Here is a 576716-nt window from a genome sequence, read left to right on the forward strand (position 1 = left end):
ACAGAACAATCAGGTATCAATTTATGGAAGTTCATAAACAGAAGAGTCTGGAAGCATCTGGAAACAATGTGGCAATATATATTATACCACACATGCACATATATATAAATTTGCCAGACTAATGTATTGTATTTTGATTGGGCAACTTCCTTAACAGATTGTTGGAATATTGTAGCATAATATATCTTGGCTTCAGGAAAACATTTGGCAAAGTATTCTCCACATGTTGATTAGCTAGCTGATTGAGGATGAGTTCAATGGCATTATGTGAATGTACAGCTTCTTCAGAAATCATACTTGTTGATTGTTTTGCGTTTTGAGCAAAAATGACTGAGATCACGCAGATTTCTCTTCAGATCATATTGCCACTGTGAATTTAACAAAAAGCCAATATGGATTGGCTTAATGGCTATACTGTTCTCTTAATGGCAGTGGATTCACATAATGTCTGCAGCATAAAATGATCATGACCTGCAAACATCATTATGGTTATAAGTCAAGGATTACTTATAATTAGTGTATGGTGCAAAATAGGCTTTGAAGGGATCATCACTTCATATGATTCTGATTACCAGTGGTACGCAGTTGGCTTTAAACCACTATTTAGAGTAATCCAGGTCAAACTCAAGTTACCATCACTCAACAAAAAAGGCACCACCCAGTAATGTTACCTTATTAAATTACCTGGAGTGTGTCAGATTGTAAACTGTTAGAACTATGTGGTGGGTAGTACATGCTTTGGTGGCTTTAAATATTATGCTTACTTTTTGTAAATATAAGCCTGCATATTTAAAGCTTAAAACCACAGTTCATAAAAATATTTTTAGAAGTTTATTTCTAGAATTAAATATTGATCCCACTGTGTTAAAGATATAGAAGGTAGCACAAAGCCAACTTCATATACAATGAAAGTGTATAAGACTCCCCACTGCTCCAATTCTGGTGCTTTGCTTTGCTTCATTATTTAAGAACATTTTCTCTGCTGGTATTATTTAGAAAATTATAGTCATGGCTATATGTGACAGGTGAAGCTCCTATTGTTAGTTCTCAGCAGGCAGTAAACTTCTGGTAAGAAGAACAATGCTGCTTTACTGTATTGTTAAAAGAAACAAAACCCACTACTCTTGCAGCCAGCAACATTTGGAAAGACCTAAACAGTTATTTCATATACAAAACTTGCAATCTCTTTCAAAAGGTTACGGACAGAGTTAAGAGTAAAATTTCACTTCTGATCTGCTTCTGAAAATAGATGAAAGTGATCTGTAATCCCACAAGATGTTTAATGTCACCTACCCAATAGTTTTAAATTCTTGTGGGTTTCCCTCCCTCCCTCCTTCCACACTCCCTTCTTACAAATTTATAGCTAATTATAACTGTTATTGATTACTGTACTTTTCAGAGCATAAGACACACTCTCCCCCCCCCCCAAAAAGAGGGAGGAAATGTTGGTGTGTCTTTTCCTCCCAAAATCTTCCCCCCATTTCTGTTTTCACCAAAAACAGTCCATTTTTTGCAAAAATGTGGCACACACAGGCTTTGGGAGACTTGCAGAGTGTTCCTTTGGGGCTGAAGAGAGCAAAAACATGACATCTGGTGGGTTTGGAAGGTGGAAAATTGGTCTGTTTTTCACCAAAATGAGGCATTTTTGCCCTTCTCAGCCTCCAGGAGCAATCTGCAGACCTCCCAAAGCCTCTGCGTGCTCCATTTTTGTGGAAAAATTGTGCCATTTTGGGAAAAAATGAGTCCGTTCTTCGCCTCCCAAATGCCTTCTCAATCAGGTTCTTGCTTCCTCAGCTGCCAGAAGCACTCTGAAGGCCTCCCAAAGCCTTTGTGTACTCAATTTTTGTGAAAACCTGGGCCTATTTTTCACTTCCCAAACTCCCTACCCCCAGAAACAATCTACAGGTCTCCCAAATTCTCTGTAACCCTGTTTTTTTGCAAAGAAAAAAGAAGGGGGCTCATTTTCACAGAAACAGAATACACAGAAGGTTTGGGAGGCCAGCAGACTGGTCCTAGGACATGGGTGGGGAAAAACATTTTTTCCCTGTTTACTTATTAAAAATCTTGGTGCGTCTTATACTCTGGTACATCTTATACTCTGGAACATCTTTTACTTTGAAAAATAGAGTATTTTATAGGGCATGGAATATTTTCTTAAGCGAATTATTGAATTGTATTGTGTGCTAACTATTATTGAATTGTATTGTGTGCTAACTATTATTGAATTGTATTGTGTGCTAACTATTATTGAATTGTATTGTGTGCTAACTATTATTGAATTGTATTGTGTGCTAACTATTATTGAATTGTATTGTGTGCTAACTATTGACTTCAGTAAAGATCCCCCCCCCCAATGTTTGCCCATGTGGAACAGCAAGAGAAAAATATAGGTTTGTCCTCTTGACAAATCAGTGCAGCTAGATTGATCTATTTTTCACAGACAAAAATGTTTGCATGAATTACAAAACATTGAATCACGCTCTTTGGCTAAAATTGCAGGGCAATGTTTTGCTACTTTCTTGGTTTAAAGCATATCCAATCTGTGGTTTGGGCTTCTGCTGGGGAAAATGGTGGTTTAACCCTCTCCAAAGGGAGATGGCATGCAACTTGTTTCACCCCGAGTTGTTCTTAGCATGCTCAGGAGAACCCTTAAGTCTGCAGAAGTATAATTAAAAATAATAATAATAATAATAATAATAATAATAATAATAATAATAATAATAATAATAAACCCTCCCACATACTGAAGTTTGTGTACTGTATGCATGTGTTCTGTATAAAATTGGGTATCAGGATGGCAGAAAAGTGGCTGATATCATTATTTTAATCCTGGATTGTTTATTCTAATTGAAACATAACATAAATTTTGAGTAAAGGCACACCTATATTTTAATTTACAGTTTTTAAAGTTGTTTATCTCATTCATTGTCCCAGGTATTACTCCAAACCATAGTTTGTAATAAGCAATTACCGACCGTACATTTGTTATTTGATGGATTAATTTCCTGGAATTAATTTTAAATTAATTTTCTACTGAATGGTTTAAAATAATAGTCCTTTAATTCCATGGTTTTAAAAACTACTTCTTGCGGTGAACAGAAGATGCATGAAACATAGCTAGTTGAGTTGCACCAACATTTTGAAATCTTGTTGCCTCATATTAAGCTAGAGTTACTATGGTCATAATTACACTCTCTTGCTCTTCCTCCAGCCCTGTATGGCAATATGTGGGTCTGCAGAGCATAAAAATTGACCTAACTGGCTCAAATTCGACATTGTTCCTCAGGTGGCATAATGGTGAAAGAAATGGTTGAAGCAGACCCGGGTAATCCCAGCTTCAAGGCCCTGTGTGGTTTTCGGATGCTTGTTGTCTCTCAGCTCTGGAATGGAACAACTTTCTGCAGCCAATTTGCCATGGCCAATTTGCCATAGCCAACTTACCGAAGGCAATTCTTTGCAGACAACTCTTCATGGCCAACTTGCCATAGGACAACTCTGCGGGTAATTCAACAATTCAGTTTAATTATTTAAAACAATCTATTTTTTAAAAAAGTCACTCCTTTGGCATCCTTTCCTTAATGTTAATATTCCACAATTTTTTTGGTATTAGAGCCGAGGTGATGCAGTGGTTAGAGTGCAGCACTGCAGGCTACTTCAGCTGGCTGCTAGCTGCAGTTCGACAGTTCAAATCTCACTTGCTCAAGGTTTTTTCGATCTTCCATCCTTCTGAGGTTGGTAAAATGAGAACCCAGATTACTGGGGGCAATAAGGTGACTCTGTAAAAGCACTATGAAGCAGTATATACTGTAAATGCTATTGCTATTAGGTAGTGGTGGGCTACGAGCCGGAACGCTAAATTGCGCTCGTCGCTGCGGCTCATAAGTTCTTGCGGGACCAGCGCGATTTTGCTGCTGCACCTGTGAAGGTAGAAAAATTGTGTGCAGAGCCGCAGGTAAAATCTCGCTGAAACACGGGTGCAATTTTGTTACCTCCACAGGTGCAGCAGCAAAATTGCGCTGGTCCCGTAAGAACTTACGAGCCATGGTGGCGAGCACAATTTAGCATTCCGGCTCATAGCCCATTGCTGCTATTAGGGTAATTCTTTGTCTGTGGCGAGTTCTCCTTTGGCCATGGTGAATTGTCCCATGGTGAATTGTCTATGGCTAGGTCTATCTACCCACCAAGTTTGTAGTTGTGGGAAAAATAAAGGAAGGAAAGCTATGTATGCTTCCCTCAAATCCCAGGAAAACAGGGGGTGGGGTGGGGGGGAGACCCAATAAATTGAAAAGTGAGCAAAAGAAAGAGGCACGTTCTATCACCAATGGTGGACATGCACACAGGCAAAAAAGTTTTGGAATAAAATAACAAATTGGCTAAAAGAAATAGCAAATGAAGAAATCGAAAAAAACCCAGAATTATATTTATTGGGTATTTTTAATAAATAGAAAAAGAGGTAAGATACCTAGTTATACATATACTAACAGCTGCCAGAATAGTATATGCCCAACAGTGGAAAACAGATAAAATGCCTGAAGAAAACATACTAATTAAAAAAATACTAGACTGTGCGGAGATGGACAGGCTGTCCAAAAGATTAGAGAGAAAAGAAGAATCAGATTATTATAAAACATGGGCAAAATTTTATGATTGGCTAAAATAAATAAAAATTTATGCAAAGCAACACGTCAAATAAAAGAATTCAAAAATTAATATTAAGTAAAAGAAGTGTAATTCTCTGATCAAATATATATAAAAAAAGTGGGGAAACTTTCATTTCCCAAATGTTGTATATATATAAAAAAATAAAAAATTGAAAAGTGAGCAAATTGGAATTCTTCTGATTTTCATACCACAAAAGATCTAACAAAATACCAAGTGATACTTCCCATTTTCCCCCTTTGTGAATTAAGGAAATCAAATGCTTAGGTTTTTTTTAAATTAGTCATTTCTGTGCATTTTGTCTCCAATGGTAGAGAACAATAGATGAGACCTGTTTTTCACTTGCCTCCTCCTTTAATCTTTAATGTGTGTTGGTTTACACCTAACGTCCCCATAAGCATTCCTGATGATGCTGATAGACATGCACAGGGGTCAGCAAAGCATGGAGTTTCTACCTATTGTCTAAATGTCCCAGGACACCTCAGCCAAACATTATAGATGATAATTATTTCAAGCCAGTGGGCTCCACTTTGTTCAATCCTCCTCATTTATAAAAGATGATGTGCACCATTCTTGACCTGAGTCAGCAACTGCTTGCAGGGAATTGCTCACTATACACTGAGCAGTGTTAAAAGTTTCCAGCCAAGATTTGCCAGTGAATACGTTGCACAGAGGCTTTTCAATTTTTAATACCCAAAATTCAAATTGTGCCTGCAGCTATAAGGACAAGTGGGGTTTGTTCTTGTCAGCTCTCGCAAGCCAAACAAGATTATGGCTGCTCAGCATGTGAATGAGAAATCTCCAACATTCGGACTAACAAAGGGAGTCAAACCAGCCATTTAGTCATTGCCTTATTTTTTTAAGTGGAAAAAAAGTAGTCAATCCCTTCAGCTTGTTGTTAAAGCAGCTGTCCAAAATGAACTTTGAAAATATTTAGTTTCCTGGGCTTCCGGTTTGGTGGAGATCGCGGCAGGACGTGTCTGGCAGGGCTCTGCCAGGCGAATCCTTTCTACCCCCTCCGAAGGTCGCATTTGCGATCGGATCGGGCCCGGATGGCCCGATCCATGAACAGGGGGCTCTCCTCTGCCCGAGGACCCATCACCAGGACTCCGGAGGCAGCGGTTCGCCCCGCAGCTTCGGAGACGGGAGAACCGCTCCTCTTTGATTAAGAGGACCGGCCAGCGCTTTCTCCCCTCACTCAGTGGGAAGAATAAAAATTAAAGAAGCGAAAGTACAAATATTTACATCTACATTGGAAAAGAATATAGCAGAGAAAGGACCTAAGGTAAAAACCTCTATTCTGTTTCGTGTTTAAAGCCAGAAGATCGTAAAAGTTCCAAGTAAAAGTTTTTTTTTCTCTAGGGCGAAAGTGAAAGTTTTCTCTTGTTTAAACCCATCCGCAAATAACAGCCGGATCTAATTCTTTTTTTCACTTTTACTTTTCCATCTTGAACGCGAACTTTGGAACCTATAAAATAATTTACTGACTTTATGGTTTAACAAAATAGTTTAAATTTGACATGACTATTTAGAAAACTTTAACTGCTAAAGGAAATTCCTAGTGATGATCAGAATTTGTTATTGATAGATTTTTAAAATCATAATGTTCTGGACTTAATTTCTGAAGCGGAGGAATACAGTTTTGCTGCCTTTTTTTTTCTGCTGCTTCTTTTTACAATATGAAATAACTTAATAACTATGAACTAAATGGAATCTAGAAGAGATTGAAATCACTTCTTTTTTGGATTACTTATTGTTGGACTAACCTATTTGGAATACTTGCTGAGCCTTTTGGATTATTTGCTGACACCTTTTGGATTATCTGCTGAAAATTCTTTGGTTTAACATCTGCCTGCTGCACCGAAATTAACTTGACTCCATCTTGGGATCTGTTTCTTTGTTCTTTGTTCCTGTCTTGAACTTGGAAAATAAACTGACTTCATTCTGAACACAAGCAAGCTTTGGATTTGTTTTACTCTTTGAATTTTGAATTGACATCAAATATAAATTTATCCTTTGAGATTTGGATTTTCATCTTCACTTCCTAGCAAAACTACAGGATTTATAAGAAGAATTTAAGTATACAATACTGTTATTGTGTCTTTGAATAATTATTTGCTTTTTCTCCCCTGATTTCTCTTTGACTTTCTTCCCTATTCTTGGATATCTTTATTACTAGAAGAAGCTTGGTTTGAACTACATGCATTGTTAAAAAACCTTGGGTTCCTGCTCTATTCTAAATAGTTGAATTAAAATACTACCCCCCTTCCTTTTTTTTTTGAACAACTCTTTTCACTTCATTTTTTTTTCCTTTCTCTTTTTTCTTCCCTCCTCCTAAAGTTTCCTCTCCAATTCTTTTTCTTTTGTTTTTTATATATAGTTGATATTCCTTCCCTTTTTTTTACTTTTTGTCTTCCTTTTACTTGAAAAGGTACCTGTTCTTCTGTTCTGTGGCACTAAATAACAATATTTCTTTTTCCTTTTCTTTCTTCTTCTTTCTTTTTTTTTTTGAATTCTGTTATTAATTGAACTGTTATTGAATTGGTATAGCCATATTATAAGGAAAACAAAATATATTGAACAGATTTGGAATTTATAGTAATTTCTTTTCCTTTTCACTACATATAAAATTGAAACCAACCTTAAAATTTGAAATAGTGGATTCTAACTTGATAATGTCCCACACCTCAACCCTTGTTAAAACAACAAAAAAACAAACTACACCAACTACTTTATCTCCACAAGTCTCACCGCATTCTTCTCCTTCGCATCAAGTGTTAACTATGTCTACCAAAGACAAAGACAAAGACAAAACAATGCAGTCCAATCTTGCAACTATACATGAGACTTTGAATACTTTGAAGGACTTCATGGTCAAATCACAAGAAGACGCTACTCAACAAAGAGAGGCCATAAAGGAGGAGGCAACACAACAAAGAGAAGCCATAAAGGAGGAGGCAACACAACAAAGAGAAGCCATAAAAGCTGACTTGGCAGAATTTAAAGTGGAGATGGCCCAAATGAAAGCTGATATGGGGGAGATGAAAGACCAGATAAAGCAGATCCAACAAACACTTCAAGAAAGTGACGACCGAGTTAAAAAAGTTGAAGAACAATCTGATAAAAATGAGAAAAGAATGGAGTATCTTGAAGGGAGAGCCGATGAGAGATATAGAAGATATGATGAATCTATTATCCAGCTGGAGATGCAACGAGCTTCGTATGGACTTCGATTTCAGAATATAAAAGAGGAAAAAGATGAAGACTTAAAAGTGACTATGGCGGAAATTATTGGAGGTATACTTCAAGAGGACCCCATAGCTTTACAGAGAGAAATCGATGAAGTTTACAGAATCTCGAATAGCTATATCCGTCGGCACAATCTTCCAAGAGAGATACATATTAAATTTACAAGAAAGGCGTTGCGAGATGAGATACTTCACTATTCAAGAAACTCCCCGCCCCAACGTCAGGGAGTAGAAATAAAGATACTAAAGCAAGTTCCAAGAAGTGTCAGAGAAAACAGAAGAGATTATCACTTTCTAACTAAAATTTTGATCAAAGAAAACATTACTTACCGTTGGCTTATTCCACAAGGACTTTCTCTGACATGGCGTTCTACAAGGTACAAACTGGAAAATGTAGAACAAGCCATGTACTTTCTTGAACAGAGCGGTTTGGGCCACTCCGACTACGCAAGTAAGCAACAAGTGGTCCAACTACAACTAGTTCAACAGCAACCAGGGGAAAAATTACCAACCCAGCAAGAAGAAAACTTGGGGGCAACTGCCCAAGTAATAGAGCAGGACCAAGGTGCTAGAAGAGTTCAACCTCAGCGAGAAACCAAAAAACCCATTAAATGACAACGAATAAAGACTTAAAAATCTTTTCCGTAAACGTTAATGGACTTAACGAACCAAGAAAAAGGAAGCAAATTTTTTCTAAAATTAGAAACCAAAATGTTCAGATTGCAATACTACAAGAAGTTCATATTAAAAAAGATAACCAAAAATTATTGTTGAATCCCAAAATTGGAAAAATGTATGCTGCATTAGCAGACCAAAAAAAAAGAGGTGTAGTGATGTATGTCAAGAATTCTATAAATTCCAAACAAATATACAAGGATAAAGAGGGTAGGATATTGATTGTACAAGTAGATATTGAACCTAGACCTCTAGTGGTTGTTTCTATTTATGCTCCCAATGAAGACCAATTGACATTTTACAAAAATTTACACCAAACAATAATAGATTTAGCTATTGATAATTTATTGATAATAGGTGATTTCAATGCTATCGCGAATAGACAATTAGACCACTCAGGAGGGGGAGACAATAAAAAAAGGGGAAAAGGTAAAAAAGCAAGAAGAAATTTGTTACCTAGTACTTTTCAAAAAATGAAAGCGGAATTATTACTAAGCGACATTTGGAGGGAAAGACACCCTCACAAAAGGCAATTTACCTTTTACTCCAATCCTCACAAAATTTGGACGAGAATTGACATGTTATGGGCACCAAAAATGGTGGCAGAACAAATAAGAGAGGTCGACATAGACGTTAATACATGGGCTGATCATAACCCAATAGTGGTCTATATGACGATGAACAACAAACGGAACAATTGGCGGATGAATAGGTATATATTAAATGATAAGAAATATAAGGATTGGATTGAAAAGGAATTAAAAATATTTTTTGAAATTAATAAAACATCAGACACTACTCCACAGAACTTATGGGATACAGTTAAAGCGTATATAAGAGGTTTAACAATATCCTATACAGCAAAACACAATAAGGAAAAGAAATTAGAGTACCTACAATTAACAAATGAACTAAAACAATTAGAATCCTTATCGCAGCAACATATTAAGAACAGAGATCTAAAGACAGAAATAAATGTAATTAAACATAAAATTAGAGTTATAGAACAAAACCAACTAACTGAAAAGATCAAAAGAGCAAAGCAACATTATTTTGAACATGCAAATAAACCTGGCAGATGGCTAGCGTATAAACTTAGAAAACAGAGTCAATCAAAATTAATCCAAAAATTAGAAGATAAAGATGGTAAAATAAAATATGACACAGAAGGTAAGGCAGACATTGTGTATAATTTTTATAAAGAATTATATGCTAAAGATCATGTTATTGAAGATGAAGTTTTTAACTATTTAGAGGCTTCAAATTTACCACAAATAACAGAAGATCAACAGGCCACCATGGACGGACCAATAACAATGGAGGAACTCTTAATAACAATTAAAAAACAGAAAAGCAACAAGGCTACAGGCCCAGATGCCATACCTGCAGAATGGTACAAGATAGACAACGAAACAATAAGAAACCATATGTTAGAAACTTTTAATTTATGTAGACTTGAGGGAAAAATCCCCAAATCTTGGTCAGAATCACTGACAACCTTAATACATAAACAGGGTACAGAACCAGAAAAAATTAAAAATTATAGGCCTATATCACTATTAAATGTAGATTATAAGATCTTTATTGCCATTTATGCAGAGAGACTCAAAAGAGTTATAAATGGAATAATACACCAAGACCAAAATGGGTTTCTTCCAGGGAGACAAATTAAAAATAATATTAGAACTGTAATAAATATACTAGAGTACTATGAACAACACCCAGACAAGACGGCATCTTTAATGTTCTTGGACGCTCAAAAAGCCTTCGACAACGTTAATTGGATATTTATAAAAATGCAATTAAATAAAATGAGATTTGGCCCAAAATTTGTTAACCTAATAGATACCATATATTCAAAACAAACAACGAATATAATATTGAATAACAGTCAATTACCAATACTTGACATAAATAAGGGAGTTCGCCAAGGATGTCCTATATCACCATTGTTATTTATTATGACCCTTGAAACCTTATTAATTAAAATAAGAGCGGACCCCAAAATAAAAGGTTTAACCGTAGGAGATGAAACCTACAAACTCCAGGCCTTTGCAGACGATCTAATGTTTATAATTAAAGAGCCGACTACAACAGTTCCTACCTTACTACAAACCATTGAACAATATGGAAACGTAGCAGGTTTAAAGATAAACAAAAGCAAAACACATTACTTGACCAAAAATATGAATAAAACACTAGAAACTAAATTAGAAAGTATTTCTGGAATAAAGACTGTAAAAAAGGTAAAATATTTAGGAATAAATTTAACAGCGAAAACAATAACATTAAAAAATGATAATTATATGAAATTACTAGCAGAAATTAAAAATGACTTAGCAATGTGGAATAATTTGAAAATATCTTTCTTAGGAAGAATTGCAACAATCAAGATGAACATTTTACCCAAGGTCTTATTTCTTTTTCAGACAATACCAATAAACCCAGGGGGTATCTTTTTAAAAACTTTAACAAACTTAGTTAAAAAATTTATATGGCAAGGTAAAAAAGCAAGGATAAAAATGAATTGTTTAGAAGATATTAAAGAAAGAGGTGGATTTGGCCTTCCAAATTGGAAACTATATTATCAGGCCGCTGCATTAACATGGCTTAGAGATTGGATAATTTTAGATAACAAAAGAACACTTGATCTAGAAGGACATGATTTAATGCTTGGATGGCACGCATTTTTATGGTATGATAAGGACAAAAACCATTCATATTTTAAAAGGCATACGTTAAGGAAATACTTATTAGAAGTATGGAAAGACATAAAGAAAAATCATTTTTTAAGTATCCCAGACTGGCTAGCTCCTTTAGAAGCAATAACACATCCAAAGTCTATAAAGGATAAGAAAATAACTTATAGATATAAAGAACTATTAAATGATCAGATGAAGCTTAAATCTAGAATTGAATTACAAGAAGAAGGGATAATAATAGATTGGTGGCACTACGCCCAGATCCGATCTAGATATCAGAAGGATAAAACTCTTTACATTTTTAATAAAAGTAAGAATCCTTTAACTACTTTAATTACCACTAATTTAACAAAAATGATAGGGAAAATATATAAACTACTTATCGCTCATAAAAATATAGAGTTGACTTTAAAAGATACTATGATAAGATGGGGTAGAAATATTGGCAAGGAAATAGATATAGACACATGGGAGAAAGTATGGATTAACAATTGGAAAATGACTAAATCAGTTTCCCTAAAAGAAAATCAAATCAAAATGTTTTATAGATGGCATCTCCCACCAAATAGGATAGCAAAAATGTTTCCCAAAACATCCCCAATATGCTGGAAATGTAAGAAGGATATAGGAACTTATTATCATCAATGGTGGACATGTGGTAAAGCAAAAATATATTGGAAAATGATTGAAAAAATATTAAAAGAAATAATAAAGCAAGATATAGATAATACCCCGGAATTTTATTTACTAGGTGTTACAAATCAGACATACAAGAAAGAAATTTTTTATTTAATTATACACATATTAACTGCGGCTAGAATAATATATGCGCAAAATTGGAAAGGGGAGGAAATCCCCAAGGAAGAAGAGGTCATAGCTAAAATATTAGATTGCGCTGAAATGGATATGATGACAAGAAGATTAAACGATCAAGAGGATACTAAATTTTATGAAACATGGAACAATGTCTATAAATGGATAGATAAGAAAAAATAAGATATATCTTTAGTTGTTTTTTTTGTATTAGTTTTTACCTAGGTGATAATAATATTAATATTAGTTTAAAAGGACTTTTTGATGATTATGATATAGTAGTGTATGTATGTATAAGTATAAGCAACATACCAAGATCTTTGATGCATAATAGTTGAATTTAGCTTTATTGTTTGGATTGAAGGTTTGACACTATTTTACTATAGTAATTAAGATTATATTAAAGGTATTTTTTGGTAATTATGTTATACTAACCCTACTTAACACTCACATCAAGATCTGTAAAACTTTAACTCAAATTTATTAACTTTTTTTTACTATAATAGTTAACATATATCTAATTATGTATTCTTTTTCTATATTTGAATGTATACTTTCATAAGAAGCGGGGGAAATATACCCCCACTTTATGTTTATTGTTTGTATGTATTTGTCTGTTTTTATGAAAAAAATAATAAAAAAATTTAAAAAAAAATTTAAAAAAAAAAAAAAGAAGAAGAAAATATTTAGTTTCCTTTCAGAGAACCAGTTCAGTGCAGCATAATAAGCTATATGTAAATATGTATTCTACTCACACTTGACCCCAAAATTGTAATTTCTTTCTTTCATTCATAATTATTCAATTTCTTTTTTTCTTTCAAATTAAAAATATCTTTATTGAGAAAGAAACAAAAGAAGTATATACTGTATACATAAAAAGACAACAAAAAATAATTTGAGGAAGAGGGACATAAGAACAAATGCAAGTAAATGGCTTTTGCATTAAACCTCTTACATAATAAATGTTAAGTGTCTAATTTAAATGGGGGGGAAAGAAAAGGGAAATGTATAGAGACAAAAAGAAAGGTGAAAAAGCTAACATATGTCCATCAATCTGTTTCAAAGACATGTCAATCTCTCTGTTGACTATCCTTTCACACAGCCTTTGTGATCTTTAAAATTCTAAAAGTGAAAGTCTATCTCAATGTTATAGTTATATACCTTCGGTTTCAACATCATATATATGAACATCTATTCTGTTACAAAGTTTACAAATTCATTCATTCAATTTCGATAGCTGTCCATTGACTCTGGCAGTTTACAGTTCAAAAAATATAGTAATACAATCAAAATATGAAAAACAGTTTAAAACAATTAAAATGATGCTGTCACACTGAACTTGTGTTACTTTCCTAAATTATTTCCATCACTCTGGGGTCCAGATATATACCTCCGTCTCTACAGTAATTTGCAGGTAGAACTGTATAGGTTAAGAAAAGAAGGTTCTTGAAAAAAATCTTGTATATTTCTGATCTATACAGTGCTTCTGAAGTCACTAAAAAGGGAAAGGGTGGTGTTTAGTTCTACCTAAAGCATATACTGGCTGGAAATCAAATGTAACAAATATTTTACAATTTATTTATATTTTACTTAATTTTTAAATCTTGTCAAGGTTCCTTTAAGGCCTTGGAGCAGTGGTTACTATTCTGTGTGAGAGTGCAATACACTTAAGGGATTAATCTGCTACTTGAAGCTGAGAAAGCATTATCCGTTCTGTCATTTCTTGAAGGAAACGTTGATCCTGCTTTTCACCTATTTATAACTCTGGAAGTTGGGTATTACAGATTACCCCAAGTAAGGAGTCATGCATTTTCATTGTAAGCTGTTCTTTTAACCAACTTGATACCAAGGGCCTATCAACATACCAAATTGGAGTGTGTGAGTGTGTGTGTGTGTGTATAATTATATTTCTATGTCCCATTTTTCAGTCCATTCTATTATCCTTAGATTTCCCATACTTTCTCCTCCAGATAATAATGAGACCTGACCCTAACAGCCACAGAAAGCTTTATAAGTGACAGTGACAGCACATTATGGTGATAGCAGAGGACAAAGGGAAAAAAAGATGGACAAGGACTATTTGAGATAGTTTTGTTTATTATTTGTTTTTAAAAACCTATATATATAACTGATTGTGAAAATAAGCAAACAACCATTGGTTAGCCTTTCTACAACCCCTAAGTGTTCAAGATCCTTTTCTTTCTTTCTTTCTTTCTTTCTTTCTTTCTTTCTTTCTTTCTTTCTTTCTTTCTTTCTTTCTTAAGTATTTTTGTTAATTTTTATACTATAAAACATCCATACAGCACACAACATATAACAATGTGCTCAGTGTTTAAGTGCTCACCACCAGACAACATTCATACCGCTCCACAAAAACATATTTTATATATACCATTTTAACTCAAGAGCAATATATCTAATTACATATTATAAAGTGATTCTAATTTATTCTTTATAGCTTGGTCTCGAATTCTACTGACCACATATCCTCTTACCTTGTCCCATTGTCCCATCAGTTCCTGTAAATTGATTTCATCAGCCGAATTCATCCTCTTATCCATAATCTCAAACTGAATGTGATCTACCATGTACCAATACCAATTTTGAATTGTCCATTTTGTCGCATCCTTCCAGCCTAGGACTATTACTGCTTGAGCACTTTCTATTACTGATTCTTTTATTTCTTTAAATTCTCCCATCTCATTCCTTTTGACTCATACCACCATTTCCTTTGTAATTGTCCATCATATGTTTAACATCCTATTCAAGGTCCTTTTCAACAAATATCCTTTATGCCTTAAATGTAATACATAGCCATATTCCTGACAGCACAGAAAATATGCAAATAGTGTATATTATCCTAAATCAATGATGATGAACCTTTTTTGTTCGTGTGCCAAAAGGGTGTGTATGCGCATGCTAGTGTGCACTCATGTGCCCACACCTATTCCCTCCCCCCATGCATGTACACAAACCCATACTATCCCTGTGCATGCGCACACACACCATGCAAATGTGCACAGGCCTAACTGAAGCCTGGGGTGGTGGGAAAAAAGGCCCAATGGACAAACCGGAAGTTCAGAAAAACTGACTTCCTATTTGCCCTTTGGGTTGTTTTTTATACTCCGGGGTTTCAAGATGCTTCCCTGAAGCCTCCGTAGTGTGTAAAACAGCACAATAGGCAAACTGGAAATCCATTTTTCCAAACTTCCGGTTTGCCCATTGGGGCATTTTTTGCACTCCGGGGCTTTATGGAAGCTTCTGGGAGGCCTTTCCCAAGGCTGAAAATCAGCTGGCCAGTGCGCACATGCACATTGGACCTGACATAGGGCAAAGCCTCGATGCCCTCCAATATGGCTCTGCATGCCACCTGTGGCATGTGTGCCATTGGTTCACCATCACTGTCCTAAACGCTCTGTGTGTTTTGCACTCCTGAAGCCCGGAGTGCAAAAAATGCCCCAATGGGCAACTTGTGTGTGTGTCTTTGTGTATTGCCAATATGGTGCCGTCCATGAACAACAGAAAATTATTATCAAGCTTATGATTTCTATGTCAATAAAATATTAAAGAAATTTCCTCCCAAGCATCCCTTTCACAGGTTAAAATATTGGCCAATTTTGTGTGGGGGAGAAGTCTTATTTGGTTCGAAAGAAAAGAGAATTTGAATTGTATTTTTAAGAAAAAGATCTTTTGTCCACTAGACCGAAAAATAAACAATATATAGGTATATGCAGCTATTCCTAGAGGTCTATTTATTCAACCTTCAGCACACAGAGACACATTCAGTACACTACGGGCCATAGATATATATTTTTCTGTTATGTTTATTAAGATGAAAGGAAAGGCATCAATATTCCACTCTAGGTTACAAATCAGGGCAGCCGTTGGGCCAACTTGACATTCATGGCAATCCATGAGGGTCGTCCTGTATCTTCACCTATAACTCAAGGCTACAGACAGTGGGATGTGATCGTTCTTCAGCTCCAAGACAAATGTCTCACTTGTCAATCAAGTGAATTCCCTGAAAACCTGAATTAAGGCAGTTTGTCATTAGGATACAGGTCAGTAAATCAGTGGGTTGCTCACTGGAGTAGACAACTGTGTCCTGCTAAGAGATACAGAATATGGTTAGCCTGCAGTTTATTTGTTCCAAAGCAACAGGGGAATTAAGCAGCATTTGCTATGTCTTTGCTTTCTTTTAATTAATAAATGCAATACATACATACATGCATACATACTACATACATACATACATACTACATACATACATACATACATACATACTTACATATATACAGTACATACATACCAGGGATTGGTTCTAACTTATTTTGCTGCCAGTTCGCTTCCTCCCACACCGTGTGGATGCATTGTGTGGCCATGCTGCATAAGTGTACCATGTGTACCAACACATACATGTATGCGCAGTAGCGAAATTTTTTTAAAATCTCCCCCCCCCGGTAAGAATCCAAAACCAAGATGCCGACCGCATGCCCAGTGCTGAAAACTCGGCTTCTGCACATGTTCAGAAGAAAAGTTTTTTTTTAAAAAAAAATCCATTAAAAAAAAGCTAAAAGCAAGATGGCAACTGAACGCACAGGGCTGGAAACTTAGCTTATACGCATGCTTAGAAGGAGGGGGGGGTTAAAAAAATAATAATAAAAAAAGAAATGGCAATACCCATGGATCAGCACCTACACATGCACATACACAGAGGCACATACACATGTTCATGAAATAGCAGTAAAAATATGTAAACGATAAAAATGCTGCATGTTGTGAATTACATTTTCTGTTTAAAATAGCACTGGGAAATTGGAGATTAGTTATTTCTGAATGTGTCTGGTGCAAAGTATCCATGAAAATTGCCAGATTCGTATAATGTTCACTCCTACTTGAAAGGGATTTTTTTTGTTTTTTGTTGTAAACAAAAAATTCAGGTGTAAGAACTGGGGGAAAGATATTTCTGGCTGTGATTCTGAAGAGATATTTCTAATTTGAAATGGTAACATTGGTACAGTACAATTTGATTCAGTACACCGCAGTACTTTATATTTGTCCTTAAGACATAATTCAGCATAGCTCAAATTCTGCTCTGTCAATTGTTAAGAGTACATAAGTACATAAGAACATAAGAAGAGCCATGCTGAATCAGGCCAAAGCCCATTGAGTCCAGCATTCTGTGTCACACAGTGGCCCACTAATTGTTCATGGCAATCTTGAGCAGAAAGAGAAGGCAAAACCTTCCCTTTCCCTCGACTCCCAACAAATGGTACTCAAGGGAATCTTGCCTGCCTCAACCAACATAGAGGTGGCGCATGGACATCCATTTCAATAACCACTGATACACTTGGCATCCATGAATCTGTCTAATCCTGCCTTGAAGCTATCAAGGTTGACAGCTGTCACGACCTCTTCTGGAAGTGAATTCCATAAAGCAAGGACCCTCTGGGTGAAGAAATATTGTCCTTTATTTGTCCTCACTTTCTTACCTATGAGCTTTAGGGAGTACCCCCTCGTCCTAGTATTGTGTGATAGAGAAAATATTTTTTTTCTATCCACCTTTTCTATCCCATGCATGATTTTATACACTTCGATCAAGTCACCCCTTAAATGCCATCTTTCAAGGCTGAAGAGACCAAGGCACTGCAACCTGGTTTCATAAGGGAGGTGCTCTATTTCCTTGATCATACTTTTGCATCTCAGTTACTCAGGTCTTCCAGACAACTATTTTTCTATTCTGTCAAGAAGCTTTGTTTACCCAAAATATCTGAATTCTTTACACATTTCTAATATTGATGAATATGCACCTTTGTGTCCTTTCCCATGTCTTTCCTGGTGTCAGAAAAGCATTTTTAAAAAACCCCAAAACACCACCATTCCATTCCCCACATTGGAAGATCCCCAAATTTTCCCAAAGGAGGTCTTTCTCCAATATTGTTTCCTAAAAGTTCATTCTCTAAACATTTCATTCTTCTCTTTCTCACCCTGACACCTGTGCTTCCAAATTCATTCACTCACTCATTTTCTATAGGACTTGTATTTATCACAAAAAAAGAAAAAAGGATGACTTGTATGAAAAGGGAAAGAAATTGCCACTGTTTTTTTTTTAGCATTTCAAATTTCAGAATAGCAACAAAACACATGTAGATCCAGTAATACATTTGTACTAAGTACATGTTTTCAAGGTTTGAATAAACTTTTTGTTAATTATTAGAAAAATTGATGTTATAGGTCAGAGATAGGGCCACCCGCAGTCGCCTGAATTGGATAGAACTGGCTGAATACCACCTCTGCTATAGATACATATTATACACCTACACCCTAACATATAAATACGTATAGATATTAATCACTGTTCATCTTGACAACATGGCAGAAAGAGGAAGCTTGAGAGTTCGCAAGATTGATACTGTGCAGAACAAAACTGGATGTTCTGCTCTGGAAGCCATAAAGCCTCTTCCCAGAAGGTAACAAGGAAAACAGTTGAAGAAGATATGAAAGTCCCACAGACCCTGCACGAGCAACACTTATGATCTGATTAGAAGGTAGTGAGCTGCCAGTAGTCTTTTCTGGTATCCTCACCACTCTCTGCACCACCTTCCTGTCTGAGGAAGTCTTCCTACTCTGTCTTCCAAGCCAGATTGTGATGCAATATGACAGGATGCTCTCGATCGTCCCTCTACAGAAAACGGTTGGGTGACCAAGCCACCCTACTCCTTAGCTGCACACCCAGAAACCTGATGCTGCTAACCATCTCCACAGGTGAAGTGTGTCTGTGTCTACCTTTTCTAAATTATTGCCCACTGCCCACCCGCCCAGATGTAATGACACCCCATTTATTCATGTTTTCAACCCCAATTGAACCCAACATTTCTGTTGTTACGTGAAACATTTGTTAAGTGAATTTTGCCCCATGTTGCGACCTTCCCTGCCTCAGTTGTTAAGTGAGTAACCCGATTGTTAAGTGAATGTGGTTTCACCATTGACTTTGCTTGTTAGAAGGCTGCAAAAGGTGATTAGAGGACCTTGGGACATAGCAATGGTCATAAGTGAGAACCAAGGATTAAATCAAGGACTACTTGTGGCACATATCTTACTCTCTGCTTGTGTTGGTTGCATTTAATCTTATTTATCAGAGACAGAGGATATTTTGTTCATCTTGCCTAAGATTGTGAGCTCTCCATCTCTGGAGACGAAGCTGGACAATCATCTCTCAAGTATGGGTTTAACTGGTTTTCCTGCACATTGCAGAGGGATGGGATAGCATTACTGCAGTTCTTTCCTGTTTCACAAATCTATGATTCTGTGAAAGAGCAGAGGAAGCATCAAGCAGGATTCCCATTAAGGTACAGAAAGGGTGGGAGGACAAGTCATCAAGTTTAAATTAAAGGGTTTATAATAGTTGGACTACAGCCTTAGCTATCAGAAAGTTTCAGTTCTAATGTAACAATAGAGATTTGTTACCAGCTGTGCTTTTGTGAGTTATTGGGGAGATTCAGCTAAGTTCAAGTGAACCAAGAAAGACCCAGACAACAGAATCCCCAAAATGCTGGTGGAAAAAAAAACTACTGTGGTATTGTTGTAAAACAGAGGTCCCCAACCTTTTTTGCACCAGGGACCGGCTTTAAGCTAGACCAATTTTCCACGGCCCGGGGGGGGGGGGGGGGGCCTTTGGTCATATGGGGGTGGGGTTATGGAGGGGTGGAGCTTAGTGACGCAGCCCTCCACACTTCTCCACAGGGCGGGGAGAATCAGGAGGCTCCTTTGGCGGCTGGGGGCTGCCTGGCTTTGTGATTTTGGCTGGGGGGGGAGTTAGGAAGGTCCTACTTCTCCACCCCCCAGCCAAAAATTCAAAGCCTATCTGCTGGATACAGGCGATGAGTGGGACAGAGCGGCGCGGAAGCCTCTTGCAGCAGCTGCTACAGCCACCGGCTTCCGCGCTGCTCGTCCCACCCATCGCCTGTATCCAGCAGAAGCTGCTGCCTGAGTGCTCAAAGTGCTGGGGGTGGGGGGTGTCCCGACAGCCCCCCCACCCCAGTGCTTCGCCTCCCGCTGGGACACCCCCCACCCCAGCACTTTGAATCCCACCGGCCAAGAGCACTCGGGCAGCAGCTTCTGCTGGATACGGGCAATGGGTGGGACGAGCGGCGCGGAAGCCTCTTGCAGCAGCTGCCACAGCCACCGGCTTCGGCGCCGCTCGTCCCGCTCATTGTCCGTGTCTGGCAGAAGCTGCTGCCCGAGTGCTCTTGGCCGGCGGGATTCAAAGTGCTGGGGTAGAGGGTGTCCCAGCGGGAGGCGAAGCACTGGGGTGGGGGGGCTGTCAGGACACCCCCCACCCCAGCACTTTGAATCCCGCCAGCCAAGAGCACTCGGGCAGCAGCTTCTGCCAGACACGGGGAATGAGCGGGACGAGCGGCGCCGAAGCCGGTGGCTGTCGCAGCTACTGCAAGAGGCTTCCGCGCCGCTCTGTCCCACTCATCGCCCGTATCCAGCAGATAGGCTTTGAGTTTTTGGCTGGGGGGGGACTTAGGAAGGTCCTACTTCTCCCCCCCCCAGCCAAAAACTCAAAGCCTATCTGCTGGATACGGGCGATGAGTGGGACAGAGCGGCGCGGAAGCCTCTTGCAGCAGCTGCCACAGCCACCGGCTTCGGCGCCGCTCGTCCCGCTCATCGCCCGTATCCAGCAGATAGGCTCTGAGTTTTTGGCTGGGGGGGGGAGAAGTAGGACCTTCCTAACTCCCCCCCAGCCAAAATCACAAAGCCAGGCAGCCCCCAGCCGCCAAAGGAGCCTCCTGATTCTCCCCGCCCTGCCCGACGCCCCACCCTGTCCTGCATAATGTCCTCTGCCGGGAGGGCAGCGGCGCCGCGGACCGGCTGGAAAACCCCAACGGCCCGGTCCCGGTCCGCGGACCGGCGGTTGGGGACCTCTGTTGTAAAACACTGGTGACTGCTATAATTGGTGCCTGGATATCTAACATAGAATTCACAGTGTGACTGAAACTGTCCAGAAATACTACTGGTACTTATGAGGACCCGGATTGTGGGGGCAATAGCCTAGCTCTGTTACAAAAGTGCTATTGCTAACATGTTGTAAGCTGCCCTGAGTCTAAGGAGAAGGGCGGCATAAAAATTGAATAAATAAATAAAATAAAATCTGATGAAGAGCTAATAACCTGTTGGTCCGTCCATCTCATCTGATAGGCAGATATTCACAATGCTTATTTAACTGAAAGCATGTTCTTCTCTTTGGCTATGAAGTTGTGCTGCACTTGGGTCTAAGGCAAACACTTGATTATTTTCATAAATTTGTGACTTATAGAAGTGTTGAGTTGTCATTTGCATCAGAAGGGTGTGATAAAGATGTTGCATAAATGTTTTTAGATTATAACTCTCATAAACTTAGACCATTTACTATGCAGTCTCAGAATTATGTTATTTAATAGACCTTGCCTCGTTCCTCTAGAGAAATGGATTATATTTCTCCTCAGAGATTGAGTTAGCAGAAAGAAGCCATCATGGGATACCTAATATCCCCAAGCATCTTATAGTTGGTTAGACTATCTGATCAACACTTGTATTAGCTGCTAAATGTAAGCTGTTTCTCCAATACTGTTGCAGCTTGTTTAATCCCATTTATTGGTGTCCTGTAGCAAGAGAATCCATTAACCTGCATTATCCATGTTGAGACATTTTCAATCTGAAAATTAGATCTGTTTCGGCTACTACCATAGCTAATAGGGTTATAAAGTGGTTTTCTAACCATCACACCATTCAACTAGGGAAAACAGATAAAAATAATATTTTTGTACTATAACTTAGGAATTTGTGCTGAATTGCTGTTTGTTGATCTATGTCACAAAATTAATTCATCCATTTAACTATAATTATTGAGAGTCTGCTAGTTATTTAGATATTCTATCTGATATGTCTAAAGCAAATTTGCTGAATACTAGACAAAATCAATTTAAAAAACTACTGTGAATTTGTAGCAATTAATTTAATGTGTATCATTTTGTTTTTTATTCAGATAATATGCCTTGGAGATTGGTTTGCAATATTGTTTTTCAAAGATGCAGGTGTCCATTTTATATAGAGGGAGGAGGAGTTGATGTCATAGTTAGCATTGGGCTGCAGAATGCACAGATACATAGGACTCCTATGTGATGTAACATTATACAACACTAGGCTACATGTAAGTGTATTGATATTCAAATTAGTTGTTATTTCTAAAGCTGATACAAACATATGCTACATGTACATTGACTGATGTTTCTCTTCAGTTTTTTCTTTGGCAGTGAGTAAATAACACAGTGTAAATATCATGCTCAATTAATTCACAATGATTTAGGATTTCTAACAAAACCATTTCAATTAAGCAGCAGCTACTTTGCCCGTGTCAATCAGTGATCTATATACCTACACAAATAGGTAGAACAATAGCCACATTGTATTTCCTGCTGTTCATCCCAATGTCAGTAAAATGCAAATAGATAAAATACATTATAGTAAAAAAAAAGAATATGTATAGTAAAAAAATCAGTCCTAATGCAATTAAAACCAGAATGGAAACAATATTATTTTCTCATAAACAGCCAGTCCCTTCAGCTTCTAATACAAGTGCACTAGAATGCCTTCCATTCCCTGTCCTATTGTTCTCCTATATCTCCTATACCTTTCTTCTATTCCTATATCTCTTCTTCTATTCTTTCCTTGATATGTTCATTGATATGTTCCTATATCTTCTCTTTTATTCTTTCTTAGATATATTTTACTATGAGTATATCCTCTATAACCTTCATCATGTATTTTACTATGTATACCCACTAAAACCCTCATTGTGTATTGGACAAAATTAATCAATAAATACAATAAATAATCTAAACAGCTTTAGACTTCATCTAAAATCTATCTGCATGCTGTTCTCCATTGCTTCAGAAAGACAGAATAACAGAAATTAAGAATATCCATATTTTGGGGGCAAAATATATCTTTGTTAAAGTATCAAATTTGATTTCCTTTAAGTATGCTGTCACCTCTGTTGCAAAAAAGATTAGATAGAAAGAGATTCAGCATCATTTAATGTGTCAAACCTTTAGTGCATCCTGGAGGTCTGAATAGATGGTACTATGATTTAATTTCCCTGTAGAGCCTCTTCCATGTAATTCCCTCTGTATACAGAATGAACTGATAAAAGGTAGAATTTTTCCTCTATAATTCCAGCAAAGGTAGTTTTAGCCTCGAGATAATTTCTGATTTTCTGACTACACCCAGGACATCACCAATGGAAAATTATCCTCTGGGCAGAGCATCAATCAGTTTTCTAAAGAGATTGACCTTCAACTAGGGAGAGGTGTTAGAAAACAAGGAAGAGAAATAACAAGAAAACCCTGCTTTTAACCAACACAAAGAGCTCTCTCTATCCATCCATCCTCCCTACAATAAACATGGATTGAAATCTAGGGGCTTATTTAATGAGGTCATATATATGTAACTATTTTATTTGGCCTGTGATGAACAATGATGATGATGTTCCATCAAGACATTGTCCACTCCTAGCAACTACTAGCTAGTCTGTATTAATTTATCTGAATTTTGTATATTATTTGTTGACTTCTTTCTGTTTTCCTGTTTGTTATGTTCTATCCTTCTGGTCTTTGGATAGGAAGTACCAAAATGCCTTCCTTTCAATGTTTTTTTTACAGCTAAAATGAAGGAGAACTCTTCAATAGAAGGACTAAGAGCATCCTCATTGAATAGACTGTGGGGCAGCCTAACAGAATTATACTTCCCAGTGAATCATGGGATGAAGGAAGTCTTCAAGAGGGATTTTTCATTTATTTATTTATTTATTTGGTTTCTAACACCTCCATTTAGTGACAAAACTTGAAAATAAAAACTGTACTTTAATTTTATTTGTTAATCATTTTAATTTGATGCTTGCATCTTTTTTACCAGTTCAAAGTTGACTAAGTCTTCTCTCCTTCCAAGGAGGGTAAAATGAATACCCAGATTGTTGGGGGCAAAATGGGGGCTGTTCAGTATTGTAAATAAGTATATAAGCATAAAACGTATCAGGAAAGACTTAATGAACTCAATCTGTATAGTCTGGAGCAGTGTTTCCCAACCTGTGTGCCGTGGCACACTAGTGTGCTGCGAGACATGGTCAGGTGTGCTGCAAGGAAAGAAGCTCAGCTTCTGGTCCTGCAACTTTTTGCTGAGAGTGCAAAGAGCAAAAAGTTGTGAGACCGGAAGCTGAGCTTCCTTCTTTGCGCCTTCCAACTTTTCTGGCAGCTGCAGCGCCCCGCCCGGCTGGAGCTTCCCTGGTGGTGGCAGCAAGTGAGCTTTAGGGACTGGCGGGAGGGTGATGGCAGCAGGAGGGTGGCGGCAGCAGCGGCACCGGGCAGTAGCTGTGGGGCGGCGGGAGGGTTGACGGCTGTGAGGCGGAGCTCTGGAACGGAGGCACCGGCGGCAGCGGCTGGACACGTTGCTGTATGCCGTACATGCTGGCATTGCGTGGCTGGCACTTGCCTGCTGGCTGGACCAGGACGGAGGCTCCAGCCCCATGCCCATGCCCAGCGCAACGCCAGCATGTATGGCGTCTAGCAACGCATCCAGCCGCCGCCGTTGGTGCTTCCGTTACACAGCTGACCACCCTGCCGCCGCCCCACAACTACTGCTCAATGCCGCTGCTGCAGCGTGGTGTACGAGAAAGAGAGAAAGAAAGAGAGAGAAAGAGATAGCAAGAGAGGGAGAGAGAGAAAGAGAGAGGGAGAGAAAGGGGGAGAGAGAAAGAGAAAAAGCAAAAGAGAGAGAGAAAGAGAGAAAGAGAGGGAGAGAGAGGGGACAGAGAAAGAGAGAGAAAGCAAAAGACAGAGAGAAAGAAAGAGAGAAATAGCAAGAGAGAGAGAAAGAGAGAGGGAGAGAGAAAGAAAGAGAAAGCAAGAGAAAAAGAGAGAGAGAAACAGAGAGAAAGAAAGCAAGAGAGAGAGCAAGAGAGGGGGGAAGGAAGGAGAGAGAAAGACATAGAGGGAGGGAAGAGGGAGAGAGAAAGAGCAAAAAAGAGAGGAAGGAAGAGAGAAAGAAAGAGGGATGGAGAGAGAGAAGGAAGGGAAGGAAGGAAGAGAGAGAAAGTGGGAGGGAGAGAGAAATAGAGTGAAAGGGAGGAAGAGAGAGATTTTTTTTGTCCAAACTTTTTTTAGCTCCCCCCCCCAGCTCAATGTTCCCCAGGATTTTGAAAATATGAATAATGTGCTGCGGCTCAAAAAAGGTTGGGAAACACTGGTCTGGAGGACAGAAGGAAAAGGGGGAACACGATCGAAACATTTAAATATGTTAAAGGGTTAAATAAGGTTCAGGAGGGAAGTGTTTTTAATAGGAAAGTGAACACAAGAACAAGGGGACACAATCTGAAGTTAGTTGGAGAAAAGATCAAAAGCAACGTGAGAAAATATTATTTCACTGAAAGAGTAGTAGATCCTTGGAACAAACTTCCAGCAGACGTGGTTGGTAAATCCACAGTAACTGAATTTAAACATGCCTGGGCTAAACATATATCCATTGTAAGATAAAATACAGGAAATAGTATAAGGGCAGACTAGATGGACCATGAGGTTTTTTTCTGCCGTCAGTCTTCTATGTTTCTATGTTTCTATAAGTCTTAAGTGCTATTGCTATTTATTGAGCTTAATTTTTTCAAACAAAATGATTGCAGGTGATGCAATCAAAGTAACATATGAATAAAGATATACGATTGAAGGCAATATATAAAGACATAGTTACATTGTCATTCATTCATTCATTCATTCGATTTTTATGCTGCCCTTCTCAGCAATAGCACTTTTTAACAGAGCCAGCATATTGCCCCCACAATCCGGGTCCTCATTTTACCCACCTCGTAAGGATGGAAGGCTGAGTCAACCTTGAGCCGGTGATGAGATTTGAACCGCTGACCTACAGATCTACAGTCAGCTTCAGTGGCCTGCAGTACAGGACTCTACCTGCTGTGCTACCCCGGCTCTTTTACATCATATTGCATCACAGAGGAGGTGCTTGATTAACAACAGATCCTACCTCCAAATCCCACCCTCCATTCTGCTTCCATCCTCCCCATCTTTTAATTTCATATTAATTTATATTTTCAATTTATATAGTTTTATTTTTTATTATTGTAAGCCCCCAAAGTTACTTCCAGTTAAGATAGGTAGAAAATAAATATTTTTTTAAAAAATCCACACGCATACATATATACTGTATTTTTCAGAGTATAAGGTGCACCTTTTTCCTCCCTAAAAGAGGCTGATAATTTGGGTGCCTCTTATACTCTGAATGTAGTTTTTATTTTTGAAGCTTTTTTTCCAGCCCTAACTAGGTGCTAACAATCTTCCCAGCTCTTACCTTGCAGGCTTTTTCATTGTAACTCTCTCTAAAGAATGTTTTTCCAGCCCTAAGTCTTTCCAGGCTCTTTTTTATTGCTCTACTTGCTTTGAATAAGGTTCTTTCCAGCCCTGATGAGGTGCTAACAATGTTCCCAGCTCTTACCAGCTTGCAGGGTCTTTCATTGTTACTCTCTCCAAATAAGGTTTTTTAAGCCCTAAAATAATGTGCTGAAGCTGAGCAGACTAAGGATGCTAGCCAGATGAATAGCTGGTAGGCAGATTTCCCCCCCTATTCCCCCCCCCAAAAAATTAAGGTGTGTCTTATATTCTGATGCATTTTATACTGAAAAGTATGGTACATATACAGTGTTCCCTCGATTTTCGCGGCGGATGCGTTCCGAGACCACCTGCGAAAGTTGAATTTCCGCAAAGTAGAGATGCAGAAGTAAATACACTATTTTTGGCTATGAACAGTATCCCAAGCCTTCCCTTAACACTTTAAACCCCTAAATTACAATTTCCCATTCCCTTAGCAACCATTTAGATTATTACTCACCATGTTTATTTATTAAAGTTTGTTAAAAAATGTTTTTTAAAGGCAGACGAAAGTTTGGCAATGACATATGACATCATCGGGTGGGAAAAACCATGGTGTAGGGGGGAAAACCGCAAAGTATTTTTTAATTAATATTTTTGAAAAACCATGGTATAGACGTTCCATGAAGTTCGAACCCGCAAAAATCGAGGGAACACTGTATACATACATATATACAGAGCCCACTTCTCCTTACAGCACTCAAGGAAGCAAAATGTAACCTATGCAGCTCACCATAACCAGTGGCTGATATGTACCACTACTCTGTTTTCTTACTGTTTTTTATTTGGCCTTTTAGGAAATATTCAGGGAGGAAATTATTCCTGATTGGATTAATCCTGAAAATCTGTAACTCATTTAAATGATTTCCAGTATAGCTGTTGGCAACTAGTGGTGCTGAATCATCACGTGTCACTTCTTTAGAGGGTTGCAACATCTACATTTAATAAGAGAGTTTGTTGAGAGAAAAGAGACTCAGAACGATGATTCATAAGTAGGAGGTGAGCATTGATAAATTGTTCTTAAGTAAGGTGATAGAAGATTTTTCAAAAGAAAACACACACACACACACACACACACACACACACAGTTGTTTTCTGTCGAAATCATCCTGGTATTCCCAAATATGGGAAGAAGCAATTTTGCTTTCCTTTTGCCTCTCAGTTGCACGCAGGGGCCATTTCAAGGGCAGATAAATTTTTTATAGTTGACAAACTATAATTGACTATATATATAAAATGTGTTTACTATATGTTCTGCCGGCGTGTTTCAACCGCCCGTAATTACAGGGTAATTAGTCCAGGAAGACACACACCACACAATAAAAGGAAAACCCAGAAGTTTTTATAAACAGAAAAACAGAAATGGCTCCCTTTTTAAATGTCAAAGGGATTTTCTGGTACATACAAGGCACAGGTTAAATGCAATCCAATTGCTCACCCAATAACTGGGAAATTGAGTGCAATTCTAAAGTCCAGAAAGTCCCCACACAATCTTGAACAGCACAAAAACCACGGTCTTGACGAAACAATGAATCAGATAAACTGCCATGAGGCTAAAACACTAAGCTGCACTTTTATCTGTAGCACTAATTACAGCAGCCCCACCCAACTACAGGTGGCCTCATTTTCTCTTGTAATAATCCTTCAGTTGTTGTCTCCTATGCATCACTCTACGCATACATGGATGTGTCATTAATTCTTGTTCAGAATCCAGGGATGATACAGATGATTGATCTCCTCCTGGGCTGTCTGCCAAACTCCCCTCTTCCCTGTCACTCATGCTTCCTTGATCAGAGGAGGCTTCGTCAGCAGATTCCATCGGGAGCAAAACAGGGCTATGGCATGTGGATGTTTCCCCCACATCCACCTGCACATTCCTTGTGGCAGGAGCTGGGCCAGAGCTAACCACAACACTATATATATAAAATTAAATTATATATAATTATATATGCAATTTAATATATATAATATAATTAAATTATATATATAATTTAATATATGTGTGTGGTGGGGTGTATGTGTGTGTGTCACATGTTTTTGCTGAATTTGAAAATTAAGATAGATCTGTTTCAGCCTTATTTTGGCCTCAACAGCTAGCCATACCCTTACTGGGACTTGAACTTGCAACCTTTGCCTTGTATATACAGTATATATATAATGTGAGAAGGAGGGACAATGTGCTTATATGGCAAACACAGATTCGCTATTAGTGGATATGAGAGAGGAGAAAGATGCTTAATTCTTTACAGCGCATATATACAGTAGATACAATGCATAGCTGTAAAATATCTTTTGTCTGCATTTCGGAAGAAAGGATGACTTTTGAGATTTATTTATACTTTTGGGCACAAAGCATACAGCCCAAAGGCATAACTTGTTTTGTAGTGAAGTGCTTTTGCTGCAAAATGTCACATTAAGAGAGGTGGCCAGTGAAAGACATAGTTTCATTGCATAGTCCTACCATTGGCAGGGCCTTACTCACTCTTAGCTTTTAGCCTCAATAGGCAGCAGTGGGCAGAACCATAGTCAGCTTTGTGCAAGCTCATAGTTGCTGAATCAAAGGGGTCAGCTCGCCTAATTACATTAGTCTCTGCAAATTGTCTGGAAGAATTATCCATTCAGCAGTCTTGAATTCTGTGATGGGGGTTGGGGCAATCCCCTTACCCCATACCATTGTTGCTCCAGGCACTAAAGGGTATGTATGTATGTATGTATGTATGTATGTATGTATGTATGTATGTTTGCATGCATGCATGTATGTATGTATGTATGTACGTACGTACTGTATGTATGTATGTGTGTATGTATGTGTTTTGTCAAGTACATATTGGTGGTACACAAAGATTTAACAATGTTTATATACATGATACTGTACTACTAAAAGAGAGACATTAGGACAGGGGACAGAAGGCATGCTGGTGCACTTAATATTATTAACATTCACACCAACCTAAATAATATTTAAATATTTAAAAATGGAGTTTTAGAATGATTACATTATCTTACAGAATTTTATAAAGTTCTCTCCCCAGTAGGTTCAAAATATTAAAGTATATGCCAGATACATTTTACCTGAGTCAAATATGTAGCTTTTGGATCATTTTCCTTAATAAGTAAATAAATAAATGACAAATGTGTTTTTATTCATTAATTGGGTTCTCTGCTTCAAATTTTAGAAATTCTGGGGAAAACAGACTTGATTTTAGATCAAATTTAAGAAGATACATTGAAAATTCAGAAGGATTCGCATATGATATGTACTATACTGAAAAATAGAAAAATTTCCTCCATAACTCCAATAGTTAAATCCTTTTCATACTAATATTTATGCTAATTCTTAGTATGCAAATTATAAATCATCATGGTATACTTTACTTAATCCTCTTTATATCATAAATTATCACTAGTATCCATGTAATTATTTCCATGTTTTTTGCTGATATGTACTGTACTTGCCTTTTTCTTTTCCTTTTCCCTGGACTGTTTATTAGCAGAGATGAATTTCCAGATTCACATGTATGCATTTAGTTTTCATTATTGCCTACATATTTTCCCGAATCAACTTAATTCAGCTTTATCTGTTCTAAAATCTTTGTGATCCCATTTAAGATGCTTAAATAGAGAGGCTTTCTTTGTAGCCACTTTATGTTCATCCTGTATAGCTGTGTGATCACTGGTCGCAAAGATTATCCACTCTCTGCTTCCATTCTGCAGCATTTGCTGTTTCATTTCCTTACATATGTGCTGTGAAAGCACAAGGCTCAGAGAGCCAGCTTATGCTTAACTTGGCTTTTTAACCTAACATGAGAATTCCATCCATCTCATTTTGGAAATTAAGCTTTCAATTGCACCGCTGGAAGCCTGTCAATGTCTTCTGGCATAGCAGCCATGGAGTCTGAATCCTTTTTACCCTTGGCAAGAATTATGATAAATAAACTTATTTATTCATTTATTTCTCAAATTTCTAGGCCGCCTGGCTCCAGGAAGGCTAATTACAATTAAAAATAGATACTAAACAATATCATGTACGAACAGCAGCTGCCCAGACGGAGCACATCAAAAAGAATGCCCACTTTGCCTCTCCACTTGAAATAGCCTTACCGCACACTAACCCAAGGGCCTGAAGGAACAGCCAGTATTTTTTATGGCTGATCTACACAATTGTCTGGGATGTTCCAGAGATGTTCACTTTCTACTGGATAAATTCAAAGCAAGCTGAGAAGGTTACGGTTATGGCACCTCGGGTTAACAGACAGCAAGAAGCCTAGGAGAAATCTGATTGAAGCTTTTTCATAAATTGCCCCTTCCAGGCAGAGATTAAGACCTTGGATGAAGATCAACCATGTCTTTGGGAAAAATCCTAAGATCCCTCTGAATCCTCTCCAGATTTTAACTCTGTGTGGGGATAGGGACCACCAGTAAGCACCCAGATTGGCATAGTATTATTATTATTTATTAGATTTGTAACCCCAAGTGCCTTCTGAAAGCCCTCTGGGTCTATCAGGCGTCTTGGGTGGAACCACCTAGTCGGTTCCGCCTCCCTGCAGGAAAGGATTGGAGCCAGAAGTCAAGCCGCAATAGAAAATGGTCTGACCAAAAGGCAATGTTTCTAAGCCCCTTAGTCTCGACCATTACTCAATTGCCCAGAGAGGAATACCATGTCGGGTGCATGCCGCCCCCTCGTGAGTCGGACCCTGTATTACTTGAGTCAGGTCCATTGCTGTCATGGTGGCCATGAACTCCTGCGCTCGCCCAGAGGTTTTGCCGAGCGATGGTAGGTTAAGTCCCCCAAGACAATGAGTCTGGGGAACTCCACCGCCAACCTGGCTACCTCCTCAAGCAGCACAGGCAGGGCTGTTGACACGCAGTTGGGAGGCAGGTACGTGAGCAACAAGCTCACCTGAACCCCTAAGTCCAACTTCACCAGGAGGGACTCACAACCCGCAATCTCTGGAGCAACGAGTCTACGCAAGCAAAGGTTCTCCCTGACTATAATAGCCACTCCTCCCACCCTTCCCTGGGGTCGAGGCTGATGCAATATCTGGAACCCAGCTGGGCAAATTTCAGAGAGAGGAACTCCTCAGTCACACATGCCAGGTCGGCCTCCTCATCCAGGATCAAATCCCGGATGAGGAGAGCTTTATTTACCACTGATCTGGCATTGAGTAGCAGCAGCCTGAGCCTAGGGCCAGAATTACACTCGTTACCAGTATCCTGAGTTGAGCTCACAGAACCAGAACAAGGGATCGCTATTAAGCAGCGGTCCCTCGTTCCCCTGGAACGGCTAGCTCTGTGGCTCCCACCATATCTGCCTCTCCCCAGCAGCACCGGAATATTCTGACCCTCTGCCACCCCAGAGATAATTGCCCCCTCTCCTCCTACCTCTCCAATGCCAGGTGGGCCAAATATATCATACATATCGTTCCCATTCACCCCATCTATACCATAGTCCCACCCACGCCACCCATCCCACTCATAATAATCATTCATACCATACATTATTCACCCCCCCAATTATCCATCAATTAAACCCCCTCACTAATTTAATTAAAATATAGATTAAATTAATAGTAGTTAAAACAGTAAAAGTGAATAATATATATAAAATATAAAACTAAGTACTATGCAAACTATAAATATTAATTATTATGAATATAGGGAATAGTCAGTAATTCATTAATCAAGTCAGCAGCAAAAAGGTGCCAAGTTCTAAGTCGGCTGAGTTCTAAAATTGTCCAGTGGGAATGTCCAATTCTCTGGTCAAGCACTTTGGTGCTGGCCGCTCCCATCAGCCAGCGCTCCCAGTTCCTTCCCATATGTCTCGGTATATCTCGGCCACCACCTCCGTCTCCTCCGTCTCTAAGGCACCCCTGACTCTCACTGATTACCCTGGTTGCCCTTCATTGACCACCATACAATATAAGGAAGTTCTGATAATAATGCCCTACACTAGTGATGCTTTTCTCAGGGGCCAAAAGACCATGCATGTGCACTATTGCTCATGTGCAAGTGCCCACACCCATAATTCAATGCTTGTGGAGGGCAAAAACACATTTCCCCACCCCCTGGAGGCCCTCTGGAGGCCAGAAATGGCCTGTTTCCCAACTTCTGGTGCCCGGTAGGATTGTGTTTTGCCCTCCCTAAGCTCCAAAGGCTTCCCTGGAGCTGGGGGAGGATAAAAATGCCCACCACCACCGCCCTGAAAGCTCTCTAGAAGTAAAAAATGCCCCTCCCAGAACCTCTGTGTGAGTCAAAAATCAGCTGGCTGGCACACACATGTACATTGGAGCAGAGTTAGGGCAATGGCTAGTGTTCCAGCAGATATGGCTACGCGTGCTGCCTGTGACACATAGGTTTGCCATCACTGCCCTATACCCTCAGTTCATGTCTTAGCTTAGCTTAGATAAGTTGGGTAGTAATCAGTGAGGGGCTGCACTTAACTCCATTTACTGGGATGCTACAAGGTGGGTGGTGGGCATAGGCAGGCGGGTGGTGGGCATGCAAGATTTCCTTCCTGCGCATGCACAGGAATCAAAATACTGCACAAGGAGCGCCCAACCGTGAGATTTCAGCGATTTTTGCCTTTTTCTTTTGCTTTTACGCATGCATGGAAGCCAAACAAAATATCATGGTCACCATGTCCTCCCACGAGATTTCACTTCCTGCTCATGTGCAGGAAGTAAATCTCATGCTGGGTGCACCCACCCAACTGCCGGTCAGCTGGAGCTGCGCGCGCATGTTCATTTCTGCTAATGGAACAGCACCCACCCACCCCAATCCTGGGAGCAGCCTCCCCACTATTCAACATGTATTATATATGTGTATAATTTCATCATGTGGCTGGAAGAACTGGACAAGGTAGAATCCTCTTGTGCATATATATTAGCCTGTATTATCTTTCTTTATAGCTTTGGATCTGCATATTGAAGTCCAGTTAATAGACATAATGGCACTGGTAACTTTAGCCGAACATGCACATGTCATGTGAAAAGACTTTTCATCATCTTGCATCAAAGGCTTGCATTCTGAATTGAGCCCCCAAAATACATTTAACATTGTTATATTAAATTGGAAGGATAAATGGATTATTTGCTTTCAAGGCAGATGCTAACATGGCCTATATGTTCAACAAATGAAGCTTCATTCATAGAAAATATAGGTGAATATATTTTATAATGAATTATCTTTCATTAATTCCCAAAAGTACAGTGATACCTCGTTTTACAAACGCCTCGTCATACAAACTTTTCGAGATACAAACCTGGGGTTTAAGATTTTTTTGCGTCTTCTTACAAACTATTTTCACCTTACAAACCCACCGCTGCCGCTTGGATGCCCCGCCTCCGGACTTCCGTTACCAGCGAAGCACCTGTTTTTGCACTGCTGGGATTCCCCTGAGGCTCCCCTCCATGGGAAACCCCACCTCTGGACTTCCGTGTTTTTGTGATGCTGTAGGGGAATCCCAGCAGGTGAATCCCAGCAGCGCAAAACAAGCGCTTCGCTGGCAACAGAAGTCTGGAGGTGGGGTTTCCCATGGAGGGTAGCCTCAGGGGAATCCCAGCCGCACAGAAATGGGCGCTTTGGCTGGCAAAAGGGGTGAATTTTGGGCTTGCACACATTAAACGTTTTTCCATTGATTCCTATGGGAAACACTGTTTCATCTTACAAACTTTTCACCTTAAGAGCCTCATCCCGGAACCAATTAAGTTTGTAAGATGAGGTATCGCTGTATTTTATTAATGCATCTTGCTATCCTAAGCCATACTCCATTTTAGTTAGCAAAAACTGCATTGCTCCTTCTTTTTTCCATTGAAATTCAAATGATAGCATCAAGCATATTTTTTTCTTGTTAGCTTATACGATTTACCATAGGGCCAGTCTCATGCCATAATTTCAAGGCATGGCTGAGAAAACCTCCTAGTTCCTGAATTTCCAATTTACAAGAAAGAGAATCAGACTTCTGATGGATTTTTCAGTCACAAAAGAGCCCAATTTATTTACTTATTACAATATTTGTATGCTGCCTGTTCCTTTAACAATGTGCTGAAATCTATTAAGCTCAAATTTTTAGTACTATTTATGTGGAGGGGAAAGGTCACATTTGCTTCTGGAAATTGTCCCAATAAAATAACTACATGTAACCTGGAGTAGCCATATCTGCAGTGATGGAAATGAACACTGCTATTCTAAAAAAAAAATGTTTCAGGTTAATTCAAGAACACAATGCCCTGTTTTCCACATTTTATATTCCTTCACAGCAATGTTCCATCTATAATGGCATTTTCTTTCTGAGCTCAGGCATGTTTTTCCAGGCTGTGGAGTAGCCAATATTGTATTAGCTCTGCATTAGAGGGAGAGTATCTGGGTATTTATTCAAGGTCCAGAAAAGCCATAACTCCTTGACTTACATCCATTTGTTTAGTGACTGTCTGAAGTTACAGCGGCACTGAAAATGGTGATATATGACAATTTTTCACATATACAACCATTGCAGCCTCTTCATGGTCATGTAATCAAAATTCAGATGCTTGGTGACTGGTTCACATTTATGACAATTGCAGTGTCCCAGGACTGTGTGATTACTTTTAGTGACCTTTTGACAAGCAAAATAAAGTACCAAAATTACAGGCTTTCCCCTGTACTCTGTACCAGAATACCTCCGGAACCGCCTTCTACCGCACGAATCCCAGTGGCAGATAAGGTCCCACAGAGTTGGCCTTCTCCGGGTCCCATCGACCAAACAATGTCGTTTGGCGGGCCCCAGGGGAAGAGCCTTCTCTGTGGCGGCCCCGGCCCTCTGGAATTAACTCCCCCCAGAGATTAGAACGGCGCCACCCTCCTTGTCTTTCGCAAATTACTTAAGACCCACCTATATCGCCAGGCATGGAGGAACTAAGACATCCTCCCCCAGGCTTTTATATTTTATATTTGGTATGTATGTGCTGTATGGTTTTAATTGATGGGGTTTTATATATGTTTTTTAATGTTGGATTTGTTTTACTGCTATATTGTTTTATTATTGTTGTGAGCCGCCCCGAGTCTTCGGAGAGGGGCGGCATACAAGTCCAATAAATTATTATTATTATTATTATTATTATTATTATTATTATTATTATTTAGATATACATAGAGGGGGCAGAGGCAGTGGGGTAGCAAAAATGGAGCTCCACCCCAGAGCACCCAATTTGCACTGAAAGATGTTGAAAGAAAATCCAGAGTGTCCTGCATAAGCCATGCCCATATTGTGGGTAGTAAAAATTTTGGTAGCCCTTCATTGAATATACAGCTAGTCCTTGACTTAAAACAATTCTTTTAATGACTGTTCAGAGTTATGACACTGAAAAAAAGGGATTTATGACCATTTTTTACATTTACGAATTCTGTAGTCACATGATCAGATTCAGGTGTTTGACAATTGATTTGTATTTATGACAGTTTGACAAGCAAAGTCAATGGGGAGGCCAGATTTAACAACTGTGTTACTAAACAACGGCAATTACTTAACAACGGTGGCAAGAAAGGTCATAAAATGGGGCAAAATTCAGTTAACAACTGTCTCACTTATCAACAAACATTTTGAGCTCAATTGTGGTGATAAGTTGAAGACTACCTGTTTATGACAAATCCAACTTATGTATAACTTGAAGTTTTCTAACTGGTCTCACAAAAGTAAGACAATGCTTTGGTTCACTCAGTATTGTGTGAGTCTGGAGTATTTTTTCATTGAAGTAAAATAACCATATGGGAGTAACTGTAAAATCACTTAGAGGACATTATGATAATAAAATCCTTTCTCTTCAATTACCTGGCTGAAGAACAGTAGCTGTATTAGGATGCATTTTGTAAGAGCTTTTCATTTTCCATACTTTAATTTATGGCACTTAAAGTTGATGCACCAACGACTCAGCAGTTTCAAAGATTTTACATATATTATTCTTTCACTAATGCTGCTGTTGTAGGGTGTTTAAGATACAGTTTAAGATGTAAACAGCTAATTGAGATTCAGTTGTTTGAAGTACTTGTCAAGGTCAGCTAAAATATGTAAAGATAGATATATGAATACCTGATTTATTTTATCATGTATGGTGGACATGCGCTGAAGCTAAAGCGTATTGGAGTCTAATTCAAATGTAGATAGAAAAGATTTTGAAACAATGTATAGAGTTGAAACTGGAAAAAATCTTGTTGGGTATTTTACCAGAGAAATATAACAAAGAAAATACTGTATATCTCCAATTATTCATATAATTACAGCAGCTAGAATTGTATTTGCACAAAATTAGAAAGCAACAAAAGCTCCTTTGAAGGGGAGATAATTAAGAAAATATTGGACTCTGTTGAGATAAACAGACTAACAATGATAATTAAAGAAAAGGAAGATTCAGAATACAGTGATACCTCGTCTTACAAACCCGTCATACGAACTTTTCGAGATACGAACCTGAGGTTTAAGATTTTTTTCCCTCTTCTTCCGAACTATTTTCACCTTACGAACCCACTGCCCGAATCTCAGCAGGGGAATCCCAGCATTGCAAAAACGGGTGCTTCACTGGCAATGGAAGTCCGGAGGTGGGGTTTCCCAGCAAGGGAAGCCTCAGTGAAATTGCAGTATCGCAAAAACACCAAAGTTCGGACTTTGGTGTTTTTGCAATGCTGCAATTTCACTGAGGCTTCCCTCGCTGGGAAATCCCACCTCTGGAGTTCCGTTGCTAATGAAGAGCCCGTTTTTGTGATGCTGGGATTCCCCTGCTGGGATTTCCCTGCAGCATTGCAAAAACGCAGAAGTCTGGTGGTGGGGTTTCCCATGGAGGGGAGCCTCAGGAGAATCCCAGCAGCGCAAAAACGGGCGCTTTGGCAGGCAAAAGGGGTGAATTTGGGGCTTGCACGCATTAATCGCTTTTCCATTGATTCCTATGGAAAACATTGTTTCATCTTATGAACTTTTCACCTTATGAACCTTTTCCTGGAACCAATTAAGTTCATAAGACAAGATATCACTGTATTATAATATTTGGGGAAAATTTTACGATTGGATGGAAAATGAATATGGAAGAAGATAAGTTACACCAATTAAAAGGGGAGGAAAATGGAAAATTAAAGATGTGGGACCCAGGTGACAAAATTATATAGATAAGGAGGTAGCATTATATTAGTATAAATATATACCTAGAATGATTAATATGTATAGAAATATTGACAAAGTCAGCTGTCGATACTTCAATTATAAATAAATGTTCTACCCATGACTTCAATGATGCCAACTTTAGGAGTTTGCCTTTTGGCTGCCAGGATTGATTCCTGAAATTTGGAAACAGATGAGGGTATACCTCCAGTTCAGCAGTGGTTTTCTTCTGGTTTGGCGAACCGGTAACAGCAGCAGCAGGAGTCTTTCCCCACTCACCTAGGATGCTTGTGCGCATGCGCAGAAATGGTGTACATACAAACTGGTAGCGAAAGGATTTACAACCTACTACTGCTCCAAGATGGTTTTTGTAGAGCTTTGGGCGGAAGTTGTTTTGCTTGCAAGGCATTTTCTTTGTGGTGTTTCTTGACTATAGCTGCAGTAGAGCTCTCAGAAGAACCAGTGTCATTTATCACTGTTATTGGTTTAAAAAAAAAAGTCAGAATAGTGTGCTGACAGCCTTCTGCATGTCTGAGCCAAAGTTAGAGACGGCAGTGTGAGGCGATTTAGGTGAGTATCTCAATGGGGCAGATGTGTTAAGTAGATGCTGGGCTTCTATAACACTAACACCACTGAGGTGGGGAGAGAATCTCGTTGCATGTTATCTGTCAGTTGCTGTTGTGAGGATTTTTCCTCACGTTTGTCAGATTTTAAAATAATCTGCATGTTTTTCGGAAATAGTATGTTGGATTTCTGCAATAATTTGGCCTAGTTATTGTTGTAGTTAGCTCTGGCCCTGCTCCTGCCCCAAGGACTATGGATGTGGGGGACACATCCACATGCTGCAGGCCTGTTTTGCCCCTGGTGGAATCTGCTGATGAAGGCTCCTCTGACCAAGAAGACATGAGTGACAGGGGGGACGAGAGGGGGGCAGACAGCTCAGCAGGAGATCAATTATCTAGCTCCTCCTTGGATTCAGAACAAGAGTTAATGATACAGCCACGCATGCGGAGAGCGATGCATAGGCAACAACAACTGAGAGATTATTATCAAAGAAAATGAGGCCACCTGTGGTTGGGTGGGGCTGTGGTAATTAGTGAGGCTGCTATAAATAGCAGCCTGTGGGTTTGGCTATTGTGGAGGATTATCTGATTGTTGTGTTTCGTGACTGCTTTACTGACTTGGACCTTTTGTGTGCTGATTTTTCCCACTTTGAAACTAAACCAGGGCATAGTGTGTTTCACTTTGTGAAAAAAGAAGGACTGTGAATTGCCTCACAGCTGCAAGCTAAGTATCACAGAACTGATAAGGGACTTGTACAAATTACCAGTTTGTTTGGAGACAAGTGCTCTTTGCTATCCCAAAAGAGGGCTTGGTTTAAGTGAATTTTCATTATAAAGAACATTGTTTTGAATTTTCAAACGTGTGTGTGTCTGAAATTGTATCTGTGCATTTTTGGGAGGATTGTACCAGAGAGCCCGACAGAACAGTTATGAAGGTGTATTCAGTTATGAATCTCACTGACGGTTACTTATTGTAGTGGTATGTAAGAATGATCTTGGGAGATGGGGAAAGAGCATCAGACTAAAAAATGGTCAGATATGAGGCAGCTGACTCCACAGAAAGGAAAAGTCTCAGAAGGGAGCCTACTTTTTTCAATTGTCAAGATAAGGAGGTAGGAGAGAGATCTACTTTCAATCTCACAAGAGTTTATTAATATAAGAATAAACTTACTTCAGGCTGCACTTCTTTTCTGGACTACTTCATAAGGCTTAGTTATTTTGTCTCAGTAATGATAAAAAAATGCTTATAGATACTTATAGCAACAATGAGAAAGGTCATAGCTGAAAATCAGATGAACTTAATAGATGTTTGATTGAAAACAAATCCATCATACAATGAATATAAACATAGATATAGACCTCACGTACAAAAAGATATTGACAAAATTGAACGGGTCCAAAGACGGGCTACAAGAATGGTGGAAGGTCTTAAGCATAAAGCGTATCAGGAAAGACTTAATGAACTCAATCTGTATAGTCTGGAGGACAGAAGGAAAAGGGGGGACATGATCGAAACATTTAAATATGTTAAAGGGTTAAATAAGGTTCAGGAGGGAAGTGTTTTTAATAGGAAAGTGAACACAAGAACAAGGGGACACAATCTGAAAGTAGTTGGGGGAAAGATCAAAAGCAACGTGAGAAAATATTATTTCACTGAAAGAGTAGTAGATCCTTGGAACAAACTTCCAGCCGACGTGGTTGGTAAATCCACAGTAACTTAATTTAAACATGCCTGGGATAAACATATATCCATCCTAAAATAAAATACAGAAAATAGTAAAAGGGCAGACTAGATGGACCATGAGGTCTTTTTCTGCCGTCAGTCTATGTTTCTATGTTTCTATCAATATAAACATGAAACACTGTTGCATATCAGGTATGCAGCAGTTAAGTGACAACTAAAAATATCAAACACTTTACCATACATTTCACATATCTGGATGCTGAATATTCTGCAAGTAATTTCAGAGGCTGGAAAAAATGTCATGAATATTAATAGACTGTTTTTAGTAGAACATTTGCTGCAAATTTGTCAGTCTTCTTAGCACCTCATTTGCTTTGGGGCCCTATTTGGGATATTTTAATGAATAATTAACTCATCCTGTAGTTTTCTCTAGTTTTTTTTTCTTTGAACTTAATCAACGTGCAAAGGATTATACTTTCACTGGGTGTTCCAAATCCTATTTTGATAGCATGTGATGAAAATTATAATGCAAGTACAAAGTATTATTGCTCCAGTAATCCTACTCATAGCTGACTCTGAACTCTCAGTGCTTATTTTATCTGCTCCTGTATTGACAGGGGAAGCTGACTGTTGTCCTAATAATTGCCTCTAATCTTCTATTTGTGTATTTATAGTATACAACACTTCCCCTCAAGTGGTGCCTCTTCCTAGTCTCTCTGGTCACGGGGGAAGAACTTTTTTTTACAGTGGCATTTACATAAGGCAAAAGTCCTCTTATCGCACTTCATTCAGGAGGCACGCTGTGCCTTTACTTGGTTTCTAATAAGTTACTTGCTGGGTTGGGGTCCAGCACTCTTTGGATTACAAATTAAACCGATGTTATGGAGGACAGTTAGGAGAGTTGTGATGTGGAAAGTCTCATAAACTGGGGGCGTCAGGACCAAGTCCTCTCTGAATTAATGCCTTCTCTTAGTTGACTTGGAAAGCCTTCTCTCCTTTCTCCGCTTGCTTGCTTAGCTTGTACTAACATGAAAGATAGCTTTGAAGTTGGGTGGAATCCTGATTTCGGAGGGTCCTTTTCCATACACCAGCTGGGGTTCTTTGTTGCAGGGTGTGCCTTCCAGTTCATTATAAGCACAGCTTAATTTTCACTGGCTCCATTCCATTGCTTTGTCGCATGGCTGAGTGACACGCACAGCTTCTGACATACTTGCAACTAGCTATGCTTAGTGTAACTGGTACCTGTTGTTATATTTAAAGGGGGGAGCTATTGCAACAAAACTTGTTTTGAAGCGTGCCACTGAGCAAATTGATTGATAACCTTTCAGATTTGACCTTTCCTGGTGGCCCACACGGGGGAGGCAGGGGCTGAACACACAATGGGTTCAAAATAAAAACAAATAATTTCCCTTTATTTTTTTTATAGCTACATCAGGGCCACTTTTACGAGATTTCCACATTTTCATCTTGTTTGTCTGTGACTTGGTTCCCCTTTAAACATTAAGCACCCCATCAAGGCAGATTTCCACATGAAAAGAGACAGCTGGTAAAGCTGTTTTATATAGCTTTTATACATTTGTTTTTACTCTTTATTGGCTATAGCACCCTCTCAGATGCTGGGCCATATTTTTTCCTCACTAATGCTTTGGTAGCTTTCCATTTGGCAGGCTTTAACTCCCCACCCATTTTTCCTGCTCTGTTTTTGCACAAGGGATGAAATATTAACAATTGTTCATGTAACTACAATTACCACCACTTTTTAACCTAATTGCTTGGGCCACATATCCAATCACCTTTATTTTGGTACCTCTGCTGAACATTTTTATTAGACACAAGTGATTAACTCATAACCAAGTTTGTGGGAATTATATACAAATAGTAGCTTTTTGTTACAAATAGTTTGCTTACTACAGCGTCTATGTGCTTATAAATGCAGTCGGACTGCTTGGAAATCATATTTCAACAGGTTGGGCTGAATACAGGTAGTCCTCAAATTATGACCATAATTGAACCCAAAATTTCTGTGGCTAAGCAAGACATCTGTAAAGTGAATTTGGCCCCATTTTACAACCTTTCTTGCCTCAGTTGTTAAGTGAATCACTGCAGTTGTTTAATTAGTAACACAGTTAGAAACATAGAAACATAGAAGATTGACGGCAGAAAAAGACCTCATGGTCCATCTAGTTTGCCATTATACTATTTCCTGTATTTTATCTTAGGATGGATATATGTTTATCCCAGGCATGTTTAATTAAGTTGTTAAGTGAATCTGGCTTCCCCATTGACTCTGCTTCTCAGAAGGTCGCAAAAGGTGATGCCATGACCCAGGACACTGCATCCATCATAAATATGAACCTGTTGTCAGACATCTGAATTTTCATCATAGGACCATGGGATTTGCAAGTGTGAAAAATGGTCGGAAGTCCCTTTTTTTCAGTGCCATTGTAATTCCAAAGAATCATTAAAAGCACTGTTTTAAGCTGAGGACTAGCTGTATTTATGGGACCGTCTTCTGCCTCACATGTCCCAATGACTGATTAGGTCGCATAGAATTGGCCTCCTCTGGGTCCCGTCGGCCAAACTATGCCAGCTGGCGGGTCCATGGGGGAGAGCCTTCTCTATCATGGCCCCAATCCTTTGGAATCAAACCCCTCCAAGATTCGTACTGCCCCCATTCTCCTAGTCTTTTGAAAAGAGCTTAAAACACCCCTATGTTGGCATGCCTAGGGTTGTTAAGCAATGGTCCTCTGCTCCAGCCACTAGTATGTATGAGTGTTGATTGTCTGTTATTTTATTGGGATAGACTTTTTAGTGTTTAGTAGTTATTATGTATTGGGTTATTTTAAAATTTGTATTGTTTTTATTGCTGTAAGCCAGCCTGAGTCTGCAAGAAGAGCGGCCTATACATTATTATTATTATTATTATTGTTGTTGTTGTTGTTGTTGTTGTTACTGTCACTGTCACTGTTATTTCTATTCTTATTCTTATTCTTATTATACTTCTTCTTCTTCTTCTTCTTATTATTATTATTATTATTATTATTATTACCATTCAATATCAAAATACAGGGGAGGCTGCTATTCAGCAATGCTGATGTGCACTGTTTTATGTTAAAAAAAAATCCCAGATTTGATCCATGGCATGTCCAGGCAGGTCTAGGGAAAATTTGTGTTTAAAACTGTTATAGAGTTCCTATATAGTAGTGAATCAAATGGACCCTATATATCAAGCATGAGTTATCTATAAAATAGAAGAAGAAACAATATTTTTTAATCTCAGTTCAGATTCTATTGGATAACCAATAGCATTAATAGGAATCCTTCAGTGAAGGGCTACCAAAGGTTTTACTACCACACTGTGGGCGTGGCTTATGCAGGACGCCCTGCATTTTCTTCCAAGATCTTTCAGTGCAAATTGGGTGCTCTGGGGTTGAGCTCCATTTTCGCTACTCCACTGCGTTCCTACTCCCCCGTCTGGGCAGTAGCCCACCCCTGGAATCTTTGCTTGTTAACTATTCAGCTACAGGCACTGAGCTGAATAGGGATTGAGACTACTAGACACATGGATCTTGGTTCTAGACTTGACATGACTTTCTAGTGTCCTTCCCTGTTTAATCCCACACTTATTTGTTGAATAGAGCTTTTCTGTCTCTGTGATCTGGAAAACCCAATTCTGACATTTTTCTTATTTGCAAACCCTTTTCCTCCCCTCTCCAATATTCTTTTATAAAACCGACCATATCGCATTGACTTGACAGAACTATTCTAAACACTTTCTCACATTAGCTTTGATACTTTAATATCTTCTTCCTCCCTTAGCTCTAAAGTTAAGAGGCTTCCCATATGTCTTGCACTGTCACACTGAGGAACAAAGCAAAATTCAAGTCATTAGAAAGGAGCATTTTGCTTCAGAAAAGCACCTGTAATGAATGTTTAAAACTCCTCGACTCCTTAAAAATCACACTTGGGTTGATAGGCTGAGTAACTCTTTGGATTAAATCCGCTTTAGTGCAAGGAGCTGGCAGTTACTATGCAGGGTGCAACCACAGAAATGTGACATCTTTCAAATTCTTTCTTCTTTGCCAGACCTACTTAAGGAAGGAAGATTTCCTCCTTACTGGATATGTAGGTCACCATGCCATGGGAGGATTCAAATCAGCTTAGAGAAAATGAACTAAATGAACTATTGCTATATGAATGTTCCTTTTTACTTTTTTAAAAAAGCTGCTAGTAACCTGGATTTATGTCTTCTGTTTTCTGTTCATAAGGTATCCTGCAGATACATTAAAATTAAAAAAACCCACGGAATAACAGAATTGGAAGGTACCTTGGAGGTCTTCTAGTCCAACCCCCCTGCTCAAGCAGGAGACCTTATACTATTTCAGACAAATTGTTTATCCAATCTCTTCTTAAAAACCTCTAGTGATAGAGCACCCACAACTTCTGAAGACAAGTTAATCCACTGATTAATTGTTCTGTCAGGAATTTTTTTTATTATTTCTAGGTTGGTTCTTTCCTTGATTAGTTTCCATCCATTGCTTCTTGTTCTGCCTTCAAGTGCTTTGGAGGTTGACAAACACCCATGCCACATACCCACACCCACACTCATTCTTTGTGCCAGCCCCTTAGAACACTGTTATCATGTCACCCCCATTCATTAGACTAGTTCTTGCAACTATCCTACAACTAAAGGACAGCTCTCATAATCTCCCCATTGGCTTATCACCCTGTTGGAAATGCCTATCCTAGAATCATTTGTTTGTTTGTTTGTTTGTTTGTTTATTTAGTTAATTAGTTAGTTAGTTAGTCCAATACATAATATACATTGAAGAGAATAGATATGTAATAATATAAATAAAGAAAAGAATAGAAGAAAAGATATAAAAGTATAGGTGAACTTATTTGAAAGGAAGAAAATATAAATGAGATAAGGAGAGACAATTGGACAGAGGCACACTGGTGCACTTATGCATTAGATCAGTGATCAAATATTGGTTGCTTTGCGAAACATCTTTAGGTAAACAAAATGTTTCTTTCTCCTCTCCTTCAATCTGATGTTTTAAAAAGAGAAGAGGAAGAGTAGAGAAAATAGGACAGGGCCAGCTGGTTTTGAAGGAGAACTGTCAGTCACTATAAAAGCATGATTAGATTTTAGGATGAGATGTACATCTATCCTTTGCTAACAAGAAACACTAAATCCAGGGAAGATTTACACATTAAGTTACTATAAGCACAGGTCATGTCCTCCTCATACTTTTTTCATGAGCTAATCTGGCAGCACTTTCCTGATTTTCACTTGCACTTCCATTCTCCCCTAAGCTTTTCTGTGTTTTATTTCTTTTCTGATGTTCCCGTACAAACCTTTTAAAAAAAAGGTCACATGAAGCTAAATGAATGGATCCCTTAATTTTCACAGCAGAGAACAAATGTTGAGGACTTGGAATACTTTGCTTTCACAAGACTGCTTTTCAATTCATTGTTGGCAGGTTTTGAATTTTCTTCTTTGCCACAAAACTCCCAGAGATTCAAATAGAAAGTGCCAGGGGTCAATTCAAGAGTTCTGTGTTAGCATTAGCCATGCATTAACGTAACATTAAAGCTTCATTATTTGACAGAGGTCAACATTTTTTTCTATACAGAATGTTAATTATTATTTTGATTTGGAAGTGCTTGCTTGGCTGAGTGAAAGCAAAAGCATTTAAGAAAAAAAAAACATTTTAAGGTTATGACTCTCTGAATACCTTCCTCCAACTTCCCCTTTATACAGAAAACCTACTCTAGTTTTCTACACCATAATTTTATACTGGTCACATTTTGTTCATTTTAAAACAAAACATAAAAGTTGTCATATTTACCATTTTACTCTTACTATAACACTGGGAATATAAATACTCTTTTCTTACCATAGAAGGGTAGAAGTACTGTAATAGTTTAACCTCCAGAATTTTTAAAATCTCTCTCTTATAAGAGATAATTTTTAACACATAAACTAAAACAATATTCTGAAGAGCCATTTGTGAGAATATATATGGAGAAAATTAAGAGATACTTTAAAGGCATACATTAAAAATGCCAAGTTTTCCAGTACTAATTGATTATTTTATGAAGGGAAAAATGGAATTAATGACCCATACACATACAGCTTGATTCCATCAGTCATTTCCATTCATTCTTTCTGGGCGGTAAATCCTTTTCTGGATCTGGATTAGGTATTGAGGGAGGAAAGATCATAATTTCACATTTTGAGATCTATGTCCAAAAGGGGTTATAGCAGAAAAAGGCACACATTACAACACACACTACCTGTATCAGTACAGGTAGACATCGATTTACTACCATAATTATAACAATAAAAGAGCCTCGGTGGCATACTGGTTAGAGTGCAGTACTGCAAACGACTTCTGCTGTTCACTGGCTGCCAGCAGTTTGCCAGATCGAATCTCAGTAAGCTCAAGGTTGACTCAGCTTTTCTTCCTTCCAAGGTCGGTAAAATGGAGCCCAGATTGTTGGAGCAATATGCTTACTTTCTGTAAACCTCTTAGAGAGGGCTGTAAAGCACTGTGAAGCGGTATATAAGTCTAAATGCTATTGCTATAATTGAGCCCAACATTTTTGTTACTAAATTTTTGCGACATTTGTTAAGACATTTTACAACCTTTTCTGCCACAGCTGTTAAGTGAATTACTGCAGTTGTCGAATTTAACATGGTTGTTACGTGAATCTGGCTTCCCCATTGACTTAGCTTGTCAGAAATTTGAAAAAAGTGGTCACATGACCCTGGAACATTGCAACCATCATAACTATGAGACAATTGCCAAGCGTCCGAATTCTGATCTGTGAGGGTGCTGCTATGGTCATAAGTATGATAAACAATCATAAGTCCCTTTTTCAGTGCTCTTATAACATTGAACAGTCAATAAATGAACTGTTGTAAGTTTACAACTGGTAACTGGAAGTCATAAGCCAAACCATGCTGAGCCCTCCTAGTCAGCTCTAAAGGCAATGCAGATAAGGAAACAAAAATCCTAATTCAGAGATATTCAAATTTGGCACTTTTAAAACTTGTGGACTTCAACTCCCAGCTATGCTGGCTGGAGAATTCTGGAAATTGAAGTACACAAATCTTAAAGTTGCCCAGTTTGAATACCTCTGTCCTAATCCCTAAAAGGAAGTCTCTTCCCAAACTGAAAAAATGTTCAATAGAAGAATCAAGTGGAATGAGAAGAGCAAAAATGATGGCATGTGCATAATATAAAAATGTTGCAGAAATTTTGCTAAATCTCCAGCAAAAATCAGTATGCCAGGAGGTCTGACTGTTTGGTGCCTCTAGGTCCCTGGTAGTATAGCTAGAGGTATAACAAGCAGGAAGAGGGAGATTGTGATCCCGCTATATAGAGCGCTGGTGAGACCACATTTGGAATACTGTGTTCCGTTCTGGAGTCCTCACCTACAAAAAGATATTGACAAAATTGAACGGGTCCAAAGACGGGCTACAAGAATGGTGGAAGGTCTTAAGCATAAAACGTATCAGGAAAGACTTAATGAACTCAATCTGTATAGTCTGGAGGACAGAAGGAAAAGGGCGGACATGATCGAAACATTTAAATATGTCAAAGGCTTAAATAAGGTTCAGGAGGGAAATGTTTTTAATAGGAAAGTGAACACAAGAACAAGGGGACACAATCTGAAGTTAGTTGGGGGAAAGATCAAAAGCAACACGAGAAAATATTATTTTACTGAAAGAGTAGTAGATCCTTGGAACAAACTTCCAGCAGATGTGGTTGGTAAATCCACAGTAACTGAATTTAAACATGCCTGGGATAAACATATATCCATCATAAGATAAAATACAGAAAATAGTATAAGGGCAGACTAGATGGATCATGAGGTCTTATTCTGCCGTCAGTCTTCTATGTTTCTATGTAGTGAATCTATGGCATGCGTGCCATAAGTGGCATGTGGAGCCATATCTGCTGCCACACAAGCCTTTGCCATAGCTCAGCTCCAGTGTGAGTGCCAGCCAGCTCTTTTCATCTCATGCAGAGGCTCTGGGTGTGCATTTTTGGCCTCTGGAGGGCCTCCTGGGTAGACAGAGGATGGTGAGAATGCCTCTGGAGCCTGGGGAGGGCAAAAAATAGGCCTGCTAGGCCCACTGGAAGTTGGAAAATGGAGGAGCGGTGAGGACATGTGCGCATTCATAGAGGGCGTGGTGTGTGGAGGCATTGAATTATGGGTTTGGCCATGCGCGCACGCTCTCGGCACCCAAGGGAAAAAAGGTTCGCCATCACTGCTCTAGGTGTATCAAATACTTGTCAAGCTTGATTAGGTTGTAAAAGTAATCTGGTTTTTCTAATTTTTCCCTCATCTGAAAGGAGGAAGGAAATGTGGGAAATTGAAGAAGGCTGGCTTTTGATATAGTAAATCCTTGTACAAAACAAATGTTTGCCACACAGTTCGCTTGGTAGCATTAAATTACAGTGTTCCCTCGATTTTCGCGGGTTCGAACTTCGCGAAAAGTCTATACCACGGTTTTTCAAAAATATTAATTAAAAAATACTTCATGGTTTTTTCCCCCCTATACCACGATTTTTCCCACCCGATGACGTCATATGTCATCGCCAAACTTTCGTCTGCTTTTAATAAATATTTTTAAAATAAACTTTAATAAATAAACATGGTGAGTAATAATCTAAATGGTTGCTAAGGGAATGGAAAATTGCAATTTAGGGGTTTAAAGTGTTAAGGGAAGGTTTGTGATACTGTTCATAGCCAAAAATAGTGTATTTACTTCCGCATCTCTACTTCGCGGAAATTCGACTTTCGCGGGCGGTCTCGGAATGCATCCCCCGCGAAAAGCGAGGGAACACTGTATACCCTCTTTTCACATCCGTTTACCATGTGAACTAAGAAACTGCCTGAAATATCTTACAAGAAGCTGTGTGTGTGAAGAAATGTCAAGAAGTTGAGCCCATTTTCCCATGGATTTTCCCTAATAAATGAGGAACAAGCAAAAACGAATTGGATTACATAATTTTATATTTGCTACCATATTAGTACCCTTAGTTAAGGAGTTGAACATCTCATTAGGACAAGTGCAAATGGATGCCTGTCAAGCCAATTAGAAAAACAATTCTTTATAGACTTCTAAGAAGACAATGCAGTGGATCTGTCCCAGATGTACCAAGAATGTAGGTGAAAGGCCAATGGAGTGTTCAAAGTGTAAAGAAGGAAATAAAGGCCTTTTAAAAAAGTCTCATCCCAGTCCATTGTGTGCTTTTTATTAGTCAGGCTTTGATTGTTTTCCTTTCCTTGTGTTTTGAATGGAGCTGAAATCAACACAGCTGTTCCTGTTTAATAACTTCCTATTAAAGAGCATCTTATGCCTAAAACAAGCTGTCACCAATCTCACTGATTGCTCTCCACATGGTTCTGGAAATGACTTGTCTCAGATAACCAAGAGCCGCACACAAATCAGAAGTACCAGAAATAACTTCATTATAGTTTCTGCCAGGTCCACTGCAAAAAAAAAATGTGTGTGGTTTGAACTTGCTTAGTTTGACCTTTGCAAATCTCAAAAAAAAGACTACTAATGAAATAGCAAGAAACTTTTTTTGATTAAATGGAAGAGGGAGATATGCCTGAAAAAGGCCATCTTGGATCACCAGAATGTTTTTTGTCACTTTTAGCCATTTTCAAATATATACTTTGGGGTAAGGTCCCTGAATGACACTATCTAGATGTGTTTCTGTTGGATTTATGATCTAGTTTTAATTTTAAAATTATATTAATTGCTCAACCAGGTGGATCTATGTCGACTTTCAGTGCCATCAACTTGAGCAGTGGTTCTCAACCTTTCTAATGCTGCGACCCCTTAATAAAATTCCTCATGTTGTGGTGACTCCCAACCATAAGTCTAGTGCCAATTCTCCCAACAAATCTGATTGGCAGGAAGATCAGAGGAACACCCCCACTGTAAACTTCTTATTTGTAGAATTGTAAAAATATGTTCAAAGGCACCAGAATAGAAGCTTTAGTTCCTAACACCATGGGAAATTTGTCTTTCCCCATGATCTTAGGCAACTCCTGTGAAACGATCCTCAAAGGGGTCCTGATCCCCAGGTTGAGAACCACTGAACTAGAGTAATCTTTTAGAATTCTTTTAGAATAGCCCTTTGAGGTAGGGGCTAAGCAAGGGTGAAATCCACCAGGTTCTGACAGGTTCTTTAGAACTAGTAGCAGAAATTTCACATATTTTGGAGAATCTGTAGTGGAAATTTTGAGTAGTTCAGAGAACTGGCAAATACCACCTCTGGCTGGCATCAGAGTGGGGTGGGAATGGAGATTTTACAATCATTCCCCCAGGAGTGGAGAGGGAATGGAGATTTTGCAGTATCCTTTTCCTGCCATGCCCACCAGCCACACCATACCCACCAAGCCATGCCTAAAGGACCGGTAGTAAAAAAAAATGGATTTCACCACTTATTCTAAGGGCCCTAGGTTTCAGAAATTTAGTTTCCTTTTGATATTGCTTTGGTAGACATTTTATTTATTTATTTATTATTTATTAATTGGATTTGCATGCCGCCCCTCTTCGAGGACTCGGGGCGGCTCACAGCATATAAAAAACATAGCAATACATCTAAAAAGTCCAATTAATATGATCAAAAGACTTTTAAAACCTCCAATATAATTTAAAACCATTCATCATCATTCATTCAACAAAACATACTAGTACACTCATCGGTCAGGGGGCTAGAATCTAATGGCCCCAAGCCTGGCGGCATAAATAGGTCTTTAAACTTTTACGGAAGGCAAGGAGGGTGGGGGCAATGTGAATCTCCAGGGGGAGCTGATTCCAGAGGGCCGGGCCCCACACAAAGAAGGCTCTTCCCCTGGGCCCCACTAAATGACATTGTTTGACTTCGTAGGTCATAATCAACACTTTGAATTGTGTCCTGAAACTAATCTGCAGCCAACCTTTCTGCTAAAAGGTAATTTTTAAACGTACATTAATGGATAAAGACTACGTAGGGCTTCTATCATTATTGGGGCCACTTTGGCCTTTACTTTCAACATCTCCATGCCCTGGAACTTCTCCTGTTTGCAGTACTTCTTCTTGACGTTGCTGTCACTTGGTTCTTCTTCTACATCTATCTCCACCTCTGTTTTCTGGTCTTGGTCTACTATCATGATGTCCAGTTGATTGACCAGTACCTGCCAGTCTGTCCAATAGACCTGCTTGTAAAATCCACAGGATTGTAGCTCTATTATTTTCCACAAACCTCTGTGGGATAGTCCATCTATACTTAAGAGGGTCTAACCAGATGATGTACAGATGCTCTTGTACACAGCGCCAGCTACTTAATTGTGCCATTGACTCTGGGTACTATCTGGTATGGTATACTGCTGCTTCTATGTATTTAGTCCTTAGTGCCTCTTCTTGCATTGCTATGATCAGTGTCGTTACGCTGTTCTTTAGCCCAGCCCTCTCCAACCACTGGTAGGATTTCCCAATGTCTGCCATCTCAGCTATCTGTTGATAGTATATCATATGCAGAGTCTTCTCTTGCCATGACATTTCCTCTGCTTGATCGTTCTCCTTATTTATTGCCTCGGGCATTCTTTCAGCAGCTCATCTTTGGGTGCTATCTCATTGATATGCTCCTGGATACTCTGGGTTTCATCCATGACAGTCGCCTTGACACTCATCAAACTCTGACCATCCTATTTCCAGCTAGTTATAGTTTCTGGGTGTTAGACTTGGGGTTTAAACTTTCATACATTTTAAAAAGCTTCTTGATCTTCACACTAGATGCTTCCATATATTTTGGCCAGCTCACTAAAGTGAAGGGGTATCTGATGACTGGCAAAACATACCTGTTGCATGGATCTTATTCTTCCCATTGACCTTGCTCTTCAGGATCTGTACGATTGTTTAGTAGTACTTGGATGCTGCTGACTTCCTTGTCTTTTCTTTTCTTTTTTAAATATATGTTTATTGGATATATACATTAAAAACAGGGTACAGAAAAGTAAAGGGAATATATATAATGTACATTCTAGCAATTATAGTTTACTTATATAGCATGCGTGAGTGGGGAATGAGAGAGGAAGAAAGGGAAAGGGATTTGGAAAGAAGAGAAAGAAATACAAGAGGAGGAAGGGTAGAAAAATAGAGCAAGAAAAGAGTAGTAAGAAGAGTGTGGAGGGCCAGCGTTAGAGCTGGGGCTTCCATGTTTTGCGGCCTGTGGTTTAAGCATATAGGTGGTGTAGATTTTCCTGAAGTTTTATCCATATGTATTTGGCGTAGTTGCTAGTGCCAACATTTATCAGTGGTTTAAGGGTTTGTTCATTCGGTTTCTTTGTAGTTCAAAATTAGTGTCGCTCGATGTTTACAGTTTATCGTTTCAATTTGATATTATGATTCATGTCATAGTTTACTGGTTTTACACGTTGTTTTAGTTGGACTTTTGTTTGTTTGTTTGACTTCTATCCCACCCCATCCCGCCAGACTCAGGGCAGCTTACAACAATACAATAGTTTGTATGTACGTTACGTGATTTGCTGGTAGTTCCACCCCATCAGTCTTAATTGCTTTATCTCTCTAGCTACAGTTCTCTAGTCCAAATGACTAGTCCTGATGCCCTCACTGTAGATCCATGTCAGGTGGTATCACACCCTATATCTCACTCTCTGGCTCGCTGACCTTGCCTATGTGGTTCAGCTGATATCCACACCTCACCAACTCTAGTCACTGCAGCTGTCCGAGAAGGTGTGCTGGAAGCAACATGCATGAAATTGCCGTGTGTTTGAAGCCACGCGCAAGCATTTTTGCTTCTGCACTAGGCAAACTAGTTGTTTAATTATGTGAAGCCCACTTCCGGAACTAAACCAAGATGCAAGTAGGCCATCTTACCTGGTAACAAAGAGTTGCATTGTTTATTGCATACTGATGCAAAAATAATTCTTGAAAACCAGAAGCAACTCAACTCAGTACAGCACTTTACAGCAAGGTTGACAAGGAGATGGAGAACCACCTTGATATTAATTAAAATATTGAGAATAGCCTTGCCACCATGTCTCCTTTTTCCTTGATAAACAAGAGCAGCAATTGGCTCTTGTAATAAAACAAAGTAAGCAAAACCACTTAACTTACAGCAGTGACATGCAGCATCTGCTGGAAGAGATGAAGCTAATTATTAAAGCTTAAACTAACAGCAAAATACTATGCCAGATCCTTTTAAAGCAATTTAATCTTCTCTCATCCTATAAAAAAGGAAATACACAAGGAGACATGGAGGGTGTGCAGACCACAAATATCTGGTTTAACTAATTCCCTTCCAAAAGTCTGGGATACACTTGACTGTCTTATGTTTTTGCAAGTATAAAAGCAGAAGGACAAGGAAGAACTTCATGCATTTGACAGATTTCTGCCACCATACAATGGTCGGTAGGATTCATGATTTAGCATATATTCTTTTCCAGAAACTATACTTTTGACATAATGTGTCCCTCATTAAGATCAGAAGAAATAGGCCACCTGTTAATGGTCAGAATCTCCATCTGGCTACAAGGAGATGTTTCTTTTCTCCTTTGTTCCCAAAGCTTTTTGGAATAGCTCCTAGAGAACAACAGCTTCTGTCCTTCTTTTAGTGTTTCCTCCACGTTAATGCAATCAGTAAAACAAAACTGTCTTTTTAAAAAAAACAAAAAACTTTGACTAAAAATATTATATAAATATATTTGAAAGAGAAGCTAAAAGCCAGTTCAAAATTTTGCTTCACCTTGACCTCCAAGATCCCCTTACCAAAATATGTGTTTTTATACCCAGGGGTACTTGGACAGCCATACACCATTTCTTTCCAGCTGTCCTCACCTTGCTCCTTTTCTTCACCAGGATTTATAGATAATATAATTCCATTTAATATTAACCAAATAGAAATTTTTCAGGAGGAACTCCTTGCCCCCAGAGGCCTCATCAAGGGGGAATTGAGAAAGTGATAATGACAGCTATGGCCTTGCAGTTGAAGACTTATCCTTTGGTTGCAGCTGCCATTTTAACATTTTTAAGCAACCTGGAGCTTGTGTACGTTCTGCCTAATCTGAAGCACATGTGTTTGACCTTGAAAGGGACCCAAATGTATACATTCTGAGCAGAGGTCGTCTGTGTTGTATGGAGTTGGAAAGGTTCAAGGTCATTGGTAATAGTAGCTAAGAGAAATTAGGAAAAGGAAATCCTAGGGAGATCTAGGGAGAGAGATGGGCATGTTGGATATGTCTTACTTGATACCATACATGGAAGCACTTGACAATTAAGAAAGATGAGAAAAGGAAACTCTGGGAAAATGTAAGGAGAAGGAAGAAGGGAGAATGAGAAGGCATGCGACCTTGAACCTACTCATGTTTTCAAATATATCTGCCGCAGGGTTGAGTTCTAACTTACTTGGCTGCTGGTTCACTTCCTCCAATGCTGCATGACCATGCAGTGACAAAGAAACTCTGAAAATTCAGGCGAACTAGAAGCAACCCATCTCTGATCTGCCATTTTTTTGGCAGATTCTCCTGATTTGTTTGAGCTAAAACCCAAAACAACAAAGTTTTCTGTTTGGTCAAATCAGGATCTGAGGAGTCCTTGATATTTTGTGAGCTTGATTGTTTGCTTCTATATGTTTCATTAGGCAATATGATCAGTTCTCTTTTATTGTAACCATGAACTTTTGTATACACCCATAAAATATAGCAGATTCCTGAATTTCTCCTTTACTTGTCTTAAGAACCATTTTCGTTTTACAAACTCGAGCCTGGGTGTGTGGGCTCTCTTACTGCGCGTGCACTCTTGTAGTCACAGGTATTTCCCTGCCTTGTGACTGTCACCGCCAGGATTTCCCGTTTGATTACAGCCCCTGCTGGGATTCCACGCTTTGAGAAAGCGCTCTCGCAGCTGCTTCGCTGGGAGCGCTTTCGCCGAGCGCTTCTGGAAGGTCCGCCCCGCCCCTCTTGCAACCCCTTCACTGGGAATGCTTTCATCCAGCGCTCGGTGAAAGCATTCCCAGTGAATGGCCCTGGGTTGTGCCGAGAGGCAAAAAAGGAGCTGTGATGTTCCTTCAATATACCAGTGTGATTTGACACAAAAATATGTAACCCTTCCCTGGTACAGAGGATACTGTAGCCTAGAGGTTAATTCTCTGCCTTACAAGGCAAAGGTTGCAGGTTCAAGTCCCAGTGAGGGTATGGCTAGCTGATGAGGCCAAAATAAGGCAGAAATAGATCTATCCTAGTTTCCCTTAATTTTCAAATTCAGCCAAAACATGTGACATATATATGTGTGTGTGTATATACATGTATGTATGTATGTATGTATGTATGTATGTATATATGTATGTAGATTGTTGTGAGTTTGGGTTTTTCCCCATGTAATATTTTGAGTGTCTTTGCGACGTTTCGGCGAAATCACATTCGCCATCATCAGGCTGAAATTATGGGCTTCGTGCTTCTTTGAGGCCCATAACTTCTGTCCAATGATGGTGAATGTGATTTTGCCGAAACATCATAAAGACACTCAAAATATTACACAGGAAAAACCCAAACTCATAACAATCTACATACTTATACCCATGAAAATCTACAAAAACAAATATATATATACACGCACATTTAATATACACGCATACACACAATCTTAAACATCTGTATTCTGTGTTTTTCTGTCATTCTTTAAAATTATTACTTAGTATTGAACTATTCTTTAAAATTATTAATACTTAATATTGAAAAAATCTAGACAGCATACTAAAAAGCAGATACAGTACATCATTCTGCCAACAAAAGTATTTATAGTCAAGGCTATGGTTTTCCCAGTTGTAATGTATGGTTGTGAAAGTTGGGCCGTAAAAAAAGTCTGAGGACCAAAGAATTGAGACCTTTGAGCTATGGTGCTGGAGAAGACTCCTGTGAGTTCCTTGTATTGCAAGGTGATCAAACCTCTCAGTGCTAGAGCAAATCAACTCTGACTGCTCTTTAGAAGGCCAGATCCTAAAGATGAAACTCAAATACTCTGGCCATCTAATGAGAAGAAAGGACTCACTGGAGAAGAGCCTAATGTTGGGAAAGATTGAGAGCAAAAGAAGGGGACGACAGAGAATGAGGTGGCTGGATGGAGTCACTGAAACAATAGGTGTGAATTTAGATCGACTCCAGAGGATGGTGGAGAACAGGAAGGCCTGGAGGAACATTGTCCATGGGTTCACAATGGGTCAGACATGACTTTGTAACTAACAACAACAAAAATATTGAGCTGCTATGGACCATCTTTAAACCTGTTGAAAATAATGATAAAATAAATCCTTTAGAAATAGATTAAGGCAAAGAAATCTGATCTGACTTTTACAATAAGCTTTTTACAGAACTGCTCTAGCATCTTTCATGTACATAGCTCTCTTATACCTACCTTCTATCTTATACCTATATTTTATCTTATCAAGAATCTTCAGTCTTTCTTTATAGAGAATCTTCTGTAGATTCATAATAATTTTCACTGTTCTTTTCTACACTTTTTCCAGTTCATATAATTTCCTTTTTGAATTGTGATGACTAGAACTTTTCACAAGGATAGTCTAAGAAATCAGCATTATACACTAACTTTTGATTATATGCCTAAATTCTCAGTTCTGCCCATTTTGCAATTGGGCAAAATCTGGCACAGACCTGTTGAATTTATTAAAGCTTTGCAAATTTTGCCCACCATTATTGTTAGCTTAAAACCATTATTTCATTTTGTGGAAAAGGAAAGGAAACACCAGAAGATCCTTTTCAATGAGATAGAAAAACAAAGATGAGCACTTTGTAATCTGGGATTAGCGGATAAACGGTGCCCAAGGAAAAGCACATTTCTTGTTTTAAAAATCGTGTACTTAACTGCAGGGCAAACAATTCAGCTGGTGTGAAAATTGGCAATAGGAACCAGGATGCATGTCAAATGAGCAGATAGTACTTGAATAGGTCCTCAGATAATTTAGAGGTGGATGCAGGAAACGGAGGAAAGAATAACATATACACCGCTTCATCATGTATAACTGCTAATTTACTTTTTTATACATCTATCTCTGTTAAAACAGGTTTCTCGGCTTTGCTGATATTTGTAGACCACCAGCAAATGGCTATAATATCCATAAAATTATCATATCTCCAAGCTAAGCAGGAGACACCAGACAATATACAGATATAACTGTTGTATAAACAGCTACCGTGCATAACATCTACATAAAGACATGTTTGTTTAAGCAACTCTGAAGTTAGTAAATATTTGCAAAAGTTGTATTGCCAATTGAAGTAGAGCCAAGATTCGTGATATGTTTGTGAACAGGGAAAGGGCAGTTCTGTAAAGAAGGGTGCACATTTGTAACATCTGAGAAATCGTCTCCTCTTAGAAAGATTTTTCAGATCCTTTAGATCTTATCGAGAATGGCTTAGAGTTTTGTTTATTTATATTTTCATTCTCATATTGCTGAACAAGTGTATTGGATGTGGGCCCAATGTGGTACTTTCTGGGATTATATGTTCTCCTGCCATACTGGTCTAGTGACAATTCAAAAGATACAATACAATAATACAATAACAATAGAGTTGGAAGGGACCTTGGAGGTCTTCTAGTCCAACCCCCTGCCTAGGCAGGAAACCCTACACTACTTCAGACAGATGGTTATCCAGTGTTGGAGCATTCACAACTTCTGGAGGCAAGCTGTTCCACTAGTTAATTGTTCTAACTGTCAGGAAATTTCTCCTTAGTTCTAAGTTGCTTCCACCCATTGCATCTTGTTCTACCCTCAGGTGCTTTGGGGAATAGGTTGACGCCTTCTTCTTTATGGCAACCCCTGAAATATTGGAACACTGCTATCATGTCTCCCCTGGTCCTTCTTTTCATTAAACTAGACATGCCCAGTTTTGCAACCGCATTTTAACCTCTAGTCTCCTAATCATCTTTGTCCCTTTTCTCTGCATTTTTTCTAGACTCTCAACATCCTTTTTGCATTGTGGTGACCAAAATTGAATGCAGTATTCCAAGTGCAGCCTTACCCAAGGCTTTATAAAGTGGTATTGACACTTCACATGATCTTGATCCTATCCCTCTGTTAATGCAGCCTAGAACTGTGTTGGCTTTTTTGGCAGCTGTTGCACACTGATGGTTCATATTTAAACGGTTGTCCACTAGAAACCCAAGATCCCTCTTCACAGTTACTACTGTTGAGCAATGTATCACATATACTGTACCTGTGCATTTTGTTTTTCTTGCCTAAATGTAGAACCTTACTTTTTTTCACCATTGAATTTCATTTTGTTAGATAGTGTCCATTGTTCAAGTTTGTCAAGATCCTTCTGTATTTTGTGTCTATCTTCTGGAGTGTTGGCCAATGTTCCCTCTAATTTTTTTTCGGTGTGGGCAGAAAAGTATAGTGTCTGAGCGACAGTCCCTTTGGGACTGGGCGGCATAGAAGAATAAATAAATAAATAAGAAAAAAATTCCCTTCTTTTTTATTAAAAGAAATTAATAATAAAACAAAACCAAAATCTATTTTATTACTATCTTCTCCTCTTTTTCCATCCCTGTCTCCTCCCCCCTTGTGTGTGTGTGTGTGTGTGAACTCTTGAACCATTTCCAATAACAGGTGAGCTATTGGAAATGGTTCAAGAGTTCACACACACACACACACACACACAAATGGCTGGGGTTTTTTTCTCTATTATTTTTTGGGTGCTTTTTACCATATGCAGGAAGCAGGGGGTTCTAATCCCATCTTTGGCATGAGAGCCAGCTGAGTGATTTTGAGCCAGTCACTCTCAATCCAACCCATCTCAAGGGTTGCTGTTCTGACTTGACTTGGTTTGCTCTAATGTCCTAAAATAAATCCAAAGTTGAATGGGCTCAACAAATCAACAACTGTCAGCAATAATCAGAACGAGGGGTAAAATGCTCCCGGTTTGTTCGTGGCTGTTGGTCATCAGAGAGCCGGTCATGGAGGGAGCGTGAGACTCCGCCCACTCATCTGGATGCTGCCATTTGGATTATTTTACCCTCTGCACATGCGCAAAGCATTCTATACAGGCGCAAAGGGTAAAAGAACCCAAATGGCAGCATCCAGGTACTCACGCTCCCTTCATGACCGGCTCTCCAGTGATTGACAGGTACGAGTAACCTGGGAGCATTTCACTCCTGATCAGAACCTTCATGCCAGGAAAACAAGAGCAAAGATCTTGTCACCTGTGATCAGTTTAAAAAACAAAACAAAACAAAACAAAACAAAACAAGGGATTTATAAAAACAGCACGATTGTTTACAAAAGGTGTGGATATGCATCTCTATTCTTACAATAGTACTAGGCCAGGGTTTTATTTGGACATTGCTATTCAATGCCAGTGTGGCTTCACTTCCTTATACACAATGCCAGAGTATTATAATCAGAAGCATAACTTTGTTGGATCAGACCAAAGTCCAGCTACACCAGTGTTCTTTGCAAAAACATTTTCGTTGAAGGCAAGCTTTGTTCCCCAGACTCTGCTACTCAACAGAGGTTTCTTGTAGTTATCACAAGTATTAGCCGATAGTGATCTTTCATTATTCTGTCTTAGGACTCCATTGATATAAAATTCCATATGGTACAAAAACAGAGGGCAGTTTCCTAACTCTCTGGAAGATGATGCAGTTGTAAAATACATGCTTTTTTTATACTGTGCACTGTGTTTGTCTAATACAACAAGATAGATATACAGTAAGCTTAGAGCTCAAAGCATTACTATAGAGACCCCCGTACACCCACTTTACAGTCTGCTTTTTTTGCTCCCACCTGGGAGGAGGTTTCAAAGTATTTCTAGCAGGGCTAACAGATTCTGTAACAGCTTTGTTCCCTATGTCATTTACCTGGTAAACATGCAATACAGTATTCATTTTTCTCACCATGTACATGTATGCATCCAAACAAGACTGTGCTTTCTCTGCCTCATATAATATATTGGGTATATGCATATTTTTTTGTATTTTTTAAAAAAAATATTTTGTCATGCTTATGTAATGTATACACTGCATGAGCCTTGGTGGCAGTGGTTAGAAAGCAATATTGCAGGCTACTTCTCCTGACTGCTGGCTGCCAGGAATTTGGCAGTTCAAATGTCACCAGCTCAAAGTTGATTCAGCCCTTCCATCCATTCCAGGACGTAAAATGAGGAGCCAGATTGTTGGGGGCAATATGCTGACTCTGGAAACTGCTTAGAGGGCTGTAAAGCACTATCAAGCAGCAAGAGCCTCGGTGGCGCAGTGGTTAGAGTGCAGTACTGCAAGCTACTTCTGCTGGTAATTGGCTGCCAGCAGTTTGGCAGATCGAATCTCAGTAGGCTCAAGGTTGACTCAGCCTTCCATCCTTCCAAGGTCGGTAAAATGAGGACCAAGATTGTTGGGGGCAATATGCTTACTCTCTGTAAACCGCAATGCTTAGAGAGGGCTGTAAAGCAGTATATAAGTCTAAATGCTAATGTTAAAGAGCTATATGAGTCTAATTGCTTCTGCTGCTATTGCTATATTGGAGGCTGTGAATCTTTTGAGAGCTAAGTGCAAGGAAATTTCATTTTAATATAGCATAGAATTTTATTGGCCAAGTGTGATCGGACACACAAGGAATTTGTCTTGGTGCATATGCTCTCAGCGTACATAAAAGAAAAAGATACATTTGTCAAAAATCATGTGGTACAACACTTAATGATTGTCATAGGGGTCAAATAAGCAATGAAGAAACAATCAATATTAACAAAAATCTTAGGATACAAGCAACAAGTTACAGTCATACAGTCCTAAGTGGGAGGAAAAGGATGATAGGAATGATGAGAAAAACTATTTATTTATTTTTATTGATTGATTTTGTCCAATACACAATGAGGATTTTAATGGGTATACTGTACACGTAGTAAAATACATAATGAAGGTTATAGCGGATATACTCATAGTAAAATATATCTAAGAAAGAATAGAAGAGAAGATATAGGAATAAAACATATCAATGAAAGAATAGAAGAGATATAGGAATAGAAGAAAGGTATAGGAAATATAGGAGAGCAATAGGACAGGGGACGGAAGGCACTCTAGTGCACTTGTACTCGCCCCTTACTGACCTCTTAGGAATCTGGATAGGTCAACCATGGATAATCTAAGGGTAAAGTGTTGGGGGTTTGGGGATGACACTTTGGAGTCAGGTAATGAGTTCCATGCTTCAACAACTTGGTTACTGAAGTCATATTTTTTACAGTCAAGTTTGGAGGGGTTAATATTAAGTTTAAATCTGTTGTGTGCTCTTGTGTTGTTGTGGTTGAAGCTGAAGTAGTCGCTGACAGGTAGGATGTTGCAGCATATGATCTTGTGGGCAATACTTAGATCATGTTTAAGGCATCTTAGTTCTAAGCTTTTTAGGCCCAGGATTGAAAGTGTAGTCTCGTAGGGCAGTGTTTCCCAACCTTGGGAACTTGAAGATATTTGGACTTCAACTCCCAGAATTCCCCAGCCAGCATTCGCTGGCTGGGGAATTCTGGGAGTTGAAGTCCAAATATCTTCAAGTTCCCAAGGTTGGGAAACACTGTCGTAGGGTATTCTGTTTCGAGTGGAGGAGTGAAGGGCTCTTCTGGTGAAGTATCTTTGGACATTTTCAAGGGTGTTAATGTCTGAGATGAGATATGGGTTCCAAACAGATGAGCTGTATTCGAGGATGGGTCTGGCGGAAATTTTGTAAGCTCTGGTAAGTAGTGAGAGATTGCCAGAGCAGAAGCTACATAGAATTAGGTTTACAACTCTTGAAGCCTTCTTGGCTATGTTAGCAGAATAGAAGTGCAGATTTAGTAAAAAGCCTGACAGTTTTGAGGGAATTATTTGTTTAGCAGAGTGATGGCGTTTGGGAAAAAACTGTTCTTGTGTCTAGTTGTCTTGGTGTGCATTGCTCTGTAGCGATGTTTTGAGGGTAGGCGTTGAAACAGTTTATGTCCAGGATGCGAGGGGTCAGTAAACATTTTCCCCGCCCTCGTGCAGTATACAGGTCCTCAATGGAAGGCAAGTAGGCAGCAATTGTTTTTTCTGCAGTTCTGATTATTATATGCCGATGAGTGACAATAAAAAAGCGACAATAAAGTTCTTCTAAAGTCTAAGAGAAAATAACAGCTGTGGCCATATTGAATAACCAAAACAGCCTCTCTTTCTATTGGCAACACCGATTTTAGCTGAGGAGAACACGGCTCTTTTTTTCAATTCCCCGGCTTGATTGGGTTAAATTGCTGGGTCCTTACTCACAGCCTGGGCCGTTGGCATTTTCAGTGGGAGTTTTCCCGTATGACTTAGCCAGCGAGGGACGGAATCATGATTCACCCTCATGTGTTTGGGATTCGAAAGCGCCTTCCTTTCGGGCAAGGAACAAAAAGACAGGACCGGCGGGTGAGGAATTTCCGCTTCGGGGCGACCACTATTTGCCGCTACCGGCCTCCGCCTGGAGAGCCCCCCCCACTCCGCGCCTCCTATTTTAACGAAAGACCCGCTACGCTGCCGCAGAGCGCGAAGCTCAGCTCGGAGCCAAAAGAGAGCGAGAGCGCGCGCGGGAGAGTTTCGTGCCCATCGCTTGGAGTTGAAGCGCCGCCCCTTTTGCAGAACTGTTTCGCTTCTGATTTGAGCCGGGGAGGACCAATCGGAAGCCGCGCTAGACTCTTTTTATATACAGTACTGTATATATAATTTTCTTTTTTTTTTGCAACGGTACTGTCAGAGCACAGCCCTTCTCCCGCGCCTTCTCATCTGGGGCTGCCCCCTTCTTCGGCGTCGTCCGCGCCGCCGGCTGCCTCGACTCACACGCGCGCTCCTCGCGCTTTTTTTTTTTTTCGCACCCCCGACTCGCGCCTCGCGCTCTCCAGCTCCATTAACCGGCGCCACAGGCTCCAAAATGTGACGGACGCTTTTCACGACCTACCCGCAATTCTTCCTCTCAGGCGTTTTGACGCGCAGCGGCAGCAACAGCAGCGGGAACAAGCAGCATCGCCGGCTCGGGAAATGCCGTTGCCACCAGCAGCCTTAACGATTTAAATGTCATCCGCGGGCAGGTCGTCTCTCTCTCTCTCTGCTCTCGTGCACCGATATTAAGCTTAAAGAAACTCGGATTCTCTTCTGCTAGGAGGCTGAGCTGAAGCTGAAGACAGACAGACGCATATTAAGCCTGGCGATCCTGTCTGCTTAGGCTGGGGTGGGCGCGCACACCCATCCAAGCAAACCCGAAACATCATGTTGCAGCAGGTTCCTTTAAAGCCAGACATCCAAGGGGTGGCTCCAGTGACCAGAGAATCGAGTTAAAGTCTCCCATCATCAAGGAAAGAAGGGAGGAAAATTATTATTATTAATAATAATAATATTAAGAAAGTGGCTGCTGAAAAGGACCAGCGAGTTAAGCATCCGAAGAAGAGGAGGAAGGAGAAAAAAGGACACTGACTGAGAATTATTATTATTATTATTATTATTACCATTACTATTATTATTATTAATAATATTAATAAAGTGGCTGCTGAAAAGGACCAGCGAGTTAAGCATCCGAAGAAGAAGAGGAAGGGGGGGAAAAGGACACTGACTGACAATTGTTATTATTATTACTATTATTATTATTATTATTATTATTAATTAATAATAATATTAATAAAGTGACTGCTGAAAAGGACCAGCGAGTTAAACATCCGAAGAAGAAGAGGAGGAAGGGGGGGGGGGGGAAAGGACTGAGAATTGTGGGAGAAAGAAGCTTACACCAACCCTGGGAAACAGGTGGAAAGGCAGAGCCAGCTCCTGAGGCAAAGTTGCGCTTCCTTTTCCACCGCTTGATTTTTTTGGGGGGTGGGTGGGTGAGTGGGAGAGGAGGGAAAGAAGCTAGCCGGCCAGATTGTAAAACCTCTCTTCACCCTCTTCCTTGCTTGCTGCTGTTGTGATAGAGGCGCCCTGACAAAAGCAGAAGGAGATAAAAATGCCAGCCATCCTGGTAGCCTCCAAAATGAAATCTGGACTACCCAAACCTGTCCATACTGCTAGTCCCATTGTTCACATCCCAGCTGCGAGAACCGTCCCACAGCCCTGTTACCTGAAGTTTGGGAACAAGGTGGAGGTGAACAAGTCATCCTATGCCAGCCAGATCCCCCTCAAATCCCAGAACGGTCATGAGAATGCGGGCGACGGCTTCCTTCGGAAGAAGAGTAGCTCCATTGAGAATGGCTTTGACACACAGGTCAGCAAAATGGTGCTAGCATGGGGAGAGCATGGGTGGAGAGGCTGTATCATCTGCAGTTCTGTTCAGCGTGTGTGCATGGTTACTGAAAATGCAGGTTGTGGTAGAAATATTAATTGTATTTCTGGTAGAAATATAATTGTAATTGTAGAAATATAATTGTATTTCTGATGAACCCAGAGACTATGGAGGGAATTATATTTTTTCCAACTAGGAAAATATTCCTAAATATTTTCTTGATTTATCTTTATTTATAGGGGGTTAAATCTTTCAATAATGCTGGTCTATTGAATTTTTTAAAAAATTTGGGGGGGTCTGATGCATTCAAATGCTGTTTGTTGAAGAATTATTTGCAGTGGGTGTGTTTCTGCATTTTACTATGAGCACCTGGAGAACTGCTGGAGCAGCTACCTAGTGTGGTGGCTCTGATGTATGCGGCTGAGCATCATGCAGCAGGGCAAGCCATGCAAGTATGTAGCAACGATTGCTGCCTATACATTTACACGTTCAGCAATCGCTTATGGGGTAAAGCTTCAATAAATGTTCAATACGATGCAACCTTGAATGTTCCTGCATTTAAAGCATCTCTCTATATATACATGTACAAATACACAAAGATATTCATATGGGCTTCTGTATCTCTCTATGTATGAGAGAGAAAGAGTGAGTGTGTGTTTGTGTGTGTGTGTTTATTCCTAGATATAGCCATTGATTTCTAATATGCAGCATTGCCTGAAGCCATATTTGGATGCCTCTTTAAAAAATGTTGTAGCTCTGTGTTATGGAGTCTGCAATACTCCATGTTCTAGCTTGTTTTATTTTAGCAAGTGTATTAGTATTTTTAGCATGGCTCAGATTGTCGCTATGTTACTAGTGCCTGAGTATGGCTCAAAAACAGCGAAAGCAGACAGTAAATGCTAACATACTACTGGAGGAGCAGAGCAGGTGGTTTGCTGCCACTAAGGTGACTAATTAATATTAGCTAGACTGAGATTGCCATGAAGGCAGATCGTCGGCTTGGTTTTACTGCAGATCTTTTCTGCAGCTGCTTGAAGCATCTCACAAGAAGCACAGCCATGTTAGGGTGGGAAGTTGCATGTTTGAAGAATTGTATTGCTGCCTTTTTCCTACCGTAGGAAATACCGGGTCATTCTTGTCGATCTAGGTTTTGCAGGTGGCAACCCCAGAACCTGTCCTGCTGAGGAACAAGAGTCTGCCTGCTGTCAACCTAGCATGGCTTCCTGCCCCTTTTTTTTCCATGCTGGAAAATAAAGTGATGTATTGAGTTCAGTTTGTGAGGCTACAGTTGGCCCTGAGGGCTTGAAAATTGGGAGAGAGAGGTGAGAATGTCAGTGATAATGGACAAGCTTTGCGTCATACCTTCTGGAATATTGTCCAAATTCTATTTTTTTAAGTTCTTAAGAGTTCGCCTTAAATCTTCATGGCACTCTCACTCTAAAAATTAAAAAGAGGGGAGAGTCCAGTGATGTGGATGTGATCCGATATTGATATGAGCAATGAGATGATGACTTACAAAGGCTTTCAAAGCTGAGTGGGCATTTGTCGGTAGCATAATACATGCTGAGCATTGAACCACTACATGGTCAATATTTTAGGAGTTCAAAATAGAGTCAGTTGGCTCTAATTGATATTTTTCTTTGTTGTGAAATGTGGGTGGTGAAACAAGTAGGATACCTTGTATGCCACATCTATACTAGGTGCCTGGGGAAACTTCACATTTGCAGATTTCAATAGTTGTAGTAGTATTTCATCCAACAGTGGTGCAGCAGGCCTCTGGAATAGTAATCCTAGTAAATCTTCGCTGGTAGAACATCAGCTATTGGTCAAGTCTATTGGTCTGTTCCTGGCAATCTACCAGGGCTTTTCTCATTTACCATATTTTTCGGTGTATAAGATGCACCAAGATTTTAGAGGAGGAAAACAAGGAAAAAGGTATTCTGAACCGAATGTCGTAGTATTATATTGCTTAATAAAATACCAGTGTAGGAGAATACTTTTTAAAACTATGTACACTTTTTAAAACCATGTACACTTTTTACAAACTTCAAACTTGACAGCTTCAGTACTTGTGGACTTCAACTGCCAGAATTCCTCCTTCAGTCACGCTAGCTCAGAAATGGGAGTTGAAGTCCACAAGCCTTAAACTTACCAGGTTTGAAGACCCTGGCACCCCTTACCCTAACCCAGGGGTCTTCAAACTTGACAGCTTCAAGACTTGTGGGCTTCAACTGCCGGAATTCCTCCACCAGTCACGCTAGCTCAGAAATGGGAGTTGAAATCCACAAGCCTTAAACTTACCAGGTTTGAAAACCCTTGCACCCCTAACCCCTAACTCAGGAGTCTTCAAATTTGATAGCTTCAATCAACTCCCAGAATTCTTCCTTCAGTCACAAGCCTTAAACACGCCAGGTTTGAAGACCCTTGCACTCCTACCTCAGGGGTCTTCAAACCTTCACTGAGGCCATGGCACTTGTCCCGGTCCCCCAATGGAGAGACCTACTTTCCCCCAGAGACGGGCGCTTCCCCCATGGCTCAACCGGTCACATCCCTGCGGGGACCGGGGGGGAAGGGTGTATGGGAAGGTCTCCGGCTCTGACTACCTCCGCCTCCCTCGCGGCACCCCGAGATTGGGAGCGGGACACAGGACTGCCCTCCTGGTGCCCTAGGAGCATCACTGCTGATGCGGCAGCTCCTCTCTGCAGGCTACTTGCCCGTGCAGGGTTTGATATAAGGATGGTGCTGAGGGACAAACAGTGAGCAAATGGATCGGCCAAGTCTTCGCCCTTCCAACATGGGGAGGACGGGAGGCTGCTGCTTTCGCCGCCACCGCTGTTTCTAATGGAGGCTGAGGCAAATGAGCAGCGCTGTGTTCTTGTCAGATCCACTTCATCCTTCCTCCTAAGCTGTCCAGGTTTTGGTTCCATCCAAAGAGGGGTGGCTGAGGAGGAAGGATGAAGCAGATCTGACAAGGACACAGCGCTACCCGTTTGCCTCAGCCTTCATTAGAAGTGACGGCGGCGGCAGAAGCAGCAGCCTCCCATCCTCCCCTTGTTGGAACGAAACGTTTACAGAGGAAGAAGAGCCAAGTTGGTTTACAGAGGAGGAAGTGTGATGAACATACAAGGAAGAGAGGTGCCCACGCGACGGAGGACAGAAGCTCGGGTTTTCCCCCGTTCCATTAAACTTGGGGTGTAGTCCTGTAGTCTGGTGGGGGTGGTCAGTAGCAGCGGCAGCAGCATTCCCGTACTCTGGTGATACCGGCTTCTCACGCAGTTTGGTAGTGGTGGTCAGCGCCAGCCGCCAAACCACATGAAAAGCCACCGCTGGGACTAGGGGAAGGCTGCTGCCGCCACCACTGACTGCCACCTAATAGCATTTGGTGTATAAGACGCACCCGGTTTTTGGCGCACTTTTTTGAAGTAAAAAGGTGTGTCTTATACACCAAAAAATACGGTAGTTATTCCTTATATTCTTTTTCACCAAATAGGTGTTTCTCTAATAATTGTGTTAAATCTGCTGTAAGCCAACAATGTTTTTCTATTGGTACTAGTATTGAATCATCTATGGGAACTCTGCAAATAAATTCATTTTGTATGCCAAGTCATTTGCATTGGGGGTATCTTTGTAGTTATCCAACCAGTTGCATGATTTATTCTTTTTTTCTTTGCCAATCTCTTTCTCATCATAAATAACATTAGACAGACATTCTGAATCCGGTATGAGATTCTATGGGCCACTCCAAGAGTAGTATATAAAAATAAAATGTAGCAACCTGAAGCTCTTTGTACTTAAAAAACAGCAACTCACATCTTGTTTCTATAATATATTTTGCAGAAGATAGATGACTGAACTTACAATATAACTGAATTGTAAAAGCCTTATAATGGGAAGAAAGGATGTTGGTCATGAGATAAATGCCTCAACCTGATAAAAGAAATGATGTATAAGTCACCGGCAAGGACTATCTGTACTCTATTGAGTCTTGACTGTAGAAACACAAGCCTTTAGCTCATCTTCACAGTCCAATTGCATTTTGGATTGAAGCAAAACGGACAAGTGGAAAAAAATGACCCTTCACCACTGAGATTCTTTTAGAAACATATGCACATCAATACATGCAGAGTTATTAGGATGGTGGAATCATTATGTTTTAGGCCTGCTTCCGGGCTTTGAAGAAGAGAGGTTGCTAGAGGGTCTGGAATCTATGAACAGCTAGGGAACGTAGGCAGTTGTGTTGTAACAGATGATACGATTTCTCCCCTGAGACCACCATTTCTGCTTTGAGGAACAGTGTGGCTGTCCAGTTTCATCAGCAGAAATTATTCCTATTACCTACAACCTGATTCTTTGGAGGGAAAATGTCTAGGACTGCATCTTTATGCCAAATATTTTGTATATGTGCAAATGTGGAAACAACAGGTGACAAGAAAAATACCTTTAGTTAGCAAAGCTTTTCTTCCCTTCTCTTACCCTTCTCCTTGGGATTTCCTCTTTTACAATAATAGGCCGAAACTAAAGCTAATATCTGACCACAGATATTCACTGAAATGTACATTTTTGTATTCTCTGAATACTGAACTCTATGTAAATGATTTCTGGTGAAGATTGAGCAAGAGAATCATGCTCACATGACCCAAATTATTCCTCAGTGAAAATTAGTGCCCAAGGATGGCTATAAGAAAACTAGTTGAGTGAATCATAGTTTTCACTTGACAATAAATTAATAATAATAATAATAATAATAATAATAATAATAATATTTGTATGCTGCCCTTCCGAAGACTGGATAATCAATGGATTAATTTTTATACAATTAGTTCTCTTTTAATGGTGGCATTATTTAGTGACCATTCAAAGTTATGGTACTGAAAAAGTAATGTTAAGACTTGTTGTTGACCTATAACCATTGCAGTGTCCTTGCCCTCATGTGATTGAGTTTTGGATGGTTCACAACCCACAAGCCAAAATGACTTGATTGTGGAGTGACTGCAGAACTTTGAATCTGGGATCCCAGCATCCTGTGTTTGTGTGATTGCCTTTTGCACATTTGTGATCGCCATTTTCATAAATGGCAGAGTCAGTGGAGCAGCCAACAGTAAAATCACAAGTTACAGTCATGTGATATCTTGCTTAATGACCACAAGCGAGTTGGTTAACAACTGTGATGAAAGTGAGATATTATTGGATTTTGTATTTGAGGTTTTACTCCTGGAGTCATTGTGATTTCGACAGCCATATAAATGTTCTAAATAAATACATAAATTGTTTTGGTCCTGTGATATCTCACTTAAAGAAGTCACCAGGCTAATTGTGGTAGTTAAATAAGTAGATAACCTGTATATGATATTTTGGCATTGCTATACGGATGGAGATTGAAATCCATTGTATTTCAAAATAGGTTTCACTGTCTTCTGTATAATGAAATAAGTCTTTCTGACTTGAATTGTTCTATTATAATCATTTTGATGCCAGCAACAGGCCACACTTAACACTCACCTTCTACTTATATGACTCCAGATCGTTCAGTTACCTGGTTCCATAATTTGGTCCTTTCAGATTCTGATATCTCTTTCCTTTTTGCAACCCCTGCTTTTCCTCAAGTCTTTAATAGTTTAATACTCTCCTCTTTCTTTTATAGGCTGCCTTTTTATATGTTACCTATTGAACCACAGTGGGGAGAAAAGTAGTGCTGGCTCTAGGTTGTAGAAGACATTTGGTTGTGGTGCAGTTATGATGTCCCTTACAGATAATCCTCAACTTGCAATGATAATTGAGCCACTTGTTAAATGGAATGTCACATGACACACCTGACTTTTATGACACTTTTTGTGGTTATCGTTAAGCAGATGCGGCATTCATAAAGCAAACAACGTGGTCATTAAGTGACCCCGTTGGTTGCAATTATTGCCAGAAAGATGAAGAAAATACTGGTTTCCAGCGAAAAAAGGAAAAAAAGGAAATCGTGCTCACATGACTATGGGATGCTGTAAACCACTATAAGCACAGACTAGTTGCTGAATGTCCAAAATGACTTGACTATGAGGGGACTGCAGAACTTTGAATCTGGGTTGTAAATACCTTTTTTGGGATCCATCATAACTTCGAACAGTCACTAAATGACTAGTCATTAAGTGAGGATTACCTGTAATTAATCTTCTGTTGCCCTATCTTCTGTCCTATTTGTGTGTCTTAATAGAATAGAATAGAATAGAATTTTATTGGCCAAGTGTGATTGGACACACAAGGAATTTGTCTTGGTGCATATGCTCGCAATGTACATAAAAGAAAAAGATACATTAGTCAAGAATCATGTGGTACAACACTTAATGATTGTCATAGGGGTCAACTAAGCAATGAAGAAACAATCAATATTAATACAAATCTTAGGATACAAGCAATAAGTTACAGTCATACAGTCCTAAGTGGGAGGAAAAGGATGATAGGAATGATGAGAACAACCAGTAGAAATCGAAGTGCAGATTTAGTAAAGAGTCCAACAGTGTTGAGGGAATTATTTGTTTAGTAGAGTGATGGCAATTGGAAAAAAACTTGTTCTTGTGTCTAGTTTTCTTGGTATGCAGTGCTCTGTGGCGACGTTTTGAGGGTAGGAGTCGAAACAGTTTGTGTCCAGGATGCGAGGGGTCAGTAAATATTTTCCCCGCCCTCTTTTTGACTCGTGCTTGTATACAGGTCCTCAATGGAGTAGCAATTGTTTTTTCTGCAGTTCTGATTATCCTCTGAAGTCTGTGTTGGTCTTGTTGGGTTGCAGCACCAAACCAGACAGTTATAGAGGTGCAGATGACAGACTCAATGATTCCTCTGTAGAACTGTATCAGCAGCTCCTTGGACAGTTTGAACTTCCTGAGCTGACGCAGAAATAATACTACATCATAGAATTGCCTTTGGTGAGATGTGCAGCTATATAAATTTGATTAGTCAACAAATAAATAGACAAAGAACTTCAGTGATTGGATCCTGTAACTCCCCACTGGCTTATGGGTGGCACCAGCAAAAAGGATAGGAAGTAAAATCAGGAGAAGTCCATTAATTGCCAAACATTGATTCTGGCTCTAAAAGAATGGATATTATTGTTTGCCAACAGAATCGTAACTTACTTATTATACATTTCTATCTAAGCATAGAATTCAAAGCAGTATATCAACAGATGTCAAACAAAAGCTGATCCAGGAATGCTTTTACTTCTGAAAGATTGCTTTACTCTTTGGCACAAATTTTGGGGACTACTTGCTCTCTATACTCCCTCCCCCCCATATCAACACTGAAATGATCCCACATGCATATTTAGAAATGTCCTAAGAATAGAACATGCAGAGACACACACAAAGCTTACTTCCAGTGAGAATGTCTTTCTCTCCCCCCCCCTTCGGAGATAATTATATTTAGCCCCCTTTCCCCATAAAAAAAAAGCAGAACCATTCCCGGAGAACTAATAAAATGCCATATAACCAGGTCAGATCAAATATCAATATCTTCAAAAGTGGAGAAAAGGAAGATTTGGGGAGCTATAGATCTAGAAAAAAATCTAGAACAGATTATAAAGATTGATTTATAATCAATAATATCACAATTACTGGAAGTAAGCATAGATTTTTTTCCAAAGCAAATGTTGTTCAGGCTAAACTTATCTCATTTATTTTTATCAGGAAACTCCTTTAGTAGATAGTGAGAATGCAGTAAATGTGATATATCTTGATTTCAGCAAAGCATTGACAAAGTACAGCATGATATTCTGATAAGCAAACTATTTAACTGTAGGTTAGCTAGCATGACAGCTGAGTGAATACACAGCACGACAACTAAGTGGAAACAAGATCATACCTAAAGAGGTGTCACCAGGTTTTCTTTGTACTGAAATGTATTAAAATGTATTAAAAATAACAAAATGAAATTTGATAGAAAAGTGTGTTTAGTTTCTCCACAAAATCAAACACACGGGAGTAGAATGGGGAATATCTTTCATTAGTAATGATACTACTTAAAACAAATTTGGAGTAATATTAATTGGTTGCAAACTAAAGTTGAGTTGGTAATGTGCTAGAGAAGAAAAGGAAGGAGAGAGAGAGAGAGAGAGAGAGAGAGAGAGACCAATATCAGTTTTTTTAAACATTCTAGAGAACAAGATATATAAAAATGAATTTAGTTTATAAGAGGGTAGCCATGTTTGGATATTAGAAAAAAAATCTTAAATTATAAGAGCAGTTTGATAATGCCCAAGATGCGGTGAGCTTTCTTTTGCTAGATATTTCTAGAAAGCTATTTGCCAGGGATTATTTCATTTGGAATCCTACTGAGCAGTAGTTCGATTCAGTATCCTAAATTATCTCTTTCAACTGTAAGATTCTGTGGCAGGTTTAGTATTACAGTGTTCTCTCGATTTCCACGGGGGATGCGTTCCGAGACCGCCCGCGAACGTCGAATTTCTGCGAAGTAGAGATGCGGAAGTAAATACACCATTTTTGGCTATCACAAGCCATCCCTTAACACTTTAAACCCCTAAATTACCATTTCCCATTCCCTTAACAACCATTTACTCACCATTATTACTGGTACTCACCATTGAATAAGACACTTAGTGATCCTGATATTTATAAACATAATTATTTATTAACAAATATTATTTTTTGTCATTTATTTGCAAAAATTATTAGTTTGGCAATGACGTATGACATCATCGGGTGGGAAAAACCGTGATATAGGAAAAAAACTGCAAAGCATGTTTTAATTAATATTTTTTGAAAACCCGTGGTATAGGCTATTCGCAAAGTTCGAACCCGCGAAAATCGAGGGAACACTGTATTTCACTAAATAACAATTAGACAGGCTGTCTTCAAGATTATTGGAATTAGAGTTTCTAGATCAGGGGTGTCAAACTCAAGGCCCATGGGGTACTTAGATCTGGCCTGTGGAGCCGCCTGGAAACAGTAAAGGATCGGCCTGCAGTGCTACTCCCAACAGAAACAGGCTCCTGAGCTCTGTTTTCGGCTGCCACAGCCTCCTGCAACCCTCCACCAGTGAAAATGGAGCTTGGGAGGGTTCCATGCAGCTCTCCCGAGCTCCATTTTCACTGGCAGAGAATTGCAGGAGGCTGTGACAGCAGAAAATGGAGCTCGGGAGCCTGTTTTCACTGGCAGAGTGCTTGGGCCACCAGCCGCCTCTGACAGGAGTTATGTTGAACTCGCCATGCCCATCCCTTCCCACCCACTCCCAGGCCGAACACAACCCTGATAAGGTCCTCAGTGAAATTGAGTTTAACATCCTGTATATGCGTGTGTATATGTGTATGCATGTGAGTGTATATAACATAGACACTTTTATTAAATAATTTTAAAAATAATTTTGTAAACAATTTGTACTGTTTCAATACAAATTTTGTAAGACAAAATTAAGGAAAATAAAGAAAAGCAATAAATAAGTGAAAAAGTACAAAAAAACCAAATTAGTTTTTTTTTAGATGATTAATAATTTTTCTGACTAGAAAACAGAAGAAAAAGAAGGAAAGAAAAATGTCTTCTGGTATTTTTATCAGCGGTTATAAGTACATTTATATTTTATACTTTCAGAATTAGATAATTAAAAGTTTTGATTTTACTCTTGTGTTTCTTGTGATAACTTAGTATTTTGTTAAAGGCCTTTGAACTTAACGCTTTTTCCTAGTGTGCTCAGTATGCAATCTGTTATCATCTAGGAACAAAACCGAATACCAGCCTCTAGATCAGTGATGGCGAACCTATGGCATGGGTTCCACAAGTGGCATGTGGAGCCATATCTGATGGCATATGAGCTGTTACCCTAGCTCAGCTCCAATGTGCATATGTGTGTTGGCCAGCTGATTTTTGGCTCACACAGAGACTCTTGGAGGGCTTTTTTGGCTTCCAGAGTGCCTCGGGGGGGCATTTTTACCTCCCTCGGATCCAGGGAAGCCTTTGGAGCCTGGGGAGGGCGAAACACAAGCCAACTGGGCCCACCAGAAGTTGGGAAACAAGCTGTTTTTGGCTTCCAGAGGGATTCCAGGGGGTGGGGGAAGTTGTTTTCGCCCTCTCTGGGCATTGAATTATGGGTGTGGGCACTTGCAAATGTGCGATAGCGTGCACACAAGCTCTTTTGGCACCCAAGGAACAAAAGGTTCGCCATCACTGCTCTAGATCATCTGCATTGCTGAGATCAGGGAAACTGACTCTAAAGCCTCTCCATCATGATTGGCTGTTGCCTTTTCCTAGCTCTTTTTTTCCTTTTGCTATCTTTACATAATATATCTACTACATCTGCCTTCAAAGCTGCACAAGGTGACAATTGTGCTCTAAAACTAGGCCCAGGTCAAAAGAACCTCAAATCAAAACATCCAGGGCAGGGACAAGCTAGTCAAAACTCACTGAAAGGTCTGATAGAATAAGCACCATATGTCCTCTGCTTGTAGCCACAAGAGGCATCCGAGGGGAAGTGATCAATTTGACCCTTGGCTGAATTTTCACTCCAATAGCTGAGTTTTCAGTCTAGCCTGCTGTACTCCTCTTCATGAACTGAATTAAAGTTGAAACCAATCTTCTAACTCAGAATTGTTTACCTAGCTAAAAATACGTCTGTCTACTATTATTTTTAGAAATGCTATATATTAAGCATATAAATTGCCAGTCTCAATGAGTATTATTAGGCATGGCTTGTTGGTACATTTTGTAACAGGAAGCTAGTGATTTTCCATTTACCATATATTGGAATATAGTCAAACACTTGTTACTAAACTGGCAGGTTTCTTGGATAATTTGGAAAACCATTCCTTCTGAATCATTTTGTGAACTTTGGCATGTTTTGGGAAATAAAATTGCTGAATCTAGCTTGTTATTTCCCTTCAGTACACTTTGCTGATAAGGAATATTTGTTTTATTATTACATCTGCTATTATGACTTATCCATTCAACTGTTTAAAAATATGTTCATGCTTGCATTTATATCTAACATGCATGTTTTTCTGCACATTCTTTGATTTGGAAAACTGAACCGTTGAAAATGACTAATCACAAGTTGCTCTAAGACCAGTTTTGGTCTCAAAGGAAATTAAAACCTATCATATGATTGATGATGAATTCTACAGTGAACCAAAAATTCTGCCTAAACTTTCATTTGTTATTTTTATGATTGCAAATCATATCAGATATTCTCAAGAGGTATCACCTTCATATTCATTTGTGTTCTATTCTATTGCTTAACGTGGCACATTAAAAGTGGCAAATAGATAGATAATATGTACCCTGTTTCCCCCAAAATAAGACATCTCCTGGTAATAAGCCCAATCGGACTTTTGAGTGCATGGCAATAAGGCCAAGAGATTATTTCAGGGTTCAAAAATATATAAGACAGGGTCTTATTTTCAGGGAAACACGGTAATTGTCAGCTGCCAGAGGGCAGCAGTTATAATACTTGATTTGAATTAATAGTTTTAGAGTAGGATATGCTGCAAGTGGAGTGAGAAGAAAAAAAAGTACAGAAAATGTACTTTTGGATAGATAGACAAGGCACAACTGTATTGATTATGAGGGATTTGTGAGGATAAGGATCTTTGGAGGTAAGCAGACACCCACCCAGTCATAGGACAACAGTGAAACAGCAGTATTGTTCTCAAGAGCATATCACCACTACAAAGACACAGAGTTTATGTTCAGGATGCAAGGGAACAGTAAATATTTTCACAGCACTCTTTTTGACTCATGCAGTACAGGGTGTGTTCCAAAAGTAATGCAATTTTTTAAAAAAAGTAATTTATTGAACAGATTTGCAGAAACACTTATAATTCTTCAAACTAGTGTCCTTGGGCCTCTACACATTTTTTTCCAGAGACTCTGCCATAACCAGTACACACCCTGGAAGGCGTCTTCGGGGACCTCTCGCAAGGTCTTTGTCACGGCTGATTGGATCTCTTCTATGGATGAAAAACAGGTTCCTTTCAGGGCTGAGAACAAAAAGAAGTCTGCTGGGGCGACGTCAGGACTATAGAGGGGATGGGGCGGCATTGGCACCTGGTGTTTGGCCAAGAACTCACAGACTCGTAACGCATTGTGGCAAGGCACGTTTTTCGTTTAAGTGTTTGTGCAAATCTGTTCAATATATTACTTTTTTAAAAAAAATTGCATTACTTTTGGAACGCACCCTGTATATGAATAAATGAATATGCCTCTAGTTTCTCTTTCATTCAAGGTGGCTGACAACAATATAGTTCTTGACAAATATAGTCCCGCAAATATCCTCAATATATAAAAGCATTAAAACATTTACCCTAATTGGAAATTAACAATGTCAGTGGTGTACAAGGAAACCAGTATAAGATGTTCTACAGGTGACTTACCACCTGTAAGAATTGCCACGATGTTCCCAAATTGCTTTCTAGAAATCTGTCAGAATGGGGGGCTAATCCCATGCCTAAGGTTCCATAATGTCAATGCTGTGATAGTAAAACATTGTCTCCTAGCCTCTATCACTTTGCCTCATGGGATGGGAGATTATTTGGAATTTTGTCTGTAATATACACATTAAATGGGTCAGTTCTGGAGATGGCAGTGCTGGAGATAACATGATGTCAAACCACATAAGGCTTTGCAGGTCAAAGACATGTTCCATTAAATAGGAAAGAGAATTGTGTGAGTTTTGCCTAAACTTTGCAAGCAATACTTTACTTCCAAGGGTATCAATTCTCTAAAGTAAATGTCTCATTTGGCAAGTCAAACTGCCCCAGGCTTGCCAAGATATTTAAAATGAAAGAAATAAAATGCCACAGTTTCCTCTCCCCTGTCATGGCAATATTTATACAATAACATAACATTAAATATTTGAAAATATACCAACCTTTTATGACACCCATTTTAGTTTACTGAGGCAGCCAAGAACAGTTGTTGTGGGCTAGTTTGACATTTCAATTCCAGTGTCATTTGTAAACATCAGGAATCAAAGGTGTTGAAAAACATGAGCTCAGTTATTCATATTGCCACAAAAATGAACTGACTGGGAAAGTAAAACTCAGATTCTCAAGTTAATTGTCAAGGTGCCAACAGGGGATTACAGAATCATGGAATAATAGGCATATTATTTATTTTATTTTATTTATTTTGTCAAGTACATATTGGTAGTATACATAGGTATAACACTGTTTATATACATGAGATAGGTATTAATAAGAGGGAAATATTAGGACAGGATTGTCACACTGTGACACTGGTGCACTTATGCACGCCCCTTACTGACCTCTTAGGGATGGGGTGAGGTCAACAGTGGATAATCTAAGGGTAAAGTTTTGAGGGGTTGATAACAAGACTACAGAGTCAGGTAATGAGCTTCAGGCATTAACGACTCAGTTGCTGAAGTCATATTTTCTACAGGCAAGTTTGGAGCGGTCTATTTTGAGTTTTGTCTACTTTGCTGGTTGTGTAAGATTCTGTTGCAAGTAGAGGAGCGGAGTGCTCTTCTCGTAAAGTTTCTAATGTATTTATGTCTGAAATTTATGTTTTGCACAACAAATTATTTTCTTTATTCTGATTATTCAGTTGTCAAGAAAAATTACTGATTATCCATCTGCATCCTGAATAAATCCTGCCTGCCCCATATATCAGCTTGGGGTACAAAGAATGAGAACAGTAGTTTGGCCAAGGTCACAGGGTTGAAATAAGATTTGAACCTAAATATATTCTGGCTCACATTCATATCTCAGCCTTTGTCTTACATCTCTCCTTATAATATGTTCAATTGGATCAAAGATTTTTGAGCAAATGTATTCTACAAAATTCTCAAAATGAAGCTGCCATGATTACCATTTTGAAGATGTCAAGAAATATGTGATGTAGCAAGCCCAAGAGAATTTTGCTTTCAGAAAATCAATTTTTAATTAATTCAGTGGAAGTTAAGTGTCCCCACAGCTGTGCGGGCACTGAGATTTAGCCTAAATAAGCAATCTGAACATTTCAAAATGGACTTAGTATGCACAGTTCCATTAAACTCTATAATGATTGTTTTGCATGCAATTATTATCCCCAAGGACTAGAGGAGTAATTGTCTCAGAGACTCTGTCTTTCATCAATATAAATTAAAAGTTAGTCTTACATGTTTTATTGCTTCAACTAATTTCCATTAATCACCATAATGTCTACAGCTAGGCCAGTGCTGATTAACTGCAGGTCTAGCTTGTGAAGTAACTTTCAGAGTAAGGTTGTAAACTATTTTCAAGGATGACAAACATGTATAGTTGCCAGCTCCAGGACAGAATCTCCTGGCCTAAAAGTGCCCCCCATCCCCATGCTATTTTGCATTCAGAACACAACAGCAAGTCAAATGAAGCCTTAAAGAAGTTTGTTTTATATGGCCAGTGGGGAAGAGACGTCTAATGTGGGAAATTCAAGATATATGCCTGGAACTTTAGGATTCAGCACTGTATATCAGCGGTAAAATCCATTTTTTACTATCAGTTATGTGGGTGTGGCTTGGTGGGTGTGTGGTGTGTTATAGCTTGGTGGGTGTGTTATAGCTTGGCAGAAGAAGGATACTGCAAAATTTCCATTCCTATCCCACTCCTGGGGGAAGGATATTGCAAAATCTCAATTCCCATCCCAATCTGGAGCCAGTCAGAAATGGTATTTGCGAGTTGTCCAAACTACTCAAAATTTCCGCTACCGGTTCTCCAGAACCTGTTAGAACCTGCTGGATTTCACCTCTGTTGTACATGTATATCTTTGAAGGGAGAACTTTCCAAGAGTATTTAGAAAGCAGAATTAAAGATCTTCCTACATCATCTACATCAGTTCCTATTCTACATTTGCCTGCATTAAGATTAAAATATTGCATTACAAAATTTCCCTTTAGAACCAGGCTAGAGAAATCATGATTTCCACATTGCCATCAGAATTTTAGATTCCTGCAGAGAGGTCAAAATGGTCAAAAATTAATTTGTACAGAATCTTTATTACATGAGATGATTCCAAACTGTCTGTCCAATGCTAAGTACATTATAAATCAGGTCTATGAGATTTATTTGTAAATGTGACAATATTGTTTTTTAAAAAAATACATGCTACAGGTAAAACTCTAGTACAATATACAGGTAAAGAGTTTCATATTTTTATGCAGGATAAAAATTAAATATAAGCAATTATTCGTTTCCCCATTTTACAGTATGTCTTTCAATCTATGTGGTTGCCAACTTGATAGCAACTACAATTTCTGACTGATAACAGTAATGAATACAGACATTGCCCTTGTAAAAAAAGATGCATCTTGGCTATTTTTTCTAAAGGTGGACAGCGAAGATTAAAGGTAATTCCCAGGAGAATATAATCCACAGACATATTTTTGATAAGTATGAAAAGTGGAGACCAGAGGTGGGTTTCAGCAAGTTTTGACCAGTTCAGGACAACTGGTAGCAAAAAGTTTGAGTAGTTTAAACCACTAAATACCACCTCTGACAGGCCCCATCCCCATCTGTTCTCTGCCTGAGTCCCAGCAGATGAGGAAGAAATGGGGATTTTGCAGTAACCTTCCCCTGGAGTGGGGAAGGAATGAAGATTATACAGTATCCTTCCTCTGCTATGCCCACCAAGCCACACCCACAGAATCGGTAATAAAAAAATTGAATCCCACCAGTGGTGAAGACGTTTTATAGGCATCCTGTAAGAAACCAATAAAGCAAGAACTCTTATTTGTGATCCATTTTTTTTCTTTTTTTTGAGATGAAAGTTAGAAAAGTTAAGGCACTCAATTGCATGTTCTAGTGGTTTTATCCTTTGAATGTATATTTAAATAGCTAAGAATTTTTCACCTCACTGTAAATTCTTCCAGATGCAGAACTACAATGGGAAATTTTAAACTGTGATTTATATTCTCTGGAAAAAAAATGGTCTCATCAATGTCATAGCTCCATTATATTAGAAAATCAACGTATAGTGGCATGGAATATTGAACTTGTTTAATTTGTAGAACAAAGAAAAATAATTTAAAGGCAGTTGACAAGACCTCCAGCAATCATGAAGCATTGACAGAAGAAATGTTTGAAAACATCTGACATACAATTTGTAACAAATGTTGGACCCCCTATCTGGACATTTCAATACTTTGCCTAATTAGAGGCCTCTAACAACAAGGGGATTAAAAATACCACATTGCCTCCATGTTAATGATCCCATTATTGTCTTCATTGATTTCTATGACATGAAGGGCAAACATCTGCAATAGTTATAGTCTGATGTACTTAGATAAATCCTTAAATATAAACCTATTCATGTAAAGGAGTTTAAAAACCTTGAAGCACAGACCTGCCATCAAAAATGAAATCTTGAGATCACACTCTCCGTAGACATATTAAGTCATAAGGCTTGTTGGCATGACATGCTGAGCTGCTATATGGCTTAGAGATATACCATATTTTTGGGAGTATAAGACACACCTTAGTTTTGAGGGAGGAAAACAAGGAAAAAAGGCCTCTGCCTCCCAGCAATTTGCCAAACAGCAAACAGCACAGATGATATACATTGTTTGCTATATATTCCTGTGCATGTGACCCATAGAAATAGCAAAGAATTGGAGAAATGTACATTATGGCAATATATTAATCCCAGAAAGTTTTCTTAAATCTAATCACACTAACTTCTCCCAATTATTTAAATAGATCTACTCCAAACATGACTAAGTCAGGGTCTGACTCAGCTGCCTTATTTTTATACTTACTAATAATACTAATACTTAATACTAAAACAGGACATTTCAGATTATACTTTTACAGACCTTTAAAATTGATGTGGCTTTGTGGAAGTATAGTTATTCTCTGCTATTTAAAAGAAGATACAATAGCACTGGGCCTCTTCAGATCAAGCATTTATTTTTAAAAGCTTCTTCATTTTGTTAAGTTGTCTAGAACAGCGTTTCCCAACCGGTGTGCCGCGGCACACTAGTGTGCCGCGAGACATGGCCAGGTGTGCCGCCAAGCTCCGGCTGGGCGGGGCGCTGCCGGTACTTCCATCCTGGGGCTCCCGCTTGCAGCTGTCCCCCGGCTCCTGCTCGATGCCGCGGTTTTCGGCGCTCTCCTGTTGGGCCCCAAAGAAGGAAGGCGGGAAAAAGGAGCCTTTTTCCCGCCTTCCTTCTTTGGAGCCCAGCAGGAGAGCGCCGAAAACCGCGGCATCGAGCAGGAGCCGGGGGACAGCTGCGAGCGGGAACCCCAGGACGGAAATACCGGCAGCGCCCCGCCCAGCTGGAGCTTCTCTGGCGTCCACGGCAAGTGTCCTTTGTGGCCCGGCGGGAGGGCACTGGCATTGGGAGCGGGGGGTGGCCGCAGCGGCCGCAGGCAGTCGCGGGGAGATGTCGGCGGCGAGAGGGAGCGCTCTCTCTCTCTCTCAGCTGACTGCAAGCGGGAGCCCTGACGGTGGCGGTTGGACGTGCGGCAAGTGTCCTTTGTGGCCCGGCGGGAGGGCACTGGTGATGGGAGCGGGGGTGGTGGCCGCAGCAGCCGCAGGCAGTCGCAGGGAGATGGCGGCGGCGAGAGGGAGCTCTCTCTCTCTCTCAGCTGACTGCAAGCGGGAGCCCTGACGGTGGCGGTTGGACGTGCTGCTGGCGCTGCAGGCCTGGCATATACGGTGTCCAGCAGCACGTCCAGCTGCCGCCGTCAGGGCTCCCGCTTGCAGTCAGCTGAGAGAGAGAGAGAAAGAAAGAAAGACATATAAGAGAGGCAGAGAGAGAGAGAAAGAGAGACATAGCAAGAGAGGCAGAGAAAGAGACAGAGCAAGAAAGAGAGGCAGAGAAAGAGAAAGAGAGATAGAGAAAGAGAGAGAGAAAGAGAGACATAGCAAGAGAGGCAGAGAGAGAGAGAAAGAAAGAGAGACATAGCAAGAGAAAAAGAGAGACTTAGCAAGAGAGGCAGAGAGAGAGAGAAAGAGAAAGAAAGAGAGACATAGCAAGAGAGACAGAGAGAGAGAAAGAGAGAGAAAGAAAGAGAGATAGCAAGAGAGGCAAAGAGAAAGAAAGAGACATATAGCAAGACAGTGAAAGAGAGAGAGAGAGCAAGAGAGAGAGAGAAAAGCAAGAAAGAGATAGCAAGAGAGACAGAGAGAGAGAGCAAGGGAGAGAGAAAGACATAGAGGAAGGGAAGGAGGGAGAGAGAAAGAGAGAAAAAAAGAGAGGAAGAAAGAAAGAAAGGGATGGAGAGAGAGAAAGAAGGGAAGGAAGGAAAAGAGAGAAAGAGGGAGAAATAGAGCGAAAGGGAGGAAGAGAGAGGGTTTTTTTGTCCAAACTTTTCTTTAGCCCCCCCCCCCCCCCCTTCAGTGTTCCCCAGGATTTTGAAAATATGAATAATGTGCCGCGGCTCAAAAAAGGTTGGGAAACACTGGTCTAGAACAACCATAAATCAGTCTTTTAAAAATAAGTCTACTTACCTCCTTGCAGAAAAAACAAACAGCCAGTTTCAGCCTTTGCTTCTCCCTGCTTCCATGCAGCTTTAGTTTCACTTTCATTTTAGCACATGGGCTTGTTGGCAACTTCAATCAATAAGCTGAGTGTCAGGAGGCAGATAATCAGTGGCTTGTGCTAAGAAGGCTATGCTGCTGTTTGCTGCAAGGAAGCAAATTGCTGGCAGACAGAGACCAAAGAGTGGGGGTGGTTGGGTGTGGCTAAATTTGGTGCGTAAGATGCACCCATGTTTTCACTCTCTTTTGGAGGGTAAAAAGATTCATCTTATACTTCTTCTGTTAATGCTTTGTTTGAGCCTGATGGCTTCTTCTTTCAGTGGCAGAAACTTCCCAGAAAATAACCTACTCATCATATTTTATTCATACACAAGAATGCTAATTCTAATCACTGTAGAGAATATAGCTATAGTTTCCTGAAGACTAATGCTTACAGTGGCTGGGACTAGCATGCATTTTGCATTTACATGGAAGTGGAAGATTGTAGCTGGTTGATTGGAAGTGAGGATAGGTTGCTAGGCTGCTAGCACCTTCCTCTTATTGGTGCAATTGTTTTTTATAATCAACTGTTGTGTTAGGATGGCAAACCCAGACTGAATGGCTTGTTTAGGATTACTGTACTCTCTTCTAAGTAGAAAAAAAAGGAGTTACAGTATTTCTCTGAATAGCTGTTGTGATGCTTTCCCTATACAGTATTCTGCAAGGATAACATCACAGGATATTCATTTGGTGTTAGATGCCCCACATACAGAATCTAATGAGATAAAGGGGTAACATCTTGCGACATCTGGGATTCATTTAAGTTTATGGAGAGTAACGAAGTGGACAGGATTCATTGCAATACGAATGCTACTGGCTGTCATTTTGATCCATGCTCTTTCCAGGTCCTTTGTACAGTGAGGAAATTGTGAATGGCCGAATTCAAAAAGTGACGAAAATAGCATCATGCTATTCTTGTGCAGTTCTTTTGAAAAACTATATCTTCATCCCTATCTTTGAAAATGATCACCCCCATCTCCAGCTTCTCTTTTTAGATTGCTACAGAGAACATAGTGGCAACTCAGCTACAGATCTAGCTGTCTTTCAGTCTGGATTCTGAACTAGTCATGTTCTGGTGAATGACCTAATTTGGTATCTTATGCGTGGGATTGCATCCCTCCTGGCCATAACTGACCTTTCAACTACTTTTGACACTATCAGCTATAGTATTTATTGGACTACCTATTGAGATTGTGAGTTAGAGGCAATGTTTTGCAGTGGGCCCACTTTTATTTATAAGAGTTAGCTCTCATGATGGCAAGAAGTATACTAGCCATTTTCAAACAAATCAGTGGAGGAAATACACTGGCTGAAGTGATGGTGCAGGATGGAATACCAGAGGACTCAGCTATAACCCCAATCTTCTTTAACATCTGGATTAACCCACTCAGTAAATTCATATAGCAGTTTGGGATGAGGCACAATCTCAAGATGGTGGGAAATCAACTATAGAGCTTCTACTGTATCTCAATGTCTGGAGCAGACACCATCTGAGTCTACAGTAATGCATTAATTATAGTTTGTTGGAATGGGCAACCTTGGTACCTCTGGTAACGATCACTCAAATCCACACTACCACCATTTAGATTATCATAATATGATCTACATATCTTGTCCTCCTTTGAAAATAATGTGAAAAATTCAGAATGCCCAAGGTGTCCTAGCTAGGTTGCTAGTGAGTGAGAGCTGCTAACCAAGTATTTTCTGAAATGGGAGGGTCTCCCTTCTATTAGAACAGCCTTCTCCCAAAGATGAAGCTAGTTCTTACCCTCGTGGCCTTGAGAAGCTTGTAAAAATGGTCCCTTGGTTCTTTGATATGCACCCAACATTGGCAGGAATAATTTCACATAATTGGTATTAATTGTGTTAATCAATACTTACTGTATTATGCTGTGTTTCATTAATTAGGGTATATATATAATCTAAAATCATTCAACTGAGATAGTAAATCCACAAATAAGTAAATAAATCAACCAACCAACCCTGGCAGCAGTATGTGTGTGTTTTGCTATCCCATATTGGAAACAAACCACCATCCAACTGTTTTATTATAATATACAATAGATAAACAACTGTTTATATATTAGAAAATGTGGTCAAATATTTTATAGTTTGGGGACAGCAGCTGTATGGCTAATGTAATACATAGCTCTAACGTTTTATACAATTGCACCATCCCTCCTCTCACAAAATATTTGATCTCAGATAGTCTTCAACTTACAACCATTAATTTATCAACTGTTCAAAGTTACAATATCCCTGAAAAAACACATACAAGCCTTCTGAACACAAAGCACAATGTAGAGTTCAGTAGTGATATCTTTTCTCATTGGTGCTTGTGGAAAAGATTCTCAAGGACAGAAACAATGTATTTTTCATCAGGAAGAAATTTTCCTATTTGTACTCAGACTATTTCATTCAGAATATTTCAACTTGGAAGATTAGACAGATCCCATAGAAATACAAAACTTTGGTTCCTAAAGTACAAAGAGGGAAAATGTACTGCAGCAATGGATGTTGTGTGGCCTTTCACATTATATTATTGTACTGTAACTTCAATCATGTATCACCACTGTCTGGATTGCTCAGGTTGATGGGATCTCAAAGGCCACACAGTTTTCTAAAAGAATAGGAGAAGGAGAAAGTGCTTCTTTACAGATGGTAAAATTATTTTTGCTAGTAGGAAATTGGTTTTTGTGCTGTTTGTGTGACTATCAGGGCATATCAGTAAGATTTTGCCCTTAGGTAAAGTAACCACTATCAGTAAACTCTAGCAGTACAGTAAATCTTGTTTGCCAACAGTGACTCCTACATGGCAGTTTTGATTTTGGCTCATGATCAAGAGCATTTGGCAAGCTATGATGGGATTAGTCATTTAAGGGGATCAGAGTGGAAATAAGTTTGCCAGTACAGTACTGTATTTTTACTTTTCAGCACCCTCTCTTGGTCTACATATGTATCTACAGATTTATAGTTCCAGAATGTGTTATACATTTTCTCATTTCCATAGCTTGCATAAAATATCCAACACAGATTATGATGATGATAATGATTGTGATAATGATGATGATGATGATGATGATGCATAATATGATGATGATGATGATATGTAGACTTGACCATTCTGCATGTTTTTTTAAAAAAATACCAATTCATAATTATAATTCATAAATGCAGAAGAAGTACATAGCCAAGGAGCTGGTTTTCACAATTTGCTAGAGTATTGTACAGAAATTAGTCTTGTGCCCTATATCTATATATGTAGAGCAGAAATAAGAAAACCTTTGCATGAGGTGGACTGTATTTTTACGGGAGCTGTTACAGATGAACCTACAGGCTATTTTCTCTGAGGAAGTTCATGTGGATAGGATTCATAGGATAGGATAGAGGCTGGTGTCTGTATACAAGGCAGGGCAAATTTTCTTTTAATGGGGTCCTACTGTTATCTAATGCAGTGTTTCTCAGTCTGGGTGACTTGAAGATGTGTTGACTTCAAGTCACCAACCTTGAGAAATAGTAATCTAATGCATTGTTTCAATTTAGGACCAAGGCAACTGGTGAAAACTTGATACAAGGAAACTATTCAGTACATCAGTGGAGAAAGTTGAAACTACTGTATTAATGTCAATAGTGTCTTACAGTATATTTCCCCAGTGTCTTTAATATTTACTGAGTTTATATAATTATACGGTAATACATGCACACCTATAGAGACATACATGTACAAAGACAGTGGCTTGGCTATGTAACACACCAACCTGAATTCTTCCAGTAATTAATGACATTCCAATAGCTAGTGACAATTATACTGCTTTTCCAGCTCTGTTATATAATTGTCAGCCCTTCTGGGATAAATCAGACAGGAAACATGACTACTTTATTGTAGTCATTGTAGGAAACATGACATTGTAGGAAACATGACTACTTTATTGTAGTATAAACATTTCTACTTTATTGTAAGGCCACATTAACAGAATCGTGCAAGTTTGAAGGTACAAACTTCCCACCACAATTTTTAATTACTTTATTTATTTATTTATTTATTTATTTATTTATTATTATTTTTTTGTTTATTTGTTTGTGTTTCTGTTTCTATGCCATCCAACTCCCTAGGGACTCAGGGCAGCTCACAGCAATTAGGGAAGGTCCTTCCTAAATTTCTAAGTTACTATTAATTTATTGGGGTTCCTGCAACTGTTGTCGGATCCCTTCTTATGCAGCATCCCTCATCTGCCAACCTGCAAAAAGAAAACTTTGCATATGGAAAGGTCCAGCAAGTTGATTTGACAATTCTAGTGAATCCCATTTAGTATATAAAAAAAAATTCCCCCCAATATCCTGTCTAATCTGGGATCTTCTGGTAATTACTGCTCCAAGTGCTAATAGGGCTGATCTTATTTAGCTGTTTCCCAAGAACATTCAGAGTTGGTCAATTGTTGTGTGTGTAGCATAGAATCCCACCTCTTGTTTCAGAGATGAGAATTACAGCTTGGGCTTAATTTCTGCAATATGCTCACATTATTTACCATATTTTTCGGTGTGTAAAAGGCACTGGAGTATAAGACGCCCCAAGATTTCAAACAGTAAACAGGAAAATAAAGTTATTGTCCTCCCTGGTCCCCAGGAGCACTCTACAGTCCTCCCAAACCCCCTGAGTGCCCTGTTTTTGTGAAATATGGTCCTGTTTTGGGCTAAAACTGGATGTGTGGGGTGGGGTTTCAGGAGGCAAAAATGGCTGTATTCTGTGTATAAGATGCACCAACATTTCCACCCTCTTCTACTCTGAAAAGTATGTTATATTCAATTTCATAGCTATACGTACTTTAAGAACATTTCAGAACAATGTAATTCAGTCTAACAAAGCCATAAATAATCAACATTTCAAAATATTTCTCCATCTTCCCTCAAAGGTTTACAGTGGGTAGTAAAAACAAGTAAGGAAAGAAGAGCCTTGGTTAAGTCATTCCAGGGTTGAAACAAGTCTTATTGATCATCTTCATCATTTTAGCTCCAATTCTAACTTTAAGTTTGTCCAGCTAGCTTGCCTTTCTTTCTATAAACACTTGGGGAATTAAGGGTGGTGGTGGAATTAAAGCATATTGTCTGAAATGGATGGAAGGACATTCTTTCTTTTTGGTCATAGCCAATGAAGGAGCCATAAAACCATTTCCCTACACAGAAATTAAAATATTAGAGGATTGGCATATTGTCAGCTTATTTTCTTACATTTTCCTTGGGGAAGGGGTTGATAAAGAATTAATGTGCCATCTAATGCATATTTTAGTACTAAAAACAACTCATGTTCCTGTTCTTTTGTAAATTCCTTTTCTCTGTGCCTGGTAACTATTGTTTTTTTTTTTAATCTTTTTTTTGAGTGGCACAAAGATAAATTGACCTTCATAGAAGAGACAGTCTGTCATTTGAATCTTACCTTGCACACGCATGAATAAATTTCCATATGGGGTTATTAGTCTTCATACACATGGTGGGACTTGACTTAATGAAACTGCCAAATGATTAAATTATGTAGAGTTAAGAGAATCAAGTGCCAGCTAACTCAATAAAAGAAATTTTGATTTCCTGATTTGTATCATGTTTTTATTTCTAAACTGAATGTTACACTACACTTATTTACCATAAGAATATTGCTAGCTATGAAGTGTATATCTTGAGCTGTCTCAGTTTAAACATAGTGCCCTCACTTAAGTGACAAGAAAGATATGAAATTCCAGACCCACTGATAAAAATATCCATAAAATAAAATGTCTCCAGAAGTATAAATTCTTAACTTCAAAGAAGTACTGTATTTTAGAACTATTTCTGATTCATTTCATATAGGTTTTTTGCTGGCTGTTTCTAATACTGTACTGCTGAAATACATTTTCCAATTTCTTCTCTGAAGAAGACTTTTCTACTTCGAGAGTAATTTATTTACTTGTTTGTTTGTTTGTTTGTTTGTTTTTCAAGATTTATAAGGGTACACAACTCAAACAATGAGACTCTGGACATTATTCGGCCTGCTTTGGCAACCTCATGTTGTCTGCCCAACCTAATCGTTTAAAATGATTTTAGATTCTTTTAATTTAATTTAATGTTTAAAGGCAACTGGAAGAAGGTACACAATGTGGGAACCTGGAGTATCCTTTTGATTTTCCATAATGTTTTGACATCATACGAGACATCATCTTCTCTTCTATACCTATATCTGTTTCTGCTATTCTCTCATAGTTATATTTAACTCCTTTATTTTCTCCTCTATTCCCCCTTTAATACATTCTACCTGATTATATCCTCTATAACCCTCATTGTGTATTATTGTGTATTGGACAAAACAAACAAACAAATAAATAAATAAATATGAGCATTTGTACAGCTTAGAAATTGTGAGTGGCTACATCTTTGAAAGGGTGTCCAACCTAGAGCAAGTAGGTGAACCTATAGAGTAGGGGTGTCAAACTCAAGGCCCATGGGCCAGATCCAGCACGTGGGGTGCTTAGATTTGTCCTGCAGGGCCACCTAAGAAACAGGAAATGACTGGTGGAAAGGTGTCCACTGTCAGCAAAAACAGAGTTTGGGAAGGCCACCTTTGGCCCTCCCGAGCTCTGTTTTTGCTGGCAGTGGATTGCAGGAGGCCAGTGCAGCTGAAAACATGGGAGCTTAGGAGCCCATTTTCACTGGCAGAGTGCTTGAGCCGCCACAGACACTCCCGACAAGAGTGATGTCAAGCTAGCCATGCCCACCCTGCCCACTTCCACTCTGGCCCCCTGAGGTTAAACACAACCTTGATGCGGCCCTTAATGAAATCAGGTTTGACAGCCCTACTATAGAGAGACTAAAAGGGAACGGTAAAGATAAAGGTTCCCCTTGCACATATGTGCTAGTCATACCTGACTCTAGGGGCCGGTGCTTCTTTCTGTTTCAAAGCCAAAGAGGCAGCGCTGTTTGAAGACTTCTCTGTGGTCATGTGGCCAGCATAACTAAATTCCAAAGGCACACGTAACGCTGTTACCTTTCCACCAAAGGTGGTCCCTGTTTTTCTACTGGCATTTTTACATGCTTTTGAACTGCTAGGTTGGCAGAAGCTGGGACAAGTAATGGGAGCTCACTCCGTTATGCGGCCCTAGGGATTTGAACCGCTGAACTGCCAACCTTTCCACTGACAAGCTCAGGGTCTTAGCATGGCTAAGATCATCAGAGAAATTTTATTTTAGAAATTAGCAAATGACACCTCTACCCCCTGCCTCCACCCGCGTTTGAGGAATTTTGTGAAAATACAAATCTAATAAATAAAATAAATAAATAAATAAATATTGTTGTTGTTCTTGTTGCTATTATTATTATTTATTAGATTTGTATGCCACCCCTCTCTGAAGATAATATCTACCTATGCTCAAAATAGCCCACTGCAATTGACCCTAAAAGTTTGGTGAAGTTCAAACTTAATAATAATATAAATTGAGATATGATTAAAGTTTTTTGTCTTTTTTTTTTACTGTGGTAGGGAGTCATTCCAAACCCAGTCACTGGGTGAAGGGAAAGGTGTTCCTAATTCTTCTGTTCAGTCACACCCTCTTTAAAAAAAAAAAACCTTGTTATTACAAAATGTTATTATATGTTGAAGTGGACTTCAGGCTTATCCTGAGTTCAAGGACAGGATCATGCATCATGCTAAGCTAGTAATTCAACTGTAGCTTGTTGACAGGGTCACAATAGGGTGAATTACATATGATTTATGGATCTGGTATGTTCACGTCACGCAAGTTATATTATAACTTAGGATGTTGTTTGAACCCAAAAAGACTTAGAAGCAAGCAGACAAATCCTAATGAAAAGTGGGTTTATTAAATACTGTCTGGGTCTGTCCTAAGGTAGAAACCAGGATTTTGTTTTGTTTTTTCCATCCGAAGACAGGGACAGGGAGGGTATTGCTCAAAAGAGAGAAAAGACAGACATGAAAAGGAGCTTTGAAATATCTGTCTCTGCCTTTCATGGGGCAAACCGTATTTGTAGCCTGCCTTTTATCTTTCCCCTGTCCAGGGGGAAAAATACAACATTTCTATCATAGGTAAAACTCTTCTGTAGTGAAAATGTTCTTTCAGAACAATTAAAGTGGCTATACATACATCTTTTAATGGACATGTTTAAGACACTGTTATTCTGGCAGGGTTTCAGTATATGCCAGATCATAGCATTAGTTGCTATTGTTGTGGAATTTACTGCTCATATTAAGAAGCACTATGATTACTATTGTTAGAAATTAGACGTTAGTACTGCAGGCCACTGAAGCTGACTGTAGATCTGTAGGTCAGTGGTTCAAATCTCATCACCGGCTGAAGGTTGACTCAGCTTTCCATCCTTCCGAGATGGGAAAAATGAGGACCCAGATTGTGGGAGCAATATGCTGGCTCTGTTAAAAAGTGCTATTGCTAACATATTGTAAGCCGCCCTGAGTCTAAGGAGAAGGGTGGCATAAAAATCAATCAATCAATCAAACAAACATACAAATTGTCTTAGAGGCCCTTTTTGAGTCCTACAAGGGTGGCTTAGAAATTTTATAAATAAATAAATCCCTAAAGTAAAATGTACCAAAACCAGCATTATTTTATTATACATAGTCCATCAGATAGTTCTGACAAATTTAGTATTGTAGTTTATCAGATATTTCCCAAAGATCTATGATATCTAAAGATGCAGTTGCAGTATATGTACTGTTGTAATGAGTTGAGATTTCTATTGCATCTGAAATAGTTTTTCCAGATGTTTTACAATTACAGCAAGTGTCTCAGCCACTATTATTCTATTATTTTCCTTTTCAACATTCTTTCAGTTTTGATTTATAAGTCCCATAGGTTCTTAACTCTTGGCCACTTTTTCAATATTCCACCAATAACAGCTCCTCCTCCTTTCTTCTTTTTCCTCCTCCTCCTCCTCCTCTTCTTCTTCTTCTTCTTCTCTTTCCTCCTCCTCCTCCTCCCATTTATTAAAAAAAACTATTCTATATATCTAATTGTTGGAGTCTATTTTTTGTAGTGGTTACAGGTATTAGGGTACAAACTGGTAGACTGAACTTGGGCCAGTCATGCTCTCTGAGTCCTTAGAAGGAAGGAACAGTCACTTCTGAAATCTTTGCCAAGAAAACTGAAGCAATCTGTCCAGGCAGTTGCCAGCATCAAAAGCTGACTCAGAGGTGCAGGTGTATACTCACACAGACATTTTGGAGTAATATATACCTTCAAAATGACATGTGTGCAGATTTTGAAACAGTGATGAGTTTGTGAGCTGTGGGTTACCATCTGTGCTCTGCTTTACTGCCATCTGTCCACAGGCAGAATATCAACCAAAGGGGAAAATAACAGGATATCCTGCCATTATTAGGCCACATAATCACCAGTTATACACAAACAGTTTCTGGAAGTTGTACTGAAATCTCACTTTTTGATACTGTCACTTGATAAAAAGCAAGGGAAATGGGAGTAGTGATAGTGAAGAGAATAAGCTTTAAAGTATTCTCTGGAACATATTCTTTGGTGAACCATGTTAAGGAGAAAAGAGGGCAGAATTTAGACATATAATAAAGTAAGTGGTTGGTGAAGACTGAACTTGGTAATTTTATGAAGTTCTCACTGATGTGAGAGTTTAAAAATAGGATTTGTTCCCAGCAAACTGGCACACTAATCTGGGCTTTGCTGGCTAACTTTGTGCTGAGAAACAAGTAAAGTTCCAATTCTATGACATTTTATTTGCAGGGCCAACTACTCAATGTGAAGAAGCATCTGATTTTTTTTCTTTCTTTTTCTTTTTACTCAAGATGTTGAAAATAAGTCAGTTGTCAGGCAGCATGACAACAAAAGACAATAACAAGGACAATAACAAAAGAAAGCTGAATCAGGTAGATCTATAAGTTAGGTAAAGACGGAGAAAGGAGGCAGTTTTATTTCTACATTAAATGGAGCTTTTGGTCAATAAAATCAACTGATCTCTCAGCTGGCTTGATAGGACCTTCCAAAATGGTAGGTGTCAGTTTTAGGGTGTGGTTTTCAAGGGAGAGATAGGTGTCTAAAAAGCTCAACCCCATCCATTCTGCTCCTTAACTCTTTCAGCCTTTCTTGTGTTTCCAGCTCCTGGATGGACCTAGTGTATACCCCACCACCACCTTAAATTGATGGTACTTGCAAAGTCTCTAAAAGTCTATGTTTTGTCATTTGTTACAACCTAGATACTGTCAGAGCAGTACTTATTTCATAGCAGCCTCCTCTCCTTTTATTCTTGTCTTCTGCCATTCTGCACTGCTCTCTCTACCAGTACTGACACCACACTGCTGGATTAACGGTACTGTACTGTAAGTGCTTTAATGCTGCCTTTCTCTAGTGTAGTCCAAGACTGAAAGAGCAAAAAAGGGGGAATAAGGGAATCAATCCGGGCCATTGCCTCCCAAACAGCTGCATGCAAATAGGAGGTCACAAACTGTTGCCTTTGATTCAGTGGAGAAATTCATGTATCTATCTTTCATAGAATTGCTGCCGAAAAAGTTTTAAAACCAACCAGCTGATCGGAATACAGTGATTCCTCGAGTTTTGCGATCTCGATCTTCGCAAAACGCTATAGTGTATCGCGATTTTAAAAAAAAATTAATTAAAAAAACCCCCACTTCCGGGTTTGGCTTCGGGAGTCAGCTGGGAAGCGGCGCGGCTGTTTTAAAAGGTTGCAGCCGGCCTGGGGGGCTTCCCAGCACCCCCCCGAACCCCCAACCCAGGTTCGGGGGGGTGCTGGGAAGCCCCCCAGGCCGGCTGCGACCTTTTAAAACAGCTGCGCCGCTTCCCAGCTGAGTCCTGAAGCCAAACGCCAAAGGCGAACTTCCGCGTTTGGCTTCAGGACTCAGCTGGGAAGTGGCGCGGCTGTTTTAAAAGGTCCCAGCCGGCCTGGGGGGCTTCCCAGCACCCCCCCCCGAACCCCCAACCTGGGTCTTCCCGGCCGCCCACGCAAAGGGGAAACCCCGGCTCCTCGCTGATGCCCGCCGCTCGCCCGCCCGCCAGCAAGAGGGGGAAGACCCAGGGAAGGTTCCTTCGGCCGCCCAGCAGCTGATCTGCTCGGTAGCGCAGCAGCAGCGAGGAGCCGAATCGGGGTTTCCCCTTTGCGTGGGCGGCGGGGAACGCAAACTCCACCATCTACGCATGCGCGGCCATAGAAAAAAGGGCGCGCATGCGCAGATGGTGTTTTTACTTCCGCAACCCTACATCGCGAAAAATCGATTATCGCGAGGGGTCTTGGAACGGAACCCTCGCGATAATAGAGGGATCACTGTAGTTCATTAGATGTAAGCACATCCCAAATCTTGTTCAATAGTAGTTGAAATATTTATCTAGTTGAAATATTTATCCAGACAGTAATATTCATTGGTTGTGTTCACATGGGACACCAATTGACAAAGGGAATGAAATGACAAATGGCCTTTTAGCAGCTCATGTTGGCTTGTTACTATATTATTACTCTCTCAGTGGTTAAAAATAAAACATAATGAAATTGTGTTTAAATCCAGAGAGATAAAAAAAATAATTAAAAGCGGCAGTATAATCCAGGTAAAATTAACAGTTTTAACCCTATTTTCAAAGCGATGTTGTTGTTGTTGTTGTTGTTGTTATTATTATTATTATTATTATTATTATTATTATTATTATTATTTATTGGATTTATATGCCGCTCCTCTCCGAAGACTTGTGGCAGCTAACAGCAATCATAAAACAGCGTACAATAATAATCCAATACTAAAAACGATTAAAAACCCATTAATATAAAAAACCAAACATACATACAGACATACCATGCATAAAATTGTAAAGGCCTAGGGGGAAAGGGAATCTCAATTCCCCCATGCCTGGCGGCAGAGGTGGGTTTTAAGTAGCTTACGAAAGGCAAGGAGGGGGGGGGCAATTCTAATCTCTGGGGGGAGTTGGTTCCAGACCCACTGGTCGCTGGGATTCGTGCAGCAGAAGGCGGTCCCTGAGATAATCTGGTCCGGTGCCATGAAGGGCTTTATAGGTCATAACCAACACTTTGAATTGTGACCGGAAACTGATCGGCAACCAATGCAGACTGCGGAGTGTTGGTGTAACATGGGCATATTTGGGAAAGCCCATGATTGCTCTCGCAGCTGCATTCTGCACGATCTGAAGTTTCCGAACATTTTTCAAAGGTAGCCCCATGTAGAGAGTGTTACAGTAGTCGAGCCTTGAGGTGATGAGGTAATAGAACATCTTAAAAAGAAACAAAAGTTAAATGCCACATTTTAACAGAGAATATATTTCAAGGTTTGGCTATAGTCAGCAGGGAACTGCATTGTAGACAAATCTCCTCAAATATTGTTGAGGCGCGGGGGGGGGGGCAGTGATCCTTTGGAAAGCTTGTTGGATGAGAAGTAAAATGTCTTCAAAGAAAAACCAGAAAGTCAAATTGCCTCTTGAAAAAGCACCTTTAGAAAGAGATGTTCTTTCAAGTGGTCGAGTCTAAGCCATATAAGGCTTTTAAAGATGAATAATCAGCACTTTTTATTTTGCATTTCACCAGGAAATAAACTGACTGCCAGTAAAGGGTTTTTTAAGCACCGTTGTAATATCAGCTCTGAGTTTTTCCAGAGATCTGGCTGGCTTCTGCATTTTGAGACAGCTGAAGTTCCTGGATTAAATAGATAGATAGCCCCACGTAGAGGCTGTCTCAGTAGTCAAAGCTATAAATTAATAGTGTTGGTATCACAGAATATTAAAGTTATTTTCTTCAGGAAGGGATGCAGCATATCAAGTGCAGTTGATGCAAGGCACTTCAGTTTGGGGAGCCAGAGAGAGATTTGGATCCTATCAATTCCTTCTGCCTGTATATTGTATAACACTATTCAGATGAAGAAAATCTACCCATCTCAGGAAGTGTGATCCTTCCACAATACAAAAGTTGAACTGGAGTGTGTATGCTATACAGTGATCCCCCGGGTATTGCGATCCCGATCATTGCGAAACGGCTATATGACGATTTTTCAACCCGGAAGTAAAAACACCATCTGCGCATGCGCGCCCTTTTTTCTATGGGCACGCATGCGTAGATGGCGCCGGGCAGATCAGCTGCTGGGCGGCTTCCCTGGGTCTTCCCCCTCTTGCTGACGGGAGGGCGAGCGGCGGGCATCAGCGAGGAGTTTCCCCACCGCCCACGCAAACTCCTCGCTGCCGCTCGCCCGCCCTTCGCCCGCCCACGCTGTTCGTTCGCACTGCTTCCCAGCTGAGTCCTGAAGCGAATTGGCTTCAGGACTCAGCTGGGAAGCGGCGCGAGCGAGCGGCGCGAACGCATGCGCAGATGGTGTTTTTACTTCCACAGCGCTACTTTGCGAAAAACCGGTCATTGCGAGGGGTCCTGGAACGGAACCCTCGCAATGATCGGGGGACCACTGTACTGCATATACACTTGGAATGATTTTTCACGAACATGCAACTTCATACAGGTATGAACATCTGCACAGCTAGTTCTCAAATTACAGCCACAATTGAGCCCAATTTTTCTGTTGTTAAGCGAGACGTTTGTTAAGTGACTTTCCCGACCATTTTATGACCTTTCTTGCTGCAGTTGGTAAGTGAAACACTGCAGTTGGTAACTTAATAACATGGGTGACATAAGTGAATCTGGCTTCCCCATTGACTTTGCTTCTCAGAAAGTTGCAAAAGGTTGCCAAGCATCTGAATTTTGATCACATGAGCATGTGGCTACTGCAAAGGTCATAACTGTGGGGAAATGGTCATAAACCATTTTTTTCTGTGCCGTTGTAACTTTGAATGGTCACTAAATGAACAGTTGTATGTCAAGGACTACCTGTATTTGTGGATTCTTGATGGCTACGTGTGATGCTCGAAGGATTTGTCAGCTGCTCTTGAATTATCTTGACTTGGATTAGGATGTGCACAGAAAAGTGCCTTCTTCTGGTACAGAATACATACAAGTGTACTGTCTTCATTTTAACATTAGCTTATTGCTATTTGATTCCTGTGGGCAATTTTAAGTTCCATTCTTAGCAGGTTTAGTGGTTTTCTTCCGAACTAGACTATTGTGATACTTAAGAATATGAATGTCATAATCATTTCTGACATATTTCTTGGTAAAGCAGCTTACCTTCAGTAGGTTTTCAGGCATTGAAATATATAATTAATTTTAGAAATCTAATGTTCTTATGAGTACAAAAATGTTTTAATTCTCTGTAAGTGGAAATGTTGCAATTTGGCTAAGTTGCAACAATTGCACCCTTTCAAAACTACAACAAAGTCACCCATCAGAAGAAAGAATGTAGCAATGAGTACAGTACACCAAAAAGTGTTAGGTCCTGTTTCAAGTCATAATCTGGTTTGCTATTTTGAGAACTCGAAGAAAACATATACAGTATATTTGAATATATGTATATTCAAACCAACACTGTATTTCAACAATAAATGCGGATATATATTTGCCAAGACCTGATTGAATTCCAACTGCTGAGAACACAACCATATACTGTAGATCAGGGTGAAATTCAACATTTTTCCCTTCAATTGCAAATAAACTATTCTGTTGTATTAAATTTCTTTCCCAGGAATTTAGCAGAGGAATCCTGGATTTTATATAAAACAGATTAGAGAGATTACAATCTATATTTTTGGGAGGATAAGCAACAATTTCTGAAATTGTGATTGGGGAAAAATAATTTCGGGTTTGTGGGCGGGGAAGGATACCACAAAATCCCCATTCCATCCCACTCTGGGGCCAGCTAGGAATGGTATTTGCCAGTTCTCCTAACTACTTAAAATTTTCTAGAACCTGTCATAACCTGAAGAATTTTACCCCTGATAGAGTCCTTTGTTTACACCTGATTAGGCTGCCATTGAATTATTAGAAAATGAAAGCTTCTTCTAGCATATTTATAGGGATAAAAGAGGATAAGATCAGAAAGGATCTCTCTCTCTCTCCATCTCTCTTTCTCTCTCCCTCCCTCCCTCCCTCTCTATCTCTATCTCCCTTCTCCCCTTCCTCCCTATGTTTCTGGTTAACTTAGTTGCTAATGCCACCTGGCGGGTTTATGAAAAATTGCAAATAAACTATTCTGTTGTATTAAATTTCTTTTCCATGTATTTAGCAGTGGAATCCTGGATTTTATATAAAACAGATTAGAGAGATTACAATCTATATTTTTGGGAGGATAGGCAACAATTTCTGAAATTGTGATTGGGGAAAAATAATTTTATTTTGGCCTCATGACTTAGGGGGTATTGGGAATCCCATCTGGGCTGTGGTTTCCTGGAATCACTCAATCAAATCATCACAACTAATTAATTCTGAGTAGTAATTAGCCATACACAGTATTCTTTACTATTAAAAAGCAGAACCCCAAAGCTGAATATCTGTGTTAGTTTTCTGACGCCTCTTTTCTTCTCCCTAAGGCTGTATTTAACAATCTTGGGAGTTTATTTCGGTATTTGTAAGGGAACAAAATAATTGTCTCAGGAATCACCTAGTAGTGGAATGGAATGGAATGGAACGGAACGGAACGGAACAGAATTCTTTATTGCCCAAGTGTGATTGGACACAAAACTTGTCTTTGGTGCACATAAAAGAAAAGTGTACATAAAAGAAAAGATACATTCATCATGAATCATGAAGTGCAGCACTTAATAATTGTCATAGGGTACAAACGAGCAATCAGGAAACAATATTAATATAAATTGTAAGGATATAAGCAAGACATTACAGTCATACAGTCAGTTTTGGGTTCCTACCTGGGGGGGGGGATGGCGTTCTGGTGGCGAAAATGGAGCTCCGCATGCAGCTCTGGGTGATTGGCAGGCATGCGCATGCATTGGAACAAGGTTTGGCTTCTGCGCATGCACATGAAGAAGAAAATCTTGCGAGACGACACATAGTCACTTGAGATTTTGGTAATTTTTGGTGCTTTTTTGCTTTTGTGAGTCTGCGGAATAAAAAAAAAACCCCACCCAAATCTCATGCGCCCTCACGTCTTCTTGTGAGATTTGCTTCCTGCACATGCGCAGAAGCCAAATCTCACTCCAACGTGCACACCGTTACACTGGTCACCTGGCAACTGCACTGGTAGTGGAGATAAGCGGGAAACCCTGCCTGCATACAGTCATAAGTAGGAGGAGAGGGGTGATAGGAATGATGAGAAGACTAATAGTATTGGTAATTGTTAGCATATAGCATGGAAAAGGGGGATGGAATGTTGAGAGAGAGCTAATTTGCATAATGGCACGTGGCCAGTTGTGGCAGTTGGAAGATTCTGGGGATTCATATGCTGACTGTTGGTGAATCTGCATCATAGAGAGCAGATGAATACAGAAATATAGTTATACTACCAAGTTGTTTATTTGTGTAAATGATAAAAGAAGAAATAAAACCATAAGTTTTATATTGGAGCCATTGTATTTGTACCCAATATAACATAGAAGCATGGTTCTACTATGAACAGGCTCTGCTGGATGAAGTGAAGAACATCTCTTATAATTAGTATTGGGCAAACTGAGGTTTGGGTTCGTACCGAATTTTGCGGTGTTCGGCATGCCGAACCTGAACCTGAATTTTTTTTTAAAGTTCGGGTTTGAGTTCGGCGTTTGTGCCAAACACTGCAAAGCACCGCCGCCCAGCTGTCATCTGCTGAGAAGAGGAAGTGGCGGCGGAGGAAGGCGAACATCGGGGAGCTGTCGGCTGGTCAGGAGGCTGGCAGGGAGGCATGAAAGGAGGCGGGGAATCCCACAATGGGATTCCAGGGGTGGAGCTTTGATATCACGGAGACTTCTTTCTGGTGCGTGGCTTTATTTTGGCCGGCCAGGAAGAAGTCTCCCTGTTGTCAAAGCTCCGTCCTCGGAATATTTTTACGGAAAAGGACGCCACAGCGGCGCTGCAAGCAAAAGGAGGTGGGGAATCCCACGATGGGATTCCGGGGGTGGAGCTTTGACAACAGGGGACTTCTTCCTGGCGCGTGGCTTTATTTCCAGAAGTGTTTGGGTTCGGGTTTGGGTTCGGCAAACTTACCCAAACTCCGCCGCCAAGTTCGGGTAAGTTTGCCGAACCCGAACATCATTGGGTTCACCCAACACTACTTATAACCATAAATCAAATAGAAATCCAACAGTAATGCAGCCTCAGTGAACAGTTTGAAAGTGGTGAGGGAATTATTTATTTAGCAGAGTGATGGCTAAATCACTAACATATGACCAATGATTCAAGTGATTCTTTTATGCAAACATCAGTCACATTTCAACAATTGGCTGAAACAGAATGGGACAAAATGGGCTTTTTTGTTTTTTGTTTTGACACTGATGTCAATTTGAATTAAGCATCAGTTTAAAGCAGTGGAGGAGAACATAGCATGGGAGAGAAAGCATGACGTGGTGACTCATGTCTCCATTTAGCTTACCATGAATCTGTGGACAGGCTACTTTGTCATGAGTAGAAAACATATTCTATCAATCTGTTAAAATCCCGGTTTTTCACAGTTTGACGGAATGCTGTGTAGGGAGTCCTCAACTTACAACCATTTATTTAGTGATCATTTGAAGTTACAACACCATTGAAAAAAGTGGTGACTTACGATCATTTTTCACTCTTATATTATTATTATTATTATTATTATTATTATTATTATTATTATTTATTATTATTATTAGATTTGTATGCCGCCCCTCTCTGTAGACTTATAACCATTATAGCATCCTGATAGTCACATAATTGAAATTCAAATGCTTGGTATGTATTTATAATGGTTGCAGTGTCCTCCCAGGTCAATTTTTGCGACCTCCTGACAAGCAAAGTCAATGGGGAAGCCAGATTCCCTTAACAACTAACTTGACGACTATGTTGAATTACTTAACAACTCTGGCGAAACAGGTCATTGAATAGGACGAAAGTCACTTGACAAGTGTCTTACTTAGCCACAGAAATATTGGGCTCAATTGTGATAATAGTTTGAGGACTACCTATAATAGAGACAAGCTATTGCTCCCAGTGTTACATATCAGTTATTTCCTTTATTGATGTCAATTATTGCAATGCGCATTAAAACAGCCTTATGATAGTTCATCCTTTCCGAATTGGGGTTTGTCCTTAAAACGAATTTCTTACAAACCAGGCCCTACAAGTTGCTTTCCTCAGAACAGTGTACCATTTGTGGTGAAGCAAAACATGGGCAGGAAACTATATTTCTCTCAGCAGCACAATTTTTTGGGGGGTGGGTGGACGAGTGTCCTCCACTCTTTTACAGGGTACAACAAGTTCAGTATAGTGGGTGAGGGAAATTGGCCAGGAGACAAAAAAGAACTACAAAAGGTTATATTTCTCAAGACTCATTATGTGTATCCAGTTGTATAAACTTGCCACAGTCAGACCCAAACTCTTCATAAAGACAAATGGTTACTGTCATGATCAAAGGCTCCCTATGTGAATAAATGTTCACTAGCTAACAGCCGAAGATGTGAAGTGTTGTCACAGTAACAGTTGCGCTTTTTAAAACCAAGAGGCCTGACGAGCGGCCTCATTTAAACCTAAATCTGCTTACAGACACACAACATTCTTATTCAGTCTATGGGGTCTCTGTTCTCTCAGTGTATAAAAACCCAGAAAGATCTGCAAAAATGGGCCACAATCAGTGTGTACTCTCTTCTTAGTGGGGGAAAGAACTGGATGCCAGTTGTTCAGTGGTGAGGCTGAGTACAACAGGCCAGGAACTGGTAGATGGTACTATTCATCCCAAATGTTGGAAATTGAAGTACAGCTGAACAGTTGCCCATCACAGGTAAAAGTAGAGCAGACAATATACATTCTTTCCTATTTGCTTTTTGCTATGGAAACTGTTTGATGTAATTGCTTCAATAATAGGAACCATTCTAAACGTTTTGTGGATCTTAGTTAACATGGTAGCAAGCATGAGTTTACTTTTTGTTTCTTGGCATATTCAAAAAATCTAAGCCAGCGGAATGAGATTTTTTGTTAAAAATCCAAAATGTTATCCTATTTTTTTTCTTTCAGCTTTATTCTATTTACTAACTTTTCTAAATAATGGAGACAATGGGCAGAAACTATTTTAAAATTGTTTCTTATATTGTGATGTAATTTGAAGGGTTTTTTTTAATTTAAAGGAGCTGTGGCTTGAGAGAATTATACTGTATCTTATCAATAATGTTCCCTGATAATTTATTTATTTATTTAGTTCCATTTGTATGCTTCCCAATTTCCTAATAATTCTGTGTAATTGATGAAGGAATAATAAATCAGCAGAAACATCCTTTTAAGAACTAGCGGTATATTTCTTTAGGATAAATGAAATTATACTTATTGAATATTATTTCTGCAGACCCATATTCATAAATACAATGTCATTACATCAGTAATATTCCAGGTTTTCCACATGTGGGCTACACAGCTTTGTACACTCATGGCAACTGTGCATATTACATGTTCTTGATTATTGGCTTGATGACAGTATATTTGGCAATTATGATATATAAATGCAATAAATATTGTGAGTTCTCTTGAAGATTGTTTTAGAACATTATAAATCAAAAGTGCTTAAATAGTTTGGTATAGAAAGGAGATATTTTATTTGGTGTTTTATTCTTCAAAAATAATATGTACTTTATAATTTATTCTTTATTTGTTTGTTTGTTTGTTTGTTTGTCACACATGTATAGGATAATAGTAGTTTGTATAAACATAATAAGTAAAAAGTAATAATAAAAGAGGATAATAGGACAGGAGGACAGAGATGGTAGGCACAGTAGTGCGCTTATGCACCCCCCTTACAGACCACCTAGAAACGGGGAGAGGTTAACTGTAGACAGTCTAAGGTTAAAGTTTTTGGAGTTTGGTGAAGAAACCAGAGTCAGGTAGTGCATTCCAGGCATTGATCTCTCTATTGCGGAAGTCATATTTTCTGCAGTCAAGTTTGGAGTGGTTCACATTTAGTTTGAATTTATTACGTGCTCATGTATTGCTGTGGTTGAAGGTGAAGTAGTCATTAACAGAAAGGAAATTTTGGTACAGTATATGATTTTATGAAACCTATTGTGCATTGATTACATGCACATAATTTGGTGGACATGCTTCTATGTCATCTTACAATGAACATACAAACCTTGTCTTCTTGCTCCCATCTTTAACCATGTTCGTAGCACGAGACTGTACTACAGCTATCATTTCTGGTTAGCTACAACTGGAACTTGATGCCAGCAAGTAAAGTCTGGCTTTACTTAAACATTTATTTATATACTGTTTTTTGGCACCCGCTTCAAAGAAGCAGACATAGAGTATTAAAGTACAGATCACAGCACTCAAATTCAGTTTAATAACCCATACAGTAACTAGATAAATAGCAGCAAGAAGGCAAAATGAATGATGCAGTGACATTCAAATTAACGCCAAACACTGGTGAAAATAACAGCATCTGCCTTGTAGAACAAAAGGGCAGTGCCCATATGAAACATACAAAACTGACTTCAGAAAAGCAATCTACTGCAGAAGTTATAGGCTTCTCCTGTTAATTGCCATTTAAATTACAAGGCTAGTGCTCTCCGTATTTTGTATTCCTGCTTTGTAAAATTAAAAGAATTGCTGTTCTGAACACAGTTAGCTTCCTTGAATCTCAACTGATAAATTTGGGGACTGAATTGCCTAACAATGCATGGATGGCAACCTTGATCTCTTTGCAGAAATTGCAAAGATAATTGAAGTTTACCTCTTGTTATTTTCCCCCTCCCCTGCCATCTGCATTAGGCCACCCAGAGTGTTGGACCATTGTGCTCATCCAAAGTAAACCCCCCCTCTCCATTTATTCAAAAGCATCATTCTTTCTGATGTATAATAATAAGCGGAAGTCCTTTCCCTCTGCCTTGTTTAGACTCTTTTGCACCAATGGAAACAAATGGTTAAATCATAGGGAAAGGCCAATAGAACAGCCACAATGAATAAGCCCTGGCTGAAAATTGAATAGGAACAATTATTTCTCCTTGACCTGCTCACATTGGGCTTTGGCAGTGTCTCATAAGGCCGTAATCCTACTCTTTGCTCCATAGAAATATTCCCATTCACACATTTTCAAAATATCAAAGCAGCCAACTCGGGAGTAAGAAGAGGGATCACCATTGCTAGCCTTATAATATAAAGTTTTGAAATGTGTTTTATTTATTGTTGAACATTCATGTTTTTATAAAATTAATTGAACTATTTTACAGGCCTTTTAAACATCAAAGATAATATTTATAATGAAACATTAAAACAATCGTGTTTGGTAAATCGCTAACAACATTTTGAAAGCCTAAATTGAAAAGACTTGCGTGTACTTTTCAGAGAGGTAAAATGCCTGGAGGCCCCATTACATGTCTGATGGGCCTATGTGCTCTACTGTTTGTGAGTTACATGTAACAAGAATCTTTCTGGAAGATCTCAAAAATTGGGGCTAATCCAGCAGTGGGTTGCTCCCAGTTCGGATTAGTTCTTAGAACCAGTAGCTGCAGCAGCAGAAGGCTCTGCCCATCCACTCAGGATGCTTCTGCACACACAAACTGGTAGAATATTAATTCACTAATTCACTGCTGGGCTGTTCGTAGCTACAGAAATGTCCTGTTCCATAGTCAAATCTTCACATCTAAGTTAAAACAGAAAAATCAAAGAGATGTAATCAGAGTATAATATACAGTACCTCTAAATTCTAATAGGAAAAAAAAGAGAAAACATGTAAGTGCAAATACAGGATTTGTAAAACGTACTAAACCATAAATTAGGGGAATGTGATCTTTTTTATTTTAAGAGTTGCACTGGACATTTTTTTGGAAGGCATGGCTTGGGGAGAATTTGGGGGTCTTTTAAAAACAAAAACAAAACACATAGAAGTGTATATGAAATCTATGATTTTTGTGTTATTTTTCAAACGCATACCTAGACCTATACACTCCCATCAAAGCTAACCTGAAACCTAACTTGAAACTTTACATTATGATAGACAAACCAATCGATAAATGACAATAAAATCATCATCAGTTCAAAAAAACACCAATCTAAAACATTATGTATGCTTCAGGAAAGAAATGCTGACTTATAAAAATAAATTCTATGTACGAGAATTGTACCACATGCTCCATCCAAGAGAATCCTGCTCTTCCCAGTCCTAGTGACTATAACTTCCAAGTTTATTTCAAAAGATCTCCACATAAAAGTACATTACAGGAATCTAATTATTCTGAAGAATAATCTAAATAGCAAGATAAAGCATTTTGGATCTATCAAAAAGGGGCTAAACTGGATAAATTAAATACAGCTGATAGAAGGTGTCTTTTTCCTTAACACTCAACAGAACATTCAAGAAGAATGTAAGGCGCCCCTAAGCTTAAAATATGGCCTTTAAAGAGTAATGAGAACGAGCTTTATTGTGTTACTTGTCACCCTGGCCACAATCTGATCCAGGCAAGAGCACACTGCAGAGCCTCACACGCATTTTGAGAAGTAGATTTGCATGTCATGTAGGTAAATTGACATTCAGCTACTCCCTTTGTGAGGTTCACTGCCAGAAGCTTTATATAGATATTAAAAAGTAATGGGAATAGAAAAGAGTCTTGAACACCCTGCAGTCCAAAAGCTGTGGGTAGGAGCAGTGCATTCCTCAACTGTGAATAAATCATGTCTGCAATACCCACCTTCCTTTGCCTTTCCAGAATATACTACGATCAACAATAGCCCAAAATACCAAGTGATTTAGAAGACATCTTCTTCTGCCATTGCAGAATTGATAGCAGTACAGTGATCCCCCGGTTATTGCGTCCCCGACCATTGCGAATGGGCTACATCGCGATTTTTCAACCCGGAAGTAAAAACACCATCTGCGCATGTGCGCCCTTTTTTCCTATGGCCACACATGCGTAGATGGTGTTCCCCGCCGGGCAGATCAGCTGCTGGGCGGCTTCCTTGGGTCTTTCCCCTCTTGCTGGCGGGAGGGCGAGAAGCCCCCCCAGCACCCGCTCGCCCTCCGTTCGCCCGCCCTTCGCCCGGCCACCCGCCATTTGCTCGCTGCTCGCCCGGCCACCCGGGTTCGTTTGGCTTCGGGACTCAGTTGGGAAGCGGCACGGGTGTTTTAAAAGGTCTCCGCCGGCATGGGGGGCTTCTTAGCACCCCCCCAAACCCGGGTTGGGGGTTCGGGGGGGGTAGGAAGCCCCCCATGCCGGCGGAGACCTTTTAAAACACCCGTGCCGCTTCCCAGCTGAGTCCTCAAGCCAAGCGCAGAAGTTAGCCTTGAATCCCTTTGAATCCCGCCGCTTCTGCTGGATACGGGCGATGGGGGGGCGAGCTGCCACAGCCCCTGGCTTCCGCGCCGCTCGTCCCACCCACCGCCCGTATCCAGCAGAAGCTGCTGGATTCAAAGTGCTGGGGTGGGGGGCTGTCGGGACAAGCCGCGCACAAAGGCCGAGGCGAGGCTGAGCAGGAGGAGAAGCCAACCAGCGAGGCGGTGGGCTGGGAGCCGCAGGTGAAAGGAGCTCGGGCATCGGAGCGCGGCGCCAGGCATTGTTCTCCGGACCCCGCCCGCAGCCTGGAGAGGGAAAGGGCCGCCGCGGGGCTGAGCGGGCGGGGTCCGGAGAACAATGTCCGAGCTCCTTTCGCCTGCGGCTCCCAGCCCACCGCCTGTCTCCTGCTGCCCGGTTTAGCCAAGACACGAGCGGCGAAATGACTTGGAGGAATGTGAAGCTGAAACCGGCCGGGACACCCCCCACCCCCCACATTCCTCCAAGTCATTTCGCCTGCTGCCCGGTTTAGCCAGGACACGAGCGGCGAAATGACTTGGAGGAATGTGAAGCTGAAACCGGCCGGGACACCCCCCACCCCCCACATTCCTCCAAGTCATTTCGCCTGCTGCCTGGTTTAGCCAGGACACGAGCGGCGAAATGACTTGGAGGAATGTGAAGCTGAAACCGGCCGGGACACCCCCCACCCCCCACATTCCTCCAAGTCATTTCGCCTGCTGCCCGGTTTAGCCAGGACACGAGCGGCGAAATGACTTGGAGGAATGTGAAGCCGGTTTCAGCTTCACATTCCTCCAAGTCATTTCGCCGCTCGTGTCCTGGCTAAACCGGGCAGCAGGAGACAGGCGGTGGGCTGGGAGCCGCAGGCGAAAGGAGCTCGGACATTGTTCTCCGGACCCCGCCCGCTCAGCCCCGCGGCGGCCCTTTCCCTCTCCAGGCTGCGGGCGGGGTCCGGAGAACAATGCCTGGCGCCGCGCTCCGATGCCCGAGCTCCTTTCACCTGCGGCTCCCAGCCCACCGCCTCGCTGGGACTCAGCTCGAAAGCGGCGACAGCCAGCGCGGAGAAGCCGTTCGCCGGCGCTGGCTGTCGGCGCTTTTGAGCTGAGTCCCGGAGCGAATTCGCTCCGGGACTCAGCTCGAAAGCGGCGATAGCCAGCGCGGAGAAGCCGTTCGCCGGCGCTGGCTGTCGGCGCTTTGGGGCTGAGTCCCGGAGCGAATTCGCTCCGGGACTCAGCTCGAAAGCGGCGACAGCCAGCGCGGAGAAGCCGTTCGCCGGCGCTGGCTGTCGGCGCTTTGGGGCTGAGTCCCGGAGCGAATTCGCTCCGGGACTCAGCTCGAAAGCGGCGACAGCCAGCGCGGAGAAGCCGTTCGCCGGCGCTGGCTGTCGGCGCTTTGGGGCTGAGTCCCGGAGCGAATTCGCTCCGGGACTCAGCTCGAAAGCGGCGACAGCCAGCGCGGAGAAGCCGTTCGCCGGCGCTGGCTGTCGGCGCTTTGGGGCTGAGTCCCGGAGCGAATTCGCTCCGGGACTCAGCTCGAAAGCGGCGACAGCCAGCGCGGAGAAGCCGTTCGCCGGCGCTGGCTGTCGGCGCTTTGGGGCTGAGTCCCGGAGCGAATTCGCTCCGGGACTCAGCTCGAAAGCGGCGACAGCCAGCGCGGAGAAGCCGTTCGCCGGCGCTGGCTGTCGGCGCTTTTGAGCTGAGTCCCGGAGCGAATTCGCTCCGGGACTCAGCTCGAAAGCGGCGATAGCCAGCGCGGAGAAGCCGCTCACCGGTGCTGGCTGTCGGCGCTTTGGGGCTGAGTCCCGGAGCGAATTCGCTCCGGGACTCAGCTCGAAAGCGGCGACAGCCAGCGCGGAGAAGCCGTTCGCCGGCGCTGGCTGTCGGCGCTTTGGGGCTGAGTCCCGGAGCGAATTCGCTCCGGGACTCAGCTCGAAAGCGGCGACAGCCAGCGCGGAGAAGCCGTTCGCCGGCGCTGGCTGTCGGCGCTTTGGGGCTGAGTCCCGGAGCGAATTCGCTCCGGGACTCAGCTCGAAAGCGGCGACAGCCAGCGCGGAGAAGCCGTTCGCCGGCGCTGGCTGTCGGCGCTTTGGGGCTGAGTCCCGGAGCGAATTCGCTCCGGGACTCAGCTCGAAAGCGGCGACAGCCAGCGCGGAGAAGCCGTTCGCCGGCGCTGGCTGTCGGCGCTTTGGGGCTGAGTCCCGGAGCGAATTCGCTCCGGGACTCAGCTCGAAAGCGGCGACAGCCAGCGCGGAGAAGCCGTTCGCCGGCGCTGGCTGTCGGCGCTTTGGGGCTGAGTCCCGGAGCGAATTTGCTCCGGGACTCAGCTCGAAAGCGCCGACAGCCAGCGCGGAGAAGCCGTTCGCCGGCGCTGGCTGTCGGCGCTTTTGAGCTGAGTCCCGGAGCGAATTCGCTCCGGGACTCAGCTCGAAAGCGCCGACAGCCAGCGCAGCGCGACTGTTTTAAAATGTCGCCGCCGGCATGGGGGGCTTGCCAGCACCCCCCGGACCCCCAACCCGGGTTTGGGGGGCTGCTAGGAAGCCCCCCATGCCGGCGGCGACATTTTAAAACAGCCCCGCCGCCCCCAATCTTCGGCTCCTCGCTAGCGCTGCGGGAGTAAAAACACCATCTGCACATGCGCAGATGGTGTTTTTACTTCTGCAGCGCTACTTCGCGAAAACCCGCTCATTGCGGGGGGTCCTGGAACGGAACCCTCGCAACGAGCGGGGGATCACTGTATTCCAATACTTCAGAGGTTGCCAAAAAGAGGAGGGGGTCAACTTATTTTCCAAAGCACTAGAGGCCAGGACAAGGAACAATGGGTAGAAGCCAATCAAAGAGAGAAACAATGTTCATGCTGGGGAGATGATCTTCTGGTTTCTGGCATGTACATGTTTGTCAGCCACCTGGACTTCCACTTTCTGGTGTGCATGTGCATGCAAAGACCATTGGCCAGGGCACATGTTCATGCCGGAAACCAGAAGGTCATCTTCATGGTGAGCACATGCACACTGGGCAGCTGCTCTGCTGGCGCTCCCGCACACGTGAAGACCACATGCCAGAACCCGGAAGAACAAGGGGAGCAGAGCTGCTGGCCAGGGTGGGTGGGCCAGGCTTCCCTCCCTCTGCACCCAAGTAGGCTTCTAGCACACAGCCAGCTCTCCCCCAGCTCTCCAGCACTGACATAACCCAGACCACCTAGATACCTTGGGGGCAGCTGCGCAGTGCTTGCTGGCTGGGCGGGTGGTTGTCCTACCCGCTGCTACTAGCGCTGCGAGGGGTGAGGAGCCGGGGCAGTTCTTGTGCTGTTGCTTCCAGCTGGGATGCTGGAACAGCCAGGAGAAAAAGGAGAAGGAGCCACCGACAGCAAAGCAAGCTGCCCAGGAAAGTAGGAGGAGAGCGCAGCTCCTCGTGCATGGATGGCACCAATTGGTAAGCGGCGCGCCAGCCAGGAAGCAGCCGGGAAAGGTGGGATGTGCTGACTTATTCTTGGTGGTGGGCTGGGGGGTGTCTTTGGAGAGGGGCGGCATACAAATCTAATAAATTATTATTATTATTATTATTATTATTATTATTATTATTATTATTGTTATTATTATTGTTATTATTATTGTTGTTGTTGTTGTGGTTGTGGTTGTTATTATTGTTATTGTTGTTATTATTATTATTCTTCATCCTAGCCAGAGTTGGGGCAAAGCTGTCCCACCTGCTGGGCCCACAATGGGAACACCAATGCCCCTTTCCTCTAGGGCTGAGAAGGGGCTTCTGTTTTCTAGCAAAGGGAAGCGGCATTCCCTGCCCAACTCTCTCCCTGTCTGGGGCTGTAGAACCAGGTCATTGATGAAGATGGGCAGGAAGGTGGGCAGGGAGGCACGTGGACCACCAAAAGACCAAGAAAAGCTGGTGTATGTGCACTAGTAATTGGTCTTCATGCGCACATGCATGCCAGAAACCGGGAAGACCAGGTAGCTGGTAGCACAAGCGCTCCTACTCCGCTTTTCAGCACTTGGTGCTAAAAAGGTTTACCAGCACTAGTACAGAGTATCCTGCTTCAGCAGGGGCTGGAGTAGAAGACCTCCAAAACACTGGAAAAACAGAATGCAGATAGTTGGATCTTGGAAACTTTCATTACAGTATCTCTACTATATATATTATATTCTATGTCTGTTTCAATTCAATGCCTCAAGCCGTGCTCCATCAGAAAGAAAATACACAGTTTCCTTAAACAGAGTCATTGTGAATAGGTAATTAATGGGATCTAGTATCACTCATTTCATGTTAGTGGCATTTTCTTAATTGAAACTGCATTTTGTTCTTAATTTTTTTTCTAAATTGGGGGTAGGGTGTAGTAATAGTTTACTTGTCTAAACAAAAGGCGTGAGAATATGTCTCTCCCTACACCCCCCTCCCCCACCCTTGATACAAATTTAATAGCTTGCCTTCATGGTTTTTGTCTTGGATTTTAAAAATTCAACACAAATTGATTTTGTATTTTGCCAAGTGGCTTTATTTATCTCACTTAATACCTATAATTTAATCTTTTGTATAGAAAATTAGCAGGATATGAGGCCTTTCACTTTTTCTTATTGCAATTTAAATTAGAAGTTTGTATTGGCTTTGTAATGCAAAGGGACACCAATGATGGGGTAAATTAATCCTTTTCAGCTGGAAAGCTTGAGGAGAGGGAGAAGAACCATAGATAACACATTTCCTTTTAAGCTCAGGGCACTAAAGATCATAGATGTGATTTAGTAATGAACAAGTGCAATCTTTTGACTTTGTTGCTTTGCCAAACCATTAGAGCGATACACAAATCAGTTTGTTCTGAAAAACTGAATTCTATCTGTAAATGTTAGGAAAGATGTTTTTAATAATGGCATATACCTTCAAGATAATTGTGCTGTAATTTTACTTATAAAATAAAAGTTTCTATTAGTAATATAAATTATAGTGAATATTTAGGGAATTAAACATAAGAACTGTTGTTTTTTTACATTTTTATTCATTTTGAAAATGTGCTATTACTTAAAATAATGTATTATATGTGATACAAATTTGAGATACATGATAACCTTTGTTTGCTGTAATGGATGTTTTACATAATAATTTGGCTTTTCCTATTAAGCACAAGGAATTGGCAAATTCAGGTAGTTCAAGTGGATATAAAGGGTTTATTGCAAGCTTAAATTCTCTACAAGAATCTGAACTACTAATAGTCAAAGCAAATTGACAATAGATAAAGAGTCAATGGGATTCAAGGAGGGCTGGACTTAGATCTCTTGTGGGTACAAAGGGACTTAAGACCTCTTCTTTGGGTTCAGCTTGGTCATCTATACTTGCTTTCCTTTTTGTAGCTAAAGATCTACCATTCAAATTATCATCATCACCATCACCATCACCATCACCATCACAATGACAACAAGAACAACAGAGTTGGAAGGGACCTTGGAGGTCTTCTAGTCCAACCCCTGTTTAGGCAGGAAAATGGTTATCCAACATCTTCTTTAAAACTTCCAGTATTGAAGCATTCACAACTTCAGGAGGCAAGCTGTTCCACTGATTAATTCTGTCAGGAAATTTCTCCTTAGTTCTAAGTTGCTTCTCTCCTTGTTTAGTTCCCACCCATTGCTTCTTGTTCTACCCTCAGGCAATGTTCCCTCTAATTTTTTTTTGGTGTGGGCGGAAAAGTATAGTGTCTGAGTGGCAATCCCTTTGGGACTGGGCGGCATAGAAAAATAAACAAACAAACAAACAAACAAGAAAAAAATTCCCTTCTTTTTTATTAAAATAAATTAATAATAAAACAAAACCAAAATCTATTACTATTATTACTATCTTCTCTTTTTCCATCCCTGTCCCCTCCCCCCTTGTGTGTGTGTATGTGTGTGTGTGTGAACTCTTGAACCATTTCCAATAACAGGTGAGCTATTGGAAATGGTTCAAGAGTTCACACACACACACACACACACAAACGGCTGGGGGTTTTTCTCTCTCTTATTATTTGGGTGCTTTTTACCAAATGCTTTTTTAAATCAAGAGTCATTTTTCTCTCTCCCCCTCTTGCTCTCTCTCTCTTTTTCTCACTTTCTCCCTCTCTTTCTATCTCTCTCCCCCTCTTGCTCTCTCTCTCTCTTGTTTTCTTTCTCTCTCTCACTCTTTCTTTCTATCTATCTATCTCTCTTTCTTTCTTTCTTTCTCTTCTCTCTCTTGCTACCTCTCTCCCCCCCTTTATCTCTCTCTCTCTTTCTTACTTACTTTCTCTCTCTGTGTGTGTGTGTCAGCGAGGGGACTGTGAGAGCGCTTTCTCCGAGCGCTTCAGGAACGCCTGCCCTTCCTCTACTGCAGCCCCCTTGTTGAAAGTCCGGGACGAAAGCGCTCCCAGAGAAGGGGCTGTGAGAGGGGTGGGGCGGGCATTACCAAAGTCCGCGGAGAAAACCCTTTCGCAGACCCCTGGCTGGGAGCGCAGAAGTTGGAGAAGGAGAAGCCACAGCCCCTGCTGCAGGAGAAGTCGCGCCCCAAGGCAGGAGGCAGCGGAAGAGCAGAGGGGGCGGATCGGGCGGGTGGGGGGCAGGGCCGAGAGGCCAGGGGCGCGAGGGAGCCGGAAGCACCGTGGGGAGGCAGGGGCGGCCGCGGCTCCCTTCCCTTCTACTGCCGGCGCCTCCCCGCCCCCGCCCCCCCGCGGGCTGGCAGGGGGATGGGGAGCGCGCGCCCGTGGAAAAGGGTGCGCGGGGGGTATTTGGGGGTGCGCACGTGCACACACGCGTAGCTTACCGGGAACACTGCCCTCAGGTGCTTTGGAGAATAGTTCGACTCCCTCTTCTTTGTGGCAACTTCTGAGATATTGGAACACTGTTATTTATCATGTCTCCCTTAGACTTCTTTTCATCAAACTAGACATGCGCGTATCATTCCACCTTGATTGCATCAGCGGAATCTCACCCAGCTGCCAGATTTAGGGTGACTCGCTCCTTCCTTAATATGGGGTGAGGGAGTTGATGAACTGTTGCAGGGCAGTGCTGAGGATTTTAATAAGTTTTTCGCAGATAAAGTCGCTCAGATCCAGACGGACCTGGACTCCAACTGGAATGCAGTGTCAACTGACAACAAGTCAGTTGAGATGACCGGGCCTGTCTTAGTAATGTTGTGTGGGAGGAGTGTGACCTGGTGATGCCTTTTGAAGATGGGAACCACATCAGTTCTTTTCCAGTCCTTTGGCAATTCCCTGGTGCTCCAGGATCTTTGAAATATATATTTCAGTGGTTCTGTTATCTTGTTTGCCAGTTCCTTCAGAACCTTGGGGTGTAATCCATCTGATTCTGATGATTTGAATTCATCTCGAGTAGACAGGTGTTCACTTACCATTTTCTTCCCTGTTTTAACTTGTGTTCCTAATATGTTTTTGTGATGCTGTTTTTGATAGATTGGACTGTTTTTTCCCCCTTTGTGTAAAGACAGATGCAAAAAACATGTTAAATAGCTCTGCTTTCCCCATATTGCTTGTCACCTTCTTGCCACTTTCTCCCTGCAATGGGCCGATTGGGTCTTTGACTTTTTTTCTTGTTTTTAATAAGTTGGAAGAAGCCTCTTTTTGGTTACGTTTTACGTTTGTCACAAGCCTTTGTTCATTGATCAATTGATTCTTGTTCAGGCAATGGATATATCTACATCTGAGAATAAATATGCTGAATTGAAACTATATTTTCAATCTTAATAACATATCAATGGCTTTTTTTTTTCAAAAAACAAATTTTCTATGGTATCATTGTTTTTTTTAAATCTCAGATGCATCGTCATGCTGCCTGGGAGTGAATGTTTTGTGCAAATGTATTTTAGTTTATCAGCAAATTTAGATAAATCTTTGAGTTTGGAAAGATAAAGGAAGAAGCAAAAGGAAGAAAAAATCTTTGTTGTGAAGTGAATGGAACTGTCCAGCTTTCAGGATGCTGATGTCATTCCAAGAAATACTGAATGATAAGTGTCAGTAAATCTGATGATTCATTACTGCATAATAAGAAGGCCAAAGGAGCACTGTTTCCAAAGATAATGCTTTAGTAGACAACCAAAAATAAATAAAATGGCCTGAAAAATCCATCAAAGCAACAGAAGCTGATTCAGCTGTGATGAGACATCACATGGGGAGTCCTGTTGACTCATTAAAAATGCCCTTTTAAGCACTCACAAAAACTATGTCAGTAAACAAGCACATTAATCCATCTGATTTACTCACACTTCTCCATCCCCCTTCAGCACTGATATTCAACATTAGCAATAATTCAAACCTATAATTTCTCTTAATACAAGAACTTTCATGGACTTACCTTCAAGGAATGCAATAAATTGATTGCTTTACATATCATGACATTATTCACTGCTGTCACTTTACGTACATCCCAGGATTAAGTTTAATTCCATTATTAAATTTTAAAAGATTGAGAAGAGCATTTCCTAAATTGCGTATGTCTTCTGTCAAAACACAATAATTTGCAATCTTTGCATTGATTTATAATTTAATTTAGTTTGTAAGAAATTTTGAAATGCTCAAGGATCACTTTTTTGATCAGTACTTCTGGCAAATTAAACAGAAATAAAAAGGGAAATTCTGAAAAGTGTTTAACAAAGACATGACCAAAGGAGGCACAATTTTTGACACAATCAGACCAAATCCCCTGGTTTCATATGTTGCATTCTGATATACTGAAGAATGGTATTCACAAATGTTTTATCACAGTCTGTATTTAAATGAGTCGTATCTGCTATTCAAAAATCTGAACACTCCAAGTTTAAAGGGTATTATCTTGTTTTCATTCTATTGAGTTCAATGGGAGTTTAAGCATTTTTAAATCCCATTGCCATCATGTAAACATTACAGTATGATTGAAGCCCATCAGCAATTGAGAGTTTAAGAAGATAAGGATGAATGACAAACTTCATTTGTTTCCGTGCTGTCTGGTTTCGATGCTGTTTTCTGTGGCAAGATTCATGATGGGAAATGACAAGTGCATACGGCAACAATGATTTATGTATGAGTAGCTGGAAATGAAATAGAATAAGGCAGAAAAACAAATGAATAAACCTGGAAAATTAAAGTTATATTAATGTGCCTGCAATATTTTGCATTTTAAAACTAAATGCTAATCTTATTCATTTATATGTGCATCCAAATTTTGCCCCTTACCCATCTAACAATTCTTCTGAGAATTAATTTCATTGCCATTACAATATTCTTATCTCACCAAAACTGTTATCTTTTCCTTGAAGAACTGTAGCCATTAATTGGTTTATTGGGGAAATGGATCTGCTGCTTTAATTTTAATAAATTTCTAGGCAGCTTACAGGAAAAAGTTAGAACAATTATGTATTTCTACTACTACTACTACTACTACTACTACTACTACTACTACTACTGAAACTTACTGGCGCAGTGGTTAGAATGCACTACTGCAAGCTGCTTCTGCTGACTGCTAGCTGTAGTTCACCAGTTCAAATCTAATCAGGCTCAAGGTTGACTCAGCCTTCTATCCTTCTGAGGTGGGTAAAATGAGGATCCAGATTGTTGGGGACAGGGATGGGCTGCTAGCCAAAATGCTAAATTGGGCTCATCACTGCAGCTTGTGAGTGCTTGCGGGGCCAGCATGATTTTGCTTCTGCACCTGTGGAGATAGCAAAATTGCGCACGGAGCCGAGGTGCGCCCGTGTTTCGGCAAGTTTTTTTTGTTTCTGCGCATGCCGAAACACGGGCATATCTGCAGCTCCGTGTACAATTTTGCTATCTCCACAGGTGCAGAAGCAAAATCGTGTTTGTTGGACATACTCCTGGTCACTTGGAGGATGATGAAGAACTTGAGGACTCAGATACAGATAGTGTTTATGAATTAGTGGTGGACCCGGGGTTACAGGTAGTAGAAAAGGTGGGAGGCCAGCCACAGGATGTAGCTATGAGTCCAAAATCTAGCGAGGAAGAATCAGGCGTTCGCTGGGTCAATCCTAAATTCAGAAGGGTCCAAAAACGTAAGGAACAGGTGTTTGGAAGAAGATATTAAGGGGAGGAATGGGTTAAATACTGGAGTGATGTATTTGGTACATCAGGGGGTCAGTGGGGAAGAAGGGTGGAGTTTCAATGTTGTAGGGCTAAAATGAAAGGTTTTTCCATTCAGTTCCCAAGCAAGCAAATGCATTCTGTGTTATTTCACAGTCGTTTCTGCTGTTTTTGAATCATGCTTTGAGTACATAAATCTTGTTAAACAAGGAGGCTGGGAGGAATGTATGAGGAATGCAATTAAGAAAGATAACGGGAGGAAGAGGAATGTGCTAGTATGAACTGTATTTTGAATACGGAAGGGAAGAGAATAAAAATGGAGTTTCTTTGTTTATGCAATACTGCATTTAGTAAGCGTTATTTGTAATAGCTAAAGTTCTACCAGAAACCAGAACAGCGCTGGCCCCACAAGCACTCACAAGCTACGGCGGTGAGCCCAATTTAGCATTCCAGCTGGAGCCCACACCCCTGGTTGGGGGCAATATGCTGATTCTATAAACCGCTTAGAGAGGGCTGTAAAAGCATTGTGAAGTGCTATGTAAGTCTAAGTGCTATTGCTATTGCTACTACTAGTACTTCAAGTAGTAGTAATAGACAATCCAAACAACATTGCATTGATATCTGCACACAAATGAATCATGAATCACAAAAATGATTTATATCATTTCATCGCTCATGAAACAACTGAAATGATATAAATTTCTAAAAGAAATACTGCCTATCAAATTTATGTGGCACTCATCTACCAAAAGCAACTTATATTTCTTATTTAGCTGTAGGAAATTTTCCTAAATCTTCTCTCCTGCATTAAATATACCATACCATCACTGTCACCAGAACTGCAAAATAGCTGTCATAGAAGTAAGCTTTTAGCTGCTTCTCCTGGGAGAACATCTCACATATGGAGGCTTTGTACTATCATAAATGTTTCAAAGAGCCATATTTCTGTCAGAAATATATGTTGTTGGTTGCCATAGTATTTTATATCATCAACGCCAGAGGATAACAAACATGAGCGGCAAAGTGGTCTATTAACATGTGCTGCATATTGCTGAATAACTGCAGTGGAGTTAGAGAGCTGGAATGATAACAAGGCATACTAAGTGTAATAAATCCAGTAAGATCAGGGAAATACCATCCAGCCTGTAGTTGTTATGCATATTTTCCAGGGCAACACAATGAATTAATGCTCAATGGTTAATGAATTTTCCTGAGAAATCTCCCTGTAGCAACTGATGCATTGACAATGTTTGTCCACTCTGAATTCATTCATAATTTCCCCAACATCTGTTTCCTCTTGTTTTCTCAACAGTATTCTTTGTGTCTTGGGAGCTCAAATTACATTCATTAGGGTACTGAATGCAGAAATCATACCTGTTTTAAGTGTCATTGAAGACCCATCAATGGAGAAGAGCATTATTTTGCACATTAATTGGGGAATTTAAGTGCCCATTAACATCCCATTAGGACCACTAATAGGCTTTTTAGCCTTACATACATTTTATATATAGTACAAAATGCTTCTACTAACACTTCCTACCACACCTCCAGTTGCTTTCCATCAATACATGTACTTTAAAACTAAGGAATTGTGAAATCCATGCATACTTATTTTCCAAAAAATTCTCATAAACATGGAAGAGGATATTTTTAAAAGTATGTCTGGGTGTGGTTTTCTTTATTTTTTTACCCTTTTAAATTATATTTGGATGGCAGCCATTTGTCAACACAGCCAGTATTTAAGCAAATGCTGTTCAAAGGTTGCTTATGGAGGAGGCAAAAGGTCAAAGGAAGGATTTTGCCAACTCTGCTTCCAATCTTATCTCTCAGTTTGTTCAAGGAGCTCCTTAAAAGGGAAGTTCTGCACGAAGATGAGAAGAACTTCACAGCAATATGGAAAGGAAAGGAAAGGAAGGGAAAGGAAGGGAAGAAAGGCTATTACAACTGGCAGTGTTACTGGGATTTCTGGAATAAAGCTTTCTTTAAATCAAAGTACAGCTGAATTCAAATACTGTTATCTTTATGAAACAAATATGGCCAAATTAAAATGCATTTTGCTGGTGGAATGCTAACTAAAGTTTGCTGATTTGAAAATGTGGTAGGTACAAATTAAGATATTTATTTATGTATTTATGTATTTATGTATTTATGTATGATGTATGTATGTATGTATGTATGTATGTATGTATGTATGTATGTATTTGATTTATATGCTGCTCCTCTTAGCTTATTCCTTTTGCCATTAGAATTATATTGTTAGAAGGAACTTTGGACATCTTCTAATTCAACCCCTTGCACAGGGCAGAAATCTTCAGATAATAACAGACCCCCAAACCCCACACAACTCTCCAATTATGGAGCACCCATGTAAGAACTTAAAAAGTCATTTTAGCTAGCAGTCTGTCTGAAAGTTTAAGATGATGTTGGATAACCATTTGTCTGCAGTGTTGTAGGATTTCCTGCCTAAGTAGGGGGTTGGACTAGAAGACCTCCAAGGTCCCTTCCAAGTCTGTTTTTCTGTTCTGTTCTATTCCATTCCATTCCATTCCATTCCATTCCATTGTATTCTATTCTATTCTATCTTCAGTTGGTTATTCCATATTCAACAACTTTCAACTGTCTGCCTGAATTGATTCCATGGAACATACTTTATTTAATGGTAAGTTTGCAGGAAATAAAAAGTAAACAATAAATAAATAAATATTCTTCAAATATATTAAGGAGGCAACTTTTTAGTTTATCATGATATGTGAACGTAATGATTCATAAGTGAAAATAGAGGGGGAAGGGTTAGAAAGACCAGCAAAGTAAAATCTAATTTTTTATGGCTGATAATAGAATTGGTGTCTGTTTACAGAGACAAAAACATGATTCCCACATTCATCTAAGCCATGATGTCTACACATTGTCCTTGGTTTACACAATTTCTTGATTCATGAGCCATAATTTACTAACCACATGGCATAGTTCACCAATCTGCTACACCAAAAACAAACTACATTATGATTTAGTGCATATGAGAATCCAGCTTGTTTCAATTCTACCTCTTCCTTTCGTTTGTTAATTCCAGAAAATTGCTTTTAAGACTTCAGAAATGATATGGCTTAGAACTCTGAACCACATCCTTTCCTAAATATGTGTTCTGGCCTGCATCTTCTTCGTGGCACAACTGGGAACCTCAAGTGCAGGACCAAGAGAACAGAGAAACAACTGGTGTCACATTTCCAAAGCAGAGTGGAAGGGACAAACTCAGCTACCCCAAAAAAAAAAGGTTTAAAGGCCTGGCAGCTTATGGAATCAGTGAACTTACATTATTCCCTTAGAAATCCCCTTGGCCTTTCATCCAAGCTATTCTTCCTCCCTTCCAGCCTCTCTCACACTTTCATTTATGGGTTCATTTGTCATTGGCTCATTGCAGCTACCTTTGACCTTTCTGAAAGTCATGCATCTAATTTACAAGCTTGCCAACTTGCAGCAACTCTTTCTCACAATAGTGGAGCATCCTGGATGTGATCTTTTGGGTACCAAATAACTGGGAAGATTTTGGAGGGCAAGAGTTTGATTTTCTCTATCACTAAAGCATCTTTTTATTGGGGGGAAAAAAACTAAGGCCATTCTATTAAGACTACTCTGGATTTATTTATTTGTATTTAAACACTGATATATTTCTGCTGCATCTATCATCACATAACTATTATCTATTGTTTTATTTACATTGTATTGTATTGCATTGACTATGATTGTATGCCGCCCAGAGTCTACTAGAAATTGGGCATCCTAGAAGTCAATTAAATTAAATTAAATTAAATTATTAAAGTTGTAATTACAAAATCACTTATCTCCGTTGTGACAAAAAAAATAAACTAATCAACAAATCCTTTGAAAGTAAAATATATCTAGTCCTTGTTCATTGACTGTTCAAAGTTACAATAGCACTGAATGAGGGAAACATACAATTAGATCCTCATAGTTGTGGCTGTCACAGAATCCCACAGCCACATGATCATAATTCATGCACCTTACAAGCAATCTAAAATTACGATGTTTCTGCAACCTTCACTGTCAGCTTCCAACAAGCAAAGTCAATTAGGAAGCTGGCAGGAGATCACAAATGGGGATCCCATGACAGTGGGATGTGGCAGCTGTGTAGGGTTTGTGTAATTTATAGCAAAGAAGAGTGCCATAAGTCGGTACGGTCACATGAAGTTGCGTTTCCCAACTGTGCTGTTTAGTGATCTAATTGCTGTTCCCAATTGTCATAGTTAAGTGAGGATTACCTGTAATCCTCACTTAACATAACATAATTTGCCTGGTTTGGGTTTAGTGTGTTGTATGAATCCAGTATTTGTGGCCTGTAAATCATGTGGAGCTATTTTAGGGAATTTATGATACATTAATTCTATACTAAGGCATGCAAAGAAGGTCCATAGTGTTGAAGACTATTAGTAGCTTCCTGGATGGTTATTTTGGGATGTGTACTGGTACTGCACCAGCATCAGCTTTGGGACTTTTAGAATAAATCATGTTGACTATTGTAGATTTGATGAAGCAAAATCTAGATGACTAGGTGGAGATGAACCTTGTGCTAATTCCTTATCAAAAACTTCATCCTGCCTGTACGTACCATGGAGCCTTAGTAAGCATTAAACAAGGATGCAGATGTATTTATTGACATACAGTATTTCTCAAGACAGAGGGTGGTAGGACACATGGTAATAATTTCTGTCTTTCGGAAGGTCATTCAACCTAGCATGACATGCTTGGTGCCATTTATGGTGGTACATTGTAAGTTAGATCAAAAGCAATATATTTTCAGGTTTTGTATGTTGTCAAAGATTTGTTGAAGAAAATCATTAGAGTTTCTATATTAGAAACATAGATATCCGAAAGCAAAGCTTCTCTTCCCAACATTAGTTAAAGGTTGCTTTGCAAGGATAATGGGAGTGAAGTATGAATGATTTCTTCTCCCCGCACACAATCCAACTGAACAGAAAGATATAATTTAAAGGGGTTTTGTCTCTTTGTCCATCAACAAGTTAACTCTGAAAATAAAATGGGATGAAACACAGTCTGGTGTTGTGAAAGAAGTCAGCAAAAAAGAGATTGGAGTAAAAAAATGGGCCCTATCTGATTGTAGGCTGCATATAAAAAATATTCTGAAGTTAATTTTCCTGTGAATCCCTATGACAGAGACAGTTGAACAGCAGCTACAAAAGCTGCTGCCAACTATTCCAATCTAAATCCTCTCCATTCTGTCTTCATATTAGGTGACCCAGAGTAGAGCAAGGGTAGATTGCCCTGTGCTGCCAGCACACGCACGCACACACACACAGATACAGAAGGATAACCCATGCATCCATATGGATTATATCCCCTTTTTTTTCAAACACATACACACTATAGAAACAACACTTGTGCATACACCTAACTAGTTCCTGCAAAGGAGGTTCCTTCCTTCCTTCCTTCCTTCCTTCCTTCCTTCCTTCCTTCCTTCCTTCCTTCCTTCCTTCCTTCCTGTCTCCCTGCCGCCCTGCCTGCCTCCCTCCCTCTTTAAAAAAACACCTTTTTTTTAAAATTAAAAATATACTTTATTTATAAATACAAAGAAAAAAAGGGGGGGAGAGAGGGGGGAAGGAAAGGATGAACAGAAGGAAAAAAAGGGGAGGTAGGGAAAGGGGATACAAAATCAAGGAATATGGAAAGGTAGTAACATTTTACATCATACATTATACATCATAGCACATATATTTCTTAATATAGTTATAATGTTTCTTAAACAATGTAAATAAACAATATCCTTACTGTTACCAACTACTGTGTATCTTAAATTATAATAGTAAATCTTACATCTCACACCTTTATTATTTTTGTAAACAACTCAGGGCAGCCAACATACATAATAGTCCTTCCTCCTTTTACTTTCCCACAACAACATGCCTGTGAATAGAACAGAATAGAACAGAACAAAACAGAAGAGAATTCTTTATTGGCCAAGTGTGATTGGATACATCTTGAATTTGTCTTTGGTGCATATACTCTCAGTGTACATAAAAGAAAATATACATTCATCATGAATCATGAGGTGCAACACTTAATGATTGTCATAGGGGTCAAATAAGCAATCAGGAAGCAATACATAAATCATAAGGATACAAGCAACAATTTACAATCATACAGTCATAAGTGGGAGGAGATGGGTGACAGGAATGGTGAGAAGACTAATAGTAATAGTAATGCAGCCTTAGTGAATAACGAGTTGGGCTGACAGAGAGTGACAATCCTAAAGTCCCTCAACTGGCTTTTGTATGTTTATGTATGTAAGTATACAAAAGAAAAAAGCAATGCCTTTCCCTGTCCGAATTGGAGAAAATGCTCCACATGTTTTCCTGATGGGTACAGAAAGAGGCAAGGTAAGATTTTATACCTGTTGCATCCTTGGATGGACTATAACCATGAAGGTGAAATCTCTGTGGGCATGCACAGCTCAGCTGGCTGGTCATTGGGTTTATGAGGTCACATGCACCCCAGTCAGCTGGTTGTTCTGTTTTTGAGAGGCACATGTACTCTGGCCAGCTGGTTGTCGGGTTTCTGGTGCATGTGCGTGTATGTATGTATGTATGTATGTATGTATGTATGTATGTATTTATTTATTTATTTATTTATTTATTTATTTATTTATTTATTTATTTACTTACTTACATTTGTATGCCGCCCCTCTCCGCAGACTCGGGGCGGCTCACAACAAAGTGAAAAAACAGTTTACAACAAATCTAAATTTCTACTAAAAACATTTAAAAGAAACCCCATTTTCTAAACACACATACATACACACATACCATTCATAAATTGTATATGCCCGGGGGAGATGTCTCAGTTCCCCCATGCCTGACGACACAGGTGGGTCTTAAGGAGCTTACGAAAGGCAAGGAGAGAAGGGGCAGTTCTAATCTCGGGGGGGAGTTGGTTCCAGAAGGTCGGGGCCGCCACAGAGAAGGCTCTTCCCCTGGGGCCCGCCAGACGACATTGTTTAGTTGACGGGACCCGGAGAAGGCCCACTCTGTGGGACCTAATCGGTCGCTGGGATTCGTGCGGCAGCAGGCGGTCTCGGAGATATTCTGGTCCAGTGCCATGAAGGGCTTTAAAGGTCATAACCAACACTTTGAATTGTGACCGGAAGTTGATCGGCAACCAATGCAGACTGCGGAGTGTTGGTGAAACATGGGCATACCTAGGTAGGCCCATGACTGCTCTCGCAGCTGCATTCTGCACGATCTGAAGTTTCCGAACACTTTTCAAAGGTAGCCCCATGTAGAGAGCTTATGTATGCCTTCCAGTTTGGGCACTCTGTGCCCTCTGTGCCAAAAAGATTCACCATCACTGGTCCATAAGGTGTAGTGGCATCTTTGCTTCTCATTTCTTGCATGCAAGTGTGAGGCAGAAAAGCTGAAGCAGAGGATGTTTCAAATTCATATTTAAGGAGCATACTGCTAGAGGAATTGTATTGGAAATACAATAGCAAAAGGGGGGAAAACATTCCATTTCCTATATTTTTTCCTGTGTAATGCCCTCCCACTTCTGACAGAACTTTCTTCCTATAGTTCATAGTGTAGATATTGGATTCATGCAACATTTTAAGCTAAAATATTATTGGCTAGTTTGTGGCTCGGTAAGTTGTATGAATCTTGCCACAGTGGCTGCATTATGTTTCAGTGCCTACTACAAAATCAGACAATTTAGGTATCTAGTACCTATCTAGATTGCAGAGCCAATGTTTATGGAAAGCTGAAAGGGACAAGTTACTACCAACTGTTGATAGTAATGCAGGGGTTTAGACCTGCATTGCGGTTGAACATACGCTTCTGATCCTAAGAACGCTTTTAGCACACAGAAAACAAACAAAAAAAATCAGACATCATAATGAATGTGGTTATCTTTCTATATATTCTGTCTTAGGGTTCTGCCAAACATTAGAGCAGAGGTCTTCAAACTTGGCAACTTTAAGACTTGTGGACTTCAACTCCCACAATTCTCCAGCCAGCATACCAGCTGGCTGGAGAATTCTAGGAGTTAAAGTCCACAAGTCTTATAGTTGCCAAGTTTGGGGACTTCTGCATTAGAGTAACTGACATGTGAAGAAATGCAGAGCAAAGACAAAGAGTTTTGTCTGAAATTCTACAGAGTCTACGGAGAGGGGTGGCATACAAATCTAATAAATTAAGTAAGTAAGTAAGTAAGTAAGTAAGTAAGTAAGTAAGTAAGTAAGTAAGTAAGTAAGTAAGTAAGTAAGTAAGTAAATACGGTAAATAAATAAATTTGTGCTCTTCAGAGGAATCGGACAGAATCTCCTCTTAGCACAATGGAAGTTGTATTCCAGCATATCTGGAAGAGAGCAGAATGGAGAAGGCTGGAATTATTTGCATACTCTGGGTTGGATGAATCAAGATTCTAACAGCATTGACCACCTGCTAATATTCATTTATGCAAAGAGGTGTACCTCTTTCTCTTCTTCCCACCTGCCTGCTTTCCTTTCTATCTGATGGGGGGAGGGGAGGCTTCCCCTTAGGCTCCCTTCAAATGGGCCTACAAATCCCATTATTCTGGCTGGAAAGGACAAAATCTGGGATCCAAGGCAGCTGAAGCAGGAAAGTCTGCTAGGTCCCACAAGCTTGAGGGGCTGCCGGGGGGGGGGGGGGAGGTCCAGATTATTTCCCAAGACACCAGAAAGCCAGACAAAGAACAATGTATAGAAACTGACCAAAAATAACAAAATCAAAACTGACCAAGGAGAGATTCAACTAGGAGAAACTTCATGGTAGTAAGAGTGAAAACCAGTGGAATGCTTGCCTGCGGAAGTTGTGATAGCCCCAATACTTGAGACTTTCAAAGGGAGGTTGGACTGCCATTTGTCTGAAATAGGGGGGTTGGACTAGATGACCTACAAGGTCCCTTCCAATAATAATAATAACAACAACAACAAACAAACAAACAACTGGCATAAGCCAGTGAAAGTGATCCCAGTGGTACTTGGCATGTGGGTTCAGTGCCAAAAGATCTCACTGGACATTTGAAAACTATCAAAATTGACAAAATCTCCATCTGTCAACTGCAAAAGGCCACTTTACTGGGGTCGGCACATATAATTTGCCGCTACATCACACAGTCCTAGGTGCTTGGGAAGCACCCAACTGGTGATGAAATATGAAATCCAGCATAGTGATCTCGTTTGCTGTGTTGTATGACAAGAACAACAACAATAATCTAATCTTAATCTTTAATCTTGCCAATTGTGAGAGCTCCCACTTGAGATCTTCATGCCATCTGTCTGAAGTGGTGTAGGGACTCCTGCTTGAGGGGTTGGACTAGATGACCTACAAGGTCCCTTACAACAACAACATCTAATCTAATCTAATCTAATCTAAACTAAACTAATTTTACCAGTTGTATGATCTCCAACACTTGAGACCTTCAAGTGGTGTAGGGACTCCTGCTTTATGTGTGGGGGTGTTGTTGGACCAAGGCCCCTTCCAACTCTAATAATAATGATGACGACAACAACAACAACAACAACAATAATAGTCTAATCTGATCTAATCTAATCTTACCAGTTGTGAGAGCTCCAACACTTGAGACCTTCAAGAGGAAATTGGGCTGCCAACTGTCTGAAGTGGTACTCCTGCTTTGGGTGGTGGGTTTGGACTAGATGACCTATAAAGTCCCTTCCAACTCTAGTAATCTGTAATCTGTATTTAAAAAAAAGCAACCTCCTCCACCTGCTGCACCTTCCCATGGTCGCACAGCCACAGGGTGGCTTTGCAAAATATGCTCGCTCAGTTCCCGGGCCGGCTCCGCCCCCGAAATGGTTAAACTGCGCCTCCCGCCCTCCCCCTCTCTCTCTTCAGCCCCCTTTGAAACGGCCCATTGAGTCGGGAGTGCCCAATCTGCGAAGCGCTGGCAGCCGCGGCGAAGGGAGACGACTTCCTCGTCCCCGCCGCCTCGTCTCCCTGAGCGCCTTTTTTCAAGAGGGAGAGGAAAGCGGGGCGAGCGGGCACCCAAAAGCCCGGGCTATGCGCGGCCGGGGAAAAAAAACAAACCTTAAAAACTTTCCAAAGATGAGGAGGTCGGTCTGCGCCCGAGAGGCAGAGATGCTCCCCGCAGCCGCCGGGTTGGCACCGCAAGTGCTGGAGCTGACGGGCTTGTAAAAGCCTAGCTGGCAACCTAGTGGGCAGGTGTTGGCCGGCACTCGGGCGGAGGAAGATGAGCGTGATGCTGTGGCGCTGGGAGCACAACAACCTGACCATGAAATTGGTAAGGGAACTCTGGGTGAGAAAGGCGACGCGCGCGCCCTCATCCCCGTCCCCTGCGCGCCCTTTGCGCTCCTCGCCAGCCGCAGCGCGGCTCCCGCTGGCGCCCCGCCCGGACCCGAAGTCGGGAAGCCGCAAAGTTGGAGAGGTGGAGGGGGGGGGGGAGAGAAGCAGAGGCAGGTTCCTCCAAGCTCCTCCTTCGGGTGGGAGGTTGGGGCCTCCTCCGCCTGGAGCTTTCCCGCGGAAGCGATGCCAAGAGTTTGGACTTGTGCGGGCTTTTTTCTGTTTTGTTTTGTTTTGTTTTCATTCCCCTTTCCAGCTTCGCCTCTCCACGTGCTTGCTTGCTTGCTTGCTTTCGTCGTGATTCCAGAGGCGCAAAGAGTTGGGAGTAGCCACACACTTGATGATGAATTGGGGTGCTTGTGATATTTTTCCCTCCCGCGCTTGGGGTTTTTTTTTTTTTTGGAAAGGGCTTTGTTCGGGTCGCTTAGGAAAGTTTTAGAAATAACCTGCAACTCCTGGGTGAGGCGAAATGTGTGTGGGTTTCCCACTTCCCAGCACAAATGAGATTAGGAAACCCACATATCTGCTGAGAGAGAGAGAGAAGGAGGGAGGGAGAGAGAGAGGGAAGGAGGGAGAGAGAGAGAGAGAAGGAGGGAGAGAGAGAGAAGGAGGGAGGGAGAGAGAGAGGAGGGGGAGAGAGAGAAGGAGGGTGGGAGGGAGAGAGAACGAGAAGAAGGGAGGGAGAAAGAGAGAAGGAGAGAGAGAGAAGGAGGGGGGGGGAGAGAGAGAGAGAGAGAGAGAGAGAGTTGACTTGCAATTGTGGTTTAAACGCAAGGAGAAGCTGTACATTAGTGACTTTGGAAAAACTGATTTCCAAACCTGAACCAATAACAGCTGCTCTGTTTGAAGGAGTATGCATGTGATTGTGTAACCCACCCATTGGATTATTTTTAAACAAAGGCAATTGCTCTCCTCTTCACATTTGCTTTAAAAAAATAACATTTCCGATGCATTCAGAACACAATAGCAAGGATTTGTTTCAAATGTCAGGAAGGCTGTAAGCTTTAATGCCTGGGAAACGGATAGAATCCTTTGCACCTTGTAAGAATTTATTGGGTATTAACAGAAAGATGCAACTGTCATTCACAATTGTCTCCTGTGAAATGTGGTCCTTTTAAAGGACTACCTGGACAGGCACCATCAGTACTTGGAGGATCCTGTTGAATTTTTATTTTGAAAGAAGCTTTCCTGTGTCCAGGGATCAAGATACTTTTATTCAACATGCCTGAGTGCCTGTTGGAAAATTGAATTTTTGTGTTGGCAGGAAAGGGTGCCTATTAAGCATGGGGGTTATCCAGGCATGAACTGAACTGATTCTACGCAGGCTGAAACGAGAGGTGACTGCTATTCCAGTAGCCTGCTTTCTTATGTTCCGGAAATCAGGAAGCAGAGAGAATAGACTCTGCAGGTGTATAGAAAGCCCTTTCTTACAAACATAAACATCTCAGTCGCTTTTGAATGGGTCCCAAACAAAGGTGAGTTTTCATTTAGCACATAAAAGGAACTGAGCCAGCATTTTTTTTTTTAAAAAAGAGCTGGGTGATATAAGCTTTAAAAAGTGGATAAAATGCCAGCAATTTTCCCCTTGATGGTTTGGCTGAATAGCAGGGATCAAAAAGCATGTGCCTAAGATCAGACTTCATAGAGATGGTGAAATTATACTAATCAATCTGAAACTATGATTGATAATAGGAACAGTGCACATTTAACATGTAAGTTAACTTGGGAACTTACTTACTCTGAGAGCTTACTTATAAATCCAGTGGGTGTTGCAGCATAATAGAGATAAGAAAATTGGAGGATGCCAAAAGCATTCTCTCCCATATTTGTTGACTTGCTCCTTTCTTAACTATGTTTTTGTAATTTGTTTTCTTTTGTGTTTCTTTGGAAAAAATCACTTCGGAAACTACCTGTCTCTCATAGTCTTTGCACAACTGAACTGTTCTGGCAGAGTTGGCATCCTCCATATTCTTTCAATTAAATAAAATGCCACCCAGAAGTGTATACCTCTGGGACCGCCTTCTACCACACGAATCCCAGCGACTAGTTAGGTCCCACAGAGTTGGGCTTCTCCGGGTCCCGTCGACTAAACAATGTTGTCTGGCGGGACCCAGGGGAAGAGCCTTCTCTGTGGCGGCCCCGACACTCTGGAACCAGCTCTCCCCTGAGATCAGGATTGCCCCCACCCTCCTTGCCTTTCGTAAGCTCCTTAAGACCCACCTCTGTTGTCAGGCATGGGGGAATTGAGACATCTTCCCCAGGCCTATATAATTTATGTATGGTATGTTGTGTGTATGTTTTTTAAATTATGGGTTTTTAGCTCTTTGAAATATTAGATTTGTATTTTACATTGTTCTTTGTTATTGCTGTGAGCTGCCCCGAGTCTACAGAGAGGGGCGGCATACAAATTTAATAAATAAATTAAAAAATATTATCTGTAATAGCACCTGCCCTCTATAATAGGGTTCCTGCTGAGATTCGAATGTTCTCTATTCTACTGGGGTATTTGAGGGCCTTGAAGACCTGGCTCTTTGGTTAGACCTTTGGTGAAGGTGATTGAAGCCCCCTCCTTTTCTTTATTCCATCATGGTTTTCTTATTTCTGCCATCTTGTCAGGCCTAAGCCCCAGAGATGACACAGCAAGAATCATTTGAGTCCAGACCTCTATTTGCTTACAGCTAATAGACAGAATAGGGGATACTGTGGTTCAGTGGCTGAGATGCTCCCTAGAGTCAGGAACGACTATCACATATGTATGAGGGGAACCTTTACCTTTACCTAATAGACAGAATCTTGCTAGACTAACCTTCTAATGTAACAGATATGCACTGGGAGATTCCAGACTACCACGAACTTTTCTTTCTCCACCTTTGCATCCAGTTCAGGACTATGCAGTCTCTTGTCTTGGGGACTTATCTGAAATGTGCTGCCTTCTCCCTGGAAAGCTGCAATACTATTATCAACATATTGTCCCTTTTCCTTCAGCTGCACATTCCATAACACATCATTGCTTCATTTTGCTTTGTGTTGTTTGGACAATTTTTTTTTAAAAAAAATTAAAATCAGATTGTTGAAAGTTGGATAGCATAGTCATTTAATAAATCATCATCACCACCACAAAATATACTAAGTCATGTGACAGTGCATGTAGTGTCTGCTTCCCATTATGTCTAAATCACATTAATCTTTGTGTAGATTCTGTAAAGAGAGTAGGTACAATGGATTCATCTCTTTTGGTACCAATAAACTGACTCTGTACACACTCTATTTAGCAAGCTTAGCAACATGGAAGAAGAACAAAACCTATGGCATGGGCTCTAAGAATGACATGATATGGAAGCACTTGGGTAACCAACCTTTCCAAGTTAAAGCTTTCTTCAAAGTTGATATAGCAACCGATGCTGCTGCCTATCATGTTTGTGTCTCCCATAAGAATGTGAGTGTAGTTGGACCAGCTAATTGGTTTATCTTATTATCTTCAATCATTGGATTTCATTGGTTCTGCAGAACACATTTGTGAAAGGATTTTCATATGATTTATATAGGAAAAAATATTGTCATGTGGCTTTTTCCAGTACCCAAGTGATCAAGAAAACTGCATCTAAATATATTTTTTTCAACCTATGAATATTATGAAATTACAGCACACATCTTTGAAAAGATCCTGTAGCCATTCCCGAATTTTCTGCTTTTAATTCTCTGGTTTCCAAAGTACCCTTGCTTTGGAACAGGGGAGTCCTTGCTTTCTTTTTATTTCCAAGTATATAAAGATTGTCCCTGTAGTCTTTCTTTTCTATGTTTATCCCATTGTTTAGTTTTAGACTCAGCTATACTGATTGCTTATCTCTATCAAAGAAAACTATCTGGTAAGCACCAAAGCATAACATCCATGCCCAGTCCTGTAATTAAAATATTTGTGGCTATTGCATGACTTTGTATCAGTTCAGTGAACCGTCTCCAGTGATAGTCTAGATGTCCTCTATAGCAGTGTTTCCCAACCTTGGCAACTTGGAGATATTTGGACTTCAACTCCCAGAATCCCCCAGCCAGCGAATGCTGGCTGGGGAATTCTGGGAGTTGAAGTCCAAATATCTTCAAGTTGCCAAGGTTGGGAAACACTGCTGTATAGTAACACTTTTTTATTTTTAAAAAAATATTTATTCATTTCCCTACTCAAATGATTTCTGAATAAAATGTTGCATAGACACAACTTGATTTTGAATATCTTACAGGCAGTTGTATCTTGGTGGTGAATATTCCAATTAGTGTTCATTTGATAAAGTTTTATTGGTCTTAATGAAAATTGTGGTGTGTTGTTCTCACATTGACTCATCTATATCTGTTGCAAACAGCTTTCCCCCCATTTTATTAGGCACAGAGGAGAAACTAGAAGCTCACAGAAATGTTTTCTATAGCTTGTTGCACCTGGTGTGCTTGTCTGGGATGATTTACCATACAGTTAAATGTTTAGCAACATCCTTGGGGGTTTACCCCCACCCCCCATCCACTTTTTAGTAGGTAGATAGCATTACTTGGTGGTGAGGACTGCGGTTAGGACAAAAAGTTTTATTTTTGTAATAATGGTTTTAAATCAAGCATATAGACATCTTTCATGCACATTAGACGTCTCCGCACCTAATTCAAGCAAAGATTTAAATTAAGCCCCATAACCATAAGGAAGATAATTATCTTGTATAAAGATATTTCTGTTGTTATTATTGTACCATTCAAATACTGTACTAAGAGACTCTTGTTTTGTTTGCCATCCTGGTCTCCATCTAAAAATATATAGGAAAGAGGAACACAGGCTCTGGAAAAAGACTGTGTTGAAGCAAGAAAAGGAAAAACGAAAAATTGTGGCAAATGTCATCATAGAACAAACTGTGGAGACTTATTTTTCAAAATGGTTCAAGATTATTAATTAGTTATTGTTTCTCTCTGCTTCTGAAAAGGCTACCCTCTTTTTTAATTTTTGCAACTCTTATCCATTTATCTGTTCTTTCTGTTCTGATCATTATCAGAACTTTTTTAAAATAAAAAAAACCAAATGTTACTGCTGTGTAAATCTTGTCTCTTTTTGTACTTTGTTTTATTATGGATACAGCCTTCTTTGATACCAAAGAAATCACAACAAGTAAAATGGTTCTCCTTTTTCACCACATTTTTCTGTAATTATCCTCAGTAAATTATAGTTTAAAATAAATGTTGTGATTCCATAATCCTGCTGGTTTCTTCCAATAAACCTGGGGGGGGGATCAACAGTTTATATTTCATATTATAACTAACCTGATTGACAATTTGTTAAATTCAATCACAAAAAACTTTTTGTTAACTCTCACCAGGGAAAACAAAATCTTAAATTTGCATTCATGATCTCAGTTTATCACAACTATGGATCAAAGCTTGATATAGGAACCTTCTCCCATGCCAGTAGGAAGAAAACAGAAAGAGTGACTTTGAATGTATCTTGAGCTTGTTCTTATGACTTGAAACTAATTGTTACATCCAAAGGAGTCAATGATTGTTTCAAAGTCATCCTGCAACCTTCAAGGGAAAGTCTGACCTACTATCATTTCTGTATGGTGAATATCACAATTTATATGGAATAATTTCAGATTTCTCTTGAAGGTCATGTTAGTAATAGTGCTGAGGTATACACATAGAGCTTTTCCATAAAAGGGGAAATCTTATGTGATGGTTGGAGCAATTCTTGGGCGGGTGGTTGGACTAGAAGATTTACAAGGTCCCTTCCAACTCTGTTAATCTAATAAACTAAGTACAGTGGTACCTAAAGATACGAACCCCTCGTCTTACGAACAACTCGTGATATGAACCCGGGGTTCAGAAAAATTTTGCCTCTTCTTACGAACTTTTTTCGAGTTACGAACCGGCGTTCGGAGACTGCTGGGAAGCCGCACGGCTGTTTTAAAAGGTGACAGCCGGGCGGCAGGGCTTCCCAGAAGCCTCCCGAACGCCGGTTCGTAACTCGAACAAAGTTCGTAAGAAGAGGCAAAATTTTTCTGAACCCCGGGTTCGGTTCGGGGGGGTGGTGCTGGGAAGCCCCCCAGGCCGGCTGCGACCTTTTAAAACAGCCGCGCCGCTTCCCAGCTGTCTCCTGAAGCCGAACGCGGAAGTTCGGCTTTGCCGTTCGGCTTCAGGAGACAGATGGGAAGCGATGCGGCTGTTTTAAAAGGTCGCAGCCGGCCTGGGGGGCTTCCCAGCACCCCCCAAACCCCAAACCCGGGTTCGGGGGGTGCTGGGAAGCCCCCCAGGCCGGCTGTCACCTTTTAAAACAGCCGTGCGGCTTCCCAGCAGTCGCCGAAAGCCGTTTTTTTGCGGGGGTTTTTTGGTTGCACGGATTAATTGACTTTACATTGTTTCCTATGGGAAACAATGTTTCGTCTTACGAACCTTTCGTCTTACGAACCTCCTCCTTGCACCAATTAAGTTCGTATCATGAGGTATTACTGTACTTCAATTCTCTATTTGGCATAGTCCAAATGGACACTTGTATAATAGGCAGAGCTATATTATGCACCCAGGAATAGGGAGCTACAAAAAACTCTTAATGTCTTAGTTATATGCATAAGATAAATGTGTCAGAATCAGCAGCCCAATTTAAAAGAACTAAGATAATGTAGCATTTTGGATTTAATTTGTTTTGGGGCATAGAAGCTTGAAAAGACCAACTTTTAAAGCACTTTAAAGCAGCGTGATCCCAGAAAAAAAAGGTACTGCTATCTTAAGGTTGTAACCAAACGTTCTATGGATATTCTCCGTACTGAAGGAGCGGGTCCAGCAGTCACATGGGTTGCTCATGTCCAATCCGGTGGAACTGAGCCTAGTATTAAAAAAGCTTGCCGGATCCGCCCCTTCCCCAGAATTCGCTCAGTTCGCATATCCTGCGGTTGTATTGTGATAGCTCGTTCAACATTCTAACACCTTCCCTTCGATCTTTCCTTCAAAAAGTAGTAAGATTTATTGTCTTTATTCATTTACTTGCACTAATTGCGCCAGCCGTTTAAAAGAAAAAAAGAAAAAAATAAAGCGGCTCGGCTTTTTTCCTTGGGAGAAGTTGCGGTTTCGTTTTCCCCCGGCGGTTTTTGCCGGTTACGATTCCTGCGGCCGCTTGTGGATTCTTCTAATCCTTTGGCCTGGAGGTCCTGGTGCAAGTATTTATATATTGAATTATTGATTATTATTGTATACAAAATATTTAAGGGCTTAAGAAATACCTCCTGCGGAGTGAGACGCCTTCTAGTCTCCTGGACTTAGTCGATCGCTTCCCCTTTAAGTATTTACGGGGCGATTTTTTCGGCGCGAAGGCCTTCGCGCCCTTTTTAAAATCTAGGCCTCTCGTGTTGGCCTCCTGCCAGCCCCGTAGGCCTCAGTCCACCGCGTGGATCCCGGAGCGGGCCTTGGGGGTCCCAGGCTAAATTCTCCACCGGCTAAGCCTCCAACCAGAGTGCCTTGGTTTACTTAATTACAAAGTTTAGGGAGGCTGGCCCCGCTGGATTTGGGGGCACGAACTCTGGGTTTGCCCAGATTGTCCTCACGTCTCAGCAGCTTCGAGGCCTCGAAGCAGGATCCATTCCTCTTGGGAAGTCCTTGAAATTCTTCTCCTTATTATTCAGTTATTGGCTCAGCCTTGTCTTCTGTTAATTATCAGACTATGGCTACTTTTCCCAAGAGAGGCACAACTAAAGGTCCCAGAGAGGCCAGGCCTACAGGCGATGAAATTACTAGTATCCCCCAGGCCTCTTCCTCCTCTTCTCCAGGGGCCCGCCCCTCGACCAAGGTCACCAGGGCCGAGAAGAGAAGGGACCTAGCCCTACAAAAAATCCATGACAAATCAGCAAAACGTTTGAAAGTGCAGGCCCAAGTAATCAGTAGTCAAGACCCCCCAGAGGCTTCTAGTCTACCTCCTTCTGGGGTCCCTGTGTTATCTCTGGATGAGCCAAACCTAGACAGACCCCAACCTAACCTATGGGGCATAGGTCCAGAGGAACCAGATATTATTGAAGATTCCCCCCAGCCAGGATCTTCCCAGGCCTTTAGGAATTCTTCTGCCATTTCTGCTGATATTTCCAGTTTACCTCCTGAGTTCCAGTCTATATTTGCTGTGCTGTCCAAAGCCATTGATGCCAAACTCTCCACCATCAATGAGCCTCCCTTACCTCTTCCTCCTTCTCGCTCCTCCCGCCCCTTGGGTTCTTCCCCAGCGGTCAGAGCTCCTATTCAGGATGATTCAGATTCCTCCCAGGATGAATATGAGGATATAGAGGATGATGAGGATGCTTTTCAAGGCTTATCAGATGATGAGGAATCCCAAATAAAGGTTCCTCCTCCAATTACTATTTTTCCCTCTCAATTATTCAAATCTCTCCTCCTCAAAGCTAGAATTTCTACGGGATTAGCGGCCCAGGAGAAACAATCCTCCACTTCCACTGATCCCCCAGAGGAGAATTTACCTTACTTCACAGAGGAACAGGAGGATAACGAGGTAATTCCTATGCCTAAATTGTTTAAAGATGCCTTACTCAAACAGTGGGAATTTCCAGCATCTGGCCTTAATCCCTCCACCAAGGATAGAAAGTTGTACAAACTTTCCTCTTCCTATGAAGAGCTTCTATCCTTTCCCAAACCAGATGAACCTGTCAAGATTCTTCACTCGGCAGCGGCTGTGCCAGGCGAGGCGGAGGAAGTCCTCCGCCCAGAGGACAAGCGCATTGAGCAAATGCTCAAAAGAGGATTCACCGCTGATTCCTGGGCCATTAAAAGTTCTGCAGCGGCTTCCTTTTTCTCCAGAGCCACGCTGCTGTGGCTTCGCCAACTTCAACAGCATATTCCTCCCGATGACTTGAGAGGTCAACAAGACTTCAACAAGGTCTTTGCAGCTGCCCAGTACGTGGCTGATGCCACCTTGCAATCTACTAGATTTTCTGCTAAGTCTATTGCAGCTTCTACAACGGCAAGAAGACTCCTATGGATTCGCCCTTGGCAAGCGGGAGTTCGCCAAAAGTGGCAGTTATCCCAGGGCCCCTTAAAGCGCGACCTTCTCTTCGGTGATCTTCTGGATCCACTCCTCACGGAGACCACGGACAAGAAGAAAGTTTTGGGTCCAACCACAAAAAAGGCTACCAAAACGCAGTCCTTTCGTCGCCCAGGGCGCCAGCAAGATCAAGCGGCTTCCTATCAGAGATCTCCAGGTCAGTATTCCCCCCGCTTTCGTTCCCAAGGTAGGAACTCCAGGGGTAGAGGGTTTCGCTTCCAAAGGGGAGCTTCCTCTAACAGGGCTTCAAAAAAACCTAGATGGTAATCTTACCTCCATTCCCATAGGGGGTCGCCTAGCCCATTTCGCCTCTAAATGGCGTCTCACCTCCAAGGACCCTTGGGTCATTGACACTGTTCAATCAGGCCTTCTTTTAGAATTTATTTCTCCTCCCCCTAAACGTTTTATTTCCTGCCCTTCTCCCAGGTCATCCTCAGATTGTAACCGTATGGAGGAGGCCATTTCTCATCTATTGTCCATCAGAGCCATTCAACCGGTCCCTTCCGATCAGAAGGGCCTAGGTTTTTACTCCATCCTATTTATGGTTCCAAAGTCCTCCGGAGGTTGGAGAGCTATTTTGGATTTAAAGAGACTAAACCTATTCATCAAATATAGGAAGTTTAAGGTGCACTCCTTGTCTTCTATTTTGGCCGCCATTCATTCGGGAGATTTCATGGTCTCCTTAGACCTCACTGAGGCCTACCTTCACATTCCTATAGCCAAATGCCACAGAAAATTTTTACGTTTTTCCTTTCAAGGCAGGCACTTCCAGTATAGGGCGATGCCATTTGGCCTTTCCTCGGCCCCTCGAGTCTTTACAAAGCTCTTGGGGTCCCTGGCGGCCTATATCCGGGCGTCTCCCATTCACATTTTATGTTATCTTGATGATATTTTGATTCATGGGAACTCCCTAGAGAGAGTGAAAACAGACCTTTCGGTCGCCATGTCAGTCCTTCAGGACCATGGATTTTCCATCAACTTTGATAAAAGTCACCTCCAACCTTCCACATCCATTTCTCACCTGGGATCCATTATTGATTCAGAATCTTCCCAGGTTTTTCTCTCTCCCGAGAGAAAACTCAGTATAGTGGAGCTAATTTCTAACATTTTATCTAATGCTTCAGTATCCATAGTTACTCTATCTTCCCTTTTGGGGAAGATGGTGTCATGCATAGGCATCATTCCCTGGGCTCGCCTTCATGCTAGGGAACTCCAGTGGCTCCTGTTGCCTTTTCAGAGATCGGGGCACAGCAACTCAAATCGACGCATTGTCATCCCACTGAGTGTTCGCAGATCCTTCAAGTGGTGGAAGTCTCCGGCCATGGACAAAGGATCCCCGTTCAGGTGCCCGGATCAATTTGTCATCACCACAGATGCCAGTCTATCGGGATGGGGCGCCCACGCCCAGGGGATGATAGCCCAGGGCACGTGGTCCCCGGAGGAAGCTTCCAGGCCAATCAATTGGCTAGAGTTAAGAGCCGTTTCCCTGGCTCTGAAGCATTTCTCTCCTCGCATCCCCAACCGGCACGTTCTCATTCTCACCGACAACATTGCCACAAAAAGCCATATCTGCAGACAGGGAGGCACGAGATCCAAGGCTCTCATGAGGGAGGCCCTCAAGTTGGGCCTTTGGGCGGAAAAACATCTCCAGTCGCTCCTAGCCGATCACATCTCGGGGAGTCTCAACGTCCAGGCGGATTGGCTATCCCGAGCAACGATAGACCCAGGAGAGTGGAACCTCCATCAAGACCTGTTCCATCAAATCACCCTCAGATTCGGCCTACCAATCCTGGATCTCTTCGCGACCAATGCGAACGCCCAACTCCCTCGCTTCTATTCCAGATTTCCATCCCCGGGAGCGGAAGCAATCAATGCCCTCCGGAGTCCATGGCCTCCAGGCCTACTCTACGCATTTCCTCCAATTCCAATCCTCCCGGACGTGATTCACAAGGTCCTCACCGAGAGGGCCCGAGTAATCATAATCGCCCCTCATTGGCCCCGCCGGCCCTGGTTCGCGGATCTCCAACAGCTGTCCGTCCAGGACCCTTGGCGACTCCCCGTTTCGGGGGATATGCTGCGGCAGGGGGCCTCTTTCCATCCAGACCCGGAGTGGTTCCACCTCACCGCCTGGCTGTTATCAGGAGAGATCTAGAACTGCGTGGTCATGACCCCGATTCAGTGGAGGTCATTTTAAAGGCCAGAAGGGGTTCGACCAATCGAATCTACGACCACACGTGGTCCAAGTTTCACCAGTGGTGTCTACAGGAAGGTCTCTCCCCTCTGTGCATCCCCATACACAGAATTATTTCCTTCCTTATGCAAGGCTTCCATAAAGGACTTTCCACCAGCACCCTCCGGCGTCATCTGGCAGCCATTTCATCTGTCCTAGGGGGTCCCCGCAGACAGCCTCTCCGATCCTTCCCTGAAGTTCAGGAATTCCTCAAGGGCATAGCCAATCTCAGACCTTCCAAGGTCCACAGGTATCCTTCCTGGGATTTGCCACGGGTTCTCCATTCCCTCACGCAGGCACCATACGAACCCCTAAAATCGGCGTCCCTCAGGTACCTATCCTTTAAGGTAGCATTCCTGGTGGCTATTACCTCTGCCCGACGCATTTCGGAGCTGGCTGCCCTCTCAATCAGGCAGGACCTTTGTCAATTCCATCAGGACAAGGTAGTCTTGCGACTGGACCCCACCTTCTTACCCAAGGTCAGTTCCATGTTCCACAGATCTCAGGACATTGTCCTACCTTCCTTCTGCCTCCAACGAGACCATCCCTTGGCAATTAGATGGCACACCCTGGATCTCACCAGAGCGCTGAGAATATATATCCAACGCACAGGACCCTTTCGGAGGTCAGAAGCACTCTTTGTAGCCTATCATCCCAGAGTCATGGGGGCCAAAGTGTCTTCAACAGTAATAGGCCGTTGGATCAGAGGGACTATATCTAAGGCCTATGAGTCGGCCTCCCTCTCAGTTCCAAGGAACATCACAGCGCATTCCACCAGGAGCGCAGCCACCTCGGCCGCTTGGGCGACTCAAGCCCCGTTGGAGGAGGTCTGCAAAGCAGCCACTTGGGCCTCGCCAAATTCTTTCATCAGGCACTACAAAATTGATTCTTACGCTTCAGCGGACGCTGCCTTCGGCAGAAGGGTACTCCAATCCGTTATCTCACACGATAGCAAGCTAATCCCACCCTAGGGACCATCTATTGGGTATGTCCCATGTGACTGCTGGACCCGCTCCTTCAGTACGGAGAATAGGCGTTGATTGCTTACCTGAACGCCTCTTCTCGTACGGTGAGCGGGTACAGCAGTCACTTCCCGCCCTTATATGTGTCTTCTTTATCTTTCTATATCTTTCTTCCTCTAACAATGAGAGTTGAACACTAAAGAGCTTCACAACTGAGCCTAGTCTATGGATTCGCGAATTCTGGGGAAGGGGCGGATCCGGCAAGCTTTTTTAATACTAGGCTCAGTTCCACCGGATTGGACATGAGCAACCCATGTGACTGCTGTACCCGCTCACCGTACGAGAAGAGGCGTTCAGGTAAGCAATCAACGCCTATTTTGCTCTCCAAATTGCTTTTGAAGGATTGAATCCAAAAAGCTTCATGACTAACAACCATAAGGTGTGCATGCATCCTTCAAAGGTAAGACTGCGATGGTGGTACTTTTATGGGACTTGATCTATTTGTAAATTGGTTCTGATAGCTGTCAGGGTGGCAAAAGCAACCTTCTGCACCGCTTTGATTTCACTTTTGATTTTCCTTTTAACTTTGGGGGCTAAAGTCCAGTCCTGATGTTTTTTGCAAGTAGCTACTTTTCAATGGTAGATTGTTTATGAATAGACTTTGCTCTTTGTGAGTTTTCATGTACAGTGGTGCCTCTACCTAAGAACACCTCTACTTATGAACTTTTCTAGATAAGAACCAAATGTTCAAGATTTATTTGCCTCTTCTCAAGAACCATTTTCTACTTACAAACCCGACCCTCTGAAAATGTAACCGTAGAAGGCAGGGAGAATCCTCCATGTGGCCTCTTTAGGAATCTCCTGGGAGGAAACAGGGCCAGAAAAGGCAGGAAGAAGCCTCTGTGGGGCCTCTCTAGGAATCTCCTGGGAGGAAACAGGGCCTCCACCCTCCCTGTGGTTTCCCCAATCGCACACATTATTTGCTTTTACATTGATTCCTATGGGAAAAATCGCTTCTTCTTACAAACTTTTCTACTTAAGAACCTGGTCACAGAACGAATTAAGTTCTATTAATTATGGGTTCCTACAGCTTCCATTCCACCTCCCAAATTCTATTTATATAAAATACTTGTCATTCATTTTGTTTTGGGGAATTGTTTTCACAAACTGATATGTGAAGAATGAATTCTGGTTTCTTATTAATGTTATTTTTGATCCTGCCTACATATTCTACTCTAGATCTGTGTACATTTAAATGTGCATTTAAAGAAGTTACAGTGGTATCTCGTGATACGAACCCCTTGTGATATGGACATCTCGAGATACGAACCCAGGGTTTGGAAATTTTTTGCCTCTTGTTACAAACTTTTTCCGGCTTACGAACCCACCGCAGATCGCAAAATGGCGCTCCGCTGGGCACTGCCACCCGGCTGTCACCTTTTAAAACAGCCGGGGGGCTTCTTGGCGTTCTCCCGAACCTGAACCCGAACCCGAACTTTTCGGGTTCGGGAGGCCGCCGAGAAGCACTGCCGCCCAGCTGTCACCTTCTGAAACAGCTGGGGGGCTTCTCGGTGTTCTCCTGAACGCTGAACCCGGAAGTTCGGCAAAAGTTCAGGTTTGGGTTCCGGAGGTCGCTGAGAAGCGCCCGGCTGTTTCAGAAGGTTACAGCCGGGCGGCAGCGCCCGGCGGAGCGCCGTTTTTGCAATCAGCAGCGGCATTTTCGGCCGATCTGGAGGCTGAAACAGAGGTGGGGAATCCCAATAGGGAATTCCATGGGCGGAGCTTTGACGTCACAAAGACGTCCTTCCTGGAGGCTGATTCCCCCCCCCTTGCACGCATTAATCGCTTTTACATTGTTTCCTATGGGAAACATTTTTTCGTCTTACGAACTTTTCGCCTTACGAACCACCTTCCGGAACCAATTAAGTTCGTAAGACGAAGTATTACTGTATATCATTCAATATAAAAATGATTACATTGATTTGAAAACAGACAAGCCACTTTTCCTTTGCAAAATAGACTAATTGCAGTTCATGCTATCAATATGTTATCTGCTTACATGTAGAAAGATAAGTTTAAAAGAGAGAGAGAGAGAGAGAGAGAGAGAGAGAGAGAGAGAGAGAGAGAGAGAGAGAGAAATGGATGGGTTAGGAGAAATTCTAAGCAAGGCAAGCTTAATTATCTTTTTTGTGCCTATAAATGCCCTTAAAAGGGATCTGGCCTTTAATCATACGAATAACCTGCTATTTCATAGACAACACAGCATTTATGCTTCCTTCTGAAATGCAATTACTTTCAAGCTCCTTTCCCCAACTGCTAATAGCACAGCATGCTCCAGAAAGTATGATGGGAATACGTGCAAACTGTTTTCCCCTCTTACCATTGAAACCTCTATCTTTCAAAGATCAAGGTGGCAGCAAAGCGAAACAAGTGCTTTCTGTTTGTTCCCAAGGCTCCTCTGGCAGTTAGCTGTGAACTGGGAAGCAGAATCAGGCTGGCTTTATTGACATGCAAATGAGCCCAGCAAGCTTTCCTCTTCAGTCTGGAATCTTCTTATCCCACATTAACATAAACCTCACAATTCTATAGGGTAGTTGAGAAATAGAAAGCAGGCCTAAAGCGGTTGGACAGGTGGTTTTTCTCCAAGCTGCTTCAGTGGCAGAAGGACCACTTCAATGCTAAGAGGTTTTTCCCTCCCCTCTCTCTGTCCTCACATTTTGTTCAATATTGTGTGTAAAAGAATGTTGGTGATATGTTACATTGTACTTTTTCTATCCAAGTCAGTGGTTTTCAATCTTCCTAATGCTGCGACCCTTTAATACAGTTCCTCATGTTGTGGTGACCCCCAACCATAAAATAATAAAATTATTAGAGAATTCAGATATAGGTTCTAACTGTTCTAACTTACCTTGCTGCCCATTCGCTTCCTTCTGCACTGCATGGCCGCCCCTCATGGGCTTGTGTGCCTGTGCAGTGCCAAATTTTCTATTAAAAAATTGCAAAAAAGCCAAAAACAAGATGGTGATGCATGCCCAGTGCTGGAAATTTGGCTTCTGTGCATGCTCAGAAGTTCCCACGGTGTACGTGTATGTGTGACATATATTTGCTGATCAGTGAAAAGCAAGGGAGACTAGTATAGATCTATTTTGAACTTATTATGCTCTCATCAGCTAGCCATACCCTTACTGGGATTTGAACCTGTTGGCTTTTTGACAGAAAAACAAGTGTATGTGTCTGTGTGTGTAACATATTTTTGCTGAATTTGAAAATGAAGGGAGACTAGTATAGATCTATTTCAGCCTTGTTGTGGCCTCCTCAGCTAGCCATACCTTTACTGGGATTTGATCCTGTAGCATTTGCCTTGCAAGGCAGAGAATTAATAAAATTATTTTTAATAATTATTTTAAATAATATATATATGTAGTAGTCTATTTGCATGTAGATAGACCCACTTGGAGACGGATAGAGGAGAAGTTCCTAAGACCATCGGAAGTATTTGTTTCCGATGGTCTTAGCCGACCGTTGTGAAAGGGTTGTTCGACCCGCCAAAGAGGTCATGACCCACAGGTAGAAAACAGCTGATCTAAGTAGTCCTGAGAATCAGTAATGGGCAGCCAAAATTTTTACTGCCACACTGTGGGTGTGGCTTATTTTGTGGGTGTGGCTTGGCTTGATGATCATGTGACTGGGTAGGAGTGGCTTGCCAGCCATGTGATCAGGTGGGAGTGGCTTGAACAATCATCATCGTTCAAGTGAACTGTTAAGTCCTTGACTTACAACTTCATAAGTGTCACTCGCTGGGGAGACAATTTGCTTCGCGTTTCCTGCGCTCTCCTTCCCAGATCACCCCTGCCTCAGGCTGGGTAGCTATGCAAATGGGTGCTGCCAGAAGCATAAATGCTGCCAGCGCCGCTTCCACCCACGCCTTCTGCTTGCACCTCAGGCAGGAGGTGGCCGTATGAGGCTGGAGGGGAGCCAGGCAGGAGAGAGGGAAGCTCGCCCGAGGCCAGGAAGGAGGAAAGAGGAAAAAAGCAAGGAGCACAGATGCAGCAGCAGCAGGGGAAAAAAGGAGAACCGAGACGAGACCAGTAATCCAGGAAGTAACAGCCGCCGATCAGCTGGAGCTGTGCACACATCTTCATTTCCGCCGGTAGAACTGTGTTCCAACATGTCCTGCCTGCTGCCCGCCCCAGCTGAGAATGTATTAAGTCACAGCAGCTGACTGTGCGACATACAAAACATCTCAGAGTAACTCATCTCAGTGCACTTTTTGTGAGGGTAATGCAGAGTTCAGGTATTGCTGAATGCTGCAGTCTTAAAACAAAATGTCACTCCTATAATAGCAAAATAACTACGCATATATATGAGCCCATCCTTGCAGGTTTCCTGATGTCGATATCATTTTAGTAAACATTTTGCTACAGGTTGAATATTAAAATATTTTTTTAAAAAAATACAACTTACGCAGGGCAAAAAAGCTTAAAATGTGTGTTCTCTCTCTCTTCACTTAATAAACTCTATCCCTCCCTTAGAAAATCCACTGTGAAAATATTTCAAAATTTGTTGTGTCACATTTTTATTAGAAAATATGTGTGAATTTCCAAAAGGATTTTGCTTAGAAGCCCGTAACATGAATCTATGGAGATTCTCAGTCATCCAGGTCATGGTTGTCCCAAAGGAGGTTTTTCAAGAGGCAACTGGACTTCTTTTTTTTCTTTGAATCCATTGAATCTTTGAGCCAAAACACAATTTCTTTGAATCTTTGTTTTTCTTTGAAAATGAATCTTTGAGCCAAAACCCAATTTAAGACTAGCTGGCAAGTATGTATAGTTAGGGAGCATTTAAAAGCCTGGTACTGTTGGCAGCTGCATTGGCAGGCTCACTAGTGCTGGTTCAGTACTTTTGATTTGATTCCAAAAAGGTGCTTCGCAGCAGGCACAGATACAAACTTTGTATTTAATTGCAATTAGTTAAGGCAGCCGTATCTTGTGTTCATTATGTGTCATCTCCAGAAGGGAGCTCTGTGATCGCAGGAAAAGGTACGGCTTCTTTAAAGATTTAGGGACATGTTATGTTTCCATCCCCCCCACCCAAGCACCTTGTACAATTATTTCAAAAGTGTTTGACAGCATTATTTTACACTTGAACTATAGTAAGAAGAATATTTACAAAAATGTAAGGCTTCCTACTCAAGAATCTGAACAGCTGACTCAGACAATTCTGAAAGCCCAAGGCAAAGCAGAAAAGGCTAGCAGGAGAATTGAAATATAGAGGCAGCAACTGTGGAGTTTGTACAGTTCTTGGCTAAGAGTGAGATCTACAGCTAAAGGACATCAGTCATCAGGGTGAATCATTACAATGGTCCTTACTATCTTCCATTTTAGTATAGTGTATTTGTGACATTTATGATGCATTTTCCCAGAAGGCAACTGGGAGTGTAACATAATGCTAGTTATACTCTTGTATCTATATACAGTATTAAAAAGCCAAATACCACTCACTCATCATGAAATCTCCAGGACTGTAAAGCCTGCAGACATGAAATTTGGCACATATGTTCCTCTTGGCCTCTAGGTGCTTACTAAGAAAAGATTTTTTGAAATGACCATCAGATCATTAGTATTTCTTATACAGTATTATATTAATTAACATGCTTTGATGCTAAGGAGTTAGACGTTCTACTCCCTTTCCCCACCTGAAAAGAACTCTGTTCCAACAGCCAGTTGCCTTCTATTAACATGATCTGATGCTAAGGAGTTACATATTCTACATAAATTTTCAAGCTTTAAGTGTCAATGTATCGAGCCCGATCGTAATTACTCATTAATTTTCAAACTTTAACTGTAAATTTATCAAGCCCAATCACATAGTTTTGTAATGAAGCACGGTATCTAGCTATTATTAGTAAATATATTTGTACAGAGACCATCATATAACAAAACACACTCCCAGAAGTCCTATCAAATTGTAAATATGCATTTCAGATCTTCCTACAGTATAGTAAAATGATATGGCAAGGTTATTTAAGGCTCTGAAAATAATAGGCTGGAGCCAGATATAATTATGTATAAAGTAGATCCTTTAAAATCGATGACAATCTTAAATTTCATTTCATTTTATAAGAGAGACTGATTAGCCATTATATCTCCTAACTCTGGACTCATGTCTTCTGTATTATTATTATTATTTGTTAAACCTATTTGTTGCCTATTTCACCATGGGGCTACGCTAGGGGATTTAAAACAATAAAAAGGAAGAAATGAAAAACATATAAACATGTAATTATTGGGCAAAGATTAATTTTTATGATTTGTTAAAAGAGTAATATTTTAGTGGCATAGTTAGGGATGAGGTAGCACGAGTTGATGGGGACATGGAACAGTATCAGGTGAAATTCAATTATTTCAATTGTTTCATCCTTGGCACAATCTACAGGATATTGATAAGCTTTTAAATTAAAGTTTGACATGTGAACAGCATGTGAACCTTTTAGGGAAAGGGTGGTTATAATCAAAATTGCCAGTGGGCAAAGTGATGGTGACTAATACCTGCCTAAATTTAAAATGAATCATGGAAGTGATGCCAAGAAAATAGCATACATGCAAAGAATTTTAAGAGCCAAAGGAAAGAAGGATAAAATGTTGTAGATGATGGATATGAGATCCTAGGGGGGGGGGAAACTATAACAGCTTTTTAGAGGTATTTTATCATACGTGCTGTGTAATTTCCCAAGGGCAGCCTGCTTAGTTCAGTGACCTCACCGAGACCCTTACAGAGCATAGAGCAGAAGTCTTTGTAGTCCTCTTATGACATACAGTTACTGTATGATAGTGTAGGAATTGATGCCACTAGAACACAGGATTCAGCACTTTTTAGTGGATGAAGCTCCACCTGAGTGTATAAGGCCGAGGTCCCCAAACCTGGCAACTTTATTTATTTATTTTTATTTATTTATTAGATTTGTATGCCGCCCCTCTCCGAAGACTCAACTTGTAGACTTGTAGACTTCAACTACCAGAATTCTCCAGCCAGCTATGCTTAAAGTTGCCAAGTTTGAAGACCTCTCATATAAGACATCATATCTGTGTGGTTGTGGGTGTACATAGAATTAGCACTGAGCAGTGATTGAAATCACAAAGGAGAGAAAAACTATTATATTCAGAAAGAGACTAAACCATGGATTGAGTAGGTCTGGAATGAATTACAGTATCTGACTATTTCTAAATTGGCACTAGTGTGTAAAAATTACACATCAAAGAAACTATTATCTGAAGAAGAAAACTGGTGATCCATCTTGAGCTTAGGAACTGAACTATATTTCCTACCATGTTCAAGCTTGACCAGTTTAGGTTGCCCTTGACTAAATTGATAATTTTAGTATTTTAATCAATGGATTGGAGTGGTAACTGGTAAAGTGGCCAGTTGAAGAAATGTAACTTCTCTTAAATCAACTGGGACAGAGGGCGTACAAAGGCAGATAGCATAACAAGCTTTAGGGAAGATCTTTCTTTTCTAGCTTTCATGCATTTCCTGAAAAGGCAATATAAATTAGGATGTTAGGATGATGTATGCTGAGCCTCACAGTAAGAATTAGTGTAATAGATAATAGATCTTTATGTGGTAAGATTTTGGGGATTAAAGTTGAAGCTTCCCCTGAAGGTCAGTTCTCATTTTCTACTTTGTACCCAGGTCAACTTCCAACTGCAAAATTCCTTTTTGTCTGCGTGGCTTCGTATGTACAGTATCTATTTAAAATATTTCTGAATTTACTAATTCTGATTTTTTTTTAAAAAAAATACATTTGTAGTGTTATATGTGCATACATATGCATTTTGTAAATGACAAAAAAGCTTTAGCCTTTGGTCCTAGTTTCTTATATTACAAATACTATACACATGACAGTGTATGTTGGCAAGAGCATTAGTCTTGTAATGGTATGTGGGAATGACCTTAGGGGACAGGGTAAAAATGCAGCCAAGAGAACAGTCCAGTAGTGAGTTCCATTTACTTTTCCTAGCAAGTTGGGAGCAGGACCATGCGGGTGCATGCGTGCAAGGCTTCTGTGCATGCACAGAGCATTTTTTATGATGTCCGGGTGGGTCACTGAATCAGAGAGAACCGGTAGCAATCCACCACTGGAATAGTCAGATAAAAGGCAACTTAGCTCACAGCAGCAATATGGGAAAAGCAAAAGACTCAGAAGCCTCCCTCCCCTCCCTGTAGTTTCTTAGGTTGTTAAGGGGTTGAGGGAAGAGATATTCATTCAGACATGGAAATGGCTGTTAATGTAATTTTGCACTAAGTTAGAATTGTAAAGCTTACTAGGTCATATTTCCTGCTTGGTCTATCTCACAAGGCTGACAATGCCTCACTAATCTTTAGGCTTAATAGCAAGTGTCTAGATCCGTGATAGCGAACCTATGGCATGGGTGCCCAAAGTGGCATGCAGAGCCATGTCACCTTGCATGCGTGTCACTCATTCAGTTCAATTCAATTCAATTTATTAGATTTGTATGCCGCCCCTCTCCGAAGACTTGGGGCGGCTCACAACAACGATAAAAACAATATTACAATGGTACAAATCTAATATTAAAAATTACTGAAAACCCTATCATAATTAAAACCAAACAACACATACATACCAAACATAAATAATAATGAGCCTGGGGGAAGATGTCTCAAATCCCCCATGCCTGGCGGTATAGGTGGATCTTAAGTAGTTTACGAAAGGCAAGGAGGGTGGGGGCAGTTCTAATCTCTGGGGGGAGTTGATTCCAGAGGGCCGGGGCCGCCTTTTCTGGGTTTCTGGTGCACATGTGCACATGATGATCAGCTGGCCTATGTGCATGCAGCAGTGTCAGAAACGAGAAGAGACAGTCTTCTGTTTTCTACATGATCAATGCATGCACATACAGTAACCAGAAGACTTGCCGGAAGTACCTTTTCCAGAGTACGCATGGCTCCTGGGCAACCCCTCTTCCTGGTCACAGTCCAGATGAATGTGCATCCACATGCCCGGAGAAAGCGAGTGCACCTCAAGTGGTTTCTTTTTGGCACTCAGTGCCACACATGTGCACATGTGTTTCCTTTTCGGCACTCAGTGCTGAAAAGGTTCGCCATTACTGGTCTAAATTTTACTTATTTGGGGGCTTGTAGAAGTTGACAGAAAATCCCTGCAATCAAGGTTTGCTTTTCTATACAAAACGTTACAGAGAAAGATTTTATGTGGATTCAAAATAATTTGATTTAAACCTCCTTAAATTACTTCAGATTTTTTGCATCGCTCCAGAATACGTTGTGGCCTTTTATGATTTCATTCTGTCACCAAGATCAGCTACTGAGCTGATTTATTTCTAGTTTAGCTGTGATGCAGTGAAACTTGTACTTCTCTCTCATAGAGAGAGCAGAGGAGGAATTTGGTTCTTTGGATCACAGATTAACTCCTGATTCCCTGCTTCAAGTCATTCACAAATGGTTTAACCACTTTTTGAATTACAATATCTCTCATAAGAACAACTGAGATTTTTTTCTACATGGCCAGGCTGGTGTAGATAAAGTAAAGTGAGACTATAGATGGGAGGTAAATCCCTTTTTATTTTATATCACTTTTTATGCAGTGAAGGTGATTGCATTTTTAATTACTCCAAAGCCTATAACACTTTGAAGTTGGGGCAGGCAATGATACAGTAACATTAAATGTTGCTTTTTACTTTTAAATCAGTAGAATTGGATGAGAATCATGAATCATTTTGATGAATAACTATCGGAACTACTTTTGAAGGAGTGGGAAATGATGGTAGTATAGATGTTACCTTGATGTCACTTACGTCTATATTCAATGTAATTTGAAAGGGATTTCAGTGACTTGATTAATTTGCAAATGAAGCTCATGAAAAGGTCAAAAATTTGCTAGATTTAATTAAAATCAGAAAATCCTATTGCTTGTTTAAAGCACATCAGTTTGATTATCTTCCTATTTTATTTTCTACTTAAAAGGAGCAGTATTACCTTGTATTCCTCATTAGAGTACAGGATATACAGTACATCTTTATCATTATTTTACTGCTCTTATTTTTTTAGAAAAAGGTCCAAATTATTTGTAATCATTGATAGCCTCTGCAGGGTGATCATTTCTACCAGATACCTGTACCTACAAAAGGGCACTGCATTATTTATTTCAAAACGTATATTTGTACTCTCCCTTTCTTGCGGATTGAAAATCCTTGCAAACATTGATGCATAATCACCTCTCAAATAAAACAAACCAGCTAACAAATCTCCAAAAGTCCTGGTAGATAAACTTCCTCCTAAGCTAATATAGCCTTGTCACAGGGAAAAAGCAGAATGAAGCCATTGATGTTAAATGTACGCATGGTATATACATGTATACAATATGTACATGTTCAAATGTCAATGCAAAAGGAGTCCTCTTAAAGATCTTGAGAGTGCTGTGCAGATTGTGGGGGAGCAGGTGGTCCTTCAAGTAATATTCAGACACACACCCCACTTCCTTATTTTTGCTGAATTGTACTTGTTTTAAGAGTTCTTTGGAACAATACGATCATCTTTAAGCAAAATAAGGTTAAACTCATTTGAAATAAAGGAGGTTTATCAACCAGCAATTCTTTTTTATGGAGATGTAATCTCTGGAATATTGCCAGCTCTGTTTTCATGTTCCCATTTCCCTTATGGTGGCTTGTTTATGCAGGTGTCTGCACAAGGGCTTGACCCTAGATGTTCTTGGGAGTATCCCACCACAGTGGTGGAAAAGACATGTCTCTCTGTGACCATCAAGGTGTCTGACACTCAAAACCTGATTTCGCTTTTAGCTTGTCAAATATTTCATGTAAGCCACATGCTTCTTAGCAATGTTTTCTGTTTCTAATATAACCACAAGATTGCTATGACCTCTTTCTTTGTACATTTCCAAAGAATGATCTCTCATTTGGGTATTGTTTTTTCCTCCTCAATATTGAATGTGAATTTTTGCTGTAAATAACTTTTTTTGGTCTCTTGATACAAGTTTAATAGTCATGAAATCCTAAACTCAGCCTGTGCTTTTTTTTAAATCAACATTGACATCAGTAGAAGAATGATGACTAATGTAATTGGATACAATAAGCATTTGATAACATTTTCTGCTTCCCCCCCCCTAATATGTTGAGTCTACAAAGAGAAGAGTGATACTGAGAACACTTCAATAATTGAAATATTGCACAGGAGTACTGAACCTGTACACTTAGTAGTAAACTATATATTCAGTCACTTGCGTCCTTTAAATTGGGGACCTCTGATTTTTCAGACATGGCTAAATTACATGTCTTAGCAACCGTAATCATTTTATCGTTCGATTTTCACTTAGAACCGCAATTAAATCTAACATTTTTGTTGCTAAATGACACATTTATGAAGTCAGTTTGACCCACTTTATGACCCTTCTTGCCACAGATATTAAGTGAATCACTGCATTTGTTAAGATATTAATGGAGCTGCTAAGCAAATCTGGCTTCCCCAATTGACTTTGCTTGTCAGAAGTTCCCAAAAAAGTACCCATATGACCCTGGGACATTGCAAGTGTCACAAATATGAGCCAGTTGCCAAGCATCTGAATTTTGATCATGTAACCATGGTGGATGCTACAATGGTCATAATAACAATGGTCACATAACTTATGTGATCATAAGTCACATTTTTCAGGGCTGTTGTAACTTTAACAATCACTTAACAGACTGTTATAAGTTGAGGACTACCTGTACTACCTACTAATGGATTTCTGGTTTATTTTCCTTGGTAAAAACTGGGCTGTGGGAATTAACTCTCTTTAGTTTCAAAAGGAGTATTATTCCTAGTGTGATTTTACAATTGGTCCCACCTCTTTATGAAGGCTATGAGTAAACAGACTAGACAGATATATCAATGTTCCACTTTCAAATTATGCTTCTTTCCAAAAAAATAAACTGATGGGTCAGCAAAAGCTATTGTAGATTAATGAATAAATATTATTTAAAATTTTAATGAAGTTGGGACTTGTTCAGCTATGAAATTTTGTGTGGCAAAATTGGAATTTTTACACTGTTGCAAGAACATTGTTGAGATTTCTGGAGTACATTTTAAGAACAGTTGCCGGATATGGTAATAATTCATCTCCTACAGTATTCAGTGTTGTTCTGTTGTAAGCAAAGTAAGATTCTTGACAAAGATTAATAACAACTGAATTCTTCTGTTGTGTTTTAGAGCTAGTTATGTATTTGCCCAATATAAATAAACAAAATCTTTGAACTTATCTTCATTTTTCAGGGTTCAATTTTCTTCTTGGCTCCAATTTACAGTGGGGAATTTTACACCATGCTGTATAGTCTAATTTATGGAAATTGTTTGCAACTTCTGTGCAGTAATCCACTCTGTGGTTGTTCTTGCCATTCTATATATTTGGACAGAGACACTGTATAGCAGTGAACTTTATTTGCTGAGATTCCCCTTTCTTAATTTTTTTTTAATGTCATGAGAATTTCCATGGATAAGGAAACTTCTCTATTGTACCAAATCAGCTTTCTGAGAAAATGATAAGGGTAAGGGTAAGGAGAAGTATGTGTTTTTACAACTGAGTAAAGTAGAAACATAGCCTTCTGAAATGGGATTTAAACAGGTTATTTATGAGAGATAGAGAAATCACAATACAGTAAGTGCTAAATGTTGTAGAAATGATTGACATATCATGGCTTTAGAAAACTCTCTTTCTGGTGAACATTGAGACAAAGAACCTGTAAGTAAATTCTGATAGTAGGATCTACAAAAGTCTCTGAAAAGCTAAAACAATTTTTCTTAAGAAAATAAGCTTTCTTCTTACATTTAGCCTTTTACGGCTACCCAGTGACTGCAAATTATTCATATGATTCATTTTCTGCATGAAAAGATAATGCATGATTCAAACCAACAGGGATTTGCAGTGTGTGTGTTTGATATTTTGCGCTAAGGGCACAGATTTTTAATTATCCACAGGTTCACCAAATGAAAAATAGAAAGCAGGCTTGTCTTCTTACCTAGATGTTTTTTTAGCTGTTACTTTTCTTCAACCACGATATGGTATTGCTTAGCTCATCAGTAATATTTATATTTAAACTAATTGCAGGTACATCAGATGAAGAATATGAAGTTCGCCGGGTCAGTCATTGTCTTGTGATTATTTTGTCTTACCAAGGAAAAAGGAACAACAAGACTTGCACTGGAGGTCTCTATCATGATGTAAAGACAGATAAACACTTGCACTAAAACTAGCTTTGGTTCAAAGGTGCATTTGCATTACTCAATCATTGCATGGTCAACATCAAGCAATTACTAACATACTGGGTTATTATATTTAAGCCTATATAATATTTAAATAATAATATAGCACGTCTCTGCACACTATATCTAATGGCTTTCAGGATCAATTCCTACCTCTATCTTCTACTAAGTATACAATAATTAAATATGGCACATTCAAGCAATGTAAAGGCATGAATTAAATCATTCTTTAGTTGATGAGGTATAACAGGAAGCTGGTTATACATAGATCTCATGAGCTGGGCACATGAAAGAATGCTGCCCTGTGTATATTTTTCAACAGATATTACAAACATTTAGCTCTACCATTCAAATGAAATCATTAGAATCCATATTGCAATTAAGAAAATACAAGCTCCTGACATAAGACATAAAGTAGGAAAATGTGTATACAGTATGTTAGAAATTTTAAGTTCATAAAATGTTCCCTGGGAACAGAGTGAAAAATTTTATATTGTTGAAGCTGGGGAATCTACTACATATGTCTACAATTTGGTCAAAATGGATTAATAAGAAATTGTAAAGAAGGAATGATTTAGGTATAATGATTCTATTTAAAAAGTATCATTTAATAACAATTTGATTTAAAAAGGACCTTATCCTTCAAAGTTTAAAACCTCAAGAGAGAAGTTGATTCAAGAGGCTAGAAGATTATAATAGAGTGTGGAAAATTTAGGATTTGATTAATCAGAAGACAGAATAACAGTTGGAGGTCTTGGATCTTGGAAGTCTTCTAGTCCTGCTCAGGCAGGAAAAACTACCATATCATGCAAATGGATACCATTTCAGACAACCCCTTATATAGAAAACATAGAAGATTGACGGCAGAAAAAGACCTCATGGTCCATCTAGTCTGCCCTTATACTATTTCCTGTATTTCATCTTAGGATGGTTATGTTATGGATATGGTTATGTTCATTGCTTTGGATTACTTATAAAGTAGTAAAGGCAGGATCAAAATAAAAAAAAATACAGAATCACTTTCCTTAATAGCCTATCTTTACCAGCACTTGAAGTACAGTTTTCCCCTATTTTGTACTATCTCAGTGCAAGTATCTTATTTATTTGCTTTATCCTGCCTTTATTACTTGAGAAATAACTCAAGGCAACTAAAATCCATAATTCTCCTTCCTCCTCCTTGACCTCATTTTGATTTTAATTCCACAATTGCATATAAACTCCATGACTATAAGAGACTCATTTGAATGATGTTGTGACTGTGTTAGTGTATATGAACAATAAGAATGAATTTCTTAAGTAGATTTTTCCTGAATGTCCTTTGAGAGGTAGATTGTAGGAAGAGCTATAATACAGGGGTCTCCAACCTTGGCAACTTTAAGACTTGTGGACTTCAACTCCCAGACTTTCTCAGCCAGCCAATACTAGGACTTAAAGTCTACAAGTCTTAAAGTTGCCAAAGTTGGAGAGCCCGGCTATAGTAGAAGGTTCTTTATTTTAAAGTTGTTCTGTCATTATTGGTTAATTGCAGTGGCCTTTTAAAAGGCCTCTTTTCAACTAAACACCCAGAAATGTGCATTAATGAAAAGTAGGGCATGAAATACATTTGTGAACAATGTTGAACTTGAATAGTTTGCCAGAAATGATACATTACTTATGTCAAAGAATTTTCCTACAGAGATTAATAAACCAGTTTATCTGCGGTAACAGGTTTTTGCCTTATTTGTCTCTCATGCTTTATGTGCTACTTCATCTGCTCTTGTTTTATGACAAATTACTGTTGGCCAGCATCGCGAGAACGAGAATTTGCTTGCTCCCTGTCATGTTTTCTTAACTTTGCTGCTGAAAATAATATCCCCAATGGTCTTTGTAAATATCTGTTTTGAGTAGTCATTTCAAAACAAAGAGAATGTTGAATTAAATTTTACTTAATTGGGAGTCTTGATTCCCCTATATTGGAACAGCAAAATAATATGTCTTCAAATTAAAAAGTTACCGTGTTTTTTGGAGTATAAAACCCACCTTAATGTTGGAGGAGGAAAACAGGGGAAAAAAATCTACCTACCAGGTATTCATCTGGCTAGCATCCTTAGCCTGATCAGCTTCAGCACATTATTTTGTTCCTTGATTAGGGCTGGGGGGAAAAACCCTTTTTCAGAGGGAATAGCACTGAAAATAAGCTGCAAAGACTTAGGGCTGGAAAAAAACTTTGGAGTAGCAATGAAAAAATCCTGCAAGCAGGGAAGATCATTAGCACCTCGTTAGGGGGGGAGCTTCAAAAAAGCTACTTTCAGAGTACAGTATAAGAAACCCAAATTTTCAACCTCTTTTAGGGAGGAAAAAGGTGCGTCTTATACTCTGGAAAATACGTTACCTACCAATTTCCAGCTTGCTTTCCTTATTCATTTTCAGCCATTTATGCCCAAGTTATGCATTGTTTGTGAAGATTTTATTTATTTATTTATTTATTACTTAGATTTGTATGCCGCCCCTCTCTGAAGACTCGGGGCGGCTCACAACATGTAGAAACAAATCATAAGCAATCAGACAAATTTAAAATATTTAAATATTTTAAAAACCCCATATGCTAACAGACACACACACAGACATACCATGCATAAATTAAACGTGCCCAGGGGGGAGATGTTTCAGTTCCCCCATGCCTGACGGCAAAGGTGGGTTTTAAGGAGTTTACGGAAGGCAGGAAGAGTAGGGGCAGTTCTAATCTCCGGGGGGAGTTGGTTCCAGAGGGCCGGTGCCGCCACAGAGAAGGCTCTTCCCCTGGGGCCCGCCAACCGACATTGTTTAGTTGACGGGACCCGGAGAAGGCCAACTCTGTGGGACCTAATCGGTCGCTGGGATTCGTGCGCCAGTTTACAGTGAAAACTGGTCTTTCACCTTCTTCCCAATAGTTTTACCATCATCAAACGAAGTAGTTCTGTCAATTAATATAGCATTTAGCAATAGCACTTAGACTTATATACCGCTTATATAGTGCATTTACAGCCTCTCTAAGCGGTTTTGCAGAATCAGCATATTGCCCCCAACAATCTGTCCTCTTTTTACCCACCTTGGAAGGATGGACGGCTGAGTCATCCATGAGCCAATGGTGAGATTTGAACTACTGAACTACAGCTAGCAGTTAGCTGAAGTAGCTTGCAGTGCTGCATTCTAAACACTGCACTACCCCAGCTCTGTATAGAGGTATATAGGTAAATCCTCTACTTACGAGCCCAAAATTTCTGTTGTTAAGTGAGACATCTGATAAATCAACTTTGCCCCATTTTATGATTTTGTGACACAGTTAAATTTTGTGACACTGCAGTTAAGATAGTAACATTTTTTGACACTGCAGTTAAGATTGTAACACAGCTGTTAAGGGAATCTGGCTTTCCTATTGAATTTGCTTGTCCGAAGGTTGCAAAAGGGGATCGCATGACTCCAAGACACTGCAAAAATGAGTCAGTTACCAAGGAACTCAGTTTTGATCATGTGTCCATGGGGATATTGCAGATGTGAAAGCGGTCATAGGTCACTTTTTTCAGCACTGTTATAACATTGAACAGTTACTAAGTGAATCATTGTAAGTTGAGGACTACCTGTAGTTTTCTTCACCTGCTTACTATCTTTGGTGCAGGCTTTCTGATAATTTAGGAAATGAGCTTCAATGTTCAGAGGTAATAGATTTAAGTAGAAGTTTCTTTCACTGTAAAATGGATCCTGGTCATGTACTTAGTGTTTAAAAGTTCAACTATTGAAAGTCTTTGGTTTTGGAGGAAGCTCCCTTGGTTTCTTTGGTTACTAACCCAAAATAAATAAAGGAAGGGAAGTTGTATAGTCAGATAACTGGTTTTGCTGGTTTGGTATTTGCATGGATGGAAAACAGATTTTTTTCCTAGCATTCTTGACTTTATTATCAAAGGATAAGATTTATGGACCAGGAGGGAAGTCCTTTCTGCATTATCACTGCAATCTATTTTGAGAACCAATTTGCCTTGCTTCCTTTTCTTTTTGAAGTTGTAAACTTTTTAAATCAGTGAATACAAGGAATGGTTTGCCTGGCCATTTTACAATAATGTACCGTCAGTGTCTGTTCTCTGAAGAGGATTCCCTCCTACATGTGTGTGCGCGTGTGCGCGTGCATAACATATTTTTGCTGATAATGAAAATGAAGGGAGACTAGTATAGATCTATTTCAAACTATTTAGCTCTCATCAGCTAGCCATATCCTTACCGGGATTTGAACCTCTGCGGCCTGCCTATAAAGCAGTAGCTTTAACTTCTAAAGCTACTCCTCCTGCATCAGTTTGTACCAGGGAAGAGTTATATATGTTTTTTTCCTTGTCGAATCACCCTGGTATACTTCCTTTTTGCCTGGTATATTTGGGTGATTTGGTATACAGGGTGATTTGACAGAAATAATAATAATAATAATAATAATAATAATAATAATAATAATAATAATAATAATAATAATAATTATTATTATTATTATTATTATTTATTAGATTTGTATGCTGCCCCTCTCCATACACTGATAGGGTGATTTAACAGAAAAAACGTATCTCTATCTTTATCTTAATGTCTGTCTGTCTGTACACACACTCCATATTTTTCGGAGTATAAGACATACCTTTTTCTTCCCTAAAAGAGGCTGAAAATTTTGGTGTGTCTTATACTCTGAACGTAGCTTTTTTCAAAGCTTTTTTCAGTCCTAACTGGGTGCTTACGATCTTCCCAGCTCTTGTCTTGCAGGCTCTTTCATTGTTACTCTCTGCGAAGAAGAATTACTCTTTTCCAAGGCCTAAGTCTTTTCAGGCTTTTTTTCATTGCTCTACTTGCTCCGAATGTTTCTTTCCAGCCCTAACCAGGTGCTAACAATGTTCCCAACTCTTACCGGCTTGCAAGCTCTTTCATTGTTACTCTCTCCAAATAAGGGCTTTTTTAAAGCCCTAACCAGGGAATAAAATAATGTGCTGAAGCTGATCCTATTCTCCTCCACAAAAACTAAGGTGTGTCTTATACTCTGGTGTGCGTCTTATGTTCTGAAAAATACTTATATTCTGAAAACACACACATACACTATATATATATGTGTGAGTTCAATAAATGTTCTATAATATTAAGAGCTTTTAAATTTTTCATAACAGAATGCCAATTTTGTAGTTTTATGCTTAAAGAGTTATAAATAAAATACCAAGTTGACTTCCTCCGCTTAAGAATAATCTTTTGATATCCATAATACTAAATGCTGGCTGCAGATACCTCCTCTGAGTCCTATTAAGATCTAAATTTGAATCACTTTAAAGAAGAAAGACTAATGTGAAGACTTTTCTGCTTGTGTTTAATAGCAAGAGAAAGGCCATGAAAAGGCATTAGACAGTTAGGCTTCACTGACATTAGCTCTCTATTTTAAATTTTGTTAACGAGGTTGCTTTTATTATTGGTACATGACGGGAGTGAAATTGATGGGAAAATGTGTTCATTGAGGATAGTGGGAAAGATGCTACATCGGTTTCCGCTGTGCAGTTGGTGGTTGTCAGACCATTGTCTGGCCTATTTGGAAACAACTGATGCTAATTGTACATAATCCTTTCCTAAGGAATCAGTTGGTCCAGCTGCCAATAAGCATTGTTTACGATATTTGTCACTTATAGCTGAATGCACAGCAAAAGCTTTCTGCTAATCCAATTCTCTGCTCATTCTTAGTAGAATGCAAAGCCCTATAAAGAATTGGGTCTTTCCAAGTTCCATAATAGCAATGCTCAAAAGATAACAGAAGGGCACCTGTGGGGGTTCACTAAAAATTGAGCTTGATCCTGGTAACATCTGGATGCATCTACACAAATATATTGGGGCAATAATATGGAAGCAAGTTGCCTGTTGGCTGCTTTTGAGATTTCTTTTCAACTTTGAGGTTTAACCAATATGTATTTTCCGAATGTCCCCATCCAACGCGTATGAAGGTCCAACAGGTTTTGAGCTCAACCAAAGTAGGTTACAATTTGGATGGGAAATCACCAGGAACTATGAAGAACATAGGCTACAGTAGGAAATGAAACAAATGCTGGAAGAAGGCAGCATGAAAGCACTTGCTTAACGTGCCAAGAAAACTGCATGAACACTTCCATATAAGGCATGAAGAGTGAACTTGGACTAAAAGGTGGCCTTACTTTTTAACCCACAAAATGTTGGTTGCTTTTTGTGCGATCTTGAATGGTAAAAAGAGCAACAAGAGAATTTTATTATAGTCACAGACCAAATTTACAGATTAAGACACATTAAAAAATTAAATAAAAATAGCATAGTTGATAAGCATTTATTTATTATTTATTAAATTTACATGCAGCCCATCTCACTGTTGAAGTGACTCTGGGTGGCATATAACAAGCATGTTAAAATTGGTAAGGGGCTCACCAGTGGGCATTTAAAATAGGTCTAATTTTACTGGCAATATAGGAGAATGTGGCAGTGTTCTAGGAAATTAAATGATACTGATTTGATGACAACTATACATTTAAAAAAAACAAAAAAAACCCAGAAATTCTCTGATGTTTTACTAAATAAGGAGTTATAAGGCTGATTCTAGGATCCTTATAGAGAGTACCAAAAATACGCTTAATGTTGTTTCTGGGCCTGCCATAAAGTTGGATAATTTACATGCCTTTTAGTTGGGCCTCTTGTTATATCTAAACATTTTTCAAATATTTACTTAGTTAGATGATATTAGACACTTTTAAGGCAGAAATCAATGTCTCCATCTTGTCCACCCTTTTAGGAATGCAAATTTAGTATTTGTTGCAGTATTGAACCTTTGGTTTATATGATTCTTTTAACAGTTCTAAGAGAAACTATATATAAAGAGAGGAATCTTCAGCGTTGTCAGATTGGAGTAGCTTTATCCCATGTATGTATTTTCATAGAAGCTGAAAACGTTACTTTATAACCTTAGTATTAGCTGTCAAATGCCTACATTTATATAAAAATAGGCTGGGTTGCATTCTCCTCTATATTGACTGAGTTGATAAATTTGTTAATGAGTTAATTATGAATTTATTCCACTGTCCTTGTTTAAAATCTTCTATTATGTTTTGGTCTTTTGCCCTCTACAATTAGAATTATACACTGTGTGACCAATTATTAGGGAAGTTGCATTTTTGAGGATTACTTTTATTATTGAACAACTACAGTGCTCTCTGAATATTTAAATACCTGAATACTTTAAAAAAAGTAAAAGTGAGTTTATGGCTTTCTTAGGAGAATATCTATGTGTGCACAATTATTGGGCAATTATTAGTTGAAGAGTTATTATGCAACTAAATGAAAAATGAAATTTTTTCTCTCATTTAGTTTCATCTGTTAAAGTGACAATAATAAAGAAACAACTCAAAATTTACAAATAAACATTTCTGACAGTTCAAAAAAAAGGACCAATGTAGCCACCTTTCTTTTCAATAACAGTCATAAGCCGTCCATTCAGGGTGTCTATCAGTTTCTTGATCTGTTGATGATCAACTTTTTGTGCAGCAACAACCACAGCCTCCCAGACACTGTTCAGAGAGATGTACTGTTTTTCTTCACCGTAAATCTCTCATTTGAGAAGGGCCTACAAGTTTCACAATAGGGCTTAGGTCAGGTGAGGAAGGGGGTGCATGTCATTATTCTTTCATCTTTAAGGCCTTTATTGGCTAGCCACTCAGTAGAGTACTTTGATGCATGCGATGGAGTTTTGTCTTGCATTAAAAAAATCATTGCCTTCTTGAAAGATGCAGATTTTTTCGTGGATCACTGCTTGAGAAAAGTGTCTTCTACAAACTGGTGATAGGTTTGGGAGTTGATTTTGAGTCCATCTTCAACCTGAAAAGGTCTAACTACCCCAGCTTTAATAATACCAGCACTTAACAGTACCCCACCTTCACCTTGCTGGCATCTGTGCCTGTTACTGATCCAGCCACGTGCCTATCTATCTGGTCCATCAAGGATCACTCTAATCTCATCAGTCCATAAAACCTTTGCAAAATCTGTCTTCAGATGTTTCTTGACTCAGTCTTGTCATTTCAACTTATGTGGTGTTGTGGTTAGCTCTGGCCCAGCTCCTGCCCCAAGGACTGTGGATGTGGGGGAGACATCCACATGCTGCAGGCCTGTTTTGCCCCCGGTGGAATCTGCTGATGAAGGCTCCTATGACCAAGAAGACATGAGTGACAGGGAGGAGGAGAGTGTGGCAGACAGCTCAGAAGGAGATCAATTATCTAGCTCCTCCTTGGATTCAGAACAAGAGTTAATGATACAGCCACGCATGCGGAGAGCAATGCATAGGCAACAACAACTGAGAGATTATTATCAAAGAAAATGAGGCCACCTGTGGTTGGGTGAGGCTGTGGTAATTAGTGAGGCTGCTATAAATAGCAGCCTGTGGGTTTGGCCATTGTGGAGGATTATCTGATCGTTGTGTTTCGTGACTGCTTTACTGACTTTGACTTTTTGTGTGCTGATTTCCCCCCGCTTTGAAACTAAACCAGGGCAAAGTATGTTTCACTTTGTGAAAAAAGAAGGACTGTGAATTGCCTCACAGCTGCAAGCTAAGTATCACAGAACTGATAAGGGACTTGTACAAATTACCAGTTTGTTTGGAGACGAGCGCTCTTTGCTATACTAAAAGAGGGCTTAGTTTAAGTGAATTTTCATTATAAAGAACATTGTTTTGAATTTTCAAACGTGTGTGTGTCTGAAATTGTATCTGTGCAATTTTGGGAGGATTCTACCAGAGAGCCCGACAGAACATGTGGCTTGTTCAGTAGTTGTAGGTTTCCAGCCTTCCTTACTTGGCCATATCTCTGAGCACCCTTGTGCTTCTGGACAGTCCATATAGATTGCAGTTTTGAAATATGACAGCACTGAAGGATAATGGTCCCTGGTAGCTTCATGTTTGATTCATCACAAATTTCTGATAGTTGAGTATTTTTTTCTCAACACATTTCTTCCGACCCTATTGACTATTTGTAACAAAATGGTTGATAGTTCTATGATCACGCCCCAATATCTTAGAAATTTCAAGAGTGTTGCACTCCTTTGAAAGACTTTTTTTACAATTTTTGACTTTTCAGAGTCAGTTAAATCTCTTTTTAGGCCATTTTGCCTGAGGAAAAGAAGCTGCCTAATAATTATGCACATCTTGACATAGGGTTTTGATCTCCTTAGGCCACACCTTCCCTCATTACAGAAATACATACCACCTAATAGGCTTATCCAACTAAGCATTCAGGTTTATAGAGGTTGGAGGTGGAAAATAGGCAAAGAAAGATGATATGGTCAAAATACTCACTTGCCTAATAATTGTGCACACGGTGTACAAGGATTTCATCAACCAAGAATAAAGTATCATCTTAAAATATTGTGTATCCTCTTTCTGTTTCTTTCTATGTGTAATACAGAAACTTCAGACTGTATTAGAGAGATAATTTATAGTGTTTGTGTCCTTTGGGAAGGCCAGTTATTTTAAACTTAATGCTGCTATCTATCAGGCTGAAACTTCTGAAACCTCTGTCTGTCCAGCTAGGAAATTCTTAGCCTTCCTAATAAGGTTCTCTCAATCCAGCCAGTTTTAAGACAAACAGAATACAACATGTTTTGGATTTTCTTGCCTAAAATCCAGACATGTATAATGTCAGAGGCGCATATGTTGAAGGTTTTAATGAGAATATAAATCTCTAGATATAAAAGGGGGAGGGTTTACTGGGAAAGGTGAAATACAAAAGAAGAAAATGAAAACGATCATAGCGAATTCCAAGTTAATCTAATCAACCTAGGGCAACCTTAAACACTCAAGGAGCCACAGAGGTCCTAACCGGAAGCCCTCTTTCAATTTTGGAGCTGATTGGAAATCCAAGAGTCTCGTCCTATTGCAGGGTCCCTTTTCCTCTACCATTCTTTACTGAAAGCCCTATCAATTGTGAAGCCGACCAATGACAGGGAGCCATAGCAGAAGGATGAAAGAGCCACATGCAGCTCCAGAACCATGGGACTCCTGACCCCTGATCTAGTTAAACTAGCTTTTTTTGTTTGTTTGTTTCAATGTACATTCACATTTCATGCAATGAGGATTATTGGAAAGGGAGATAATCTGGCACTTGTGCTTTGAAGATATTATGTAGACTTTCTTTCCTTCTTCTTTGGGAATACTGAAGTGCAGGAATTTCCCAGGGAAGTTCTGATTCCCCAAAACATGTCGAGAAATACAGGTAACTACTGTATATTGATTTATTTTGCATATTGACATACATCTAACATATATGTATATGTTCCGAAAGTTTTCCAGATACCATTTTTATTCTGATAACTGAAATCTGGATTTTTAGAGGAAAAATCCTAGTTTGTTCCTGTTACCTATGCAGGGAAGAACACAGTCACAACATGTTATTTATTTATTTATTTATTCAATTTTTATGCCGCCCTTCTCCTTAGACTCAGGGCAGCTTACAACATGTTAGCAATAGCACTTTTTAACAGAGCCAGCATATTGCCCCCACAATAGACAGCTAATTTAGAAAGTTATCTGTTAGTAGATGATTTGTTTAAATTGACATCTCTGAAACAGATGGCCAAAGACCAAGTGATTGGATTTCTTCTTTTGTATTGCCTGAAATTAATTTAGCACTTTGTTGTTTTAAACTTGTTTGACATACCTAATACAATCTGAATCTAAAAAGATTTATGACTGTAACATTGTTCTTTGATGTAACCCTTAAAAAACACACAGCATGTACAAGGTGTAACTGCATTAGTAGAACTGATACCATTTATATCTGGTGGAGGGTTTTGTTTCGATCATTAAATGTGTGTCATTATGTAACATTTAGCCATCCCTTGCTTTTCACTAACCTAGTTTTGTAAGTATAATCAAACACTTATGGTCTCTGCACACACACACAAAACACACACACACACACTTCCAAGGATTCAAGGATTGCAATAATTTACTGAATATTAAGTTATCATTACAGTGTTCACATGCAATACAATATTGAGGAATTGAATTCTTACTTTCTTGTTTCAGGTAGTACCAGCTGATTAATTGCGTGTGGCTTGGCCCTCTTTGTTACTTAGATGGGAGTTTTCCAGGGCTGTAACTTTAAAAAAAATTGTACAAATAAATTGTATAAATAATTTTTAAAAAAGAAATTTATAAATAAAAACATCCCAGAAGAAAGCAAGGGCAAACTACTGTGGGCAAGACCGTTCTTGTGAAGTCACCAAAAGTTGATCTGAACTGAAACTAATGTTTCACTATATTACAAGGAACATTGTAATACTGAAGATGATAGACTTCTTATGAACTTTTGGATGGCATGTACAAGACTTTAAAACCTGGTTTGGAACTAATCAAATGAGTTCTCTGGGTTACATTTATAAAGGTTTCAAACTCTTTCCTAATACCTTATTGTCCTCCAAATTTAAAGCAATGTATTGACCTTAACTTCAAAAAACTTTAAATTATTCATAGAAATGCTTCAATACATGTGCCTATATTTTGATATATTCGGAGGGATTTCCTTAAATTGTTAAGACCCCAAATTATTCATAACTTGCCATGGTGGGATTAAAAGAAATTTCCTCTAAAACTTGCATTTGATAGGACTCATAATCCAATATTTTTGGAAGGTGTCAAATTGAGAAAGAGTGGCATTTTAAAAACATAGATGGATATTTGCATTGCTCTTGTAGCCTTTCATTATTTTACTCTAAAATAGGTTATGTATGAGAGTTGGGTCCAACCTGCAATCCATAGCATTAAAATTATGTTCAGAATGATACTTGCATAGAACAATAAGTTTAATTTCAAGTAAGCAGTCACCTTGTAGAGATGGGTGGCATAAAACTTTAATAATACTGTGTGTGTATTAGAATCATCTGAATAACTCTTAATATTACTATTGATATGGTTGCTAAAATCTGAACATTTTTAATGAAATGTGTTCAATGACAATTTTAAGTGTTTAAATATGGCTGTATTTTGCATGCATTTTTTTTTAAAAGACAGAGTTATGACATTGAATAACAGCATACAGACTTTTCCAGTTATTGAATAAGGTTTCTATTGATTATTGAATTTATGTCATTAGGATGATCATCTTTTTGCATTGGGAAAATACTGTATCCATTTTTATTATACAACTTTCTGACTCAGGGACTTTTGGGGAAAGATTGTGTTTTGTATAAAAATGGCCCCGCATTGATAGATTGGTTCTTCTAGTGATAAGACAATAAGTTAAATGCTAGCCCCAGATGTAGTACACAAGGGTACTTTGGTACTCAACTGCTTGAAACTCAGCAAATTTGGTACTCAACACATTTTGTCATGAACATTTTTTCCTGGTACTCATCATTTGTTCGGAACTTAACGCATGAACTAAAAGTTGTTGATGTTGGCTGCTTTGTGATTCACTAAATCAGGCCTATCAAACTCGTGGCATCACGTTATGTCATGATACATGGCATATTGTGACTCCCACACCCTTGTTAAAATGGGGGTGGGAGTGGCCAGTATGTGATGCATCTGGCCTGCGGGCCATGAGATTGACACCCCTGCACCAGATTATTCCTTATGGGAAAAAATTGTTTGGTACTTATCAGTTTTGGTACTCATTGCACTTCCCAGAACCAGTTAATATGAGTACTGGGGTACCATTTTAATTCCTCAGAGAATGCCCAGTGCTGAGGCAGATGCCAAGTAACATCAGTTCCTGGAGAGCAAGAACTTTGGGTAGTTAAGTTCTGGGGTTTCCTGAAGATATTTCATAACTAGGAAAGATAACATCAGTACATGAGAAAATGGATTCTGTTCTTTGCTCATATATAGTGCAGTACTTTGCGTTGCCAGTCTTAGGATGGGTTGGTTTTTCCTGGATGTTTCTTGATTAGGATATTCTTTCTCCCTAGGTAGTTTATCTGGTGTTATTTCCGGATTATTTTCTCCAACTCCAAAGTTCAAAATATACTGTGCATTTTGTAATTTTTTTAAAATTAATTTTTAATATAATGATAATATACATACACATTAAATAAAACACAGTGCACAGTGATGCGTGCTCCCATCACCCAACAACATTCAAACCCCTCCACGAAAATGAGGGTGTACCTTATTTATAGCATTTTAAACCAAGAACATTACAATATTTACAAATTATAGAGTGATTCCAATTTATTCTTTATACCTCGATCTTGAATTCTACTAACCATATAACCTCTAGCCCTGTCCCATCCTCCCATCGGTTCTTGCACTTTATTTTCATTAATCATATTCATCTTTATATCCATAATCTCAAACTGAATCTGTTCCACCATGTACCGGTACCAATTTTGTATTTTCCATTTTGTTATACTGTGCTTTTTGTAGAACATAATATATGCCAGCTATCACCAACTGAAGTGGCCACTTAATGTTAAACACCATCACTCTTCTGCCACTGGGGAACACACTGTTGTAAACAAGAAAATCATGCTGTTCTGCTGATAGTTTCAAGTGTGGGATGAGTACAGCAAACTAAAGCAAGATTTATGCATTTAGGAAATAAGGACAAAGCAGATTTAATGATAAATATATAAAATCCTATTGTTGAAAAAAAAAAGTTTAATATGCTGAAACAAAATAAAAATTGTCCCCCCCCCAATTTTTAAAGCGCATTGAGAACTTTTGATTAAAATGTTAGACTAGGATTGAAGAGGCCACGTTCAAATACTCTAACTCAGTGTTTCCCAACCTTGGCAACTTGAAGATATTTGGACTTCAACTCCCATGCTGGCTGGGGAATTCTGGGAGTTGAAGTCCAAATATCTTCAGGTTGCTAAGGTTGGGAAACACTGTAAACTGATTACAAAACTTAAGTGACCTTAGTCATATCTCATCCCAACCAATTTGAAGGGATGATATCTATCAAGCAAAAATGGAGATTCCTACATGTAAAGCCTTGAGCTTTGAGAGGAAAGTTAAAATATAAATTTAACAAATAAATAGATCCTGCCTTTTTACATAACATTTGGTGCTTCTGTCCTTTTGTATTTTTGTTGAAATAGTTTGAAGGCACAAAATGATTATTTTCCTGTTATACTTCCCCCCCTCCCAAAACAATTGATGTTTTGTGAACTTTAACAAGGGCTCAGCAAACTTTAAAGAAAAGAAGGGAACAGAAGCATTGGGGTCATATGGGAGTTGTATTTGGTGGGTGTGCAAAAGTAGCAAGGCATTCCTTATCTTGTGTAAGGAGATCTGACTAGAGTGAATGGTGACCTCCACTAAAATTAACTACCAAGGTTCACATGCTGGAGTATATTTTGCCCTCTGCTTGTGTCTCCTTTGACAGAGAGTAGCAAGCCGTATCACCAAAGTCTGCTCTATCTTCATTTTAGAGATTATGCCAGTAAATATGACTTTCCGAATTCCAGTTTATGAAAAAAGTAAAATTTCCTATGATCAGTATAAAAGAGTAAGCAATTATGTTTTGTTATTTATTATTGCAGTGCTATTATCTATACAGTTTGATTGGTTTTAGGATTTGAATCTTGGTTTTATGGCTCTTGATGTTTGATTTTATAGATGATTCCTTTGTTTACAGTGTGGTAGTTAAGGCTAGAAAAGCATTTAAAATGTATATAATGTTAAAGATCAAGGATATACTTATTCAAATTGGTATTTTTCTATTATTGATTCAAGATGTTTGCTTGAGCTATTTCTATATTTCACTAACATTCTTTTTAAATGTTTGAGTGTTTACTAAGAATATACATTTGTCTTAGATACACAACTATTTTTTATTTAAATATTATCAATACCTTTGAATTATATTTAATTTACAATGAATGCAAGTTGTAAAATTAGAAAAGATTGCAATGTTTAGAAACACAGAAAAATCAAGGTTTGTATTAAAAATGTCAATATGTCAATATTTCAAGAGGAAGAGAAATGTGCTTTCTGGGGTGATAGGATTACATTAAAAGGTTCCTGTTTTATTGGAGATAAATTAAAATGCATCAGAGTATTGATTAGACCATCAGTATGAAAGCTGGAAATCAGTGTATCAAATATTTATTTAAACTAAACAACCAGGAATCTCTTTTAACCCATAGAAATATGCTGATCCAATTTAACTAATAAAACATCAGCTTGATTTTTTTAATCATTTGTCCACGGTTACTAATTTTTACATGTCTAAATGATGCTAACCTTTATCTTTGAATCATTATAGTACTTTTACAAGGCATTTTACTTAATTTGAAATGCATTAATTAAAATTAATTAGGAAAAAAAGACTCAAAAGCAGTAACTATGGTGGGAAAAATACCTTTAATTCTTATTTTGCACTTGCTTGGATTGTGACAAGCAACAAATATAAATGTTCTTGTGAGGTTCACCTTGCTTGCTGATGCTAAGTTTAAATATGTGTGAATATCAAAAAAATCCCTGGTGGTTTTGGATAGCAAGATCAGACGCATGGCATTTTAGCAAATGGATTGATTGTAAATATGCAGAGGGGGATTTTTCTTCTGGCTGATTTCAAAAGCTAGTAAGAAGCAACATATTCTTTGGCAGATCTAATTATGATGTTTGCAACCAAAAATACAATTCAGCTGTTGTTATAATGTCTTCCTAAGCCATATCATCAGAGAGAGATTCATTTTTCAAAATTGTATGTTCAGAGCAGCAGCAGAAAGATGCATGCTTTGTAAATTAATGGACAATGAAAACAAATGCAGTGAAGAAACTTGGCATGTTATTAGAGATATCTTCTTTTGTGTGAACAAAAAGTTTTCTGAGAGCTTTTAAAATAACTTTTCTGCTGCCTTTGTTATATTTTAGGACTCAAAGTTTGTAGACTCGGGGCAGCTCACAGCAATAGTAAACACAATGTAAAATACAAATCTAATATTTTTAAAAAACTAGAAAACCCATAATTAAAAAACATACACACAACATACCATACACAGATTATATAGGCCTGGGGAAGATGTCTCAATTCCCCCATGCCTGATGGCAGAGGTGGGTCTTAAGAAGTTTACGAAAGGCAAGGAGGGTGGGGGCAATCCTAATCTCCGGGGGGAGCTGGTTCCAGAGGGACCATTAACCTTCTATTCCCAATGTTAGATGGCTTATCTTACTATTAGACATGTATTTATATCTGAGCCCACATCTCAGGACCAACCTACCATTGGGGCAAGATGAATCCATATCAAACTGATATGTAGGAAGCTAGGATTTCCTTAAGAAAATGGAATAAACTATCATCAATGTGAATATTTTGTGTTGAGTGGAGAAGAATTTCAGTGATCTTCAGAGGTTAATTGGCCCATGCAGGGGTGGATTCCACTTACCTTCGCCACCAGTTCACATCACAATGTTTTCTATGCAAGCTCGCACGTGGGCATCCCCTCATGCAATTTTGCTCAGTACCTGGAATCGGCCTGAAGCACAGATGAGGAGCAGATCAGCCGTGCTTCGGGTGAATAAATAAAGATCACTATTAACCCAGAGGCAGACGCCAGGACCCTTTTTCAAGCTGCGAAAGAAGAGAAGCTATCCAACAAGGAAAAATCCACAAAAAATTCCCCCCAAAAGATGGTGGTGCCCATGGACCAGAACTGATTGGATCAAATCTGTGACATCACCAGCAGGTCGCTACCGGTTCAGGAGATCTGGTCTGAACCAGTAGGAACCCACCCCGGGCCCATGGCAGTGAGATAGGGAGTGATTTCTCCCATCAGACCACAGAACTTTATGCTACTAATTCGACTGCTGAGGAGAACATACCCTTTTCTGAAAAATTGTTTGCTTGTTTCCCAGCTGGGGGAATATCAGTGTCCTGGAAGACTTTCCATAAGGCTGTGGTTCTCAACCTGGGAATTGGGACCCCTTTGGGGGTCGAACGACCATTTCACAGGGGTTGCCTAACACCATGGGAAAAGTCAAATTTCCCATGGTGTTAGGAACTAAAGCTTCTATTCTGGTGCCTTGGAACATATTTTTACAATCCGACCAATCAGGTGTTTACAGTGGGGGTGTCCCTCTGACCTTCCTGCCAATCAGCTTAAAGCTCTGTTGGGAGAATTGGCGCTAGACTTATGATTGGGACAGTGGCAAATGGGCGGCGGCAGCAAACAGGCCAGATGAATCTGGGAAGTAGAGACAGATTCCACCCCCACCCCTTGTTTTCCTCCCAAAAAGTTAAGTCCGTCTTATAGTCAAGAGCATTTTATAGCCCCCAAAATATGGGGCATTAATCTCTCATAGTTTGGGTTCACAAACTATGGGCATTGGATTGTCAAAGCTTTTGACAACATGACACTTTTGAGAAGCAGAATTGCATATTTTCCTCCCTGTTGTTTTTCAGCTTCCTAATTTTAGAAAAGAGATACACTTTCTTAAGTCCTATTTTCTTTTTTCTTTTGTAGGCTGTGTTCTATTTGCATTAACTTTATCACGATATCTGTCAAACTCTTGATTGCTCACCTTTCATGATTCAGCAATGAACTGAAAACTGCTGGGTTATATTTGCAAAAGCAGTGTTGATGTGTCACACCCTGAATTCAAATCTAAAGTATGAAAAGTAATGTGAAAGTCTATATATAAAATAACCTTCATGCAGCTGTGAGATGCAACTGTTGTAATCTTGCAGCAGTTTTCTAGTTCTTAAGTTTTATTTTACCATTAAAAATATATGTATGCATTAATATAAAATCGGTCACAACAACCCTGATATACAAATTAGGAGAGTCTTCTAAATGAAACAACCAGTTAATCGGCATGTAAGTAGCATGGCTGGTGAGACCAAAGTGCTGAAAGATTATTTCTCATTTTCCCCCTTCTCTCATTTATCTTTCAAGACACTGGTACTTTTCCTTACACCTAATTCATGGCACTTCCGGGTTGTCATTGCCTTTAGTTGAGCTGCTTCTGCTGTTTTTGTTTTACATTGCCTGTCACATCCTGACAAAGATGTACAGGGTTATCTTGTTTGCTAGTTAGTATATCTCAGTTATCTAATTAAAAAAACCTAGTTTTTGCACTGAAAGTGGACCAAACCGGCTGGCATGGATACATATGTCACATGTAAATAACCAGAAGCATTTGTTGAGTTCAAAGCACAGAAGACTTTATTATTGCCATTTATGCATAAGAATCTAATCAGCTAATGGTCAAAGCTAAATCAGTGCTAGATAGGAATTCACAGGAGGGGAATGGATTTTGGTCCCTTGCGCCTGTGCAATGATTCCAAAGTGATGACACCTTTAACCCCACCTCTAGTTCAGCCTGCCTTTCTACAAATTCTAGTTTTTAACACCGTTTGTGAGAGTTGTTGACCTTTAACTCCCCCCACATTGACAAATTATCACCCTTCTCTCAAAGTACTTGCTAACCTAAATGAGGATTGTTCTATCATCAGAACCTGACTGTGATGGAGATAGCGCTAGAAGATAGAAACTATGGGGAAGCAAGCTGTAGATGGGAACTGCTTTTCTCATAACTAGTAGGGCATATGTTTTATTAGACAATCCTCTGCTACTACTGATGGAAAACTTCTGTCTGAAAACCCTAAGGGGAAGCACTGCCTGCTGAGAGATGATAGTTTCTGTAGATACAAACCAACAATGTCATTCATTATATGGCAACTTCATATGCTGATGAGCTTTGCAAATATTTTTGCTCAGAAATAAATACACAGTTTCAAGAATGGAAAATATTCAGGAAAACCACCATAACAAATTTCCTCAGTCTGTTAGAGTCTTCAACTGCTTTTTTGATCTCTTTAGTCCCTTGAAATTTTAGATAGCTTTTGATTCATTAATTACAGGAAGAGGGAACATTGGAAATCACAGTATGCTGTCACTAGTTCCTATCTCAAACAACTGAGTTGGGAGACAGTTAAATCTCCTAAGTGTGAAAAGCAAAGCAGTGGAAACCTTAAGTTACAACGCCTAGCAGCATGGAGCCTTCTGTTTGTGTTCCATAATTGGTTTGATGTATAATAAGGAAGCTAGCAATGAATATAAAATAAGAAATTAAAAATGAAAAGTGACCTGGCTAATTTAGTATTCATAATATTGAGCTAGAAAACTGCAGGATGTATATTTGTCTCCCAGCACATACAATTTTATTAGATTCAAATAAACATACGGTAATATTCCTATCAGCAATTGATTGTAGTAATGACATCTCTGATATTCAAAGATCTTTTTCCACATCTTATTTCTAGATAAATATAGCTGTTTATCATTTATTTTATTTTATTTTATTTATTTATTCATTTGTCCAATACACAAATACATAGGAAGAAAAATAGACATGTAGTGTTCTGTCTGGGTCACTCCGGAAGCTATGACCAACCCAAAAGGATAAGCCAGACACACCGGTAAAATTCAAATACAGTTTTATAATGTTCAAGAGAAACGAAGATAACAGAAAATGTCCTTACAAAGCAGGAAAACACTGGAACTCCAAATATATACACGAAGGCAATTGTCCATGCAGCAATATAGGATTCTTGCTGCCAAGACGAGGCTGTAGATAACAGACATACACCTCCCACAGGTCTTCAAAACTGCTGGGCCACGAGCCAGGAACAGAAACGCCGATAAACAATGCAGGTTACATCAACTCCAAACTGATAACACTCCACATGGCTTCAAGGGCTTGCCTGCCTTATAAACCCTTCCCTGCTAATGAGGACCACACCCAAGCCCTGGTGTTCCTTATTCAATGCTGATAATATTTCCTCAATTGATCCTTCCTTTGATCTAAACGTCTGTCGCATGTCAATGACAGCTTGGGCTTCATCACCTAATGACTCCAAAGACTCCAAGCTACTGGCTGGGGAGAGCCCCTCCCCAGGGTTCCCATGCTGTTCTTCCTCATCACATTCCTGACTGGACTCTCCCCTGTCCGACTGCTCAGCCCCCTCCTCTTCGCTGTCAGTCTCCTCCGGGCATGGAGCCAGCAAAGATGCAGCTGGTCTTTGATCTGCCGCAGGCTGAACCACAACATGTAGTAATATATATAAGGGTAAAAGTGAACTTAGAGGAGAGGATATATGAAAATATATATGATAAGTGAGAGAAAGGAAAGACAATTGGACAGGGGACGAAAGGCACATTAGTGCACTTATGTACGCCCCTTAATGTGTTATCACTAACCCTTCTTCTTTCATTCTTCTGCTTTGGCCAAGCAAAGTAATTGGCCATTTATGCATTTACTGTTCTGAGATATTAACTAAATAGCAAAAAGTGCTCCTTACAGTTTTTCCCCCACTATGATGCTGAAAATTGTAAAAATGATGTGTCAAGAGGACACTTCACACAGTGAGAACAGAACAGAATACTTTATTGGTCGAGTGTGATTAATCACACAAGGAATTGTGTCTGGTGGATAAGCTCTCAAAGGACATAACTAAGTAATAGTCATACATCAAAGTAATATTAATCATAATGATACCAATAAGAGAAGGTAGTGGAACAGATGAGAGGAATAAAAGAAATAGCCGTTTTATATGGGTAAATAGATATATAAGACAGGACTGTGAAAATTAAGAGTGATGAGTGAAAAATAAGAGTGATGTCATGAGGAAAAAACTATCTCTGTGTCTAGTTGTTTTGGCATGCAGTGCCCTACAGCAGCATCCCATAGGAAGGAGTTGAAACAGTTTATGTTCAGGATGTGAGGAGTCTATAGATATTTTCACAGCCCTCTTTCTGGCTTGTGCAATATACAGGTCCTCAATGGAAGGAAGGCTGGTAGCAATTGTTTGCTCTGTTGTCCTAACTATCCGCTGGAATCTGTACATGTCTTCTGTAATGAGCCTAATAATGTAATGAGTAAATGAGATATAATATTTTTAAAATGAGAAAGGTGGGTGCTATATACATTATCTTGAGTATTTGGAGAACAAGTGGGGTATATTGTTTTGGCATCCTTCAGTCTCAAAAGACCATGGTATCATGTTCTGGTATAAATCTAACAAATAATAAATATTTACTAAATATAGTGAAACACAACTGGAAACACTATTCATCCACCTAACTCGTATAACACACTTTTCAAAATGGCAATAGCACTTAGTCTTAGTTTAGAGCTTTAGAGCATTCTCTGAGCAGTTTATAGAGTCAGACCCCCAACAATTTGGGTCCTCATTTTACTGACCTCAGAAGAATGGAAGTCAACCTTAATCTGTTGGGATTGAACTCCAGACTGTGGGTAGAGTTAGCCTGCAATACTGCATTTTAACCACTGCACCACCTGGGATTTTCCTGGAACTGCCTGGATTAAGGACATAAACAGCCACCCCTTATGAATCTTTTTATTTAGAAGCCCTTTCCATTGTTTAAAATAGGGCTTACTTTCAAATCGTTTGTATGAAGATACAGTATGTATCTGCCTTTATAATTTCAGAAGTGGAGCAAAGTTTCGCATTCCAAATACCAATGTACGTTTTAATTGCATCAGTGCTTTCCAGGATGAAGGGTTAATGTTTTAGATTGAGTTATTAATTTCTAAGAACTTTGTTTTATGTCTGGTTAAGCAAGTTGTAACATAGTTAATTTAAATAGAAGTCAGCCATGTCCATTTTTGTGTACAGTATATACAAAATATATGCAGATATGTATATGTGTACACCCCCTCTGGAAATACTAACAGAGGAGAAATTGTCAAGACTCATAGACTTCTTAAGCTGTTTTGGAGGTGGGGGTGGGGAGAAACACTTTGCATATTACAAACCTTGCCCTGAATAGCCTTTTTAGGACTGTTGACAACCCAGTGCTATGTGGCAGTGCTAATGTAATTTACATTTCTGGTTAACTGCTAAGAAACTTGGTCTAAACATGTGCACAATCATACATTTCAGTATTGGTATGGCTTCTTGATAAGGATACAAAAAGGAAAATGCCGACTTTAGTAGAGAAATCCAACCCAGTCTCTTATGCAGACTGTTTAGTTCCAGGTCTGATAACTTATTAATTCAGACTGTAGCATGTTTAGAAGCTTTCTTTAGTTTCCTCCTGCTCCGATGTCAAATTTCTCTATACAAGAAAGCCCTGGTATAATAAGCTGAATACTTGATCAGCACAATGCCTTGAATTTTAATGTTGCTAACTTTGCTTCAAACTGGTTTGGGAAAAGACGGGGAAACACTTTGTCTCACTTGTTCCAGAGGCTGCCAAAGTTGGGAGTTGGCTTTCTTTAATTTTAAATGAGAAATTAATGATTTCAACAGAAAAGGGCCTAACTTTGACTCTCCTTTTCCTTTCCACAGATTTATACAGATTGGGCCAATCATTATCTAGCAAAATCTGGCCATAAGCGTTTGATAAAAGATCTGCAGCAAGATGTGACTGATGGAGTTTTACTGGCCGAAATCATCCAGGTTGTAGGTGAGTAAATATGCCTTTTATGTCTGGCAAAGTTGCAGTGTTTTTGTCCAGTCTGTTAGACCAAAAACTAGAGTACATTTAGCTGCAACAATACACATAAAATGTAATTTTATGAATTTTAAAAATATATGCATACAATTTGTACATTGTTCCTGTAAAATTATTAAAAAGTCCTACAGAGTATTATGGAAAATAATTACAGGGTTCCCAAACCCTAATTTTTTTAAATTTCCCAGTTGCTGTTAGCTCTGCCTAGTCTTATATATTTATTTTGATTCTTCTTTTATTTTTGATTGTAGCTGAAATCATTTATACTTTAAGTGAAGTATTGACTTTAGAAATGAGGGATAAAGAGCAAGCTTTGAGATTTCAGGTTTCACAACTTTGTGGTTTTTAAAAAAAAAAATTACTAAAGGAGCTCTTCTAAACATTTATTTGAGAAACAAATGTGAAGCTCAGTGGTGATCCCAAAGCTTTAGCAATATGGATTCAAGGCTGCAGTCCGACACACCATAGATACATTTGAGGCCTCATAACTTTTCAAGCTAAAAGTATGGCACTTAACTTTTTAAGTTGTATGCTGTGACATACAAAGTCAATCTGATCAGAATAAAGTAATAGAGCAATGGAGCAAGCCCAAAATTTCATTTCATTTCACTTAAATTAGATTTAAATTTAATTATGAAATTATGCAGTTAATATGATTAGTCTCACTGCTTCCCACAGCACTGCTGATACACATATGCTCTAAAGAGATACGTTAGATTGTTACAGGTTTTCAAGTATCAAAGAATTTTCTCATTAGTTAGATTTAATGTCTTAAGACAAGTCTCTAAATCAGAATGGCTTTATCTTAGGCATCTGTGGAAGCAATAGAATATATTTTTTTCTTTTTTGCAACCAGCATAAAATTAACTCCTTACAATTTTATGTAGCTTTTCTTCGTATGCAAAAGAATAGAATTAGTATAGAATAGAATTATTTTATTGGCCAAATGTGATTGGACGCCCAAGGAATTTGTCTTGGTGCATACACTCTCAGTCAAAAAATCCAGGAATCTTTAACACAATTATATCTAAGAGCAGATATGCATTGCAGACTAAATATTGTACAATTTAGATATGAACTGAACTTTCAATGGAAGTGACCATGTAATCCTGGGACAACAGTGAAAATTATCATTCAGTGAATCCTGCTACAATATATTTTTAGAGCTTTAATGTGTGTCTTTTATGGCACATAAATGTCATATAAAGAATTAGGAAGACCTTAATGCACTGTCATGGCCTTTTGCAATTAAATTTTCTCTTCTTCTGTGGTACAAGGACCAGACCTGCAAAGTTATGTTGACATGTTTTGGAAGTAACTGTTATTTATGGTTGACCTGTGTAACCTTAGGATACTTCTGCATGAATCTGTCTTTATAGCTGGTCTGGAAATCTCAGTTGGAAAAAACTCAGAAAAACTCAGAAGCCAGAAACTGTATCATGCCATATCAAGAAACTAGATCATGCCATGCAGAAAATGTGGTGTAGACAGGAGTTTGTTTCTTGACGAAATGATAAACATTGGTTTTTTAGCTTTCAAACTCTTTTACAGCAGGCCTGAGCAAGTTTTATTTTAGCGAACAGTGATAAGTAACAATCTGGAGAGGAGCGGCATACAAATCTAATAAATTGAATTGAATTGAACTGAATTTAGGGTTGAAAGAACAGAATATATATGTGGCAGAGGTGGGTTTCAACAGGTTCTTATTTATTTATTTATTTATTTTATTTATTTATTAATAGAGTTGAAAGGGACCGTTAGGTCATCGAGTCCAACCCCCTGCCTGAGCAGGAAACCCTACAGCACCCCAGCCAAATGGAAGCCCAATCTCCTCTTGAAGGTGTCCAGAGTTGGGGAGTTCACCACCTCCCCTGGCAGGCAGTTCCATTGGTTGATCGCTCTGACCGTCAGGAAGTTCTTCCTTATTTCCAGGTTGAATCTCTCCTTGGTCAGCTTCCAACCATTGTTCCTCGTCCGGCCCTCTGGTGCCCTGGGGAATAAAGAGACCCCCTCCTCACCATGGCAACCCCTCAAGTATCTGTAAACTGCTATCATGTCCCCTCTAGACCTTCTTTTTTCTAGGCTGTCCATGCCCAGTTCTCTCAATCTCTCTTCGTAAGTCTTGGTTTCGAGTCCCCTAATCATTTTGGTTGCTCTTTTTTGCACTTTCTCCAGAGTTTCGATGTCTTTTTTGTAGTGAGGTGACCAAAATTGGATGCAGTACTCCAGGTGGGGTCTGACCAGGGCATAGTAGAGTGGTATTAGTACTTCCCTGGTCTTGGAGCGTATTCCTCTGTTGATGCAGCTTAGGATTGAGTTGGCTTTTTTGGCTGCTGCTGCACATTGCTGACTCATGTTTAGTTGATTGTCCACCAAGACTCCAAGATCTCTTTCGCAGTCACTACTGCTGAGTGGGATATCTCCCAGGCTGTATCTATGTCTAGGGTTCTTTTTGCCGAGGTAGAGGACTCTGCATTTGTTGGTGTTGAACCTCATTTTGTTGGTATGGGCCCACTGTGATAGTCTGTCTAGGTCTTCTTGTACTCTGAGCCTGTCCTCAAGGGTGTTGGCTACCCCCGCCAGCTTGGTGTCATCTGCAAATTTTATTAGTTCCCCTTTTATTCCCTCGTCCAGGTCGTTGATGAAGATGTTAAAGAGTACAGGACTAATTAATTAATTAATTAAGTACAGGACTAATTAATTAATTCTAGAGAACTGTAGCGGAAAATTTGAGTAGTTTAGAGCAGTGTTTCCCAACCTTGGCAACTTGAAGATCTTTGGACTTCAACACCCAGAATCCCCAGCCAGCATTCGCTGGCTGGGGAATTCTGGAAGTTGAAGTCCAAATATCTTCAAGTTGCCAAGGTTGGGAAACACTGGTTTAGAGAACCAGTAAATATCACCTCTGACTGACCCCACCCCATCTATTCCCTAGTTCCTGAGTCCTAGCCAGTGTTCCCTCTAATTTTTTTTGGGGGTGGGCGGAAAAGTATAGTGTCTGAGCGGCAGTCCGTTTGGGACTGGGCGGCACTCTTTCCCTCTCACTCTTTCCCTCACGGCTTCTGGGCAGGTTTGAAAAACTCTTGAGTTGATGATGATTTTTAAGTGAGCGATTGCTCACTGCTCAGCTTAGAGGGAACTATGGTCCTAGCTGATTGGAAGGAAATGGGGATTTTGCAGTAACCTTCCCCTGGAGTAGGGTGGGAATGGAGGTTTTACAGTATCGTTCCCCTGCCATGTCCGCCAAGACACGCCCATAGAATCGGTAGTAAAAAAAAGTTTGAATCCCACCACTGACATGTGGGCAGAACAAGCCTGGACTCTGAGGAGGAATTGTGTTATTTCTTTGACAATAATGATATGCATGTGTGTCTGTCTGTGTGTATGTATTTATGTATGTATGTATGCATGTATGTATGTATGTATGTATGTAGTGACTTTGACTTGCCATCTGGTGACTAAACAAGTTCCTGCAATTTTCTTGGCAAAGATTTCAGAAGAGGTTTGCAATCGCCTCTATCCTAGAAATGATAAAAAGTGATTGTCCAAAGTCACCTTGCAGACTTTTTTTACCTTAAGGGAGTACTATAACTCACGGTCTCCTAGCGTCTAACCTGATGCATCAGTCTCTATGCCAAACTGGATGTACAATTAGCCCTGGACAACCATTCCTTTAGTGACCATTTCAACTTACAACGGCACTGAAAAAATGACTTATGATTACTTTTCACGCTTATGACCACTGCAGCATCCCCATGATCATATCATGATCAAAATTTGGATGCATGGCAACTGGTTCATATTTATGACTATTGCAGTATTGCATGGTTGTGTTAGCCTGCAATCTTTTGCGACCTTTTGACAAGCAATGTCAGTGAGGAAGCTGGACTCCAGCCCTGTTACTAACTTAACAACTGCAGTCATCCATTTAACAGCTATGCAAGGACAGTCATAAATGTGACAAAACTCAACTTACCCACTTAGCAGCAGACATTTTGGGCTCAATTATGGTCATAATTCAAGGCACTGTAGTGAATCACAACTTTGTCAACAAAGGTCATAAATGGAGCAAAACCCACTTAACAACTGTCACACTTGAAATTTTGGGTTCAATTGTGGTCATAACTCAAGGATTACCTGTATTTATATTATAGGGTTTATATTATATTCCTCCTTGATTTCTACTGAGAATGGTTAGAAGCTGTGCCATCAGTTTTTAGCAATCATGGTCAGAAGTGGGCCTGTTTATTCAGTAATTTATTTAGAAGCTATTTACATTTAAGATCAGTGGTGGTACAATGGTTAGAAGGCAGTATTTCAAACTAAATCTGCTGACTGCCAGCAGTTCGATCCTGACTGGCTCAAGGTTGACTCAGCCTTCCATACTTTGAAGATTGGTAAAATAAGGAACCAGATTGTTGGGGGCAATATGCTGGCTCTTTAAGCTGATTAGAGAGGGCCTTAAAACACTGTGAAGTGGTGTATAAGTCTAAGTGCTATTGCTATAGCTACAAGATAGTGTGGTATTATAGAAGATGATGTAGAAAAATAACAACTTTCATTGGATAAAACACAGACTGTTTTGAATTTGGAGATTTAAAAATTTCTGGCTTTTAAAAATGATATGGAAAAAGATCCAAAAATGGATTTTAAGATGCCAGTATATAAGCATTATAAAAAAAACAATGTCAAAATGGATTTACAGTTGATGTTTTACTAATTAAAAGGGATATACAATCAGAAGAATGACTCGGAAAACCTTAAGTTGTATTTATAAAAGCAATGTATGGAATCAAGTCAATTCTTTCTGAGAAGAGACAAAGAGAAACTGCCAAATTTATTCCAGGAAGGAAACAAGGAGAAACTGATTTTAAAAAATCAATTTGTGGGTCACCACTCGATGGAACTAAGATTGGACATTTTTTTAAATGAAAAAAATGTATAAATTAAATTTATTTGACAAGGATTAAAACATATATGTCATTTATTTATTTGTTTGTTTGTTTGTTTCTTCATTTGTTTGTTAATTCATTTATTCAATCAATCAATCAATTTGTATGTAGCTGTTAATGGGATTTCTTTTAGACCAGGATTGTATAGCAAGGCTATGCAATTTGTAAGTGGGAAAATATTTTTTTAACTTTATAGATATGATAGTAAGCTTGGATTATAAAATTATTTTTTTTATTAAGATTAAAATATGTATAGTACAGATTAACAGACACTTGTTCATTGGGATTGAATGATGTGGTTTCTGTAATTTGACTATTAATAAGGGGTGGATTGTAGAAAGAAAAGAATATATATACACACATATTATGTATGTATGTATGTATGTATGTATGTATGTATGTATGTATGTATGTATATATGATGGTCTTGGCATATTCGGGTTTCTTTCCATGTAAGTAAACTTACATGGAAAGAAACCCAAACATGCCTATTTGTATTTTTCAAATATTTATAAATTTTAACAAAAATATTTTAGAAAAAGAGCAATCAGAACTAGAGATTTATTTTATTAGACAATGGGAGAGTGTCTTAACGTCTATAGTAAGTATGTCAATGGACCCCAAATTACAATTTATACAGCAAAAATGACATTTAAAATTTATTGGACTCCATTACATTTGTGATTTAATTCTCTTTTGTTGACCTGTTTTCTGCTATTGGTTGCAGTTGCTCTGAACAGATAACTTTGCTCTCCCTTCCTACCCGATAGCGCTTTTCAAATGAAATCCCTGTTTAAACACACCTGCTCCTATTTTTAATCTCCAAAATTAGCACCGAAAGAATTGTAGTCATTTGCATCCCAAATGTTCTGGCCCTAGGCACACTGAATTTCATTGCCACTTCTGAACTGGTTGCAAACACTTATGCTGACGCAAGTAGCAGCTTTTGTAAAACTGATACAATGGGAATCAGAACATCACATCTCCTTAAAGGAATCTAAGGGGAGAGCCAGTACATTCTAATGGCTATGGGCTAATACAGCCATCTCCAGATCCTTTGCGCTACAGGTCGCATTATCTCTAGTGAGACTGGATAAAAGTCAATGAAAGTTGTAATCCAAAACACCTGGAAGCTTGTGGGAGGGTTATCGAAGTGGAAATAATTCTGAATTTAGAATCCAATATAAAGCATTAAAAATGCTACAGATGCATGATTTCCACATTATTTTGACTATTCTACCCGCAGAATTCCCTGTGAATACAGATTGTGATATCAGGTCAAATAAAGATCTGCTTCCCAATGCATGTAATTGCCTAGTTGTAGATGGGAGCCCTCCCCCCAACTTCCCCATGACATGACCATGAGCTGGACAGAGTATCTGCAGTTTACTTTTTTAAAAAAAGCATTCATGCAGTTGCTAATTGTGTAAATGGGTATTGCATCTAGTTTGGCCACTACCGTATCAGTGCTCAATTCACTTGCATGCTAATGACAATCATTAGCATAACAGCTAAGCCCATAGTGCATGGAGCTCTCATTTATATATGATCTGTGTTTTCCTCCTTGTTTGCAGGGGGTACATGACTGTTTAAATATAAATAAATACTTACAGTACAATCATCTTCAAAGGGCTTTAGAAACATTAAGTATTTGAATTTTTTTTAAAAAGCTAAACAACTTTTAATGTTAAAGTAAATAGCTCTCTGGGTATTCAAATATATCTATTTGTTTAGGTTTTCTCAGAAAATTACATACATGGTGGTGCAATGGTTAGAATTCAGTACCACATGCTAATTCTGCTAACTGCCGACTTCCAGCAATTCGGCAGTTCGATTCTCACTGGCTCAAGGTTGACTCAGCCTTCCATTCTTCCAAAATGAGTATTATTGGAGGGGGGGCATTATATTGATTCTGTAAACTTTCTAGAGAGGGCTGTAAAACATAATGAAGTGGTATATAAGTCTAACTGCAATTACTATTTTGAAAAGTGTTTGAAAATAGTAGCTCTTGATACATGACTATGGTTATCTAAGGATTACTACTGGCAGAACATTTGTGAACCAAATGTTTTAGTATGCCTTCTGATTGTGATTTTTTATTTTTTTTATTAAGACTTGTTTGCTAACATTTCTCAACTGGTTTCCTCTTGAGACACTGCATGTCAGATACCACTAAGCAATTTCTGAGCAATTGTATTCCAAGTGTAGCCTTACCAAGGCATTATAAAGTGGTATTAACACTTCATGTGATCTTGAATCTATCCCTCTGTTATGCAGCCTAGAACTGTGTTGGCTTTTTTGGCAGCTGCTGCACATTGCTAGCTCATATTTAAGTGACTAGAAGATCCCCAAGGTCCCTTCCAACACTGTTATTCTATTGTTTGACTTTCTTCATAGATAGCAATGAAATCTTAGTTGAATCTTTCTCATAGCATTTATGTCATACAAATCCAATTAATAAATAATAAATAAAATAAATAAATGTCATACATATATATCAGTGAGAAGCTATGTCTTCAATGAAAATAGAATATTTAAAAATAAAATTTTAGATGCTGCCCAAGTCCAAAGCAGCTCTAAATAGCCTACAGTTAAAGAACAATAAGAAAAAAATGATGGGAAATGATGTGGCATAAAATCGTAGGCTGGTGCATAAGTGTACCACCGTGCCTTCTGTACCCTGTCCTAATGTTTCTCTCTTACTAATATCATGTATATAAACATTGTTATATCTTTGTATACGACCGATGTGTACTTGACAAAATACAGTGGTACCTCGGTACTCGAACGCTTTGGTTCTCGTACATTTCGGATAACGAACAAAATTTTTGGCAAAAATTTGCTTCGGTATCTGAACAAAAATTCAGATACCGAACAGCCAGAGAAAATTTTGTTCATTATCTGGCAGCTTCGGGGGGCTGAGGAGCTCTATAAGAGCTCCAAGCTGCAGGAAGGGTGGGGGCTGCTGCAATTCCGGCAGCTTAAAGGGGCTGAGGAGCTCTATAAGAGCTCCAAGCTGCAGGAAGGGTGGGGGCTGCTGCAATCCCACTCCTTTCTGCTCCTTTCCTTTCCTCAATGCTTCCTCTTATTACCTGTAAGCAGCTGCAAAAAGTTTCTCCCTCCCGTCGGCTGCAATGGCTTCCCTTCGAGGAACAACAGCGCCGGGAACGTCACGTGATGAAGGGAAGCCGCCGGAGCCATCTCAGCAGTTGCCGCCGCTCCAGCAGCTTCCCTTCATTACGTGACGTTCCCGGCGCTGTTGTTCCTCGAAGGGAAGCCGTTGCAGCCGACGGGAGGGAGAAAGTTTTTGCAACTGCTTACAGGTAATAAGAGGAAGCATTGAGGAAAGGAAAGGAGCAGAAAGGAGTGGGATTGCAGCAGCCCCCACCCTTCCTGCAGCTTGGAGCTCTTATAGAGCTCCTCAGCCCCTTTAAGCTGCCGGGATTGCAGCAGCCCCCACCCTTCCTGCAGCTTGGAGTACGGAATTTATTTCCATTGGAAATAAAGAAAATAGATTTAATTGGTTCCCAGCGAGTTAACAGGGGCTGGAAACCAATTAAATCCATTTCCATTATTTCCTATGGGATAAATAAATTCGGTACTCGACCAAATCGGTTCTCGACCACACTTCTGGAACGAATTGTGGTCGAGTACCGAGGTACCACTGTAAATAAATAAAATAAATAGAAAGCAAAAGTTTTTAAAGACTTCTAGGGTTGCCATCAGATGCTAGATTCTAAATGGAAAAAGAGAATGGATTTTTAGACATCCCAGAAAGATTATGTATTAGAAATCTGTTTTAGGAAACATTATTTGAATTTGTTTTCCTGATAATTCCATCTATTTTATTTTTAACATCTGCATTATGGTAATATGAATAGAACACAGGATTGTAAAATTTTAAAAGTTCCGGGAAAATACTTCGAGTTGTGAAATTGTTTCCTTACAAAAATGGTTATAATATTTGTAGTTGATTTTTTTATAGTGACTAAGTATGGAGCATAATACAAATATCTGAAATGTACATACCCTGTTTCCCCGAAAATAAGACGTACCCCGAAAGTAAGGCATGTCAGAGGCTTTGCAGAATTTGCTAATATAAGGCACCCCCGGAAATAAGGCGTAGTCAAGTTTACATACGGTACGGTGGAAAAACATACGGTACCATTCAAAGCTGTTCATAGCGGTACCGTAATAATGTGGCGTCCCCTGCTGGCCCCTTCCATTGCTTTGTACCGTCCAGTACAGCAGACACAGTCTGCTGCTGTTTCACCGCCATTACAGTCTCCACTACAGTGCTTAGACTGTAGTTCCTCTGGTGGCCGGAAGCTGCAATAGCGGGAGTATACTGTTGTACCATATAATTGCCGTCATTTGTGTGGGTGGGTGCCATACTGACAGGTACCATACCATAATCAGTGCACCGTACGGTACACTTTCTTTGGGGGTGTCGGCTTTTCTGCCTGTGAATTTGTCTTATTTGAGAAATATAAGGCACCCCCCGAAAATAAGACGTAGCACAACTTTTGGAGCAAAAATTAATATAAGACAGTGTCTTATTTTCGGGGAAACACGGTAGTATAGTAGAAATGATTAGGGTTAGGGTTATATTTGCTATATCTGATATATTGTTTCCTAAACCAGCGAGGCCAGTGGAATGGAAGAAAAAATAGAGACTGAAACATTCATGCAATACATATTAAAATTTAGATTTCACTACAATAGACTAACTGGAAAAGGAAAAGGAAATTATATCTTGGCTATAAGCCAAGATGGCTGAATATTGTTTCTAGAATCAAAGAAAGGATGTCTCAAAATATCACTTTGCTGAACAGTGAAAGTAGGACATGGTAAGAAGATGCAGCTCAAGGTTAGTAGATTTCCCATTGAAATTTAGTTGGCCACTTTAGTTGGAAAGTGGCCAACTACATTTGTTTCTGTTATATTCATTAGATTTATAAATGGAAACCACAATTATTCTCAAAAGAATTTAACAAGGCTGTATCAGACTGCAATTATAAATGTCTCAACCAAGTTGTGCAAATAATTAAACGGGCACTTTGGTGAATGGGTGGATGTAAGAGTAGATAGATTTATTGATTCTTACACTGCTAAGTGAATGAGCAAAATGGAGAAAAACAGTGCTGGGAGATGAAAGAAACCCTGTTGGTGTAAGTTAGTAACATGTTGGCGTAATCATTATTATTTTTTAGAATAGAATAGAATTTTATTGGCCAAGTGTGATTGGACACACAAGGAATTTGCCTTGGTGCATATGCTCTCAGCGTACATAAAATATTTGCCATTTTTGAATGGCAAATACCTAAAAGGCAGCTTTCAGCTACTATCACATCTCATACCGTTGGCATGTAGCATTATCAACCTTTATTGAAACCAGCAGGGCAGTATTAATCATGGTTTATAGATAGCTGTACTGCTGCTCTGACTTTGCAGCTTCTACACTGTTGGTCTCATTTGCTTTATTTCCTTTTTTCCATCTATTTTTTTTCATTTTTCAGGTTCATGGCATGTTATCAAAGCCGACTGCCTTGTCTTGGTGTCTTTACTACAGGTAGTCCTCAACTTACAACAGTTCGTTTAGTGACTGTTCAACGTTACAACAGCACTGAAACGAGCGACTTATGACCATTTTTCACCCTTGAAGCATGACCCTTGCAGCATTCCCAGGATCCTGTGATTTACATTCAGATGCTTGACAACTGGTTCATATTTATAACGGTTACAGTATCCTAGGATCATAAGATCCCCCTTGTGACCTTCTGACAAGCAAAGCCAGTGGGAAACTAGATTCACTTAACAACAGTGTTATAAACTCAACAACTGCAGTGATTCACTTAACAACTATGGCAAGAAAAATTGTCAAATGGGACAAATTTGCTTAACAGATGTATCACTTAACAACTCAAATTCAGGGTTATTTGTGGTCATAAGTCAAGGACTACCTGCTCTTTTGTGTCTGTGGAGATTCTCAGTCATCCAGGTCCTGGTTGCCCCAAAGATGCTTTTTCGGGAGGCAACTGGACTTTCTTGTTTGTTTGTTTTTTTCCTTTGAAGACATTTTGTTTCTCATCCAAAAAACCTTTTCAGCTTCGAGAGGATAGTGGGAAATGGAAGGTTTTATATTCCTTGCAGACAAATGACTTCCAAGAACACCCCCCCCCCCCCAAAGAAAGTCCAATTACCTCCTGATAAAGCTTTTTTGGATCTCTTGTCTATCATTCTTTCATACATCACAGAAAGATTTCAGCCATTTGCCTAAGCGCCATGTTTTTCTGAGTGGCTGCTTGCATTTTCTGGATTGATATGCTGTTGTTACTGACATGTGCCCATTACAAAAAGATCTCTGTCAGTCCATATTTGCTGCCCTCTGAACTTGGTTTGCTGAAAGGAATTTGGTTTGCTGGTCATTTTGAATTCTATATATAAGTTAGTAAACCAGCAGCTGCCCAGCAAAGATATTTAAGGAATACTTCACTGTAGTATTTTAGGGGGGGGGGGGGAGGGAGGGGAGAGGAGAGAAAATATTCTTTTGCTCTACTCTATACATTTGACTCTTAGTTCTTTGTGTTTCCATGAAGAAACTAGTTGTCTTGGAATGTGTCACCAAGAACTTTTAGGCTGATTTGCAGTTTTGAAGTCGCCCCTAGAGAATAAATAAATGCTAGTATGAATAAGACATAGGATTGTAAAATTTCTGGGAAAAGGCTTCTAAAATGACCAGAGTTGTGAAATTATTTCCTTGCAAAAATAGTTGTAATATTTGCAGTTGATTTGTTTATAGTGTCTAAGTATGCAACATAATACAAATATCTGAAATTTACATAGTATAGTAGAAATGATTAGGAAGATCTGTTATATTATTTCCTCTTTTAAACCTGTGAGGCCAGTAGAATGGAGGAGGAAGGAATAGAGACTGAACTATTTATTCAGTACTGTACATATTAAAATATGAATTTCACTTCAATAAACCAACTGGAAAAGGAATAGGATATTTTTTAAGAAAAATGAAACCTTGGCTATAAGCAAAGATGGCTAAATATTCTTTCTAGAATCAAAGAAAGAATGCCTGGAAATATCACTTTGCTGACCAGTGATAGTAGGAGATGGTGAGAAGATTCAACTCAACATTAGTCGGCTTCCCATTGAAATTTAGTTGGCCACTTTAGTTGGAAACAGGTTTTTCTGTTGTATTCATTAGATTTATAAATGGAAACCACAATTATTCTTAAAAATTTAACATGGCTTGTATCAGACTGCACAAAGACTGCAAAATGAAACAAATGCTACGACACTCCACATTCTGCTTTCATATAGAATTAAGCCAGAAGCTAATTTTCAAAGAACATATTATTTTACAAATACTGTACTTATTTTGGTCAATAGATTCCCCTCCCCCCACATCCTATTCATTCATTCATTCATTCATTCATTCATTCATTCTACTTCTATGCCACCCAATCCCGAAGGACTCTGGGCGGCTTACAACAATAATAGAAATTCAATATAAATAGAAACAAAGGGATGAAAAGAAGTCGAATATTATCTAAAACTAAAACATTATCTAAAACTAATGCCCCATAAAATGTTATTTAAAAAGGCATTCACAGTCATACACAGTGGTACCTACTTACGAACTTTTCTAGATAAGAACTGGGTGTTCAAGATTTTTTTGTCTCTTCTCAAGAACCATTTTCCACTTACAAACCCGAACATCTGAAACTGTAACTGGAAAAAGGCTGGGAGAAGCCTCCTTGGGGCCTCTCTAGGAATTTCCTGGGAAGAAACAGGGCTGGAAAAGGCAGGGAGAAGGCTCCATGGAGCCTCTCTAGGAATCTCCTGGGAGGAAACAGGGCCTCTACCTTCCCTGTGGTTTCCCCAATCACACACATTATTTGCTTTTACATTCATTCCTATGGGAAAAATTGCTTCTTCTTGCAAACTTTTCTACTTAAGAACCTGGTCACGGAACGAATTAAGTTCATAAGTAGAGGTACCACTGTACTTGCATTGATGTAGCCTGTGTCAAAATTCTCTGTCTAAACATATTAGTGGGTGTCTAAGATTCAGTTATGTAGAAGAATAACTATGTTTATATAACTGGGGGTCCCAAACCCAGGCCAGAGACTGGCACTGGTCCGTGGTCTGCCAGGTACCAGGCTGTGCAAGTAAGCAAAGTCCCATCTGCGCATGTATGGGATTCAGGCAGAGCACAAAACCCATCCAAGTGGTTCCACTTTCCATGGAACCACTCCGTGGTGCCCAAAAGATTGTGGGGGGGGAGGGTTACTGCCATATAACATACTGTAGTTACAGTGTTTAAAAAAAGAAGCAAAAAACTTCAAACCACTTTCCACTGAGAAAGTAGGAGTGTTATAATTATGAACATTTTTTCAAACATAATGATAATTATGTACAAGGCACACTGGCCTACCCAAGCACAGCACTGCAATGGGTCCCCTGCCAAAGAAAACACAAATGGTTAATAAAGGTAACAAGCTAGTCAATTGCGTTGACATTCATCACAAAATTTTGCACAAGTATGTTGGTCATAAATTTTAGATGTGAATAATCTTTATATTAGAGTTTTATTTATTATTTATTTGTATAGCCACCCTTCTCGTCGCCTAAGTGGTTTTGGAAGAGTTCACAAGAATTTTTTCAGTTGTCAGTTATAGTCTTATGTCATTAGAAATATCTCTTCATAGAAGGCATTTCACTTTGACTGACTCCAGTGATCTTCTATTGATACTATTATCAGAAGATTCAGATAAGCTTTCCAGAACATTTGCATTCTTGCAATGATGGAAAATGTGAAACCTTTTAGATTGCTCAGTGGGTTCCCTTTATCTCTAGACCAGGGTTTTCAAACATTTTCATGCTACAGAACCTGCTACTAGAAAAACAATTCTTAGATCAAGAAGCACTAGTGATAGAAATGTGACTGCATTGAAATGAACTTTTAATCCCCCCCTCGATCTTCACAGAATCCCGTCAGGTCCTCACCAATTTGAGAAGAACTGATCTAAGACTACTAGAATACATATCAATTCTGTATTTCTCCGTACTGAAGGAGCGGGTCCAGCAGTCACATGGGTTGCTCATGTCCAATCCGGTGGAACTGAGCCTAGTATTAAAAAAGCTTGCCGGATCCGCCCCTTCCCCAGAATTCGCTCAGTTCGCATATCCTGCGGTTGTATTGTGATAGCTCGTTCAACATTCTAACACCTTCCCTTCGATCTTTTCCTTCAAAAAGTAGTAAGATTTATTGTCTTTTATTATTTACTTGCACTAATTGCGCCAGCCGTTTAAAAGAAAAAAAGAAAAAAAGCGGCTAGGCTTTTTTCCTTGGGAGAAGTTGCGGTTTCGTTTTCCCCCGGCGGTTTTGCCGGTTACGATTCCTGCGGCCGCTTGTGGATTCTTCTAATCCTTTGGCCTGGAGGTCCTGGTGCAAGTATTTACCAATTGAATTATTGATTATTATTGTATACAAAATTATTTAAGGGCTTAAGAAATACCTCCTGCGGAGTGAGACGCCTTCTAGTCTCCTGGACTTAGTCGATCGCTTCCCCTTTAAGAAATTTTACGCAGCGATCTTTTTCGGCGCGAAGGCCTTCGCGCCCTTTTTAAATCTAGGCCTCTCGTGTTGGCCCCCTGCCAGCCGTGTAGGCCTCAGTCCACCGCGTGGATCCCGGAGCGGGCCTTGGGGGTCCCAGGCTAAATTCTCCACCGGCTAAGCCTCCAACCAGAGTGCCTTGGTTTACTTAATTATAAAGTTTAGGGAGGCTGGCCCCGCTGGGTTTGGGGGCACGAACTCTGGGTTTGCCCAGATTGTCCTCAAGTTTCAGCAGCTTCGAGGCCTCGAAGCAGGATCCTTTCCTCTTGGGAAGTCCTTGAAATTCTTCTCCTTATTATTCAGTTATTGGCTCAGCCTTGTCTTCTGTTAATTGTCAGACTATGGCTACTTTTCCCAAGAGAGGCACAACTAAAGGTCCCAGAGAGGCCAGGCCAACAGGCGATGAAATTACTAGTATCCCCCAGGCCTCTTCCTCCTCTTCTCCAGGGGCCCGCCCCCCGACCAAGGTCACCAGGGCCGAGAAGAGAAGGGACCTAGCCCTACAAAAAATCCATGACAAATCAGCAAAACGTTTGAAAGTGCAGGCCCAAGTAATCAGTAGTCAAGACCCCCCAGAGGCTTCTAGTCTGCCTCCTTCTGGGGTCCCTGTGTTATCTCTGGATGAGCCAAACCTAGACAGACCCCAACCTAACCTATGGGGCATAGGTCCAGAGGAACCAGATATTATTGAAGATTCCCCCCAGCCAGGATCCTCCCAGGCCTTTAGGGATTCTTCTGCCATTTCTGCTGACATTTCCAGTTTATCTCCTGAGTTCCAGTCTATTTTTGCTGTGTTGTCCAAAGCCATTGATGCCAAACTCTCCACCATCAATGAGCTTCCCTTACCTCTTCCTCCTTCTCGCTCCTCCCGCCCCTTGGGTTCTCCCCCAGCGGTCAGAGCTCCTATTCAGGATGATTCAGATTCCTCCCAGGATGAATATGAGGATATAGAGGATGATGAGGATGCCTTTCAAGGCCTATCAGATGATGAGGAATCCCAAATAAAGGTTCCTCCTCCTATTACTATTTTTCCTTCTCAATTATTCAAATCTCTCCTCCTCAAAGCTAGAATTTCTACGGGATTAGCGGCCCAGGAGAAACAAGCCTCCACTTCCACTGATCCCCCGGAGGAGAATTTACCTTACTTCACAGAGGAACAGGAGGATAATGAGGTAATTCCTATGCCTAAGTTGTTTAAAGATGCTTTACTCAAACAGTGGGAATTTCCAGCCTCTGGCCTTAATCCCTCCACCAAGGACAGAAAGTTGTACAAACTTTCCTCTTCCTATGAAGAGCTTCTTTCCTTTCCCAAACCGGATGAACCTGTCAAGATTCTTCACTCGGCAGCGGCTGTGCCAGGCGAGGCGGAGGAAGTCCTTCGCCCAGAGGACAAGCGCATTGAGCAAATGCTCAAAAGAGGATTCACCGCTGATTCCTGGGCCACTAAAAGCTCTGCAGCGGCTTCCTTTTTCTCCAGAGCCATGCTGCTGTGGCTTCGCCAACTTCAACAGCATATTCCTCCCGATGACTTGAGAGGTCAACAAGACTTCAACAAGGTTTTTGCAGCTGCCCAGTACGTGGCTGATGCCACCTTGCAATCTACTAGGTTTTCTGCTAAGGCTATTGCAGCTTCTACTACGGCAAGAAGACTCCTATGGATTCGCCCTTGGCAAGCGGGAGTTCGCCAAAAGTGGCAGTTATCCCAGGGTCCCTTAAAGCGCGACCTTCTCTTCGGTGATCTTCTGGATCCACTCCTCACGGAAACCACGGACAAGAAGAAAGTTTTGGGTCCAACCACAAAAAAGGCTACCAAAACGCAGTCCTTTCGTCGCCCAGGGCGCCAGCAAGATCAAGCGGCTTCCTACCAGAGATCTCCAGGTCAGTATTCCCCCCGCTTTCGTTCCCAAGGTAGGAACTCCAGGGGTAGAGGGTTTCGCTTCCAAAGGGGAGCTTCCTCTAACAGGGCTTCAAAAAAACCTAGATGGTAATCCTACCTCTATTCCCATAGGGGGTCGCCTAGCTCATTTCGCCTCTAATTGGCGTCTCACCTCCAAGGACCCTTGGGTCATTGACACTGTTCAAACAGGCCTTCTTCTAGAATTTATTTCTCCTCCCCCTAAACGTTTTATTTCCTGCCCTTCTCCCAGGTCATCCTCAGATTGTAACCGTATGGAGGAGGCCATTTCTCATCTATTGTCCATCAGAGCCATTCAACCGGTCCCTTCCGGTCAGAAGGGCCTAGGTTTTTACTCCATCCTATTTATGGTTCCAAAGTCCTCCGGAGGTTGGAGAGCTATTTTGGATTTAAAGAAACTAAATTTATTCATCAAATATAGGAAGTTTAAGATGCACTCCTTGTCTTCTATTTTGGCCGCCATTCACTCGGGAGATTTCATGGTCTCCTTAGACCTCACTGAGGCCTACCTTCACATTCCTATAGCCAAATGCCACAGAAAATTTTTACGTTTTTCCTTTCAAGGCAGGCATTTCCAGTATAGGGCGATGCCATTTGGCCTTTCCTCGGCCCCTCGGGTCTTTACAAAGCTATTGGGCTCCCTGGCGGCCTATATCAGGGCGTTTCCCATCCACATTTTATGTTATCTTGATGATATTTTAATTCATGGGAACTCCCTAGAGAAAGTGAAAACAGACCTTTCTGTCACCATGTCAGTCCTTCAGGACCATGGATTTTCCATCAACTTTGATAAGAGCCACCTCCAACCCTCCACATCCATTTCTCACCTGGGATCCATTATTGATTCAGAATCCTCCCAGGTTTTTCTCTCTCCCGAGAGAAAACTCAGTATAGTGGAGTTAATTTCTAACATTTTATCTAATTCTTCAGTTTCCATAGTCACTCTATCTTCCCTTTTGGGGAAGATGGTGTCATGCATAGGCATCATTCCCTGGGCTCGCCTTCATGCTAGGGAACTCCAGTGGCTCCTGTTACCTTTTCAGAGATCAGGGCACAGCAACTCAAATCGACGCATTGTCATCCCACTGAGTGTTCGCAGATCCTTCAAGTGGTGGAAGTCTCCGGCCATGGACAGAGGATCCCCGTTCAGGTGCCCGGATCAATTTGTCATCACCACAGATGCCAGTCTATCGGGATGGGGCGCCCACGCCCAGGGGATGATAGCCCAGGGCACGTGGTCCCCGGAGGAAGCTTCCAGGCCAATCAATTGGCTAGAGTTAAGAGCCGTTTCCCTGGCTCTGAAGCATTTCTCTCCTCGCATTCCCAACCGGCACGTTCTCATTCTCACCGACAACATTGCCACGAAAAGCCACATTTGCAGACAGGGGGGCACGAGATCCAAGGCTCTCATGAGGGAGGCTCTCAAGCTAGGCCTTTGGGCGGAAAAACATCTCCAGTCGCTCCTAGCCGATCACATCTCGGGGAGTCTCAACGTCCAGGCGGATTGGCTATCCCGGGCAACGATAGACCCAGGAGAATGGAACCTCCATCAAGACCTGTTCCATCAAATCACCCTCAGATTCGGCCTACCAATTCTGGATCTCTTCGCGACCAATGCGAACGCCCAACTCCCTCGCTTCTATTCCAGATTTCCATCCCCGGGAGCGGAAGCAATCAATGCCCTCCGGAGTCCATGGCCTCCAGGCCTACTCTACGCATTTCCTCCAATTCCAATCCTCCCGGACGTGATTCACAAGGTCCTCACCGAGAGGGCCCGAGTAATCCTAATCGCCCCTCACTGGCCCCGCCGGCCCTGGTTCGCGGATCTCCAACAGCTGTCCGTCCAGGACCCTTGGCGACTCCCCGTTTCGGGGGATATGCTGCGGCAGGGGGCCTCTTTCCATCCAGACCCGGAGTGGTTCCACCTCACCGCCTGGCTGTTATCAGGAGAGATTTAGAGCTGCGTGGTCATGACCCCGATTCAGTGGAGGTCATTTTAAAAGCCAGAAGGGGTTCGACCAATCGAATCTACGACCACACGTGGTCCAAGTTTCACCAGTGGTGTCTACAGGAAGGTCTCTCCCCTCTGTGCATCCCCATACACAGAATAATTTCCTTCCTTATGCAAGGCTTCCATAAAGGACTTTCCACCAGCACCCTCCGGCGTCATCTGGCAGCCATTTCATCTGTCCTAGGAGGTCCCCGCAGACAGCCTCTCCGATCCTTCCCTGAAGTTCAGGAATTCCTCAAGGGCATAGCCAACCTCAGACCTTCCAAGGTCCACAGGTACCCATCATGGGATTTGCCACGGGTTCTCCATTCCCTCACGCAGGCACCATACGAACCCCTAAAATCGGCGTCCCTCAGGTACCTATCCTTTAAGGTAGCATTCCTGGTGGCTATTACCTCTGCTCGACGCATTTCGGAGCTGGCTGCCCTCTCAATCAGGCAGGACCTTTGCCAATTCCATCAGGACAAGGTAGTCTTGCGACTGGACCCCACCTTCTTACCCAAGGTCAGTTCCATGTTCCACAGATCTCAGGATATTGTCCTACCTTCCTTCTGCCTCCAACGAGACCATCCCTTGGCAATTAGATGGCACACCCTGGATCTCACCAGAGCGCTGAGAATCTATATCCAACGCACAGGACCCTTTCGGAGGTCAGAAGCACTTTTTGTAGCCTATCATCCCAGAGTCATGGGGGCCAAAGTGTCTTCAACAGTAATAGGCCGTTGGATCAGAGGGACTATATCTAAGGCCTATGAGTCGGCCTCCCTCTCAGTTCCAAGGAACATCACAGCGCATTCCACCAGGAGCGCAGCCACCTCGGCCGCTTGGGCGACTCAAGCCCCGTTGGAGGAGGTCTGCAAAGCAGCCACTTGGGCCTCGCCAAATTCCTTCATCAGGCACTACAAGATTGATTCTTACGCTTCAGCGGACGCTGCCTTCGGCAGAAGGGTACTCCAATCCGTTATCTCACACGATAGCAAGCTAATCCCACCCTAGGGACCATCTATTGGGTATGTCCCATGTGACTGCTGGACCCGCTCCTTCAGTACGGAGAATAGGCGTTGATTGCTTACCTGAACGCCTCTTCTCGTACGGTGAGCGGGTACAGCAGTCACTTCCCGCCCTTGTATGTGTCTTCTTTACCTTTCTATATCTTTCTTCCTCTAACAATGAGAGTTGAACACTACAGAGCTTCACAACTGAGCCTAGTCTATGGATTCGCGAATTCTGGGGAAGGGGCGGATCCGGCAAGCTTTTTTAATACTAGGCTCAGTTCCACCGGATTGGACATGAGCAACCCATGTGACTGCTGTACCCGCTCACCGTACGAGAAGAGGCGTTCAGGTAAGCAATCAACGCCTATTCTCTTCCACTTTTTGCACGTTCCACTATGGAACTCATCCATAACTTACAATTTGGCAGCTTGCAAAATTTAGCAGGAATTGACCTGAAGAAAAAGAAACTGATTTATTTAATTTTCCTTGCTTATATAAGCAGTATTCACCAATTTGGACTTGAAAGGATGCTCAATCCTTTCTTTGAGAAAATGGCTAATTATGTTAGGGCTTTATGCTTTGATGTCTAAAATAACTTCATATTAGAAAAGTAAATAGCTTAGTCCAATTTTAACTGGAAGGCATGTTTAGATTATAATTTACTTTATGGATTTGTACTACATCCTAAATTTGGGTTTTTAAATGTTTAGAATTATATTTCAGTTGGGTTAGAAAATAGATTCTAGCATTGACCTAATTTATTATAGTTCATAATAATAGTTACTGATTTATACTGTGTTAATCAACACTGCCTGACTTGATTTTCCTTGCCTCGCACCTTCTAATTATTCATTTCTTTTCTTCCCACACTTATGGAGACACTATACTGCTGCTAAAATTCATGATTGATAGCCATTTTGAAAAGGTACTGGCTGGAAAACTATGGTGCCATGCTATTATCAAATAGTACAGTGCGAATTTATATTCAGGACAAATGAAAACGTGATTTTCTTTCTTATCAGCGTAGAACTTTTTAAAAAATAGCCAAACATACAAATAACCTGTATATGGGAGATGCAATATTATTTTCTTTTTTGTGTGTTAAGTTGGGAGCTGGGGAGTTTTACTACTTTAGAACTCATAGCTCATGAGATTACCGTAAATGATGTTTCCTATTGGTTAGTTGGTGGGAGCTCTGATTGGTCAGTGGTGCTCCTTGCTGCAAAAGGAGCAATAGCGATTAGCCAGTGATCTTCAAAACATTTTGGTGGAATTGAATGTAAACAATCTTGAGGAAATTCCCTTTTGTCTTCTTGTTCTGCCTTTCTAAGATTACCTTGATGCTATTGGCTGAACTGTTAGATTGACCATAGGAGGCCTGTAAAAATAAACCAGCCGTTATTTGTATAAATGGCATCAATAGTCTATGTGTTAAATTCAGCAAGCTCTGTGACCACATGCAAAAAGTAGATGTGTATTTTTATTTTATAAGTTAACCGTTAGCCAAGTTTATTAAATCCTACAGGACCCATCCATCCATTCAATTTTTATATACAGAATATTATGATTCTTTCCTTATTAAATCTGTGTTTGCACTTATCCAAGGATATGGCTAGCATTGGAAAATCAACAGCAATCCTGTCTTCTGTGAACTTGTGTTTTATCTGAATGCTCTTCTGTCTGCAATGCCTCACATTAGGCATTTTTTAAGGGCTAATACGGTATATGGAATTTGTGGCCTTTTAAAGATCATCACAGTATTATTTTATTATTATTTATTTATTATTTATTTTATTAGTTTGATTTCTATGCAGCACTTTTCCTGAGACTCAGGGCGGCTTACAACAAGATAATATAAACATGTCAGAAATCTAAATAAAATTACAATCTAAAAAACTCCATAGTTAAAAATTAAACAAACACATTAATACATCATACATCATACATTCATTCATTGGCTGGGGCAAGATGTTAAAATTTCAGTAATACACTCCCCATGTACCTTATTACTGGCAGGATCTGCTGAAAGTTGTAGTTTGGCAACATCTTGATTTGATTGATTGATTGATTGGATTTGTATGCCACCCCTCTCCGTAGACTCGGAACCAAAGAATTGTATCTTTGATCTAGTACAAGGGTAGGCAAAGTTGACTCTTCTATGACATGTGGACTTTAACTCCCAGAATTCATGTACTAGCATGATTGGCTCAGGAATTCTGGGAATTGAAGTCCACATGTCACAGAAGAACCAACTTTGCCTACCCTTGATCTAGTAGATGTCTAGTGTCTATTTATGAACCCTGTATATTTTGATTCTTTCGTTCAGTTACTCCCTTTTCATTGCAGATGAATAACTTGATATGACACTTCAAAATAACTTGATATGACACTTCAAAATAATTGAGACAGCTGCTGCATTAGAGAAAATGGCAGCCTTTTGAATTAGAATTCTGAATATCATACAATTAAATTGCATTACCATACAATTAAAGTGCATCGCACAGAACTGGATTTGCACAATGAGAATTGCACTTTGTATGTGTGGCTTGGTAGCGAGACCTTGGAAATCTAGAAACTTCAGTACTAGAGACAGAAAATGAGAATTTTCATTTGGATGTTATTTGGGTTATACAAATCCACAATTTATTAAATAAAAATCCATTGTTTAAGTTGTGCATGTTGCTTTCAGATTTGAAATATCAGGCTGTTAAACTCTGCCCATCACTTTAAGAAAAACTGCCAGCCCAGTTGTCTCCTTTTGAGATGGCAGTGACTTTTTCCAGCTGTCTCAGGAAGAATGGTTCAGAAGAAAATATTTAGCCGGGTGACTCTTCATGTACAACACATTTGTTTTGATTGGGCAATCACAACTCTAGGCTGTTTGATTTAGTTGCAACAAGTGCTTTGGATAACTACACCAGATGCCTTTAAAACAGATTTGGTTTCTGTGTAGGTGTGCGTGTATGTATTGTTCAAATTATTTTTCTTTTCATTTTTAGCAAATGAGAAGATTGAAGACATCAATGGCTGTCCAAAGAACAGATCTCAAATGGTAAGATTTTTCTTTGTTCTAAAATTCAATCCCCCCTTCCTTATTTTTTGCTGGTGGGTAGCAAATGGATTGATGGATAGAATAGAAGTAGCATTAGATTTGGTTGTGCTGTTTTCCTAAATGATAGATATACTCATCAAGAAATTAGTCTAAATTCAGTGGGATTTTGTTCTGAATCAAGCTATTTAGCACTTAATAAATCAATATTCCTTTTTAAAAAACAGCCTTCAAAAGATATCCAAACAATAACAAAAATAGCAACTGTCAATTTATAATTGCTTCTACTATTTTTTTGGCAAGGGACAAAATAGTTTCAATTCCTGCCAGTTTGTGGGTTTTATTATAGTATCTCTAAATTCTACAGCTGTTAAATTCATGTAATCATCTACATAAATATAGATAAAAATATTGCTATATAGTAGATATAGAGATACATAGATATAAAATATGTTCATAATATTGACATGTTGCAATAGTAAAAGCAGCACTAATTCAGCTTTTATGTATACTTTTTATTACTAAAGAGATATAAGTACAAGGCTGTGACATTTAGAAATATATGGTAAATGGAGTAGAGCTCAGTGTTACACAACTATCAAAAAGCAATAATAATAATAAATATATGGTTAGCAAATTATCATTTTATTAAATGCTGCATATTTGGAGAACTTTCATAAATTTGCTTTGGATGAAATCCTATTTGACTTAGAATAACATATGCCTGAACATATCCTATAATAAGCATAGACTTGTAATTTAAAGCATTCATAAATTGATTGCAATTTAAAACAAACAATGTCAGGACTGCATATGTTGCAGTCTAACACATCCAAGTGGCCACAGAAGGCATTTTAGTTAAAAATAGTATGGAAATATTGTGCACAAGTTCCGCAAAAGCTGCAAGTACCATTTCTAAAAAGAAAAAAAGAAAATGCATAATCCTTGAAATGTGTATTACGTACAAACAACCCAGATTTATTTTACCCTAATATGTGCATGCTAGTATGATCAAGATCAGCGATGTGATGCACATATTTGTGTTTTATCAAGCAACATGTGGTTCTTATACAGAAGTTATGCTGAGAACATCACATCTTCTAACAAATCAATGGTGTTTTACCTAAAGCAAACAATGCATATTCTCAGTGGCTTCAGCCAATGGTTCCCCCACCTTAACAATTTCTGCCTTAACTGTAGTGACAATGAAAGATGGCAATGTAATATAAAACATTGCCTGCAGAGGTTGTGAACTCCCCAACTCTGGACACTTTCAAGAGGAGATTGGACTGCCATTTGACTGGGGTGCTTTAGGATTCCTGCTCAGGCAGGGGGTTGGACTTGATGACCTGCATGATCCCTTTCAACTCTAACAATAAATAAATAAACATGTGTGCTATCTCACATTCATGCACAAAGAAAGAAGGTAGCATGCATTTGTTATCAAAATTGAATAGTTAGAATAAATGATTCCGCATTAGAAGGAGAGCTCAACATTTGGCTATAAGAAGTTGAAGAAAGTAGTGAAACATTCAGCTAGCAAATATACAGCAAGAAATATAGCCTTGACAAAGGAACCATAAGTTTATCTTATCATTAGAACAGGAAATAATTGTGGTGCTTGTGGTGCACTAATGAATATAAACTTTTTTGTCTTGGACTTCAATATCCTGAAAGGTGTCTTTGGCTTCTCTATGACTTCTCATTTCCACTTGGATTATTTGCTTTAATCTCCTCTTGGATGTTTTGAAAATGTAACACGGAAATGATTTCAAGAGCTAGCATGAATAAGTGCAGCCAGCTGGATTAACTTTTCAAATATCCTTTCTTAGGAGAATTTCTGATTGGAGAGTAAAAGCAATCTTAACACCACGGATTTAGCTGACTTTGAAAGTGGCTGGCCACCTAAGAAATTACACACACACACACACACACGGTCTTGGCCATTTTTGCACTGTAAATTCTATGCAAAAATAGGTTTAGAAATGCATGGTATTATATTTAAAAATGTTTAGAATAATTTTCTTTTAATCAATGGTTGGCATTTGTCTTAGGTAATATACAGTGATACCTTGTCTAACAAACTTAATTGGTTCCTGGACGAGGTTCTTAAGGTGAAAAGTTTGTAAGACAAAACAATGTTTCCCATAGGAATCAATGGAAAAGAGATTAATGCGTGCAAGCCCAAAATTCACCCCTTTTGCCAGCCAAAGCACCCGTTTTTGCATTGCTGGGATTCCCCTGAGGCTCCCCTCCATGGGAAGCCCCACCTCTGGATTTCTCTGTTCCCAGCATCGCAAAAACGAGCACTTCGCTGGCAACGGAAGTTCGGAGGTGGGGTTTCCCAGTGAAGGGAGCATCAGTGAAATTGCAGCATCGCAAAAACACCGAAGTCCTTGAAACCCCACCTCCGGACCTCTATGTTTTTGCAATGCTGTGATTTCACTGAGGCTCCCCTCGCTGGGAAACCCCACCTCCGGACTTCCGTTGCCAGCGAAGTGCCCGTTTTTGCACTGCTTCTGCGACCTAGATGATTCCCCTGCTGGGATTCCCCTACAGCATCACAAAAACACGGAAGTCCAGAGGGGGGGTTTCCCATGGAGAGGAGCCTCAGGGGGATCCCAGCAGCGTAAAAACGAATGATTCGCTGGCAATGGAAGTCTGGAGGCGGGGCATCCCAGTGGCGGTGGTGGGTTTGTAAGGTAAAAATAGTTTGTAAGAAGAGGCAAAAAAATATTAAACTCCGGGTTTGTATCTCGAAAAGTTTGTATGACAAGGCGTTTGTAAGATGAGGTATCACTGTACTTTCCTTCCTTCATCCAGTTTGTTAATATATTTTAAATATTGGTATATTAGAAGATAATAGAATGCACTATTAATATATGTTCACCAAACAGGTCATAAGGAAATTCAGTATTAAAAGCAACTCCTCGCTAATAGCTTAAGAATCTTAAAATCAGATCAGAACAAAAGTATGTTCATATAAGAGCATTTTAATAATCCTTTTCACTGTTGGGAGAGGAAGTGCTAAGTGATTTCTCTGAACAAAGGAATTCACTACTTGAGAAGATGCTAAAATCAGTTCTGCATCTTGCCCATGGCTAGATCAGAGAATAATAATCTGATATATTCTAAATTTAGGTAGACAAAGTTATATTACTATCTCTTGGCTAAAGAAAATTGTGTAATTTGATAAAAGGCCATCATTTAAGAATTGAACAAATCAGGAACGGCTGAAGGTTGAAAAATAATTTAATTGCATATCAATACAAAGTTCCCATCAGCATTCTGTCAGCAATGGACCAGTTTAAGTGAGACTTCATTTATTTGCATTTATGTCTTTAGTCCAATGGGATTCATTACTGGTTAAATTCACACACATTGATTCTTCAAATCATAATGTTGCAGATATTTATTTTATTGACGACAGATACAAGTACTATTGAGGATCTTTAAATACACTTTTGAATAATGCTGAATAATCTTTGGAAAGAAGAGCTCTGGTTGAAATATTTGGTTTCCCATTATGAAACCAAATCCAGATTAATTTTAATTTATTAAGGACTCTACCAAACTACCAAACCTGGAATGCAAAAATTTGGACAAACACTAGATGGAGACAAACTTACAGATTTCTATACAGTGGTACCTCGAGATACGAGTTTAATTCGTTCCGGACCTGGGCTCTTAAGTCGAGCAGCTCTTATCTCGAACGACTTTTCCCCATAGGAATTAATGTAAATAATTTTAATTGGTTCCAGCCCTCAAAAAACTCACAAAGTTAGTCTAAATTATGCAGAAAGACATGTTTTTAGTGAAGAAATGTACATGTACATATAAATGAATAATGAAGTTTCTTTCACTTAACTTGTAAACTTTCTTAAACTTTTAAATTTACATATGTTCAACTTCTCTGCCACCCAATCCTGTAGGACAGAGGTCCCCAACCCTTTTTGCACCAGGGACCGGCTTTAAGCGATCAAGAGAGGAATGGGTGAATGAATGGACGGAGGGTGGGAAGGAAGGAAAGAGGGAAGGGACAGGAACAGAGGAAGGAAGCAAGGAAACTTATGAAAGGGGAGAGTAAGAGAGGAATGAGTGAAGGGAGGGAGGGAGGGAAGAAGGTGGGAAGGAGAAAGAAAAGAAGAAATAGAGGAAGGGAAGGTAAAAGAGAGAAAGAAAAAGAGCAAGAAAGAAAGAAAGAAAGAAAGAAAGAAAGGGGGAAGGGACAGGAACAGAGGAAGGAAGCAAGGAAACTTATGAAAGGGGAGAGTAAGAGAGGAATGAGTGAAGGGAGGGAGGGAGGGAAGAAGGTGGGAAGGAGAAAGAAAAGAAGAAATAGAGGAAGGGAAGGTAAAAGAGAGAAAGAAAAAGAGCAAGAAAGAAAGAAAGAAAGAAAGGGGGAAGGGACAGGAACAGAGGAAGGAAGCAAGGAAACTTATGAAAGGGGAGAGTAAGAGAGGAATGAGTGAAGGGAGGGAGGGAGGGAAGAAGGTGGGAAGGAGAAAGAAAAGAAGAAATAGAGGAAGGGAAGGTAAAAGAGAGAAAGAAAAAGAGCAAGAAAGAAAGAAAGAAAGAAAGAAAGAAAGGGGGAAGGGACAGGAACAGAGGAAGGAAGCAAGGAAACTTATGAAAGGGGAGAGTAAGAGAGGAATGAGTGAAGGGAGGGAGGGAGGGAAGAAGGTGGGAAGGAGAAAGAAAAGAAGAAATAGAGGAAGGGAAGGTAAAAGAGAGAAAGAAAAAGAGCAAGAAAGAAAGAAAGAAAGAAAGGGGGAAGGGACAGGAACAGAGGAAGGAAGCAAGGAAACTTATGAAAGGGGAGAGTAAGAGAGGAATGAGTGAAGGGAGGGAGGGAGGGAAGAAGGTGGGAAGGAGAAAGAAAAGAAGAAATAGAGGAAGGGAAGGTAAAAGAGAGAAAGAAAAAGAGCAAGAAAGAAAGAAAGAAAGAAAGAAAGAAAGGGGGAAGGGACAGGAACAGAGGAAGGAAGCAAGGAAACTTATGAAAGGGGAGAGTAAGAGAGGAATGAGTGAAGGGAGGGAGGGAGGGAAGAAGGTGGGAAGGAGAAAGAAAAGAAGAAATAGAGGAAGGGAAGGTAAAAGAGAGAAAGAAAAAGAGCAAGAAAGAAAGAAAGAAAGAAAGGGGGAAGGGACAGGAACAGAGGAAGGAAGCAAGGAAACTTATGAAAGGGGAGAGTAAGAGAGGAATGAGTGAAGGGAGGGAGGGAGGGAAGAAGGTGGGAAGGAGAAAGAAAAGAAGAAATAGAGGAAGGGAAGGTAAAAGAGAGAAAGAAAAAGAGCAAGAAAGAAAGCTGCAAGCACCCCCGAGCCCCCCAGGCCGGCTGCAACCTTTTAAAACGCGCGCCGCTTCGCAGCTGTCTCCTGAAGCCGAACGCGGAAGTTAGCATTTGGCTTCAGGAGACAGCTCCTTGGCGCTTGTATCTCGAATTTGGGCTTGTAAGTAGAACAAAAATATCTCTCCCCTCCCAGCTCTTATCTCGAGTTGCTCTTAAGTAGAGCAGCTCTTATGTCGGGGTTCCACTGTATATCTGTTGTGCCATCTCATGGTCTCTAGGTTATTACAGTCCAGGTTTGGTAATTCAACAAACCACTTAATGGGTGCTGATTCAATATAATACTTATTTCATATGCTATCAGAAGTTGTACTCGCTTCTGCGTGTCTGATTTTTAAGTTGGTGGCATGAAGCTGTTTTTTGTGGACTGATTTCAATTTTGCAATAATAATAATAATAATAATAGTAGTAGTAGTAGTAGTAGTAATAGCAATAGTAGTAATAGTAATAGTAATAGTAATAATAGTAGTAGCAGTAATAGTAGTAGTAGTAGTAATAATAATAATAATAATAATAATAATAATAATAATAATAATAATAATAATAATAATATCCAGCACCAGTATTTGTAGACCCTCTTATTAACATTTTTAAATTTTCTGGATATAAGAACCCTTATCATTGTAAAATAAACAAATCTTACCTCAACTATTTTTATCAGGTAAAATAGTCAGCACAGATTAGAACAGCAATAGCAATATCACTTATATATCACTTCACAGTGTTTTACAGCCCTCTCTAAGTGGTTTATAGAATCAACATATTGTATCCAAGAATCTAGGTCCTCATTTTACCAACCTTGGAAAGATGGAAGGCTGAGTGAACCTTGAGCCAGTGAGAATCGAACTGCCAAACTGTAGGCAGCATTGCTCCACCACAGCTCAGAATGCTGAACTGAAGTGCCTGGAATCTTATGAAATTCTCTTAAACTGTTAATGATGTTTGCTTTCTTATGAGGATTATCTATTGGAATATCTATACAATTATCTGACTAGACATCATATTTCTACAGATGCTTAAGAATTCATTTGGGTCGAATTAATTCTTAAGTGTAAAGTGTGACATGTAATAGGTATAACATTGGATGAAAAAAGTGAAATATTTCCCTAGAAAAGACTTAACACACGTACATATTTCTTCTATATGCTTTTTAATTCAACAACTGTGGCTTCCAACACTCAGATCATCTTTGCTTCAAATTTGTTGGCTGCAGTAGACTTCAGCAATAATGCAAAAAGGACCTTTGAAATGCATGTGTGAGGTAGAATCCTTCAGCATGTATGTGGATTGCTCTGTTGCAACTTTCAGCTTGTTTTAATAAAGCAACAGATTAACAGAGTTGGCCTCCGGGTTCCGTTGACTAAACAATGTCATTTGGTGGCACCCAGGGGAAGAGCCTTCTCTGTGGCAGCCCCTACTCTCTGGAACCAACTCCCCCCAGAGATCAGAATTGCCCCCACCCTCCTCGCCTTTCGTAAGTTCCTTAAAACCCACCTCTGTCGTCAGGCATGGGGGGACTGAGATAACTTCCCCAGACCTATATTGTTTATGTATGGTATGTTGTGTGCATGTTTTTTAAATTATGGGTTTTTAGTTTTAATTATTAGATTTGTATTGTATATTGTTTTTCTATTACTGCTGTGAGCCGCCCCGAGTCTACGGAGGGGCGGCATACAAATTTAATAAATAAAATAAATAAATAAAATAAATAAATAACTACCACTCTATGAACATAAATAAATAACTACCACTCTATGACTTACAATCTCACCCTACAGGTATTTAAAGTAAACATCATGAAATCACATTAATGAATTAACAATCATATTATATGCAAGAATTCAAGCATGATACCTAGCTTCTTCATTTTCTGATAAAGATGAAGGCTTTTTGTCATTTCAAGAGTACAGTACTACAAAGAATAGTGCTTTTACCTACTTAGAACAGTGTTTAAAGAATTCATAGTGGGTGATTTACTTTATGCAATATAATAATGAGAATCAGCATATGACCACTGGTGTTCTTTCTCAATCTACAAGTGATATTGCTGGTAAATATTCTTCCTGCATGGAAACTTGTTTTAATAGCAGTTCTGTTTATAAAAAGCCTTTTGGTTCTCTTAACCAAAGCTCCTTTGGTTTATTTAAATATAGTTCTATTTTTAGAATATTTAGTATTGACACTCTTCACACTTACATATTCCACGTGAGTCACTCTTAAAATAAATTCCCATGAAGGGAGAAATAATGCATAGTTTTTCCCCCCAAACTTTTGAAAGGTTGGGTAAAAATCTTCGTTTGGCTTCTCTTTCTCACTAAATAGTGAAATAAAGTACATGTAATGCTTTTCAGAATTTAATGCACATTGAAGACTATGTTCCTATCAATATATAGGTAACATTAAAACATAATTCCCCCTTTGCATATGACATAAATTTGTGATCTCAAATTTTTAAAAAATGTTTCTTACATTTTATACAGCAGTTTAGACACCACCCGTTTTGATTAATATTTGTGGCAGCAGATATTTAAGGTAGACTTGCTCATTCAGAGTTCCTGATTTGAGATGGGCAGCTGTACAAGTTAAATAAACAAAGCCTAACAGGAACCAGAGGTGTTGCATCTTGATTACAATTCTCAAAATTCTCAAGCAAAGGCCAGCTAAGACTTCTCGGGTATCGAGATTAGTTAGATTAGAGCTTTGGTGTCATGGAGACGTCCTTCCTGGCTGGCCGAAACATGGAATCCAGGAAGGACGTCTTCGCCCATGGAATTCCCTATTGGGAGTCCCCACCTCTGTTTGAGCCTCCCGACTGGCCGACAGCTCCGTGGCTCTTTTGCAAAGCTGACAACCGGACGGCGGGGCTTCTCAGCGTTCTCCTGAACCCAAACGCCGAAGACGAACTTTTGCCGAACTTTTGGGTTCGGCGTTCGGGAGAACGCCGAGAAGCCCCCCCGGCTGTTTCAAAAGGTGACAGCCGGGCAGCGGGGCTTCTCGGCGGCCACCTGAACCCGAACTTTTGCTGAACTTCCGTGTTTGGCGTTCAGGCGGCGGGTTCGTAAGGCAGAAAAAGTTTGTAGGAAGAGGCAAAAAAATTCAGAACCCTGGGTTCGTATCTCGGAAAGTTTGTATGACGAGGGGTTCGTATCACGAGGTACCACTGTACAAAGAAATCCAAAACCCTCCCAAGTGAACCCCCTGGACCATCAATCTAATACCCATGTCCCAAGATTCAGGTGGGTGTGCCGCCAAAGCCATTGACCTTGAGCAGGCTGTAAACAAGTCCATGATGCCTGACTGTACCAGGCAGGCAGTGATGAGAAAATTCCTCCCTAGCAATATTTGAAACTTCAATCAGGGCACTCACCAGTATACTTCCCCCCTCCCAATTAACTGACCTCCCCTACTCTCTTTTACTATGACAGCCGAGGCAAACAGGTAGAAAAATGGAGGCTGACAATAAACAATAGCGATATGGTGCACCCCCTCCCATATCAAAGTGAGCAGCTCCTTCTTCAGAATTAGACATTGTGTACAGGATGACTCTTTGTATTACCAGCATTATTGCCGTTGTTGACATAATGGTAGTAAACAGTGATGGGCTGCCAAAATTTTTCCTGCTACACTGGCTAATTTTGTGGGTGTGGCTTGATGGTAATGTGACCGGGTAAGAGTGGCCTGCTGGCCATGTGACCAGGTGGAAGTGGCTTGACAATTATGTGACCGGGGTGGTTTAAAGGTCATGTGACTGGGTGGGAGTGGCTTACCACCAAGATAAGTTTTCAAATACATTCTTGGACTCTTTTTCAGTCGATTAAATCACATTATTTGAATAGCCACAAAAAGGACAGATGATAGACAGCATTATTTCTTGAGGAGCACAGTAACATTTTAAAGTTTTGTACTGAACCCACAGGGTTCAGTACAATAACAGATTAGGCAAGTAGCTCAATTTTCTTTAATTGCTATAAAAGTTCAGTTCTAGATAATGATTAAAATGATTAAAGCGTTTATGGGTAAAAACATACTACAGTATTTATTTCCTCTTTTAAAAGTAATTAAGGATCATACTAAGGTACTAGGGAAGGAAGGACAATAGAAAAAACTATTAAGCATTCAATAAATAGTGCATAAACTTACTACCCCCTCTGCATCCCCCACCCATGGGGGGAGCAGCCCATTATTGGTAATAAATATTATTTAAAGTAAAAGTACAGAAAATGTGGCTTTTCAGATGGTGCCATACTGCAACACCCAACAATGGTGAGAGATGCTAGGGTTTGTAGTTCAGAAATTTCTTGAGGACTACAAATTTAGCTATCATTAATTTATGTCAGCTTTAATAGCAATAGCACTTAGACTTATATACTGCTTCACAGTGCTCTCTTAAGCGGTTTACAAAGTCAGCCCATTGACCCCAACAATCTGAGTCCTCATCTTACCCGCCTCGGAAGGATGGAAAGCTGAGTCAACTTTGAGCCTGGTGAGATTCGATCTGTCAAATTACAGGCAGCTAATGATCAGCAGAAGTAGCCTGTAGTACTGCACTCTAACCACTGCACCACCACAGCTTAAACTATTTTTATGTCCTCTGTGGAGGAAAATATTTATTTATTCAATTTATATGACTGCCAAGATGCTGGGTGTCCAACAATGCTTAAAAATTAAATTAAAAATAAAAACAAAATCACAAATAGCATTAATCGCAATCAAGAAATAGCAGCCAACAAATATTTATTTATTTATTCATTCATTCATTCATTTATTTATTCATTTATTTATTCATTTGTCCAATACACAAATACATAGGAAGAAAAATAGACATGTGGTAATATATATAAGGGTAAAAGTGAACTTAGAGGAGAGGATATATGAAAGAAAGAGACTATATATGATAGGTGAAAGAAAGGAAAGACAGTTGGACAGGGGACGAAAGGCACACCAGTGCACTTATGTACGCCCCTTACTGGCCTCTTAGGAACCTGGAGAGGTCAATCGTGGAGAGTCTAAGGGAAAAATGTTGGAGGTTAGGGGTTGACACATAGCCATGAAACGGGCTTAATCACATATTCCAGGGCCCCAGGCTTGACTACAAGTGGAATCAATGAAAAAATTGCCAAGCCATGTTAATCATATCTTGCTTTGAAGAACTCCTTCTCATAATTTGCAGTCAAACATGACCCAGGCAGCCCAAAGCTCAGCCATAATCAGTCACTTCCTAGCAATGGCAAATCCTTCAACTACCAAAATAGCATTGCAAGCAAGAAATCGGGAACCAACTAGGCATGTCAGGAAGCAGTGATGTAAGCCAGACAACCGGCCCCAGTAGCAGCTCCTCTCGGCCCCAGTAGCAGCTCCTCTCGGCCCCAGTAGCAGCTCCTCTTGGTCCCAGTTCATTGAATTTTGCTGGCAAGACGGTTTCACCTATACAAGAAAGCTAATCCTGTGAATTATATTCTTTCTTCACTTTGTTGAGTAATAGCTAGAGATAGAAATCAGAACTTAAGTATTAATGGGAATCATTATCCTTCCCAAGAGTAAGAATCCAGAATTTCCAGCCAGAATTACATTCTGGCACTTATTGCACAACTACACAGAAAGTAAAGAAAGCCAATGCGATAGAGTGGTTAAGGTGTTGGACTGGCAGTGGATAGATCCTGGTTCTAGGAAGCAAAGAGTGGCTACTAATGCAATTGAAGGACATTTACTTTGCTTTCTTAGATGGGAGCAGAGAAATCCAGGATAAATGGAGAAGAGTATTTCTCAAAAGTACTAAGAGGTTAGATAGAGGTTAAGTTTATTCATATTGAAATGCAATGGCAACTATTTATTCACTATGGGCAGGTTTGATTGCTCTTGCAAGCAGAGACAGGATTCTACTTTATGGTTGATTAAAAGGTAAGCTGATAATTCTGAGCACATTTAACCCGTGTGTGGTAGCTTATTTCTGGGTAGCTTCTGACTGAAACAGAAATGATGGATGGTCTTGGACAATTGTTTACAAGAAAAATAGGAACATGATGAATTCCTTTCTTTTGGCATTGTCCTGACCATGGTATGAGATTGCTGTATGAGGTATGTCACTTTTATTATTTCAGTGTCGCTTTTCTCTAAATGTAAAATTTTTGGTGTTTGGGAAGAATGGAAAGTATTTTGGATGAAATTTTTTTTCACCCAAAGCAGACATCAACTTTTAAGTGGTTAAGCGCACAATTTATAAGTTATTTCTGATTGACTTAGCATTTGTATTTGACTTTGCTGATCAGGAAGCCTTCCACAAACGGCTGTATTAGATCTAGATCCATTCTGAAACAAGTTGAAATAAGGTTATTCCCCTGGAAAAGCCTCCTTTAAATGAACGTAATCCATCAAATAATGTACTGCCCTTACTTCTCATGCATGAATATATCCTATTAGATTTAGTTCAAATGGTCATTTCAATTTACTTCTTAAAAATTAATATGTCAACACTGCCTGTTGATCAAGTTTAGAGCAAGTCTGCGGAGAGGGGCGGCATACAAATCTAATAAATAATAACGTGTAGTTATTATAGCAGTTATTTAAACAATAAATAAATGGTTAAAAACTTAAAAATATTAACATTTGCAAACCACATGCTTTTGATATTTTGGGATGTTATTATAACCTGCTTATAGTTATTAATCAAGAAGATTTGTACTACATTGAAATGCACATATAGATTCTGATAATCTTTTGATTGCTTCTGTGTTACTTGATGCATTCCCCTTCATATGTGGATAAAATTTTTGGTTTTAGTTCACATTTCTTCTTTTCCCTCTGTTCTGCTTAAAACGTTGCCCCCGGCAGCAACAGGAAAAAAATGACAACAGTGGATGAATATAGGGCAAGCTGCCAGATTTTTACAAAGACTAAAGGAAAACAGAATCTCCTTCTGGCAAACTTTCTTGTATTTGTTTTGGATCATGTGCTGACTTTGCTTAAATGTTACTAGTATTATTGTAAACAAAGTAAGTTTTAAGTATGGGTTTCCGCTACCAGAGGTTGAATCTTATAATTCAATGTTTCCCAACCTTGGCAACGTGAAGATATTTGGACTTCAACTCCCAGAATTCCCCAGCCAGCAAATGCTGGCTGGGGAATTCTGGGAGTTGAAGTCCAGATATCTTCACGTTGCCAAGGTTGGGAAACACTGATATAATTCATGAACTTTTTCATAAAGGTAAAGGTAAAAAGGTATAAAAATTGTAGTTACTTTTTAATTTTTTAATTTTTTCACCAAAGTGACATAAACACCCACACACCCACACATCCACACACACCATAGTATAAAAAAATTCCTTAGCAATACATTTCTATCCAAAATGCCATAAATATATTCTTTACTTTGCTCTTTTTATACTTTTATCTCCCAACTGCTTTCCTTCCATATATCATGCTTTCCCCTCCCTCTATCTCCTTCTCTTCCCCCTACCTTCTTATACAATTATTAATATGTAATTATAGGAAATGTTCACATACTGGTACTCACATTCTTCCCAAAAACACATAGCATTTGCAGCTGTAAGACATATGTATATATCACTTCCATGTATTCAAAGCCAGCAATAGGCTTTGCACAGCTCATAAAGAACATATTCCAAATTGGAAGGGTAATGGTAGAAGGAGAGAACTAGGACCCAAACATTTCTGGTTTTGAAAAGTTTGGGATGGGTTGGTACCCATGTTGTCCCTGAAACTACTCTTCACTCCCAAATAACATTTTAAAATTCTAGAGAGTGATAAACTGTAGTTCTCAATGCTCCTGCTATAAGGAATCTTGCCTACAATCAAGTCATGAAATTGCTCTTCCTTCAGCTACTGTAGGGCAGTGTTTTTCAATTTTGGCATTTTGTTTTAATTTTTAAAATATTTATTGAAAATCTTGAAATTGTGTACTGCAATTTTGGCAATTTTAAGATGTGTGGGTTACAGCTCCCAGATGGATGTGCAGCATGTCGATGCTACACATTTTAAAGTTGCCAAGATTGAAACACATTGCTGCTTAGCCTCAGGAAAGTCCCTAAACCTTCATCTCTAAATACTAGTGCTATAGTAATTACACAGGACTAGGAGAATTACTGGGATATAAGCTCAGCCCTTGGTGCAACATGAGAAAAATTATTCTGGGCATTATTCATCTGAATAAGTGCCAAATTACTCATAGAATGTAATGTTGAAACCATCTGATTAAATCCTATGTTCTCTAACAGTTGGTGATTGACTTGATTTTTGAGAATCTCCAACTGTATATTTAATTCTATCTTCAGACTGATATATACAGCCCTGCTTCTTTTTCTTAAGCTCTTAGATCAGAAGGTACAGGTGACATACATGTCATGCCCTAACTTGAATGATTTCGGCTTCCTCTTTTGGTGAAGGAGATTTACATTTTTCTTTGTAGACAGACTTCTTTGTAGACATATACATTCTTTTGTCCACAGTGCTGAACTCTAGGGCCTACATAGCCCCCAAAGCTATGGCTACCTTACATATATTTGATGAGTTCTAAATAAGGTTGAAATAGCCATGTACTGCATTCAATGTGAGTAATGACAATGCTATGAGAGATGTGGGTCCACAGATCAATGATAATATGAGCAAATTGGAGATGCAGATTGCCATGTTGTGCTCTCTCCACAAAATGTACCTTCTGTTTAGGAATACAGTACTGTATATCAATATGTTGATGTCTTATTCAATTTTGTGAAACAATGGGAAGCTCTTGAACAATCTCTCAAAAGTGACATTAAGCCATAACACAAACACAATGAAGCTGTTTTCAAGCTACCAAGATAATTTTGCCAATGATATTTCACTGTTGTCACTTATAGAAGTGCAGATTTTCTCTGGCATTGAGGCATAACGGAGAGGGGCGGCATACAAATCTACTAACTAACTAACTAACTAACTAACTAACTAACTAACTAACTAACCAACCAACCAACCAACCAACCAACCAACCAACCAACCAACCAACCAACCAACCAACCAACCAACCAACCAACCAACCAACCAACCAACCAACCAACCAACCAACCAACATTACCATTTTCAGTAACCAGTTGAAATTTAACCAAAAAGATGTCTCTCTCCTGAGTAGCACCATCTGGGGAGCTTTGTGGCCATCATTCTTCAGAATGACTAATTAGGTCCATTTTATACTTTTTAAAAACAGGTGAAAGGTGTTTTGTTTGACATATCTTAATCCCATCTTTGGCCAACCTTGCCAACAAAAGTGTGTATTGTCAAGGCTATGGTTTTCCCAGTTGCAATGTATGGCTGTAAAACTTGGACCATAAGAAAGGCTGAGCGCCAATGAATTAGGGCTTTTGAACTATGGTGCTGGAGAAGACTACTGTGAGTCCCTTGGGCTGCAAGGCAATCAGACCAGTTAGTCCTAGAGGAGATCAACCCTGACTGCTCTTTAGAAGATCAGATCCTGAAGATGAAACATAAATACTTTGGCCACCTAATGAGAAGGAAGGAGTCACTGGAGAAGAGCCTAATGCTGGGAAAGATTGAGGGCAAAAGAAGAAGGGGACGACAGAGAATGAGGGGCTGGATGGAGTCACTGAAGCAGTAGGCATGAGCTTAAATGGATTCTGGGGAATGGTAGAGAACAGGAAGGCCTGGAAGAACATTGTCCATCAGGTTGCGATGGGTTGGACACAACTTCGCAACTCATAACAACAACAATCCCATTTTCCCCTCCCTAATGTTTTCTCATAAATCCAGGGTTCATTTTTCTTGTTTTTTCATTTCCAACCAAGTGTTGATCCTTTTGGTAGAAAAAATAATTGATTGATTGCCTTGTCACCTGAGCCTGATATTGTGGGCTGACAAAGAGTGGCTGGTTCAAAGCTGGCTTTGATGAAGTAGAACTCAGTCTGTCCTGGTTTCTAGTCTGGTGCCTTATACACTAATCTGGTTTTCAAAACATATCCTAATTTCATACTATGCTATGAATATCCTCTATTTGATGGCTTCTCTTTGCTGTGAGACTGTTATTATTACTACTATCATTATTTCTGTATACAGAAAGAAGTGAATAAATAAAGCTCATATTTCAGACACCTACCTTTAATGCTGCTATTGTTATATATGAAATGCCTGAGGCAGCCGATAGATTGTCTCATTTCTCTACTTCAGCAGGGATAATTTACACGAAGTTGCTGTGCTGGAAATTCTTAGGAAAATGATATCATGACAACTGTCACAACAGAGAGTATTTTCCTGTCTCTAAGATACAGAGCACACATTCAGTGATGCCCTGTCTTTTTGTGATTTATAAAACCTTTGGAAGATCAATTCAAGTACTACAAACTGGAAGAACTGGTGCCTGGAAGAAATGTAATGATAAGATTTAGTAATTAGCTTTTATATTTCACTTTGAAGAGAAATTGATGGTTATAAATACACAAATCAAGACTTTTCTGATCAAAAATAAAATTAACTGTCTACTTTAGATATCCATTACTGATACTCCATCTGCTTAACCATCTATGCAATTGCTTAATGACTGCGTGTTAACGTTATTGAGCTGGGGTGGCACAGCAGGTAGAGTGCTGTACTGCAGCCACTGAAGCTGACTGTAGATCTGTAGGTCAGTGGTTCAAATTTCATCACTGGCTCAAGGTTGACTCAGCCTTCCATCCTTCCAGGTGGGTAAAATGAGGACTCGGATTGTGGGGGCAAAATGCTGGCTCTGTTAAAAAGTGCTATTGCTAACATGTTGTAAGCCGCCCTGAGTCTAAGGAGAAGGACGGCATAAAAAATCGAATAAATAAAATAAATAAGTAAATAATAAATAAATTATGGTCAACACTATAATGACCAGGTGTGTTGATATTATGGTAATTGAGGGATGCAGTAATATGGGCAGCCATGTGATCTCTTGCTTAATAACTGTTTCACTCAGTGACTGAGATTCTGGTCCCAATCGTGTTAATTAAGCGAAGACTACTGGTACGAATTGAAAAAGTATACTGGAAAAAGAATTGACAGACATATTTGTTACCATTGCTAAGGAAGCTTGCTTGCTTGCTTGCTTGCTTGCTTGCTTGCTTGCTTGCTTGCTTGCTTGCTTGCTTGCTTGCTTGTTTATTTATTTATTTATTTATTTATTTATTTAATTAGATTTGTATGCCGCCCCTCTCCGTAGACTATTCATGAACCACAGTTGACCTGAATTCTAAGGAGACCTTTATAAGCAGTCACATTTTAGATGCTATAAAATTATATGAGAAAAAAGAATGAATGATAGCTGAGAATGAGGAAGGAGGTACCCATACCAAATATGTTTTTAGTGGCACCCGCAAGGGATGAAATTTGCATCAAGAGTCAACATTTGCAACTTTTGTGTTTGGATGAGATATGGATGTAAAAATATAAAGATGGAGTTTGCATCATGATGTCACTGGGTGCCTATTGACATTTTGATATAGTGTTGGTTTGACACGAACCACTCTTAATATTTTTTAGTGACATTTGGCAGGCGTAGTTACTACACTTCAATTTTTTATTTGTTTTGCTTTTCCCAATGCAGATCTTTATAGGCTGCTCTTATGAGACTATATTATAAACTAATAAGGCAGGCTCACTATTAAAACAATTTAAAAAAAAATACAATCATTTTAGCCAGGAACAAAATATATATTGAATGACAATCTTTTATTTATTTATTTATTTATTTATTTATTTATTTATTTATTTATTTATTTATTTATTTATTTGTGTGTATGTTTGTGCGCGTGTATGCACATAAAATCTGAAACTATAGGTAACCAATTGAAATCTCTCCCCATGTGTATGTAATCGCAGTGTCATTTCAGATTATTTATAGAGCCCTGAGAGTTTTAAAAATGCATTAAAACATGATGTTAAGATCTATTAATCTGCTTTACTGTGTGCAAAATGAAGAATGATCATTTTGAAGAATAACAGTGATATAATTCAGCATTCAACCAGATATAATTCTAGCTTGCACTTGCAGCAGAACTAGAGAAAAATGAAAAGTATACTACAGTGATCCCCCACTCGTTGCGAGGGTTCCGTTCCAGGACCCCCCGCAACGAGCGGGTTTTCGCGAAGTAGCGCTGCGGAAGTAAAAACACCATCTGCGCATGTGCAGATGGTGTTTTTAACTTCCGCAGCGCTAGCGAGGAGCCGAAGATTGGGGGGCGGGGCGGCTGTTTTAAAACGTCGCCGCTGACATGGGGGGCTTGCTAGCACCCCCCCGAACCCCCAACCCGGGTTTGGGGGGGTGCTAGCAAGCCCCCCATGTCGGCGGGGATGTTTTAAAACACCCGCGCGGCTTTCCAATGAGTCCCGAAGACAAACGCAGAAGTTTGCCGTTTGTCTTCGGGACTCATTGGAAAGCTCCGATCGTTTTAAAACAGTTGCGCCGTTCTACGCTGACTCCGGGCGAACTTCCCCGCTTTAGGAGTCAGCGGAAAACGGCGCGCCTGCTTGGCTTCGCTCACCGCTGCAGCCAACGTGCGCTACGATCTTCCGGGCCAGCCAGGCTCAGCGGATCAAGCCCGGCTCCTCTCGGCCCAGCATCCCGGGCCAAGCGGCTGCCTTCCGTCACTGAGCCTGGCTCGCCCAGAAGATCGTAGCGCGCATTGGCTGCAGCGGCGGCGACATTGCTGCCGGCTTGGCTTCGCTCGTTGCTGCAGCCAACACGCGCTACGATCTTCCGGGCGAGCCAGGCTCAGTGACGGAAGGCAGCTGCTTGGCCCGGGATGCTGGGCCGAGAGGAGCCGGGCTTGATCCGCTGAGCCTGGCTGGCCCGGAAGATTGTAGCGCGCATTGGCTGCAGCGGCGAGCGAAGCCAAGCCGGCAGCAATGTCGCCACCGCTGCAGCCAACGCGCGCTACGATCTTCCGGGCCAGCCAGGCTCAGCGGATCAAGCCCGGCTCCTCTCGGCCCAGCATCCTGGGCCAAGCGGCTGCCTTCCGTCACTGAGCCTGGCTCGCCCAGAAGATCGTAGCGCGCGTTGGCTGCAGCGGCGGCGACATTGCTGCCGGCTTGGCTTCGCTCGTCGCTGCAGCCAACGCGCGCTACGATCTTCCGGGCGAGCCAGGCTCAGTGACGGAAGGCAGCTGCTTGGCCCGGGATGCTGGGCCGAGAGGAGCCGGGCTTGATCCGCTGAGCCTGGCTGGCCCGGAAGATTGTAGTGCGCATTGGCTGCAGCAGCGAGCGAAGCCAAGCCGGCAGCAATGTCGCCACCGCTGCAGCCAACGCGCGCTACGATCTTCCGGGCCAGCCAGGCTCAGCGGATCAAGCCCGGCTCCTCTCGGCCCAGCATCCCGGGCCAAGCGGCTGCCTTCCGTCACTGAGCCTGGCTCGCCCGGAAGATCGTAGCGCGCGTTGGCTGCAGCGGCGGCGACATTGCTGCCGGCTTGGCTTTGCTCGCCGCTGCAGCCAATGCGCGCTACGATCTTCCGGGCGAGCCAGGCTCAGTGACGGAAGGCAGCTGCTTGGCCCGGGATGCTGGGCCGAGAGGAGCCGGGCTTGATCCGCTGAGCCTGGCTGGCCCGGAAGATCGTAGCGTGCGTTGGCTGCAGCGGCGAGCGAAGCCAAGCCGGCAGCAATGTCGCCACCGCTGCAGCCAACGCGCGCTACGATCTTCCGGACCAGCCAGGCTCAGCGGATCAAGCCCGGCTCCTCTCGGCCCAGCATCCCGGGCCAAGCGGCTGCCTTCCGTCACTGAGCCTGGCTCGCCCGGAAGATCGTAGCGCGCGTTGGCTGCAGCGGCGGCGACATTGCTGCCGGCTTGGCTTCGCTCGCCGCTGCAGCCAATGCGCGCTACGATCTTCCGGGCGAGCCAGGCTCAATCACGGAAGGCAGCTGCTTGGCCCGGGATGCTGGGCCGAAAGGAGCCGGGCTTGAAGATCGCAGCACGCGTTGGCTGCGGTGGCGAGGGCTTGCAATGGAGGGTGGAGGAAGCGGCCATGGGAGGGCGAGCTGCCTCAGGGAGGAGGATCGGGCGGGACCAGGTGGGGGCTGGAATTTCTCCGCTGGGAAGAAGCGGCCAGGGCGAAGGGCGGGCGAGCGGCGAAGGGCGGGCGAGCGGGTGCTGGGGAGGGCTTCTCGCCCTCCCGCCAGCAAGAGGGGGAGCGAACGGCGTGGGCAGGCGAAGGGCGGGCGAGCGGCAGTGAGGAGTTTGCGTGGGCGGTGGGGAAACTCCTCGCTGATGCCAGCAAGAGGGGGAAGACCCAGGGAAGCCGCCCAGCAGCTGATCTCCCGGTTGCCATCAACGCATGCGTGCCCATAGAAAAAACGGGCACGCATGCGTAGATGGTATTTTGACTTCCGGGTTGAAAAATCACGAAGTACCCTGTTCGCAATGGTCGGGGACGCATTAAACGGGGGATCACTGTACTTCAGTCTAGAAAGCTTGTGGCCAAAACATGTCAACCATGATAAAGAGGACTCTCAACTGAATCCTGTGTAGGTTGAAGGAATAAAAACCCAGAATGAATGGAGGAGGGCTAATATTTCTCTCTGCAAAAAGAAAGGTGGAGGAGAAAGAGCTCGGGAAACTATGGGCCAATCCTCCTGTTACTGCTACCTTGAAAAAATACCATGATGATTAGAAATCAGCATGAAAATAGAAATTCAATGCAAAAGAGAAGAACGGAGATTGTCTGGCTTGGTAATAGCACATATCAAGTAGTTCTTCAAATTGTTCAGTACAAGCTGTGAATGAATAACTAGTATGACATGGCTTGTAAAAAGTCAAATGCGTTTTTATGCTACATCAAAGTATACTTTTTGACATCGCCAGAAATAATAACAATTCCCTTGCATTTCATACTGATAGAATCCTACCAACTGTGACTGTATTTTCAAAATAGGTAATAAAAATGATCGGGAGATTGAGGAACTGAGTGTGAATAGTACTGAGAAAAGGTGAGTGTATTGGTAACACTTCTAAAGTACATAGAGAGGTGCTATGTAGAAGAGAGAAAAGATCTCTGTTCCTGTAATTTTAGAGTATCAAGCAAGAAATAACTGGGTACAGAAAAGAAGATTATTATTATTTTTTTATTATTTTTATTATTTATTAGATTTGTATGCCGCCCCTCTCCAAACATTAGGGAAAACTTCATAAGAATAAGAGACGCTTGTAAATTTAGGAAGAGACCGAATAGCCATATGTTGGAGATATTTTATTTTGAGTTCTTGTTATCTGGTTTGATTCTTTTGGATTTCAGCTAAATTAGGGGTCCCCAATCTCCGGTCCATGGATCAGAATCACTCCATGGCATGCCAGCAACTGGGCCACACAAAGAAACAATGCCCCATCTATGTGACAATACTTGAAATCACATAGTATTCTAATACTTGAGGGGCTGCCACAGAGAGGAGCAGATCAGGCTGTTTTCCAAGGCACCAGAAAGTCAGACAAGGAATAATGGATGGAAACTGGCCAAGGAGAGATTCAACCTGTAAATAAGGACAACATTCCTGAAAGTGAGAGCAATCAACCAGTGGAACAGTCCGGAAGTTATGAGAGCTCCAACAATTGAGACTTTCAAGAAGAAATCAGATTGCCATTTGTCGGAAACTCCTGCTTTAGTGGGGGTTTGGACTAGATGACCTACAAAGTCCCTTCCAACTCCAACTCTATTACTCTCTCTGGTCCACAGAGAAACCTCTCTCCATAAAACCGGTCTCTGGTGTCCAAAAGATTGGGGGTTGCTGAGTTAAATGTTCGACACAGTTCTGCTTCTCTGCATCTACAGAAGAAGCATAGCAATTGTCAACAAGCACAATAGTTTTCTATTGAAAACAGGTCCTGGCAGTCTGCATGGGGGAGAAAGGCTGGCCCTTTCTGTCTACAACCAGGCAGTAATGTGACTTATGGAGTAATGCTATGTATTCAAAGGGGGCACAAAAACATTACTTGTATGAAGTGCTCTTTTGTGAAACAGTTGGTGGGATGTTCTGAACTGAAATATGCATGCATTCGTGTTTATACACGGAATGAAACAGGATTCTTCCCCATATAGGCTAAAGTATCATTGTTCTTGGTAGAGAAAGTTTGGGGAGGGAAGACTAAGAAAAGCAATGGCTGAAGACTTTCCTAAGCAGTAGCATGCATAGATATCACTAGTGGCAGCAATCACTGAGGATAGACAAGAAGGAGAATGTGCATGTAGGATGGCCTGTGAAATATAATGAATTATGACAGTGGTGACAGTGGCTGGGAGGGGGAAACAGATGGTAGGTGGGAACAGATGGCAGTTGAGAAGATGGTAGGTGGACAAGCCAGTTAACATGCCATGCAGAGGAAGAGAGGGATGAAGCATAGTAGCCTTGCGTGGTGACACTCTATGAATCACTCTAGAACATGGGCAGGGGTGGGGTACTGCCCGGACAGGGGAGAATGCATAGAAACGTAGCAGACTGACTGCAGAAAAAGACCTCATGGTCCATCTAGTCTGCCCTTATACTATTTCCTGTATTTTATCTTACAATGGATATATGTTTATCCTAGGCATGTTTAAATTCAGTTACTGTGGATTTACCAACCACGTCTGCTGGAAGTTTGTTCCAAGGATCTACTACTCTTTCAGTAAAATAATATTTTCTCATGTTGCTTTTGATCTTTCCCCCAACTAACTTCAGATTGTGTCCCCTTGTTCTTGTGTTCACTTTCCTATTAAAAACACTTCCCTCCTGAACCTTATTTAACCCTTTAACATATTTAAATATATCGATCATGTCCCCCCTTTCCCTTCTGCCCTCCAGACTATACAGATTGAGTTCATTAAGTCTTTCCTGATACGTTTTATGCTTAAGACTTTCCACCATTCTTGTAGCCCGTCTTTGGACCCGTTCAATTTTGTCAATATCTTTTTGTAAGTGAGGTCTCCAGAACTGAACACAGTATTCCCAATGTGGTCTTACCAGCGCTCTATATAAGGGGATCACAATCACCCTCTTCCTGCTTGTTATACCTCTAGCTATGCAGCCAAGCATCCTACTTGCTTTTCCTACTGCCCGACCACAATTCAGTAGCGAAAATGGATCTCCACCCGAGAGCACCCAATTTGCACTGAAAGATTTTGAAAGAAAATGCAGGGCATCCTGCATAAGCCACTCCCACAGTGTGGTAGTAAAAAATTTGGTAGCCCTTCACTGGAATGGGGTCCCCAAACTCCCAGGCTGCAGCCCACTATCAGGCTGCAGCCAATTTAAAACTGGGCTGTGGAAGTGGTGGGTGAGCGCATGCACAGCTCCGGTTGTGCAAATATAGCTGTGCACACAGGTTCACTCTGCTGCTCATGCGTAACCATCCCCTCCTCGCCCCACCACCTGGCCTGCAAAGCCAAAAGGTTGGAGACAGCTGCTCTAGGATCCCCCTATATTTTGTTTCGATTAAAACCCGAAGGAACCAAACTTTTCTTTCTGCCTAATTGTGGTTGAACAAAAATTAGTTGGGCAAAGCTTCCGATACAGTATATGATGGTTGTTTCAGATTTGAGACAAGAAATATTTTCCATTTGTTACATATTTCTAAAATTAATGTTTTCAACCTTCCCATTTTAAAAAAGTACTCAGTAAAGTAACAGATTTTCAGTTCAAGATTTTTAAGAGACTGGTTTGTATTATGTTTATATTCTATTCTGATCATATTATACGATCAGAATAAACAGCAAGTTCTAGTGAATGAGCTTCACTGTAGACTGGATTATATTATTATACCTGTCACCATTTGTCCTCCACCACTATTTATATAGTGGTAGAAGCAGTGTTATTAAATCTGGCTACGTTTGGATGGTCAGTCAAAGAAGACTGTTGAATGAATTTTTATTCACTCAAAGTTTTATGTAACCCATTTGAATCTGTTCTTAGATGAGAATCAAACTGAAAAATAATAATTTGATTTTTAGAAGACAATTGAGGAATAAATAATAGTTTAATTGAATGGTTACGCATGCTCTGGAATCTGGTCCAGGTTTGTACTTTTTTGCTATAACTTGGATAAATTTTTACTTAGTGATTTATTTCAGATTAGTATTTTTATATCAAATAATTGTAATATTATTGTTTAATTTCAAGAAAGACAGCATGAAACACTGAAAAATTGTGCTTCTGCCTTGTACTGCTGCTAGGGCATTGCTAGAAATCCTTATGGAAAAGTACTTTGCAAATTAAGCAATTCTTCTCATATCATCAAAATTATCAAAAAATTAAAACCTTAGCTATTGTGGTTAAGATAATTCAACTCATAAGAAATTTAACACATGGATTTTATTCCAGAATAAATAGCATAAACCAAAAATGTCAATCCACAAAAATGTAAGCAAACTGTACTGTTCAGGAAACACTGGGCTTATTGTAGTTTCTTGGAATTAAAAAAGGAGATACAAATATAATAAGAAAATGTTAAGCATACTTAGCCAATAAGCAAATTCCAAGACTCTCTCTAATAATGTATTGCTATCAGCATATGTGGCTCTTTCTCTACCTGCTACTGTCCTTGTTGTCCCATTTCTAGTCAAAGGATTGGCTGAATCTTCTAAGACCACTATTGGTAAATACAGAGGAGCAATAAATGAGATAAGGAATCCATTATGCAAATAGAATTCTGATTTCAATACGAACATTTCATAGCCAGTTAATTTCTTGTATATGATACTTGAACTTGAACAAAAGTACAAGTTAATTTCAGCACATTTTTAAAGATTATTTCCTCCCTTATCTTTTAAGATTGAAAACATAGACGTGTGCCTGAGTTTTCTGGCTGCCAAAGGAATAAACATACAGGGACTATCTGCAGAAGGTAAGACTACTTTCACATTGAATTTTATTATTCTATGGGAAATTTTCTATCTGCAAATTTTTATTTATGCAGTGATTTTTAACAGGAATAAAATGAATGAAATAAAAGGAAAGCTAGCCTAGACTGATTACACTAACAGAACATTGTAATGATAATAATAAACTGTAAGTCATAATAGTTATTAATTACCTTCACTATCAATGTGTTATATATTAATAGCGAGCTGTTCATGCCCTAAGGGATTTAAATTTCAACATTCATCACAGGGAAAAGGAGAAAAGCATGATGAAGATTTAATTAAACATAGGAACATTATGTATCCAGGTCATTTTTTGTAAACGTTAAGTACAAAGTTTCAAGCTTGATTAGAGAAAGTTTTTGAACAGGCATACTGGTCAAATCCAATTTCAGTGTGATAATTAAAAAAAAAATCTAAAATGCTTTGAAGGTAAATGCAAGCAATTCATTAAAGGTCTTGAGGGATAAATATTTAGGGAGAATGGTCACATGTCCAGGTCAATGCAAGAGGCTGATAATTTTGAGAGGGTGACAGTGAAAAATTTCTTAGAAGGAATATTTCATAATAAAAAGCCAAAAGGGGGGGGGGGGGGGGATTTATTGCATTAAAAATGACTAAAAGTCATGTAAGAACTATTTGTAGAAAAAAGGAAAAGGAATATGTTAAGCAATGGTTGAATTACCTTATTTTTACTCAAGAAAAGATAACTAATAGACTTTGTTGAAGTAAAGAAACTGAAGTCATTCATAAAAACAGTTGCCTCATATGAAATCCTGAACCATTCAGCTGAGTATTATCTTCTATGGTGACTGAGGATAACTATCTGAAGTTGTCTAAGATTTCACAGTGATGGCGAACATTTTTTTTCCTCGGGTGCTGAAAGCGCGTACGCACACACTATCGCGCCTGCACAAGAGCCCACACCCATAATTCAATGCCTGGGAAGGGTGAAAATTGCCCCCCCTGCCCCTCCAGGCCATCTGGATCCAGAACTAGGCCATTTCCCAACTTCTGATGGGCCTGGTAGGCCCGTTTTTCACCCTCCCCGGGGTCCAGAGGCTTCCCTGGAGCCTGGAGAAGGCAAAAATGCCTTACCTCATCCCCCTGGAGGCCCTCTAGAAGCCGAAAATGCCCTCTCAGAGCCTCCATGCGAGCTCCAGTGAGTACATGCATGCTGGAGCTGAGCTAGGGCCAATGTTCCCTCTAAATTTTTTTCGGTGTGGGCGGGGTTTTTTTTCTCTGTTATTATTTGGGTGCTTTTTACCATATGCTTTAAATCAAGAGTCATTTCTCTCTCTGTTTCTCTCTCTTTCCTCTCATTCTTTGTCTCAATAATTTTCTTGTTTCTCTTTTTTCTCCCCTTTTTTTCTATCATTTTTTCTCTCTCTCTCTCTGCCTTCCTCTCTTCTCTCCCTCTCTCTTGCTTTCTTCCTCTCTTGTTTCTCTCTCTCTTTCTCTCTCCCCCTTTTGCTCTCTCTCTTTTTCGCACTTTCAATCTCCTTCTCTCTTTCTATCTCGCTCTCTGTTGCTCTGTTGTTTCTCTCTCTCTCGCTTTCTCTCACACACTCTTTCTCTCTCTTGTTTTTATCTCTCTCTCTTGCTTTCTCTCTCTCTTTCTCTCATCTTTTCTTTCTATCTCTCTTGCTTTCTTTCTCTCTTGTTCTCTCTCTCTTGCTCTCCCCCCTTTCACTCTCTCTCTTTTACTCACTTACTTTCTCTCTCCCTCTCTTTCTTTCTATCTTGCTCTGTCTGTTGCTCCCTCTCTCTCTGTCAGCGAGTGGGCTGCGAGAGTGCTTTCTCCGAGCGCTTCGGGAACACCCGCCCCGCCTCTACTGCAGCCCCCTTGCTGACAGTCCAGGACAACAGCACTCCCAGTGAAGGGGCTGCGAGAGGGGCAGGGTGGGCATTCCCGAAGTGCGCAGAGAAAACCCTCTCGCAACCCCCTGGCTGGGAGCGTGGATGATGATGAGGAGAATCCGCAGCCGCCACTGCGGCTGCAGCCACTGCCGTGGGAGAAGCCGTGCCCCAAGGCGGGAGGCAGAGGAAGAGAAAGCCGGAGAGGGGGCGTATCAGGCGGACAGGGGGCAGCAGCGAGAGACCAGGGGTGCGAGGGGGCCGGAGGCACTGTGGGGAGGTGGGGGTGGCTGTGGCTCCCTTTCCTTTCACCTATGTCTACTGCCGGTGCCTTCCTGCTCCCGCCCCCCCCCCGCGGGCTGGCAGGGGGATGGGGAGCACGCGGGGCACCTCCGCACTTTCATCGCTCCTCGTCCCCAACTCCAATGCACGGCTCCTTGCGGGGGGTAATTTTCAGGCACACACCTTACAGTGAACAGTGGCTAGGGCAACGACTCACGTGCCAACAGGTATGGCTCTGCGTGCCACCTTTGGCATCTGTGCCATAGGTTCACCATCACTGCTTCACAACATAGTATCTCCCAGCCCCACCTGGGATGCTAAAATTAAACAGGAATACTGTATTTACACATCTGATTTGTGCTATATCCCTGAGCCCATCATTTTTTTTTCTTTCTGGATAAGACTGCTGGATATTAACAAGTAGGTTTCTGAACGTGTTGGAATGCACATTAATTAGAATAAATTCACTCTCTTCCATCTCCATTCTACTTCTGTCCTTTCATGGTTTTCTTCATTTTATTTGTAAGGGAAGACTTACCACTTCATTCATATTTAAAAAAAAATACTTTCACATCTGTTGGGGATCTAATATAGATCTATTTCTGACAGTTTTAATAGGAGGTATAAGTAGGAGGCTAATTTTATTTTTATAAATGTAATGCCATTTTGCCTGGACAAAATTAATGGCTGTTTACACTGACATGGATAATTAGGTCAAAAATGCATTGTACTTCACAGGTAATGTAATTCACACTTTGCTTTGTTTTGCTTTGCTTTGCTCGGTTGGTTTGGTTCTGCTTAACGAAATACCCTTATGTAAACTTTTCCGGCTTTTATCATGTTGTGAGCATCCCTACTTTTATTTTTTTCACACTGCTTTGTGTGCTCAAAAGATGATTGGTCTGGCGTTTGCATGTTGATCTCAGTTCTAAGGTGAGCTTTTACTTTCACTTGCCATTTATTTGTAAGCGGAAATTCGTTTAAAAGGAAATCTTTGAAATAAATGGCAGTTAAATCTACCACTGTATGTTGTATTCCACATCTCCCTCACTGATCTCAGATGGAAATCAAGGTGAGACTATTTTTTTTTTCTTGGTTATTTATCTGGGAAACAGGTTGCATGAGCTGGGAGTTTCTCCCCAAACCGTGCAGTTTTTCTTTACTGACTAAATAGCACAGTTACCTTGACAACAAAAGCAGCCGCCCTACCTTTGAGTTCACACAGCTCCTTGAGCCCGAGTGAATTTGAGAGTATGTTTGTGTATGTCAGCTGCCAGAAAGCTTACGAAGAAGATTCACAACCCAGAAAAGTCCTCCCAGCTGACAGAGTTTCTTTTTTCAGTTGTGGCACCCAGTTCGTAACCTGCCAAGAGAATTCCTTGGCTCTGAGTATTAACTCTTTGGTTACTGGAGAAATTCCAGCTTCAGTTGCCAGCGAGATAATTGTACTGGGTTTTTAGCTGTCTTCCATTCTTCAGCTGATTGTATTTATGCATGAAGGAGAAATATTAAGTGGGCAGACATGACAGCACTCGATTCTCAAATTTACATTCAAGGGAGCCTAGAATGACCAGACACAGGTTTCTGGGTTTCTCTGAATAGGTTATAAAGTTCATCATTTTTGAGAATGATCAAGTACTTCCAGTAAATCCTGATCTAATAGTTCTCTTTATTATTCTCAGAATCTAGTGACTCACGGTTGATTGGCTTCTAAGGGAAAAAAAATCTTTTTGGGGTTAAATGTAAAATGGCACAAATGTACTTGCAGAGAACAAAGCCTGCACAGTTTCTACATACAAGTTGCTCTACCACTTTCTTGCCAGTTTTCTATGTTGTCTTCCTTTTGTCTCACTAGAGAGCTGAATGATTTCACATCTCAAGGAAAAAATAAATATTAAAATGTAATAATGGGGCAAAGGAAATCGAAGCAACCAAAGGAACTTCACAGCATGGAAATTTCCAAACTCCAGATTCTGTGCCTTAAAAACTGTGACATCTGGCAGTATTTTGTTTTCAGCTTAAAACACACACATACATCCAAACCCTTTTTTGTGGTTGGGATGGAAATGACTAGTTATTCACTCACAGGATTGAAACTTGGAAGTCAGTGTACTTAAACAGCGCTAAAAGGGAGAAGGATGTAGTAAGAGGAAGTAATTCAGACCAACCTTGATGAGCCCTCAGTGTACAAAGTCCAATTGCAAGATGCAAGAATTACCTCAGTCTAAGTCTATCTCCTGAGATAAGAAGAAATACATTAGTGCAGTTCATTGGAAGCAGCATTTATGCCTTATTTTGGAAACGCTGGAACCAACACATAACAAAAGTCCGGTGATGGTTTGCTTTTCCCATTTTGGTTATATCAGGTTTATTGCTAATACTTTTGAAGAATCAAGTTACTGAGGCTTTAATTACATTTGTTCTTACAGGCATTTTCCTGTACAGTCAAATCCTAGAGTGTTAGAGGTTTCATAGAGTTCCATGTTTGCATGAAATGAATACAATAAGTGCAAAGATGAGAAACAATGTATTGATACTCACATATATTTGGCTTCTGTGTTTATGGGGATCTTAATTCTGCAGATATCCTAGATGTAGTTTCAATAGGTCAGGGCATTTGTTTTCCAGAATATTCTATAAAGTAGGAATAACAAATAATCCAAACCAAAGTGCCAAAGGAAACAACAACAAAAATTGAACAGGAACTTGAATGGCATCTTTTTCTTATTAGTATATTTTGTCACATCTTGTTTTAACTTTTCATTGAATATACAATTATTTGCCCTGATCCTGAACTGAAGTTATCTGGAGGACCATTGCCACAAGGAGCAATTTATATCTCCCTCTATCTGAAAAGCAAAAAATAAAATAAAATAAAATGCTTTGGAGAATCCTTTCTGCAAGGAATCTCTAATTTTATTTTGGTCAATTGGGTCTTCAAGGAACCTGACCCAAACAGAGAAAGTTACAATTTAGCAAAACATTTGTTCAACTGGGTCATCATGCAATTTCATGAATTAAATACTTCTTTTCTAAATTGCCTTTCAGAGATAAGGAATGGGAATTTAAAGGCCATCCTGGGCCTTTTCTTTAGCCTGTCACGTTATAAGCAGCAGCAACAGCAGTCCCCAAAGCAACATTCAGAGCACTCTCTATCCCAGCAACCACCCACCTCATCCCAGCAAGCAAGCTCTCCGTCCCCCAGCCAGGTGGGACTACCTGACCAGCAGTTACAGCCACAACCACTGGTGCCAGCTTCGCCTCCGACTCAGTGCCAACATCCCCAGCAAGCAGCACAACTTCAGTTAAAAGCACAACCAGAAATGCAGTCCAGGTGAGTGGGCTTTTTCATCTTCCTCCCCCATGTCCCAACCATCTCCTTTTCCAATTGCCAAGAGTTTCACATCAGGTTATTTCAATATACAGTATTTGTACCTAAGGCAGATACAACCTTGTAAGAAGGACAGAGATCAACTTCCCCACCCCACCCCAAGCTCTAGCCATTGCTTTATGAGATCATATACAGGTAGTCTTCACTTAACAACAGATATTGGGACCCGGCCTTTCATTGCTAAATGATGCAGTTGTAAGCAGAATGTAACATGACTATGTTGCTTAGCAACAGCATTTCTAGTTACTAACATTAAGTGAGGACCGTGTGGATTCTTAAGCAAACCTCACATGACTGTAATCTCCAACTTCCTGCTGGTTTACCCTTTGGGAAGTTGATAGGGAAAGTCGCAAATCATTATCATGTGACCTTGAGATGCTGTGACGGTTGGAAAACAGCCAGTTATGAAGGGCCTGGATTGCTATAATGTGACTGGAGATGCTGCAGTGGTCAGAACGTCAAGGTCCAGATATAAGTAGCACTTGTTCAGCATTGTCACAAGTTTGAATATTAGCCAATGAAGTGGGTGTTGAATGAGGATCACCTGTAATTGCTGATAAAAATCTTAAAATGGTAATAATGGCTGATAGAAATCTTAAAGGGGTAATAATGCATGAGATTGCACAAGGATTCTTTTTTATTATATGAGATTTATGAGATGTCACTCAAAGTTCCATGACTTAGGGTGATCTTGTAAGTTTTCAGCCATTGTTTCCATTTTCACTTTGTTATTTTTTTTTAAAGTTGTAGGTTGTTCCATTTTAAAAATAATAATCTAATTCTGTATATTTCAAACACTCTGAAGGAGCATTTGGTCCAGGGGTGGGTTCCACTTGTACCTTCCCTACCAGTTCGCATTGCAACGAAAGTCGCATCATGAAAAAGACCCTTTGCACCAGTTCAGGGTGATGGCCAGCCAGCCATCACTACCAGTTCGGCAAGCTTGGCCAAATTTCCGCCAACGGTATGCAAGAAACTGGCCCAAACCGGCTGAATACCACTTCTGATTCAGTCCCATTGTGCTCATGGACCCTGTAAATAATACCTGGGTGTCTGATCCCGGCAGTTGGATTGAATACCAGATCAATTTTGTAAGGTGACAGATCAAAAGGAATATATACTAGGTCACGTTGTTCAACTTTTCAGCAATTGAGCAGGAGTGGGGAGGACTGCATTTTCAGGCCTGCCCTCTGAACAGCTGACTATGCAATTATTGTTTTGCAACTGGACTCCGTTTGCGCAGTCATGGCAATTGGATTGTAGGGGAAGGACCTGTATACACAAAAGCCATATAGGCTTGGGATTCCAGTCATGAGGCTAGCTGCAGAAATTGCTTTCCAGAAATATGTATTCCTTAATTGGGCTGGAATGAGTGTATGCAAAGTCCAATATGGTGGCGACCACCGACAAGAGAATTCCTTCTTTAATTCTTTCCACAACCGTGTATGCTTTATTCTCCACTGTCATTACAGGCAGGTAATTGGATCTTCCAGTGCCTGGAGATGATTGGATTTCCCAATGTTGTGTTTCATGCTTTAAAGCAGTTGCCAGGATAGAAGGAAGAATGCTAGCCCCATGCTGATTCCTCATTGAAAGCCTTTCCCCTATAAACAACTTAGAAACATAGAAGATTGACAACAGAAGAAGACCTCATGGTCCATCTAGTCTGCCTTTATACTCTTTGCTGTATTTTATCTTACTATGGATATATGTTTATCCCAGGCATGTTTAAATTCAGTTACTGTGGATTTACCAACCACATCTGCTGAAAAAACTTAGTTTTTTCAGGAGACAAAGAAGTGTGCAACGTGGGAATACCTGGCTAATTTAACTGCAAAACAATGGTGACTCTTAAAGGAACAGGATCCCAAAACTTTTGTACTTGTAATAAGGTGGCTGAGGTCGGTCTTTTTAAATAAAACTGAAGAGAAAGGGAGGGAGACTGGGGGGGGAGGGAGAGAGGGAGGGAGAGAGAGAGAGAGAGAGAGTATCATACACATTGAATTTTACCATTGCTTTTTTTTAACTTTTTCATGATGAGGTTTTCCTCCATTCCTTTTCATGAAGCTTTCTTTGGCAGGCACCCTCATGTGGTGAAATTTGGTATTTATTACAATAATTAAAATAATAATTCTCTGACCAGCACCAAGATGTACTCAATTATATGGGACATGCCTCATGAGATCATTGTGTGGGGGCTTTTATCATTTACTTTTACAATGTAAATTCACTTGTGACATTTTGCAAAAATGTCATTTGATTTTGATATAAATGTGCAGGCTCAAACTCTACTATCATTGCTTTGGTACATAAAAGTTTTTTGTTTTTTTTAGTAAGTATCGTGTCTAGAGTGGGCAATATTATTTTCTCCTTTGAAAACATCTGGATACATTATTTTTCCATATCTTTTATCTCAGAGGCTTTCTATATTAATATTTTCTTCTTTACTCACTTGCATCTTCCAATTTTTTTCCCCTTTCTTGTTGTACAGTGCATCACCCAGGGACTCATCTCAAAGCAAAATCATCCGATTCACTCTCGGTCAGAAAAAGAATTCTAGGTTAGCGTTTCTTCCTCTAATGTAAAGCATGGATAACCCCATTTGCAACAATCCCAGTCTGCATGTTTCAGGCCTCACCAATGCTTACCTGTTGATTTTAAACCAAATATTATGAATAATCTGAGAAACCTCCTTTTTATTAGCTGACTGATTAGCATTCTACTTAGTCTCTTACTACTTCCTCTAAGTAAAGGCATTCTAGCCGTTTGGTTTCTATTGACTTTATATCAGAATATACATTATAATAATAAATGTAATATATCCAAAGACAGTGATACCTCATCTTACAAACGCCTCGTCATACAAACTTTTCGAGATACAAACCTGGGGTTTAAGATTTTTTTTGCCTCTTCTTACAAACTATTTTCACCTTACAAACCCACCGCCGCCGCTGGGATTCTCCGCCTCCGGACTTCCGTTGTCAGCGAAGCACCCGTTTTTGCCGGGCTGGGATTCCCCTGAGGCTCCCCTCCATGGGAAACCCCACCTCTGGACTTCCATGTTTTTGTGATGCTGCAGGGGAATCCCAGCAGGGGAGTCCCAGCAGCGCAAAAATGGGCGCTTCGCTGGCAACGGAAGTCCAGAGGTGGGGTTTCCCAGCGAGGGGAGCCTCAGTGAAATCGCAGCATTGCAAAAACACAGAAGTCCGGAGGTGGGGTTTCCCATGGAGGGGAGCCTCAGGGCAATCCCAGCAGTGCAAAAACGGGCGTTTCGGTTGGCAAAAGGGGTGAATTTTAGGCTTGCACGCATTGATTCCTATGGGAAACATTGTTCTGTCTTACAAACTTTTCACCTTAAGAACCTCATCCCGGAACCAATTAAGTTTGTAAGACAAGGTATCACTGTATATTATAGCTTCAAGATGGGTGGATCTCACTGAGTGGTGCTAAGATCAGAGGTGGGTTCCTCCCATTTGGACCAGTTCACCCAAACCTGTAACAATCCACTGGTGATGTCACAATGATGTCACGGAACCCGTTCAGTTGGTGCTGGTCTATATGTGCCACCATCTTTTAAACTTTTTTAAAATTATTTATTTTTTTTTATTCTGAGCATATGCAGAAGCTATGTTTCTGGCATTGTGCATGTGGTTGCCACCTTGTTTTTGACCTTTAAAAAAAATAAATTTTTGAATTTATTTTTTCTTCTGAGCATGTGCAGAAGCTGAGTTTCTGGCACTGTGCATGCAGTCGCCCTCCTGTTGTCAGCTTTAAATTTTTTCAATTTTTTTTTTTTAAATTCCTTCTGAGCATGTGCAGGAGCCGAATTTCCAGTACTGTGCATGGGGTCGCTATCTTGTTTTTTACTTCTTTCTTTTCTTCCTTTTCTTTTTTTGGATTTTGGGCACTGTGTGCACCCACAAGGCATGGGGTGGGAGAAAGCTAACCGGCAGTGAGGTAAGCTAGAACCCATCCCTGGCTAAGATGTGAGATAAAGCTATGCAGAGAATCATAGAGCTGAAAGGGATCTCGGAGGATTTCTACTACATAATAGTAATGCAGCAGTCTATGTCAAATCTGAATTTTTGTTTCAGCTTATTAAAATAATAATAATAATAATAATTTATTAGATTTGTATGCCGCCCCTCTCCACAGACTCGGGGCGGCTCACAACAATAATAAAACAATGTAATGATAAATCTAATGTTTAAAAGAAAACACATTAAAAACCCAACATTTAAAAAGCATGCAACACAAGAATACCATACATAAAACTATATAAGCCTGGGGGAGATGTCTCAATTCCCCCATGCCTGGCGATATAGGTGGGTCTTAAGCAATTTACGAAAGACAAGGAAGGTGGGGGCAGTTCTAATCTCTGGGGGGAGTTGATTCCAGAGGGCCGGGTCCACCACAGAGAAGGCTCTTCCCCTGAGGCCTGCCAGATGACATTGTTTAGTCGACGGAACCCAGAGAAAGCCAACTCTGTGGAACCTTATCGGCCGCTTGGATTCGTGCGGCAGAAGATGGTCCTGGAGGTATTCTGGTCCGATGCCATGTAGGGCTTTATAGGTCATTACCAGCACTTTGTTGCAATAGGGCATATTATTAGTGCCAGTGCCAACATAGCATGCTTGTTTTGGATCTTATTGGATGTGGGCACTTGAACTGCCATGGCACAATGCATGCTGCCATGCTCTCAAGTCCAAGGGCTTACAAACACATAGAACTTTTTATATACGTGCAGCTCCTCCCACACAGCTAGATGTTTGCATTTCAATTGCTTTCACAAACACACAAATGTATGAAGGCAATGTGGAAATCATGTCATGCCTTCTGTATATCATCTAACTATGATGGTGCAGTGGTTAGAGTACAGCATTGCAGATTCTGCTCACTGCCAGGAGTTTGTTCCTAACCAGCTCAAGGTTGACTCAGCCTTCCATCTTTCCAAGGTTGGTAAAATGAGGATCCAGCTTGTTGGGGGCAATACACTGAGTCTACAAACTGCTCTGAGAGTGCTGTAAAGCACAATGAGATGGTATATAAGTTTAAGTGCTATTGCTATTTACGCCTAAAAGATCTTAGATGACAAAGTAAGTGCTGTCAATTTTCCATGGAGGAAAAGAAAAAAAAATGTTAAAATTGTTTTAACTTTCTTTCTAATTACTCTTTATTGCTGGTGCATTTAAAGTCCTAATAGTTTCTTCAACACTAACAAATAGCAGTGAGGATATCTCCTATGTCAAGTGATGGAACACAGTGGCATACATGCCATCTTTTTTCTGGATGTCTTATAATAGCAAACTTCTAATCTGCCTGGGAATGAGTAATAAGGGTTTCAGTCCATTCATTTTTCTCTGATCTTTAGAAATGCCTGTTATTTATCACAGATTAAAGTTCTTGTGACAAACTTTAATAGAAAGGCTCCATAAATCTGTATTTTGGAATGCACCATTATGATATGCCTTTTTGTCCACAAACTGTAAGATATTACTTCTGTTCTATAATTTATCTGCCTCTTTCTCAGCTACTTATTCACTCTTTGGTGCAGAAAATTGCTAGATTTTTACAGTAAAATACCCACTCCGTCAGTCTTGCTTCTCTACCATTACATTTGTCTAGCCTGTAAGTTGATAATATCTTCTTCAATTACAGTCAAAGTGGACAAAATATGAGACTAAAAATTAGACATTAGATAGATAGATAGATAGATAGATAGATAGATAGATAGATAGATAGATAGATAGATAGATAGATATAAACTGAAATGCAGCCACAGCAAGAAGAAAACTTTAGGAGAAGGTCTGAATAAGACTGGACAGTGCTTCTACTTGTACGCAGTAAATCTGTCTTTTGAAATTGTCCATGTTTGGGTTCTTGAGAAGGAATGTCTTTATTAGTTTTATTCTGTTTCATATGAATAGAAGCAGATATGGGAGAAGTGTTCTCAGATACCAAATAACCATAACGGGCAGATATGGATTGATATAAGTTCTGTATTAAATCTGTTCTCTCCAACGTTAGCTCTGCATGAATACCAGTCCCACCAAAGCATGTAAAGTGGAAAAAGAAATATCTTCTTTTTTGTTCCTTTCCTTCTATTTCTGTTCTCACTCCACCCTTATAATTTTTATTTGGGTCTCCTTTATCTAAAGCTGTTTATGTGTGCATTTGTGGTGACTGCCACGTGCCATTCTCTAACAATTATCTTAATTGTTTACTTGGCTTCTTCTTCTTCAGAAGCATCTGAAAGCCTTGAAAGCATGTGCATGCATCTTCTAAGGCTGATCTGTCTTCTTGCCTCCCTTTTCTTTCCTTTCCACTTCCTGGTCACTGTCTAGAAACTGTTGGGAAAGAAATCTTGTCAACATTTCTTTTTTTAGAGTCATAAAAATGCTGCTGGAGTAACAAAAGGTTTGTAATGTGTTAATCAGAGGACATTATGGTATAGCTCAAGAGCGTTGCATTCTGTACTCAGTAAGAAAAATGAAATTAACTATTATGATAACTGAAAACACTGACACATCAAAGTACTTTCTTGTTAAAATGGTGTTAACTGCTGAAAACTTCTCTACTGCACACACATTGTTGCCAAATGAAGATGAAGTTCTGTTGGCGTGTCCCAACCGCCCGTAATTACAGGGTAATTAGTCCAAAAAGACACACACCACACGATAGAAGCAAAACCAAAAGTCTTTATCAACAGAAAAGCAGAAACAGCTCCCTTTTTCTGGTACACACAAGGCACAGGTTAAATGGAATCCAATTTTTCACCCAGTAACTGGGAAATTGAGTCCAATTCTAAAGTCCAGAAAGTCCACACACAGTCCTGAACAGGGAAACAGCAAAACCACAATCTTGACGAAACTATGAATCAGATAAACTTCCACGAGGCTCAACCAGCATGCTGCTCTTTTTATCTGTAGCATTAATTACAGCAGCCCCATCCAACCACAGGTGGCCTCACTTATCTCCTGTAATAATCCTTCAGTTGTTCTCTCCTATGCATCACTCTATGCATGCGTGGGTCCGTCATAAGTTCTTGTTCAGAATCCAGGGATGATAAGGATGATTGATCTCCTCCTGGGCTGTCTGTCTCTTCCCTGCTACTCACACTTCCTTCGTCAGAGGAGCCTTCGTCGGAAGATCCTATTGGGAGCAAAACAGGCCTGTGGCATGTGGATGTTTCCCCCACATCCACCTCCACATTCCTTGGGGCAGGAGCTGGGCCAGAGTCAACCACAACACGGTTCTATGTATCTTGATTAAAAATATGAACATTAAGCACACAAACATTAAAGCATCAACCACAAATACAGTACACATATTTGGAAACCAGTTTCATTGAAATGAGTGGCACTTGTACCAAAGCAAAACTGCTAATAATTATGCTGCGTATTTTCAGTCAACAGCACTGAATATCAACTCTAGAAGCTGGTCTTTGAGGCAAGAATAGCTGTTTATATGTCTGTCTATATCTATCTATCTATCTATCTATCTATCTATCTATCTATCTATCTATCTATCTGCTATCATCTCTATCTACTGTAATTATCTAGCTGTCTATATCTGTCTGTCTGTCTGTCTCTCTCTCCATAATCGTGTATTAATTAATGTTCATATAGGTATGAAGACATATCCAATCTTTCATTTAAAGTTTCATTTGTAATCTTAGGTTGAGAAGAAATCAGGATCACTAATGACTGTGTGGCATGTTGCAGCCTACATATCTAGATACAGAAATGTCAATGCTATCTGAGTTTCAGTGCAGAAATAGTTTCCTAGCTAGTGCATAAAGATTTGTATAACTAGTACAGAGAAGCAGGAAACACCATCACTGTCTCAAGGAGATAAGATTTATCACAAAGGATGGCAGAGCTTTTTAAAGCAGAATGTCTTCTTCACAGCAGAATCAAACATTTAGATGTAAACATTTTGATGCTTAGATATTCAACACTATGTCAAACTTCAGTGTCCAATTTGGACACTGAATTTGTCTATTTTCCTGCCCCCAAACTAAGGAGCGTCTTATACTCCGAAAAAGTGTCCAATTTGGAGGGGATGTGAAATCTCCCACACAAAACCACTAATCAGTTCCCTACAGTTGGAAAAATCAGATCCAGGTACATATATGCCTAGACATCTACCGTATTTTTCGGAGTATAAGACGCTCCTTAGTTTGGGGGCAGGAAAATAGAGAAAATAAACCAACCCATCAGTTATTCATCTGACTAGTGTCCTTAGTCTGTTCAGCTTCAGTACATTATTTTGCCCCCCTGGTCTGGTTAGGGCTGAAAAAGACTTTTTCAGAGGGACTAGGAATGAAACCAAGCTTGCTAAGTAAAAAACAGTAAAAAACCACCCTTCTTGCCAGGAAGATCGTTAGCACCTAGTTACACTGGGGGGAAAAGCTTCAAAAAAGCTACATTTTAAGTATAAGGCGCACCCAAATTTTCAGCCTCTTTTGGGGGGGGGGGGGAAGGTTTGTGTTATTCTCTGAAAAATATGGTAGTTAGAAAAGCCTTTGTACTAGAAACTGCACAGACACACTAGAGTCTTCAAGGAGCAGTTATCACTTATCTCCTGTAATAATTCTTCAGTTGTTCTCTCCTATTGGTCAATGGTCTTTTTAGAGGGGGTAAGTCCTCCATTTTGATATTGGATTAAACCAATATCAAACCAATTAAACTAAACCAACCCCATCCACATTTGGAGAGCAAACCTGTTTACTTATTTCTTTTTACTCTGAAAACAGGCTTCCAGGTCCTACCACGAGGGTTTCAGCTGCAGGCAGCGAAGTAAAAACCCGTGGCCCAGCAAGTGCTAACAATCGGCGCAGCCAGAGCTTTAACAACTATGACAAATCCAAGCCCACAAGCCCACCTTCCCTTCTGGCAAGTAGCAGTGAGAAAGGTAAGTGGATTGAATTTTTCATTGCATGTGCTGTTCTCAAAAGCTCAATTAAAACCTGAATAGATTTTTTTTTAAAAAAACAATGTAAATAAATGACACAATTCAGCCAGAGTTAATCATTTTCAAGCATGTTTAAAATACAACGTAATTTGTCCAGTAGATCCGTTTGATGTGGTGCAGTGGAATTTCTGGAAAGTTTACATGTTCTCCCGTTCTCATTTTTCTTGTTTAGTAAATCTGTCATAACAAAAGATGTTACACATTTACCATATATGTATTGTTTAAGAACTGAATGATATATTTTTCACATAGGTTAGTCTGAATATATCAGATAGGCTGAAGATATTAAAACTGTACATAAGTGAACATAAGAACAAGGGGACACATACATAAGTGAACATAAGAACAAGGGGACACAATCAGAAGTTAGTTGGGGAAAACATCAAAAGCAACATGAGAAAATATTATTTTACTGAAAGAGTAGTAGATCCTTGGAAAAAACTTCCAGCAGACGTGGTAGATAAATCCACAGTAACTGAATTTAAACATGCCTGGGATAAACATATATCCATCCTAAAATAAAATACAGAAAATAGTATAAGGGCAGACTAGATGGACCATGAGGTATTTTTCTGCTGTCAGACGTCTATGTTTCTAATATGGATTCCTCATTAACTTTGCTTGTTGGAAAGTCACAAAAGGTGATCACATGACTCCAGGACACTATTATCATCATCATAAATATGAGTTGGTTACCAAGCCTATAAATTTTGATAATGTGAGCATGAGAATGCTGCAACAGTTGTAAGTGTGAAAAATGGTCATAAGTCACTTTCAGTGCTGTTGAAACTAATCACTGAAGGAATTGTTGTAAGTTGAGGGTTACCTGTATAAAGAATAAAACACTATTGAAGAATGACATGAAATTGCTTCTCCCTGATTTTCTGTCCTTTCCTACTTTGGAATAGAATAGAATGGAATGGAATAACAGAGTTGGAAAGAAACTTGGAGATGTTCTAGTCTAACCCCCTGCTCAGGCAGGAAACGTACAGGGCTTCAGGAAGGGTTTTTTTGCACACCCTCTGGAGTGCAAAAAAAAGTAGAATGGGCAAACTGGAAGTATGTTTTCCGAACTTTCAGCTTGTCTGTTGGGTGGATTTTTTACAGTCTGAGGCTTCAGGGAAGCTTCTCTTAAGTGTCTGGAGGGTGAAATGGCCTTCCCCAAGGCCAAAAACCAACTGGCTAGCACGCACATGCGCACTGGAGCTGACATAGGCAATGTCTTGCATGTCCTCCGATTTGGCTCCGCATGCCACCAGTGGCACGTGTGCCATAGGTTTGCCATCACAGCCCTATACCATTTCAGACAAATATCTAGTTGTCCAATCTCTTCTTTAAAACTTTCAGTGTTGGAGCAATCACATCTTCTGTAGGTAAGTTGTCCCACTGATTAATTGTTCTAGCGGTCACTTAAAGGGTATCACCTGATTTGTGGCCATTTTATGACCTACTGAGTTCCAGCCTTCTATGATGCATTCTTCTTCCCTCAACATTATCAGAGCCCCCTGAATTCAAAACAAAAGTCTGTAACAATCATTGTTTGTTTTAGGACCATGTTTGGGTGGGAGTGGGGGAGGTATTCAATAGCCTTTTCTTCACCATGGACCCCCTTTTAATACCTTTTGTGGCCACAGACCATGGCCACGGACCCCCAAGACTCAAGATTTAAATTAATTTTTTCAAGCCTTTGTAGACTCCCTGTCATGACATTATGGGCCTCCCAAGATAGAAACATAGAAACATAGAAGACTGACGGCAGAAAAAGACCTCATGGTCCATCTAGTCTGCCCTTATATTATTTCCTGTGTTTTATCTTAGGATGGATATATGTTTATCCCAGGCATGTTTAAATTCAGTTACTGTGGATTTACCAACCACGTCTGCTGGAAGTTTGTTCCAAGGATCTACTACTCTTTCAGTGAAATAATATTTCCTCACGTTGCTTTTGATCTTTCCCCCAACTAACTTCAGACTGTGTCCCCTTGTTCTGGTGTTCACTTTCCTATTAAAAACACTTCCCTCCTGAACCTTATTTAACCCTTTAACATATTTAAATGTTTCGATCATGTCCCCCCTTTTCCTTCTGTCCTCCAGACTATACAGATTGAGTTCATTAAGTCTTTCCTGATATGTTTTATGCTTAAGACCTTCCACCATTTTTGTAGCCCGTCTTTGGACCCGTTCAATTTTGTCAATATCTTTTTGAGGGTGAGGTCTCCAGAACTGAACACAGTTCTGTGGACTACAGGTTGCGAACCCATCTTATAGTAATTGTTTTAGCTAGAAAGTTTTCCAATCCAATCTGGACATTCTAAAGCATGCATCTATGGTATTTGCAGAGAAAAACCTCCATTAACTAATATCAGATGTATTTTGTCAACAAAAAAGGACGCTTACCGAGAATAATTACTTGCATCTAAAATTAATGCCTACTTGCTATGATCAGATGAACAGAAAAGCCAACCTTCCTTATGTTAGAGTTCTTAAGAGGTCCATTGAAAGGATTAAAAAGGAATCACTCACACTAGTCCTGCTAATTCTAGATTTAGCTTTACACATGTGCCCTATTTTGTTAGTAGAAATTAAAGTGAAGATTGAAATGGTGTGCATTGCATATAAAGTTTTCTATTTGAAACCAGTTGGCTGCAGTTCAAAATAACCGAAGCAGATTGCTTGTTAGTCTATAACTTTTCTCACTACCATCTATATAATTTTGTTTTGTTGTTTGGAAAATGCTATCAGTCCAGGAAAGTAGGAGCAGAAAACCAGTCCCTTTGAAGTAGCAGATCCTTAATTAAGAGCAGCAGCAAAAGTAAACATCTCAAGTGCATCTCCGGTGTTTTTGTATCATAAATTAGCCTCTTGACTTCTACTCCCTACTTTCCATGGAGAGGATGAAGGGATTTTGAATGCACATGATTTAAATTTAATTTCAAGGACCATTGAGTACAGGGTTGATAGCTGTAAATGTGCTGTTGTGTTCTGTTGTTACATAAAAATGAAGAACTCATTATGAATGCAGATTCTTATATGCATTCTTAAAAGGTGCTCTGTTGAATTAAGCTTGCTGAAAATGTCCTTTTATTTGAGTTAAAAGGCTGTAAAATATGATTTAGTGTTTTATACATTTGGATATAATGCTAGTTTCAAAGGGTATAAAGTATATATTTATTTAATGGATTTATTGCACAAAGCAATATTGTAATTTACACAATAAAAGACAAAATTGAATTCATTAAAAATGCAACGTGATGAAATATGATTTTCAAAAATATCCAAATTAGGATTCAACAAACATAAAAATGCGTACATACTTTTTTTTTAATTTAAGAAAATTTATATGGCTGCCCAGCTCACTCTCAATGACTTCAGGCAACTTACAAAAATAAAAACCCAACAATATAAAGCAATAATCTCCAAAACTCCTGTTCATAATAATCAGTCAGTCAAATAATTCACTTGAAGGGCTTCATCCCAATCTGGGATACCCAGGCCCTTTGGCAAAACCAGGTTTTCAGGGCCTTGAGAAAGACTCTCCAATTGGGAACTAATATTATCCCTACTATTATCCCTATAATGTTCCATAGGGAGTGAGCCACCATGGAGAAAGCACTTCTTCTTGGTCCTGCTAGATGTCCAGTACCTCCTTAGGAGAGGGGCCTTGAGCATTTCCTGCCTCCCTGCTCTGATGAGTAAATGTGACTGGGAAAAAATGGTCCTTCAAATATTGTGGTCCAAGCCATGTAGGGCTTTAAAGGTGATGAGTGTCATCTTGAATTGGATCCCAAAGCATATTGGCAGCCAATGCATCTCCTTCAGGAGAGATGAGGCCTGCACAAAACCATACAGGCTGCTGCATTCTGAACCAATTGAAGCTTCTGGATACATTTCAAGTGCAGAGACATGTAGGGACCGCCTTCTGCCGCACGAATCCCAGCGACCGATTAGGTCCCACAGAGTTGGCCTTCTCTGGGTCCCGTCGACTAAACAATGTTGTTTGGCGGATCCCAGGGGAAGAGCCTTCTCTGTGGCGGCCCCAACTCCCGTAGATTAGAACTGCCCCCACCCTCCTTGCCTTTCGTAAACTCCTTAAAACCCACCTCTGCCGTCAGGCATGGGGGAATTGAGACATCTCCCCCAGGCCTATACAATTTATGTATGGTATGTTTGTGTGTGTGTATGTCTGCCTTAATAATGGGGCTTTTTAATGGTTTTTAAATTTTTAGATTTGTCATGAATTGTTTTATTGTTGCTGTGAGTCGCCCCGAGTCTACGGAGAGAGGCGGCATACAAATCTAATAAATAAATAAATAAGATGGAATCGATTTGGATGTGAGTGACTATGAGCAGAGATTGATATAAAAATCATAATCTAACAGAGCTAGAAGTGATATTGGAGGTCTTCTAGTCTAAACCCCTGCTTAAACGGGAGACTATACCATTTCAAACAAACCCCTGCCATTTTCTTCTTAAAAACCTCCAGTGATGGAGCATTATTCTCACTGTTAGGAAGTTTCTCCTTAAATCGGTGATGGGATTGAAAATTGATGTGCTTTTTTTTACAAATCTATATTCATAACCTCTCAGCTCAAGTGTTTTCAGGCCAAATTTCCTTCCCTATTTACTAAGTTCCATTTTCTTATTTTCTGTCTATTTGGGATGGTAATACTTTTGCTGCAATTTGAAAGCACTCCTACTCATCAACAAGTTAATTGCAAAGAAATATTATCCTATGTGCAAATAATTCCCAACTGGGATTGGCAACATGCATACTTCTCACTCCCAAATTTATGTTTTATTTTTTAATTTTTTTTAAAAAAATACACAATGACATCCATCTTCAAAACTCTTTTTGTCAGTTAAAAGTGTCATTTCTTCCTGTGTATGTGAAGTCATTTTGAGAACTCACCAAAAATAACAACAGAAAGTCATTTCTACATAAATGGAACAAAATTGTTTTAATCTATTTTATACAGTGCAGTAGAAGTAGTCACATTGAGGATCTATAACTTGTCTACTCCCTTAAAGGGGAAAAAAGGCTGAATTCTTAACTTATGAAGTATTTAAGCATTAAAACAACCTATCAAAAAATGGCCCAGTGGCACTTGAAAAACTTGAAATCTCTGTACTTGAAATCTTGCTGGAAATAAAATGTGGACTATACATTTATTCCTTATATAAACATCACTGCTCACTGTAGAAATAAAAAAAACACTGATTTATTTAACTTACCAATATCCTATCATGCATCCTTCCTTAGTTTCTAATGTTCTATTCATTGTCACTATAATTGATGGTTTTGTAATAATAATGGACAGTAAATATTGTGCTTTTTATGTGAACTGTTGAACATTTTTGACCTGTTATGGGGGGTTCTTGTTTCTTTGCCTTTAACTAAACATAGCTTTAACCTCATCTTTTGAGTTTGTTAATAAAATGATGAGGCATTCAACCTTATAATGTGAACTGCCCCCTGTCAGCTTTGGTGCAATTAAACATTGTGCTTCACTTCTAAATTGTCTCTTCCACTTAGGCATCCTTATCTAAAATATCCACTATCTTTTTTCTGTTTCCTCTGAATAAACTGTGTCATCAGAAATGTCTGCCCCCAGATAAGGCCATGCTGGAATCTTCTTAATTAAAAACTGAAGCATATTTGTATAGTCTAAATAAATGTATATTATCAGTACAGAAGCCTTATATTCATCATTCTGTACTATATCGCTTAGAGTATATTTATCTTTAAACCTCTTTGCATTCTCTATCCCATTGCATATTTCTCATTGGCTATATATGACCATTTAAATAATCATAGAAGTGCTCTAATTCCAGTTGAAGTATGTTCCCATGAAACAACACTGTTCCTTTCATAATTTGAAATGCAGGACAATTTTGTGATAAACCATCCAGAGTCACTTAAGTAAGATGAGCAGTATAGAAATGTAATGAATAAAAATGAATAAATAAAGTGCCTCTAGAAACACAGTATCAAAATTAAATCTTAACAAAGGACAACAAGAAAACTCAATAGCATATCCAAACATGTCATTGAACTGAACTAACAAATAGCATTTTTGAAATCAAATATTTTCAGTTTGTTCTGTCCAAAGTGGATTACTTGTTTAATTGCAATGGTTGGTTGGGGTTATGTGCCAATCCTTCTTTTCATTTAACCGTAGAATCATGCTGTTTCTTTGATGTTACAGGTCCTTGTAATGTCTTTAACAGAGAAATATTATTTTGTCTAAAATGTTTCTCTTTGTAATCTGGACCTGAAAATAATCCTGCAGATGGCAGTATACGCCTGGAGAAATAGTTACATTCTTTATCAGTCATGTGTAGTGCCATCTTTCTAATCTGATATTCTCCAGTGTAGAGGACAACTGTTAATGAATTCCCAGATATGGACAAAGACCTTTTCATCTGTAATTGTTTATCAGAGTAATTTCTGGCAACACCAAGTTATCGTAGTGTATTTAATTGTTCTCTTAACATTCTGCTGCATAATAACTTTCAATTTTATAGGTTTTTTTTATATAGTTGGAAAAAATCCAAATTTCACTTGAGCATACATACGAGTCCTTAATCATTTTTGATGAAAATAACATTTTTATTCCCAATTTCCTTGCTTCACCACTACTACAAGGAAGAACTAATATATACCCATGTAAAGTTTTAAAGGCCAGAATATGTTCATTCATATTCTGAAAACCAGAATTTGGAATATAAAGATATGTGCAAAGAATTTTCTCACAGTGTCATAACAATACAACCCTAAATGTAAGTTTGACTCATGTCAATAATTAAAATTTATTTCCAAAATTTTGTCAATTTAATTTGTCATTTAAAAAAATAGTTTTAATACTGACTGCATCTATTATTTTTCTCCTATGACCCCTATTTGTAGTTACCAGAATACCATACAAAACAACTTTTTAAAGATATAAAACTACCTCACTATGACATAAAAGTATACAAAAAGATACTTTCCCATTTTATTGAATTCAGAGTATTTTCCTTTAAGAAACAATAGTATCTTTATTCAATACTTTATTTCATCCAACACCATCTGTATTGGTATTGTAATATATACATTATCTGTAAAATACATGTTTTGAGACTATGTTTTAACATTTTAACATTTTTCCCTAACGTTTTCTCAGAAAAGCTCTTTAGCTTAATTACATAATAAATAAATAAATGTGTTCTTCCTTAAACAAATGCTGGAAATGGGTAATTGTAAAGATAAATAGCTTTACTAAAATCTCTTGTGTGTGCTATCCATTAATGTGACTTGCCAGCAAAAGCTCTGATATGCTTTAATTTATCCTTTAATTTATCTGCCCCTTTTTCAATAAACTGCCAGATCATCAGTAAATTTGACATTTGACTGTGCCAAATTCAGTAGCACTGAAGCCAAGTATGTTAGTTGAATGAGGCAGGAATGACGAGGGGTGGTAAATTTCCAGTAACTGAAAGGGATAAGCTACAGTTTTTCCAACTGCCAAAATTCAATAAGTTTATGAAATAAAGTTCAGATTCATTATCAGTGGCTACTACTTTGAAGGCAAAGCTAGCAACAGTTGAAGAGCAATTCCCCCCCCTCAAGTATTGCAACATTGCCAAAATGGAGGGGGGGGGGACTCTTTGTTACAAAAATGCAAAGTAATTCAGACTAAAAAGGTTTTAAGTATTAATTTGATATTTCTGAATATAATAAATTCATGCTTATTGTATTATGCCCTTTCCGAGTAAGCAGCACTGTACAGAATACAGAAAAGGAATCAGAAACAGTAACCGAAGAAACTATAAAGGCATGAAATATGAAAAAGGAGTGGAAGCACAAACCTGGTTTACAACATCATTCACAGGTGTGAAATGCTCCCAGTTTGCTTGTACCTGTCAGTCATCGGAGAGCCAGTCGTGAAGGGAGCATGAGGCTCCACCCACCCACTTGGCCATTTGGGTTCTTTTACCCTCTGCACATGCACAAAGCCTTTTGTGCATACGCAGAAAGCCAACATGCCCATGCAAACTGGTAGCATTTCATCCCTGATCATTCATGAATTAAAATTAATATAATATAGAATATACCTTATTACATGTATATGCCATCCAACTCCCAATTCATTGCTTATTTGACCCCTATGACAATCATTAAGCGTTGTACCACATGATTCTTAACAAATGTATTTTTTTATTTTATGTACGCTGAGAGCATATGCACCAAGACAAATTCCTTGTGTGTCCAATCACACTTGGCCAATAAAATTCTATTCTATTCTAATTCTATTCTATGACTTTGGGCAGTTTACACTTGTTAAAACAATTAAAAATCAAGAACAATGCAGAAAACTAAAAATAATGCAACGTAAAGGGACAATCATGTCAAAGGGAACAGAAAGAAAGAAAGGGGCACCAGTTATCTGTCCTTCTCTATATTTGCACATCATTCTTCTTCTAGGCTCACCCATACATTTAAAGAACACACTACAGTGTGTTCTTTAAACTTCTCATCTCTCTCTCTCTTGTGTAAAGACTATACACCAGTGATGGCGAACCTTTTTTTCCTCGGGTGCCGAAAGAGCGTAAGAGCACGTTATCACACATGCATGAGTGCCCACATACATAATTCAATGCCGGGGGGAGCAAAACAGCTTCCCCCACTACCCCTGTGGCCCTCTGGAGGCTGGAAACAGCCTGTTTCTCAACTTCTAGTGGGCCCAGTCGGCTCATGTTTCACCCTCCACAGGCTCCAAAGGTTTCCTTGGAGTGAGGGGAGGGTAAAAACGCCATCCCCCATCCCCCGGAGGCTCTCTGCAAGCCAAAAACACCCTCCCTGAGCCTCTGTGTGAGCCAAAAATCAGCTGACCAGCATACACATGCACGTTGGAGATGAGCTAGGGCAACGGATATGGCTCCGTGTGCCACCTGTGGCACCTGTGCCATTGGTTCGCCATTATTATTATTATTTATTATTATTTATTATTATTTTATTATTTATTGGATTTGTATGCCGCCTCTCTCCGCAGACTCGGGGCGGCTAACAACAGTAATAAAACAGTATATGACAATAATCCAATACTAAAAACAGTTAAAAACCCATTATATAAAAACCAATCATACATACAGACATACCATGCATAAAATTGTAAAGGCCTAGGGGGAAAATGTATCTCAATTCCCCCATGCCTGGCGGCAGAGGTGGGTTTTAAGCAGCTTACGAAAGGCAAGGAGGGTGGGGGCAATTCTAATCTCTGGGGAGAGTTAGTTCCAGAGGGCCGGGGCCGCCACAGAGAAGGCTCTTCCCCTGGGTCCAGCCAAGTGACATTGTTTGGTTGACGGGACCCAGAGAAGACCCACTCTGTGGGACCTAACTGGTCGCTGGGATTCGTGCAGCAGAAGGCAGTCCCTGAGGTAATCTGGTCTGGTGCCATGAAGGGCTTTATAGGTCATAACAGCCATCACTGCTATACACCTATAGCTTTTTAACCACAGCTTATAGTAATGAATAAGTAAGTCAACTATACAGTGTTGGGCAGTCCAAACCTGAATTTACACTACACGTTGGAATAAATTAAAAAGTAGGAGCTTGGCAGAGGATACATTTTTACTCTCCTCCTAAATATTAAGAGAGAGAGAGTCAAATGACTTTCCTTAATAGGAATAGGCTTCCCCAGATATTAAATATTTGAGCAACTGTCTTTAAAAGAGCCCCTCTGGGTAATTTAAGCAGCCCTTCACTCTGCAGCAAGTTGTAATATAGCTGTTTTAAAACATTTCATTAATATATTTATTATACAAAACTGTGTGTGTTCATTCATGTCTATATGAATAAGTGTGATTATGGAATTTCATTGGATACCATCACACACATACACAAACTACAGCCTTCCTCAGTTTATATCCTTTAGCTGTGTTAAGACTCCAGCCTTGGAATCCTTCAGCTAACAAGCCCCAATAGTTTTAAAGCCTCCAATGATTTTGTTGCACAAAGATCCAAATGCCGCAATTGTTACCCAGCCAGCATTATATTTGGATGGAACCTGGCATACTCAATGGAAAAAAAAATGAATGGGAAACATTAAAGTTGGTGGAGCTTACACACAGTACTTGTGTCTAAACATTATTCCTTTGAAACCAGTCTTGGAGAGTATTGTGGTGAAGACAAATGCCAGAACTATTAATTTATCAACCTACAAGTTAATATTGTTTAAATAATATGCTTTATGTACTTTTTCTCTTGTATATGTTTTCTGAAACACTAAACATAAACTCTTCCTCAGCTTGGATCCTTGTAAGAGAAAACAAACCCACTTTTTCTGTATAACTTCCAAGTCCTATTGCCTATATTTAGCTCTTTTTCCAGTATATTTGAGAAGGGTGCCTATAGATTTTGATTGGGATAGTTTGTTCCTTTGGTAAATACCTAAAATCTATTTAGACCATGAACAATTTATATTTAAACATCTTTTGAACAACAGTCTTGGGTGTTAAAATTTTTAAAGTAGAATGTAAATATTGTTTCAAATAAAGAATCATGCAAGCTCCCCCCCCCCTTTTGATATCACTTGTATGAAGAAAATAAGAAGCCTGGAATGTTTTTAGAACACAATTTTTGCTTTTGAAAATAACAACCTGATAAGTGGTAGGACTAGATTTACTCCTATTGAGTCATACAAGACAGATATATAAAAGTGTATAAAATAGTGTTTACTTTTAGAAATCACGCAATCAAGTAAACCATAAAAGCATAATAGATTGTAGAAAGTATGATTTCATTTTTTGGGTAGACTTAAAATGCTTGCTATACAGTATTTAAAAATAGGCAGAAATATCTTCCTGTAAAGGTTTCCAAAACTTTAAAATGAGAACTTTTCTTGATTGTTCTGATATATTATTCCAATCAGGATTTCTGCTTGAAAAATATTTTCTTGGATAATTTTGATTACTTTAAATAATTCAGATGCCACAGAACAACTCAAGGACTTCAGTTTTGCTTGAGAAGGCAACATGAATCTATATTCAAGAGAAGACACATTTTGAATGTATGGCTCTGCAGATGCCACTGAATGATTCCAAGCTAATAATAGTAAGCAATAGCAATAGCATTTAGACGTACTGTATTTTTCAGAGTATAAGACGCACCAGAGTATAGGACCTGCCTTGGTTTTTGGGGAGGAAAATGGAGTGAGGGGTTGGGTTGAATTATGCCTATTCATCTGGCTAGTCCTTAGCTTGGTCAGCTTCATCGCTGATTGGGGATGGTTGAGGCTATGCTTCTACAGCACAGCTGATCATCGGAAGGAGCAGCAATTAGAAAAGCAGGCAAAGCACAGAAGATCACTTAGCTGGTGTTGGGGCTGAAAAAAACAGCTTCAAAAGCACAGCTGATCCTCAGAGGGAGCTGCAGTGATTAAAGCAGACAAAACACACAAGGCAAGCAGTTATCCCGGATAGTCATTTTGGGCACCGTGCATCGAGCATTTGGAGGCTGAAAATGCAATGCACAGAGCAAAACACAAGCCATTGTCGGTAGCAATCTGCAGCCAGGAAGAGGATGCTCGGAGACCAAAGGGTAGGGGCCAGTGGGTGGCAGGGCTACATTTGGAGTATAAGATGTGTTAAGGAGTGTGCAGAATGACCCTTGAGTTATCAAGGACATGCACAGAGGAAAACGTGGGATTCCAGGAGATATCCAGGAGACATGAGTAATTATTCAGTCATACAAGACAGATATATGAAAGTGTATAAAATAGTGTTTACTTTTAGAAATCGCACAATCAAGTAAACCAGTCCGGTCATACACATTCATATCAGTCAATATCTCTCAATACAAAATATTACAAGCCTATCTTTGTCTTACATATCAGACATACATTACAGCTTATTATATCAGTCATAGTGAATCAACAGAAAGAGCAGAGAGAACACAGTGAAAAACCCCATGTTTTCTGGCTCCTTCTTATGGCAATTTGCAACACTACCTCTTAAAGCTGTAGTGTTTCAATATTCTTTGTTAGCTTGTTTATATATTGCAAACCCAACGGTTTTGGTACATAATATTAATAAGACCCACCCAAATTTTCAGCCTCTTTTAGGAGGGGGGAAAAGTGTGTATTCCGCTTTGTAGTGCTTCACAGTCCTCTCTAAGCAGTTTACAAAGTCATCATATTGCACAAACTATTGGATTTGTACTGTTTTCTTGTTGTGAGCTGCTCCGAGTCTTCGGAGAGGAGTGGCATACAAATCTAATAAATAATAATAATAATAATAATAATAATAATAACAACAACAACAACAACAACAACAGCAACAACAACAACAAAGGAAAGCAAATATACATATCCCAGGATAATATTTCAGTATCCAGTATCTAGGTCAGACACTGGGACCAGAGGTTTTGTCTTCCGAGTTTTCAGACTCGTATTAGAGCCCATTTTCAGGGAACTTCTCTCTAGCAGAGTGTATGCTTTGGACAGTTTTGTGTATGGTATTTATATAGTACCTATTGTATGTGACTTTTTAGATGTCGATTGGAGTGTTGATGGCTTGCTATGAAGTCATTGGCTGCTGTTGGCTTCTGCTGCCAAATCTTCTCCTCCTAAGTACTTGATAAGTTGGTGGTAAAATGGCACTTCCGTTGACTGACAAGGATCCTGTTTCCCAGGCTGATTCCCAGGCTGAGTTCTCCTTTTACCCACCTTGGAAGGATGAAAGGCTGAGTCAGACTTGAGCCAGTCAGAATTGAACATCTGGCAGTTGGCAGAGTTAGCTGGCAATACTACATTCTAACCACTGAGCCACTACGCCTCTTGATGTCTTGATGACACTTAATGACGAATGTTGCAAGGAGTTAGGCCATCAGGTTTCTCACCCTTACATGAAGTTTGGGTAGTTTGGGACTATTGTCATTCAGTAATCTAAAAGAAAAATTGATCAGCCACGATCAGCTGCTGAAAGAATGCAATTCTCTGTTCTATGTATTATTTATCAGGATGGATTTTTTTCCAAATGAAACTTGCTGCATCTTAAGAGCAAGGTTTGCTTGTCTGAGTCAGGCTTAAGTTTATTTCTTTTGGGGATGTGCCACAGGGCATGGTAAATCCAGAGGCCCAATGGTGTTAGTGGACAGGATTCAAAAGCAAGCAGTACTTGTGCTGTTTAATCTTCTGTTGCTTTTAATAGGCTGGACTTGGCATTTGAATCATGCCTCAGCCTCTTATTTAAACACAGAGAGGCTATTTCACTAGCAACTGAAATATTGGAAGACTACCATACTAGGTATGAACGTCTAAGAATATTAGGGCAAAACAAAATTATATCTGAATATGATTATTCAACAAACCGACACTTGCCAAGGAACAGAAATTTTCTCAACTGTCATCTCTTAACTAAGAGGCCACAAGGGAGACTAAAAAACTAAATCTTTTGAATGGGATGAATAAAGGTTGGCAAAACTATTCAAAAGCAACTCAGAAGTGGAAAAGTACGTTATTGATGTGTATGTGGGGAGAGAAGAGAGGGAAGGAGAGAGAAAGAATATGAGGATTTGAATTTCACCATTGCTTTTTTTACTTTTACTTGAAGCTTTCTTTAGTAGGCAAAACTACTCAAAAGCAACTCAGAAACTGAAAAGTAGGCTAGTGATGTGCAGACACACTCAGAGAGAAAAAACACAGTTTAGATCCAGCTGCCGTCACTCTACCCTTGCTAGCTGCAATGTGTATGCGTGCATACCTCCAGTCGGCCTGCATGCTCATGCACATGCTTGGGGTGGGGTGCACCCAGGAGTGCATGCACGTGTGGGTGTGGGGGGCTCATGTGGAGGATGCACGCAAGCATGGGCCAGGTCGCATGCATTTTGGGGGTTCGGGCCTGCGTGAGAGTATTCACATTCATGCATGCACTTTGGGCATTCACTCCAGAAAAGGTTAGCCATACTGTTTTCCCAGTTTGCCAAAAATGGGCTCATTTATGGGCTCCTAAGCCCTACATGCATTGTGTTTCCACCCTCCCTGGCCATAAGTAGAGCACTGCAGAGTGTTTCTGGGGGTCTGGGAGAGTGAAAACCTATAATCTGAAAAAAAGGGGTGTGTGTGTGTGTGTATCTCCTAGTAAATATCATGTGATCACTTTTTGACCTTCTGAAAGCAACGTCAATGGGAAAGCCAGATCCACTTAACAAACATGTTACTAACTTAATAATTGCAGTGATTTACTTAAGAACAGTGGCAACATGGGAAGGCCAAAGTCTTCCCCTCTCCTGTAAATACTCACTGTGTGTGTGGGTGTGCGTGCATGTGTATATCTCCTAGTAAATATCATGTGATCGCTTTTTGACCTTCTGAAAGCAACGTCAATGGGAGAGCCAGATCCACTTAACAACCATGTTACTAACTTAACAATTGCAGTGATTTACTTAAGAACAGTGGCAACGTGCGGAGGCCAAAGTCTTCCCCCTCTCCTGTAAATACTGTGTGTGTGTCTGTGTGTGCGTATATCTCCTAGTAAATATCACATGATCAGTTTTTGTGACAAGCAAAGTCAATGGGGAAGCCAGATCGACTTATCAACCATGTTACTAACTTAACAACTGCACACACTTAAGAACAGTGTCAACTAAGATCATAAAATGCACCACAACTCAATAACTTAATAACTGTCTTGCTTAACAGTGGACATTTTGGGCTCAATTGTGGTCATAAATCAAAAACTATCTGAATAGACTTTATAAAGTCTTTGGTTCTATATACGACTGTTGGGTGGGTCACCTATGTACATGTAGCCTCATTCTTGTCTACTACCCAGTTTCCCTGAAAATAAGACAGTGTCTTATATTAATTTTTGCTACGTCTTATTTTCAAGGGATGTCTTATTTATTTTTTTTCAATGAAGAAGAATTTACATTTATTGCTGAACAAAAAAAATGAAACATTTATTATATACCATACAGTAGTTGTCATCACAAACCAGCATAACCAGACAAACTGTGAATCCTATCAAGAACTTCTTACTACTACCGTACCATTATGTACTCCTACCGTGTTGGATGTATTTTAAATCTGATTGATGTAGTGTTTTGAGATGCAATTTATGGACAGCAGTGTTATATATGTTCTGTTCGGGAATGCTGCGAAATGAAACGTCTCCTACACCTTACTTTTGGGGGATGCTTTATATTAGGGAATTCTACAAAACCTCTCCTATGTCTTACGTTCTGTGACTTATTTTCAGAGAAACAGGGTATAAAGACACTATTTTAAATAAGTCACATTTGCCAAGTAGACTGATCCCTGAATTAAGGATCTGGGGATTTATATCCAAGCCTTGTGTGAGGCCTGGCAGCTGGATTTTGCTATTCCTACTCTCATCAGTGTAAGAGGAAAGCCTTTGCTTATACAGTGTTCCCTCGATTTTCGCAGGTTCGAAGTTCGCGAAAAGTCTATACCACGGTTTTTCAAAAATATTAATTAAAAAATACTTCGTGGTTCCCCCCCCTATACCATGGTTTTTCCCGCCCGATGATGTCATTGCCAAACTTTCATCCACCTTTAATAAATATTTTTTTAAAATAAACTTTAATAAATAAACATGGTGAATAAATGGTTGCTAAGGGAATGGGAAATTTTAGGGGTTTAAAGTGTTAAGGGAAGGCTTGTAATATTGTTCATAGCCAGAAATAGTGCATTTACTTCCGCATCTCTACTTCGCAGAAATTCAACTTTCGCGGGCAGTCTTGGAACGCATCCCCCGCGGAAATTGAGGGAACACTGTATATCAAGAATTTAACTATAAAAATAGACTCTAATGTGACCAGAGAACTGTTAATTAATCTTAAGTACTCTGTCCCAGTATTGAAATCAAGTGGCAACTCAGATGAACCAATTATTATCCACACCACAACCTGCAAGTGAAGCCGAATAGACAACAACTATTGGTCTCCATATCAGTCCAGTCCAAGGAACAATGTAGCAGCCATGGTTCCTTCACACTAAGTACCTGCCTCTTTAGTTGACAAAACAATCTAAACACATGCACTTCTTTCCTTGCTCGATTTGAACTATCCCCTGAGACTTGATCAATTTCCCTCTCACTGAATCCTAGTAAGTTTTATAATTAGCCTAATGGCTGTGGGGATAATAAAATGGGCAATCCCTCTTCTGTAATAGACATATAACTATCCTAATTTTGTGTTGCTACCAAGGGCTAACTGAGGATCCCATCAAATAAATTACAGCCTACTGTAAATCCATCACTTCCAATAGGTATGTGTTCTGTATAGAAATATCCTGCTTCAATTTTTAAATATTTGCTCATGAGGTGCTTTCCATTCATTTGAATGGAAATTTCATCCATAATGATTGGTATAAAATGTTCTTAAGCCTTAGGCCATGAAGAGCATTCTGGCTATTTATGGTACAGAAGCAAACTCATTGGTTATTTCATTTGAGTAGCTAGAGTCCTTTTACTGAATCTTCAATAATGTTCCGTAATGTGTACCTTCAAATCGTATTGAACTCAAAACTTCAGATCGTGCAGAATCCAGCTGCGAGAGCAATCATGGGCTTCCCTAAATATGCCCATATCACAGCAACACTCCGCAGTCTGCATTGGTTGCCGATCAGTTTCCGGTCACAATTCAAAGTGTTGGTTATGACCTATAAAGCCCTTCATGGCACCGGGCCAGATTATCTCAGGGACCGCCTTCTGCCGCACAAATCCCAGCGACCAGTTAGGCCCCACAGAGTGGGTCTTCTCTGGGTCCCGTCAACCAAACAATGTCGGTTGGCGGGGCCCAGGGGAACGGCCTTCTCTGTGGCGGTCCCGACCCTCTGGAACCAACTCCCCCCAGAGATTAGAATAGCCCCCACCCTCCTTGCCTTTCGTAAGCTCCTCAAAACCCACCTCTGCCATCAGACATGGGGGAATTAAGATAATCTTTCCCTCTAGGCTTCTACAATTTATGCATGGTATGTTTGTATGTATGATTGGTTTTATAACAAGGGTTTTTAGCTGTTGTAGTATTGGATTTTTACATTCTGTTTTTTGTCACTGTTGTTAGCCGCCCCGAGTCCATGGAGAGGGGCGGCATACAAATCCAATAAATAAAAAAAATAAATGAATGAATAAAAATAAATAAATAAAACCCTCATATGCAATTAATCAAATTTTCCCAAACAAAATTGGGATGTTCCAATTTGCCTGCCAAAACCTTTTTGTTCACCAGTGAGTTTCACACAAGGCTCTGCTTACCTGCCTGGATGCCACCACTTGGGTTCTTTTACCCTATGAACATGTACAGAACACTTTGCACATGTGCAGAGGGTAAAAGAATCCAAATGGCAGCATCCGCATGGGTGGGTGGAATTTCATACTGCCTTCACAACCGGATCTCCAACAACTGACAGGCATATCTGAACCGGAAACATTTCAACCCTGGCGCATACATACTCTCCACGGACACTGACAGGCTACTTGGAGAATCACTAATTCTCACTGTTAGAAGATCAAATCTGTAGAATTGAGTATTCTCAAAATTTGTTTACTCTTGGATGGAGATATACCATTTTTCATGTAATACTTTGTTTAGCAAGGAAGGATGCAAATTAATTGCAGTTCCGTGATTCATTACACCTCTGGGACCTTTAAACGAATAGCTCTAGGAGAAGACACATACATGTTGTCTGAGAAAAACATTGTTTTATCTCAAAAAGACCAGCTACATTTAACTGACAACTGCAAATGATGGCCATAGCACGATCCCTAATTCCATTCACCCTACTGTGATTCTGTGTGAGGGACAGTGAGAGGTTGTCTCCCAAAACTTGCTATCTGGGAGGCCACAGATTTCCCACATACCCAATTGCCCTGTCCCATTCCCTCGTGTTCATAAACTCATTTTTTGGCTCTTCCCAGTGACTAAAGTTAATTAGAATTACATTCTAGAAGTAATTTTCTTTATTTCTGACAAATCTCTACAGCTAGTGGTAACCATAAGGAAGCAGCCTGTGTTTAGGTTTAACTTGACAAATGATGGGAAATTATATGCGTTTTCTCCAGTTCTTCTTACACAAACATTTCACAGAACCATTTAAACTATCGACATAGTTTCATTGTGAGTGGCTAGGTTTGAATTTGCTGTCGAGATATTACAGGACCTGATGAAATTCCAGCTAACTCTGATACATTATGCATTGGCATTCAAACAAGACCACCAGCGAATCTGTAACAGAAACACTGGGAATTAAATAAATTCCAATCCGAGCTCTTGCTTTGAAAGGGGGAGAGAAAGTAGTCATTTAGCCTAACCATATTTTGAATTTGAACATGTCTCACTTGTTGTCGAGTAAAGTTGGCAAACACTCTTGAAGAAACAAAACCGCCTCAGGGAAGATGACAGGTGGGAATTAATTTTATGCATTGCAAAAAGAGGCAATGTGAGACACTCAGTCCAAGGAAGTCCTCCCCCCCCCCGTGCCGCCCCAAATGAAACGTTTGAACGAGGACCAAAGCCAATGACCTGAAAATGCAGCTGAAATAATGATCAGCGTTCATTTATTCATAAGGCAGGTTCATGGTAAAATCCTAAAACAAGGGTCTGGGGATCTCCCAAGAGCTGTAGATTAGGAACTGAGGAGGATGCTTTATCTCTATAAAATTTTTGCAAACTATTTGTAACAAGGATAAATATTAAGGGCAACGTATTATTAGGTTTCACTTCACACCTCTGCAACATTCACACTTGCAACTAAGCATAGAAGGGATGGGTCCATGGGAGCCGTCCCGAGTCTTCGGAGAAGGACGGCATACAAATTTAATTAATTAAATAATAATAATAATAATAATAATTAATAATAATAATAATAATAATAATAAGCTGCTAGAGAAATTAGTGAAATACGAAGATCTAAAAATCGAGCTGCAACGACTCTGGCATAAGCCCGTGAAAGTGGTCCCAGTGGTACCTGGCACGCTGGGCGCAGTACCAAAGGATCTCAGCGGACATTTGAAAACCATCGGAATTGACAAAATCTCCATTTGCCAATTGCAAAAGGCTGCTTTACTGGGATCGGCAAACATAATTCGCCGCTACATCACACAGTCCTAGGTGCTTGGGAAGCGCCCGACTGGTGATGAAATACGAAATTCAGCATAGTGATCTCGTTTGCTTTGTTGTACTGACATAATAATAATAATAATAATAATAATAATAATAATAATAATAATAATAATTTTGTGGATTCCATTTATAGTTAGATCCATCAGTTCCCCATATACAACTCACAGGTGTTTTATTGAAGGCAAGGTTAGACAATTAATGCCCCAAGGGCTGTATATAACTCTTTTCCAGTTGCCCATAAACTTCAGTCCAATTTCAAAACTTATCATCAGTCATGTCTGGCAGCTGGACATTACTATTATTTTTGTGGTTTGTGATTTAGGTGAACGAGAAGTAGAAGTCAAAAATAAATGTTGCCTTCCATTGAACCATTGCCTTCACTATTCTTTACCCATCCCCATGAGTGTTCCACAAAAATAATAGAAGACACTTTTCTGTTTTAAAGAATTAAAACAGAAATAGTGTTGAAATAATAATAAAGAATTCTTATACCTTATAATAAAGGTATAATGGGGTGGAGTAATTGGGAAGTGTTTACAAATGTTATAGGAGTAAGAGAGCCGGTTTGTGCAGTGATTAAGGCTAGAAGTAGTGAGTTCTAGTCCTGTCTTGGGCAATAGGCATAAAGCCAGCTGGGTGACCTTAGTCATTTTCTCTCAGCCCTAGGAAGGAAGCAATGGCAAATCACTTCTGGAGATCTTGCCAAGAAAACTGCAGGGGCTTGTCCAGAGTCAGCATTGATCTAAGACAGGGCTCTCCAACCTTGGCAGCTTTAAGACTTGTAGACTTCAACTCCCAGAATTCCTCAGCCAGTTGAAGTCCACCAGTCTTAAAGTTGCCAAGGTTGGAAACCCCTGATCTAAGGCCCTAAATTTAACCCTACTGTTGTGTTCACATTTACTATACACTTGTACTGTTTTGGGTGTAATGAAATGTAACAATCAGCGTGTAGCAAAAAGTAAACAAACCAAACACTCATAGTAAGAACCCCTCAAAAGAGGAAAAGTCAATTAATCACAAGTTTCAGATCCGCATGACAAATAATCTACAGGGTCTCAAATTTCATTTCAGGTCATATAGACCCGAGCATAGCAGCAGGGTTAAGGCACTAAAAAAAAGGACTAAGGATTTTAGCATTTTCTGGAAATGTTCAAAGCAGTCTTTGGAGTCTTAATTCCAGATGCAGCTGAATGATCTATACCCATTAGAAGGATGGGATACAGAACTTTGCATAAAATAATAGATGATTTCTTCTTGCTGCAGCTGATGCCGTAGAATCAAATTAGTTTCATGATGTGTACAGGTAGTTTAAAATTTAGATACAGTTGGGTATAAAATCATGCATTTAGTACACTGGCAAAACCTGTGAATTGATTTTGTATGTGTTGACTGCATAGCCATATAGTGTGCAGTCATACATCCAATGAACTTTTAACTTCTGTCCCAATTGCAAAATGAAAAGGGATTGCTTAAGTATTTAACTACACCTAAAATATATATAGCTATAAATCTAGTTCATTCTGTGAGGCGTTTAGACCTGAGTTGATTCCCTTTTCCAAACTTCTGGGTATAAGGGTGAGGGTGGGAAAAAGTGCAATGGAGATTATCTAGTTTAATCATTTATAATTAATGACACTCTGGAAATATTCCAATCCTAGCAATGCCTGCTCTCTATAAAATGAGCGTGCACATCTGCTGTTTCAGTTAGGACAGTGGGAGTTGACTGCAAGAGAATTCTCTTAGAAACCCAAATCTCTGCTAAGTAAGGAAGATGGGTGTGCTTAGAAATATGAAGCAGTTTGATGCAAATCACACTGGTGAGATTAACAGAGCTGTCTCTTCCGTGAGCGGTTAAAAGTGAAGTCAAAGAGACTCTCTGTGTATGATTCAGAAAACAACATTCACAGTTCCTTTCCAAACTGCTGCAAACGTCCACTGCCGGTTGCTGTTTATTTTTAAGTTCAAAAAGCACAAGAAGCTCTAGTTGCCGTTTAGTGCTAAAGGATCCAGGATAGCAGGTAAAAGCCGTTAATCCCAAGCAAGCTGCAGGGCAGGCTAAGAGTTGAGAGATGACAAAAGTTAATTGGAAGCATCAGCAGTCTAAAAAGAAGATGTGTTTGCAGTAATATCTTCAGAAGAGAAAGTTTGCAAGGAGTACTTTTAAAAAGCAGTGGCTCTGGAGAGGTGAGTAAGGGAGATTTTTAACCTCTCTTTTTAAAAGAAAAATAATGTGAAACATAGAAGAGATTTGAATTCATCAAGGAAACTTTTCAGCTATAGCTTTTTAATATAGCTTCTGTCAGTTTAAGATAAATTTGATCACATATACATTCTTGTCTAGATAAAGGTATTATTGGGTCACACTTTTTACTAAATCTGCACTTATATTCTACTAGTTTTTCTCATCATTCCTATCATCCTTTTCCTACTTCTTAGGACTGTATGACTTTAACTTGAATCTTGTATCCTAAGATTTTTATTAATATTGATTGTTTCTTCATTGCTTATTTGACCCCTATGACAATCATTAAGTGTTGTACCACATGATTCTTGACAAATGTATCCTTTTCTTTTATGTACGTTGAGAGCATATGCACCCAGACAAATTCCTTATGTGTCCAATCACACTTGGCCAATAAAAATTCTATTCTATTCTATTCTATTCTATTCATTCTATTCTATTAAACATTTTAGCTTTCTGGATTAGGAAATGAAATATATAAAGTTTGGTTATTGTGAGACTTTATTTTGTTTGTGGTGATTTTCTGGTATGTGAACGTTGGTTTTATTTTGTTTGATTCTTATTATATTTGGAATTATTGTTCAATTATTTTTCAGGATTGTCAAGCTGGATGGTTCCATACCCATTGAGTTCATGTTTGTTTCTTTATTTGAAATATAGCTTTGGTTAGACAGTTTCCAAACTACAGTATATCAGTATAATGGGGATAAACACTTAAATGTAGATTGTTTGATCCGGAGCAGTTAAGAAAGAGATGGAGTTTTCAGTAAACTTGCAATTGAAATAAAACGTTTAGCAAATTTAATTGCCAAAAATCGATCATATCGGTCTCCCCCCCCCACAAGTCCAAGAATAGATAATAGATAGATAGATAGATAGATAGATAGATAGATAGATAGATAGATAGATGTCATTTCTGTATATAGATATTTTGAAATATTGTTAAATACTGAAACACTGTGAAAGCAAATCATGTTTATTTGGAGATTTTGTTCAAATCCAAAGCGCCAACAATCTTGTATCTCTCCCCCCCCCTTCTCTCTCCCCCAGAACCAGCAGACATTTTAGATCCCCAACCCACAGGAATGAATGAAAATGCAACCTCTTTGGTTCAAAGCAGCAGTAGCAACAATGCTGCCAGTTGCAATAATTCTTCAGCCATCCCCCAGCCCAATTCTGCAGTTAAACCTTGGCGCAGCAAATCATTAAGTGCAAAACACGCAACCCCAACGTCCACATTAACTGTAAAACAGCAAGTTCAGGAATCCCCCAAACCTGTTCCAGAGATGGTCAAAACTACTCCCAATGGTCAGAGATCAATGCTGGAGAAGTTGAAACTCTTCAATACAAAAGCGGGTTCCAAAGCATCTTTTGAATGTCCGGGGTCTCGGGACACTAGTTGTGAAAGATTAGAGGGCCTCTCAAACTTTGAAGAAAGTGAGGAAATGGAAGCTGCAAACCAGAACTTAAACACCCCAGGACCCACATCAAACAGTCCCAAAATTGCACTTAAGGGAATTGCACAACGGACATTTAGTCGGGCTCTGACCAACAAGAAGAGTTCCCCAAAGGGCAATGAAAAAGAAAAAGAGAAACAGAAAGAGAAAGAAAAGGAGAAAGAAAAAGAAAAGGAGAAAGAAAAGGAAAAAAACAAAGATGTGGCCAAGAGAACTTCCGTGACAGAAAAAGCTGACCTGAAAGAAGAGCTGAAGGAAGAACAGGTCCCGCCTGCTGTAAACGAAATGCCAAAAAAATCCTCCAAGATTGCAAGCTTTATCCCAAAGGGAGGAAAGCTCAACAGTGCCAAGAAAGAAGCAGCTGCCCCTTCACATAGTGGAATACCAAAACCAGGGATGAAAAACACCACAGGGAAATCCTCAAGTGCCCCAAGTTGTTCTGCAAAGGAAGGCGAAAGGAGCCGAAGCGCAAAGCCGGCCTCCAGCCTCTCTCATCCAAAAGCACAGCTAGATTGCAAGAATTCAAGTTCCACGTCGAGTTTAGCCTCCATGGATGGGAGAGGAATGGGAGGCTGGTCAGCTTTAACCTCCAGCAGCAGCAGCCACGCTGTCAATGGGCCAACTAATAGTACCACCCAGACAACAGGAAGCAATACTGTGAGTGTTCAGCTACCTCATCCACAACAGCAATACAGCCATCCAAATACCGCCACAGTAGCTCCTTTCATGTATAGGTAAGAAGCAATTTTTAATCATGACTTGTCATAGCTTTCCTGAAGGAGGAAGACAACTATAGCAACTGCTGAGTTGCTTGGTATTATTTATTTTGAACAGACATGGACCACAGCGCATATTATGAGATCGGGGAAATGCATGTAGTCCTTGGAAGGTTGGCCAATTGCAGCCACATCTTTCTTTCTTTCTTTCTTTCTTTCTTTCTTTCTTTCTTTCTTTCTCTTTCTTTCTCTCTTTCTCTCTTTCTCTCTCCCCCTGCCTTCCTTCCTTCCTTCCTTTTTTGTTTGTTTGTTTATTATTTGTTTATTTATTTATTATTCCTATCTATCTATCTATCTATCTATCTATCTATCTATCTATCTATCTATCTATCTATCTATTTTCTTTCTATCAATCTATCTATTTTCTATCTATATACCTACCTATATCTATCTATCTATCTATCTATCTATCTATCTATCTATCTATCTATCTATCTATCTATTTTCTTTCTATCAATCTATCTATTTGCTATCTATATACCTACCTACCTACCCACCTACCTATCTTCTATCCATCTACCTACCTACCTATCTATCTATTTTCTATCTATCTATCTATCTATCTATCTATCTATCTATCTATCTATCTATCTATTTTCTTTCTATCTATTTTCTATCTATATACCTACCTACCTACCTACCTATCTTCTATCCATCTACCTACCTACCTATCTACCTACCTACGTACCTATCTATTTTCTATCTATCTATCTATCTATCTATCTATCTATCTATCTATCTATCTATCTATCTATTTTCTATCTCTATACCTACCTACCTATCTATCTATTTTCTATCTGTATACCTACCTACCTATCTATCTATTTTCTATCTGTATACCTACCTACCTACCTATCTATCTATCATTTCAAGTTCTAGGCTGCCCTTCTCCAGAGATTCAGAGCGGCTTTTTAACCTTTATACCTTGTTCTAGCTCTGCTACTTTTTTGTAATGTGACCTTGGCATAACAGTTAATGGCAGGGGCGGATTCCCATTACCGCTGCTATTGGTACTTTGTGTGCGCAGCTTCATTTCTTCTGGGTGCACATATCCCAGTGTGGTTTTGCTTCTGCGCATGTGCAGGAAGCAAAATCTCATGAGGAGACGCTCGTGCGTGCGAGATTTTGGTGGGGCTTTTTGCTTCTGCGAATGCACAGAAGCAAAAAAAAATTCTCCGAAATATCACATGCGCGTGCATCCCCTTGCAAGATTTTGCTTCCTGTGCATGCACCAAAGCAAAACACGCTGGGACTCATGCATGTGCTCACAGGAGAATAGAATCTGCGTGCGCAGCACAACTTTCGCTACCGGTACACCGTCCTCAACTGTACCGCTAGCACAGTGTTTCCCAACCTTGGCCACTTGAAGATATCTGGACTTCAATTCCCAGAATTCCCCAGCCAGCATTTGCTGGCTGGGGAATTCTGGGAGTTGAAGTCCAGATATCTTCAAATGGCCAAGGTTGGGAAACACTGCGCTAGCAATCCACTACTGGTTAACGGTTATGTGTAGCTTTTGACTTGAGAAAATATGCCACCATTTGGCTGAAGACAGTATACTATTACATACAAGAAAAGTTCTCTTCTCATGCAGCTCCTCCTCTTTCTTTTGAACAAAAAGTGATAGGTAGGTAAAGAGAAAGTTCATTATAATGTAAACAATGATTTTACATTATCAAATCATAGTTTGTTATCTTTGTGCCAAAACCTAATGGCACTGAATTGGTTTGGATTCAGAATTAAAAGTTATTCTCTGTAGTTATATGATATCTACAGAAATATTCTGGCTTGATACATTGGTTAAAAGTAGATGCCAACTGCACTGGTTTTGTTGATATAATTCGACAGCCAGCTTTGTTGTCTGAGGAATGCTGGGAATTGAAGTCCACCAGTCTTAAAGTTGCCAAGGTTGGAAATCCCTGAACTAATCAGTTAGTTGCTACATTCCAATATCAACCAAAGCCATAATCTGGATAACATTTTTGGAGGCTGAAAATGTGAATTCAGTCTTGTCTAATGTGCCTAAGACATTATGTGATTATAGATATATTTTGGTAGGAAAAAAAATTGAGTGCAAAAATGGACAAGAAGAAAGCCAAAAAGGTGAAATATGAATTACTGTAATACAATAGATTGCATGATTAAATAATATTATACCTATGACATGCCAGACCCTCCTAAGAAGAAAAACCACCATAAGAGCTCAGTTATTTAACACCATTCATCTCACTCCAAATATTTTATTAGCCCAATTGCATCCATCATTAACAGCCATTATTATATCAGTCCATGGATAAAGAGGGATAGGATGGGATGGATAGGATAGGATAGGATAAAATAGGATAACCTGACTGCAGGAAATACAACTTTAGTAACCAAGTAGTTAATGCAGGGAACTCACTACCTGACTCTGTAGTATCATCACCTAACTCCCAAAACTTTATCCTTAGACTATCCACTGTTGACCTCACCCGATTCCTTAGAAGTAAGGAGCATGCATAAGTGCACCAGCGTGCCTACCATCCCCTGTCCTAATGTTTCTCTCTTACTAGTATCATGTATATAAACATTGTTATATTTTGTATACTACCAATGCGTACTTGACTAAATAAATAAATAAACAAAAATAAATAAAATAGGATAGGATAGGATGTGGAAGGGACCTTGGAGGTTTTCTAGTCCAGCCCTCTGTTCAAGGAAGAGACCTTATACAATTTGAATAAAACAGAACAGTGCAGGAATACAGTAGTCCCTCGCTATATTGCGCTTCCCCTACCGCGGCTTCACTTCATTGCGGGTTTTCAAGAAATATTTCTTAGGATATATGAGAGACAGAGAGAGATTACGTATACGTATGAGAGAGAAAGAGAATGTTGTTGCTTTATTGTTTTTATTATTTTTATTAGTTTTAAGTTATATTATATATGTACTACTGTGATATGTATTTTGTAAGAGCGTGGGAAGGGTTTATAAACACTTAAAACAATGAAAACTTACCAAACAATTACAATATAAATACTTAAATAAGTACTATCAGTCGATAAATTCCACATCGCGGATTTCACCTATCGCGGCCGGGTCTGGAACGTAACACCAGCGATAGGTGAGGTCTTACTGTACATCCATAGTCTTCTTTCACAAGTTCAGCCGAAATGATATTAAAATAGAAGATGAAAAGCCGTGTGATTTTATTTCCAATACAAGTGACCTCCAGTAGCACTGGCTTTTTTTATTAAAAAAAATGAATGCATTGAGACTTTCTATTTATGTGAAGCAATGGTGTTTGTTGGTCCAAACTAATGTAGTGATGGAAGGGAGGACTCCAAAATACTATTGCTATCCAAGGGAGCACAAAAGCCAGCATACAAATGTGAACATGGAAAATTCACTTTCCATTTTGTTTGTTTTTAATGCCAGGGGATAGGTATAAATCAATGAAAAGATAGTCACCATCAGTATTCAATATTTCTTATGCTATTCCATTTCAACTAATTCCTCAAAGAATCATTAGAAAAATTAACTAGAAAATTCTAATTATTTTGACCATTTGCAAATGCTATCATATCTTTGTTGCAGAATTTCAGGTAATTTTTCTAAAATGTTTTCTCTTCCTTTAATAGCTATGATAGAGATGAAAAAAATAAGTAGGTGAAGAATAGCCAGCGTGAATAATTAATATCTCATTGAAGTTTCTTGCCCTCTGTTGGATGAAAGCCGTGCAGACTATTGATCTGATTGGAAACTTAATTTAGAAGTTGTTTAAAATGATGGCAGAAGGCCCTTAGACAGCAGAAATTTCTTTTTTTTTTACAGTTCAGTGCCTCTTTCAATTTCTAGGACATAACACAACATGGGACTAATAAATTATGTACAGTCAGCATGCTAGTGTATCCTGTGGAAAAGACACAATGCTATACTGGAAAGCATTGTTTTATTGATGCCAGACTTCTTTTTGTCAAATGAATGAGTGAGTGAGTGAGTGAGTGAGTGAGTGAGTGAGTGAGTGAGTGAGTGAATGGATGAATGTGTTTCCTTTTCGCTTTACCTCTATTTTGTATTTCAGATCCCAGACAGACAATGAGGGAAACATAACAGCAGAGTCCGGTACTGGAGGAGGAAGCACAAACATGGAATCTGTTCCCTGCACAAAAACTGGACAACCTATTTTAGAAGATCTTTCTGGTAAGAGACGGGATGTGTTGAGTGTATTGGCTCTCTGAATCAGAAGATTTTTAAAAAATGCCTTCCCAGAAGGTTTATTTTGCTTATTTAGGCTGTGGCTTTCATGAGAGTGAGGACCGCATGCACATTCATTCTTGGTGTTGCGTGTTTACTGAGTTTTTCAGTATCTTGACTACCAAAGCAGCTAATCTCAGGTTCTTACTCAGGAGAGTCACTATTTTGTGAATCCAGTTAGGATATTATGTAAATCCTTTTTTTTAAAAAAAAGGATATGTAACAATGAAAAGGCCCACTTGTGCTTCTTTTCAATGTTAATTCTGTGTTAAATAACTACTGTGAAGCTTATGTAAAATGGCCAGAATGTTTTATTTAATTGTTTTTTAATAATAATTTTAAAATGCCACAGAACTGTGCATCTCCATCATTCCATGTGTTGTTCTAGACCAGGGATTCCCAACCATTACCAGGCCGTGGCCTACTCAGAATTTAGCTGCATGAGTGGCTGGCCAGAGCGCATGCACAGCTCAACTTCCATAAGTGGCAGGCCATGGGCACTTGCACACATATGACCTGGCCCGCCACATGTACCAGCTTGCTGGTCATGCAAGGACTAGGTGTGTGCATACACCGGCCCACTAGTACAAGGGTTTTGTGCATATTTGCGCAGGCCCGCTCATGTAAGGACTGTAGGTGTCCATGCAACATCTCACAATTCACACTAAGACTGTGTGTGCGCTTACATGGCCCATCGTTCTCCTCCTTCTGCCCCAGCTGGACCACAGAGCTGCAAATGTTGGAGACTGCTGCTCTAGGCATTGTCTGAGCTCCTAATATTTAAGTAAAGTCTTTTGATTCTTGAAATAGCAATTGTATGTTCAAATGCCTAATACTATGAAGGATTCTTAAAATGTCTGTATGTATGTACAGTACGTTATATTGAGATTAATTAACTATAAACATATAGGAATTGCGCAGTGGCTCACAAAGCTAAAATGCTGGGCTGCCAATGGGCAGGCTTGTGTTCAAGACCCATTGTTGCTGCGGGGCAAGGTGAGGTCCTGTCACACACTCCAGCTCCTGCTAACAAGCAGGTGACCACAAGTAGTTTAATAGGTACCACTTCTGTGGGCAACTACACAGGGAAATGAATAGAACCCCAGGCAATGGTGATACCACTTGCAAATTCTTTCTAAGAAGAAAAAAATTATAAACACTGCATTCATAATAGAAATATCCCAAATATTTGTATACAGTAGTACCTCTAGATACGAGCTGCTCCACATGTGAGTATTCCAAGTTATGAGCCGCGACGCGAGCGAAATTTCTGTTCGACACCTGAGCTCAAATTAGGGATATGAGCCGAGCTTTCACTAGGTGATGCAAGAATCTCCTTGCTTCCGGTTATCTCGGCGCAAAAAACAAAGTCTAAAGGCATTTGTTCGAGATGCGAGTTGATCGACTTACAAGCTCGGGTCTGGAATGAATTAAACTCATATGTCGAGGTACCACTGTATATCTAAAAATGGAAATACAATGTTAACTGCTCCTATTATTTCAGTATAGTTCTTATGCTGAAAAAAACCACCTATGATGGCAATAGTTTCTAGATAAGACCTGAAATGCTTAAATAGCCTAAAATTACTGCAGCTCTAAGCCATATATTCTCACTTGGCTGCAATGTCAAATATGTTTAAGCTTTTAACTGTCTTACGTAAAAGCAGGGTTTTATCCATACATCTCTAAACTCTTTTAAGTATCTTCAGTTCAAGCTCTTTTAGAGAATACATTTTCCAATGTTTTATCAAGAGTTTAAAAGTAGTTAACGGTACCCTGTGAATCTGAAATACATGGAAAGGCAGTTCGTAATTATTCAACATGCTCTTTATCAGAGTTTGTATGAGCATTTTCCAGAAATGTATTTTGTTATTTTTAAGAGAATTGTTCTCTTCATTTCATCTGCTATTCATTTGATTATTCTTGCCTTTCAAAAAACTAGTTTTTTTGTGCTTGGGTAATTAAGTTGGTCTATCTTTAAGAGACTGGCTAGTATTTAGAAGTTACACAGATTTTGGAAAGTTTCCAACAGTTTCTGTTCTCACAATTAATCCTTCATCCACTAAGTTACTCACCCCTGTGTACAGTTTTTGTAATAGCTGTACCTAATTTATCATCCAGCCAAGTTATGAATGTGCAAAAGACTAGTAAAGATTTTAATATACTACAGATTATTATTTAGCCATGTGTAAACTCTGAACAATATTTTCATGGACAAGGAGTTAGTGCTATTCAGCGGATTTCTAAATATACTTTTAATAAAATATGTACAGTATGGGTATAGAAAAAGCAATTAAAGATAACAAATGGGATTTGGTATTCTACAGCAGACCCAAGCTCTATCATTTCAGCCCAGAGATACAGTTGACAAATTCAGTTATATCATCATTCCCTGGGAATTTTAGAAGCTGCTGTTCCAACATATTTAAAGGGCAATAGATTGAGAAGGCTGAATTATGTGAACCTAAATTAACAACTCCACAAGCCTCTTGTTCTACTTCCAATCATATTTTATTTGTTTATTAAAAATATGTATATGACCACCTCTCTTAAAACAAGCAGATTACAACAACAAAATTGATAAATCTAAAACAATCATGAAACAATAAAACAAAAACTTGCCCCTTAAGTATCCCCTTACAATACCTTGCAGCAACCTTCAATTACTCTAATTCCTTACTTTCTATCAATAGAATTCTACCCTAGCAGTTCTGTAAAAAGCCAGGTGTTTATAATCTTTTAAAAGTCTAAAAGTCTCTTTTGCACTAATCTTACAAACAATTTTTTAAGGAAGTTATTCACATTTTTAATAAAAAATTACTAAGGTTTCAGTTCACAGATTACTACCCCCCTGACTGATTTGTTTAGCCAATCCCTTTTAACAGGAGATGTTCCTGATGATTGGAGAATGGCCAGTGTTGTGCCTATCCACAAGAAGGGCAGTAAAGAAGAAGCTAGCAACTACAGGCCAGTTAGCTTGACATCAGTTATAGTTAAAATGATAGAGACTCTACTCAAAAAGACGATAAATCGGCACCTAAAAACCAATAACTTATTGGACCCAAACCAGCATGGCTTTACTTAGGGCAAATCATGTCAGACTAATCTCATTGATTTCTTTGACTATGTCACAAAGGTGTTGGATGAAAGTGGTGCCGTGGATATTGCCTAGCTGGACTTCAGTAAAGACTTTGATACGGTTCCACATAAAGAGCTGATAGATAAGTTAGTGAAGATTGGACTTAATCCCTGGATAGTTCAGTGGATTTGCAACTGGCTGAAGCGAGCTGTTGTTAATGGCGAGTATTCTGAGCAGAGCCTAGTTACAAGCGGTGTGCCATAAGGGTCTGTTCTGGGTCCTATTCTTTTTAATATCTTTGTGAATGACATAGGGGAAGGTTTGGTAGGGAAGGTTTGCCTATTTGCCAATGACTCTAAACTGTGCAATAGGGTTGATATTTCTGGAGGCGTCTGTAATCTGGCAAATGATTTAGCTTTACTAGATAAGTGGTCAAAGCAATGGAAACTGCAGTTTATGTGTTTCTAAATGTAAAACAATGCACCTGGACAAAAGGAATCCTCAATCTGAGTATTGTATTGGCAGTTCTGTGTTAGTAAAAACTTCAAAAGAGAAGGATTTAGGGGTAGTGATTTCTGACAGTCTCAAAATGGGTGAACAGTGCAGTCAGGCGATAGGGAAAGCAAGTAGAATGCTTGGCTGCATAGCTAGAGGTATAACAAGCAGGAAGAGGGAGATTGTGATTCCCTTATATAGAGCGTTGGTGAGACCACATTTGGAATACTGTGTTCAGTTCTGGAGACCTCACCTACAAAAAGATATTGATAAAATTGAATGGGTCTAAAGACGGGCTACAAAAATGGTGGAAGGTCTTAAGCATAAAACGTATCAGGAAAGACTTAATGAACTCAATCTGTATAGTCTGGAGGACAGAAGGGAAAGGGGGGACATGATCAAAACATTTAAATATTTTAAAGGGTTAAATAAGGTTCAGGAGAGAAGGGTTTTTAATAGGAAAGTGAACACAAGAACAAAGAGGTACAATCTGAGGTTAGTTGGGGAAAGATTAAAAGTAATGTGAGAAAATATTTTACTGAAAAAGTAGTAGATGCTTGCAAATGTCCAGCAGATGTGGTTGGTAAATCCACAGTAACTGAATTTAAACATGCCTAGGATAAACATATATCCATCCTAAGATAAAATACAGGAAATAGTATAAGGCAGACTAGATGGACCATGAGGTCTTTTTCTGCCATTAATCTTCTATGTTTCTATGTTTCTATATTTCAAAACTAAGGTTACAAAGGGCTCTTCGGGTTTCACAAAGTTCTTGTTAAACCTGGAATTAGGACAAATATTAACGAAGTGTTCGAGACTGCTTATTCCTGCACAAATTTTCTTAGTCTATTAGAGGAGCAAAAGAGGTTTGTCTCTCAGTCATTGTGATCCACCTGGATTATATGAAACTACACCGGTATCTTCACAGAAGGTAGATTTTTCATTGGCTGCTCCTACTGTGTAAAATTATTTTTGGCCTGAATTGAATCTAGCATCATTTTTTCCCCATTTCCTGGTGAAGTTGTAGCTTTTTCCTCTGCTTTTTGCTGGATTTATTCAGTTGATTTATTAATTAGTGTTGATACCTCTGATTGATGTTTTAAAATGTATTCTATCCCTATTAGCTGTGTTAAGTGCATTTTAAACACACACAAAAACCTGGCAAAAAAAGTGGCATAGAGAGAGGGGTTTTTTTTTTCAAACTTGTAGAGCTCAGCCTTGCCTTTTATGATGATCACTCGAAATATTTTTGTAGACTAAGGTTGTATTACTCCGTGGATGTTTTCCTTTGAGGAAAACCTCTTGAATGAAATGAAACTTCTGAACAGAGACATGCTTTGATCTGGGGATAACTAAAACATATTTAGATAAAGGAGCCAGAACTGTTCTCCCTTTGGAAACATAATGAGTTAAAAATTGCTGTAATATGTTTTTATGATTATAACATTCGAAGATGAATTTTGGGTGGTGCACTAAAGTAATTCTTGCATTACTCCTTATTCTAAGATAGATATTCTTTGTTTATTAATTTTCTAGAGAGCTTCCAGATGATATTCTTATCCAATTGATACACTTCAGTATTTCTGTGTTCCTAAAGTTCTTTTCTATTGAGAATGCAGTCTAATAGATAACATAATCTTCCATTTCAATTTTATAATAAATGGTAAATTCCAATATTTAGATTAGATTTAGATTTAATTGGATTTGTATGCCACCCCTCTCCAAGGACTTGGGGCAGCTCACATCATGTACAAAAACAGAGAAACAGTAATAACAATCCAATTAATAGTACATTAAAAACAATCTTTAAAATTCTATTTAAAAACTATCATTACAATTCATTCAAAAATCATACATATTTCTAAAATGATAAATTCTTGCATTCAGCTAGCTTAAATCAGTGTGTGTTTTTGCTATAAAATGTTTAATAAATATTCTTTTTTTAAAAAAGAAGCCACTCCTTCAGAAACAATGAGATACATTTGTTTCAACTGTACATTAGATATCTCCAGAGACGATAAAATTGGCTATTTAAAGAAATGGGAATCCAAATAGAAAACTTGCAGAACTTTTCAAACCCACGTTGATCTTTAGAACTTCTTTACAAGACTAGGATACAAACATACAAGACTAGGATACAAACATAACAGCAAAAGCCTGAGATTGTCTGGGAATGAAGAAAATGAATATATTCATAAATAGCAGTAGCACTTAGATTTATAGGCCACACCGTAGTGCTTTATACATTCTTCGGCCAGTTTACAATGTCAGCACATTATGTCCATCAATCTGGGTCCTCATTTTACTGACCCCAGAATTATGGAAGAATAGATCACCCTTGAGTACCATCAGAATCAAAGCCCATCAGAATCTAAATAAACAAACAAACAAACACTCCAGTATTGCAGGCAAACTGGGGGGCAGAATTTGCCTGCAATATTCAATTCTAACTACTGTGCCATGAGGGCTCCTCCAATAATTCAAATAAATTTGAATTTTAAGTACAATTCAGATTAGTGTACCCCAGAGGCCTATGTTCATCAGATTTATTGTACTGTAACATATCTAATTCAATCCAACATTAAACACCACTTACCAAAAACAAAATAAAACCAAAAAACCAAAAAGAGTCTGCATCTGAGATCACATAAGAATAGAAAAGTATTTTTTGAGTCGGAAATGTAAAGTGTGTATGTAAGTGCACAAGTGCATCAGTAGTGGACTTTACTACCGGTTCGCTTGCGTGTGATGCTTCTGCACATGTGTAGAAAAGCTCCGGCTGGATGGGCGGAGCCTCCCACTGCCAACCGTACCAGTTCTAAGAACCATTCAGAACCGGGAGCAGCCCACCACCGAGGTAGATACTCTGCTGATAAACTCTAATTACTTCTTATCTAAAAGTTGCATTTTTCCATAGCGGAAGATCCAGAAACGCGCAGGTTACGAACTGTCAAGAATATAGCTGATCTTCGGCAAAACTTAGAAGAGACCATGTCTAGTTTACGAGGAACTCAGGTGTCTCACAGGTAAGAGACACATTAATTTTATTTCTTTGCAAGAATATAACTGTACTGTCCATTCTTTACTCGTTTTCTATTTCTGAAAGATTGTTATGAATGGCTAACAGAAAATTAATTCAACTATACACAGCACTTTATTATTTTTGTTTTACGCAAAAAACTAGAACCTGTACCATATTAGGACATAACTGAGATTAATGGGAGAGTAAGTTTAGGAAGTGGAAGAAACCATTTCAGAGAGGGCTGTGTATAAAGGCTGAGCCTTGGAAAAATATTAGTTAAATATTTTTAGGTGATGTTTGAATAGAAAGGTGCAAAGGTTATTTTTTAAACAGTTACCTAGGTTTACTTCTGAACCTCTTTCAATGTATTTTAACCAGATTTACATTATTGTGTTTAAACAAGCAGCTGAACTGCATTTGACCTGTTTGATAAGGCACATAGCTTGAATTCCTACCTAGCCTTTGGATAAACAAAGCTTTATAATTCTATTAATGGGGTATGCATGGTCATATTTTTAAAGCAATGAAAAGGATTCACTAGTAATATTTCAAACATAAATCAGAATTGTCTATTGTTGCATTATAGCACATAATAAAATTGCCAATTTAGGCAATCAACTAAATGCTTGGAAAGAAACCACATCAAAGAAGTAGTATGATTCAACTGTGGAGTTTTACTTACCCAGACACACATATTTCATCCAAGTCCTCCTAGTTTTTAAATGATACAATCAAAATTCCAAAAATACAACAAACAGAAGGCAAAATATGAAAAAGCTATCAGTAATGTAATACAACTAAAAAGTCCTTAAATCCCACCTAAAACCTGAAAGCACAAAGCCAAATAGTTTTCTTAGAAGTAATATTCCCAAAGATACTTTCTGTCCTAACTAGAAAAGAAAGGAAAAGAAAAGAAAAGAAGGAAAAAAAGCTTTAGCCTAAAATGAATTCACTGTTGGAAAAATTCCCTAACAAGTTCAGTTTGATAGATTTGTTCGTTAAAGTTCCATAGTCATTTATTGTTTTAGAGGAGATTTCAGTAGTACACAGCATTGGTAAATAATGCAGTTATTAATAATAAATAGCCATGATTGATATCTTCAAGCAAAGGTCACATCAAGTAGCACCATACAGCCTCTAAGCTGTTAAGTGTATTAAGTGGACTTCTGTAGGTTGCCTTGACCAAATGTGTTGCCTTCTATGGCCAAATTAATGATCCTCTGCCCCATAGTTTAGTAATAAGATTTTTAAAAATCCTTTTCTGGCTTTTCTTTCATCCCAGATACCTAGTATTTAAAATATTAAAATAAAATATTTCTAAGATTTGCTGAAATGTATCACATCTTGAATCTTTTCCTATTTAAAGCACCTTGGAGACCACCTTTGATACCAATGTCACCACTGAAATAAGTGGACGCAGCATCCTCAGTTTGACTGGTAGGCCAACACCCTTATCTTGGAGACTTGGGCAGTCCAGTCCCCGCCTCCAGGCAGGTGATGCTCCATCAGTGGGTAATGGTTATCCTCCAAGAGCCAATGCCAGCCGATTCATCAATGCAGAATCAGGGCGTTACATGTATTCAGCACCATTGAGAAGACAGCCAACATCTCGGGACAATAATGTTTGCCACATGGATATCACAGACAAAGGAGGTGATGAAGTAGATCTTGAAGGAATCAACATGGATGCTACAGGTTATATGAGTGATGGAGAGGTCCTTGGGAAAAATATAAGGACTGATGATATTACAAGTGGGTGAGTACAATCAAAATCTGTTTGTTACTTTAAAAACTTTGATTCTCTGCTTTTGAGATAAAATTAGTTTAAAATTAAATTTAGTTAAAATGAAGCAATAAATCTATTGGTTAAATATATAGTAGCTCATTACGGTTATTGATGAGATCAGATTTAGAAGTAAGGATCAGACAAAAAAGAGCTGGCGATGATAACAAAATAAAAGTAGTTTTTCACATACAGTAGACTTCTGTTTGATAGTAAGGTGCACATCTGATTGAGCAATATGATTGTGAAACCACTTGAAGTAATGGGCTCCCTTTCTGTACATATTTTCAAGCAGAGTCTAGACAGCCATTTGTTGTGGGTCTTTCAGAAGATAGATACGTTAGTTTAAATTGCCTTTTCCATTTCTATGAAATTGCCTTTTCCATTTCTTTGAAATTGTTACCTAATTACCTAATTGAAACTTTTGTTTGTTTAGTTGTCAGCCTCTGAATGGGGTGTAAAAGAAAATATATGTTTATAGCTCCATCTAGCGGTGAGCGACTTCCTTAGTAAATTTGCATCTTAAATTGAACCCTAAGTTTCCTTCCAATTAACTGGTATTGTAGAGAAGAAGGGGAAATTTTACCTTTGAGTTACATGTAAAAATTAAAATAATCAGGAAGGGAAGGTTGCTTCTGATAGTTACAATGGCTGAATTATTCTTAAGGCATACTGATAAACAGAATTTATAACTAAATCTGTTCTTTAATAACTGAATTCCAGTTAGAACCCCACATTTATTTAGGCACTATAGGCATTGTGCTAAATAGAAGTAACATCCAATGCCCAACATTAGAATGGGACTAATAAATGAAGCTGATGCCCGTCTTGGTCCAAGCACTGTGCCCAACCACAGGATGGATGGAATTGCTGTTCTGGATACAATAGAAGGCACAACTTTTATCAGTTATCCCATGTATACAAGTAGCCCTTGACTTACAAGCATAATGGAACCTGCGCATTATAGTCATAAGCAGCAGTGGGTTGCTACCAGAACGGTAAAGGCTGCCACACTGGTAGTAAAAGTTGAGTTGCGCTTGCAGCTTTGAGTGTTTTGCATGCGTGTGTCCCGGCATGCTTTTGCTTCTGTGCATACGCAAGAAGCAAAATCTCAAGAGGAGATTTATTTATTATTTTTATTTATTTATTAGATTTGTATGCCGCCCCTCTCCGCAGACTCGGGGCGGCTCACAGCAGTGATAAAACAATATACAGTAACAAATCTAATATTAAAAGTCTAAAATAACAAATCTAACATTAAAAGTCTAAAACCCCCATTATTTAAAAAATTTGCACGTGCATGAGATTTTGGTGAATTTTTTGCTTCTGCACATGCGTGGAGGCAAAAAAATATCACCAAAATCTCTCTCGCATGCACATCCCCTTGCAAGATTTTGCTTCCTGCACATCCACAGAAGCAAAAACATGCTGGGACACGCACACATGCATGCAAGATACCCGATGCTGCAGTGCAGTGCACCAGTAGTGGCAGTAGGGGGCAATCTGCCCCTGATCATAAGTGATGACAATCATAAAGAAGGTTACTCACATGAGCTCCCGAATTTTATGACCTATTTTGCGGTGGTTATTAAGGAAATGCCGTGATCATAAAATTGTTGTAAAGTGAATGCCATGCTCATAAAGTGAACCCATTGTTTGCTACGGGCCAACTTTTTGGCAATCGAAAATAAGTCAGTAAGTGTTGTATTTCCTCTATACAAATCGATGGTGAGACCACACTTGGAGTACTGTGTACAGTTCTGGTCACCGCGCCTCAAGAATGTTCCAAGAATGGAACTGGAAAAGGTGCAAAAAAAGGGCAACAAGAATGATCAAGGAAATAGAGCACCTCCCTTATGAAACCAGGTTGCAACGCCTTGGTCTCTTCAGCCTTGAAAGGCATTTAAGGGGTGACTTGATTGAAGTGTATAAAATCATGCATGGGATAGAAAAGGTGGATAGAGAAAAATTCTTTCCTCTATCACACAATACCAGGACGAGGGGGCACTCCCTAAAGCTCATAAATAAGAAAGTGAGAACAAATAAAGGGAAATATTTCTGCACCCAGACGGTCATTGGTTTATGGAATTCACTTCCAGAAGAGGTTGTGACAGCTGTCAGTTTTGATAGCTTCAAGGCAGGATTAGACAGATTCGTGGATGCCAAGTGTATCGGTGGTTATTGAAATGGATGTCCATGTGCCGCCTCTATGTTTGTTGACGCAGGCAGGATTATCTTGAGTACCATTTGTTGGGAGTCAAGGGAAAGGGAGGGTTTTGCCTTCTCTTTCTGCTCAAGATCCCCATGTACAATTGGTGGGCCACTGTGTGACACAGAATGCTGGACTCGATGGGCTTTGGCCTGATTCAGCATGGCTCTTCTTATGTTCTTATGTTAAGATCATCATAAAATGTGATCACATGACCATAAGATGATTGGACAGCCAGAAATGTGGATCTGTTGCTGAGTGCCCAACATGCAGTCTGATACGATGGTGAAAGAGGTATCAGAATTTCAGAACCAAGTTATAGGTATCTCAGGGGAAGCCACTATAACTTCAAACAGCCACTCAGCAACTTGTCGTAAGTTAAGGACTAACCATATTTAAAAGTGACTGAGATATTAAGTATTAGCCTATACATTTCTCAGAAATTTCGCAGGAATCAAACTAAATGGCTTATCTCAGTTTTGAAACTTTCTGGGAGTTGAAGTTTACCTATCTAGCTGGCTGGGAACTTAGGTCTAGGAAATAGAACTCTCATTGCCATTTATTCTGTTTCTCTGGCTGGGTTGATAATTTACCTTAGAAAGATGCAGGTCATTTATTACTGGCAAGTCTTTTTTGACTATCAGATGAATTCCCAAATGTGAAGTTGTTGGAATCTGAGAATAACAAATGTCATAGTCTGCAATGGTAGAGACTAAATTCTGCAAAGTTGATTTTGGATTGTATAGAGTATGGGCTAATATTAATGCTTGCCCAAAGGAAGTCAGCATTCCCCTATCCCCATTATAAAGACAGCTTTGGCTGAGCTTTCCAAATGTAATGTGGGACATAAACTGTTTTGCCTCCAGGGAAAGGGAGTTAACACACTAAACAATGCAATCACCTAATCATACTGGACTAGTGTCTACACAGTTACAAACAGATGTTTTTGTAACATCACTTTTATGATTCATGCCTACCAGATGTCCATAATGTAGAACCAAAGAAAATGAGGAAACCACATTTCTTACTGTGGTGGAATTAATTTAGGTAATACTTGTCTTTTGAATTAAATATATTTTGGGAAACATCTAATTGTGTGTAAGCTGTGTGGTTCCCCCCCCCCCCCTTTTTGCAGCAAATGCATTTGTAAAATATCTAACATGTCATTCTTGAAGAGAAGTAATAGAGGAAACAATCTTTCCTGGAATCCTCTTTGAAGTATGTCTACCAAAAAGATTTAGTAGTGAGCAGCCCTACAGCATTTGGGAAACAAAGGACTATCCTCCTGTTTTTTTAACTTTTGTAGCCTTCAATAGTTCCTGTTTGTACACAATCAACATTTAGCAGTTTGCACATTTCAAAATAATAATAAGGCAAAATACCAAAATGAAATAATGAAAAGTTTACACTTTTCAAAATAATGAAAAGCAAATCACCTGATCCTCACCTTTTAAAAAAAAAAGTAGGGAAGAAATCAAAAGTAAGAAAGCCAGTACATAATTGGTAACATAATGCAGAATTAGGTGGACCTTGTTTAGATACAGAACAAGTTTTATCTATTCAGTAGAAAAACACATCTTCTCCAAATGCACACCAACTAATTTGTCTACATTTGGTTCCAAATTTATGGTATTCCTTTGATGTACATGATTAAAGAACATCTGTACCGCAATGTATAGATCTCTTTGTCCAAAAAAAATCATTGATGTGACAACTATTACAATATTTGAAAGAAGAAAAAAGTGGTAACAACCTCATCTATTGAGGGAACTAATATTCCTTGTCTGACCTCAATTTCATTTTCTAAGCTGGGAAAATGTGTGGTTATCATTTGTTAGCAATCTCGTGAGAAAAGTAGATGAAGCAAGAACCACAATAAATCAAAAGCATAGAAGAAGCTACACCCTAGCCTAGGAGAATTTTCAGAAACATTTTATATTCCTTTAAAGAGAAGAACAAAAATTACCCAAGTTTTTTTTCCAGGCCAATTAACATTGATTTTTGAATGTGGTATTTACCATTCTGACTTGAGCAATTTAAAAAGTGAGGGGAAGTACTGTTATTAAAACTGGTCAGGCCATCCTTTGCTATGTCTTAACTTTCAAAATAGCCTGAATGCCCTTTGTTTAACTGATTTGTGTTCCGCTGTCATTTTCTAAGTGGTAAATCTCTTATATTTTTACTGGCAATTAGATATGAGAGAGTGCCAAAATATTTGTTGCAGCCACAACAAATCCAATGGCCAAGAAAAATTGTTACACCTCCCCCATCTGTATTGGGTCATGGGAAATGTTGTAGAGGCTTCACTTCCAGGTCCATCCAAGCCAAATTCTGGCAGGCAACCTTGTAGGGTATCTTGAGGTTACAAATATTTTCTTTCCTGGCTTGTCACTATCTGAAAATATCTATGACCTTGCTTGTGTCTCTGAAAAATGTAAGAGGCTTAGGTGCTTGTTCTGAAATCAGTTAACTCAGCATAGAAACTTGTCTTATGGTGGATACTGAAGATCAACACAAGCAGTCAGCCTACTTAGAGATTATAAAAAATTTATCTGCAGCTCAGTCTTCTCTTTAGGACTGTGACTAATTCACACTATCATAATTAATGGCACTGGATGTACATTGGGATACAAGCATACAAACAAACGTGATCTCTTTACTCTAAGTAAGTACAAGGTGTTGGCAGAGAAAGGTGTTTGCCTTCAGGTTCTTTTGTCAGTACAGTACAAGGAAGGTTCACCTTTCTTGGTAGTTCACATAATAGTTGCAGAACAACATGGAATGTGAGATGGCCCATTCTTTATTTTACAATTCCCTTCCACTTAATAGTTAATTGCCAGGCTATTCATCTTCACACTGAGGCAAGGCTTTTAATGAAAAGCTAAGTGTAACCATGGGTTAAATTGCCTGTAAAATATAAGGATGGTTGCGCTATCCCAATACAGTGTTCCCTCGATTTTCGTGGGGGATGCGTTCCAAGATCGCCCACAAAAGTCGAATTTCCGCAAAGTAGAGATGCGGAAGTAAATACACTATTTTTGGCTATGAACAGTATCACAAGCCTTCCCTTAACACTTTAAGCCCCTAAACTGGAATTTCTCATTCCCTTAGCAACCATTTAGATTATTACTCACCATGTTTATTTATTAAAGTTTATTAAAAAAAATATTTATTAAAGGTGGACGAAAGTTTGGCAATGACGTATGATGTTATCGGGCGGGAAAAACTGTGGTATAGGGGGAAAAAACAGCAAAGTATTTTTTAATTAATATTTTTGAAAAACTGTGGTATAGCCGTTTCGCGAAGTTCAAACCCGCGAAAATCGAGGGAGCACTGTAATATCAAATTCCTAGAATCTATGTACAGATTACTTATGATTTTAAATGCCACCTCGATCCCTATAATCCACAGTGTCAAAAATTACCCACAGATTTTAATAATAAAAATGCTACTTTGGGATATTGCTATTCTCCTTTTGATTTTTTTAAATAATGATCAAAATAGGGGTGTTAGTTCTTCTGTAAATTTTTGAATCTGCTTTTTATAATGTCTCAGCAGGTGGCAGCATCTCACTAATGTTCTCCCACTTAGAGGATCAGGCCTAGTTATCAGTTTAATGGGACGCTATCAGGGAGTATAGAGTTGAATAGGAAGACAATAAACTACGGCCAAGAAAATTACAGTTTGTCCATATAGTCATCAAGTGCTGATCACAACTGTAGAGATTGTCAGTCATCTGGGTCATAGTTATCCAAAAGTGCTTTTTCAGGAGGTAACTGGACTTTCTTGTTTTTCTTTTGAAGATAAGGATGAATATACAATCTCTCTAGTAGCAACTTGTCCGCCTTCTCTGTTCTAGTCAATATATTGCCTTATAGATTTGAGGCCCTGGTTTGATGTTTTAAGATATATGAAATTGGGCTCTTTAATGAAAGCATTTTTAAAAACAAAACATTAACATGAATATGCGGTCATAGCCCAACCAGAAGTAAAACAATAAGAAGATGATTGATCAATTGTGTTATGTATCACGGGAAAAAGCTGGCAAATTGTCTTCCATGGTGTCTTCCAGGTGTTAAAGAATGAGGGTAGGTGCCACGGATCACTGGCAGGGAATTTGCTGCAGGTGGGTGCATGTGTATGTGGATGGGGAATGCTACAAAGTGTGAGGTCACTGGAAACTCATAAGACATAGTGGGACTAGCATTTAGACATATATCGCTTCATAGGGCTTTTACAGCCCTCTCTAAGTGGTTTACAGCACTGATTTTCAACCTTTTTTGAGCCGCTTCCCTGGAGCCAAGAGAGGATAAAAATGCCCTCCCCCATCCCCCAGAGCCTCTGTGTGAGCTAAAAATCTCTCTGGCACACACATGCATGTTGGAGCTGACCTAGGACAACAGCTCCTGTGCCAGTAGATATGGCTCCGTGTGCCACCTGTGGCACCCGTGCCATAAGTTTGCCATCACTGCTATAGACTTTGTATGGCTATTTAGATAGGTTTTTGTGTTTTGAAGAACCTTGAAATTCCAAGGTTTGGCAGGTGCAAACTTCTAGACAGTCTAGTACCGTGATGGCAAATCTATGGCACATGTGCCACAGATGGCACACAGAGCCATATTGAAGGGCATGTGAGGCGTTGCCCTGTGTCAGCTCCAGCACTAGCCAGTTGATTTTCAGCCTTGGGAACGACTGTTTCACCCTCCGGAGGCTTTAGGGAAACTTCTCTAAAGTCCCAGAGTGCAAAAAAACGCCCAACGAGCAAACCTGATGTTCAGAAACAAAGGACTTCCAGTTTTCCCATTATGCTGTTTTTTGCACTCTGGAGGCCCCAGGGAAGCTTCCTGAAGGCTCCAGGGTGTGAAAAATAGCACAACGGGCAAATCTGTTTTTCCAAACTTCCAGTTTGCCTGTTTGGTCACTTTTTCTACCATCCCAGGTGTCACTGAGGCCTGTACGCATATATGGGGTTAGGGGAAAATTGTGTGCATGCACAGGGCCAGCATGCACATGGAAGCACACATGCATGGGGGGAGGGAATGGGTGTGGGCACACACACACATGCTTACACACACTCACATGCTAGCACACGCACACACACACCCTTTCAGCGCATGAACCAAAGAAGGGTCGCCATCACTGGTCTAGTACAGTGATACCTCATCTTGCAAACGCCTCATCACACAAACTTTTTGAGATACAAACCCAGGGTTTAAGATTTTTTCCCCTCTTCTTACAAACTATTTTCACCTTACAAACCCACCGCCGCCGCTGGAATGCCCCACCTCCAGACTCCCGGTGCCAACGAAGCACCTGTTCTTGCGCTGCTGGGATTCCATTGAGGCTCCCCTCCATGGGAAACCCCACCTCCGGACTTCCGTTGCCAGCGAAGCGCTTGTTTTTGCGATGCTGGGATTCCCCTGCTGGGATTCCCCTGAAGCATCGCAAAAACACAGAAGTACGGAGGTGGGGTTTCCTATGGAGGGGAACCTCAGGGGAATCCCAGCAGCGCAAAAATAGGCGCTTCGGCTGGCAAAAGGGGTGAATTTTGGGCTTGCACGCATTAATCGCTTTTCCATTGATTCCTATGGGAAGCATTGTTTCGTCTTACAAACTTTTTACCTTAAGAACCTCGTCCCAGAACCAATTAAGTTTGTAAGACAAGGTATCACTGTACTTACATTTTCTCACTCATTTTGTGATGTATTATTCTCTCTTCAGTCAGAAAGAGGATGAATTCTGTCAATGGACAAAAGTCATTGAACCTAGTCATCAGTTAAAAGCTGATTAGAAATTAGAAGATAAGATATCTGCAAGGTTAGGGGAACAAGATAAAGCATGGATTTCTTTGAGTGTTGTGTAACATGACAAGATACAAGCTGTGCATTTAGTGCCCCTGTTGATGAGTGATGTGTGTAAATTTTGTCTGGAAACCATCAGTTGTACATTTTTCTATGACTGAGAGTTCCTATAATCTTTTCCTGCTTGGGGTGAAAATGTATGCGTCAATCTCTCTGCATTTAATCATTATTTTATAAAATTGTTACTTGGGATTATAAAAGAGTGATTTTGGTGGATAGTGGTTAAAAGAGCAAGTTTGGTCTCGTGGTTAAGGCACCAGGCTAGAAAGCAGGACACCATGAGTTCAAGTACCACCTTAGCCATAAAAGTCAGACTCTGGACTAATACCTTTCTATCAGTTTAGCCCACCTCACAGGGTTGTTGTGGGAAAAATAGGAGGGCGATACGTTTGCTGCCTTGAGTTGTCTGTAATAATAATGTAGGCAGGATACAAATAATTAATTGGATAAAAATATTAACAAAAATTCAGGTAAATCTCATAATCACCTGGTATTCAATTGTAGCATAATGCTGTCTTATTGTTATTAGTAGTAGTACTGTACCTGCATTTTAAAAATAATCTTGTGCGTTCTTAAATATTTTGGATCATCTCAAGATGTACAATCTATCCATCACATATCAGATTTGTCCACTAGGGGGAAATGTGACCAAGAGCTCCTAGGTCAAATAAAATTTGGCAGAAGGCATGCCTTATTAAATTCAGCATTTCCATTTTGAGTTTTCAACCCAATAGCACTGTTTCTTCAATCTGTTTCCTTCTTGAGGAAGTAAAACCAGGTTGCTTATTTCCTTTTTAGCATACCTAAGATTTCAACTGTACTTTAGCCATGAATATGTGGCTTTTCTCTAGATCTACCAAGGTCATTGCAAGTTTATTTGCCCCTAGCCATTCAAAAGATGGATGGGTGGAAATAGTTTCACTTCTGTTCATGTTCACATTTCAAACAATCTGCAAGATAGTGGGTGTGAAGCTAGAACACTGATTCTGGAAAATTTCAGGGGTCCCCCTCCCTGTAATTTTCCCATGTGCATCTTTTAAAAGAGGAGAGGAACACGTTTTTGGAAAAGCTGTAACATTATAAATGCTAGCATTTTCCCCCTCACTAATTATCCTCTAGTCATTCTTTACTGCATTGGTTGTTCTGAAATTTAATCAACCTTTTATTTCAGCCATAAATTCTACGCTCTTCTATATTTTCATTTACTTTCTATTAGATGTTAAGTAGAAACCACAAGATGACATACCACACTTATGGATAATGTGCAATAATAAATACCACATGGATTTCGGAAATGTGGTTTTGAAATTCATCTTAGCTACTTGCAAGTTTGATTGAAGCTTGAATTTGCATCTAAACTAAATATACTTGCAAGCTGCTAGCTTAAATTACTGATTAAATGAAGAAGTTGTTCTTGCTTTTGACAAAATTATTGTATTATCTTCTATCACTTGATAGCACTCTCTGAAAGAAGAAGTGTCATTTCAATATTTAGGTTGAGTTCATTCATTATGCTAAGTTCCATATTGTATTCTGGTTTGTTAAACCAGTGATTTTCAACCTTTTTTGAGCCGCGGCACATTTTTTACATTTACGAAACCCTGGGGCACATTGAGCGTGGGGGGGGGGGGACTAAAAAAGTTTGGACAAAAAAATTCTCTCTCTCTCTCTTCCTCCCCTTCACTCTATTTCTTTCTCCCTCCCTCTTTCTCTCCCTTCCTTCCTCTTTCTCTCTCTCTCTTTCCATCCCTCTTTCTTTCTCTTCCTTCCTCTCTCCCTCCCTACCTCCCTCTATGTCTTTCTCTCTCTCTCCTTCCCTCCCTCTCTTTCTCTCTCTCTCTTGCTTTCTTTCTCTCTCTTGCTCTCTCTCTTTCTTTCTCTTGTTTTCTCTCTTGCTTTCTTTCTCTCTCTCTCTTGCTTTCTTTCTCTCTTTCTCTCTCTCTCTTGCTTTCTTTCTCTCTCTCTTGCTTTCTTTCTCTCTGAGCTTCGCGGCACACCTGACCATGTCTCGCGGCACACTAGTGTGCCACGGCACACTGGTTGAAAAACACTGTGTTAAACAAACTATAATGTATGAGTTCACACAGCACATTGTAAATCATAATCTTTGGTTTTGTGGTCTATAATAATTATGTTTATATGTCAAACCATATAAAGCAAACCACATTTTAAATTTGCATTTTATAAATCTAGCCTGTACTTTTTAAATTACATAACTTAACAGTTTTACTTTTAAGCTAATTATCATAGCTAACTAACTATGCTATGATTTTTAACATTTAGCTTCTATTAGAAACATTGTTAGACTAAGTACCAAAATAAGATCATCTTAGCTTCATATAGAGAATCCTTGTGCTAAAGGAAATGTGGAAGCATAATTGTATGTATATCTCCAGGACCGCCTTCTGCTGCACAAATCCCAGCAACCGATTAGGTCCCACAGAGTTGGCCTTCTCCGGGTCCCGTCGACTAAACAATGTCGTTTGGTGGGTCCCAGGGGAAGAGCCTTCTCTGTGGCAGCTCTGACTCTCTGGAACCAGCTCCCCCCAGAGATTAGGATTGCCCCCACCCTCCTTGCCTTCCGTAAACTCCTTAAAACCCTCCTTTGCCGCCAGGCGTGGGGGAATTGAGATATCTCCCCCGGGCCTATACAATTTATGTATGGTATGTTTGTATATATGTCTGATTAATAAGGGTTTTTTAAAAAAATGTTTTTAAATTATTAGATTTGTTATGAATTGTTCTATTGCTGTTGTGAGCCGCCCTGAGTCTACGGAGATAGGCGGCATACAAATCTAATAAATAAATAAATAAAATAATAAATAATAATTACATCCCTATCATCTTGATTTCCCAGTACTGTTCCTGATCACTAAGATAACCTCAAGCAACATTGGTTACCAGTTTGCTTCTATGTCCAATTTAAGTGCTAGTTTTAACCTTTAAAGCCTTTTCTTGGCATTACTCTCTTCTATGTGTGGGTTTTGTATATTTATTTATTTATTATATATTTTTATTGTTTTTATATATTGATTGCTTTTCTTAATTGTTGTATGCTGTCCAGAGTTACATCTTGTGAGATGGGCAGCCATAAAAAGTTCATAAATAAAATTAGGGTATGATTGTTGTTGTGTTGTTATTCTGTCCCACTCCCAAAGGATTCTGGATGGCTGACAACCAAAAACAACAGTATAAATATCTCTTAAATATAAAACATAACCCACCCACCCTAAAACAGTACTATAAAGAACCCTCTAAAAACAGCACAAAACAATGTTAAACCCACAATTACCAAGCAAAATAGGTAAAAAACCATACATATCGTACTTGTTCGGATCCTGATGGCATACTATCTGATCAACAACCCCAGGCCTGCCGGAAAAGCCAGATCTTTATGGCTTTATGGAAGGCCTGTAGTGTGGGGGTAGTTCGGATCTCTGTAAACTGGTTAGAGAGGGCTACCACAGAGAAGGCCCTCCCCTGCAGGCCTGCCAGCCAGCATTGTTTAGCTGACAGGACCTGGAGAAGACCAACCCTGTGGGCCCTAATCGGTTGCTGGGAGCTATGCAGTAGGAGGCGATCTTGAAGATAGTCTGGCTTTATTCAGTGTAACCTCAAATCCCAATTGCTGCTAATCTCTGTGCTTAACATTCATCCTTACTCTCTCTTTGTCCTGATTCATAGAAAGAAAGTAATCCTATGTCACTTAGGATGCTTGCAAAGTAGACAGGTGGAATGCCTCTGGAATGTTTTCCAAGAGCTGGTTTTGAATGGAACTGCTCCATAGAAATATAAGAAACTTTTAGAACTTTTTATGTTTTCTTTGTGTTTAGTGGCCCATCCTTTGCTCATTCCTTTTGTCACAGGCTTTTCCCACTCCAAAACAGAGCCTGTCTGCTTTTGAAAATGTACATGCAAAAAAAATATATGTGGCGTTAAACATATTTAATATAACTACATGTTGGCTTTTTCACAGTTTGATTGTATGGAACCCTGTAATTAGATGGGAAGTTGATGTTCAGGATATTTTGAGTTCGTGCATATTTTTTTTAAAGTCACTTGGGTTAATTGAGTATTTTGGCTACATGACAACAAAATACAACATTAGAGCTTATGACTGAGCTACACCCTGACTTGATTTCACTCCTCTGTTCAAGTTTGTGCAGACTGAAACTTGAATTGACCCTAGCTAACTGGTTATTCATTTCTTTGTTTTCTCTTGAAAAGCAGGGCTTGTGGGCAGATTTTGCATTCCAGTCTTTGACCAGAAAGATCAAGTTGACAAGAGATGGTGGTCACTTAAGTTTGATGAGTGGACAAAATCCTGGAATAAAAAGCATGGTTTGGCAATAACATTAATCGAGTAGAAAGAAAAATCAGAAAAATGCAAATCTGCAGTGAACTAATGTTTCACTAGAAAAATTAAAGACCTTTATCCTTATTTCTTTAACTCTATTTTAATATGGTAATTCTTAAACGCTCATGCTTTAAGAGCCAGCCTATATACAGTATTTTGGGGTAAAGTCCCCACATGTTTTTCAAACTAACATTCAGTAGTTTTCCATCCCACTTCTGAAACCAACAGATTTTGCACATCAGTAATTAAAAGCTATGACCTAAAATAGCTCATCAAAGACTTTTTTAATCCTATTGAATTTATATATTAGATCATGGTCTATTTAACCTAGTGTTTTCTCACCATTTGGTGATGGCTCTATGACTTGTGCCATTAGTGTAAGTGCTTTACAAGCTACTATGATTATCAAATAAGACTAGCCATGTTCTTGCCTATAGAAACATAGAAGACTGACGGCAGAAAAAGACCTCATGATCCATCTAGTCTGCCCTTATACTATTTTCTGTATTTTATCTTAGAATGGATATATGTTTATCCCAGGCATGTTTAAATTCAGTGACTGTGGATTTACCAACCACGTCTGCTGGAAGTTTGTTCCAAGGATCTACTACTTTTTCAGTAAAATAATATTTTCTCATGTTGTTTTTGATCTTTCCCCCAACTAACTTCAGATTGTGTCCCCTTGTTCTTGTGTTCACTTTCCTATTAAAAACACTTCCCTCCTGGACCTTATTTAACCCTTTAACATATGTAAATGTTTCGATCATGTCCCCCCTTTTCCTTCTGTCCTCCAGACTATACAGATTGAGTTCATTAAGTCTTTCCTGATACGTTTTATGCTAAAGACCTTCCACCATTCTTGTAGCCCATCTTTGGACCCATTCAATTTTGTCAATATCTTTTTGTAGGTGAGGTCTCCAGAACTGAACACAGTATTCCAAATGTGGTCTCACCAGCACTTTATATAGCGGGATCATAATCTCCCTCTTCCTGCTTGTTATACCTCTAACTATACAGCCAAGCATCCTACTTGATTTCCCTACCGCCTGACTGCACTGTTCACCCATTTTGAGACTGTCAGAAATCACTACCCCTAAATCCTTGTCTTCTGAAGTTTTTGCTAACACAGAACTGCCAATACAATACTCAGATTGAGGATTCCTTTTCCCCAAGTGCATTATTTTACATTTGGAAACATTAAACTGCAGTTTCCATTGTTTGACCATAGTGCTACTTCACATAGATCAGTGCTCTCCCCCAACCTTTTGGGCACCAGGGACCAGTTCTTTGGAGAGAGGTTTTTCCACAATCTGCATTGATCATACTTTCACATGCTATCTGTATCCCACAGATAAGGCTTCACGTGTTTGAGCAGCCAGGTTGCTGGCATGCCAATCCATGGCCCAGCGTTTGGGGACCCCTGATATAGATGATATTTCCATGTTGAGTGCTCCAAGCATGGCAACAGTGCCAGAGAAATGCCATATGCTGGCTCAAAGTGTCAACCAGCTGTTAAAAGACAGTACCGTGGTACCTCTAGAAACATAGAAACATAGAAGTCTGACAGCAGAAAAAGACCTCATGGTCCATCTAGTCTGCCCTTATACTATTTTCTGTATTTTATCTTAGGATGGATATATGTTTATCCCAGGCATGTTTAAATTCAGTTACTGTGGATTTATCTACCACGTCTGCTGGAAGTTTGCTCCAAGGATCTACTACTCTTTCAGTAAAATAATATTTTCTAATGTTGCTTTTGATCTTTCCCCCAACTAACTTCAGATTGTGTCCCCTTGTTCTTGTGTTCACTTTCCTATTAAAAACACTTCCCTCCTGGACCTTATTTAACCCTTTAACATATTTAAATGTTTCGATCATGTCCCCCCTTTTCCTTCTGTCCTCCAGACTATACAGATTGAGTTCATTAAGTCTTTCCTGATACGTTTTATGCTTAAGACCTTCCACCATTCTTGTAACCCATCTTTGGACCCGTTAAATTTTGTCAATATTTTTTTGTAGGTGAGGTCTCCAGAACTGAACACAGTATTCCAAATGTGGTCTCACCAGCATTCTATATAGCGGGATCATAATCTCTCTCTTCCTGCTTGTTATACATCTAGCTATGCAGCCAAGCATCCTACTTGCTTTCCCTACCACCTGACTGCACTGTTCACTACCTCTACCTACAAACGCCTCTACTTACGAACTTTTCTAGATAAGAACAGGGTGTTCAAGATTTTTTTGCCTCTTCTCAGGAACCATTTTCCACTTACAAACCTGAGCCTCTGAAACTGTAACCAGAAAAGGCAGGGAGAAGCCTCCGTGGGGCCTCTCTAGGAATCTCCTGGGAGGAAACAGGGCCGGAAAAGGCGGGGAGAAGCCTCCATGGGGCCTCTCTAGGAATTTCCTGGGAGGAAACAGGGCCTCTGCCCTCCCTGTGGTTTCCCCAGTCGCACACATTATTTGCTTTTACATTGATTCCTATGGGAAAAATTGGTTCTTCTTACAAACTTTTCTACTTAAGAACCTGTCACGGAATGAATTAAGTTCGTAAGTAGAGGTACCATTATATTAAGAAACAGAACTAGATGGCAAACATTTATGTACATATGGTCACTTGGAGTCAAACCCAACACAATATAATACTATTCTGACTGAATAGTTTGTGGTTAGACAGTTAAGGTGGACACAGCAATTACTATTGCTTTGAGGAAGTGCATAGATAGTGCTACCAAACAGTGCTAACTCCCACATTGAGAACCTCAGAATTTTACTAGATGAGACCATAAACTGCATTTTGTTTCCTTAATAATTAGTCCATAAGCATGATGTTTGAAGGACTGCAACCCCCAATGTATAATTTCAGAGGAATGTTGCTTCTAATACTAAAAGCCATCTACTATTAGTCATCATGGCTAATATTTTCATATTTTCTCCTCCTTGCTAGGTACACGACTTTCCAATGGCTTTTGCTTGAATATATTGTATGAACAGAAAGTAAAGTCTTTCAAGCTAATAGTAAGCATTGGATTGCTACATTGACCTTAGAAGTTTCAAGATGTAAACAGAAATTAGGTAGTGGAGTTAATTTGCTTAATCCAAATTTCAACTACTGTACTCTGTTTTTGAATTTCTATTAAAAGAAATTTAGTTACAATGACTTAAACTACATATCACCTTTTTCAAGAAAAGCATGTCAGCCATCAGAGATGTTCAAAGGCTTTGGCATCAAGTGTTATTAAAAACAACTTGGAGAACAATGCAAAGCAATGTTAACAATTGCTAATAACCAACGACAAATTCCTTGTGTGTCCAATCACATTTGTCCAATAAAGAATTCTATTCTGTTCTATTCTATTCTATTCTATTCAATTCTATTCTATTCTAGACATTCAGTCTTCTGGGAATGATCATCTTTATGTATCAAATACATATAAAAGCTTAAAAAGGGTGACTAATAACTTAGAAAAATTCTGTACTAATTAAGACACCAGGTTACAAATGGGCCTTATGTACTGAGCCAATTGGGTGACTTTGGACCAGTCACTCTTATTTAGCTTAGGAAGGTGGCAATGGCAAACTACTATTGAGTTCTTGCCAAGAAAAATGCAGGGATAATCAAAGAGCCATCAAATCTGTAAAAACTGGGGGGAAAGTAATTTTTCACCTAACAGACCACTATAGGATCATGCACACATATACATAAGGCATTTAATCTCTAAAGACATGGCCTGATTCAGTCTAATTTCTGTTTTTTCCCTTTTCAAAAGAACTCTGTTCAAGTTCTCTTTTTCACTGAATAGTGATAATGAGAAATAGTGTTGCTCACAAAGAAGGCCTGGAAGGACAAAATGTTTGAGGCACTAGCAATTGGCAGAATGGGACAAAGTTTTGTTAGCAAGAGAATTCAGCATTAGTTGGCCTTTGCTAATAAAATAGATCTGAAGTTAGGAGTGTGGCTTTTGGGGGTTTTTCCCCTTCTTAGAGCTTTTAAAAAAATATTTAAGAAATGATAGCTATATCTGTTGCTTTCAGCCATTTCAAATTTTAATCATCTTGAATAGCTGTAAATGTATACATTTCCGAGAATTCAACAAGTATTAACCAGCTTAGTTTCTAGGATTTTAATTAAAATTCCTCAGTGTGTCAGGCTACATTTCCTGTTCCTTTTGAGGATTATCTATACAGTAAATCATTATTTTATTTATGTGACGGTTTCTTAAGTTAGTTCATAGACTATTGAAGTATTATTTTTCTCCTGCAATTACATTTTATTTATTTATATTATAATGTTTGTAGCTTGTTCCAATTCAGATGCATTCTGGGTGGGTACAGCAAAGTCTCAACGTAAGCAAAAAATTAAGTAAGGTGCTACCAGTATCACATTAATTGCTCCCAATTGATTTACTGCTAAAGATAAACTGACAGCCTTGCACTCTGTTTTACCCTTGAATGGTTTATGTTTGTTGTAGGCATATTATAACCACATGCCTGGAAGAGTAAAAAAGAAAGAAACATTCAGTGGAATGTAGGAAATATGAAACCACCTCTACTGACAATTAATATATTGGTTTAGCGAATGATGTGTGATAGTCAGTGATTGAGGATTTTATGGAATTTATAGCACTAAATGTACAACTGCTGCCCTTCAGCACTCGTTGCAACTTGAAGTGGTATTAGAATTTGTCAGATCTCTGTTCCATCAGAAATGTTTTTGTGGAACGGTGTCCTTCTCCCCCGAAAGTAGGATGCACCTTTTCTTACTACCACTGCAGCATTGGCTGCCAATCAGTTTCCGGTCACAATTCAAAGTGTTGGTCATGACCTTTAAAGCCCTACATGGCTTTGGACCAGACTATCTCCAGAACCGCCTGCTACCGCACGAATCCCAGCGACCGATAAGGTCCCACAGAGTTGGCCTTCTCCGGGTCCCGTCGACTAAACAATGTCGTTTGGCGGGCCCCAGGGGAAGAGCCTTCTCTGTGGCAGCCCCAGCCCTCTGGAACCAACTTCCCCGGAGATTAGAATTGCCCCCACCCTCCCTGTCTTTCGTAAACTACTCAAGACTCATTTAAACCGCCAGGCATGGGGGAGTTGAGATATTCCTTTCCCCTAGGCCATTACAAGTTATGCATGGTATGTCTGTGTGTATGTTTGGTTTTATAATAAGGGTTTTTAGTTGTTTTATTATTGGATTGTCACATGTTGTTTTTATCATTGTTGTTAGCTGCCCCGAGTCTACGGAGAGGGGCGGCATACAAATCCAATAAATTATTATTATTATTATTATTATTATTATTATTATTATTATTATTATTAGTCTGTTTTAGAACTATGCTTCAGAACTATGAGGGTTTTTTTTAATATGATAAATTTATTTTTCGTATTGTACCTTCTTTCTTCATGGTTGCCCAATTGTTTCAATAAGTAGTTGAAACTTATTATCTGTGGCATCTTATCATTTCTTGGTAGGAATTGCTAAGACTAATAATACCAGCAAGGAGGATCTTTTTACAGAGCATTTCATTCACACCGCAAGATACAGCTGCTAGTTGTCTTATGCTGAGTGATTAGCTGTCAGGACAAAAATGCTTATGTTCTGTTGGTGCTGAATTCACTAAAAGAAGGAAGACAGTGGAATGGCATGGAAAGGAAGAAAGAAGAAGAAAAAGCAGTACAGTACATTGCAGGAAGAGAAGAACTATGTTAGGTTGTGGTGGCTGCAGCTGACAAAAGCTTACACCTGTTAGTAACATTTGTTAGTTGGAGAAAATGCTATAGAGTCTTATAGAAGGAGATAAAAAATAAAAGAATGGGATGAATAAAGAGAGGGAAAGGAGAAGATGAATGAATGAACAGGGAAAACCAAAACAAAATATTGATACCTTGGAGAAGACACATTTTTAGAGAGGCAACATTGTAAACATTGGTTTGAAAATTTCTGTGGGGTGGGGGGAGAGGATGAAATAAGCAAGCTAAAATAGAATAATAACTATTTCCTCTTAAGGAGCATATGGTTAAACAGTTTAAAATATTTTGTTCCATGTCCCATCATCTAAAGCAGTGCTTCTCAATTGTTTGCAATATTCAGCAGTTTTCGCTGGAAAACCTCAAGCGGCTTGGAGTGTAATATGTTTAAGTGACACCTTAATTTACAGGTATTTGTATTTGACTTCATGCTGTCCACTGCCAACATTTTTAGACACAGTAAACATACCGGTCTTTCCTTGTGTCCCACTGTAGTCACAGTGAAGCCAAGCGCTACATACACTTCATCATATTTCCTCATCTTAGCTTTTGGGAGACTTACGCTTGTCTCATTATCTCCGTCTCTCTCCTCCTTTCTTTTCATCACTATTAAACATTTTTCCATGGTGTCTCTTAAAGGTTTGTTATCTGCACTTCATATATCCTGCTCTATACTGTGTGCTGTTATTTGGTGCAAAAAAAAACCCTAGTCTCTGCAGCAAAAAAAAGCACATTCCCTGGAGTCATGCCCCTCCCCCGGCATTGCTCCACGCCCTCCAGTGAGGCCCAACCCATTATTTGAGAAGCACTGACCTAAAATACAGCTATCCTTGGATTATGACAGCAACCGGGGCTGCCCAGGTTTGCCATCATTAAGTGGTAAAATATTACCTCAGGTGAACTCATTGTTTAATGATAACAATCCCAGGTAGCCCCAGTTGCTGTTTTAATCCCAGGTAGGAAGAGGCGGGACTCCCAGGTAAGGAACATGAGGTGTTGTGTGCAGGTCTGGGTAAACTTCAGGAGGGTTGGTTACGTGAGGATCGGGGAAGACCTGGGAATTGTGGGTTGCAGGCTAGGCACAGGCAGTAGTGTTTCTATGGACAGGGGGAAAAAAGTAAGAGTGACTTACTGAAACAACTTGCAATCTTCCACACTTAATTTTGCTTATGGAAAGTTGGCAGAGAAGATCACAAATGGGGGTCATGTGATATTGTGAGATAGGCATCTGAGTGTCCAACCTATAATCATATTGGCTGGTCCAAAAGTAGCAAGTTACCAGAAGTTATTACTGTTAGTTTCGCTATCCTTTTAAAATTCCACCCAGGGGTGAAATTTAAAATTTTTCCCAATGGTTCTGTGGGTGTGGCTTGATGGGCAGGACAGAGGAAGGATATTGCGAAATCTCCATTCCCGCTCCACTCCTGGGGGAAGGATATGCAAAATCTCTGTTCCCACCTCACTGTGGGGCCATACAGAGTAGTTCTCTGAACTACTCAAAATTTCTGCTACCGATTCTCCAGAACCTGCTGAATTTCACCCTTGGTTCCACCCCATTGCTAACCTTTTCTGGTCTTTGCACCAGAAAGCAGGACAAGAAGCAATAGATGGAAACTAATCAAGGAGAGAAGCAATCTAGAACTAGGGAGAACTTTCCTTAGAAATTTAGAACAATTTATCAGTGGAACAACTTGCTTTCAGAAATTGTGAATGCTGCAACACTGAAAGTTTTTTTAAAAGAGATTGGATAACCATTTGTTTGAAATAGTATAGGGCAGTGATGGTGAAACTATGGCACGCATGCTACAGGTGGCATTCAGGGCCATATCAGAGAGACGCGAGGCTTTGCCTTATGTCAGCTCATGTCATGCATGTGCTGGCCAGCTACTTTTCGGCTTTGGGGAAGGCACACAAACCAAAAAAGGTTCTCCATCACTGGTATAGGGTTTCCTCCCTAAACGGGATTGGACTAGAAGACTACCAAGGTCCCTTCTAACTTTGTTATTCTGTATATGTCCCTGGGAACACTGCTATAGCTGGAACTTTGAGGTGGTGTATATATTTTTTCAGCGCTGTCATAACTTTGAATGCTCACTGAATGAATGGAAGTAAGTCGAGAACCATCTGTAGTCAATTTAAGTAGAAGACTTTTCTGCAATAGTACATAAATTATGCAACTTCTGCTATAGGATAAGTAGGTGACAGCATGATGTTATGGAAACTGACATTTGAAGGAATAATTTCAAGTATGTATTTCCTGGAGAAATGCACATTTGAATTGTTTCATATGATTTGCAAACAAATAAGTAGATACCAAGGAGTGAATATTTTTCCCTCTAGAAAAGGAAACAACGCAATCTTTCTTTGAAGGCCAGCATGAATTTGTATACTGCTTTATTTCTATTTATATATTAAACTTCCCTGTATTTTTTTAGGTTGTTGATAGCATGATCATGTATATTTTTATTATATTATAAGCTTTTACAAAATATTATTAGTACCATATTGGAAATTCCAAATGGCTTTATCTCTGTGTTGTAACTTTCAATAATGGTAGCAGAACAGGCAATATTCAACAAATGGTAGCTTAACAATACATACAATATAAAACAGGATCCAATGTCATCCTGTCACCTGTTCTAGAATGTTAAGCCTCTTGACTTTTGTATTAATATTTTCAGCAACTGTTACTTTCCTTAAACGTTTGTGATTCATACACACACATACACAGAGGCTTTGTTCTGAGGAGGAAAAAAAAGAAAAAGTACATTATTCGTAGTGGGAGGTTAAAGTAATATTTTGGACATGAATGGGGCTTGGAGAGGGATGGATTATGGCTGATGGCTGCTGTTTGACTCCTTGGAGACTGGATAGTTTAAAACTTGGTCCTAACATTCACAAACTGATGAACCAAGAATCCACATCAAATAATGATGTCTTTGTCATTTGCTAAAAGATTGTTTACATTAAAGTCCCTCCTCCAATGGTAGTCTGTATATACACTAATATGCATGCCTGCACCCTCGCTAGCATTTAGTAATATTTGAAAAATATTAGATAAAACAGAAATGCTTATGAAGATGGGAAGTTGAATTCCGTCTTTATAAATTCCCACCAAATTCAGTATTTCTTTAATCCTCCAAAAGTCATTTAAAGACTACTTCACAGTCTTATGATAGTAACTTTTGTACCACAGTATCAATTTATTCAACATTAATTTTCAGTTTAGTATCATATTTTTAGTGCAAAACAAAGCAGGGAAACAATCTGCCTATTAGACTGATAAGAACTGGGCAAAAATGCACTCATTTTAGTGGAGATTTTTTTCTTTTCTTTTCATTCCCAGATTTTTATATATGTGCTGTACAAACTGACTGGCCGGAAGATTCTGTCACAGATAAATGGTTATTATCTAGATTAGCCAACCCGGTTCCAATTTGTGAACACAGCTTTTGTTGTGTACACACTGATGTACTAGTCTGAGTATGTCTGGTGTACAAATGCAGGAGCTTCTGCAAGAGCTATTCATTAGTCTAATCTCCAGGCCCCATGAGAAGCTTTAAGGCTCAAAGATTTTGGGTTTGTTTTTGTGACTGCCCGGCAGTGGCGGATTACACCTTACTGGTGCCCTAAGTACTGACAAATCTTGGTGCCTCCCCTCCTTTGTATCTACTGGGTTTGGGTTTTTTTTTTTTACAAATTTGCATGGGAGGGGTTATTTCTCAACTTTGTGGTGCCCTCTTTGGACCTGGTGCCTTAAGCACGTGCTTAGTTTGCTTAATAGTTAATACACCACTGCTGCCTGGTACTTGGCTCATGTGAAATACATTACTTTTGGCATACGAAAGTAAATACATTACTTTCGGGGAGGATGGATACTAGATATGTGTGGACCCCAAATTATTGCCTCTTCTGTGAATTGTCATTCCTACCTTCTATCTGTTCATCTATCTATACTTTCTTCATGCTGCTTTTACATGATTCTGTTTTCCCTGTGTCCACTTGACTGCTCTGGGATTCCCTGATTAGAAATAGGAATGTCCTCCACCACCATCTCTCTACTGTGTGTCAGGGTTCTGTCAGCAAACATTGCATCTTCTTTGCCTGAAATTATGAAGCATAGAGAACATGAGCAAAGGAAGACAGTAAGTCATTGCACATTTAACAGGATTTTTGTTATCTGGCCTGAATCAGCTAAATATGGCTGCCTAGATGGTACCAACTTTCATCTACCCAGTTCTCTAGTAGTAGGAACTGTTATGTCTTGTCCGAGTCTCCGACTTAATAGGAACAATGGGTGTTGGGAGTCCAAAACAATCTATCATCATGTTAGAGGATGCTGGTCTACAGGAATGGCAATAGCATTTAGACTTCATAGTGCTTTTACAGCCCTCTCTAAGCAGTTTACAGAATTAGCATATTGCCCACAACAATCTGGGTCCTCATTTTGCAGCTAGCAGTTAGCTGCAATAGCCTGCAGTGTTCCACTCTAACCACTGCGCCAGCCCAGCTCTAATTATAATTATTCTAATTATCTAATCTAGTGACAGATCTCAGGATAAATTTGTAGGTATGGTATATTGTCCTACTAAAATACTGTAGATGTAATTTCAAAAGTATTGAATTTGCTTCAGTTTTATTACCATATTATTATATATGATTCTTTTATTAGGTTTATTGTTTTTATATGATGTTTTTATATTCTTGTAAGCCCCCTTGAGTCGCCATGTATGAATAGGCGAAAACATAAATCAGATAGATAGATAGATAGATAGATAGATAGATAGATAGATAGATAGATAGATGGCCTACATTTGCAGCAGAGGCGGAGTAACGATGCGGACATAGAGCTGTATTTAAAACTGGGTCATTTTTATTAATTAAATTATCATAAATTTAATTCAACCTAACAAGGATTCGCAGGGTCAACCGAATTACTTCCGGGGCGGAAATGACGTCAGAAAAACTTCCGGGGCAACATATGGGCGTAGCTCCATGCTGATCCAGGTGAAGGGATCCCAGCCATGCGAATGCATGTGGGAGGTCTCACCGTCTAACCCCTGAAAGGGGATAGAAATGGGCGAGACCCAAAGGCAGGTTCCCCCCAATTGCTCAGATCGATTTAAATGTACCATGAGCCCTTGGAGAGAGTCTGCCAATTATCCCCAAAGATGCCCAACGAAGAACACGCAGTTGCTAAACACCACCCAATTTCCGCCCCTAACCTGCCAACCCAATGACCAAAGGTAAGCCAATTAAAAACTAATCGGGGAGCGAAGCACCCCCTAACCATCCATCCTTCACCACAGTGTGAAAAACGGTCACAGAAAATACCGAGACCGCCAAAAATTCCTATTCGGCCCCCTAAGGGCGACCCCAGTAGCACACTGAAAGACTGGGAGGGCGGGCGGGTGTTCGCCTGCTCGTCGTCGGGGCGAAAAGGAGGCCCCAAGCCTGCACAGCCCTTTTATAGGGCTGGCAGGCTCTGCCCCCCCCCGACGACGTCATCGACCAGGCCGATGACCAGCAGGGCCGGGATCTCGCGAAATCTCGTCAGATCCCGGCCTTCAAAATGGCGGCTGCGCCAGGAGCTGCATCTCCCTGGCCCTGCCGGGGAGGTAAGTCACCGGCCGGGCATTCTGTATCAACTTCTACAAGAAGAAAAATTGACTGTAACAAACAGGCATTGAAAAGTTGTTTACCACAAAAGGAATCACTGTAGACCCCTGTTGAATATAGTGAGGGTAGCAAATCTATTAACGGAATGTCTGTGTATCTCTGTATACACACTAATATGCATGCATACACCCTCGCTAGCACATTCTTTTTTTAAATTTATTTTCTTGGTTTTTTTAAAAAAAGAATGACATTGCAAAACCCTTGCTTCTTACGTAACGCTTGCATTTGAAGTCTGTAACGTCTTGCAAGCAAACATTATAATAAATGAAAGATTGGAGACTTGTTTCTCTCACTGCCATTGAAACTGACCTCCTTGTTTATGCAGTTGAGGGGAAAGTATTGTGTCTTGTCCCCATGGACAGAGCAGAACTGAGAATAGTCCTGTCCCTAGTTTTAACTAGCTTAGCAACCTCTTTGTGAAACTCCAGAGGGACAATTGTTTATTGTTCTTGCACCAGTAGAGAGTCTTCAGAGCTGACTTACATCCATTGCATTTTTCTTTCTTCTCCTTGTTGCTTCTGAAGTTTATATCTTGTTTGGGGCATTATAATTTGGGGTTTATCTATTATAGCTGACAGTGTAATTCGGTGATATATTTTTTTCTCCAGAAGGCAGAAATGGGGTCAGTGCTGAACAAAGCACTATTTTTTCCATTTACTGCAAGAACATCAGCATAGAAGTTACTACATTTAAATTGTCTGATAGGAAGCTTCCTTTCTTCTTCTCTCCCCCTCCTTCCTCCTCTTCTTTGGCAAAGAAGTGTCTTTAAAAGAAAAGTCAGTCAATGGCAGCAAATGTTGCAGAACTGAAGACCATATTCAGACTCTTCAGATAATTTGGCCAGTGTTTTCAGACCAAGCAACCCGGAAAGATTGAAAGGAAATAACGCTTCATTCATGACTTAGTAAAGTATGTTATTTTGCTGAACGTTTGCCAAAGGTATCAACTTTACTGTTTTCTTTTTGCTTGTTGCATAGTTGGATTTGTATTGTTGAATTGTACAGAATCTAGCATAAGAGAAGGGGGAATTCAAATTCAGAGACGCTTGGGACATTTTCACCATACTGTGAATTAGGATCGCTTTCCACAATCTGGCACTTGATCAGTGGGATTCTACTGTAAACTCTTTGGATTATGCATTTCAGAAGGTTGTAGCCCCAGGACATTTGAGGAAAGACTGGCTTAAGGATTTGTTGTTGTTGTTAAATGTCCATAGCAATAGTCATTCAAACTGCAATTGATTTTAAAAGCTGTACAATTTATTTAAGTATAATGTGCATAAAAATATTTTTATGTTTGCACTTTATTTGTTTATATTAGTTACATGAAGAAACTTTAATTTCAGCATATCTAGTTTGATATGAACTCTTAAACCTTGCGTGAATTAAGGTTGTTAAGCTTACTTAAAAAGCTTCTAAATGCAGCTTATCAAAACTTTTCGGTTCTCTTTCATTGTCTGTTTGTTTTACTCCTTCACTTCTATTTTTAAGATAAAACTTCATTCAAAAAATTGGCATAGTGGCATTTTACAATCTGTTAATCCTCATGTGCTGAAAATATTGATATGGTTTGAGGTACTATATCAGGAAGCATGTAGAGAATCATGAACTCCAGATATATTCAGATTAGTTTTTTCTTAAGTGAAAAATCTATAAAAAGTCTATAAGAAATATTCCATTTAATAATATTCCAATACAATATTAATATTTGTATTGCATTATGTTTGCTGCTTGGATTTTACAATAAATTTGGAAATGGCATGTTATCCTATGGCCATGATGATGATGATGATGATGATGATGATGATGATTATTATTATTATTATTATTATTATTATTATTTAGATTTGTATGCCGCCCCTCTCCGTAGACTCGGGGCGGCTGACCTATGGGATCCAGGTGGTATGCAGAGCCCTCTCTGCAGGCATGCGAGTTGTCGCTCAGCTCTACCACACATTAATTAATGTATTTATTAATTAGACTTCTATGCTGCCATTCTTAACCAACTCAGGGCGGCTGCATTCCCGTGCACCTCCCACCGGCCAGCTGATTTTCAGATCTCTGTTGTGCATGCATGAAAGTGAGGGCAGGGGTCACCTGTGCATGTGTGGGGGGACCTGTTTGCATGCATGGGGGCACCCATGCATGCATGGAGGAGAAGTGTGGGGCGGTCATGCATATGTGTGCGGGTAGGTGAGGGAATCGTGGAGGGTCAGGCATGCATGCACAAGGAAGTGGGACATGCAGGGAGTAACATGCACATTGCATTATAGGTAAAGTGCATACTGTCATGCATGCACACGCGCATGCTTTTGGCACATGGCAACAAAGGGGTTAGCCATCACTGTCCTATGGTATGAAATACTCTGTTCTCTAATCATTGCTGTGAATTTTTCAAAATAATTGAAGATTATTGTGGGAGCTCCATTTGTTGAAACTATCCTGCTTAAACAATAATGGTTTAGATCTAGACTCACTTTGTTACCTTTTAATACTGAGGACAGCACTAGTCCTGTCTTGGGGGGGTCCTAGGATTGTATAAGAGTTGCTGCATGGATGAAATGGGATGTGGAGGATAATGTGGTTCAAGAAGAATGCATGGGAGCTGGAGGAGTATATGAGAGGTGCTAAGTCAATTAAGATGGTGCATGGGGGTCAGCATGGATCAGGGTACCCAAGAGATGCTGCAAGGGTTGAGGATGCTAGGCAGGAGGGATGTGACTCAGTGGATGCATGGAAGTGAACAAGAAATGAAAGGAAAGATATGCGTTGAGTGGCGTGGGACAGAAAAGGTGCATGAGAATATGGAAGAGGTGATATGTGGGACAGGGAAGGTGTATGAGGAGGTGCAGGAACATGTACATGGCACAGATTGAGGGAAGAGGGGCTGGGAAAGTTGTACAGTGTTCCTTCCTTCCTATTCCTCCCTTCTTTCCTCCCCTCTTCCTTTTCCATGTAAGTTGCTGTTACTTTGTAGGGAAGAGAGTGTGGGATTGTGAAACTGGTTTGGAAACTGTCACAAAATGTTGCATGCAAAGATCACATGTCAGCAATAGCCGCTCCGAGTCTTCAGAGAGGGGCGGCATACAAATCTAAATAATAATAATAATAATAATAATAATAATAACAACAACAACAACAACAACAATAATAATAATAATTAATAATAACAACAACAACAACCAGTAACACTGAAACAGCTGCTACTTTCCCATATTTCATTCCCTCAGGAGTCTTGGATGCTGAATTTTGGACACATTCTGTAAATTAGCCAAACTGAGGTAACATGGTTTCAAACTGGACCATTTCACCCAGTTAAAGATCGTGAGAGTAAGAGTTTTTAGTAGTTTGTAGGCTGCTCAAGTCTCTACTTATCCAGTTCTTCCGTGCAAAAACACATTAGTTGAAACTTGCACTTTATTATTAGGTTTCCACATATGGGACTAGCTAGAGAGGCTTGTAATTATTTCATCAGTGAGGAAAGCTGTATCCGGATCTATATGGATAAACAAACAGACACAGATGGAAAAGAGAACTGTTGGAACCTGAGTAGGAAATGGGATGGATATAAAGAACAATTTATGGGGAAATATCAGTTTGGATTTGATTAAAATTAAGTTAATACCGAATTCTCAGATAGGAGGGTATTTATATGTTCATGGAAGGGTGGGAATAAGAAGATAATTTAGGGCAGTGTTTCCCAACCTTGGCAACTTGAAGATATCTGGACTTCAACTCCCAGAATTCCCCAGCCAGTGAATGCTGGCTGGGGAATTCTGGAAGTTGAAGTCCAGATATCTTCAAGTTGCCAAGGTTGGGAAACACTGATTTAGGGAAATTCTAGTTCCACTTTCAACTCAGGGTTGGTGGATGTATTGCACTATTTCTGATACATAATTATTCAGCCTCAGATGTCTGTCAAGCTCCATATCTCAGGGCACAAGCAAGAAACTGAGAATCAAACTAATTTCAATAAAGGGTTTTATAAAGAAATTAGGAATAAAGTGCAGAATTTTAGAAGTGAAATTTGAATAATCTGCCTTCTTTTATCAATCAATTCATTAAGGCAGAATCTCTCTGAATCGTATGTTCCTAGTTTTTCTGCAGCCCAAATTAACCTGCCACCTATGCGATATACTATAAACAATGTATATATACTGGTCCCATGGGTTAATTGGCTATATCTAGAAATCCTCTAATTTCTTAGCTCACTCACAATCACTTCATGGTTCACTAGTTGATCGCTTATACAATCTAGAAATGACTTCTGCAATCTAGATTGAACCAGATTCGTTTTATTTTTAACTCTTCTTCTAAATCTGCTCTCTGGGACAATAAAGGCTGTCTACCATTCTTCCTTCAGATATCTGAAAACTGCTATCATAATTTCTCCTAGCTGTCTCTTCTATGATTTAAATGTACTGTACTTGGGTCCCTTAGATATTCCTCAGAACTCTTTCCAGATTCCTCATCTTCTTGGTAGCCATCCTTGGAATTTGGTCCAATATTTATTGTTCTTTTTGAATGAGCAGTATCCCTCACTGTGGTGTCCAGAACTGGACACAGTATTCCATGTTAGATCTGGCTAGAGCAGAGTAGAATGGAATAATTATTTCCTGTATTCAGGAAATTGTTAGCAGCAGTTGGCAGTGAATTACCATTAGCAAACAATGAACAATCTCCTCATGCCTTGCTCTTCTTTTTTTAAAATAAAGTTTTTATTGTTTTTATTACATCCATACATATATCTTAAAACATAACAATATACACATAATTATACATTTCTATTTAATAAAACATAAATCAATATCCTAATTTGCACTTTTTAATATTTTTATTACCCGCCTGTTTTTCCCTTTATATCATAAAGCTTTTCTCTTGTGTTTGCCTATTCCAATTGCCAAAATCTCCTAAGTTCTTCCTGTTCAGTCAGTCAGCAACAAAGTTCAGTTACAAAATAAAGCATACAAATAAACAATAATTCTGGATTCATGGTAGGGAACTACAGGGAACTTCATAGAGATTCATGCCTAGTTGCAATAATTAAGGGCATCTAATTTGGCTTTTTAGAAACTTTATTACAGCAGAAAGTTATAACAAGGAACTGACCGGTAATATTTAAGCTGATGTATGTTGTGATGGGATTTTTATGAATTGGATTGGGATTCCTGCCAAGGCTTTCATGAATTGTATTCATGGGCTCAATTAGTAGAATTTGCTTAGGTAGAATTTCTTCTCTTACATGAATTAGTCAAGATGCACATAAACATAGGGACATACTACTTTCTCCTCCATCCTCTTGGGACCATTAAATTCACCCCTCTCTTTTTTCTGGATCAAAGTGAGTAATTGAGTCAAAATACCAAGCTGACAAATGTTTCTATAAAGATTCAGTTTCTCTCTAATATTACAAAGCAGCTGATACAGATCAAAGATTAAATTAGCAAAATACAATGATATAGCAAACTAGTCTGGATATCCCCTTGTTTAAAAATATTAGTAGATTCCATATTCTTGTTTGTTTGTTTGCTTTGCTTGCTTGTTTGTCAAGCATATATAAGAATACAAATAAAATTATAAATGTGATTGTGAATACATGAAATGTATAGACATGATTAGGAATGCATGAGATGGTTACAAATAAAAGGGAACATTAGGACAGGGAGGTTAGGCACACTGGTGCTCTTATGCCTGCTCCTTGCAAACCTCTTTGGAATGGGGTGAGATCAACGGTAGACAGTTTAAGGTTAAAGTTTTGACAGTTTGGGGAAGAAACTACAGAGTCAGGTAATATATTCCAGGAATTGACCACTCTGTTGCTGAAGTAGAATTTTTTGCAATCAAGTTTGGAGCAGTTTACATTAAGTTTGTATCTATTGCGAGTTTGTGTATTGTTGTGGTTGAAGCTGAAGTAGTCATTAACAGTTAGGACATTTGTAGCATATGATTTTGTGTGCTACACGTAGGTCAGATCTAAGGCAGCATAGTTCTAAATTTTCTAGGTCCAAAAATTTCAAGCCTGGTGGCATAAGGTATTCTGTTGCAAATGGAGGAGTGTAGTATTTGTCTTGTGAAGTATTTCTGGACATTCTCAATTGTCTTAATATCCAATATGTAGTGTGGGTTCCAGACAGATGAGCTGTATTCGAGAATTGGTCTGGCAAATGTTTTATATGCTCTGGTTAGAAGTACAGTGTTACCAGATAAGAAGCTACTCAAGATTAGGTTAACCACTCTTAATGCCTTCTTAGCAATGCTGTTGCACTTAAATCTAGCACTTAAATCATTAGAGATGAGTCCTCCAAGTCCTTTGCTGAGTGAGGATCCTCAGCAAGGTCCTGATCATCTATTTTTTTTTGCATATTGTGTTCTGATTATTTTTGCTAATGTGTAAGAGCATTTGTTGATTGAGATTTGAAGTTGCCACTTGTTTAGAAACATAGATATAGAAACATAGAAGATTGACGGCAGAAAAAGACCTCATGGTCCATCTAGTCTGCCCATATACTTTTTATTGTATTTTATCTTAGGATGGATATATGTTTATCCCAGGCATATCTTAGGATGGATATATGTTTATCCCAGGCATGTTTAAATTTAGTTACTGTGGATTTACCCACCACGTTTGTTCCAAGCATCAACTACTCTTATAGTAAAATAATATTTTCTCACGTTACTTCTAATCTTCTAATCTTTGACCCCTCTGATAAATATTCAAGGTCTTTTTGAAGGGTAGCAGTAGTGTCGTTGGTGTTGAATAGTTTTATATCATCTGCGAAGAGGACTCCGTTGCTTTTTATATTATCACAAAGGTTATTTATGTAAAGAATGAAGAGAGTTGGTCCTAAAACACTGCCTTGGCAAACACCACTGCTAATAGATACAGGGTTTGATAAAGCGTTTTCTATTTTGACCACTTGTTGCCTATTTGACAGGAACACAGTAATCCATTTGTGGTGCACAGGGGATACACAGTCCAACCAAATAAATTAGTATTGTGTGGAAATGATTCTTTCAAACAGTCCTGAGTTTATTGCTTTTTCTGTGCTTATTTCTCTGTCTGAAAGCATTAGGGATGGCAGTGCACTAAAGGAGAGATCATTGGTTCTCCAAATATGCATTAGCTGAGGGTCTGAATATGATACTTAAACAAGAAGTATAATAGTAACTTGGAAGCTAGTTACTTTATAACTATGAGTAGAATGCTTGCTGCACCATAATTACCTTACTTACATTGTGTACCTCATGGAAGCAGTTTATTGCAGAAACGTTAACAATTCAGTTTATATACACCCGCAGTACTAGATGAAAGTTTTATTTAACTTCTTTAGTTATGAAGGAAAATGTCAGTTTTCAGTGAGTAAGCAAATTAGTACTAGCATTTCCTAGTAGAAAATGTTAATGACAGCATATATCTTTGCAAGCTCTCTCATTTTTTCAGACTTATATATAAAGAATATAAACTAATTAATCAAAATACATTGCAATGTGTGCCAAAACAAGCTCAAATAGGTAGTACATTGTAATCCACAGAATTTAGATCTGTACATGTTCCCTTTGCCTGCTTAACTTTTGATTTGTTGCAGTCAATGAGGTGTTCAGGCTGGATTTGGCATTTTTGTCCTCCTATTGAGTCCTTCCCAAAGACATAGGATAGGCAGATGTGGATGTCTGATAGTGTCACAGATATAGGTTACAGGAGGTAAGCTGTTACAAGTAGAGTTGCCCTTTGAAATTTACTAATGATGAATTATTGTTATTATTTACAGGTACATGACTGATGGTGGATTGGGCCTTTATACAAGAAGATTAAACAGACTTTCTGATGGGATGGCTGCTGTAAGGGAAACTTTACAACGCAATACCTCACTGGGTCTTGGTGATGCAGACAGGTAGGAGGAACTGTCTCACTTAAAATAGGCGTTGATTGCTTACCTGAACGCCTCTTCTCGTACGGTGAGCGGGTACAGCAGTCACATGGGTTGCTCATGTCCAATCCGGTGGAACTGAGCCTAGTATTAAAAAAGCTTGCCGGATCCGCCCCTTCCCCAGAATTCGCGAATCCATAGACTAGGCTCAGTTGTGAAGCTCTGTAGTGTTCAACTCTCATTATTAGAGGAAGAAAGATATAGAAAGGTAAAGAAGACACATACAAGGGCGGGAAGTGACTGCTGTACCCGCTCACCGTACGAGAAGAGGCGTTCAGGTAAGCAATCAACGCCTATTCTCCGTACTGAAGGAGCGGGTCCAGCAGTCACATGGGACATACCCAATAGATGGTCCCTAGGGTGGGATTAGCTTGCTATCGTGTGAGATAACGGATTGGAGTACCCTTCTGCCGAAGGCAGCGTCCGCTGAAGCGTAAGAATCAATTTTGTAGTGCCTGATGAAGGAATTTGGCGAGGCCCAAGTGGCTGCTTTGCAGACCTCCTCCAACGGGGCTTGAGTCGCCCAAGCGGCCGAGGTGGCTGCGCTCCTGGTGGAATGCGCAGTGATGTTCCTTGGAACTGAGAGGGAGGCCGACTCATAGGCCTTAGATATAGTCCCTCTGATCCAACGGCCTATTACTGTTGAAGACACTTTGGCCCCCATGACTCTGGGATGATAGGCTACAAAAAGTGCTTCTGACCTCCGAAAGGGTCCTGTGCGTTGGATATATATTCTCAGCGCTCTGGTGAGATCCAGGGTGTGCCATCTAATTGCCAAGGGATGGTCTCGTTGGAGGCAGAAGGAAGGTAGGACAATATCCTGAGATCTGTGGAACATGGAACTGACCTTGGGTAAGAAGGTAGGGTCCAGTCGCAAGACTACCTTGTCCTGATGGAATTGACAAAGGTCCTGCCTGATTGAGAGGGCAGCCAGCTCCGAAATGCGCCGGGCAGAGGTAATAGCCACCAGGAAAGCTACCTTAAAGGATAGGTACCTGAGGGATGCCGATTTTAGGGGTTCGTATGGTGCCTGCGTGAGGGAATGGAGAACCCGTGGCAAATCCCAGGATGGATACCTGTGGACCTTGGAAGGTCTGAGGTTGGCTATGCCCTTGAGGAATTCCTGAACTTCAGGGAAGGATCGGAGAGGCTGTCTGCGGGGACCCCCTAGGACAGATGAAATGGCTGCCAGATGACGCCGGAGGGTGCTGGTGGAAAGTCCTTTATGGAAGCCTTGCATAAGGAAGGAAATAATTCTGTGTATGGGGATGCACAGAGGGGAGAGACCTTCCTGTAGACACCACTGGTGAAACTTGGACCACGTGTGGTCGTAGATTCGATTGGTCGAGCCCCTCCTGGCCTTTAGAATGACCTCCACTGAATCGGGGTCATGACCACGCAGTTCTAAATCTCTCCTGATAACAGCCAGGCGGTGAGGTGGAACCACTCCGGGTCTGGATGGAAAGAGGCCCCCTGCCGCAGCATATCCCCCGAAACGGGGAGTCGCCAAGGGTCCTGGACGGACAGCTGTTGGAGATCCGCGAACCAGGGCCGGCGGGGCCAATGAGGGGCGATTAAGATTACTCGGGCCCTCTCGGTGAGGACCTTGTGAATCACGTCCGGGAGGATTGGAATTGGAGGAAATGCGTAGAGTAGGCCTGGAGGCCATGGACTCCGGAGGGCATTGATTGCTTCCGCTCCCGGGGATGGAAATCTGGAATAGAAGCGAGGGAGTTGGGCGTTCGCATTGGTCGCGAAGAGATCCAGGACTGGTAGGCCGAATCTGAGGGTGATTTGATGGAACAGGTCTTGATGGAGGTTCCACTCTCCTGGGTCTATCGTTGCTCGGGATAGCCAATCCGCCTGGACGTTGAGACTCCCCGAGATGTGATCGGCTAGGAGTGACTGGAGATGTTTTTCCGCCCAAAGGCCCAACTTGAGGGCCTCCCTCATGAGAGCCTTGGATCTCGTGCCCCCCTGTCTGCAGATATGGCTTTTTGTGGCAATGTTGTCGGTGAGAATGAGAACGTGCCGGTTGGGAATGCGAGGAGAGAAATGCTTCAGAGCCAGGGAAACGGCTCTTAACTCTAGCCAATTGATTGGCCTGGAAGCTTCCTCCGGGGACCACGTGCCCTGGGCTATCATCCCCTGGGCGTGGGCGCCCCATCCCGATAGACTGGCATCTGTGGTGATGACAAATTGATCCGGGCACCTGAACGGGGATCCTCTGTCCATGGCCGGAGACTTCCACCACTTGAAGGATCTGCGAACACTCAGTGGGATGACAATGCGTCGATTTGAGTTGCTGTGCCCCGATCTCTGAAAAGGCAACAGTAGCCACTGGAGTTCCCTAGCATGAAGGCGAGCCCAGGGAATGATGCCTATGCAAGACACCATCTTCCCCAAAAGGGAAGATAGAGTAACTATGGATACTGAAGGATTAGATAAGATGTTAGAAATTAACTCCACTATACTGAGTTTTCTCTCGGGAGAGAGAAAAACCTGGGAGGATTTTGAATCAATAATGGATCCCAGGTGAGAAATGGAAGTGGATGGTTGGAGGTGACTTTTATCAAAGTTGATGGAAAATCCATGGTCCTGAAGGACTGACATGGTGACAGAAAGGTCTGTTTTCACTCTCTCTAGGGAGTTCCCATGAATTAAAATATCATCAAGATAACATAAAATGTGGATGGGAGACGCCCGGATATAGGCCGCCAGGGACCCCAAGAGCTTTGTAAAGACCCGAGGGGCCGAGGAAAGGCCAAATGGCATCGCCCTATACTGGAAATGCCTGCCTTGAAAGGAAAAACGTAAAAATTTTCTGTGGCATTTGGCTATAGGAATGTGAAGGTAGGCCTCAGTGAGGTCTAAGGAGACCATGAAATCTCCCGAGTGAATGGCGGCCAAAATAGAAGACAAGGAGTGCATCTTAAACTTCCTATATTTGATGAATAGGTTTAGTTTCTTTAAATCCAAAATGGCTCTCCAACCTCCGGAGGACTTTGGAACCATAAATAGGATGGAGTAAAAACCTAGGCCCTTCTGACCGGAAGGGACCGGTTGAATGGCTCTGATGGACAAAAGATGAGAAATGGCCTCCTCCATACGGTTACAATCTGAGGATGACCTGGGAGAAGGGCAGGAAATAAAACGTTTAGGGGGAGGAGAAATAAATTCTAAAAGAAGGCCTGTTTGAACAGTGTCAATGACCCAAGGGTCCTTGGAGGTGAGACGCCAATTAGAGGCGAAATGAGCTAGGCGACCCCCTATGGGAATGGAGGTAAGATTACCATCTAGGTTTTTTTGAAGCCCTGTTAGAGGAAGCTCCCCTTTGGAAACGAAACCCTCTACCCCTGGAGTTCCTACCTTGGGAACGAAAGCGGGGGGAATACTGACCTGGAGATCTCTGATAGGAAGCCGCTTGATCTTGCTGGCGCCCTGGGCGACGAAAGGACTGCGTTTTGGTAACCTTTTTGGTGGTTGGACCCAAAACCTTCTTCTTGTCCGTGGTCTCCGTGAGGAGTGGATCCAGAAGATCACCGAAGAGAAGGTCGCGCTTTAAGGGGCCCTGGGATAACTGCCACTTTTGGCGAACTCCCGCTTGCCAAGGGCGAATCCATAGGAGTCTTCTTGCCGTTGTAGAGGCTGCAATAGACTTAGCAGAAAATCTAGTAGATTGCAAGGTGGCATCAGCCACGTACTGGGCAGCTGCAAAGACCTTGTTGAAGTCTTGTTGACCTCTCAAGTCATCGGGAGGAATGTGCTGTTGAAGTTGGCGAAGCCACAGCAGCATGGCTCTGGAGAAGAAGGAGGCCGCTGCAGAACTTTTAATGGCCCAGGAATCAGCGGTGAATCCTCTTTTGAGCATTTGCTCGATGCGCTTGTCCTCTGGGCGGAGGACTTCCTCCGCCTCGCCTGGCACAGCCGCTGCCGAGTGAAGAATCTTGACAGGTTCATCTGGTTTGGGAAAGGATAGAAGCTCTTCGTAGGAAGAGGAAAGTTTATACAACTTTCTGTCCTTGGTGGAGGGATTAAGGCCAGAGGCTGGAAAATCCCACTGTTTGAGTAAGGCATCTTTAAACAATTTAGGCATAGGAATTACCTCGTTATCCTCCTGTTCCTCTGTGAAGTAAGGTAAATTCTCCTCCGGGGGATCAGTGGAAGTGGAGGCTTGTTTCTCCTGAGCCGCTAATCCCGTAGAAATTCTAGCTTTGAGGAGGAGAGATTTGAATAGTTGAGAAGGAAAAATAGTAATTGGAGGAGGGACTTTTATTTGGGATTCCTCATCCTCTGATAAGCCCTGAAAAGGGTCTTCATCTTCCTCTACATCCTCATATTCATCCTGGGAGGATTCTGAATCATCCTGAATAGGAGCTCTGACCGCTGGGGAAGAACCCAAGGGGCGGGAGGAACGAGAAGGAGGAAGAGGTAAAGGAAGCTCATTGATGGTGGAGAGTTTGGCATCAATGGCTTTGGACAACACAGCAAAAATAGATTGGAACTCAGGAGGTAAACTGGAAATATCAGCAGAAATGGCAGAAGAATCCCTAAAGGCCTGGGAGGATCCTGGCTGGGGGGAATCTTCAATAATATCTGGTTCCTCTGGACCTATGCCCCATAGGTTAGGTTGGGGTCTGTCTAGGTTTGGCTCATCCAGAGATAACACAGGGACCCCAGAAGGAGGCAGACTAGAGGCCTCTGGTGGGTCTTGACTACTGATTACTTGGGCCTGCACTTTCAAACGTTTTGCTGATTTGTCATGGATTTTTTGTAGGGCTAGGTCCCTTCTCTTCTCGGCCCTGGTGACCTTGGTCGAGGGGCGGGCCCCTGGAGAAGAGGAGGAAGAGGCCTGGGGGATACTAGTAATCTCATCGCCTGTAGGCCTGGCCTCTCTGGGACCTTTAGTTGTGCCTCTCTTGGGAAAAGTAGCCATAGTCTGACAATTAACAGAAGACAAGGCTGAGCCAATAACTGAATTATAAGGAGAAGATTTCAAGGACTTCCCAAGAGGAATGGATCCTGCTTCGAGGCCTCGAAGCTGCTGAAACGTGAGGACAATCTGGGCAAACCCAGAGTTCGTGCCCCCAAATCCAGCGGGGCCAGCCTCCCTAAACTTTGTAATTAAGTAAACCAAGGCACTCTGGTTGGAGGCTTAGCCGGTGGAGAATTTAGCCTGGGACCCCCAAGGCCCGCTCCCGGATCCACGCGGTGGACTGAGGCCTACGCGGCTGGCAGAAGGCCAACACAAGAGGCCTAGATTTTAAAAAAGGGCGCGAAGGCCTTCGCGCCGAAAAGATCGCTCCGTAGAATTTCTTAAGGGAAAAGCGATCGACTAAGTCCAGGAGACTAGAAGGCGTCTCACTCCGCAGGAGGTATTTTATAAGCCCTTAAATATTTGTATACAATAAATAATCAATAATTCAATGGATAAATACTTGCACCAGGACCTCCAGGCCAAAGGATTAGAAGAATCCACAAGCGGCCGCAGGAATCGTAACCGGCAAAACCGCCGGGGGAAAACGAAACCGCAACTTCTCCCAAGGAAAAAAGCCGAGCCGCTTTTTTTCTTTTTTTCTTTTAAACGGCTGGCGCAATTAGTGCAAGTAATTAAATAAAGACAATAAATCTTACTACTTTTTGAAGGAAAGATCGAAGGGAAGGTGTTAGAATGTTGAACGAGCTATCACAATACAACCGCAGGATATGCGAACTGAGCGAATTCTGGGGAAGGGGCGGATCCGGCAAGCTTTTTTAATACTAGGCTCAGTTCCACCGGATTGGACATGAGCAACCCATGTGACTGCTGGACCCGCTCCTTCAGTACGGAGAATTTTTGAGTTTGAAATATATTTCACTGCAGATACAAGACAGAAATGTGTTATTTGAAAAAAATAGCACTGCAAGGCAGAAATATTCAAATTTAAATGTTGCTGTTGTTTGGCTGAAATATTTTGACAAGAATTGAACTTATAATACACCAAGTAAAGCAGGACAGAAATTTATTTTATACAATATCACAAATGAATGTCTTGTTTGTCATTCTCTACTAATAGAATAAAATTCTAAGCGATGAAAATGTAATTACAACAAAAATGTTGTAACTGACAGTTGTTACTCCAAAGCACAGGACTATCGGGTAAAAAAGAAGTTATGTATTTGGAAATTTACTTTCCCATGTCAGTTATAAGAGCAGTAATATGAAAATGTACTGTATCTGCATTTCTATCAACTCAAATAGATCAAACATGTATCAATTATTACATAATGAGTTAATTTTTTCATTTTAAAATACCATGGCATTGCTTCTGTAAATTCAATATTTCCTGAAGTCTAGCTTTTCTGTTATTTTCATTATAGTAAATTAGAACCTGTCAAAAATAATTCCAGTTTATTATTGTCATGGAATAAATACATAATGCGGATTAAACCTTAGTTGTGACTGACACATCAGTAATACATTTGATTACTATAAAAGGGTTTGAACTCATGATGAGAAGAAATAATTACAAATAACAGACATTATGTTCATCAGGGTGTAATTACAAATAAAGCTAATTTCTTGGTCTAATATAGTATTGTTCCCTTTTAAGAATAGCAAATCTCTAGACTTTTAGGATTGAGGACAAACCTTTGTCCACTGTAGCTTCCATCAATCTGGTATCTACCAGGTGTGTTAAACTGCAAATCTTGTAGTTCTCAGTAAGGGAAGAACTAGTTGGAAATTATGGGAATTGATGTATTTGAACAGGACTGGCTTGTGGAAAGCTCTGTGGTGGCTGAAGATTTAGTTTGTACTTTGGTTTTTTTTTGTTTGTTTGTTTGAGGTAATTGTGCGGAATTTGAGACTTTTTGCAAAGTATTTATCTACAGTTGCTATTATAGGTGCTTTGTAGGATACTAAAACTTATTAGCATGTTCTAAAAGTATATTTAATCCAGCAACACATATATTCTTCTCTGATGGGCATTTTTTTCATACTACCACAGACAAGGTGTTGGGGGAAATGCAAATATTAGCTGTTGGTAGAGAGGTTATTTGTGGAGCTGATAGGTTTATTGAAAGATTTCTACACAACCTTTGCAGCTGGAATGCATGCAGACAAGGAGATGTCTTATCTACTTTTTCTTAAGTCAAATAAGAAATGGGCAGGAAAGAGACAATACAACCTTGAAGGCTTAATCCATGATGTTGGTTTAGCATCCAAAGGTGCACGTACATTCAGATAAGGTTTATTATAATTATGACTGAGGTTTTTTGGTTGGGAGAGAAAATCCTATTGCTACTAATTTATTCCAAGCCAGAAAAATCCTTGTGCAAACTTTGAACTTTAAAACTGTGTTTTTGGGAGGGGAGGATAATCTTTTGAATGTTGAACTAATGCTTGGCTTCTTGTGGAATGTTATATATTCAAATATATTTTCCATGGAACATAGCAGAAACCAGAGCAGTGTAAACAGCATCCATATGCTTAAATATGACTCAAATAAATCAATTAAGCAATAAATTATTACAGATTTGACTTGAATTACAATTGAGGGCATGCAGTTTACATAGTTTAGTGATTTCCATCACCCAAATGGTTGTGGTGATAAATGTACTCAGCAGAGTTCTATTAAATGATTCTTTTTTCAATTTGCTGCCGTCTACATTGTTGGAGATTTGAAATCCCATGGATATGGATGAACAGGCTCAGAAAAGCTGTGATATAGTAAGATGGCTAATAAGAAAGCCACCGTCTTTTTGTGTAAAACCACATCAGGCTTTGATAGAAAGAGGAGAGATTTTATTAGTCTTTTAATTCCACTGCTATATATATTAACTCAGGATTCCAACAAACATAATGGAAAATATGCAAGTGTTTTTAGTTAACTGAATAAACTAATCAGCTGAGCTTGGCTCATTAGTTAAGCAGAATCAGGCCTGATTGCAAGACAGGAAAAGCTGTAGGCCAGACTGGGAATCACTAAGCAGTACTGGAAGAAAGAAATGGCAAACTACTTCTGAATTATTGCCAAGAAAACAACATAGACATGTCTGTGAGATCACTGGAGTTGATATTGACTCAAAGGAGACCTTGTTTGAAGTTAGAAGACTCCATAGGCCTTACTCATATGGCAATACACATGCAGAGCCTTGCAAAGTGCTTTGAGTACCAAACTCCAGTCTTAAGCCATTTTAAGAAATAAACTTTCTATTCTAAGTTGTGGTTGGGCAATCTCTGAAACGCTAGTAACTCTGAAGGTTTTAATAGAGGCTAAATCTTCCAACCAGTATTATCACCATATTTTTTTAAAAAACTTTTGTATAATTCACAAGAAATTTGGAATAAAGAATTTAAATATGGCATATTTATTTATTTATTTATTACTTAGATTTGTATGCCGCCCCTCTCCGAAGACTCGCATTAGATATTTTGGAGTTTATTGGATTTATCTATTAAAAATAGTTTGAGGTTTCCAGAGGGACAAACACCATTTTCGCTATAGTTTAAACCTCTATAATCACAGACTATATATTGTTATCAGGGCTGGCATGATGTACCATAATTCTGGGTTTCTGTAAAGTAATTTACCAATGAATGGGTCTCACTATTTATTGCCCTTCTTCCATCAAACAAGAGATGAGGAAATAGAAAACCTATTTGTTTGGTTGTTTGTTTGTTTTGTCAAGTACATATTGGAGGTATGTAAAGATATAATAATATTCATATGCATGATACTAATAACATACTAGCTAAGTCAGGAGTGTCAAAATGATGGCAGGCTGTCCATGTGTGTCACATGCAGGCCATGCCCACCCCAGCTCTGTGAATGGGAAAACCATTGCAAAACATCATGACAGCAACCTGATGCCATAGGTTTGCCACCTGTGTTCTAGGTAAACTAGGTGCAGAATCCATTGAACAGCTGAAGAATCACATAATAAGTAAAGTAAAATGATAGTCAGAAAGAGGAAATATTATTGCCAGGGATTTCCAAGGGGGAAAAATACATGTACCTGCAATCAATTTTGTAAGATTTCACCTCCAGCCCTTCCAACTATCAAAATCTCACCTTAATTTTTCACCTGAATGAAGTCAGGGTGGTGTGCGTGAGAAATGTTTCCTCACTCCTAATCAAAATAAATCAGTAAAAGAAAAAAAACATTTCACATACAATTTACAGGAAAATGTTTTTGAGAAAGAATAGACATTTTTATCCTCCCCAAGGGCATATTTAATATACAGTGATACCTCGTCTTACAAACGCCTCGTCATACAAACTTTTCGAGATACAAACCCGGGGTTTAAGATTTTTTTGCCTCTTCTTACAAACTATTTTCACCTTACAAACCCACCGCCGCCGCTGGGATGCCCCGCCTCCGGACTTCCATTGCCAGCAAAGCACCCGTTTTTGCACTGCTGGGATTCCCCTGAGGCTCCCCTCCATGGGAAACCCCATCTCCGGACTTCCGTGTTTTTGTGATGCTGCAGGGGAATCCCAGCAGGCGAATCCCAGCAGCACAAAAACGGGCGCTTCCCTGGCAACGGAAGTCCAGAGGTGGGGTTTCCCAGCGAGGGGAGCCTCAGTGACATCGCAGCATCACAAAAACACAGAGGTCCGGAGGTGGAGGGGAACCTCAGGGGAATCCCAGCAGCGCAAAAATGGGCGCTTTGGCTGGCAAAAGGGGTAAATTTTGGGCTTGCACGCATTAATCACTTTTCCATTGATTCCTATGGGAAACATTGTTTCGTCTTACAAACTTTTCACCTTAAGAACCTCATCCCGGAACCAATTAAGTTTGTAAGACAAGGTATCACTGTATTTGGAAAATCTAAGGCCCACCATAGGTGGAAAATATCAGTATCTCAGCTCCTGCCTTATTGTTTTCTGTGGCTACATGTTTTAATGTCTCGGGATTGGCAAGTGGGATTTTTTTTTTGTATTTTAACAATACTTGACTATTCTAGATTGAGCTTTCTGTACAGTTTTTGATTTCCCACCATAAGAAGGTAGGAAAACCTGCTGCCAACTTTAAGCAACTGTAGTCAGAGCTTTCTAAATAAACAAATCAATCCTCAAGCTTCCCTCCCTTGAGCAAGACATTTCGGTATAGACCTCCTGTAGTGCTTTTGGGGGTTATGGGAGTCATCCTGCAAAGAACTAAATGGCACCAGGTTACCCAACCTTTTTGAAAAGACACTACACAGGCCACTTTTAAATCTTTATAAAGTTGCATGTTCCAAGATAGAGACAATTTAAGACTAAACCTGCATTGCCCCATAAGAAAGCTCACATTAGAGAAACACCTTTCAGCTGTGGCGAAGGGGGCGTTCGCCCAGGTTCGCCTGGTGCACCAGTTGCGACCCTATTTGGACCGGGAGTCACTGCTCACAGTCACTCATGCCCTCATCACCTCGAGGTTCGACTACTGTAATGCTCTCTACATGGGGCTATCTTTGAAAAGTGTTCTGAAACTTCAGATCGTACAGAATGCAGCTGCGAGAGCAATCATGGGCTTTCCCAAATATGCCCATGTTACACCAACACTCCGCAGTCTGCATTGGTTGCCGATCAGTTTTCGGTCACAATTCAAAGTGTTGGTTATGACCTATAAAGCCCTTCATGGCACCGGACCAGATTATCTCAGGGACCGCCATCTGCTGCACAAATCCCAGTGACCGGTTAGGTCCCACAAAGTCAACTAAACAATGCCGCTTGGCGGGACCCAGGGGAAGAGCCTTCTCTGTGGTGGCACCGGCCCTCTGGAACCAACTCCCCCCAGAGATTAGAATTGCCCCAACCCTCCTTGCCTTTCGTAAGCTACTTAAAACCCACCTCTACCGCCAGGCATGGGGGAATTGAGATGCTCTTTCCCCCTGAGCCTTTACAATTTCATGTATGGTATGTCTGTATGTATGTTTGGTTTTTTATATTACAGTAATGGGTTTTTAATCATTTTTAGTATTTATTGGATTATTATTGTACATTGTGTTATTATTGCTGTTAGCCGCCCCGAGTCTCCGGAGAGGGGCGGCATTCAAATCCAATAAATAAATAAAAATAAAGAAAGAAAAGAAATATTTGGCACATATTTTTGCAATGAAGTTACAGTGGTACCTCGGTACTCGAACGCTTCCTTTCTCGTACATTTTGGATAACGAACAAAATTTTCGGCAAAAATTTGCTTCAGTATCTGAACAAAAATTCGGATACCGAACAGTCACAGAAAATTTTGTTTATTATCCGAAATGAGGGGACGAGGTGAGAAGGAATGGGAGTCGGAATCCGACACGCCCATTCTGGCCGCCCACTAAACAGCCTCCCAGTCGTGCTCCAAGCTGTAGGGAGTGGGGGGGCGGCTGCAATACCGTCAGTTTCAGGGGGGCTCCTTTCCTTTAAGCAGTTACACCAACTTTCTCTTTCCCGAGAGTAGCGACGGCAGCAGAGGCTTTCCTTAGAGCAGCAGCAACGCCGGGAACGTCAGAGGCTTCCCTTCTCACATTCGCGGCGTGGGTTTTCCTTCCCGCCCTTCTTTCTGTAAGCCGGTTCTGCAATTTGGAGCACGTTTCGCTCGCGCTGCTTGCCGTGTGTGCGTCCGCAGCTTGGTCGGCTGCTCCCGGTAGCCTTGCGCGCGGCTTCCCTCTGATCTCCGGTGAAGCGAGCGGCTTCCTTCTCCCTCTTTCTGTTTTTTACCCCCCACCCTTGATGTCTGCCTCTCACCCAGGCGAAACGCGCCGCGCCAGCCAATCCTCGCTTCCCCGCGCGGCGCTTCCTCCCGCTGCCTTCAACCTGAGTGCGGCTGGACCCGGGCAACCACAGCCCCGCGCAACCCGGAGAGGTGGTGGTGGTGGAGAGACTTGAACCACCCGCCGGCCGAGGAGCAATGGGAGGAACGGGCAAAAGAGAGCGAGGACAGTCTCTTTGCGCCCTTGGGCTGGGGCTCCCTTCCCCTTAGCCGGCTGGGCTCAAAGTTTATGGGGCTCGCCGGAGGAAGTCTGCGTGGTGCCTAGACACGCGCGGGTGGGGTCTCGGGCAAGGCACTTTGCGCTGGAGGGCTCCGCTCGGCGCCTCTTGGAAGAAGAGGAGGAGGAGGAGGAAGAAGAGGAGGAAGAGAAAGAAGAAGGAGAAGAAGAGGAACCGTTCTCGCCTCTCCCTGTTCTTTTTTTTCCCCCAAAGCGAGCGGGTCGGGTCTTTTGGGGGGATTTTTTTCTCTTGGAAAGCAATTGGGGGAGAGCGGCATGGTGGCCGGGATGGGGGCGCTGCTTTGGGCTCCCCGAGAGTAGCGACGGCAGCAGAGGCTTTCCTTAGAGCAGCAGCAACGCCGGGAACATCAGAGGCTTCCCTTTCTCATCTCACGTTCGCGGCACTGCTGCTGCTGTAAGGAAAGCCTCTGCTGCCGTCGCTACTCTCAGGAAAGAGAAAGTTGGTGTAACTGCTTAAAGGGAAGACGAACCACTAAGGAGCCCCCCCCCCCGAAACTGCCCCCACCCTAACTACAGCTTGGAGTGCTTAGACCTCATATCTTTATCCCATAGGAAATAAAGGAAATAGGGGCTGGAAACCAATTAAACCCATTTCCATTATTTCCTATGGGATAAATTAATTCGGTACTCGACCAAATCGGTTCTCGACCACACTTTTGGAACGGATTATGGTCGAATACCGAGGTACCACTGTATTGTAATGTTTCAAACTGCCTAGCTTGCATGTCCAAGCTAAAACCTAGCTTGTAAATTGTAGACAGAATGAAGATTTCTCACTATTAATTTTATTAGCCTTCCACACAGCCTCTACAAAATGCATTTCTTCCTGTAGCAGATCAGGAGCCCTGAAAGTAGAAAATCAATTCAATGCCTGATTGTTAGGTTAATGGGGATCATCACAAAAACAGCTGAGCTTCATAGTTCATTTGTCATTTAGTGTGTGCAAGCATGCATGCCGTTCACAGTAATTAGCATCTGAACCCCTTTTTAAATTTAGCTTTATTGTATATAGTTGAGAGGATGCCAAGTAACCAAAAATAGCTTGAGCTTATCATTAGTATTGCTGAGTATAACCATGAAGTTGTGAAACCTGGTTCATCATTTGGAATTCTGGGAGGTTTGCATTTTTCCATGATTATCTAAATGAGACGGGGCATGGCCTACAAAAAGGTCCTGCATTAGACAAGCTCCAATAAAAACCACTTGGCAACAGATGATTAACATTTATAAGAGAACAGGGTGAGGTTAGGCAGAGAAAGCATCCACAAACAAGATGCAGACAAAGAAATGGAATGTATCACATTTGGACTAGTTGACTAGATCAGTGTTTCCCAACCTTTTTTGAGCTGCGGCACATTATTCACATTTACAAAATCCTGGGGAACATTGAGTGGGGGGCGGGGGCGGGGGGGTGTGTGTAAAAAAAAGTTTGGACAAAAAATATCTCTCTTCCTCCCTTTCGCTCTATTTTTCTCTCTCCCTCTTTCTCTCTCTCTCTCCCTTCCCTCCTTTTTCTTTCCCTCTCTCTCCATCTCTCTTTGTTTCTCCCTTCCTTCCTCTCTTTTTTGCCCTCCTTCCCTCTCTCTGTCTTTCCCTCACCCTCCTTCCCCCCTCTTTCTCTCTCTCTCTTGCTTTCTCTCTCTTGCTGTCTTTCTCTCTTTCTCTCTTCCCCCTCTCTCTCCCTCTCTCTTTCTCTCTTTTGCTATCTCTCTTTCTCTCTCTCTCTTTTGCTTTCTCTCTTTCTCTCCCCCTCTCTCTCCCTCTCTCTTGCTATCTCTCTTTCTTTCTCTCTCTCTCTTTTGCTTTCTCTCTTTCTCTACCCCCTCTCTCTCCTTCTTTCTCTCCCCCCTCTCTCCCTCTCTCTTTCTCTCTCTCCCTCTCTTGCTATCTCTTTCTCTCTCTCCCTCTCTCTCTCTCCCTCTCTTGCTATCTCTTTCTCTCCCCCCTCTCTCCCTCTCTCCTCTCTCTCCCTCTCTTGCTATCTCTTTCTCTCTCTTTCTATCCCCCCTCTTCCTCTCTCTCTCCCTCTCTTGCTATCTCTTTCTCTCTCTTTCTCTCCCCCCTCTCTCCCTCTCTTTCTCTCTCTCCCTCTCTTGCTATATCTTTCTCTCTCTTTCTCTCCCCCCCTCTCTTCCTCTCTCTTTCTCTCTCTCCCTCTCTTGCTTTCTCTTTCTCTCCCCCCTCTCTCCCTCTCTCTTTCTCCCAGTAGCCGTGGGGCGATGGCAGGGTGATCAGCTGTGAGGCGGAGCTCCAGAACGGAGGCACAGACGGCGGTGGCTAGACGCCGTACATTTCTGGCGTTGCGCTGGGCATGGACATGGGGCTTGAGCCTCCGTCCTGGTCCAGCCAGCAGGCAAGTGCCAGCCACGCAATTCCAGCATTTCCAGCCGCCGCCGTCGGTGCCTCTGTTCCTCTGTTCCGTAGCTCCGCCTCACAGCTGATCACCCTGACGTCGCCCCACGGCTACTGGGAGAAAGAGAGAGGGAGAGAGGGGGGAGAGAAAGAGAAAGCAAGAGAGGGGGGGAGAGAGAGGGACCACCCTGCCACCGCCCCACGGCATGGCTCCTGCCCGCTGCCGCTGCCGCTGCCATCACCCTCCCGCTGCGCACCGCCCTGCCGCTGCCCTCCCACCAAGCCGCAAAGCTCACCTGATGACAGGGAAGCTCCAGCCGGGCGGGGCGCCGCAGCTGCTGGAAAACTCGGAAGGCGCAAAGAAGCAAGCTCAGCTTCCGGTCTCACAACTTTTTTCTCTTCGCAAAAAGTTGCGAGACCAGAAGCTGAGCTTATTTCTTCGCGGCACACCTGACCATGTCTCGCGGCACACCAGTTGGGAAACACTGGACTAGATGACCCTTCCAACATTTTTAGTTTGTTCAGTAGAATTTCCATTTTTGGTCAAATCCAAGCTATAAAGACTTTAGAAAACGTACTGCAGTAATTACAGGACTGCTTTAAGATGAGAGACTTATTGTCCTGAATTACAGGTAAAGTTTGATCAGTTTGGTCTAGTGGTTAAAGCACCAGGACAGAAAGCAGAAAACAGTGAATTCAAGTCCTACCTTACACATGAAAGCCAGCTGGCTGTTTATGGACCAGTCACTTTCTCTCTCTCAGCCCAACCCACCTCATAGGGTTGTGGTTGAGCAGAAAATGAGAGAAAGAATGTATATTAGATATGTTCCATGCTTTGACTTATTTATGAAAAAGGAAAAAAATTAAATACTTCTAATACATTTTATGAAAGCAACAACTTTAGAGAACTAATAAAGAGTAGAAAGTATCTTTGTGTAAGCAAATATGTCTTCTACATAAATATCTGGTTAAGAAGTAATAATTAGAAGGCTACGTGATGCCTGAATTTGGTTCAGAAGAGGTATTTTGGGACATGTTGTGAATGCAGCACCTGCCTAAAAATTATTAAAGATGTCACATCTGTTTCCAGGATTAAATTGCTGGTTTATGCTTCCTCACATTCCAAAATAATTCTTCCAAACTGAATCCAAAACGTTGCATAGCCCATGTTTTAGTTGTTACTACATGATCCTTAATACTGAAATCTTGGCCTAGGGTAGGTTATGGTCTATTCCCTTAAATTAGTTTAGAATATTGTCGCAACTGGATTTTTGCTTTGTTCCTTTCTGATCTGCTGTTGGTTGATTTTTTAAATCGTTACTCTGTTCTTTTACAATTTTATTAAGTAATCTGTCAGGATTTGTAATTGGGATGTTATATATCTTTATTACATAGCTAAATACATATATTGTCAAATAAAAAAAATTGTATTGGAATACATATGTTCCTTTATCATTGATAAGGTTGGGTGTAGCAGATGGAAATTGAACATTCATTAAATACTTGCGTGTCTCTGGGATAAATAGTTTCAGGCGAAGAATAGGAAGAATTAGACTCAAGTCTACCCTAAAGCTTTTGCTACATAACTGTATCAATTTGTCTCAAATGTTCTCCACAAATTTGTTATGCAGATAAAATGAGAACAGGGAAAGACCGCATACATTCTTCTGATTAGAAAAAGAACCGTATCAAACATAACACATTAAATAAAGTTTAATTTTGAGGTATGAGTTGCAAGGTATATTTTACTTTATAAATGAACAAAATTTGGATCTGGTCAATATCTGGATGAGTTACTAACAAGGATAGCTTGCATGCAACCTTGGGATCTATACAGTAATGAAAAAAAGATGGATATGTATGTACTGAATGCATAAAATAAACATAACTTGGGTTTAGCCAGAATATATAAATAGCACTGCCACATAAACATCATTTAAATATAACCATTTAATGTGCTTATATGCATGCATTCAACAAAACTACACTCTAACCCTAATTTTTTTCCGCTTTCCTTATGGGAAAAAATCAGTCAGATAGTCAAAACCAAACAGCTCTATAACTAGGCAGCTTCTGAAGTCCTAGAATACTTCTTGGTTTTGTTTTGTGGGGTTGTTTTTTTTTTCATTCTTGCAATTAACATGACCACTCTTCTGGCATTTGTCTCCAAGTATTTGTTGACACCTTGGTCCTTGGGAAAGTACATGTATCCAAAATTAGCTCTTCAAACTGTACTATATGAATATTTAAAGTTCCTGTAATAGAAAAAAATCAAAGGGCTACTTAAATGTTCAACCCAGCAAATCCCACTCCTCTCCGAGCTGTCTGGTTCAGTTTTTATCAGCAAGCTCAAAAGCAACCCCACTCCAAAAAAAAGAGAGAGAGAGAGATAGGTCTTTTGTTTGGGCCTTGGAGATAATCTTTCTCCGACTATGTAAACTAGCATTTACCTTGAAGCTCAAATGCCAATAGAACAATAAAGGGGGGGGGGGGGGTTTCCCTGTTTTTCTTTTCTAAAAATCACTGCACTAGAAATACTGAAATATGAAATATAGAAATACTGTTACAGAAGATGCTGTAAATTTTGTGAGTGGGTTTTTGGAGTGTTTGAGTGAACCTACTCATTCTTTATTCTATATTGATTGGAATTCCTGACATTGCAATTTAAATTTCACGAATCCCAGCGACCAGTTAGGTCCCACAGAGTGGGCCTTCTCCGGGTCCCATCAACTAAACAATGTCGGTTAGCGGGGCCCAGGGGAAGAGCCTTCTCTGTGGCCGCTCCGACCCTCTGGAACCAACTCCCCCCAGAGATTAGAATAGCCCCCACCCTCCTTGCCTTTCGTAAGCTCCTCAAAACCCACCTCTGCTGTCAGGCATGGGGGAATTAAGATAATCTTTCCCCCTAGGCTTCTACAATTTATGCATGGTATGTTTGTATGTATGATTGGTTTTATAACAAGGGTGTTTAACTGTTGTAGTATTGGATTTTTACATTCTGTTTTTTGTCACTGTTGTTAGCCGCCCCGAGTCTACGAAGAGGGGCGGCATACAAATCCAATAAAATGAAATGAAAAATGAAATATACAGTATCTCACAATATATAGGAACTCCTGGTGTCACCCACAGGGAGGTTAGGTGTGTGCGTGGGAGTTCTAGAAGAGGGAATATTACATATCTATCTGGAGATTACTCAGTCATGTTTCCCCCCAAAAAAGTATGGACTTTCTTGGGCTTTTTTGAAAATGTTCCACTTCTCATCCAAGAAACTTCTTCAATTTTGCTTGTCATTCTTCAACCTTTTGGATGACAAATGAAACATTTTCAAAGAGAAAAATGAAGTCCAATTGCCTTTTGGGATATTACGTGTGTGCAGCCTGAGATAGGATTGGATATAAAACAAGCAAACAGAGGTTTCTGCTTTCTCCTTCAAGGCCCAAAGATAATTTACATTTTATAAAAACTCAGGTGTCTTATAATAGGTTGATTTATGAATATGCACCTTCCCAGCGTGGTAGGGATACAATTCTTGGAAGTCTTGGTAATTCTTAGTTTGGTGCTAAAGAAAAAAAATTTGTGGAAGGAGGGAAAAGAGTTTTTAATCCTTCAAGTTGACTAATACGGCATGAATATAACTATATACTGTTTAAATATTAAGTAGAGTGGAGTGTTGTTGTTATTGTTGTTTGCATGATGTAGAAATGCTTTGCCATTGTCTTCTTCTGAGCAGCTTTTGAACTTCCAAATATAGCTGTGATAGATTTGCCAGAGCCAGAGAAAGAGAATGGTGCTTTGCAAATTATTAGAAATGTACAACTTTTGCACATTTACTCCATTGGGGGAAACCGTCCTTCTTGTTCTCTACTGTAATAGGCTTAGCAAGAAGATCAAGGAATTCTTTCCCTTAGAGACAAATGGGAAGTTAAAGTAACCATATCCAATTCAGAAGATTTCCATAACCTAGTGCCGTGATAGTGAACCTATGGCATGTGGAGCCATATTGGAGGGCATGTGTAGCATTGCCCTATATCAGCTCCAGTATGCATGCTCGCGCTAGCTAGCTAATTTTCAGCCTTGGGGAAAGCTGTTTGGCTTCCAGAGGCTTCACAGAAGCTTCCCCGAAGCCCCAGAGTGCAAAAACCCCACCCAGTGGACAAACTGAATGTTTGGAAAAATGGGCTTCAGAAGTCTTCCCTAAAGGTCCAGAGTGCGAAAAACAGCACAACAGGCAAACAAGAAGTCCATTTTTCTGAACTTCCGGTTTGTCTGTTTGGCCGTGTTTTCACCACCCCAGGCTTCAGTGAGGCCTGTTGACGTGTGCGGGGATGGGCGGGGATTGTGTACATATGCAGGGGCAGCACGGGGGTCTGTATGCATACGTGGGGAGAGGGAATGGATGTGGGCACGTGCACAGTGTGCTAGTACACACACACACACACATACACACACCCTTTTGGCATGCGAACCAAAAAAGGTTCGCCATCACTGACCTAGTCCATCCCCCTTTCCATTCTGAATAATTCTGGTTTATGAAACCTAGCCTGGTTGTGAGCACTGCTTAACATTAGCCCTTGGACTGGAGCTTCCCAGATGATTTTTAAATAATGATAGGGTTTTATTTGTTTTTTAATATTAGATTTGTTCCACTACTATATTGTTTTTATTTCTGTTGTGAGCCGCCCCGAGTCTTCGGAGAGGGGGTGGCATACAAATCTAATAAATAATAATAATAATAATAATAATAATAATAATAATAATAATAATAATTTTTATCCAAATATTAAGTGTAATCAATGTTGCTTAGCTTTCTAGATCAGCTAGGTCTTGTCCATGAAATACTGAGGGAGAAAAGTATAAAATGTACTGTAATTTTGCTTCATTTGTGTCACAGCTAATAGTATGCAAAAATGAATTCTAAAGATGCAAATATAGTCTTAGATGCAAGTGTTAAGAAGACCTTTATAACTTACAATCGCTATGTAATATTAAGAGGAGTAAATATGAACATGATTACAAGTTCTCATTCTGTGGATTTCCATTTTTGTGACAACTTTTCATTTTGAGAATATGCATCTGTAATTCCTGAAATAATAATGATAATAATAATAATAATAATAATGATAACAACAGCAACAAAGCAGCAGCAACAACAACAACAACAACAACAACAATAATAATAATAATAATAATAATAATAATAATAATAATAATAATTTATTAGACTTGTATGCCTCCCCTCTCCGAAAACTCGGGGCGGCATGCAATGGAACAAGTGTGGTTAGTTTTGGGATCATGTGACAGAAAGTTCCAGGAAAGCATGTGTGATATTTGAAAGAAAAAGAGACAATTTCTCCTGTGACTGATACATGTGCAGTGATATAGTACTGAGGTCTACTGAAGTTCTGGTAATGATCACACTGCTGATTGTTGGGCTTCACTGATATCAGCACATGAATAGTTAGTGAACAGCTTCATAAGTGATAAGCGAGCTAGACGTTTTGGCACTTAAGTAAAAGTTTTTAATTGTTATTTCAGTCAGTCTGTAGAATATCATGGGGACCAGGTGTGATATTCAGTTTGAAGTATGTCACTCTATGCTACAACTTGTACTCAGCAATGTTGATTTATTTTCCCAAGGTAATTGAACCTATAGTTCAATTACAACCTCTCTAATGATATAATTTTATGAAACTATTTTTTGTTTGAATTAACTAGATGATTGGAATAATTTGGATAAAAGGAATGAAAAGTATTCGTTTTCACTGCTTTACTTCTCCTTTCTTCAATCCACTTATATTAATTTTATACTACCTAAACTCTTAATAAATTACATACAGTAAAACTCCAGTTTTACTGGAGTTAAATTAATTCTAACCCTGAATCAATAATTAATTTGTATTCGTGATACTTATCCCTTGTTCTTAAGAAGTTGACAGTAAACAACACAAAGTGATTGCAAACTGTGTGTGTAGGAAAATTAACTAAATGCTCACATAATCAGAACATTCTGAAACAAATAAAGATACTGTCTTGAAAGCTTTTAAATTGGCTTAATTTTTTAAAATGGGAAATAAATTAACAATTCTGCTTTTCCAATATTTAAACTCTAAGCATAGTTCTTAAAAGCATTAATTTTTCTGAGTGTACATTGCCATATCACATATTTCAGTGGGATTTACTCCATGTAAGTAGTGTTATATATAAGTAATTCTCAATAGTAAGGATCTCTTACATAGTTGTCAAGATATTTAGGGCTAAAATCAGAGGTGGGTTCCTCCCAGTTTGCATCAGTTCTATAGAACCTGTAGAAAACCGCTGGTGATGTCACAATGATGTCATGGAACCAGTTCTGTCAGTGTTGGTCCATGGACGCTGCCATTTTTAAAAATTATTTATTATTATTTTCCGGCACTGTGCATGATTCACCATCTTGTTTTGGGTGGGGGCTGGGGGGGGGTTTGCACTGCTCATGCATAGTGTGCGTCCACGTGGTGCACTGACATTGGAAGGAAGCAAACTAGCAGCTGCCATCCCTAGCTAAAATCATACCAAAAAATTCTGTTTGTCTACATATTCTTTTAGAGTTTATTATTGATTTATTTTACAAAATTTGTCCCAACTCCCATTGAAAAGATACTTCACACAGCATTAGAAGGATACTTAATATTATTATTATTATTATTTATTAGATTTGTATGCCGCCCCTCTCCGTAGACTCGGGGTGGCTCACAACAGTGATAAAAACAATACATCGTAACAAATCTAATAATTAAAATCTACAATATCAGTTTTACATTACAAAGTCTAAAAAGAAAAAAAACTCCAATAGATAAAATACATACACACAGTCATATCATTCACAAAATTACATAGGCAAGGGGGGGATGTCTAAGTTCCCCCAATTCTGACGACAGAGGTGGGTTTTAAGGAGTTTACGAAAGGCAAGGAGGGTGGGGGAAGTCCTAATCTCTGGGGGGAGTTGATTCCAGAGGGTTGGAGCCGCCACAGAGAAGGCTCTTCCCCTGGGTCCCACCAGACGACATTGTTTAGTTGACGGGACCCAGAGAAGGCCAACTCTGTGGGACCTAACTGGCCGCTGGGATTCGTGCGGCAGAAGTCGGTCTTGCAGATATCCTGGTCCGGTGCCATGAAGGACTTTATAGGTCATAACCAACACTTTGAATTGTGACCAGAAACTGATCGGCAACCAATGCAGACTGCGGAATGTTGGTGTAACATGGGCATAATATAATGTCAGGAAAAACAAATTATGTCCATTTAAATTCAGTCACAACTACTGATAGTCTTCAACTTACAATCGCAATTGAGGCCAACATTTCCTTTGCTAAGCAAGACAGTTAAGCGAGTTCTGCCTCCCTTTACAATTTCTCTCCACAGTTATTAAGTGAATAACTGCAGTTATTAAATGAATCATTTGGTCATTAAGTGAATCTGGCTCCCTTAATTGATTTTTCTTGTCGGAAGCTTTAACTGTTTCAATCATGTTACTGTGGAGGATACAGCATTGGTTATAAGCATGAGGAATGGTGGTAAGTCAATGTGACAACTTCAAACAGTTGCTAAGCAAATGGTTATAAGTTCTGGACTGCATGATAGAAACAAAAATAGTCCTTTTTTTGCAGGTCCTCAAGTCCAGTAGTCTTACACTAACTGAAGAGTGGTGGAATAGAAGAGCAATTTTGCAAGATACTCCTCCCTGGAAAATTTTGATTATCAAAATCAAACTACATATTACAAAGAGAGAGAGGAGCATTTCATGATTCAAAGAAGGATATTTAAGTTCAGAAATTCTGAGTTTCAATAAATAGTCAACATGTTTGTGGACTTTCATTAAACCAGTCCACAAATGTCCAAAGCACACATTCTTAAGTGGCAATTTGAAACTTGGATTTTGATAATGTCTTTGATTCCAAGCTGCAAAAGGGAGACATTTAAATCTTGAAATTGTAAATTGACATTTCAAACTGAAGAGAGGTTAAGCAATATAGATCGTCCTTGACTTACAACAGTTCATTTAATGACTGTTTGAAGTTACAACAGCACTGAAGAGTGACTTGTGACCATTTTCACACTTATGACCATTGTAGCATCCCCATGGTCACATGATTTATATTCAGATGCTTGACAACCGACTCACATTTATGATGGCTGCAATGTCCTGGGGTCATGTGATCCCCTTTTACGAGTTTCTAACTTAACAACAGAATAGAATAGAATAGCTTTGTACAATAACTATGTATGTATGTGTTACTAATTTAACAACTGCTGTGGTTCACTTAACAAATGTGGCGAAAAAGGACATCAAATGGGGCAAAATTTCTCACTTAACAACATAAATTTTGGGGTCAATTGTTGTAAGTTGAGGACTACCTATAAAGATTGTTATTAAAAAGTAGAAAATTGCCAAACCTAGAATCTACTTCTCATTAAGGTAGTCATCCTCCTATAAAGTTTGGCTTAACTTGTATCCTCTTGTTTACATCTGGAGTGATACAGACCACTCCCTCAGCTCAAAGCTTTGCCATTTCATTGTTTACAAAAGCTGCTAATTTTCCAAGTTGCAGGAGAAGCCTCATTCTCTGATTTATTTATTTATTTTATTTATTTATTTTATTAGATTTGTATGCAGCCCCTCTCCGAAGACTCGGGGCGGCTCACAACAACAATAAAAAACAGTATAAACAATGGAACAAATCTAATAATAAGAATTATATTAAAAAACCCAACTATTAAAAAACCATACAACACATACATACCAAACATAAAATATAAGAAAGCCTGGGGGAGATGTCTTAGTTGATTGCTATCTCTGATGAGATAGTGACTCTGTTTTGCCTTTTGAGCAGAATAAAACCATCTAATCAGTAGATTTAAGAGTGCATAAGATTAGAGCAGGCATGATATCTTACTCTAGAACAGAGGTCTTCAAACTTGGCAGCTTTAAGACTTGTGGACTTCAACTCCCAGAATTCTCCAGCCAACATAGAATTCTGGAACTTGAAGTCCACAAAACTTAAAGTTGCCAAGTTTGAGAACACCTGTTCTGGAAGGAAAGATACCTCTTTTTCTGAGGATACATTGCCATATGTATTTATTGCCAGGATTTAAACATTTTAATTGCATTATAAATCATTTAAAAAAGTAACTCTGTCTAGAAGACCTCCAAGGTCCCTTTCTGACTCTTGTTATTCTGTTAAATTTGGTTCTGTGAAAACACCTTCAGCCTTTAATAATAGGTAGGGATCCTGTTTTAAATTTTTACATGTAGGCTGGCCTGCTGCTACATTATATAAATAGACTAGACTTTTGAATAAATAGTATATAAATAGACTAAGTTTAAAAAAGAAATGAAGCCCCCTGAGGATTTTAGATGCAGATATTGTATATGTGACATATAATTATGCCAATCAGTTAAGTGCATTAATGAATGGAAGGCCCACTTGAATTTTTGTAAAGCTGAATCCTGCCTATCTAAATGTTTTACAAGGTCCTTCTTAACTGTCTCCTTCCACTAATCCAACAGAGGGACTAGTGTGGAAAAAAACAAGAGTTTCAGGAAATGGCAGACTTTGGAGCAGAGGGCAGAAGGTAGGAATATCCCTTGGAAGGCCTTGAGCCTGTTGTAGACCAACACTGCATTGGTTTGCAAGAGATGACGGTGGAATAGATTCTTGTTAGTTTTGGCTAGTGCGACGCTCAGTTGTGTAGGTAATTAACATGCATGCATTATCTTCTCCAGTTTATAAAGAAAGTCATTTGCTTTAGGATTGTGGTTGAAGTAGATTCCTTCACATTCATGAAGGATCATTTCAGAAAAAATTACTGATGGCTTGCTCGCTTGTTGTATAAGTTTTGTTAAAGTTTGTGTCTAAAACATTAAAGGAAAATATAATCCAGAAGCATTTTAACTCTGAAACTTTCTGAGGTTTAATAAAAACTGTGAATTAACAATTTGTATACCACCAATACCTACTTGACAAAACCAATAAACAAACAAATAAACAAATAAAAATTGCTGAAGCATTAACTGAATCCATTTAAAGTCTCCTACAAAAGGGGAGGAAAAGTCAGGCCCTACTGCTAGAGAGATGGATTTTGCTGAAAAACAAAGTGGTCCTGCGGTTATAATCATTGATAGATCTATCCTTCTTTTATTTTTTTTCCCTTTCAATTGGTTTTGGATTACTTGGTTTAGTTTAATGTTTATCAGATTGTATTTCCCAAATAGCACATTGCTTCCTTTGGTTAAAGTGATAGCATTTGTTAAAAGCCTGAGTGAACAGTTTAACAAGGAGTTAAGGGGGGAGTAGTTTGAGGTGGACATTTATCTCCTAACAGCCCCAAAGTAAATATTTAACTCCATTCCTAAGGTAAACAATAGATACATTCGCTTTATTTTGCTGGTCAGATGAAATGTTTAAATCAGGTTAATAAGCGAAAACCTCCAGGCACTAGCTGGTCAAGTAATTATGTAAAAACCCAACAGAATTAATAAGTAATGTTGTTATATACCCAAGATATATTGGTTAAACCAATAAATGAACCAAGATATATTGGTAAAACCACTATGGTGTTGTATATAAGTGTAAGTGCTATCGTTATTGAATTGGCTTCAGAAAATCTTCTTCCATGGCCTGTCCAGCTTCTGAAAACTGCATAACTGTAATGCTCTCTACATGGGGCTACCTTTGAAAAGTGTTCGGAAACTTCAGATCGGGCAGAATGCAGCTGCGAGAGCAGTCATGGGCTTCCCTAGGTATGCCCATGTTACACCAACACTCCGCAGTCTGCATTGGTTGCTGATCAATTTCCGGTCACAATTCAAAGTTTAAAGCCCTTCATGGCATCGGACCAGAATATCTCCGAGACCGCCTTCTGCCGCACAAATCCCAGCGACCGATTAGGTCCCACAGAGTGGGCCTTCTCCGGGTCCTGTCAACTAAACAATGTTGGTTGGCGGGCCCCAGGGGAAGAGCCTTCTCTGTGGCGGCCCCGACTCTCTGGAACCAACTCCCCCCAGAGATTAGAACTGCCCCTACCCTCCTCGCCTTTCGCAAACTCCTTAAAACTCACTTTTGTCGTCAGGCATGGGGGAACTGAGATATCTCCCCCGGGCCTATACAATTTATGTATGGTATGCTTGTGTGTATGTCTGTTTAATAATGGGTTTTTTAAATATTTTATATTGTAAATTATTAGATTTGTTATAAACTGTTTTTATTGTGTTGTGAGCCGCCCCCCGAGTCTACGGAAAGGGGCAGCATACAAATCTAATAAATAAATAAATTAAATAAATAAAATTAGCTCTTCTCTCACACAATTTTGGAGCCTACAAAACAGCATGGTCCTTTCATGCAATTTCCAGAGGCTCTGCAAGAGCACGCCACACCCCATTCTTATATGGCCCCCACCATCATCTGAAAATCACAAGTGAATGGAGGGTAATTTCAAGAATTTTACCTGTGCTGGTAAATTCTGGCATGTCATCCAAAACATTTTAGCATGGCACCTTTGACACACCTTTGTCACAGTTTTGTCCTCTCTCTGCCACTACATTTTGTGCAAAACATATGTTAAAAGCAGCCTCTTCAATTCTTGATGTTTTAAAAGCTATGTCTGGAGAATTCAGGACCAGGAGTCTCTACATTTTTAATTAACAGGAACTACCGGAAGGTTAGGCAGAGATATAAATTATATAAGTGGCTACAACACAAGGAATGAGACCCAGACAAAATGAAAAGGCTTGTTGTTTCAAAGTAATTAACTTGAGAAAGAAACTAAGATGGAGGGGGGGGGGAGAGTCTGTCACATTTCTAATGCATTATCTTTTGAGTGAGATCAGTATCATTAAGAGGGGGAAGTAGCAAACATCTGCCATGCCTGTACATGTTAAAAGGGAGAAAATGGAAAGATCCAAATTCTTGAATTACATATTTTTCATGTTGCTTTAAACCCAAAAAATAGAAGCAGTGCTATAATTTTTAAAGGCAAAAAAACCGTGGAAAATCCTGATTGTTCTGCCTAATCAAAAGTTATTTTAGATTCACGTGAAAGTGGCAGTTTGTTCCACTGAACATTGGGAAAAATATTGGTATCTGGATACAATAAGGTCTGTTTGATCTTCATTTTACATTTTCAAGTGTTGAAAAAAAATACAAGAATCACTACACCTTCCCTTTTAATGATATTTGATTTTGTTATTATATTTATTTATTTATTTATTTATTTATTTATTATTTATTCATTTGTCCAATACACACATACATAGGAAGAAAAATAGACATGTAGTAATATATATAAGGCTAAAGTGACCATAGAGGAGAGGATATATGAAACAAAGAAAATATATATGATAAGTGAGAGAAAGGAAAGACAATTGAACAGGGGACGAAAGGCACACCAGTGCCCTTATGTACGCCCCTTACTGGCCTCTTAGGAATCTGAAGAGGTCAATCATGGAGAGTCTAAGGGAGAAATGTTGGGGGTTAGGGGTTGTCACAATTGAGTCCGGTAATGAGTTCCACGCTTCGATAACTCGATTGTTGAAATCATATTTTTTACAGTCAAGTTTGGAGCGGTTCATATTAAGTTTGAATCTGTTGCGTGTTCTTGTGTTGTTGCAGTTGAAGCTGAAGTAGTCATTGTAGGACGTTGCAGCATATAATATTGTGGGCAATAGTCAAATCGTGGTTTAGGCGCTGTAGTTCTAGGCTTTCTAGGCCCAGGATTGTTAGTCTATTTTCGTAGGATATTCTGTTTCGAGTGGAGGAGTGAAGGGCTCTTTTGGTGAAATATCTTTGGACATTTTCAAGGGTGTTTATTTATTTATTTATTTATTTATTATTTAGATTTGTATGCCGCCCCTCTCCGCGAACTGAGCAGGATGTCTGAGATGTGGTATGGGTTCCAGACAGATGAGCAGTAGTCTAGGATGGGTCTGGCAAAAGTTTTGTAGGCTCTTGTGAGTAGTGTGAGATTGCCTGAGCAGAAGCTGCGTAGGATCGGGTTAACAACTCTAGAAGCTTTTTTGGCGATATTGGATATGATTTTCTTTTTGAGTCATTCTGTGTGAAATGGACCAATTTTAAAGATCATTCCCACCTTACCATCTCAGATTTTGATGAAATTTGGCAAATAATTTCTTTATGATATAAACTATGCTGTGCAAAATTTTAGTCCAAAAGACTAAAAATTGGGAGTTCTAGGAAACCTGAAATAAAGTTTGCAAAATGCTGAGTCTGCAGAAATGACATTTTGGGCCAACTTCTAGAAGCTGTAAACGCGGCAGTTTCAGTAGTATGTTGGTGATATTTGGAGAACCTGCACACCTTATAAGGCTTTATAAACTGGCAAAACCCCATGTACCTAGTCCTCTTACTTTTTCCATAGTTCAGGCTCAAACTTTGCAAAAAAAATCCTGAAAAATGAATTTACAGCAATCTTCAGGCTGCTGTAGTTTCAAAACTTCTTGCCCTTTCAGGTTGATTTTTGGCAGGTGTACTAATTACACAGCTGCAATTAGGACTTCCAATTTGCATCACTTTCCTTCATGTTATTGAAAAAATATAAAAGTTCAAAGTTGTTACTTAACGGGTTTTTGCCAAATTTTGGCTATCTATGATGCCCTGTTTTATCCGGTCGGACAGCTTCAGTCCTCTACATAATGACCCAACAGCTACTCTCAACCTAGTTTGGCCAGCCTGTCCAGGATGTGGCTGCTGCACATGCTACAGCTACTAGGAGTGACAGGTGGGGACCAAAAGTGAACCAGCTGCCATAAAAGGAACTGCCATAAAAGTGCCCCTACACCAGAGATGCTACCCCTCAATGAACACCCATCCATTCCAGATAGATAGTGTACATGCATACATACACACATATATGTGTGTTATGCATGTATATGTATCCATATAAAATAGTCTTTATTTTTTTCATTGGAATCAATGAAATGAATGAATCAAAAGGCAAAGAGAGATAATTTTGTTGCTGAATGGAATAGAATAGAATAGAATAGAATTTTTATTGGCCAAGTGTGATTGGACACACAAGGAATTTGTCTTGGTGTGTATGCTCTCAGTGTACATAAAAGATAAAGATACATTTGTAATTAAACCTTTTCTATAATTCAGTATTAACACCCCACAGAAAACAAGGCATTGGTGCTGTAATAGGAATGTTTGTAATATTTTATTTAGGTAACTATGTTTGGTAGCAAGGGGCAGCATGTTGGATAAGTGGTTAAGACACTGGGTTTGTCAGCTGGACAACTAACAGCCCAGGTTCCAACCCAAGCATCACATGATGATGTGAACTCCTGTACCCCCCCCCCCCGAGCTTCTGCCAACCTAGCAGTTCAAAAACATGCAAATCCAAGTTGATAAATAGATAGGAAGGTAGCAATAATTCCATATGCCATGCTGGCCACATAACCATGGAAACATCTTTGGACAGCACTGGCTCAATGGCCCTTGAAATGGAGATTAGCACAACCTCCTATAGTTGGCAATGATTAGCTGAGTAAAGTCTGCAGAGACTCCTTTAGTTTGATAGCAAAGATCTGGGTGGCACCATCATACTATGTCACTATAACATCTGGACAGGTTGTCCAGATTTTGCATCACACATATGACCACTTTGAATTAATTGGAGGGATTATTTTCATTCTAATTTGGAAAAAAAGGAACCTAAAACTTTACAATGTACCATACATTAATTTTAATTTATTACATGAGAGGGTTTTTTAACCAGTTGTTAAAAGACATTTTACAGGCCTGACAAATTTTCATTCCTGAAATAGGAATAGCATAAACAAGTCATGTTACAAATATCATTTAAAATTGGAGTGCTTGGCTAGTTAAATAAATCTTAATGTTTTGTCATGGTTGTTAAAGGAACATTTTTCCTTATATTGTTATTTACATCAAAAGGAATACAATTAAAATCACTGTGAATTTTGAATTAATCATAGAGCCCAATTCCCTGTTCTCTCATCCTCATCTCATAAGAAATTGTATTCGTTTCAAGTCTCTTGGGAGAAGCAATTTTATTTCAAAGTTAAGAAAGAGAAATATATCATTCCGTGATACACAACTTAATTGGCTCCACTTTTCTTCTGAAGCTCTGAGTAATAAACTTTTCATGCTTGGGAACCCTTGCTTGGAAGTATGGCTGCCCTCACTATGTTGTGCTTGTTGGGGACTCTTGACTGACGTATTTTTTACCTGTAATTTATCTTCTCCTTCAGGATCCTTTTCCAGTTGTACAAACAAAGGAAGGACATTGCAATATCATTATTACAGATTACACATTAACAGACTTGAAAGGGACCTTGTAGATCATCTAGTCCAACCCACCCACCCAAGCAAGCAGACCTTACACCATTTTTGACAGATGGCAGTCCAGTCTCTTTTTGAAAGCTTCCAGTGATGAAGCTCTCATAACCTCTGGAGGCAAACTGTTCCATGGGTTGATTGATCTCACTGTCAGAAAATTTCTCCTTAGAAATTAGACAGTTCTCACTGTCAGAAAAATTCTTCTCTATTACTACAATTCTTCCAGCTTTTGTTTTGTTAAGTAGAATATAAATATATGAAATGAGACGTGGTGGCTCGATGCTGAACTTGTTGATTGAAAGGTCAGCAATTCAGTGGTTCGAATCCCTAGTGCCATGTAACAGGGTGAGCTCCCGTTATTTGTCCCAGCCTCTGCCAACCTCCCAGCCTCTGCCAACCTTGCAGTTCAAAAGCATGTAAAAAATGCAAGTAGAAAAATAGGGACCATCTTTGGTGGGTAAGTAACAACATTCCATGCACCTTTGGCATTTATGACCATGGAGATTTATTTTATTTTATTTTATTTTATTTTATTTTATTTTATTTTATTTTATTTTATTTTATTTTATTTTATTTTATTTTATTTTATTTTATTTTATTTTATTTTATTTTATTTTATTTTATTTTATTTTATTGGATTGGATTGGATTGGATTGGATTGGATTGGATTTGTATGCCACCCCTCTCCGAGGACTCGGGGCGGCTCATAATATATGTAAAAACAGAACAATAATATAATCCAGTTAATGCTACATTTAAAAACAATTAAAAGAAAAACGTATCAGCCAATCATTCAACTATCATACTTAACGCATTCAGTGGTCAGGGGGAAGATCTAAAAGTCCCAAGCCTGTCGACAAAAATGAGTTTTTAAGCTCTTTCAGAAGGCAAGGAGGGTGGGGGCATTGAGAATCTCTGGGGGGAGCTGATTCCAGAGAGTCGGGGCTCCCACAGAGAAGGCTCTTCCCCTAGGTCCCGCCAGCAAACATTGTTTGGTTGATGGGACCCTAAGGAGGCCAACTCTGTGGGACCTCGCCGGTCACTGGGATTCGTGCGGCAGAAGGCGGTCTCGGAGATAATCTGGTCCCTATGCCATGTAGGGCTTTATAGGTTATAACCAACACTTTGAATTGCACCCAGAAACTGATCGGTAGCCAATGCAGTCTGTGGAGTGATGGCGAGATGCGGGCATTTCTTGGAAGGCCCAAGACTGCTCGTGTGGCTGCATTTTGGATGTCTTCGGACAGCCCTGGCTCTTTGGCTTTAACATGGAGGTGAGCAGCTCCCCCTAGAGTTGGGAATGACTAGCACATATGTGCAAGGGGAACCTTTACCTTTTTAAATATATGAAATATCTTACCTTGAATGATTGATTTTCATATTACTTGCCTTGCTAGTCTCGTTTGTGTGTTGATTCAGTCTCTTAATACATTTATATTGTGCCTTTGTATTGGCATATAATATGATTATTAAATCTCTTAACTATTTAAATGTTTGTGTCAAGAACTTACACATTAAGAACTATTTCATGTACACTGAGAAAGTGAGGGTCTGCTGAGAAAATATATTTAATAATTAAATGAAAATGAAAATTGAATGAAATTATATTTAATTAGTGTGGTAACGTTAACAATTTTTTGCATGCTACTACAGATATTCCTCTAAAGAAAAACAATTATGACTCTTGGTGGTTTTTTTTAAAAAAGTAGCAGCTTGAAGCCTTTGTTAACCTCCTTTGAGTGGTTGACAGCACATACCTGTAGCTATTTTCAGACAAAATGCCTGAGCGCAATGAAATCCCCCCACTTTCTAGTAAATGTGTGCAAAGATTGCAGTTTGCTTTATTTGTTTATTTTTATTTACAATGTCTGCTTGTTTCAGAACAAAGTTCCATCCCACCTGAAAGATATCCTTAATGCTGTTTTCAAAGCTAGCAATAAAAACAATGATTATTTTTATTTCTGTTTCAATTGCTATCAAATGATTGGACAACATGCATTTCTCAACTACACATGGGATTGAAAGTGCTTGGATATTTTGAATACTGAAAGGCGATTTACATTTGAACTTACTGTGAAATCCTCTTTTTGGAAGGGTTTCTGACTCTTCACAAGCTTGAGTAAACTTGTGATTTTAATAGAACAAAGAAAGTAGATGTTGATTCATTTGGGTCCCCTCCCTTCAGCAGTGTTGAAGGAAGCTATCATAAAATTCCTGCTAGCTTCACCCATGTGGAATGGGGGAAGTTGAAGTAGTGAGTCATGTCCTCTTACATTGTTGAAACTATTGTGAGGGTTCTCCTTCTTTGTGCTCATTAGTTACTTTTCCATGATTAGATCTGGTATAAGTGTTAAATTTCCTATCAACTTTTGGCCATCCTAAAGACATTATTTTCAAAAGTGGCAAAATTTTGTGCTGCTATCTACAGAACTAGTCATATATTGAGCACATTGTTTGCTTATCTATTTGTGGTAGGTTTATTTTTTCTTTGATTAAGGACAATAGTAATGATTCCTTTCATTTTGCATCTTGGGAGCAGGCCTGTGAACAAGATCTCAGACGCTGATTTTAAAGTTTGCAGAGATTCATTTATAAAAGCTTATAAAAGTTCATTTCAGGGCAAGCATACAGTCTGAAAGTTGAAAGGGATAACTTGATCCAATGACGGCTAACTTTTTTGGCACTTCTTTGCCGAAACTGGAACATGGGCATCTTCGAGCACCAGAGTATGAAAGAGAGCAGCTGGCCAACGCGCATGAGTGCAGGACCACCTGGTTGGCACATATGTGTGCAACAGAACCCAGAAGAGCAGCTTGCAACAGCACGTGTGCCCATAGAGAAGGCTCTGCATGCCATCTCTGGCATGTGTGCCATGGGTAGCTATCCAGTCTACAATGGAACATGGTCAGCACAGTGATGCCTTCACTTCCTTAATGTGAGGTCAGTTGTCTTTATTGTGAAAAGAATAAGTAGCGTAGCTTATTCGGTATCCATTGCATATTTTAAACAACGCCTATCTTTTACCACTATCCTAACAGCCAGTCTTGCTGTACCATTTGACAATTCCAATCCATTTTAAAATAATGATTTGGCCCAAATTCCCCCTATAAATATCCATGTCCAAGAGTGAACTTAAACCTGTATCTCCCACTTTCTAGTCCAATAATTTAAACCCAGTACGTACTACAGGGCCTCTCATTTTATAAATACTGTAAGTATTACAATTTGTCCAGTAGGATTACCAAGTCAATTTAGATAGGCTAAAAAAAAGTTCCAATTCTAAATGCATGTATCAAATTAAAAATAAATCCTTTCTCACAGCCTGATGTGATTGCAATGCAAGCTTCAGGTTGACTTTAATCATTGCAGTTTAGCAATAGAAATAAAAGAATTAAGTTGTCCTTTCATGTTAATGGTACAAAGTTAAGGGCTACAATTTCCTTTCACTGCAGCCTGGATCCATGTCTCATTAACATTTCAAAGAGCTAAATACATTCTTAGGCTATAGATTAAAGTGCTAAACCAGAATTCTTTGATTTGACCGTGATTTCATTACAACTGGATATGTTTGACATGATGCAAAGTCTTTTGTAACATCTGTTCTTTAGTTAAATTAATAGATGACTGTCTGAATACAGAAACAAACCCTTAATGAACACCTTGTAAATTTATCTAGTTTACTTATTAGATCATCTTTTTTTTAAAAAGAACATAGTATATGTTGGATACTAATCCCACATAGATTCTGAAGCGATGTTAATGTAAAGTTAAGTATGAAATTGATAAATCAAGATAGTGTTTATTTTCTGTGCACTGAAGAATTGCAAAAAATTAATCAAACTTCAGAGAAATACAAAGAAAATAAACTCACTGGAGCCAACAAAGGATTATTCCAACCCATGTTTGTTTTTGACTGCCTGAGCAATGAGCAATTCAGTCATTTTTAGTAAATAAGATGCTGTTTCTAATTTGGTTTGTCACCAAAAATAGTTGAGTTTGAGTAATACAGATCAATTACACTGTAGTTCCTCAGTTGTGTGGTCCTGCAAATATAATTCCAATGAAATTTTTTTCCATTCTAGGTTTGGTTGTTCTTTTTTTAGAAAAGGGAAATTGCATTTCTGAATTTTTTGAGTTTGAATGTTTTCAAGCAATTCAAGTGGTTCCACCTATTTCTACGCAAGTTGTGGTATAGACAAATATGCAAAGCACCATTTATGGTGGTATATGAGCCTGACAAATAAATATTTGGAATATCCTTGATAAATTTTGGTTGTGCAACAATTAAAAGATTGTTTACATGGAACTGCTTTGAAAAGCCAGTGAATGAAGACTCATCTCTTTTCTGAAACAATCTTCCAACAAATCTTGTTTTAATTATCAGCACATCTTTTCACACACCTTTAAATAACTTTTTAAAAACCATCCTCATTAAAACTAACAAGTTTTGAAAACAGTAACAAAAAATGTATCAAATTAGTCCATAGTTTAAAAACGAGTCCTATAGTGGAGTTTCTGTTATCCTATAATTGCCTTGTTACACATGCACGTCTTTGTCATCTAAATGAAGACATAGTGGAAGCTAGCCAAATATTTTCAACATTGAAATGCTACCACTGAAAAGACCCCATTGCCACACTGTGATCTGAACCAACTGCAAACATTTCTTATTGTATGTGTTGGATTGTATTGGGGCGTCTCTCTTTGGAGATGATTAATGCTTTATAGAATAATGTTAACATCTTAAATTGGTTCCAAACAATATACAGGCAGTCAGACCATTGCTTCATAATAAAAATTAAGTAGGCCCGTTGAATCACTCGAGTTGGCAATTGCAGTTTCTTAACTTTTTTCAAGACAGCACCCCTCACATAGAATCCATTACCCTAGTGCAGGGGTCCCCAAACGCCAAGCCATGGCCCACTACTGAGCTGCTTTGGAAGCAGGTAAGCTCACATGTGCATATGCACGCATCCCCACTTGTGCAAGCAGTGGGCAAGACCATGCTCACATGCTCCATTTGTGAGAGCTGTGGGCAAGCATGCATACAGTGTTTGCCCACCACTCGGGTGAAACCAACTCCTTTCTCCCCACTCCCATCAGTCCACAAAGTCAGAAAGGTTGCGGAACTCTGCCCTAGTGCAACTGTGCGATCATTTTAACACTGATCGCTGAGCAGGAGTGTCAAACTTGTGTCATCATGGCAGCATCACATGACATATCGTGACTTTTTCCCCCTTCACTAAATTGGACATGGGTGTGGCTGGCACATGACACATCTGGCCCACGAGCCAAGAATTTGACAGTCTTGATCTAGAGCCATAGCATACTGAGCACCTGGAAACAAGCATAGGCTTTTGTTGTATTTGAACTCTTCTATTGAAGAATGAAATTAAGGAACACTACATAGCAGGGGTGAAACGTTCCCCGTTCGAGCAGGCCAGTCAGTCGTCATATAGTTGGTAGTGATCACAACACGATAATGATGATGATGATGATGATGATGATGATGATGATGATGATAATAATAATAATAATAATAATTTATTAGATTTGTATGCCGCCCCTCTCCGAAGACTGCATTGCCCACTCGCCAGATGCCACTATTTGGGTTCTTTTACCCTCTGCACATGCACATAACGCTTTGCACATGCGCAGATGGTAAAAGAACCCAAGTGGCGGTATTCGGGCGGGCGGGTAACACCTCACTCTATTTTTTCTACTGGCTCTATGATGAGCAACCAGCCCACCCGAACTGGGAGCATTTCACCCCTGCTCCACAGTCTTTTCTTTGAATATAGATTTAGTTGTCCATTCTGTATGTTTCACGCAAGAAAAAAAAAGTTGTTTTTCTGCCCAAAAATGAATCTCTATAATAAACAACTCATTTGAAAGAACCACATTTCCACAAAATGGAAATGACGTACTATATAACCATTTTCCTTTCTTTTTCTATTTTCTTTTTCTTCTATTTTCTTTTCTCTCTTTTTCTCTCTCTGTCCATGTTTCTTGTTTCTCTTTTCTTTTGCTAGGTTTTTCCTTTTTCCCCTTCTCTCTACCCTTTCTTTTCTTTCTTTTTAATTACATGTTTGTAATAGTCGTTTACTATTCTTTTTGAATTGTATTGTTTTTCTATTTGTGAATAAAAACTTATTTTTTAAGAACCACAGCCTAAGAATCTGCATTCATGTAGCTCTATTTTAAAGGTACTTGTTAGATTCAGATCTTATGAAATGCAATAAATTGGTTTCATGGAGTTCAATGAATCCAGGCTCTTTGGGTTGTCAGTCATGTCTTTGCACAACCTGTGAAGAGGCAACTTTCAAAAAGGGAGGAAATCAATAATACATTCCAGGGAGGTGCCAGAGACTTTAAGGGATTCAGGGAGTGCTTTAGGCCCCTGCAAGGCTTGATTGTATCAGATTTACATTCTGCCATTCTGTCTAAGTACTCAAAGCTGCCTACAACAATTAAAATGCAATACATGACAATAACAACAAAATAAAGCAATTGAATCCCCAACTCTCCAGTCTGAGGGCTGCCAAGACACCCTGGATATATCAAACAAATTTATATCCTGAAGGTATATAGGAACTTGGTCCTTTAAATCATTAAGATAAAGTAAGTTTTGCCTAAATGCAAATGTAGTTACTGATTGTCGGGTACTCTCCACTTTGGTTTAAAAATTAAGAGACCTTGAGTTCAAGTCCTGCCTTAGCCATGAAAGCCGGCTGGTGACCTTCAGCCAATCACATTCTCTCAATCTAATCCACCTCACAGGGTGGTGGTTGTGGGGAAAATAAAAGAAGGAAGGAGTGTTGGATATGTTCACGATCTTGAGTTATTTGTAAAAATAATAAAGATGGGAAATATGAATGAGTTTTTTCCTGTTGTACTGAAAATGCCAGGACTGAATCTAAAGACTTCTTATATGCTTCATGTATTCATTCCAAACCATGCTAAACTTGTTTTTGATAACTGCTGTATCTAGCCCCCCACCCAACTAGTAAGGTCTCCAGTTCTGTCATTATCCAAATTTGTGGCGAGAGGCTGCAGCACTTGTCTTTATATACACACTGCTAATCTAGTTTAATGCCGATAATGATTCCAGCTGCAGGAAGGAATTTCATTAGCACTCTCTCTTTTCATCCTAAAAACACAATCATCTGTTTTTAAATGAGGCTTTTCTAAATGACTGTGATTTTGTTTTGTTTTGTTTATTCAAAAATAGCAAATTGTCACATCCACCATCTTCCAAATAAGCAGTCTTTAGTATTGCTATGGCAACCCAGCGGCCACTAAAGTATAGATTGCAGGAAAGAAAAAGCAAGTGCTGGATTTGACTGGATTACCTATATAAGGGGTTTGGAAGCATTTTCCCCCCTCTGAAGCCTGTATTTTATAACCAGCTGGAGAACTTACATTTTAACCCATTAAATTAAATGACTTACTAGAACTAAAATATTCATAAACCCATTATTATTTAACAAAATGAAGCAGGTCAAAGAAAATTCAAGGGGACAAAGCTTTCTTTTGGAAGCAGACTTTTTTTTCATTAATGTATTCCTTGGATAAAAAATGGGTTGTTAATATACTTATTAATAACATCCTGTGCTGTTAATAAGCATCGGTACAAAAGAAATGGCTCTTTTCAGAATAGTTAAAGATAGATCTACCCAGTGTACTGTCAATGAAGAATTGCAGCCACTACGAGCTATCTTACCTATATGATGACTCAGGTTTTTGCAATCATACTTTATTTTTCAGTGTTAGTTGTTAATCCTCTTGTAAGATATTTAGTTCAAACATTATAATTTCAGATAACGAAAAAGGAGTAAAAATGACCTTTAAGATTAAATGATGGGGAAATGGTGAATCAATCTTCCTTTCTTTCGTTCGTTCGTTCGTTCCTTCCTCCCTCCCTTCCACCCGCCCTCCCTTGAAAATAAAAGGAAAAATTGATGGATTTTTAAAAAGACCAAATATGGAAATATTAAAGGCTTGTTTACTGCAGTTTTAGGAATATTCCATATCTTTAAAGTTATAGGTTTGCCCTTAGTCTCCCCACATCTACATTCTACAAATGCGAAGTAATCCTACAAAAATAGAAAAGGAATATTCCACAGTTGTAAGTCCATGTATTGATGTTAGCAGAACTTCTGGCTTCAGTGCAGAAGTGCGAGATTGGGAAAGTTATAATGCATGCCTTGAATATGAGGCAACAGTTAAAGACTGCAAATTCCTCTCTGCGTGGATTTTAATCTACTCTGAAAGCTTCATTTTTCTCCCAAGCCATTATACAAAAGTCTGTCTTTTACCTGCCTCTTAAATCTATTCAGTGTGTGTGTGTGTGTGTGTGTGTGTGTTGACTTTTGGCAATAAGTCAATACAGAGACCCAACTCAGTTTTCTCATTATAATTTGTTTAAATGCAGCCATTATTACTTTAACTAGTTCAATTATTTCACTTTTTTAAAACTTCCATTTGGAAACATCCATCTTTCACAACACTTGTAAAAAAGGAAAAAATGTGCTAAGATCATGTGGTTGTGGTCACTGTCTTGACTTCTGTGACCTCTCCATTAAGTCCCTGTTCTATAGTAAGAGATTGTGGGTCAAAAATAGTACCGTCACATCTGGATTGTGTTTCACCTGTATTTATAAAATATTTTAAATCTTGTATGACACTATGACTTGACCCGCCAAATTCAATCTATAGTAAGGTGCCTGAGAAAGCTGCTTGTGTTAAATTGTTTTGTGTCCTAAGCTAGAATAACAGGGAAATTTTCAGTTACCTGGTAGAGTATAACACATAGTCAGTAGCTGTATTTAACACTCTGAGAGAAATTGTGCAGGCTTGCCTTAGGTGATTTATTAACAGGGCTTGACAAATATTAAAATAAACATTTAAAGAACCACAATGTATTTTGTAATTTTCCTTTTGCAGGAATGGTGTAATGGAGGTTAAATGGTTATATAGTTGGATGACCTGGGATTTATATCTGAAATGCAAAATGATGTTGTAAATTATGCACCAGATTTGAAATCTGTAGCATCTCTCTACAAGTGACCTTTTTTTTATTTATCACACCTAGTTTCATATCACTCTGCTCAATTGACTCTGATATTATTAATAGCTCATAAAAGATAATACAATCAAGGAATTAACTTGGCCATCCATGACATCTGATGTTCGTCCATCGTGTTTAAAGAGGACCTTGACATCTAACAGGTTGTGGGCTGTCCACGATGTGTCCACAGGTGGCTAGTAAGGTCTATACGGGCATGAAAAGTTCTGACCCATGTCGGGCACACATGTGTGAGTATCATTGTTGCTGCACTGGCAGCTCAGGCTTGCAGAGTGCTCACTTCTCTTGTGCTATCATGGTTTTTCTGTCCTCAGATATCTGGCAGCCTTGGTGGCTCAGCCATGTTGATCAATCTTGTGCCAGGGTTTCCCAGGAGATGGTGTCAATATCCAAGGACTTTCCAAAGAGACTTTCAACGTGTCTTTGTATCGTTTTCTTTGTCCCCAATTCGATTGCTTTCCTTGAAACAACTCACATAGAGGAGCTGTTTTGGGATGTGATGGTGTGGCATCCTTGCAACATGGCCTGGGCAGCGTGTCTGGGCTTTTATCAGCAGGGTGTGAACTGATGGCAGGCCTGCTCTGGAGAGGACTTCTGTGTCTGGCACCTTATCCTGCCACTGGATCCTCAGAATTCTACAGAGGCAGGACATGTGTAAGTGGTTCAATTGCCTAGCCCGCCTCCTGTATACAGTCCAAGTCTCACTGACATATATCTGGGTAGTTAGCACTACTGCTCAGTAGACTTTGAGCTCCATGACATTTAACAATTACCCTAAAGACTTGTCCCTTCTGAAGATCAACAAGAAGGATGGATGCCATGGTCTAACAACTGGCAACTGCAAATCTCATCCAACAAATGCTCTGTCCTACACATTGGTAAAAAGAATCCGAATACTAAATACGCACTCGGACAAACTGAACTTGCAGAAGACTCTCACTCAGTCAAAGATTTTGGAGTACTCATTTCCAATGACCTAAGTGCCAGAGCCCACTGCAACAGCATTGCCAAAAAATCACTGAGTCACAAACTTAATTCTACGCAGCTTCTTCTCTAGAAGCACTGATCTACTAACCAGAGCATGCAAAACATTTGTCAGACCAATTCTTGAATACAGCTCACCTGTATGGAATCCACACTGCATAACAGACATTAATACAATTGAAGGAGTCCAGAAATACTTCACAAGAAGAGTCCTCCACTCCTCCTCACGCAACAAATTACCTTACTCCTCCAGACTTCAATTACTATGTTTAGAAAATTTACAGCTACGCCGCCTCCGAACTGATTTAACTGTTGTTCATAAAATCATACATCACAATGTACTCCCTATTAGCGACTACTTCACCTTTAACAACAACAACAGCACAAGAGCATGCAATAGATACAAACCAAATGTAAAATCGCTCCAAACTAGACTGCAGAAAATATGATTTTAGCAATAGAGTGGTCAACGCCTGGCATTCACTACCGGACTCTGTTGTTTCTTCCCCCAATCCCCAAATCTTCAACCTTACATTATCTACAATAGACCTCTCCCCTTTTCTAAGAGGTCTGTAAGGGGCATGCATAAGTGCACCTTTGTGCCTACCGTTCCTGTCCTAATGACTTTTTTACTACAATACAATACTATATTTGTATGACTAAATAAAATAAATAAATAAGAAAGAAAGAAAGAAAGAAAGAAAGAAAGAAGTTTTAGGCCATGGGAGTCATTGTGGAGAAGGATTGCCCCCAGTTCATCTATTCTTAGACAAGGAATAGGCCCATTAGTTTCCCCAGGCCAATTCTATTTAGAATTGAAGGTCTCTGAGATCAGAGTTGGATGCCTCTGCATTTACATTCATTCCGAATTTCCTCAAGCAATTCCTCTAATTTTATTTACTCACAAATGACTATATAATGTTGGTCTGGGTGGGGGACACTATGTGAAGGTATAGGAGATTTAAATGTCTGCTTCTTCCTGAGATTTGATCATTTTACACACAAAAGCCCTGTTCATTCATCTGTCTGTCTGTCTGTCTGTCTGTCTGTCTGTCTGTCTGTCTGTCTGTCTGTCTGTCTGTCTGTCTGTCTGTCTGTCTGTCTGTCTGCCTATCCACCCACCCACCCAACTACCTACCTACCTACCTATCTATCATCTATTCCAGCAAGCGGATGGAGGAAAGTGCAATAATTGAGATGAGGATTATTATTGGTGCATTATCCTTTTTGACTGTGTCATGCTTACTATGTAACTTTTTGGAAGTATTTTTGTGATTCTGTTTTATCATTTAGCTTGCCAGCTAACCAAATCTTTGCTTTCTTTTGGTATATTTATTGCTGATGCATGGAGTCAACGTTTAGCTATCTTGTATTTTGTTTTTAATAGAACCTTTGTTATGCAATGTATGTATTTATGTAACATATTTGTATAGCCACCAAGCTATACAAACTCTGGGTTGCTTACGGGTCCAAAAATAAAACAATATATACAGCAATAAAAATGACATCATCATTACCCCCCTACAAAAAAGACCCCAATAAAACCAAAACAGAAAATTATCATGCCACAGCCATACTTCATAGATGCAACATTCTCAAACTGTTATGTCCTCACTCTATCCCAATATTTGGGAAAAGAGCCAGCTCTTAAGTGCTTTCCTGAAGATTAAGAATGTGGGGGCTTGACAGATATCGGGTGGGGGGGGGTAGGTTATTCCATAGGGCATGGGCTCCAGTGACTTTCTTCCAAAGACCTATAAAAATGCCCATCACATCTGGCCTGGTAGGACAGTCAGATATCCTTGGATGGAAGCAGTCCTCCATGTAATCCATTTGCCGTGTAGGTCTTTAAAAGAGATACATATCAATGTCAAGCTTTGTTGTTGTTTCCATAAAAGGAAACAATGAATTTTGGATTATTATTTTCATGCAGAAGGAGACCCTATACAGCATCCATTAATCTTAATAAAATTAATTTTAGTGGCTACTCTATATTGAGCAGATCTTCTAAAAATCCTTTTCCATGGAAACAGATTTTTGTGTGTATATGTTTAATTTATTTATTTATTTATTTATTTATTGGGTTTGTATGCCGCCCCTCTCCGGAGACTCGGGGCGGCTAACAGCAATAATAAAACAATATACAATAATAATCCAATAAATACTAAAAATGATTAAAAACCCATTAATATAAAAAACCAAACATACATACAGACATACCATACATGAAATTGTAAAGGCCCAGGGGGAAAGAGCATCTCAATTCCCCCATGCCTGACGGCAGAGGTGGGTTTTAAGTAGCTTACGAAAGGCAAGGAGGGTGGGGGCAATTCTCCAATGCACTTGCAAGGAGAGTCCAACGTGGGTAATTCTCCAGTCTCATTGGAGGGACTGAGTTTTAATTTAAATATTATGCAGGCACCGCCCCCTAGCCCCCCAGTCATGAAAACTCAGTCACAGTAAAGGGACCTTTTTGAGTTTTCTCTACAGAAGTATTAGTAGTATTTTATGATTAAATGCTTTTGTAGTTTAAATTTGTTACTAATGCTTCTCACCTTTCTCTTTTCTTTTACTGTTTTTGCAGGTTTCTTTGGAAGACTGGCTCCCTCCCTTGCAGCAGTGGACCAGGCCCTCCGTGGGCTCTGTCCACTTGCCTGTCGCGCCCTGCCCCCCCCTCCTCTCACACCATCGGCGTTCGGAAAACGGCGGTGGGGGGGGGAATTCTTAGCAGGGCGACCGGGTCCCCGACCCCCGAGGTCACACCCGGCGATTTGGAGGCGGTTGATGTCGGGAGGGGCCTGCCCCGCCCGACGAACATACCAGAGCCGAAAAAGACAGAGGCGACCTTGAACGAGTGGCTGGGGACTACGAGGCCCTCATAAACGCCGAAACGGCGTCCTTAGCCAGCCCTCAGAAGGAAACGGCAGGAGTGGCTGTTTGGATTCCCGCCGGTTGTCATGACAACGGCGCGGCGGCCATGTTTGTTATTCGGCCGAGAGACAGCTATGTTGCTGGGGGTGAGAGGAGCGAGGAAGGCTCTGAGCCACACCCCCTGGTCTGCCTGGTAACGCGCAGCCGCCCTGAGAAGGCAGTTGCTGTCTTGTGATTTTCGGCTACGTAATCGACCGGGCCTTGCTTCTGCCGGACAGTCCGTGAGTGAAAGTAATCACGATGACCGATAATTCAGCCCACTCGGGGGAGGAGGTGGCCACTTCAATCAGGCCCGGTACCCCCAAGGACAAGCCTCATTCTGACAAGAACAAGGCAAAATCCTCTCAGAGTGCCTCCCTTAAAGAGGCTGAGAAGAGGATCCGAGCGCTTGAGAGGCAATTGGAACTGTCGCAGAGACAGCAACCAGCGCCGCTGCCTCAGTCTACTCTTATTATGGGGCCTACGCCCCCCCCGGGCCTCCCCCCTAACCGGCATAGCTGGGGTAGCAGGCTCGGCAACGGAGCAGGATTGGTCGCCAGAACGCCCCCTATTAACAGCAGGAGCTCAGTTTAACCAGCCCATGGCCAACATCACGGGAGCACAGTATAGCCAGCCCACTGCCACCTTCACACCTTCTGCTGTGGGTCTGAGGAGCTCGTTTGACACCTGGCAGAGCATGCCTTAGAACCTCCAGGATTTAATAAGCAATGTTTATGCCCAGGGTATCACAGTAGGGGCACAACAACAGGCCCCAGTGACCCACAATCCACAGAGGCAGAGGAATGTGTGGGCAGCTCCGGCTCCAGCTTCCTTCCAGGGATCAATGGAGGAGGACCTGTTTCTTAGAGAGGAGGACAGTGAAGAGGGCGAGGGGTTGTCGGGAGATGAACAACCACCCGAGCCACTGAGCCTTATCGGTCTCTTCAAGCCCTCTCTTTTTAGAATTATGCTTAATAAGGCCAAACTGGTTTTTGAGGAGGCAGGAGAGGGGAAGCTGCCTAAGGATGCCACCGCACAGGCCTCAACGGGGGGTCTTGCTTTCAGTGCCAAAGAAAGAACCCTCCTCTGATATTTTCCTTGAAAACATTAAAAAGCCTTGGGAAACACCAGCAGCAGCTCAGGGGCCCTCTATGATTGATCAAAAATACTATACCTTCGATCAGGAGATGGAATCTCTTTTAACACCTCCAACCATAGACCCTCCTGTGGCAAGCTTAGTCTCCACCGCCCTGGTTCCATCCAAGGTCTCTGATGGGCTGAAGGCAGAGGATAAGAGAGCCAAAAATATAGCTATGAAGACACACCAGATGGCAGCCTGGGCTTTACGAGCCGCTTCGGCGGCCTCGTTCTTCAATAGGGCAACTATCCTGTGGATACAGGACATCCAATCACGGGTGAGCCAGGAGGACGGCAAGCTCCGCCAGGACTTAAATAAACTGTTGGTGGCTACGGAATTTTCCGCGGATGCCACAATGGATGTGGCCAAATTTGCATCCCGCGCACTGGCATCCTCCCTGTCCTCCCGCAGATTGATTTGGCTCCGAAGCTGGCAGGCGGACGTTAAATCAAAATGGCGCCTAGCCTCAGCACGATTCCAGGGGGAAAAATTATTCGGGGATTCCCTTGAAAAAGTCCTTATCGAGGATAAGGATAAGAAAAAAGTACTCCCAAGATCCAACAGGAGAGGAGAAAGATGGTTCACTCCGTTCTATAGAAGGCAGACATTTCGTGCCGAGCCCCCCTCAACCGTCTCTCAGGGGTCGAGGACATTTCCCCAGGGCTCCTTCAACCAGGGAGGTTTCCGTCAGGACAGACCGTACTTTGTGGACCGAGGCAGACCCTATCAGCAGGGACGCCGTCCATATAGAGGATCAAACTTCAAAGGAGCCAAACGAGCAAAATGACTCTGCAGTCTCCTACCCTCTGGGGGGCAAGCTTCTGTACTTCGCCGACACCTGGAGGGCTGCATCCCTCGACACCTGGGCAGTTGCCACAGCAACACAGGGGTTAAGGATAAATTTTCTTCGCTTACCTCCAAACAGATTCATTCCATGTCCTCAGGTGCTAGACCCACAAAAGAGGGCACTATTACACCAAGAAATAGAGCACCTACTGGAGATAGAAGCGATAGAGGAGGTTCCCATACACCTGAGGGGAAAAGGATTCTATTCAGTCGTTTTCCTGGTCCCCAAATCTTCGGGCAGGGTCCGTTTGATTTTAAATCTCAAATGGTTGAATCTGTATGTGCGTTATCAAAAGTTCAAAATGCACTCCCTCAGGTCTATTCTACAGTCCATACGCCCAGGGGACCTGCTCACTTCTATCGATCTCAAGGAGGCCTACCTCCATGTACCGGTACTCCCGGAACACAGACAATTCCTCCAGTTTTACGTGAACGGATTTCATTACCAATATCGAGCAATGCCATTCGGCCTGTCATCAGCACCGAGGACGTTCACCAAACTATTGGACGTCCTTACGGCGACCTTAAGACACCGGTCAGTGCGCTTTATGGCATATCTCAACGATATTGTGATTTTGTCAAAGTCCTGGGACCAGGCACAATGAGATCTTCAACTAACCTTGACCACCCTACGAACACACGGGTTTACCATAAACTGGGACAAGAGCCACTTAACACCCACGACCCGCTTGGCTCACCTGGGCACCATCATAGACACGGAATTGTGCCAGGTATTCCTATCACAGGACAGACAGACCAATATCCGAGGTCTGATCCAGACATTGAGATCACAGCCAAGACCTTCACTGGCCTTCCTGTCCAAGATCTTGGGCACGCTAGTTTCTTGCATAGATGTCATGCCTTGGGCCAGGTTACACCTTCGTCCACTCCAATGGTTCCTCCTACCCTTCCAAAGGAGGAAGACCAGCCATACCAAGGCACAGGTGATTCTCCCGGCAGGGGTCAGGAGATCCATGCGATGGTGGACTTCAACAGCCATTCAGAGGGGGTCACCGTTTTGAGGACAAGACTTTGTCACTATAACGACGGACGCCAGCCTGACGGGGTGGGGAGCCCACCTTTCGTCCAGCGTGGCACAAGGTCTGTGGAGCCCTCAGGATTTGAGGGACATCAACATCAATTTCTTGGAATTGAAGGCAGTTTCCCTGGCACTGCTCAGCTTTTCTCATTTGGTGCAGGGCAGCCATGTCCTGATCCTAATGGACAATGTCTCCGCCCGCTCTTATATAAACCACCAGGGGGGGACGAGATCCAGACACCTGATGCAGGAGGCCGAATCTCTGTTCAGATGGGCAGAAGTCCATTTGGCTTCTCTCTCAGCCGAACACATATCAGGGCAAGAGAATGTGTGGGCGGACTGGCTGAGCCGCAAGACTCTGGACCCGGCAGAGTGGAAATTGGATCCCGGAGTGTTCAGGACACTGACAACTCGATTCAACACACCGATCTTGGACCTGTTTGCAACCTGTCACAACACACAGCTGCCACGCTTCTTTTCCCGGTTTCCATCTCCGGGTACAGAGGGAGTGGATGCGTTGCGCCTCCCCTGGCCAGAGGGGCTCCTGTATGCGTTCCCACCCACTCGCATCCTACAGAGGGTTCTGCAAAAGATCGTACAGGAGCGAGCCGAGGTACTACTAGTAGCACCCTTCTGGCCTCGACGGGCTTGGTTCTTGGACTTGAGGGAGCTGTCAATCTCTCCACATTGGAGAATCCCAGACCATCTTGTAGCCCTCAGCCAGGGATGCATTGCACACCCGGAGCCTCAGTGGTGGAGCCTGACCGTGTGGCACTTGAGGGGGACCGCCTGAGACGGCTACATCTCCTGGACACAGTCATAGCTACCATGCAGGCAGCGCGCAGACCATCTACGAGGCGAATTTACCAGTCGACGTGGTCAGCCTTCTGCACCTTCTGCGGAGTCCAGAAGATCGACCCTATATCAGCCTTGCCAGGAACTGTCCTAACCTTCCTTCAGGCAGGATTGGATAAGGGATTGGCTCCAAACACTTTGCGACGCCACGTGGCGGCGTTGTCTACAATATTAAGTCACGACTATTACCGACCTTTGTCACGACACCCTTGGATTCGGGATTTCTTAAAAGGAGCGTCGAATATTAGACCGGCTACTGTTCATAGGTTCCCCTCTTGGGACCTACCGCTCGTTCTTAAGGCCTTGACAGCTCCACCCTTCGAACCGCTGAGGACGGTACCGATGCGTTTTTTATCCATAAAAACGGCCTTTCTAGTTGCTATTACTTCGGCCAGAAGGGTGTCGGAGTTGTCGGCCCTATCAGTGAGGCCTGACCTCTGTCTATTCCATCCGGATAGAGTGGTTCTTCGATTGGACCCTTCCTTCATCCCCAAGGTGAACTCTGGTTTCCATAGAACTCAAGAAATAGTATTGCCTGATTTCTGTACACATGGCACGCATCCATCTGAACTCAGATGGCATAAATTGGATGTGAGACGTGCGGTCAAAATCTATATTCGTAGAACACAGACTTCCAGAACATCGGAAGCGTTATTTATCTCTTTTTCCTCGCAAGGAAGAGGCACTAGAGTGTCTTCACAAACTATTAGTCGGTGGATAAGAGTCTGCATCACTGAGGCCTATAAAGCATCAGGACAGGCTGTTCCTCAGGGAATAACAGGACATTCAACACGCAGTGCGGCGGCTTCGGCAGCCTGGTCTACACAAGCTTCGATCGAAGAGATTTGTAGAGCAGCCACGTGGGCAGCTCCATCTACCTTCATCAAGCATTACCAGATTGATGCTTTTGCTTCCGTGGAGGCAGCATTTGGGAGGAGGGTGTTGCAGAGGGTGTGTTCCACCTGAACGCCCTTGGGCCTAATTTTCCCTCCCGTTTATTATGTCTTGGGTACATCCCACGTTGGACTCTCCTTGCAAGTGCATTGGAGAAGAACCGTTGAACTTACCTGAACGGTCTTCTCGATGCACTGCAAGGAGAGTCCAAAACCCACCTGTTTGGTGGACCAAGGGCTTTTTTCCTGACATTATTCAAGTTATTTTAGTCGGTTTTGGCCTTCCAGTTGTTTAATAAAAAGTTTATAGTTTACTGCTCCTTCGTTTTTTTGTGACTGGTGGGCTAGGGGGCGGTGCCTGCATAATATTTAAATTAAAACTCAGTCCCTCCAATGAGACTGGAGAATTACCCACGTTGGACTCTCCTTGCAGTGCATCGAGAAGACCGTTCAGGTAAGTTCAACGGTTCTTCTAATCTCTGGGGGGAGTTGGTTCCAGAGGGCCGGGGCTGCCACAGAGAAGGCTCTTCCCCTGGGTCCCGCCAAGTAGCATTGTTTAGTTGACGGGACCCGGAGAAGACCCACTCTGTGGGACCTAACCGGTCGCTGGGATTCGTGCAGCAGAAGGCGGTCCCTGAGATAATCTGGTCCGGTGCCATGAAGGGCTATTCATTCCTATTACAATATAAGTATACATTTCTCCAAAAAAAATTCCATAATTTTTTCATGTGAATGTCAGTACAGGTATGCAAGTGAATGAAATGCATTGTGCTTCATGCAATGGAGAAAATGAACTGAAAGCATTAAGAAGTGAATCTTTTGATACACTTCTTGCACCCACATGAATGAGTTTCCTAGAGCCCAAGATATGCAGTCATGACAACACTGGTTGTTTTGTGTTAAGTCCCGCCAACTATCTTATCTGAAAGTTTTGCATAACTTTCTTTACCTCTTTACAACCAAGATTGCTTGGTCTTTCTCAGCTTTCTCAGCTAACCTAATTCCAGAATGGCTTAATTTCACTTTCCTTCAGCACTTTACAGGTTAATTTCGCAGAGGGATCAAGTTACTTTCTAGGGCTGTTTATAGTGTTCACCTTCCTGCTAGCTTGCTTTTTTCCCAGCCTCTTCCAGAGCCATTCTGAGTGAGCTATTGAGAAAACTTGCCTTGTTCATTTCTGTCACTTCCTCCGCGTGGAGTATTTTGATGGCAGCCCAATGAAGGTGTCAACCTATAAAATTAACCTGGCCCCTTTCTCTAGAGTTCTTCATGGGCAGCAAAGTGGAGAGATGCTTTGGACAAGGGATCTGGCAAGGTAAGACTGTTGCTGACTTACCAAAAATAAAATCACGGTGCAGAAGATAAGCGAGAATCACAGAGGAGGAGGAGGGAACATGGAGAGGTTTTAGGTGTTCGATCTTAGCAGCGCTAAAATAAGAATTTCTCACCAAGAAACTGCAAACTTCTACAGTGATTTGAAATGAAGCCAGGGAATGAAAACTGACTTTTACTCTCTTTATTTCCAGTATGATTACACATTTTAAGAGATAGTTGTGTAACATTAGCAAAGGAAAGCTAATGTTCATTGTAATTTCTTTCATTCTAAATTTCTAATTAAATGTTTACACATAAAGACTTTGGTAGTGTTATCTTTTCAAGTATTGTATATTGTTAATGTCCCTTTAATCCCTACTGGAAAGTTCTGCCTTGTTTAGTAAATGTCATGTTTTAAATTTTAAGTTTCTGAACATTTATGTGGGTTAGTGCATCTATTTTTATTGTATTCAGGGTTTTTTCCCCTCCTCTCAGCTCTGGCAATTGGGAAGACATATATTCTTTTAAACACTTTAACTGCATATTGCTTTCTGCACGTTAATTTCAAATATGTTTTGATTATTTTTTATACTCTGCGTTTTTTCCTTTTTTGTTCATACAACAGCAATATTTTGATAATAAGTAATTTTTATTTACAAGTGCAGGCCAAAATTCAATGAAGCACTCTTATCAATATATCATTATCAGCACCCATAGATATATAACATAATGCAGAATATCATTATTATTATTTAGTGCGAGAAGGGCAGTTTTTTGGGGTATATATTTCAAGTCAGAAATCTGGTGCTAGTGCTAGATTTATTATGTGGTCCTGAAGAAGCGGTAACGAACATAGCATAGAATTTTGTACATTAAATGTTACAATAAATGGGAATATGGATCATTTAGGGCCTTTTTTCTTTCAGTTTTTCAAATTATGCTGCATTTCATTGTGCAGCTTCTTCTTTGAGGTTAGGACGTTCACTAGTTCCGTCACTACAGTTTGTTTTATTTGTCTTTCTCAAATCTTTCAATTTGCCATTGCAAATACAGTCATTCAGTGCAGAGTTGTGGTGATTTCTGACAGGAGCTATGTCACTGTTTCCACATTTTACGTAATTCAGCGATAATCTTCAGACCTCAGGTTGGCTCCGTGTGTTCTCCTGAGAATCAGATATCATGCTTGTGTGAAAGGAAGGACACTCCCCCCCCCCAATGACATTACATTATTGATGTAGCCTCTTATATAAAGCAAAGATGAGAAACTGTAAGGATGTATGGAAATGAACATGGCAGTTTACTGAACTAATATAAAAATATTCTAATAAAGGAGCGGAAAATGGAAGCATGGCAGTTCAGGATAAGTTGAACTGATATGGGTGTGTCATAAAGAAATTAAGCAAACTTACTTTTTGTAACAGTTACCTCAGGCTTAATTTAAAATGTCCATTCAAGTTCTTCTGGTTAATTTCCTCTAAAGCAGTTATTATAATGTATATTCTATATTTATGTAAAACCATCCAGATCTGTAGAAAATGCTGATACATCTCACAAGGCTCTTTTCTGAACACCTCCAAATTTATTTGATTCTGCAATCAAACAAGTAGATAAACTCACACATCTTGAAAACTTGTTGTCCTTGAGGACACCAAGCATGTTTTATATATCAGTAAGAAGTATGATCACCCTGTTGCCTTTGTATCCCAACAAGAAGGCTTGAATCGGCCTGGTTGCTTTATAGCAAGGGAGAGATGGGAACAAAGCTACCATACATGTTCCATTCTTGTGCATTGTGCTGGAGGTTCTATAATAGTTACTGGACTACATAAAGCGTGAAGCCATGTTTTGGTGCCAACTGAATCTCTGTATAGGTAGGCTTAAGAGAAGCAAGTGCTCCTTCTCACCTCACATCTGCCACCTAGTGGTCATTGTTATTTCTTAGTCATTGCCCTAGAAAGAATAGTTCAATAAATCAAGCCTCAGGCAAAGTTTTTTGCAATTTTCTTGTAGTTAGTGTTTTATAAAAATATTAACATTAAATGACAATTGTAGAAAGATTATTCAGCAGACCTCTATTGAAAGGGATGCTATTCTAGATCATTTTGAGCAGCATACGAGCCAATAAGAAAATAGTGTCCCCAGCTAGGTAATCTAGGTTTGGTTAGTTAGTAAATGACAAAAACTAATCTATGTTTAGCTGGTAGAGATAAAAATTGTGGCTTTTGTATTTCACCATTCACTTTTTCTAGTCTGGATTTTTAATCTAGGTTTATTTCTGTACCCGAGAACTGCAAACACAGTGTTCTTGATTTTCTTCCTTCCTATTTTTAGTATATTCCTCGGTTTTTCAAATTACTTAAATTATTTTCTTTCCCCTCCCATTCTTCTATTCACTGACAACTAGAATAGAATCTTGGTTAGGTGTCAATTTCTCCTTAATTGCTAGATTCATTTGAGCTTCTGCCTCCCCTTAAATGCTAGACTACAGACTTGAACTTTTAACCTTCCTGTGAATATTTCACTCTCTGGGATTTCAGTATAGGTGGGATTGGACAGTAATACATGCAGCATTAAACACATGCACAATTATCTTAAAATAGCAAAAAAAAAAAAAAAGCAGTGAGCAACTAGATTATATTTTGAGTTTTGAATTCCCTCTCCAGATTGTAGACGGGATACCTTAGTATTCTCTTATTTGTATTTATTTATTTATTTATTTATTTATTATTTAGATTTGTATGCCGCCCCTCTCCGCGAACTCGGGACGGCTCACAACAAAGCATAAACAGATCGTACAAATCCAAATAGATTCAAATAAATTTAAATATTTAAAAAAGTTTTAAAAAGAACCCCAATATGCTAACAAGCACACACACAAACATACCAAACATAAATTGTACATGCCCGGGGGAGATGTCTCAGTTCCCCCATGCCTGACGGCAAAGGTGGGTTTTAAGAACTTTACGGAAGGCAGGGAGAGTAGGGGCAGTTCTAATCTCCGGGGGGAGTTGGTTCCAGAGAGTCGGGGCCGCCACAGAGAAGGCTCTTCCCCTGGGGCCCGCCAACCGACATTGTTTAGTTGACGGGACCCGGAGAAGGCCCACTCTGTGGGACCTAATCAGTCGCTGGGATTCGTGCGGCAGGAGGCGGTCTCGGAGGTATTCTGGTCCAATGCCATGAAGGGCTTTAAAGGTCATAACCAACACTTTGAATTGTGACCGGAAATTGATCGGCAACCAATGCAGACTGCGGAGTGATGGCGAAACATGGGCATACCTAGGTAAGCCCATGACTGCTCTCGCAGCTGCATTCTGCACAATCTGAAGTTTCTGAACACTTTTCAAAGGTAGCCCCATGTAGAGAGCGTTACAGTAGTCGAACCTCGAGGTGATGAGGGCATGAGTGACTGTGAGCAATGAGTCCCGGTCCAGATAGGGCCGCAACTGGTGCACCAGGCGAACCTGGGCAAACGCCCCCCTCGCCACAGCTGAAAGGTGGTTTTCTAATGTGAGCTGTGGATCGAGGAGGACACCCAAGTTGCGGACCCTCTCCGAGGGGGTCAATAGTTCCCCCCCGGGTGATGGACGGACAGATGGAATTGTCCTTGGGAGGCAGGACCCACAGCCACTCCGTCTTATCCGGGTTGAGTTTGAGTCTGTTGACACCCATCCAGGCCCCAACAGCCTCCAGACACCGGCACATCACTTCCACTGCTTCGTTGACTGGATGATTTCAGCAAGACCTCAATAGGAATACAAATTCACTGTAGAATTTCATAATTAATGCCCTCTAAAATCTTTGAGGTCAACTGACATTAAATTCAGACTTGACTTCAGCTCTGATCTTGGTGACTTTATCCACATGGCCAGCTAGTTTTGCCTGGCAGGAGTGTTAAAATGATTACTCCTTGTCTTCTTTTGGGAGATGTTTTGATCTTGAATCCTAAGACTTCCTAGAAGCCACCTATCCCAAACACAAATCAGGTCTTCTCCTTTGTATAGTTTCTGGGCAAATTTGAAGGAAGGCACTAGATTGCAGCAAAACATGGTGTTTATTTTATAAGAATGTCTACATTGGTTCCAGAGACGTGGCTGTTCATTTGGTTTTGGAGTTTCCTGGATTCCTATTTAATATTTTATTTTCCCTTTTCATTCTAATTAAAACAATCTAAATACAATTGAAACCTGGAGAATACACAGTAGGTGTATGTAGCAATTCAGGATCAGTCTAGCAATGGTTCTTCAGTATATGTGGTAAGTTCACAAAATACCTGCTGATATCATGTTGGAACACCTGTGTCTTTTCCTAGGATCCCAGATGCCTTACAATCCCAGGAAAAGGGACTGTACCTTTATGGCAGAGGTGTTCAAACTTGGCAACTTTTAAGACTTGTGGACTTCAACTCCCAGAATTCTGAGAGGCTTGAAGGCCACAAGTCTTAAAGCTGCCAAGTTTGGGGACCTCTGTTTTATGGTGTTGTGAACTGAGACTGACTACATTTGTGTTTTTTGTGTATTCTGAGCTGCCTTTTTAAAAGACAGAGGCCAAAGCACTGCACCACCCAAATATTTAGACCAGTTTGTTTAAAAGTATCAGTGGACATCACATTCCCTACCTCACCCTAGAAATTCTGAGCAGTATGCTTTGTTTTATTTTAAACATGTATAAACCTCCCCACGATGTATATTTGTCATTCATTCTCTCTCTCTCTCTTTTCCTCTCTTACACACACACGCACACAGAGAGAGAGAAAGAGAGAGAGAGAGAGTTCTACATACTTAGAAAAGTGCAGGGTCTCTTTGTTTTCCAGACTGATGGACACTTGGCATCCAGGCCCTGTGATGAATGATAATACTGAGAATAAACATGAACTATTTGCTCATATGTATCTTTTATTTTATTTGCTGAGCAATCACTGAATTTTTCTACATCGCTTCAGGGAATGTTCCACAGAGATGACTAAGGCTAGTTTGTGCCTCTGATCTAAAGTCCAGAAAATGTTTACAAATGTATTTCAGATCTGAATCTTAGCTACAACCCAAGTGTCAGCATCAACCTCGGCTTCATAAAATTATAGCACATCTGCCATCTATATGTTGCACATTTCCCTGGGATGCATTTTAGATCTCTCTAAGTAACAAAATAGGTAATGGTTAATAAAATATAACACAAGTGGAATACATTTTAGAATTCTTAAGGAAGCATCAGGAAACAGTAATGGCTACTGGAACTATACCAGTGGTGAGTTGCTCCTGGTTCTTAGAACCAATAGCGCTGGCAGCGGGGGACTATGCCCACCCACCCAGGACTATTCTGCTTATGCGCGGAAGTGTTTGCATTCACGCACAAGCACATGTATGAACCAGTGGCAAAATATTTTACAACCCACTAGTGCACTACACGATTTCAGCAGCTGGAATTAGTTGGAAGCATTTTATCCCCAGCCTTAACATATGCTTTCAGAAGCGCCATTCAAACTGTCTTTGTTTTCCCTTGGGTACAGTTGCATCACGTGCGGGGTATTTATGAGCTTGTCCTTTCTCAGAAGCAATAATGTAATAGACCAATTTAGCTGATAGCAAGATCAGAGGCTGCAAAAGACCAGCAGTTCAGATTGCAATTGAAAACAGATTTTAAAAAAAGAAAGAAAAAGACTGGAGAATTCCCATATTGGGAAGAATGTAGCACTATTCTGATTCAGTGCTGAAGAAATGTTCTGTGTCACTAAAGCTTTTGGGTTTTGTTTTTTTTATTGGAATATCTATTCTGACAATCACAATAGTCTCTGAGCTTTTATTTCTAAGAGGTATTATTATATAACTTTTCACACTCCGCCCCAAAAAACCCCTATCACCAAAACAGAAGTTTTCAGCTACTACACCATCCATATACAGGTAGTCCTCTGCAACAGTTCATTTAGTGACAGTTCAAAGTTACAACGGCACTGAAAAAAGTGACTTACTATCTTTTTTCACACTTACAACTGTTGCAGTATGCACCCCCATAGTCACATGATAAAAATTCAGACGCTTAGCAACCGGTTCGTGATGGTTGCAGTGCCCTGGAGATATGTGATCAGTTTTTGCGATCTTCTGACAAGCAAAATCAATAGGGAAGCCAGATTTAGTTTGCAACTATGTTACTAACTTAACAAATGCAGTGATTCGCTTAACAACGGTGGCACGAAAAGTCATGAAATGGGGCAAAACCCACTTAACACACATTTTGTAGCAGCATAAATTTTGCACTCAATTGCAATCATAAGGGCTACCTGTATACATAATGCGCCTTATGCTATTCCCTTTGCACTCTTGAGAATAGAGCCCCCAAGACTTCTCTAAGATTTAGTGTGTTTAATGTGTGTGAAGATCCTGACTGCAGACATAGGGTGTGTGGGAAATATAGTGTAAGACAAAGAGGATGCCTTCATTTGTAAGCAGTTAAAATAGCTGGAGAGAAATCTTTGTATTGTTGAAATAGAATCCTTTGGTATGTCATTTGCGTAAGAAATATGAGAATGTCATCCAAAGTGAAACTGGAGGTCAACACATAAATTAATAAAGTCTTTGAGGGATATTGGGGGGAGGGGGGCAATCATGGCATCAAGTGATTTATTCATCCCTGAAAGCCACGTTACAAAAAAGTGCTATGGGAAGAAAACAGCTAATTTAGGTTAATAGCATGATTATGACAAATATCAACCTATAGAAAATTAGTATTCCCCTCTAGTATAATTGCAATTAGATAAATTTAGGTGGAAGAATGTTTTTTAAAGCAGATTTGTTGGTGGTTGATTGATTATAGCCAGGATGTAATATGCTGATTCTTTAAACCACTTAGAGAGGATTATAAAACACTGTAAAGCGGTATATAGTCTAAGTGCTATTGCTATATAGATACTGGAATCATAAGAGAAAGTTAAATTAGTTCAGCTTTCTCAACATTACTCTACCTTCATCTTTCAAAGTATGTTAGATGGAAATTATGGGAATTAAAGTTCAAAGCATCTGAAGGCTGAAGAAGTGGAATAAGATTGGCAAATCTGAACATGAAAATCAAGCTTAACAAAGCAAAAATTGTTCTTATAGAGAGAAATATGAAATGACCTAGGCAATAAAAATTCCACAGTCCTTGTTGGGTGTACATAGTTTAAAATGAAAAATGTCTTGGCAGTAATAAATGGGCTATTATGAATCTTATTTTTTTACAACTTTAAAATTATTTGGTTTGCAGGTGGAATCTAAAGCTACAAAACCTTATATAGAGAGCAGTGTTGAACAGTGCTTTTAAGTTGTTTTGTTTGAATACTTGGCAAGGTTTTTAATATTATTTTACTGATCTGAAACATATTTTTAAGCTTGCATCAATGGGGTTATTGTTGCTTGCTTTTAACCGTGTGAAATATTGCAGTTCAGTGACTTCATTGTTATTTGGAAATTATGTTTGCTAGCTATTAACTGATAGGAGCCAGGAGAGATATGCTGGCAGTGGCCAGCATTACAATGGTCATCTTTACCCAGAAATGTGGACATTTGGGGAATTGGATTTGGACTCTTATACAGGACTTTTTCTGGAACTTAATTGCTTCAGAACACAGCGCCACCTTCCTGTTGTTGTTAAGAACTGCTGATTGACTACTTTCCCATATATTTCTGATTGCTCATTTTCCTTGTTTTTAATGTTTTAAAACTGTTTTTTAGTTAACTTATTTGGGGGGGGGGGTTTAGTGATGGATATATATGATTATTGGAATGAATGGGGTTATATGTATGGGGCGAATGGTTATGAAATGAATGGGAGGGAGTGGGTTGGATGGGATGGATGGGATTATGGTGTGAATGAGGGGAATGAGAGTGATACGAATGATATATTTGGCCCACCTGGTGCTGGAGAGGCAGGAGGGGAGGGGGCACCTATCTCTGGGAGGGCAGAGGGTCAGAATATTCCGGTGTTGCTGGGGAGAGGCAGATATGGCGGGAGCCACAGAGCTAGCCGTTCCAGGGGAAGGAGGGATCGCTGCTTAATAACGATCCCTTGTTCCGGCTCCGTGAGCTCAACCCAGAATACTGGTGATGAGTGTAATTCTGGCCCTGGGCTCAAGCTGCTGCTACTCAATGCCAGGTCGGTGGTAAATAAAGCTCTCCTCATCCGGGATTTGATCCTGGATGAGGAGGCCGATCTGGCATGTGTAACTGAAACCTGGCTGGACCCGGATGGAGGAGTTCTTCTCTCTGAAATTTTCCCAGCCGGGTTTCAGATATGGCATCAGCCTCGACCCCAGGGAAGGGGGGGAGGAGTGGCTATTATAGCCAGGGAGAGCCTATGCCTGCATAGACTCATTACTCCAGAGATTGCGGGTTGCGAGTCCCTCCTGGTGAAGTTGGACTTAGGGGTTCAGATGGGCTTGTTTCTCACGTACCTGCCTCCCAGCTGCGTGTCACAAGCCCTGCCTGTGCTACTCGAGGAGGTAACCGGGTTGGCGGTGGGCTTTCCCAGACTTATTGTCTTGGGGGACTTTAACCTGCCATCACTCGGCGGAGCCTCTGGACTGGCACAGGAGTTCATGGCCACCATGACAGCCATGGACCTGACCCAAGTAGTACAGGGTCCGACTTACTAGGGGGGCACGCACTCGACATGGTATTCCTCTCTGAGCAATTGAGTAATGGTCTGAGACTAAGGGGCTTAGAAGTGTTGCCTTTGTCATGGTCAGACCATTTCCTATTGCAGCTTGACTTCCTGGCTCCAATCCTTCCCTGCAGGGAGGCGGAACCGATTAGGTTGTTCCACCCCAGGCGCCTGATGGATCCAGAGGGTTTTCAAAATATTTTGAGCCAAAAAGGGGAGAGGAAGAGAGGAAGGAGTGAAAGAAGGGAGTGAGGGAGGAAAGAAGGGAGGAAGGAAAAGGAAAGCAAGAAATGGAGGGAGGAAAGGAAGGAAGGAAGGAAAGAAAGAAAGGGGGAAGGGACAGGAACAGAGGAAGGAAGCAAGGAAACTTATGAAAGGGGAGAGTAAGAGAGGAAGGACTGAAGGGAGGGAGGGAAGAAGGTAGGAAGGAGAAAGAAAAGAAGAAATAGAGGAAGGGAAAGTAAAAGAGAGAAAGAAAAAGAGCAAGAAAGAAAGCAAGAAAGAGAGAAAGAAAGAAAATGAAAGAGAAATAAAAATAGAGAGGGGGAATGAAAGAAATGGAAGGAGGGAAGGAAGGAGAGAAAGCAAGAGAAAGAAAGAAAGCAAGAGAAAGAAAAAAGAATGAAAGAGAAAGAGAGCAAGAGAGAGAAAGAGAGAAAGAAAGAAAGAAAGAAAGAAAGGCAACTTCAAAGAAAGGCTCACTGAGCATCTCTCACTCTCTCTCTCTTTCTATCCCTCTTTCTTTCTTTCTCTTCCTTTCTCTCTCTCCTCTTCCTTTATTTCCTCTCTCTCCCCTCCCTCTCTCTTTCTCTCCCCCCTCTCTCCCCCTTTCCCTCTCTCTTTCTCTCTCTCCCTCTCTTGCTATCTCTCCCCCCTCTCCCTCTCTCTTTCTCTCCCCCCTCTCCCCCCTTTCCCTCTCTCTTTCTCTCTCTCCCTCTCTTGCTATCTCTCCCCCCTCTCCCACTCTCTTTCTCCCTCTCCCTCTCTTTCTCTCTCTCCCCCTCTCTCTTTCTCTCTCTCTCCCCCTCTTTCTCTCTCTTCTTCTCACTTCTCTCTCTTGTTTTCTTTCTGTCTCTTTTGCTTTCTCTCTCTCTCTCTTTCTCTCTCTTTTTCTTTCTCACGCTCTTTCTTTCTCTTGTTCTCTCTCTCTTGCTATCTCTTTCTCTCCCCCCCCTTTCTCTCACTCTCTCTTTCTCACTTTCTCTCTATCTTGCTGTCTGTTGCTCTCACTCACTCTCGTTCTCTCTCCGTTCTTCTCAGCGGTGACGCATCCAATAAATAAATAAATAAATAAATAAATAAATGAATGAATGAATGAATAAATAAATAAATAAATAAATAAATTTTGAATTGTTTTCTACTATTACTAAAATAGTAATATTTTTTGTGATAGAGTAGAATAATAAATATTGTATGATGTTTTTATGCCACCTGAATCCCAATGACTCTGGATGGTTTACAAAAGAATTCAGGGAAAGACTTGCAATTATCTTTAAATCATATTGATGAAACTGTGGCATGGAACAGGTATTTTAAGTGTGCAGTATACTAGATTGGAACCTTTAGTCATTTAGTCCAGCAGTTTTTTCTCACAGTGACTGACCAATTGCACAATAAAGCCTACTAGTCTCCAAAAGATGGGCTTCAGAGGGGGTCACCCCACCATTATGTATAATAGAAAGATATGATTGAGTCAGGAATATATTGGTGCTGAGTGAATGAATGAATGAATGAATGAATGAATGAATGAATGAATGAATGAGAATTTATTACATGAGTGACTGTGAAGAAAAATGGCATCGAGGTAGTTAGTGGGAATGAACAAGTATCAACTCACAGGACAAATTTCCTTTGTGTGAAAGAATCGTGAATGGGTTAAAAGAAATGGAAACCAAAAAAGTCATTTTTAAGTGGCATTCATGAGATCCTCAATCTAAAATCAAGAGGTTTAATAGACAAAAAAAGTTGCATTAATGAGATTATGCACCATCTTCACACAAAGTGAAGATGGTTTGCAGAGAAAGAAAGCTATGGAGGTATAGAGTAAGAGAGGGGTGGCATACAAATCCAATGAATGAATGAATGAATAACTTTAAAACAGACATAGTTCTATTACATCTTATATTTCATTTATTTGCCAGCTTCATTCCTTTTCTTTGCATAAATTTGCTTGTCCTGATAGGGAATGCAGTGATGGTTAAGTTTGTTTATATGATTTTTTAAAAATGTTCTGAAATTATACGGCTATCATTCCATTGATAAAATGGATTAGAAATTCTAAACTCAGTTTTGTGCTCATTTTATATTTACAGTGATCCCTCGAGTTTCGCGAGGGTTCCGTTCCAAGACCCCTCGCGAAACTCGATTTGTCGCGATATAGCGGTGCGGAAGTAAAAACACCATCTGCGCATGTGCGGCCATTTTTTCATGGCCGCACATGCGCAGATGGTGAAGTTTGCGTGTGGGCGGTGGGGAAGACCAAGGGAAGGTTCCTTCAGCCGCCCAACAGCTGATCTGCTCGGTAGCGCGGCAGCAGCGAGGAGCCGAAGATGGGGTTTCCCCTTTGCCTGGGCAACGGGGAAACCTCATCTTCGGCTCCTCGCTGCTGCCGCGCTACCGAGCAGATCAGCTGTTGGGCGGCTGAAGGAACGTTCCCTGGGTCTTCCCCGCCGCCTCGGATCCTCGCTGATGCCCGCCCGCCGTTTGCCGCTCGTCCCGTTCGCCCACCGCTCGCCCCGTTCGCCCGCCGCTATCGAACTTGCTATCGAGCCTGCTAATGAAATCCAACCCGCAGCGGCCCTTTCCCTCTCCAGGCTGCGGGAGGGGTCCGGAGAACAATGCTGGCGCCGCGCTCCCGGCTGGGCTTTTTTCCCCCATTTCCCCTCGGGTGGAATTTCAGACCCTCCGCCGGTTGGATTTCATTAGCAGGCTCGATAGCAAGTTCTTCCTCCCTTTAGAAAGCCCCGCAGCCCTCCTCCGCCCGGCGAGGCCGCCAGCAAGGACCCGCAAAGCCGCCGCCGCCGCAGCGAGGCCAAGCCGCCCGCTCCCACGGCACGGGCTCCCAACACAGCGTCTAACACAAAGTCCTACTTCTCCCCCCGCAGCCAAAAACTCGCAAGGTAAGCTTCGGGGCGGGGCGGGCGGGGCCCTTTTGTGCCAGTCGGGGAGGCGGCGGCGGCTGCAGCAGAGGCGGGCGGGGGGAGGCCGGCCCGCCGGAGGGGCGATGCGGGCGGCGGAGACAGGCGAAGTCCCGCCCGCCCCCCGCCCGCTTGGCCCCGGGGGGCTGAAGGGAGCCGGGCGGGGGAGGGCGGGGGCTACTCGGTTCTTCCTCAGCCGGGGGTAGCCGGAGCGCCAGCCAGGCGGGGGCGGGCGAGGCGAGGGCTGCGGGGCGTGCCGTGCTCCAAGTTGCCGCGCTGCCTTTGTAAACCTGCCCGAGGGAGGCGAGGGAGCCCCTTTGTTGGCCGGCGGCCTGGCCGGCCCTTGGCGCGCGGTGCCCGCGGGGACTGCTGCGGCGGGGCCTGCCCACTGCCTTCGCCCAGACCAGAGGCGTCGCTCGGCTGGGCTTGCAGATCCGCGGAGGCATCGCCGAGGGCGGGCTGAGCGGCGCTGTGTTGGGAGCCCGTGCCGTGGGAGCGGGCGGCTTGGCCTCGCTGCGGCGGCGGCGGCTTTGCGGGTCCTCGCTGGCGGCCTCGCCGGTCGGAGGAGGCTGCGGGGCTTTCTAAAGGGAGGAAGAACTTGCTATCGAGCCTGCTAATGAAATCCAACCGGCGGAGGGTCTGAAATTCCACCCGAGGGGAAATGGGGGAAAAAAGCCCAGCCTGGAGCGCGGCGCCAGGCATTGTTCTCCGGACCCCTCCCGCAGCCTGGAGAGGGAAAGGGCCGCTGCGGGTTGGATTTCATTAGCAGGCTCGATAGCAAGTTCGATAGCGGCGGGCGAACGAGGCGAGCGGCGGGCAAACGAGGGGAGTGGGGGGCGAACGAGGGGAGCGGCGGGCGAACGAGGGGAGTGGGGGGCGAACGAGGGGAGCGGCGGGCGAATGAGGCGAGCGGCAGGCGAACGGGACGTGCGGCCGCCGAACGGGGCGAGCGGCAAACGGCGGGCGGGCATCAGCGAGGATCCGAGGCGGCGGGGAAGACCCAGGGAACGTTCCTTCGGCCGCCTAGCAGCTGATCTGCTCGGCAGCGCAGCACCAGCGAGGAGCCGAAGATCTTCGGCTCCTCGCTGCTGCTGCGCTGCCGAGCAGATCAGCTGCTAGGCGGCCGCTCGAGAGCAAGAGGGGGGAGAGAAAGAGAGAGAAGGAAAGAAAGAGATGAGAGAGGGAGGAAGAGAGTGTGAGATAGGAAGAAGCAACATAGAGAAAGAGAAAGAAAGATGAGAAAGGAAGGAAGAGAGTGACCTGATCGGGTGGGGAAAATCGCGATATAGTGTTCGCGAAGATCGAGATGGTAACAATTGCTGAAAAATCGCGATATAGCGTTTTCGCGAAGATCGAGATCGCGAAACTCGAGGGATCACTGTATATATCTCAGCAATGGAAAAATCTATTCTCACCCAAGGCCGCACTTTAAACCAATTTATTTGATCATATATTCATTGGTTGGTTGGTTGCCAGAGAATGCTGATATTTTGCAGTTATGCAGATATATTATGGTATTAAAAGGGATAAAAACAAAATAATTTATATTTTCAAATACATTTTAGGGGTGTCATCTTAGAGGGGCTTAGAGATTGAAAAAGTGTTGCTTTGTTTCCTTTATTCCGTGTCATACTCGGGGCGTCACATTGCTGTCACATGACATTTTGCGACATTTTTCCCCTTCATGGAGCTGGAGTGGGCATGGCCTGCGTGTAACATATCCAGCCTGCAGGATGTGCCATTTTGATACCCCTGTTTTAATTCTCTGTCTTTTAAAGGGATTGGTTTCTTAGGGCAGCCTTCCATATGCACTGGGGATAATGGCAAGTGTAGTCCACAGGGTGTCCAGAAAACCTGGAAAACAGGGAAATCGGGGAATTATCAGGGAAATTGTGAAAAAAACGGAATAAATCGGGGGGTGGAGAACCAAACTGTATTAAAATGTTTAAAAGTCAGGGAAAAATCATGTTTAAAAATGGATCGCGCTGCCTGGCATAGTCAAGCAAAAATGTGCATAATTGTGGCAACAACTTGCTTCCTCAGCTACCGATATTTCTCCATGGTTTAGCCATTTGGTTATCTATGACTGCATTTTAACTAGATCACAAGTTATAGGGAAATATCAGGAAATTTCAAAATGCTTTCCCCCTGGACACCCTGAGTCCAATCAAATCTACCTATTCTTAAAAAACCAAGTTATCTAACCAGGTATTTGTAAGGAAATATCATTTGTGGAAGTTTCATGCCTTATTTAAATAAAGACTTTAGAGCATTACAATCCTCATTTTATTTTTTTAAATGCCAATTAATAATGTCACAATTCCCCCCCCCCCCGATAAGCATGCTTACAATTGTTATTTATTATGGTCTTGCTTTGGAATGTAGATGATATCATTTAGACAAACTATTAATTATGTTTATGGATTTAAAAGGCCTCAAAGAGACAAGAGCTGATAAATGAGTTGTAATCAAGCACTTATAATGGAGGAAAATAATAACTTGTTACTACTCAGCAGTTTTCAAATGCATTCTTCCTTTATTGGACTGCTTTAAAAGAATTCCTCTTAAATACACTGAACTCATTCCTTAATAAAATTGAAAAATAAATATTCTATGAGCATTATACAATGGTACCTCATCTTACGAACGCCTCTTCTAACAAACTTTTCAAGATACGAACCGGTGTTTAAGATTTTTTTGCCTCTTCTTCCAAACTATTTTCACCCTACGAACCCAAGCAGCTGCTGCTGGGATGAAGGGGTTTCTTTCCCCCCCCTTTTTTGAAGAAAGAAAAGGGAGGGGCTGCTTCGAGTAGGAAAGATTTTGCAGAGAACAACGTGCTTGCAAAGGCACTGAAAGGGTGTCTTTTTAAGAAAGAAAAGGGAGGGGCAGCTTGGAGGAGTAAAGATTTTGCATGCTTGCAAAGGCACTGAAACGGTGTCTTTTGAAGAAAGAAAAGGGAGGGGCAGCTTGGAGGAGTAAAGATTTTGCATGCTTGCAAAGGCACTGAAACGGTGTCTTTTGAAGAAAGAAAAGGGAGGGGCACCCCCCTTGCCTTTCTTCCTTCCCACTCACCCTTTAGCCTAGCCTTGCTTCTTCCACCCGCCCCCTTTAGCTGCTCCTCCCTGCCCTCTGTTCGCCTCCCTTCTAAAGTTTGGGATTTTCCTGAAGGATTTGCAAGCATTATTTGCTTTTACATTGATTCCTATGGGAAACATTGTTTCATCTTACGAACTTTTCACCTTACGAACCTCCTCCTGGAACCAATTAAGTTCATATGATGAGGTACCACTGTACTTGTATTGCAGATGGATAGTCCACAATCCAATAGACAATGAATGAATTTCTAATCCACTTTTTCACTGATAACGTCCATCGAGGTCTATTTCAATTAGTCTTTGACATCAATGGATGGATACAAGTATTTCCTCTCAGGCAACACCAACATTCAATATAGTGGCAAATAAACAGAGCAAATGCTTCAAATTATGATAACCAAATAATTCTGTGGGAGGAAAACTCAGAAAGAAGGATCCATCAGTGAGGTGATGGTACCGGGGATGGGTTTATTACTTCAAGGTCTGTACCAATAGACAGCCAAAGTGAAAAGGTGTCCTTGTTTAGCAATAAGATCAAGAAGCTTGATGAAAAAATTGGTACATGTTCATCTATTGATTTTCCCTTGTCAAACTTTCATTATTTAAATGCATCATTTTTTTAATGTTTTAATAAACTAGGGGAAGGTTAACAAACAGGACCTTTTGGTTTTAAATCTCTGGTGAGTTTTAAAAGATAAAACTATTATTTCCCTAATTATTATTTTTCAACATGCAGCAGCATGTCTTCGTTTATCCTGCAGGCTGATGACACAACTTTGATAACAAATCCTGTGCAATTGCTGGATATTCTTCTTGGAATTCCTCATACCATGATGTCAGTATTGGGTGGAATCCCAAAGGGGCACAATGGAAACAAATTGTTTTACAGGATAATTAAACATGTTCTGTGGTCTTTCCCTTCCTTTCAAAATTCTTTTTTATGCTGTACAAAAAGAATCGAGTAGCTAATGTTTTAGAAAAAGGGGATTTAGCAATCAAATACCCAGTTTGAAATGCAACATGAAGTGTTCTAGAAAGAAGGTTACCAATATAAATATCACAAGGTATTCCTCTCTGAAGTGTAAGATAACCTTTGTGGGAGTTTTTAACTACAAAGAGAGTTACTCTCAAACTCTTAATATATTACTTAGTAGGTACACCAGAGAATGCCTTCCACCTTGTTCCAGTTAAGTAAACCCCTTAAAAGCACCTGAATGTCATTCATTCTTGGTTGGGAAGAATTTTTAAACACCTGACTATTCCTAGTAGACAGATACAAACAATCATTATTAGAGTGATGATATTTCTCAGAAATAACTTTGAAATTTCCATAGTTGGTTTGTAAGACTTCGAATAGCTAAGTAATGCTGAGAAGTAACATTTGACTGTTGGAGTATAGCATACTGTATATATTCTTTAAAAGTATTGTTTTTGTTATGGGAAATGCAAAAAGTAAACTAGTTGACTTCAAGCTAGGAAAATCCTTCAGTAGATCATTAATCAGGATATACTGTAGTTAGGAATTGAAAACTGTGAGGAAATCTCACCAGGCTATCCAAGATAATTCATTCTGTACGCTTTTCTTTAAGTCTGATATCAGCTTCAGAGTTTGAGGGAAAGGAGATTTTTTTGTGATTATGGTCATAACACCAATAATTATTTTGTGTGTTTATGTGTCCTATTTTTAAAGGTTTGGCTCCATACAGACTCATGGGAATGATCACATAACAAGTACAGTATCTTAAAATAATCAAACGTTAATGAATTATAAATGGAAATTTTTTTCACAGTTCGTGGAGACCTGGTTAACATTCATTTGAAGAAACTATATCTATCCTCTCACAATTTTAACGCCTTATTTTCACAGAACGCATTCCAGTATTTTTTTCAATCTTCTTAAAATTGTGTTTTTCCTTAGCTAGAATATGAGACAAATTAAAGATGTCTTTAAATTAGGCTGTTGGCTTGAGCTGATGTTGAGCTGGCGGGATCCAGGGGAAGAGCTTTCTCTGTGGCAGCTCCGACTCTCTGGAATCAACTCCCCCCAGAGATTAGGACTGCCCCCACCCTTCTTGCCTTTCGTAAACTCCTTAAAACCCACCTCTGTCATCAGACTTGGGGGAACTGAGACATCCCCCCCTTGCCTATGTAACTTTGTGCATGATATGACTGTGTGTATGTATTTTATTTACTGGGGGGTTTTTTTTAGACTTTGTAATGTAAAACTGTTATTTTAGATTTTAATTATTAGATTTGTTACCATGTATTGTTTTTATCACTGTTGTGAGCCACCCCGAGTCTAGGGAGAGGGGCAGCATACAAATCTAAATAATAATAATAATAATAATAATAATAATAATACTGTAATAATAATAATAATAATAATAATAATAATAATAATAATAATAATAATAATAATAATGTTAGTTGGAACTGATTTGTCACCATCTGAGGTGAGACATGGTCAGTGTTTTGAATCGACAAGCTTGGAGCTCAAACCAACAGCCTAACTATCAACCCAAGCTATTAATATTCAAACACATTTCAATGTCTTTAAATACCTGATTTCAAGTATCCAGCGTAGGTGTCATTTGATTGGTTAACTGAGTAAAAGGTAGTTATAACTGAATAGACTTTTAGGTTTTTAATTGCCTTAACTATATTGCAATGATACTATCTTTGCTTACAGAGTCTGGAAAGCAAGAGTTTAAGAGAGCTATTCTATTTCCTTTTTCTATCTCTACCTTAAACCTGAACTACGGGAAATATTCAACTTACAACAGTTCATTTAGTGACTGTCCTTTTCTCAATTGAAAGGAAATGGCAGAAAAATCTAATTCTCTCCCATAAATTCAGGAAGTAATAAGTGTTTGTGGAAGAAAAAAAAATCCTGTAAGAAAGAAGAGAGGAGCTTACATTCTGAATCAGTAATATGAATTACTATTTCATTAATCTCACCAAAATCATAGTCGGCCAGTTATTTATTGAAATTAGTAGCTCAGTCCCAGATGATATATTCTGAGTTTATCTTTGCCAACTGCTATTTATGTGCTACATTTCATAATAAATTGCAAACAGCTGGGTGAGTGCCTAATAATTCCCTAGGCTGCCTTGTGAAAAATGCATAAATACTCATTTTTCCCTCTCTTTGCATTGGTATTTAATGTAAAGCATATAATATACTTTACATTACAACAGTCTATGTCATTGCATTACTTTCTGGGCTATACTCGCATGTTCAAGGAATTGAAAATTGCATCTGTAGTTTTGAACATAGTAATCCTGCCTTTGTACTTTCAAGTTGTTTTAAAAACGGCAGGATATGATCATTTGTTGGTTAAAATTTTAGAAATTAGAGCCAGCAGGCCCCTTTGGGATACACCTCTTATCCTATATTACATTCTATCAATTGCACCTGAATTTAGAAGTCTGTATATTGAGAAGGTTGATGAAAGGGCAGATCCTTCTGTCAGGGACCCCTATGTAAGGGGGCTTGCTCACAGGTGCACTTTGAGGGCATCCCTGGGGAACACAAACAAGTTCCCTTTTCAAGCAGTTCAAACTTTGCTTCATTTGATACTTTCTGGTTTCTCAATCATGCCTATCCAGTTCCAAAGGATCCCTTCACCCTGTTCCATGTGATATTTCCTGTTTATTGGTTATATAATATTGTAACTTTAATACATAGATATTCATGCACCAAATACCCTTAGCAATTATGCATAATTTATCCATAAATATTTATTTTAATAGTATATTGTGGGAAGCTTCTCCAAAATATTGGTAAAATTGGGGCAAAGGAAATATTCTCCATACCATTCTTCTTCATACAATTAAATAACCAACAGTGACATGGTAGATTTTTGTAATTGGAATGCAAGTAAAGGGTTAACCAAATAATTCTTAATAAGGAAGACAATGCAGATTTTTTTTAAAAAAATATTTATATTAGGTAAATAGAAGGAAAAGAAAGAAAATGGACAATTGGTATATTAAAAAGAGAAAAATACAGGAGGCCTTTGTGAAAACAAGTATAGTTCTTAAAAAAACAAGATTATTTGATGTGCATTTTAATAGAAATCCTTTATATGTTGTAGCAATTTTTCATATACTGTAGTGCTGACTTTAAATGAAATATTACAGGTTTGCCAATAATCAGTCATCTAAATAATAAAAGACATAATATACCACTGTATACTTAAAATACAAAAAATACAACTATATCAGGGTACAGCGGATAAGAAAGCAGTTAACTTTATGGGAACTCCAAATTGGGAGACGGGGTCCCAGGGACATTTTAAATTAGGCTCCCCTCTCCAAAAACAGAAGTAATTCAGCCACTTCAAACCCTGTAAACTCAGCTTTATCACCAGCCCCTGGACAGCTGGTCTGCACAAGTTCCAGGATTGCTGCTGATAATAACAATAATGCAGATAAATTGTAACTTTGATCCTCCTCATTGGTAAGCAGAATGATTGCCTGCAACACAAAATTATGGTAACACAAAATGCAATGTATCTGTATAAAGCAGTTTTTAAAATTTAGAAACTCTTGTTTAATAATTAAAATAAGAACTAATTGAATATTAAAATGATTTCTGGGTTGCTGTTTTCCAATCTGGAATGTTTTTCTTTATTGTTCCCTAAATTGCAGCTGCTTTTTTTGTTCCTTACAAATTTTGAAGTAGCATTTCTTTAAAAGCAACCTTATTCTTTTCAGAATATGTCTAAAAAGGAGTGTGAAAAATTACCTGATAGGTTTGCTTAGGATATCTCTGGATTATGTTGGAAGATTCTGAAAAGCATTTAGATCTTAATATTTTCTTAAAACTCTGCTTTCTTGGTATATTGGTAGCTGCTTATTTGAGTTATCTTTATGGGGATTTGTTTGTCTTTCTGCAGCTGGGATGACAGCAGTTCCGTCAGCAGTGGTATCAGTGATACCATAGATAACCTCAGTACTGATGACATTAATACAAGCTCCTCCATCAGCTCTTATGCCAATACACCTGCATCCTCACGGAAAAACCTAGAATCCCAGGTAAGGTTTCTCTTAAATTTCAGGTAAATTCTAATAATGCTGAAGGCACTCACTGCCCCAAGAACTAAGTGTGTTTATTTTCTCTTTTGTAATTAAAGAGAATTAATTATGGAAGAATGTCAGGGTTGATGTCTAAATACATTTACCGTATTTTCCGGCGTATAAGACGACTTTTTAACCCCTGAAAATCTTTTCCAAAGTGGGGGGTCGTCTTATAGGCCGGATACTGCGCCCATTCCACAGCCGCGGGCGGGAGGAGGGGGGGGGAGCGGACCTGCGCTCACTTTCGGCTCCGGGGACTGCGGGTGGCTATGGCGCCGAAAGGAAAAAGCGCTGCTGTTGCTGCTGTCGCTGCCGCCTGAGGCGGCGGCACTCGAATCTGGCGTGGTGGAAAATCTGGAGGCAGGCAAAGATTTTCCACCACGCCAGATTCGAGTGCTGCCGCCTCAGGCGGCAGCGACAGCAGCAACAGCAGCGCGTTGTTTTTTTATTTCCCCCTTTGGTTTCTCTTCACAGGCGGGAGTTCGGGAGGCAAGGGAGCGCTCGAGGAGACAGCGTCTTGCGGCATCGCTCAGCAACTTCTTTTTCCTTTCGGCGCCATAGCCATCCGCAGTCCCCGGAGCCGAAAGTGAGCGCGGGTCCGCTCCGCCCGCCCGGTTTGCAAGCGGCGGAGATCCCGGGCTGCTTGGCCGAGCGGGGCTTCCATTCAGGACGGGGGCAGGAGGGAGGGAGGGAAGGGAAACGCAGCCCTTTGCCTCAACCCGCCGGCTCCGGGGACTGCGGGTGGCTATGGCGCCGAAAGGAAAAAGAAGTTGCTGAGTGTCCCTTCGTCATAAACCCAACGGGAGGCGATGCCGCAAGACGCTGTCTCCTCGAGCGCTCCCTTGCCTCCCGAACTCCCGCCTGTGAAGAGAAACCAAAGGGGGAAATAAAAAAACAAGGCGTCGGGCGAGCGCCAACCGATTCCGGAGCTCCCTTGCCGGCTTCATCGAAGCGCTGCTATTGCTGGACGACGCCACTCCCGCCGCCGGCTTTGCTGGGGTGGAGCGCCACTCCCGGCGGCAGGAACTGCGGGGGGTAGCCGGCGTAACGAGCCCTTGCCACAGCTATCCGCCGCTTCTTTGTTCTCCGCCTTGCCTCCGCTACTCCCGCCGCCGCCTTTGCCTCTTGCCTGGCGGGGAGAGCAAAGGCGGCGGCGGGAATAGCGGAGGCGAGGCGGAGAAGAAAGAAGCGGCGGATAGCTGTGGCAAGGGCTCGTTACGCCGGCTACCCCCCGCAGTTCCTGCCGCCGGGAAGCAGCCCCTTTACATTAGCGGTGGCTGCAACGGCACTGGCGATGCGGCCGCTAGCCGCTCCGAGCGGTGTGGGAACGCCCACCCCTCTCACAGTCCGGTCCCGGGCTGACAGTAAAGGGGCTGCTTCCCATCCTCCTGCCAGCTTGCTCAGAAGGAAACCTTCTGAGAAGGAGGATGGGAAGCAGCCCCTTTACTGTCATCCCGGGACCGGACTGTGAGAGGGGTGGGCGTTCCCACAGCGCTCGGAGCGGCTAGCGGCCGGATCGCCAGCGCCGCTGTAGCCACCGTTGTGGGAGGAGCCTCAGAAAGAAAATAAGAGAGAACAAGAGAGAGAGAGAACAAGAGAGAGGGAGAGAGGTGATTCTTGAAGCATATGGTAAAAAGCACCCAAATAATAAGAAACACCCCCCCCAGCCCACACCTGTGTTTGAAAAGAATAAAAGAGAAAAAAAAACCAGCCCTCAACTGGTTTTGGAAATGGTTCGAGTGTGTATACACACACACGTACGGGGGGGAGAGAGACAGGGATGGAAAAAGAGGAGAAGTGAGAGGGAGAAGGAATGAGGGAAAAAGGGAGGAAGAGAGAGAAATGAGAAACATGAGAGAGAAAAGGGGGAAAGACAGGAGAATAACCCAGAAATGAGACAGTGGTATAAATTTGAGGAGGGATGATTGATGATTGACTGTATTTATAAGGGGATGTTACATGGGATTGTATATATGAGGGGGTTATTTATGTGTGTGTGTGTGTGTGTGTGTGTGTGTATGTATTTATTTATTTATTAGATTTGTGTAATTTTGGTTGGTGGTGTGCCCCAGGATTTTGTAAATGTAAAAAATGTGCTGCGGCTCAAAAAAGGTTGAAAATCACTGCTCTAGCAGGTGGTAAATCAGCACTCCTTTTAACTGACAAGGGACCCATTTCCCAGACTTTGATCATTTCCCCAGGTATTTTTGTACCTACTTGACCAACATTATTAGTGGTTGCAAAATTGAATGTTAAACTGGATGCATTTATTTCTGCCTGTTTGTATTTGTTCTTATGTTTAACCATTGAAAATGTACTTTTCCTCCAAAAAGAATCCTCTTTCCATATTTCTTAGGCAACATTTTAAAATAACTTTAAAAGCTGAGGTCATATTATTCACCCTGCTCTGTATCATAGCATACTGCACAGTACTGAAAATTGGCAGGGTCACTAATTAAACCCGACAAGTTAAAATCTGTTTAAGTGACATTGCAAGAGGATAAAGACAGAAAGTGCGGAAAGAGGAAAAAATGGATGGGCTGTTTGGATTGCCATATCATGATATCACATACAGATTCTCATTCCATAATAGATTCTCACATAGGTGTCAGCATGCTGCATGTTAGACTGAAAGATACCTGCAGAATAGATGGTAGGAGAAAGAAAAATAGCCAGGTTCACCTTTTTGTGTTGACAAATTATGATGAGTTATAATAATAAACTTAATTGTGGTGAGGAGAAATATGAGAGGCAGACAAGACAGATAGACAGAGACATATGGAGAGATAGACAGAAGAGTGCTCCCACTTGGCTCTCTCTCTCTAAATAATTCATTCATCCTCCTGCCAGCTTGCTCAGAAGGAAACCTTCTGAGAAGGAGGATGGGAAGCAGCCCCTTTACTGTCATCCCGGGACCGGACTGTGAGAGGGGTGGGCGTTCCCACAGCGCTCGGAGCGGCTAGCGGCCGGATCGCCAGCGCCGCTGTAGCCACCGTTGTGGGAGGAGCCTCAGAAAGAAAATAAGAGAGAACAAGAGAGAGAGAGAACAAGAGAGAGGGAGAGAGGTGATTCTTGAAGCATATGGTAAAAAGCACCCAAATAATAAGAAACACCCCCCCCCAGCCCACACCTGTGTTTGAAAAGAATAAAAGAGAAAAAAAACCCAGCCCTCAACTGGTTTTGGAAATGGTTCGAGTGTGTATACACACACACGTAAGGGGGGGAGAGAGACAGGGATGGAAAAAGAGGAGAAGTGAGAGGGAGAAGGAATGAGGGAAAAAGGGAGGAAGAGAGAGAAATGAGAAACATGAGAGAGAAAAGGGGGAAAGACAGGAGAATAACCCAGAAATGAGACAGTGGTATAAATTTGAGGAGGGATGATTGATGATTGACTGTATTTATAAGGGGATGTTACATGGGATTGTATATATGAGGGGGTTATTTATGTGTGTGTGTGTGTGTGTGTGTGTGTGTATGTATTTATTTATTTATTAGATTTGTGTAATTTTGGTTGGTGGTGTGCCCCAGGATTTTGTAAATGTAAAAAATGTGCTGCGGCTCAAAAAAGGTTGAAAATCACTGCTCTAGCAGGTGGTAAATCAGCACTCCTTTTAACTGACAAGGGACCCATTTCCCAGACTTTGATCATTTCCCCAGGTATTTTTGTACCTACTTGACCAACATTATTAGTGGTTGCAAAATTGAATGTTAAACTGGATGCATTTATTTCTGCCTGTTTGTATTTGTTCTTATGTTTAACCATTGAAAATGTACTTTTCCTCCAAAAAGAATCCTCTTTCCATATTTCTTAGGCAACATTTTAAAATAACTTTAAAAGCTGAGGTCATATTATTCACCCTGCTCTGTATCATAGCACACTGCACAGTACTGAAAATTGGCAGGGTCACTAATTAAACCCGACAAGTTAAAATCTGTTTAAGTGACATTGCAAGAGGATAAAGACAGAAAGTGCGGAAAGAGGAAAAAATGGATGGGCTGTTTGGATTGCCATATCATGATATCACATACAGATTCTCATTCCATAATAGATTCTCACATAGGTGTCAGCATGCTGCATGTTAGACTGAAAGATACCTGCAGAATAGATGGTAGGAGAAAGAAAAATAGCCAGGTTCACCTTTTTGTGTTGACAAATTATGATGAGTTATAATAATAAACTTAATTGTGGTGAGGAGAAATATGAGAGGCAGACAAGACAGATAGACAGAGACATATGGAGAGATAGACAGAAGAGTGCTCCCACTTGGCTCTCTCTCTCTAAATAATTCATTCATAATTTTAACAATAAGATCTTCATCATTAGTAATTAAAATATTGTGTTATCATGTTCAGAAATGATTTTTTTCTCAATGCAAGTACATCATAGACCTAGACTCAGTCAGGTCTATGATGTACAGAAGAGGGGTAGTCTTATACGGCGAGTATATCTCAAATTCTATATTTTAACTGGAAAAGTTAGGGGGTCGTCTTATACGCCCAGTCGTCTTATACGCCGGAAAATACGGTACTAATTAAGCATAGCAACCACAGTTAGAAAATTCTAATGCTTGCTTTGCAGGATGATTTACAGTACTCATAGAGGCCAAATTAAAATTAGAATAATCCATGCTAATGTTCTTGCTTAATATTGTATAATACTTATGTGCTTTCATGGCCAATTGTGTGATACATGGCTGAAAGAGGTAACAAGGGCTTGAGATTAAGAGATAAACTACTGAATGTCCAAGTCTGTTGACTTATTTGTATTGTTACTGGTTCGTACTGTTCATATGAAGAGTTATGTCTAGTACTATCCATTTGCCAGGAGAAATAATTGGTTTATTTGTCTTAGCCTTCTTTGGATTCTCAAATCTGTAGAAAATAAATCAGAAACAATTCAGAGCAAATTTTAAGATTATTTAGCACTACTTGTACGTCTGAAGTCCAATAATATGGTATTAAATGCTTTAAGTCATAGACTTTACACAGACTTCATATTTCAGAATTGGCTATACTGTTTTTAAATATATTAAATAATTAATAGAAATATAGTTTTGGTCACCCAAAAGCTCAAGTGTTATTACAATCTCAGAAGAAATGTGAACACTTGCTATTTAATTAAGTATATTCTCATTTTCTATACCTGCATGTTGCTACAAGTTAACAGCAACTTTTGGCAGCTTTTCACAAGTAAATTATATTCTAAGGTTACTTTCTTGTTCATCAAATTTTCATCCAACAGACAACATAGTAAAGAATCCTGAATCAGTTAGACATTTTAATAATTTTCTACCACGAACTATTAACATATAAATTGGGATCATATATATCATGTTTGTGTGGGGAGAGATATAAATTTATTGTTACACACACACATACACACACACAGAGAGAGAGAGAGAGAGAGAGAGAGAGAGAGAGAGAGAGAAATATACACACAGGCATACTGGGCCCAGACAAGAGTCAAATTGTGTATTCAATCAACAATTGTATAAATATTTTGTTGTTGTTACTTTACTTCCTTCTTCCACCCCTTTTTGACTAGAACTAAAAATTACTTTAATAACAGTTCTTAATGTATCATAGAGTCACCATAAAGTGTTAAATTGCTTTTGTACACCACTGCAGGAATTGTATTACTCTTTGTTCACTTGAGTGCCGTGGTTGAATGAAAGAGTTTTGCCTCTGATTAAACTGGGGGTTTTGTTGCGTGAGTTTGAAACTAAATTCTAAACTTGATGTTTTGTGCCCCTACTTTGAAGCACCCCTCAAATATATATATTGAAAAATGTGAGAGTTGCAGGTTGCAATTTCCCCTCCCACAACTATTATTTTATGAGCCGTGGTAATCCATTGGTTAGAATGCAGTACTGCAGGCTATAGTTCCCTCTAAGCTGAGCAGTGAGCAATCGCTCACTTAAAAATCATCATCAACTCAGAGTTTTCCAAACCTGCCCAGAAGCCGAGAGGGAAAGAGTGAGAGGAAAGGAGAGAGAGAGGAAGAGAGAGAAATAGATATAAAAAAGAGATGAAGGAAAAGAGAAAGAAAAAGAATGGGAGTAAGGAAGAGAGAAAGAAAATCAAAATCTAGTTTGAAACTAGCTCAACTATTTAAGTGGCATTTTGATATTGATACAGTTGCCCTATTATGAGCTCACTGTTATAGACACACAGTACAGTATTTTATTTTGAAATTCTCTGAGGCAAAACAGGGTGGGTTTTTTATTTGTTTGTTTGTTTGTTTATTATTTCTGTGCCGCCCAGTCCCAAAGGGACTGCCGCTCAGACGCTATACTTTTCCGCCCACCCCCCCCCCCAAAAAAAAATTAGAGGGAACACTGCTGCAGGCTACATCCGCTGACTGCAATTTGGCAGTTCGAATCTCACCAGGCTCAAGGTTCACTCAGCCTTCCATCCTTTCGATATCGGTAAAATTAGGACCCAGATTGTTGAGGGCAATATGCTGACTAGACCTCTTAGAAAGGGCTGTAAAGCACCGTGAAGCGGTATATAAATCTAAATGCTATTGCTATTTTAATCCTGCTATTTATAAAAAATTAAATTTTCAGTGCACCTATCTTAGCAAATGGAAACCAACCCACTGTTTTAATTATGCATCTTGATCATTTCTAAGCCTCACTCTCGCAGGAGAAGTTGTGGGAGGATGTTAGTCCCATGTTAGTCTCTGGTGGCAAAAAATCAGGAATAGTCTGGCAATGCCTTTTAGAGTATATATTTTATTAAAAGCTTGTGTCTTTTAATAAAATCTGTTAGCTGAAAAAGTGCTGCCAGACATCTTAAGGCACATTTCTACTGTTCTCCTTTTTATTCTGCATTTTTCATTGATAGACTTTTTGCAAGTTTTTTCGCCATAAATAATTATCCACCTTTCTTTGCTATTTCCCTGTGTTCTCATATTTTTGTGTACATTTTTGTTTTGTTTTGAGGACCGCATTTCAAAATTCAGAAAAGTACATCAGCGCTGTGAATTCACAGACTAGTTTGAAAAATACAAATTAGATAAATTCACATCAAAGTGTGAATCACTGTCTTTATACTTTACAATATAAATCAAAAGCAATGTGATGGACTGGGAATAAAAAGGAAATATTTGTTTTTTATGTGTGTGCACCTTAACTATGTACTAAGTCATCTCACTTCCTGGGAGAATTCAAAAGTTGGAACAAATACATTTTTACATAGATTTGTGTATTAAATTAGAAGAATCACAAGTATTTTTACCAATACCAAGAAAAATGTAAGTCTATGTGCCTATTATTAAAATATTAAACTAGATTATTAATTTATGCCTGTAAAGTTACACTCTATAGCAACAAATTTGTTTCAATTGTTCTTTTTCAGTTGTTCTCTGTTTCTTTTATTGTTTAACTAAGATACTGAGATACACTAGTGTTAAAATGGGCCTTACATAGTTTGGGGAGAAAAACAACAATCCTATATTAAATAGCTAGGATTCGTACATATAACAGAGTGCTTGCTGTCCTTACCACAGAATAATCTCTGTCTATGAGTAAAATGTATGTTGAGACTTTTTATTCTGGATGGAATCCAGTTCAATTGCTCCATGAATGGAAGGAGCTGCTCTTTGTAGAACAAGAGTTTCATTCACTAAAGGAATGAGCTTCTTTTCAGAGAGTGATTGCATTAGATGCTGACCATTCTGAATTTTCTGCCAAAATATAATTCACATTCTGCATTTAACCCCCCACCCCCCAATTAACTGAAACTAATTGCTACATCTTTGGTAGAACTGCCTGTGTTTATTCCTTCTGCTTAATTTGTATAGTTATATGGGGTTTAGGATGAATGGACAGATTGCCTCCGGTACTTTAATTCCATTTGCAGAAAGGGCCCACATTCCTGGGAAAGTTGTCCTGTGAACGCTTTCGCCGATAGAATTTTAATCCATTGGTGGAAACATTTAGATATACAGTGTTCCCTCGATTTCCGCGGGTTCAAACTTCGCGAAAAGTCTATACCACGGTTTTTCAAAAATATTAATTAAAAAATACTTCATGGGTTTTTTTCCTATACCACGGTTTTTCCCGCCCGATTTTTCCCGTCATATGTCCTCGCCAAACTTTCGTCTGCCTTTAATAAATATTTTTTTTAATAAACTTTAATAAATAAATATGGTGAGTAATAATCTAAATGGTTGCTAAGGGAATGTGAACTTGCAATTTAGGGGTTTAAAGTGTTAAGGGAAGGCTTGTGATACTGTTCATAGCCAAAAATAGTGTATTTACTTCCGCATCTCTACTTCGCGGAAATTTGACTTTCGCGGGCAGTCTTGGAACGCATCCCCCGCGAAAATCGAGGGAACACTGTAATTCCTATCTGGAACTGCTGGGGAAGAGACAGAAGGAGTTTTCCAGACTATTTTATGGTGCTCAGTGGCATCTCAAATTACATCTCCAAAAAGTGCGTTGAGGTGGACAGGGAAGGTGTTAGGGTTAGGTTTGCCTCGCAGCTTTAAAGTATTGCCAACTAGTGTTGTGTTTGTTGTGCTCTCACACCTTCTAAGGCATTTTTTGGGTAATGGAATCCAAGACCTTGCAGAGTCAATTCGCTTTGGCCACTTTACCACAGCCACCTCTCTAGCCACTGGATGTTTCACTGCAGGACAAGAATCACACTAATATCGAAGAAATAGTGGGATAGAATCATGAAAGAGAGGGTGACCAAAGCACATGTGAACAAAAAAATAAATAAAACTATTTTAAATAATTCAATTGAATTGTTGAATTCTTCCAACAATTTGTCCTGTGGTAAATTGGTCTTGCGGTTAGTTGCTGTGGCGAATTGGCCATAGTGAATTGATCATGGTGAGTTGACTTCAGCGAGTTGTCCCATTCAGGACCTTGCATATAACCATCATTGTTTTGGAGTCTGAGAATCACCTTGCAGTTATATGGGTGACAAACAAGATAAATAAATAATTTCAGAAAATTATTTAATGCATTCATATCCAATCTTTCTTCTCTCAAGGACTTCAGGAGTAAACACATCATATTCCAAACATCTACTAATGAATCATTGATGAAGCAAACCTTTGTTTTAATTTAATTGAACTAAAAAGTTTTATATACTATGTGGTCTCAGCTGTGATTTCCATTGCTGATTTTTATTCTGGAGTACAAATTAGATGTTACATGTTGATTAATTTTCATATAGCTTTTCTAAACTGGAAAAGTCACTTTTGGGATGAGTAATTGGAAATCGGTTTCTGAACCTGCAGCTTCCCTGCTTCATATCAGCCATCCAGTGGGGTTTTTTTCCCCTTAAGAAGGACTGCCTGTTTTTGTTCCCTAGATCCAGGCACATTAATTTACATGTTAGTATGTACTTTAGACAGATTAGTTGCTAATTACATTTATTTTATATAAACAATTGTTTTTCATTTTTTTAAATCCAAGTTGTTTGCAGACAAATTATGTTACTTGCAACTGTTTAAAATAGGCTAAAAATTATCCATTGTTCCCCATTGAACATTTTTATCTAGCAGTCTGAGGGCACCAATTTTGAAGTGAGATTATACTATCGAATTAGTAGTATGCTACTATGTTATTCTTTTATTCTCACTCTGATCCCTTTATTGAAGTGTAATATGTAGTGGCTAACCTTTCCTGGACTGAGCAGCCAAAGCGCCTGTGTGCCCGATCTCCCCAAATGCAATGTGTGCACGTCCCACACATGCGCCCTGCCCCTTACACATTCATTCATTCATTCATTCATTCACTCACTCACTCACTCACTCACTCACTCATTCATTCATTCATTCATTCATTTATTAGATTTGTATGCTGCCCCTCTCCGCAGACTCGTCACATGCACGAGTGACTTCCCCTCGTATGCACACATGACCTTCAGCACACGCAATGTGACCCTACACACATGCCCCATGTATGCACAGCAGGGGCCTGAAGACCAGCTGGCAGGCGGGAGGCGGGCACACATGCACGGCGGAGCTGAACTGGAGTAATGGCTCAGAGAGGACGCTGTCATCAGACAGGGCACTGCATACCACCTCTGGCATATGTGCCCTAGGTTTGCCATCATGGATATAGGATAATGACGTGAGATACTAATCAAGTACACTATTGCCCTCAGCTGCCCTCTATAATAAGCTACCCTTGAGGACTCCCCCCATTCTTTCCTCCCTTTGCAACTTTGTAAAATGGAGTATATCTGCATCCTTTTTAGATGCAGATTTAAAGTATGGAAATGACCTAAGTATGGAAATGACATTCGTCATGCTTTTAGATGATGTCTGGTATGGGTGGGATGGGGGTAGTGCATCCATCTTTGCCCTTCTATTATCTCTACATGGCTTTCAGCACCAAAGGCCATATAATCATTCTGGATTAGCTCAGAAGACTGTAGGTGGGCAACACAGATTCACTGAGGTCCACCTCACCTCTTCAGATTGGTTTCATTCGGCAACCCGTAGCCCTTTCTAAGTAGGCTGTTACAAGGTTTGGTGCTTAGGATTGGTTTGAGAAGCCCTCAGGACTTGGTTATGTGACCAGGCTTAGGACTCCCACAGAATTGGAGATTCCCATGGATAAATAGCTCCATTGTTCGGGGGGGGGGGCATTTTTATTCTCTCTTCATTTTGATTATATTTTAGGCTTTAGGATATTTATTGTTATATGTTTTTATATATTTGTATTCACTGTTTTTATTTTATACACGATTGTGTGCCAAGCAGAGTCACCTTCAGGGAGATGGATGGCTACATAAATTTGATTAATAAATAAATATGAGAATAATGGTTACCATGTTTTCTTTCCCATGACAAAATACTTTTTAAAATTCTAATCACTTAGCCATTCTAGGTCTTGCAACTGGGAATCCAGTTGTAGATCCAGCAATCATGGATAGATATTAACTGAGTTGCATGGTTTTCTATGAGCAATATTCTTATAAGTTCTGCCTCAGGAAAACCTGTGGAGGACAAAGGGGTGTGGCTCTGCCATTTTTTTTCTGGAAATCACTGCTTCTCTTAACATTCTTACGACTAGGTTCTCTCTTTAGCTACAACAGAAGGAGGCCTGGGCAAAATGATGTCATTTGAAAATTGACTGTAATCTTTGATTCAACTAAGACTAGAGATATTCATTTATGCAGGCCAATTAAATTACTAACTAGTTACTAGATATGGAGACAATCCAGGCAAAATATAGGAAATCTTAATTCCAGATGCTTTTTTGGAAATGTGTAAAAATAACCCTTACATGTCCCTTCCAAGTTTGCTCTGAATATGATAACTAAATGACCCAAAGTGGTGGATTGCACTTTGAAAATGCTCAGCCTTACACATTGGTAAAAATAATCAGAACACAAAATACAAATTAGATGATCACGACCTTGCTGTTGATCCTCACTCAGTAGAGGACCTTGGAATATTCATCTCCAATGATCTAAGTGCCAGAGCAATTCTAAGGAAGCATTAAGAATGGTCAACCTAATCCTGCATAGCTTCTTCTCTGGTAATATTGTTCTTCTAACTACAGCATACAACACATTTGCTAGACCAATTCTCGAATACAGCTCATCTGTCTGGAACCCACAGTTCATACTGAACATTAATACAGTTGAGAATGTCCAGAGATATTTCACAAGACAAGCCCTGCACTCCTCCATTCGCAACAGAATATCTTATGCCAGTAGACTTGAAATTTTGGGCCTAGAAAATTTAGAACTACACCACCTTTGATCTGACCTAAGTGTAGCACACAAAATTATATGCTACATTATCCTACCTGTCAATGACTACTTCAGCTTCAGCCACAACAATAACACACTCACAATAGATACAAACTTAGTGTAAACCACTCCAAACATGATTGCAAAAAAATTGACTTTAGCAACAAAGTGGCTAATGTCTGAAATGCATTACCTGACTCTGAATTTCCCCCCCAAACCTCTGAAAATTTAACTGGTGAAAAACAGGTTCATTTTTGTGAAAAATGGGGTGTACAGAGTGCTTGGGGGGCCTGCAGAGTGCTCCTGGGGGCTAGGGGAAGGCAAAAAATATCCCTGTTTTTGCAAAAAATGGGTCGTGCAAAAGGTTTGGGAAGCTGGCAAAGTACTGCTGATGTCCCAGGAAGGACAAAAACTTTTTTTTCTTACTTACCTCTTTGAAATCTTAGTGCATCTTATACAACGGTGCATCTTATAATGCAAAAAATATGGTATTTGCCCCCCTTAAAAAAAAGACATTGCTCTCCCTGCTAAGAATTACAGAAAATGCCACTATTCACATTTGTGTTTTATAAGGAAAGATTTACAAATAAAGTTTTGAGGACTTTTATCAGCACAATCCTGGATTTAAAATTGGTGCAGCATTTACCATTTGAAGAAGCATGTCACCTTTCCTTTCTTTCTTTGTATTTGGGCCTGATTATTCAGTATTTTGTACTTACTGTATGAAACCTGTGAATTTCATAAATGTTTAAATCCACAAACGTTCAAAAGTTTTATTTATTTGTATTAAAAAGGATGGCGAACCAGACCAGAAGGGGGAGAAATGCACAGGGTGGATCTCTCACTGTCTTTTTTGAGGGGGGGGCGGGCGGTGAGGAGTCCCCATATGTGTAGCATGTTCACAGAGTTTTTCAATCAATTTTGGCATTGGTCTCCATGTCAGTGATTTGAATTGCAAATGATTTCAGATAGTTCATAAAGGCAGTACAAGTGGAACAAAGAGGGCGAATGCCGAATACAGCCCAGCTCATTGTCTCTTGTGTAATCGCCATGAGGAAGGAGAAAATGGCATACTACTACATTTGAAGGGTCCTAATCACTCACATAAATTCAAAGTGATAAATTTAATTATGAATAAATAAGTAACCTCGGGGCGATGAAATTCAGCAAGATTGGGAGTAAGCGAATTCATTGCCACTTCTGAACATTTCTCACCTCAGTTGATGAAGTTTGTGCAAGGCTGAAGCCTCGTTTATCTTTAGTGTTACAAAAAGCTGCCTCTTCATGCTCCACAGATCAAATTGCCAGCAAAGAGATAGAGAAGGGAGAACAAAGGAAAAGCTCACAACACATATTTGAAGTGAATGAGTTTGTGCTTTGCAATGAAAGGTATTGTGCAAAATAACAGGGACAAGGAAGCTGTACGACCTCAAGACAGATCTTCATATATATTTTTCTTGAATCTTGTTTTTTGTAATGTTGAACAGTTTGCATTTTGTTTGCTCTTTTTTTTACTAAATGTATTAGAAATGTAAAGTAGATTCTTTAATTTTCTGTTGGTTATTCAGTATCTTTTTTTTTTTAATGGAAAATCAGAACCCTTTACCTAAAGGAATCACTAAAATATTGAAATATTATCTACGGTATCTTTCTTCCTGGGAGGAAGAAAAGTTTGCAGTGTAAGTTGATTTGTTTCTGTTTTCCAACAGACCGATACTGAAAAGCATTTCCAAGTGGAGCGGAATTCCTTGTGGTCTGGTGATGAAATAAAAAAATCAGATGGAGGCTCAGACAGTGGTGTAAAAATGGAGTCTGGATCTAAATGGAGAAGGAATCCCTCTGATGTGTCTGATGAATCCGATAAAAGCACTTCTGGAAGGAAAAACATCGTCATTTCACAGACAGGATCCTGGAGACGGGGCATGTCAGCTCAAGTTGGTATTACCACACCGAGGATGAAAACGGCAGCCACCTCGGGAACTTTAAAGACACCTGGGACAGGTGAGGAATGCAGGGCCAAAAGCCACGCAATGCAGGCCAAGAATGTATGCTGTTAGTTTGGTTTTTTTTTAAATTTCCTCTGCCAGGATTTTAACTGCATTTTGATCTGTGCCTCTTCTTTCAAGGTGAATATAGCAATACATCTTTCGTGGTTGTCTTTGCCAAATTAAAGAGATACTGGTAACTGAGATTTGATCGGTAAAAGGCATGAATAATAATCAATAGGACTTTTAATTTAATTTATATACATTGAAAAGATATCTACAGAATTGTTAATAAGAGCTAGTTTTTCAATTGGTTTTCAATCTCTCCTTAACTTGGAAATCTGTCTAAGGCTGTGTATTTTAGCAAGAGATTTTTGCTATAACTAAATTATGCCACAGTTTGCCTGAAGGTTTTGTGGAGGAGGGAGACTATTTTTAGTTCCCTTTATTCTCATTTCTAATTGTACATAATTAGGTAGCAATATCCCTCATCAACACTGACAATGCTGGATCTTTACACTAAAATCTGCTAGTCATCATAGCATTTCAAAGGAAGTAAGAAGAAGAGTATAGGTAATGTTCATGTTATGTTGGCAATTGGGACCAGAATTTCCAGTGCTGACTGAGGGCGAGGTCATGTGACCACATCAGCTACTGGGACGTTTCTGTACATGCATAGAAGCATTGCACGCACGCATGAACCCTTAGTAAAGGGGTTGAGAACCCACTACTGGACCACAGTACTTATTGAAATCAGTCCCAGACAATCTGGTTGCTGTCATAGCCCCAGGACTACATAGATCGTTAGGTGGAAGATGCAGGAGTCCCTAGTCAGCAGTATACTGGGGCAAGAGAATACTGTAGTCAGGAGTTAGAGGATGCAGGGTGTGAGGATGCCATGGGCATGTGTGAATTTTAAGTGGCATGCTGGAAGCAACAGACAAAAAATTTAATTGTTAAATTAAATATTCTTAAAGATGTATAATTTCCTAAGCTCATGTGGCAATCTTGTGAATTCAAGAATAAAAACCAGTGAAACTGATTGCCCCCTCAATTAGAAACATAGAAGACTGATGGCAGAAAAAGACCTCATGGTCCATCTAGTCTGCCCTTATACTATTTTTTGTATTTTATCTTAGGATGGATCTGTTTATCCCAATTGGCACATTCGTTTTTACTGGAGTTTTTTAATCTTCTAGCCACCTGAAGACTTTTTCTCCTGAGCCTTCTTTCCTCATTCTGTTTCAATGCTAGTTACATAAATATTTTATTTATTAAATTTATTTATTTATTTATTAAATTTGTATGCCGCCCCTCTCAGATTTTGTTTTATTATAAGAAAAAGTACACTGATGTTGCCTGGAACAAGCAATTCAACCACCATTGGGTAGAGATATTTCAAATGCTAGGTCTAGCTAACAATGTACTTTTTCATGTATTAGAACAGTTGTACCTTTACATTTGTAACATTTTTAGACTTAAATGGCATATTGAGTCTTTTCTCCTGGCCCTCAAATATATTAATAATTTACAAATAACTTAAAAATATTGAAATTGTTTTCTTTCTCCTTTGTTTTTTTTAAGGGAAAACTGATGATGCCAAGGTTTCAGAAAAGGGCAGAATTTCTCCCAAATCTGGAAACGTTAAACGTTCCCCTTCAGATGCTGGGCGAAGCAGTGGGGATGAATCAAAAAAGCCTTCCGCAAATAACTGTAGAACACCTGTAACTAATACAAGCATGTTTGGATTTAAAAAGCAGAGTGGGTCAGCTGTCGGTGTGACCATGATTACAGCTAGTGGAGCAACTATTACTAGTAGAGCTGCTACTCTGGGCAAAATACCCAAGTCATCTGGACTCATGGGTAGATCCACTGGCCGGAAGACTAGTGTTGATGGCTCACAAAATCAGGATGACGGCTATTTAGCCATTTCTACCCGAACGAATCTCCAGTATCGGAGTTTACCCCGCCCTAGCAAATCCAGCAGCAGAAGTGGAGCTGGCAATAGATCTAGCACCAGCAGCATAGACTCTAATATAAGCAGCAAGTCTGCAGGTTTGCCTGTTCCTAAAATAAGAGAACCAACCAAAGTTTCCCTTGGGAGCTCTCTGCCAGGCTTAATAAACCAGACTGATAAAGAGAAAGGGATCTCCTCGGATAATGAAAGTGTGGTCTCTTGTAACTCTGTTAAAGCAAACCCATCACCTCAGACAACATCCAGTGCATCCCAAAATACTCACCAGCAAGGAGTAAAGTATCCAGATGTGGCTTCTCCTACACTGCGCAGGTAAATTATAACATTTTTTTTTCATTTGAATTGGTTTATGTCAAAGATGTGAAGAAATATTCTGGAAGTTATCCTGTATGTTTTAGGGTCTAGAATATAAATCCTTTTATCAATGAAGATCTGTAGTTGCACCATTATATAAAACACTGTTTTATTCTTGACGTCCTCCAAATATGTTGGATTTCTGATTCTGGTAATTCCCAGGTTGCACAATTGATAAGATTTGTAAGAGGAAGTAAAGAGCATCAAGTTATTCTAGTTCATCTGTCCCAAAAGCGTATGGTTAAGAACATAATGGGAGGGCAAAGGTGTGTTGTTATATATTTTCTCACTCCTATCTAGAGGTGTAGAAGAGACATTAAGGAAAGATACTGAAATTGTGTTTCCTGGTGAGGATTGTAGGCAGTGAAGGGCTACCAAAATTTTTACTACCACACAATGGGTGTGGCTTATGCAGGATGCCCTGCATTTTCTTTCAACATCTTTCTGTGCAAATAGGGTGTTCTGGGGTGGAGCTCCATTTTCACTACCTCCCGTCCCCCCGTCAGGGCAGCAGCCCACCCCTGACTGTAAGTAAATATAGTACATTGCCTCCTCTTAAAGGACAATTATGTATCAGTGGTTATTGAAACGGATGTCCATGTGCCGCCTCTATGTTGGTTGAAGCAGGCAGGATTCCCTTGAGTACCATTTGTTGTGGGTCAAGGGAAAGGGACGGTTTTGTCTTTTCTTTCTGCTCAAGATCCCCATGTACAATTGGTGGGCCACTGTGTGACACAGAATGCTGGACTAGATGACCACTGGCCTGATTCAGCATGGCTCTTTTTTATGTTATTATGTTCTATGGTTTCTTCAGCACAATATAGGATACATAATAAACATTATGAACACTGCAGTCACATTCTGTCAAATAAATACAGGTAGTCTATGCTTAACAATGGTAACTACGACCAACAACTTTATTACTAAGCGATACGTACAGTTATAAAGTATGACATCACTTAACCCTGCCATTTAGAGTTCCAACACTTTCTGTTGCTATCATTAAAGGAATCCTGAATGGTCATTAAAAACAACACATGACCGGTATTTGGTCCTCCTGTCAGTTTTCCCATTGACTTTGTTGGAAGCTGGCAATACAGGCTGCAAATGGCAATCAGATGATCGCGAGATACTGTGACATCATAATTGCAAGCTGGATATCAAGTGCAAATATAAGTCCTGCTCAATAGTCCCTCTCCTTCGTTGCTGTCGAAATTTTGACAGATGGTCATATAAGGTCTTACCTGTACCACTAATATGTGAATAGATGAGCATTTGTCTCTTTCTCTTAGCAAAATCAAAAGAAAAATAGCTAATATGGGAAAAAACCTTGTAGCACCTTTTGATTGTTTTTGCTTGCACTGACCACCTAAATGTGAAGAAAGTGAATACAAGGAAAGTGAAAATGTCACATGCTATTTAGGATTCCAAAATACTACCGCAGTTGGACTAAAATTTAGCATAGTGTACCTCTCCTTGCTGTGAGGAGGTATGTTTACAGTAGATGAAATTAATTTATAACATTAAGGATATTAAAGGTCCTCCCCTAATATATGCTAGAGCTTCTTTCTCTCTCAGCCCAACCCATCCTATGTGGGGAACATAGGAGTAGGAGGCTTTGTTGGATATGCTAACCTCCTTGAGTGATTTGCAAATACAGTGATACCTCATCTTACAAACGCCTCGTCATACAAACTTTTCGAGATACAAACCTGGGGTTTAAGATTTTTTTGCCTCTTCTTACAAACTATTTTCACCTTACAAACCCACCGCCGCCGCTGGGATGCCCCACCTCTGGACTTCCGTTGCCAGCGAAGCACCTGTTTGTGCACTGCTGGGATTCCCTTGCGGCTCCCCTCGGTGGGAAACCCCACCTCCGGACTTCTGTGTTTTTGTGATGCTGCAGGGGAATCACAGCAGCGCAAAAATGGGCGCTTCTCTGGCAACGAAAGTCCGGAGGTGGAGTTTCCCAGCAAGGGGAGCCTCAGTGAAATCACAGCATCACAGAAACACAGAGGTCTGGAGGTGGGGTTTCGAGGACTTCGGTGTTTTTGTGATGCTGCTCCCTTTGCTGGGAAACCCCACCTCCGGACTTCCGTTGCCAGCGAAGCGCTCGTTTTTTCAATGCTGAGAATCCCCTGCTGGGATTCTCCTGCAGCATCGCAAAAGCACAGAAGTCTGGAGGTGGGGTTTCCCATGGAGGGGAGCCTCGGGAATCCCAGCAGCGCAAAAACGGGTGCTTCGGCTGGCAAAAGGGGTGAATTTTGGGCTTGCAGGCATTAATCGCTTTTCCATTGATTCCTATGGGAAACATTGTTTCGTCTTACAAAATTTTCACCTTAAGAACCTTGTCCCTGAACCAATTAAGTTTGTAAGACAAGGTATCACTATATAACAAAGGCAGCATACAAATAAAGAAATACAATAAAAATAAATAAAAAATCCATTTGTCTGACTTCTTTTTCTTCTTCTTCTTCTTCAGACTTTTTGGTGCAAAGCCAAATAAACAACCTCCCATAACATCAGCAGAAAGCATGAAAAATTCAGTAGTCATCTCCAACCCACATGCAACCATGAACCAACAAGGAAATCCAGAATCTCCTTCCGGCAGTGGCATATTGAGTAGTGGTGGTAGTAGCCCTCTTTATTGTAAAAATGCAGACACAAATCAGTCTCCATTTGCCTCTAGTCCCAGTTCAGCTCACTCGGCTCCTTCCAACAGCTTGACCTGGGGTACTAACCCCAGTAGTTCTTCTGCTGTCAGCAAGGATGGGATTGGATACCAGTCTGTCAGCAGCCTGCACACTAGTTGTGAATCCATTGATATTTCTCTCAGCAGTGGAAGTGGGCTGAACCATAATTCTCCCAGTGGCTTGATTGCAGCTCCTAAGGATGACTCGGTGCCTCCCTTTGTTAGAACCAACAGCGTTAAGACAAACTTGTCAGAAAGGTGAGAAAATTTCAAAAGATACCAATATTTTCCCTGCTCCAGTTATTGTTTGTGGTTTATATATTGAGGAACTGACTGCTCAATGCTTTCCATAGTTTTAAGTCTTTTTCAAGGTAGAAATCTGTGATAATTATTAAAATTGATTTTTTTTCTTTAGTATATACAGTAGTCTTATTTTGGTTAAACATATGGTAATTTAGACAGTAAAATGGTAGTCTATATCATTTGGTTTCTATCTTTCTGGAAATTTCAAATGACCAAGGACTTTTGGCAATTGTGATAAAATACACGTCTCCACAACTTGGTAAATTGCCCCCGTGGCAACTTTGATTTCTTTTAGAATAAACTGAAGAAATTAACAAGTATGGCATATATAATATGCCAAAGTGTGTGCATACATGTGTGTGGAGAGAGACAGGAAATTATATATATGGTATAATGTAGTATAATATTATGGATGTTTTTACTGGTAGAGAAGAATATTTGTAACTCAGGGTTGAAATTAGGGGTCCTTGATGCTCTCTGAATTTGGTTGTTTTGTTGTAGACATTTCTTTACACAAGCTAGGTAACACCATCAGTATTAGCAAAGAATGCCGTTTATATTTTGGTGGCTTGCCCTGTCAGTATTGGTGGGAGTGGTCTTGGAGATTCTTTGGTTGGGTTGTTTATTGTTAACTTGTTTGGCAGTTACTTGACTGGGATATTATTTACTTTTTGATTGTTGGTCTGATGTCAATTAATTTACTTTTTGACTTGTTGATTGTCTCTTTTGCATAGTATGTCAATGTTGTTAATGTCTATTTGTCTGTTGATGGCCAATTTTTGAAAAACCCTGAAAACTCTTTAATTTCACAACATGTCAACAGACCCAACCATAGTTCCAACAAGGAAATTATGATCATCCTATATCAAGCATAGTCCAAAATTTCTAGGAATTTCTAGCACTCGGACAAATAGACATAAATAACATCTACATACTGTGTGAAAGAGACAATCAACAAGCCAAAATGAACAAAAAGAACCCACCAGCATTAGATTATCAGACCATCAATGAAGAAGTAAACAATATCCCAAACAAGGAACTGCCAAACAACCTAATAATAATAAACAGTCCAACCAAAGAACCTCTAAAACCATTCCCAACAAACTCTGACAGGGCAAAAGCCACTAGAATATAAATGTAGAGAAATCCCCATTCCCTTGATGATGTTATTTAGTTTGGATATAATGAAATGTTTGTAAGAAAACAACCAAGCTCAAATGTTTTTATTATTTTAATGTGGGTTTTTTTAAAAATCATTGTAAAATTTCAGAATTATAAGCCACTTATTATGGTCACTTGAGTGAGTGGCTATAGAAATTGAATAAATGAATAAATTATAAAGAACATGCCTTATGTTAAGCCACAATTTAAGACAGACTTCATACCTGACTTGTCTGTCAGCCAGATGCATTTTCTTTTCTGCTTCTTTCTAGGTTTTTCAGCCAGGATCATATAAACATATTAAATACTGTACGAGTAGTCCTTGATTTACCTAATTGAGTTCAGAATTATGGTTGTAAGTTGAGGCGCCCATGTCATCCGAAGTAATTTTTAAGATTTATTCATGACAGTCATTAAGTGCCCCCCCAACCCAACTAAAAATGCCAGAAACATGCAAAAAAGAAAATCATGAATTACAGATACATTACTGCAGACTTCATAAAATTGATCTGCTGTCATGTGATCACATGGCCTCAGCATGACCATTTTCTCTGGCTGGGCTTTTCAGACCAAAAAGACTTCTTTTCTGTGGCTGTCATAACTTTTGTCAGAAAACAACCAGTTGTTAAGCGAGGATTACCTGTAGATGAAATCAATTTGTAGTACAGGAATGAGCACTGCATAGCCCTTTAGCTAGTGTTATGAATGAATTAGTCTATTTCTAGGAAAATGAACAATTGGACAAATCTTTGTCCATCTCTGTATATGAACAGAGAAAACCTAGTCGCCAAAAGTGAGGCATACGACAAGAAGACCCAGAACTATAGCTCTTTCTGAATTGTTTTGGATGCAGCCTAACTTTGCTAAATCACTTAGCCCACATGTGTCAAACTTGTGATCTCATGTCATCATGTGACATATCACGATTTCCCCTTCGCTAAATTTGGGGGTGGGAGTGGCCAGGGCGTGATGCACCCAACCTGTAGACTGAGAGTTTGGCACCCGTGACTTAGGCAGTTCCCAGAATCTTTTATTTGACCCCTGTGACAATCATTAAGTGTTGTACCTCATGATTATTGACAAATGTATCTTTTCTTATATGTACACTGAGAGCATATGCACCAAAGACAAATTCCTTGTGTGTCCAATAACACTTGGCCAATAAAGAATTCTATCTTCTATCTTTTAATGATCTATGGCTTCACAACATAAAACAACTGTTATCAACCTGTGAATGGATTCTTTTTTTTCCTAACAGCTTTCCCTTTCTTCCCTTTGTGCTAATCTTCCTCTCTCTCTCTCTCTTTGTTGTTTTGTTTTTCTGTCTTGTCGAACTTCTTCTAGCCCTCTCTCTTCCCCTGCTGCTAGTCCCAAATTCTGCAGAAATACTTTACCCAGGAGGCAGGACAGGTAATGCTGCCTGTCATAGGGCAGTGAAATAAAACAAGATCCAGGAGGGTTCATTGTGATGCTTAAGAAGCCAAAGTGTATTGTGCAAGACTGTGCTCAGTGGAGAGTGTGTGTATACTTCACTGGGCTGTGTTGAACTGTCACTCAAAGATATGCCAGTGAGAGTATATTTTAACAGCAGCAATGAGCCAGTTTATTCTGGAGACAAATGGGGACAAATGTAATTTTTTTTAAGAATGCAGACTTAAGGATCTTACAAAGTTCTGTGGGGGTTTTTTTACTGTTAAACTCTCACTAGCATTTCTGCATTCTGGTGGCATGCTGCTTTCCCTCATGTTTTCAGTTGTTTCACCTTTTGTCTTGGTTTCCTCTCCCAACTCTTCTGTTGTGGCTGAAATTAGTCCCTGTAATAAGTTGCTTACATCAGTGTCAATTTTTGGAATCTTTGGCTCTTTCAGTATTTTGTTACTTCATTGTAAGAATGAATGTATGGAAACAATGTGCAGCAAAGTGCACTGGGAATGTTATTGCTACCATTAGATGTTTAGATACTAATTATAATGGTAGAATCAATATAATTTTCTATATTTCCTGCACTAAAACCCTATATTTGCAGGCAACACTCTCCTTTGCTAACCTTCAGAAATTATTATTAATAATAAATTATTATTATTATTATTATTATTATTATATTGATTAATAAATGACATAATTAAATTATTTCCAGAGAGGTTGTTGTTACTCTATTAGAGCAAGAATAGCAAAGAAACTTATGGGATCTTAAATATAAATCTATGTTTTCAGGCATAACCTCTTGTAGACTATTAGTCATTTCATTAGATGCATCCTTTCAGGGTTTACTTTAGAATAGGTTTCTAGTTTATTTTATTTTATTTATAACATTTTGGAACCACCCATCTCCATCACAAAGGGACTCTAGTTGTAGGATCAATCTATTAAAGGCTCTTTTGAACATTTACAACCATAGCTTGCAGAAGTTGTGTTTTTGAAAGATGGTCAGGTGTTATAGCTGAATGTAGCTTATTTCAATGCTAATGTTATTTCCTGAAAGCAAATAAATAATTCTAAATGCCCATTTTCTGGTTCATGCAATGTATCCCCTTTTCACCCTTCAAAAGTTTGCAGATTGTATTATTAATTCCAATCTGATGCAGGAGGGAGAAATCTTGGTTGAGAGATAGTGTTGTATTTTTTGTGTATTTTTGAAGGCAACTTTTCAACATTGTCATTGGGATAAACAGTATACATTTACCCAGAAACATTTGTTTGAAGTATGTACATATTAAGAAAAGAAACTGCCCCAGTTACTTTTGTGGTAGAGAAATGGCCAGTCCAACTTCCAAAAGAGCTTGAAAGGTTGCATTACAACATTCCAAATTCAGTGTCCCCCACATTTGCCTACATTTCCATTTGAAAAGTTCCAAATTGGAGAAGGTTGGATTGAACTGTGAGATCAGTCTTGGGTTTGAATTCATCTAGCATGGTCCTGTTTGCATGTCCTGTATAACAGAGTCTAAGCCTGGTTAGGTTTTTGCATGTTGGTTTGATAGGGGCTTTTGTCTCTCTTTTTCAGTGCTAAGACAGAGTTGTTTATTAGTGTGTTGTTCTTTTTTTCAAACTGACCTTTAAATTCCCTTTTTGCTCTTCTCTGAAGTTCTTTCTCTTTTAACTTTTCTACAGCGACCCACATCTTGATAGGAACACTTTGCCTAAGAAAGGATTCAGGTATTGGTGTTTCTGTATAGCATAAGAAGTAGTTTTCCATGTGGTTTTTGGAGCTTTTGTTTTTTATTTTTTGCCTGTGTGTCTTCTATGTCTTTAGCGCTGGTGGTGGTCTCTGCTTTGCAGTGAGTGGCTGCAATCTCTTTCTCCCTGTCTTCTATCCCCCCACCCCCCCATCCCATTCTCTTGAAGCAAGTCATTACTCTGTCTTCGCATCTACATGCTTCTTTTCATAGCTTCTCAGCTTGAGCAGGATTTGTAACTATAGCTGGCTGGCTTTTCAAAAACCAACTCTCCAAGCTTGACTTGCAAGCAATAATTTGCAGCTTTTATGACTTGAAATAGCAACTGGATTATGTTATTCTCACAGTGTTTAATTTCTGAAATGCAGATCTAAAAGTGCAGTTTTTGCTATATGACAGCTGAAGCAGTAATTGTGCTTAAGAAAAAAAAGATGTCAATTTAATGATCAAAAATTAAATTACGTATAATTTCGCCTCAAGAAAAATTAAGACTGAAAAAGGACACTCTCTTCTTTCAATGAAATGATTTTACTCCATTTATTAACCTGATTATCACAAATTGACAGTCTAAACTAATTCCACAGATATTGTCTGTTCAATTTTAGACTAGATTGTGCTGCTGCTTTTTACAATCACTGAACCTGATAGCTTTAAATTACAGCTGCAATTTATTCTGCGCTATAAACACCCTCTTATTTGCAGCATCTTTGATTGTCTCACTGGGCTGGACCGTAGAAATGCTGTGTAAAATACCGAAGGGCTAAGATTGAATAAGTTAATTGGTTTGTAATATCTTTTCCACCTAACCAATGTCTTCAATTATTAATGAATACTGTTTTTAAGCTTGAAACATTTACATGTCAAGGAGGTAGGTATCTGTAGTTTGTTTATTTGCACATTCCTCTAATGTTTGTGTGCCTTTTCATGACTTTAATTTTGTCAATAAACATGAACAACTTTTAATAACAGAATTTTTTACTTCAAAAATCTAGGTGGCCTAATTTTTTAGTGCCAAATGCAAATTAACATCACTAGATCACTCTGGAACATGAGAAATGTTGAAATTCCTACCAAAGCAATGCATGAAATGTAACTGCTTGTGCTAAAGGAGGTGTCTTAAAGAGTATATGCACTTGCTGGCAGTGCTTATTTTATTTTTATCACTGAGAAGAAGGGGGGAAAATCAACACCTATCACATTAAATATTAAATTCCGTCTTCACCAGTCTGATGTTCTGATTGGTTATATTTTGGTATAAGGTCATATATATACAGTGAAGGGCTACCAAATTTTTTACTATCACACTGTGGGTGTGGCTTATGTAGGACGTCCTGCATTTTCTTTCAACATATTTCAGTGGGTGGAGCTCCATTTTTGCTACCCCACTGCGTCCCCCCCACATCCGGGCAGTAGCCCACCCCTGTATATATACCACTTGTGAAAAAGCCAGCCTTTGAAAGGTTCATACGTTTAGTTTTCATTATTGACTAGTGTATTTTTGCTTAAAAAATAGAACTTATCTACAACTATGTACCCACAAATGGGTACATTAAAAAGCTGAGTAAATATACTTACAAATAAGCATTTAACCAATTTTTCAGGTGTATTTTGACCCTTAAAATTCTTGGCTTACTCTTGAGTATATGGTAAATACTGTACATGAAGTGTAAAGAACTGAGTCAGTTAGATAATTCATTATTAAATAATGGTAATTATATGAATACAATATGTACACAATCTATAGGCATACATAGATCTCTTTTTGATCTTCAGGTTTGATTTTTGCAATTCAGTTTTGATCTTTTGAGCAGCAATATTTTAAGGACCTAATTTTAGCTTTTTCCCTATCAATAACCTCCTTGTATTTGTATACATATATTTGTGAGGAACCAACTCTAAAAATTAGTATTAGTGGCAGCAGTGGCTGTTGGCGTTGTTGAAAGTGATCATTGGAAGTTGTTTAAATATAACTAGGAGGCATTTAAGATGTTCATAAATATCTTGTCAGATAAGGAATAATTAACTGGCTTTAGATCATACATTAGATTTCCTCGTATCTTGCATAGACCTATTATGAATGGCTATCAGACAAATCCATAATTTTCCTATTCATAGGTAACAGATATTGGTTACAGCTGCCATTATTAAAACATTTCTTTGAATTTGACATTCAGAGTAACCTTCTTAAATCCAGATTTAGTCCTTCTTAAAGTAAGTCCGCTGGAATCAATGGTTCCTACTTTAATCATGATTCAAACCAAAATGTTCCAAATTTTAAAAGTTCATAAATAACTATAGGATCAAATCTTTCAACCAGGGCATGGGTCGGCAAATTTGGCTCTTCTGTGACCTATGAACTTCAACTCCCAGAATTCCTAATCCAATCGTGCTCACTCAGAAATTTTTGGAGTTGAAGTCCACATGTCATAGAAGACCCAAATTTGCCTACCCTGGAACTAGACTAATTGTACTGACATGAAAAAGTGTGTCCTGGCAGGGAAAGACTTCTTTTCAGTTTTGCTATTTTCTCTAAAATACTTTTGTAGTTGGGGCAGGCAAGATATTTCTGACCAAAAGCTAAACCTGGTTGTGATTTGTGCAGGTATACGCCATCATCACAACTTCGAAATCAAGAAGAAGCAAAAGAATGGCTGCGTTCACATTCTGCAGGAGGCCTTCAGGACACTGTGGTCAATTCCCCATTTTCTTCTGGTTCCAGCATCACATCACCATCTGGGACTAGATTTAACTTCTCCCAGCTTGGTAAGTAAACTTTTATGATTCCTTTCAAGCTGTGAAATGTACAGCTTGTTCAAAAACAAAAATGCATAAATTTAATTGGTGATTAATACTGATAAGCTGCCATGTGTTTATTATAGCATGCCAATTGAAACATACCAAACCAGTATGGTCATTAAACACATAATTTTCTAATTTATAACTTAGAATTTTGGAATGTCAGAGGAATTTGCTTTTCCATACAACATTTCCTTCAGATTTTTTAGAGACATGTAAGTTTTATGTCACATCTGAAAAATGATTCACCATTTTCATTAATCTGGTTTTAATTGGTTATATAATTGTTTTTTTTTAAAGAAACAATAATTTGCTCTATTTAATCTTCACTATGAATGAACATATAGCTTAAGATATAAGATAGTTTGGCAGCCACTACATAAAGACTTGACTTGACTCATAAGAATAATAGTTGTTAGATTAGTACAAAGCCTCAAAGAGATTCTTTGTTTTTAATCAAAGCTTCAGTGAACTGCCCTTTTGATGCACGCCCTGCTTCTAGAGGCTGGGTGAGGGTTGTCACATCATGCTGAATTGACTGTTTCACTGGTCTTCAATAGAAGATATTGCCATCAAAGCAAAACAGCCACAATTTCAATTACTACTATAACGTGGTTACTGTTCAGAATCAATGAGTAATCATGATTGCAGAAGGTTCTTCCAAGACTTCATTTTCTACCGGATGAACGCAGGAGAAATTTTTAGAAAGATTTAGTTAGAGACTACTACTCTTATACTTATAGTAAAGGTTTGCTTTGTTCATTTGTGACAGTAGCATAGCATGGGTATAGATCTGTGACTTTCCTATCTCTGGTTTGCTTTCTAGCGAGCCCCACCACAGCAGCCCAAATGAGCTTGTCCAACCCAACCATGCTTCGGACACACAGTCTTTCTAACGCAGATGGCCCTTATGATCCTTACAATGACTCCCGGTTCCGGAACAGCTCAATGTCACTGGATGAAAAGAGCAGGACAATGAGCCGTTCTGGGTCATTCCGGGATGGATTTGAAGAGGGTAAGCGATCCAGTTCATTTTTTCCCAAATAAAGTTGACACGTATATGCATGTGGGAAGGGACTTGACAAAAATTGTTTATTAATTTTTGATAGATGTTTATTTCGTTTATATTTATGGAGAAAGGGAAAAAAACAACACATATTCAAAACCTTGTTTAACACAGTAGGCTTTGGATTCAACAAATGCCAAATCAGAAAATAGGGGCAGGAATCAGATGGGACTGTTGGGCCCGAGGTGAAAAAAAATGGTTCAAATAAATCAAGGAGACAAAAGCATTAACAAGCTTGTAATTTTTAGATGTGAAAAGATATGTGAACTGGTCCACAAAGCTTTAATGCTACCCTTGCACAAGACCTCTTTTTCAGACCTCCCATACTGCTTATCTCTACTTTCAGCTTACCTAATATCACTGATTTCAAATAGTGACCTTTTAAGCTCATCTTTAATTTCTCTGAAAGTGATAGAAAAATATCTTTTGTCCTAAATGCTGCATTAAATATACTGCAGTCGGGGATGTGGGGAAAAAACCTATTGGCAGTGGTGCAATATTTGCTCAAATTAGGAGGAACAGTCAGACACTTCCTGGACCCTGAATCAGACATATCCAGGGGTGGGCTGCTGCCCGGACAGTGGGGTAGCGAAAATGGAGCTCCACCCCAGAGCACCCAATTTGCACAGAAATATGTTGAAAGAAAATGCAGGGCATCCTGCATAAGCCACGCCCACAGTGTGGTAATAAAAAATTTGGTAGCCCTTCACTGGACATATTCTAGATTCCTCATGCACCAGAGTGCAGGTCACTGGGAATTTACCATGTCAACCAACCTGTCACCCTGAAGCAGCAGCATCCTCTAGGTTACATTTACTCTCCTTGATAGTAAAGGTGAGATGAAGACTCTTAGCATTTAAAAAACAGAAGCACCTAAGTGGCATAGAAAAGGCCTGGATACGGATATTGAGTTAGGCACATATAAAACAGAAATTGTCACTTCCACTTATCTGACTTACTCATTGAAGTTCAGTAATGTAATTTCCTAAGCTAGTGATCTTTCTCTTCCAAGTGTTATTTCTTCTATTATCAGTTGAATATGAATTGGTTGTGCCTAGTATTAGGGTAATAATTTAACTTACGGGGCAAAAGTAGATTTTCAAAATTTTTCTCTGAAACAGTTATACTAGCTAAAAAACTAGCTGTGAAACAAAAGGCTATTTTTTACTTTTTTATTTATTTTTTTGCTGACTCTTGATATTTTGTTCAATGAGCTTAGCATTTGGATCACCAGTTGGTGGACTAACCGGATCTTATTTTTGTCAGAGTTCTAATTTTTTTTTGAAGGTTCAAAGGTAATTTGAGTTTTTTTTAATTTAAATATTTTTATTAATTTTTTTAAAATATGAAACAAGACAAGACAGACAACATTTAACATGTAAAGGAGCTACCATTACTCCACTAAGCTTAGAAGTCTTCTTAATACAGAAAAGAATGACTAGTTATAATTTAGATCAATACAGAAAGGTAAAAGTTATTAATAACATATTTTGAGTAATTTGAGTTTTTAATTGGTTAATTTAAGACTAGTTCTTAAATTTTATGTTTAATTGTGATTTTTATGGATCAGAACAGTTCTTTCTTTTAACCATTTTACAGAGTTGCAGGTGCCATAAATATATGTTTTAGATGGAAGTAGGGGAATTTCTTGGGGAAGTTGCATTCTGTAAAAACTGTAAATTTAATAAAAGGGGGAAATGAAAAGTATAACAAATGAAATATGTATAATATTTTCTGTGCCAAGAATAATTTTGGACTCAAAGCAGAATAATTCAATATGCAATCTTGAAATACAAAAACATCATACTTGGTATTTAGATTTTCAGACACATAAGCACTTTGGTGAACTAAGAGGTTGTAAAATATTCTTGGTATTTGATGAATGTAAAAGTAAACTCCTTAATACAAGAAATCACTGTGCTTTTTGGAATTTGTAACAATAGCAGGTGATTTATTTTCATACAAGTTCTCCTTATAATGATTTAGGAATGTCTAATAGAAGCATAATTCAAATGTCATAAAACCACATTTCAAAAATTCACATACCAGAATAAAGTCACTACTGAAACTTTATTACATTATATACAGTAACTGGATTTGTAGCCTGATTTATATATCTACTGAAAGTGCTATTTATTTTTAAAATTACCAATGCTGTACATACTGTGCAGCAAAATTTCCATAGCAATGTAGGCATTCAAGAATCATGTTTTACGTAATGCTAAGAATCCAATTATTTTATATATGTTGACATTTATTCAGCTTCAATAAAAAGTATTGAATATGCCCTTAAAACAGACCAAAACAGATTGCATTGATATGAGGAATCTAAGGGTCCTACTTGGACAAATATATTGCCATTTTACTATTAATTTAATAGTTTATTGAGTATCCAGTCAGGTGTGTTGCTAGAAGGAAGGCAATAAGAAAGCAACATGCTTGGTTTGTAACAATTATTCTGCAAAATGGTGTGCCAATCTATGAGTCCATTGCACTCTCAGCTTTTTGGCAATATAAAAGTTTTTTAGGACTAATATAGAAAGAAAATGTCATCTTGCCTTTTCAAGCTAGCCTTATTCTTCAATGACTGGGGGATTAGCCATTTTAAAAGAAGTAATATAGGAAGTGTTTCTGAAAAATAATACAATGTATTTTCAACTGTAGATATATAGCTATATAGACACCATTTAGCTATGAATAGCTTTTGATATCAAAGCTGGATAAATTTATGTTAAATAATTATGTTTGGTTAAGTGTAAATATATAAATCTTTATGTTAATGTGTTAAAACTATTTTGTAAATCACTTTGTAAATATGTTTGACAAAAATGTATTTTTTCTAGGTTTTTTTTCTCCTTAGGAAATATCAAAATATATTCCAGTGTACTTTCTCTTACATTGCTGACTTACAATTAAATGAGTCTTTTTACCTAACCTAGTCACACCAAAATATTCAGTCTTCTTTATTTACAAAATCTTTTAACTCCCTTTTACTGTTTATGCTTCAGGCCAACAATATGGTGAAACTGGACTGGTCAGTTGAACCTTTACTTTGTCTGCTTCTCATCATCTTCTGTTCCATTTTCCATGCACTATCATAACCTTGCAATGTTTGAAATTCAGCAGGCAGGCAAATATTTACATCCAAGCAATGATTTTTAAAGCTTGATTTGAGATCATTTTGGGCTATGGTCTGTATAATGCTTCCATTTATTTCAGCTTACCTTCTGATACGTCTGCAAAGATTTATGTTCAGTAAATACGTTCATGACTGGTGATGCAATTTTTAAATAGGCTGCTGGTGAAATGTGTAGCCCTTACGAACATCCGTAGTATGTATATGGCTTATGTAATAATCTGCTGTTGTTACTTATTAAAAAAAAATCCGATGGCTAATTTGTTTATTTATCTTTCCTGTAGTGCATGGTTCATCTCTATCTTTGGTGTCAAGCACATCATCCATTTACTCAACGGTGAGTGTCATCACCCCAATCAGTCTGTATTAAGTCATTAGCAAAAGATTGTAACAAATTTAATTAATGAAATAGGGACTATGAATCTTAGAGAGCTCAAACCAGAAGAAGGAATGGAATAAATATTTCCCCAAGCCACTTCCATGCTTTATTGTATTCTTATCCTTTGATTTCTATAAGATGGGCAGAAAATCCTATTAAATCAGTGGATTGGAAAACTGGCTGACAAACTGCTGAATCCAAGTTTTCTTGGTCTTAAAACTATCAAAGCAGAAGTCACATAGGGAATTACATAAGATCTTCTATTTGTTATATGTAATATACCAGTTTCAAATACAGTGGTACCTCATCATACGAACTTAATTGGTTCCAGGAGGAGGTTCGTAAGGTGAAAAGTTCGTAAGGTGAAACAATGTTTCTTATAGGAATGAATGTAAAAGCAAATAATGCGTGCAAATCCTTCAGGAAAATCCCAAACTTTAGAAGGGAGGTGAACAGAGGGCAGGGAGGAGCAGCTAAAGGGGGTGGGTGGAAGAAGCAAGGCTAGGCTAGAGGGTGAGTGGGAAGGAAGAAAGGCAAGGGGGCGCCCCTCCCTTTTCTTTCTTCAAAAGACACTGTTTCAGTGCTTCTGCAAGCACGTTGTTCACTGCAAAATCTTTCCTCCTCCAAGCCGCCCCTCCCTTTTCTTTCTTCAAAAGACACCGTTTCAGTGCCTCTGCAAGCAAGCTGTCTCTGCAAAATCTTTCCTCCTCCAAGCCGCCCCTCCCTTTTCTTTCTTCAAAAGACACCGTTTCAGTGCCTCTGCAAGCACCCTGCTCTCTGCAAAATCTTTCCTCCTCAAAGCCGCCCCTCTCTTTTCTTTCTTCAAAAGACACCCTTTCAGTGCCTTTGCAAGCACGTTGTTCTCTTCAAAATCTTTCCTCCTCCAAGCCGCCCCTCCCTTTCTTCAAAAAAGGGGGAAAAAAGAAACCCCTTCATCCCAGCAGCAGCTGCTTGGGTTCGTAAGGTGAAAATAGTTCGGAAGAAGAGGCAAAAAAATCTTAAACACCGGGTTCGTATCTTGAAAAGTTCGTTAGAAGAGGCGTTCGTAAGATGAGGTACCACTGTATAATATTACCTAGTGAAAAGTGGATGACTTTAGATTACAAAAAGGGCTCTTTAACAGAAGTACACACTTGTAATTAGACAGCAGCATAAAATAATTTCTCACTAATCAAGAGGAGCATGTCCCATTTGATAATCTCCTGAATTCATTAGCACAGCTTTTATAACTTTTTATTACTACAGAACTATTTATAACTATTTATAACTACAGAACTGGAACAGAAATTAATCAGTGAAATCAATATTTCTTTCTGATAAATCTTAAGCCTTAAATTCAGGGGCTCACAATCTTTTGGGCAGCTGGAACCAGTCTTTTCTGAAGACTGGAGGGTGTGGTTTCACCTGCATCCCACATGTGGCCGGATGGAGCTTCACTTGTTTGTGCAGGACAGTTTTTGGCGTGCTGTGGACCGATGCCAGTCCATGGTCTGGGGGTTGGGGTTTCTTGCTCTAAATCCTATAAATCCCTGCCTATCAGAGAACAGCTTAGCAGAAAGGCAAATAACAGGAAATCTCAATTTTTTGTACCAGGAAAAAGAATTCTAATAGTGTATCTTTTTATAGAGTAGACATCATGCAATATAGAATAAAATATTATGCAACAATATTTATTATTTGTAGTAATATTTTGATGAACATTTCTGTTTTCATTTTATAAAAACTGCACATCATGAACATTATTCAATGGTAAATTAATAAAATTAATATATGGTTCTGACAATTTTTGGTCACATTTATTCAGCTATGTGACCAAAAATTGTGAATAAAACCTGTTTTACCCTTAAAACACTACAGTGTTTTGAGTGGCAGGTTATTGGTAGACTGAACAATTAAATGAATCCACTGGTTTTAATGCGCTTTTCAAACAAACTCTCTTTTTTTCTCCTATAGCCTGAAGAAAAATGTCAGTCAGAGGTAAGGAGGATTTTTGGGGTTTTTAATTACTAAACTCAGTGACAGGTGCTCATTTTAAATGTATTTATATGATTGGATATGATATTTCTTTTTTTTTTAGTCAGTGATACTAATATAGTGGCCTCTTAAATTATTAATTATATCTCTTACTATAAATCTATATAAATATAGTGTATAAAGAGTGTATTAAGATGAATAATATATAAATTTTATATTATAAAAATTAAAATTTATAATAATATAAATTTATAGAAATATAAATCCCTTTCACCAATTTTACTAGAATACCTTCCAGCATGTATGGTGTTATATACATTGAATTACTGCATATACCAATGCTTCAAGTAAAGAGAAGGACTGAATCAAGTCCAAAACATTCTTGCATACCCTGTTTCCCCCATAATAAGACATCCCCTGATAATAAGACCAATCAGGCTTTTCAGTGCATGGCAATAAGGCCAAGGGCTTATTTCAGGGTTCAAAAAGATATAAGACAGGTTCTTATTTTCAGGGAAACACGGTTTTTATATTCATTGCTGTTGATCCCTCATTACATATCTTGTTGGCTTTGACTTAATATATATTCTTGGGCTTCAAAATGACTGTTACAACTAAAAAGTTCATAGCTGGCCTTAGATTTGTTCAGTCCTGGTTTATTGTTATAATCTTTTCTCCATTGGAAACTTCATCAACCTTTTACCTCTTTCCTTCCTCACTCAAAAATTTAATCATGATTCAAACTGTTTTTAAGAATCACAGGCAATTAGTACCTATGTTGCAATTACCGTAAGTGCTTGCTTCAGTAACTTGTAAAGAGAGACATCCCTAACAGTGCAATATTTGTATTATTGTTGTATTTTGTTTGAATATTCTCATTCTTCAAATGCTCAATAAATGTTGCTACATATTCTGTCATCTGATACAAAATACGTGGATCTAGACCAGGGGTAGGCAAAGTTGACTCTTCTATGACTTGTGAATTTGCATGAGCAAATCATGCTAGCTCAGGAATTCTAGGAGTTGAAGTCCACATGTTATAGGAAGAGCCAACTCCAAACTTGGCAACTTTAAGGCTTGTGGACTTCAACTACCAGAACCCTGGGAGTTGAAGTCCACAAGTCTTAAAGTTGCCAAGTTTGAAGAACAATAGTCTGGGTGGAAATTTTGTTTGGATATTATTTTTGCATTTTATATAAAAAATGTGTTTGGAGAAATCCTGAATACTTGCTTGCCAGTCAACAATGCATTTTGTATTAAATATATTGACTGAATTGAGAGTGAGGTAATACTTTTAGTGTAATCTAATACATGATGTAATTTTATCTGAATACCTTTGAACCATGATGATTAATCTTTCTGCTGGCTAAACTCCTATGTAAACTCTTTAAGAAGATCTACTAGTGCAATTTGCTAATACTTAGGTAATATTTACTCAGAATTTAGAAAAGTAGAGTTTTCATCTGATGTCTTTCTCTGATCAAATATTTCTGAAAGCAGCTGCCGAAAGGACAAAAAATCTCCATAAACGTTAAAACAAGTTTTCAAATTAGTAAATTGACAAAACTACTAAAACCATGGTAGTTTGTTTAATCAATTGTTTAAAGAAGTGGTTTTATATATAACAAATCACATTTAGTCCTAAACAAATAACTACATCTTAGTCCATCAGAGTATCTGAACCAAGTCAGTAAAGTAAGTGGAAAACAACAAATGACAACAGAATAAATAACAGTGGTTATCAGCCATATACAAAGCAATTGAATTGCAACTGATTTCCCACAGGGTCAGTAATGTAGATCTGGAACTTCCATCAAATTAAATTTCCACAAAATCGATGCCATAATGCCAAAGCCATCATTTGTAGTAGTTGAGCCAATAATAATGGATTTCATTATAGTGTATCTTCAAAGAGGTCTAGAAGTTATATAGGGTATTTGTGTGGGTAGGTATGTGTGGGTGTTGAAGATCTTGTTAAACAAAACCATGTTTTGAAATACAATGTTTAGATTCGCAAGCTAAGGAGGGAATTGGATGCATCGCAGGAGAAAGTTTCAGCTCTGACAACCCAATTGAGTGCCAACGTGAGTACAGCTCAGAGAGACAGAAACTGATAATGTTCATGGTAAAAAAAATGGTCTGAAATACCCTATAGCTCTAGATCAGGGGTTTCCAACCTTGACAACTTTAAGACTTGTGGACTTCAACTCCCAGAATTCCTCGGCCAACAAAGCTGGGAGTTGAAGTCCACAAGTCTTAAGATTGCCAAGGTTGGAGACCCCTGATCTAGATAAATATACTTGCAAAAGAAAGAACATCCCTTCAGTGACTAAAAACATTCACTTTAGATTTATTTATTTATTTGCATTGAAGAAACAAATATCAGGCTAGTACTGTAAGATGTCAGCTTCTCCAAAGGTTTAGGCAGTGTGCAGCCTATATTTTTCAGTGTACATTTTCTATGTGTTGATTTTAATCTTAAATGTTTGCCAGCATTGCAATGCTTTAGGTCCCAAAGCAAACATGAAATTTTGGGGGTTAGCTTTTCTCTCCCCCCCCCTCCATTTCTTTCATTGTAACGGTAGAAGCTAATATTTTTTATTTTATTTTAGTGAGTGATTTAGCTCCTTCTCCTGAAATGACCAGGGAACATTCAGTGCAAGACTATAGTTTATAATTTCTGTAAAATTAGCTTGCTCACATGAACCTGCTATTTTGGTATGAAATAATTAGTTGTAAGCTTAGCCATTTATTTCTACAGAACATAGGGATATTATATTAAGGTTGCTGCTATTCAAAAGATAATGAACATTTTGTCTTTTTTTTAAAAAAAAGATGACTAATTGTTCAATAGTAAACGTATTTTGGCTTCACATCATGAAAGTCAAAAATTCGATTTCATTTTAAAAGCTTCCTCCCCCCACTTCTCTCTTTTATTTGAAATGAAAACCTTTACAAATATTTGATATAGTTAGCACATTTTTTTCAAATAGGAATGATACGCTCCAGTATTTTTAAATAAACATTTTAGCTGTGTAATACATGTACTTTGGGCTAAGCTTGTTTTGTTATCTGCCATTTTTCTCACAGCCTCAGTCTGGTTTGTTTTTACAGTGGCGGAGAGAAGTCAAAGCCGCATATCCCAATGTTTCGATCTTCTTTATGGTTGTTTTCACTGTAAATGTGACGACAGATATGCTGATGGGTGATTGCAGAAAACCTACTGTACCACAAAATCATAAAAAAAAGAACTGGGTTAGAGGAAAAAGTTGACATCTTTTACACTAGGGTTTCTCAAATTTAGGAACTTCAAGATGTGAACATTTCAATTTCAGGAATTCAGCCAGCCAAACATGCTAGCTAAGGAATTCTAGGAGCTGAAGCCCATTTTTCTTGTGGACTTTAAATTGTGGAGTCCTTAGTCCTCTGTTCTATTCGTACCACCTTAAAATTTCTAAGTTTGAGAAATATTGCTTTAGACAAGGGATGTCAAACTCATGGCCCATGGGTCAGATGTGTCATGGGCTGGCCACCCCCAGTTTAGCAAAGGGGGGAGTGACGATACTTCACATGAAGACAACATGATGCCGCGAGTTTGACATCCCTGCTTTAGACTATGAATCAGCGATGCATGTTTGTATCAGACCCAGTGTCAGCACCCTGCACTGATCATTAACTATGCAGCAGCATTAATGTGAAGCTCTTATTCGTTGGAATATGTGCCACAGCTCTGAATAAGGAATTGTGGAAACTTGTTCCCTGAGCCTTGATTAGGTAATGCTATCCATTCAAGAGGTGTACAGTGATCCCCCGCTCGTTGCGAGGGTTCCGTTCCAGGACCCCCCGCAACGAGCGGGTTTTCGCGAAGTAGCGCTGCGGAAGTAAAAACACCATCTGCGCATGTGCAGATGGTGTTTTTACTTCCGCAGCGCTAGCGAGGAGCCGAAGATTGGGGGCGGCGCGGATGTTTTAAAACGTCGCCGCCGACATGGGGGGCTCGCTAGCACCCCCCTAACCCGGGTTGGGGGTTTGGGGGTGTGCTAGCGAGCCCCCCATGTCGGCGGGGACGTTTTAAAACACCCGCGCGACTTTCCAATGAGTCCCGAAGACAAACGTCAAACTTCCGCGTTTGTCTTCGGGACTCATTGGAAAGTCGCGCGGGTGTTTTAAAACGTCCCCGCCGACATGGGGGGCTCGCTAGCACACCCCCAAACCCCCAACCTGGGTTTGGGGGTGTGCTAGCGAGCCCCCCATGTCGGCGGGGACGTTTTAAAACACCCGCGCACCTTCCCAACTGAGCCCTCAAGCCAAGCGCCAAAGGCGAACTTCTGCGCTTGGCTTGAGGGCTCAGTTGGGAAGCGGCCCGAGCGAACGGCGTGGGCGGGAGAAGGGCGTGCGAGCCGCGGGCGCGCGGGCAGGCAGGCTGCGGACAAGCCGTTCGCTCGGGCCGCTTCCCAGCTGAGTACTCAGCTGGGAAGCGGCCCGAGCGAAGCGGCAGCAGCGAGGAGTTTGCGTGGGCGGTGGTGGGGAAACTCCTTGCTGATGCCGGCCAAGAGGGGGAAGACCTAGGGAAGCCGCCCAGCAGCTGATCTGCCCGGCGCCATCTACGCATGCGTGCCCATAGAAAAAAAGGGCACGCATGCGCAGATGGTGTTCTGACTTCCGGGTTCAAAAATCGCAAATTACCCTGTTCGCAATGGTCGGGGACGCAATAACCGGGGGATCACTGTATAGCTAGTTGGTATAGAGCTATTTGGTTTTTGCTATACACATCTCAAGTGTCTGTGTTGGGTTTGTAAATGACATTTGCAGCAGAGTGGAACTATCTGTGGATTATCATGTATGCTGTGCAATATTTTACATTTTTCCCCAGCAGGTAAGTTCACAATCAACTGAATCATATCATTTAATTTACAGGCTCACCTTGTGGCGGCATTTGAACAGAGCCTAGGAAACATGACCATTAGACTGCAAAGTCTTACCATGACTGCAGAGCAGAAGGCAAGTTTGACATTCCCGTATTTGTTTTCCATGAATAACGATTCCAAAATCAATTGATTGGAATTGAATTCATTGTAAGTGATGATTTTGAGATCAAGCTAGCAAGCAAAATAAAACTTTCCTCAGCACATGTCAGAATTCGGATTTGCTCTTTTGCCAGTAATCAATGTATATATAAAAAAGAGATTGTTGACCATTTTCCTGAGCAATTGATGTCAGCCCAGGTTTCTAATTTCTATTTCCAGTTTTTTTACAATCCATATTTTCTTGGCATTCTCTCTCCAATTCTAGAAAATTAGCATTTCAGGACATACCGTATATACTCGAGTATAAGCCGAGTTTTTCAGCCCCAAAAGTGGGCTGAAAAACCTGACCTCGGCTTATACTCGAGTCACCACAAGAGGGCGCCGAATCACCACAAGGGGGCGCCCCACCAGCAAGCTAAACGGGGAGGACGGGGATGGCATGAACTCTCTCCAGGCTTTAGAAGCCTCCAGCCGGAGAGAGAAGCAGATTTCTTACAGAGATCCACTTGGTAAGGTAGCAGGGGAAGGAGGAGGAGGACAGCCCTTTCCTTTCCTCCTCCTCCCCCGTGGCTGTGGGCTATTCTGGCTCTCCTCCGCCTCATTTCCCTGTTGCCGTCCCAAGTGGATCTCTTTAGCAAATCTGCTTCCCTGCACAACACATGGGGCAATAAAGGGAGACAGAGGATAGAGCCAGCAAGCTAAAGGGGGGGAGGGACCGGAATGGCATGAACTCTCTCCAGGCTTTAGAAGCCTCCAGCCGGAGAGAGAAGCAGATTTGTTACAGAGATCCACTTGGTGCGGCAGCAGGGGAAGGAGGAGAAGGAGGAGGAGGGCAGCTCTTTCCTTTCCTCCTCCTCCCCCGCGGCTGTGGGCTATTCTGGCTCTCCACCTCCTCCTTTCCCTGTTGCCGTCCCAAGTGGATCTCTTTAGCAAATCTGCTTCCCTGCACAACACATGGGGCAATAAAGGGAGACGAGGAGGAGGGAGGATCAGGGGTGGGAGATCAAGCCACCAGCCAGCCAGCAAGCTAAAGAAGGGGGGGGGAAACAGCATGAACTCTCTCCAGGCTTCTAAAAACTCAAGTTTAAAGAGCCCTGGGTTAGGGTTAGAAATGCAAGAGTCTTCAAACCTGGAAAAATTAGGGCTTGTCGAGTTCAACTCCTACCCCTGAAGTAGCATGGCTGGTGCAGGAATTCTGGGAGTTGAAGTCCACTAGTCTTAAAACTGTCAAGTTTAAAGAGCCCTGGGTTAGGGTTAGAAATGCAAGAGTCTTCAAACCTGGAAAAATTAGGGCTTGTCGAGTTCAACTCCTACCCCTGAAGTAGCATGGCTGGTGCAGGAATTCTGGGAGTTGAAGTCCACTAGTCTTAAAACTGTCAAGTTTAAAGAGCCCTGGGTTAGGGTTAGAAATGCAAGAGTCTTCAAACCTGGAAAAATTAGGGCTTGTCGAGTTCAACTCCTACCCCTGAAGTAGCATGGCTGGTGCAGGAATTCTGGGAGTTGAAGTCCACCAGTTTTAAAACTCAAGTTTAAAGATCCCAGGGTTAGGTTTAGAAATAAGTTTTAGCTTGGTTGCTGATTGAGCTACTTTTTTTACTTTTTAATTTATTGTTATTACCAGATTGCTTTCGTTTACCCTCTTTTAAATTTACAGAGCTAATTTTGGTTTTCTTTAAAATAAATATTCTAAAACATTTAATCTACTGATGTCTCAATTAATGTAATTTTATTGGTTTCCATTTTTATAAGTTACCAGTAGCCACTGCATTTTCTAACCTCGGCTTATACTCGGGTCAATAAGTTTTCCCAGGTTTTTGTGGCAAAAACTGGTGCCTCGGCTTATACTCGGGTCGGCTTATACTCGAGTATATACGGTATGTATATAAGAGAATGAGCAAAAATATTAGGCTAATAATAAAGCCCCCCCCCCCAAAAAAAACCCTCTTTGTTTGACAGTTTCACTTGCATCCCATTCAACTATAGCCAGATAGTTTACAGACTGTTTCCAGATGGTTTCTTAAATTTTTCCCTTTGATTTCACTTGGGATAATAGAATCATCTAATTTTGCTGCCCTACGCTTGTTATGCCAGGCCCCATAAAATCAGAGGTGAAATTCTCCTGGTTTGCTTCTGCCTGTCAGTCACCGGAGAGCCGGTCACAAAGGGAGGGTGAGGCTCCACCCACCCATACGCCGCCATTTGGGTTTTTTACCCTCTGTGCATGCAGCATCCAGGCAGGTGAGTGGAGCCTCATCCTCCCTTCATGACCGTCTCTCTGATGACTGACAGGCACGAGTTAAACTGAGAACATTTCACAAAATTCAGTATAGCCTAGTGAATATGCGACTATGACCTGTCACATTTAGAAGCCCTACTGTTGGTTAAAGTGCCTAAAATTTAATGCTTTATCACCAATGTTTTCTCATCTATTTATAAGTGCTAAGGCAATTGAATTGTCAAGCATCATGATGTAAATGCAAGAAACAAAATATATTTGACAAATCAATGCATCTTATCCAATGGATTGTGTACATGGAGAAAACTATTGATTAAAAAGTATTGTGCATGAATGTACAACCTATGATTGAAGAGGTGAGACATGCTCCATGAAGCTGGCTCTTGCTCAGGGACCAGCCACAGATTTACCAGAGTATTAAAACATTTTTCCAGTTAATTGATTTTACTTATTGAAACCTTCAATGTGACCTTTTTTGGATGCTTGATTTCTTCATATTTCAGGATTCTGAATTGAATGAGTTAAGGAAAACAATTGAATTACTGAAAAAACAAAATGCTGCTGCTCAGGCTGCCATTAATGGAGTGATTAACACACCTGAGCTCACCTGCAAAGGTAAAGAATCCAAAATACAGTCTTTCAATAACAATGTAGCACTCTGAGGACATTCAGCCTCTTGATAATAGCTGATGCAGTTCTTTCCTAGAGACAGATAATTATCAAACAATCTTGAAAGTGTCTTGAAAGTGTCTTTCATGAAATAGGAAGCTTGTATTTGTCAATAATCAGTTATTATCTTTTGTATTTACCACATGTTTTTTTTATATGTGTATATATATATATAAAAATCCCAGTAAGGGTATGTCTAGCTGATGAATATATGTAAGATATATGACATATGAAACTGTTTGTTTAGTTTTTAACTCTGGATTTTTTAGAATGCAGTTTTATGTAGATTTCTAACATATTGTAAGCCACCCTGAGTCTTAGGAGAAGGCAGCATAGAAATCTAATTAAATAACAAATAACAACAAAAAAATTAAGATGACTAACCAAAATCAATAAAACAAAATTGGGATATAAAAAGTTAAAGGTAGTGATAATATAAGTTTAAATTATCTTTAATTTTTTCTTGGTCATTTTAACACTAAAAAGAATAGCAGAAATATTTAATAGTTAAGAGTATGCCATTATATGTAGTATGCCATAGTTTTAGATAGTTATTGTTGTAGTTGTTTTTAAACTATAGTTTTACAGTAAACAGTATTCAGATGTATGGATTGTACTAATACCAGACATGTGTAAGCCTGATCAAAATTACAAGTATCTGCAGAAAGAAAAACAAAAGAGAGAGATAATTACAAATTGTCTTGCTGCTCTTTGCCATACTTATCTGCCTGCCTGTTATTCTGCAATCCGTCATGGATATGTCACTGCCATCTGGTCTTTCATTACTGTGATCTTACACAGCAATCAGAATTGGCCTGGGTTTGTTCCCCCCCCCCCCCCAATTTTTCTTAAATCCTGTTTTTCTAGTCCAGTGATGGTGAATCTATGGCACATGCAGTGAAAGGCTACCAAAATTTTTACTACCACGCTTTGGGCGTGGCTTATGTAGCATGCCCTGCATTTTCTTTCAACTTTCAATGCAAATTGGGTGCTCTAGAGTGGAAATCCATTTTCGCTACTCCACTGCGTTTCCCCCTGTCTGGGCAGTAGCCCACCCCTGGGCACAGGTGTCACAGGTCAAACGCAGAGCCATGTCTGAGGGCACACCAGATGTTGCCCTATGCCACCTCCAGTGCACCTTCATATGCCAACCAGCTAATTTTGGGGCGCTTTTCATTGGACCCAGGGTTTATGCAAGCCTCCTGAAGTCTGGGGATAGTGAAAAACAGCCCAACAGCTGAACTGGTAGTTTGTTTCCAAACTTCCGGTTGGCCCATTTAGCCATTTTTCACTCTCCCCAGGCTTCAGGAGGCCTTACTGAACCCCAGGGAAAGTGAAAACCAGCCAAACGGGCCTACTAGAAGTCCAGTGGCTTCAGTGACACCTGTGCGCATGTGCGGGGGAAGAGCGGAAGAATTGTGAGCATGCGGGGGGACAGCACACATGCACAGGGGGGAGGGCATTGCATTATGGGTTTGGGCACATGCCTACATGCTATCTCATACGCGTCTACTCTTTTGGAACCAAGCAAAAAAAGGTTTGCCATCACTGTTCTAGTCTAATTCCATGGGGTGAAATTGCAGGCAGGTGAGAAACAGTGTGTCACAAAACAAAATCCACAGAGTGGATCTTCTCCGGGTCCCGTCAACTAAGCAATGTCGCCTGGCGGGACCCAGGGGAAGAGCCTTCTCTGTGGCGGCCCCAGCCCTCTGGAACCAACTCCCCCCAGAGATTAGAACTGCCCCCACCCTCCTTGCCTTTCGTAAACAACTTAAAACCCACCTCTGCCGCCAGGCATGGGGGAATTGAGATCCTCTTTCCCCCTAGGCCTTTACAATTCTATGCATGGTATGTATGTATGTATGTTTGGTTTTTATATTAATTGATTTTTAATCATCAATACCAAATTACTATTGTACACTGTTTTATTGTCGCTGTTAGCCGCCCCGAGTCTCTGGAGAGGGGCGGCATACAAATCCAATAAATAAATAAATAAATAAATTCCACCGCTTGCTTGTGATGGCATGACCCAAGAACAAAAGGGCTGGACTTAGGATGTCACAAAGTACATTTCATCATTTTTGTCTTACTGTGGTTAACTATAGATGCCTCTGGAGGCCTCTTCTTTTTCCAGTGACAATATGTCCCTACAATAACTATGTGTCATAGATAATTATGGATAAAAAAAGAGTTAGGTGTAATAGAAGAAATATCAGTTGAAAGAAATACAGTGTAAAGGTCCTAGCTTTTTGAGTTATTTATGGGGGGGGGGAGACGACCAATAAAGATTGCATAAGGCAATAAGGCGCAACAGTAGAAAACATACAGCGTAGAGGAAAAGGCCAAATATTATGCCCAAATGTCTACAACTGTGTTTAAATTAATATTTAGGAAGTGGTGGAACTGCCCAGACCACTGACTTGCGGATCAGAAGACAACACTCTTCAGACAGCGTCTCTAGCATTAACAGTGCTACCAGTCATTCCAGTGTGGGAAGCAATATAGAGTGTGACTCGAAGAAAAAGAAGAGAAAAAACTGGGTATGTTTGAATAATGTCTTCCAATGACTAAAGCATGTTTCCTTGAATATACCAAAGAATCTTATATAAGGAGCCAAATAGTAAAAGATTATCCAGAGCTGTGATGATGTATTAGAAGCGTTCAACAGATTCTTTTACTGTGTCAGCTGAACAAATCTTTGAGGACTGGGGCAGAAGGGCAGGATTATATCTCTGATCCGGCTTCCTTTTGTTAGTTTATTTATTTATTTATTTTGCAATCATGTATTTTATATTATTATTATTATTATTATTATTATTATTATTATTATTATTATTAATTGGATTTTTATGCCGCCCCTCTCCGTAGACTCGGGGCGGCTAACAACAGTGATAAAAAACAGCATGTAACAATCCAATATTAAAACAACTAAAAACCCTTATTATAAAACCAGACATACCATGCATAAATTGTAGAGGCCTAGGGGGAAAGAGTATCTCAGTCCCCCCATGCCTGATGGCAAAGGTGGGTTTTAAGAAGCTTATGAAAGGCGAGGAGGGTGGGGGCAATTCTAATCTCTGGGGGGGAGTTGGTTCCAGAGGGCCGGGGCCGCCACAGAGAAGGCCCTTCCCCTGGGTCCCGCCAAACGACATTGTTTAGTTGATGGGACCTGGAGAAGGCCAACTCTGGTAAAAGCCTACAGGAAAGAACCAATCACCTTTATTTTTTAAAATAAATAAAAGGTGATGAACATATCCAAAACGCCTTTGTCTTTCTATTTTCCTCATAACAACAACCTGTGAGGTGGGTTGGGCTGGGACAGTGCGACTGGTCCAAAGTCACCTAGCTGGCTTTCATGGCTGAGACAGAAATAGAGCTTAGAGTAGTGTTAGCCAACCTTTTCAGCACTGAGCGCCGAAATGGGGGAACGCAGGTGCACCAGAAATCGGAAAAGCAGCTGCCCGGTGTGCATGTGCGTACCAGGAGGATGATCTTTCGGTTACTGGCATGCACATGCACGCCAGCCATCTGTTCTTCTGCTTTCTGGTATGCATGCAAATGCAAAGACCAGCTGGCTGGTGCGCATGTGTGCACTAGAAACCGGAAGAGCAGCCGCCTTAAACTGTCTGTAATCTTCTGGTTTCTGGCACTACCGTGGGTGTGAAGACCCACTGGCCGGCATGCCATAACCCAGAACAGCAATGGGCAACAGGTTGCATGACTGGACAGATAGCTCTATGCACCACTTCCAGCACATGTGCCATAGGTTGGCCATCACAGGCTTAGAGTATCTGGCCTAGTCTGATGACTTAACCACTAAACAAAACTGTCTTTCATATGCCTGTACTCTCTATTTCTCCAGATAAACTGTGCCTGAAAGGATGATAAAGGGGCAGGTAATGTAAAGACATATGTAAATTGAAAATCTAAATTTCTGTAACATATTTTGGAAGAGTTATCCAAACACAGAGAACCAAAAGTCGTATTTCTGTTACAGAAGATGGAAGAAAGAAATATACATACAATTAAAAGTTTCACACCTGTAACCTTTAACTGGGTGAAATGGTGCGTCATAGGGAAAAATGCTTTCAATCGAGATACAAGAGAAACTGTTTGATCTGCTGCTGAAGACGTCAGGCTAGAAACTAGGAGAATGCAAATTCTAATCCTGCTTCAACCATGAAAGTCAGTTGGGTGACATTGGACCAGTCACTCTCAGCCCTACTTGCTTCACAGGGTTTTTGTAGAGAACAGAAGAGGGTTGTGTTGGATATGTTTCCCACCTTGAATTATTTACAAAAATAGTAACGATGGAGTACAAATAAAGAAATAACCATTCAACCATGGTCTTTTGATCCTAATTTACAACATTCCTGACATCTTATCACAAGTCAATAGGAAAGTCTGGGAATCTTGTAGGGAGAAAGTCAGCAGGGATCACAAGACCATAGTTGATGAAACCATGGCAACAGATATGGATTACATTCTGTGTTTAAAACATACAGTATGTGGGGGGATATTCTAGTGGGTTATGGGTTGTCTAGTTTTGCTTTAAATTTAAATTCATTAATACAATTTAGCACACAGATTGTAATTTATAATAATGATTGAGATAAATGTCTGGCAATTGTCTAGGTGCGTTAGACAAGCTAATTATGTGTTAGATAGCTAACTATCTTTTCAGATGATGGACACCATCATGCAATTTTGTATAATGATAGTTACCCACAAAGTTGCTAGTAATAATAATCTATGAAAAGTACACAAAGAAATTTCAGGGAACTTTCAGTTCTAATTTCAGAATCTCATGAGCAATTTTGATGACCTTGCCCCAAGTTACTGGAATTTTCTGAAATTTTAAGATTTTATTATATTTTGGTAATTTTAATTTTCTGATTATTTTTTGTGGCTTCATTGGATGTTATGTAACATACTTTTTTTTAAAAAAAGAGACAAAACTAATACCTCTGTTGAACAAAGTTCCTCTTTTGAACAAGTATTACATTTATTATTCTCATGGGATCTGTTTTAGCTATTGTTGTAAGAATTATGAAGCCAAAATATTTATTGTTAAACTTAACTTGGGATAGAGAACCTATTTTATAATATTTTTAGATGCTGTTTCTTATGTTAGATGTAATTTAAACTAAAGCTCTTACTTACTACAGTCTATCTAAACCAGTGTTTCTCAACCTGGTGGTTGGGACCCCTTTGGGGGTTGAATTACCCTTTCACAGGGGTCAACTAAGACCATCGGAAAAGACAAATTTCCCATGGTGTTAGGAACTAAAGCTTCTATTCTGGCACCTTGGAGCATATTTTTATAATCTGACCAATCAGGAGTTTAGAGTGGGGGTGTCCCTCTGACATTCTTGCCAATCCGCTTCAAGCTCTGTTGGGAGAATTGGCATAAGACTTATGGTTGGGGGTCACCACAACATGAGGAGCTGTATTAAGGGGTCGCGGCATTAGAAAGGTTGAGAACCACTGATCTAAATGATCGGATTCTGAGTTGTGTCCAAATGAATCATATATTGTCCCAAATGAACTTAAAATCCAAACAATAATTGAGAACTAACATTGGTTCTGTAGAAATATTTATCTCACTAATTTTTTTAAACATATTTTGGCCTTTAAAATACTACAAGTGTGTTTTTGGTAACTTGAAGACATTTTACCCCCAGATCATATAATAATCTCCCTTGGCGCTTGTGCTGGAGAGTTTAAAATTGTCTGAAGTTGTTTTTACCAAAAAAAAAAAAAAAAAGTCTTGAAATATTTCTTTTCCTTAAATTTAAAGACATCAAATAAACGTGTATATCCTAGAGGGGAATATAATTTCCACAATAATTGAGGAGGAGAAATGGGAAAGATACATATATAGGCCTGATCATGCTGAGCGTAATAGTAAGATCTATTTTTCCTGCACCATGTCAAGTTTCAACACATGGAAGAGATCAAATTTGTTCTTCTAGCGTTTGTTCTTCTAGTGTTTCCCAATCTTGGCAACTTCAAGATATCTGGACATCAACTCCCAGAATTCCCCAGCCAGCATTCCCACAGAGTTGGCCTTCTCCGGGTCCCATCGACTAAACAATGTCGTCTGGCGGGCCCCAGGGGAAGAGTCTTCTCTGTGGCGGCCCCGGCCCTCTGGAACCAACTCCCCCCGGAGATTAGAACTGCCCCCACCCTCCTTGCCTTTCGTAAACTACTTAAGATCCACCTATACCGCCAGACATGGGGGATTTAAGACATCTTCCCCCAGGTTCATTATAATTTATGTTTGGTATGTATGTGCTGTTTGGTTTTTAATTATGATAGGGTTTTTAGTTATTTTTAATATTAGATTTGTGCCATTATAATATTGTTTTTATCGTTGTTGTGAGCCGCCCCGAGTCTTCAAAGAGGGGCGGCATACAAATCTAATAAATTGAATTGAATTGAATTGAAGTTGCCAAGGTTGGGAAACACTGTTCTAGACATATTATAGATTAGTGTAATAAACTAATGGTTTGTGAAGGAGACAACATGGTTACAACTTTGAACATATTATGTTATAACCTTATCAGGATCTCCAATCATTTATATAAATCCTCCCAAGATATGTCAACTATTCAGGTGTGCAAAACATCCCGATCATTCATTAAAAAACAAGAAGAAAGTGGACTACAATACAGCAATTACATGTGCTTGCTTTGGGGGAGCAGTGGGATAATATTTGTCTGAGCAATCCAGTGCTTTCCCTGTCTTTGGCTTTATCTGTTAAAACTTGTCTTTTTTTCCTCCCCCTTCCTTTCTGCTTGCACTTCCTGTGGCAGGTCAATGAGGTAAGGAAGTCATATCTTAAATAACTCATCCATTAACCCTACCTGCATCAGTGTCTGTCTGAGCCATGTCACCTCATAACTGCAGCTTCTCGTAACAACTTAATAAACAGTCCTTGGGATGAAAAAAGGTTTAAGTACAAAAAAAAAATGGGGGGAATGCTTCCAAGCAGCACTTGTTATCAGCACTCATCAGCAAAGCCACTCAGATCCTGTCCTTCCTTTACAAGGTATAAAGTCATTAGGAAGGAATTACTTCTGTTGTTAAGTTTGCACTGCTACCAAATGGAATGACTCGGTAACCTTTTATTTTAAGTGTCGCATGTTAGCTCTCCTCTCTTTAGTTCTTGATTGTCATAAAGCATTTCTCCCGTCCCAAAATCCATTATGTGTTTATTTTGCTCTTCTCTTTTCAGTTACGCAGTTCTTTCAAGCAAGCTTTTGGAAAAAAGAAATCCCCCAAATCTGCGTCTTCCCATTCAGACATTGAGGAGATGACAGATTACTCATTGCCTTCTTCACCAAAATTACCACACAACGGTACAGTGGTATCTACACCATTGCTCAGAACTTCACATTCCAATTCCCTGTAAGTTGAATCTGCCATAGACTTCGTTTTTATATTGTAACATTTCACTATACCAAATTTAAATCTCATTTTTCCAGAGATTCTTCTATAAGGTTCAGATAAATTTTCTTCATCATAAGTTCCTTGCTTTTTCACATCAGTTTATCTCTTGTGGTATTTGCTTCCTCATTCTCTCTTTACTATTTGCCTCAGTTTTCAAATTCATATAGTTTATGAATAAATCACTGCATTTAAGACAGCAATATTATAAAGCCCTACATGGCTTAGCGCCTGACTATTTATGGGGACTGTCTCCTGCCACATACCTCCCAGAGACCTATTAGATCTCACAGAATCGGCCTTCTCTGGGTCCCGTCGACTAAACAAATGTAGATTAGTGGGACCATGGGGGAGGACCTTTTCTGTAGCTGCCCCAGCTCTATTGAATCACCCACCCACCCCCGATGTTCGCATTGCTCCACTCTACTGGCCTTTTGAAAAGCTGTTAAGACCTGGCTTTGCCGACAGGCCTGAGGGCAGTTAATCTTAACATCTGACATGACCGAATTATGTTCGACTGGTATGTATGTTGTTGTTAGATTGGATTTAGGGTTTTTATAGAGAGTTATTTTAGTTTGGGCTTATAATGGGGTTTTATATCTATCATTAATATTTGACTTCTTTTTTATTATTGTATTGTTTGTATTGTTGTAAGCCGCCATGAGTCCTATGGGATTGGGTGGCATAGAAGTTGAATAAATTAAATTTAATTAATTAATAAGAATTTCTCCTGTTTACTTCAGGGAGAAATATGTTCATGTATGTGTATATATATATATATGTGTGTGTGTGTGTGTATATATATATATATATATATAATTTATTTGTTTGTTTGTTTGTTTATTTATTTATTTGTTAAACGTGTACAAACAGCGTAAACGCAGGAAGTACAGATAAATGGGGACAGTAAGACAGGGATGGTAGGCATGCTGGTGCGCTTATGTACGCCCCTTTACGGACCTCTTAGAAATGGGATAAGGTCCACGGTAGACAGTTTGAGGTTGAAGCTGTGAGGGTTTGAAGATGTAACAAAAAAGTTGGATAAAGCATTAGTAGGTGTTGACCATTCTGTTTCTGAAGTCGTATTTTCTGCAATAGAGTTTAGAGTGGTTTACCTTGAGTTTGTATCAATTTTTGCCCGTTATTTTCTCTCACTTATACACTGCAAGGTTAAAGTGAATTCAATCTTTTTTTTTTTACTTCTTCCCAGCTGATAAAAATCACTTAAATCACTTTTTATGCTGCAGTTGCAAACAATAGTTGAACCAAAAGCTGATATCTTTGGTATTTGATCATGGGCAATTTTCATTACAGGAATTTAAAGCACAAAACATGAATTTCTTTTAAAATTAAGAATGCATTAAAAAAAAAAACTTTAGAAATGACATCTTCATGTTTAGAATATTTAAATAATAAACCTGTGAGATAATGGAAAATGAATGTAATTACAAAGTGGAAATATATTTGACTGTTTCCTAATTATCCCAGAGTAGTGATTACGAAGTGGAGTTTTCTCCCGCAGAAAATAATTTCAATTACCAGGTCAGTAGTTGAAATTGAGTGAAGTGATGAGAATTTTTTCCCCAACTACTTTAGTTTATTGCTTAGATCAGCGGCCCCCATTATTTCAGACTCTATGGACGAGTGGCGGCTGGGGAGAGAGGATTTCACATGCATGCCATTTGCACAAATGCAGCTTCGCATGCATGCTTGACTGTTGCTTATGCAACCAGGTTCCCAACAGGCTGGTACCGAGCCATGGCTCAGGGATTGGGGACTCCTGATTTAGATTACAGATGAGCTATTAAAGTATTTGAGGGGAATTCAGAAAAGTGATTGAATATGACATTTCCCAAAAGATTAGCACTGTCCTTATAGTTAGCATTTATTATTTAATTAAGGTTTCCTATTACCGGATATTACAAATGATAAAATGCAACAAAAATAGGGAATGGAAACCAAAGTATCAGCAGTCAAATTTGTCACGCTGGAAATTGCCAGCCACAGAGACATTCAGTAATTAAACAGTTAATGTGTGCCTTTCCCTTTAATCACTCCCATGTGTACGTCATATCCCATATATCACTTCCGTCTGCTTACGAAAGCATTCTTCCCTTTCTCTCTTCTCTTCTCTCGACGCCATGACTTAGCTGCTTGAATTATATGTGTCTCCCACGGCACTGTTTGTTTTCTGTTTAAAAAAAAAAATGCTTGTTTTGATTTACACTGCCTGAGTCTCATGGCTCCCTCGGCCTCTGTCTTTTATCACAAAAGGCGACATGGTAGCAGAGGATGGTTACCTTGATTTCAATCAACTTTCTGTAAGATGGTCAATGATCTTTATTCACTTAATATCACTTTCATCACTTTGAAACTTCCTTGTCCTTGCAGTTCTAAATGTTAGGTAATGCTTAAAGCCGTGACAGTTTCTGTCATCAATCAAACTGTGATTGGAGATGACAAGTTAGCAGCTAGTGGAGAAAAAAGGAAGAAAAAGGCTACAGTGTCTGCAGCTTTTGAACTGATTTAGTTGCTTTTCTGGATTATGTTATTAGACAACAAAAGAATTCTGTTTTAAAGATCCCATGCAGATAGTCCTAGATTTATGACAAAGTTACAGTGGCATTGAAAAAAGTAACTTGATAACACTTCTTACATTTATGACTGTCACAGTGTCTCTATGGTCATGTGAGTGCAATTTAGATGCTTGACAACTGGCATGTATTTAGGATGGCACCCAAGGTCACATGGTCGCCATTTACAGCGGTTCCAGCTGTCTTCCAACAAGCAAACTCAAGGGGGGGGGGGCTGGATTTTGTTAATAAACCATGGGAAAAAAATCTTGTAAAATCAGATGTGGTCACATGATGACTCGTTTATCAATGAAATTCTGGTCCTGGTTGTCATAATTTGACGATCATCTGTAATAATTAATATGACACATAAAATCATACTTTAAATTAAGTAGGTGCCATTTTTCTATATACAGGTTTCACTTGATTGCTCGGCTCACTGTACTAAAATGGGCATCATTACCTTTTAATGTGTAAAGGTGAAATGTTTAATGAGTAAAGGGGAAATTCAAAAAAATTATGGCATTTTCCAGTTACAGTTTTAGAGATAGTCTTGTTCCTTAATGATATGTTTTCCACCTCAGTCTATAGCAAGTACTTCTCCAGGGTCTCTTCATTCAGTATGTACTGAGCTATGAGCAGGTTCATTTTTTACAAGGTTCCCTTCATTAACATCAAAAGAAAAGCTCTCCAATAGACAGAAGTGCCTGGGGTGGAAATGTTACTAGATCAGAATAGTTATTTGAAGAAGGCAATTCTAGCTGAATCCTATGCAGCTTTTCTCAGAAGCAAGATCCATTATGCAATTTACTCTGAAGAGAATGTTTATAGCTTTATGGCCTAAAGGCTGCTAATGTATAAACTCATAAATTCTCACCAGCAGTAATGCAGGCATAAGAACAAAGCAACCCTAACTTCAAATCACAAGAAGTAGTGAACTAGGAAACAAGCTTATATTTATTGACATTGTCAATAAATAAAATTTCAGGATTGAGTGTGTGTGTTGTGCTTACTTTGCTAATTGGAAGACAGCCCTTAGCGAAAGACAAATAGTGATTCTCAACTTTACACAGTTGATTTTGTAATATAACCAGAACGTAGTTTTAATCATGAAAGTGTCTGTGGCATTCTAAGAATATTTATGTGTGGTCTGCAGTAATTTTAAAAGGGGAGAGATGCAAATAAAGTTAAATTTACGATAAAATGGAGTGTTTATATTTCTGTGACGTGTAACCTTTTTTTCCTTCAACTTTACATAATTAACCCTATCCACATTTCCCAAAGCTGGTGGTAGGAACAGAACTCAGAGCCGTGATGGCATAAGTGGTTAGAATGTAGTATTGCAGACCCACTCTGCCCACAGCTAGGCATTCAATCCTAAAAGTTGACTCAGCCTTCCATCTTTCAGTAAAATGAGGACCCAGATTGTTAGGAACAATATGCTGACACTGTAAATCGCCGAGACATACAGCTGTAAAGTGCTAAGTATCTAAATGCTATTGCTGCTTCTATATGAAGGAAGGAGAGGATGGATGTGATCTTTTCCCAGCTTCTTACCTTTGCAGTGTGCTAAATAACCGTGAAATAGGACCGTAGGTGCAATGTATTTTATCTATAGAATGCTACAGTTGAATTTCCATGAAGCAAAATAAAAAGAAAGGGGTTGGGAAAAGAAGTTTGTTTTTCATCCTCTTTTGTTTTGTTGCCACTGCTATTAATTTTGTCAGAGTTTAAACACAGGTATCTGGAGGCCAAGGGCAGCACTATCAGTGAAGGAGGAGGGCTGGTAGAATTGTTCAAAGGGAAGCTACAAATTCTACTGAAGCTTAGTTTCTCCCAGTAGGAGAATTTTGATCCCTTGAAAATTCTTGTCTCCTTTGTTGGCCAATTTTAATGCATTCTCAAGGTTACATTCCAAGTCTGAATTCTTTGAAATCCACTAGGATTCCTTCAGAATTCTCACTGTGCTTTGTTGTTTCTTGCCAGCTGTACATTTATTTATTTTTTAAAGTAAACAGGAGGTATTTATAAAACCTGTATGTGAAAAACTGCCAACAAACGATGCTCTTGGTCCTTTGTGTATTGAGAAGTAATTGAATTTAGTTTTGTAAGGCAAAGGAAAAGAACAGGGAAAGCTGACACTAGGAAAACAAAGGGAAACTTTTTTTTAAACCTGGACTGTGTAGAGTGCAAAATAATGCTTTATGTCTGAAAAAGTATATGTTTCCAAAGCCCTCTAGAATCATACAGGGAGACCCAGCTGTGCAATACACCTGCTGAGTCTAAATCTTTCTTTAAGGCCATCAATCTCCAAATGACTGCTGCTGCTTCTCTATCTTTTTAATGTACTTGGGATTTCCAAGTTAAATGGATTTTTCACAGAACCAATGCATCTAACAGCAAGTTACCTGCAGAAACTAAACAGCTGCAATGGATCAGAGCAAACAGTGTAAATACAGCCCCTGTTTGAGGCTCATTGCCACGGCTTTTCTCCAGATTGTATGGCTGCTGAAGGAAAGATTCTATATACAGTCTTGGAAATGAGTTGTATGTGGGTTGTATTTCACACTCTTACAATGTATTAAAACATTTTTTACAGGTTGCTCCAAAGCACTGTTCAGTCCTAAAAAGTAGGCCACAAGTACAAATTTATTTCTTGCTCTGATATCACTTTCAAATAATTACATCCGACAAATCTTAACATTAGGATAAAGTCAAAGAAATATTTGTACAAACCTAGGAAACCAAATTTTAATTTCACTATGCCTTGTTCATACCTCCCAAAATAAGCCTTCACATTCTGGACGTAAACTGTTTCAACTGCTTCCCTCAAGATGATGCTATAGGACCATGATGGCGAACCCATGGCATGTGGAGCCATATTGGAGGGCACGCAATGCATTGCCCCATGTCAGCTCCAGCGTACATGCACGTGCTGATTTTCGGCCTATGGAAAGGCCGTTTCGCCCTCCAGACATTTCAAGGAAGCTTCCCTGAAGCCTCAGAGTGCAAAAAAATGCCCAATGGACAAACCGGAAGTTCAGAAAACGCACTTCCGGTTTTCCCATTGGGCAGTTTTTGCACTCTGGAAGATTCAGGGAAACTGCCCTGAACCCTCTGGAGTGCAAAAACCAGCACAACGGGCAAACCAGAAGTCTGTTTTTCCGAACTTCACATCCAAGGCTTCAGTGAGGACTGGGCGTGTGCACAGGGGAATATTGTGCACATGCATGGGGGGCAGTGCAGGAAGGGTTGCACAGGTGTGGGGTGAGGGAAGGGGTGTGAGCACGTGCACGCACACCCTTTTGACACAAAAACCCAAAAAAGGTTTGCCATCACTGCTATAGAACATTGCATGGCAAAACAAATAGACACAAGGACAGCCCTCATCCCCAATGCTATTACTCTGCTGAACAACTAATTCCCACAACACTGTCAAACTACATAGTAGGGTTGTATTACTGTTATCATTCTCATCTTTTCTATTACCTATTCCTTGTCTTCTTATAACTATAACTTTGTTGCTTGTATCTTACAATTTATGCCAATTGCTTTATTTAGTATCCTAGTATGAATTATATTGATTACTCATTTAGTATCCTACGACTATCATTATTGTATCTTATAATTTATGATGAATGTATTTTATGATTATTATGATCATGGTTTATTACTTATTACTTGTATGTACACTGAGAGCGTAGGCACTGGACACAAGTTCCTTGTGTGGCTAATCACACTTGGCCAATAAAGAATTGAATTATATTCTAATCTAATCTAATCTAATCTAACCTAATCTAATTTTAGCTTGATTTTTTTTTCTTTTATAAATTCCCAGAATTTCAGAATGCATTGACAGTGAAGCTGAAACAATTATGCAGCTGCGAAATGAGCTGAGGGACAAAGAAATGAAGTTGACTGATATCCGCTTAGAGGCCCTCAGCTCTGCTCACCAACTGGATCAGCTCCGGGAAGCTATGAACAGGATGCAGGTAGGAAATATGTAGTCCACTCAGGAAGCCTGAAAGCAGATCCATTGTGCTAAGACATTGGTGGTATTCCATTATTGAGCAAAGATAATTGGGTTGAAACCAGGAAGTTTTGTATGTACCAAATGCCAATACAAGAGCCTTAAACTATAGTTGCCACGAATTGTCATCCAGAAGTTAATAAGAAACAACCAAGTATTTGCTTGGTTTTTTGTAGGTGGGAATCTTCAAAGCTTTGATAAAATTGTACTCTTTCCTACATCTGTGTGTTTCTCTAGCTCTCTGCAGATGTTTACTTGAACATAAAAGAGTTTGGAGATAGATAGAAGGTGGAATATGCATAAAGCTTATCCATTCTCTCCCCAACTCCCACCTGTTTCACTTGAAGGTCTGAAGAGGAAAGCTGTAGTCAGATTAGCTTGTTTGCTTGTGCAGCTGTTTTGGGAACCTGATAAGGCAGGGATGGGAATTACTCATCAAAGTTGTACTTAACATTTTTACAACTGAATGTGTGAGAACTGAAGATACTGTGGGGCAAATTCATAGTATGCCACCTCCTTTGTCTAGTTTTGCACTCTTATACATTCTTTTGTTACTTTAATTTTTGTTTCATAACTTTGCCTTGCTATCTTTATTGTTTTTATTTTGTATAGTTCCCAATTAAATTTGCATTCCAAATAGGCATTTGGGTAATATCTGAAAGTATAATTTCAGTGGAGAAAAATGGAAAATGATATTAAAACATTGTACTCCCTATATATAGAGCAGTTCTGGCGAACGTATGGCGCAGGTGACACAGATGGCACATGGAACCATATCCGCCCCAAGTCTATGGAGAGGGGCAGCATACAAATCTAATAAATAATAATAATAATAATAATAATAATAATAATAATAATAATAATCTGCTGGCACGCGAGCTGTTGCCCTAGCTCAACTCCAGCATGTGTGTGCTGGCCAGTTGATTTTTGCTCACACAGAGGCTCTGGGAGGGCATTTGTGGCTTCCAGAGAGCCTCCGGGGGGATGGGGGAGAGCGTTTTTACTCTCCCCTGGTTCCAGTGAAGCCTTTGGAGCCTGTGAAGGGTGAAACATGAGCCTACTGGGCCTGCCAGAAGTTAGGAAACGGGCCATTTCCTGTCCTCTAGAGCAGCGTTTCCCAACTGGTGTGCCGCAGCACACTAGTGTGCCGCGAGACATGGCCAGGTATGCCGCGAGAAGCTCCAGCTGGGTGGGGCGATGCCAGCGCCCCTGCTTGAATGTCGTCCTGTGGATGGTCTTGGGCTTCACAGTCGCTTCCTGGTTCCCTCTCCTCCCACCGCCATCTCCCGCCGTCGCCTCCACCAAGCCGGCGCCCGTTGCCGTGGGTTCCTCGAGTGGGAGCTGCCGCTTCCCTCCGTCCAGCTCAGCCACGCTGCCGTAGAAAGCACAGAGGTTATTGCCACCGCTTCTGCCTCCACTCAGGGAGCCACCGTGGTCACCGCGCCTTTTCCTCTCGCTCAGCTCAACCACGATGGCTCCCTGAGTGGAGGCAGAGGTGGCGGCAATAACCTCTGCACTTTCTACGACAGCGTGGCTGGGCTGCCTGGAAGGAAGCGGCAGCTCCGAGGAATGAGGCGCTGGCGGTAGACACAGGCGGAGGGAGGAGAGGGAACCAGGAAGCAACCGTAAAGCCCAAGACCAGCCACAGGACGACCTTCAGCCAGGGGCACCGGGACCACGCGCAGCCATGGTGGGAGCAGCATGAGAAAGAGAGGATTCTATCCCATGAGGAGACGCCCACCGAGCTGCAGGTCCCGCTGCCGTCGCCTTCTTTCCTTCCGCCTCTTTCTCCTCATGCAGCCTGAGCCCGCCTTTGCGAGTCCGCCTTGGCTTTCGCTTCGCCCCATGATTTCCCCGCAATTTCATCCAGGCCATCTCTTGCCTCCTTTTGAACTGCGGGGAAATCTGCGGGTGAAGCAAAAGCCAGGGCGGGAGAGAAGCGCGGGGGTGGGGAAGGAGGAGAGCCTCTCAGCGCTTCCCCTCCGCCAAGCTGCCTGCTTGTCCTCGTGCCTCGTTGCTACCTCCTGCCTTTTTCCAGGGGCCTTTGGAAGGCACCCAGGGAAGGGGGCGGATTGGGGGTGGCTGCAGCGGCTTCTCGTCCTCCTCATCCGGCTGCTAACGCCCGCCCGGCCCCTCTTGCAGTCCCTTCACTGAGCGCTTTTGTCCCAGGCTGTCAGCGAAAGGGCTACAGGACAGGCGGGGCAGGCGTTCTTCTCACAGCTGAGGCAGGATTTGGAATGTCGGGTGTGTGTGCGTGCGGGCTCCGCATCCCCCTGCCACCCGGAACATTTAAAATAAGAAAAACCTTTGCCGGCCTCCGCAGAGAAGAAAGGAAGAGAGAGAGAGAGAGAGCAAGAGAGACATAGCAAGAGAGGCAGAGAGACAGAGAGAGACAGAGAGACATAGCAAGAGAGGCAGAGAGAGAGGCAGAGAAAGAGAAAGAGAGAGAAAGAAAGAGAGCTAGCAAGAGAGAGAGAAAGAGAGACAGAGAAAGAGATAGCAAGAGAGAGAAAGAGGGAGAAAGAAAGAGAGAGAATGAAAGAGCGATAGCAAGAGAGGCAGAGAGAGCAAGGGAGAGAGAAAGACATATAGGGAGGGAAAGAGGGAGAGAGAAAGAGAGCAAAAAAGAGAGGAAGAAAGAAAGAAAGAGGTATGGAGAGAGAGAAAGAAGGGAAGGAAGGAAGAGAGAGAAAGAGTGAGGGAGAAATAGAGCGAAATGGAGGAAGATTTTTTTTTGTCAAAACTTTTCTTTAGCCACCCCCCCCCCCCACACACACACAGTGTTCCCCAGGATTTTGAAAATATGAATAATGTGCCGCGGCTCAAAAAAGGTTGGGAAACACTGCTCTAGAGGGACTCCCACCCTCCTCTAGAGCAGTAATTTTCAACTTTTTTTGAACTGCGGCACATCTTTTACATATACAAAATATTGGGGCACCTTGAGCGGGGGGGAGTGGGGGGCTAAAAAAAGTTTGGACAAAAAAAATTCTCTCTCTCTCTATCTTCCTCGCTTTCACTCTATTTCTCTCCCTCTTTCTCTCCCTTCCTTCCTCTCTCTCCATCCCTCTTTCTCTCTTCCTTCCTTCCTCTCTTTTTTGCTCTCTTATCTCCCTCCTTCCCTGCCTCTCTTTCTCTCTCTCTCTCTTGCTTGCTTTCTCTTTCTTTCTCTCTCTCTCTTGCTTTCTTTCTTTCTCTCTCTCTCTTGCTTTCTTTCTCTTTCTCTCTCTCTTGCTTTCTTTCTCTTTCTTTGTCTCTTGCTTTCTTTCTCTTTCTTTCTCTCTCTCTCTTGCTTTCTTTCTCTTTCTTTCTCTCTCTCTTGCTTTCTTTCTCTTTCTCTCTCTTGCTTTCTTTCTCTTTCTTTCTCTCTTGCTTTCTTTCTCTTTCTTTCTCTCTCTCTCTTGCTTTCTTTCTTTTTCTTTCTCTCTCTTTCTTTCTCTTGCTGAGCTTCGCGGCACACCTGACCATTTCTCGCGGCACACTAGTGTGCCACGGCACACTGGTTGAAAAACACTGCTCTAGAGGACAGGCCATTTCCTGTCCTCTAGAGGGGGGTGGGGGAAGCTGTTTTTGCCCTCCCCAGGCATTGAATTATGGGTGTGGGCACTCACACATGAGCAATAGCGCACACACACGCTCTTTCAGCACCCAAGAAAAGAAAGGTGCACCATCACCGATATAGAGGGTCAAGCCATGCCCATCATAATTTCAATAATATTTCATCTTTTATGAGCAATTTTGGCTTTATAATGTATCTTTTTAAAGATATTGTGCTTTTGGATTTGTTTACATTTTATAGAAATGCAACAAAATAACTTTCTGGGAGGAATTGTAATTTCAATGTTGTCAATAAACTCTATTCAGGTTTGCTTCTGACAAAGACCAGTACTTTTAACCACCTGCATATTAAGTTTACAATTTAACTTAACGCTTTTGTTTGCAGAATTGTTCAAAATTCTTTAAACTTTGGAGAGTTTTAGTGTGTATATAGTGTCCTATTTTGATTCCATACAGAGTCTTGCTCTATATCTTGTGATGACAAGATAGACCTTGTATTTTTATGAGAAATAAAAAGTTCATTGGAAGAGGGTACTTTCAATGAAGAAAGTACAAAAGAAGGAAATAGGATCTCAACTATAATCTACGTATTGTGTAGTATATGTATGTAATTGTGTCTATCTCCACTTGAGATGGAGGTAGTAACTGGCAGATGTGTTTATGCAAATCTAGCTGGCAATCTTTAGGGACTGTGCTGGAGCATAAGTTCGTACAGTGGTACCTCATGATACGAACCCCTCACCATACGAACAACCCGAGATACGAACCCGGGGTTCGGAAATTTGTTGCCTCTTCTTACGAACTTTTTCCATCTTACGAACCCGCCGCCGCCGCCGAGAAGCCCCGCCGTCCGGCTGTCGCTTTTTGAAACAGCCGGGGGGCTTCTCAGAGTCCTCCTGAACCCGAACGCCAAACCCGAACTTCTGGGTTCGGTGTTCAGGAGGCTGCCGAGAAGCCCCCCGGCTGTTTCAAAAGACGACAGCCGGGCGGCGGGGCTTCTCGGCGGCCTCCGGAATGCCGAACCCGGAAGTTCGGCAAATGTTCAGGTTCAGGAGGCTGCCGAGAAGCCCTGCCGCCCGACTGTCGCTTTTTGAAACAGCCGGGGGGCTTCTCGGCGTCCTCCTGAACCCGAACGCCAAACCCGAACTTCCGGGTTTGGCGTTTGGGAGGCTGCTGAGAAGCCCCCCAGCTGTTTCAAAAGGTGACAGCTGGGCGGCGGGGCTTCTCGGCGGCTACCCGAACCCGAACATTTTCCGAACTTCCGGGTTCGGCATTGGGAGAACGCTGAGAAGCGCCCGGCTGTTTCAAAAGGTGACAGCCGGGCGGCGGTGGTTTTTTGCGTTTTTTTTTCATTGCACGCATTAATTCATTTTACATTGTTTCCTATGGGAAACAATGTTTCGTCTTACGAACTTTTTGCCTTACGAACCTCCCCCGGGAACCAATTAGGTTCATAAGACGAGGTATTACTGTATTTCCTAAAAATTTAGATACCCTGATCTGAACGGATCCTTCCAAACTTTATATTATATGTTTCTATGATTCCATGATATATTGATCACATTCAGATCAGCGGTGGGTTGCTCCTGGTTTGGCCCAGTTCAGCAAACCAGTAGCGGTGGTGGGAGGCTCCACCCACCTGGCTAGGATGCTTCTGTGCATTCGCAGGAGCAGGGTGTGAACAGGTAGAAACAGGATTTAGAACCCACTGCTGATTCAGATATGAGAAAAAAAATGTGTTTCTACCTCCCTCACTGTTTTGTTTTGTTTTTTAATCCAGAGTGAGATTGAGAAATTGAAAGCCGAAAATGACCAATTGAAATCTGAAAACCAAGGCACCTGTAGCAGGGTCCAATCTCAAGTTTTCATTTCATCATCTCCAAGGCAGTCTATGGGCCTGTCACAGCACAGTCTGAACCTCACAGAGTCAGCAAGTCTTGGTGAGTATATAGGCACATCAGTGGGCAGGGTTTCTCCTGTAGCTGTGAATTCAATTAATAGATAAGATGTTAAAGTGGAATAAAGAGGATAGTAAATCTTTCTTCTATAACCGAGATAGTTCTTCTATAAGCTGAATTGTAATATAAACATGGCATTCTAGTTATGACCTCAGGAAAAAATAAATCACATTCAATGATCTGATTGCAAACGTTTAGTAGCATTACAGATTTTTTTAAAGAAAACTTTTGTGTTAATATTTCTGTAATCTTTCTTTCTTATATAACTATTCCCAATTGCTAGGGTATTTTCATTTGTTCAAAGTCTGCTCCATAATTTTGAAAATACAAAAGCTGACATTTTAAACAGTAAGCCAACCTCAGCTTTCTTTAATAAACATATTTCTAGCCCACATAGTAGCAGTCATAACTAGAATAAGATGCATGCCAGAATCTCAAAAACTAAATCAAACATAACTTCCAATATTTGAAGATAGAATCTTTATTTCCCCACCAATAGATATGCTACTGGATGACCCCAGTGATGGTTCTTCTCGGAAAGAAGGTGGCAGGCATGTTAAAATAGTTGTCAGCTTTCAGGAGGAAGAAAAATGGAAAGAAGTGAGTCAAAACGTTCTGGCTGTATATTTTGGCCATTTTGATTGTTAAGAACTTACAACAGTTTGTTTAGTGACCGTTCAAAGTTACAATGGCACTGAAAAGAGTGACTTATGGCCATTTTTCACGTCATGACCATTGCAGCGTCCCCGTGGTCATGTGATCAAAATCCAGATGCTGGGCAACTGACTCATATTTATGACAGTTGCAGTGTCCTAGAGTTATGTGTTCCTCTTTTGCGATCATCTGATTAGCAGAGTCAATTAGGTTCACTTAACAACTGCAGGCATTAACTTAGCAGTGCTTCATTTAACAATTGTGGCAAGACAGATCATAACACGGGGCAAAACTCACTTAGCAACCATTTCACTTAGCAATGGAAATTTTGGGCTCCATTTTTCATAAATCAAGGATCTACATAAGGTTACTGTTTTCTTTTTATAGGCTGTTTTTCATCCAGGGGCCTCCAAATCAACAAGAACCAGATTGAAATGGGTCTTGAAAATATATTTTGCCTTTGCCTTGATTTACCATCTTGCTCAAAACATAACTAGAGAAGGGTGTTAAATAGTGTTGGGCGAACTTCAAGAAGTTCGGGTTCGGCGAACTCACCTGAACTTTGCCGTGAAGTTCGGGTGAGTTTGCTGAACCCGAACTTTACCTGAACCCAAACAGCAGCAGCGCTTTTAAAAACTTTTTCTAAAAGTTCGGGTGAAGTTTGGGTTCAGCGTGTGGCTGAACGCCGCAAAACGCTGCTGCCAGGGAGGAGAGTGGGGAATCCCATTGTGGGAAGCAGAAGGAGATGGGAAATCCCATGAGGGGATTCCGGGAGCGGGTTTTTGATGTCACAGAGACTACTTTCTGGCCAGGAAGTAGTCTCCGTGATGTCAAAGCCCCGCCCCCGGAATCCCCTCGTGGGATTCCCCACTCTCCTCCCAGGTGGTGGCATTTTGCGGCATTCCGCCAAACGCCGAACCCGAACCTGAACTTTACCCAAACTTTGGCACAAACCCGAACTTTGCAGGTTCGGTTCGCCCAACACTAGTATTAAACAGGGAATATGTCATCACATGTTCAAGTACCTCTTGAATGTGCTGTCACCTTTTTCATGCTACGTGATTTCCATAAATTGAAATTGAGAAATACTGTTTTGAAAACTAAGCTTAGTTTTCAAAAGCTGAGCAAGAAAAGGTCATTCCAGAAGTCAGAGGTGGGTTCCTCTCGGTTTGCACCGGTTCACCTGAACTGGTAGCAACCCACTGGTGACGTCAAGCAACCAGTTCGGTCGGTGCCTGTCCATGGATGCCACCATCTTTTTTTTAAAAAAAAATAAACTTTTTTTAAAAATATTTTTTGGGGTGGGGGATTTTTTCCAGGGTTTGTGCATGCGTCACCATCTTGTGTTTTGGGGGGGGGTGTTAAAGTTTGTTACTGCACATATGCACAAAGCCTGAGTGCACCCACAAGGCACGGGAGGAAGTAAACCAGCAGCAAAGTAAGTAAGAACCCACCTCAGCCAGAAGTGCTTCAGTGCTGAAAAGACAAGTTCTAACCTGGATTTCTCTAGCATATGTTTCCCCTCCTCCCCCCTTGTTTCTTATTTTGTTGCTGCCCCTAATATACGATTCTGCTTAGACTACTACTTTAGACTTAATGTCAGCAGCCACGGTTGTGGTAACTGTTCTGAACTTCAGACCTCCTAGTGCTTTAGGAATTTAGAATTAACAAATAGGGACATACCGAAAAACTTCCTCTGGCTTTTCTCTTTTCTAGTTTTCAAAGTAATTTTAAAAAATAACAATTTGTGGACTAGGTGGGGGGAGAGTGATTCAACTCTTACTTTAGATGTAGAGCAAAGGGCAAAGGATTTTTTCTGTCAGTAGAATTTGTTTTAGGCAAAATTAATTGTTTTGGATGTAATTTCAATATAAGAAAAAAATATTTTACCCAATCTGATGTTTCAGTTTCAATAAAATGTTAATTTTAATGAATACCAATTTGTTGATTTTAGATATAAAGAATATCTAGAGAATAGATATAAAGATATAGATATAAAAATATAGAGAAGGATGCTTTGACAATATATCATGAGCCATTAAACAAAAGTGATCCAAAGATTTGTAAAATTATACAAAAAATATGCAATATTGTTTGCAAATAAAATATTACTCTTCATTATAATTTCTTGGCAGTATATTTTGGAATAAGATTTGGTTAAAGACTATGGAGTAATGCTTGTTGGATCATAGTAAAATATTACTATAGTATAATAATAGTAAAACAATTATTTATTTATTTGAACAACTTTTTTATTTCTTTTTTTTTTGACCCTGTAATCCCTTTTATTGGGGTGGAATTGGGGCGACTGGATGGCACTGAGCATTGAACACATTTTAACATGCCTAAATTTTATTTAGGATTCTAGGCCTCGATTATTCCTAATTGGCTGCATAGGCGTTAGCGGAAAAACCAAATGGGATGTTCTCGATGGCGTTGTTAGAAGACTATTTAAGGTAAATAATGTTATTTTTGACATTTTTTTCTAACTGTGCCATATTTTGAAAGTTATGTCAGTATTTTCCATATATAATTTATTTGATTGCGACTTAAAAGAAAAATTTTGGATTCTTTGTTGGTAAGTAAACATTTATGATTAATTGTACAAGATTTTGAAAACCACAACTTATCTCAAAGTTTACCTAAGAATTAATTTATTATACCTGAGTTGATTTGTATTGAAAACTAAGTTTACCTGTCAGCAAAGATCATCAAGCAGGACACCCAAGACAGTATCAGAACCAAAATCAAGTCTAAGCTCTGGTAGAAATTTTGCTAGAACAGTGTGTTTCATTTTTCCAGAATTTGCCATTGCCTTTTTGAATTCAGGGTTGAATTCAATCTAGCCTGCAGACCTTGAGTTCTACTTCCTACCTAGGCAAAGATAGCACTACGGTTTGGTATAATCTTAAACTACAAAAAATTGCCGTTAGTCTAGATTGTGTTGATAAGGCTGTAAACAAAATTGCACATATCATCACTTTTGGTAACAATGGCTAATAAGGCTTCTTGTTGAAAGTTGTTGAAGAAATTGGGATAATCACTAGTTATTGTCAATGCTGTCATTGATTGATTGTCCATAATGTCAATTTTTGCTATGATGCTTGTGCCATGTAGCTATAGAACATAAGTCAATAAAAACCTCCAGGAATGAATGATTGATTAATTAATTAAATTCATCCCATGAAGAATATATTCTCCATAAAAATATACGTCTTTAGTTGTAGGTTTGAAATTTCTTCCTAAAGCACATATGCACTTCTGCATTCTGTAATCTTGCTCCCAAACTAAACAACATTGCTTTGGCAACCTATGAGCTTAAATGTATAACAAACACAATATGGCTGAATAGAAAATTACTCATGGAAAGCATCAACCTTTGCTTCTATACCTACCTGGACAAATAGACCATCAAATCAGGTGAATATCCAGAGATTACCATTCTCAGGATTCAAAACAATTAAACCAGCCATTCTAAGCATGGAATATTTTGTACTCAGAAGATTTTGCATAGTACTGGTAACAGGAAAATATTTGTCACGATGATAGTAGCTTCTACCTTTTAGGATCAACCATCAACAGTAAAGGAACAAGCAGTCAAGAAATGCACCACAAACTACACTTTGTAGAATAGTAATGAAGACCTTGGAAAAAATGTTCAAATGGTATGATGTGTTTTTTATTTACACAATTGTGCAATCCATGGTATACCCTGTGGAAATGAAAGTTGGACTTCAAAGAAGCAAGATAGAAAGAAGATTGAGGCCTTTAAACATAGGTATTGGAAAAGATTCCTGAGAATATCATGGATAGTCCAGAAGACAAATGGGGATGGATCATTGAACAGATCATCCAGAATTCTCACTTCAGGCACAAATGAACAGGCTCAAATTATCCTACTTCAGACACATTATGAGAAGACCTGGCTCTCTAGAAAAGGCTGGGAAAGATGGAAGGAAAGAGAGATGACCAAGACCAAGGTGGATGGATTCAGTTACAGTGGTGACAAGTGCACCATTGGGGGATATGAAAAAATGTATTAAACCCCTATCTATATGGTTGCTAGGAGTCAAAAATGATTTGAAGGCATATAATCATTTCCTAAATATTTGCTAAAAAGCATTTCTTTATAATGGGAATTGCACTTGGTTGTGAAGTTTTGTTCTTAAAGCCCAAACTCTAATTTTCTCTTTTGCTCCCTCTTCTCAGGAATACATCATTCATGTTGATCCTGTGAGTCAACTTGGGTTGAATTCGGACAGTGTCCTGGGGTACAGCATTGGAGAAATTGTTCGCACAAATAGCACAGAAACTCCTGAGCTGCTACCCTGTGGCTATCTGGTTGGTGAAAACAACACCATCTCTGTGAAAATTAAAGGTAAATTGTAGCTGATTTATTTATTTCAACTCGTTGTAATTGTAGATTTTACAGATTTCAGCATTGAAGAAATCTCAGGGGCATAGGAGGATTTAATTAGCTTTCTTTCTTGACTAAAGGTTGTTTGTTCATTTGCATTCCATAATTAGTAAGAAATCTCACATGCAATCACATTCCTATGAATCGTTCATGTGCCTGTTTGTATATTTCCTCAAAAATAAGACCCTATCTTATATTTTTTTGAACCCTGAAATAAGTGCTTGGCCTTATTACCAAGCACTTAAAATCCTAGTAGGGCTTATTATCAGGGGTTGTATTATTTTGTGGGACACAGGGTAGTCATAGTCCCATTACCCAGGTTTTGTATATACATGAATGGCAAATAAAAGCTAGACTTTGTTATTCACAGCCCAGTTCCATGTACAGAGAGTCATCAGATTATGATGGCAATTGGGTGTGGAATTGTTAAGCAATATCATTTAAAGCATGAGATCATGTGACCACATCAGTTCGCAACAGCAATTGCATTTATATAGTAACAGAGTTGGAAGGTCTTCTAGTCCAACATCCTACTCAAGCAGGAAACCCTGTAACATCTCAGACAAATGGTTGTCCAATCTCTTGTATAAAACTTCTAGTGTTTGAGCACCCACAACTTCTGAAGGCAACTTGTTCCACTGATTATTTATTCTAATTGCTGTAATGCTTGGATTTCTTCCAAATGTCCAATAAGGAAATTTAGGTTTATAGGAAATAAATAAGGAAATGTAGCAAATTCTAATGTGGTGTCTAAAAGTTTATACTTTTAAAACAACAGGCAATACAGTGATCCCTCGATTATTGCGAGGGTTCCGTTCCAAGACCCCTCGCGATAATCGATTTTTCACGATGTAGGGTTGCGGAAGTAAAAACACCATCTGCGCATGCGCGCCCTTTTTTTTCATGGCCACGCATGCGCAGATGGTGGAGTTTGCGTGGGCGGCGGGGAAGACCCAGGGAAGGTTCCTTCGGCCACCCAGCAGCTGATCTGCTCGGTAGCACAGCAGCAGCGAGCAGACGAAGATCGGGGTTTCCCCTTTGCGTGGGCGGCGGGGAAACCCCGATCTTTGTCTGCTCGCTGCTGCTGTGGCCGCCCAGCAGCTGATCTGCTCGGTAGCGCAGCAGCAGCGAGCAGACGAAGATCGGGGTTTCCCCGCCGCCCACGCAAAGGGGAAACCCCGATTCGGCTCCTCGCTGCTGCTGCGCTACCGAGCAGATCAGCTGCTGGGCGGCCGAAGGAACCTTCCCTGGGTCTTCCTCGCTGATGCCCCCGCTCGCCCGCCCGCCCGCCCGCCCACCGCCCGCCAGCAAGAGGGGGAGAGATAGAGAAAGAGAGAGAAGGAAAGAAAGAGATGAGAGAGGGAGGAAGAGAGTGTGAGAGAGGAAGAAGCAAGATAGAGAAAGAGAGAGAGAAAGAAAGATGAGAAAGGAAGGAAGAGAGTGACGTCATCGGGTGGGAAAAATCGCGATATAGCGTTTCACGAAGAACGAGATCGTGAAAATCGAGGGATCACTGTATTGAGTTTTTCCTAATAAGTGTCATTTTTGTATGCTATTAAAACATATACTGTGGTGAAGATTTGTAGCTCAGATGTAGGATGACAGTGGAGGTGTGTTTTCTGAGCTTAGAGTTATTACCAAGCTAGGTAACATCTTCAGTGGAATTTAGGGAATGTCAGTGTTGGTGTTCTTCTACTTTTAAGGGCTTCAAATAGTCAGTCAGCCTTGAGATGGGAAGATCATGTCAGGTAGAGGTCTGGTACTGGATCTTGTGAGGAGTCAAGTGTGGGTCACATCAGATGAAGGTCTTGTGAGGGATCAGATGGAAACACTGGGGGAAGTTTGATTGATAATAGAAATGTACTACTTATTTAATTAGTCAGACCTTGGAATTTTTTTTGAAAAACCATGTATGGCATGTTTTTAAATCACTAGTTTACAAGGGGATAGATTTTTGAACTTCTTTATTGCATAATGTTGATACTGAGTAGGTTCTGTGCCACTGGATATTGCATAATCTTCCTCTTTCTATTCCATTCTAGACAGAAGTCATTTTTCTGTAAAAAGGAATGTTCTTTGAAAATTATTATGAGTATTTTGCTTATTAATCAAAGTGAATAAAAACTGAAAATTAAAGAGCTTGAGGATGGGGAAGTTCAAAGATATTACATATAAAATAGTAACACTTCTCTCCTGTGCGAGTGACAATAACAAAAGCAAGAAAAAGGTTTAAATTGTGTGTTTTTTTCTAATATTACAGGTATCATAGAGAATAGCTTGGATGGCCTGGTCTTTGAGTCTTTAATCCCAAAGCCAATTCTACAACGTTACGTGTCCCTCTTGATAGAACATCGGAGAATCATTTTATCTGGTCCAAGTGGCACTGGAAAAACATACCTAGCCAATCGCCTGTCTGAATATATGGTGCTTAGAGAAGGCAGGGAGCTGGCTGATGGTGCTATTGCAACCTTTAATGTAGATCACAAGTCCAGTAAGGTGAGTATTACGGGTACCGAATTGGTGAAAATGTTGTTTCAGGATCCAATCTGCATTGAATATAAAGGACCAGAGTTTTACTCTTCCGAGCTTTTGGGCTCATGATGGAACATAGGCATGAAAGCTTGGAAGGCTAAACCTCTGATCCTGGTAAGTGACCCAGATTGGACCAGAAACATTATCCCGGGACACCTAAATTTGCCTTGATTCATGAATATTGTTTCTGTTCACAAATAATTTTCCAGAGCAAACATTTCATCGGAGATGAGTTATTATACCTTACCAAGAATGGAGATATATTAGACACTTTGCTTGAATAGTAGATTTGATATGATTTATGATATGCCTTAGAGATCAGGAAAAGGGATTCTTCAATGAGAAATGGTATTTGGTTACTAACTAATGCTTTTTGGATTTCCTCTTCTGTCTCCTGTAATGATAATTTCTACTAGTACTCTCCAAAATCCACCTAGAGAAAAGCATAGCTGGAAGTGGACTGTCTTGACTGGTGTCTTAATCCTTTAGGAGTTCCAAGCCTGTCAATGCTACGTCTCTTTTTGTCTTCTTCCTTATCTGGGCATATAATGCCAGATTTTCATAATTTCATAGGCCCTGCTCTACTCCTGCTTTAGATACTACCTCCTATTCAGATATGAGATCAAGGTACAACTCTAGAAACATAGAAACATAGAAACATAGAAGTCTGACGGCAGAAAAAGACCTCATGGTCCATCTAGTCTGCCCTTATACTATTTTCTGTATTTTATCTTAGGATGGATATATGTTTATCCCAGGCATGTTTAAATTCAGTTACTGTGGATTTATCTACCACATCTGCTGGAAGTTTGTTCCAAGGATCTACTACTCTTTCAGTAAAATAATATTTTCTCATGTTGCTTTTGATCTTTCCCCCAACTAACTTCAGATTGTGTCCCCTTGTTCTTGTGTTCACTTTCCTATTAAAAACCCTTCCCTCCTGGACCTTATTTAACCCTCTCACCTTATTGAGAAGCAATTATATTTTTCGGAGTATAAGATGCACCTTTTTACCCCCCCCCCCCCCCGAAAAAGAGGGTGAAAACTTGGGTGCATCTTAGCTACCAAATGTAGCCCCACCCAGCCAGCCCTACCCTTTTGTCTCTTCCTTCCAGCAATTTACCTCCTTGCAGCAAACAGTGCACAATCTGATTAGCAAAATCAAGTGATTATCAGCTTCCTAACCTACAGCTGATTCAACACAAGCAGGCCACATGCTAGAACTGAAAGAAACTAGCTGCAAAAAGGCAAATTGCTGGGAGGTGAACTGCTGGCAATTTTGGACTTTCTGAAACTACAAGGAGGAAAGTCAATAATTATAAATGTCTATAGAATGTTCAAATTATTAGACTTATTTTTTAAAGACTGTATTATTATTGTTCTAGGCAATTCAATAAAATGAAGAAGCTTTTTAAAATAAATGCTTGATCTGAAGAGGCCCAGTGCTATTTTATCTTCTTTTAAATAGCAGAGAATAACTATACTTCCAGAAAGCCACATCAATTTTAACAGCATCTGTACAAGTATAGCCTGAAATTTAATAGTGTCTTGTTTTAGTATTAAAATAAGGCAGCTGAATTAAACCCTGAGTTAGTCATCTTTGGAGTAGATCCATTTAAATAATTGGGAGGAGTTAGTGCGACTACATTTAAGAAAACTTTCTGGCATTAATATACTGCCATAATGTTCATTTCTCCAATTCTTTGCTAATTCTATGGGTCAGACACACATGCACAGAAATATACAGCAAATAATGTATATCATCTGTGCTGTTTGCAGAAGCCTTTTTTCCTTGTTTTTCTCCCCCAAAACTAATGTGCATCTTATACTCCCAAACAATACATGCTTTGAGGATCACTATTTGAGGATTAAGCAAAAAAACATGGTTATCTTAGGCAAGATAACCAGCAATGTACAGAGTTTATTCAAAATAATTTTTAAAAGAACTATGTTGCAGTATGGTTACTGCTATATTTGTATAAAGACCTTTTTAGAATTGAACCAAACAGCCTTCATCACCACCAAATATCTCCAAGTCATAAGTGCAAGCCAGGATTTTTTTTCCTACCACATTTTTTTTCTTTTTACAGGAACTCCGCCAATACCTATCAAATCTTGCAGACCAATGTAGCAGTGAAAATAATGCAGTGGAGATGCCTCTTGTAATCATCTTAGACAATTTACATCACGTCAGCTCTCTAGGAGAGATCTTCAATGGGCTTTTGAACTGCAAGTACCACAAATGGTAAAATCTATTATTTTATCTTTGCCTTTCATGATGGAAAGTCTGTTTCTCTACCAACAAACATATTCTGTGAACCTTCATTTAATTGATTTCAGTGCCCACAAACATAATATTGTTTATTTAGATAAAATTTAGTAAAATATTATTGATTCTAGTTCAACTGATGCCCAGAAGTAAGGATTTATTTTAAGTGACCATGCAGGATTTATATCTGAACATAATCTAAATCAGTAAAAATAAATACTGTTATAAATCATGCAACCCAAAGTTTGACTGAAGATTCATTCAAATTAGTACATGAATTGTTGAATAACAATATAGTTTGTGTAATGAAACATATAAGGCTTTTGTTTAAAGAAATGTTCATTATGTTTTTGTTAGTTAATATATAAAAATTTACAACAAAAGTTAAATAAATTCCCTTTCAGATTATTATTACAGATCACAATAAATTCTAAAGAGAAATTATATTTTCATGAATATACCCTGAGATTTGATTTAAAGCTGAAATTAAATGCTATATTCTATGACAGATAAGACATAAAAGACATGACCACACAGCAAATAGAAATTTTAAAAATCTAGAGCAATGCCTGGCTTTTCATTTTATTTGTGTCTATAAAACTAGGAGATCCCTAAAACAAATATTCCTATGCTTTCATTATAGAGACTTCTCCAGCTTCTTAAAGATTCAATATTAACAGAAGCTTTTGGAGAGATGGAAAACACTAGTCCTTACCAACCTTTTTCTGCAAAGTTCTGCCAATGTCCATATTTCCTTTTTTAAAATTCCACCCTTTTTTCATTTATAGTACAGAATAGATGGAGTAATTTGAAAATGTATAAGGTAGTTATACATAAAAAAGTGTAAGGTACTTTTTCGTGCAGCTGGACTTAGAATTCTTGTGGGCATGAAAGGACTTGAGACTAATGACATGATAGAATTCAGAATCTACCTGAAAGGTACAATACTTGACAAGGGGTGTAGAGCAGGGGATGGATAACTTAACTACTTCTTCTTCTTCTCTACACCCCTTGTCAAGTATTGTACCTTTCAGGTAGATTCTGAATTCTATCATGAGCAGTAGGATATGACCAGGCTGAATCCAAGGGGAGAAGTCAAGCATGTCATTAGTCTCAAGTCCTTTCATGCCCACAAGGATTCTAAGTCCAGCCCACCTTGAATTCCACTGACTCTATTCTACTGCCAATTTGCTTTGACCATTAGTAGTTCAGATTCTTGTAGAGAGTGTTAACATGTAATAAACTTGTGTTCAGTTGAGCCACTTGACTCCTGATTTCCTGTGCTAGAATAAGAATAGAATTGAACTGAACTGAACTGAATTGAATTAGTTATTGGCCAAGTGTGATTAGACACACAAAGAATTTGTCTTTGGTGCATAGGCTCTCAGTGTGCTCTTTTATGCGCACTGAGATATATTTATCAAGAATCATGAGGTGCAACACTTAATGATTATTGTAGGGTACAAATAAGCAATCAAGAAACAATACTAATATAAATTGTAAGAATACAAACAAGTTACAGTCATAAGAAGGAGATGAGTGATAGGAACAATGAGAAGTCTAATAGTAATAGTAATGCAGCCTTAGTGAATAGTTTGACAGTGGTGAGGAAATTATTTGTTTAGCAGAGTGATGGCATTCGGGGAAAAACTGTTCTTGTATCTAGTTGTCTTGGTGTGCAGTACTCTACAGCCCTGTTTTTAGGGTAGGAGTTGAAACAATTTATATGCAGGATGCGAGGTGTCAGTAAATATTTTCACAACCCTCTTTTTGACTCATGCAATATACAGGTGCTTAGTGGAAGGCAAGTTGGTAGTAATTGTTTTTTCCCGCAGTTCTAATTATCCTCTGAAATCTGTGTCTGTCTTTAGGTTTCATTGGAAGACTGCTTTTTTATGTTTTTATCTGCTTATTCATATTTTCATTTCTTAATTTCTTTGATTTGCATTCTGACCACTTTCCTGTTCAGTAACCCTCCACTTTTAAATCTGTATATTTTAAATCTTCTCTTACTGTTTTTAAAATGTTTTTCAAAGAATTACCTTACCATTTCCCTGAAAAGTAAATAAAATATTCTAAAGCATTCCAGAAAGTCAGATAACATGGAGGAGCATGAGTAGGAAGCAAAAAAAGCACATGAGATGATAATGTAATTTTTTTTAAAAAAAAAATCTAAACAATAACATTTTCCCTGCAGCCCTTACATCATTGGAACAATGAACCAAGCAACTTCCTCAACACCTAACCTTCAGCTGCACCACAACTTTAGATGGGTACTATGTGCCAATCACACTGAGCCAGTCAAGGGCTTTCTTGCCCGATTCTTGAGAAGAAAACTTATTGAAACAGAAATTGGCGGCCGAATGAGAAATGCAGAATTAATTAAGATTGTAGACTGGATTCCCAAGGTTTGGCAACATCTCAACAAGTTCTTGGAAGCTCACAGTTCTTCAGATGTTACTATCGGTAAGAAATAAAATAAAATTTGAATAATCATTTCTCTTGTCATTGTACAATGTTAAGGTTAAAATAAATAGATCAGTTTCTCCTTACTGAAAATAATCCACTTTACATCTTTCTTGATTTTCACAGGTCCACGCCTGTTTCTCTCTTGCCCTCTAGATGTGGATGGGTCAAGGGTTTGGTTTACTGACCTATGGAACTACTCCATTGTTCCCTATCTTCTTGAGGCTGTCAGAGAAGGGCTACAGGTAATCACAGTTTACAAAAACCAGGATATAAATATGACAAATACAGCACAAGTCAGTGGTGGGTTGCTATTGGTACACCATGGAGCTCTACTGGACAATTTGTGCTTGACCGCTCCGGTGCATTCTTTGCCGGTCCGTTGGGCAGCATGCGCAGAAGCAAAATCTTGGGAAGGGATGCTCATGCACATGAGATTTTAGCAATTTTTTGCTTCCATGCATGCACCAAAGCAAAATTGCTCAAGGGGATGTGCACGGGTACATGCAAGCACTTGATTCAGCAGATGTGTACCACTACGCGGGTAAGTGGAACTCGCCGCTCGCACATGTACACTGTTTGTGATCAGATAGGACCTTGCAAAATCCTGTTTGTGATCAGATAGGACCTTGCAAAACCCTGAAATTCCTGGTTAATAGGCATGGGACCATACTTTTGTTCCTTTCTGAAAACAGCTACAAATGTCACAAGAGGCAACATTTTTGGATCTATTTTCCCATGTTTTGTTTAGCGTTAAAGGGAAAAATTTATTTCTGACGCTTAAGGCACTGGTTTTTCCTTTTTCAACTTGGCAAAATATAAGAATCGTCCCAATTTTAAAAGTTGGTTTTTAAAGGATTGCTATGTCTCTACAACAGTCAATCTTTTAGCTTTAATATCCCCCAAATTCCCATTTGGGAAAACCAAATGGAATTGAAAATATCAGCCCTGCTTAAGAGCTTTGGGACTTTTAAAATTAGTTGTTTATTTGTTCACCTATTTAACCACGGTGCCTGGTGATGCAGTAGTTAGAATGCAGTATTGAAGGGTAATTCTGCCCATAGCCAGGAGTTCAATCTTGTTGAAGGTTGACTCAGCTTTCCATCCTTCCAAGATCAGTAAAATGAGGACCCAGATTTCTGTAGGCAATATGTTGACTCTGTAAACTGCCTAGAAAGTGCTATTAAGAATCATGGAGTAGTTTATAAATCTAAGTGCTACTGCTATCACTATTTAAAGCTATCCTCAGTCAGTGACCTCATTAATCATAGACAAATGTGTTGTTCTTGATTTCGAACTGTTCTCGGTTCGCATTTAGCCCATTTTAAGAAAGCATTTCTATTTTAAAGGGCTATTGTATAGAAATTTCATTTTGGAACTCCTGCATATCTGAGCAAGTTGATACCTTCCTCTTCAGGTAGATGGAATGATATTTCCTGCTATATGGAAGGAAATGCAGATAGTGGGAATAAATCCTTGATTAGATAGTGTCTGTCTTATATTATCCAAGCTGGACTATTGTTAGCACAGTAGTCCAAAGAATAGACATATAAAACTAGTCCACTGAATGCATTCAAATTGTACCAACACAGCAGGGCAACTAACATCCCCACCACCACCAAAAAAAATACCCTAGCACAGACTTCTCTTTCCAAATGTAAATAATTGTTCTGTTGAGGTCAAGTTGCATTAACAACAGGATTTTAATCCTGATGCAAAAAGCTGTTTTTCTGTGTGCTGCAAGGACTTTAGCACTATCAGATGAAGAAATGTTACATTTGGCACTCGTTTCCATTTGGCAGTTCTCTTTTCCTCTCAAGGGTTTTTAATGTTTATAAACACATTTTATGATTTTGGGATTAAGAATGGGCGCTGCCCTTTTTTCTGTCTACTCAGTGACTCTGTTGAAAGAATATAGCATAGTTTTTGTCACATGAACCCATGAACAGACCATTGTAATAGTCCTCACTTGCTCCAATTTGAGTCTTTCTAGAAAGTTAAATAAACATTTGACTTGGGCTTCACCTTAGTTATTCACCTGAAAAGGGGCTTTTTTCTCTCCACCCTTCTGTCATATTCAATTTTAAATAAACTCATTCTGAAACAAAAACACAAAAAGTGTTTACAACCCAAAAAAAGGGGGGAAAACTATAACATATCATTTTAGCTGTAAATAATTACCATTCTCTATATAGTCATCTAATGCAAATATTCATGTACCCATATATTTTTAATTCATTGATACATTTACCATCTTGCCATTATAAGACAAAAAACTAGTAATGGGAAGAGATGGGTCAAGATAAAATTTTAATTTTAATTTATCATGATTCACAAACTAGTGCTTGACATATTAAATAGTGATTTGCACATTAATAAACTATATATTCTTTTGAGTATAGAGAAATCGAATGGGAAATAATACCTTTCACTATTTCTAAACTGTAAGTCTGTGAATGCTTGAGTTTAACTTTCAATATTTGCATGAATATCTATTACAGAAGTGACATAGCAATAACTTTGACATGCATAATGCTTGTCCATCTGCCTCCAAGTATATTAAATAGGTTGTTCAATAGGTCATAGAGTCTTTGCATATTCCATTCTTTAGAGATTTATTGAAAAAGGTTTAACTGCACATCAAAAATGTAAACTGTGAATGGATCAAACATTTGTCTTCAAGCATATACATTTACCTTACAGGGAGATAAGATGAACTACTGAGCTTTTGCTTCTTAACAATATGTGAAATAACCTCAAGCTAGAAATGTTTTTTTCCATACAGTAACAGCAATGTGAATAGGATGGACTGAGAGAGAAGGAATATGTGTATAATATAAATTTTGTGAGACTTCTCAGTTTTACTTCAATTCTGGAGCAAACTACCAATGCAGTATGTTTCAGCCATGTTGAAATCCTGGAATTCCTAACCTACATTCAGGCAGAAAAAGTCCCAATTAAATTATGTATTGGACTAGGTAGAGCCACACCAGAAATTCCTTCTGCACATTCTTTATACCTGAGACTGAATTAGAAACAGCCAAAATCGCTTTGGTCCCACTGTCTGGCACCGGTTTCATTGCTACTTGGAACAAGAATAACCACCTGATCACCCAGAAGTGAGTTTGGCAACAACTACAGCAGCAACAACAAATCATTTCCAGAACTTTTTTCCCCCCAGGAGTGAAAGGAAGATAAATTTAAGATAAATATCACTGAGTTTTAAAAAATGCAAGAGGCAGCATTTTGAACCACTGGCCATGCCAGGACCCTTTGTAACCTCTCCAAGCTTCCTGTGCGTGAATTGAAGCCTCCAGTTATTGGAAGCACCGAAGGATGCCTATGAAATGAAGGGAAGCCAAAGCCACAAGACCATTTTGCTTTGCTGTAGGAATTGGGTGGGTGGATGGGCTGCGCTGCTTCATGCAGGAAACGGCTTCAAAGGCGAGCTTTCCAGGTGCCTTGCCTGAGGGAAATGGCCCCTTTGAAGCTTTGCACAGTCCTGTGTGAGCCATAAAAATAGGATTTGAATGTTGTATGTCTTGACTTACCAGGTTCACCTTTGCCTTTGGAATAAAGAATCTTCTTTTATTTAAAATATCTACCATATCTCTTAAGCCCCAAATTTTCCTGAAAGATCAATTTAGAAAGATCAAAGAGTCTTCGGAGAGGGGCGGCATACAAATCCAAATAATAAATAAATAATAAATAATAAAATATTAAAACTGGCTTATAGAAACGTAGAAACATAGAAGTCTGACGGCAGAAAAAGACCTCATGGCCCATCGAGTCTGCCCTTATACTATTTTCTGTATTTTATCTTAGGATGGATATATGTTTATCCCAGGCATGTTTAAATTCAGTTACTGTGGATTTATCTACCACGTCTGCTGGAAGTTTGTTCCAAGGATCTACTACTCTTTCAGTAAAATAATATTTTCTCATGTTGCTCTTGATCTTTCCCCCAATATTATAATGCAAAATGGATGAAAGGGAATAAAAGAGGAAAAAGTAGAAAACGTTTTAGAGTTGTCTTCCTTAATTCAGCTATTAGGTGTTGTTCTCCGGATATGTTGCAAGATAACTCAATCAGCAAAGCTGATCTTTAGTCTCATTTTCTTGAGGGAATGGGACCTGAAGTTCAACACATCTAGAAGACATCAAGTTGGGAGAGGCAGTCTTTGCATTTTCTTCCACCCACTCTCCTGCAGTAATTGCTGAACACCCAAGAAGCATTATTCAAAAGTTGTGTGGCTTCCCGATTTAGGATTTGCTTTTGGAAGATATGGTGACATCTAGTGGGCAGATTTGCTCACAAAGCCTTTGTTGTGCTGTCAGAATAGAATGCACGTTTTGCTGAGAATATGGGTAGGAGATGAGAATTTGTTCCTCCCTAAATATTCAGTATAACTCCTGCCATAGGCATTATTGGTCACATGTATTTGTATCTTTTAGCAGAATATTTTTTTAAAAAAAAACATGTCTGGTTTAGATCTAAAATGCCAATTTGTTCACCTGTCTCAAATTTATTTTATTTTATTTATTTGTCAAATATGTATAGGATAGTACTTTGTATAAACATAACATAAGTAAAAATAATGATAAAAAAGGACAATAGGGCAGTAGGACAGAGATGGTAGGCACAATGGTGCATTTATGCATGCCCCTTACAGACCTCTTAGAAACGGGGAAATGTCAGCTGTAGACAATTGTTGAATGTATTTGTCTCCAGCTTTTGTCTGTATCTAGGAGGTATTAAAATGAATAAAAGACAGATGACTTACACGGCCCCTTCCAATTCCATTAATCTCTTAATCTGTCTGTTATTCATTCATTCATTCATTCATCAAATTTATATCTTTCATTCCGGAGTTGAGGTATAAAGTATGTATACAGCACTGCTTCCTGCATTTTTCTTTTAAATGAAGAGAGAAATTCAAAAGTATAGATACTGCTGTTCAAAAGAATTTTAAAAATCTGGTAATTTAGATTTTTAAAAACCAATAATATCTATCTCTGCTCTGTTTGTTTTCTTTCCACATTGTCAAGACCACTGCTTTTCCATCCTTTATTTTCTTCTTACTAAAATTCAAATTTGCCTTGTCACAAACACAAGATTGAAAGATTGCTCATATGAGTTGAAAAAACATGAGAACATTTCTATACACGTGTGACGAAAAACAAGCTTAATATCAAATCCTTTGATTCATAATGGCTTTGTACTGTTTCTTGCAGTTGTATGGTAGAAGAGCACCATGGGAGGATCCTGCCAAGTGGGTGATGGACACTTATCCATGGGCAGCTACCCCACAACATCACGAGTGGCCTCCTTTGCTGCAACTGCGTCCAGAAGATGTTGGATTTGATGGTTATTCTATGCCACGGGAAGGTTCAACCAGCAAACAGGTTCCACCAAGTGATGCTGAAGGAGATCCTCTGGTGAGATTTTCAGCACAATATTGTTCGTATACGAGACATTAGATGGTAAATGACTAAACAGTAGGAAGTATCAAGACTACTTCTCCAAATTAATTTGCAGAATATTCTAAAGGTACACTTGCAATAGGCATAGCAGTGTTTTGTGATTTATAGTACTATGTTGGATAGAAATGAACTTATTGGGGGCTCTGTGTACTCTGCTTTATACATGTGGTCCTCGACTTATGACAACAATTGAACCCAACATTTCTGTTGCTAAGTGAAACACCGGTTAAGTGAATTTTGCTCCATTTTACCACCTTTCTTGCCACAGTTCTTAAGGGAATCACTGCAGCTGATAACTTAATACGATTATTAAGTGAAGCTGGCTTTCCCATTAACTTGGCTTATCAGAAGATTGCCAAACCTGGAGCCCTGCAACTGTCATAAATATAAATCACTTGCCAAGCATCTGAATTTTGATCCCGTGACCATGGGGATGTTGCAATGGTTGTAAGTGTGGCAAACGGTCATAAGTCACTTTTTTCAGTGCTGCTGTTGAGTTTGAATGGTTATGAAATGAATTGTTCTAAGTTGGGGATTCCCTTTCTTTGATCTTAAGCAGGATTTGGTACACATATTTTTAAAATTTCAAATTTATAATAACCGAATCCTTCTAAAATGCTGATCCAGACTCTAAACAATTGCATGTGTTTGTTACATTAAATGTGTGGACTGGAATTAAGGATAAAGAGTTTGCATAATGCAGCTGCCATTGTAGGAAAGAATATCTGTTACAAAACACAGCTTTATCATGTCTATAATAAGGCTGTCCATATATATATATATATATATGTCATATGTCACATGTTTTTTTACTGAATTTGAAAATTAAGGGAGACTAGGATAGATCTATTTCGGCCTTATTTTGGCCTCATCAGCTAGCCATACCCACTGGGACTTGAACCTGCAACCTTTGCCTTGTAAGGCAGAGAATTATCCTCTAGGCTACAGTATCCAATCCCTTCAGCTCTGCACCAGGGAAGGGTTACATATTTTTGTGTCAAATCACCCTGGTGTATTGAAGGAATATCACAGCTCCTTATTTGCCTCTCGGCCCAACCCAGGGCCATTTCCAAGGCAGTTAATTTTATTGATAGCCGACAATTCTATCTATATGTGTCACATGTTTTTTTGCTGAATTTGAAAATTAAGGGAGACTAGGATAGATCTATTTCAGCCTTATTTTGGCCTTATCAGCTAGCCATACCCACTGGGATATATATATCTGTGCCTCTGGTCGCCATCTTGTTTTTGGCTTTTTGTCCTGGATTTTTTTTGCACTGCGCTGCACGGCCACACAATGTGGGAGGAAGTGAACAGGCAGTGAGGTAAGTTAGAACCCACCCCTGGTTTGTGGCCCTACAAATGAACAACAATCTGTTTTTTCTGTATTAATGACATTGTGTGGCAAGTGGAAAAGTCATAATGGCATTAAACCATATGGATCATCCAAAGTGAAACTGACATAATACTGGATTTTCATTGTTTATTCAACCAGTGCTAGCTAGACTATCCAACGTGTGTTTATTTTTTTCCATACAATGCAAATCAATGTATCCAGTGCTATCCTAGAAAAGAATTAGTTGTTAAGTTGTCCTTTCTGTATTTCACCAGATGAATATGCTGATGAGGTTGCAGGAGGCAGCTAATTATTCAAGCCCACAGAGTTACGACAGTGACTCCAACAGCAATAGCCATCACGATGATATCCTTGACTCGTCCCTGGAGTCAACATTATGAATAGAACTAGATATGATTGCTTCGAGTGGTCCATCCTTTGCCTCCCTTAGAAAAATGAATCATCAAGCCATGGAGAGAGTTGACCTTGGTTCAGAAGGACATCTCAGTATTAGAGCTGCAAGAACAATACAATCTCTTCCACCCTCTCTGCCTCCCCCATTCAGTGTCAAAGATGGGTGCAGGCAACCCAGCTGATGTTTTATATCTTATGTTTCATTTTCCTTAATAATAAGAACTGCACTATTTTGGTTTGGTTTGGTTTTGTAGTTTACATTGCTGTGAGTTCACATGCCTACGACACTGAACATGTTATTTTCATAAAAAAACCAATGGTGCTTATCTAGTTGTGTCTGTCCATTGACCAAACAACATCTGCTTGTGAAGTGGATTACCATTATCTCTGATTTCCTAAACCTGCTCCAATATTTAAAGGGACATCTGGAGTAAATTTCATTACAAGGGTGCAGGGGAGATGACCAGAGGAAAATATGAATTGCAAGAGAATTGTGTTTAATTCATATAAGATGTACTCCATTAATCATAACAACCTCTGAGGAGAGTGAGTTGGAGGCAATAAATACATGAAAAAAACATTCACCATGAAAGTTGTGACCCTAAGAAGCATTGTGCCACATTAGGTCCAAAAAGGAAGTGAATCTCAGTTATGCTGCTTCTGTACAAACTCATTAATGGTTGATTTTTCCAAGTCATTTTTTCCCCGAGCCTAACCTCAATAATTCTGGTGCTGTAATAATTGCTTGCCTTGCTAATGGCATTCCATAAAAGGCAAAGAGATTAGAAATAGGAAGTTTAAAATATTCACATATATAACACAAAACAGAACTCTTGTCCAATTTGAGACCTTGGTCTCTTGTTTTGGTTATTTCATTTGTTTATATCGTTCCAAACACTGGGCTCGATCGCTTGAGCACAGTAGCAGTACATCTTCATAAAACCACCTCTGACGTTGCCAGTGTTAATTAAAGCAACAATCATGGAGTGTTTTATCCATGATCCAAAGTATGGGGAATAACACATATAAGAAAAAACCAAAACAAACTGTAGAATTTATTTTCATTTTTGCTTCAGAATCTTCACTGTTGAAGTGACAAGTTTCTTCTTAAACCTGAATATCAATGTTTCTCTGCAACTAGAAGATGTGCTTTGTAAAAACTGTAAAACAAGGCTCTAGTCTGTTAGTCTTTGGATTCACAACATTTCAGGGAATACCTTGCCTGAGATATACTGTATAACCTAGGGGGCTGTCATTCCCTCAAATCATTGATTCTGGTTTTGGAATAATTTCATACCTATACCAAATGTTCAACAAAACTCGGAAAAGACGGTTGTCTGGATTGAAAAGATAATTCCGTTCTTCTACTGTATTGTACATTTTCTTACTTTTTAATCCCAATAACCTCATGTCTCATAGCAATCTGTTCCTGAAGTTCTATTCCTCAATTGGTGGCCCCCAAACCTTTTGGCACCAGGGATCGGTTCTGTGGAGAGAGGTTTTCCTGCGGATTGGAGGGGGTATGGTTTCATATACTGACTGGATCCCAAAGTTAGGGCTTCACTTGTTTGTGTGGCCTGGTTTCTGGCATGCCACAGCCTGATCAGGGTTGGGGACCCTTGCTATAAACAGCTTGCTGGGAGACATGGGGAAGCATCCACTTTATTGAATAGTGTAAACTCTCTGGGTTAATGGTATTCAGCTGTTCTAATGGTTGGAAACTGCATCTGTTTTTTACTTCTCCTATACAGACTTCCTTTCTGCACAAGGGGTAGATGAGGCCCACACCTAATGGCTATCCACCTAGCACGTTTATCCCTCCTCGATGTCCCTCCCTAAAGTTTTTATATCAGAAAGTATCTCTGGGGGTCCTTTGTCAGCAATGGCAATGAATGCAAAAGCATAGGCATGGAACGAGGGAGAAACGATAACTTGGAGAAAGCAGCTAGGAAGCATGTCCTGCATATACACTTAAATGGAAAGTATGGTGCCTCTTAAATTTGGTTTTATGCTTTTCTAAGACTGCAACATTACATTTTTCTAGGTGGTCACCCAGAACCAAGGCAATATTACTGCTGTGAGCCGCCCCAAGTCTACGGAGAGGGGCGGCATACAAATTCAATAGGGTAGGGCAGTGCATTAGTATTTCTTCAGAATCAACTCGTACGATACAGATAAATGTCTTCGTGTCATGATCGTCACATGTGAGTTTATTGATAAATAATTAACTTCAACTATATATTGCAAAACTTGGGACTGAACATTGGTGAATCTCTCACGATAATAAAGAGCCCCCTTTTTAAAGAAAAGAAAAATACTCCATTTTACTTAACCAAGTCTTAAGTAAAGGAAAGTTTTGGATTTTGGATTTTAATCCAAGAATCCCAGAACATGATTCTGAGCCGCCCTTATTTTCTTTATCTCAGAAGAAAACTGGGGAATGGGTTTAAAAAACTGTCTGGTTCTTTTGCCAGACAGCGAGAAGGTTAATAAAAGTTTGGACACCAACTGGTGTTATTTAAACAAACAAGCAAAAAGAACAATAGCTGATATTATCAGCTGTCTCAGGCTATACCTCAAACTAGAACCGAGGTTCTCAGCAACACACATGTACACACACAAAAACACTCTCACACACACACAAGCCTTTTCAGCTATCTTTGGGTGCTGATTTTTTAAAAGTGATGCCTTACCGAGTTTCTACAGTTGTATTTTAATTCCATTAGCGTTGTAGTTTGTGATTTTTTAAATAATTAGACAAAACAGGACTATAAGAAGTCATCTCTTGGAGTACAATGAAGTGAGTTGCTGCGGGTATTGTTTGAAATGAGATGTTTGATACCCCTAGTTTCTAAATGTAACCAAAATCAAGGAAACCGCTTTTTAAAGATCTGTACATCAACTTTTAAGCAACATTTCATTGGATGTTGTTTATACAATCCAGGCAAAAGCAAACCTTTTTTGTGGCACTGAATGGCATCACAACTAAAAGAAAATTATTTTTTATTTTGTTTTAAAAATATGCAGGTAGAATATTTGCTACAATTTATAAGATTTATAAGATTAATAGGATGCAACAGACACACAGTTTTGCTACCGTGACAAATTTACTGAGTTGGGTAGCTTTTTTTATACCTCATGATTTTCTGCTCTTAGTGAACTCAACCCATTGTCCTTTGGATTTGTTGTGACCTTGCTATATTATATATGTTTTTCTTAGTATAGCGAAATAACAGTGGGCATTCTTGAGTGGTTTTTTTCCTTTAACAAAAGAGAAAAAAAGTATAATGCAAAGTCTAATCTGATTCCTGGAAATGGACTAGAGTATATCATAGTCCTAAAGTGATCTGACCATTATATTACCGTAGGTTCATCTAGCTCTTCAGCACCCTGCTTCCCTTCTGCTTTTTAAAGCAAAACTATGAGATGCAAACTTCAAAATGCTTGATTAAATATTCCAGGATTGCAGAAAAGATGGTTTTTGTTCATATGGAGAGCATTCTCTTCTTAGCCTCTAATTTGTAGAGTTGGATTAGCCCGGAATGAGCATTCAAGCATAAGACACATATATATTCTAAAATGGCGCATAATCTGTGCTTTATTTTCCTCCATCACCCATTAGAGAAGAAATTGCCATCTATGGAAATGATTGATGCCACTGGAGACAGATGATTTGGGTACATTGCCTAAGAAGCCTCCAACCTTGGCAACTTTAAGATTTGTGGACTTCAACTCCCAGATTTCCCCAGCCAGCAATGGGAGTTGAAGTCCAAAAGTCTTAAAAGTTGCCAAGGTTGGAGACTCCTGCCCTACAGGATAGCGGAAGAGTAAGGCATTTCCTCGTTTGATTTGCCAAGATCGATGTGGCCATCAGCTTTCCAGATGCTATAAACATTGCATACATATATGTTCTGCGGAACATCTCCGCAGAGTGTCAATTTCCTGCTAGGAAAAGAGGTTGTATCTATTTGTTCCAGACAAATCTGGGATAGTTAATATAACAGGTCCCTTGTATCTACATCTTAGATTAAGTGAAGCCTCTCAGGTGTTTTCAATTACAAGCCAATGAGACCCATCCTGCATATCCAATCGTCATAACATGGGAACTGTGATGCATCTGGAGAGCACCAATATAACCATTTGGCAATTTTGTACATGGAAGCACTCAGGAAGTCCAGTAATTTGACCCACAATGGCAACTGGCCTGTGGAATAAGCAAACAATCCAGTTACATCATTTAAAGGAGTGCCAGGAGAGTGAAGTATAAATCTGACTGTATCATAATCTATGGAAACAAATATTTAGAATTTGTTCTTACGTATTTTTTCCTAATTCCTGCTGCAAGTGATTTCCATAGAAATGCAATGTGTGGGTTAGTATTGGGTGCCTACCGGAACAGGGGTAGGATGCCGCACCAGTAGCAGAAATGGAGCTGAACAGGCAGCTCCAGGTGACTGGTGGGTGGTCATGTGCATTGGATCGAGATTTGGATTTTGTGCATATGCAGAAGGCAAAATGAGGATGTGCGAGAGAGATTTCTGTGATTTCTGGTGGTTTTTTCTTTCCGCACATGCGCGGAAGCAAGAAAAATCACCAAAATCTCAGGCACCCACATGTCTTCTTGTGAGATTTGCTCCCTGCATATGCACAGAAGCCAAATCTCTCTCCGATGTGCACGTACTCCTGCCGGATGCGCGCATGTGCTCTTCAGTCACCCAGAACTGCACATGCATCAGCACCAGTAGTGGTGGTAAGTTTGAACCCCCGCCTGGAGTGGATATATAATATAATATGGCTACCTCGAGTGGCACAAGAAATGTTTGCTGGAATTGTAAGGCTGACAAAAATGACATCAAAGTTATGACCCAGGTTGGCAGCTGAGATGACTCAGCGCCTTATTTACTGACACCTTTAATGGAGTCTTTGAGCTGTCCTGTTGCCATAAATCAGAAGTCTTCAAACTTGACAAATTTAAGACTTGTGGACTTCAACTCCTAGATTTCTCCAGCCCAGCTACGCTATGAAGTCCACAAGTTTTAAAGTTGTCAAGTTTGGTGACCCCTGACATAAATTAAAGAAGAATTTGAACTTTTCTTGCTCTCCAATAGAAATTGCTGAGATTACCGAGAAATTATTCACATGGAATCTTGCTTTATTTTGTTCAGTTATCACAAACTGTAACTTCTATAAACTTCGGGAAGCAGGGTGGCCTGTTAATGCACATTTTTAAAAAACTAGTTCAGTTGAGGTGAATGTCTGCCTTTTCCTTTTAAAATGACAACATATATCTCATTCAGATTGCTTTCAGCTTTGCTTTGTCTCCCCCCCTACCCCACTCCGTGTGTCCCAAGTGCACAAAGTTGGCATTTCCTGTTGTTTTAGTACAAGACTATGCAACATTCCCAATGACTTAGAAATTGGAACTTTCTTTTCTCTTTGCTACAGAACTTTCTAGAATTGTGCAACTCGTATGTCACATGTTAGACGCCATTTTGATTTTAAGCTGATGCAGAGACAAGGAGGGTTTGGCTAGCCTCCTCTTTTTGGTATATTTTTCCAAAAAAAAAAACCCAAAACCCTCCAACCTAAAATATTGTACTGTTAATACTTTTTTTAATATATCGTGTCTTGAAATTTGTCTAAATGTGGCAATTCTCTTTTAAGGAAAATGAATGAAAAAAGCAAATGTGGCTATTGAACGGAAAGTTGCTGTTTTGATCTAGTTGTTTCCAGTGGAACCATTTATGAAAAAAGTTCTCTAAGATGTACATTTTTTTTCATTGTAACATAGAAGTGTAAATAATTGATTACAAGTGCTGCATTTTGATGAATTTTTTCTAGCCATTTTTAAAAGAGAAAAAACTAGGAATTGAGTATTTTGTGTACAGTACAATCCCTTTCCCTCACCTCTCTATTTAATTTTACATTTTCATTTAGGATTGGGATTTGCAACTGGCCTGTTTTGGATCATGCCATCCTTTGGTTCCCTTTTCCTCCTCCATCCCTTCTCCCCTTGTGTCATGGAGAATAAAGCTAATGATTGTACCAGTCTTAAATTATTCATGATTCAATAAATTTGATGCTTATTTATTCAAATGTAATGTCCTTGCTGCCCTTTTTATTCCCCTAGGCTGCATCTATGTCATCGTCATCATCAAAATTAAAATATATTTTACATAGCTCATACAGCAGATAAACGACAATGAAATTTTTTTAGCAATCTCTAGTTCATCAATCGAATATCCTTCTTTTCTAAATCCAAATATTTTTTATTTTAACTCCATTAATATCCAAATGGATAAGCAAGTGGTCCTCATCCACCAAGAAACATCTGCAGGATTTATGTGGTCATCGCTAAAAAGAGATTAAATCAGGAAAAGTTTCTCAAAGTGTATACAGTGGAACCCCGACATAAGAGCTGCTCTACTTAAGAGCAACTCGAGATAAGAGCTTGGAGGGGAGAGATATTTTTGTTCTACTTACAAGCCCAAATTCGAGATACAAGCGCCAAGGAGCTGTCTCCTGAAGCCAAACGCTAACTTCCGCGTTCGGCTTCAGGAGACAGCTGCGAAGCGGCGCGCGTGTTTTAAAAGGTTGCAGCCGGCCTGGGGGGCTCGGGGGGGTGCTTGCAGCTTTCTTTCTTGCTCTTTTTCTTTCTCTCTTTTACCTTCCCTTCCTCTATTTCTTCTTTTCTTTCTCCTTCCCACCTTCTTCCCTCCCTCCCTCCTTTCACTCATTCCTCTCTTACTCTCCCCTTTCATAAGTTTCCTTGCTTCCTTCCTCTGTTCCTGTCCCTTCCCCCTTTCTTTCTTTCTTTCTTTCTTTCTTTCTTGCTCTTTTTCTTTCTCTCTTTTACCTTCCCTTCCTCTATTTCTTCTTTTCTTTCTCCTTCCCACCTTCTTCCCTCCCTCCCTCCCTTCACTCATTCCTCTCTTACTCTCCCCTTTCATAAGTTTCCTTGCTTCCTTCCTCTGTTCCTGTCCCTTCCCTCTTTCCTTCCTTCCTTCCCACCCTCCGTCCATTCATTCACCCATTCCTCTCTTGATCGCTTAAAGCCGGTCCCTGGTGCAAAAAGGGTTGGGGACCTCTGTCCTACAGGATTGGGTGGCAGAGAAGTTGAACATATGTAAATTTAAAAGTTTAAGAAAGTTTACAAGTTAAGTGAAAGAAACTTCATTATTCATTTATATGTACATGTACATTTCTTCATTAAAAACATGTCTTTCTGCATAATTTAGACTAACTTTGTGAGTTTTTTGAGGGCTGGAACCAATTAAAATTATTTACATTAATTCCTATGGGGAAAAGTCGTTCGAGATAAGAGCTGCTCGACTTAAGAGCCCAGGTCCGGAACGAATTAAACTCGTATCTCGAGGTACCACTGTATTTGGTTCTTGAGTCACCATTCTGATTCCAATATCAAAGATATGTTGGTCTTTACCACTCACTTCTACAAGCCTGAAAAGGAACAGAATAATAGTTGGAAGGGCCCTTGGAGGTCTTCTACTCCAACCCTCTATTCAGGCAGGAAACCCTATACCATTTCAGATAAATGGTTGTCTAATCTCTTCTTTAAAGATTCCAGTGTTGGAGCATCTACAACTTCTGGAGGCAAGTCATTCCACTGATTAATTGTTCTAACTGTCAAGAAATTTTTCTTTAGTTTTAGGTTGCTTCTCTCTTCAATTAATTTCCATCCGTTGCTTCTTGTCCTGCCTTCAGGTACTTTGGGGAATAAAACTGTTCTGTCTGGGTCACTCCGGAAGCCAATACCAACCCAAAAAGAAAAGCCAGACACACCTATAAAAGGCAGGGGCAGTTTATAAAATTCAAGAAAAACACAGGTAACAGAAAATGGCCTTACAAACAGGAAAATGCTGTATCTTCAAATATATCCACGAAGACAATAGTCCATGCAGCAATACAGGATTCTTGCTGCCTAGACGAGGCTGTAGATAGCAGACCTACACTTCCCACGGGTCTTCCAAACTGCCGGGCCACAAGCCAGGAACAGAGACACCGAGAACAAAGCAGGACACCGTAACTCCAATTGATAACACTCCACATGGCTTCAAGGGCTTGCCTGCCTTTTAAACCCTGCTAAGGAGGACCACACCCAAGCCCAGCTGTTCCTAATTCAGTGCTGATAATACTTCTTTAATTGCTCCTTTCTCTGATCTGACGTCTCTGTCGCATGTCAATGACGGCTTGTGCTTCATCACCTAATGACTCCAAGCTACTGGCTGGGGAGAATCCCCCCCCCCCGGGCCTCTCATGCTGTTCTCCTTCATCCCAATCCTGACTTTCCTCTCCCCCGTCCGACTGTTCACCCCCCTCCTCTTTGCTGTCATCTTCCTCCTGGCATGGAGCCAGCAGAGACAGCTGGTCCCTGAGCAGCCTCAGGCTGAACCACAACAAAAACTAAGTTCTATTCTACTCTCCCGAGTCTACGGAGAGGGGTGGCATACAAATCTAATAAATAAATAATAAATAAATAATAAACTGTAATACATAATCCAGTTTAAATGACCCTAGACCAAAGAAGACTCTTGTGATGATCAGCAGATGACAACTACTGACCCTTAAAACTCTACAATCATTGAGAGGAAGGGGTATCTCAATTTGTGGCTTTACTTCCGCATTGCTGCTATTATTTTTTATGATTATTTTTCTGACAATATCATTATGAATTACTTAGGTAGATAGATTGACAAAAAGATTGAATGGCCTCTCACTGTTTATAGGTGTTATATTTGCAAGGCTCATATATGCAAAAAAAGAGCGTTATATTACATATAACACAAAAGATTAAAGCATAAAATTCATTCCCTGGAGTTATTGGACAAACTATGATAAGCAAGGTCTTCTTGTGAATCTTGCTGATTTAAAAAAAAATTCTTAGTACAACAAAGATAGAAGAACATTGAGTTGACTTTTCAGCCAGAAACTAAGTGGAATTCAGCTAAGGCATACAAGTAAATCTACAGTTCCCTTCTTCCTGTGTCAACATTCAAAGATTACATAAACATTATTTTATGACCTATCTGTACTACAGTTAATCTTTAAATCTTAAAGATAAAGCCTCTTGCCAGTAATTGTCCTGTTTCTGGTATAACATAGTAAACAGTGCTCACTTTGTTACATTCTGTCATAGAGATCGTAAGTGTAGTCACGAATCTATGTAAAAAGAAAAATCCATTAGATCAGAGTTCTTCAAACTTGGCAACTTTAAGACTTGTGGACTTTAACTCACAGAATTTTCCAGGCAGCTATACTGGCTGGAGAATTCTTGGAGTTGAAATCCACAAGTCGTAAAGTTGCCAAGTTTGGGGACTCCTACATTAGATTATGTAACAGACTTCATATACCAATTAGCAGGAAAATATTTAGTTCTAAGCAGAGAGGCACCTCTCTGTGCCAGGAAGCATCATGTTAAAACTCACCAAGGAGAAGACTATCTCAGGCAGTAAACAAACAGTATTGGTCAGTTAGCTGAAGTTACAGATTCTTAATTCTTATTCCCATCATAGTGGCAAGGAATGATGTTTCAAACATTCTGAAGATCAGAGACAATGACACTTTTTCAGTGAAATAATAGAAAATACTTGTAGCTTGGGTTTTATATTTTGGCAGTGTTTTGCTCCCTAACATTTCGCTAACCAGACTAGTTAACTGCATCAGGAGGACAAGAAAATCCTGCTGAGGATGTTACCTAGTTTGGCAATGGAACATTCAGAAACTATTGTATTTTTCAGAGTGTAAGATTCACCTTAGTTTTGGGGGAGGAAAATAAGGGGAAAGGGCCTTTGCCTCCCAGCAATTTGTCAAACAGTAAACAGCAAAAGTACAGATGGTATGCACTGTTTGCTGTGTATTTCTGTGCATGTGTCTGACCCATAGAAATAGCAAAGAATTGGAGAAATTGGAAAAATGTACATTATGGCAGTATATTAATGCCAGAAAGTTTTCCTTAAATGTAGTCACTAAATTGAAACAAGCTTGGAAAGCAAATCACTGCCAAAACACTTTTTCAATCTCAATACATAGACCTTGAAACTAAAGGGATGAGATCATAGATCTTGACCAGTCTCATTCATTTCACTTTTTCCCAAAATGATGAATATCTTTCCTGTAAAGTCAAGAAGGTAACAGATCTACCCAAACATAGCAATAATAATAGCAATAGCATTTAGACTTATATAGCGTTTTTACAGCCCTCTCTAAGCGGTTTACCAAATCAACATACAGTGGTACCTCGAGATACGAGTTTAATTCGTTCCGGACCTGGGCTCTTAAGTCGAGCAGCTCTTATCTCGAACGACTTTTCCCCATAGGAATTAATGTAAATAATTTTAATTGGTTCCAGCCCTCAAAAAACTCACAAAGTTAGTCTAAATTATGCAGAAAGACATGTTTTTAATGAAGAAATGTACATGTACATATAAATGAATAATGAAGTTTCTTTCACTTAACTTGTAAACTTTCTTAAACTTTTAAATTTACATATGTTCAACTTCTCTGCCACCCAATCCTGTAGGACAGAGGTCCCCAACCCTTTTTGCACCAGGGACCGGCTTTAAGCGATCAAGAGAGGAATGGGTGAATGAATGGACGGAGGGTGGGAAGGAAGGAAGGAAAGGGACAGGAACAGAGGAAGGAAGCAAGGAAACTTATGAAAGGGGAGAGTAAGAGAGGAATGAGTGAAGGGAGGGAGGGAGGGAAGAAGGTGGGAAGCAGAAAGAAAAGAAGAAATAGAGGAAGGGAAGGTAAAAGAGAAAGAAAAAGAGCAAGAAAGAAAGAAAGAAAGAAAGAAAGAAAGAAAGGGGGAAGGGACAGGAACAGAGGAAGGAAGCAAGGAAACTTATGAAAGGGGAGAGTAAGAGAGGAATGAGTGAAAGGAGGGAGGGAGGGAAGAAGGTGGGAAGGAGAAAGAAAAGAAGAAATAGAGGAAGGGAAGGTAAAAGAGAGAAAGAAAAAGAGCAAGAAAGAAAGCTGCAAGCACCCCCCCCGAGCCCCCCAGGCCGGCTGCAACCTTTTAAAACACGCGCGCCGCTTCGCAGCTGTCTCCTGAAGCCGAACGCGGAAGTTAGCGTTTGGCTTCAGGAGACAGCTCCTTGGCGCTTGTATCTCGAATTTGGGCTTGTAAGTAGAACAAAAATATCTCTCCCCTCCCAGCTCTTATCTCGAGTTGCTCTTAAGTAGAGCAGCTCTTATGTCGGGGTTCCACTGTACTGCCCCAACAATCTAGGTCCTCATTGTACCCACCTCAGTAGCCTGCAATGCTGCACTCTAACCACTGCACCACCCTGACTCTTAAAAAATGATTTGGGCTATTTATTTGTTTATGATAAATAAACAATTTTGTATCCAATTCTGGATGGGTAATGGCAGAATATGGAGGCATAGGCCAATACAAGTCAAAACGTAGACAGCTCAGATTCTAAGCATAATAAAAGAGTTAGATACACTTCATAGTCCTTAGCTAGGACCTGGTCCTGAACCACCAGTCAGCTCTTAATAATAAGCCTCACAATTGGCTCACATTTTTTAAAAGGAAGAGTGGGGGGAAAGGCTGGCTCATTCCTGGCTCCTTTCCAGTATAGATTGGGACTATATTGACATGTCCCCGTCCTTGGGGATCTGGAGAGAGGCTTCAGTAAAAGTGTATAAAGGGGCCACACTGAGACCCATTAATCAGTTCTTTGTCTAAGAGCTCATCTGGATTGACATCTCCCTTAGTCGCTTCACTCTTTTTCAGGACAAGTTTATAGATCTTAACAAGGGCCCCAGGTGGCTTGGCTGTGGGCTAAGGACAATCCATGAACATTCGAATCACTTTGATCATAACTGAATAGCACACAGATCTCACGAAGAATCAGACTAGCTGACCAGCAGAATATGTTGGAAAGAAATCAGCTACCAGATGCCAAAATGCTGAAGAATTCTTATTTCTGATCGTTATAATCATTCTGCTGCAGTTATTCAAATAAGCAGCCATGTTTTTTTCTTATTTGGATAAGACTTTTTCAAGACAAACACTAGGCCCCACAGATGGTGGCCATTATTAGCTCTATAGGCCATGAACATTTCTATTGGCTTCATGTTACCTATATCCAAGGGTGAGTTCTAACTTACCTCGCTGCTGGTTCGCTTCTTCCCACACCGCATGGGCACATGTGCTTATACGCAGGTGCACAGTGCTGAAAACTCAGCTTCTGTGCATGTGCAGAAGCAAAAAAAAAGCTCATGCACATAAGCAAAAAACAAAATGGCGCGGCCAAGAGAGCCAGTTTGGGGGGGTGTCCAGCCGGCCATTGCTGCCAGTTTAGCAAGTGGGGAGAAATTCCTGCTACCGGTTCTATGGAACCAGTTTGAACTGCCTATATCACATTCCAAATCAAACCAGGATTTGGAGTTGGATTCATAAGTCTTGGTGGATACATTAGCTTACAACAAGTGCAATACATGTATAAACTAGCTGTACATCCTGAAATTATCTGCTTTCTTACACAACAAGGTCAAAGGGCTCTATGACTCTGAGGAAGGCAGGATCGTAGCTTCTTAATACCAAACATATTTTAATATCATCATGAAAAACGTGATGAATAGTTGGACACTGTCATCATTGCAATTGAGTGCCGTTGTGCCAATTCCAAGTACAGCCAAGACGTTTGGCAGTATAATAGTCATCTACAAGAAAGATTGACTGATCTTGGGCTAGGTGCCTCCTGACTCAGAACAGCTTGCACAACCCAGCTTGGCAACCCAGAACAGCAAGATAAAAATGCAGTACAAATAGTGGGATTCAGCAGCTCAATATAAAAATGCATACAAAAACAAGGGGTTCCATCCACTCTAACCCAAAGTCTGATCTTCAAGGCTATCTGGAATTTCATCAGGCTGGAAGCCCTAGAGGTCTCAGAAGGGATCTCATTTCAGAAAAACAGTGCCATGGCAGAAAAGCACATGTCCTGCATGCCGATAGAAGGTATTGCTAGACCATTTCCCACAAAACTTGGGTGGGTGTGGCCAACTCAATGTCACTCCCACCGAGTCACATGGCACACACACCTAGCTATGCCTACTCACATTTTTGTTGCTCTGTTTTCTTTTCTTTGAGAAAAATATCTCTCTCTCTCTCTCTTTCCCACCTCTCTTTCTCTCTCCATTTCTCTTTCTCATCTATCTTTCTCTCCCTCTCATCTCCCTCTATCTGTCTCTCTCCCTCTCCCTCTCTTATCTGTCTCCCACCTCTCTCTTTCTTCTCTTCCTACCCTTCTCTCTGTGTGTGCTGAGGAATAATCACCCCCTGGCTTTTCTTCCCCCTCTCATGACTCCCTGGCTGGCTGTAGTGCACATGGGAAGACCCTCCCCAAGCAAGCGCCAAAGCACAGCAAAGGCAAGCTCAGAGGGCTAGCAGCTGCTTGCGTAAGGAGGGTTTTTGGAGCCAGTTTATCTCCTACCCTAAGGATCCAGCCATTGCCTTGCCATGTCCCATGCCATCCTCCCTTGCCGCAGTTCTTTGACTAAGCAGGGAGGTGTGACTCTAGCCCAAAATGGCAGGAAACAAAGGCTCCCTAATGCAGAAATGTGGCATGAAAACAGCTACAAGGCCGCTTCTCTCCTGCCCTAAGGATCTGGCCATTGCCTTGCCATGCCCCCCCCCATGAGATGAGGAGGGGGAGGAGAGTCACTGGAGCAAAGGCAGCCTTCACTTCCTGCCTCTTTGTCCTGGAGTTTACGCCCACCCCACTTGGCCGAACAGCTGCAGAGGGAGAACACGGCAAGGCAATGGCCAGATCCTTAGGGCAGGAGAGAAGCCCTGTCCAAAGACCCTCCCTAAGCTAGTAGCAGACCACCCTTTGAGCTCACCTTTGCACCCTTTGACTCTCACTTGATGGTCTCCCTGAGCATGTGCACCCTCCTGGCCCTGCCACAGTCAGTCAGGGAGTCGCAAGAGGGAGAGGAGGATTGGCCAAAGGAAAGCCTTCACCAGGGGTGGCTGTGTTCCTTAACCAACACCAGAGAATCAGCCCTGGCTGCTTTTCCATCCCCGCTGTCATCCTTACCTTCTCAGGCCAGATGAGGGAGGGGAGGGCAAGGCCAGCCAGTGGTGGAAAAGGGAGCCATTTCAGGGGCGCATGTGGCTCCGGAGCTGTGGGTTGCCTATCCCTGTGCTAGACCATGGTTTCAGATAGACCAATCTGTCAGCTCATAATGGCCCAACAGACACCCATGGGAAGTGGGTAGTCAGTTAGGTAACCAGGCCTTGTGGTAATAATCGGCACCTTGAAACAAACTGATAGCCAATGTAGCTTGTGGAGCAGGGATGTCACATGGGCATTTGAAGGCATGCTCATCACTGCCCATACCATCTCGTGCATGTGAATGTCCCCCTCTTGAGATTTTGCTTCTGCGCATGCGCACGAAGAAAAAATATGAAAAATTGTAGAAGCAGCACTCATAGGACTGGCACTGGAGTGGTCATGTGCAAAATGAACAATCTGGCAGTCGCTACCAGTGCACAGTCGCCTACCGCACCGGAAGCAACCCATCTCTGATGTGGATACAGGTTCACTTGTGTATACAGCAGGCAAGTGACCACGCACATCAAGCTCTATTTATACAAGTGGTGGGCCCAAGGGGCCCGATGTTTGTTCAGATAGAGATGCACATTCACACCTAACACTCATGCATAAAGTAATAATAATAATAATAATAATAATAGTAGTAGTAGTAGTAGTTGTTGTTATTATTATTATTATTATTATTATTATTATTATTATTATTATTATTAATTAGATTTGTATTCCGCCCCTCTCTGAGAACTCGGGGCGGCTCACAACAATAATAAACAAGGTACAAATCCAATATTTAAAAACACAATTAAAAAAACCCTTATAATAGAATAATATTCCCCTTCCCCCCCCTTCAATCTTGAAAGCTGGAAAGATTGGAGTCATCCAATTTAAGGAATACTCTCTGGAAGCCTATTTAGGGTTAAGTTAGGAGAGCTTAAGCCAATGATGGTGAACCTTTTTTCCTCGGGTTCCTGGGGAGGGCGAAAACAGCTTCCCTCATACCACAAAGGCCCTCTGGAGGCCAGAAACGGCCTGTTTCCCAACTTCTGGTGGGCCCAGTAGACTCGTGTTTCTCCCTCCCCATGCTCCAAAGACTTCCCTGGAGCTGGGGGAGGGTGAAAACATCCTCCCCACCCCCACAGAGGTTTTCTGGAAGCCAAAAACACCCTTCTAGAGTCTCTGTGTGAGCCAAAACTCAGCTGGCTAGCACACACATGTACGTTGGAGCTGAGTTAGGGCAACAGCTCGCATGCCAGCAGATATGACTCCGTTTTCCACCTGTGGCACCCATCACTGCCTTAAGCTATGTTTGGTGTGCAAATCTAATTTCTAACCACTGCATCTTAGACATAATTAGAAATTTTGCTGGTTTGGTTAACATACACAACTCCCTGAAAGGGAACTAATTGTCAGAGAGTGAGGATGCAAATCTTCCATTTTCCACAATTCAGGCCATTTTAAAGACTGTGCTTATCATTTAGAGAAGGAATAAACTATGGCAGCCCGTGGGCTGAATGCATCAAGTGCAGTCCATGCCCACCACAGCTCTGTGAAGGGGGGGAAATGTCATGACACCAACACGACACCACAAGTTTGACACCTGTGAACTATATAGTTATACTTTGAATATAAGTCCTTGCATTTCCTTGAACTTCAGTTCTTCAGATGAGTAGATCCAGGTTTTTGGAGGTTTTTTTCATAGCTGGCTTATTTGGAAGTGATTGTGTAAGTTAAACAGAATATCAGTATAAAAACAAGTCAACACAACAGGAAAATTACTAATGTTGACTGTAGCAAAGGACCAATTCTTTTATATTTTACAAGTCATTCACAGAATTTTCAACAAGGAGGTGGAAGCTACCACCAGATGGCAGCAAACACAAGTGAATTGCAATTCCTGTGACCATACTATTCTGAGGATCTACATCTGATCAAATGTATAGTTTTTAAAAAATATTTCCAACTCTGTATTCCTGTTTTTAAAGATTGGTATGGAATGATGTGGTCAAGGTAAGTATTTCTTCATAAGTCACTTCTCAGAATATTTATTTGATGTTCTTTGGAAGGAGGGTGACCTCAAGTCTGTGTCAATTCTTAGATTCTACTGCAGAGGGTTTTTTGGAAAGTTTTTTCAGAAGCAGTTTTTTCTTTTTCTTTTTTATTGTTATGGCCTACCAAAAGGCCTCCAAAAAGATGCAGCTTGTTATTGCCTGCTTCTTTGGGCTGAGAGAGAGTGGCTGGCCCAAAATCACAAGCAAATACTCTATGAGGAAGGTAAGGGTTGAATCATATTGTTATAAGCTACTGGCTTATTAGCTACTAGCTTATCCATGGTGACAGGAAGAGTATATGGCCATTATTTAATGGGCATTAAAAATACTCTGCTAGCTACATTCGGTTGTCCAGACTCCACCCCAGCGTTCCCTGTAAGATGCGCCCGTGCGCACGCGCGCGCCCCAAAATACCCCCGCGTGCACCCTTTTCCATGGGCGCGTGCTCCCCATCCCCCTGCCAGCCCGCGGGGGGCGGGGGTGGGGAGATGCCGGCAGTAGGAGGAAAGGGAGCCGCTGCCGCCCCTGCCTCCCCACGGTGCCTCCGGCCCCCTCGTGCCCTTGGCCTCTCGGCCCTGCCCCCTGCCTGCCCGATCCACCCCCTCTCCTCCTCCTCCGCCTCCTGCCTTGGGGCGCGACTTCTTCCGCGGTGGTGGCGGGCGGCTGCGTCTTCTCAGGACGAAAGCGCTCCCAGCCAGGGGGCTGCGAGAGAGGGCTTTCTCATTGCACTTCGGAAATGCCTGCCCCGCCCCTCTCGCAGCCCCTTCACTGGGAGCGCTTTCATCCCGGACCTTTCAGCAAGGGGGCTGCAGTAGAGGCAGGGCAGGTGTTCCCGAAGCGCTTGGAGAAAGCGCTCTCGCAGCCCCCTCGCTGACAGAGAAAGAGGGAAAGAGAAAGTAAGTGAGAAAGAGAGAGAGAGAGAAAGGGGGGAGAGATAGCAAGAGAGAGAAGAGAAAGAAAGCAAGAAAGATAGAAAGAAAGAGTGAGAGAGAGAGAAAGCAAGACAGAGAGAGAGAGCAAGACAGGGACAGAGAAAGAGAGAGAAATGACTTGATTTAAAGCATATGGTAAAAAGCACCCAAATAATAACAGAGAAAAAAAACTCCAGCCGTTTGTGTGTGTGTGTGTGTGAACTCTTGAACCATTTCCAATAGCTCACCTGTTATTGGAAATGGTTCAAGAGTTCACACACACACACACACAAGGGGGGAGGAGACAGGGATGGAAAAAGAGGAGAATATAGTAATAATAGTAATAGATTTTGGTTTTGTTTTATTATTAATTTCTTTTAATAAAAAAAGAAGGGATTTTTTTTCTTATTTATTTATTTATTTATTTATTTATTTATTTATTTATTTATTTATTTATTTATTTATTTATTTATTTATTTATTTATTTATTTATTTATTTATTTATTTATTTATTTATACTTCTTTGCTGCCCAGTCCCAAAGGGACTGCCGCTCAGACACTATACTTTTCCGCCCACAGCAAAAAAAAATTAGAGGGAACATTGCTCCACCCCACAAATTATTATGGAGTCGTTAAATGATGATGATATAGCTTATTCATCTCAAATGATGTGATTCTGGGCCAAAGGCAAACAGTCCATTAAAAACAATTTGAAAAAGAATACAAAAAGTACAAAGGTTAATATCATGGAAAGGCTGAAAAAAAAGAGCATCAGATTATGAAGAATTGGGCTACCTAATTAGATTTCCATCTCCTTGGGACCCCCAGGTCTGATGAAACAACCAGATTTTAAAGTGCTTAAAATATTAATACCACTCTATAAAGCTTTAGTTAGATCACACCTGGAATACTGCATCCAGTTTTGGTCACCACACTACAAAAAAGACATTGAAACCTTAGAGAAAGTGCAGAGGAGAGCAACCAGAATGATTAGGAGACTGGAGACTATAACATAACCACCTTCTGCCTCATGAGTGCCAGCGACCAGACAGATCCCACAGTCGGCCTTTTCCAGGTTTTGTCAACCAGACAATGTCACTTGGCGGGGCCTAGGGAAAGAGCCTTCTCTGTGGGGTCCAGGCCCTCTGAAATCAGCTTCCCCCAGAGATTCGTACTGCCCCCACCCTTCTTGCCTTCCATAAGAACTTGAAGACCCATCTATGCCACCAGGGTTGGGGGTCACTGGACCCTAGCTTCTGGCCGATGAGTGCAATGTATGCTTGTTGTTGAATGTGAATGAATGATTTTTAATGTTTAAGGGGTTTTAGAGTAGTTAATATCATAATACAGTGGTACCTCGACATACGAGTCTAATTTGTTCCAGACCCGAGCTCGTATGTCGATCAACTCGCATCTCGAACAAATGCCTTTAGACTTTGTTTTTCGCGCCGAGATAATTGGAAGCAAGGAATTCTTGCGCCACCTAGTGGAAGCTTGGCTTGTATCCCGAATTTGAGCTTGGGTGTCGAACAGAAATTTTGCTCGCATCTCGGCTCGTAACTTGGAATACTCGCATGTGGAGCAGCTCGTATCTAGAGGTACTACTGTAATAAGAATTTTTGGAAGAGATACTGTTAATTTAGAATTTGAGAATATATCATCAGGCTGCCAATTATGAGTTGAGTTAGGACAAAAAACACTCAGGGAAAGGGAAAGAGGGTGGAAGAGGAAGTAGAAGGGGGAAGAAGAGAAGGAGTAGAGAGAGAGGGGGAATGAAGGAGTAAGAAGGTAGGAGGAGGAGATAGAGAGAGCAGGTGGGGAGTGCAAGGGAAAAAAGGGGGCAGACTGATGATTGTTGATGTAAGGGCTGAATAAGATACTGACTTTTGAACGATTGATAAAAATGTATAACTATATATTTTATTTTAATATTTTAAGGTATATGCATATTAATCTGTGCGTGATGTAGAGGAGAAAAAAATGGGAATAAACAACAACAATCATTTACTGATAAAGCATTACTATGTACAATTTTGTATGCAATACCTAAGTCTGACTGCAAGTGTTGTAATTCTAAACTATCCAAACTAAGAATGTCAACCTTAGTAGCTCAAAGTATTGCATTATGGATGGAAGAATGCCAGATTTTTCTTGTAAAGTGCTAGTGAACTCATTCAGTTTTTTAATGTTTGATATGTGGTAAGGATTCCAGAAAATTGAACAATATTCTAGGAGAATATTTATTTGTTTGTTTGTTTGTTTGTTTGTTTGTTTGTTTGTTTATTGATTTGATTTGATTTGATTTGATTTGATTTGATTTGATTTGTATGCTGCCCCTCTCCGCAGACTCGGGGCGGCTCACGAAATAGGAGGAGATATAGTCTCTTAGCTGACCTAGCCCCAGTATGAAGGTCAAAGCAGGCACTGTGGATCCAGAACCACACTGACGACCAATAGCAATAAGCACTTAGACTTCTATATACCGTTTCATAGTACTTTATAGCCCTCCCTAAGTGGTTTTCAGAGTCAGCGTATTTGCTTCAACAATATGGGTCCTCATTTTATCAGCCTTGGGAGGATAGAAGACTGAATCAACCATGAACTGATCAGGATTGAACTCCTGGTAGCGAGCAATCAGCTAGCCTGCAATACTGTGTTTCAATCGCTATGCCTCCATAGCTCTCTTGATGAAGCTTGTGAAGCAGGAGAATCATATGTATCATTTAAGATCACATTACCCCTGCCTGCACCAGCACATTCTGCACCAGCTGAAGCAAGTGGATACTCTTCAAGGGCAGGCCCATGTTTAGGAGATTACAATGATCCACTGTGAAGATGACCAAAGCATCAGTGACCATGAACAGGGCCTCCTGGTCCAGGAATGGGTACAAACAGTGCGCAACATGCAAAGGTTCTCCGAGCATCACCACTACCTGCTCTTTGAGCAGGATTCATAAATCTAGGAGGACCCAAAGTTATTTTCCAGATCTCTTTAGGACAGTGCCACCCCGTTCACTACCAAAGATGGCACTGTCTCAACATTGGAGGGCCTGCAAACCAAAGCCACCCGGTCTTGCCAGGGCTCAGTTGGCACATTGAAGTGCATTTTAATAAACCTCTCTGCATTCAAAATGCTTTTTAAAAAAAAGTAGATGTGAAAGGGGCAGGGAGAATGTATTAATCCTACTTATATGCCGCCCAATTCCCGAAGGACTCAAAAACTACCTCAAAACTGATTAAATCTCTGCCAGGTTTAAGACAAGCTTTTGGCTCCCAGTCACATATTCTGTCATGGGTTAGCAGTTTGCCCCAAATTTCCAAAGAAGTTATTTTAGGGTTGTGAAAGACTGCAGAGAAATGGGGATAAAACTTCATTGCACAAAGGAGTAAACAAAAGATTAAATAAAGGAGAAATTTCCCGACAGTGAGAACAATCAGTGGGATGGCTTGCCTTCAGAAGTTGTGGATGCTCCCTTACTGGAGGTTTTTAAGAAGAGATTGAACAGTCATTTGTTTGGAATGGTATAGGCTTCTCTCTATAGTCCAGGGGTTGGACTAAACGACCTACAAACAAAGGCCCTCTCCAACTCTGTAATTCTGCATTCTGCAAAGTTCACTTAGCTTTAGCCCACATTCCACCTATTTTTATTGCTTCCCAGATTTCCTGAGATTGTAATGTTAACAAAACCACCACCATAATTATATTGTATATACACACAGAGAAAGCAGCATCCGGGTAACCACAAAAGTGTGCAAGAATTTGAAAAGGCACAAATATATGAAGGCTACTGATTCCATATATTACTTCAAAGGAGGATCCCTGCTTTGGTTCACACGTCTGCTTTCAGCTGAAGTTTGGCTGAATTCCAACATTGCCTCCAAACTTTGCACAACCTTAGGTTTTAATCAGAAGACTGAGATCCAACTAGGATTTGATTGAATTAAAGACCTTTGACCCTGAAGTTTCTTTTGTTTCAGCATTGTAATTGACACTATCACGGAATAATGTTGACAGTATGGTTTATTCATTTGATTAATGTCTTCAGCTTATTTGCTTGGTCATAGGACAATGGTAGAAACTACTGTTTTGTAAAACCAGTCTAATAGTAAACTAATATTTGGCATTTCACAGTGTCACCAGCAATCTTCCTAACTGAGGCCCTCTTGCTAAAGCCTATTATCCCATGGGAAAGGATAGAAGTCCTCAAATAGGACAAGAGCAGACAATTATTTCACTTCTTAAATCTGTGGAATGGGATGTGTGCACATAAAAGGTAACAGAACCCTAGGAGTAACTACAGATAAACTACAAATAGTGGTATTTATAGACAGAATAATGTTATATGTTATTCTTCCTTCTACTGTCTTGAGAGTTTATTCCAAATTGAACAAAGTTGTCAATTCCAGCTGACACCCAATAATTGGTCAGTAAGTTTCCTATGCTTGTGGAAGTAAATTGGCATTGGAGACACACATAATAACTTTTACTGATTTGCAAAGTTTCAACACAGCAGACTTCAGTGGGTCATGTCTGGAAATACCTTACTGTAAATTCTTCATAAATAGGATATAAATGTTTTTTTAAAAACACCCCAATTCAATAAAAAACAATTCAGCCTTGCAGACTATTGAAAAGATTGTTTGCTTCATTTGTAAAATATACATATTTAAATCTGTACACAGTAAGAATAAAAAATAACATTTTATATAAGTTACATTGCTAAAATCTAAGCTCCCCTTAGGGTTTAAAAAAATTACAAAAACACACATATACAATCAATATCTTCCTTTCCCACCATGTACAATCAAATATACAAAGCTTTCTGCTTCATCTGTAAACTTACAATAGCCTTGGTATAAAATATCCCTACAAACATGAATATACAAAATAGTGTACAGTACATATCTGCTGTGCAAAGACAGCAACATTTGAATAAAAAAATCAAAGAGGCAAACCTATGTCCTTATGCTCACATATGCATGTTTAATAGGCACAAAGATGAAAGATAAAGACCTTGGGAAGAGAGGGGAAAGTTTGATGATGGCAATATCTGTGATATTTACAAATAAATGTTTATACTTGAAAAAAAAATCAAGGAAAATAGGGGGAAAGGGTTGGTGAGTGAGAGAGACCAAAACTATCTTCACATGAAAAGTATATTGTCAATCATTTATCCCTGGTGACGCAGCAGGTTGGCATGGTAGCCAACTCACCAAGTTAGTTTCACCACCTCTAGAAAGTGTGCGCACAAGCGCATGAGTACACATCCACACATTTCCTTACAAGGAAAATTGTTGATCAGCCCAATCCTTGAGTGAAATAGTAGTCTCTACTGTAATATGTAACAATTGAGGGTTTTTTTTCCTATTCTGTATCCACATCGACTTAAAAACAAATAGGTTTTTAAATAAGAATGCTGGCTGATCAGACAAAAGATTATAACAGCTAAGCCTTCACATCTTGGATAGATGTAGCCTATGGCATGCAGACGTTGTGTAGATGAAGGGTGAGTGTTGCATTTTCTGTCTGAAACACATGGGCATGGAAAGATATTACCTCTTCAATCAAATAGCCCTTAATTTATGTACAATCCCTCAATGTCCTCTTTTTTTACATAAGGAGAAGATATCTACGAAACTGTGATCTCTTCGTCTTCTTCTTCCTCCTCCTCCTCTTCTTCCGAGTCTGAAAAGTCTGATGGTTTACTGGGACTGCTGGAATGTGTGGGAGAGGGGAACATCTGGGAATCCATCCTGTCTCTCTGATGTGTGTGATCTGTGGACTGGTGGCAAACTAAAGAATGTCTTGGGCTTACTGGGTACAATGAGGGAACTGCTGCTGCTGCTTCCTCCTCTTCCTCTCCAATGCCCTTCTTGCCCACGTCACTGAGGTCTGGGTGAGGATTGAACTTTGTGGGTAAGGTCTGCTCCCGGCAGCCACCGGATGACAGGAGTTCTCTCTCTTTGGAGTTTCTCCATTTCATTCTTCTGTTTTGGAACCAGATCTTTACCTATAATTTTTAAATATACAAAAAAGTAGATCAAGATAACTATACATGTGACTTGAATCAACCTTAAAATACGTTTCTTAGGCTTAAACTTTTCAAAAACTGTGATTCTTCCCTTCTTTCAAAGATCCATATTATTATTATTATTATTATTATTATTATTATTATTATTATTATTATTATTATTATTGGGCCTGTTTTGCTTCCAGTAGAATCTGTCTCCTCTGACCAAAGAAGTGTGAGTGACAGGGAAGAGGGGAGTTTGGCAGACAGCCCTGGAAGAGATCAATCATCTGTATCATCCTTGGATTCTGAACAAGAATTAATGACACATCTACGCCTCTGTAGAGTGATGCATAGGAGACAACAACTGAAGGATTATTACAAGAGAAAATGAGGCCACCTGTGGTTGGGTGGGGCTGCTGTAATTAGTGCTACAGATAAAAGTGCAACCTGGGGTTTTAGCCTCATGGCAGTTTATCTGATTCATTGTTTCATCAAGATCGTGGTTTTTTGCTGTTCAGGATTGTGTGTGTGGACTCTCTGGACTTTAGAATTGGACTCAATTTCCCAGTTATTGGGTGAGCAATTGGATTGCAGTTAACCTGTGCCTTTTGTGTACCAGAAAATCCCTTTGACATTTAAAAAGGGAGCTGTTTCTGTTTTTCTGTTTATAAAAACTTTTGGGTTTCCCTTTTATCGTGTGGTGTGTGTCTTCCTGGACTAATTACCCTGTAATTACGGGCGGTTGAAACACGCCAGTAGAATTATTATTATTATTATTATTATTATTATTATTATTATTATTATATTTGTATGCCGCCCTTCTCCGAAAACTCGGGGCAGCTCACAGGATACAGTGTAAAAAACAAAGCGTATAAAACAAATCTAATACTGTACATTAAAAAACTACAGTCTGCGGAGAGGGGTGGCATACAAATCTGATTAAACTTAAACTTAAACTTAAACTACATATACAATAATGTAGTACAGAAAATTGATACAAATGAATGCATTCCTACCGGTTCTGTGGGTGGGGCTTGGTGGGCATGGCAGGGGAAGGATACTGCAAAATCCCCATTCCTTCCCCACTCCTGGGGGAAGGATATTGTAAAATTTCCATTCCCACCCCACTCTGGGGCCAGCCAGAGATGGTATTTGCCAGTTCTCTGAACTACTCAAAATTTCTGCAACCGGTTCTCCAGAACTTGCTGAATTTCACCCCTGATTTCATTATTTCAAAATACGCCAAAGATAATTTCATAATTTGGTCCAGTGGTTAAGGCACTAGACCAGAAATCAAGAGTCTGTGAGCTGGGCATGAGTGATGTTGAGGCAGCCATTTTTAGCCTAACTTATCTCAGAGGATTGTTTCATGAGGAAAACAGGAGGAGAAAAGAGTATTGGATATGTTCATCACTTTGAGGTATTTATAAAAATAATAAAAGCAGCATAAACAGATCTAATCTACAATAAAAAAAGTGCTGCAGAAATCTGTAGGATTCCTCCAGAATCTTCAGAGTGATCTAAAAATTCTCATCTTATTGTTAAATATAAGATTTTTGTACTATAGATTTTTAATGACACTCTGCAACCGGCCTGACCATTATTTGGCTCTCCAGTCATGTAGCTTTGCTAAAGGTGGCAGCAACTTGAAATGTAACAAAATATAGTTTCTCTTTTTTTCAGTTTAAAAACATATCAATTATAAGAAAATAATAAGTGAAGGAAAGTTATAAAAATGTAGATAAATATAATGGGCAGAATAAATATATATATTCATTCTACCGATTATTATTATTTATTATTATTATTATTTATTGGATTTGTATGCCGCCCCTCTCTGCAGACTCGGGGCGGCTAACAACAGCAGTAAAACAGTACAACAAAATCCAATACTAAAAAAACAGTTAAAAACCCATTATATAAAAACCAGTCATACATACAAACATACCATACATAAAATTGTGAAGGCCTAGGGGGAAAGTGTATCTTAGTCCCCCCGTGCCTGGTGGCAGAGGTGGGTTTTAAGAAGCTTACGAAAGGCAAGGAGGGTGGGGGCAATTCTAATTTCTTGGGGGGAGTTGGTTCCAGAGGGTTGGGGCCGCCACAGAGAAGACTCTTCCTTTGGGTCCCGCCAAGCGACATTGTTTGGTTGACGGGACCCGGAGAAGACCCACTCTGTGGGACCTAACTGGTCGCTGGGATTCGTGCGGCAGAAGGCAGTCCCTGAGATATTCTGGCCCGGTTATATATATATTAGAATAAGTACACTTATTTTTAAGGAGAAATGTTTAAAAATCCATATTCAAATACATTTGAAAAGATTAAAATAATTTATTGTAAGAAATAGATTGTTAACAAAACTAAAAATGGAGATGAAAATTGAAGAGAATAATTCTCCACACTTATATAAAAATGTAAACTAAAGACAAGAAACTTATGTAGACTGAGAGCATATGCACCAAGACAAATTCTGTGTGTGTCCAATCACACGGCCAATTAAAAATTCTATTCTATTCTATTCCATTCCATTCCATTCTATTCTATCTGATTAATAGATTACAAAAGGAAGCATGGCAATTTTTCTGATTTCCTCAAACAATTAATTGCCTAACTAATTCAATGTACTTTCTCATCAGAGCTGACAAAGTAGTCTAATTTGATTGTAATACATCAAATAAAATACGAGACTACTTTAATTTATATGCTATAATTTTAGACTAATACAGGAATTATTTTATGATCATGTCTTAATGACTTGCTGATACAGATTTAAATTGAATTTCATGCCATAAAAAGATCCAGGATGATTCATGAAATACTTGTTCCATATCTTTTCCTCACATTGCTTTTGTTTGCAGGAGACTTTCTTGAAGTTATCATAATATTGAAGAAGTTCCTTGGATTTTAAACCAATTTGAAGTAATTATTTGTCTGTTCTTTTCATAAGCAGAGAGAATTTACCCACAGCTCTTCCACATTTACGGAAATATTTTCTTCACAGATTTTTTCCCCTCCAGATTTATTTACTGCCTTATTTTTAATATTTTGAACATTAGCTGGGCTGAATTCTCAACTTTGTATGAAGATGAGGAACAATCTGAGCTGGTGACTTGATGCCCAGTAGATATTTTGGGTTATAGTTTCCATAATCGTGACTTGATGCCCTGTAAATATTTTGGACTTGTTCCATAATCCTAAATCGTCATCTACAAACAATATTCATTGGTACTATTCAGTTAACAACTGTTGTCGATTAAAACTGGATGTTAGAACATTCTTTAGTTGAAATAGTCCCGTTTAATTCTGCTTTTATTTTTATCTCTGTAATTCCAGTATTCTTTTTCAAACCCACTTTTTTCAGATAAGGGTATGGAATGTTGTGAATCTTAATTCACAAGATCTCAGGTTCATGGCCTTTTTTTAACCCACTAATTCATATTACAGTTCACCTTAGGGATCAGGCCCACTTATAATGATCCCATTGATTTTCTACAATAAGAAAGCAAGACCCACATCTCTATCCCCATCTAGGGTGGAAGTCTGAGTGGAAAGAGAGAGGGCAAGCATCTTTTCGGTAGCTCAACTCTTTTAAAAACTATTTATTTAATTAGATAAATATTCTCACCCTAAATTCTCTGCTGACCTCATATGAAAAATTTGATCATGCTAACCTTGCTTAAGGATTTTATGGGATTATATAAATAAATTCTCTGCTATCCTCATTTGAAAATTTGGGATCATGCTAACCTGTTAAAGGATTTTATGGGAATGTATGTATGTATGTATGTATGAATGCATGTATACATACAAACACAAACATACACATACACAAACACACACACACACACACACACATATATATATATATGTGTCACGTTTTTGCTGAATTTGAAAATTAATTTATATAAATGAATTATATAATATTGTATGCCGCCCCAAGTCTACGGAGAGGGGCGGCATACAAATTAAATAAATAAATAAATAGATAGATAGATAGATAGATAGATAAATAAATATAATAAATATAATAAATAAATATAAAAAATAATATAAAAAATATAAATTAATATATATAAAGGAAGAGGCAACATTGCGATCTCCAGAACATTTAAAATTAGTTAAAAACTGCTAAAATTAACTAAGCTTTCAGTAATCCTCTACTAACGTCATTAGAGTCAAACACTCTGAAGACGTTAGTAGAGGACTAACAAAAGCTTAGTTAATTTTAGTAGTTTTTAATAAATTTTAAACGTTCCAGAGAACGCAATGGCTGATGCCTCGTCATTTATAAATACACCGGGACAATTCTTTATTTATATGAAATACCATCAATTTTTTGCTTTAAGCCTTTTCAGTATGCTATGGGCATGCTGCACTTGTATTGGTTAGTATTCCACTGGATGCTTTATTTTACATTAATTTCAAATGGCAAACTTTCAAGAAGAGACTGGACCGCCAACTGTCAGAAGTGGTATAAGGTTTCTTGCTTGGGTGGGGCGGAGTGGGGGGGGGTTAGACTAGATGACCTACAAGGTCCTTCCAACTTTGTTAATCTGTATCAGCATCCCCTTAGAATTGTTGCTCCATTCACTCATTTCTGGTTTCACACAACACATTGAATAATAAACTAATCTCATCAGCCAGATTTCCACCTTACTCAAAGGCCAAATGTGATTGGATAATTTGTTGCTTATTGTAATTGGATGGTTTAGGTCCATGGAGAGGGGCAGCATATAAGTACAAACGAATAAATAAATAAATAAATAAATAAATAAATAAATAAATAAATAAATAAATAAATAAATAAATAAATAAATAAATAAATAAATAAATAAATAAATAAATAAATAAATAAATAAATAAATAAATAATAAATAAATAAATAAATAAATAAATAAAAAGTAAATGAATGAATGAATGAATGAATGAATGAATGAATAAATAAATAAATAAATAAATAAATAAAGGAAAAACTCACAAACTGCCTATAGATTATTAACCAGTTCATATGACTGGATAGTGGGATAAAGAATTACCTGGGAATCTTTCAGGCCCAGCTTAGCTGCCAGTTTTTTCCTATCTGGTTTGCTGATGTATTTCTGTTTCTGAAACATTTTCTCCAGGGCTTTTCGTTGTACATCTGAGAAAACTGCCCTACGCAGCATCCCTCGGCGAGGTTTCCCTCGAGCAGCCAGGGGCCAAGAAAATGTCCCAGGGATAGGCACCACAGAGGAGGCTGTGAGAAAAAGAAGAAGAAGCATTATTCATAAAATCAGCTGGGGGGGAATGGAGTCAAGGATATCCCTGTTCCCAAAGAGAGCATCTATATTCTATTCAAATTAAGGACAAATTTCCCTGTGATTTGCATGCTTAAAGATATGGCCACTACCTTTAGTTTTCCCTTTTCTCTTATTATGGCTTCCTTCTCTTTTTTCTTTACACAGATTTATCTGGATCTAGCAGAGCAACAACTACTAATCTGAATTCATGAAACACACTTGCTCTTTCAGTAAATGTAACTTGATTCCTTTTAATAGACCATGTCAATGAATTTACAGCTAGCTTCCTTTGTTACCAAATCAAAAGATATAAGGACAGAAAAGAGCTAAAAAAAAAAGGGAGGGTATTTTGAAAAGTTACTTTTATTAGAAGATTTTTTTAGAAGCATACCACGCACATCATTACCCCCAAAATAAAATAACGGACTTCTTTTAAATCTAGAACAAAGCCTTCGTTTTTACAGAAAAGTTGTGGTCAATAGGTATTCATCCTCTTTTTTAAAAAAAATATGAATCTTTCCTCCCTCTTCCTTACAAAACTTGTAGAATTCATTCTGGAGACATGAAAAGTAACAGCTAATTAGCACACTGACTGGTTCCCAATGGGATTGGTATGATAAAAAGGGCAGAGTTTTGCCTTTAAGTGGAAAGAAAAACTCCCAAAGAGAAACAGAGATTCTAATGAAGCGTGAATAGTAATTGTGTAGTAATGAACTAACAGAAAAAGACTGAGGACAAGCAGCTAAAGCCATATATTATTTGAACAAAAGAGATTTACACTTTCAAACTAAACACAACTGCATGCCAAGCTGCTTGGGGAGAATACTGATGACACAGCCTTCTCTTTCCCCAAATCATTTTCATTAAATGAACACGAAAAGCTATATATAAAGCTCAAGTTGTTTTTGTTGAGCTATTCAAGGACTGGAGAAAGGAAGCACATTCTATTATCAAGAGAATGAATGGAAGAGCTCTTGGCTTTTGGAACAGAATATATGCAGTTGAAGCAATATTTATTAACTTCGTTATTTTTAGTCGTAATTTTACTTCATTCCAAAACTTAGCTCTGAAGTTTATTTGATTTAGCTATTTAGCTAGTTTGTTGTGAATATAGGATTTTCTGCAACTTTATGACCTCTGCTTGCAGGATTAAAGTATAATATGAAGCATATGAGAATCTAACCCTCCCTTTCTATTGCTCTCTTTATATGTGTGTCTCTAATTACAAATGAAGTTCCAAACTTGTACAAATGAATTACAAATGAAAACCCAAACAGTATAGAATTCTTCAGAAAGGACAATTATGTTTATGTATTGCTTCTGGGACATCTCTCTAGACATTTCTTTGAGATTTTCCAATCTTAAAAAAAATCCTTAGGAGTGATGGCAGGGGTCTTATTGGTGAATTCTTAATGACTTCCTTTTTGAATACTGGTTAGTTGCTTTGCTACAGTCTTAGCTGCTATATGTGTATTGCCTTTTCTTTTTAATGGAGAGAAATGAGTTGTATTGATCCAACAACATTAAGAATAAGGCAAATTGTTCAGTACTCAGCTGAAAGTATATAGATATGACTTGCTCTATTCCCTTTAGCCTTATTCTGCAGAGCCACAAACCCCTCCTCCATTCCAAGCCTTCTTTGATGTAACCACTCAGCCGAAGCAAACTTTTAGGAGAATAGAGGGTTGAAGAAGGTTGGCTTCGGCCACACCGAAGGGCCCAAACAAGGGATCTCCCCATGAGGTCTTGTGAAACCGTTGGCAAAGCGAATGACCCTTAATGAGAAATTAGCCCATGGCTGGTAAATGTCTATCAGCAGCGCGGCAAAGTCAGAGCCGGGTCTGTGTGTGGCTGCCCGGAGGGAGCTGACCAAATTGGTCATGGTGCTGAAACTTTTGTTGAGCACCGGGCGAAAAAAGCCGCGACTCTGTGGGAAAACTACCGCCCCGAAAGGAAGGCCGGCAGCAAGCTCAGTCAAAAATCAAGAGCCCACGCACTTGGACCGTGACCATCCCCGGCTAATTTTCAGTGCCTGGAAAAGCGCGCGGGGGGGGGGGGGGAGAATTGGAAAGGATAATGTCAGGCAGTCGCGGCTTGTGCTAAATAGGGCATCAAATTGGCGCGACTGATTCTTGAATGTTGTACCCCGTCCAACCTCTGAACCGGAGGCCCGTCCTCCCCTCCCCGCCTCCCCTCCCCATCCCTTCAAGGGAGAAAAGGAGGCGATTCTCAAGAAACGTTCACAACAAAGGGAATAGCTTCGGGGATGCCGTTAGGTCAATGTGGCAGAAATCCAGGAGGAGGTGGTGGTGGTGGTGATGGTTCAAACGCAGCAGGGTCAGCTTACACCAGGTTGAAGCCCAACTAGGAAGACCCACTTGCCATATACCGGTACAAACCTCTCTCCCCTTTCCCGCCCCCAAGGCTACTATATAGAGCAGCCGAAGAGAGCTGGGCAAGCAGGGATGGACAGTTGAAGAAGCCCCCTCTATCTCCCCGAAACCTACCTGGGAAATAAGACGACCTAAGAAAAGGTTGGAAGGAGCCTTCGAAGTAAGGGAAGGAGAAGGTCTTGACGGGGACGTTCTGGATCAGCGCCGGAGAACTCTCTGGGGAAAAGAAAAGGAGATTTTTTTTAACCAAGAGCGAAGCGAGAAGCCCACCTTTGTCTGCAGAACCGAGCGCAACACTTGAGCTCCAAACTCCTCTTCCGGTTCACCCATGGATTGGATCCCGTTTCTTTTACTGGTCAACCCAGCCGCTGCTCTGGCGGGAAACCAGGAGAGAAGCGATTCGGGCGGCTGGTTTTCGGGACCCGCGTTGGCAGATTTTGATCCGGCCCTGGATTCCCTTCCCCCAATATTCACCATGGGTCTCATTCATTTTGCGCGCCTTGTTCCCTTTGGAGGCGCCGGGATCTCTTTACGCATCCCAGTCTCCACCTGGTCGATGACGCGCCAGTCTGCGAGTCCCTCCTTCTACCTCCCTCTTGGAGGAGGCCTCTGATCTTCACCCTCCGGCTCCATTTACCACCCACCTGCTTTCTCCCTCCCTCCCTCCCTCCCCCACTTTCCCGACAATCTTTGCAAAGGGCGAAGGAAACACGGCTGGCCAGGCGGCCCCCGGACGCTTACCTGTCCGCGGAGGTGAAGCCAGGATGGCGTTGACTCCGAACTTCAGGAAAGCGGCGTCTCCCGCGTTTGAAGAGATGGACGATCGGGAGGAGCAGCCTGTTTTCGCGCCGGAGGGATCGGCGGTGGCCAGCTCGGCTGAGCTCGCGGCTTCGGTCCTGGCTGCGACTGGGGGAGACAAGCTGGGCGTCGGGCCGCTTCCTCGCGGTGGGTAACCTGCCGGCCGGCCGATCCTCAGGAGATCTTCCACCAAGAAGCCGGAGGGGCCGGATAAGGCGGATTGCAGCGTCTGAGGCAACGTGAGAGTCGGGGTCGGTCGCAATAGGCTCGGGTACACGGCGGGAGGCGCCAGCAGGCTTGGGAACATCATGGCCGGGGCAAGAGAGAGCGCCAAGAGCGGCAGACAGGCGAGCGAAGAGCGCTCAACGCCGAGGAAAGGGAGGGAAGAGCTCGCTTACGAATACTACTAGTAACGATCGTCTCACGGTGTTTGGGTTCTCTGTCCTCCCTCCTCCTTTTCTTCCTCCTCCTATCCCTGCCTTCCCGATGGCCACCCTCTTCGATAGAGACCCACCTCGCGAGTCGGCCGGGGGCTTCTCCTTGGCCCTTCCTCCGCCGCGGTGGGTTTTATAGCGGTCAGCGCCGCCGCGACGCTTTCAAAAAGTGACAGCTCGAACAATGGGGGTGCTCCACTCGAGTTTCATTCATCGGGCGGCTCGGGGCTCCCTCATTGGTCCGGGGGGTGCAATTTATGATTGGATTAGCCTTCATCAGCAACCCGCGCACAATGGGCCCGCGCCACAAAGAAGGTGCGGTCATCAGTTTTTGCATATTGACCGCCTGGTTTGGGAAAAGCTGTCGCTCCAAAGGGTGTTGATCCGAAGCCGCAGCGCGCGCGGACGCACCACACGCACACACAAGGGGGGGGGGGGAGAGAAAGCGAATTAAATGCCTTTTTAAAAAGTTTCCAATGACACCTCGTCTCCAAAGAGAAAGGGGGGGGGGCGAATTATTCACCAAAAGCGGAACCCTACATTTATTTGCAGTCAATCGGTTTCCTTTAGGCTAAGAAAATTAGACGATATATTCATATTATCTTATTCTGACACTTTCCAAAGGATAGAGTGTACAAAAGAGGCAAGATGAAACCAGCTCTCTACTATGGGTGAAAAAGAAGGTTGAGGCAGAGCCAGTGGTTTATCAAGCCTGTTCCTTTTGTCTACCCCTAGCTCTAGGGCAGAGGTCTTCCAACTTGGCAACTTGAAGACTTGTGGGAAACTGGATGGAGAATTCTGCGAGTTGAAGTCCACAAGTTTTAAAGTTGCCAAGTTTGAAGACCCCTGCTCTAGGACTCTAGGTTCCTGAGCTGCAAACAGTTGCTAAACTGAAAAGTGGCAAAGACAGTTGTTGCAGCTCTAATATTGGTTTTTCTAGGTTTGGGGAAAGATTCCAGAACATAAATCTGTTGTCATCTAAGTCAACTCCAAAGTAACAATGGCTCAAAATATAACAAATATTCTGAGCATGAATAAAACCTCCAGTAGCTTGTGCCTATTTGAACTTTGAAAAGTGACAATTTGCCTTTTTCAAATTCTCAAAAAATATTTCATGATTTCTGTTCCACCTTGTTATTGAATAAAGGCCAATAAAAATCAGGGGCCTTCAAGTCAATGTCAACTCTGATGTCAATAAATTTTATCCCTGATGATTTGGTCCTGAGGATGTTCCAGTAGTGCCAATAATAACAGTAATAAGCCTTTTAAAAAGAAAGAAAATAGCCTGCAGTTAACTTTACCCCAACATGTAACTTTAAAAACTATGGAGTATAAATGTACTTATTAAATGGATTTGAGGCAAAAGCTAAACTGCAAGAATATTTTTGCTGGCTTGCACTCCACACCTACATAATTAATAATATTTTGTTATTATTTAAGGTAAATTATTTCCACTGATATTCAAGCCCCATTACTTGAACTGCTTCAGATTAACTGGACCAAATTGGCTTAAATTCATACCCAGAGTGATGGCTTACAATACTGGATGTTTTTAAGCATAGACAACCCCCACAAAAATATAGCTGGAAGCTTGGCCCACATCTCCCTGGAATAAATCATTGAGCAAACAGGAATTTTAGTTTTATGTCAAAATGCAACACGCGTAGACTTGCAGCACACCTGTTACTCAAGTCTAAAAGATAACTTGGCTTATCTAGGGTTTTTAATTACTTTTTAAAGCAGACTTTCTGAAAGCACCTTTTCTTTAAAACTAGCCAAAGAAGTCTCCTTCATGGCAGGGGATCATCCCTCCCCCCCCAAAAAAAAGTGAGGAGGAGGAGGAGATGGAATTGGTGGTGTTAAGAGGAGGAGAAAGAAGGAGAAAATGTGCAGAGCAAGGGAAAGTAATGAACATCACACAGAATCAAAGGCTTAAAAAAACCTCTTGCTTTGCAAAAAGTAACAGATGTGTTAAAAACATTGTATTTTTTTTTAAAAAAATCCCCCAATTCATCCTTTTCTGGGGTGAACTTTTAGCCAGCAGAAGCGTGCAGCCCAAAGCAAGCAGCCCTGATCCTATTAAGCATGAAGTAACTGTCACCTTCAGCTGTTCTCCTTCGCCACACACACACACTTTTCCTCCCTTTTTTACTTGGGAACACAAAGCTTTCTCCCTCCCAAAAATCTTATTAACCAGCTTTATTTCTCCGATAGGAATTTTTTTTTAATGCTCATGATCTCCATGTCGGTGCTTTAACCATTCAAAGGAAAGAGAGAGAAAGGCTTGGGCTGGACTAGGGGGAAAGAAATCTGAAAGTGCATTGGCAATTTATATCACATTAGGAGGAGAAAGAACGCCTGTTCAACCTCTCCCTTGACTCAAATCAAAAAGTTATTTGAGAAAAGGCAAAAGGAATTAGTCAAGGAAAGGCTATTCTACCCCTTGCTCTCCCCCCCCCCCTCATCAACTCCCCCTCTCTGGATTGGTGGCTGTAGAGCTTTAAAAAAAATAGTGCAACCAGAAAGGAAACCATAGAATGATTTCCTATTCCTATGCTTTCTGTGCATTAAATCTGTTGGTTTAAAGAGAAAGGGAATTTAAATGTGCACAAAGAAAGCCAATGTGGATTGAACTGACAGGCTGAAGTTTGAATTGAATTTCTTGCAGAAGACCAGAGGTTGTGTCAGGATTCTTTTCCTTGGCTTGGAAATTTTAAAGAATTCTTACAAAATTACCAAAGTGAAAAAGAAAAAGATAAATTTTTGCCTCAGTCTGGTAGTGAGTTAATGATTATTATTTTATTATTTATTAGACTTGTATGCCACCCCTCTCCGGTCTCTCCTATCAGGTCTCTCAAAAAAAAGATAAGGTGGAAAAGTTGTGGGCCTCTTGCTTGAAGGAAGCATTACACTACTCTTTATGTAATTCAAGGTGTTGGTTATTACCTATAAAGCCCTACGGCTTCGAACCAGATTATTTACAGGACCGTCTTCTGCCTCACATATCCCAGCAACCGAATAGGTCGCACAGAGTCGACCTCATCTGGGTCCCGTCATCCAAACAATGCCGGCTGGCAGGACTGCAGGGGAGAGCCTTCTCTGTTGTGGCCCCCATCCTCTGGAACCAACTCTCCCCCAGAGATTTGTACCGCCCCCACTCTCCTTGCCTTTCGAAAAGCACTTAAAACACATTTATGTCAGCAGGCCTGGGGTCATTGAGCAATGGTTTTCCGCTCCGGCAACTAGTATGTATGACTGATGATTGTGTGTTGTTTTATTGGATTTAAACTTTTTTATTTGTTCTTATTATGTATTGGGGTATTTTAAATTTTTATTGTGTTTCACTGTTGTAAGCCGCCCTGAATCCGCAAAGAGAAGGGCGGTCTATAAATTTAATAAACAAATAAAGTACTGAGATAATGATTTCAATGATCTGAAAATAGCAGAATTATCTGCAGGAGGTTTTCAAGAAACACTCACATTCTGACTTTTCAGACCTCTAAGGTTCTGAAGTGAAGGCTTCTTTTCCCATGTAAATAAATTCCAAACCCTCCAGTCATATGGAACTTTGTCCTTTTAATCTGCAGGTAGGAAAGAAACACATCAAATTTGCTTTAGTATTATGGCTTGTTTCTGTATAGAACTAAAATAGGAGATTTGTAAGAAACTTAAAGATATGACTTTCTGGTTGCCTCTGAAAACTGAGTTTCATGATTTCCATGAACAGTAGAAATGACAGTAGTTTTTAGGAGAAACCCTCCTATTCTACCACCTCTTACAATACTAGAAAACACAGTGTCAACTGTAAAGACCTTCACGGTTCTATAATATCTTAAGACTTATATGGACACCTAACATCAAAAACGCCATCAAAAAAGCACAACAAAGAATGTTCTTCCTGGGCCAACTCAGAAAGTTCAGCCTGCCCAAGGAACTGCTGATTCAGTTCTAGAAAGGAATACTGTAATTGAATCTGTCATTTGCCAAAACAGATAGAGACTTCAACAGATAGAACTGCAGAAAAAACAGTTGCTACCAGCCTGCCTTCCATTGAGACTTGTATACTGCATGAACCAGAGAAAAGGCTTTGAAAATATCTAGACACCTCACATCCTGGACATAAACTGTTTCAACTTCTTTTCTCTAGGACTATAGGGCACGTCATTCCAAAACAACTACAGTAGACACAAGCTCACCCCCCCCTCCCCGGTGCCATAACTCTGCTAAATAAATAATCCCTACAACACTGTCAAACTACCTAATAGGGCTGTATTACTATATTAATATTTTATTTAGTATCCCAGCATGATTTATGCTGATTGCCTATTTAGTATCCCATGACTATCACTAAGTGTTGAATCTTATGATTTATTATTAATATATTTTATGATGATTGTGATCATGATTTATCCCTTGTTCCTTGTATGTACATTGAGAGCTTACGCAGAAGAGGCAAATTCCTTGTGTGTCCAATCACGTTGCCAATAAAACATTATATTCTATTCTACTGAAAAGGGAAGAGAAATTTCAGTCTTCATGTTTTCCCTCAATGGAAAAAATGAAAAAAAAAGTATTGTGAAAACTGGGATCATACCAAGAAACCAGCTTTCTTTAGCAGGACATTAATCTGGAATATATCTAGGTAAGTAGTTGCAAATATATGTTACTTTAACTCAATTCTAGGTACACAAACAAGGCTCTGTTAAAACATGCTTTGGTAAGGAGTTGCAGCCTTGTTTGTGTATCTTGAATTGAGTTAAAGTAAGGTAAGTTTGCAACTACTTACCTAGATATATTCCAGATTAACATTCTGGAGTTAAAGAAAGCTGGTTTCTTGGTAGTTCCCAGTTTTCACAATACAGTACTTTTTACAATTTTTCTATTGAGGGAAAATGGGAAGACTGAAATTTCTCTTCCCTCTTTAATAGTTTGATGCAAGAAACCACAGGAGAAACCAGAAAGCCATGAGTACTAGTCCTGTTTTAGGCACAAGGCCAACTGGGTGACTTTAGGCCAGGCACTCCCTTTCAGCCCTGGGAAAAAAGGCAATGGCAAACCACTCCTGAAAAAACATGCCAAGAAGACCTCAGAGGTACTTGTCCAGGCGGTCACCAGGAATGAAAATCTGACAGCAGGCACACACAAAGTTGAAAAGTTCTTTCAGAGTCCTGCTGGAACCTAAGGGACTTCATTCATCAAGTGAGGTTAGACTGTGTAGGATTTTATTTTTAAAATAATAGCTGAGGTTCTTTATGGGCGCTGACGTCATCTGGGAGTTTGGCATAATGTATGGCTGAGGTCTGAATGTGTATGATTGATTTTTAAAATATTAGGAATTTTAAGTCAGTTATTTAGTTAATTAATTGGATTTGTCACAGTTTTTTTATTATTATTATATGTTGTAAGCCGCCCAGTCTTCAGAGACGGGCGGCATAGAAATCCAATAAATAAATAAAATAAATAAATACATAAATAAAGGGTTTTTATCCAGCGGCTCATCTTTAAATAATTCGCCCTCTTAAAACCTCAGCTCCGGAGATAATTCGAGTTGTTTGCAAATGGACCATTTCTAATGGAGGTTAGGTTGAGGTCCCGCGTTGGTTACGAAAGATGTTTTGCTGACGTAAAGGCCGCAGTATAAGCCTGCCAACTCTTCGCCTGGGAGCCTACGAGGCCGGACTGAAATGCTGCCTGCAAGCAACTCACTAGCCCCGCGGCCCTTGGTCGGGCTTCTCCGAAAAGAAGAAGGCTGGGCGCCGGCGGTCTCTTCCAACGCATTCGCTTTATGCGGACCGCAGGTCCCAGCGGGCCGGGAGTTTAGGCCGGCGGGAATCCGGCGACCCGCCACTTTTTTTCCAAGCGTCCCCGAAGCCAAGGCGACGGCAACGGGCCGCAAATGCAAAGCGGGATTAAAAGCGAGCGCGAGACGGAGCCGGATGCGCCGCTGGGCCGCTCGGAGACGCGGCTTTTATTCGCTTTTATGGCGGCCTGGGTCGAGCGCGCGCTGCTGTGGTGCACGGTTTGGGCCTTCGGTGAAGCGCCGAAGCGAAAAGGAGATATGCGGGGGGAAGCCAGGCCGAAAAGTTCCCCCCACAAAGGGATCTTATTCCCGCATCTCGCTTGCGGGATCTTTGAACCAAAGAAACGCTACTGGCCATTTCGAGGAAGGGGATATGTTTTTTTGCCTCTAAACCAGGAATGCCCAACCTTGTCAACTTTTAAGACTTGTGGACTTCAATTCCCAGAATTCCCTGACCGTTATGGCTGGCTGAAGAACTCTGGGAATTGGAGTCCGTAGGTGGTCAACTTGCCAAAGTTGAATTGCCCTGCTCTACATCTAATCTCTAAACCTTATGAGAAAGCTGGAGCCTGACCTGGGTCAGATGAAGAAGGTGTACATTCTCACATTCATTCTGATGCTTTTACCTTCACCTTTCTTTCCTGACAGCCATTCTTTTCTGCTTTCTTTGGGCTTTAAAAAGTTCAAGGCTAGGTGTGTGGGAGGATCTGTGCTAGGCTTGAGAGCAAACCAACTAACAAAAGCAGTGGGTCTTCATTTCAGATTGACTTTTTAATTAAATATGCTTTCTATTGTAAGCCATCACATACATTGTCTTCATGACAATTAACATGTTCTTAACTGTAACATGTTATTTCCTATGTCCCAACAGTTTGCTCATCAACTCTGTATCTGAATCCATCCACTTTGCTACCAATTGGTCTTTTCTTATCTTCTACCTTTCCAAACATTAGAAGAGAAGATAATATTTATTTATTTATTATTAATTATATTTATATGCTGCCCAACTCCCAACAAAGAGAAGAGAAGAGAATTCTGTATTGGCCAAGTGTGATTGGACACACAAGGAATTTGTCTTTGGCGCACATGCTCTCAATGTACCAGAGCCTTTACATAGTGATAATGGGTCCAAAGTTGGATAATTATGTTAGCTACACTTTTGCTGTGCGCTCCACTTTCCAAGGACTTTGTTCTTTGTTTTCATTGGGGATCTTTTTAGTGTCCTTGCCCAAAGTAGAGAACCTTTCTAACAGTTATTAACTGAGGAATGTATTACATGCATTCCCTGCTTCATTCAGACTCGTCCCACATTATACTGCTGAAATATTGTGCCAAAAGGACTATATATATACAATGTTCCCTCGATTTTCGTGGGTTCGAACTTCGCGAAAAGTCTATACCATGGTTTTTCAAAAATATTAATTAAAAAATACTTTGCGGGTTTTTTCCCTATACCACGGTTTTTCCCAGCTGATGACGTTATATGTCATAGCCAAACTTTAATCTGCCTTTATTAAATATTTTTTTAAATAAACTTTAATAAATAAACATGGTGAGTAATAATCTAAATGGTTGCTAAGGGAATGGGAAATTGCAATTTAGGGGTTTAAAGTATTAAGGGAAGGCTTGTGCTACTGTTCATAGCCAAAAATAGTGTACAGTGATCCCTCGATTAGCACGGTCTCGATTAGCGCGAAACGCTGCAACGCGGTTTTTCAAAAAATATTAATTAAAAAAATAAAATATTAAAATAAAATATTAAAAAATAAAAAATAAGTCCACGCTAGTTCTCTCTCTCTTTCTCTCCCTGTTGCCGGCGTGGTATATGAGAGAGAAAGAGAGAGGCAGAGGTCGGGTGCATTATCGGGAGGTGGAGGCGGCGTGGGGACGCTGGGTGCCGGTTCCCTGAATGGAGACCGCCGGCCGCTCAATCGGGCCGGCAGGGAACAGAATGGAGCCTTCCGCGGCGGGGCTGGTAAGGGGGGGAGCTGAGGGGGGAGCCGAGCCCAGCCCCGTGGCATTCGCCTTCCTCCCGCCCGCAGCCGAGACTGATCGTGGGCTCCTTCGCAACCTCGGAGAGCTTCCTGGTTTTCGTGAGCTTTCATGCCCTGGAAGCTCTCCGAGGTTGCGAAGGAGCCCACGATCAGTCTCGGCTGCGGGTGGGAGGAAGGCGAATCCCCCGTGGGCTCCGTTACATCTTCCGCTGCCAGCCAGGCCATGCTGGCGGCAGCGGAACAATCGCTGGCTGTCAACTTTTCTTTTTAAAACTGGGCAGGAGCTGACTTGCCTCCCCAGTGCTAAAAAGAAAAGTTGACAGCCAGCGCTGCGACTGACGGAATGCTGAGCCTCCCGTTTTCTCTCCCCCCCCCCCTCGCCCCTTCGCCTCCCTGTGTTCCTAGGAGAAGTGCTGGGGATTGAGGCAAGACAGACCTTCTGCTCCTCACCAGCACTTCTCCTAGGAACAAAGGGGGGCGAAGGGGCGAGGGGGCGGAGAGAGAACGGGAAGCTCAGCATTCCGTCAGCCGCAGCGCTGGCTGTCAACTTTTCTTTTTAAAACTGGGCAGGAGCTGACTTGCCTCCCCAGTGCTAAAAAGAAAAGTTGACAGCCAGCGCTGCGACTGACGGAATGCTGAGCCTCCCGTTCTCCCCCCCACACCTCGCCCCTTCCGGTTTCGGCGTTCGGCAACGGAGTCCGGCGCTGGGGCCATGCGGGGCCGCTCATCCAGGGGGGCGTGGACTGGCAAGTCGCCCTCCTTTCTCTTTCTTTCTCTCTCTTATACCACACCGGTAACAGGGAGAGAAAGAGAGAGAGCGGAGGGCACTTTGCCGGTCCACGCCCCCCTAGATGAGCGGCTCCGCATGGCCCCAGCGCCGCCCAGGCAGCTTGCCGCTTGCCGTATTGCAGTGAAGGAGGCGAAGCAAGGCTCCAAGCTGCAATACGGCAAGCGGCAAGTGATCTTGGGGTTTCCCCTTTGCCTGGGCAGCGGGAAGACCAAGGGAAGGTTCCTTCAGCCGCCCAACACCTGATCCGCTCCGCAGCGCGGCAACGGGGAAACCCCATCTTCGGATCCTCGCTGCTTCCGCGCTGCGGAGCAGATCAGCTGTTGGGCGGCTGAAGGAACCTCCCCTTGGTCTTCCCCGCCGCCCACACGCAAACTCCACCATCTGCGCATGTGCGGCCATGAAAAAATGGCGCACATGCGCAGATGGTGGTTTTTACTTCCGCATCCAGTATAACGCGGAAATCGGTTAGCGCGGGAGGTCTTGGAACGTAACCCCCGCGCTAATCGAGAGATCACTGTATTTACTTCCGCATCTCTACTTCGCGGAAATTCAACTTTGGCGGGCGGTCTCGGAACACATCCCCCACGAAAATCGAGGGAACACTGTATATATATATTTGGCACTTTTTTTTTTTTTACAAATTATAGTTCAGAATAGGACCCCTTATTCTCTCCAAGTAATCAATGGCTTGCATTGGTTACTGAAGGGCAGGACTGACTTAGGGAAGAGGGCTAGAATGGGAATGGAAGCATTATGAATTATGATGATTATTTAATAATACTATAATTACCGGTATTTAGAATGTAAAATAACAGAGTTAGAAGGGACTTTGCAGGGTTAGGGTTAGCGTTTCTCAGAAACCTGTGGATTGCATGGTACAAGGGAAGAATAGAATAGAACAGAACACAGTGGTTGCTTGAAGATGGGAGGCCCATAGATGGATGATTGTTTTTATGTTAAGGGTCTTGTTGTAAGCTACTCCGAGTCCTTGGAAGGGGCGGCATACAAATATTATTATTATTATTATTATTATTATTATTATTATTATTATTAGTAGTAATAATAATAATAATAATAATAATAATAATAATAATAATAATAATATCCTCATCCTCTTTTTCACTTCCCTCTGGCTCCAATTGGTTGATAGTAAGACCAGACAGGTTAGTAGCAATCGGCTCCTTTTGGAACAGAAGCTAAAATTTAAAATCTCTTAATGGTAGTGCATGGCAAGGAAACACAGGGGAGAAACTCAGATGCATTTTGGTGAAGTAAGATGGTGTGTGTGTGTGTGCGCCAGCAATGGGTAAGCCTTCCTCCAGGGTTGGATGGGACCCTTGAGCTTATGCCAGAACACGGAGAATGCAGTTTTCTCTGAGACCCGTATCACCCTTTGTTTCTTTTCTCCCCAGCAAAGTAGCAGGCAGTTACTCAGGTCAGCCTGGATGGAGGAGGAGTTTCCAAAGCTTCCTGCTAGCTTCCCACAATGGGAAATCCAGCAACCAGTCAGTTGTTCTATTTCCCTGTGCTTTTTTGCTCTCCCATAGTCATTCTGTTTTCTTACCTAAGAAAATATCTCTGAAAGTATTTCTAGTTATTCTTATTTGAGAATGGGGAAGGCACATAAGTGAGCTACAGCTGAAATTAACTCCCCCCCCCCAAAAAAAAGTGTCCATTTAAACGCACTTCAGAATATTTGCTTAGTTTCTCAACCTGGAGAATAGGATGTCATAAGGGAAGTCAGATAAATATTTGAGTTCCTGTATATTTTGCAAATTGGTGGCAAGCCTTTCTCTGGGGTGAATTTGTCTTTCTTTCCTTCCTTGAGTGGCTTAAGAGGTAAGTTCTCTATATGCTTTAAGACCTTCGGAAGCACAATGCTGACACATTTTGCTTAATGTTGCTGAATGGAACATGTTATATTAAGACACGAAAGGCATTCACCTTTAGAATGCAGCGCAACCACAGTAACTCTTGGTTTGTTCAGAGCTTTGCTAGAGTCTCTCCCCACCCTCCACCTTTTTTTCCCCCCTTGAAAATCCTTCTATTGTGCCAATCAAGCAGATGGTTTGCAGGAAATATAGCTTGGCCCCAATGACCGAAACTAATTTTAACTAGCTTTCCAAACCTGGCACGTTTGTTTTGCTCTTTCAAACTAGCTCTAAAAACAGCTGGCAAGGATGAATTAAACCCATTAAAGACACATTTATAAGAAATTATATTCACATAGGTTGTCTGAATCTGCTCCCTCCTTCTTCTATTCCCCAAGGGGAGTGGGGAGATGAGTGTATTGAAATGAAAATGGCTCGCATACACTACCCTCCTTAACACTGCCTGAAAGTCTCAAAACATTTTACTTAAATAGATTAACTTGACTATTGTTTTGCATCACATTTATCAGCTTCATTAAGTGAATAGCTGAACAAATATATTACGCATGCATGAAAAGCTCTTTTGGGGGCTGCCTTATTGTATCCTCAGCCCTGACAGGTGGTTAACTGTGTGGTGTGTTTTTTCTTCTTTCCCCTCCTGCTCAGAAGAAAGACAGGATCTTAGATAGAACAGTAAAGACGAGACTTGGCAAAGGAAACCTGGAGTGGAGAGTTATATGCTTCCACCCCTTCCATTCAGGCTGGCCAGCCCTGAACTACCACCTTCTCAAATACAGAGCAGAAGGACCTGATCAGGTCAAAAGTAATTCACTGGAGTTTTGTTCTTGTTTCTTTGCTAGACCAACTGCAAGGCTGGTTAATTTGCCTCTTCACTTCTTCACTTGTTTCTCTTGTCCTCGAGGGGTTTCCCTCCCCCTTCATTTTCCATGGCCCTGGATATTATTTTTCATTGATTTCATACAGTCTACAGCCAGTTTCTTTATGCACTTAAACCTCATAGCACAATAAAGCAAACCATAAGAACCAGCTAAACCATTCTTTTATAAGAAATATCATGACAGTAGCCCATAAATACCTTAAATGTTATCACAGTGATGGAAAACCCTTTTTGGCTCACGTGCCAAAAGGGTGCACATGCATGACCACACCCATGGCCTTCCCGTGCGGTCTAGGATCATGATGGCAAACCTATGGCACGCATGCCACAGGTGGCACGCAGAGCCATATCTGAGAGCATGCAAGGTGTTGCCCTATGTCAACTCAGAAGTTCAGAAACAAACTTCCAGTTGGGCCGATGGATCTGTTTTTCACCCTCTCTAGGCTTCAGGAAATCCTCTTGAAGCCTGGGGAGGGTGAAAAACAGCCCAGCGGCCCAACCGGAAGTTTGTTTCCAAATATCCAGTTGGGCTTTTGGGTCCGTTTTTCACCATTCGCTGACTGGAGGCTTTCCTGAAGCCCCAGGAATGTGAAAACGACCTCCCTCCCACCATCTGAAAGGCCAAAAATCAGCTTGAATCTGTTTTTCACCACCCACAGGCTCCGGAGGCTCCTGCGTATATATGTGCGGAGGCAGCATGGGGGGTTATGCATGCATGTGCAGGGGGAGGGATTGCATTATGGGTGTGGGCACATATGTGCTCTCTCTCATGCACACACTCATCCTTTTGGGCATCTGGGCAAAAAAAGGTTTGCTATCACTGGTCTAGGAGGACAACCTAAATTGCGAACCCATTCTGAGGTGGACAATTTCTCCACCTCCACCCTGAGCCAAGGATGGACAGTTGATACAGTCTTTAGGAGGCAGTAGCCACAGCCACTCGGCCTTGTCTGGGTTATGTCTGAGCATATGGACCCTCACATCTGCCAGGCACTGGCACATCAAATCCATTGCTTCACCGAACTGACGTGGGGTGAAGATATGCAACTGGATATCAGCATATTGCTGATACCTCACCCCAAAGCTCCAATACTTCACCCAGTGGTTTCAAGTAGATATTAAACGGGAGAGAGGACCGAGCCCTGAGGCACCCCACAAACAAGAGGTCTAGAGGTCGACCTCTGTCCTCCTATCAACACCGACTGTGAATGACCAGAGAGATAGGAGGTAAACCACCAAAGCATGGTGCCTCCCAACCCTAGCTCCCTTAGTCGTCCCAGAAGGATACCATGGTCAATGGTATCAAAATCTACTTGAGATGTCAAGTAGCACCAAGATATAGGAATGATCCCCATCTCGGACTTACCAGAAATCATCCATCAGCACGACCAAAGCAGTTTCCATGCTATAGCCAGGTCTGAAGCCAGATTGACAAGGGTCCAGATAATCCATTTTATCCAATGACCTTAGGAGTTGAAGTGCCACCACTTTCTCTCCAACCTTTTACACCAAGGGAAGGTTGGAGACTGGATGGAAGTACTGGATCCAGGCAAAGCTTCTTGAGAAGGGGTCTCTCCACCTTCTCCTTTAAAAGTTGCAGGAAGGACCCATCACTCAAGGATGTGTTAACTAAAGCCCGAAACCACCCTCATGTCACCTCCCTCCTGACTGAAACCAGCCAGGAGGGGCACAGGTCCAGCAAACAAGTGGAGGAAATCATTGCTGCCACAGCCTTGTCTACTTCCTCAGGAGTCACAGGCTCAAATTCATCCTATATAATAGGACTAAGACCTGTGCCTGTCATCTCAGTTGGAATTGCCCAATCGGAGTCCAGGTCCATCCAAACCTGAGCTATTTTATCCAATAGAAACTGAGCAAACTCTTCAACTCTACCCTGAGGGGCTCCTCCAGTGCCCCTACATTAAGGAGTGAACAAGTCATCCTAAATAGAGTGGCTGGGCATGAATCAGCGGATGCAATAAGTGCAGAAAAACTTGAGCGTTTTGCCACCCGTATTGCCACTAACTAAAGGCTCTAAATAAAGGTGTTCAGTCAGATTCAGAATTACTGGTCCTCCAGCATCACTCTAGATGTCTCTTCTGGTGTTTCATCTCCTGGAGCTCCTCAGTAAACCAGGGGGCTTTCCTGGATCCATCGCTGTGGAGATGTAGCAAAGGTGCAATCTGGTCCAGTGCCCCTGAAGCCGCTCTATTCCAGGCAGCCACTAGGGACTCAGCCAGATTGTAGACAAGGGAGTCTGGTATCACCACAAGCACCTTCTGGAAGCCTTCAGGGTCCTTTAGGCATCTTGGGCAGACCACTTAATTGGCTGTGTCTCCCTGCGGTGGGAGAATAGCATCCTAAAGTCTAACCTCAGTCGGAAATGATCTGACCATGACAAAGGAAAAGAATCTATACCCCTTAAATCCAGATCATCTCTCCACTGCCCCAAAAGGAATACCAGGTCAAGTGTGTGTCGTACCCCCCCCCCAATGAGTCAGACCCTGAACTACTTGGGAGGGGGCCATGGTTGCCATGGAAGCCATGAACTCCTGAGCTGCATTGGAGGGATCGCCAAGTGATGGCAAATTGAAGTCCCCCAGCACCATAAGCTTGGGGAACTCAACCACCAACCCAGCTACTGCGTCTAGCAGTGCAGGCAGGGCTGTTGTAATACAGCTGGGTGGCAAGTACATTAACAACAAGTTCTACTGAACCCCTGAGTCCAGCCTCAAGAGGAGAGACTAACACCCAACTATCTCCAGGGCAGAGATCCTATGAGGACAAAGACTTTTCTGGACAATGACTGCCACTCACCACCCCTTCACTGGAGTTGTGACTGATGCAAAACCTGAAATCCGTCCAGGCAGATCTCTGAGAGGGGAATACGCCCTTCTTGCCCAGCCAGGTCTCAGTTATGCATGCCAGGTCAGCCCCCTCTTCTAGAATTAAATCCTGAATGAGGGGGACTTTGTTGGCAACAGACCTGGCATTAAGCAACAGTAGCCTGAGGGCCCTGACCTCCCAAGTCACCAGATATACAAGAGGAACTGGAACAAGTAATCGCTTTGAAATAGCAAGTCCTAGTTCCCAGAGAGCGGCCTACCCCTTGCTTGCCATATCTACCTCTCCTAGTTATGACCATAATACTCTGGCTCTCAAGTACCCTAGGGATCTTTTCCTCCACATCTACAGCCCTCCTCCTTCTCGGCAGGTCAGGCTCCCCACTCATACCAAGTGGAGGGTTATATCTGGGTCCCTATCTGCTTCTGTTTACACACTCAGTAGAGGGGGTTCCATTCCTTGCCTCCGACTCATTCATTCTCTCTGAAACTCAGTCACTCCCAATCCATCCCAACATTCTTTCCACACACACATACACGTGTACTCCCCCCAAGATACAACCAATCTGTAAATTAAACCAGGTAAGCGGGATAATTAAGACAAGATGATAAAATTCGTATTATAACTGCAACCCTAGGTGGCTTGAGAGGGTAGTCTATAGCAGCATTTCCCAACCAGTGTGTGTGCCGCAAGACATGGTCAGGTGTGCCGCGAAGCTCCTAGGGAAGCTTCAGCTGGACAGGGCGCTGCCGGTGCCAGTGTCTCCGACCTGGAGCTCCCACTCGCAACTGTCCCCCGGCTACTGCCCAATGCCGCTGTTTCCGGTGCTCTCCTGCTGAGCCGAAAAGAAGGAAGGCAGGAAAAAGAGCTTCATTCTTCGCGCCTCCTTTTTCCCGCCTTCCTTCTTTGGGACCCAGCAGGAGAGCGCCGGAAACAGCGGCATTGGGCAGTAGCCAGGGGACAGTTGCGAGTGGGAGCTCCAGGTCGGAGGCACCGGCACCGGCAGTGCCCCGCCCAGCTGGAGCTTCCCTGGCGTCGGCGGCAAGTGTCCTTTGGGGCCCGGCGGGAGGGCACCAGCAGCGAGAGCAGGAGGGTGCCATCAGCAGCGGCACCAGGTAGTAGCCGGGGGATGGCGGTGGCAAGAGCTCCAGGGCGGAGGCAGCGGCAACGGCACGCCCAGCTGAAGCTTCCCTGGCGGGGGCGGCAACCACTGTCCTTTGGGGCCCGGCGGGAGGGCACTGGCAGTGGGAGCGGGAGGGTGCCGGTGCAGCGGCCCCAGGCAGTTGCGGGGAGATGGCGGCGGTGAGAGGGAGCTCCAGGGTACAGGCACTGACGGTGGTGGTTGGACGTGCTGCTGGATGCCGTACATGCTGGCGCTGTGGGGCTGGCACTGGCTCGCTGGCTGGGCCAGAGGTGCCAGCCTCATGCCCATGCCCAGCGCAGCGCCAGCATATACGGCGTCCAGCAGCACGTCCAGCTGCCGCCGTCAGGGCTCCCCCTCACAGTCAGCCGTTCTGCCGCCACCCCTGGCTACTGCCCGATGCCGCTGTTGTCGGCGTGGTGTAACGAGATAGAAAGAGAGAGAGAAAGAGAGAGAGAGAAAGAAAGCGAGATACCAAGAGAGAGACAGAAAAAGAGAGATAGCAAGAGAGGCAGATAGAGAGACAGAGAGAGAAAGAAAGAGATAGCAAGAGAGACAGAGAGAAAGAGAGAGAGAGATAGCAAGAGGCAGAGAGAGAGAGAGAGAAAGAGACATAGCAAAAGAGGCAGAGAGAGAGAGATAGCAAGAGAGACAGAGAGAGAGAAAGAGAGATAGCAAGAGAGACACAGAGAGAGAGCAAGAGAGGGGGAAGGAGGGAGACAGAAAGACATGGAGGGGAGGAGGGAGAGAGAAAGAGCAAAAAAGAGAGGAAGAAAGAAAGAAAGAAAGAGGGATGGAGAGAGAAGGAAGGGAAGGAAGAGAGAGAAAGAGGGAGGGAGAAATAGAGCGAAAGGAAGAGAGAGATTTTTTTTGTCCAACCTTTTTTTAGCCCCCCCCCCCCCAATGTTCCCCATGATTTTGAAAATATGAATAATGTGCCATGGCTCAAAAAAGGTTGGGAAACACTGGTCTATAGGAAAGTAAATAATCAGAAAAAGACACTACCCTGATAAGGACTATCATTTGTGGCTTGCCAGTGAAACATGTCCTTTCTAACAGGGCCTGCAGAATATTGAACTGGTTTCCTCCAATGGAAGGCTCAGATGGGGGAAATAATTTAAGTAGTATATACATTGGTACTGTATGATATATGTATCAAGAATTAAAATTATTTAGCTTTAACTGATATTCTTTCTCGTCTTCATTCTTGCTGCTAGCATCCTTGGCCTACTGATATTTTATGGGCAATCTGGGTATTTATGCAACTTTTACTAGGGGTTGTTGCAATGCTCTCTGAATTACTTGTTGTCTTAACTGGCCATCCTTTTCCCCCAAAAATCAAGGAATTTAAAAACAAGTTTTTTTCTAGTCTCTTGTAAATTTTACAAGAAACTGTAGGGCAATTTTCTCAATTAGCAGATATATTCAATGGCAAATTACATACCAACATATGGAAAGACTATCAAATTAAGGATAAAAATGTTGAGTTAGCTATTGAGGCCTACCCATGGCTACCTTAAAATATAGAACATACATCATAGTATAACATTGAGAAGTTGTGAAGTTATGCTGTTGAGCTTCCCTTGGTAGGAAAAATTAGAAATGCATATGATGTAATTTGACTAGAAAGTCCTACCGTACCTTCCAATTCTAGTCAAATTGCATCTTCCAAACAGTTGCTGGAGCACCAACCAACAGTAACAGAGGTTCCTGGTGTTTTGCATTGGAAATGTAACTGTAAGACTGATAAATTTGATAAATAAAGTTATGTATTAATAAGGTTTATCGTTTTTATTAATACCTTTTTAAAAAAAAGAATAGGACTACACTAATTTTTGTAAACATTGTCAATGGCTAATTCTCTGTTTAAAACATGGAAATCAAGGACTAGACCACGTTTATGAATAAGAACCAAAACCAAAAAACCAATATTTTATTTTTTTATTTTATAGATATGTCTCTTCTACAACTGAAGAAAATCTCAGAAGTTTTCAAATTTGAAAAAATGAAAAAGAAAGAAAGGAAAGAAAGAAAGAAAGAAAGAAAGAAAGCTTAGCATCCCTTGAAAATTTCCCCTTTTTAATAGCTTTTGGGAAGTTGAATATAAAAACACAGGAGATGACCAAAATCTGGGGAGAACCTATTTCAAAGTGCAGGCTTACCAACAGAAAAAAATGTGCCTGTAAGCCTTTATTTCTTCCTTTTTTATGTATATGTTAAAAGATTTAGATTGATTGCATAAGATGATCTTGCAATTGACAAGCTGGGCAGGATTTCAGAGGTTAAAACAAACATCTGGCATTGAACTTAGAAACAGATAGCCAGTGCAGAACCCAGCGTCAGATGTGACAGCCAGCATCCGAGCCATTTCAATTTCATCAAATTTTTGGATGGTCCTGAAAGATAATCCCATGAACACTGCATTGTAGTAGTCCAAACAGATAGGAATGAACTTGAACAAAGAGCTCTCCTACCTGTCATGACCCTCCCATGCCTAACAGTAGCAGTGACTCTAAAAGGACCTTCAGCTCACCAATCTGCTGTTTCAGAAGCAATGCAATCCCATAAAGGGACCACACAGGAGATGTCAGAGAAGTCCAACGAGCTTAACTAATTTGGTTAAGTTCAATTTTAGCCTGCTTTGTTCTACCCAGACTTTCGCAGACTTCAGACACTGGGTCAAGACATTGTCAACCTCTCCTATAAGGGTTCGGGGTAGTAATGTCCATTTGAATGGTTTTGTACCTTGAACTGATGGATGACCTCCCCTGGTACTTTTGTAAAAGCTATTTAAGAAGCAGGGGAGAGAAACAAAATCTTAAAACCTACCATAAGTGAACAATCGCTGGCCGATTTCTCCTCTTCCCCCTGACTGTCCTAGCACTGAGGCTGTGGAATCTCCAGCCACACTGCAGGGAGGTGTTAAGAAGGGCTGAGTTTAGGGCAGCGGTAAAATCTACTTACCTTCCCTACCGGTTTGGAAGCATGCTCTTTGCGTGTGCATTCTCCACTGTCACACACGCTTTTAACCCACTGCGTAAATGCAGAACACTCTGTGCATGTGCAGAGGGTTAAAAAAAAGAAAATGTCGACATCCAGGCGGGTGGTCAGAGTCTCGTGTTGCCACCACTACTGGTTCTTTAGCCGCCGCTATTAGTACGCCCAAACTGGTCTGAAGTGCTAGCATTTCACCTCTGATTTAGAGTCTTTACATTGCAGAAAGGGACATAAGCCTGACCTTCCCCAGAATCTCTGAAGCCTTTTTTGACCATTCCCAAGGGAATGTAGTTTGGCGAGATTCTTATGTGTGACTAACCAGGTACGGGCCACCAATCCCAGCCCTACCGGAACGTGCCGGGAGAGCGCCCCTGCTCTGTGCTCTCCCACGTGCGCCAAGAGATGCCTGCGGCACGGGAGAGCACATAGCAGGCCACCCGGCCGGAGTTCAGGCAGGCGGCTGTTGCTTGTGGCTCCAGTTGCCATTCTAGGCATTGCAGTGAAATCTGGCTGCTGCGCATATGCAGTAGCCAAAATCTCTCGCTGACATCCTTGCAGCAGCGAGATTTGGGAAAAAATTGCCAGTTTCTTTGCTTCTGTGCATGCTCAGAAGCAAAAAAACAGCATTTTTTACCAGAATCGTACCGGCTACATGCACACACCCAGCAGCAACGGAGCTGGCCTACCGTATTTTTCGCTCTATAAGACGCACCTGCTGATAAGACGCACCTAGATTTTAGAGGAGGAAAATAGAAAAAAAATATTTTGAGCCAAAAAGGGGAGAGGAAGAGAGGAAGGAGTGAAAGAAGGGAGTGAGGGAGGAAAGAAGGGAGGAAGGAAAAGGAAAGCAAGAAATGGAGGGAGGGAAGGAAGGAAGGAAAGAAAGAAAGAAAGAAAGAAAGAAAGAAAGAGGGAAGGAACAGGAACAGAGGAAGGAAGCAAGGAAACTTATGAAAGGGGAGAGTAAGAGAGGAAGGACTGAAGGGAGGGAGGGAGGGAAGAAGGTAGGAAGGAGAAAGAAAAGAAGAAATAGAGGAAGGGAAGGTAAAAGAGAGAAAGAAAAAGAGCAAGAAAGAAAGCAAGAAAGAGAGAAAGAAAATGAAAGAGAAATAAAAATAGAGAGGGGGAATGAAAGAAATGAAAGGAGGAAAGGAAGGAGAGAAAGCAAGAGAAAGAAAGAAAGCAAGAGAAAGAAAAAAGAATGAAAGAGCAAGAGAGCAAGAGAGAAAAAGAAAGAAAGAAAGAAAGAAAGAAAGGCAACTTCAAAGAAAGGCTCACTGAGCATCTCTCACTCTCTCTCTTTCTATCACTCTTTCTTTCTCTTCCTTTCTCTCTCTCCTCTTCCTTTATCTCCTCTCTCTCCCTCCCTCTCTTTCTCTCCCCCCTCTCTCCCCCTTTCCCTCTCTCTTTCTCTCTCTCCCTCTCTTGCTATCTCTCCCCCTCTCCCTCTCTTTCTCTCCCCCCTTTCCCTCTCTCTTTCTCTCTCTCCCTCTCTTGCTAGCTCTCCCCCCTCTCCCACTCTCTTTCTCCCTCTCCCTCTCTCTCCCCCTATCTCTTTCTCTCTCTCCCCCCCTTTCTCTCCCTCTCTCTTTCTCACTATCTTGCTGTCTGTTGCTCTCACTCACTCTCGTTCTCCGTTCTTCTTAGCGGTGACGCGCGCACGCCCTGCCCGCCTCACCTTTGCCGAGAGCTCTCAGCAAGGGGGTTGTAGGAGAGGCGGGGCCGGCGGCAAAGGTGATATTCAATGTCGGGGGCGCACGGGCGGTTGCAGGCGCTCCCTATCTCCCTGCTAGCCCACTCGGAATATTCAAAATAAGAAAAACCTTCGCCGGCAAAGGCTTTTCTTATTTTGAATATTCCGAGTGGGCTAGCAGGGAGATAGGGAACGCGCCAACCGCCCGTGCGCCCCCGACATTGAATATCGCCTTCGCCGGCCTCCGCTGACAAAAGCCTTTGCCGGCATTTCCTCTCGGCGCAGCGGCGGGCGGAGAGAAGGAAGGGGGGGCAGCGGCGTCCCTCTTGGCCTTGGCGGGCCGCCCGACCCTCCCCACCTCCTGCAAACGCGGCGGGCGGCGGGGGGAGAGCGAGGAGCCGGTTCCGGCGGGCGCGGGGCTTGGCTGGCTGGCTGGCGTGGGGAGCGCCGCTGGTGGTGAGGAGGGAGACCCTCCTCCGGGAGGGAGGGGGCCAGGCAGCAGCTAGCCAGCCAGCCGGCGGGATGGCGCTTCGGAGTTCGCAGCCTCCCCCCCCCACCCTGCCTGCATCTTCGCTCCATAAGATGAGGCTGATTTTTCTTCCTACTTTGGGAGGAAAAAAACTGCATCTTATGGAGCGAAAAATACGGTATATGCTGTTCCGGCTAGTAGCCCACCGCTGTGTCTAACCATAAAGCTGCTGCTTGAAGCTGTTTGCAAGTGATTCTGATTGTTTGCATCTGACAGTTGATGGACAAGAAATCTGAGATCCTAGATATCAGGCTTCAATGAACCTGATTTTAGCAATATGGCACACACATGGTCTTCTATAAGTCGTAACTGCTCATGGACCTGGCATTCATCAGCACTAAACAGCTTATGTGAAAAAATGTTTTTCTTATAAAAGTTGGATAATTCAGCCCTTTTTGAAAAGAGTTTAAATCTATACAGTGATACCTCGTCTTTCAAACGCCTCATCATACAAACTTTTCGAGATACAAACCCGGGGTTTAAGATTTTTTTGCCTCTTCTTACAAACTATTTTCACCTTACAAACCCACCGCTGCTGCTGGGATTCCCCGCCTTCAGACTTCCGTTGCCAGCGAAGCGCCCATTTTTATGCTGCTGGGATTCCCCTGCGGCTCCCCTCCATGGGAAACCCCACCTCTGGACTTCCGTGTTTTTGTGATGCTGCAGGGAAATCCCAGCAGGGGAATCACAGCAGTGCAAAAACGGGTGCTTCGCTGGCAACGGAAGTCCGGAAGTGGGGTTTCCCAGTGAGGGGAGCCTCAGTGAAATCGCAGCATCGCAAAAACACAGAGGTCTGGAGGTGGGGTTTCGAGGACTTCAGTGCTTTTGCGATGCTGCGATTTCACTGATGCTCCCTTCGCTGAGAAACCCCACCTCTGGACTTCCGTTGCTAGCGAAGCGCTCGTTTTTGCGATGCTGGGGTTCCCCTGCTAGGATTCCCCTGCAGCATCGCAAAAACACAGAAGTCCGCAGGTGGGGTTTCCCATGGAGGGGAGCCTCAGGGGAATCCCAGCAGTGCAAAAATGGGCGCTTCGGCTGGCAAAAGGGGTGAATTTTGGGCTTGCACGCATTAATCGCTTTCCCACTGATTCCTATGGGAAACATTGTTTCATCTTACAAACTTTTCACCTTAATAACCTTGTCCCGGAACCAATTACATTTGTAAGACAAGGTATCACTGTATAGGTTTTATTTGGTGGGGGGGAGGTAGGTTTCCTGTGCAATGCAACTGAAAGATTTTATTAGTTGTCAACATGAATTTAATACAGTATCTATATACATATACTGTACAACAGATTTAGTTTATGTTGATCTTTGCTTAGTTCTTTTTTTCCCATAAAAACATTGGTTTAGAAAAGAGACGCTTTACAAAAATAGGGTTCAACATAAACCTGGGTGATTGGCTTAAATGTAAAAACAAAGCACCCATATGCCTTGTGTATATGTCTGGAAAGACCGAATGAAAGAGAGAAAGGGCTTGAGATAGTTGGCTGCTGTGAATGTGAACTTTTGAATGTTAGCCACAAGAAAAAAGACTTTTTAAAAAGCTCAGTTTTGCCCTCGATTCCTACCAACAGAATAAAGTACCTTGTCCAATAGGGCACATTGAGTTGGAATTATGGGTTAAGAGAAGGGGTACAAAGTGGTAGCATGGATGCTTGTTTATCAGGGTGGAATTGTCAGTTGTTAGCAAAGCCATTGAAACGCTGGATGTCAGAGTCTGATGGCTGGGAGAGCATTGAAGTGAAGCAACGGCATAATCGGATTGAAAGTTAGCCTTAGTATTTATGTCAGTTCACATTTCGTCAAATGAATAACATGGGGCTGTTACCTAGCCCAGGCCTTGGGCTAAGGGTTTGATAATAAAGCGTCTAGGCCTCATTTGATTCAAATATAAATTAACTCTCACTCAGGCACCAGCTGATTAATCTATTTGCATGATAGTAGATGGAAATGGCACCACAGTTATTTTAAGAGATTTAAACAAAAAAGAAAAAAAAGGAGCTTAAAATTTATTTAATGAATAGTGTGTGAGAAGTCATAGAAGTTGGAATACCTCCAGGGAGTCATGGAGTTATTTTTAGAAAGAGTCTGAAGAATTAATTTTTATAAGTATTAGAACTGGGAAGCATTAAAAAAAGAGGAAAAAATTCTATAGCATAATATTCTTTGTTCTCATTCCCATTTTCTTTGCTTTTAGGGTCAATTTTCTGAGGGAGAAATGTTAAACCATTTAGCATACTATTTCTATCTATGTAGTAAATTATTCCCTGATATAATTACAATTCGTATGAAATCTGGATGGTTCTATAGTTGAGGAATATGTTAAGTAATGTAGTAAACATTAAAGCAAGTGAAAGTCTTTCAGAATACCAATTTAAATTATTTAATGAATTAAAATACAGTGGTACCTCATGATACGAATCCCTCGTCATACGTACTTTTCGAGATACGAACCCAGGGTTCAGAATTTTTTTGCCTCTTCTTACGAACTTTTTTCACCTTATGAACCTGCCGCCGCCGCTGGGATGCCCCGCCTCCAAACTTTCCTTGCAAGCCAAGCGGCAGTTTTTGCGATCCTGGGATCCCCTGAGGCTCCCCTCCATGGGAAACCCCACCTCCTGACTTTCTCAAAAATGCGATGCTGTAGGGGAATCCCAGGATCGCAAAAACGGGCAGAGTAGGGCGGACAAAAACAGGAAGAAAAGACTCATGGAGCTCAAGGGAGGAGAAAGGTGTGGGGGAGATGAGCAAAGTGGGGTGGGAAAAAATGGGAAGAAAAGACTCATGGAGCTCAAGGGAGGAGAAAGGTGTGGGGGAGATGAGCAAAGTGGGGTGGGAAAAAACGGGAAGAAAAGACTCATGGAGCTCAAGGGAGGAGAAAGGTGTGGGGGAGATGAGCAAAGTGGGGTGGGAAAAAACGGGAAGAAAAGACTCATGGAGCTCAAGGGAGGAGAAAGGTGTGTGGGGGATGAGCAGAGTGGGGTGGGAAAAAACGGGAAGGAAAGACTCATGGAGCCCCCCCCCCACTTTTTTTTTTTTAAGCCTTAATATTTTGGATTTTTCTAATAGGCTTGCACGCATTATTGGCTTTTCCATTGATTCCTATGGGAAACATTGTTTCATCTTATGAACTTTTCACCTTTCGAACCTCGTCCCGGAACCAATTAAGTTCGTAAGAAGAGGTATTACTGTACTTGTGAGTTCTAGTTAATTAAACCAACCTCTTCCACCTGGTGTTTCCAGAAGACTAGAGCAACAATTCCCATAATATCAGAAGTGTCTTCAGATATAGGATGGCCAAAATAGATCAACAAAAGAAGCTTGTTTCTTGTGTCAAAATAAGTCCTCCCCCCCATGTGCCATTGCTAATTTATCTTTTTACTGTTGAAATGATGTAGCTATTCTTGTACATTGCAAAGAAGCAGAGTCTGCTTTTTAATGAGAATTATCATTAATGTGACTCACCTTCTGCTCTCAAATGAATTTCTAAAATTCTTTTCTGAATTTCAGCCACATATGTGATGTGGATAATTTCTGTTTCTGAGGCTTCAAATTTGACTTATGGTAATTGTTCACTACCAGACCTATTTCAGGGCCTAGCCTTCAGACTGGACTGGATTCCATTCTGGTCCCTTTAATCCTTTTTTACATTGGTTATCCCTAGCCCTATGAATTGTTGGAGGGTATGCTCTCAAACTCTATCATCAGTGTGTGCAGTCAGGCATATGCTGTATGTGTAAGATGCATTCAGTCAAATGCCTATAGCTCATCCTTCATAACAGGAACCTTCACCAACTAAAGTATTTTGAAAAACATTTTAGCGTCTGTGGGAACAATGTCCTGATTGTCATCCCATTGGATTTTGCTATATATTCTGTTCCTATATGGATAATATTTAATATTAAGTTTATATATGCCGCCCAATTCCAGTGGACTCTGGGTGGCTAACAACAGTATAAAAACAATATAAAAGTTACAATATCAAAATAGAATATAGAAACAATTAATAACCCTACTAATATCATTCCTACACTCAGTCATTATCTTGCTCTTGGGTATGTTGAATTGGATGTTTTTTAATGGTTTTACTGGTTTTAATGTTTTAAAATGTTTCAGTAATATATTTTATGAATTATAAGCACCCCTGAGTCATTGACTGAGAAAAGTGACTCAGTAGTAACCTATAGCTTGTTTGTTCAATAAAAATTGAACAAACAAACTGTGCGTGTGTGCATATCTATATCTATATCTATAACTACCGTATATCTATATCTATATCTATCTATATCTATATTTATATGTAAATGAAGAGGCAACAGCCATTGTGATACATATGTATATGTATATGTATGTATATATGGATAGATGATAGGTAGGTAGGTAGGTAGATAGATAGATGGTAGATAGACAGACAGACAGATAGAGAGATAGATAGATAGATAGATAGATAGATAGATAGATAGATAGATAGATAGATAGATAGATAGATAGATAGATGAGTTATGAGTGGTTGTCGACCAACTGTGGTAATGATAGATTCTGAGGAGGATAAGCCAGGCCCTTCTTGGTACCCTGGGCCAGTGGTTTTGCCAGCTTTTGCAGAGAGTGAGAGTGAGGGACAGATAGATCTGTCAAATATAAATTAACCTAGGGGACTACTAGAGGTGGCAGATATGCCAAGATAGACCATGAGCCTCTGTTAGATGCCCACTTTAGAAGACTAAGAAAAAGAAAAGAATACTTGAATGGGAAAAGGAAGTAATCTGTAGTTTTAAACTCTAGGGAATGGTTGACCACTCCCAATAGGTATTTAAGAATGGCCTCATGGGGAAATCGGGGCGGAGTTCCAACATTTGTAATGGAGTCAGTTCGAGGTTTGGGGTTTCCAGACATACTACAATAGCACACTGTTATTTCTCTGCTAAAATCCATGGATTAGAAATGCCGCTGTCTGCTGAATGTCTAGAGCAGTGATGGCGAACCTATGGCATGGGTGCCACAGGTGGCACGTGGAGCCATATCTGCTGGTACATGAGCCGTTACCCTAGCTGAGCTCCCACATGCAGGCGTGTGCCAGTCAGCTGATTTTTGGCTCACACAGAGGCTCTGGGAGGGCGTTTTTGGCTTCCAGCGTGCCTCCAGGGGGATGGGGGAGGGCATTTTTAAACACACACACCAGCTCCAGGGAAGCCTTTGGAGCCTGGGAAGGGTGAAATACAAGCCTACCAGGCCCACCAGAAGTTGGAAAACAGGCCTCAACAGGGCCTCTGGGGAATAGGAGAAGCTGTTTTAGCCCTCCCCAGGCATTGAATAATGGGTGTGGACACTCGCGCATATGCAATAGCACGCACACACATTATTTCAGCACCTGAGGAAGAAAAGGTTTGGTCTAAATAAATTGTAAGTATGTCTGTGTGAATCAGAAAAACATTTATCTTCCTTCTGGAATGTTAATTGGCTGTGATTGGCCGGGACTCTTATATCTTCTGCGCTTTCACTGGGAAAGCAGCCAAGATGAACTATAATGCTCGTAAAATGCTTCTTCTTCTATAAAAGAGTTTGATTTAAAATAGCATTGAGTGGGATTCTTCCTTGGTTTTCCATCTGCATAGGCCTGGAACAGAACAGATGGATGGATGGATGGATAGATGGATGGATGGTATATATATACAGTGATCTCTCGATTAGCGCGGGGGTTACATTCCAAGACCTCCCGCGCTAATCGATTTCCGCGTTATAGTGGTGCGGAAGTAAAAAACACCATCTACGCATGCGCGCCATTTTTTTCATGGCCGCACATGCGCAGATGGTGGAGTTTGCGTGTGAGCGGCGGGGAAGACCAAGGGAAGGTTCCTTCAGCCGCCCAACAGCTGATCTGCTCCGCAGCGCGGAAGCAGCGAGGAGCCGAAGATGGGGTAAAGGCAAAGGGGAAACCCCATCTTCGGCTCCTCGCTGCTGCCGCGCTGCGGAGCGGATCAGGTGTTGGGCGGCTGAAGGAACCTTCCCTTGGTCTTCCCGCCGCCCAGGCAAAGGGGAAAGCCCAAGATCGCTTGCCGCTTGCCGCTTGCCGTATTGCAGCTTGGAGCCTTGCTTCGCCTCCTTCGCTGCAATACGGCAAGCGGCAAGCGATCTTGGGGTTTCCCCTTTGCCTGGGCGGCGCTGGGGCCATGCGGAGCCGCTCATCTAGGGGGGCGTGGACCGGCAAGGTGCCCTCCGCTCTCTCTCTTTCTCTCCCTGTTACCGGTGTGGTATAAGAGAGAGAAAGAAAGAGAAAGGAGGGCGACTTGCCAGTCCACGCCCCCCTGGATGAGCGGCCCTGCATGGCCCCAGCGCCGGACTCCGCCGTTGCCTCCGCCCTTGTTCGGCTCTGCAGCTGAGAGGCCACGTCCACCCCCTCCTCGGTGTCCCCGGCAGCCAGCGTCCCCACGCCGCCTCCACCTCCCGGTAATGCGCCCGACCTCTGCCTCTCTCTTTCTCTCTCATATACCACGCCGGCAACAGGGAGAGAAAGAGAGAGAGAACTAGCACGGACTTATAGAAACATAGAAACATAGAAACATAGAAGACTGATTATTATTTTGATTATTTTATTATTAATTATTTTTTAATTAATATTTTTTGAAAAACCACATTGCAGCGTTTCGCGCTAATCGAGACCGTGCTAATCGAGGGATCACTGTATATATACAATGTATATATATCTACATACATAAGTGTGTGTATATATGTGTATATATAGATATATATATATATACAAAAAAAACCCCACACCTTTTTTGAGTTTTACATACCAATTTTTCACACTAAGAATCATTGCTTGCATATTTTAAGTTTAAAGTTTAAATAGCATCATATTTATTTTTATCAATGCCTTGCAAGATCATATAAACTCTTTAAGCATCAGATAATGTAATAATGGGAGATGATTGCAACTCATTGGATTTTTTAAAAGAAATTTTAAAAACATCTTTTTTCAGGAAAAGAATTACCATCTTTTTTGGAGTATAAGATGCACTGGAATATAAGACACACCTTAGTTATGGGGGAGGAAAATAGGGAGGAAAATCTACCTACCAGGTTTTCATCTGGCTAGTATCCTTATTCCGTTCATCTTCAGCAATATTATTTTATCCCCTAGTAAGGGCTGAAAAAGCCTTTTTCAGAGGGATTAGGAATGAAAGAAAGCCTGCAAAGACTTAGGGCTGGAAAAAACCTTCTTCGGAGGGAATAGGAAGCCGGGAAGATCGTTAGCACCTAGTTAGGACTGGGGAAAACAAGCTTCGAAAAAGCTACATTCAGAATATAAGACGCACCCAAATTTTCAGCCTCTCTTAGGGAGGAAAAAGGTCTGCCTTATACGGTAAACAATACAAATCTATCAAGTATGTGGATGGATGAAGGAAAGAAACATTATAAGGTTTCATGTACAGTATACATGAATACATCATGAAAATTTAAATGAATACTTGTTGTGGTTGGCTCTGCCTCAGCTCCTGCCCCAAGGAATGTGGAGGTGGATGCAGGGGAAACATCAACATGTCATAGGCCTGTTTTATTGCCGACAGAGGCAGGTAGTGCAGTTTTCTCGGACGAAGAAGAATGTGGGGGTGACTTGGAAGAGGGGGGCTTGGCACACAGCCCAGGAAGCCAATCTCCATTATCTTCGGTCGATTCGGATGCAGAAGTCTTGGACCCACGCAGGCGCAGAGTTATGCATAGAAGAGACCTATTGAGGACATATTACAGGAGATAAGAGAGGCCACCTGTGTTTGGGTGGGGCTCTAGTAATTAGAGCTGCTGATACAAATAGCAGAGTGTTGGTTTGGCCGTTGTGGAAGATTATCTGATCGCAGTTCTTCAGGACCGTGTTTTGTTGTTTTCCGGACTTTGTTGATTTTTCACGGCTTTGAAACCAAAGCAGAGTAAAGTGTGTGTGCCTCACTTCATTGGAAGAAGGAGGGCTGTGACGTTTCTTCACAGCTGCTAGCTAAGTACTTAAGGACTGATTAAGGGAATTGTACAGCCTACAAGGTTGTTTTGGGAAGAGTGCTCTTTGCAATACGAAAAGGGTGCTTTGTTTGTTTTGAATTTTGTGATAAAGAACATTGTTTTGAATTTTCAAACGTATGTGTGTTTCTGAAATTTGTACCCTTGAATTTTCAGGAGGCTCATACCAGAGAGCCCGGCAGAACAAATACTATTGTGAAACAGTCACACAAAAAATACACCCAAGAAGGGAGACAATATTTGATTTCAAGGCTATGCCTGCCAGACACAGGATCTGAGGACAAAATGGAGAACACATTCTCCTTTTGCTGGACATCTTGTAACAAGATTATTTCTATGAACCGGCCTCTGGTTTAGAATGACCAATTTTTATTAAGCATCAAGATTCTATGAGAAAAAAGTGTCTAAGTGTCAGGAAAAAAGTGTCTAAGTGTCAGGAACTTTAAGCATCAAGATTCTATGAGAAAAAAGGAAAAGGATGACAGTTTTCAACTGCTAGAATCCTTTGGAGAATAGCAAGTGGCTATAAACAAAAATAAGTAAACATGGAAATGACATTTGAGTTATGAGTATCATGGTTGGTTGCATTTTAAAGTAACAAAACCAGAAGGGCAACATTAGCATTGTCTTCCAAACTACTTTGCAGCTATGTTATATGGATTGGAAATGCATGAAAGAAGAAGGAAATAAATGATAATAACAGTAGTGCAAATCAACATGATTTACAGAGCATGAAAATTTATTATTTCAGAATTATGCAATATAATTAAATTCCAATCTATTTTTGAGTAGTGTAACTGTTTATACGGTATATATGATACCTTCTCAAAATATTCTTATTTTAAATAGATAGTTAACACATGCTCATCAGCTATTACTAAGACAAGGAAAACATTTATCACAGACAAAAGGAACACATTATCTGAATTATTTCTTTTATAGGACATCCCTGATCCTTTCTGCTACTTAGGAATGGAATGGAATGGAATGGAATGGAATGGAATAGAATAGAATAGAATAGAATAGATAGTTGGAAGAGATCTTGAAGGCCTTAGTGTTGGAGCATTCACAACTTCTAGAGGCAAGTTGTCCCACTGATTGATTGTTCTAAGTGTCAGGAAATTTCTTTTATTTTTTATTTTATTTTTTTTATTTTATTTTTATTTTAATCAGATTTGTATGCCGCCCCTCTCCGCAGACTCGGGGCGGCTCACAGCAACAGCAATACAAGACAAATCCAATATTAAATTAATTTTAAGAACACCACAAGTTAAAAACCAATCATACACACTAGCATACCATACACAAATTTTATAAGCCTAGGGGGAAGGAACATGTCAATTCCCCCATGCCTGACGACAGAGGTGGGTTTTAAGGAGCTTACGAAAGGCTAGGAGGGTGGGGGCAACTCTGATATCTGGGGGGAGTTGATTCCAAAGGGTCGGGGCCGCCACAGAGAAGGCTCTTCCCCTGGGTCCCGCCAAACGACATTGTTTAGTTGACGGGACCCGGAGAAGGCCAACTCTGTGGGACCTAACTGGTCGCTGGGATTCGTGCGGCAGAAGGCGGTCCCGGAGATATTTTGGTCCGGTGCCATGAAGGGCTTTATAGGTCATAACCAACACTTTGAATTGTGACCGGAAACTGATCGGCAACCAATGCAGACTTCTTCCTAGTTCTAGGTTGCTTCTCTTCGTTACTGGTCTCCAACCATTGCTTCTTGTATTTCCCTCAGGTGCTTTGCAGAGTAACAGGATTCCCTCTTCTTTTTGGCAACCTCTGGGCTATCATGTTACCCCAACCCTTCTTTTCATTAAACTCATTAAACTAGACATGCCCAATTCCAGGAACCATTCCTTTTTTTTTTTTAGCCACCATAGAATAGGGGATAGCAGGTTCCTTTATATTTCTGAATAATGCAGGACAATTCTCTCTGCAGTCTTGTACCACATGAGTCATCCTTGCTGTGACAGCTAATAAATAGATTGATAGATTGATTGTGAGATTTAAATAGAATAGTAGCTGGTAGCCTGAAATATTATTAAATTTACACCAGCTTAAACATTTTAAAAGCTCTTAACTTGGAGGAGGGAAAACCAACAGCCCATCTCTTACAATATGTTGCTCTGATGATAGTTAAAGTCTATCACCATATCTACAATTTTGAGTATGTTCAGTCCCAGATTGTTCTGGTAGCACCATGAAGCTAATCATTCAATCTCCCATCTGTATGTGGTTTCATCCTTGTCTTGAATTAGATCAATCACTGTTGCATCATCTGCACACTTTAGTAGTTTAACAGATGGATCGTTTGAGATGCAGTCATGGCGGCCCCATGCTAATTGTACAGGTATCTGATGTGATTTTTTTCTAGCTTCCGCTACTGCTTCCTGTCTTTTAGGAAGCTTTTGATCCACTTATGTGTGTTCAGGTATCACTAGCTGATTTAGTTTAGTTAGAAGAATGTCTAGTATGACGGTGTTGAATGCTGAATTAAAGTCTACAAAGAAGACCCTTGCGTAGGTCATTGGAGTTTCAAGATGTTGTAGGATGTAGTGCACAACCATATTAACAGAATCATCTGTCAATTTATTTGCTGGGAATGCAAATTGCAGAGTGTCTAACAGTGGCTCCGTGATGATTTTCAAGTGGGACATTACTAGCCTTTCAAAGGTAAGTAAGGAACTTGAGTGTACTTAGACTTCAGCAAGGGATTTGATAAAGTTATACTTAAGCCCATTCTTGATAAAATGGAACATTCTGTTATAGGGGATTTGATTGCCAGATGGATCTGTGGTTGATTGAACAACTATATCCAAAATATGGTAGTCCACAACATACTATCACAATTGAGCCAAGAATTATGGTCATAAATCACTGTGCAATTACTTCACTTAACAACCACAATCCCAACCCTCCCCTTTACACTTCTTAACTGACCTATACCTCATGAAGTGGTAGATGCTAGAATAGTTGGACTCCCTTATTCTGTTTTTATTTTATATGGTTGTATATTGTTTGTTTTTATGCTCGATGAGAGCCACCCAGTTTTTATTGGAGTTAGGTGATACTAATCAAGCAAACAAGATGACAAATCTGATCTCTAATAATGGGTTAGATTGGAACTGTATTCAGACAGTAGGATAGTTTTCCTCTGCTTTAACCTGTACAAGTTTCAGATAGTTCTATTTTCCAGAAATACCTGGAAATTCTAAACACTGATCTTCCTCAAAAGCATACCAATTGACATTCAGTTACAGCCTTTTCATTGTGTTTTTGAGGAAGTTAAAATATAAGCACATTATTTCATTGTCTGTTCCTGCCTCTACAAATGTAGTTTTATACATATATTTGAAAACTATGTCACAATGGATTTTTCAGACATATGGAAAACCTAATATGGTTGATTTATTGTAAATAGAATATTGTGGAAATATGAGGACTCCGTAAAACTATGAGTGTCCTAAGAGCCCAAGATATATCATAATAAACTGTATCTAACATAGAAACCATATTCAAGCTGCCCAATAAATTTTGTATCTTTATGGAGAGAAGAATATAAAAAAATAATTTTCTAAATAGGCTTTTAAAGAAGTGAATAATTACAGTGATTCTAAGAATTTGATTTTGGTAAACATAAACTCCATGCACTTATTAGCGTTCTTTAGGATTTTGAACTCTGCTTCTTTTACAAAAACTTCTTTAGAAAGATACAAAACCGCTGTCCTGTTAGAATAAGGGAGTTTATGCTCAATTAATGCCCCACCACCCATATCCTGTTTGGCTAAGAATCTTTTGGAGAAGTATTAATTCCAATTGCTGCTAGTTTAACAATAGAATCCATATTCAAATCCTCATTAGTCTTTTAATATGAAAGAAAAGACACACAGGGCTATTAGTTATGGAAACAGCATTACCTTTTCATTGCCTGCTAAAAAGTGGAAAGAAAGAAAGAAAGAAAGAAAGAAAAAGACCAGCCCCTTTCCCATTACAGTAGAGAATTTCAGTAGCATCATTTAATTACAACCTGAACTAGGCAAATCAGAGAAGTAGACCAAACATGGTAACACTTTTCTTCTTCCACTTTAAAAAACAACAACACAACACAATAATTCTCTCATTAATTGCTTGTTCTGTGAAGGAAAGGCCTCCAAGCCTGAGCTTTGCACAAAACTCATCCAAGAGTGAAGAGGGCAAGCTGAACACTTTAGTCTGTCCAGCTGCCCTTTAAGTGAATGGTTTTTTCTGGAGGGTTTGAATGCTTTTCTGTCTATACCGCATACAATGTAGGTGTTACTGCTTGGAGGAAAAGAAACAAAACAATAATCACTTGAAGGGAGCTGAGCCTGCTGAGGGAGGGAAACGTTCTCACTCACTCATAAAATCATGCCTCCTTCATATCAGGAAGAGGGAAGGGGTACAAAAGGTGACTTCGAATGGTACTTTCATGGGGTTTTGGGAAGCCCTTTGAAAGCGCAGGGCTATTCTCAGTGAAATTGGAAGAGCATCTGCCTTGGTTTTGTGAGTCAATCGGTGGGCATTTTAGAGTGAAATAGCCCTCCAAAAGACCAAATAAAGCTTTGAAAGATGCATTTTAATACAAAAATCCCCCATGCATGCTGCTTGCCTGCATGGATATTATCCACCATTAACATCTTTACAGATGCCTCTTGAAGTAATGAATATTGCGGTAGGATTTGTTAGACGGTCTTCCTTTCTGTCTAACAGTAAACTAAAAAACCAAACACCAAAAAACCCGAGTCCTCATTGTATAGGAGAGAGTACTTCTTTTACAATAGGCCATATTGCCGCCATACATTATGTTTTATGTAATGTTCTGAGGTACATTACCATCTTTATTTAATTAGCTCTGTTTCTATTCAATCATTCAAAAAATAAATATGTTGCAGAGCAGATCACAAGCAGCAGAACAATTAACAAACAGTATCAACACAACTGCCGAGGAATTATCGCCATATATCACATTTGTTAAAGGAAATTCTAGATATATATATATTAAAATATAGTAATCTTATCTGATGATAAAATGAGTTCCAGACACACTTGGGGAAAGTATTTCACATCAGGCAGACCATCATAAAACAAGGTCCTACCTTATATACTTCTTGAATGTGTTTTGTCAGTAGCCAAATTAGCCAGATTAAGATCTCCTAAATTGCTATAGGAAAGATTATAAATCGTATGTGTATTTTACAAAAAGTTAATACAAAAGTGAAGAAAAACAAGGTGTTCATCCCATACATAGACGAGAATCTAATGAATACACGTGTATGTGGATCTCAAACTACTAAAGATATTCTACTTCATTTGTTATTCTAGCCTAGATACAGAGAAAGATAGCATCATATACAGTAAGTCTTATTGAAATAGATATAAAATTTAATTTTATAAACTGCTGTTGATCTGACTGGGAACTACCATATTTTTGGAGTATAAGATGCCCCCTTTTCCTCCCTAAAAGAGGCTGATAATTCAGGTGTGTCTTATACTCTAAATGTAGCTTTTTCCCCAGCCCTAGCTAGGTGGTAATGATCTTCCCAGCTCTTATTTTGCAGGTTCTTTTATTGTTACTGCCTGGAAGAATGTTTTCCAAGCTCTTAGTCTTTGCAGGTTTTTTTTCATTACTCTAACTTACTCCAAGTAAGTTTCTTTCCAGCCCTAACCAGGTGCTAACGATGTTCCCAGCTCTTACCGCTTGCAAGCTCTTTCACTGTTACTTTTTGCTAAGAATGTTTTCCAAGCCCTGTCTTTGCTGTTTTTTTCATTGCTCTAACTTGTTCCAAATGTTTCTTTCTAGCCTTAACCAGGTGCTAATGATGTTCCCAGCTCTTACTCGCTTGCAAGCTCTTTCAGTATTACTCTTTGTGAATAATATTTTCCAAGCCCTAAGTCTTTGCAGTTTTTTTTTCATTGCTCTACTTGCTCAGAATTTTTCTTTCCAGCCCTTACCAATTTCTAACAATGTTCCCAGCTCTTACTGGCTTGCAAGCTCTTTCAATGTTACTCTCTCCAAATAAGGTTTTTGTAAAGCCCTAATCAGAAGATAGAATAATGTGCTGAAACTGACCAGACTAAGGATGCCAGTCAGATGAATATCTGGTAAGCTGATTCTTTCTCTATTTTTCTCCTCCCAAATTAAGGTGCATCTTATACTCTGAAAAATACGGTAAGTCTGGATCTAATTTTGTCAGAGTCAGATTTCAAGCAGAAGGAATTTCTGCAATCATTAAGATGTAGGGTTGGCTATATTTGCATAATGTTATCATTGGATAATTATCTCGTTTTCTCTGATTTTATTTTATTTTTTGCTTTTAAAATACTTTTAATGCATTTTTAACAATGTATGTACTATGGTGTTTTGTTCTTTTGGGTTTTTTTATTTTAAATGCAATAACAAATAACTAGAAGATTGAACACTGGCTATTTCAATGAAGTTAGGTATTTTGATTAATGCTTGTAACTTTTCTGTTGAACATAATGAGTCAATTTTATGTATCTGGACATTATCTTTTTTCATAGGAATGTCAAGGTCAGTGATAAGATTGTAAAATGGCGTCAAAAGTTTGCAGTGTGGACAGCTCGAAATTTGTTTGTTTTTTGTTTTGCATTAGAGTAAACTTAACTTTTTCAAAATTAATCCATTTCTGTATATAAAATGTAGAGTGACATCTGCAGAATGAGATACAAGTTCTGTCTCTTTTCAGAAAATTGTATATTTGCCATTTCTCTCAAATATAAATTTCAGCATTATATGTTTCACATCACCTAAAGTGTTGCCAAATTATATAATGCATGTCATATAATGGGGGACAAGCAGAAATGGGTAAATTAATCACAACATTCCCTTTTTCTTCTAATTTTGAAGCTTTTTTGCATTTAAGCTCCCTTGGTTTAGTTATCTTTCCTCTGATTCAAGCATAAAAGTTTTAGGTTCAGTAATTTCCATACTCCCTTTACATGCACCCCCCTGCAAAAAAAAAAGGGAAAAGAAAAAGGAAAGAAATAAAAAAATCCTCCCCCTCTAGTTGGGTCAGAGTAAAACCTCATCTCCCCCACACACCAAAGCAGACTAACACAAAAGATTTAAGGGGAGAAATTATTAAAAGGGAAACTCTTTTCTCTTTGGAATGAATGCAGTGGGGGAGATTAAAACTTTCGTTTGAGTTTTTGCTGTATTCATAGTAGTGTGGCTATGAATAGAGCTAAGTCAGAGCCCACAGTGGTGGTGGTGTGCCCTTTTATACTCCAGCACATCTTCAGACACAGGTTATTTTGCACTTGAAAGAGGGGGAATGTGGGATTTTGACAGCTGATATTGGCCTCTGAGGTCTTGATGGGGATTTTCTAATTAACCTCAAGAGCCCATCAGGTGGTCAAACTGGAATGATTTCTGTCAGAGAGGGCATAAGTTGGATTTTCCTATTCCCCTTTTCCTCCAGGTTCACTGGGAATGTCTTTTAACATCTCCTATTAAATGAAACTAATTTTACTCCCTTTAAAGAGGTTTGGGAACTGAAGGGCCAAAGCAACTCTCTGACATGATGGGAATTGCACAAAGAACTTTTGAATGCTCTGAAAGAGGTCTCCAGCATAGATAGTTCCAATAATGCCATTAAAAACACTAACAATTACACTGTTGATGCTTTGACCCTAGAGAATGATAGCCTACAAGTAGGTTTTTCCCGCTAAGTTTCCAAAGCAGTAGGAAAGAAAATTAAGAAATACATTTTTGCAAATGCCGTGACCCTAAAAACACATTAGCCATGGTCTACTTGTCCTGTGAGTACCATTGGGAGAGACTGTGTTTGGATCTGGAAATCCCATAGATATTTAGCTCTATTATTCTCTGTGACCTTCTGTGGAATCTCCCATTTACACTGTGCAATGTTCCTGTACACAATGCCAACTACTTGGTTCTTCTATTCGTTGTGTGATTTTGCTGCCTTCATCTTAACCTTGCCACTATGTGTTGGACTGTCTTTGAGGCTTATCCGAACAGTCTGAACTTTGGGACCTCTCTAGTGAGGTCGAACCTTGCTACTACATAACTCCGGTGCTTAATGTATATTCTTGTATTGCTTTGATCACTGCCTCAGTACTTCTTTTAGTCCAATTTTTTTCCAGCCGTGATTTCCCAATGTCTGCCGTCTTAGCTGTCAATGATATATGCCATGCAGTTATTATCTTGCTTGATCATTCTCCCATGTCTGTTGCCTCAGGCATTTTCTCAGTAGCTCATCTTTGGGTGACATTTTACTGATATACTCCTGGATACTCCGTGTTTCATCCAGGACAGGGGCTTTGGCACTCACTCCACCATCCTCTTTCTGACCGGTGTACAGTACTGTCTCTGGACTTGGATTGCAAACTGCTATACATTGTGAGGCACTTCCAGGCCTTCACAGTAGTAGCTTCTATGTCATGTTTTGTTCAGCTGACTATACTGGCAAGGAATCTGAGGACTGGCAGGGTATACAGTACATGTCAATGGTATGGCTCTTGTTCTTCCCACTGAGCTCTCTCTTCAGAACTTATCCTTTGGTAGCTCTTGGATGTTATTGACTTCCTTCCCTCATCATGATTCTCATGAGACTGTGGGAGGTATTTGTACAGTAGGTAGTTTGTATGTCTGTTATGTGGCCCTATTGGTGTTCCACCCACCAGTTTAAACTACTTCCCTCTCATTATTATTATTATTATTATTATTATTATTATTTTATTAGATTTGTATGCTGCCCCTCTCTGAGGACTCGGAGCGGCTCACAACAAGTAAAACATCATTTACAAATCCAATATTAAAACAGTTTTTAAAAACCCGTATTAAAAACAGTCATACAACCCAAACACACCATACAGCTAAGGATATATCAATTCCTCCATGCCTGGCGACATAGATGAATTTTCAAAAGTTTGCGAAAGGCAAGGAGGGTGGAGGCAGTCCTAATATCCGGGGGGAGCTGATTCCAGATGGCTGGGGCTGCCACAGAGAAGGCTCTTCCCCTGGGTCCCACCAGACGGCATTTTTTCGTCGACGGGACCCAGAGAAGGCCAACTCTGTGGGACCTAATCGGCGCTGGGATTCGTACGGCAGAAGGCTGGCCACACTTCTCCAGTCCAAATTACATCCCAATGTCATCCCTGTAGATCTGTATTAGGTGGATCAGTGAGTTTAATTTAATTTAATTTATTAGACTTCTATGCCGTACAATCCCAGGACTCAGGGCAGCTTACAACAGTGAATAATACAATTCAAAGATGCAGAAGTCAAATATAAATAATAAAAATAGTAAAAGCCCCAATTATAAAAACCCTAACGAATCAGCCAATCAAACATGCATACATACCAATCAATCACCATTTGGCTGTGCCTAGGTGTTAACATTCACGGCCACTAGGCCTGCCGGCAAAGCCAAGTCTTCATGGCTTTTCGGAAGGCTAGTAGGGCTGGCACTGTATGGACATTGTGGGGTAGTTGGTTCCATAGGGCCGAGGCAGCCACAGAGAAGGCCCTCCTCTGCGGGCCCACCAACCTGCATTGTTTAGTCGACGGGACCTGGAGAAGGCCAACTCTGTATGATCTACTTGGTCTCTGTGTGATCTACTTGGTCTCTCTCTAGATCAGAATAGCAGCAGGGACAGTACAGTAATCCCTTGCTACTTCGAGGTTCATCTTTTGCGGGTTTTCTACTTCATGGGTTTTCAAATCATTAAATCCATTAAAAAATTTAAATCCATTAAAAATCCATAGAGTACTACTGTACTCTATTAAAGAAACTGGTAGAATATCACATGTAGTTCCAGCTGAGAAACATTATAGAATGACTGTGGGTTTTAAAAGTCCAAGTACTCGTTAAATACATTAAAAAATATCTTTCCTCTTCTTCATGGAAATTCATTTTCACGGGTGGTCTTGGAACGCATCCCCCATGAAAAACGAGGGATCACTGTATATCACCTTGGTATATGCTGTACTTGATTAACACTTATTTGAACTGTTTTGAGTTGACTTCCAGAATTGTCTTCTGCAGTCCAGTTGAATTTTTGAGGAAGATCCTTAGGGTCCCATTGACCTTGTATAATGCCAGGCATTCACAGATCTAATCAATAAACCAATCAGAATAGAGTTGGAAGAAACTTTGGAGGTCTTCTAATCCAACCTTCTGCTTAAGCAGGATACCCTATACCAGTGATGGGTGCCACAGCTGGCACACAAAACCATATCTGCTTGCACATGAGCTGTTGCCCTAGCTCAGCTCCAACGTGCACACGTGTGCCAGCCAGGTGGTTTTTGTCTTACACAGGAGCTCTGAGAGGGCATTTTTGGCTTCTAGAGAGCCTCCAGGGGGATGGGGGTGGGCATTTTTACCCTCCCCAGGCTCCATTGAAGCTTTTGGAGCCTGGGGAGGGTGAAACATGAGCCTACTGGCCCCACCAGAAGTTGGGAAACAGGCCATTTCTGGCCTCCAGGGATGGGGGGAGCTGTTTTCATCCTCCCCAGGCATTTAATTATGGGTGTGGGTACTCGTGCATGCATGATAGCGCACACTTATGTTCTTTCGGCACCTGATGAAAAATAGGTTCGCCATCACTGTCCTATACCATTTGAGACAAGTGGTCATCCAGTCTCTTCTTTAAAAGCCCCAATGATGAAGCACCACCACTTCTGAAAGCAAGCTTTTCCATCTGTTAGGAAGCTTCTCCTTAATTGTAGACTGCTCCTCTCCTTGATTAGTTTCCAATCATTCTATCCATTTATAGTGAGGCACAGACTTTTGTGTATTTAATCCAGGCTGTGCTCAAGTTGTTTTGTTGAGTCTTGGGCAACTGTTCTATCTATGAGCAATTGGTGGTTTGAGCCTCTGGTGTTTTCCCAATGCCCTTTCGAGCTGTGATTATATACTAGCCCATATGGTCCCATAGCTTGGCAGTTATGATGCATAATAGCACTTTCCACATTGTGGGGAGGCAGATTATTGGCTAATAGTTGGCCAGTGCTGTTCCCTTGTGGAGGTCTTTCTTGATCCACGCTGTCCTAGCCAGTCCAGATGAGAGAATGCTGGTAGCAACTGGTTCATTTGTACCTCTAGATATTCATGCACCAACAGTATGTCTTAGAAATGTTTTTTTTTTAAATAAAATTAACCTTTTTCAATTAAAAAAACCCAAAATCTCATGAAATTTCATATAACAACAGAGAATTTTTTAGAGATTGATTAAACTAGAAAATAACATTTCCTTCTGTACAAGTAGAAGACAAACTTTTGGGAAAAGTCAGAGAAAACATTAGGATATGATGATTTGCAGAACTGGATTGAGTTCCAGGCTAAAGATTGGTCCCAAGACAAGTGTGAGAACTTGTGTGAGTACATTATGATTATAACATGGCTTGAGGACTAATGCTCCTTTGGGCAAAATCTAGATGGAAATAAACCAAAGAATTACTGATTCCCTTACATTATAGCAGTGTTTCTCAATTATTTTCTGTTATGTCTCACTAGGAAGAAATAAACATTTCACGTGCCCCCGAACTCTCCGCCAGGATGCTTTTGCTGAAAAAATTCAAGTGGCTTATCAAGGGGATTGGTGTATAATGTGTGACACCTTAATTTATTTGGCTTCATGCTGTCCACTGCCAACATTTTAAGACACAGTAAACATACTGGTGTTTCCTCGTCTCCTCCCCTAGTCACAGTGAAGCCAAGCACTGCATACGCTTTGTCATATTTCCTTATCTTAGCTTTCAGGAGACTTACTTTTGTCTCATTGTCTCCATCTCTCTCCTCCTTTCTTTTAATCCCTGTTAAATATTTTTCTATGGTGTCTCTTAAGGATTTGTGATTTGCATTTCCTATCTTCTACTATGTGCTGTGTGGGTTTTTTGGAGCAAAAAAACCCTACTCTTTGTAGCAAAAAAAGAGCAGGTTCCCTGGGGTCACGTGCCCCCCTGGCATCGCTCTGGTCCCCCCAGGGCCCCCCGCCCCACTATTTGAGAAACACTACATTATAAAGAAATAGGCAGAAGAATCCATCTACAATACCTATCCATAATAGGCTGTGCAAGTCTTTTTTTCAGCAGCCCAAGCAAGTTTCGGTATATAATATATTTAATATGCAAATTTAATTGCTAACAAACGCGAATACACTTTATTTCTTTTAACCCCTTTCCCTTTTTTGTTTTGACTTACCACTAGGAAAAAATATTTTATTCAAAACTGTATTTCAAGAATCCTCTTCTATGTAGATGGCACATATTAAGCAAAGCCAAATTCTGGATTGCTACATAAACCCATACTTCCAGGTTGCTTTCTTGGTAACAATATTTTTGCCATTGCCTACTTTCAGCCCTCTATGTACAAATGATACAAATTATAATAGTCCAGTGTTATACATTATGTGCAGGGAGAGAGAACATGAGTGTAAGAATCCAAGTAAGAGTGAGTAAATTTAAAAAAAGGTGCTTCACTATTGATGTGCCTCTATTGAAGACTCATCTAGTTGTGTCTGTGAAGTTTGTGCAATTTTATTTTCTCATACCATGTAGCTACACTGTGTTGTGCATTCTAATCCAATGCACTGTAGAAAAATGAGTCCTGATTCCCAGACCCAGTCATGATTGTCAGGTAAACAAAGCAAAAATTGAAGCTGTTATTTATCCAGCAACTTTAAGTCATTACTTGGTATTCTAACAACCTATTCATGTATGATTGGTTTTTTAAACAGTGTTTCAAGCAAGAATATACTTTTACACCATACAGTGTTCCCTCAATTTTCGTGGGGGATGCATTCTGAGACCACCCGCGAAAGTTGAATTTCCGCGAAGTAGAGATGCGGAAGTAAATACACCATTTTTGGCTATGGACAGTATCACAAGCTGTCCCTTAAAACTTTAAACCCCTAAATTACCATTTCCCATTCCCTTAACAACCATTTATTCACCATTATTACTGGTACTCACCATTGAATAAGACACTTAGTGATCCTGATATTTATAAACATAATTATTTATTAACAATAATTATTGTTTTTGGTATTTATTTTCAAAAAGTATTAGTTTGGGTGGGAAAACCGTGGTATAGAAAAAAACGTGTGAAGTATTTTTTAATTAATATTTTTTGAAAAACCATGGTATAAGTTATTCGCGAAGTTTGAACCCGCGAAAATCAAGGGAACACTGTATTCTATTGAGTGAAACCCTCATAATCTCTCCGTGACAGAAATTCAACAGTAGATACATTTTATGCCTTGCAACTCTGTTGCATCCCCACTTATATCTTATGATTTTTATTACACTAACTCCACAATTACATCATATATCCAATACATATTTATTTAGAAGCAAAGACAGCTGTGTATGAACAAATGTATTTATTATCAAGTATTTCAGGATTCCAATCTTAAAAAAATCTGCAAAAGTTGTGACATATAACTGTTCTCCTCTTTAAATAGTTCAGGTAATATAGCCAAAGCATCATCATAGGGGGAACAATCGGCTGACTGTCTTTGCATTTGGAGCCCTCTGCAGGACAGACAAGAGAGCACATGTTGTGTGTCATGTTCTCATAATAGATGTCAAGTAGAATTTTTCAAAAGCAATGTTTTTTTTTAAATGTGGAAGAAAAGTACAGAAGATTCCATTTACAATTCAAAAGCATTAATAATGGATTTCATGCAAGTTGTCCAAATGTGGCGTAGCAGATTTGGACAAATGAAGTAACATATAATATATGAATAAATGTGTGAAGGTAGAAACATAAGAACATTCTATGTAGAGTCTTAAATAAAGTAATTGCACCATTGGTAGCTTCTGCAAACAGCAGGAGGTAGTAAATGACATTTATTCTTATTCCACAACCTCTCTATTGTAAACAAACACATCCTTAGATGAGGAATTCTCACTTTGCCACTACTTCTACCCCCAAGTGAAATACCCATATTAAAAATACTGCTCTCATTCTCTCAATATCCGCCCTCCTCTTCTCAATCCCCAAAACAGCACATCAGCTAGGCCAGCAAGTAAGCTAAGTATCGTGTAGATGTACTTCTTCTTGTAGAAAGAAGTCAGGTTCTATTTCTTCTTTGGAGTAATATTCCCATAAAGAAGGGAAGAGCAGATACCCATAAAATATTTGTTGGATTGTTTCCATGTTAGCAATCTGCATCATCTTCACCCTATTTCATATCAAAATTACCATAATTGTATCGTAGTAGCCCAAGTTTGCTCTTTTTAAAAGCACTTTATGCACTTGAAGCCTACATTGAGAAAGTTATATCTATATTGTCTAAACATAAAGGTCAGCACAGCTCGAGACAAATTTAAGCACTAATATTAATGAACCAGTATGTTCCAATAATTCTAGTCTTGACAGCTGCAGGCCAGGTAAGAAATAGCATCTTATATACAATGATAAAATATGCGTTAAGATTTTAAAAAGATATAGATAGTTTAGTTTTGCTTTATAGTTGTTTTAATAATGTTAATTTGTTTATTATTTTTACTTTTAAAAATATTTTGAAGTATGTAATAAATAAGATCTAGACTTTACAATTTGGGGAGGGGCAATATAGCCTGCATGGTAAATCATTGAAGTATATATGAAATTAATTTGTTAATGGAAAAAAGCAAGTACTAAATTATTTATTTATTTATTCGATTTTTTTTAAAAAAATGCCGCCCTTCTCCTTAGACTCAGGGCGGCTTACAACATGTTAGCAGTAGCACTTTTTAACAGAGCCAGCATATGATCCCCACAATCCGGGTCCTCATTTTACCCACCTCGGAAGGATGGAAGGCTGAGTCAACTTTGAGCCGGTGATGAGATTTGAACCACTGACCTACAGATCTACAGTCAGCCTTAATGGCCTGCAGTACTGCTCTCTACCTGCTGTGCCACCTTGGCTCATATACTTGAGACAAATTATAGTCTGTTGTATAATTAATATAATATAAATATAGTGACTTTAATGCTAATATAACGCCAATATCTGTATATAATATTGATTTAATATTCTTTGATTTTATTCTGTACTTAATTTATTTTGTTAAAACCTACTGTTCATATTCATATATTTTTTAATCAAGCTATATGACAATGATATTTATTTTGTGTCCAGAATGACACATTAATGAAATATGTCACCACACCAGCATTAGGATATGTTTCATTAATGCAAAGTACTTTTGTTCTGTGCTTTACATTTAGAAACAGATTTAGGTATTAAGTAGCTAATGTCTGCAGCTAGGGAATCCTTTCCGAATTTGTAACACTGACCAGAACAGACCGCATTACACTCTCCAAATGGTGCATTTTTGCATTTGAATGTCTGAATTATCCTGGTTTCTTAGAGACGACCACAACACCAACATCTTAAATCCCCAAAATAGTGTTCGCTTCATTGAATGCTCATGATCTAAGCATATGTGTAATTATTCTGTAATTCTCCCCAAAATGCAATTCCTTGGAAATGCATAGTAGATTTCCCCTATTATAATGGCAATGACTATTTCTTTGTGTCTGTTTCTTTAAATACGGTCACAAGGAAGTTTGTATGGCTTGGTGCACTGCATGGGTAATGCTCATTCCCCTCCTCAAGTCATTAGAAGATAAAACGTCCTGTTTCAGTTGTTGGAGGTTACAGACTAAGGTCACAAAAAGACCATTTAGGATAGCAGACATACAACAAGCAGCCTTTCTTGGAAGAAACAGGCCTAATGTCCAGGACAATGGAATTTTAGTCAAGTATGTATATAAAATAAGAATTGCAATGGGCATGGCAATCTTTGCTTATGGATACCCTGCAAAAGGAAGGGAGGGAGGGAGGGGTCTTGCAACCTCTGTTAAGGGGTAGTTTGTGTCACTTTCTTCTCTATAAAAGAAACTTCCAAAATTAATAATATTTTCACAATAATTATATTGGCAGTATAATTTTCTGGTTTCAGTTTGGTCTGCTTAAAAGTTGTCCCATGAATAACAGTGCATTTCTAAATCTATAAGCAAAATTCAGATGTTTGAAGTAAGAAAGTTTTATTTATTTATCCCTAAACCAATGAATCCTTCAGAGCAAAAACATGAGGGGGCAGGAAACTGTTCTGATTTTGCTATAGCAGTTGTTAAACTTTGTGAAAACAATTTAATACTGTAAATTTATTAATATTATAATGCCACCCAGTAAGAGAGATAGTTTGGGTTTCCTAAATCTATTTCTGTTCCAGTTGTAGATCATAATATTTCATCCAAGTACACTAAAATTATTGTTTTCTTTTTAAAATAATTTTGCTTGACTGGCTTTAAAAAAGTGGCAGCTGCATATACTGTACATGGATGGAAAATACTAAATACAGGCAGAAATATATATTTAAAATAATAAACTTCCCAATTCTACCTACTGAAAACATTTAGATATTGTTTCCTATTACTATCTAAATGTACTACGTAAATATGTATGTTATAATGCCACATATTATAGCCAGGCTTAATTTTGGTCTCTGTTTTCTAAAATCATTTATGTTGCATCTGCAGACCATAATATAATCCAATTGCTTTTTAAACCACAAGCATTGTTTTTAAAAAATAATTTTGCTTGATGGGCTTTTTACACTCAGAAATATGTTTTAAAAATATAAATCCTGGTTACTCTAGTTACTTAAAGTATTTATATTTTGATTCCTACAATCTTAAGAGTATAAATATAAACAATTGTATTTGAAATATAAAAGCAATATAACTGAACAGTGTATCGAAAATAATGTTGTAGGAAATGTGAGTGGTCCAAAACCACCTTCTTCATGCTTATGTCATTCAATATGGATTGAACTCTAACTCCAATAAAATATTGCTATTTGGCCTTTATGTTGATTGGAAATGCCAACCTGTCTGGAGAACACTGTGACTTCAGTACCATGAACGATAGCTTAAAAGTAGTTGATATTGGCTACTATAGAGCAAAAAGTCTGGCTATTGGTAAAAGGGATAATCATGATTGATACTTTAAATTGCCATAGCTCACATCACCTTGTCATCCCTCAAGGGGAAAAAGGTTTCTATTTGTTTAGAGCAGGGGTGAAATGTTTATGTTTATGTTTATTAGATTTGTATGCTGCCCCTTTCCGTAGACTCGGGGCGGCTCACAACACAATAAAAACAGTTCATAACAAATCTAATAATTTACAATTTAAGATATTTAAAAAACCCCATTATTAAGCAGACATACATACAAGCATACCATACATAAATTGTATAGGCCCAGGAGAGATATTTCAGTTCCCCCATGCCTGACGACAAAGGTGGGTTTTAAGGAGTTTACGAAAGGCAAGGAGGGTAGGGGCAGGGGCAGTTCTAATCTCTGGGGGGAGCTGGTTCCAGAGAGTCGGGGCTGCCACAGAGAAGGCTCTTCCCTGGGGCCCGCCAACTGACATTGTTTAGTTGACGGGACCCGGAGAAGGCCCACTCTGTGGGACCTAATCGGTCGCTGGGATTCGTGCGGCAGGAGGCAGTCTCGGAGATATTCTGGTCCAATGCCATGAAGGGCTTTAAAGGTCATAACCAACACTTTGAATTGTGACCGGAAATTGATCGGCAACCAAAGCAGACTGCGGAGTGTTGGAGTAACATGGGCATACCTAGGGAAGCCCATGACTACTCTCGCAGCTGCATTCTGCACGATCTGAAGTTTCCGAATACTTTTTAAAGGTAGCCCCATGTAGAGAGCATTACAGTAGTCGAACCTCGAGGTGATGAGGGCATGAGTGACTGTGAGCAGTGAGTCCCGGTCCAAATAGGGCAGCAACTGGTGCACCAGGCGAACCTGGGCAAACGCCCCCCTCGCCACAGCTGAAAGATGGTTCTCTAATGTGAGCTGTGGATCAAGGAGGACGCCCAAGTTGCGGACCCTCTCTGAGGGGATCAATAATTCCCCCCCCAGGGGGATTGTCCTTGGGAGGCAAAACCCACAGCCACTCTGTCTTATCAGGGTTGGGTTTAAGTCTGTTGGCACCCATTCAGGCCCCAACAGCCTCCAGACACCGGCACATCACTTCCAATGCTACCATTTTGGATGTACCGGTAGTGGCAGTGGGCAGTGGCTCGGAGAACTAGTAGTGGTCGCAGCGGAGGCTCCGCCCACTCACCCATATGGCACCATTTTCTTTTTTTAACCCTCTGCACATGCGTAATGCCTTCTGCACATGTGCAAAGGATAAAAAAGCGCATATGATATGGCACGTTTCTGAACTGGTAGGGAAGGTAAGTAGATTTCATCACTGGTTTAGAGCTATAATAGCAATAGCACTTAGACTTATATACCACTTTATAATGCTTTTACAGCCCTCTCTAAGCGGTTTGCAGAGTCAGCTTATTGTCCCTAACAATTTGGGTCCTCATTTTACCCACCTCAGAAGGATGGAAGGCTGAGTCAACCTTGATTGTGGACTAATACGATTTCATTAGTGGCATGTTAAATCAACCTCAATAGGTAGATCAGATCAGTAAATCAACCGCACAGGAAGGAGAAAACTTTTATTGAGATTGCCTATAATAAACAGAATGTTGCACATTTGATGGTGTAATACCTCCTCCTCTTCAGTGAATCAAGATAGAATATTCCTGAGTTGCTATCAAATGTTACCGTCTTTCTCAGAAGTTAAAACAGTTTGTAGCCCACTTTGCCTATTTCAATCATCTTCATTGTCCCCATGTCTCTATATCTTATCAGTACAGCTGCCACAATAACATACAGGTCTTTTGCCTTTAAAGAATCCCAGCAGCTTTATTAGGAAACATATACCATATTCCCTTATCCTATTAAATAAAAACGGTGAGGTCAGCTTTTTAAGTCACTACCTTCCGGTAGGAATTCACCTCACTTCTCCCCTGATGCTTAATTTATTTATCCAAGACATTTGGAAGCCACCCAATTCCCAATGCTTTTCTTTGAACTATAGGCTGCATTTAAAAAAGGCTACAAAACAAGGGAAAAGATTCATAAATGGCCTGAAAATAGATACATACAAACATCTATCCAGCAGGGGCTGGCTTCTCAACCTCTTCCAAATCTTTGCTACTTCTTTCTTGTTTGGCTCCCTGGATAGGATTAGAAAGGCATGTTAGAAAACAAACATCACTTCTAATTACCGGTAGCTATTTGAATTGGAGAAGTGGCATTTTTCTTTCTTTCTTTTTGATAATTGGTTCAACTAGTATGTTTCTGTCAGTCCTCTGAAATGCAGGTCCACTTTATTATTGTAAACTAGGATCTCAATGTATGAATTGCCTATAGAATTCTCCAGTTTAATGGATGAAATAAGGGCACATCATTTTCAGAGGTATTTTCTTTCACTATCTCCAACTGAAGACAATGTTTTTCACTTGTCTCTTTTTTTCTTTAGGTTTTATTAAGGTTTATTAACAATATAAAATACAATGAAAATAAAGATTTAGAAAAAGGAGATGAAAAGTAAAAGAAAAAACTATTTGATTTCAAATTATTTACAGTAAAATATTAACTACAATTACAGCATCCATTTTTAACTATTACATTTAGTTAGTACAAGCCATTTTATAATTACACAATTAGCCAATCTTCAAACCAACTTCATTTTTTTCTTCAATTTCAAGCATGAAGTATGAAGCAATTTCCAAATAGGAAACAAAAGTAGATAAAAGCTTTTTTTAAAAGGAAAGTTAACAATGCATCTCAGCAAAATCCATATATTTTTAATATTTTTATATTTGCACTTATTAAAATTTCTTACTGTCATCATCTAAGATAGCCAAAGTTTCACATCTTGATTCAATTTTTTTGTCCAACAACCCTAAAGGAAAAAAGTCACTCCGGGTCTGCACAGAGGGGCGGCATACAAATCTAATTAATAATAATAAATAATAATAATAATAATAATAATAATAATTACAAGTGGAACACTCAAAAAGGATACAGAAGGACTAATACTGGTGGCACAAGAACAGGCCATTAGAACAAATGCTGTCAAAGCCAGAATTGAAAAAAACAACAGATGATCCCAAGTGCAGACTCTGTAAAGAAACAGATGAAACCATCGATCACATACACAGCTGCTGCAAAAAGATCGCACAGACTGACTACAAGCATAGACATGATGCTGTGGCACAGATGATCCACTGGAACTTGTGCCGGAACTACCATTTATCAGTGGCAAAGAACTGGTGGGATCATAAGCCCGAAAAAGTGGTTGAAAATGAGCAAGCAAAACTACTGTGGGACTTCCGACTTCCGACTGACCGAATTCTGAAGCATAACACACCAGACATTGTGATCGTGGAGAAAAAGAAAGTATGGATCATCGACATCGCAATCCCAGGAGACAGCAGAATTGAGGAGAAGCAGCTAGAGAAATTAGTGAAATACGAAGATCTAAAAATCGAGGTGCAACGACTCTGGCATAAGCCAGTGAAAGTGGTCCCAGTGGTACATGGCACGCTGGGCACAGTACCAAAGGATCTCAGCGGACATTTGAAAACCATCTGAATTGACCAAATCTCCATCTGTCAATTGCAAAAGGCCGCTTTACTGGGATCGGCAAACATAATTCGATGCTACATCACGCAGTCCTAGGTGCTTGGGAAGAGCCCGACTGATGATGAAATACGAAATCCAGCATAGTGATCTCGTTTGCTATGTTGTACTGAAATAATAATAATAATGCTGGTGAGACCACATTTGGAATACTGTGTTCAGTTCTGGAGACCTCACCTAGAAAAAGATATTGACAAAATTGAACGGGTCCAAAGACGGGCTACAAGAATGGTGGAAGGTCTTAAGCATAAAACGTATCAGGAAAGACTTAATGAACTCAATCTGTATAGTCTGGAGGACAGAAGGAAAAGGGGGGGACATGATCGAAACATTTAAATATATTAAAGGGTTAAATAAGGTCCAGGAGGGAAGTGTTTTTAATAGGAAAGTGAACACAAGAACAAGGGGACACAATCTGAAGTTAGTTGGGGGAAAGATCAAAAGCAACATGAGAAAATATTATTTTACTGAAAGAGTAGTAGATCCTTGGAACAAACTTCCAGCAGACGTGGTAGATAAATCCACAGTAACTGAATTTAAACATGCCTGGGATAAACATATATCCATCCTAAGATAAAATACAGAAAATAGTATAAGGGCAAACTAGATGGACCATGAGGTCTTTTTCTGCCGTCAGACTTCTATGTTTCTATAATAATAATAATAATAATAATAATAATAATAATAATAATAATAATAATAATAATAATTCCAATTTTATATTTTTCTCCTTGTCTTTTTAAAGATAACTAGATAACGCATGACCCAATGAGTCATTGTTTCAGAGGTAGTTCCTTATCTAAATAGAGAAACAGAATTACCATGGATAGGCAGAAAATAATTGGGAGTGACTTCCAAATTTCTGCAACAATTGCACAATTGGCTGGCATGGTGGAAGCACAGAAGGACTGGCAAAGGGTGCACAATTTCTGCTTCTCACAGCAAGCTTTCCACAACAAATACTTTGCTAGTGGGAAGGTGGTAAAGACTGCCAGTACTTATCGGTTCTGGGTTTCCCACTGACTTGTGAGAAGGGAATGCTGAAAATTAACATCATATACAGTATGTAACAAAGTCTCACTGCAGCAGTTTAGCAGTGGCAATGAACAGCAGCAGCAAAGCAGTATAGAAGTGGCAACAAAACAAAACCCCAAATTTAATTCTCTTGGCAGTAATGTGTCTCAGCACTCTATATGTTAATCCCATTTGAAGTAGTACTTTTGTTGACAAAGTGTTGTTTATTTTATTTATTTATTTATCTATCTATCTATCTATCTATCTATCTATCTATCTATCTATCTATCTATCTATCTATCTATCTATTTATTGTTAGAGTTGAAAGGGACCATGCAGGTCATCAAGTCCAACCCCCTGCCTGAGCAGGAATCCTATAGCACTCCAGCCAAGTGGCAGTCCAATCTCCTCTTGAAAGTGTCCAGAGTTGGGGAGTTCACAACCTCCGCAGGCAGGTTGTTCCAATGGTTGATCGCTCTGACCGTCAGGAAGTTCTTCCTTACTTCTAGGTTGAATCTCTCCTTGGTCAGCTTCCAGCCGTTGTTCCTCGTCTGGCCCTCTGGTGCTCTGGAGAATAGAGTGACCCCCTCCTCTCTGTGGCAACCCCTCATATACCTGTATACAGCTATCATGTCCCCTCTGGCCCTCCTTTTCTCTAGGCTATCCATGCCCAGTTCCCACAATCTCTCTTTGTAAGTCTTGGTTTCTAATCCCCTAATCATTTTGGTTGCTCTTTTCTGCACCTTCTCCAGAGTTTCAATGTCTCTTTTGAAGTGTGGTGACCAGAACTGGATGCAATACTCCAGATGTGATCTGACCAGGGTGTAGTAGAGTGGTATTAGTACTTCCCTGGTCTTGGAGTGTATCCCTCTGTTGATGCAGCTTAGGATGGTGTTGGCTTTTTTGGCCGCTTCTGCACATTGCTGGCTCATGTTTAGTTGATTATCCACTAATACTCCAAGATCTCTTTCGCAGTTACTGCTGCTAAGCGGGGTTTCTCCCAGGCTGTATGTGTGTCTAGGTGTTTTTTTTTACCAAGGTGAAGGACTTTGCTTTTGTCGACATTGAACATCATGTTGTTAGTGTGGGCCCATAGTGTTAATCTGTCTAGATCTTTCTGTATTTTGGGCCTGTCCTCTAGGGTGTTGGCTATGATGCAACCTTTTACCCAATTGAAACTTACAATATATCAAACAGAGTTTTAATAGTTTACTAGATGACATGTTGATTCATTGTTTTAGAGACAATATCAGACTTCTCAATGCTTTCAACAGTGACAGAGCTGCTAAGGTACTGAAAAAGTTCTTTAAAATTTAGGGAAATATTCAGAGGCATATTCACTTGAAAGTAGCCAATGTTGAACAAAATAGGAGAGTTAAATATCACCAGTTGACCTCAGAAAATGTTTTATGATATTTTATATGATGTCATAAAATGCTTTATGATCGCCATGATGCAAAAAGGATATTGAGACTCTAGAAAAAGTGCAGAGAAGAGCGACAAAGATGATTAGGGGACTGGAGGCTAAAACTTATGAAGAACAGTTGCAGGAATTGGTCATGGCTACTTTAATGAAAAGAAGGACCAGGGGAGACATGATAGCAGTCTTCCAGTATCTCAGGGGTTGCCTCAAAGAAGAAGGAGTCAACCTATTCTCCAAAACACCTGAGGGTAGAACAAGAAGCAATGGGTGGAAACTAAACAAGGAAAGAAGTAACTTAGAACTAAGGAGACATTTCCTGACAGTCAGAACGGTTGATCAGTGGAACAGCTTGCCTCCAGAAATTGTGAATGCCCCAACACTGGAAGTTTTTAAGTAGATGTTGCATAACCATCTATCTGAAGTAGTGTAGGGTTTCTTGCCTAAGCAGGGGGGTGGACTAGAAGACCTCCAAGGACCCTTCCAACTCTGTTTTTGTTGTTACTGTTGTTATTGTTGTTGTTATTGCTGTTGTTATTATTATTATAGTTATATAATAATATAATATAAAGTTATATACTGTATTATTATTATAGCTATTTATAAATAGCTATAAATATAAATAGCTATAAATAAATATAATTTTTAAAATTATATATTATAATTTTATAAAATTCTCCAAATTTCAATTCCACAGGAGTTTGGATGCATTCTGTAAATTAGCCCATTTGAGATATCTCATTGGAAAAGTTCATTGTTCACCCAGTTAAATATTACAGAAATAAGTGCTTTAGTAGTACATAGATAATTTTTTTAAAAGAAACGAGGGATGCAGGAATGAATGAAGAAATGTTTTTCATGTTTGCTTATTCCTTCATGAAATAATGCTTATTGGTTTATAAGGGATTTATATTTCTTACATTACAGATCATTTTGGAGGCATGTAATTTCTAAATGATTTTCATGCATTTGTTCATTCTCTGAAAATGTACCTTAATTAATGACCGTGTTTAGTGTTAATTTTGACATGTCCATTCTCTTTTCTAACTTTAGTTTGATTTATATTTTTCTCTTATTTGATTTGGTCGCATAACTTTTGTACACAAAAAATGAATTACTGTATTATTTTAAAAAAGAAAAAAGTGAGCATTTAACTTATGAAGCATTTCTTTACCATGTTTTAAACAACACTTAAATGATTGTTTATGTGAATTCTTTCTTTCTTTCTTTCTTTCTTTCTTTCTTTCTTCTTAGAAGCTGATTGTACACCAGCAAAATGCACTGGGCTTTGTATATTCCTACTTGGCAACAGCTTGTTGAAACTAAATCCTGTCATGGAAGGGTTTACTAATCTGAATAAATTCAATTTCAAAATCCTTCCTTGATCTAAGCTTGCTTAAGCTCTCACCAAGGTCTAAGGAGACTGAGGGTCAACTTCAATAACAAAAGATAAGAAAAACCTGCCCTTTCTCATCTCTCTTTGCAAAACACTATAAAGCTCTGTTACCTCACTGCTAAAAAAAAAAAGCCCTCCATAAGTTTAATGAAGTTGCCTTTTCAGACTTTTTTTTAACAGATGAAGTTCAATGTTTCCCACTGTAATACTTATTTGCTTGGCATGCCACCCAAGAATGATGTCATAAGAATTGTATACATTTCTGTACACATTATACCAACACACAACAGATCTGTACCTCAGCTTTTCTGGGATAAAAGTGGAAACTGAAAATTCTCAGAACTTGCAGAAGGCACGGAATAATCCTTGCGGCATTAAGAATTCATACGCTAGACTTCTGCACTACAGTTTTTAATTGGTTGCAACAGATTTTGGTAGTAAAGAAAGTCAAAACAGTGAATTGAATCAAAACCAACATAGCAAAGATTTAGAAAACTGGATTTTGCTTGCTTATAAAACATCGACTTTGACAGAAAAGCGCTGAGTTATGTAGAAAGCAAATCTACAGGTACTTGCAGAAGGCTGGCAGGGTTAAACATTTTTATTTTCCTGAATTATGAAATATACATATTTAAAGTAAGACTGAATTCTATTAATTTTGAAGCAACGGCACTGTTTCAAAGAAATGGAATAAAACAGAGTTGCAGCTCAAATTTGCAACTAAAGTATTTACACCACAGTTGATTTACTTAACTTTATATTGCCTTTTACTTCTAGATAGTTTATAAAATATATATATTAAGGGACGTACTCAAAGTTATGTCTGGAGTTTTGATCTATGAAGTTTGTGGCAGACACAAACACCCTGCTCACATCATTAGTGGGAAAGTTACATTAAATTAGTACATCAAAAGAAAATAGCATATCAGATAAATATTACTTTCTAATTTATTATCCTGTACATAACTTCATAAAATCATATCTATGGTTGTTTATTAAATTAAAATTTATTTAATAAATTGTATAATACGTAGGGACACCCTTATCTGCTTTGTTCACAATCTCTGGGAAGAGTGATACTATGTATTAATTATTCATATATTTTCATAGGAATGTGAAACTGTGCAAATTCTCTTACAATATGAAATTTAATATCTTGCAATGATCATTTTTGATTGAATTTCTTCAAGATTAGATTAACTTCAACTCATAAGATCAACAGCCAGCAAGGCCAATAGTTGAAAATAATGGGCACTTGTTCAGGCCATATAGAGGGAAACAACAAGATATATTTGAAGGCCTTAGTTACTAACTGGGTTAACTTATGAAGCATGCATTAATGCAAATGTTGTATCTGTTTGTGTTCTGTCTGGGTCACTCCAGAAGCCAATACCAACCCAAAAAGAGAAGCCAGACACACTGGTAAAAGGCAAAGGCAGTTTTATAAAATCCAAGAAAAACACAGGTAACAGAAAATGTCCTTACAAACAGGAAAATGCTGTATCTTCAGATATATTCACGAAGGCCAAAAGTCCATGCAGCAATACAGAATTCTTGCTGCCAAGCCAAAGTTGTAGATAGCAGACCTATACCTCCCACGGATCTTCCAAAGCTGCTGGGCCACAAGCCAGGAACAGAGACGCCGAGAAACAAGACAGGATAACACCACGCCAAGCTGATAACACTCCACATGGCTTAAAGGGCTTGCCTGCCTTTTAAACCCTGCTGATGAGTACCACACCCAAACCCAGCTGTTTCTACTTCAATGGTGAAAATATCTCTTTAACTGCTCCTTTTGTTGCTCTGAACGTCGCTGTCTCATGTCAATGACAGCTTGTGCGTCATCACCTAATGACTCCAATCTACTGGCTGGGGAGAGGCCCCCCCCGGGGGGCTCTCATACTGTTCTCCTTCATCCCATTCCTGATTTTCCTCTCCCCCGTCCGACTGTTCAGCCCCCTCCTCTGCGCTGTCATCCTCCTCCGGGCATGGAGCCAGCAGAGACACAGCTGGTCCCTGAGCACCTCAGGCTGAATCACAACAGTTTGGAAGGTGCTAAACAGGGTGAATGGAAGAGGCAGATACAAGTGACTTCAAAACAACAGCTATTTATTTAGCAACAATTATTACAACTGAGCAAAGGCTCTCTCTGACAGCCAGCCTTTTTATAGGGAGCTGCCAGACAGTCTAGCCAATCAGCAGTCAGTATTTTCCCTCTAGAATGGAGGACCTGACTGAAGCCTATGTGTTTCAGTCTGAGAATGTAACAGAAGACTTCACCAAAAGGCAATAGCTGGTCAGAGCTTGGTTGAATCATAGATAGTATTAGAAGATAATTAACTTATTTTTCTCATGATTCTACTCAGCAACACATAGTTTGAGCTATCACAAAAACCAAGTAGGTAGACTTACAAAGGGACGAACGTAGACATTTATTAATCTTTCATAAGTACTTGTTTGAAGCATGCTATATTCCTTGCAAGCTGTCCAGGCAAATAACTTCATTGGAAGTTAACATATTCGAGAAGGAAAGAATTACCTTTTCTCCTTAAGAAACCAATGTATTTTCTGAAGATTTGTTTTTTAAAATAATTTTTATTATTTTTATCTTTAAAAACAAAAACAAACAAAGACACAACCAAAAATACAAACACAAGGGAAAAAGTAGTTTCCATTTTACAGCAGTTCCCTATCAGTGTATATTTACAATATATATTTCCCCTGAATATTTATATAAGACAATATAAACCCATTGAACTAAAAAATAAGTTAGACTGGAAAGTTAAAAAACATCTCTGAAGAAAACAGTGCAAATCTCTTCTATACAACTGCAAGGAAAACTTAACTTGAAGACTTTCTTCTAGCTTCTGTCTAAAATCTTCTTTGAGATAGTGCTGACTTTTGAATTAGCCATACGCTCTTCTTGGCAACAATATACAGTAGAGGTGGTTTGCTATGATCTTCTCCTTGGATTTCCCCCCCCCCCCCCAACTTCCTAGTATAGCCCACTGACCTGATGTTCCTGCAAATCTTCTGTTTAACTACCAGACAGGCCTGACCCTGCTTAGCTTATAAGCCAAGACAGATATGACATTATTATTTATTATTATTTATTCGATTTTTATGCCGCCCTTCTCCTTAGACTCAGGGTGGCTTACAACATGTTAGCAATAGCACTTTTTTAACAGAGCCAGCCTATTGCCCCCACAATCCGGGTCCTCATATATCTTATTTACTTCCAAATTTTAAATCAGCTTATACCAATGACCTCAACAATTTTAGTAAAACTAAAGGGAAGAATGGGAAAAAGTCCTTTTACCCTCTTTCTGAATTGCACCGCTGACAACTTGCTGAAACTGAAAGCCTTCTGCTTTTGAACTGTGGCCTCGACATACACTGCTTTCTGCATTTTGAATGAATGAAACAGCAAGCAGTCCTAAATGACCGACTCCTCCGGATTGCAGCTAAATGTGCTATGATATGTGAGGGCATGAAAGTGACAAATGCCATTATTTGGTAAACCTAATTTAGGCTTTCAGATTGAACTTTTTTTAAAAAAATGGACAAGTCAATTATTTTGCAGTTCCGTGAAGCATGCACTTTTAATGTCTTCATTTTCACATCGTGAAGCTGTTTTATGTTACACAGAGACACAAATAAACAGCAGTTATTAGCAGGAAGCTATCAGATTGTAAGATGTGACATTACTACAGCGAAACTTGTTTTTGGTTTAGGCTTCATTAGAGAAAGAAACATTTCTTCGAATCTGTTCAATATGTCCCAAAGTCTGTGCCAATTTTTTCCCCCTAAAATAGTCCAGAAAATATCTCACATACAAAATTGTTAAAATTATTCAGTGTATGGATAAATTATGACATCATTTAATCCTGTATGGTGTACAAGTAATTCATTAGATTTAATTGGATTTGTTACATTTAAATTTAATTGGTTTTATTAATAGTTTAGGAAGAGAGAATAATCTAGGCTACCTCATGGTTATAGACAGGTCTCTTTAAATTTTCGGCATGATTCTAGTCCACAGCATGTAATCTGATTTATGATTTAAAAATCAAATAGGTAGACTAATTCAGGGGCAGATTTATTAATTTACTAATCTTTCATGTGTATCTATTTGGAGCATACTATATTCCTTGCAGACAATTCTTGCAAATAACTGCTGAAAATTAGCATGCAGTATAGGAAAAAGAAAGATTTTTTCCCCTCCTTAAAAAACCAATTTATTTCTGAACATTTATATTTAGTTACAGGGAATATAAACCCAATGAACTAAAAATAACTGTATAACCAAAGCAATGATAAGATATGAGTGACATTAAATATTTTACTACAAAGTTGAACATCCTTTCTTACACAAACTTTCATTATTTGTAAACAGTAATAGTCATGAATGATTATATCTTTAATTAAGATGATGAAGGGGTTTTTGATATTGTAGCTGATTCAGATCTTAGGAATTCCCCTGTTTTGTTTATTATAAAAAGCTGAACTGATGATCAATGCTTTCAGAATTTTATGACTGCATCGACTTAGATTCTGTATTTTAAAACAACTTGAATACGTTGGCTGAAGAAAATTCTGATGTTTGAAATAAGCAAGGGCAATCAAAAAAGAAGCTGACAAAAGACAAGGTGACTTGATACTATTATCTGGCAATAGTCTGCGGAGAGAGGCGGCATAGAAATCCAATAAATAAATAAATAAACAAACAAACAAATAATACATACATACATACATACATACATACAAACATGAGTTCATAAGAATTTAAAGAAGAAGTTACCGACCAACAATTTTGGCTAATTGAAGTGCATTATGTCGAGAGAAGTGGAAGGATCCAAGCCTTTGAGAAAGATTGCACAATCAATTTAATAACAAACCTCATTGGAATTCCTATTTTATTAGGTGGAATCATTGCTTTTTCTCTCTCTTTCTCCAGAAATAAGTATTTTATTTTATCTGTATCATGAATTTATTTTCTTTACCTATATGGTTATGTCTTTTGGTGGAAAGGTATACTGTACATTGTAAAAATGTATTCTTCTTGAATTATAAAGCCAGCTGATGTGATGTTATTGTGTTTATTTTAATAGCTGTGTACTGACCTAATATCTACAAGATGATAATTAAATATGTTCAATTAATTAATAACAGAATGCAAATATATTCCTTCAAAATTATTGTCCTTTACTTCAGTATTTTTATCAGGTTATTATACCAATAAATTAGCAAAATGGAATATTTTGTCTTTCAAGTACATTAAATAGTCAAATATGGCTATCCTTGCTTAATGATTGCCCTGTTTAGTGATTGTTCAAACTTACAAATGCACTCAAAAAACAACTTTATGGAAAAATACAATTACATGCTTAACTACTGTAGATTATTGTGCTTAAACAACTGCAATGGAATTCACATCGTAAGCCTGGTACAGCAACATCAGACTTAACTGAAACAGCCTGGTGCTGTTTCAATTAATGACTACATTGTTTGCCAATTGTTTGCCACAGCATTGCTAGTCCCAGTTGTGATCATTAAGAGAGGACTACCTATACCAGTGATGGCAAACCTATTGCACAGGTGCTACAGGTGGCACACAGAGCCATATCTGCTGGCACACGAGCTGTTGCCCTAGTTCAGCTCCAGCATGCATGTGAGTGCTGGCCAGCTGGTTTTTTGGCTCACGCAGAGGTTCTGCGAGGGCGTTTTTGGCTTCCAGAGAGCCTCCGGGAGGATGCAGGAGGACGTTTTTACCATCCCCTGGATCCAGGTAAGCCTTTGGAGCCTTGGGAGAGTGAAACACAAGCCTACTGAGCCCATCAGAAGTTGGGAAACAGGCCTTTTCTGGCCTCCAGAGGATCTCTGGGGGGCAGGGGAAGATATTTTCGCCCTCCCCAGGCATTGAATTATGACCTATACTTTTTCCTGATTCAAACTCTTGCTAAGGTTTTGATATGTGTAAGAAAACTTTACAAATAGTATTTTAATAAATGAATATACTTACATCAGAATTGTATTTAAAGGTATACAAAAACAATTAATTTTTGACCAATTATTCTCTATTTGAAATAGCAACAGCACTTAGTCATTTGTACTGTTCCATAGTGCTTTACAGCACTCTCAAAACAGTTTACAGAATCTACATGTACCCTCCAACAATCAGAGTCCTCATTTTATTAACCTCAGAAAGATTGAAGGCTGAGTCAATGTTTAACCTGTCAGGACTGAACTTCAGACTGTGGGCAGACTTTGCCTGCAATACTGCATACTAACCACTGAGCCATCAAACCTATTTCCAGAGTTGTTTTATGAAGAAACATAAGATCTATAGCAAAAGAGCATGATCATAAACATCCTGATTTATTTCATATTCTGTCTTTCTACTATCTGTACAAGATGCAATACACAACACTAATTTGCTATCTGTAGTGCCCACAAAACTTCTTATTACATTCCTTTAGTTTGCCAATAAAAAAGTCCATTTGATGATTTGCTAATTCCCTCCAAAATTGTGTGAGATTATTATATTGATTTAATCGGCTCTTTATATTCTCCAATGTGATCTTCAGTAGGATGCTCATACATCACATATTACAGGAACCACTATTTATTTAATGTACTTCCTGATTTACATATAAAGTTGCGCTATGTTTGTAAGTCTGTAAAGTGAGAATGAAAACTTGAAATGTAATGAGAGGTGGGCCCTCCTTATATATAACTTGAAAAGAACAGGCTTGAGTTTTCCTACTCCTTCTCCTCCACTTCAGTCATTACACAATCTCGCTCTTACTATTTAAGAGCCCCAGTGGCACAGTGGTTAGAATGCTGTACTGCAGGCTACTTCTTTTGCCTGTCGGCTCCCTGCAATTTGGCAGTTCGAATCTCACCAGGCTTAAGGTTGACTCTATCCTCCTGAGGTGGGTAAAATGAGGACTCAGATTGTTGGGGGCAATATGCTGACTCTGTAAATCGCTTAGAAAGGGCCATAAAACACTGTGGAGCACTGTGCTCCACAGTGTAAGTTCTATTACTATTACATTTCCACTATGCAGATTCAATTCCAAAATGATACTTTGGAGAATAAGGAGAGCAACTGCTTGAAAGAATTGCAAAAAAGTACTCTGCTCATAGCACTGTGTCCCAAGCGAATTTTTCACAATGCTTAGTGATGCAAGGGAAATGTTTAAAGTTTATGCTATAATTTTCACATATTTCCTATCATGAAATGGTGGAAAATTTAAGTGTGATATGTAATCTGCCTGTGGAAATAATGTCTTAAACAAAGCTGAGCAATGTGAAAATGACAAGAAATGTGAGATGGCACAATCATGCAAATGTTGACTTTATGTATTTGTGTATGAAATCTTGATACAAATAAGTCATGATATTTGCATTACAATGTCATACACATTTCACTATTTGCCCCCAACATTTGTCTCCTCATATAGACATCCATGTGAAGAGACCTAAGGCTACATGTTGCCTTCTTGTGGGATAAACAGTAAGTAATATCTATGTGATCTTAACCAAGTCTAACATAATACTATCAATTTATTTATTTTTGGTAACAAAGTTAATAGGCATGGGAAATTATAGCATAGTTCTGCAAATATTTAAATTATCAATTAGCAAAAATGTATGCAATAAAAAACTGGGTAAGGTTAAGTATTATTTTCAATTCTTTCATTGATTGTTGTGTTTAAACCTGAGACAGTTTCTGGTCCTAAAAAAAATATTTCATTTTTGGGACAATAATGATATTTAGATTCAGAAAACTGGCTTTTTTACTAATGCAAAAATCAGTTGGTTGGAAAGATTACAATCAGATGCAAGCAGAAGACCATTTCTGAGGTCTGCAACACCCAAGCTGTTTACTGCTCTAATGAAAGCAATGCTTAGAAATGCAAAATAGCTTTGGCACAAAGCTTTATGGTGAACTGTGAATGAAATAATTTGTAGGTATTCATATGGTACAAATTCAAAGGCTCAACAAATAAAAAGAATCATATCCTTGGCTATGAAAACCTGCTCTACATACCAATATGAAGATCTCAACTAGGACACTACCTAAAGTTCTTTAACAAGAGTAATCACATATTTAAAATCTGGATACACTTTAAATGCTGCAGAAGTCGTGTTATATGTAAAAATCAGACATTACCTGGAAAGTTTGAATTAGACAACCTGTTGTGTCATCAACAGATATCACTATGAAATAATTAAGTTGATGTGAAGTGTATTTAGTTTTGCATTTGTTCAATAACTAAATGTTTACATAGATGTCATAAATGAGATTTTATGAAAGAAAAAAAATCTCTTACATAGCTGACTGCCCAACTTTGCATATGTGTGTTAACAGGAGAAGGCGCTATGTTTAGGATGAATACTAAAACGAGACTAAATGACTTTCAGATTAGCTGGAACAGATGGAAGGGTCACAGTTGAACAACTTTACACAGCAACATAAAGGCAATGTTCAAGTGGAGTTCATTGCCTCTGACAGATACTGTCAATCAAGGAAGGGACTCTTCAGTTAACCAACAGTCCATCCCTTTAAAGATTAATAATAATAATAAAAAAGTATTGTGAGGCAATGAGTAGAGTTTATCTAGTCAATGATTGGCATAAGCTTCACTCTAAGAAAGGAGTTTTTTCATAGAAAGTACAAAAGCCTGTAGATATTTTCAAGATAACTAAAGTACAAAGATTGCAGGAAGCACAAAGATACTTCATAAGCATTGCATCCCTTATTTGATTCATCTTGCTTATTATACCTTGAATAGTACAGTGGATAGGAAGACTATTTCAGGAAAATAAGTGCTGTTATTTCATAGATAGGAAGTGTGAAACAAAATAATTGTATCGCCTGGATTTAATAGTATTAAAGGTTAATTGGAAAGGGAATTAAAATGCATTTCAGCAGATTAGCACCCCTTGCTATGTTCTAGGTGTTATGGACTTTGTTTATACTATGGAGTTTGCTTAATTCAGGGTATATGTGAAAGTTAAGTAAGGTAAATTTGCAAACTTTTCTAATTCTTATAGAATCTCTTACAGTAGATGGTCAATGACTGGTCTGTATCCACATTAACTTGCAGTCACAAGAAAAAGGCAGTAGATCTTCATGGAGTTCTTTGATTTTACTTATCAGGACACAGTAAAAATCATCTGGTCAGTAGTTCTTAAAAGTAGGTAAACTCAACCATGAAAAAAATTCATGACATATTATACCATGTCATCATTTACTTTACGAACAAAGACATCTGGAAGGTCTTCAAAATTGGCTCAATTCCTGACAAAATGAGAAAAGTGAGTATCCAGAACCTTGATACTTTTAAAAAAGATACCTGCCATTCAATGGTGGGATTCAATTTTTTTTTTACTACCGATTCTGTGGGCATGGCTTAGTGGGCATGGTGTGGCTTGGTGGGAGTGGCTTGGTGGGTATGGCAGGGAAGGATACAGTGAAATTTGCATTTTCTCCAATCTTCTGAACTATACGTATTGTCTGTGGTTTGTCAGAAAGCACACAAAGATGTTTCAAGATGATTTCTGCAAGTTTCTTCAGATTTATTAAACGGATGCCAGTCATTTGACGAGAACCAGATAAGGAAATTAATGTTATGAATTCTATTACTACTTTTATTATAGGATTACAGTAACATAATTTTGCAAGTCTGAATGAGCTTTCCTCTTCCCTGCCTTTATTTTAAATAGAACTAGGAAGGGTTAAGCCAGAGATGTTTTCTCAAATTACATTTCAGTTTTAAACTCAGATTTCTTTTATCTTTCTGTGAGCCGCCCTGAGTCCCTAGGGAGTTGGGCGGCATAGAAATAGAATGGAATAAAGTAAATAAATAAACATAGCTTTAACAGAACAACTTAATTGGATGGGACTATGGAGATCTTCTAATCCAGCCCCCTGATGATGAAGGAAACCCTATCTCAGTGATGTAGAACCTTTTTTTCCTTAGGTGCCGAAAGCATGTGCAAGCGTGCAATAGCACACACATGTGGCCACGCCCATAATTCAATAGTCCCCACTTAACCCGCCCCCTCCACATGAGCACACAATCTGATTAAATCAAGAGGGAAAAAATAATAAGAAAATTCTAGCTTAATGGTGCTGATAAGATATTAAAAAAAAAAAAAGAGAAGCTTAAAGGAAAAATATACAATATGTATGAAGGAAAACTACTCAAGATGATAAAGTATAGAAAAGCAAATGGAATAGTTTTTCTTGTCTTGCTTTGGTTTACTTCCTTTCAGCAGTTTTCATAAGATTGCCTATCCTGAAAGGAAATAGTATGATGAACATATATATTTTGAAAGGAAACTAACCGGATCATGTATAGCAAGTTATTTTTACTTCCTGCCAATATTGTCTGTCTGTCTGAATCAGCAAACAAAACCAAACAAAAACTTGTTATTTGAGTGAATATATATATATATATATATATATATATATATATATATATATATATATATATATATCAGCTGCATGTCTTAAAACTGAGGGAGACAATATAGGCCTGTCATTTTTGACTAATTGTTATTGAAAGATCCTGTTTTTGAAAGTAAATACACATAATGCAAAGTGAACAATAAATCTGTAGAATCACCTGTACTTTAAACACAGGCATTGGATTGAGAGCTAATGTGGATTTTTGTATGACATGTTAGGGACTGCACTAAAAAAGAATTATTCAAGATCAGAACCCAAAGTGATGGCGCTTCTTCCTCCCTTATTATTTTTAAAGAATATATGTTATTTGTTTTTTTAAAAAAATATTTTGTAGATTTTTTAAAAAATTATAATAGCAAAACAATAGAAATTTCAAAAGTTATAGCTTGTTTTTTTAAGTACACAAATGTACTGTACTTAGATTTCTCTTTAAAGCATTGCACCTTTTTGTTTTGCAGCAGACAGAATGTAAGCTGCAAAGGCACCACAATTTTGGTATTGGATGATTCAAGTTATTTCCCAGTCTGGGCTGTGTGTATTTCTTGTGATATATGAAGGACAAATAATATATCTTTAACATCCATACATAGTCACACAAGTAGGATAGGCAGTATAGAAATTTGATAAATAAATAAAAATGAATCTATTCTGCAAATTGGGAAAAATCAGAGTTTGGTGATCTCTAGGATCTTCCAAGGAAGGAAAAGAACATAAAGCACCAATTTCACCCCTTGAAATGCTCTTGAGCTTGTTTTACTATGCTAACATGATTTTAAAAAATCAATTAAAATGTTTATTTCATTCATTTAGACTGAAGTTGGAGCTACAAGAGCAGTCCACATAAGCTATGTTACCCTAGGTTATACTTTTTTGAATTTTTGATTTACCTCTGGACCGTATATAAAAAATGTAATGTAAAATAATGTTGTATGCATAACAATACACATTTATGAACCATGTAAAATCAGTAATACCATAAGCATATAACAAAGTACATAATAAAATATTTGTACTATACATTTATTAAAATTTGACTATGGTAGAAAGTGGAGGATGTTTATTGATTATTCCAAAATTACTTGTTTCATTTATTTCTAGCATGATTATAATTTGCTATTTAACTAGCAACTGTGTTGTGATATTAGCTGAGTTTTGCTGAAATTACACTAACAACAGACATTTTTTATTTTTCATTTGTGCTATCTGAAAAATTTTAGTTTGCATTCCAAGCGTAACTTATTTACTTGGCTTGCACTGTGCTGCAAAACAAATGGCAAAATCTTTTTGATGCCATTTTAACATTGTTTCAGCAAATATATTTCTAAGAAATATTCTTAAAGGTTCTGTTTTTGTGCCTCGGATATTTGGCACCGGTAATTGGTTACAGCATAAACGGAACCCTTCAGACCCTTTTGCTATAACAGCGGAAATGAAAGAAAGGCAATCTCCTCATCTTCCAATGAGTATCCCATATGCTTCTTGCGTTTCATTGCGGCCGATCACCAAAGAATTGCAAAGCGTCTTTCTGTCTGTGGAGGGTTTCAGGAAGGAAGGATACGCTGCAAGAAAGTCAAATCAGAAATAGTAAAAGTGCAGAGCGGAGAACTGCAAAGCCCGAACCAAAACAAAAACCCTCCCACAAAAGTTACACAGGCTTGGTCTTCACCTGCCGAAGAAAGCAAATTCCTCCCAAAGGATGGCCCCATTTTCTTCTCTTGCTTTTATAAAGAGGCTGGGGGTCGTCCAACTTTGATTCAGAACAGGAGTCCATTCAGCAGCATCCTCAAGCCTGGCTGGGAGCTGCTCACATCCCCGGAAAATTCAGTGGGAGAAAAAGTTTATGGAAGCGAGTAGGAGTTTATTCAACAGTGTCTGAGGCCTTTCAGAATCATGAGTGAGTGTCTATAAGGGGGCAATCAAGCATAGGCTGGGAATTATCTCTGTTGGTTGCCTACCTGTGACAGGCCCTCAAGTGCAGCTAAGAGGCTCATTCACTGATGGACAAACAATGGCTGAAGGGGAACAAACAATTCCAAGGAGTCTATCATTCTGTATGGTGTTATCTTTAGGACTGAATAAAACCGGAGTTCCCCTTTTCTGCCTCCTAGTCAGCGCTACTTTTCGGAGGCAGTGGTACTTTTCAACCCTCTTTCACTACTTTTCAACAGGTTCATAAGGGCACGAAGTGCAGTATATAAAAAAAAGAGAGCATAATAACATTGACTTGGGTGCAGGAAAAGGCCCAATGGACAGAGCAGCCAAGCTTACAGGCCTGGAAAAGATGAAAGTTAGTGTTCTTGGTTTTGTTCTTTGGAGAAGTGCCAAAATCTAAGATCATTATAAATAAAAAATATATACTTTTTAGCAGGAAACAAGTTCTGCCGATAGAGATGAGAATATTGGTTTCCTCTAAAAAAATAAAACCTTTTTCAGAGGACAGAAATTCCAGCTTTACACTGAATGTACAAAATGAATAGCATAAGAGTAGAGGGAATTCAGTTCAAATCATACTTGTTATGTAAAACAAAGAGAGGTCAGGGAGGGGATCTGTTCTACCTCTATGCTAAAAGTTTGAATTTATATATTTGTGTACTGTTTCCCAAGCGGAAGATCTTACATTGAATGAAACCTATTGGGAATCATTTTCTGAAGGATATCCCAGGCACAGCCCTGGAATTATTGTGAGCTATAGGGAGTGAAAAAGGAAAAAAAGAGAAGAACTAGGAAATGTAATAGGAGATTAGCATTCTGCTATATAGGATTGGACGAGGGTGGGGAGGGGGTTTGGTTTAGGGACACACTGCTCATATCACATTGGCTGATGTCTGCAGTTAGAAAGCAGACATATTTCTTTTTCTTTCTTATTAACATGCCACAAAATACAAATATAATTGGGGTGGGGGAGATTAGATTAGATTAGATTTATTGGATTTATATGCCGCCCCTCTCCGCAGACTCGGGGCGGCTCACAACAATGGTAAAAAACAATACATAGTAACAAATTTAATATTTAGCAATCTAAATTACAGTTTTAGATTAAAAAATCCAAAAGAAACCCCAATATATGAAAAACAAGCACACAATCGAATCGTACACAGAAACTACATGGGCAAGGGGGAGATGTTTCAATTCCCCCATGCCTGGAGGAAAGTTAGGGGGAGAGAGAGAAAGTTCTTTTCATTTTTCAGCCAACAAACTATGATCCTGGTATCAAGGATAAAGAAGTCTCAAGTTTTTAAATGGAACTCTCCCAGGAGAGTAAATTTAATATTCCATAGTAGCAAAGCAATCCATTTCTCAATTGAAAAGTGCCTTAGAAAGATTACATCTGCAAAATTCCTCCATAACTCATCCACATAGCCCTGGACATATTGCTCTATGCCTCGGACTACATGTAATTTAAACATAGGGCAATACCATCTTGTATTTCTTGCTCTTCTAAAATTATTTCGCCTCTACTACTTCACTTTTTAAGTTGCACAAAGGTTCCTTGTGTTTAATAAATCTTTATAGAAATTAATTGTTCATACTATTATGGAAAACCAGAAGCTGTGAACTGTTGTTAATGCCTTATTCTACTCTAACAGAGAAAGTCGGAAGTCAATGCTTTTTTCTCTCTCCCACCCCACCTTTCCTCAATCCCCTGCACCCCCCATTGCTCTTCTATTTGCTTTTACATGTTGTATTTTATAATACTTTATAAATTAATAAAAATTGAAAGATAAAACAATTCCTTGTGTTTTCCAGAGATTAATGCCTCGTGTTTGTGGGTGGGTATGTATGTATTTTATATGCATATACAATATGCAAAAACAGATTTAAAAAATGAAATATATAATATAATCAAAACAAAATAAAATACCACCACAATGGTGAGGCACATTAGAATGGGCTTACAGAATGACAGGTAAGATGATGCTGAACACATCTCGGAGAAAAGCATCTTTCAGAGCATAGGATCTACAACCAAAAATCCCAGCCGCCTGGCCCCTGTTCCTGTTCTTTCTGGGAGGGATAGGAATTCATAGCAGATCAGGTAACAATACATCAGCATGTTCAAATCCAATGGGCAGAGTCAATCTCTGGCACAGCAATTTCTGATATTCAGTTAGTGTCTCATTGGCACAAACATGGAAAAATGAACAAACTCCATCAGAGAGCTTAATTATTGATAAAATATATAAATGTATTGAGATGGATGAAATGACAAATTCAATTAAGGGGATTGAAAGTAAAAAATCTAAACGAATTTGGGAAAAATGGCACGAATGGATTCGAAACAAAGGCTGAAAATGTAACAATACAAAGTATCAGTATACAAAAGAAGGATAATAATTACCTTAGGAAGTATGACTTTTATTACTCTTTTTCTTCCCAATGTATCCCTTTATATATCAATTACCGGTAGTAAAATTTATTTATGATAATTAAATGTAAATATACAAAATATAAAGAAATGTATCAGAAAGGTAATAGAAATGGATTAAGATCTGTTAAACTAGAACAAAACGTGTGAGAAATACTGCTTTTACTCCTTATTCTTTTATTTTTTTTCTTTTTTCTTTTCTTCTTTTTTATTTCTGAAAAACAATAAAGATACTTTATTAAAAAAATAGTGTTGATTCTTATCTAGCTATCTAGCTATCTAGCTATCTATCACAAGTAAATACAAAACATGTAAGAAATCTAATGTTAAGACACACTAAAAACTTCAATACTAAATCATATAATTTAAATTCCAAGCCCCCAATATATTTAAAAACCAATCATCTACATTCATCCCATTATTTAGTCATAGGCAGGAGTAAATTTCAAAGGCCCCAGGCCTGCCGGCAGAGGTGTGTTTTTAAGGCCTTATGAAAGACTGGGGGGGGGGGCAGTATGAATCTCCAGGGGGAGCTGATTCCAAAGGGGCGGGGATGCCACAGAAAAGGCCCTAGGCCCTGCCAGACAGCATTGCCTGGTTGACGGGACCTGAAGAAGGCCAACTCTATGACCGCTGGGACAAGTCCCTGAAGTTTTTCCTGATGTGAATTTTAGAAGTCAGTTGCTTCCTAGGGTTGAGCGAAAGTCAATGGCCCAAAACCATTTTAGCCATTTTTCATAGCGCAGGCGGGATAAAACTCAGTCTCCCCATTTCTAGCCTCGTGCTTTAACCACTACACCAAACTAGTTTCTGATATGTTCTGATGCTATTCTCTGTAGGATTTAATAGATGACAGCTTTAATAATGCAACTTTAATACTTATGTCATGATGTAGTAGATTATTTGTACTACTAGCTGCCTCATTGCATAGTAACTGCAGGATCTTGTTCACTACAATAGCCTTTGCCTAATTAATGTTCAACCCAGGACAGATATGACTTTATCTTTAAGGAAACCCAGAAACATGCTGGCATCTTGTTGTACTCATGATTCCCTGCAGGAATCTCAGTTGCTCCAAAGAGAGCTGGTGAGTTAAAATGCCCAGAGAAGAATCAATATCTCTTATAGACATTGCCTATGCTCAGTCATGTCCCCATTAATTCTTCTGCTAGGATCACTTTACATATCTTTTCAATCACTTAATTTACTTTTCAGTAAACCAAGTAAATGTTTGACTGGATAGGATTCTGCTGGATCAAACTCATCCTGCAGCTCTATGGCCATCTCCATATTGAGTCACAGTATTGATATATACCACAACTATATCATAATTAGAATTAATTGTTTATTGGGGCTTATATGATACTTCAGTCCAGACGGTCTCTGAGCAATTTACAGTCCCATCCTACAATAAAAAGATTATAATAGGAAAACAAATGATCAAAAATATAATAGCAAAACAAATCAAAAGCAAAAACAGGAAACTGACTATCAAGCAGTAATAATAGTGATACAAAACCTTAAGTTCTCATTTCATAGAGAATCCCCATTTTTGTCAAAAGCATTTTAGCATTAGCATTTAGACTTATATACCGCTTCATAGTGCTTTTACAGCCCTCTCTAATCGATTTACACAATCAACATATTGTCCCCAATAATCTGGCTCCTCGTTTTACCCACCTCGGAAGGATGGAAGGCTGAGTCAACCTTGAGGCGGTGGTGAGATTTGTACTGCTGAACTGGTATTTAGCTGAAGTAGCCTGCAGTGCTGCACTCTAACCACTGTGCCACCCTGGTTCAGTGGTTAAAACCTCACATTTTTACAGTTTTTTAAAAAAGTGAACATGGTGGAGATTAATCTTATCTCAGAAAGTAAACTGTCCGAAAGAGGAAACATTGCAGCTAAGGAGGCTCTTGGCTTCTGTAGATGACAATCTCTTGATTAAATGTACTGGATATTTTTCTCCCATGCCTATTCTGACTCTTTCACATTAGGTTCAGAAATTGCAACAGGAGTAAAGTTTTTTCCCCACTGTAAATTAAAAGGAGAATACAACAGGTAGTCTTTATTTCACCCTGGAATGATAGTGGTAAGTTGTTGAGGTCATTAAGTGGGTCACCAAATGGCCAGACCCAATTTAACATTTCTTGCGAGGGTTATTTTGTTTTGCAATTTAGAGCAATTTATTAAAGGGCAACGATTAGTCCCTTTTTACATTTCTCTTCTCTATGCATAGTTCCCTCTAAGCTGATCAGGTGAGCAATCGCTCACTTAAAAATCATCATCAACTCAGAGTTTTCCAAACCTGCCCAGAAGCCGAGAGGGAAATTTTATTATTATTTCTGTGTCGCCCAGTCCCGAAGGGACTGCCGCTCAGACACTATACTTTTCCGCCCACCCCAAAAAAAATTTAGAGAGAACACTGTCTCTATGTATCATTTATTAGTTCCATCTCCTATGAGAGCCTTCATGTTGGCATGTTTAGGTGCTCTCCCCACAGCTGAACATTCAAACATGAATCCAATTCACAATCATGATCACAATCATTCAAACATGAATCCTATTCATAGATCTGCTCAATGACATACCTAACACATTTTTGGGTAGGGGGTGCTCTATTTACAAACTGTCTTCGTGTGACAATTGTACAATACAATGGTACCTCTACCTAAGAACACCTCTACTTACAAACTCTTCTAGATAAGAACCGGGTGTTCAAGATTTTTTTGCCACTTCTCAAGAACCATTTTCTACATACAAACCCGAGCCTCCAAAACTGTACCTGGAAAAGGCAGGGAGAAGTCTCTGTGGGGCCTCTCTAGGAATCTCCTAGGAAGAAACAGGGTCTCCACCCTTCCTGTGGTTTCCCCAATTGCACGCTTTTTTTGCTTTTTCATTGATTCCTATGGGAAAAATTGCTTCTTCTTACAAACTTTTCTACTTAAGAACACAGAATGAATTAAGTTCGTAAGTAGAAGTACCTGCTAAATGGCTAGGATCCGAAATACTCTAGGATTGTGGCCATATATTGTCCCATTGCTATGTCCATTGAAGCTTTTGTACGTGATTGTTTTTATAGGTGTACCTTTCATTGGCAGAAGTAACCTTTTTAAACTGAGTGCAGTATATTTCTCCACTTTTATACTTAGGGTTTACAAGGGGCCATAAATGAAATGTACAGTTCCTGCAACAAGCTATTTTTTCAAAACAGATATGGCAAGAATCTGCTTACTTGCAGGATGGGTAAAAGTGTAAATGACAGCTCTCTAACCACCACAATTTTACATCACAGATGCAGAGCACAGTCTGTGGGAAAGAGGAAACCATGACTTATCTGAACATATGGTTTCGTAATTCAAGTTAAAATGTCTGAACCCTGTTGCATCTGGTGCCATTTTAGTTTGTTAAAAATACCACACAAGGCTGTGACTAAAGGAGAAGAAATGGAGAAAAATACAGTTATTACACACTCAAGAGCCGTTTTTTGCGGCTCATTAGCCAGTGGCCTCCGTGACTAATTAGGTTTTGTCATTGTTGCCGGGTCATTATGCCTTAATTTTTTTGCATAGTTATTCAGCCGTCACTTGAGGAAAAATGAAGAAGAGAAATACCTCTCTGAATCATTTCTTTTTCTTTCTTTTTTTCCCAAAACCCTTACTCTGAGCTTAGAGCACCCCAAACTGATGAAATGATCATTTTGCTACAATAGGACAATGAAGTGTTAGTGGATTAAAGAGGTGCTTCTTTTTACACCACCAGAGTAGCAGAGGGTAGAATTCAGCACGGAAGATCATTAACTTGAAGTCAGTCAGCCAAAGATAATGTTTTGCTCCTTTGCTTTCTTTGTTGCAAAGAAAACATTCGTATCTACTGTTCTTAACTTATTTTGAAAAAACAGGAAAAAAATATATGCTAAAAAATAAAGGCCTTGGGTCTTGCACAGGACTCAGGACCTAGCTTAATTTTTGCACAGAAAGTTGAAGGTGCTATTCAAAAATATAGCATTAGCACAGTGGGGCCTATGTTGGGCCAGTGCTACTAAAAGGACCCATGGTGAGAGGGGAAACATTGGTGTCAATCACAGAGTAGGACTTGACAAAGGCCCATAATTGGCGTAGGTCCACCTCATACTTCTGTCCCGCTGAGCTTGCAGCCCCAGACCCGTTCTTGAGCTCCATTGCTAACAAGTAAACAATTTATCAGGGTTAGAACTCCTGCAGATTGCCCCATCACACGCTCCATTCAGGATCATGATACCCCCCTCCCATGCCAGCACCGCCACACACTCAAATTTACGTATACCGTGCAATTTGTGGCAGACGCACCATGTAACAACAAATTTACAACAGGCATACCATGAAAATGGCTGTGTCAATATAATGACAAACAGTGGTAACACCACAGCTGTTGCAAAGCCCTGGACACAAGAGGGGAGAGGGAATCCAAGGGTCACGAAAGGTAGTCATATCTGTGCTTAACCTTGCTCGGTGGGTTTTCTCAGCACAGATGACCAATTCACAACTGATATTTTGACACCATAACCTCTTTAAAATATTCATGAAAATCACACCTAACATGACACTCAAGGTACTGAAAGAAATGGCCATCATGTAGAAATTGCAACAGTTTGCGGACTTAAAAATATCCCTCTAGTGATTGTTTTAATGAAAATATTTTTGGTGAAGACAGAAAAAATAATAATGAAAAGTTAAGGATCATAGGCATTTTTCTTCAACAAGCCAATTATCATATTTTGGGCATTTAATTCTTATTATTTTTACTCCAAACAATTTATATTACATGTTTTGGATACTAACACCGGCAGTAATATATCTTGCAGTACCTCACATAATTCTTCTTAAATAAGAGCAATTATAATGATGTAAAGATTACAGTGATATTACTGGCCAGCCTATTTTCTTTGTGTAGTGTTTTATGCAGTTTGATTCCATGTGTGATGCCACTCTTAATGTCCCAAGATCAATCAATAGACCACATTATACAACAGAGAAGGGTGTCTGTGCAGGCACTAATACAACAGCAAAATTGACTTGTAGCCCATCACTGCTGCATTCTCAATTTCAAGACAAACATATACAGCACTGAAGTAATATCTGAATAAAAAGTTACACACCACACCCCCATGTATTTAAATCAGAATACATAAATGTGCTATTCTTCCAATGTATTATTTTTCTCCCCCTAAAAACGTAGGAGAAAAAAACATTACTGAAGAGCAGAGGTAGGTTCCTCGCAGTTCGCCTGAACCGGTAGCGACCTACTGATGATGTCACAATGATGTCATGGAACTGGTTTGGTCAGGTCTGTGGGCACCACCATCTTTTTTTGAATTTTTGAAAACATTTTTTTTCTTTTCCAAGCATGCACAGAAGTCAAGTTTCCAGCCCTGTGCATGCGATCACCATCTTGTTATTTATTTATTTGGGATTTTTCAGCACTGCGCATGCGCACGAAGACTGTGCACACCCATGCGGTGGGGCAGGAAGTGAACCAGCAGCGAGGTAAGAACCCATCCCTGCTGAAGAGTAAACAGTATAGGACTTTTCCAGAATCTATGACAGAACTAGATTATTTCTCTAAAATGAAGAATTATAGGGAAGTATTTATGATGCTGTATTGCGATATGAAGCTTGTTCACTTATACATGTAATTCCAGCATGGTAATGTTGAACATGATTAATCATGTTGAAGATGATTGATTTTTATTTTTAAAATGCAATTGTGTGACAATGGAATTAAGCAAATAAAGGAAAGGAAATTATATTATTCTTGTCCTCATGAATTGTATAAACTATTTCAGTTTAACAAATTTATATTCTGTATTTTTTCCATATATCATACAATTCCTTAACCAGCATGGTCTCATCAGGTCCAAAACAGAAAATCTTAAATTTGCCTCAGGCCATTTTTCAGGAAACTTCCACTTAACAATACATCAGGAATAGCATGCAAAATTAAAATGACAGCTGTAAGTTTTGCACTACTGAGAATAGAGCTGTTGTCATCCAATATTGTCACTTTTCCTATTGTTACAATAAATAAATAAATAAATAAATAAATAAGCCAATTGATATAATGGGAGCATAACAATTATCCAAGGTTATCTCAGTCACATATTACCATGATGTGACAAAAGGCCTTCACAAATAACATACTGTATTTATATAATCTGGAGGTGACAATTTTAATTACTGTAAAGAAAGCAATTTGGATTGGGACCATCATATACTACTTTGAACTAGTAAATACCAACTTTCAAATTTATATCTGAAATGTTTTTTTCCCCTTTGCTAGTGGGATTTTTTAAAAAAACAACAACACAAAGAACCTTCATTGGTGTGAAGAGTAATTTGCTGGTTTTCTTTTGAGTTTATATTTGATGACTGACCAGATTCTCTGTGGCTGGACGTCTTACTTTTATTTTTTAATTATGTTTGATAGATATTGTACAGTCCTTAAATGATAATCAAATATAGAATTGTTTTCAAATAGGGAGTTCTTCTTAACAGCCTCAATGTCTCCACTCTCCTTTACAAGATGGAAAATAAAATAAGTTGAAAAAGTGTTTGAACTGATATGAAAATCTGTTTATTCTGTCATATTGTTTTTTGCATTCAGCTTATCAACTATACTTATCAAGTGATGAATATGTAAGCATGTGTGTTCAACATTCTGATATTTTTTAAAGAATTGGAAGCCTTCTGTATTTGTTCTGATGCCTCAATTATTTTCCAGAAGGTCTTTCCAAAAATAGTTTCAGATGAGGATCCTATGAGAAATGCATATTTCCATCTTTTATTTAACTGAGTACTTGGGATAGTACAGGTGCAGATTAGGTTTGTATAATTCTTTGAAGGTAAGAGAGAACAGTGAAAAAATGGGGCTCAAATTAAATACTGTATTAAAAATCCCAAATGATACCACCAGTCTTATAACTAACAATGCAGCATATTGAACTGGTGGATAGCATCTGCCTTTTAGGATCAACTATCAAAAGCAAAAGGTACTTTAGTCAAGAAATATGTCACAAACCAGTACTTGATGAAGCACCTATGAAGGTCTTGAAAAAGATATTTAAATGCTGTGGTGTATTTACATATAACAAATATCAGAACAATGTATTCCCTTGTATTATTATTCCCTTGTATTCCCTTGTATTATTATACCTTGTATTGTATTATTATACATTGTATTGTATTGTATTGTATTATTATATCTTGTATACCTTGTATTGTATTGCTCCCTTGTATTACAATGTATTGTATTCCCTATAGTACTCTTTTCCTATCCTACTTTTGCAAAAGAGGAGGTAGTTTTGCTTCCATAAAGTAAAAAGTTGAACTTTACAAAAGTAGGATAGCAAAATTTTTGAATTATGGTGTTGGAAAAGACTCCCTTGAACAGGGGTATCAAACTGTGGCTGGATGCATTATACTGTTATACCCAGTTTGGTTCCACAAAGGCAAAAAATGTGATATGTCATATGATACAATCAAGTTTGACATCCATGCCCTAGATCAGGGGTAGGCAAAGTTGGCTCTTCTATGACACGTGGACTTCAACTCCCAAATTCCTGAGCTAGCATGATAGGCTCAGGAATTCTGGGAGCTGAAGTCCACAAATCCTAGAAGAGCCAACTTTGCCTACCCCTGCCCTAGAATATTACAGACTGCAGAAAAAAATGGATCATAGACCAAATAAACTCAGATTTCTTACACGAGGCACAAATAATCAGATTCAAATGATCTTACTTTGAATAACATTATGTAAAAAACATAACTATCTAGAGAAGGCTGTAATGCTGTGGAAGGTGAAGATGAAGAAATAAGAAATAAAAAAGGATATTCAACAGCATAGCATCGTGTGGGGGAGTGGGTGGGGGTTAGGGGTAGGTTCCAACTTCTTCCTGCCACAAGGGCACACGCTTTGCCCTTGTGCTCATACATGTGCAGTGCCAAAATATGCAAAAAAAGCAAACAAACAAATAAAGCCAAAAACAAGATGGCAACTGCATGCAGAGTGCCAGAAACTTGACTTCTGCACATTTAAAAAAATAATTTAAAAAATTGGAGGAAAAAGAAGAATATGAAAACAAGATGATTACCACATGCACAGTGCCACCAACTCAGCTTCTGCACATGCTCAGAAGAAAAAATAAATTCAAAAATTCAAAAATTCAATTTAAAAATTCAAAAATTCAAAAAAAATGAATAAATGAATAAATGAGCCAAAAACAAGATTGCAATCACATGCACAGCACCGGCAACTCGGCTTCTGCTCATGCTCAGAAGAAAAACATTTTTAAAAAAATTAAATAAAAAAAAAGATGACGGCACCCATGGACCAGAACCGAATGAGTCAGTTATTAGACGTCATCATAACATCACCAGCGGGTTGCTACCAGTTTGGGCAAACTGGTCCAAACTGGGAGGAACCCATCTCTGGTGGTGGTGTCATCATATATATGAGGGAAAATCATCACTGAATACGAACAAAATTTGGTGTTTGTTCAAGTTGGGGATTATGCTTTCATGTCTGTGCAAATATGATGCAGTAAGGAAGGAAGGAAAGCTGAAGGAAAGCAACAAAACTTCCCTATTGGCACTACTATTTCCCTCCCATAAATAGCAGCAAGAGAACAATGATTTGTAGCAAAGTTGCTGTGAAAAGGGGGAAATGTTGTGCCCTGTGTCCCATGGTCTTTCTGATGACTGCTCTTCTTCTCCTAACACTAGCAGCAGGAAAGAAACAATTAGTTCCCCTTTGCTTAGTTAATAACTGAGCAGCTCTGCCTCAGAGAATAATGTGGGGTGCCATTGATGCCCTAAACTATATAATCCCTTGTACTTTTGTTGTAGTAACAAAGCATATTATCAAGCCTTCCTGATACCTACTCTGCAGTATTTTCAGATGGCATTTACTCTGTCACTGACATTTTGACTATAACATTGTTAAGAGCAGGTTTTAGTTGACTTAAGTGGATTAAGAAACTATCTACAGTCTATATAGGAAGCTGAATGGATGGATGAGTTACGTACAATTAAAATAGAGGTTTAATATAAAAAGTTAATAGGTCTTGAACAAATGGGAATTATGTACAGATAATGAACATATGATTGCATGTTATACATGTATAAGTCTCTGTTGGTATTTTAAATGAAGGAAGAACAAGTTGAAGAGTGTGTGATAAAATAAGCTAGGAATTTTGGTCATGATATATCTGTTGGAAATAATATGGTTAATACACATTGGAACCAATTACTTTCACATGTAAGATGCATCTTCAAAATTAATCCTGTAATATATTTTCAACAAAATATGAAGTGGGAAACATGCAACCGAAATTAGCTTGTTTCTTGATTTGATAATGCCGAATGGGTAAAAGAAATATCTAAGTATGATCTAAAGGAGAGTCAGTTTAGTGTAACTTGTTAAAGGCACAGGACTACAAGGTATAAGATCATGAGTTATAGTTTTGTTATAGGCAAGAAAGCCAGCTAGAAATTTTTGTACCAGATATACATACATATTCTGATCCCAAAATTCTTAGATGGCTTTCTTGCCTATGCAGTATATATATGAGGGAGGGAGGAAGGGGGGAGGGGCAGAGGGGAAAGGGGTGGGAAAGAGAGAGATACACAGACAGAGAGACAGAGAGACAGAGAGGGGCATGGGCAAGCACTGTGGTGATACGGAGTTCCCTGCGCTCCCCTGGGGAATACTGATATCTTATTTTATTTATTTATTTATTAGATTTGTATGCCGCCCCTCTCCGTAGACTTGGGGCGGCTCATAACACAACACCTGGGGACGCAGTTCGATCAGAACCAGGTCAGATCCACCCTGGAGGGGTAGTGAAAAAGGAGACATCATCGGCGATGTGGGAGGAGATGGCAACCCCCCAGGAGCTGATAAAGAGTTCCCAACCGCCAGCACCAGAAAAAGGGCTTTAAAGAGCCGCCCCGAGTCTTCGGAGAGGGGCGGCATACAAATCTAATAAATGAATGAAATGAATGAAAACGGCTTGTTACAAGCCATCCAAGCCATGGTGGCCACAAATGGACTGATTGATTGGATTTTTGGATTGGAAATCACCTGGAAAGAAACTTAAGAAAAGACCTGGAGAGATGAGATGGAGAGTACAAGTTGAGCTGCTGAGTTACTCTGCCAATAAAAAGATTTGGGACTTTTTTTAAAAAAGATTAAAATGGGAACAAAAGTCCAACCCCCCCAAATGGAAGCAGCTATTTAGCATACTTAATACTAAAAAAAAGCAGTAATTAAAGCCCACCCTTTGACTTTTGGAAATACTGTTATATTGAATTAATTTTAATCTAAGAAATTTTTGAATTTATATGAACTGATTTAAAACATTTTAGCATGTTAACTAACAGGAAGAATGGACTTGGGGAGCCAGTCAGGAGTGCCATCTGTTGGCTGGAGGAATTATTATTCTGGAAACCTTTGGTGGATGTTTAGACCATTGCTGACCTTGGATTGGGAACACCAGGACTATTCTAGGCTCTGAGAAGATAATTTCTGTCAGCTGGACTGATAGTGAAGATTGGCAAATGGTAAATTTTGGAATATGGATGTTTCTGAAGAAGAGGAACTTAAAGCCTTTTTAAAAGGACTATTTTGAAGATTTAAAGAGATGCGTCATGGAGTGTGAAGACAGAGTCAAAGTAGCAATAGAGGAAGTTTTGGAGAAGAGTGAGGACTTTGATAACTTGATTGCAAGAAATAAAAAACAAAGCAGCAATGTGGAGAAGAAACCAAAAGAAGAAAGGAAGACACAGACAACGATGGAGATAAAAGTGAAGGGAACTTTGAGAATGGACAGATTAATGGTTACATTGAACTTTTTGAATCAGAAGGAGAAAAACAGGTGAATAAAGAACCAGAGAATAATAAAGGTAAAAGGAGAAAGAATTTTGAAAATAAACAGGCTATTGATTATATTGAATGTTATAATGATTATGCTGGGATTATCAAAAAAGGATAAAAAAGGAATAAGACGAGGAGAAGATGCAGAAAATGATGGAGGTAAAAGGGAAAAGAGTTTTGAAAATTGACAGATCAATGATTATATTGAATGTAATTATTACACTGGGTTATCAGTGACCAAAAAAAGAATAGGGCGAAGATATAGGCATGGCAAATTAGCAGGGGGAGGGGACTAAGGAAAATTGAAGGAAAAATTATATAACTTTTATATAAAAAAGAAATGGAAAGAGGTTGGGGGTACAAGATTACAAGAAAAAAAGGAGAAATTAAGATTAAGAGGATGGCATTTTAAAGAAAATGGTTGATTGCTATTTGATTATTTAACCATCACTATAATATTTATAACATCTATAATAATTTTAACATTCAATATAATCATTAGCCTGTTTATTCTCAAAATTCTTTCCCCTTTTGTCTTTATCATTCTCTGGTTCTTCATTCACCTGTTCTTTTGATTCAAAAAGTTCAATGTAATCATTAATCTGTCCCTTTTCAAAGTTCCCACCACTATATAATGATTCTTTTTATTTTTACATGTAATTAAATACATTTATGAATATATTGGATGTTAATAATTTATATTCTTTATACGATGATTAAAATTAAAATTGTTAAATACATATTGGTATTTCTAGAGAGAAATTAGCAATGGATGAAAGGAGTTAATCTTGGGAAATGTGGGACTTTGAATGATTAATGTTTATTTGAAAATAAGTTGATGATAATATTGATATTGATAATGAATAAGTTTTCATTTAAGAATTTAAATCTAATACAATTATTTAAAGGTAACTAATTATACAATTAAGTGATAATTTTGGAAAATACTATTATATTATATATTGATATAAATTGGATTTGTTACATTAACATTAGACGGGAAGATATAGTGTAATGAATAATGAATTAAAGAAGTTAATGTGTTTAATTTTTGGAATTTGAATGATACTTGTTTTCCCCCATACTGTAAAGGATTTCAAATATTTTCAAATATTATATATGAATTGATGTTTCATTTTTGAAAATAAATAAATGTGCTTTTTTTTTTAGGGGCATTTAGTTACGAGAAAATAGGGATTAAGAAAATTGAATGATGAGTAAGGAAGTAAGGAAATGAATGAAGCACAATGGCTTAGATTTATTAAGCAAGAGAAAACAACCAGCAGAGGAAGTAAGCAATAGCTTCAAAATTTAATTGGAAAATTAAATACCATATTTTTCAGAGTATAAGACAACCAGAGTATAAGACACATCTTAGTTTTGCGGGAAGAAAATAAGAAAAAAAATTGCTCACCAGACATTCATCTGGCTAGCATCCTTAGTCAGCTTCATCACATTATTTTATCCCATGGTTAGGCTTTAAAAAACCTTATTTGGAGTGAATAACAATGAAAAAGCTTGCAAGCCGGTAAGAGCTGGGAACATTGTTAGCACCTGGTTAGGGCTGGAAAAAAAACTTATTCAGAGCAAGTAGAGCAATGAAAAAACCCTGCAAAGACTTTGGCTTGGAAAACATTCTTCACAGAGAGTAACAGTGAAAGTGCCTGCAAGGTAAGAGCTGGGAAGATCATTAGCACCTAATTAGGGCTGGGAAAAAAAGCTTCAAAAAAAGCTACATTCATACTGTAAGAAGCACCCAAATTTCCAGCCACTTTTAGGGAGGAAAAAGGTGCATCTTATGAGATAAAGAAGATAGCATGAGATTAATGACATATACTGAGAATAATAGATATGAAATTAAGAAGTATTAATGATTATATTTAGTAGATGATACGTTTATTAAGTTGTATTGAAGTATATGATAGCCTATGTATGTTTTTAGTGTGGAGAAAAATAATTAATAAAAATTTGTAATAAGAATTACCCACTCAGGGAAGGATTTAGAGGGTGTGAGAGGAAGTCGGAAAAAAGGAGAGAAAGGAGAGAGGGTAGAAGGGGAGGTAGAGTAGGAAGAAGGGAGGAGGAGGAGAATTGGAAAGGGGAGAGTTGTTACAAGGAGAGAAAGGAGAAAGAATAGAAAGGAAGGTAGAGAAGGAGGAAGGAGGAGGAGGAGGAGATAGTAGTAGGAAAGGGGAGAGGGAAGGTGTATTAGAGGTAAAATAACCACCTGTGATAAAAAGAGGGGAGTGGAGAGAGGGATGATTGAGATAGATTGAATAATAAGAAAATAAAATTGGAGTGTAACTTAGGTTATTGTATTATTGTTTTCAAGCATATTGATTTGTATTGAAGGTATAGGTAATGTTATATATGTTTTTTGTTGTGGAGAATTTTTTAAAAAAAACTTTAATAAAGACAGACAGACAATAAAATCACCATGGAAAGCTCTGTCAACAGTACTTACCTCTGACTGCAAAATAAAGGGTACATGTAGAAAAATTTCCAATGAAAACATTGAAGCACAAATGAGAAGCAATGTTCTATACTCTTCAAAGTTTTATTGATTAACATCACTGAAAACAATATGACCATCAGTACAAGGGGGACTGGCTAGGCTAAAACACTCAGGTTGTCTAAATTACACTTTGCAGCAAAGTTTGAGGAAAACGTAACAAAAATAATTCCTATTGTCCCAATATTTTACGGAACCTAAAGCTCATCTTCCAAAATACGCTATGTTTAATGTGATAAAGGTGGAAGGATTATTACACACATGAAAACAATAACAATAACATGAGTCTTCGGAGAAGGGCAGCATACAAATATTATTATTATTATTATTATTATTAATAAAAATAATAATAATTTATTATTAATAATAATAAATTTTATAAATTAATAATTTGTAAAATATTTATTATTATTATTAATAATAATAATAATAATAATAATAATAATAATAATAATAAACTGAATTATTTTCATTTTAATTTAATTAAATGTACATTTAGTTGTCCTGGTATTACATAGTTTTAGACATCTAGTTTTGTAATCTCTAAAAAATGTACTACACTGGGTTTTTTTTTAGTATTTTGGGGGGGGGAAACATTGTGGCAAAAAATTTTTTTTTACTTGGTTAGAATTCCATATAAATAACTCCTATAGTATATAAAATATAAAACACTATATTGTAAGGAGATACAAGTGCTGTGTCACTTCTTACCAAACTGTTTTTGCCTCCTGTAAGAAAGGCCACTTCTGCAGTCGGACCCAAGTAACATCTGCTCAGAGCAACCAATCAATACTGTCGAAAACAGTTCGAAGAATGAAGATCATTAGTAGTGTCAGTTTTACAAGCAGAAGGTAACGACATTAAAGTGAGCAAGGATAATACCCACAAATAGTGGCTTCATTAACCAGTGATTTATCATGATGAAAGACCTGTTTAACCTTTTGATCTCCACATGCTTTCTGATTCTAACAAAAAGCTCTATTATTTTGCATTGTCAAATGATAATTTGTGGGTTGTTAAAGAGATGTGTGTTCAATTATTCTGAAAAGGACTTATACCCATTTTAGACTTCACCTACAATAATCTCAAATCTCTCTGCAAAATGAATTCAGTAGTTCGTTATTTATTTTGCCTCTAGCATAGGCAAAGCCAGTATCTTAATATCTTCTTATACTTTGGTGAAGGTTTTCAATCATGTGTGACAAAGTAATTTTCCACTTTAGGAGATCAAATTTTAGTCTAAACTCTAAGCATGAAAACTATATTTATATTATGTTAAAATTGTTTTAACCTATTTATCTTACTACATTTCTTTCCTGCTTAACAATTTATTTACTCCAAGAAATATCTTGCCTTTTCTCCAGGAGCAGAAAACAAAATCCTAATTGGTCAGAATGTTAGGTCTGCTTAAAAGATTTAATCATATCAGATTTTTTACAGTTTAAGTTGAAATAACAACGCAATAAGAATATTATGTTAACAGATTTGACACAATATGTTCAGACCTTAGACTGCTCTTGGTGGCATCTAAGATCGGCATATATGATGAAGTCTATGATTCAATTAGACCCACAATAAGCACAGGAAACGTAGTAAACAGACTAGTACATTTTGGCTTTTTGTATTTTAGCTATTTGCTTTCAGTCACTGACCTCAGGGTCAAATTCCTGTTTAGCAGTCACAACTAACAAGGAAAAGGTATTGAGAGGGAATATTGTAGCATATAGTGATGAGAAATTTAATATTTCTTTTTGCAATTACAGACCCAATGAAAATCGTCTCTCTTTGTCACCAAAATACTAAGGTGGATGGAAAGGAAGAAAAGAGGATGAAAACAGGTTGGAGATTTGCTTGAAGCAAAGTAGGACACAGATTTGCAAAGGATTTGCAAATCCTACAGTATTTAGAATTGTGGGTTGATGTGATGCAACCACATGCCACTTTGCCAGGATTAATCTGCAAAGTATATATTGCTCAGAACAATTCAATATAGTTTGAGGCTTCTCTGTTCAGCTAGTGACCAGCTCACTATAATCCAACAAGGGATGAAGGGAAGGAGGAAAAGGGACATGGGAAAATGAAATAGAAAGGGAAAGATCTGGGGGTAAACATCATGCTTACAGCTGAGTATATTCAGATAATTCAATATTCAATATTTATTTATTAAGAAAATTTATGTCTGTCCAACTCACAGTGACTCTGGCAGCTTACAGAAAAGTATAAACCCCAATAAATTTTTATTCCCCTGGTGACAATAAAACCAACCAACAGGACTCGGGGCTCCATATCACTCCGAGGCCTGTTGGCAGAACCATGTCTTCAGGGTCTTTCAAAAGAGTGTGACCTGGGTGTGTGTGCAATCTTATTTCTGCAGGAATGACACTCTATAGAAAGGAAGCCATCACAGAGAAAGCCCTTCTTCTTAATTCCATCAGGCTGATATAACTGGGAAAAGATCATTTTTCAAATAACCTGGCCATAGGTGATGTAGGGCTTTAAAGTGCAGCATCAGACCCTTTGGCACACACACACAAGAGGATGACCAATCTCTTCAACACTGAGGCTCATTGACAAAGGAGTAGAACCACTGTAAAGCAATGTCTCTAATCATAAGCCCTCAGAGATTGTCAATAGCGTCAAAACAGCTGCTGAAAAATGTAAAAGGCTCTCGAGAGCTACAGTACCTCCATCCCATTCCCAACACAGGTAATCTATAAGAGCATTTGTTTTCTCCAATACATCTCAGGTTCAAACACAGACTGAGCTAACTCTACCTTGTGTTTTTTTCTATGAATCAGATTACTATTCCATTAGGGAATTTACCTTCACCACCGGTTCCAATTGTGATGTTTTGCGCACCCATGCACATTCCACTCGTGCATGTGCGTTCCCTCATTCAATTTTGCTTCAGCGCATGCTCAGTAGCAGGATTCAGCCCAAAACACACATGCTGAGGAACTGATCAGCTGTGCTTCGGGCAAATAAATAAAGGTCAGTATTAACCCTGGGGTGGGAGGGAAGGGCCCTTTCTGAGCAGCCAAAGAGGAGAAGCCATCCAAATAGGAAAAAAATCACAAACAAATTCAAAAAAATTGAACCAGCACCGACTGGATCTGTGACATCACCAGTATGTTGCTACTGGTTCGGGAGATCTGATCCGAACTGGGAGGAACCCAACCCTGTATTCCATATGTTAACCAAAAACATTATTTCATTTATCAGTTGAAAACAGTAAAAAAGGCAAAGCTCCTGGATGTGTTTTTCATAAAATATTGGGACACTATTAGAGCTGCAATGTTTTGCTTTTATTTTGATTATTAGAATTTGGTAATCTGAACTGGCAGGAGGAACTAGATGAAATTAAACCAATCAAGCTGTATGCCACATAAAATGTTATTCTTATATATATATAATTTTTTTTTAGAAGAGACTACTTCTATTTGTTACCTTTTTCACATTCATACATGTACTTGAATCTGCTTCTTCCAAATAGCGTATTTTGAAACATGTGTGTATTATGTCTCTGTACCATGTAATGTATTGTGCACTGAGACACACACACACACACAAACTTTTAATAAACTGGAAAGAGAAAGTCATAAAATAACTAAGGCTACCCTCTGTCTTTTAGATCCCACCTATTTCATGTACCCATTTCTCTTCACCACTCCTTTTTCCTATTAATTCTGAACTGCATATTTTGCCCACTAAAAGCATATAAAAACCAAAGACACAAACCCTTTGTTCACAACTGTCCCAGCTATAAGTCTAATTAAAGGTTAGAAATAAAATCAAAGTGCTTACAACATCTGCAAGATCACCAAATACTGGTACATGTCCATGCACTTTTCAAAATGCAGCATTAATTTAATGAGATTATTAAATAAATAGCTGCATGTGTTGTAACCATACACCTACCAACACGGTCAGTTTAGAAGCCAGCTTTGTCTTTTCCCTTCCCCCCACCTCTTGACCCTTTTCTGCTATACAACAAAGGCTTCTCCGCAAAAGAAATTCTTCCTGGTCTGTAAAACAGTTGTGTAAAACTTGAACTGTATAAGCCACAGTTGACTGCGTTAATGTAGAACAGTTGGGAGGGTGGGGAAATGAGTGGCAGGTTGGGGCAGGCAATGGCACAGAACCCTATTCTGTTTCTGGGGCTACTTAGTCACACCACCTGCTCCCCCTATTATTTCAATAGCAAACCAGTCATGGCAATATGGACAGACGGGTGTTTAGTTTCAATACCTTAGGCTCAGGAGACCAGACAGTTGGAGGGGAAGTTAAGAAAAGACAAATTAAGTGATCAATAAAGATAAGAAGAGCCGTAAAATGGTAGGGACACATCAGACACAACAAGGGAACAAACGTGAGTTTAATAATGCAAACGAGTTGCTGATTTGAACTTTGCAAATCTGTACGATGTTTAAAGAGAATTCTTCTTTCACCTACTAGTTATTTGTGTTCTTCTGTCATAATTGCAAAGCAAAAAGTTACCTTCCCTGCCAGCTCGCAAATATGTCTGTGCATATGTAAAGCCTTCTGCACATGTGCAGAGTCTGAAAATTGTCCCCAAAAAGGGACATCATGATGTTTGCGTGGATGGGCGGGGCTTTGCACAGTTGCCTTTCTCCCTGCACATGAGCCTGTTAGAGCCAGATGCATTTTACCCCTGAAGTACATATATAGACAGATGTGGGATCCCAGTTGAACTGGCATGAAATAGGGAAAGACAATGTTTGGAGCTGACCGGTTTAACTTTCAGGGAACAGAGAAGAAATGGAATTGAAGCTTTGATGAAAAGACTGATATAATTTATAGCCTGTACTTTTTATAAATATGTGCAATTAAAATACACTTGAAATTTATCAATCTTTATCACACTAAAATCTAACTACCCATGAAGGTAATTTGGTCTAAGAGAATCCTAACTGATGATACATTCTTATAGCAGGAGACAGTCTTTAAAAATAAACTCTATATTGACTATTTACACCTTTATAAAACTTAGTCTTCGGATGTGGTGGCTCAATGGCTAAGATACTGAGCTTGTTGATCAGAAGGTTGGCAGTTCAGCGGTTCAAATCCCTAGTGCTGTGTAATGGAGTGAGCTCCAGTTACTTGTCCCAGCTTCTGCCAACCTAGCAGTTTGAAAGCACGTAAAAATACAAGTAGAAAAATAGGGACCACTTTGGTGGGAAGCAGTAATGAGTAGCCAAAATTTTTACTGCCACACTGTTGGTGTGGCTTATTTTGTGGGTGTGGCTTAATGGTCATGTGACTGGGTAGGAGTGGCTTGCTGGACATGTGACCAGGTGGGAGTAGCTTGAACGATCATTATCGTTCAAGTGAACCGTTTAGTCCTCGACTTATAACCTTAGCAGTGTTGCTCACTGAGGTGACAATTTGCTTTGTGTTTCCCACACTCGCCCTCCCGCCTCAGGCTGGGTAGCTAGGCGAACAGGCGCTGCCAGAAGCATAAATGCTGCCAGCGTCGCTTCTACCTGTGCCTTCTGCTTGCTTCTGAGGTGGGAGGTGGCCACGTGAGGCTGGAGGAGAGCCGGGCAGGAGAGAGGGAAGCTCGTCCAAGGCCAGGAAGGAGGAAAGAGGAAAAAAGCAAGGAGCGCAGACGCAGATGCAGCGGCAGGGAGAAAAAGGAGAGTGGAGCCGAGACCAGTAATCCAAGAAGTGACAGCTGCCGACCACCTGGAGCTACACACACATTTTCATTTCCGCCAGTAGAACTGCGTTCCACCCCGTCCTGCCTGCTGCCCACCCCTGGTGGGAAGGTAACAGTGCTCTGCGTGCCTTCGGCATTTAGTCATGCTGGCCATATGACCATGGAGATGTCTTCTGACAGTGCTGGTTTTTCAGCTTAGAAATGGAGAGGAGCACCACCCCTAGAGCTGGAAACAACCTTCATACATGTGCAAGGGTCCTTACCCTTACTTTACCCATTGTTAGTCTTACGACTTGGACCCAAGAAGGAATTAAAAACTTTTTATTGATCGATTAAATTACAGCTCAAAGCAAAGGGGTCTATTAATGGGCTGCATGGCATAATTCTGGAAGTGCCTGTCAATTTTGGGGCTGCCAATTTGAATTGTGACCACTTGTAAAATGATAGCCACTTCTGATATCACATCATGGGACCCAGAAATGGAGTAGTTCGTCCTCCTTGCCTAACCTGAGATCCAGAGCAAAAAAGAGCTTTAAAAGATAAGTGTACGATGGGCGATGCAGCTGATGACCATAGGGTGAGGACCAATGGGGTGGGAAGCAAGCCTAAGGCCTGCAAAGATATTAAGTGGTGGGAAGCAGAGCATAAGGTGCCTCAGGGGATGAGGGAGACCTTGAAGTGCCTGAGCCAGGGCCTGTACTAGACCCCCCAAGACCTCCTCAGGAGTTGCAGAGGCACCCATGCAGTCCTTAATGATCTTAATGAAAATAAATACACTGCTCAGAAAAATAAAGGGAACACTTATACAACACAACATAACTCCAAGTAAATCAAACTTCTGTGAAATCAAACTGTCCACTTAGGAAGCAACACTGATTGACAATCAATTCCACATGCTGTTGTGCACATTCAACTTTGCGCAGAACAAAGTATTCAATGAGAATATTTCATTCATTCAGATCTAGACTGTGTTATTTGAGTGTTCCCTTTATTTTTTTGAGCAGAATATTTCAGATGTATGGTTTAAATGTAAGTCTAATAAGACACATAGTGGCAAAATGAATTCTTTGAGTGATTATGATAAAGAAATGGAGACTACAAGGGAACAGGAGGTTCTGACTGTGGGGACAAATTTTTCATAGTGTCAAATAATGGATTTGGGAAAGGATATGAAAAAAAACAAAAGAACGGCAAAAGTAAATAAATATAAAACAGAGTAAGAGGTGGGAGAGAAACTATGAATCCTGCAGAAATAATTATTATAAGATAGATAATTTTTCATACATATCCATTAATTAGTAGCTGGATACCTGTTCTTCGTTATGAAACTGAACTTCTTAGTATGGAGTAGAATGTTTAAACTCCCAGCCCCAGGCTGGATGAATCACATGCTGGCCACATCCACAGGCAATTAGAACAGAGAGAAACAAGTCCTAGTGAATCTGTTTTCATAGGAAGGCAGAAAGCATACACATAGATTTTGACTTATAACAGTTCATTTAGTGGCCAGTCAAACAAAGACTATTCCCTGTCATTACAATGGCATTGGGAAAAAAGTGATTTATGATCATTTTTCACATTTATGATCATTGCATAAATGCAATTTATGATCAAGGACGTGATCAAAATTAAGATGCTCGACAACTGACTCTAATTTATGATGGTTGCAGTATCCTGGAGACATGTGATCACCTTCCGAAATTTTCTGACAAGCAAAGTCAATGGGTAAACCAGATTCATTTAGAACCATAATACTAATTGAACAACTGCAGTGATTCACTTAACAAATGGGGAAGAAAAGTCATAAAATGGGGCAAAACTCACTTAACAAATTTCTCACTTAGCAACATAAATTTTGGGGCTAATTGTGGTCGTAGATTGAGGACTACCTGCATTGCATTCTTCTTCTCGTAGAAGCACCCATGACTTAGTCTTCTGATTGGAATCTAACCATTTACTTCAAAGTATGGAGAGTTCTTAATTTAATACTGATTTTATCTTCAGGGCACATAAATTTCTGACTCCATGTAGGGTTTATTGGTTTATACCAGGGGTGTCAAACCTGTGGCCTATGGGCCAGATGCGTCACGTGCTAGCTATCCCATTCCCGGTTTAGAAAAGGGAGGAAAAAGTTGTCATACATCACATGACGTGATACTGCAAGTTTGACAACCCTAGTTTATACAAAACAGTTTGGTTACTGCCTTATAAAATATTTCATTAATTAAATTAATCTGAGACGTCCAATTCTTGGAACAGCAATAAAATTGTTTGGATGAGATATTGTGCCATTTTGGTTCTGAGAAAGGAGTTGAACATTTTAACATTACTACATCAGCTTAATGGGTACGTAGAGTCATAAAATGCATCACAATAATAACTAGAGACATTAGGATGTGTTATAGAATTTGTCACAGTGCCAGTTTAACAGAACTCATTGGATGGACTTAAAATAAAAAAAAGAATATTAGCATCTCAATAAAACATGGATTTATGTAAAAGTTTATTAAATTCTTAATGGAAGTGCAAAACAGCCCAGCAGTGTAACATAATAATTAGTATTATGATGACATAAAGATACAAGCTGTTGAAGATATTGTAAATGCAAATTCAAATTGGCATTTATTGTTACAGCCTGTGTGACAGGACTTGTACAAGGATAGCACAGTAAAACACAACCACAACACTCCAACCAGCAAGAAGTCTGAACACTTTTTTATTATATGGGGGGAAATGATGGCATTTATTTAAAATGTATACTCTCTCTGAAATTAAATTTAAATCTGGTTGACTTCATGGACAGATTCACATAATTTGCATGGCAACAATGTGGAATAAGTCTGCCATTTCTTTCTTTCACTCTAGCTTACTGCCTTTGTATGTAATGGCTACTCTTAAACATCTTTTTAAAACGTACAGAACTTCCAGCAGATAATACCCATTCTTTTTTATGCAAAGCCATCAAATTGGGGTGACTAAGGAAAGAGAAGAGATGCGACAAATTGAACAATGCAATTAATCTTCCAGGATGCTGCTTTAAAGAACAATTTTCTGCTTGAGTCCAAGACAAATTAGGAATAATATAGGAGATGAAAAGCTGTGTTTGTTCATAAGGGGCATTGTTTAGGGTTCACAAATTCTGGTGTAGCTTGTAAGATGGGCTACATGCCATACCATTTCTTTCTTTCTTCAGATTTTTCATCAACTTCTGGTTTATGAGTGGAGTCCTCAACCCACCCATTGAAAAGATAGAGATATGATCAAAATGATTTTCTCTTATCTTCCCTTTATTAAAGTGCATTATAGATTGAGTGGCTGCCTAGTGGGAAATTAGGTTCATAAAGTGTACTGTTGAATATCAAAGCCAAATTTTATAAAGCAGCAATATTAAAGAAACCCCACCAAATGCCTGTCATATGGGATATAATAGAAAGACATGATAATATGATTATAACATATAACAGTAGCCACAAAAGACTTTCTAATCCACTAATGTCTTTAATCCTCTTTAAAGCTTTGCTGTATCCTCTTTAAAATATCCTCTTGCTGCATCCTCTTAAAAGCAACGTTGGTGGCCAGAATCTCAACTTGATATAGCAAATTTCATACTTTCATGATTATCTTCAAATTTCAGTTTGCCTCTTACTCTCTCCCATTAATATTTTATCCACCATTTAGACACTGGCAAACTATTATAGGTTACCAGAGAAGATGTAATGTTGTAAAGTTCCTTTTATCAAACCATTTAGCAAACACATGCTCCCAATTCCTAACCACATCTAAAGCTCTCAAGCAAAAAATAAAAAATAAAATAAAATAATAATAATAGTAGTAGTAGTAGTAGTAGTAGTAGTAGTAGTAGTAGTAGTAGTAGTAATTTAAGGGAGATGAAGATACTTATTATAGCATCATCAGTTCACTCCATAGCTATTTAAAATCTACTCTTGGGCTAGCTCCAAATTTCCATATTTTTTAGTCTTGTACCATTGTATCTCCCCAATCATAATCTGACAAAGGATATTTTCATGCCAGAATTTTAAGGAACAATATACAAAAAGTTGTTACAATCTGCAACAACTTTTATTCTCAGGAAATATCCTGTCTGAAATAGAAGATGACAATGATGGCAAGATAGGGCAGGCTGTTAAAAGTAAAGGAAGATTTGTTTAAGGAAGATTTGTTCCATCATGAGGACCCAGACTGTTGGAGGCAATATGTTGATTCTGTAAACCACTCAGAGAGAGCTGTAAAGCACTGTAAAGCAGTATATAAATCTATTGCTATTGCTACCAGAGATGCTGCAAATAGATCTTGAATTGTAGGTCTGTTGTGCCCTCCCCTCTTATTTCCCAGTCCCTTCAAGACTGAAATAACTCCATAGTAATTTCAACATTAAAAAGGGGATAAGACCAACTATCTATCAATTCAGCTTGCTAACCATCATTCATTCAGCTTTCTCAGTGTAATTAGTAATGTATGTGTAAAATGTCCCTTTCAAAAGCTTGCCAATGGATGCTCTAAGAAAAAAAATGCTAGTCAGGGAAACAGGCAGCTTCTGATCAGGTTTTCTAGTAAGTATTTTATGCATCGTCTATGGAGATTCTCAGTAATCCGAGTAATGATTGTCCCAATGGTGTTTTTTCAAGAGATTTCCAAGAAAAATTGCAGACTACAGGAATCATCTGCAGACAATACAGATCCATCTCCAACAGCCTGCACCTATCTTCAACAGTGAAGGGACACAAGGCAAAAAACATTTTGCAGAAAGCACAGCTTCACAACATAGTCCTTTTAGTAGTACCAAGAAGGCTCCACACCCATTTGTTCTATTCACATGATCCCGAGGGCAGAGATAAACGTCCAAGTTGCCTCTATGACTCTCTAAAAGAATGTAAACAATAAGCTGCCTGCAAGGAATATAATATAAACGGGACCGAGTTTATACTAAAGGAATTTCTTGGATGAGAAGAGAAAGGACTTTAAAGAAAAAAACAAGAAAGTCCACTTGCCTTTTGAAAAAGCACCTTTAGAATATTTTATGCATTAATGTGCATCATCTATCAATGATTATGTGACTTCTCCAAATCACTGTTTGTGTGCTGCCTTTATAGATTTGAAGGCAGGTCTTGGAACAGGGCTCTAGTACAGAAAACTGACACCTACAATCAATTACTGACACCTTCAATCACCTTCCATTACTGATAAACTTACACAAATAATTGTACACAATTACTAATAGTCTTAAACAAATCCATTCCGTGAATAGGAGAGAGCTGATCATGCCTATAGCCACTATCAGAGGAGCTTAAGTAATGTACTTTGGTCCCCATGCTATTTACTTTTTATATCAATGATACCATAAACCGAATTCCATTTCTCACATTTATTTAGCTCATTGTGATCTTCATACTATTATATACTAATGCTGATATTCTGTATCAAATGCCCAATTAGAATTTATTGATAGAAACATAGAAGACTGACGGCAGAAAAAGACCTCATGGTCCATCTAGTTTGCCCTTATACTATTTCCTGTACTTTATCTTAGGATGGATATATGTTTATCCCAGGCATGTTTAAATTCAGTTACTGTGGATTTACCAACCACGTCTGCTGGAAGTTTGTTCCAAGGATCTACTACTCTTTCAGTAAATAATATTTTCTCATGTTGCTTTTGATCTTTCCCCCAACTAACTTCAGATTGTGTCCCCTTGTTTTTGTG

At 39.9% G+C, this 576716-nt stretch overlaps 2 protein-coding genes and 1 long non-coding RNA gene across 8 annotated transcripts; 1 reads left to right on the forward strand and 2 right to left on the reverse strand.

Moving 5' to 3' along the window:
- The first annotated feature begins 62731 nt into the window (after window positions 1-62731).
- NAV2 (neuron navigator 2) lies at window positions 62732-458214 on the forward strand. 6 transcript variants are annotated; one of them, XM_070761666.1, is made up of 37 exons: window positions 62732-64212; window positions 174223-174340; window positions 196895-196947; window positions 221043-221115; window positions 226319-226604; window positions 229153-229221; window positions 235420-235577; window positions 258053-259193; window positions 263299-263417; window positions 269966-270074; window positions 271437-271826; window positions 303476-303598; window positions 372139-372277; window positions 385759-386050; window positions 387619-388321; window positions 390846-391313; window positions 395631-395675; window positions 398298-398458; window positions 399318-399506; window positions 402978-403030; window positions 405026-405049; window positions 407056-407130; window positions 409964-410047; window positions 412813-412924; window positions 415370-415518; window positions 420219-420391; window positions 426842-426995; window positions 432369-432528; window positions 433046-433146; window positions 435561-435656; window positions 437410-437578; window positions 439878-440113; window positions 442240-442394; window positions 444616-444884; window positions 445011-445129; window positions 450120-450323; window positions 451980-458214. In XM_070761666.1, the coding sequence occupies exons 1-37, from the start codon at window positions 63955-63957 to the stop codon at window positions 452103-452105; spliced, it is 7353 nt and encodes a 2450-aa protein (XP_070617767.1). In that variant the 5' UTR covers window positions 62732-63954; the 3' UTR covers window positions 452106-458214. The 6 variants fall into 6 exon arrangements, with proteins under 6 accessions (XP_070617767.1, XP_070617776.1, XP_070617800.1 ...); XM_070761675.1 differs by lacking the exon at window positions 229153-229221; XM_070761679.1 differs by lacking the exons at window positions 62732-64212; window positions 229153-229221 and adding an exon at window positions 125959-126343.
- On the reverse strand, window positions 103871-126451 carry LOC139172554 (uncharacterized). The gene is made up of 2 exons (XR_011559889.1): window positions 126130-126451; window positions 103871-104364 (listed from the first exon to the last, which is right to left on the reverse strand). It is a non-coding gene; the product is annotated as an uncharacterized lncRNA (long non-coding RNA).
- A 15570-nt stretch (window positions 458215-473784) lies between the features above and the next one.
- DBX1 (developing brain homeobox 1) lies at window positions 473785-484017 on the reverse strand. Its single transcript, XM_070761803.1, has 4 exons — window positions 483589-484017; window positions 482962-483063; window positions 480212-480411; window positions 473785-475172 (listed from the first exon to the last, which is right to left on the reverse strand). The coding sequence occupies exons 1-4, from the start codon at window positions 483953-483955 to the stop codon at window positions 474792-474794; spliced, it is 1050 nt and encodes a 349-aa protein (XP_070617904.1). The 5' UTR covers window positions 483956-484017; the 3' UTR covers window positions 473785-474791.
- Between the last annotated feature and the right edge of the window lie 92699 nt (window positions 484018-576716).

Source organism: Erythrolamprus reginae, chromosome 1 (genome assembly GCF_031021105.1).
Source record: "Erythrolamprus reginae isolate rEryReg1 chromosome 1, rEryReg1.hap1, whole genome shotgun sequence".
NCBI lineage: Eukaryota > Metazoa > Chordata > Lepidosauria > Squamata > Dipsadidae > Erythrolamprus > Erythrolamprus reginae.

Bases quoted from the DNA above. Each gene is read 5' to 3' on its own strand.
- DBX1 (XM_070761803.1), bottom strand. From the start codon at position 483,955: ATGATGTTCCCAAGCCTGCTGGCGCCTCCCGCCGTGTACCCGAGCCTA. The intron at 483,064-483,588 runs GTAAGCGTCCGG...TCTTTTCCCCAG, and splicing joins GGCTTCACCTCCGCGGACAG to AGAGTTCTCCGGCGCTGATC. The intron at 480,412-482,961 runs GTAGGTTTCGGG...TTTTTCTCACAG, and splicing joins TAGGTCGTCTTATTTCCCAG to CCTCCTCTGTGGTGCCTATC.
- NAV2 (XM_070761666.1), top strand. From the start codon at position 63,955: ATGCCAGCCATCCTGGTAGCCTCCAAAATGAAATCTGGACTACCCAAA. The intron at 221,116-226,318 runs GTAAGACTACTT...ATTGCCTTTCAG, and splicing joins ACAGGGACTATCTGCAGAAG to AGATAAGGAATGGGAATTTA. The intron at 426,996-432,368 runs GTAGGAAATATG...TTTTTAATCCAG, and splicing joins AAGCTATGAACAGGATGCAG to AGTGAGATTGAGAAATTGAA.